The 576716-nt window shown below is 46.3% G+C and overlaps 2 protein-coding genes and 2 long non-coding RNA genes across 7 annotated transcripts; 2 read left to right on the plus strand and 2 right to left on the minus strand.

The window, feature by feature from the left end:
• Positions 1–3196: 3196 nt before the first annotated feature.
• LOC138510495 (uncharacterized) lies at positions 3197–341575 on the minus strand. Of its 2 annotated transcripts, none has more exons than XM_069626188.1 (11): positions 341412–341575; positions 297439–297565; positions 261274–261375; positions 205407–205511; positions 204844–204954; positions 168229–168351; positions 142356–142469; positions 114582–114692; positions 9342–9797; positions 5090–5545; positions 3197–4281 (listed from the first exon to the last, which is right to left on the minus strand). In XM_069626188.1, the coding sequence occupies exons 1-11, from the start codon at positions 341433–341435 to the stop codon at positions 3251–3253; spliced, it is 2760 nt and encodes a 919-aa protein (XP_069482289.1). In that variant the 5' UTR covers positions 341436–341575; the 3' UTR covers positions 3197–3250. The 2 variants fall into 2 exon arrangements, with proteins under 2 accessions (XP_069482289.1, XP_069482288.1); XM_069626187.1 differs by having other exon boundaries at positions 204844–204957.
• Positions 341576–341629: 54 nt separating this feature from the next.
• LOC138511062 (uncharacterized) lies at positions 341630–362591 on the plus strand. Its single transcript, XR_011280567.1, has 3 exons — positions 341630–341694; positions 362128–362217; positions 362314–362591. It is a non-coding gene; the product is annotated as an uncharacterized lncRNA (long non-coding RNA).
• A 1448-nt stretch (positions 362592–364039) lies between these two features.
• On the plus strand, positions 364040–382265 carry LOC138511063 (uncharacterized). The gene is made up of 2 exons (XR_011280568.1): positions 364040–364499; positions 381917–382265. It is a non-coding gene; the product is annotated as an uncharacterized lncRNA (long non-coding RNA).
• A 40543-nt stretch (positions 382266–422808) lies between these two features.
• On the minus strand, positions 422809–496411 carry LOC138510496 (zinc finger protein 397-like). Of its 3 annotated transcripts, XM_069626191.1 has the most exons (5): positions 496237–496366; positions 495547–495641; positions 435804–436593; positions 426370–426621; positions 422809–423077 (listed from the first exon to the last, which is right to left on the minus strand). In XM_069626191.1, exons 3-5 carry the CDS (start codon positions 436459–436461, stop codon positions 422944–422946), a joined length of 1044 nt encoding a protein of 347 aa, XP_069482292.1. In that variant the 5' UTR covers positions 436462–436593; positions 495547–495641; positions 496237–496366; the 3' UTR covers positions 422809–422943. The 3 variants fall into 3 exon arrangements, with proteins under 3 accessions (XP_069482292.1, XP_069482291.1, XP_069482290.1); XM_069626190.1 differs by lacking the exon at positions 422809–423077 and having other exon boundaries at positions 424936–426621; positions 495547–495644; positions 496237–496411; XM_069626189.1 differs by lacking the exon at positions 422809–423077 and having other exon boundaries at positions 425145–426621.
• Between the last annotated feature and the right edge of the window lie 80305 nt (positions 496412–576716).

The following is a 576716-nucleotide window of genomic DNA, read 5'->3' on the forward strand; positions in this document are numbered from 1 at the left end:
CAGTTTGTCCTATCTTTTTGGAGACTCCAAGGTCTTGTAGCTCACTTCTGCACAACAATATTCTTCGGCCTCCCACCAACGATTTAATTATTCTCAGGAGCGTAGTGCAAGGTGGTCTAGAAGTACTACCAAGTAAAAAGTACTTGTGGGGGAACAGCTTGGTGCGTAACACCACAATACAAAGTGATTTGTTTTTTGGTTGGCTTGAAAATTCAGGAAGAATATGATACACCAGAGATGCAAAAATCATCAAACATTCAACAGTACGTACCTGGGTGTTCCATACTAGTAGGAGTTCTACCACGCACACCAAAATCCAAGCACAGGGACTGGAACAATTAGGGGACGGGATAATACGCTTTGCAGGCAAGTTTCTAGGCAAGTTCCTGGCCACTTCTTGACAGTTTACAGTGCTTAATGGTAGTGAGATATGGGAAACCAGGGTTTTTGTGGAACTTGACATCAAGTATGTAAAGTTCCACCCCCCCAAGACAAGTAATTTACTGGGAGCTAGCAAGAGTAACAATAAATAAGAGAACAACATTTCATCTCGCTCCGTTTTGTCTAAAACAACTAAATTACCCAAACCACTCTCTAGCTAGGAGGGAAATGGGAGATTTAACCAAATATAGAAATATCCATGCTGCCTTCGGCTAAGCATGTCACCACGAAAGTGAACTCCCTGGGAATGGATCACTTGCTTTTGGACATAGAAAACCAACCCTTAAAACTATGCCTCAAAGATCTAAAAAGAAGCATGTTGCACACCTTTAGGAGATTATAGGGGAAGAGTTGGGAAGCTATACCTCTGTTTCTGAAGTACATGGACATAAAACATACCTGGAGGATGTGTTCTCCCTGGGTCTAAAGAGCTTCATGCTAACCGCTCAGCCGAATCCGCACCTGGGAGCAGTGTGCTATTAATCCAAGACTCTGTGGCTTTAATTCTAGGATATGCGGACATGGGCTGAACCAAGAAGACTCTGTGTCCCATTGTATCGAACTATGCAGGTTGTACCAAAGAGAAAGTTGGGTTGTGCTTTTGGCGAGATCACCTATCTGGCTCTGGGTGCATCCAGTGGGCAGACCACAAGGGCCAGACACCTCCCCAAACTAGCAGTTGATGGTCACAGGGTTGGTATAGAGATGATAAGAAAATCCATTCCACTCAAGAGGGCTACATAAGGCACACCCCTACCCCAAATACTTTTTCCAACACCATGCTACCCCTAGCCACTGTGAGCCAAGACAGGCAGCTACTCATGCTGTCCCTGGAAGCAGAGAGGCAGGACAACCAGGCTAGGGCACAGGGAGTACGGGTGTTGGGGGGGGGGGGAGAGCCCAAGCAAGGTGTGCACCGATTCCCAGGGTTAGGCCATCACCCTGGACCCTCATCGACAGTCAGTTGGCTACCCTGTACCACCTCAAAAGGGAGACCATAACAGAGATTCTCACCACAATACAGGACGACATAGGGAGCAGGATCAAGAGCCGGACATCTGTGCCCCCACTGCTGAAGCTAGTGCCTATGCTACAATTCCTTGGAACGGGCACCTTCCAGCACTCTGTGTCCATGATGCACAGCATGGCACAGCCCACATTCTGCGCAGTGTTGGGCCAGGTGCTTGAAGCCCTCCTGCGGCAAGTGCAATGCCACATTTCTCTGCCTACCACCCCAGCCCCGGTCAATGCCATGAAGGCAAAGTTCTAGGTTGTTGCCCAAATGCCAAATGTGATTGCTGCCTTGGACTGTACTCATGTTGCGTTGGTGGCCCTCCAGGCCCACAAAGCAGTGTACCGTAACCACAAGCACTACCACTCCCTGAATGTGCAGGTGTCCTGCGACTCCAACCTGTCCATCAACCACTACTGTGCCCGCTACCCTGGTTCCACCTACAATGCCATGGTCCTACAGAACAGCACACTGTATAGTGGGTGAGGATAAATGCCAGCACGCATGCGTTGCAAAGCACATGTCCAAATGGGGGGAGGGGAATGCGAATGGATACACAAAGCATGGCATGACAAGAAAATGCAAAGTCCGTACTTGACCACCTCCCACACCAACGTCACAGTACAGGCCAGGGAACATGCACATGTCGGACTTACCTGGATGGAGAAGGTGACGTACACATACAGTATCAACTATAAACACCAACTTGACTACAGGTACCACAATGCAACATACACTAACGAAAGCAATGCAGACCAATAGCCACATCGCTGCACAAAACAACAACCCTGCCAGTACCATAGCCATGCACCCATTTGCAGCCAGCCCACAATGCCCACCCGTTGGTACAAGATGCTCAGGGAGGGCCCATGGAGAACCCAGCATGCCACATGCACGGAGGAAATACGCTGCCACATGACAGCCACCATGTCAGCTGCACATGTCACCGACAGACACCTTACTTAACATATGCTGCAAGGGAACAGGGTTTATGTGAAGCAGAAACAATGCATGACATGAGTGACACAGCATGCACGGACATTGAATAGACACATGACGTGAAATGAAGGCCCATTTGCATGCACAAGTTGTCCATTGCCACCCCCACACCTTACACCATGACTAATGCCTGTGCGTCCCCCATGCAGGTGACTCCGGATACCCACAGTTGCCCTGGCTAATGACCTCTGTGCGTGATCCACAAACACAGCAAGATCATGCCTGCAACCATGCTCACAGCAGGACCTGTGTGTGCATTGAGCATTCCTTCAGCCTCCTGAAGGCACGTTTCTGCTGCATCGACAGTACTGATGTACGCTCCAGAGTAAGTGGGTAAAATTGTGCTTGTGTGTGCCATGCTGCACAATATCTGCCTGAAGAGAAATGTTCAGCTACCCCCTGAAGTGGACATGCCACCCCCAGAGGATGAAGATGCAGTTCCTGTGGTAGTGGCAAATGCACGCATTTCCAGGGATGGCAGATTGGCCCACCAAGGACTGATAGACAATTTCCTCTGACACTTTCACATGGCACAAGCCATGCACGACTATGTGTCACTCACATCTATCAATAAACACAACAATGATCAGGAATGTCCTCGCCTTGATGTAGTTTAACAGTTTTAATAATATGAAATGCCCCAACTATCCCCCTCCCTTCTCCCACCACCAACTTCCCAGCACACTATCCCCCGTCCCTGCTCCCACCACCAACTCCCCAGCACACTATCCCCTCTCCCTCCTCCCACCACCAGCTCCCCAGCATGGCCACTCAGGGCAATTAATATCTCGATGTTGATTACAACCGGGGCCTCTTTCCCCCCCTGCCAGTCCCCTGCGATCTTGGGCGCAGGTGATGCTGGGACTGACGATGCTGTGTGCTCTGCTGAGACTCATCTGTGGGAGTTGTAGAACTGGAAGAGATGGGGCCTGGCCTCCGGATATGTTGGAGTGTCACCTCTGTGCTCTCGCAGATGGCCTCTGCGAGTGCAGAGACACCCTCTGTCATCTCCCTGACCCTCTGCGCGTATAGCGTCAAGGCAGCCGTACTGGCCGCGGTCTCTTCCCGGTTCCTCGCGATGGCCCGCACAATTCTGCGGGTGGCCCCTTGTATGATGTCACGTATGGCCTGAAGGTGTTCTGAGTGCGTGTGCCCTATTACCTCCATCTCCCTCTGTCTCCGCTCCATCTCCTCCAGCCTCTGCAGTACTGTCCTGCTTGCTGGTGTGTGCCGTATGGGAGGTGGGCTGTGCAGTGGCTCTGGGGTGTTGTTAGGGGAGCCATAGGAAGTTATGTCAATGTCCGGCTCAGGTGTCTGAGCATGCTGGCAGTGGCGAGGGCTTTCTGGAGACTGAGCAAGCTTGCAGCAACAAGGGCTTTCTGGGGACTGAGCACGCTGGCAGAGTTGAGGGCTTTCTGGGGACTGAGCACAATGGCGGCGGTGAGGGCTCTCTGGTGTTGGTAAACGCTGGCGGCGACGAGTACACTCAGGGGTTTGTAGCCCTTCTGTATGCCGTGGCACCGGGCTGGTGTCCCCCTGTGTTTCCAAAGTTGCCCTGCATGAAGGTGTGGCATCGGTGTCAGAACCTCCAGCTGCGGGAGTGGGTGCAGTTGGCCATGAAGTGGTTCTGATGGGCTGTGAAGTCGACATCGGTCTGATCCTGCTGGCTTGCGGTGTCTCACGGCGGGACATCAGCCTTGGCATAGCCTGTCTGCACCTTTGCGGTGTTGGGGTGGTGGTGGTGGTGAACCTTGAGGGCCTGGATGCACCACTCCCAGATGGGCCTGCCCCCTCGTCCTCCTCAGATGCCTCTGGAAATGGTTGAGTGCCTGTAGGGGACATAGGTATTGTTGTCAAGAATGGTTCCCCCACGTGTGTTGGCATCCAAGACACATTTACTATGGTACAGAGTGGGACCCTACACATTTGGGCAGATGGGCATGGTTGGTCAGGGGAGAATGGATGAGGGCCCAGCATCATGGGGATGGTTGCAGCAATGAGTGTGTGACATATGTCCAGTTGGTCTTTGGGCTGTGTTTGGGGAGGGCCGGGTATCCATGCGGGGCAGCTGATGTTTGGCATGCATGCTTGTGGTCCTTCATGCCCCCACAACCCCTCCCCGGGTGGCACTGAGCTTGTTTTGGTGGGTGTGGTGGCTTACTCCATGGCAATGGTATGGTGCTATGGGTCACTGCTGTGCAGCCAGCAGGGTTACGCTGTGGTGTACAGTGATTGGCTAGCTGAGCCCATGTCGGTGAAGGGAGACGTGTACTTCCCTGTGTTTTCTCTACCATGCCAAAATAGGGCAGGCCAACTGGGCCCGCAACATGCTGGTGTGACTGCTGCATGGTGTCGTGGCTGCCCATGCACCACAATCCCGCTGGCACCAGGTGTACCAGCAGGGGTGTGGTGTGCATGGCACTTGGATAGGTCCCTTGCAACCCCTTCTTGCTGCTGTAACGCACAAGGGTGCCCTGCCCCATCGCTGCTGTGGAGGGTAGCTGATGTGCCACCCCCTCACTCCACCCTGTTGGCATGCCCAGCTTCTGGGTCTGCTGACATGAATCCCTGTCCACTGGGGCAACTTATGCTAGACTGTCATTTGTGCATGTACTTGTGCATGGGGGGTTCACTCACCTCCTGCTTCCTGGTTGCTGGCACCCGCCTCCGCACCTACTATTCCCTCTGTTCCCTCCACATACAGCACTGTGCTGCACTTTTCCTCCCAGGTGGTGAGGACGAGTGGTTCCAGAGTGCCTCCTCCAGTCGCCAGGGACTCCTGCTGGTGTTGGGACAGCAGTCCACGTACCCTGATCCTGAGGTCGTTCCATCGTTTACGACAGTCCTCCCCGTCACGAGGTACGCTGGCCACAGCAGTCACTTTCTGGCCAATGGAATGCCAGATGGCTGTCCTGCGCTGTGCTGAGGTTTTACGTTGCCTGATGCCATATAGCTCATCACTGTGAGCAACAACCTCATCAGTGAGGACCACCAGCTCCCCCTCACGAAACTTAGGTTTCCTCAAACGGTTTTGAGCCACCGTGCATCTGATCCTCTCCTGGGACATTCTGGCTTGTTTCCAGGTCCGGATGGCTGCAGGAAGTGGAGATATTGGATGGACTGTCAGCATATACATAAAAACATCAATACATATACCTAAAAACATCAATGCAATCAGAACAGTCACTAGCCAACCCGAGCATCATTAGTGATAACATTGGAATAATACATATTCAAGAGTCAAGTGTAAACAATTAATCGAGACCGCAAGAGTGCACAAAAGTGTCCATGTGCATACAATACATAGTTATATAATTAAACCATTTATCACTTACAATTTACCACTCTTTTATAAGGAATCCCATATTAATTCAAGTATTTTTGGATGAGTTTGTGCATGGGGCCCAATAAAACAGGAGCCGGAAATAATTATAATTAGGGGACGAGATTACTCACTTTCGTCCTCCTTCACCAGCCCCTTTACAAAAACCACCCTGTGGTGAACGAAGCAAGGTGGTCCTTGCCTGCCAGGCAGAGATTGTTGGCCTCAGCATCGGTTGAAACCTGCTTCTATAAGAAAAGAAGCTTCAGTGACATCTTCCTAAGGTCCGCATACATGGGACAAAAGAAGAGGAAATGTACTATATTTTCCCTGACTTCTAAACAAAATGGGCAATCTGGATTAAGATTGGTGTTCCATTTCGACTTCACTGTTGCCAAAGGTAATATGCCAAGATGTAGCTTGGCATACAAGGAATGCATCACTTTAGGATGCATGCAATCTAAATACTCTTCATAACCTGGTCCTGCTTTAAGGCCCAAACGGTGCTAAAATGGAAGGACGTGCCCAACCTCCTGACTATGCTGACCTTTGCAACATAACGTACTAAGGACTTTGAGTTTACGTTTAAAATCACTGGATGAGCCGGAACTTGATAAGGTCCAGGACCTGAAATTCCCTCTTTAGGTGTGCTAGCCAAGGAAGGGCCAACCCGCCCCCCTGTGCCATTACATCTTCTAATGCCCCCCGATATCTGACAGGGTTTCCTAGCCTGAGCCTTGTAAGCCTCCAAGGCCACACAAACAGCCCCACCCCATGTGTCTTTGCAAACTTTGCTATTGAACCGCTATACCTGGATGGAGTCAGCCCCACCTTTTTGGTTTGTTCACCCCAGCTACAATTCTCGTGCACTCTTAAGCCCAAGCAGTCTTATGTCTCATCAAGCCCACAGACCATTAACTCGCCTGCCTATCCCCGTACACCGGCAATATGTGTACCTGTAAATTGTTTATCACTATATGTGAATATGGACCTTTGTAACTGTTTATCATTCCCGTAACTGTTGTACCTATGCTCACCCTGCAATTACTGTACAACATTGTAACCAAGCTGAGAATAATCCTGTTGCTCCTGCGCCCTTATACCTTCGGGTCTGGCGTGCAATATAAATAAATAAACATAAATAAATAAACATAAATAGCGCGTGTTCCCCCTGGGTCCTTTCAAAACTATGGCCTTAGTCTTTTGAGTATTTATTATCAAGCTGTTTACACTACAAAAGCTTGAGAAAATATCAAGCTGGTGACGAAGCCCCCCCAAAGTCAAAGACAGGAGGACAGCATTGTCTGCGAACATCAATACCGGGATCCTATCTTCTGCCAATACGGAGCGTCAGTTGGAGATGACAAAAGGTCACAAATTACACCATTTATGAATAGGGAAAATAGTAAGGGGGCCAGGACACAGCCCTGCCGCACCCCTATCTCAATGTTCACTTTCCTTGATAGTACCCCACCCATACCACACCAATCCCTGGCCCTGTTTCCCTGATACAACAGCATAACAGCTTTAAGTAAAACAGGAGGACTACCCAGGTTCGATAGCATTGTCCATAATCATGCCCTAGGGACTGTGTTGAATGCTGTCTTGAGATCTACAAAGACTGCATAGACAGGCATTTTTCTTAGGACAACATACTTGTCAAAGAGTAGTCGTAACCTGAGGGACTGGTCTACAGTGCTGATACCCTGTCGAAACTCAGCCTGAAGATGACTCAGTGCACCACCCTCCTCAACCCATGATTCCAAATGCACCAATACCGCCTTGGCAAAGATCTTGCCCCCCGCTTCGAAGAGGGAAATCAGCCTATAATTGGCCAGGGAATTTTTTTACCCTCTTTTTATAGATGAGTATAATGATTGCCTTAGGCCATGGCGTTGGAGCTCGTCCAAATCGCACAACTGCATTGAAGAGTCTAGTCAGATATGGTAGCCAAATTGATGGTTCTCTGGCAAAGAAATTGACCGGCATCATATCAGGACATGGGGCTTTTCCCTTCTTTTGACTACTCAATGCCAGTTTTACCTCTGCCTCAATGAAAATTAGGGCTTGGTTTGATGTTAGGTCAATTTGACCAATCGCTCCCCGCTCTCTATTCCCCTTATACAGGCTTTCAAAATGGGTTACCCAGACCTCCTCAGGAATGGCCCCTTGGATTAAATTCAGCTCCACTGGATGCCCCTTGCTCACCAGTTCCCAGAATACCTTGATGTCTCCATTTTTGATTGCAGCTAGCAGGGAAGCCCAGAGCTCTTCCTGATATTCGGTTTTCATATTTTTCAGAATTCGTGCATGGATCTTACGGCTTCACGGAGAGGTTGAATCCCTTCTGTAGCTACCCGTTCAGCTTGCCTGATAACGATGGCCTTGGCTCTACGGTATTCGCCATTATACCAGGGGGTTTTCCACATGGCATGCTTCTCTATGGCCTTCGCTAGTTTAGCAAAAAATGCTCCAACACTGTTTATTAGCTCACTATGAATGTCAATGATGTTGATGGCTCCCGTCTTCCGCTCCGTGAAAAACGTTGACAGAGCTGGGTAATGGAATCATATATTACTGGGAGGATCGCCTATAGGTCCACATTTGCCCATTTTATCAAACGCTTAGAGTGCCCGCTAATAACCCTCCCGATAGTAGGCATACCCCTCAAAGCCCTTGGTACACCCAGAAAGATTGGTGACATTCAGAGAGACAACGGGTTATGGTCACTCTCATACTCGCTGGTGATGTGCAAGGGCCTGTAGAGGACACAGGAAATGTTTTCAGGTTTGGATCCCCAATGTATTTGGCTTGCAAGACACATTTACTATGGTACAGAGTGGGACCCCATACATTTGGGCAGATGGGCATGGGTGGTCAGGGGAGATTGCATATAGGCCCAGCATTATGGGGATGGTTGCAGCAATTAGTGTGTGACATATGGTCAGTTGGTCTTTGGCCTGTGTGCGGAGAGTGCATGGTGTCCATGCTGGGGCAGCTGTTGTTTGGCATGCATGCTTGTGGTCCTTTATGCCCCCACATCCCCTCCTCGGGTGGCACTCAGCTTGTGGGTGTGGGTGTGGTGGCTTACTCCATGGCACTGGCATGGCTCTATGGGGCACTGATATGCAGCCAGCAGGGTTGCACTGTGGTGTACAGTGATTGGCTAGCTAAGCCCATGCCGTTGTAGGGGGATGTGTACTTTGAGTCTTGTCTGCCATGCCAACATGGGGCAGGCCAACTGGGCACGCAACATGCTGGTGTGACTGCTGAACGGTGTTGTGGTTGCTCACACACCACAATCCCGCTGGCGCAGGATACACCAGCAGGGGTGTGGTAGGCATGGCACTTGGATAGGTCAATTGCCAAACCTTCCTTCTGCTGTAAACGCACAGGGGTGCCCTGCCCCATGGCTACTGTGGAGGGTGGCTGATGTACCACCCCCTCACTCCATCCTGTTAGCATGCCCAGCTTCTGGGTCTGCTGACACGTGTCCCTGTCCATTGGGGCATCATATGCTAGACTGTCATTTGTGTATGAATTTATGCTGAGGGGGGGTTGACTCACCTCCTGCCCCTTGGCTGCTGGCACACACCTCCACACCTCCGACTCCCTCTGTTCCTTCCATGTTCAGTAACGTGCTGCACTTTTCCTCCCAGGTGGTGAGGACCAGTGGTTCCACAGTGCCTCCTCCAGTGGCCAGGGACTTCTGATGGTGTTGGGACAGCAGTCCACGTACCCTGACCCTGAGGTCAGTCCATCGTTTATGACAGTCCTCGCCGTCACGGGGTACGCTGGCCACAGCTGTCACTTTCTGGCTGATGGAATGCCAGATGGCTGTCCGGCGCTGTGCTGAGGTTTTACGTTGCCTGATGCCATATAGCTCATCACTGTGAGCAACAACCTCATCAGTAAGGACCACCAGCTCCCCCTCACTAAATTTAGGTTTCCTCAAACGGTTTTGAGCCACCTTGCATCGGATTCTCTCCTGGGACATTCTGGCTTGTTTCCAGGTCTGAATGGCTGCAGGAAGTGGAGATATTGGATGGATTGTCATTTCATTTCAGCTTTATTTCGATCAAATGTATCATAAAAGCCAGCATATACATAAAAACATCAATACATATACATAAAAACATCAATGCAATCAGAACAGTCACTAGCCAAACCAAGCATTATAACTAATAAAATTGGTATAATGCATATTTAAGAGTCAAGTGTAAACAATTGACTGAGACAGCAAGAGTGCACAAAAGTGCCCATGTGCATAAAATACAGTTATATAATTAAAATATATTTCACTTACAATTTGCCATTCTTTTATAAGGAATCCCATATTAATTCATGTATTATTGGATGAGTTTGTGCATGGGGCCCAATAAAACAGGCAAAGGATAGGGAACGAGATTACTCACTTTCGTCCTCCTACGCCAGGCCCTTAACAAAAACCACCATGTGGTGAACGTAGCAAGGTGGTCCTTGCCTGCCAAGCAGAGATTGCTGGCCTCACCAACGGCTGAAACCTGCTTCTACAAAAAAGAAGCTCCAGTGACCTCTTCCTAAGGTCTGCATACACTGGACAAAAAAAGAGGAAATGTACTATATTTTCCCTGGCTTCTAAACACAATGGGCAATCGGGATTAAGATTGGTGTTCCATTTCGACATCACCTCTGCCAAAGGTAATATGCCAAGACGTATCGTGGCATACAAGAAACGCATCGTTTTAGGATGCATGCAATGTAAATACGGTTCATAACCCTGGTCCTGCTTTAAGGCCCAATAGGTGCTAAAATGGGATGACCTGCCCAACCTCCTGACTATGCTGACCTTTGCGACATAACGTACTAAGGACTTTGAGTTTATGTTTAAAATCACTGGATGAACCCAAAACTTGATAAGGTCCAGGACCTGTAATTCCCTCTTTAGGTGTGCTAGCCAAGGAAGGGCCAACCCACCCTCCTGTGCCATTACATCCTCTACTGCCCCCCAATATCTGACAAGGTTTTCACAATTCCACAGCCTAAGCCAATATAAACGCAGTTTTACCCTGCAAACTTGTTCAATAGACTGAAGATTCAGCTCAAGGAGGATTTGAAAAGTAGGTGGCACTAGACAGCAAACCCAAAAATGTTTTTAGAAAACCATTTTCAATAGAAAAAACAGGAGTTTAGTATTGCCCCACCCCCAGAGTTCAGCACCATAAACAGCAGTTAGCTAATCTGAGCCTTGTAGGCCTCCAAGGCCACACACACAGCCCCGCCCCCATGTGTCTTTGCAAACTTAGCTATTGAACCGCTGTACCTGGATAGAGACAGCTCCGCCTTTTTGTTTTTTTCACCCCAGGTACAATACTCGTGCACTCTTTAGCCCAAGTAGTCGTATGTCGTAACTTGGTCAATTCGGGCTCCTCCGAGCATCAAATCGAGCCTACAGCGCTTGTTCCACCTGGGTCCTTTAAAAACCATGGCCTTGGTCTTTTGAGTATTTATCATCAAGTCGTTTACACTACAAAAGCTTGAGAAAATATCAAGCTGATGACAAAGCCCCACCCCCCCGGAGTCAAAGACAGGAGGACAGCGTCATCTGCGAACATCAATACCGGGATCCTATCTTCTGTCAATACAGGAGCATCAGTTGGAGATGACAAAAGGTCAAAAATTACACCATTTATAGGGAAATAGTAGGTGGGGCCAGGACACAGCCCTGGCGCACCCCTATCTCAATGTTCACTTTCCTTGATAGTACCCCACCCATACCACATCGAACCCTGGCCCCATTTCCATGGTACAACAGCATAACGACTTTAAGTAAAACAGGAGGAATACACAGGTTCGACAGCATTGTCCATAATCTTGCCCTAGGGACTATGTTGAATGCTGTCTTGAGATCTATAAAGACTGCATAGACTGGCATTTTCCTTAGGACAACATACTTGTCACAGAGTAGTCGGAACCTGAGGGACTGGTCCACAGTGCTGACTCCCCATTGAAAACCAGCCTGAAGATGACTCAGTGCACCCACCTCCCCAACCCATGATTCCAAATGCACCAATACCACCGTGGCAAAGATCTTGCCCCCATCGGTGAGGAGGTAAATCAGCCTATAATTGGCCAGGGAAGTTCTGTCCCCCTTTTTATAGATGGGTATATCGATCGCCTCAGTCCAGGAAGGTGGAGCTCGACCAAAACGCACAACTGCATTGAAGAGTCTAGTCAGATATGGTACCCAAATTGATGGTTCCCTGGCAAACAAATCGACCAGTGTCATATCAGGACCTGGGGCTTTTCCTTTCTTTTAACTACTCAATGCCAGTTGTTTCTCTGCCTCACTGAAAATTAGGGTTTGGTTTGATGTTAGGTCAATTTGACCAATCGCCCTCGGTCCCTATTCTCCTTATACAGGCTTTCAAAATGGGCAGACCTCTTCGGGAATGGCTCCTTGGATTAAATTCTGCTACACCGGATGCACCTTGCTCACCAGTTCCCAAAATACCTTGGTGTCTCCATTTTTGATTGCAGCAAGCAGGGAAGCACATAGCCTTTCCAGATATTCGTTTTTCTTAGTTATCAGAATCCGTGCATGGATGTTACAGGCTTCACAGAGAGGTTGGATCCCTTCTGTAGCTACCCTTTTAGCTTGCTTGCTAAGGGTGGCCTTGGCTCTACATGAATCACCATTATACCAGGGGTTTCTCCTCATGGCATGCTTCCCTACAGCCTTTGCTGGTTTAGCAATAAATGCTCCCACACTATTCATTAGCTCACTATGAATGCCAATGATGTCAATGACTCCCGCCTCCGTGAAAAACTTCGTCAGAGCCGGGTAGATGGAATCATATATTACTAGGAGGATTGCCTCTAGGTCCACATTTGCCCATTTTAACAAACACCTAGAGTGCCTGCTTATAGCTACCCTGATAGTAGACATAGCCTCCAAAGCCCCTGATACACCCAGAAAGATTGGTGACATTCACAGAGACAACGTGTTATGGTCACTCTCGTACATTATAGAAACTCTAACTTCAAGAATAAGTGCCCAAGCCTCAAGGTTTACCAGGATGTAATCAATCAGGCTCAAACGGTTTGCCCGCCATAATCTCCAGAGGCTCATATTGTAAGTTAAAGTCACCATAAGACTTTTTAATGCTTTCCCATGAGTCGATCTCCAGCTCTCTATCACTGCATGGAGATAAGAAAATAAGCCCAACTCCCCACTTGCAGCTTCACGATTGTACAAGTTGATCAGCATGATGTTGGACCCATCCAATCCCGTTAAGTGCAGCTCTAAGAGGTCCATAGGAGCATTTTCGATAACGCTTACCCTACTGTATGATTCTGAACGAACCCAAAAGAGTAAACCCCTGCTGGGTCTCCCAGCCCTGCCCTTTGGAGCCGGGCATTGGAATGTTTTAACGCCCTGTATACTTGGTGCCACCACTGACCATGTCTCCTGGAATCTAATAATATCATGGACCCGAACAAAGGTTAACCAGTGAGCATCCTCCTTATGTCGATTTAACCCTGCAACATTCCATGAAAGGATTTGCACCTCCTTTAACGGGGCATCTGCCTCCCCCTCCCAGCAACCAGTCAATCACCCCACCAGCTCCCTGTACCCAGAAGGGCAAAACTGGTAGTACTGGGATGGAGTACTCACCCTGTCAATCAATCTCCCCCAGAGCAGAGCGATTGGAATCACAACAAATTTGTGTTTCAAACACCTCAGGCATCTCCCCTGGGATCACCAGGAGATCAGCCCTTCGGGTAGATGTTGACAGGAACGGCGGGCAACATGGTAGACATGGGGCACGGTTATAGACACCAGACAACAGGGGATTCACCCCCAGGCTCCTCTCCAATTGCAGGGAACAAAGGGAGGGCACCCTCAGCTAGAGTGATATTCCTTACAATGCCTATTTTTACAGCCCCTAATGTCCGTGAGGGGCCCCGTCGCACCTTTGTTGGAAGAGACGGTTGGACGAGCCTAGGGCATGTAAAAGAGATGGTTATTTCTAAGCCCTTGGGCGGCAGGGCCCTCTGCTCCATAATCAAAAGCCCCTCCCACAGGGCCCCTGATACAAGATGAATTTCTATATAATCTCTTCCAGAGCTAACCAACTTGCGCTCACAGGCCTGGATATCTGCTCTAATCATTGAATAGCAGACACGCATAGTTTGCATCCAATCGATCATCTTATTGATCAGGCTATCCTTGGATTCAGGGTACCCCATTTTCACCCTTGGGACGTTCAATAAGAAAAAGGAATAGCAGGGTTGCCCATTCGCCTTCGTATTGGAGGGCTCTGGTGCAGGGGAAGAGCGATAGAACCTAATTGGGGGATGGTTGGATTCATGAGCTTTGATCACCTGTACTATATTGTTCAAACCTCCCTTCGCTAATCCTCTTGGAGTTAGGGGGGATGTTTGGGGAAAATGTATGTGAGGAGTGCATGGTTTCACCAAATTCATGTGGGACATAGCCTTCCTGGTTTCTTCCATCAATATTTGACCCTCCACCAGTGTCTTCAACCCACTCTTTAGGTTATCTAATTTTCGGGATAATGCACCGAAGTCAGCCTGGATCCTACTTGCTATGGGTTCCATGTGTGAGCAATTTGAGACCTGATTAAGATCAGTATCTAAAGGGACACCCAGCGAATCCTAGTGGTCCAGTGGCGTCCTCCTAGGGTTAGTAACAGGGCCCGATACTGACTCATCCAGGTCAATATGTAAATCAAATTCCTTAGAAATGGGAACATTTGGAATACTAGCAGACAAAGGAGACACTGGAACTGGGCTAACTCTGCATTCAGGGGGGTCCTACCCCCTGAGAAACCCCTGTTATCCCTGGGATAATCGTTTTGTATCTTTTTCATTCTGTCTGTACAGAGAGTTTGGGTACCTCACAGCCCAGAAGTATCTTCCCCACTGCCCCCAAGACAGGCAGAGGAGTATTTGAGGTAATCAAACTTTCATTAGCAAGCCTCTGCATATTCTCCAGGGGAATTCATGCCTTTGGGTTAAATCCAGTGGTTGGCCTAATGGTAACTTCAGTGGAATCCGTTAATGTTCTTATCTCTACAAAAATCCCCTTTATCTAACACAACGCAATTATTTGTTCTGGCAGAATCAGCCTGTCTCCCGTCTCTGTGTTTTATTAAGGAGACTTTTCCCTTCAGCGCTAAGCGCTCCGTAGGGGTAGAAAGGACCACTGGCTCGATATCGTACAGTAGGGAGGCTATCTCTTCAATCATAGCATTAGCCTACTCAATGCACGAGGTCGAGACAGCTGCTCTTTTAACGGGCTGGAGACATAGGGGGGATTTAGCAGCCTTGCGCTTAAGACATGATGTAACAGTAACCTACAAAATGTACTGTGAACAATGTGTGAGAAACATGAAGGTGTCTCTCTAGCTAGTCCCCAGGGATCTGTCATCCAAGTGGCCAGGACATCGCTATTGGATCCAGTTCCTGGGGGGTGGACCAGTGAAGGATGATCACCTGCCTGGATGGGGGGGTCCTCAGGGAGTGGGACACCGACGGGTGAGACGCGGTATCCCCCTTCCTTTGACACCTGTTCCCCATCCTCTCACGTAGGATATTCCAAACCACTGTCCCCCCTTTTCTAACATGAACACTTTCACACAAGGCAAAGGACAACAGACTAACACTAGAGCCGTGTACCGGACATGTCCCAATACAAGGGTCAAGCAAAGTCAGGCAATTAATCAAAATCACGGACACCTGACTGCCCTTTCCATTCCCCACAGGGATAAAAGGTGGAGCAGAGAGCACAGTACGTGCACCGCAGACAGCAAGACGAGGCAGCTAATCAGGCGCTGCGGTTGAAGAGAAGGAGAAAGGCGGCAGGAGTCAAGAGGGTGGTGAGGAGAGAAGTGACCTTGCCCTTTTTTGTCCCAGACCCGCAGAACCTTTGAGGAAGAAAGCCGTAGACCGCGAACAATAGCACAAGTGTCTTGCAGCAGATGTCAAAGTTACACGGGGCAAGCCTTGGCCGATAAGCAGGATTGAGGGAAGCTCCTGCGACCGTGGTACCGGCCTTGACTCCAGAGAAGCCGAAAGCCAAGCGGTTCATCACAGTCGCTGAGTTGAGGGGAGAACCAATACGAACCGGGCTGTGTGAATTGAGGATCGCAAAGTGGCAAGTTTTAACCAAGTTCAGTGAACTATGAAAGAACTGTAAAAGTGTTAAGGGGAGACCAGCTGCAGAGGGAAACTAGCCCCACATGGGTGCTAATTCAAGAGACTCTGGTTGATCCCATCTGAGCAAAACTAGAGAAACCAAGAGGCCATAGGAGGGTCACCGAAATAGGTCAAAGTGGTCATACTGAGGGTCAAGCAAAATGCCTGTACAATTGAAAGACTTTGATTTACAATCGGTGTGAGAGAAAAGAAGTGAATCCCACAGTGAGAGAAAACAAGGGAAGCGAATCCCTAGAGGGGCAAAGTTTAAAGTCCCAAGAAACAGTGTGTTGACAGAAGTGAACCCGGTAGAGGGATGTCCACTTGAGCTGTTTGAAAAGACATTCAAGATTTGTGAAGAAGGAGACGCCATAGTAAACCCGACCAAGGAAGGCTTAGATACATGAAGGGTCAGCGCCCAGAAGAGGGGGACTCAGGGTGAAACTATCACCCTACGTGAACTGTGGAAAGCAATTGAGAAGGGTCAGCGCCCAGAAGAGGGGTATCCTGGGGTGAACTATTCTCACTGTAACAAACTTTCATTTGGTTAAAGGAACTTAAGTTTTAATATTTTTGAAGACATCAGGTCCTCGAATGCAAGAGACTTTTAGTGAAACAAGACTAAGCCCTCGACAGCCCTGATTGCTGAAAACTGAACTGTCATTGCGTGCTGGGAAAGCTCGAGAGTGTGCTGTGCTCCACCATCCCACCTTACCCCGTGCTCAAAACGTGGGGAAAAGAGACCCACGCTACTGCATCCTGATGTATAATTTGAGAACACTACTTTCTTTTCCTCGCCACTAGTACTGCCTTATTTTTCATTTGATGGTTGACGCTTGCTTCCATCCAGATTTAGGTTTAGATTACATACAGCATTCATTGTTCAATAAATACCCTTGAACTGTGCTCACTTGTGGCATGAGTTCTTCACATATGGTGTCAGTAGTGGGATATGACTCAATTGAAACACATTGGGGAACCCTACAATTTCAAAAGCTTAGTCAGAGATCCTCCAACCCTTCCACTGCCACCAAGGAAGCAATAGGGTTTGATATCTGTAGCAGTAGGGAAGCTACTTTTTCCCCTGGGAAAAGAGACATGATTCCTAGGGATTTTGTTTTGATTCCTCCTCTGGGGTTTTATATCCAATTATCCCCAAAATCTGGCTTAGCATGGAGGTTCGGGATAGATGTTTTAGCGGGCATTATTGATCTTGACTTCCAAGGAGATGTGAAGGTTCTCTTACAGAATCATGGCAAAATCCCTTTTGAGGTATGCCGGGGAGACCAAATTGCACAGGGAATTTTAGAAAGAGCTCTGTTCCATCAATTCCAAGAAAGTGAACCAGATGAAACAGACAGAGGAAACTTAGGCTTTGGAGAAGCTTATAAAACTCATACCCTCGAAGAAAGGAAAGTAGAGGAACACACCATCTATCTCGACCTAACCTTTGGCCAGCAAGAAAATCCAGCCCTCGCTGAAGATTTTTTACAATCAATTTGTGAAGAAGAAGACCTAGAGAAGGGAAGTCCCTTTTTCTTCTTAAAATTAGTGTTACTTTACAGAAAAGAAACCTCCCCCGAAGGGGTAACAAAAACTCAACTGGTAATACCTAAAAGTCATCAGAAGGTTGTGCTAGAGATCGTGCATTCCCATCTCACAGGAGGACATTTGGTCCAAGTTAAAACCCAGGCACATATTAGTGGAATGTTTTACTGGCCAGGTATCCACGCCAATATAAAAACATTCATATAAACATGCAAGATATGTCAAAAGACCAGCCCACACCTTCCATTACCTGCCCCTTTGAACCCGTTGCCTATTATAGAAGTGCCCTTTTCACTTATTGGCATGGACATAATAGGACCTCTGGAAACATCTAAAGTGTGTAACAAGTATGTCTCGGTAATTGTGAATTATGCGACCCGATACCCTGAGGCATTCCCAATGCGAAATAATACCACTCAGCAGATGCTGAAACATCTTTTACTGTATTTCTGTAGGGTCGGCGTTCCCAAACAAATACTAACAGACCAGGGTTTGAATTTTATGAGTAAGCTTATGGCCGAAGTCAAAGAGCTACTCCAGATTACCACCTTGCGAACATCAGTGTACCACCCACAAACCGATGGTCTAGTAGAAAGATTCAATAAGACCTTGAAACTCACAGAAATTGGTAGACAAGGACAGGAAGGACTGGGACCAAATAATTCCATGGGCACTATTTGTAGTGAGTAAAACCCCCCAAGCTTCCACAGGGTTTTCTCCCTATGAGCTAATCTATGGAAGAGAACCGAGATATGTCCTGGACATGCTCCAAGAAACCTGGGAAGAACGCAGGAGTCCCCCATTCCAATATCCCAAACCGCCACTTGAATGCGAGAACACACGAAATTAGTCCGGGACTTAGTTTGTACTCACATGGGAAAGGGCCTAAGCCAGCAAAAGGCCAGTTACGATAAAAAAGTAAATTTAAGATCTTTTTTCATCAAACAGAAAGTACTAGTCCTCTTACCCACCTCAGAAAACAAACTTGTCTCCAAGTGGCACCGATCTCATGAGATAATAGAAAGAACGGTAACGTGCATGTATAAAATAGCCCAGCCAGACTGAAAACAGAAAGTCCACTTATATCATATTAACCTCTTAAAAGAGTGGAAAGAACCCCATCAGCCACACATGCCAAAGTTCTAGCCTGCCTGGTTCCCGAAGACATAGATAACTTTGACTTAATTCCACCCTAGCTATCATCCAACAACAAGATGATCTAAAAGATGTTATAGTCTCATTCCCTGATGTATTCTCAGAAGAACCAGGAAGAGTAAAAGGTACATATCATTGTATTCAAACCCCTAGAGGCAAAGTAGTTCACCTAAAACCCTATCATCTACCATAGGCCCATAAACAGATAGTGATCGAGGAAGATAACAAAATGTTGAAGGCTAATATTATCAGACCTTCCTCAACTCCATGGTCCTCTCCTATCGTGTTGGTCAACAGACCTGACCAGTCCTGAGGATTCTGCATCGACTGCCGTCAAATCAATGCCATATAGGACTTCGATGCCTATCCCATGCCACGCATCGATGACCTAATTGATAAACTAGGAACAGCCACCTATCTTTCTACCCTATATTTAACAAAGGGGTACTGGCAAGTCCCCGTATATGGGCCAGGTAAGGAAAAAACAGAGTTTTAAACAACCCTAGGGTTATTCCATTTTAAAGTTCTCCCCTTCGGCCTACATGGTGCGCCAGCTACGTTCCGTCTTATGGATAACATCCTACAACCCTACTCTGACTTTTGTGGAGCTTACATTGATGATATCGTCATTTATAGTAAGACCTGGGAAGACCATCTCTTCCATCTTTATACCATCATGATAGTCCTTAGGAATGCTGGCCTAATTGCAAATCCAGCTAAATGCAGATTAACCCAATCCGCCATAAAATATCTTGGCTTCTTCGTAGGGAAGGGAAGGGTGCAGCCCCAACATGAAAAGGTAAAAGCCGTCCTGGATACTCCAACTCCCAAGACCAAAAGAGACCTTAGAGCTTTCCTTATGTCAATAGGATGTTATCATAGGTTTATCCCAAACCTTTAGGATAAAACAGCACGGCTGACTGATCAACTTAAAAATGCTGAACCCCAGAAACGTCAGTGGAGCGAGGACAATGAGGTATGCTATAACATCCTAAAGCAAACACTATGCCAAAACCCAATCCTAAAGGTAGTCGACTTCTCGAAGGAATTTGTGTTATAGACAGACGCCTCCCTTATAGGGTTAAGAGCTGTCCTATCCCAAATCTGTGACTGACTAGAACACCCCATACTATACACCAATCTCAAGTTATTCCCACATGAAAAAAATGACTCCACGGTGGAATTAGAAACCCTAGCCATCAGGTGGGCCATTATCCATTTCAGGTAGTATCTATTAGGAAGAACGTTTACTCTGGTTACTGACCACTCAACCTTAGTCTGGGTTAGCCAATGCAGAGTCCAACCCTCGGGCTATGCAATGGTTTCTAGACCTACAACCCTATTGTTTCACGGTGGAACACCAGAAAGGAAAAGATCAGGCAAACGTGGATTTTCTTTACCAGTTCCCCCGAGAAACAAATGTGGCTACATCACATGAAGGAAGGGTATGTGAGAAACCTGAAGGTGTTTCTCTAGCTAGTTCCCAGGGATCTGTCATCCAGGTGGCCAGGACACAGCCATTCATATTGGATCCAGTTCCTTGGGGTGGACCAGTGAGGGAGGATCACCTGGATGGGGGGTCCTCGGGGAATGGGAGTGGGACACCGACCAGTGAGAGGCGGTATCCCCCTTCCTTTGACACCTTTTCCCCATCCTCTCCTGTAGGATATTCAAAATCACTGCCCCCCCTGCTTTTCCAACACAAAGGGCCTCATTCCGAGTACGGCGCTAACCAATGGCGCTATTAACGCCTTGGTTGACGCCGTACCCGGACCGGCAGCGCCTTGGTGGATGGCGGAATTACCGCCCCATTCCAAGGTTGGCGGGGCGGTAATTCTCCATTCACCAAGGCTCTTCCCCATTCCCAAATGAGCCCCCATAGGGCTCAATGGGAATGGGGAAGATGCAAATAACGGTGACCGTTCATTACGGTCACCGTTATTGGCTTGGAGGCCCCTTTGCGCCCTCGACTTTAACACCTGCTCAAAGCAGGCGTTAAGGGCGAGGGCGCAAAGGGAACTCGGAGTATGGCGGTAAGGGATCACCGCCACCGGTCTCGTTACCGGTGGCCGCTATCCCTTACCGCCATACTCAGAATGAGGCCCAAACACTTTTGCACCCCGCAAAGGACAACGGACTAACAGCAGAGCCGTTTACCAGACATGTCCCAATACAAGGGTCAGGCAAAGTCAGGTAATTAATCAGAATCATGCATACCTGGTGGCCATTTTCCTTCCCCACAGGGATAAAAGGTGGAGCCCGAGAGCACAGTACGAGCACGGCAGAGAGCATGACGAGACAGCTAATCAGGCGTGGCAGTTCAAAAGAAGGAGAAAGGCGGCAGGAATCGAGAGGGTGGAGAGGAGAGAAGTGACTTTGCCCTTCTCGTCCCAGACCTGCAGATCCTTCATGGAAGAGAGCCTAAGACTGCAAACAATAGCACAAGTGTCTTGCAGCAGATGTCAACGGTACACAGGGCAAGTCTACGCCGATGAGCAGGAGCGAGGGAAGCTCCCGCGACTATGGTACGGGCCTTCACTCCAGAGAAGCCCAATGCCAAGCAGTTCATCACAGCCGGTGAGTCGAGATCAGAACTGTTAAGGCTCAGGCTGTGTGAATTGAGAATCGCAAAGTGGCAAGTTTTAACCAAGTTCAGTGAACTATGAAAGAACTGTAAAAGTGTTAAGGGGAGACCAGCTGCAGAGGGAAACTGACACCATGTGGGAGCTAACTCAAGAGACTCCCTTCGATCCCCATCTGAGCGAAACTACAGAAACCAAGAGGACGTAGGAGGGCCACCGAAATAGGTCAAAGTGGTCATACTTAGGGTCAAGCAAAAGACTTGGATCTACAATTGGTCTGAGAGAAAGGGAAGTGAATCCCACAGTGAGAGAAAACAAGGGAAGCAAATCCCAAGAGCAACAAAGTCTAAAGTCCCAAGAAACAGTGTGTTGACAGAAGTGAACCCAGCAGAGGGATGTCCGCTGGAACTGTTTTAAAAGACATTAAATATTTGTGATGAAGGAGAAGCCATAGTAAACCCGACCAAGGGAGGCTTAGATACATGAAGTGTCAGCACCCAGAAGAGGGGAACTTTGTTAGGGTGAGAACTATTCTCCCCCTAACAAACTTTCATTTGGTTAAAGGAACTTTTGTTTTATTATTTTTGAAGACATCAGGTCCTTGAAGGCAAGAGACTTTCAGTGAAACGAGACTTGGCCATCGACGGCCCTGATAGCTGAAAACTGAACTGTCATCTCGTGCTGGGAAAGCTCGAGAATGTGCTATGCTCCACGATCCCACCTTACCCCGTGCTCAAAACGTGGAGAAGTAAATCCCAGGCTAGTACAACCTGACGTATTATTTGAGAACACTTCTTTCTTTTCCTGAGAACTATCCTGCACCACGTTTTTTTTGTTGTTTTAAGGTTTGGCAATAGGTTCTTAGTATAGGCCCTTTTATTTTGACACAACGCCACTAGGACTGCCTTATTTTTCATTTGATGGTTGACGCTTGCTCACATTTTAGATTTAGGTTTAGATTAGGCATTTTTCCAACCTGCATACAGCATACATTGTTCAATAAGCACCCTTGAACTGTGCTCACTTGTGTCTGCCTTACTTGTTGCCACCATGAGTTCTTCACAAATGTGACAATACAATAATCAGTAATCAAAACTAATCAATCAATGAAACAAAAACAAACAATAAAATCACTATAAAAACAGGCGTTCCTAGTTGAACAAATTTGCTGAATTAGGTAATAATAATAAAATGTGAAATTGAGGAGAACAAAAACTAGGAGTATATTAAAATAGCTAAAAACTCGCACATGTGAAAAAGAATAGCCCACACGATTTAGGGTTTTCCAAAGCAAAATCAATCAGTGACCAGTCCCAAAAGGGCAGGGGAAGCTGTGAGTAGACTAAAAGAACTCCTGATATCAGGATGTCAAAAAAGTCAAAAAAGAGGACAAGAGTTAGCCCCTGAAAATCACATATATTGGTTCCAGGTCAGGTTGCATTCAGGTCAGCTAATTCAAAGCACTCCCATATCGATTAGCAAATGTCATTATCAGGTGTACGACGGGGAGTACCAGCTGGAAACAAAAACTGCAGACTTAACAACAGTTAGTAACCAGTAGCCAAGGGACTGCCAGCAAGAGCAACACCCCCAAGAAATGTAATACTTGGGGCAAGCATAAGCTCATACAAATGCTCCACGAACCAGTGTAGATGCAGTACAGATAAGACTAACTGATGGCGTGAATAAAATAAATGCAGAACAGGTTACAGGGCAAATGTCCTTACTGGAGGAAACTTTAATGAGTTTCTACAGAGTTATGTCCCACTTGGGAATGCTTAGCGGGCAAGTCAGGTGTAGTCAAGAAGAGGCCAGCTGCACCAAACAGCCCACGGCATACAGCAGCCAGGTTTTGCCGCTCCTGGTATGCTGGCTGCCTTTTGATTAAGGGGGCGTGGCCTCCACTCACGAGCTTACAAGGGCTTTAACCTCCAGATGAAACACTTACAGCGCCCTCGGCACACAACAGCCGGCCTTTACAGCCAGGCTTTGCCGCTCCAGATCTGCAGGTTGCCTTTTGAATAATAGGGCCATGGCCTCCACTCACGAGCTCACACAGGCTTTCTGCTCCAGATGAAACACTTCCAGTGGTCGCGGCACACAACAGCCACCCTTTGCAGCTGGGCTTTGCGCTCTGGGTCTGCAGGCTGCCTTTTGAATAAGGGGGCGTGGCCTCCACTCACAAGCTCACACAGGCTTTTTGCTCCAGATGAAAACTCTTCCAGCACCTGCGGCACAAAACAGCCGCCCTTTGCATTGTGTGCTGGATGGATTGTGTTTTTCATAATGGCAGCAGCAATGCTTCCCGTTCCGGCGATGACGCAATTTCTGCCGGCGCTTATACCACTGGGGTCGATGGATGTAGCGCTGTTAGCGCTGATGATTCGGGAGTAACCCTTATTTTGGCACAATTTCCACCAGCCGCTAATAGCGTTACCGCCAGAGTCGGGCATGATAATTCTGCCGCAAAATTGCACCGGAATACCGCCGGACGCTCAATGTCTCCCCAAATCCACAAACAGCAGCCATCCTGCTGTTCTGGGAAGTGAAAATGTTATTGAGCTCAGAAACTTGAAACAAAGATGCACCATACAAATCTATTCTATACAACACTGACACTGGAGGTTCGTTCAAACATGAGAACCAGTTTGAACACCCTGCAACTTGCACAACAGGCTCACACAGACACAAGGAACAAACAAACCACTGCAGCGCAACTCATTTTCTGAACTGCTCGCACAGTAAGGAAGCAAAGACAACAGATGCATTGTACATTTTCTGGCAGTGCTTCAATCTGCTGGATCAAAAGACGTAGTGTTCATTCCCTTCAGGTGCCGAGCCCCAAAGTGCACAGGGGAAAACAGCAGCTGATTCAGAAACAGTTTTTTTCTGGCCTACCTAGCCTAACTTGACACTTCCACAAACAAGAAGCTCAAGCTCTAAGCCATCTACCTTTCTGGGAAACAGAATCCAAAATGGTGGTTCCCTTGTATAAAGACTTGGCTATATCTGCAAAGTCTAGATCACCTGCGCAGCCAGTTAGGAACAGCTAATCTCTGGTCCTCACTCATTAACCCTTGCAGGTGCAGACCCTGACAGGAAGACAAAGCCAGGGGGAAGTCTAGATTCTCAGTCAGCTTGAGGGGCCATTAAGAGCAGATGCTTCAAAAGGAGTTTGGTGGAGGTTGGAGGGTGAGGAAAGTGTTTGGCGAAGGCTGGAGAGGGCAAAATGAGTTTGGAGAAGATTGGAGTTTAGAGCTAGAAAGAGGATGGAGAGTAGAGGGGAAGATACATCTGCTGGAGGATGGTTCAGAATATCCTGCAAAATGGCCACCATTTATATTGACGTGCCACCTCCCCATGCCTTACATACAATCAGATTGCTTATAGAGTACAATTACTTAGCAAGAAATCTGTTTTCACAGGTTACGCACATGATAGAATAGTGAATCTAAGAACTCCACCATATAAAGGATGCATGTGGGATAGCGCTGAATTATAACCATCAGCTGTTCACATATATTCATGTCCTTTTAAGTTTCCTAAACCATTCTCTTATTATTATCTGATTCACAACAGGAATGACACTTGCCCAAACGAGTGACTAGAAGGCCAGTATAATTGTGTATGTCGAAAGATTTAGGAGATCAAGAGGTACAGGTTACAATATTACCTTTATTAGATGATGTAAATAATATGCAATTGTATGAATTATTTGTTTAGGACACTCATTTGCAATATTTTCTGGATTATTTCTAGATACATTTTTTTTATTTGATTTTATTAAGTTTTAACACATAACAGTTCTCTCAATGAGAAAAGAGAAAAAAGAAAAAGTTACATATGCATCCATATTCGTTACACAGGTGGAAGTAATTCCAATATACAGTCCTTAGTTTCATTTCTATACATCCATCGATATAACAATGGAAAAAAACCATCATATTTTTCTCATTCTCTTTATACTTTTACACCTTCCCTCCTCCCCCCACCCCTCACGGACTAAGAAACCGTGTTACCAAGGAGTTGTGTTTTCATTGTCATGCGCTCGTTGTCGCAGGCTGAAACTGTTTCGATGTGGTTTGTTTAGGGACTCGCGATAAGGAGGGTGTCTTGTCATGGTTCCACTGATGCCTGAGAGATAGTGTAGAAACGGATCTCATAACGGGTAGAGGGGGATGGTCCCAAGAGAAGAAGGACCAAGTCGGGCCCTATGGACAGTGAAACTTATCTCCATTTGGGGTTGGGTGTCTGTTTGATGTGTGTTTGCTTAGGAAATCTGCCCACAGGACTTCACACTGTGTTGCCCTGCCGTGGAGTGATGCAGTAATTTTCTCCATAGTACATATGTTCATTGCAACATTAATCCATTCATTCTTGGTCGGGGTCGTAATTGATTTCCATTTGGTGGCAAGTAACGCCTGAGCAGCGAGCAACAGATGGGGAGCTAGGCCTTGGACTCTCTGCCACTCATCCTCTATTTTCTCGAGACCGAACAGGACAAGATGGGGGTCCGCCATTCTTTGAATCCTGTCCAGGTGTCTAATCCACCCCAAGACCTCATCCCAATAGATCTTAATCTTAGGACATCCCCACCACATGTGCCAATAGTCTGCTACTTGTCCACATTGACGCCAACAGAAGGGGGAGGATGATTGATACATTTTGGATAGTTTGTAAGGGTCGTACTGCCAGCGGTGCAAGAGTTTGATGGACTGGAGTTTATATTGGCACAATATGGAAGTGTGTGTTGCCATGCGGCACATTTTATCCCACACGTCTTCATCAATTTCCAACCCCATGTCATTCCCCCAGCGTGCTCTGAGGTTATGTGTGTTCCCTCTACTCGCCTCCACTAGTAATTTGTACATGGCGGAAATCAGGCCCTTCCTGTCAGTCTTGAAGTCCAACAGTTTTTCGAAGGCGGCGAGCTCCCTACTCAGTTTTTCCTTCCATGCTGCCTTTGTTAAGACCCCTTTGATCTGTAAGTAGTGGAAAGTGGACAGCACGCCTATATTCAGGGCCTCTGTTAGCTCCGGGAGAGTGATAAAGGAATCGTTTCAGAGAAGCTGGCCCACCCTTTCTAGTCCTGCTTTATACCACGCCTGGAATCTTTCAACATTGGGGATGTGGTTATTTATGCCGGGGGACCATAGGTGGCTCAGTGGAGACGGCCATGTTGTGATTTCTCTCATCTCTGGACCGTCCCTCCATATTTCCCATATGGTGGCAAAGAGCGGATGCTCCTTCGTCCTCCTCAACACTCTCTTTCGTGGGGCCCATAGCCACTCCGAAAGTGTTTCTGGGTCTAAATAGTGGTTGTCCATTGCTATCCACTGTGGTTCTATTTGGTTATGTAAGTGCGGGACGAGCACCCGTAATTGGGCAGCAACATAATACTTCTTGAGGTCTGGGAGGCCTACCCCTCCTTTATCTTTGGGCAACGTTAATGTGTTGTAGGCGATCCTGGCTTTTTTCCCACGCCACAGGAATTTCAGGGTCGCTTTTCTAACCTCAGTGAAGTATTGCTCCGGTATTTTAATGGGAAGCATCTGAAAGGGGTAGAGAAACCTCGGGAGACAAGTCATTTTAAAGGTGTTAAGCCGGCCAAGCCACGAGATTGTCAATTTATCCCACCTGGCAAGATCTGCATGGAATTTGGCAAGAAGCTGTGGAAAGTTCGCTTCATAAAGAGTGTCTATTTGTTTCGTAATTCGAATCCCTAAATATCGCATGGTGTCATGCTCAAGCGTCAGTCCAAGGGAGGAATATTTCATTTTGTTTACCTCTGCCGCCCCCTGGAGGGGGAACAATATGGATTTGGACCGATTGACCTTGAAACCTGATAACAGACCATATTCTTCAAGAAGGGATATAGCTCAGGGAATGGATCTTTCAGGATTGACCACATGCAGAAGAATGTCGTCAGCAAACAATGCCAACTTGTACTCTGTGTGTCCCAGGTGCATCCCTTCTATACTGGTGTCTGTTCTCATCTTGTGTGCTAATGGTTCAAGCGATAAAGCAAACAGGATGGCCGACAGTGGGCATCCCTGTCGGGTACCCCGCTTCAGTTGGAACCACCTAGAATGTACCCCATTTACAAATACCGAAGCTGTAGGCATCGAATAGACCACCTGGATTCCCTTTCTAAGCTTGGGGCCCATCCCAATTTTTCGAAGGACTCCCATTAGAAAGTCCCAATCTACCCTATCAAATGCTTTTTCTGCATCAATGGAAAATAGTGAGGGATCAGTGTTCAGGTTGTGGGAGGCATGTACCAAGTGCAGTGCAGGGTCTTGCGCATGGTGTCTGCACCCTGGCGACCCAGTATAAAGCCCACCTGGTCAGGGTGGATGAGACGGGGCATGTATGTTTCAATTCTAGCTGCCAAAAATCTTGTGTATATCTTTGCATCTAAGTTGAGTAGGGAGATAGGACGATATGATCCGCATTTCTTGGGATCTCTCCCTTCTTTTGGGATGACAGTTATGAGTGCTTTGACAAATGAGTCCGGAGGTTTCCCCGTCTCCAGGATCTCATTAAATAGTTTCATTAGAAAGGGTGTGAGCTGTGAGGCAAATGTCTTGTAAAAACCTGCAGTATACCCGTCTTCGCCTGGGGATTTACCTAGTGTTAGTCGTTTGATGGCCTCCTGAATCTCCTCCTCAGTTATGGGGGCGTCCAGGGTCTCAGACTCAATGTATGTCAGTTTGGGCATATCGATATCAGCTAAAAAGGATTGAATGCTAGACGGGTCCGATTCCGTCTCTGGAGTATACAGGGCTTCATAGAAGTCTGCAAAGGCTTTGGGGATGGTGGTCCTACTTATAACCGTGTTGGGTCCTCCATCAACTATTTCCTGTACTCTGCGTTCTGCCTGCTGTGCTCGTAGCCTGGCCGCCAACAACGCGTCTGCTTTGGCTCCCTTCTCATAATATTTTGGTCTTAGGAAAAGAAGTTTACGAGCTATTTGGTCGTGTTCTAGGAGACGGAGTTCCTCCCTTTTTTTCCTTGCTTCACTGACGTTTTCATGGTCCATTACGTCCCCTTCCTTTGCTTCATTATCTAGTTGGGCGATTTCTCTACGGAGTCTATTTTCAATCAGGGTTCTCTCTCTCTTTTTATTGGCTCCCTCCCTCATCAGGACCCCCCTCCAGGTCGCCTTGCCCGCAACCCAAACCCCTTGTGTAGAGACCTCCCCGGTATCGTTCAATCGAAAGTAATCAGAAATTTCAGTTTCCATCTCTGATTTAAAAACAGGGTCTTTTCATAGGGTCTCGTTGCATCTCCATTTTCCACCTCTAACTGGTAGGGATTCCCATATTATATCGGCGGTCACCATGTCATGGTCTGACCATGTGATCGTTGTGATTTCTGTGTGTGAGGCCGTATCGCATAGATCTCTTGAGAGATGGAGGTAATCAATGTGGCTGAGTGTATTGTGTGGGGCTGAGAAAAAGGTGTAAGCTCTCACTGTGGGGTGCATTCGTCTCCACACATCAGTCAATCCATACAATTCCATCATCGCCCTGAATTGGGCGTGGTCTCCTCCGAGTTTATCACGTGTTTCTGGGTTACCGGATTTCCAATCTAATGTGGGATCTGCCCATGTATTAAAATCTCCTCCAAGGATGATATGGACCGGTGACTCTAGCATGATATTGGGGATTGTTTTGGAGAGGAATCTAGCCTGCCCTACGTTGGGGGAGTAAACCGTGGTGATCGTAGTGGACACATTCCCAATGGTCCCTGAAACAAGCAAGGCTCGGCCTTCTGCGTCTGACCAAACCTTTGTGGTCTTGTAGTCTATCCCCTTCTTAATGATTATTCCCGCTCCCTCCCTCTTTAATAGTTCAGAGCCCCAGAATTCAATCCCGGATCGCCTCCCCAGGACTGCCCTCTCCTCACCCTTCATATATTTAGTCTCCTGCAGTAAAAGGATATCGATATTTGATCTGCGAAACTCTCTAAAGACAAGTGACCTCTTGGTCGGTGAATTAAGACCTTTGACGTTCAGTATTCCCACCCTTATGGCACCCCTGCTATATGGTTCAGCAGTCATCGTAACAACGGAATCTGCGACCATACATACTCGCTGACCATTTCAACCCGTTTTCTCGGTGTTTAAACAACCACGTAACCATTGTACTGTTCATAGTTCTTGAATATCCCCTTGATTTGACACGTGCCCCTGTCCGTCTTCCCCACCCCCCCTCCCTTCCTTCTTCCCGAGTTCGGTGGCGTCCGATCGAGCTTAGTTAAACGCACTAGCCCGGAACCGAACCACTAGTGGAGATCGTTACCTCACTGTCCCCTTGCAAAATAAGCATCAAAATAACTAATGAGCCCCCAGTAACCTCCCCCCAGAATGAGCACATTTCTGCAAGATAAGTGGAGGTCTCAATCACGTTACCCCAATAAACACCCATGTTTACCCCTTATCAAATGTCAATTCAAGCAAAGAGTACCATACTTGTCGAGGGTCAGCTGCCACCTTCTGGGGAGCCGTTTCCCCTACGATATTTCCTCGAGCCTTTCACCTTCTTCCTCTTCGGGCCCTGTATCTGCCATTCCCTCCCGTCCTTGGGGGCATGGTCACGGGATTCCTCCCGATCCTGCGGGCCCAGTAAGTCAGATATGCAAGCTTTGATTTGTTGCTCAGTGCTCAACCTGATCCTTGTGCCTTCATGTTCGAAAGAAAGAGAAAAGGGGTCTCCCTATCTGTAGCGTGTGTCACGAGATTTAAGCCATGTCGTGAGTGGTTTGCACATTTTCCTCAGGGCCAAGGTCAGGGAGGAGAGGTCCTGGTATATCGTTATTTGGGATCCATTTAGGGAGATGGTGCTCCCGCTCCTTGCCTTTTCTAACACTCTCATCCTATCCTGATAACGGTGAAATCTTGCCAGGACTGATCTCGGGCCTCCAGGTGGGCCTCCCGCTTTATGAATGCGCTCTGTCTTGGGTTCATCAATGTTGTCATCGGCAACCAGGAGCTTGATGATGTCGTGAAGGGTTGTTTTCAGGTCCTCTTCTGTTTCCCCTTCTTTCTCGGGAATCCCAAAAAAAGTAGGTTGTTTCTCCTTTCACGATTCTCCAAATCGTCCATCTTAAGTCTAAACTCCTTGTCACGCTGTCCTCTCAGTCTGTCCCTTTTTCACAAACATCTAGGTCAGACAATAGGACAGGCAACACTCACAATACACCAGTTACCCCAGTCAGGTTTCCACTCCATGTCCCTCACAGTGGACGGGTGTCACGTGAGCGGGTTTACCCCAAGGGCCACACATGCAGACTCAAGGGTTCCCCGTTCCTTCACTGGCGTCTGCAAGAGGGAGCTCGCAGGCGCCGGCTACAGGACGCTGCCCGCAGAAAGTCAATTCCGCGATCATGGAGACCATTGAGATCAAAACAACGCTCACATGTCGCGTCTGCGGGTCACGTGACGCGTTCATCCGTCTCACTCGCGGATCAGGTGACGCAGAAGCCTCTGCTATTTAAGCGCTGAACTTCCGCACGTCCGAGCTTCACAGCTGTTCTTTGGAGGACTCTGTACAGCGTTTGGATACCTTGTGTTTCACGGCTCTTGACTATTGGATTGTTTTTGGATTTGCTTTGCTCACGTCTTTGGCTCTGTTTGCTGGATCATCTCGAACTCGCAACGCCTTTTGGATTGTCTTGGATTACCCTGAATTGGACTTGGCATTTTTTCCTCTTCACTGCATTACGTTATCAAGTACTTTGGATTTTGGTCCTTTTGTTTCATCAAGTTACAGGAGGGCAAGTTGGGTTTTAACCCAGCCTACAGTTCTTCTCCCTACTGTCATCGGGGAAACCAGCTCATGTGCCCCTGCACGGAATTATCAACCATCATAGGTTCTGTGCTTCCTCACCCATCAGTTTAGGTAAGCCCTGTTCTTTATTCTGCTTGTTTGCTTGTACTGTGCTCAGTTGATTGCTAATAAAGGTTTCCTTTACAGCTGGCTTGGGTTTCAAAATTTCGCGTGGATCCGAGCTTCAATAACTACCCACCTGTGGCCTCAATGATCGCATAGGGAGTAATCTTGTATTCTCTCTCTGTGGTTCTTGGGGACGGAGGTTTCAATACTCTTCACGACAATCAAGCAACCTGACAGACTGTGAAGCCTTTCTTTGTCGTGCAGAGTATGCAGGGTGCCGAGGATGTCCCCATGGCAGCTATGATTCAAGCGATCACAGTACTAAGAGCGGACATGGCTGCAGCCACCACAGCCCTTCACCAATGTTTAGATGCTATTCAGAGTACCCGCAACCCATTACCTGCAGATGCAGAGTTCAGGGACGCGGCATCTCCTGCCCCAGCTCCCCAGGACCCAGGCCCAACCACTCCTGCTCCCATGATTCTACCCACTCCTTTCCCATTGGCTGCACCTGAAAGATTCCAGGGGGATCCCACCAAGTACCGCACATTTATAAATCAGTGCAAGTTACACTTCCTGTGTCGACCTACCTCCTTCCCCGATCCTACTTCTAAGGCCGCCTTTCTGTTATCACATTTATCTGGAACAGCCGCTGCCTGGGCCAACCCACTTCTTGAGAATAATAACCCAGCATTATACGACTACGACCTCCTGGTCACAGAAATGTCACGTGTCTTTGACACCCTCCACAAAGCCCCGTCCAGGGATCTAGAACTATTAGAATTACATCAAGGCAGGGGAACACTCATTGAATATATCACAAAATTCAACCAACTGTCAGCCGAGACTTCATGGCCTGAGAGCAAGAGGGCTGTGGTATTCTACAAGGGTCTGAACAACTCTATGAAGGATGCATTATCAGTAGTTCCTTCCTTGCCCACAGCGTTCCCCGATTTAGTGGATCTGGCTCTCCAGGTCGATGCCAGGCGCTCAGAACGGAAAGCTGAAGCTGGGTTTTCTGGTTCTATCCCTTCTGCAGGATCCTCTCATTCTGAGTCTCTTTCTAAACCTATGCAAGTGGGAGGTCTACGTAGTCCTTTAACTTCCACGGAAAGGGAGCACAGGAGGGTGGACAATGCTTGCTATTATTGTGGGTTGTTTGGTCACTTTGTGAAAGAATGTCCACGTCGCCCAAAGGCTAAAGCTCAGGGTTTCCGGGTGGGTTCGAGCGCTATAAGTCACTCCCCGGACCAGGTACCTGCGTTTGGCACCATCAGACCCGTGATGGTACATGCATTGTTACAACCCAGTATTGGGGTCTCACATTCAGTAACTGTCATCATCGATTCTGGTGCCACTGGCAATTATATCGATATCAATATGGCCCACACACTTAATCTCCCTCTTATCGCCAAGACCCGACCAGAACCCGTACAGACCATAGATGGGAGTTTGTTAGTTTCTGGCCCAGTTAAACAACAGACACCTCTCACTTTGGTCATACAAACTAACCACAAAGAAAGCATTAGCTTTGACCTGATCTCCATGCCTCAATACGGCCTTATTTTAGGCATCCCTTGGTTACGTCTGCATAACCCTTTGATCAACTGGAAGACAGGGTCTGTGTTTTTTGAGTCAGAAGTTTGCCAGGAGTTTTGCCTTACTACACCTCCTACTGAGAGCACTCCAGCCCAACTTCTCAGTACTGTTTCACAACTCACTTTGGAACCTTCTTCCGTTACCTTGGCAGACACGCACATTGTTGGTCTTGTAGCTGAGACAATTCCGGAGCCTTATGAAGACTACCTGGACGTCTTTGATAAGGCATCATCAGAAATCCTTCCACCTCATAGGTTGTACGATTGCCCTATTGAATTACTACCAGATTCTGTAGTCCCAAAGGGTCATATGTATTTGCTATCTCCCACTGAGGAACAAGCCTTGAAAACTTACATTCAAGAGTCCCTACGTAAGGGTCACATACGTCCATCTTCGTCTCCAGCAGCCAGCCCTATCTTCTTTGTCCCAAAGAAGGAGGGAGACCTTCGCCCATGTGTTGACTACCAACGTCTAAATGCCATCACTAAAAAGGACAGGTATCCTATACCTCTCATCACGCCCCTATTAGATCGCCTCACGCATGCTTCAGTATACACTAAGTTGGATCTCAGGGGTGCGTATAACCTAGTACGTGTGAGAAAGGGTGATGAGTGGAAAACGGCCTTTTGCACTCGTTACGGATTATATGAATACTTGTTCATGCCTTTTGGCCTTTGCAATGCGCCTGCTACATTCCAGCGCTTCATGAATGAAATATTTAGCGATATTCTAGATGTATTTATGGTGGTCTATCTGGATGACATTCTCATTGATTCACGTTCTCAAGAGGAACACATCCGACACGTAAGGGAGGTACTAAAACGCTTACGCATGTTCTCCCTTTTTGCAAAACACGAAATATGTCAATTCCACACTGACAACATTGAATTTTTAGGGTTTCACATCACTCCTGATGGTCTCACTATGAACCATGCCAAAGTCAAGGCGGTATTGGAGTGGCCAACTCCCACCAACCTTAAAGCATTGCAGTCTTTTTTGGGTTTTGCAAACTACTATAGAAGATTCATTTCTGGATTTTCTTCCATAGCAGCACCTCTTACTCTTTTGACCACTCCTCTAGTTCCATTCAATTGGTCCAACGATCAACAGCTTGCGTTTGATACCCTAAAAGCTGCGTTTACCACTGCTCCTGTCCTCCAACACCCTGACAGTGATCTCCCTTTTATAGTTGAGGCGGATGTGTCCTCGTTCGCCTTAGGGGCAATACTATCTCAAGAATGTGTCTCTACTGGACGCTTGCATCCAGTCGCCTTTCATTCCCGGAAGTTTACACCCACAGAGTGTCACTATACAGTGACCAAAAAAGAACTTCTGGCTATCAAAGAAGCTTTCCAAGTCTGGCGTCACCATCTCCTGGGTGCAAAACATCGGGTGACGGTCTTCTCGGACCATCAGAATCTCCGCGATTTAGCTTCTCTGAAATGCTCAAATAGCAGACATGTTAGGTGGCATCTGTTTTTTGCCGCTTACGATTTCCAGATCATGCATCGTCCTGGAACCGTTCATGGAAAGGCTGATGCTTTGTCTTGCTCTCCTGGGGGGGTTTCATTGCCAGTCTATCCAGAGACCCTGTTAGATAAGAAACATGTGATATGTCTTTGTACTCCTTCTCTGACTCTGCTGGACATGGTCCGTAAGTGGGTTTCCACTCACCCATCCTTACTTTCAGATTGGGATTTGGTATTACAAGATGGTCTGCCTTTCTTTCAGAACAAGTTGTTTCTACCTACCACTGATGTTCGCAATCTGGCTCTTGAATGGTCCCATGATCTCCCTGTTCATGCACATCCTGGGCAGCGAAGAACACTTTAGCTTCTACAACGTTGGTGTTGGTGGCCTTCCATGAGAAGGGATGTGGAATGCTATGTTAACACTTGCTCTGTTTGTGCCCAATCCAAACATAGGAAAGACGACCGTTGGATCTCCTGCAGCCTCTTCCCATACACCCGAGGCCCTGGCATACCGTGACGATGGATTTCGTGAAGGACCTTCCCCGGGTTCAGGGTTTTGATTCCATCTGGGTTGTGGTAGACTCGTTCACCAAAATGGCACGATTTATTCCATGCTCGGGCATTCCCTCGGCTCCTGTTCTGGCAGGATTGTTTTTCAAGTCCATCGTATGCCTTTTTGGTTTACCATCAGTGTTGGTATCCGACAGGGGTCCTCAGTTCACTTCTCGTTTCTGGAGTGCCTTGACTAGATTAGTGGGGATCGATTCACGTTACTCTTCGGCCTACCATCCGGAGACGGATTGACAGACCGAGAGGGTTAATCAAACCATGGAGCAGTATCTGCGTTGTCTGATTCTCCAGAATCAACAGTCCTGGTTTCGCATCTTGCATATGGCTGAATTCACCTATAACAACGCGGTGCACACCTCCACTGGTTTCTCTCCCTTCTATGACTTGTATGGTCAGCACCCTAAAATCCTGCCCATCCCGGATTTCTCGCTTTCTGGTAATCCGGCTGCCTCTTCTTGCATCAGAGACATCTCGGCTGTCCACGCGCAGACCTTGCTGCACCTCAAAGAAGCCCAGGATTCCATGAAGGCTGCCGCGGACCGGAAGCGTTCTGTGGCCCCTTCGTTTGCTGTAGGGGATAGAGTTTGGTTTGGCTTTCTTCTCGTCATCTGCATCTACAGGGTTGCCGCAAGTTGTTGCCCCGTTTCGTTGGTCCTTTTGTGGTCTCCCGGGTGATCAACCCCGTGGCCTATCGCCTTCGAGTCCCGGTTTCATGGCGGCTTCAGCCCGTCTTTCATGTCTCTCTTCTCAAACCTTGCCCTGGTCCTACCCGTCTTTGTTCCCCTGGAGCTCCGGTTTCCCCTTCCTCCCCAGATGTCTTTGAAGTGTCTGCTATTTTGGGTTCTCGTTTCTTCAAAGGGGGTTTGCAGTACCTAGTGGATTGGAAGGGTTATGGCCCGGAGGAGCGCTCATGGATTCCTGCAGGTGACGTTCATGTCCCTCGTTTGGTTTCCAGTTTCCATAGGGACAATCCGTTGTGCCCACAGGGTCGTGGGCCTTTGTGGGGGGCTCTGTCACGCTGTCCTCTCATTCTGTCCCTTTTTCACAAACATCTAGGTCAGACAATAGGACAGGCAACACTCACAATACACCAGTTACCCCAGTCAGGTTTCCACTCCATGTCCCTCACAGTGGACGGGTGTCACGTGAGCGGGTTTACCCCAAGGGCAACACATGCAGACTCAAGGGTTCCCCGTTCCTTCACTGGCGTCTGCAAGAGGGAGCTCGCAGTCACCGGCTACAGGACGCTGCCCGCAGAAAGTCAATTCCTGCGATCATGGAGACCATTGAGATCAAAACAACGCTCACGTGTCGTCTCTGCGGGTCACGTGACGCGTTCATCCGTCTCACTCGCGGATCAGGTGACGCGGAAGCCTCCGCTATTTAAGCGCTGAACTTCCGCACGTCCGCGCTTCACAGCTATTCTTTGGATGATTCTGTACAGCGTTTGGATACCTTGTGTTTCACGGCTCTTGACTCTCGGATTGTTTTTGGATTTGCTTTGCTCACGTATTTGGCTCTGTTTGCTGGATCATCTCGAAATTGGATTGTCTTGGATTACCCTGAATTGGACATGGCATTTTTTCCTCTTCACTGCATTACGTTATCAAGTATTTTGGATTTTGGTCCTTTTGTTTCATCAAGTTACAGGAGGGCAAGTTGGGTTTTAACCCAGCCTACAGTTCTCCCTACTGTCATCGGGGAAACCAGCTCACGTGCCCCTCCACGGAATTATCAACCATCATAGGTTCTGGGCTTCCTCACCCATCCGTTTAGGTAAGCCCTGTTCTTTATTCTGCTTGTTTGCTTGTACTGTGCTCAGTTGATTGCTAAGAAAGGTTTCCTTTACAGCTGCCTTGGGTTTCAACATTTCCCGTGGATCCGAGCTTCAAGAACTACCTTGTATTCTCGCTCTGTGGTACTTGGGGACGGAGTTTTCAATACTCTTCACAACAATCAAGCAACCTGACACTCCTGCTCTCTTTGTTCGAGCTCAGTTATTCTGTGGGCCAGCTGTGTTTTCAAGACATCGATTGAGGCCTGGTTGTTTTCGACACCTTCAACCCTATCCTCTATGTTGTCAAGGCGCTGTGTAAGTTTATCAATCTTTCCTCCTATATTGGCTCCCATGTTCCTTATTTCCGCCAGTAAATCTGCTATGTCTCCTTTTGTGGCGGCGGTTTCTGTATCTGTGATTGGAGATGTGGCCATTTTGGAGCCGACGTCGATTCGGGGTATCGAACCGTATGCTTATATGGCAAGTTTCTGTCAGGCATTCATGCGCCTGATGTCGTAGTTTCAACGTGTCGGACCGTGCCGCTGCTGGAACGCCTGTTGCCACAGAGGAGGCACACGCCCCAAGGTCACTTATTTCGTGCCTTTACTTTCCGTCCCAAGACAGACCGTTTTAAAAGTATCTCTGGGGGCCTTTCCCTCTGTGAGGTAGATGCGTCCGTTATTACGGTCTGGATAAGCTCCTTGTCCTCTGGCGGGTGAACGGAGGGGGGGACAAGGGCAGACACTTACTTCTCTTGGGCCGTGGGGAGCGCGAGGACCTCGCCGCGTGCGTCCCAGGTCTCAGGCTGCACCCCAGCCCAGTGGCGGGTCCGCCTTGCTTGGTCTGTCAGGGGGCGGCGATCTGATCCCGCCGCGGAGGTTCGTTTCGGCAGAAGAGGAAGCACGGGGCCCGTGCCTCCATTTTCTTCTCGGGGTGCCCGGCGTCGGACCGCTTCCAAAGTTCTCCCCGCTCCTTTCTCCACTATTGCGGTCTACCGTCTGCTCCGCCGGGTCCACCCATCCAGGAGTGGCGTTATAAGGACGGGGGGGCCCAACCTCCAGCGTGCGCTCCACTGGGTGTTGCTCTCAGCAGGCCAAGAGTTCCGGGCAGAGTCAAGGCTGATTCTAGTTTCGTTTTCACCTCCACAGTTTCACAACGATATTTGATGGAAGCCGGGGCCGTTTTCGCCCGGGATTTCTTCCATGTGTGGCGAGTATCTTCACAGACCTTCGTCTCGAATTTCCACTCAAGCGTGGGTAAAAAAACGGGGGCTCATTCCATTTTTCGGGACCTCGGGACGGGAGCTCACGCAGGAGAGGATCTTATCCGCGCGCCCCCTGGTGGCAAAAAAACATTTCTAGATACATTTAATGAAACTTTGCCCTGATGAAGAGAGATATTCTTGAAACGTGTTGGGACCTTTTTTCCTTTTCTAATTTGAAATGAAAAATATTTTATTTGCACAAGAAAATGTCTGAATGACTCTATATGTATCTTAATTGAATATTTCTACAAAAGTTCTTATTTACAAAAGTTTCCTCAAACATAAGCAACAATCAATGTGTACATATATGAATAATTGTTTGGCGTTTTGCCTAAGAGAGTGTGCAGGGGACGGGAGTTCCCCGTTCTGGGAACTCACACAACAACATCCAGCGGGGTGACAATGGGGGTCAAGTGCATACCAAAGTAAGCGAATGATGGGCCAAGGTTGGTATGGGAAGGATCCTCTGGTCATCATCACTTAGCCCCCGGCATAAGGGAGGTGTCTGTCACACGGAGAGAAATGGTGTCACTGTCACATTTAGAGACTCAGTTACTGTCCAAGCAAGCGTTCGCTTGAATGACATCAGGCCGCAGCCATTCCGGTGTTTGGAGAAAGGATACAGTTACTGATGCCATTTCTTTAATGGGACAGAGCTCTAAAACATCAAGTAATTGTATTGTATTGTTTATTTATAAAACACTTATAGAGAAAACAAGTGCTTCAAAGGCATAGCGTACACATCTTTTTCTCGACAATACTGGCACCGGAACTTCAATCAAACATCAGAGGTAGCTTAAATGTGTCTCCACAAACTTGCACAACAACCTTGTGCAGACACTACGCCTGAAGTGATTTCTTTCTATTTGTCCGGCTTGAGGAGCCTGCACCGAACAAATGAACAATCAGAATGTTACTGCACTACAGCTCAGAGATCCAGTGCAGCACACACTAACAAAAGACAGGTTTTCTGTGCTGCCTGTTCTATAAGTCTGCACAGACAACAGATGCCTATTACAGTGTGAGGTAGCGCTCACACAATGAGCTTGCTGCATCAAAAGACACTACCTATGTTCCTCTGCAGGGCAGAGACACAGTGCCCTCAGGGCAGAATAGCAGCAGACTCAGAAGAGCTTTATTCTCACCACAACTGGAGACTCCCACAATCCAGGAGCCACATATTCAGGCCACCTACCCTTCAAAGAAACCTTACAATCAGAAATGGGGCATATAGAGGGGAAGAGTAGATTACAAACTGACGTCTCTCTCTTAGAAATACTTTGCTACACACGCAACAAAACCCAGGCCAACTGCAGATGAGCCACACACTGGCCCTCTTTCAGTTACCTCACACAATGAAACAACCAGGGAAGGAGTTACAGGGATAGATAAGCCCAGCTTCTCAGTTAGGCTGTGGGAGAGTTTGGAGTGGGAGCTGGCAGAAGGAGTTTGGAGATTGAAGAAAATACTTTTTGAGAAAGCTGGAAAGAGCAAAGTGACCATGGAGTTTGAAGATGGGAGAGTGGGGGCCAGAACAATCTGGAGAAGGTTGATTCCGAAAATCAAAAGGAGAAGGGCAACAAAGGGAGCCAGGATGAGCGAGTCAAGCGGAGGTGCAAGGAGAAGACCAATCTGTTGCTTCCTGGCTAGGTTTGTGCTTTATAAATCCCACACATGCATACAAAGATGCTCTCGCTTATCAGTCTGCAACTCTTTCTATAGATGTGTCTCTCGCTGCAGGACTATCCTGTCCCCTGCCTTCTCTTGCCCACTTAACAGGCTCTCCATTCTTGGCGAGTATCTGTGTGGCATTGCACTTCCAATTGAACTTTCTTGCCTTTGAAGACATTAGATTCCTCTCAATGGCTCAGTTGCACAACAAGGAGTTCTTGCACTGAGGAGGGTTAATTACCCGGTAACACCTTCTCCTTCTATACCAGCTGTAGTGGCCTTCAATGATCACAGGACGCACATGTGATAGGAAGGGGTATTTATTTGACACCTACAACATACAAGGTAACAGCAGGTGGTTGGGTCCAGGAGCTGGGAATGGGGAACTACTCACAGTTCAGTACTTGATACCCAGGGCAGTTACCTTCACTGCCAGATATGGAATTGGTATACCCTGTTAGCTGGAGCTCCCACTAGGCTGCCCTCCAACCATGGCATTACGCTCAGCTAACAGGGATCTTCATGGGTGAGAGTTCTCCACCTGATGCCTGATTTCCCTCATACAGGAGGAGCGCTGAGGCCTGACTGTATGCTCTGACTGTATGCCCTGACTGTATGCTCTGGCCTGGCCCAGCTTCTGGCGTGGATCCTGCTGCTCTCTCGCTTTGCGCGCAAACTCTCACGAGTCTCCACACACCTCCTTTTGTGGGAAAAGCTGGCTCCTAGTTCATGGCGAAGTGAACCTGACTGGCTTCTTTCTTTCTCTTTGGGGTCGGTTCTGTTCAGAGGCAGGGTTAGGGAGTTGGGGGGTTATGCAAGATGTGTCACCGGGGGTTTGTTCTTCTGAGTTTGCTTTTCGGTATGGTTCCCTGGACCGGGGTGTGAGTGTGGCTTAGTAAGCACCCTGACCTCGGCCTCCCCAGTACACACACTCTCCTCACCTGAGCTGCTGGAAGTGTCAAGGTCTTGCAGGTGTCGTCTCACTAGGTAATCCTTCTGTTTTTTGGGAAGATGGTGCTTGTCACAGAGGGAAGCCACAGTGACCGCTGTAAAAACAACTGTCGCGCGACTCCCTTCTGGGACCAATCCTGAAATCAGGGAAAAACCCCCAAGGGGAAAAAACCCTGCAGTAGAGCAGAGACGCTCTTCAATCCAGATGTTGGTGTGAACCGTTGGCAATGTTCAAATCCGAGGCAGAGTATGGTGTTTTAAGAGAAGAGATGGTCCAGATGCCAGGAGAGTAGAAGTACGGGAAGCTGCGACCAGAGTGCCCAGAATGAGGCAGAGAGGAAGGCTGGACCTAGAATTGGGACCGCTGGAAGAGGAAGAGCGGCCAGGTAAGGAGAGGAAAGGAGAGAAAGAAAACAAGCGGCAGGAGCCGCGGAGGAGAGAGAGAGAGACCGTCAGAGCCCGGCTCCGCGTAGCGGGGAGAAGAAAGGTGCCGACTGCGAGGATCCGGAGAGATCAGGAGGGGAGCAGAGGCACCGAACAGCAAAGGTAGGTTTCTGTAAGAAAGCCGAAGCCAGAGGACAGAAACAACACAGCGTGTTAACCCGGAAGCAGGAAAACATCCAGAGGAGGGTTGCAACGCAGCGTCGTGCCGGAAGGCGGGGCCTTAAATACGACCGGCCGAGCGGCATCGTTGGAGACGCAGAAACAAAGAGGGGACTAAACTCTACCTCGGCGTCTCCAGCTCCAACGCGGTAGCAACCGCCAATTTCGGCTACGGCCGGCCTGGCGGATGACAGTGAAGCTCATGTGCGAAAGTTCATTATGATTCGCTTCTTCCCCAACGTACATCTCTGGTTGATGGGGGCTGTTGGTGGACACCGATCGCGCGTGGTCGTCTCATACTCCTAAGGAGGGGCAGGTGGTTGATGCCCTCTTCTTGTACAGTCACCCTTTCCAGGTTCCACCTTCTTCCATCACTGGTGTGGACATGGTTGGTTCCTTTCCGTGTAACTTCTATGGCAGCGTCTTTGTGTGGCAGGTGTATTTTCACTAAGTCCCCTTCATTGACTTCTGTGCGACGTGCTGCGTTTGTCGTCCTGAGATTTCATGAACTCTTTGTTCTTTTGCAATCTGAAGAAAATGTCACTCATATCGACGTCCTCTTTGACTCTGTCTAGCCACGGTGGTACAAGCGTGGATGCAGCCCTTCTCCCTCTCAATAACTGAAATGGAGACACTCCTGTGATGGCATTAGGTGTCAAGCGATGTGCTGCTACGGCCTCCTTGACGACTTTGCACGGATTAATACCTGATGCGCATGCTAGTTGTAGTGCTCCTTTGTTGAAGCGGTTTGCCCTTTCTAGTAGCCCGTTGGCTTGTGGGTGATACAAGCTTGCACTCAACTGGCGGATAGTGTGTTTTTTGAGGAAACTTTCCATCTTCCTGGAAACTAGTTGTACCCCATTGATCCGTTACAATCTCCTTAGGGAGACCTTCTCTTTGGGAGACGGAGCTGAGTACTTCTATGAGAGTACTCGTGGTGATGTCCGGCACAAATTCGACTTCAACCCACTTGGAGAGATAGTCCACCATTACTACCCCGTACCTGTCATCACTCGACATATCGTCCAACGGGCCAATGAAGTACAGCCCTATTTTGTGCCAGACGCCCTGCAGTATTTCTGTAGATATCATGGGTGTTTGCCTCACCTTTAATCGTTTGTCACTCTTGGTACATTCATGGCATCTTTTGATCATTGCCCTTACATCTTGGTCCATTCCAGGCCACCAATACGGTTGCATACTCTGCATCGTGTCATGTTGCTGCCTAGATGACCTGCATGCGCTCTGCACAATATCACCTTTCGGATGCCTCTTGGGGGAATCACTTAGTCATCTCTCTGTTACTCACCGAACGGGAGTGGACAAGACAGGAGGCCAAACCGGCGAGACGGTGCTTTGATTGAAGAGCTCGGGTTGGAGCCTCCACCCGAGCCTCCTCTCTATGAGGGAAAAAATGACCTTCCTGATGATATGACCCACTGCTGATTATTGTGCCAGACAGAGGGACCGATCACCCGAAAGAGCGGGGAGAAACACGCCGTCACGGACCCAGCTGCAAGAAACAACACACGATTAATCACTTGGAATAACAGTAGTACCAATAAGTGGAGATAAGACAGAATAATACCGGAACAACCCAGTCCCTGGATCCTGAACCCACAATGCCCTGGTCCCCCCCCCCTGGAGTTATAGACAAGGAATTAGAAAGTATCCTAAGAGGTGGAGGTAGCAAGGAGAACAAAATTAAGGGCACTGAAGGTCTTACCCTAGGAAGTCGAAGTTCCCTTATACTCCAGGATGCAGAACACAACGACAGTGCAAAATAATAAACGGGGAAATGTTAGTTGGGTAGCTTTTCCCGGGCGGAACGAGGGACGCACTAGATCCGGGTGGGTGCACAACTGCAAGGCGTCCCAAGGTGCACTTAAAGGACGGAACCAGGTAGAATCCAAAATAGCCAACGTCCTTTAACAGTATCACAAAACGGAAAGATTCGGTACACAGACAAGCAAGAAGGTAACAGAATCAGCAGGCAGGCAGTCCTTACAGCAATCCTCAAGTCGGTACACGGGCGAGCAATAAGTAAACAGAATCAGCAGGCAGGCAGTCCTTACAGCAATCCTCAAGTCGGTACACGGGCGAGCAATAAGTAAACAGAATCAGCAGGCAGGCAGTCCTTAGTTCAGAAAGAGGGTTCGATACACGGAGCGCGGTATGAAGGGACAGGAATCCGCGGAGCGGACTGGAAACGATCCAAATGAGCTTCAGAAACAAGGCGATAAGACGGAACTTAAGCGCCGGCTGTAACTTTCAAACAGAAGCAGCGTCCTCCGGGCTGCAGCCGCTTAAATCAATGAGGAGGTGGAGCAGAGTGAGGGAGGCACTCGTGATGTCATGGACTACGGATTCCCTAGGTTTCATGGGAACCGTTGTTCGAAGACCGTCTGGCTGGTGCGGTAGTCGTTAGCCTCCAGGGCATTCTCCACTTCATCAGGAATGGCGCTACAGAATGCCGAACAGAACGGCGAAGCGCAATAGTTTTGCCAGATGTCCCTTTCCGCTGTCGGCCCTGAGGTAAGCATAAAGCACGGGGTCTTAGTGTGGAACGGTGCCGAGGCGTGACACTCTCATTATTAGGCCATCCATCTCTGTGATTCCGTCGCTAACTTTCCAGTACGGTCACAGACCTTGCGGCACTGCTCTCTCGTTAGCTCACCCTTTGCGGGTCCATTGTGCTATTCTGTCCAGGGTGTCGTACCATACCATTTTCTCCTGCCAATGCGACTCGCTCATTTCCATTAAGTCTTTGTTCCTTAGATCTCCTATGGATGCCAAGACACATTCGTCCTTGAGGAATGTAGTGCCTGGTACACTTGGATCCAGTAGCCTGTCCGCTTGGGTGTTCTTCCAGCCCGCAATGTGAGTAATGTCATATGTGTACTCCTGCAATTTGGCTGCAATTCTGACTAGGCGTGGTGTCAACGTTTTAGTGCTGCCAAGGCTGAGCATGTGCACAAGCGGTTTGTGATCGGTGACAAGGTGGAATTTGGTTCCCAAACGTACGACCTGAAATACTCCACGGCCCAGGCACACAGCAGCATCTCCTTTTGAATGGTGGAGTAGTTTTTTTCTGAGGTGGACAGAGCTTTCGATGCAAAGGTGACAATATTTTCGGTGCCACCCTTCTTTTGGGTGAGGGTGGCGCCCAAGACGTATGCGTCCGTCGTTATGTAGGTTTCCCATTCGGGATTGAAGGGCTTTAGACAGGGTGCGTGCAGGATTCTTTTCTTTATTTCAGCGAAAGCCTCTACTAGTTGTGATCCCCATGTGTACTCTGCACCTTTCTTCAGGAGATATCTCTGGGCTGATGTGGTCTCAGAGAATCTGGGGACAAATTTGGCATAGTACTCTGCGAAGCCCAGGAACGACCGGAGTTCATCTTTGGAAGTCGGGGCTGGGGCATCAACTATTGCTTGTAGAAGGTTTTTCTTGGGGCTTACTCCTTCTTTGGAGATGCTGTAACCCAGGGATTCTACTTCGCCCGCTCTGAATATGCGCTTCTTGTGGTGCCGGTGGACTCCTGCGCTCTGTAGTTTGCAGAGTACTTCTCCCAGATCTCTGTCATGGGTTTCTGCTTCCTTGGCGTATACCAGGATGTCGTCTTGGAAATAGGACACATTGTCGATGCTGTGCAGCAGTGAGGTCATCATTCTATGAAAATGCTGATGCAGCGGATGACAACCCGAAAGGCATTTGTGTGTATTGAAACGTGCCGAATGGCGTGATGAATGCTGTGAGTGGGCGCGAGGCCTTGTGTAGATCAATCTGATGGTAGGCATCACGCATATCAAGTTTTGTAAATATTGTCCCTTCCTTCATCATCAATATGATCTTGTTGATGCTAGGCAAGGGAAAACTGTCTGTAACCACTTCCAGGTTGAGGCTGCATAGGTCTATGCACACTCTCAACTCGTTGGAGGACTTCTTCTTGATGAGGACTACCGGGCTAAGCCATTCGGAAGACTCAACAGTCTTGATGGTTCCTTCTTTGACCATTTTCTGAAGCTGAGATTCGAGTGCCACTCTTGCTGTCGCTGGTACGGCCCTGAACTTGTGTTTGACCGGTACTGCATTTGGTTTGAGGCAAATTTTGTGAACATAGTTTTTTATTTTCCCAGGTGTTTTGGAAAACAGCATGGGGAATGCATTTTTGAGATTCGGCGCTCCTCCTGAGGAGACCAGCAGCACTTGTTCAGCAGTGCTGGGGTCTAACTGGATGCTCAATTTATGCTGGTCATCCCATCCCAGTACAGCTGGACCCTTGGACGAGAAGTATACTTTTGTTGTGGTGCACCTATCTTTGAATTCAAGTTTTGCTTTGATGTATCCCAATAGGTCTACGGTGGCTCCCCCGAAGACGGTGGGCTTTTGCTTGGTGCTTTTGATCTCAACCAGGTCGCATCCCATCATGTTTTTGTACGTCTGAATGGGGAGGATGGTCAGGTCGGACCCTGAATCAGCCATGATGTGTTTTTCCATTCCATCAACTCTCACAACGCAATGGGGTTTCTCCCTCCTTGCACGAGGTGAGTTAACCATGATCACCATTGGCTTGTCATACAAATCTTCTTCACTGCTCGTAACTCTTTCTCCATCAATAGGGTGACGTTCTTTTTCCGCCACGTGCAGTCTACAGCTACGTGGCCAAATCATTTGCACTTGGAGCATTCTTTGTTCCTTGCGAGGCAATCTCAATCATTCGCCAGATGTTTAGTACTGACGCATCTGTAGCACTTGGGTGTGTCTCTCCAATTTGGTACGTTGTGCTTGGCGGCTTATCGCGACTGTCTCTCTCTACGCCCTTTCCATTGCACAGCAGCCATTTCGGGTGCAAACGACGACTCACTTACTTCTTTGCGCCTGCTCGAGGTCTCCTCTTTGGCCCTTGCGATTTGTATGGCTTTATCGAGGTCCAGTTCTTTCTCTTGTATAAACTTGTCTTGGGCTTTGCAGGAATTTGTGTGGACCACTAACATGTCGCAGATGACTTGTGTCAAAACTACTTCCCAAAGTTCCTTCCCCTGGAGTCTCCTCACCTTGATCTTCACTGTGACTGGTGGCTTTCTGTCTTCTCCTCCGGTCTTTCGGGGTTTTCTCCTCCTCAGTGTCCTTCTTAAGGAGTCCTTTACCCCTCTTGCGTTCGAAGAGATAGGGACGGTCTCCTCCGGAGGCCACCTTGACCGTGATTAGAATACACCGTCAGGTGAACCCTGGGGAGTCCGCCCCTCCCAAAACAGGGAAAAAGCCAGTAAGGCAGAAAAAACCCTGTGAGGCTGTTGGCGAGGATAGATTGGAGGAACAGCGGATCCAGATGTCGTAAGAGTCTTGAGACTAATGTCCAATTGATAAGACAGTAACAGGACTGTGATTCCTTGGCAGGGATGAGGGCGCCTTGGGAGAGGCGATGGGATGAGGAGCCACGAAGGAAGACTTATCAGACTCCGCAGGATCAAACAGAGGCTCCGAGGACTGCTGACGGAGGTAAGTAGGTATGGAGAGAGAAGGCACGAGAGCAAAGGAGAGTAACACAGAGTCCGTGAGGGTGAGAGAGAGAGAACACGAGAGAATATGAATGAGAGAGAGCAAGTGACTATGAGAGTGCGCGAATGCGAGGTAGAGTGAATGCGAGAGAGTAAGAATGAGAGAGAGCAAGTGACTATGAGAGTGCGCGAATGCGAGGTAGAGTGAATGCGAGAGAGTAAGAATGAGAGAGAGCAAGTGACTATGAGAGTGCGCGAATGCGAGGTTGAGTGAATGCCAGAGTACACGAAAGAAATAGGAGTGAAAGAGAGGGATGGCAAGACCGAAGGAATATGGAAAGGCAAGAGAGAACGGCCTTCGCCTGGTGAAAAGGCGAAGGGCCGCGGAGAGCAAACAAGAAAGCAAAAGAGGAGCTCGGTAGGTCAGGAGCTATCGCAGGCTCGAAATCGAAAGTCAGCATAGCGAGTTGCAACGCAACTCGCAGGGAGGGCGTGGCTTCCTTAAATGCCGCGACTACCAAAAAGACTGGACCGCTCACCGACAGACCATCAGGACCTAATAACGCCTCCATCTTGCCCATAGCTTCCACGGTCTCAGCGGCGTGACAGTATGCCCTCTCCTTATCCCTTCTCCCCCAGGCTTCCCTGGGTGAAGGCGATGGAACAGTCTGAGAAGGCGTGGGGCATGGATGTTACGTCTGGGCTCCCAAGATCGTTCTGCTGTGGAGTATCCTTTCCAATGGACCAGGTATTGTACGGTGCCATGTCTGTAACGGGAATCCACCAGCCTTTCCACCTCATACTCATCGGGGTCCGGGTCCTCGATCCTTAAAGAAGAGGGTCTACGGTGACTCGTAGGATCGGGAACGTAAGCCTTTAGGAGAGACGTATGGAAAACAGGATGAATCCTCTTCATCTTGGGTGGTAATTGTAATCGAAAGGCCACAGGATTTACTTGGGATGCAATGGGGAACGGACCTATGAAGCGGGCCGAGAATTTTCCTGGGTGAACCCAACGTGGGATATATTTGGTTGATAACCACACCTTGGTTCCTACAACCCAGTTAGGGTTGGGGGATCGCTTCTTATCATCATACTTCTTGTAACGTATCCGACTTGCCTCCAACTTCTGTCCCGCTTCCTTTTGGATGATACGGAGATCATGAAGATGTCGATCCACCGAGGGCACAGTAGTAGAAGGACTCTCGAAAAGAGGTATGTGTCTCGGATGATACCCGTAGGTAAAAAAGAAGGGACTGATACCTGTAGCAGAATGTTGGGTGTTGTTATATGTAAACTCTGCCAGTGCTAGATAGGACTGCCACTTATCCTGCTCCTGACTGCAGAAACAACGTAGATATTGTTCAACGGTGGCATTGAGGCGTTCGGTCTGGCCGTTACTCTGGGGATGGTAACCAGATGACAATGCCCTCTGAATCCCCAGAGAGTTGCATAATGCTGACCAAAAACGGGAGGTAAATTGGGTACCCCTATCAGACACAATGGTCCGAGGCAAGCCATGTAGTCTCACTACGTCTCTCAGGAACACCTCGGCAGTCACAGGGGCAGAAGGCAAGCCATGTAAAGGAGAGAAATGTGCCATCTTGCTCAGGGAGTCAATAGTAACCATGATTGCTGTGTATCCCCCCGAGGGGGGAAGATCTACAATAAAATCGGTAGATACATGTATCCAAGGCTGGGATGGTAGAGGCTCTTGTTGGAGCAGGCCCAAAGGTCTGTGAGTGGTATTCTTGTTGGCAGCACAGACTGGACAACTCATCACGTAGGTCTTAGTGTCCTTTACCATTGTCGGCCACCAGAAATATCTAGAAGCCAGGCCTAGGGTTGCCCTCTGTCCCTTGTGACCTGCAGACGGAAGGTCGTGACACCAATATAGGGCTTGCGTTTGGATTTCCTTAGACGGTAGAAATAGAGCGCCTTGATGAAAGTACAAACCACCCTTCTTCTCCAGAAGCGGTTGATACTCTGAAGACACCTCGATATGGTTAGTGGCAAGCTCTACTTCTTGTAGGAAAGAGTTGACCATTCCCAGGATTCTCTTGCCAGCAAACATCCCATCCTGGCCCTGTTTCTCTTCCTCTCGGTACTCCAGGCTCCGAGAGAGAGCGTCTGCTAAGGCGTTCTCCTTTCCGGGAAGATATGTGATTTCGAAGTCATATTGGGAAAAGAAATAGGCCCATCGAGCGTGTCTGGAATTACGACACTCCATTTGCTGCAATATCTTCAGATTCCTGTGGTCAGTACGAACCAGAAAGGGATGGGCAGCTCCCTGTAACAAATGTCTCCATTCGATGCAGGCCTGTCGGATAGCCAGTAACTCTCGTTCCAAAACCGAGTAATTCCTTTCGCTAGGTGTAAGGGTTCTAGAATAATAAGCCACTGGATGTTCCACCCCATCTTTGCCGGTTTGTAGAAGGGCAGCTCCAATAGCCCCTCCAGAGGCATCTGTTTCAACCACAAAGGGGAGAGACTGGTTAGGTTGCACCAGAATGGGGGCTGTAGTAAAGGCTTTCTTAAGTACCAAGAAGGCTTGGTCTGCATCCTCATCCCATTCAAACTTCTGGCCCTTCTTTAGAAGACGAGTGATGGGTAAGACTATGTCAGAGAAGTTTGGGATGAATCTTCTGTAGAAGTTGGAAAGACCCAAAAACCTCTGTATGTCCTTAGGACTCTTCGGAACAGACCACCTAAGGACTGCCCTTACCTTCTCAGGATCCATCTGTACCCCTTCCTTGGAGACGATAAAACCTAAGTATGACACTGAGGCAGCCTCGAAAATGCACTTTTCTGGCTTAACCAGAAGCTGATTTTCCCTTAATCTTTGGAGGACTAGGGAGACATGTCTTCGGTGTTCCGAGAGAGAGGAGGAAAAGACCAAAATATCGTCTAAATAGACTACCACTGAGGCATACAGTAAGTCAGAGAAAATCTTATCTACAAAGCGCTGGAAGACTGCCGGGGCATTCACCAGACCAAAGGGCATGACTCTATATTCAAAGTGTCCCAGAGGGGTTCGAAAGGCAGTCTTCCATTCATCCCCTTTCTTTATTCTCAGCAGATGGTAGGCTCCCCGAAGGTCTAATTTGGTGAATATGGAGGCTCCTTCTACTGCTTCGAGTACCTCCTTTATGAGAGGCATAGGGTATCTGTCCTTTATAGTCAAGCTGTTCAATCCGCGATAATCAATGCACGGCCTGAGTTCTGTAGAGCCCTTCTTTGGGATGAAGAACATTGAAGCCCCAGCGGGGGAATGAGATTCTTGGATCAGGCCGTTCTGTAGATTAGCATCTAGATACTCCTTCAATGCCCTTTTTTCTGGTAGGGACATCGGATACATGCGTCCAAAGGGTACAGATGCTTCGGGTTTCAAATTGATGGCACAATCCTCTGCACGATGAGGAGGTAAAGTACGGGGAAGTTTGTCCTCAAATATCTCGGCATACTGCTGATAATAAGGAGGGATTGTTTGAACCACTGCCGAGGAGGTTGGAATAGCAGCTCCCTTTCCCCTGAAAGGAGATGTCCGGGGAAGACACGAAGTGTAACAATATGAAGACTGAAAACTCACAGTATTAGTAGCCCAGTCTATCCTGGGATTGTGCTTACGCAACCAGGGTATGCCCAGGATGACGGGAAAATGGGCAGCTCTGATGACATCAAAGGTTATTTGTTCCTGGTGTTGGAACAAGGACATAGTGGCTGGACAAGTCTCTTGAGTGATAGGTCCAGAAGAGAGAGGAGCTCCGTCTACACCCTCTACCGGTAAAGGACAGACTTTCTGGATTAGGGGAATAGCTTGTTCTCGAACCCACTGAATGTCTATAAAATTTCCAGCAGCACCGCAATCCAGCATAGCCAAAGTTTCTAATGAGGCAAGAGATCCGAACGTCAGATGTACTGTAAATACCATGAGTCTATGGTCCTCCTTCGACTTATCCTGTTGCCTGGAACTGCAGGGATTAATCGATTCCACCCGGTGCCTTTCCCTGCTTAAGACCGGGGAGACGCGTTTCCCGACCGTCTCGGGGGAACTTCGGGACAACTCCGAAGCAGATGCTTAGAGGATCCGCAGTACATGCAGAGACCCTCCTCTCTGCGTCTTTTTCGTTCCTCGGGAGTCAATGGGCCCCTAGTTGATCCTATTTGCATAGGTTCCTCTGGCTGCGATCGATTCGAAGGGTTTGAGGCGGGTACTCCGAAGGTCTGATGTGGTCTGAACTTCCTCCTTTCTAATCTTCGCTCTTGTAATCTAAACTCCAATTGCAGGGACAGCGTGACCAACTCTGGGAAGGAAGCAGGACGTGCCATCCGGGCTAGTTCGTCTTTAAGTTCATCATGTAATCCTCGTCGGAAGAGGGTCTGCTGGGCTGAATCTGGCCACCCTGCCTCCGTCGCCAACTTCAGAAATGCGGAGGCGTATGTCTGTACTCCTTGATTCCCCTGACGGAGATCCAGAAGGGCTTCGTATGAAGAATATTGGACCTCTGGTCGTTCAAATCTGTTCCGCATCAATAGAAGGAACTGTGCGTAATCATTAATCGCAGGATTTGCTTGCGCTATCAAGGGAGTAGCCCACGCTAAAGCATTACCTACTAGGTTGGAGACCAAGAACCCAACCTTGGCCCTATCGAGTTCATAGGCCTTAGGTCGAAAGGTAAAGTAAATCATACAGGCATCCAAAAATTATTTCAGGAGTTGTGGACTGCCATCATACTTCCCGAAGGAAAACGTCAGGGGAGGCAGGTCGCCTCGGAAATCCTCTCGAGTTGCCACCTGCTGCCGTAAATTGATGTTCTCTGTTCGAAGGCTCTGAACCTCCGTCTGGAGACCCTGAATCGCTGTTACCATCTCCTGGTATTGTTCCAAGGAGGCCATCGTATTTGTCGGGCGTTGCAAACTGTCAAAACTACTTCCCAAAGTTCCTTCCCCTGGAGTCTCCTCACCTTGATCTTCACTGTGACTGGTGGCTTTCTGTCTTCTCCTCCGGTCTTTCGGGGTTTTCTCCTCCTCAGTGTCCTTCTTAAGGAGTCCTTTACCCCTCTTGCGTTCGAAGAGATAGGGACGGTCTCCTCCGGAGGCCACCTTGACCGTGATTAGAATACACCGTCAGGTGAACCCTGGGGAGTCCGCCCCTCCCAAAACAGGGAAAAAGCCAGTAAGGCAGAAAAAACCCTATGAGGCTGTTGGCGAGGATAGATTGGAGGAACAGCGGATCCAGATGTCGTAAGAGTCTTGAGACTAATGTCCAATTGATAAGACAGTAACAGGACTGTGATTCCTTGGCAGGGATGAGGGCGCCTTGGGAGAGGCGATGGGATGAGGAGCCACGAAGGAAGACTTATCAGACTCCGCAGGATCAAACAGAGGCTCCGAGGACTGCTGACGGAGGTAAGTAGGTATGGAGAGAGAAGGCACGAGAGCAAAGGAGAGTAACACAGAGTCCGTGAGGGTGAGAGAGAGAGAACGCGAGAGAATATGAATGAGAGAGAGCAAGTGACTATGAGAGTGCGCGAATGCGAGGTAGAGTGAATGCGAGAGAGTAAGAATGAGAGAGAGCAAGTGACTATGAGAGTGCGCGAATGCGAGGTAGAGTGAATGCGAGAGAGTAAGAATGAGAGAGAGCAAGTGACTATGAGAGTGCGCGAATGCGAGGTTGAGTGAATGCCAGAGTACACGAAAGAAATAGGAGTGAAAGAGAGGGATGGCAAGACCGAAGGAATATGGAAAGGCAAGAGAGAACGGCCTTCGCCTGGTGAAAAGGCGAAGGGCCGCGGAGAGCAAACAAGAAAGCAAAAGAGGAGCTCGGTAGGTCAGGAGCTATCGCAGGCTCGAAATCGAAAGTCAGCATAGCGAGTTGCAACGCAACTCGCAGGGAGGGCGTGGCTTCCTTAAATGCCGCGACTACCAAAAAGACTGGACCGCTCACCGACAGACCATCAGGACCTAATAACGCCTCCATCTTGCCCATAGCTTCCACGGTCTCAGCGGCGTGACAACTTGTTCCACGTTGTCCCCAAATTCACACAAGGCTGCCAATTCTCTCATCCTGGTAATGTAGTCATCGACAGGCTTGTTGCCTTCTTGTTTCCTCGTGTAAAATTTTAGTCTGTGGAGGACTATGTTTTCTTTGTTGGAGAACCTTTTGATGATCCATCAAACTGCCTCTTGATAGATGTCATTGTCTTTGTTTTCTGTGGGCACATCATTCAGCCCTGCGAAGATGCGCTGCCCTTCGACCCCATGGCGTTTAGTAGCATGGCCTGCTTTCTGGCTGGGGAATAGTCCGTTCCTGGCAGTGCTTCCAGATATGTGGAGAATAACGGTTCCCACTGCTGCCACGGGATTGCTGGCATGCCAGGGGACTGGAGGAAGGCAGGGGGGTGGCATGGCACCCTGCATGTTTCCTGCAGATGTGGTTTCTAGTCCTCGTCGCCAATATTGTAGTGGCCTTCAATGATCACAGGACGCACATGTAATCGGAAGGGGGTATTTATTTGGCACCTACAACATACAAGGTAACAGCAGGTGGTTGGGTCCAGGAGCTGGGAATGGGGACCTACTCACAGTTCAGTTCTTGTTACCCAGGGAAGTTACCTTCACTGGCAATATGGGTGCTGGAGAATTGGTATCCCCTGTTAGCTGGACCTCCCACTAGGCTGTCCTTCAGCCATGGCATTAGGCTCAGCTAACAGTGATCTTCATGGGTGAGAGTTCTCCACCTGAGGTTTGATTTCCCTCATATAGGAGGAGCTCTGGGGCCTGACTGTATGCTCTGGTCTGGCTCTGCTTCTGGCGCGAATCCTGCTGCTCTCGCGCTTCGTGTGTGAACTCTCGCGAGATCTCGTGGCAACAAGATCTCGCGTGATGAGTCTCCACACCAGCCCTACCTCTTCTCAATGGGAAACAATCCAGTGAAATAAGGTTAGGAGTAGCATGCCAGGACTGTAGAGAGCCAATGTCTGCAGTCAGAGCCGGCTTAAGGTACAATCGAGTGGTGCACCCGCACAGGGGCACACAAAATAAAGGTTACCTCTGGGTGCACTGCATCGCCCCTTAAGACGGCCCTGAATACTGAATACAGTACATTAATAAAATCAGGCTTTGTCACCATCCGCTGTGCTTCCGTTGTATACACGCATATGTACTTCCAAAATGCACAGGCTGCCTGATTTCGCAGTATGTAGTTACCACAGTTCTCCACAATGTGGACACTGCTGATTGGACTCCCTGACAGGACAGACTCCTGGTGCCTGGGAGAGGGAGGGCTTGGAGGGAGCAGCAACGGCCCTTCTCGGCCAGGCCTGGCTTCTTTCACAATAAAAACGCACATGAAAAGAGGGGGGGACTTTGGTTCTCAAGTGTGTTTACATTGTGAATGAAGCTAGTGCGGGCAGAGAAGTGTCGCATCCAAGCCATTGCAAATTCAAAGCTCAGGCTGATTGTCGTTCTTATGCAAGGCCACACACAGCTTCCTGGACTGGCCGTCCACTGTCTTTTAATGACCTGCAAGTGCCCTTTGTCTTATCAGCAACACAACCTTTATTTGTCACTGATGGGCTGATTACCTTAGCAAGAAGATGGTCATTTAACAGAAAACTCCCCCTTTTAAAGTTCTGCCATGATGTCTGACATGTAAAAAAAAGAGTTGCCTTATATGGATAGGATAATGCTCTTAACATCTTGCACAACAGCCTCCTGGAAGTTTGTGACAAAAGTAACCTTCATCCAAATGGTCTAAAAATATTTTCTTTTCAGGCTTGTAATATTGTACATTGTGGGCCTTCTAGTTTTCCATTCAGGATGTGCAAACTAAAGCAACAACCATATTATTTTGCTTTTTAACATTTGTCCCTAAAGATTAATGTATTGTAATGTTGCTATAATATGAGATATGTGTGTCTATACAGTACACTATCTGAGCTCTGAAGTTTCTCAAGGCCACGTTTGTGAAAACCATGAATTTCCTGGTTTTGTTTCTTCTATTTTGATTATGGGACCTGTAGATGTTTTCTCCCGTTTGAAATTTAGTAGAATTCCAACGAAAATCAGGACTGGGTGGCATTCTCTGCATAACCATGGCAAAAGTGAGAGCTCTTCTCTACAAGACATTATTGTAGACCTTGAAATCCAAACTTAAATATTTGTGCCAAGTGGAGTTTGGAGATTATGTGTTCAAGTGGTTAAACTGTGCATGGGTTCAAATTCCAGCTTCACTGTTTAACCACAGAGTATGATCGTGGGCAAATAATGTAACCCTTGTAGTATAGACCTTGGCATCGCTGGGTGAGCGGGGGGGGGGGGGGCGGGCCCCTCCTCTAAAATCCTGCCCCCCCTTGTGCCACCCCTACCTCAGCTAGGCTAATATTTCACCACTGTCTGCAGTGCTATGTCCACCAGCACAGCACACACACAGGGCCACAATCAATACTGCGCACAACAATGATGAGCTGTTAAGTTCCCCCTGCATGCAGCAAAAGAGCAACCCCTCCAATCAGAATGTTGTGACGTAATTGTTTAGTGCCTTCATTCTGGTGGGAGTGGAGATGTAGTGGGGTATGGTAGTTGGTGTGCACACAAAATTCTCTGCAGGAGTGCTTCTGACGTCACACATTGCCCTTATATAGGCAGCACCCCCAACATTTGTCTGTGGCCCCCCTACCTTTCTCTGTGACCCCCTCTGTGCCCCTCTTAAATTTGATTCGTGGTGACGCCACAGAGTATAGAGGACGAACTTCAACAGTGGCATCATTACCTTTGTTCTCATCACACCAAAGTGGCATGGGCCATCCAGAGTAGTGCCCAACAAGAGAATGAGCACACAACACACTATGCACGGGCACACCATAAAACACTTGCTGCACGGATATTCTAGGCACACAACGGATACTTGAAGTAACTGACACAGCAATCGCAATTTACGCATAAACTGCAAGTCTGTAACACATTTTGAGTATGGATTTTTTTCTTCCACACCAAGGACATTTGAGTTGACACTCGTCCCAAGAGCTGAATTGTGAATATAAACAACCCATTTTTACATTTAACTGTTACTACTGGGCTAGACTGGTATTTTGGGGCAGCCAGTCTAGCCCTTACTTACTGTGGCATGACTTTTAATTCTGGGCAACAATGATAAAGCAAGCATGATATGTGTTATAAATTTGCTACACTAGCATTTTGGGGCAGCCATGACCAGTGGTCTGGTAGTGTTCTAAAACATACAGTGGGCACACCCGAACGCCATTGCCAGTGGTGCGTAAACAATCTATGAAATAACAAAACCCTTGAAATTCAAAGAAAAAAACGTAAGTTGCAAGGACGTTAAGGTGAGAAATTAACGCAACAAAATCTCTGAAATTCAGTTAAAGCCACCTGAACTTAGCGCCCCCTGTTGTGCAGCCTCTGACCACAATGATGACATCACAAATGGGTTAGTATAGAACTAATTTGTGTACCTGACGGCATTTCAGTAACATCACGCTGAAATGTCACTTGTACGTCAGCCCATAGCGGGCAAGTTATTGATGTCTAGTGAATAAATTGGCACTGCTTATTATTTACCATGTATATATGGTAAATAACCGAGGGTTATTATCGCTCTGCTACGATTCCATCTATTACTTTGAGCTGTTAATTGTTTAAAATGGGCTACTGGTGAAGGATCAGCATTTCACTGTAATCGAGCAGAGCAAGAAACCAACATGGCTTTCTTATTTTTTTGCAAGCGCAATTGTGTCCTCCGCAAGAAATATCTATTACCACTTCTTAAATGCCTTGGGTTTAAGCAATATAGACCAGCTTATTATTGGTTGTTGACACATGACTTTAGGGTATGCTGGTCATTATAATGCTATATTATTGCAGCCGTTAGGAAACACTTGCATACAATCTTCCTTCCAATTTGAACTGGTTACATACTGATTCTAGCTCTGGATGCAATTTTATGTTTTGTAACGTTGTAAATGCTGGTGATATGATGAACATTATGTGCACATGTACATTTGAAGATGATGAATTGTTATCAAATAATGGATGCATTTTATGGTATTTTATACATTTTATATATCATTTTGTATGACTGTATTGATTGGGATAAAGCTATGATTAGGTCAAATGATTTACCTTTTTGTATTTGTTAATATTTCATGATTGACATGTTTGAGTTTATTGGTCGTATTGAGTGTATGTATTTAAGGGCGTTACCGTAGATTTCTTTGAATACCATTTCCCCTAATGAGATTTCACCAAATATATTTAATCGAAAATGGTAGGAGAAATGGTATATGTGTAATGCATAATAGGTGGTGTGTGGGGTAAGGGTGTAAGTTAGGGTAGGGAGGAGTGAGGAGGGCCTGTGGGGGGTCTCCCCCCACATAAAAAAAGTAGAAAAAGTAAAAAGGAGATTTCATTTTTCAGTGAAATGGATTCGGTGAAATCACTTACATTCGTTTAAGGGACTTGTTTCTGAAGGTGGGGAGTCATAATGTCGAAAAAAAAGTGTCGACAGACAAAAATGTCGACAAAATAATGTCGAAAAAAAAAATGTCGACTTTCGTTTTTTTTAATTATATATTTATTTTAGGGGTTCGGGAGTAAAAAAAAGGGAAAAAAAAAAAAAAAAAAAAAAGGGGGGCTGGGGGGGAACCCCCCCATTTCGAAAAAAAATGCATTGAAAAAAAAAGTCGACATTTTTTTTTTCGACATTTTTTTTTCGACTTTTTGACTGTCGACATTTTTGTTGTCGACATTATGACTATAAACCGTTTCTGAATAACTATTATTCCATTATGGTGCCATGAGCTCAGGCCAGGGAGATTATTACAGGAATAGGGGGTGGCAGGCCGGAAGGACAAAAAGAGGTAGAAAAATCGTCAGACTGGAGGGAATCTCTCTGTGTCTCTAGTCCACCACTCCGTGGAGACTTTCCCTGGTAACCTGTCTTTGCTGTCTTGCGCCTTTATAGAAAACCTTATGGTTTGGACCCTCGGAAGGCATCATGAAGCAAGACACAGACAACAGATTCAAAATTCAAACATAAGGTCTTTATTAACCAAACATCAGGGGTAGCGCCCTTGTTTGTTTTGGGATGCCCAGTCGTCAAACGCTGCTGCGGATGAAGGCACGGCTTTGGATCTGAACAATCTGAGGAATCCGCCAACATTTTCGGCGGTCCTGCTGGCGCTTTCACCTTTCTCGACGTACCCGTCGAAATAGGTGGAGGGGTTGTGTTTTTAGTGTAATGCATTCCCTGTACACCCCTGTCGCCGGGTGTTGTCCCTGAAGTGAGACTAGAGTCAGGCCTTGAGGGGTCGGGGACGGGCGTGGGAGACCTAGAAGTGTCCGCCTCGAGGTCTATCACATCTGCAATGGATGTTTGGTCATCGGAGGTGCCCCCGTCACTTTCGGCGGGTGTGGCGGTGGGGGAAGAGGATTCTGCCCGTGACATACCGCACGCGGCCCACTGCTTTACACGGCACTCCTTAAGGGTCTTAGGCCGAAGGAGTTTACAAGCCGCACACTGCTTCTCGTCGTGATCTAAGGGGAGACAGGAGTTGCATGTCCTGTGTTCGTCCTTCCACGGGTGTCTGACCCTACACTTAGGGCAGAACCTAAAAGAGTCCTTTCCATAGCATAATGGAAAGATGACCAGACCTAGAGGGTGAAAAGAGGGGGAAAGAGGAAAGACATAACGGAAATATGGCCACCCCGACCCCACTCTCCCTACTGTAAAGGCCGGCCAGAAGGCCCGGCCACGTGGATGCCTCAGCCGCCTGATCTTAGGCGCTGAAATCCACCGCCGTAGACAAATCCCCTGCAGTCTTCGTCGAAGTTGTTCTTGATGTCGAAATGACTTAAGGGGGAATAACCGACAAGTCGGTTTAAGATAAACATTGTCTCTTATGTAAGAGCTCCACTATAGGGTGACCAGTTATCTGGGTGGAAAAAAACAGAGGGACCTCGGCGCGTGAGGGATTTTGGGTACACTACACGTCGCGGTAGGGATAGTGTTACAGACACGCCTATGCCGACATCCCCTTTCAAAATGCAATACTCCGTGTTTACCACTGGATGTCGGACCATATGCATAGCATGTGATTCTAAGCAGATTAACAAGCATCAGAAATTTGGTTATCACAAGAAAAGGCGGGATACCATGTCTCACCTGCGGATATCCTTTCCACAATCCTCAAGGAACCTCCACCCAGGTCATCCTCCCTCGCATCTCCACCCCAGGGTCAGGATACAAAAGCAACGGCCTTTCCCTGGCCACCTGAGAAGAGGATCCAAAGGGAGTAGGTGTGAGGATACCCTCAGGTTTCTCACAACCCCGAGAAAGCTTGTAACAAAACACACAATTCTAAAGAATGGTTGGAGGCAGTAAAGCCCCCAAGAACCGCAAGGTTTGCAAAGGAACCACCCTTTTGGAGTGATCACACAGGGCGGCCAATATGGAGGCAGCAAGTTCAGGAGGCCCAGGAGCTTTATAGTGCTTTATAGTGGGGGGGCCCTACGCTGCAGAGGGGTCCACTCGGAACAAGGAAATATGCCAAGACCAAGTGCTGTTTAACAAAAAATACTTTTATTAGGGACTATTTTACAGGAGCTGGCCAAAACAAGCAATGAAATGAATATGGATTGATATGCCATTCGGCTTTGTACCACTGACCATCTTGAACTGGCTTTCCTTTTCTCTTCCTTAATGATACGTAGGACTGCATATATTTCTGATATGTTTTTGTATATATCTTTGTGATTACAACTATCACCCTCTATGTTCATATGGTGTGAGAAACCTGAAGGTGTCTCCCTAGCTGGTCCCTGGGGATCTGTCATCCAGGTGGCCAGGACACTGCCATCACTATTGGATCCAGTTCCATTGGGGTCAACCAGTAAGGGAGGATCACCTGGATGGGGGGTCCTTGGCGAGTGGGAGACCGACGGGCGAGAAGCAGTATCCCCCTTCTTTCAACACCTTTTCCCCATCCTACCACGTAGGATATTCCAAAACACTGCCCCCCCCCCTTGTCCCACACGAACAATTTCGCACAACACGAAAGACAACGGACTAACACTAGAGCCGTTTACCTGACATGTCCCAATACAAGGGTCAGGCAAAGTCAGGCAATTGACCAGAATCACACACAACTGAGGGCCCTTTTCCTTCCCCACAGGGATAAAAGGTGGAGCACACAAGCACAAGATAAGCAAGGCAGGCCGCACGACGTGAGAGCTAACTCAGCACGGCAGTTCAAGAGGATGAGAAAGACGGCGCATATCGAGAGGGTGACAAGGAGAGAAGCAACCTTGCCCTTTCCAACCAAGGCCTGTGAAACCTCAGCAGATAGAATTATAAGACTGCGAACAATAGCCAGCGCGTGTTGCAGCAAATGTCTACGGTACACAATACACTCCTCCGCTAATAACCAAGCCGAGGAGAGACGTGGAACCTACCTTGACTTGAAGGAGAAGAAAGGCAAGCGGTTCATCACAGCCGATGTATCGAAGGGAGAACCGATAAGAAACCGAACTGTGTTGAACAAAAAGTAGCCAACGGCTAATTTCAACTTTGAAAGGCTTAAAGATACGATTGATGGAAATCGGAAAACCAGTAATAGAGGAGGACGGCACCACGTGGGTGCTTACGCAGGAAACACTGGGGTATTACCCGATGGTAGAAACTACCGTAACCGGAAGGCCTTGGGAAAAGGCGAGAAGAGGTCAAAGTGGTCATACAGGGGTCTTGTAAAATCCTCTCTACCGTCGAAAGTCTTTGACCGACAGATGATTGCGAAGCTAAGGCAAATGGGTCCCGCTTGAGGAGATGAAAGTATGAACCGTGTGTGTTAAAAGTTGGCCAGAGTGAACCTGGCAGAGGGAAGCTGACAGAATGGGGCAAACCCTAAACAACTGTTTAAAAAGGCACTAAGATTTGTGAATGCAAGAAGTATTGGAAGACCAAGAGAAGTGAACTGTCCCCCTTGTCATTTGAGTCCGAGCCCAAAGTTCATTGGAAAAAGGAACTGTTTAGTTGATTTCATCTAATACAATTTGAGAAGGGTCTATGCCCGGAAGAGGGGGACCCAGGGGTGAAGCCAGCACCCAAAGTTTGTGTGAAACAGAACTTCGTGTTTGTTTGTTGCATCAGGCCTTGAAGGCTAGAGACTTTTTGTCATGATCTCTGCTTCCAAAAGGTCAGGGTTTTCCCAACTCCCTTGGAAGCAGATCCATAACCTAGGTTCCGAGGGCCAACCAGTCCCAATTGGGACCTTTTGGACCCAGTCCTGGCGCCAGTGGCACCAGGCTCATAAATATGCCCAGTCCCAGCGCTGGAAGCGCCGGGCTCATAATGCTTGGGTGGACTTACCTGCAGCAGACCATGCTGCTTACTTGCCTGCCAGTTGAGCCTCTGATCCTCTTCTGTTTGGAACTACTTTTCCTGTTGGGTGGGGCAGGAGCCACTCCCTAGATTCAGAACACTGGAACTCTTCTGGAAAGCAGGAACTCTTTTCTTACCTAGGCGTGGCTGTGGAAGGAGACACCTAAGCACTACAGGAGGCTATTTAAACCACACCCGGTGGATGAATCTTGCTTTGCGTTATTCTGCATCCTCTGCAGCAGAACGCTCATCGTGTCTTCTGCATCGGATCCTGGGCCTAAGGAAAAAGGCTTACCATCCTGAATCCAGTCTTCAGCAACACCTATAAAGACAAGAAAGAACAGGTTAGCATTCCGGCATCTGAAAGACAAAGGCTTACCTACTCTTCGTGCGCTCCGGAGGTCTTCACACTGCATTCCGGCATCTGAAAGACAAAAGCTTACCAACTCTTCGCACGCTCCGGAGGCCTTCGGCGCTGCATCCTGCATCTGAAAGACAAAACAAGGTGCGTTTAAAGACATTGGGGAACTTTAATACTCACGTGCCATTACTCCTTTCCACATCTAACCCAGTGGGTATTCCGGCACCCTGCAGCCGCTCCGAACTCGTACCTGCAAAATAAAAGACAGTTAGAGCGCATCGTGAAGCAGGCAACAAGCGCTTACTTACGTGCTTCCAGGCGCTTCTATTCATCACACGGACTCCATCTTCAACTCACTTCAGCCCGTCATCCGCCATCGCCGGAACCTGCAAAACAAGAGACATCATTACTAAAGACTTTAAAGACAATAGAATTACTCGAAACTTACCGTTCGTGCAGTAAACGACGGACAGCAGTCCTCTGAAGTCAAGAGGCCTGCGCTACCTATCCAGTGAAGAAACTGGTTACAGCACCCTGCCCCGAGGCAGATGGAGAGCTCGGCATTCACTTACCTAAGGTGAGAGCATTAACCTTTGGGGGTCTACAGGAGAGCAAAAAAGGAAAGAGATAGGGACACCCCAATAACCCCAGTTCATTAATCCCATATTTTCTATCTGCAGACATCTTACTCTTGAAGTCAGGCATACAGTGCACAGAGGTCCAGCCCAAAGAGCCAACCGGGTGCTCCACATCACCTTTGAAGATACGGTAGTCGCCCAGTCAAGACCGGCGCCTCTGCGAGAATCAGGTGAGCGTTACAGAACGCAAAGCCTACCGCAAAACTCTCGCCCAGGCGCTATGGAAACCTCGGATACTGACCACCTAGCCCGGTTACTTGGGGAACTAAAGGCAGAAGTGCATGCAGCTCGTCAGGAAACGAATGCTCTAAGAAGGGAACTAATTATTTCCAAGGAGAGAACAGACGGTCTTGCTAGACAATTGCTACAGTCACAAGCCGGACAAACCCCGTTACCCGCATCAGGGGCAAATCTTCCTTCAACATCCTCTATGAATCCAGTGCAGATCAACCTACCTGGGAATGTACCTCTGGCTCCGCCCGAACGATTTTCTGGTGACCCAAAGAGGTTTGCAGTATTTATCAATCAGTGCCGGTTGCACTTCTTATGCCGGCCAGCAGCCTTTCCAACTGATCAAGCTAAAGTAGCTTTTGTACTTTCGTACCTTAGTGGCAATGCGGCAGACTGGTCGATCCCTCTAGTTAATCAAGATGATCCGGTTCTCCATGATTTTCAAGCCTTTCAGCTTAGTATGGAAAAACTGTTCGCAAGACATTCACAGGGGCAGGCCTTGGACAATGAGCTTCTTTCGTTGCGACAGGGTAATCAAGACCTTTTGGCTTATATTGCATCTTTCAATAGACTAATAGTGGAAACTCAATGGCCTGAGGACAAAAGGATTACGCTGTTTTATAGAGGTCTACGTGGAGAGCTCAAAGACGTTTTAGCCCAAGTAGTGAATCCCCCACAAGACTGTTCGGATTATATAGACTTGGTCGTTCAAATAGATCATAGACTGCAGAACAGGAAGGCCGACCGTTCCAAGTTTGATGCTCGAGTATTTTCCAAACCGCCAACTCCTTCCAAAGGAGTAGACTCCGGGGAACCCATGCAAATAGGGTGTCTGAAAGGTCCTCTAACACAAAAGGAGCGGGAAAGGAGAAAACAGTTGCAATTATGCTTATATTGCGGAAACTCAGGGCACTTTCTTCGAGACTGTCCGGTGAAACCTGCCAAGAAGGCAGTAGGAGCTGCAGTTACCAAAGTTACAAACTCTGAGCAGGGAAACGACCTCGCCCGACAAGAATAGAGGTCCTCTTGCCGAGCGTGAAAACCAGTTCCGTGACCTCGCATTTCGTGATACCTATGGTCCTCATTAGCCCTGATAATCCGGATCGGTTACATGCAATTGAAGCTTACGTCGACAGCGGTGCCATCGGCAATTATGTGGATCATGAAATGGTTTTGAGGATGAATCTAACTCTTTGTCCCAAGGCTGTAAAGGACGTCATTACTACAGTGGATGGTACGGAGATAGCCTCCGGGCCAGTAACGCATACCACTCAAGAGGTGACGCTAGTAAGTCAAGATGGACACCATGAGAAGATCGTGTTCGATGTGATCAAGGCCCCTCAGTTTCAGATTATTCTAGGAATACCTTGGTTAGAGAAACACAATCCTCTGATCGATTGGCGAGCAAGAACGGTCCAGTTTCCAGAATGTGTCTCTACTTGTCACCCTCCACCTGGTGTTGCACTGGCAGCAATTTCTTCAGAGACTCCCCAGTTACCTCCCGAATACCTTGAATACCAAGATGTTTTCCGGAAGGATCAGGCTAACACTCTACCTCCTCATAGGTCTTATGACTGCCAGATAGACCTGATACCTGGATCTACTCCTCCTTGTAGTAGAATTTATGCCCTCACCGAGCCTGAGAACCTTCACCTTCGACAATACCTGGATCAATACCTGGCGAATGGGTTTATTCGTCCTTCCAAGTCCCCTGCTTCTTCAGCTTTGTTCTTCGTTCCAAAAAAGGAAGGAGACCTTAGAACTTGTATCGATTATCGCTCCCTGAACCAGATCACCGTTAAGAATAGATATCCGTTACCTTTGATCCCTGAACTCCTGGACCAAGTCAGAAAAGCATGCATATATACAAAGCTGGATCTTAGAGGAGCTTACCACTTGGTACGAGTAAAAGAGGGCGATGAATGGAAGACGGCCTTCCGCACCAAGTATGGGCTATTTGAATATCAGGTCATGCCCTTCGGACTTTGCAATGCCCCGGCCGCCTTTCAATATTTTATGAACGATGTCCTCAGAGAACTCATAGATGTGTGTGTTGTTGTTTACATTGACGACATCCTCGTTTATTCTTCATCGGCATCTGAACATCGGAAACACGTGAAAATGGTCCTCGAAAGATTGCGTCAACACAAACTTTCTCGCTAAGTTGGAAAAATGTGTTTTCAACGTGACTGAAGTTGAATTCTTGGGATTCATATTATCACCTGGCGGAGTACGTATGGATTCAAAGAAGGTCGATGCAGTTCTCAAATGGCCATCACCATCCTCCGTAAAAGGTGTGCAAAGCATGTTAGGCTTCGCTAACTTTTACCGCAGGTTTATCCCCGAATTCTCTCAAATAGTCCAGCCCATCACTGCCTTGTTAAAGAAAAACAAACGTTTTGAATGGTCTACCGAGGCGGAACAAGCTTTCCAGGATTTGAAGACTAAATTTATCTCTGCACCAATCTTAAAACACCCTCGCCCCGAACTCCCCTACATCGTGGAAACTGATGCTTCAAGCCTTGCCATGGGGGCAGTTCTATCACAAAAGGACCCGGTAACCAATCAGTTGCATCCCGTGGCATTTTGGTCCCGCAAATTCTCGCCTCCTGAAATCAATTACACGATTACTGGCAAGGAACTTCTGGCTATCAAGTCTGCCTTTAAGGCTTGGCGGCATTATCTGCTGGGGGCCCGACACACCGTTACTGTGATTACGGATCACCGAAACCTGCAATATTTGAAAACCGCAAAAGCCCAATCCTCTAGACAACTCCGTTGGGCATTATTCTTTGCCGAGTTTGACTTCATAATTACCTATCGACCTGGTACAAAGAACGGTAAAGCTGATGCCCTTTCTCGGATGGGAGTGGAAGAACACTTGATCAACCCTAAACCTGTACCAATCATTCCCGAACAAAGAATTCTGGGTGTAATCGCCACAGAATCCATAGAGGAAGTTAAGGATAAAGCCAGGCAACTTGTAACTCCAGCAGACATACAGAATTGGCATCTGCAGGGAAAGGACTTTGCAGTAAAGGACAACTTATTGTATTTCCAAGAACGATTATACCTACCCAGCACAGATTTACAGAAAAAAGTAATCTCCTGTTATCACGATTCTTTAATGGAAGGTCATCCCGGTATGGCCAAGACCTCAGAAAAGATCAAGCGCTACTTCTGGTGGCCGTCTTGGAAAAAAGATATCAGAGACTTTATAATGTCCTGTGGAGTATGCGCCCAAAACAAGAGTCAAAAGGAAAGACCAGCAGGCCTCTTACGCCCTATTGACATCCCACCTCGCCCTTGGCATACGCTTTCTATGGACTTCATCACCGATCTACCTCCATGCTCCGGATACAATACGATTCTAGTAATCGTGGACTTATTCTCCAAGATGGCGCATTTCATTCCGCTCAAAGGCTTGCCAACAGCAGCAACTCTGGCCCGAGAATTTCTCGAAAACATCGTCCGACTACACGGTTTTCCTTCGGTTCTAATTTCGGATCGAGGTAGTCAATTTATTTCTCATTTTTGGCGAAGTTGCTGTCGGTCGGCTCAAATTGATGTGAGATTATCGACTATCGACCAGTCACCACCCTCAGACCGACGGACAAACCGAGAGGACCAATCAAACTCTGGAACAGTATTTACGCTGCATGCTGCAACAAACTGAAAAAACTTGGAAAGACATCCTTTGGATAGCCGAATATGCCTACAATAACTCTGTCCATTCGGGAACTGGGAAAACACCGTTTTTTCTTTTGTACGGCAGTCACCCTCGAACCTCGGAGTTGGATCCCCTCCAAGATCTTGAAACACCAGCAGTAGACTACCTGCATTCTACAATCACCCAAGCCTTTAAGGAAGCTGTTTCTCACCTTCAAAGGGCTAAAGAACAATACAAGAAAGGAGCAGATCAACATCGGAAGGAAGCCCCTCAATATCAAGTAGGGGACCAAGTCTGGTTATCCACCAAATATCTACCTCTAAAAGGGCCACGCACATTCAACCCAAGATACCTTGGTCCCTATTCCATCACTACCATAGTAAACCCAGTAGCGGCCAAGTTGGACTTGCCCCCGCACATGAAGATACATCCGGTCTTCCACGTCTCTCTATTAAAACCCGTGCAACCTCAAACCCGACTAACTAAATCTCCAAAACCCATCCTAGTTGATGGAGAACTCGAGTTTGAAGTCAAAAGCATTCTGGACTCCAAGATCTCCAAATCTAAACTATTTTACCTAATTGACTGGAAAGGCTACGGCCCCCAAGAGAGATCCTGGGAATCTGCTGAATATGTGCACGCTCCTCGCCTAATCAAAAGATTTCACCGAACATTTCCTGACAAGCCAAAACCCCCGGAGAAGCCCGGTTTGGGAGGGGCCTTGAGGGGGGGTACTGTCATGATCTCTGCTTCCAAAAGGTCAGGGTTTTCCCAACTCCCTTGGAAGCAGATCCATAACCCAGGTTCCGAGGGCCAACCAGTCCCAATTGGGACCTTTTGGACCCAGTCCTGGCGCCAGTGGCACCAGGCTCATAAATATGCCCAGTCCCAGCGCTGGAAGCGCCGGGCTCATAATGCTTGGGTGGACTTACCTGCAGCAGACCATGCTGCTTACTTGCCTGCCAGTTGAGCCTCTGATCCTCTTCTGTTTGGAACTACTTTTCCTGTTGGGTGGGGCAGGAGCCACTCCCTAGATTCAGAACACTGGAACTCTTCTGGAAAGCAGGAACTCTTTTCTTACCTAGGCGTGGCTGTGGAAGAAGACACCTAAGCACTACAGGAGGCTATTTAAACCACACCCGGTGGATGAATCTTGCTTTGCGTTATTCTGCATCCTCTGCAGCAGAACGCTCATAGTGTCTTCTGCATCGGATCCTGGGCCTAAGGAAAAAGGCTTACCATCCTGAATCCAGTCTTCAGCAACACCTATAAAGACAAGAAAGAATAGGTTAGCATTCCGGCATCTGAAAGACAAAGGCTTACCTACTCTTCGTGCGCTCCGGAGGTCTTCACACTGCATTCCGGCATCTGAAAGACAAAAGCTTACCAACTCTTCGCACGCTCCGGAGGCCTTCGGCGCTGCATCCTGCATCTGAAAGACAAAACAAGGTGCGTTTAAAGACATTGGGGAACTTTAATACTCACGTGCCATTACTCCTTTCCACATCTAACCCAGTGGGTATTCCGGCACCCTGCAGCCGCTCCGAACTCGTACCTGCAAAATAAAAGACAGTTAGAGCGCATCGTGAAGCAGGCAACAAGCGCTTACTTACGTGCTTCCAGGCGCTTCTATTCATCACACGGACTCCATCTTCAACTCACTTCAGCCCGTCATCCGCCATCGCCGGAACCTGCAAAACAAGAGACATCATTACTAAAGACTTTAAAGACAATAGAATTACTCGAAACTTACCATTCGTGCAGTAAACGACGGACAGCAGTCCTCTGAAGTCAAGAGGCCTGCGCTACCTATCCAGTGAAGAAACTGGTTACAGCACCCTGCCCCGGGGCAGATGGAGAGCTCGGCATTCACTTACCTAAGGTGAGAGCGTTAACCTTTGGGGGTCTACAGGAGAGCAAAAAAGGAAAGAGATAGGGACACCCCAATAACCCCAGTTCATTAATCCCATATTTTCTATCTGCAGACATCTTACTCTTGAAGTCAGGCATACAGTGCACAGAGGTCCAGCCCAAAGAGCCAACCGGGTGCTCCACATCACCTTTGAAGATACGGTAGTCGCCCAGTCAAGACCGGCGCCTCTGCGAGAATCAGGTGAGCGTTACACTTTTACTGAAAAGAGACTTAACCATCGAAGAACCTGATGGCTGGTACGGAACTGTCGACCCGTGCTGGGAAAGTTCGAACATGTGCTGTGCTCAGGAGACCCCTGTTATCCCGTGCTCAAAACGTGGAGAAGGGAGACACCTGGCAATCACATCCTGACATTATTTGTGAACAATTCTTTATTGAAAACCCTATCCCACACTCTTTCTGTAATTAGTTGTGAGGGTTTGGCGATCGTTTTATTTAGTATAGGCCTTTTACTTTGACAAGACGCCACAAGGACTGGCTTAATTTTCATTTGATGGTTGAAGCTTGCTCCCATCTTAGATTTAGGTTAGGCTTTTTCTACCCTGCACTTATTGTTCAATAAACACCCTTGAACTGTGATCATTTGTATCTGTCTTTACTGTCCCCACCATGAGTTCCTTACAATGGTCATTCACTAAAAAGATATGATAGAATGTCATATTTCATTCTTGCAAATTAAATGTATTTTTTTTTAATTGTGTAACTTTTCAAAATGTGTTTTACAAAACATCTCACAAAAGCAATCTCCTTACAACAGACTGTCATGTATGTTTCTAACACTAGATAGGATGAATGGGGCAGAATCAGCATAGGTTTGACTCATGAACATGATTTTGTTATTATTAATGACATAGCAAAGAGCAATTATCAGCCTTCTTTTCCTGTTCTTTTTAATCAGGAAATAACTGGAGTAAGCACCCTGGTTTCAGTGGGAATGGGTTGCCCGTTTGATAGCACCTTTGCTTAATGGGCCCTTGGCTTTTTTTTAGCACAGTTAGATTGTGTTGTGGTCTATGTGTTGGAGACTTGGCAATAAACACTAGGCTATAACCCTGTTCCAAAACGGACAGCTCTGCTGGTCTGGTAAATGGAGGAGAAGACCTCACAGTTGGGCCTGATTGGATGTGTGTGTCTTGGTTGATTCAAGCTGTATATGCTTGGTTGTGGATTTTCTTGGTAGGCACGCTGATAACCCGGTGAGTTTTAAGGATGGGATGTACCTGGACAACATGGTGGACCTACCTTTGCATCCTTGAAATGGTCAAAAACATTTTCTTTTTTACAGGGTAACTAGGGTCTGAACTGTCTGGGTCTGTTTTAATGGCCTTCACAACATCTTCTATCTTCCACCTGAAGAGGTGTTCGCCCTCAGAACAAATATGCAGATATATGCAGAATTTAACATGTACCTCAGATCTGAACAAGGTACACTTGTACTAACTCTGATACTTTAGGACGACAATCCAGTCCCTACTATTTCCACTGCTATATTTGGTTCAGCGATCCCTAGCCTTATTTAAAGATGGTTGCACAGCCTGCATCTCATACCTGGCAAGAATGCCAGCAGTAGAGAAATGCTTAAATATCTCCATGTCATGCAGGTAAAGAATTGCCAGGGAATACTCTGATTTACCAACAGCCCTCTCCCTTATGGGGTGAATCATCTTTCCCAAGGAATCCAAATGTCTGCCCTCACAGGCACATCGTGTAGAGGGGTTGACCAAGAAGCACATGACTGCCACTGAGACACCGAATTGGGTCCAGATGGCTTGTGAGGTACCTTGGAGCATTTTCAAGGCATCTAAACTTCTTCAACCATGCTTTGATTTGCAGCATGGAAAAAGAAGAGGACATTGTTCCAACATGTGCTCCACGATGGGGAGAACTGTCACAGTCAGCATGGACTTCTCCATGAGGTACAAACAGAACAGCACTTTCATCTGATGTTACACTCAAGCCAAAGAAATGTAAGGCCTTCCCCGTCATGTCGTGAAACGCTCCAACCTCCTCTGGCATGAAATACTTTATTGGGTGTTCCAAGACACCCTTTGGGTATGGCAGTAATCCTACTCATCCTCCATCTTGTGGGACATAGAGGAATATGAAGGAAAAAACCCTGGGCCACACAGTTCTTGTTCCAATTGCTCAGGTGATGATATGATCATGTGCGTTATGTCCTGCCTATGAGTGCAGCAAAGCCAGCCTTCTCTGGTGCACTGGGAGCATGATATGATATGATAGGTTATTTATGTCACGCCACTTACCCGGAGACCGGGGTTGTCTGTCCCCACCCGGCCTGTCTTCTCTAGGTGGATTTATCCACGCTTGGGGCTCCGCTCATCGGGTTACTTGCGGGTTTCGCGGTTCCTTTCCCCAGCGCATGCGCGGGGGACCGTGTTCCTCACTCCGCACATGCGCGGTGCGTCGGACGCTCGGGACCAGTGAAGCTTGCGCTTCAAGCCTCGTCCTCAGGACGCCAGCGTCTGGGAATTGGTGACGCAGGGGGCTGGTATGCCCACATCGGCAGAAGGTTCAATGTCACATTCTGCTCCAATCAAGTTTGATGGGGATCCAAGACGAGTGGCAGAGTTTTGTAATCATTGCCGTATCCACTTTCTCTTCAGATCCTCCTATTTTAACAACGATAAGGCTAAGATTGGATACATTCTGGGCAACCTAGCCGGAAATGCTTTAGCCTGGGCAACACCCCTGGTGGCGACCAATAGTCCCATTCTGAATGATTTTGTGGCATTCGAAAAGGCATTCTTGGAAGTCTTTCAAACCCCCAACCTGGCCCCGGCAGCTCAGAATCAGCTAATGGACATTAAACAAGGAAACACGGACATAATATCCTACATCAGCCGTTTCCGCCAGTTAGTCACAGACTCATAATAGCCAGAAATAACCCAGAAGACTCTCTTTCGACGTGGTTTGAGAGAAGAGTATAAAGATGAGCTGTTACATATACCAGAGCCAGAAACCCTGCAACGTCTAATTGAACAGGTACTTCGGATTGATCAGAGATTGGTCGAACGGAGAGCCGAGAGGCGTCGACATGAGAGATCAAATCCTAGAATTCCCAGTCTACCTGTCAGCACGTTTGGACCCACTGATCCAGGCCCCGAACCCATGCAGCTGGGAGCAATCCGGGGTCTCTTGTCTGAAGAAGAGAAGAAACGCAGAAGAGATCAACGCTTGTGTCTGTATTCCGGGGGTTCAGGTCACTCTCTAGGTACCTGCCCCTTAAGAGCTCCTAAAAAGGCAGGAAACTAGAGGACCTGTCGTGTATAGGAAGGGCAACGACAGGTCCTACTCAACTTCCAGATCCTTCCATTTCCTGTTCAACACATTATCCCATGCAACCAGCTGTTCTGATGACTCTGAAGATTATCTTAAGCTGGCAGGGAAAATCCCTGGTTGTCCCAGCTCTGTTGGATTGCGGGGCTTCAGGAAACTATATTAATGAAGGATTCGCTGTTGCAAATGCAGTACCATTGTTTTCCAGAAGTACTGTAATACCTGTGGAGGTCATCGATGGGACATCATTATCCTCGGCCCCATTCGTTTGTACTAAATGGGAGTGAATCTTCAAGTTGCGGAACATAAGGAAAAATAATTGCTTTTGACGTGATTAAATCTCCAACATATCAGGTGGTTTTGGGTTTACCTTGGCTTTTGTGTCAGAACCCATCTATTAACTGGGAAAATCATACCCTGACGTTTGCTTCCCCATTTTTTCTCGAATCCAGCAGCAATCGATCAGTACTATGTTCAGTGTCCCAAATTCCGCAAGCTTATACAGATTATCTACACGTCTTTTCTGAACCTGGGAACATACCTCTGCCACCACACCGTTCTTTCGACTGTGCAATAGATTTGGTCTCTGGTGCCGTGATTCCACATGGGAAGGTATACGCCTTGACGCAGACCGAAAAGCAAGTATTACGAGACTATCTGGACGATTGTCTCATGAAAGGGTATATTTGTCCGATTTTGTCTCCCTCTCCTCCCCACTCTCCTCACCTGATCGGTAATCCTCCAACTCTTCCGTATTGAGATGCCGACGTGAGCAGAAATCTCTCTTCGTGGTCGAAGATACTTGTCTACCACGAGAGGAAGCCACAGTGAATGCTTGAAACAAGCAGTCCTGGGACTCCTCTCCCGTAGTAGGCGACAAGGGAAAAAGCCTTGACGGCAGAAAAAACCCTTGAAAGGAACGAAGCCAATCCGGAGTCTTCCAAGGAGATAGATGGTACGTCGTCTCCAGTGGTTGCAGAAGAGTAGGTAGTCGGCTACTGAGGATTGGAGGAGGTAGACGACAGCTGATGGTGGCAGAAACAAGGCAGTCCTCGCCTCGCAAGAATGAGTAGCGAGAGAGAGTCGAGCCGGCGGCGAGAGAGAGCCGCGAGAGCTGAAAGAAAGCCAAAGAGAAGCAAAGGAGAGAAGAGAGAGAGAGAGAGGAAGAAGCCTCGCTCGAAGCTAGGAGAGGCGAAGGGAAAGGCACGGACCAAGCCGCGATAAGGAAAATACTAGCGTTCTCACCCAAAGCAGGAAACAAAACACTACGGGGGCTGCAACGCAGCGATCGCTGGGAGTGAGAGACTGAAATACCTCCCAGCGACCGCCATGTTGCCGCAGAACTAGACCGCGGCTGCACGTAAGCGAAAGCAACGTGCTGGAACTACGGTCTGCACCAGAGCCTCCAATGCGGAAGCACCCGCCAATCGGCCCGGCTGTGTATGACAATATTGCACCTTCCAAGTCTCCTACAGGATTCCCATTGTTTTTCGTCAAGAAGAAAGAAGGATGTTTACGTCCTTGTATTGATTATCGGCAACTAAACGAAATCACTCTTAAGGATCGGTATCCATTTGCCTTTGATTCGAAGTATCCTGGAAACCCTCTATGCAGCCCGGATTTTTACCAAGCTTGATCTTCGTGGAGCCTACCATCTGGTCAGAATCAAGCAGGGTGATGAATGGAAAACGACTTTCAAAACACCTTTTGGGCACTATGAATATAGAGTAATGCCGTTTGGTTTATGCTACGCTCCAGCCGTCTTCCAACGTCTGATGGATAGCATTTTTGGTGATTTGATTGGCATCACGGTCTGGGTCTACTTGGATGACATACTGATCTTTTCCAGTACCCTAGAGGAACATATCAGGCATGTTCGTGAAGTGCTTCGACGTCTATCCCAAAATCAGTTATTTGCCAAGGCCGAAAAATGTCTCTTCCATCAGGAAAACATGGAATTTCTAGGTTACGTGATCAGCAGCTCAGGTATTCAGATGGACTCTGGAAAAGTACAAGTAATCCGTAATTGGAAACAACCTCATGATGTGAAATCTCTTCAGCGATTTCTGGGTTTTGCAAATTTCTATAGGCGCTTTATTCCCAGCTTTTCTCATGTTGCGCCTCCTCTCACAAGATTGACCAGTAACGAGGTGTCATTTGTTTGGGACTCACAGGCCTCTTTGGCTTTTGATGCTTTTTTAAAAAAAAATATTTTTCTTTTTACATTTTTATTTTCAAAAATGTAAACAATAACAAGATACATAGACAATTGCAAAACAATATCCATCAAACACAGTAAGGAACAACAAACTATGTACAGTGAAAGATACCCCCCTTACCCCTCACAGAGTCACAACATATCCAAAAGATCAAGTTCAGTACAATAAAAGAAATGTACTCCAAATCTTGTTGAATAAAGCACTTTTTTTCTCCCTATGATACAACACTCTCTCTATTTCCGCCAGATCATGCATTTCGGCCACCCACATCTCAATTGTAACAGGAGCAGACGTTTTCCAGTTTCTCAAAATCAGTTTTTTCCCCACCAACGCTCCCCGGAAAACCCATTTTCTCTGGGAAGTACTCAGGCTTTTGATGCTTTGAAGACCGCATTCAGTACAGCTCCAATACTTTGTCACCCACGTGATGAGTTGCCCTATATCGTCGAGGCCGACGCTTCAGATTATGCTGTTGGAACCGTCCTCTTTCAAAAGGATCCTGAGTCATGCGTTGAACATCCAGTAGCCTACTTTTGTGCAAGCTTTCTTCTAGCAAAAAGAACTATGCGGTTATTGAAAGAGAGTTGTTGGCCATAAAGACTGCATTTGAGGAATGGAGGCATCATCTACTTGGGGGACGCTTTTCCATAGAGGTTCGCACCGACCATTGTAACCTAAAGTACCTGCCATCCTTGCAGTGCCGAACCGCTCGTCAGGCTAGATGGGCCTTCTTCTTTTCTCACTATGACTTTCACATAACATATATTCCCAGTGCATCCAATCTCAAAGCTGACTCTTTGTCCCGTTCTTTGAATAAAGTGGAGGAAGAGACTAAGACTGAAAGGCCATTGATTTCACTCACGCATTTTTTGTCTACATTGACTCCATATCCCCTGACCATTCTGAAAGAGACCTCGTCAGATCCAGAACGCTCAAACCTCCTCAAACGAACATTTGTCACCAAACGCAATGGTTTACTCTTCTTTCAAAACAAGCTGTACATTCCTAAGGGAGCACTCCGTACTAATATCCACCATGGATTTCATGACTCCATGATCAGTGGTCATCGGGGAGTCAAAGCCACTCAGGAACTGGTGTCCAGTCAGTTTTGGTGGCCTGGTTGGGCAAGGGACAAAAAATCATATGTAGAGAGCTGTCCCGTCTGCGCCCAGACCAAGGCACACAGGAGAAGGCCCTTGGGGTTGCTGCAACCTACTGAAATACCTCCTTACCCATGGCACACCACCGCCACTGACTTCATCGTCGATTTACTACCTTCGGAAGGACATACTTGCATAATGGTCGTAGTGGATTGTTTTACTAAAGATGCTCATTTCATTCCTTTACACAAGATTCCCACGGCAACTCAGATGGTTTCAGCCTTTTTGCACGATGTATACCGGCTTCATGGACTGCCAGAAAAGATCATTTCTGATCGGGGATCACAGTTCCTTTCTTCCTTTTGGAGTCAATTATGTAATCATCTAGGCATTCACAGAGCCCTGAGTTCGGGCTATCATCCGCACACCAATGGCCAGACCGAAAAGACGAATCAAACCTTGGAGGACTATCTGAGATGTTACGCAAACGCTACTCAATCCACCTGGATAAGACATCTGGATCTAGCAGAAGCCTCTTATAACAACACCGTCCATGCCTCCATCGGGCTCAGCCCGTTTTTCTGTTTGTCAGCTCAACATCCCAAGATGATGCCTTTTCATCCTGTGTTACCCAGCGCAGTTCCGTCTGCCGATCAGTTGGTTACCACCATGCAGAAGCAACATGAGTTGGCATGTAAGGTCCTGGCGGCGACACGGGAGCGCATGAAGAGGCAGGCAGACAAAGCTCGGACCCCAGAACCCGATTTCCAGGTGGGAGACCGGGTTTGGTTACCCTCCAGAAACTTACCTGTACAAAATCTTCCTGTCAAACTGGCTCCCCGCTATTTTGGTCCCTTTAGGATCCTGAACCGTTTGTCTGCAGTGGCTTACCGTCTACAATTCCCTCCTACCTGGCGAATTCACCCAGTCTTTCATGTTTCCCTCCTGAAGCCTTTTGTAGTTGACAGATTCGGACGTTCTTGGCCCCGTCCGGCTTCTGTTCAGGTACGGGGGTTCCGGAGTTTGAGGTACAGGAGATATGCGACTCTCCTGTACATCGAGGTGTCCTTCAATACCTGGTTGATTGGGAGGGGTACCCGGCTTGTGACCGGACTTGGGAGCCTTCCTGTAATGTTCATGCTCCCCGCCTAGTGCAAGAGTTTTTTCTACGTTTCCCTTCCAGGTCTTTCTGGGAGGGGTCATAGTGTCACAACACTTACCAGGAGACCGGTGTTGTCTGTCCCCACCCGGCCTGTCTTCTCTTGGCGGATTTATCCGCGCTTGGGGCTCCGCTCACCGGGTTGCTTCCAGGTTTCGCGGTTCCTTTCCCCCGCGCGTGCGCGGGTAACCATGTTCTTCGCTCCACGCATGCGCAGTGTGTCGAATGCTCAGGACCAGTGTAGCTTGTGCTTCAAGCCTCGTCCTCAGGACGCCAGCGCCTGGGAACAACCCGGGTTGCGTTTCAAGCCTCCCAGGGGCTGGTAGTCCTATAAAGGGAGGCAGCGGTCTTGCTCTAGTCACGTCTCAACGTGGTTAGCACTCTGACTGTGTCTTCGCTCCAGAATTCTATTTACCTGATTCCAGCTTCTGTGCCAGTTCCTGCCCTTTTTCCCTGGGGATCCGTTCTTGGGGTGGTCCCTGCTCCTTGGAGGCTGCCCCTTCCTTCCTTGCCCTCCACTCTGGGTAGGGCTCTCCACTTCCAGCTACCGTGGGTTGGTTCTCCTGGATTTCTTACCTCCCCTTACTGCTACCTTGCTCATTGGTAGTATTCCCTTCCCAGTGTTTCTGCCTGTCAGTCTGTTCCTAAGTGCCTCCCTCCTCGCCTGCCAGCCTGGTTATCTGGGTCCTTCCTTCCTGTGCCACCTTCCTTGCCCATCAGCCTGGTTATCGAAGAGCCTCCCGACCAACAGTTCCTCACACCTGCTATCCACCAGATCTGCGCTGGGATATTAATCCAGAGTCTTCACCTCCTTCATCTTCTGGAACTGCAGATTGCTACCCCTGCCAGTGCTTGCACTGTCCTGACGTCACGTAAATCAGGGGTTAGCACCTCATGACGTTGGGAGCGGGTTCAACTCCAACCCGGTCCCCATCCCGGGTCGGAGCCGGGCCTATTTCCCTCGTTACAATCCATCGGAGTGTCAACAAACAGTCTGGCAGCCAATCCAAGACCATCAACCAAGCCAATAGGTACGCAGCATCCCCGAGACACGTGCCTTAACAATTTATAACGTGCTTAATACCCAGAGGTTTCTAAGCGCAGACCTGGGGGTCTAACCTGTGTTGCTCCGTGTCGTCTTGCTTCAAAGGCAAGCACGTTGCCCCTGTGCTATCCTCCCGGGACAATCATGGAGGTTCTGGTTGCTTTGGTCATGAGTAGATGTCTCAGAAAGTGCCAGAGACCATCCGGCAGGTAACTTGCTGTCTAACCGTATGGTCCGAGTCTGCATCGATTGAAGGAATTCGAGAGATACGAGCAGGGCCTGTGGTTGCACGGCTGGTTGTGGTTAAGGAACTGGCTGAGGTTGAGACAATGATTACAATAGACCTTCCCAATATGCTTTGACCTCCTCCAGATCCGAGTCTCCTGATGAAGAGAACAAATTCAGAAAACTCTTACAAGGGTTCAAACTCAAATTCAATATGGTGCCCTAGGATTTCCCACGGGAGACCGTCTAGACTTTGCAGTGTGGATACTGGTCACAAAAGGGAGAAGTAGAAGCTGGCTGAACTTCAGAAGACTTTAGATGTTGACGCACCACAGTGTCAGCTCTTTCTTTGGGACTTTTGTCAGATCAGACAATTTTTGTTGACAATTATATTCCCATTGATGGTGCTTCCACTGATGAATTGCTGTCAACTGGGTCATTTCTGATGTTAACTGTGCAGTTGATGTGATCATTGCTATTGTGACGGTAGCCAATCAGGCCTCTTCTAATGAGAGCTTCAACATCCGGTGACACGGTGTCTTGAGTGTTGACAGTGACTGTGGATAAGGCTGAAGGTGAAAAAAACGTGTATGTGGTACCTGTAAGTGGGTGATGCCGTTATAGATGAATGGTGTGTACATGGCAGGCCTTGGTCAATGGTTTGCTTGTCTGTGTCTTACTCATGGACAGTCATGACTCCAATGATAGGAAGTATTCTGTCACTAGCCTTGTGGATGAGAGAGCAGTGTATACATGCCCAGCTCGGAAGGATGTGCAACACAGGCCTGGGTCAGGACTGTAACTTTTTCCCATTTCTCCTGGCAGCTGATGTTCAGGAGTTCTTCTCCATTAGTCTATTATTTTTTCACGAATGGCAGAGACGATTTTGGAGGTTATGTTTTGTTGCCCTGGATGTGCCCCATCAGTAAGCCCACAGACCAGGCACTATGCCTATTTCTCAAGGATGTTTGCACAAAAAAAAGTTGATGGGTGGAAGATTTTGAATGAAACATAACCTCTGGTATTGCTCTGGTCAAGCCTCCAGAGCAACGTTTTACTGCCTGCCAAGCCTTTACAGATGGGTAAAGATCGAATGCACATCAAGCTTACTGGTTGCTTCTGGTTGTGGTCAGAACGGGTGTGGACTATCAGTTCAGGCTGGGCTGCCACTTTTGGGGTGGGAAGCCTGATTTGCATATGGTATTTCCCCTCTGTAATGACATTGCACGCTGAACAGTGATTGTTTGCATAATGTCCAGAGCAATGACAGTGGTTTAGATGAATGCAACACCGTCTAGCCATTACCTTTCTGTTTTGCACTTTTCTCAGGGATTTGGAAGATCCCACTAATCACGCAGTCCTCCACAGTGTGCTAATAGAGAAAACAGTATTCAAGATTCGTAACGTCATATAAATGTTTTTGAGACCACATGTCCAACTTGCGTTCACAGGTTCAGATATGGAGAGGAAACGGGAAGAAGCTATAAACTGTGTCACTATCCACAGGGGCCATCCGACAAGGCAAGGAAGCCCCCGAGAGAGACTGGGCGTTCTCACCTTCTAAAGGAGGCCACGTCTCAGAGTAAAAGGAGCATAAACCCTTTAAAATGAAAGTCTTATTTGCAATCTTTATTAAAAGAGGTAGAAAGCTTCTGTAGCTTTAGAAACTGATTCTGACTCATCTAGTGGAGCAGGAACATGCCCTTTTACACAACACCCAATAAACAATCTGAGGATTGCCTCCCAGCTGCAGAGTTAAGGGCTGGCCAGCACATGAATGCAAGGCAAGAGGCTTGACATGAGCTGGAAAGGTGTAACACAGTTAAACGTATATGGCTAACAGACAATATTCAAAGCATGTGAATCTATGAACGATTCAATGCTGGAGAAGACTGCACTTAAACGTTTGTCCTGGAATTTAAGTGGTATATCCTATCACAACCTCAACTTTATATCCATACCATCAGTGATGGCATTGTACACAAATCGTGAGGTGCTGCAATGTAGGCCATATACAGGGAACAAAGAGCCACTTATTTTAAAGTCAGTGTGCATTACTGTCCAAGGGCAGGCCCTGGTACTATACTTTGCTGTGGCAATAGCCCCGAGCCGGCGGGCCATTACTGCCTAACGTAATGCCCCCGGGGCCCAAAGTTATAGGCCCGAGCATAGCGAAGGGGTTATTGCCATTAGTATTCCGGGGTTTGTAGCCCCGGGATACTAATGCTGTAGTGAAACCTTTTCAAGCAGCATTTCTTTTGCCGTTTGAAAAGGCGATCGCAGCAGTACACGTTAGTTCTAGGAACACTAGAACGCGCGTACTGCTTCATTACTACGAATCAACAGGGTGCCATTCTGTATACTTTATCAATGCATAGTAATATGTGTACATACTTGGGAATGATGAGCATTGTCACTGAACACCTTAGTATAAAAAATGTTGCGTGTCTTTGCTTCAGGGGCATAAACAAAAAGATGACCTCAGCTTGCCTTGTGCTTTTCCTTTAGTGTCTTGTGTGATATTGATTTGGTATCTCTTGCCTTTGTTGCGGGGGTCTCCTGCTGCATTATACTGTCTGGCTGCATCAGCCTGTTGTCGGGCTTTCCTCTGTTCTAGTGTCTCCAAAAGTAGATTGTCTTTTGGGTGGCATGATGATTGAATTACAGTTTTCTTTTGTCACTGGGGGTGTGTAGTTCTTGAGTGCCATTAAGACTAATTGCCCAGATTCTCTTGTCTTAATTTTCCCAGATTTCTTGTACTTATCGCTGGCACATTTCTAGCTTTTATTGTGGTCGTTTGTTAAGCAGTTGTTTAGCTTTTGTTATGGTAGCGTGTTGAGCAAAATAACTATGGTAATTTGTCAAGCAAACTGAGCATCAGTTCAAAGTTATCCACCAGGGGTGCCACTTTCACAGTGTGCGACCACACCGTTAGCTTCCTCGTATAGGGGTGCCCCTGTTCGACCCCTTTGCAGATGTCTACATAGTTCACCCTTTATTTTCATAGCAGAGAGACAGACCCACTTGCAAACATATAAGACAGGCTTACTGTCAACCGGTCTTGCAGTTTGCGAATGAGAGGAAAACCACTAGAAGTTTCTGGACCTCTTAGATAAGATCAGGGGGCTGGTATTGCACTTCCTACCATAGATATCAATAAAACACATCAGGAATAAACAGGACGATCAATTCGGGAGAGCATTACCAATCCAAGGCGGGCACGAGAAGTTAAGATTTCCCCAAACCACCTAAACACATGCCTTCGTTATTGTCTTTTCTCTTCCATTGTTATTGTTTTTGTGTTGCCTTGTGTAGGAGTTGTAATTTGCCCAGTCAAAGAATTTGTGGTTCACAATACAAATGTGCAATAAGGCAGAGGGGCACAAGTGCTGTTCCTGGTGCAAATGAGCAAGGGATCCAGGTGCTGGCATTTACGCAAGGACTTTCCGAAGAGTATACAATGGAAAGATCCCTGTGATATACGGGCCATCCTTGATGGGCCTAGAGAAAAGTCAAACAAACCCATGAAGGGAAAGGGCCTCATGTGATAAGAGGAGCATTGAATGCTTGTACATTGTTTACAATGGAATTGTAGCTTACATTTGAAGCCAATGGCCTTCGACTTATTAAAGCAATGTTTTCCCTCTAAAACAGCATCATTTTCTATTCTTGGGTACCTCTCTTTGTAACAGGAAAATAAAAAATACTTGCAATGATAAGAGTGTTAATGCAACCATTTATTTCTAAGATTTTAGGTAGATTGCAAGGCACTAGTTTCTTCACATGCAAGATGGCTTGTCAAAGGTGAACTCCCCGAATTGCAGCAGACAAGAGGAAGTGCTGGCGTTTCGGGAACTATAGTCAGTTTCTGTAAATACTACAGATCTTCATCTGAAATGCCAGCCTTTCAGATGATCTGTGTGTAAGCCCTTCCCCACTGGTATCCTCTGATTTTACCGAAAATATTATATATATATATATATATATATATATATATATATATATATATATATATATATATTTAATCAGTATTTCTTTTGTATATATATATATATATGGTCTGGGGGGTAGAATTACAAATTAAAAATTCTGTGATTCTTTGTTCAATGGATTTGTTTAGGTAAAACCTCCATCGAAAAAAAGTTTTCGGTAAAATCACAGTGAACCCTCCGCACTTAGGATAATGTTATTTCTCTTGCAAGGGTCTATATCAGTTAGTTGAGTCACGGTGAACAAAAAATAGGGATCAGACACCTCACTATGAGACTCCATCCCGTTCCTGTATAGGGCTTGGGTTGTTAAACTACTTACTTGTTCTGTCCTAAGATATAAGTAGTCAGGGAACCCAGCCCATCCCAGCGGTGGGCACTTTGTTGAACTCTTATGTCAGGACAGGGGGTCGGTCCTTTCCTCCCTGATCAGGATCACGCTTCCTTGCCCTGAGAGAGAGAGAAGCCACGTGGTTGATTGTGGAAAAGATACATGGCCCAGCTGCAACGCTATACACTGGGAAAGGACACCAATGGTTAGGGACCAGACCAGGCAGAACAAACCTGAATCCCAAAACGTTAACTAGTCAAGAATACCTCCAGATCTTTGCTGTAGAGCCTTCAGTGAAGTGACCTTTTTTGGCAATAAAGCGACTGGAACCTTTATGGCTACCAGGGTCAGAGGAAAATGAGAACAGGATTTCAATTAACCAAAATTCCATCCCCACTCAACCAGGCCCATATTTTGAATAATTACATGAAAAAGAATCAGTGAAATGTATATTTGGGTTTACAGCCCATGTATGTTCTCTGTGTATTACTGTTCTGACAGATTCCTTGTTCTGAAGTTCAGCACACCCATATGGCCATTATATGACTAATACATGAAAATGGGGTTTATTTTGCATACATAAGTTGACAGCAATAGCGGATATATGTGGCCTATGGTATTTAATAACAATCAACTGTCAGCTACACATATTACCACTTTGACTGTACTGAAAATATCTAAGTCTGTGTAGTGAAATACTGCATGTTTTTTTTACATGGATAGACATCATTCTTGAGTCGGCCAATGTTAGAATAAAAGTTTGCATTAAAGCTTTCTCATGATGAAAAGCAAGTGAAGTTCTTGTAGATGTATAGGCAAAAGTGTCTTCTCTCTGTTAAGCATATGATGTCACTGGTATGGTTTACGGGTAGGGTGCAGCGGTAGCAGACATCGCTTGAATGGGTAGGGGGACCAATGGAGAGTGGGCACTCAGGTTGGAGAGCAGTAGGGTGAGGGGAGCGATCAGCAATTGACATGGTGTTCTTTTTGAGAGTAGGGTCTTCAGGTTGTTTTGAGAGTAGGGTCTTCAGGTTCTTCTTGAGATGTAGGGTAGGGAGGAGCTAGCTCATCTGCATCAGTAATTTGTTCCTGACACAGGGCTCAGAGAAGGAAAAGGACCATGTCTTATTTTTTTCCTGTCTGGCAATGCTGTTGCTTCTGGGGGTGTGTTGGCATATGGAGATGGTGAGTTTCTTGTCCAGGTAAAGTGGTGTTTACGTTGAGATTGCTTTAAAGGTGATGTGGGATGTGTTGAACCATTGCATGCTTGGAGAGGTAGCCAGTGCAGCTTCTTCAATATAGGGATAATGTGGTCAAATGTTCTTAGTGATGAGGTGTGTTGTGGTGTGCCGAAAGGCTTTAAGGGGGCCAAGGTGGCACCTGGGACTTTTGGAAGCAAGGCACTAACACAGTCCAAGTAGATTATGATCAGGCCATGGATGACTGATGGGCCAGGGTGAAGGGCTTGACTTTGTGGATAAGCATGAACTGGTATCATGTTAGGTGGGTTTTCTTAGTAATGTGCTTTTGAATGAAAGGCCCCAGTCAATAGTAAAGCTGGGACATTTTGCACTAGGTAAGAGTTGAGGTGGGAATCCATCAAGCTTTCTTTCTGTCAGCCAATTCTGGACTTGGGCGTGATTAGTGGGTTTCCTAGGAGAATTAATTCGATCTTTGTCAGGTTGAGCTTCAGATAGCTAAATGACATCTAGGCTTGGATGAGCAACAGGCGGTGCTTGAGTAAGTGGGTGTCACCGACGCAAGTTATCGTTATGTAAAGCTGCTCGTCACTTGTGTTGCCCAGAAGTTCTCCTATAGGTTCCATGTTGTAGTTGAAGATGGCAGGGAACAGGCTGGAGCCTTGTGGAACGTTGGATGTCACTGGACGGTGCTGTCATCTGTTAGGGCTCATCCTGACAAGTTGGTGCTTGTTGGAAAGGTAGGAGGTGAACCACTAATACTTTCCGTATCCACAATTTTTTGTGCTCATTCCAGTTCAATTGAAGGCCTTTTTGGTAATATCTCACCACCTTGTTTTTGATTATTTCCAGCCTTTGTTGATTTTCTGTTGTCATTTGTAGAACAGTGATCGTGTGTACATTTGCTCACACAAAAGACATGTCCAAGAAGGTTGATGACTGTAGATTTATGTTTTTACTGATTGCGTCAGAAGTTCATCACAGTAACTAGTAGATACACCCCACCAAAGAGGTTAATGTTTCAATAACATATTCATGGGAACAGCCAATACAGCACAACATTCCACAATGCATAATTATAGTTACTCCAATGCTGTGAGACATTTTCTCAATACAAATGATGACTCTAGACATATGCAGGTAATGGTTTGCCTAAATAGTAATATAACTCAGCTATAAGTAAACCTCAGTTGTCCAGGTCACCATTTACAGTTCTGTAGTCCTCAGGTCTGTAATAACTCCCAGGATTTTCATTCTGGTATGCTCCCCTTTCAATATGTGTTCTTTTGTGTACACTCAGTATATACTTTCGACTGAAGCTTTTATTACAGTCTGTACATGTATATGGTTTTTCGCCTGTGTGTATTCTTTGGTGCCGATTAAGATCACCCTTCAAACTGAAGCTTTTTTGACAGTCCGTGCATGCATATGGCTTTTCACCTGTATGTGTTCTCCAGTGCCTATTAAGATCACACTTTAGGCTGAAGCTTTTCTCACAGTCTGTACACGTATAAGGTCTCTCTTGCGATCCCACCTCTGTGTGTGTCCTTTTATATCTAATAGAATATTCATTCGGACTGACATTTTTTTCATAATCCACCCACATGTATGGTCTGTCATTTTGCTGTGTCCTTTGTATGCATGCCCCGGGTACTGCAGTACTCAAATTCCTCTCACAGACGTTATCTTTATATGATGTCCCCATTTTGACGGGAGGTGGTTGGAAAGTGGCCTGAGATGTATTACCGAAACTGTTTTCACACCAAGTCATATTTACTTCCATCCCCTGATTACATTCTGGCAAAATCTCTCTTCTGGAATCGGTCGTAATCTCAGAGCTCCGCAGCACTTTTCCACTTCCTGATGAAACAGAGCAAGATGGTGTCTTTTGTGAACATTTAATGGGATTTATATCTTTATATTGCCTTCTGTAGATTGCATCACCTGCTGGGTTGAAAAGAAAGTGCAGGCATTAGACCTCTATTTTGTTTTATTATTATTTATTAAAAAGGTATTATAACTTTATCATAAGTTTTTAACCTTTACAAAATCAAAAAGAGAGAGAATTCAAACACTCTTCTGTCCAAGATATGAGTTGCAAAGTTCCCTTCTCGGTCCCTATTGCCTTACGATGGGTCATTCCACTTCATTGATACACGTAAACACTTTCTCTAGGTAAGTGACTAGAGCAATGATTAACAATGTCCTTTCCCCTTGCATGCAGATCTGCCACCAATCTTCACCGTCACATGTTTTGGACTCTCCAAAAAAGGCTCCCAGCATCACAGTTCTGTGTGAAGTCATTGCTTTACAGAACGGGACCAAATGTTTAAGTGTTTCTTTCTCGTTCTTTACTATGCACAGTCTGCGTGTAATACTCCTTGCACCATCTTTTTTCCTTACGGCTAAAATTTCCCAGGTGGGATACAGATTCAGACGGAATCGCATGTATCTGGCTCGAATCCAACCACCTGGACCCTTTATCAGGTATTTTGGCAAGACGTTATAATTGACAACATGACAACATCTTGGTGACAGAATTTCACATGGCTGGCTTTTTCTTGAGACAGGATCCAGTCCTGTCTCTACAATTTGACCTTTATCGAGACCGGTTTAGTCAGACCTCCATTATACATGTTAGAACTAGTCCACACAAATACTATGTGGATAGAAATGGGGTAAGGGAAATTCACGCATTACATTATATGAAGGATTGGTGTAGTTATTACCAAGTGAAGAATTTTTACATTTAACAGCAAAACCTCCTTTGTGAACATTTACTTTTCTAGTAAAGTCACTTCAATAAGTAGATATGGTATCTGTCAAGGAAGGACACACGGTTCAAAGTGAAAGTATTCTGGATAAGATTATATAAAAACAAAGAGCACGGCAACATGTGGCTCTGAAATGAGCACCTTAATTTAAGAACAAACAAATAGCTATGTGTGGCTATTTTCTAACAATTTGTGACAATCCTAAATGGGCATTTGAATTTTGTACTGTGTGTAATAAGGGTTTGACTAAACTGGGCCAATGCATACTGTACTGTGTACATTTGGAGAAAACCTTTGTATCCTCACATTATTAACGCTAGTGGTGAGACTGGGCAACAACCAATGCTTTTACAGAGGGATAAAGACCTGTCATGAAGACATGGGGAAAATACAACAAGACAAGCAAGTAATGTTTATAAAATGCATATTTATTTAGGGTTTCACAATAAAACACTGGGCCTCATTACACGGAAGGCGGTAAGGGTTAACGGTCACCGTTAATGGCAACGGTGACCGTTAACCCTTACCGCCGTACTACGAGGTCCCTTTGCGGGTTGGAGGAATTAACGCCTGCTTCTTGCAGGCGTTAAGTACCAACCCGCTAAGGGACCTCGGAGCTAATTACGGCACCGCAAAATTGCGGTGCCGTAATTAGCGCCTTCCCCATTCCCATAGAGCCCTATGGGGCAGAAATGGGAATGGGGAAGGGCAATGGCGGAAAGGGGATTTACCGCCCCTCCAACCTTGGAATGGGGCGGTAAATCCCCTTTCCGCCAAGGCGGTGCCGGTAATTTACCGGCATGGTCCAGGGTGCTAATAGCACCCTGGATTACCGCCTTCCGTGTAATGAGGCCCACTGTCTTGATATGATAAAAGCTCCCGCATAAGGATTTAGAAACCAAGGATAACCAACTAACACACTGAGGAAAACTTCTCCCTAGCAGCCCTTTATAGATTTATACAAAAGAAAGAGTTTCTCCTGGGTTTGATCCCTGGGTGCCGATTCCAGGTGCTAAATAATCATGGGCTCTTTGGTATATTACCTTCACATTGCAGGGTCAATCAATGGCCTCTTTCCATCTGCCCAAGATGTGACGGAGATTGAAATTTGAAGTCTCTGTACGCTTATTGGACTGCTCTTACTCTGGCTATACACTGAAGATAACAATCCAAAGACTTTGGGCCTCATTCCGAGATTGGAGGTAGCCATGGTGCTAATAGCGGTACCGAGCCTGCCCTCATTCAATGGGGACTTACCGGTCTAGTCGGACCTTTGCAGGACCGGTAAGTCCCCATTGAAAATACCATTCCCCATTCCCATTGAGCCCCTTAGGGATCAATGGGAATGGGGAAGGTGCAAATAACGGTACCGCAATTTATGATACCGTTATTTGCTCCCTGGACCCTTTGCGGCTCCCGCTAAGGGACCTCGGAATAGGGCGCAAAGGGATTACCGGCACCGATGTCCTCAACGATGCCCAGTATCCCTTTGCGCCCTACTGGGAATGAGGCCCTTTGTCACAAATAATCTCTCTGGGTCTCCGTCCTGTGCCACTGAGATTCTTAAACACAGTCCTTCTTGGCAGAATAACACCCTGGTCTCTGGTTGGTCTCTCTCTAAAGGTTGGGTAGCTCCACACCAGTATATCAAACACTCTTGTTGACGTTGCAAGCTTTGCTGCAGTAAGGTCCACAAAACTCCCCAAAGATATGCTAGATGAGGAGGGTCTAGTTGCTTGATGAGGCTTCACAGTTTTTCCTCGTCTCAGAGACCTGACCCTGTTACCCAAGCCTGCCTCCACTTCACCAAACTGATATTTACTCGCCTGTTTCTAGGTCTCAACTCTGACCCTTGACCTTTCTGACAGCTAACCTCTTCCCCATTCCGCCACAAGCTAGTTCCTCTTCCCACTTCTCCCTGACAGTGGGTAGACTGGCATTGTCTCACTGCTTGAATGTTGCTGGCTCTGTTACTCCAAGGAAATTTCCATTGCCTTTCTGCCAACTCCTCTGTCCTTCTACTTTCCAACAAAGGGCTTGTTTGCCCAGCTCATTCTGCTCCTTTCTTTCTTCAGATATTTTCTCTCTCTACCTTATTCATTGGTTCTCTCTCCACTCTTCACTTTCTCTTAGTTATTGTGTTTGCTTAACCTTCTCTCATCTCTCCATCTTCCTTGATTTTCCCTTCTTCTGACCTCTTTGGTATTACCCTCTCCTCCTTGGTGCTCTGCTCCAGTAACTTCTGTACGTTCCACTGCTTCTTGCTGGTCTCATCCTCCAACCTTGGGGCTCTACCTTCTTAGAGCCTCTGTACTATTACTTGCATCCTGTAGCTTGAGCTTTCTACAGAGCTACTCCTGAACCTTTAGTTCTCTCGGCGCCTCATCCTCCTCTACTTGAACCTTCAGACCTTCTTGCAGCACCTACTCTCCTGCACCTTCAACTCTGATGCTCTAAACAGCCAAACTACTCTTTCCCAAGTGAGGGTTTTTAAGAGCGGTTTATTCCATCTCCTTCGGCTGAGCTTGCAATGAGGACTTGCAGTGCATTTTAGGGTTGAGAACCAGTCTTTCTACGACCACATTGAAGTTTTGCCAATTTCAGACAACCGTCTCATGTGTGAAGGTGCTGAAATCTGGGGAAAGGGGTGGGTGTCCACATGTCATGTAGCCAGTAATGTCAGGAGGGTTCTAACAGGTAACTATGCAAAATATGGTGCAGATTAGTGAAACATTGAAATTGTATAAGGAACAACGCTTCATCAAGGTACAAACCCACAAACAAATTTTGACTTGTGCTGAAATCCGGGGAAAGGGATGGGGTGTCCAAATTTCATGTAGCCAGTAATGTCCCGAGGGTCCTAACAGGTAACTATGCAAAATGTGGTGTAGACTGGTGAAATGCTGTGGAATTGTATAAGGAACGCTTCGCCAAGCCACAAACACATTTTGACTTGTGCTGACATCTAGGGAAAGGGGTGGGGTCTCCAAATGTCATTGTGCTAACAGGCAACTATGCAACATTTGGTGCAGATTGGTGAAACGGTGTGGAACTGTAGAAGGCAAAAATGCTTTGCCACAAACCAGGCACCCACAAATGTTCACATTTATAAATATAGATAGTGTAAATGATTTGTCCCCAGAGCAGATCAAGCCCTTAAAGGACCATTGCCCCATCTTGAAACTTGCAGAATTGCACATGTGCATTCCACTAAGTTTGCAGGGCTCCGGATGCATCTGCACCACAGTCTGTGGTCTTGTTCCCTCGGTAGCTGCAAGCAAAATAGATTGTATTTGGTAAGTGTGACTTAATATTCGTGTGCATGAAATACTGTGGGACTGGGCTGATAGGGCCTGCGACTTCTACTTACACATTCTGAGCCTGCCTTAAAGGCCCTGTAGTAGCAGCATAATCCATGTGGTGGTCTCCTGCTGAAGACCCCCAGTGTGTGTGTGTGGGGGGGGGCAGCAGGAGGGCAGGTAATCCATCTCATACCAATACCATTCCTCTATGACATAACAGTTGGCTGGGCCCAGCACCCTCAGTTGCCCTCACACACATACAAAGGGCTAGGCAGGGGACATTGTAACAGACTCTTTTCACCGACACCGAGTCATAGTGAGTCCACATTGTTATGAACCAGGACAGAAATTCAAATTAGACAGGATAATCCATATTAGCACCCTAAAAGAGACGTAACGGCACCTCTCAGACAATCGGGGAGCTTGGAAGAAGGGCTTTGTGTCATGGCATTGCCTGTCTTCCGAAAAACCTGAGCAGAGGGAGACCACCATCTTCCCTCCCGGAGTGAAAGCATTAATTCGCCCTGCGCACCGTCACTGCCCCCTCACCACTTCCACCCAATCGATCCACACACCATCCACTCCCAAGCCCCACTTACCTGCACTAGCGTATTGTCCTAACTAAGCCACTCAAGCTGTCCCGCCCCTTCCCCTCTGCATCAATGGTCAGCATGGAAAGGGAGAAGGGACTAGGTGCAGTTCCCTTCTCCCTTCGTCCATGGTGCCGTTTTGCACCATAGGTTTTTAAAGTTCAGAAACTGCAACTGTGTCTTTTCTCAACTTAAAAAAGCTTTCAGCACCTGAGAAATCATCATCATTATTATTATTATGGTACTCGAGTGCAGAACTAGGTTTGATAAGCAACAGAGTGCTTTACAGAGGTATACACCCATACAGGTACATAACGGAGCACTTTACAGAGGTGTACCAAGTTAAAGATGCATAACCAAGCACTTTTCAGTGGTAACAACAGAGCAGCAGGGGGTAGGATACAGAGGGGCACAGAGGAGGGGTACAGCTGTACCAGGAGTCAGGGAGGAAAGGTGCGGGCGGCGTCTAGCAAGTCAGGTGGCACGAAGGGCAACATGATGGCCTAGGTCTTGAGGAGGAGACACTTCTTGAAGAGGTGGGGGGTGGAGTCTGATGCCGACAGGGAGGAGGTTCCATAGTCTTGGGGTGTAGGCAGACAAGGCTTGTCCTGGCTTCTGGTGGTGCACTGTCTGCCAGGGATGCTGAGTTTCTCTGCGAGGTAGCTGGGTGACTTGAGGGCGACTGCCTTATTGATGATGCAGCAAGACTTGAAGGTGATTTGTGCATGAAGTGGAAGCCAGTGAAGGTCAATGAGGGCCGGGGTGATGTAGTCTTATCTGCGTAGAACCTTGATGAGGCATACAGTGGCGTGTAGGACACTTCTCAAGGGCAGAAGGGGGGATGACGGGAGGCATTTGAGGAGTGCATTGCCCCATCCAGGTGGAATAGTAGCAGTGCTTGAACAGTGGATCTAAAGCTGTCTGGAGAGAGGAAGGGCTTGACCTTTCACAGGAGGTAGAGCTGATACCAATCTGTCTATGTTTTCTTAGCTATGTGTGTCTTGAGGGAGAGGTGTTTGTTGATGTGGAACCCCAGGGACTTGGCTCAGGAGATGAGCTTGGGTTTGAAGCCCTCAGAGTTCATGGTTGATAGCCAGGTCTGTATGTCTGGGTGTTCTGTGTTGGTGGTGAGGAGTAGGAATTTGGTCTTGGAGGGGTTGAGCTTCAAGTATGCACTGGCCATCCAATACTGGATCGGCGAGAGCCAGGTATTGAGCCTATGGATGTCCTGGATGGAGTCGATCTTGAGGTATAGCTGTGTGTCATCAGCGTATTGGTGGATGTGAATGTTGTGTGTGACTAGGAGGGCTCCACATATAGATTGAAGATCACTGGGAAGAGGATGGAACCCTGCAGGACTCCACAGGTGACGTGTAGCATTAGTGATCTAGAAGAGTCCATCTGAACAAACTGCTTGTGGTTGGTGGGGTAGGACTTTGAACCAGGGTCAGACAAGGTTGCTGATTCTCATGCATTGATGTAAGCTGTCTGTAATTGCCTGGTGGTCACTGTGTTGAAAACGGCCGAGAGGTTGAGTAGAACCAGGAGGCTGGGGTGGCCATTGTCAAGGATGTTGAAGGCGTTGTCGACCACCTGTATGGTTGCTGTCTCCGTGCTGCATCTGGGCCTGAATCTGGATTGGTAGGTGTTGATGTGTTGCTGCAATTATGCAGATACCGCTTTCTCTATGATCTTACCTAGGAAGGGAAGATGGGGGGATAGTTACCTAGGCTGTCAGGATCCAGAGTGGGAGGATTTGTCTTGTTTTTAGGGTTGATGGGAAAGTGCCTTGAGTTAGGGAGCTGTTAATGATCTCCAGGTAGGGAAGGAGAGCTTCTGCGGGAAGTGTTGAGGATGGATGCTTGGAGGGTGTCATCTGTATACGATGTGGCTTTGAGGGCAGCCAGCATTTCTGCCAGGTCCTCTATCGAAAGTGTCTTAAATGTTGTCCAGTGTGTGGAGATTTAACAAGGAGGGACGTGAGGTGGGTCTTTGGATGCAGAGCTGATGGCAGTGGACTTTTCAATGCAGTGTGGTATGGCAGGGTTGAGTAGCGGGTTGACGCACTGCTTGACCACTTTGAAGAGGGCTCTGCTTTTGTTGTCCGCTTCTACTATGGTATTCTGATAGTAGGAGGCATTGGCTGTGTTGATTAGTTGTCGACGACTTGCTCAGAGTTCCTTGAGAAGCGCCAGGTTGGATGCAGTCCTGCAGCGGCACCAGGTTTTCTCTTGCTTCCTGGTGACTCTTTTGCTGAGGTTGAGTTCTTGTGTGTACCAGGGTGCTTAGGGTTTTGGTTTGCAGGTGCGTTGTTTCAGAGGCGCCTGTTGGTCAATGGAGGCTGAGAGGGCAGCGTTGAGTGCTTCCACTAGAGAGTTGCAGTTTAGTTGGGGGTGTTCGGTCCATGTTAGGTGTAGCTTGGCGTGGTCTTCTGTGAGGTCTTCCACTGGGAAGTTCTTGAAAGACTTGAAGGTTTGTCTGCTGGGAGTGCTTGACTAGGGGGTGGTGTGCAGGATGTTGAAAGGCACAGTTAGGTGGTCAGACCAGTCAAGCAGGAGAGGAGAGCTGTAGTGGAGGGCAGGCAGTGTGGTGATGATTAGGTCAAGGATGTGTGCTGTGTGAGGCTGAGGGTGTCGAGAAGGCTAAGGGGAGAGATTCCTTCATTGGTTTGGTGGCCTTGTTGCCAGAGAGGTTGAAGTCTCCTAAGAAGATGCTGTTTGCGTGCATGAGTGACATGGTGGTGACCAGGTCGGTGAAGTCTCTGATGAAGACAGTAGTGGGTTTGGCTCGTCTGTAGATGAGATGGAAAGTGACTGCGTCTGTCTGGGAGAGCAGGAAGCGGCAGGAGATGGCTTCGAAGGAGCCAATGTTATCGACATCAAGTCTGGTGCAGGGCCACGAGGTCTTGTGCATGACTGCAAGGACTCGGTCTGACTTGTTCGGCCGGTCTGTGTTGGATGCTGAAGCCGTCAGGGACAAAAATATCTAGGATGTGGGTGGAAGTGGGTGTCAGCCAGGTCTCTGTGATGAAGATGGAGGCAGTGTCGTGTGTAGTGATGAGGCAAGCGATGTCTGCTGCATGGGTGATAGCTGAGTGGACTTTGGCGAGCATCAACCTCTGTGTTGTAGATGGTGAGGGGTGTTGATGGGCTTGAGGCTGATGTGGATGAGGTTGCTGCATTGCAGAGTCCATGCCTTAGCGGAGGGGTGATGACATTGACCTTGGCGTTGCCTGGTGATGGTGGGGATGGCCTGTGGGGACGGAGGGAGAAAACACATGTCAGCACATGCTTATCTGTTGTCTGAGCAGGTGTTCGGGCCCTGGGTCCCTCTGGTCTGAACAGGAATTGCCCTTTTCTTTCTCTGCCCTTCAATTTGGACGCCCAGGCGAGAGACACTCTTGATCTAAGAGTTAAGAGCAGAAAGGAAGAGGCAGGGTTAAGAAGGTTGGTGGGGCTTGGGTCAGGTGACCTAGATCCATTTGCACCTGCTCACCAACTGCAAAGGAAAAAAGACTGGAGGGCTGCTTAAGTAGGGAAAAAGGGCGGGAAAACAGGAAGGCGCCAACAGTTTAAGGTGATTGAGAGGTGGGTGCGCCCTAGCTCAGGGTTACTGCTTAAGAATGTATGTACCAAAACAAATCAAACAGATGAGTTGTCAATGTCCTTCTAAAAGCTAGTAAAGAAAGATTCAAGCGAATAGAGGACGAGCATTGCATGCACCTGGGGAAACAGTTGATAAAGCTCAGTGAGAATATTGTTCATATTTTCTAAAGGGATTTCCAAATACAAATTGAGAATATCTGTAAAGTGGTTAGATCTCCTTACAACACCACCAGTCATATAGCCAAGATGTTTTCACAAACGCTAGACTCGGAAATGTATGTCAAAACAGTCTTTATTTCTTTATGTAAACAATTTATCCCTTTTGCAGAAATTGTCAAAGGACGGCCAGGATAACCTCTCCTCTGTTTTGAAAAAGGTCTTTTTTTGTTTCACAAAGCTCACATTCCTTGAGGTGGATTCTCCATGGCACTCTCAGTCTCTTAAAAACAGACTCTACAGATCCCCCTTGTTGCATGCTCCACTCACAGTGGAATACAACCTCCTCTCCTCCATCACTTCCTGGATTACGCGATGGGCTTCTTCCAGCAGGGTTAATACAGCAAGAGTTTCTTGACAATTCCAGCTTCAAGCCAACTGGGGGGCATCTGGCCAGTATTCACCAGTGAATTTGTAAGGCTCATACCACCTATCTGATCTAAAATCATGGCCAGGCCCTTATGATTAACCTCACTGAACCCAAGCTTCTCCAAAATTGTCAATGACACCACTTGCTCTTTCCACCTCTCATCGTGGGTTTGACTACATCTGATCGGGGCCTAATCCCGTCTTGGGACAGAAATGTCTTTCTCATGTCTTACTGTTCTTATTAACTGGCTTGACACTCTCCAGTAACTCCTGATTGTCACCACATCCATATTGATGGTTTCTTCCCTTCTCTTCTTCAACCTACTCTTTCATGCTGGTCCCTCTCGCCCTCTTTTACATAACCTCCATTCACCCCATGGCATTCTGCTCTCTCAAATCTATAGCCTCCAACAAACCAATGCTATCACTCTGCTTTCCATCATCCTCCCATTAACCTTTTGTCCCAACCTTCTGCCCTCCAACTTCCTCTTCCTGATCCTCCTTCCTCCAAATGCTCAGCTTCTTTTCAATTCTCCCATCTCACCTGCCACCATCTGCTCCAAACATGCATCCCTCCCTCACTGTGGGTTTTATATGGTCTGCGTCATCCCTCCCTGGGGTTGGCCTACTGATAAGAATGTGCACCTAGACATTATGCCTGAGTGTGGGTCGGTACTGCCTGGGGCAAATACACTGGTATTTCTTGGCTGTACCTAATCTCAGCAGGACCTCCAATTTGGGAACATGCAACAGTGTTTCCAAAGGCAGGTCTGCTACCTTGGATCGGCATAGCAAGTCCTTCTTTGCATGTTTGGGAGTGCCTGACCCCTTGCAGCAGAGCCGGGTCCCAGGGCATGGGTGTGGATATTGTTAGAGTTACATTCTACACTATTTCCTAAATCTCTTTGCTATATGCCATATGTATTGATGGAGCTGATATCTCTGCATACTACTGATGCTGCACAAGCCGACATGTATGATCTAACAGTATTCTTAAAGGACCAGTATTGACAAGGTGAGGCTGCATGGGACTACCACTGCCCAATGTTGGAGACACTGCCCCTGGGTCCATCATCAACTGGCTTGCAGAGGCTCCTGCTGCCCTTGGTCACCTCAACACATGCCCCCACAAATCTGTCTGGGGTTTGCATTCTTGATAGGTTAATGAGGGGCTGGAAAACTCTGGGACAATAAAGGCTGTGACTTTGGAAGATACCCTGAGGCTGGTGATGGACTGGGAAGCCTGGGAATCCCTGTGTATTTCCGTGCAGTGCCCTACATCACAGAGTTGCTGGTGGCAACTAGCCCGTAGGGTCACTTCAGTCTCATCACCCAGCCTCCAACATGGGACCTTTTTACAAACTGCTGACCGGAGTCTATTTCATATCATTGGTGGACTTGTCAATTCCACCAGCTATTGTCTGTAGCTGCTAGCTAGCCAAATGTTGCCTCCTGGATCCAATCTCTCTCTCAGGCTTGTCATGTATTCTTCTGACCAGATCTAGTCTAGGGCTAACAGGCAGCCTTTCTCTCATTGATTTGCTCTGGGGTGTGCTGCATCAGTCCCAATCCGCTCTAGGGTCCAGGTCCGCATGGCTCCCAACTGCGGAGAAAGTCGCTGAGGTTTGGAACTCTCACTCTGGGTGTATCTTCCTGGGATAGTTGTACCTTTACAGGACTCACAGTCTTGGCAGTTTGAATATCTCCACACTTCCTTCTCGACCCTTTGTTCTGTATTTCAAGTTCTCGTCCCTACTGCTGGAAGACTCCCTCACCTTGGTCTGGGCCCCATATGTGCTTGCATATTAGGCCTGGACAGCAGAATCATCTTTGGCTTGGACAGTAGCGGGATGAGTCCATCAAGAGGCTGGTCACCCAAAATACAAGCAATGCAGTTACTTTTTGGATGTTCCACTGCATGCCTTAAGCTGCTCTTAAAGGGACAGGGGCATGTTCTAGTTCTTTGTGCCGAGTCCATGCCAGAAGGTCAGAGTATGGCATGGTTGGATAGGGAATTGGATCCCCGAACACCGCTCCCAAGTCCAGAAGAAGACAGTGGCACCTGGTCCATGAGGACACCCCACCCATTACCCCAAGGTACAGGTAGAGGACTTTGTCAAAAGTCCCTTTTATATTCTGTTTTAATGGGAATTGGGCTTGTTAGTAGCTTGATCAAGGACATCTGCAGGAAATGATGGATTGGGCTCACTCAGCCATTCCCCTGGTGCGTCTAATATATCCCTCATTGCTTCTAATCAGTCTGCAGGTTGAGTGCATAATGACAGGTCCTTGATCTTGGAATCTGACGTCTGTATGATTCTGCAATGCTTCCCTCACCTCTCCAAGAATCCTTCTCATCTCCAGGCTGCTAATTGTTCACAGGGAGAGCCGATGCTATTGTCTCAGCATTTCAGAGAAACAAGACTCTCACTATCCGCTACGGGGTCAACAAGCATTCGCCTGGTAGTTCCAGATTATGAACTGTGTGCCATGACAGCAATGTGGGTGCGAGCACATCCACAAACCCCAGTGAAAAATACTCTTCTAATCCCTTTTGGGAGGGGGGAAGGGGTTGACTTTTCTTAAAAGTGCAAAGGCCAGAAATGAGAAAGAGCCCTGGGGAGACCACCATCTACCACCTCTGGGTCAACATCACGTAGCAGGTGGTCTCCCTCAGCCACTAGTTTCTCTGTAGCTCCCCTCTTTCTGGTCTTTGATATTGGATTCTGTACAGATGGTTATGGTAAAGCTAGACTCATTATAGGCAAAACACTTATTCAGATCCTTATAGCTCTAGCATAATTCGAAGGGCATTTTGAAATAGAGACATAGCGCTGAGTCTGTTTAGAAAGATTTGGGCAGCTCCATTGAGGGGAGAGAGTTGTAAGGGGGTACCAAAAGTGGCATTTCCCATGAAAACGCCAAGAAGGAATTTTTGCTCTCAATTACACCAAAAACCGCTGGATGGGCTTACACAAAATTGGCTCAAGAAGCTAGTGTCTGCAATCTTCCCTTTCTGTCTAGGGTAAACCTGCCAGAAGTGGCCAAAAATGCCTGAATCAACTTACTGATTTCTTGGCGCATGGACTGAGTCACAGAGTTTAAATGCTATAGTTCCGGGCCCGGTTTGGCCTATTTTTGCCTACGAGCATGGATGAGTCCACAAACCTGAGTAGTAAAAAGCAATCTGAGTGGCTACTTGAAGGATAGCCAATCTCATTTTCTATGGCGATCTAAGAATGTTTCCTGCAGCTGCCATTGTGGCTTGTGGATTCACAGTAGAGCTGCAGAGGAAAGAAAATGTAAAGCGGCACAATTCTGTCCTTTGGGACACACTCAACACTCTTGAAGAATCAGAGGGGGCCTCAGAGTGGTGGAAAACAAACTATGCATTTTGGATGAAAAACCCATTTACAGTGGTCTGAATTTGTGAACCCAGATTGGGGGTTTACCAATCCGGCACTGGGACTGCACGCACCATGGACCCAAAGCAGGGCTTGCAGTCTACGAGCCAGGTCTGAGCGGGTCTGTGTAAGATGGGGCCGAGTTGGGTCTGTAGGCCTGAAGCTGGGGCTGAGACGAGTCTGCGAATCCATGGCATGTTTGTTGCTGTATTCAAAATATTCTGGTAAACTTTGACAACATTAATAAGAATATGTGTGAGGGTCATAAATAGAAGGCGAAGTGCAAGCAAAGTGAAAGCAGTTGGCTGGTAGCTGGAGACTTGCTGCTAGAATCAATGTCTGCTCTCTTGTTTTACTGTTGGGCGGAGCATGCAAAAACTCTCTGCATCCACAGAGCGAAGCAGAGTGAAAGCAGTTGGCGGCAGTTACTGTGGTTGCTGTACTTCTTTGCTTTTTACCTTGACGGATATCCAGAACTGGCTGATGGAGTTGGAGTCCAAGACTGTCACCCCAAGCCAGCGGACGAAACGAGGACCTTGTTGACTGAGGACCCTGTGGTCAGTTTTCAGAATGCAGCGGCGAATCGCTTGACATTTCAGGAAAGTGTGAATGATGGCTCCTATGAAGGGGTGGATCTGCCAAACTTGAATATCTCCAGCACGAGGGCAAATATATCCCATCACAGGAGGTGGACGTTTTGGTGACTGCATACACTGTGTCATATATTGAAAAATACGGCTCTTTGACACCCCCGCCCTCCCTAACATTGCCGCTAACATCCTCCCCAGTTTGTTCCTTCTTTGCTAGATCAGGGTTTTTAAGAGACTCAGAGTCCCAGGATGCATCTGTGGCTCCTCTGAAAAAAGGGAGGAGTATCATAATGGGGCCAATAGGAGGCACAGTGCAGGGAACAAAGCTCTGAGCTGTTTCGATGCGGTGCGAGGTAGCACCGGTTTGGAAAACTGGTGCTTCTCATTCACTCTCTTGTGGGGAAATGTCAGACAGACCACTTATAGAGGAAACATTTGGTTAATTGGAATCTTGTTGGGAGGCGAATGGTACAAGTGTAGAGCCATATATTCACCTGACTACAGTGTGTTCTCTCAGGGAAACTCCTCAGAATCCCACGCACAACATGGACAAAGTGGGGCGCCTCCCGAGGATCCAACCAAGAAAAAATTAAACCCCTGGGGAGGGGTGTTGGGAGTTACAAAAGGTGATTTTCACAAAGGACCTACAACATATTGGAAACCGCCAGGTCTGGGATTTGTAAGTAAAAACTGAACCCAAAGATTCCATTACAGAAACTCTGCACCAACTGTGTTGAGTGATAGCCCTACAACAGACTCTGTGAAGGGGAGGTGAAGGAGGTGAATTAAAGGACACTGTTCTCCTCGAAAGTTAGAACTTGTTGGAACATAGTGGGGGTGGGAGGAATACTCAATTATTTCCCACCAAGAGCCCTCAATTTGAAAGGTCTACACAGCAATGGAACTCTGAAAGAAACAGCATTATCCAACAAGAAGGGACCAGGAGTAAACGAGCAAGAATCGCCAAAAAATGGCCACTTCCCTGCGTTAGCAGCAGATCACGTGGTGCAGCCGCAATTAACGAGGACAGCACCTTCAGAAACTGTTGAGAGTTTGGCTACACTAAATAAACCAAAAGAAATTACAAGTGGTGCCCCAGTGATTAACGATAATAATCCCCTTGAGTGGATACAGGTCAATAAAAAGGGGAGAAAGAGGAGAAGAACTGAGCAAGTTAGGGATGATGACTACTCCACCAATGAGTATTTACCAGGGACGATATTTCCAGAAGGACCGCCATCTTCCCTCCGCAGTGTTAAGGGCAATCTAGAACCTCTAATGATAAATGACATAAGACAAGACTGTGGCCAGGGTATCAATGCAAACACGATAGCGGCAATGGCCTTAACTATGGCCCCTCTGCAAAACTATATGAGTCAATACACGATCAACTCAAGGACCAGTCCACATTGTCTGCAATGCTGCTCTGAAATTTTTTTTTTATTGAAGGCTTCATCACTGCTGTTCAAGATAAAGTAGACGAAAATAGAGAAGAGATTACAAACATACTGCATATCATGTTAGACTTGATTATGGAGGAAAACAAATCAAAAATATAGTCAAGGGCAAGACGGGACTCAAGTACTGAGGTATTCGAGAGACAGTTTGTACAGAGGGGACATTTGGTACAAGCAAAAATTACCCCACACCATCAACAAAGACTTATCCACTCAGTTATAGAAGTGGATACAAGAACACTTTCAAAACAAACAATGTATACTGTCTTCAATGGAGTCTCTTCGATGACTGGGGCAGGGCTTGTAGAAAGTAGCCCTCTCCCAGTACAGGAGAACTGTATGGATGCTGAAGTGCTAGAAGAACAGGAGAGGAGTAACAAAGTGCCAGTGACACAAACTGAAGAGGAATGCAACATCAGTCGAGGAAACGGGGGAAGTATACCCGATATTTGCTAAAACCTATGCAAAAGGATGAAAAACAGGGGAATACCTACCCCAGGAAAAGGATCTAAAGGCTGGAGCCCAAAACATTCCAAAAGCAAAAGCAAAATTAGATGAATCTAAAACATTTTTCAAGAAAATCACTAACCCCACCAAAAAAAGATTTGATCTACTAAACCAAGTAAATCCAAGGAGTCAGAGACATTCGTAAAGGTGGTAAACAAGCAAGTCGCCTCTGAGATTTTGGTTGAGGAAAGCATGTGGGATGAGGGCATGATGGAACATCTCATGGGGCTGTCGACCTAGTCATATGAGGAAGTAATAAATAATTATCAAGACTCTCACAGTCCAACAGAACACATGGAAGAAACTGATGACGTGAGATCAGTATGGGAAAATAAGAGAAGAAAACCCATGAGGATACCAATGAGAACTCCATTTCAAGAGTTCAAAACCTTAGAACACAAACGACTGGCTTTAAAGAGTGGGAAACTGGGCCAGCACTCCGGTTGGGGATAAGAGATTTTCAATGCTAAAATTCACTTACGCCAAAGTAACTGAAAGCAAGGGCTTTAGTCCACAAGACAGTAAACATACTCACAAAACAACTAGAATGGAAAATGGCAGGGGTGGCGCTGTGGAGCAGCCCAAGATGACTGCCTAGCCTTTCAGCTCCGTGCGGCTCAGGCATCGATCCGACAACATCTGCGGTCTCCCCTGTTACACGGCATCATCACTTCTGAGACGCTAATTACACCTTGGAGCGTGCACTGTGCAAGTTTGGGCCCGTTTCGCCCTTCAGGGACCCAGCTACGACTCTCTTGTGCTGCTGGCTGTGTGCGAGCCCGGGCCGGCGCTCGCCTGACATCCAGCCTCCCCCGCCAGGATCCCCTTCCTGAGGCCGTGCTGAGACAGCCGAGGAGGCGTGCCCGGCCCCCTTCCTCCATGCATCGCTGAGGAGCCCTGGGTGCGCTGCGGGGGCCTGACGCCGTTGGCTGCGGGGGCTCTGAGAGGGGCGAGCTGCGGCGGGACGAAGCCGCGGCTGGGGTCTGCACTGGAGCGCGCTCTCCCCCCCCCCCGGCCCTGAGAACTCGCGCTCTTGCTGCCCGCAGCGCCGAACCTGTGGCCACAGACTGCTCCTGCCTGGATCGGGGAGCCCGGAGGCCCGCGCCACCCGCGCAGAGGTTCAGGTGAGGAGCGGGGGGTAGTGAGCACGGGGTCCCCCCCTGCTGCCGCCCATTGCCGCGTGTGCCCGTGCACACCGCCTGCTCCACTGACTCGGCGGCACCTTCACTGCTGCATGCAGAGCCCCTCCTGGGACCTAACCTGCTGACTCTGATGCTTCCACATGTGCGCCGCCTGGGACCAGAGCGCGAGTTCACCCAAGCTCATCTAACCGGAGCCTAACATACTGCCTGTGTGCCTTCTGAAGCCTGCAGCCCCCACCTCGTCGTGTCCTTTCACTATTTGACTATCACACACTGGATGTGAGCGGCTCCCCCCCGTTCTGTCCCAGATACTTCCAGAGCGGCTGACTGCAAACCCTGCCGGACCAGACACGGGCAGTTGGGGCACATGAAGATACTGCGCGCTCCTGCCATCACAGTCCTGCCGCTCTGACAGCATTATCTCACAATCCGCAGCAGCCCCCGGCTGCCCAAGTGCGACACCCACGAAAAGCCATATTGCAGCTGTGACTGACCACCTCTGCTGCGGCCTGCACACATAGCTGACTCAGTGACATTTGTGGGAGGCCTCCGGCCCCATTGAGACCTACACCCCCCACATCACCATCCTCCCCACCAGCGTGCCCTCACCACACCCGGGCCTTCTCTAGCTGCAATGCCTAGCAGATCCAAGGGCGCTGCCCAGGAGGGCACCATGGACAAGTTCACTAAAGCGGTCCCCCGAGCTGAGCCGACGCGTGCATCATCTTCACAGGACGAACCCGACTTGGACCCTCACCATGGGGTTGTAACGCCGGAGCTCACCACACTAATGGAATCCATGGCCAAAAACTTTGCCTCCTTCCATGAAAAACTAGATGACATCAATGCAAATGTTGCCTCGCTAAAAACTCGAGTGGACCAGGCGGGATCTAGGATCACTGAGGCCGAAAATAGAATCTCGGTTAACGAGGATGGAATTCACATGCTCCAAGTCACTGTGGCCTCCCTATCGCATGACATGAAAAGTGTTAAGGCGAAATGTGACGATTTGGAGTCTCACTCCCGCAGAAACAACCTGCACATTATCGGGAGTCCCTGAGAACGCCCTTAAGGGGCGGATGGAAGACGCAGTGGAAAAACTACTTAAAGACCTACTGGATAATCCTGACCTCTCACCATATTTTAGAGTGGAGCGAGCTCATCGGGCCCTATCACCACGTCCCAGACCAGGCGACACCCCCAGGCCCATCATCGCTAAGATACTCAATTATCGCGACAGAGACCCCATTCTCCGTCTGTCGCGGGAGAAGGGAGACCTACGATTTGAGGCCCACACTATCAGAATATTCCCAGACTTTTCATTGGCGGTGCAGCAGGAGAGGCGCCAATTCCTCGGCGTTAAGAAGCTGCTCAGGGAGCGCAACATTCCCTATGCCATTTTGTTCCCGGCACGACTAAAAATCACTCACAATGGCAAGCTATATTTCTTCACTGTACCAGACAAAGCGGTGAAGTTCATCGAGTTACAGATACCGCTTCATGGGCCGAGAAACAACCGCCCCAATGACAACTAATCAAAAACAGCACGGCCCATGGTGACATATCATGTCCACTGATCCTTTACTGATGATGTGTCAATTGCAACCTGATTACGTCCACTCAGAAGATATGGCCTCCTACCGCATGCACTGGGGTCACAGGCTGGCTCCTAGATGACATACACTGCCTTTTCCCCCTCTTGGCACCTGGAGCTAGGCTTGTGTCCTACCCTCTCCTGCAATGTTAACTAGCAAGAGCGCGCTCTCTGGCTCCAGAGGCCGATCGCAAGATCCGTTTACCACAGCAACATATCCGGGACAGCACTTGCTGCCCCGCATCATGCTTAAAATGCCAGCCGCACGGCACTAGCGCTGCCCGCTGCAGTTGCAATGTTTGATTTCATTTGGTTATTCCTAATGTTTGGACCCTGTTGGGCGGGGATGTGGGCTTATCCACGTTGGATCCGGCCCTCCGTCCTTCACCTCCCGGTGGTAGGCGGCCCAATTGGCGGCACTTGTGTTTTGGGGTGGGGGGACTGCACTGCATGTTGGGGTTGGGCAGTGAGGGAGGGGGGAGGCACAGTTGGGGTTGGGTTAAAAGTAAAAGACATGGCAGAGAGTTACACGACTTCAACTCAATATATCTATACAAATGGGAAATGCAAACTACGGAATGGTAATGAATACTACTCCAGGGATGTCCCATAATGCGACACTATGGCCCTTAACATTAGGACATGGAATATTTGTGGTCTGAGCAACTTCACCAAAGCGCGCAGGATAACTGCCTATGCCCAGAGGCATGGTATTAAGATTCTCTTTCTTCAAGAAACTCATGCCCTGGGGCGTCTAGAGACATACCTTGCCCCGCCATGGGGCAACAATAGATACTACACAAAGTACTCAACCCAGTCCAGGGGGGTACTAACTCTAATCCATAAATCAGTCCAATTCTCATTGCGCACCAGTCACGTCGACCCCGAGGGTAGATATGTAATACTTCACTGCTCACTCGCCAATATGGAATGCCTCCCTTGTTAATACATATGCCCCTAACTTTGATGCTCCAGATTTTTTCAACGCCATCACCACCACGCTTCTGAAGTATATTGGTATTCCTATCATATGGGGCAGAGACATGAACTTAATTCTGGACAACGAGCTAGACAGATCCGGGACCGCCTGCAGAGCCTATTCACGTGCAGCCCATAGACTACAGGCACACATGGACACACTGGGTCTAAAAGATGTATGGAGAGCTCTCGACAAACAGGCTAGAGAGTACACCTTTTACTCATCGGTACATGATAGCCTTTCCAGGATAGACCTGTTTCTCATATCAGGCTGCATGGTGGGCAGGGCCACGGAGACTAAGATATTGCTGCGCACATTATCGGATCACTCACCGGTAACACTTTGCATAACACTAGGACAGGACCACCCTCCCCGCTCCTCCTGGAGATTGAAGTCAGAGGCCCTCCAAGATATAGTTTTCAGAGCCGACATCCTAGCTGATATCAACACCTTCTTTGACTGCAACAACAGGCATGATACCTCCGATGGGGTGCGTTGGGAGGCATTCAAGGTCTTCATCAGGGGGATGTGCATCTCTAGAGAAGCCGGGGTGCTCAAAGTTATGAAAAATAGCCTCCAGCGGTCGGAAGCGAAGCTAAAAGAACTCGAGAGGGAGTATGCCTCTGCCCCTTCCCCGACCACACTGGCACAGATCAGAGCGGAATTGGAAACATTCGAGACCCACGCCCAGAGGGAGGTTCAGTACTATGCCTGTCCCATAGCAGCCAGGAAATATGGTGAGGGGGACAGACCGGGGAGGACACTATCCAGACTGGTCCACGCAGAGGGGGGCAGGACTCGCATTGACTGTGTCAAAGACGCAGGCGGCGCCCTGTGCTGGTCCGACCAAAGCATCCTCAAGACATTCACTGCGTTCTACACAACCCTATACGGCCCCCAGCAAGAACACAGCCCACAAGACACGGACACCCTGCTAGACCAAATCCCCATTACCCTCCTTTCCCGCGCGACTAGCGACCAACTTGAAGCTCCATTCACCCTCGACGAGATAACCACAGTCATCTCGAACTGTCCTAAGGGCAAGGCACCAAGCCCGGACGGCCTCACTGCTGAGTTTTTATCAGGAACATGTAGCCATCCTGGCACCCAGACTCCTTGAGGTGTGGAACGAGTCACTTAGGTTGAACACCCTACCCCAATCCATGCGCGAATCGCTTATAACTGTCCTACCCAAGCCGGGCAAACCACTGGATGAATGCCCTTTTTGCTAAGATTATTGTTAATAGATTACTCCCTATCATGATTCACTTAGTCCATCCTGACCAGAGTGGTTTCATGCCCGGCAGATCCACAGCCTCAATATCCGTCGCTTATTCAATGTCTTGTCCAGAATCGACCCCAACGCAAACGCTGTAGCGGTCACCCTTGATGCCCAGAAGGCATTCGACATGGTGTTGTGGCAATATATGTGGGCAGTACTTCAGAAAATGGGAATTGGCCCACGCATGATATCGTATATCAAACTGCTCTACATAGGTCCCGTAGCCAGAGTCCTGGTCAACACCAGGACCTCGGCCCCCTTCGCTCTCCCTAGAGGTACCCGCCAAGGCTGTCCGTTCTCCCCGATACTCTTTGCGCTTGCTATCGAACCCATGGCTGACAGAGTCAGAGACAAACACACACGTAAAGGTATACGTCTACGTGACACCCCGGAGATCCTCTCACTATATGCAGATGATGTGTTACTCTATATCAGAGACCCGGCCGCCCACCTGGACCCGATCATACGGGGCATAACAAAAATCGGCACTTTTTCGGGCTTCTCCATAAATTCTACTAAATTTGAAATCTTTCCGCTCACGCCGACCACTACACAGCCGACATGTTAATTCCCTCACCGTTGGTCACCAAAGGGTATCAGATACCTCGGGGTGCAGGTATCCCTCACTAAAGCTTTACTATTGGCCGACAACTACGTGGCTGTGGCGCAGCTTGCAGAGGCCCAATTGTTGAAATGGCGCAATCTCCCGCTCTCCTTGTCGGGCAGGCTGTCTCTAATCAAAATGATAACTGTCCCTTAATTGCTCTACGTCTTCGTGAATGTGCCGATCTGGTTCGGAAAGCGGTACTTCTGGAATCTGCACTCTGCATGCGCTCAATTTCTGTGGCACTCCGGCGCAGTTCGTAAGAAATGGCAGCATATGACTCTTCCATATGAGAAGGGGGGCTTCACCGCCCCCGACTTCGCTAAATACTGGACAGCCGCTCAGGCCCAACACCCCACATACTGGTACATGTTCACCGATCCTCCCCCACAGGTGAAGCTCGAGAAGCTAGCAAGTGAGGGAGTTAATACCCTCTCTCTCATACTCCACTACACATTTCATACCAATGCCCCAGCCGACCCCGTAGTGGCTACAACCATGGCATGGAAACAAATACTACATGCACAACCGGGCCACCACCCGTACTACAAATGGCTGCCCATTTTGAAATTCCCAGGTCTCAGCCCTACACACCATAAACTCCTAATAAAACACTGGTATGATTTGGGATATCGGGCCCTGACCGACCTATACCCTGAAGGGAAGTTCATCACCCCGCAGACATGGCGTCCCGGTCATTCCGGCACTGCGCTGGAACTACTACAATACTTCAGGTTGAGAGCAGCGATTCGAGCCTGGTGGCCCTCATACCCCGATGAGCCCCCAGACTCGCCGGAGATTCACTATATAACTAACACGGCCGGGGCTAGAGGGATGGTGCCATCGCTGTACAAAATGCTGATGGCCAACCCTACAGATGTGCCAAATACGGCACGTGATATATGGAGCGATGAGCTGGGGCTCCCCATCACTGACACAATGGGGAAGAAAATGTGCATACACACCCGTACCACCTCTTTAAACACCAGGTATAGGTGTATACAATATAAGCTCCTAAATCGATTATACTACACACCGCACAGATTGGACAGGTACGCACACACCCAGGTTCATACCTGCCCTAGATGTAAATCTCCAGACACGGATCATATACACATGTTTTGGTCCTGTGACGCATTGGGCCTATACTGGAAAGCCATAATAGACGCTATCTCAGAAATTACAGCGTCCCACATCCCTCCAGAACCGTTAGCTGTACTGTTCGGCCTGAATGTCGCCACCATAGTTGCCAAAAAATGCATACTACAATGTTGGAAGTGCCGCTCCCCCCCTTCATTTGAAATGTGGCTGAGGGCCCTCACCTGGACTCAAACGTGCGAGGAGGACTACATTAATACCCTCCCGCTGACCAAACGCCCCAAGAATTTATGGACAGAATTTTGTACCTATCTGAACAGCAAGGATGACTTAGAACTACTGTCTTCCCCTCCTCCTGGTGAAGTGAACTAGTCCATTACTAAGCCTCACATACCTGTAAAACTGTATATCTACCCCCGCTTGTATTTCCCATGCACTGCATAGTTACCCATGTACCTGCTACCATATATATCTTGTACATTCTGTTGATTGTCTGTTCTCTCGCCGTGCCAATAAAGACACGTTTTTTTAAAAAAAGAATGGAAAAGGGCAATAAGCTGGTGACCATCGGAGAGCCCAAAATTGCACTGGAACTAACTTCATTCATAGATGATAGTCTCATCCTGAATAGGGGAAACGTACTTAGACTGTTGAATCACATCCCTAAGCTGAGAAACATTACAACCAGGGACATTTCCTGGATTGAATTCCCAAGTGAAGATCGTTTGGGTAAAGTGGTTGTACATTTAGAATCCAAGTGCACTAAACAGACTATTTTGGAAGAAACATCACACTTCCCGCTGCTACGGTTTGTTCTGACTGAAGTGCCAAACAAGAAAGAGAACAACGGTAGAGACACGGATACCAAGATGGTGCCTGTGAGAAACCACGTAAGAGATGCAGTGGTGCACGAAAGGGTTCAAGAAATGGCTAAACCAATGAAGAGATGTAATTCAAGTCATAGGTGATGGAGCAATCTGGTTATTTTAGGTTGACTCTAATTTAGAGCACTTTGGGTACCCTATAGCTTTTTTACAGATGTCAATGTTAACTTGAATATCGAGAACTTTAGAGATTAAATGGTTATTTAGTGATTTAATTGTTCGAAAGAGATTGGAAAAGTAGGAAAGCAGTGGCTTGTTTCTAGAAAGCCAAAATAACTTCAATAAGCTTCCAGGGAACTTTATCAGCATTACTAATCTCTTTCTGTTGTATGGGTGTAGAAGTAGGAGACTCGCACACATCTGGCATCCTTTTGGCTATAGACTTATCATGTAAAACAAAAGAGAAAACCCTACCTGACCCTAGTACTAAGAGGGGGCTAAGAGGGGGATCCCTGCCTCAAACAAATACGAAGGATTCCATCACGATGTCCGTCCAAAACAAGTAGTCCACTGTCGTGTGTCAAACCCTATTTCCTTCCGTTACACTCTAAGTCAAACTAAGCAAAGTGGTGATCTTCTTGGTCCAGAAGAATGGCTCGCTTCTTCACGATGATGGATCAAAGTTCACTTTTTTGTGTGTTTTTGTTTTGTATATTGGTTAAAAAACTTCAACCTTAACAAAACAATTCTTTGAAAAAGAATGATAAATAAGATCAATAAAAATTCTAATACAAGAAAAATAAATAAAGATACAGCCACAAAGGAAAAACAGATTTCCAATAAATACATTTCAGGAGCTAATAATTTCTTGATCAATTGTGTCACAAAAAGAAAAAAGAAAACACAATATACTCTATCCGTGAAAGTCAAAACATTTGTAAATAAACATACAATTCATAGAATGATTAGTGTGACAGATAATGGTGTCAAGTCGTATTGTCCAAGTTACTTTTGCTCATTTAGTCTCAAACTATTAAGGAATGTCACTACTGAGACCACCAAGGATACCTGGATGCCCTCTATGCATTTTCTCCAGAATGATTCTTGGTCTGCACAGACAACTGAATCAAAATATTTTTGGAAATAGCAATACCTCCTCGTTCTTAGTGTAGAACATTCTGTTAGTAAATGCTTCAGAGTTTCGATTTTGCACTCAGTTTTACAGAATCTGCATACAGCCTCTGTCCCCTACAACCTCCGCTTTCTAATCAGAACCTCCCTGGAAGGAAGTAGGCTCCAACAAAACCGGAGGTAGTCATCCCGAATCCTAACACCCAGACATTTCACCAAGTAAGGAACCAGAGTCCCCCTGCTTCCATGTTCATACTGTAGGTGAGATACACTGGTGTATTCATGAAAGGTTTCTGTATTTGCACACCAGTCTTGATCAAAAAGATTTTTCTTGACTCGTTCTGAATTGCTGGTCAACTCATCCTTTCCCAATTCCAGTTTGTGCAGTAAGATTTCACAGCGACCAGTAAATTCCATCAAGGTGGGTACCTGGCCGGAGGTCATAATCTCAGTAAGACAGTGTTTTATTATGAGGGCCAAGACATTTGGAGTACAATGACAAAAGGCGCCAAAGGCCTTTCGCTTTCAAGGAGTCATGTCTAATCGCACTCACTGGCACAGAGTTAGGGACCCCCAAGACTTTGCGCCAGAACAGACCCTCAATTCGAGAAAGAAAATCCAAGGCCCAATCTTCCAGCAACTCAATTCTGTATAATAATTTTGGAGTCATTTTACCCTCAAATAATCTAATAAGAGAGATAATTGAGAATGTGCAGTAGAAGAACTTAATTCTTTTCAATTGAGGGATATAATGTTCTACATTCACCCTCAGATGCTTCATAAAGAATTCTCTAGTTCACTTCTGGGTGATGAAAAAGGAAACGTTTGTCAAAAAGGTGAAAACCAATAGTCTCAAAAGCTTTCCTGGCTTGGTGCTCCATCAATGCACATGCAAAAAGAAAGACTTGCATCTTCACAGTTCTAGGGACGGGGGGGGGGGGGTGATGCCCTCTCCCACTAACCTCAGGTTTCTCAATACATTTCACGAAGCCAGAACAAACTACTTCCTTCTCCTGGCCTTTACCACAATGGTCACAAACACCAGGGGGAGTGACTCTCTTCCCCTGCTTTTCTTAGGCTCTTCACAATCTTCATATGGAAAAGGAAAGTCTTGTATCTTCACAGGTTTAGGAGGGGGGTTGACCCACTCTCGCACTAACCTCCGGTTTCTTCATACTTTTCACGAAGCCAGAACCAACTACTTCCTTCTCCTGGCCTTTACCACAATGGTCACAAACACCAGAGCGTATGCTTTCTTCCCCTGGTCTCTCTCAGGTTTTGCTTCTCGCAATGCCAAAAAATGACTCCCTTCCCGTGACCTCTATCGTGGCGTTCCCAAACACTAGGGGGAATGGCTCCCTTTGCCTGTCCTTTCTTGGGCTCTTCACAATGTTCACACACACTGGGGGTATGCTTTTCCTCCCCTGGTCTTCCCCAGGTTTACACAGTTCAAAACGGATGAGGAATGACTTCCTTCCCCTGGCCTTTCTCAGGTTTGCAGTTCACAATGCTAAGGGGTATATGCTCCTTCCTGTGGCCTCTTTTAAATTATTATTACTGATTGGGGCTCCCTGACCCAGGTTTCTCCTGCGGTTTGTCTGGGCAGACCTGGTTCACTACCCTGACAGGTACTGCCGCTAGTAGGATGTGAAGCCGAGGCTCTCCTATGCTTCCTTTAACTTGCGTGGGTTCAAGACCCTTCTTTTTTGGGGCTAGGGGTAGTTCCTCGACCACTATGATGAGGGCAACTCCCTCTAACATCTGCTTCAACTCTACTAGGGTCACAGACCCTCCTCTTTGGTTCGCTTTTTGGCCATAAGGGAGTTGCCTCCCGATGCAACCTTTTTGAAATCCCCTACTGGCTCCCGCACTCCAGTTACCTTTGCTTCTTACTGGATGCTCCTCCGGTTCTTCCTGGAGACATATCTCTGCGGCTCTTGTTCTGCCGTCCCTTTTCACATTTCCGCTTCAGTGGTTTCACAAGGGTTTCTCGTGTTTTACTCGGTCGGTGGTGCAGGCGTCGCCATCAGCCCACTTGATCCACTTTCCCAAGGGTACGTCACGTACCAGTTATCTGATCGGGTGAAGGAGTCTCGCTGTCCGGCTTCTCCTTTTGACATCGGATAGACGGGCCAGTGTTCTCTGTGGATCCTTTGGCTCCTCTCCTTTGGACTGCTTTCTGTATAGCTCTCCTGTGCAGGGTTTCTTCCACGACTGTGTGCGTTTCTAGTAAGTCCTTTGTCTATTTCTGTGTTCTCTTCCTGCCCCAGCCTATATCGAAGGCTAGACCGCTGCTCCAGATTTATTAGAGCATGTGCCATGCCTCTGTACCCTTCCTCGTCTCAGTATCGGTTTCCTAAATAGTCCTAATGTCGATGGTCTTATCCCTCATCCCCACAGGTTGACTAGCCAGAGTCCTACAGTAGTACATGTAAATGTTAAATAAGGGAACAGTGGGGTAAGGAGTTAGAAGTTTTGGTGGTACTGGACTGTGATTGTGCTGGCGAAAGGCAGTCTGGTGTTTGTCTCCATCCCCAGGAAGGTAGTCCCTCCTCACAAGGTCCTCCCACAAACCCCCCCCCCAAGGGAAGTATTGGGTAATCGACCACCCTGGCCTCATGGGAAGGGATAGACCCTCCTCCCACCCCCTACCGGGAGAAGTAAAGCCAGTCAAAGGCTTGTCACACTAAATAAATAACTTATTTGCCTCAAAGATTGCTTTCCTATAATTCATTTGAAGTGACTTAAATATCTTCAAGTTATAAGATGATTTACTTTTTCTTCCTTCAAGGGAAACCTTTAAGCACCATCTAATGACTTGTGTCACTATAACTGCACTTGGCTATTGTTTGAGCCTGTTAAACAGCAATGGGAGAACTTTGGTAAAGCTTTGAAACTTCTAAGTACTGTGGTGATGATGCCTGCCTGGGTCTTGGGGCTTGTGAGGGGCCACTCAGAAGGTTGGTGGCGATATTGAGAGGACTCCTGGTCTGCCCCATAAAAAGGACATTGGCCGGCAGGGGAGCATCACATTCACTGTGCTGGCCCTTTTATGACACTGTTCAAGAAATGGCATCTTAAGTTGCTTTGGCCCTCTAAGCACAGACCCTCGGTATTACTATAACTGATCCAACAATAAACAAATTGGTGACCTCTCAGTAATGTTCTTAGTGACGGATTAGTCCTTACTCCCATAGATTCTTCATTTGAAATATATCTTCTCACAGCACCAGTTGTCCCGAGAAATGTTTTCAGGCACTAGGAGGCGCAATGTTTCTCTACTCACTGCTTCTGAATGCCCATGATGCCGAATGTGACATCAGCAGCAGTACATGGGTATATGGAGCCAGCCAAGCATTATGACCTCTGTTGATTTTTTCCAATGCACACGGTAGATGCTTTGGAATGCTAATTTGCTAGAGCAAATTTTAGCTGCTGTGGCATCACTACCACCTTCAAAAGCCCTGGGATTTAAGCCCAGGAGGGATTGCAGGAGGTAAATGTCAAGGTCGTCCCCCACCCCTATAAGGTGCGCCTCTGCTGCCTGTGGATCTTACCAATCCATGCACTCCAACCCTACCCCTCGGGAGTGCGCTGCCAAACTTACATTTATCTCCATATACAGGGTGCAAGGACACTGTTAAAGTCACTTATGTCAGAACCCTCCTCCAAGCGGTTCCAATCCCTTCGAGACTATTCAGATGAGGAAAGCTCTTCCATGAAGGACAAGAAAAAAAAGAATAGGAAAAGGTTTTGCTCGCCTAGAAACTGCAAGTGTCATCCATCTTCATCTTCCTTGAAGAAAAGGATTTACCGCTCACGCTTCAGGGACAAGGACGACACCTCAGAGGAATCTCCACCTACCCAGGTACTGTTCCCACTAGTTTCTCCACAAAAGGAACAGTGGGAAGAATTCAGGTTTAAGATGCTTGACATCTTCACCAAAGCCCTGCTGCCACGCTTTTAGGCTTGGTGCCTGAGCAAGGGCCCACCATGCTTGTTGAAGCCAGCGGAGGCACCTCCTTTTCACGCAATCACACGCTTGCTGGTTTGTTTCTGGCTTCTCCGATGGACACTGTTCCCCTTCCTACATCAATCGGCTCAGCCTTCGTACGTCAAAGTCGCAGTGCTGACTGGCTTCCGTGTCTACGGCATCAACAGAAGGAGATATAGGATGTTTTATCTGAAATAAGGAATCTGTGGAAAATGGAATCCATTTGAAATGTATGGTTTAGTATTACAGAACCTCTTAGAAACATGCTTACCACGTATATCCCAAAAGAAAATGAGGACACAAAGATAAGAGAGGTCCCACAGTCTTTGGTCGCAAAACTTGGCATAAGTGTTTTACAGCGACTCCAAACCAAAGATGGTAGACTACCCTTTTGAAGGCTTAGCCCACGGTTCACGGCAAGAACGGGAAAAGGTAACAAACACATCAGAATCCATGATACCACGATGCCCCAAACAACTCCTGAAGGGGAACAATTATCACACTCAGGTGCATGATTTTGAAAAGACCTGGCCCAGGAGGTGGGGATGTGGAGGTATAAAAGAGTGAGCAATGTGGGTAGCCATCAGAGATGTGGTACAATCATATATCCCCTGGGCAGGACAAAGGCTGATAGATATGCAGGGATATTTCTCCTCTGTGAAAGGGACAGTGAGCTAAAGACTTGGTTGAGACTCTCTCGGGTGCCATCCACCCAAGAACAGGTCAATGGACTGTGTTCGTGCCGGCAGACAGACTCCAAGAACCCCCTCTGTTTTGCACAATAATATATCTGTCTACTGTACGCTCAGTGTTTCCACGATGTGCAACATTCTTATCTACCTAATTTTCTGCAGCAAACTCTTCTACTTTACTATTGTAGAACTAACATCTTAAGTAATGAAATATTTCACACGTCCCCTTCATATCTGCCTGTAATTCCTATGATTTAAAAAAAATCTATATTCCTCTTAAAAAGTGTGTTGTAAAATGCACCTTTTTGTGACTCATTTTAAAAAATTTCCTCAAAGCACAATCCTCCCTGCTCCCCTTACAATGGGCCATAGTTGATCTCTGCCCCCTGTCTTATCAATTCTGTGAGCTTATTCACATAGCCCCATTTGAACATTCACTAGTCACTACTGCCTACTCCATGTGAACTGTGAGCTGGAGCTCATGCTGCTTTCTAAAGAAGCTATATAATTACTCGGAGCTCCTCCAGACTTCTAGCGCCAACGGACAGTACTTTTACACTGACATGGTCAGGTATAAAAACAGTTTCTGACAGATCAGACGCTGCACAGGGACGTAGAACCTCATAACACATGAGCTGGTGCAGCAGGGGATGCATGGCATTTGGTACACGTATGGCTACAAACAAGGCAAGTGAGAATGATAAGTTATTTCTGGAGCAGAACTTAAGGAAGATGCATGGAGCAGAATGTAAATCTGACTGCATGTTCTACCCACAGAGTTCTAATAAAGAGCTAGAGGGCTAACATTACATGCTTTATGAGAGCAAAAAGTGAAGCATTCAATTGGCAGCCATAGACACCATGCTGGTTGAAAAAGTCCCATAGCCTACAATGCAAATTGATGTTTTTTTCCACCACCATGGTGTCCAGGGCTGACACAGTTCCTGGTGGAATGTTGGCCCTCTTGTTCTTTATTCTCTAGTTCATTATTAGAACACTGTGATCCTATCTTAATTCAAACATGGCTGCCATTTTAAATCATTGTATTTATTTAGGGCAAAGAGAGTCCAAACAAAGAAAGAGTGAAATACATTTCATGTTAAACCATGAAGGGAATTTGGAAATGGTACGCATGTGAAGCTCTTATCTTAATAACTATAAAAGAAAACATTGTTCCTTTTATGCTAAATAAATGTACAATAACAATGGGCCTCATTACAAATCGCCCGGTATGGAAACAACGGTGGCGGTAAACCCGCCGCCACCGTTGTTTCCATGCCGGGTGATCACAACTCCTGCAGGCGGGAGGTGATGTTCCCGCCAGGTCTGACCTGGCGGGTTTAACACCGCCCGCCTGCAGGCGGACGAGGAAACACCGGCAGCATTACGAGATGCTGCCGGTGTTTCCATGATCCCAATTCCCATCGAGTCCGATAGGACTCGATGGGAATGGGGATTAACATCATTCCGCCTCCGTGATTCCCGGAAAAACCGGGGTTGTAATGCCCCGGTAATTCCGGGAATCGTGGAGGCGGAATGGTAATATGAGTCCGGCGGTAACCAGGCGGTTGTACCGCCGCGGTTACCGCCGGACTCGTAATGAGGCCCAATGTCTGTTTAATAGCAAAACTATTGGATTGCCTAACAGGCTTTAAAAAAGTAAAGTTAATGGCAGTTTTTGGAATGGGTCTGAATTGGTCAACTACATATTCATTATATTTTGAATGTTACTACCATGAAGCTTGAGCGTAGTGAGCAGAAGACTGCACTTACTGACTGATCAAACAGATATCCATGATAGATACATGATAGATGGATCCAAATTTATCTTTTGCACTACACACCTTTTTTGATTTCAATGGTAGCAAAATAAAGTCTTTTCTTCCAGGTCATTCAAAATAACCATGATTAGGATAAGGGCCAGGCAGTACAGCAGAGTGGCAACAACAAGGCATCCCCGTGGTGCCTTTGGCTATGCAATTTAATGAAAACAACTAAGGGTTAAACGATGAAGCCTACGGTGAAGCTCTCTAGTTTCTTGTACCCCGAGACCATGTACATACCTACGGGACTAATGTTGTTGCCCCCTCTCGGATTGGGCTGCTGGTCCATGGAATAGGCATCTTCCTCTTCCTTTATGTTTAATGAAACAACTACTGGGAAAGGTGGCAATTCTGTAATTTAGAAAAAAAATAATGATACAATGGAACATCCAAATACATACTGCTGAACATATACATAATAAAATATAGATATTTTGTGATATTCTACAATCAATGAAACCAGAGGTCCAGTTCGCAATGACATCAAAGTGAGAGTAATACAGTATACTTTCCACCCTGCTCTCAAGACCTTTATCGACTTTCTCCAAACAAGTAGTGCAAGGCCTTGTTGAATAAATGTTCTTCACTGGATCAAACTACTCAGAGCAAACTCTAACAAGAATCTGGCACCATCTATGCGGGGATGGGAACATGCTGTTTACTAAATGGATAATGAAGAATTCATGCAAATTACGCATTAATAGCAATAAAAATACCAGTGGGACAGACCCAATAAAAACATGTATTTGCAAATGTATCTGTGATATTATGTTTTACAGAAGACATGCTAGACACCTTTGCATGTGAATAATGGGAATATGTCCACGAACAAGGTCATTAAAATTTCCTGTGAAAAACTGTTATTCATTTCGCAAAAACATATGCCAACATGCAGAGCTACTCGTATCGATGCAGCCCAGGTAATTAGATTTTCACTGGCACCCTGATGTACACCGCTCCTTAAATGGATCAGTTTCCCCTTACGTAGAGGTAATATCTCAATAGGCAGCAGTGCTCCTGTAAATGCGGTCTGGCCACTTTGCTTATCACCAGCTTTTACCAACCGGCTCCCGGCCATATTGGGCCAACTGCTAGGTTTGTCTCTCTGATCTGCATGGTGGATACACTGTATCTATCAATTTCCTCTCTTCTCTGGATCCTTCGTGCAGCCGCTGTGGATTGGAGCTGCAGAGTTGCTTTTTATTAGCCGGCCAGATTACCATCCAGGTTTTCTATGTCTCTCAGCACCAACGAGGTCCTCAATTTGCTCAGTCTCTTCCTCTGGCTCTCTGGCCAATACCACCAGGTGCAGAACCTCTCCTCCATGAGCGCACATCGCAAACTGTTCTTGGAATGCCTTGTCCTGTACTTTCCCTCTCCATTTCTGTTCTTATTGCTCCAGTTATCGTGCACGTAAACACAATTCCCCATGGTGTCTGGTCTGTTTTCTGACATAAGAAGAGATTTTTCATCTGGTGGAGGTACTTAGTCACAAAGGTTAGGCCAGAAAGATATAGTTTCTATTCAGAGTAGAGAACAAGGGAGAGTCTATCAATGATGCTGTCAGCCAAAGGCGTAGCTAGGGGGTGGAGTGCTGAGGGGGCTATAGTCCTGGATCTTTTAGTTGTAGCCCCGGATAGAAGTTCAGGGGCTACAACCAAAAGACTAGTTAGCCCCGAGTCCCGACATTAGCACAGCCCCAAATCTTTTCCAGACCTAGCAACACCCCTGCTGTCAGCATATGCATGGATGTGAGGCAGGAATCTGGTTCTAGGGCACGTGAACATGAAAAGTGAACATATGGTTATTTTATATTTTGTTTTGAATAACATGCTGAACTTTTGGATTAGCAATTTTAGGTTGATCAAGGTTGGAAACTGGAGCACAAAGCGAGTAAGGCTTTGTGGGACCAATGGGATAGTACGTTTTCCTTGCTAATATTTAGCGAGATCATGTCTTTCAGCCAAAAAATTATCCAGTTGAAGCATGAGGAGACGTACAGCCAAGTGGCATTGGCAAAGATGTGAAAGCTAAAACCAGACCATCTCTGAATCCAGAGGTCACATGTACATTTTGAAGACATTATGCAAAAGGATCGATCCATAGGGTCACATATAAGAGGTGAGTGAAGGACTTGTGTGGTGGCTGCATTGGGGTATTTTGCTGTTTCTGTTGGTGTGCAGCTTCCCTATAGCCGAGTTCCTGGGAGACCAGCGTCCTGGGCAAGGTTGTTCCTGTACACCTACCGGCTGCCATAGAGGTTGGAATCCACGATGGGGGGGTGCATGGAAGAGTCTTCCATAACGGGAAGAGGACCACAGAGTAGGTCCTTTCTTCACGAGGCATCGGGAAGCAGTGCGTGCGCACTCAGATGTCCTTTACTCTAAACTGCAGAAATGTGTACTGCTCAACTGGCGCTTGGAATCCACGTCCATTAGCTCCATAAAGAGTCTGTGGCATCAGGAAACAGCGTAATTTCAACAGTCCTCTGTGATTAATCCTGTGGAGTCATAACCAAACCTCAGCCTGAAGTCTCCTCCCATGTGGCCAAGGGAAGGCAGCCGCTACCTGATACTAACCCTGGGGGTGGTATCAGAAGGAAGGATCACATGGGAGGAGATGGCTATCAGGGGGAAGTGGTGATTCTGTTGGGAGGGACGCAGTATTTATCTTCTTCGGAAGATGAGAATCATATAATACCCAGATACCTAATAGCAGGTTATCAATGTACAAGTCCCTCCCATATAACTACTCAAAGAACCCATCATGGAAAATCATCTAGACAGAATAAGGTTGGTGCCTCAGGGATTCAAGAATAATTAAATGTGAAATCCTTTAAGTGCCATCATTGTGCTTTAGGTATAAGTCTTCACGGCAATATCAAATCACAAAACCTTCTCACAACCTCCCCTCGCTCCGACAACTCTCAGTATGTAAAGCAGTCAGAACTAACAGACTATAAAAAGATCAATACCACTATTGGCTTCAGTACACAAAATACCCATAATATGTATGGTACTGGAACAAAGAAGAAGGGCTCAGAGGCAGTGAGGATTAAAAGTGCTATTAACCAAAAGGTCTGGTCTAGTTGTTACATACTAGGGCACTTGATCAGGACATTTAAATCACGAAATTAGGTACAGCTGAAAGAAGGAGGTGAAGGAGATGTAGAAGGTAGCCAGGAAGGCAGAATGTAAGCAGAGGCTGTTAGAGGTGCAGGAACAGCCACAGAGAGAAGAACGGCAGTGGAAGCCATCGTGAAGAGTGAAGGTGAAGCCAAGCTGCATTGCAGAGTATGCGCAGCGGGAAGCAGCGTGTGGAGAAGCCCAGCGGATGAAGAGACCTGCTCCCAACTGAGCACACAGATCAACGGAGCTGTCAGAGCTCCAAGGGAGAGATGCGCAGCCCACCAAAGGTACGCGGAAGCTGCAGAGAGAGTGGGCAGGATGCAGGAGGTCCACTGCAACAGCCGACCGTGAAGAGGAGATGCCGCCAAAGAAAGCCAGTGAGATGGCCAAATGCTAATGCTGACCCCGGGGTGCTCCGCATGAGACAATTCTTAAAATCACATCATTTTGACTAACGAATAATTAAAGAAACAGAGCAGAAGTGGCAAGAGCAATAGCGCCCTTGTATGGGACTACGATTGGAGAAAGCTAATAACCAGCATTGTCAACAACTAAGAGGCCGTGAGAATAAGTCCCTTTATAGGAGATATAAATTGGGGAAAGCGTATACATCCCACATTGCCAACATACTGTGAAACCATACAGAGGTGACAAGGGCGGAACTCTCCCTTTTTGGGATATCAACTGGGGGAAACTTGAAACCCAGACTGCCAACAGTCAAGAGGTTGCCAAGAAGTAGTTAAGAGACAATCTGAGAACAATGCTTCTATATAGAGTTTCCAGTTTGGGGAAAACTGGAATACACATTGTCAAGTGACTATAAGAAAAGGCAGTTACTGCTCAACCATCCTTCCAAGGGATATTGGTGTGGAGAATCTTTTAATCAATATTGCCATCAAGTTTGATTGTAGTTGTAGGAGTTTTCTTCCTGGCCGGCGAGTATACCAGGAAAGGAATCATAGTAGTTCATCCTGGCAGGTGAGTATACCAGGAAAGAAGATGATTTGAAAAAGTATGTTTGTGGCAAAACAGTGTATTGTTAAGAACATATTAACCATATGATTTGTTTGACAAGCTGTAGCAGCACCAAAATGTGTTTCTGTGCTATCCTGACAAAAGTATTTCATTTGAAGAAGGTGTGATATGCTAATAATTGTTGGACATTCTGAAAATAACTATTGCTTTGGTTTTTAACTTCTGTTTTGAAAGAACAACATTTGCCTTTCCAAAAGGATATCGTAGAGAACAACAATTGTCTTGATTTCTGAACAAACATTGGTGGAAAAGACATTTGCTGTATCAAGGGGAAAGACACAGTGAATGGAAGAGCCTTTTTGTGTTACATTGAACAGAACTTTGTGGAATCAGTACTTTGCTCAAAGTATTCCTGAATTAATCCAGGGGAAGGCAGCCCAACTCTGGTCACAAGGAGTACTTTCAAACCCCTTGAAGTTTGAACTGATACATTGTTTTGTTGAACTAAAGATAGCCATTCCTAGTATAATGTTGTTGTGTGTATAAGTGTGAGGGTCAGAGACCTTTTGGACAGTAGGTCATTTAACTTTAGTTTAAGTTTGTTAGGCAGGGACCAGGTGTTTATCCCACCCTTTTTCATTTAATAAAACGTCAACCTTTGGGAAAACCTTACCTTTGTGTCCGTCTGGCATTTCTGACCCCTCACACCTCAGAGTACTTCTGGGAACCATATTTTTTTCAGGTCTGCTTCAACTTAATCCTTATAAGGTATTTAGACAGTCACATGTACTTTTATCCTGTCTTGGATCTTTCAGCTTTCCTTTCTGTGTCCCTTTTTTGAAGTTTTTTTTTATTTTTATTTGTTTTATTGTTTTATCCCAACAGGAAATGAAGCATTCTTCTGCACTGCAACAAGCGGTGTTAACAAGTATCGACAACATAACACATAATCAGTTCCCCATTCAACACCCCTCCCACCCTTCCCCAACTCCCACCCTCCCTCCCGCCTTGCCCCAAGGATCCCCTTTCTCATTCCACTGTATCTGGAGTCTGCTTGAAAAACTAGTTCTTGTCAATGTGGCTCATCCCCCAATGTTTGGTCTCAGCTTCTGCAGTAAACTAGGTTTGTATGAAGACATTCCATTCTGCCATACCCGTTAAGGTCTCCACCCGGCTGCCCCTTACCGCCCCTCCCACACAGCTGTTTCTGCCAACGCCCACTTTTTCAAGTCTCTCCACCATTCCTCTACATCTGGACCTTTGGGGGATTTCCATGCCATGGCAATCCATTGTTTGGGCAGAATATACGCTGGGTCCTTCATCTTGCTAATGTATCTGGTTTGTATGGGGAGTACCCCTCCTATGAGCAAGTGTGTCCTCTGAGAAAGAATGTCTAGTTGCCCCCCTCCTTTGCGCAATCTGCTCGTCACCTCCGAGGATTCCCAGCCTGACGACGGGGAATATTCATGAGCATGTGAATCCATGCCAGACCCCATGCTGGAGAAAGAATGTCTAGTTGCCCCCCTCCTTTGAGCAATCTGCTCGTCACCTCCTGCCAGTATTGCCCAACCAGCGGACATGCCCAATCTCTTTTTTGAAGTTATGGCTCATGGGCGTTCTGAAGGTCCTTTCCTAAAGTCAGGAGCTGACCCAGTACCAGGTGAGAACAGACATTGAATACTTATTCGGCAAAAGTATCAAACCCTCTTCTAATTCTCTGTTTTTAATAACAATCTCACAGTATAAAAGACATCATAGTGCAAAAGATTCCAGGCAAAAGAATGAATATACAATCCAGACGAATGTTTAGAAGATGACAGGTAAGAACCATGATCAATACATTCTAAGTCCTTCACATATGAAGCATCTATTAATTATCACTGACTAAGAAAACATTCCCTCTTTTTAAAAGCTGAAATAATAAACTTTGAGACTGCATTAAAATGATTATGATTTCATTATTATAACAGCCTCTCTCCTAGTTTCAACCGGTTTGGGTCTACTTGGTCGAAAATATTTGACCTTTTCCAATTTGATCTCTTTTTTTTGGTCATTTTCTTTTGTTGAAAATGTGGGGGGAGACCTCCCCCATCTGCATCCCCCACCTTAACCTATTCCCTTAACCCCTCCCCATATATTTATTTAATTGTATTTGACCGAAAAAACAATAAAAAAAAAAACGGTCAAATCAAAACAGTCAAATGTTTTTCGATCAAGTATGTTAATACCGTTTCAACCATATACAGACTTAATAAGGGTTAACATAAAATGAAAATCGTCTTCCACTGATGTCACACATACCTGCCAAAAAAACAGATGTTCCTCTTCCCCAATGTTTGGTAAATTTAGCAAGGGGAAGGATACCCAGTCGGAATTTAGCAAACAAAGATATCAACTTCATCCCTACTAGGGAATCTAAATAAGGCTCCATAGTGAAGTTAGATTTGATTGTTAAGTAGCTTGCTGACAGTCGACCTGCATGGCAGATGTTGAGTCTAATTCCTACAGCCCAATCATAAAATGTTCCCGTGAGAAGCGCTTTGGTTTGCCTGTTAATCCTAGACGGATCAGACCACAGGGACTCACAATCCAAAATCAGAAACAATTGTTTTACATGTTTGAAACAAGGTAGGGATTTTGCACCATCCAAGGATAGATAGGACATTGACAAGGCCCCCTCTATAAAGTCAAGTTCATCCGAGGACTAGATCTTAAGCCAATATAACAAAGGTTTAATCATAACCTCATATTTAATATCGATATGTCCCAGTTCAAGGGCTACTGGTACGGAGGGAGCACTACTGGGGAGGGAGAAAAGGGACTTCAGGAATTTATTTCCGGTCGTCTGAATTCTGCACCATATGTTATTGCCAAAATGGCCTGGGTGCTATAAACCTTCAAAGCTGAGGAAATTGACCTTCTCCCAAAGGGTGATGAAAAGCCAGCTAAGGCTCCTGTTTTTGTTGCTGCTGTTGGTTTACTCTTTTCCACCTGCTTTGCCCAATTCAGATTACTAGCAAAGGATTTTCCCCAAATATTCAAAGCCATCCACAAGTGTCAGAGGAAGGTTACTGAAATAAAATGTTGGACGGGCATGATAAGGACAGCATGTAGAACAACATATCATGACATGTTTTCGATGTATTTATGGTCAAGTTTTTTTTGGTCACAGATAATTCACAGAAGGTTGTAAGTTGGTGTTCAAGACCAACAGGGCTTTTAGACAATAACATTGCGTAGTCTGCAAAAAATAAAATTCTCCATTTAACAGAACCCAACCACGAGGCGTCTAGTGCTACTGCAGACATATCTATAGCTAAGCTGTTAATGTACAGGAACAACAACAGGGGAGCCAATACGCAACCTTGCCATACGCCTATATTTACAGGCAAGCGATTTGTTAGCTCACCCTTTTGACACAATCTTACACAACTAAAATAAAATTGCAGGAATACAAACACATAATTGGATTGATAAGAGAAGGCGGGATCTGTAGATAAGTCAAAACCTTCCATAGTTTCTCTCATGGGAGTGTATCAAAAGCCATCTGGAGATCAACAAACGTCAGGTAGATAGGCTGAGATTGAAGTAAAACAAACCTTTGCAAAATTAGATCCAACCTGAAGGCCTGGTTGAATCAATGAGGCATAGGTTATCTACTATTGCTAACATAACAGCATTTCCCACTGAATACATATTGCACTGGATCAAGAATATTGTTGGTTTGAAGGAAAAATGGTCATTGCAGGCTGTCTTTATTTTGTCTATTTGTGATATTATAAAGCATCTTGATGCAGCAGCTTTTGGAATAGTTTTTGTAGAGGTCACATACGAGGAAAAGCAGACGGGAGAAGAAACAGAGCAAGCTAGTTTGTGTACCAATTGTGTACTTCTTTTAGTATTTTGCCACACTTCTTGACAAAACAGATGAAGTCACATTAATTCAGAAAATGAGTGCACCAACTAGCCAGTTCATCATTTAACATGTTCACAAACATATCGGGAGAAAAACTTTAAAAGATTAACTGGTGTCTCTTGCATTTTGTAACACAAGAAAAGTTTATTCTGCTTAAATGTGTCCCCCAAAACAATTTACACCCTGTGAACAATGTACTATTCCAAAATCCTAAAGTGACATGCCCAGATTTAGTACGAGAAGAACGTCTCAGCCTAAAAGGATTCCTATGTGAAACAAATCCTCCTGGAAAGATTTTCTCAACGAAACAGAATAATATTGTGCAATCCTCTTCTTCAAATAAATCTATACTTAAAAATACACCACAAAATGTCCAATTCTTTAACAGAATACTGAAGAAAGAGTATGGCATTCACATATTCCCCTGGCTAAAGTTATGGTTACAGAAAATACATTTTATAGCATTTAAGGGTGTGCCGAATCAGGGCTTTGGCGGATTTCGGCCCAGCTCTGAGCTGGGGGGAAATCCGCCGAAAATTCGCGCTATTACCGCCGGCGGGAAATCCGCCGGCGGTATTAGCGCGAAGATTCCCCATTGAGCCCAATGGGGAATGGGGCATTCTCGAATAGGCTCAGTGGGGAATGGGGACTTACATTACCGCCGAACTCGTGATCCGGCGCTATTAGTGCCGGGGAGTTCGGCGGTAGGGCTAATACCGCCCACGCTAATAGCGTTACCGTTACCGCCCAAGTCGTGATGAGGCCCCTTGTCTGCTAGAGCAAGGAAAGATGTAGGAACACACCTCTATGTAGCTTATATTGATTATAAAGCTGTTTTTGATTGTGTTGATAGAACTTTATAACAAATATTGCAACTGGGGAATACCCCTGCGAAGAAGAGGTGATGGGCCATACACACAAAGGCTAACTTGACAGCGAAATCAGCATCTTTCCTGGGCAAGTGCCTTATATGGGATTTCCTGACCTGGCAAGGCAGGAACAAGGCCAAACAATAATATGGACATAGAACAAGCGTGAATCTCATGGCACAGACATTTTAGGGCCCTAGCCACGTTTAGTAGCAATGCGTGGCAAATGCGAATGAGCACACCATAAATAATGCAGCAATGTAACTGCTGCCACCAGCTTCTCTTTAGGCACATATAAAAAGTTCAATTTTTTTGTCCATCTTGGATGAAACAATGACCCCCCCCTTTCTATGGTCAATAAGTTTGTTAAACTAAATGAATCATTGTTGATTAGATTCCAGTGTGAATTTGTAGAGAAAAGGCCCCAGGATAGGAGTTGGTTTAATGCAGAGTTTAGGGAGCTAAAAAAAAGTTTTAAGATCTTCTGAAAGGTTTAGAGGGGGTATATTTCATGCTAGAGCTGCATATCGGGTGGTGGTAGAGAAAAGAAAAGGAGTTAGAAGATCAGGTCTGGGATGACTTGATGGTGGCAGCAGTTTTGAATGATTCAAGGACATTTTTAGAGTTTGTAGTGTGAGAAACCAGAAGGTGGATGACCCACTAATCCCCGGGGATCTGTCGTCCAGGTGGCCAGGTCACGGCCAGCGCTTTTGAATCCAGTTCCTGGGGGTGGGCCAGTGCGGAAGGATCACTTGGATGAGGGGTCTTCGGGGAGTGGGACGCGGATGGTGAAACACGGTATCCAACACCTTTACCCTTATCCTACCAGGTAGGATATTCAGTAACTCAACACTCCCCTTATACAACACAAGCACTTTCTCACAGACAGCCTGCTATGAGAGAAAGTGAACTAACACCTGAGCTGTATACCTGATGTGTTCCAATACAATGGTCAGGCAAGGTCTACTGACCATCACACTCACCTGACTTGTATTACACTTCCCCACAAGGATAAAAGGCGGAGAACAAGAGCACACTTTGAGCAAGGCAAAGCACACAAGGAAATAGCATTTCCAAGATGGCAGTTTAACAGGAGGACAAAGATGGCGAAACAGAAGGGGATCGCAAGGAGGGAAGTTCCCTTGACCTTTTCGACAAGTAACCGTTACTTTCACGAAGCCTCGAGAATAGAAAGTGTAATGCCAGGAAACCAGGCTGAGGAGTCTTGCATTGTGTGTCAGAGGTATGAAACGCGTGTGATAACCAACATGAGTAAAGTTGAACTTCAGATGAGTGAGCAAACTTTGAAACCAAGATACAATACCTTTGACTGAGTGGTCTGGCACCGCGTGTGTGCTCAATCGAAGGTCTCTGATAGTTGACAAAAGTGAAATAGTGGTAAATGATTATTGAACCGAAGTGGTCCTGCGACGTGTCAAGCAAAATCCTGCACACAATCGAAAGTCTTCAATGTTGATGCAGTAAATATTTGTTTTACAATAGATAAATTGGTCCAAGCCCGGCAGAGGGAGACTGATAAAGATTTTGTGTCAAGCAGATCTGAGCCCGGCAGAGAAGGATCCATGGTGAGCAGTGAATCAACCGAGAAGGTGGACGTGTGAAAATCCAGAGAACATTGTGTTAAAGTGGATCTGAGCCCGGCGGAAGGGGATCCGAGGTGAATAGTAAATCACCTAAGAAAATTGTGTATATGTGAAATACAAAAAGGAAAGGAACTTTATTATTTGTTTGTTGCATCAGGCCCTCTGAAAGAAGAGACTTTGAATGGCAAAGAGACTTTGGCACAGAAGGCTATGATGCTGAGGTTTTGAACTGCACCCTCGTCCTAGAGAAGCCATTGAATGTGCTAAGCTCGAGTGTGTTACCTTTTCCCGTGCTGAAAACGTGAGGAAAGGAAGCCAACTGCTTGAATATCCTGACATATAATTTCTTGAACACTTTCCTTCTGCATAACATTGTTTCACACACTATGTGTATTTAGAGGTAAGGATTGGCAATAGGTTAATTAATATAGGCCCTTTTTTTGTTGACAAGACACCACTAGGACTGCGTTCTCATTATTTGATGGTCATAGCTTGCTCCCATCGTTAGATTTAGCATGTGATAGGCGTTTTCCAAACCCAATTGAAGTTCAATAAACACCCTTGAATTGTGGTCACTTGTTACTGTCTTACTGTTGATACCATGCCTTCCTTACAGTAGCTTCTGGCTCGCTTTTAAAAGGGCTCGGAATTGCATAGAGATGCACATGTATCCAGGGAGCACTAGAGAGCCCAGTCAAGATGGCTGCAGGCCTGTGAGCTCCCAGACAACCCTAATCTATCCGGTCAGAATCCTGCCTCATTTGAACTGCCAAACCCTCTTCGTATGTTCCGATCGATGAGTGACTCTATGGTGGATGGTCGAAGAGAATCTGAAGATCCATAACGCTGTGGGAGTAGAGCCAGAGGTGCTGTGTGATGAGGGATAACAGGCCCTACACCGGATACGCTGACTCGACCGCGTGAACGAAGGGCATGGCGGGGCAGGGGTGATCGCAATCTTCCCACACTACTTGGGGAGTGATCCGTACAAGTGCTCTAACCTGCACCCTGGAGTCTGCAGCTGGGGAAGAGCTCTCTGCAGCTGTTGTGGGAGCGAGAGGAGGCCCCTCACTGTGCCCAAGTGAGGACTGCTGGGACCACCACTCAGAGGGACACCAAGGCGGAGCTTTTGGACCCCCCTCAGCTACCCAAGGAGAACCTGCACAGAGAGCCGCTGAGGACGGTGGCGAGCCGCAGTGGAGCGCCAGATTAATCACGATCGGAACACAGCTAGTGTGGTATGCGGTCGACTATACCAACACAGTATGATCTGCTGCTGGCAGGGAGGCCCCTAAGAAAGAACCCATGCAGGTTACCATACCAAGAGGGAGCGGGTGCCTTGCCCTGTGGTACTACTGTCCAGGCAATTGACTGAATACGCTGAAAATCGAGGGACAAAGGTGCCTTCTATCAGGTGTGTTCTGGGGTTCCGGCAAGGGGCGGACAATACGTGGCTAATAGTGGGAAAGTAGCATCTGAGGGATGGATGCGGCTTCCCACCGTGGGCTCTGATTGGTGGACCATATTGGCAGCTGGAGGGATGGCCAGATCCCCCCTACAACAGTACAGAGTTTACCGCAAAGTGGGGCTCAGCAAAGGAAGCACTCTCCGATATCATCCAGCACAAGCAGCTGAGGGTGGAGAAGGCGGACCGGGCTGTATAGCGAACTCGGGGAAACATAGGGGGAAGTGACAAGGTGGTCAGAACCCACGGGGCTCCTACTGCGGGGAGGTATTGATGCCATCACATCTTGGCACGTTGATCTGACGGAGACCCACAAACTGCACCATGTCAAAAGCGCAGAAATCGAGCAAACAGTCGAAACTGCACTTCGAAACCTTGTCATCGGCCAAAATACCTACTCTGGAGGAGGTGCCTCACAAACCTCTATGTCAGACCCCGGCAGAGTGCTCTGCGATATTAAAAAAATGCTCGGTCACCAGCAAGTATTCAATCGCTAGATGGCAAAATGGACACCCTGGCATGCAAAGTGGATCACATGTAGGTCCGCCTGGAAAGACATGTCGAATGCCTGGATGAGGCAGAGAGTCGAATATCTACGGTTGAGGACTGAGCCAAAACCACAGTGAGAGATCTAGCTGTGCTCAGGAGGGCGGTAATAGAATTGCCAAATAAGCAAGACGGTCTTGAATCTAGGTCCCGCCAGAACAATCTGTGGATAATAGGAGTGCCTGAGGCAGCGTACCAGCGCAATATGGCGGCAATGGTGTAAAATGTGTTGCAAGAGGTTCTAGGCGATGAGGAATTCTCAGCGATATTCATGGTGGAGAGGGCCCACCGTATACCGAGTGGTAGGATACCAATTTCAGGGGCACCTGCTCGGCCACCGATTGCCCGGCTGCTGAACTATCGTGACAGAGATCTAGCTCCACGTAAGGCCAGGAAAAAGGGTCCCTAGGATATCAGAATGCACAGATTCGCCTTTTCCTAGACTTTTCAGATAAGGTACAGTTGTCTAGGAAAACCTTTATCAATGTAAAGAGGAGACTCAGAGACAGGGGCATTACATATGCTATGCTGTTTTCATCTAAGCTCAGAATAGAACATGATGGAAGAGTGCTGTTTTTCCACACCACAGAGGAGGTGGGATCCTTCCTCTAGTCCCTGCCCAGAGCTCCACGTGGCAGAGGCAACAACGATTAAAAGGGAGTCTTCCCCCACAGGATTCTCTATTACAGCCATGATATAAGAAGTCAGTCGCTGTCGCTATCCTTCTGCAGTGGGGCGATGTTCATGGACATGGTTGCCGGGATGACTGGGTCCTGGCGAGCCCCCAAGCGTGAGCATATGTGTGTTACAAGGGTGGAGAGGGAGGAGGGGAACTGGCAGGTTGATGTTGCTGGTGGGGGACAGGGGGATCAATGTTGGGGATGTAAGTTGGGTTCCACAGTGGGATCATAGCCCGTTTTGCCTCCCCGCACAACGGACTACTAATGTAGTGTTACAATCTAAACATCCGGTTTCAATGAAGGGGGAGGGGGGAAACTGGCAGGTTGGGATTGCTGGTTGGGGAACAGGGGGGACTGTTAAAAGGGTTAAGGTTGAAGACACACAGAGGAATCGAGACTCACTCTACTTTGTTGGACAATGGAGTGTCACTACGCCACAAACTATGCAAAACGAGCGATACATGGTCATAAGGTCGATAGGGATATACAATGGAGAGGTCACTTAGGAGCATTTGTATGGAATGTCAGGGGCCTGAATTGTCCATCAAAGTGCCGCAAGGTATTACTATGCATGCAGAGACATCAAGTGGAAGTAGCGTGTCTGCAAAGAGACGCATCTAACAATGGATGGAGAATCAAAATTTGGGCGAAGCTGGGGATGACACCACTACTTCTCTTCTTCCTCCTCATACTCCAGAGGGGTGTGTATTCTTATGCACAACTCCGTTGGGCTCCGCCTTATTACTATGGTCAAAGATCAAGAAGGAAGGGGTCTGGTGGTACAGGGAACCATACAGGGCTGGTTGTACACTTTGGTTAATTATTATGGGCCAAACCAGGACTCGGTAGAGGCCCTAGAGTGGATCGGCCGTCAACTAGAACTGTTGACAACTGGGGTAATAATATGGGCTGGAGATTTCAATGCGGTCATGGAGCACAATCGGGACCGTTCCTGGGAGGGTTCACTGTCCAATGCCCAAAGTGAGTGGTAAATGGCAAGAGATGTGCTGGGCTTTGGAGGTCGATGATGTCTGGAGAACCGGGAACTTGGGGAAATGGGGGAAATGGAATACATATTTCACACCTCTGTTCATAACTCGGCATCCCAGCTAGATTACTTCCTGGTCTCCCACACAATAGATAAGGTGACTGGGGTGTCCATCCTAGCGTGCACACAATCAGACCATGCCCCAGTACTAATATGAAATAGGTCAAAGTGGTCATACTGAGGGCCAATCAAAATCTCTGTACAATCGAAAGACTTTGATCTGCAAGCTGTGTGAAAGAAAGGGAAGTGACTCCCACAGTGAGAGGAAACAAGGGAAGCGAATATAGAATTAATGGGTCAGGGAAAGGGGTGGACTCCTTGGGTATTCAAAAGTGAGGGGTTGATGAACGAGGTGTTTCGAGAGGGTTTGTCCAGGTGGTAGCCACATATTTTCAAATCAACACTGGATCGGTGGAGTCAGCTGGGACTTTGTGCGAAAGCCTTAAATGTGTAATCAGAGGGGAATGCATTTTGAGAGAAGCTGGGGTACTAAAACAAATACGAAGTGAACATACATGCACTGAAGCCCACATACACAGATTACAGACGAGACACCCACGCTGGCACTGATTGAACAAGCAGAGATAAAAATAAAACAACTGCAGTTCAATTAACATGCATATAGGGAAGTGAAGTTTCTCCTGGGGAAAACAGTGGTGCGACAATATGGGGAAGGGCACCAACCAGGTACATTATTGGCAAGGGTTACAAGATTAGAGAAACCCAGGAATCAGGTTCTGTCAATAAAGGACACACATGGAGTAGAGAGATTCGCAGACTCAGAGATAGTCCAAGAATTCTGTAGGTTTTATGGTCAACTATACTCTTCCCGAATACAGGTCTCCCACCAAGAAGTAAATAATTACTTGGATCAAGTGGCCTTATATTGGTGTACAGATGAGCCGTCCAGTGTCTTTGGAGGAGGTACTTTGGGCTATTAAATCTCTCCCTTTGGGAAAATCCCCTGGGCTGGATGGATACACAGCTGAGTTTCATGAATACTATGCAGGGAAACTGGCCCCCTATCTATTGCAGGTGTACCACCACAGTCTGAAAGATGGCCGATTACCGGAGTCTCAGAGAGAGGCGGTGGTGGCGGTGTTGCTCAAACCAGAGAGAAGCAGACGACTGTTCCTCCTATCATCCTGTATCCCTTATTAATCTGAATAACAAGATTCTGGCAAAAACACTGGCATCCAGGCTGGCACTGCTGATGCAGAGGGTGGTAAAGGCAGATCAATCCGTGTTTATAACGGGGCACTCCACTTCCTATGGATTACGTAGGATGTTTGGGCTGATGTCTGCGGTACAGCAAAATGAATCAATAATAGCGTCGCTCTTAGACGCTACTAAGGTGTTTGATTCAGTAGAATGGCCCTTCCTGTTTGCAGTATTAGGTATTATATGGATGCAGTTAATCTCTTTGGTGTCGTTACTGTATACATGCCCAATGCTAAGATCATGGTATCTGGCCAGCTTACCCCAATATAATGTTGGAAAGGGGCACCCGGAAGGGGTATCCTCTTGTCGCTGTTGCTGTTTGCTTTGCCGATAGAGCCACTGGCGGAAATGATCAAGGAAAGTCACCTACACAGGGTGGTCCAGCTTTGCAAACACAGAGTGGTGATATCTCTTTATGAGGATGAGATGGTATTCTTTGTCACTGACCCCAGATGTAATCTCGATCCGATTATGCGTTACATACTGACCTTTGGGGACTTCTCTGGGCTCAGAATCAACTCCAAAAAGTCCTTTTTTCCCCACTAACTGGTAGCGCTGTACGCTATGCAGATGGCTAGGGTTTCAGTGGCATGGCAACTATACTCGGTACTGAGGGGGAAATATTGCTCAAACCCTGAAGGTTTTATATAAGTACAACTATCAGAAAGTAACAGAACAAGCAAAAGGTGCGATGGATAGGTGAGGAATTTACTCCTCAACCTCTATGACAGAATCTCCCTAGTTACAATAGTGCTGCTACCTCGCTTTCTGTATGTGTTCCTTAACGTCCCACTGGTATTACCCAGTGAGTATTTCAGAGATCTAAGATCCATGGCGCTGAGGTTCATTTGGATGGGGAAGCAGGCCAGAATCTCATGGGAGAAGCTGGTTGCACTAATAATTGATGGGGGTTTAGCACTGCCTGACTTTGAAACCTACTACAATGTGGCTCAAGCAGGGTTCCTTCTATATTGGTTTGGGGACCAGGTGGACAGAAGGCATGTACAGGTGGAAAGAGCATTAGCGACTCCATTCCTCTTACGGACGATTATTCTAACAGCACCGGACAGAATTTCCAGTGTAAATAATATGGTGGAATTGATCTGCGCATGGACCCGAATCAAGCATAAATCTATAGGTGAGGTCATCTACTCCCCAGATATGGCGATCAATTATATACCTGGGATCCCGCTCACTAGTGAAAAAGGTTGTGTCCCCTTCATGAAGCGAGTGAAGGTAACTTGTTTTCTTGACCTCTTTCCAAATGGGCAATTCATACATTAGAGGAGAAGCGGGATAGAGGGGAACTCACATCTCTAGACGTGTTTCTTTATTTCAGGCTGAGAAACTCTATAAGGCAGATATTCTCGACTTTCCCTAAGCAACCTGATGTGGCCCCAATACTTGATAAAAGGCTTCAGGGAGGCTACATTAACAGTGGTCTCCATCATGCACGTTATGTGCCTTAAAGCCAAACTGAACACACACACCTCCCCGGAAAGAAATGGAAATCTCATTGGGATGTGAATTATCAGACGAGACCTGGTTGTATTGTTGCAAAGGAATGAGGAAAGTGTCTCTCAATGCCAGATTTAAACTGGTTCACTTCAAATACTTACACAAATTCTACTACACACCAACTTCACTATACAAATTCTTCCAGGACACCTTGAATAGCTGTGCAAGATGCGGTAACACAAAAGCCCATTTCTTGCACTTGGCATGGGGATGCCCTTTGATCTTGTCTTTTTGGGATGTGGTCTTTGAAACTCTTTGAGATAGTAGGTGAACATCTGAACCCGAACCCGTTGATTGCCCTATTAGGCTGCACCAGACTTATCCCCAGGGGTATGAGGAAACTAGTGGGGCTGTTTCTATTCCTGGCCAAGAGACGGGTGGTGATGGTGTGGGGAGGAATCCAATCTCAAAGACCAAATAAATGGCGTGCCAATGCCCTATACTGTAAAGACAGGGAGATGGAATGCAGTAAACTATTAGACAACCAGGCAAGATCCAGGGACATATGGGGACCATATACTCATTACCTGGCTGCACAATCACAAGGGCCACAAGAAAGCCTGACCCCGCCCCCAAGAAGTCAAGAAACTGAAAGCAACAGGCGGGACGACGTAACACGATACATGAATGACAATTAGAAACAGAGGCAATGATCTACTATTTAGACATTGTACCCTCCGGAGATGAAAGTGTTGAGTTAGAGATTCTATGAATGTGATGCTCAAACAGGCTGAAACCAGAAATAATGTACCTTGATTCAATGTGCTGTTATCATAACCTTCTGCTTCTTTGGGGAAATGTTAAATGTTAGCACATTGGTGCTGGACGTGTTGAAAAATGCTAATAAAAAGAAATAAAACTCCCTTTAAATAAAGCACCGGGAACAGATGGCTTTCCAGCACTTTTTTTTATAAAACCTTCCAGATTACGCTGGCCTCTAGGTTGATAGAGCTATACAACACCTTGCACGTCACAAGGGCAATTACTCCTACTATGGATGAAGCAAAAGTGGTTCTATTCCCTAAACGTTACAAAGCCCGACCTTATGCAGATCATACCGGCCGATAGCACTGAATAACTTATGCAAAGATCTATACAAAAATATCAGCAGGATATACTTGAAGGGATACTCCCGAAGCTATATGACCCTGATCAATAAGAGTTTATAAAGAACCGACAAACATTTGGCAATACTAGAAGTGTGTGTCATTTAGTGGAAAAGATTTCCAAGTCAGGAATGCCCGTGCTTTTTCTCTCACTTGATGCTGAGAAGGTGTTTGACTGGGTAGCTGTTTCAATTTATGGAACAAATGGGATTAGGTTCAAAGTTCCTACAGATAGTATAAACCAGCGCTAGTTCACTGATTAGGCTTTCAATCATCAAACAATTATCTTAAAGAATAGCTATTAAAAGGGGAACCAAATAGCGGTGTCCACTTTCCCCACTATTATTTGCTATATATTTAGAGCCACTTCTAAATCAAATAAGTACTACAGATCAAATTGAGCGGATACCATTTAGGGGGAGAGGACCACAAAATGATAGCATTCATTGATGATATGCTGCTCACACCGACAGACCCAGACTTTTCACTTTTAGTGGCAGTACACAAATTGGAGGAATTTGGTACTGTCGCAGGTCTAAAAAATAAACATAAACCAATCTGAAATCCTTAACCTTTCAATGGTGGGGGTTGTTGGAATGGACAAGGGCATAGTACATTTAGGGGTTACAATAACAAAATAGTCTGAGCTATTATATGGGGCTAACGTTAGGGCACTTGTAGACATAATTATAGTACAACTGAACAAATGGCGTCACCTATCAATATCATGGCTAGGGAGAATCACTAACATACAAATTTTGATTTTGCCTAGAGTTCTGTACTTTTTTTCAAGCTTTACCAGTATCTTTAAACCCCCAAAAATTCTAAAAGTTAAACAAAATAATGTCGATAATCTTATGGAAAAACAAATCACCTTGAGTGGCGCTTCAAACATTAATGGCAGCAATGACTAAGGGAGGCCTTGCCCTCCCGAATTTTGCTAGTAATTTTGAAGCGACACAAATCCGGGTAATAAGACAATGGTTCACAGAAAACTCTAGGAAAACTTGGCACAGAATGGATCCAGCAGTGGTAGGGGCACCACTCTCAGAGGTTCTCTGGCTACGGACAGGCGATAGACTAAAATATGCATGAAAGTCAGATCTCTGCGTTAGTGGAAGATATGTGGGATGCTTTAATACAAAGAAAAGGCATCTCCTCTTACCCCTCTATTTCATAACCCAAAATTTGCACCCTGGAGGGAATTTCGGGGCCTTCAGACATTGGAAGGAGATTGGTTGTCGTAAGATGAAAGATAAGATGCAAGTTCAGGAGTTAAAAACCTTTGAGCAATGCCTGGAGAGATTTGGGGTTGGAGAAGGAGAACGATTTCAATACTACCAGTTGTGGCATTGGATATCAGAACCAGAGAATAAGGTGGCAGCTATCAGAAAATTGACCACCCTTGAAAAATAGATAATTTCCCAAACAGCTGAAAAGAGCTTAATCTCTTCATTGTATAAAATATTCATGGAAAACGTCCCACTCGTCCAATGGTTCTACTTGCAGTAATGGCAATAAACTTTGGGACATACAATTTTACAGGACACCTGGGAGTTGCTTTGGAAAAATATACTGAAGCTTTCTAGAGCTATGCAACTCAGAGAAATGTGATGTAAGTTGATGGTTCAATGGCAGTATACCCCAGATAAGCTCCACAAGATATACCCCTATAGTTCTCTGCAATGTTGGAGAGGATGCAATGGCAGTGGGGACTGGGTACACATTTGATGGAGGTGCGCAGAGATTAAATCATTCTAGGAATCTGTGAATTTACGACTGAAATAAATATTCGGTGCGCAGACAACAATTGGTATGACGGAATGCATGCTGGGGATATGGGATACAAATTCTAGGCCGAAGTCCAAACCACAATTTAAGGACGAACAGGGTGCTGCTTATAGCAGCACTATTATTGGTGGCACATTAATGGAAACAAAACAAAAAAAAAGTGGAACAAGAATGGAATTTTGTGGCTTTAGACTGGGTCACCTACTCCATTAAAGAGGACCAAGAGATATTCCGAAAGGATTGGGGTCAGGTACTAGCTTTTCTGCGAAATGATTACAGACAGCCTTTGTGTCCGCAAAAAGGCTAAAAATATTAGCCATATCGCAAGGAAAGAAGATCGAGCAGGCAGGCAGGGTCATTATCTTCAGATGTTTGCTTACTTGGTGGGTGGGGAAAAGGAGGGTGGGGGCATTGAGTGGGGAGCACGGGATAGGAGGGGGGAAATAGGGGTTGTATGGTTATTATGTTGATGTAAAATGAAATGGCAATACAAATTTAATTTTTTTTTATGAGTGAGCTAGGCCTTAACTGGTAATTTTCTCTCTGTTTTACCTATACAATGTTCGGCTACGTGTTCTGTGTAATCTGAATACTTATGCTTCCCCATCAAATTATATGAGTGGCCTTAGAAATAAAGTGTATATTTGTATTAAAAAAAAAGAAAATGCACGTGGATCCCAGAGCCTGGGTTGACCATTTCTAAAATTTGTACTAGGGTCCCACTGAGTCACTGGTAATTTCGAATTTGGTGGAGTATGCGATTCTAAAATTAGCGCTTCATTGCGCACCGGGTCCAGATGCTGTGCCTGCGGACTTTTAACACGATTTACTGGACCTGTGGGCTCCATTGTTAACAGCCAGCTTCAATGCCATTATTGAAGCTGGCCTACGCCCATTCTCATGGAGACTGACCATCATCTTCTCTATTTTTAAAAGTGAGATTAAGAAAGTCCACTTGCATACAGGCCAATATCCCTATTACCTCAAACCCCAACAAACCTCGAGAATTCCTTATTCAGGTGGCCATGACACGGTCATCGCTGTTGGATTCAGTTCCTGGGGATGGACCAGTGGGGGAGGATCACCTGGGTAGGGAAACCCTGGGTTATGCTCAAGGGAATACCCCTGGTGAGATGCGCTACCCTCACAGAGAGGATGGTGAGGCGAATGAAGTCCCTGAAGATTTTATAAGCTATTCCCACTCATCTCTTCCACTCATTGAATCTCCATTACCCAAAGGTAAAACCAGCAACCCATTTGCATCTGGTAAACTTGTTAAGAACCACAACTCCCGGAATCCTGCTTTTCCTGGTTCCTTTTCAAATATTCCTGGTCACTCTTCTCTTCGTCCCTCTGGTTATTCTTTCCTGTATACCAAATCCATCTTGACAAAACCCTAACAATCCCGTCCATTTGATTATCATTTCCTGCAATCACAACCTGCTCACACAAAACACTACCATTCCCACAAACCCCCCTGTTTGTCTTCTGACAATAATCCTGGTCATTCCAGTTTGTAACACATAACCCACAAATCTCACCCTTTCAAATTTACCCAAATCCTTAGCAAGAGAACTATAATCACCTCTTCCTCTCTATACTCTGTAGGATACTCAAAATCTCTAACTCCCCCCTTTCTGATACAAACACCTTTACACAACAGAATTGTAATAAAACGGTTTGCCTAACATGTTCCGACACAAGGGTCAGGCAAAGTCAGGCAATTGACTTAAATCACACAAACCTGACGGCCCTTCCTTTTCCCCACATGGATAAAAGGTTGTGCAAGACAGCATAGTACGAGCAAGGCGGACAGCACGACAAGATGGCTAACCAGGTGCTGCAGTTCAAGGGAAGGAGAAAAGCGGCAGGAATCGAGAGGGCGGCAAGGAGAGGTGACCTCTCCCTGTTCGTCCCAGGCCTGCAGAAACTTTGTGGAAGAGAGCCCAAGACCACGAACAATAGCACAAGTGTCTTGCAGCAGATGTCACTGGTACACGGGGCAAGCCTATGCTGATAAGCAGGAGCAAGGGAAGCTCCCGTGCCCGTGGTACCGGCGTTGACTCCAATGAAGAGGAAAGCCAAGCGGTTCATCACAGCCGGTGAGTCGAAGGGAGAACTGATAAGAACCAGGATGTGTTCATTGAGAATCAAAAAGTGGCAAGTTTGAACCAAGTTCAATGAACTATGAAAGAACTGTAAAAGTGTTAAGGGGAGACCAGCTGCAGAGGGAAACCGGCACCACGTGGGTGCTAACTCAAGAGACTCTGGTCTATCTCCTTCTGAGCGAAACTACAGAGACCAAGAGGACATAGGAGGCCCACCAAAATAGGTCAAAGTGGTCATACTGAGGGTCAAACAAAATCCCTGTACAATCGAAAGACTTTGATTTACAAACTGTGTGAAAGAAAGGGAAGCAAATCCCACCAACCTTGAAGTGAGTAAAAAAGACGGCAAGAGTGAACCCGACCGAGGGATGCCAGTGAGTACAAGAGACGGCAAGAGTGAATCCGACCGAGGGATGCCAGTGAAAAGGGGCAAAGTCTAAAGTCCTGAGAAACAGTGTGTTGACAGACGTGAACCCGGCCGAGGGAAGTCCACTATGAACTGTTCGAAAAGACATTGAGAAACCAAGGGAAGGGAAATCCTGCTAAAGTAAGGAGAAAGCCATAGTTAAGCCGGAGGCGGAAGGCTGAGATTTAAGAGGCGGGTGAGACCGACCGAGGGAGGTACGGGGGTTAAGCTATCACCCAATTACTGGCAGACGAGAGAGGTCCAAGCCCAACGAGGGAGATCCAAGGGTGAAGCCATCACCAAAGTACTGGCAGTGAAGAGGGATCCAAGCCCAACCGAGGGAGATCCTGGGGTGAAGCTATCATCCAAAGCTCATTGAGAAAAGAACTGATATGTAAATGGAGGAATACGATAAGTGAGAGGTCAGTGCCCAGAAGAGGGGGACCCAGGGGTCAACCATTATCACCCTAAAGAACATTCATTTGGTTAAAGGAACTTTTGTTTTGTTTTACTTTTTTTGAACATTTTAGGCCCTCGAAGGCAAGAGACTTTCGGGAGAAACGAGACTTGGCCATCAACAGTCCTGGTAGCTGCAAGTGGAAAGGTCATCTCGTGCTGGGGAAGCTTGAGACTGTACTGTGCTCCAAGATCCCACCTTACCCTGTACTCAAAACGTGGGGAAGGGAGACCCAGGCTACTGCATCCTGACATATTATATGAGAACACTTCTTTCTTTGCTTGAGAAGTATCCTACACCCTTTTTGTATTAGTTGTAAGGTTTGGCAATAGGTTTCTTAGTAATGGCCCTTTTATTTAACACAACACCACTAGGACTGCCTTATTTATCATTTGATGGTCAATGCTTGCTCCCATCTTAGATTTAGGTTTAGGTTAGGCGTTTTTCCAACTTGCATACAGCATTCATTGTTCAATAAACACCCTTGAACTGTGTTCACTGGTGTCTGTCTTACTTTTAATATCTATTTGCTTGTGGCACATTCAGAGCTCAGTAGGTGTGACCCATTTATTTGGTGCTCATGGACCTGAGCATGGCCTTTGACAAGGTTATCAGAGCTAAGCTCTGGATGGTGCTCACATCCATGGATTGCCCGGTAGGGATCTTGATGTTGCTTCAGTCAATATACACGGGCACTCAGGCTTGTCTGTGATTTTGAGAGCAGGGCCAATGCGCGAAAACATTTGATGTAAATCTTGGAGTTCGACTGGGTTGGGTATTGGCCCTGGTCCTCTTTACATCAATGGCCTTTATAAGGCTCTTGTTGATTCACACACAGATTACCTCTGATTGGTAACAAGGCTTTTCCATTACTGGTGTACACCGGCAATACAGTGCTCATTGCTTGCACCCCCCAATGCACTTCAGAGGTTGATCAAAATATATTTTCAATTTATGAATGACTGGACCTTAAAATTAACATCTCTAAATGTGCCATTATGGCATGTGTGACAGGGCGGGAGAACATTGAAATGAACAAGATGATGTTTAATAGGGTTGCTATCCAAAAGGTCACTGCATTTGACTATTTAGGAATTTGTTTTTCCTCTGTGTTGGCAGGTCATGCCCAAATAAAGAAACAAAGAACTAAAATGAGTCAATCATTGGGGAGTTCCCGTTTTATGGTGTTATGCCAGGGGTAACCTCTCCCCATGATATTGAATGTGAATGACGCACAGACCAGAGCAATTACTCATCATGGGGTCGCATTATGGGTCATGAGAATGTTTCAGTGCTTCATATACAGGAAAACCACTTCTTTAAAACATTACTGGGTTTGCCGACATCGCCCCCCCTGCTGTGCACCGGCCCGCATGCAGTGCATCTGGAGCTGGGAGCCAAGTTCTTGGAAGTTAAATGGCGCCTGTCCCCACTTTTTCATTGGCTGCATATATTTTGTATTTTTGTATCTTATTGTTTATATAGCGCTTTACTCCAAAGCGCTTCACAGCATAACAACCAGAATACAGAAAACATCAAACATGGAACATAGAAGCAATAAAATGTACATGATTCAAACCAGAAAAACAGCATGTGGAACAATTTGCATTTGGGAAGGAAGAGAAGAGGAAAGGTATGGGAAGGAGGGAAGGGAAAAGGGAATAGAAGGGAGGGTGGAGATCAAAGGGGAGACAGGGAGAGATAAAGGAACAGGAAGATGGAGTGGGGAGGAGAAAGAAGAGGAGGATGGCCGAATCCTCTGCAGCAGTCACTTTACACATCATTCATTCCCTCATCTTCAGGGACAATTGGTTCAAGATTCCTTGGTGCGATATTTAAATGTTGTTTGATTGAGAGGAACACCCCATTGTTATTTGCACCTTTTCGCATATTGAACAAGATTCAGAAGAACCCTTCTAAGGACCATGTTAGCTATTTTGTCGATAAGCGGTAAGAATCAAAAGAACTATTAATCCTCGTCAAAAGAGATCACGCAAGTGTAAGCAATGTGGAGTCTATTCACATGTATTTAACAGTAACCAACAGGAAATTAGATCATTGGCCAATAACTAGAGCTCGTTTTAACAGTTTAATGTTATGTGCCAATACAGTCACTCGGCCCAGTTTTCCAGATGACTCCAACTACCCTTGCTGTCATACGGCTGTGGAGGATCTTCTACACTTCATACTTTTTTGTCCTTTCGATTCAGACATAAGGAAACATGCGATCCCTGCAGTACTTCGGCATCCAAACTTTGTACAATTCCGCCCAGCCATACACAATCTCCTTTTGGTGGATTCACCTTGTGTGGTTTGGGTGTTATTATCATGTGTAAAATGGGGTATTATTGCAAGGACACTGTCTGGGTCTCTTTACCGTGAGTTTCTCTAATTGATGAGCTTTTAAGCTACTGTTGATCAATTTACTTTTGTATATATATGTTTTAACTATAATGTTTATTTTGGTATTTGGAATTGCTGCTTTAATTGTTTCATGATTTGATGCAACATTTAATGGATTTTTATCCAAATAAACCTATTATGATGATGACATATAAAAGTAACCAAAAATCCCATGTGTAAAAAGTTAAGGTGGTACAAAAGTAACCCCATTGCACTACACTGTGTGTACAAGAAATCAAAAGGGAAACAAAAATTCTCACTACATATATTCTGAAGTATTGATCAGTTTCCCCATAACAAAAGAGCAAAAGGCTGGGGATGTGAAGCTCAATACTTTAACTTCCCCTTCAAAACGTCGAGACAGGATCAAAAACAGAGCAAAAGAATGGGGTCCAATAGTAAACTATGGAGGGAAAGTTGCAAAAAGAAAATCTTTTCAAACACATAATACTAGTGTTATGATAAGACTTGACAGTATGGGGCACCGCACAAATAAAATAAAAATGAATAAAGGCCTAAAACAAGTCTGCTTTCTAGCCCTGTTTCTTTTTATTCTATATATTTCGGATATGCCGCCAGCATTAGATGGGATTAACATTTTTGGAAATAGTCATGTCCCCTGACTTGGTATTATCTGTTGGATTATACTTCTCTGTGACTCAAAAGATCTCTACATCTACAGACTATTCTTAAATAGTGAAAGGAAAATGTTTTAAGCATAAACTACAATAAAACTAAAATGATGTACTTTGGACCAATAAATATATGCAGTGTTGAAATTGGCCTCTAGAAAACATTAGATTGGAAATTGTGGAATCATGTCTATTTAGGTGGATCTTGGTGCACATTAATAGATGCACAATGATGTAATTAAGGTAATTCAAAATTTCACAAAACAAATTGATGTCTACAGCTCAAAATAAGTGGCAAAGGTTTACAACCAAAGCTTGGTTCCTTAGATCATTTATGGTTATGGAGCTATCTTAATTTATAATGGAGGATGGTTAGACAAACTTGAAGCAAAGGTTTGGTGTTCCATTTTAGGTGTTCCTTATTGTGTTCCTGTGTTTAACATTGGAGCCACGTGTTTTTGTCACTGTTTTTTTGCTGCACTGTTTCACTGTGGTGTTTTCACCCTGGCCGTTTTGGCGATTTATGGGATTTTTATATGGGGGATCCACTTGAACTCCCTGAACCCTACCCCCTGCACCCTACCCCCACCACCTCAGCCACCACCTCCAAACCTCTACACAAACACACAAAACATATTTATTTTTTTTAAACCGCCAAAACGGCTGGGGTGAAAACACCTTGGGGAAAAAAGATGTGGGAAAAAAGCCGGCCATGAAAAAATGGTATTCATTTACTATTAGATTAGAAATGTGTGTAATATCTCTCAGTACTATTGCACTAATATGAAGAAGACAATTTCATAAATGTTTTCAATGTTTCGATAGTCCTAGATTTATTATTATGGAGTTAAATGTCTGATAACGACAGAATTTAGAGATTACTACAAGTCCTTTTTTAAATTGATAAATTGGAACATTAATTGGAGGTTAGAGGTATGGAGGTATGCCTTTTCAAGGTAACAATTAATAAAAAAGCAGTTTGGTGGCATTGGATGAACAATATTGAATTGTCATCTATGTAAAACATAAATCAAATGGAAACGACTGAGCATTTATTACAACATTGTACTTAAATGATAAATGAACATACTTTATTTCTTGGAAAATATGTGAATAATCCTGCTATTTTAATGACAGAACAATTTTGGATTCAATGGGCCTCATTACAAGTTGGACTGTGCAGTGAAAATGCAGCAGTATTACCATTACCGATGTATTACCGCACCGCCCAGCTATGAGTATGGGAGTAAGGTGGAGGAAAAACCTCCAGCATGAAGATGGAGGTAATTCTGCCACCTTACCGCCCAAAATGGCCCAAATCGTCAGTATTACCACCGGCAGAAATACTGCCAAAGACCCCCATGGAGTCCTATAGACTCCAATTAAGGGGGACTAACAGGGCCTACCATCAATTGTAATCCAGGGGTAATACCGCCAGACCAAGAGGCAGTAACGGTAATATAGTTTGGTGGTATCTCAGCGGATTTACCACCGATATACCACCGGCCCAAACTGAGGCCCAATGTCTGGAAGGGAAACTAGTGTCTTTAATAATAGTCATTATTTAATTTTGGATTCTCACTGATGAAATAACTGAATTATTTGATTAACAGGGTCAATTACAAATTGTGCATATATTATGTATTTTCTAGGTTTACTTAACTGTATCACACTTTTAAAAATAAAAAATTATGTTTCAACTTTATTGGCATTTAGCTTTAAACTTAAAAACCGTGCACAGCACCTAATGAAAATAAAGACACACACATCCATGTCTGTTAATAAAAAGATTAGAAAAGACAAGTTGAAAAAACTAGATAATCACAGCATAGGTGACATAATATATCAATGAGAGGAACCCATTATCTGCACACATCTTCACACCTACACATTATAAAATTAAAGAACTTTCACTTGTCACCCAAATTAAACTCTTAAGTGCCTAAAGAACGGCTGTAACAAAATACACAAGTGCAGTAAACAATGAAAAATAAAAAAATGTTAAAATATATTTAACAAAATAACACGAAGAAAGGATGGTCGAAAGACACAGAGGAGGAAGCAACTGAAGGAAAAATTTGAAAAACTAAAAGTGTCACTCACTAGCCAACCCCCTGCAAAGTAACACATTTGCAAGATACCTGAGCTTGGGTCACTGCTGCTTTCTCTGCTTTCTGGATGAACATCATCAATCAAAACGGCACTTGATTGTTCTTCCTTTCTCATACAGAAGTCAACGCTGAGAAACGGAAATCCTGCAGAACAAGAAAAGAACTCCAATGTATTTCGGATAGTAGAATGATGTTTACCTCAGAAATGATGGTTGCAATGCTATTAGAAAAATCCCACAAATGTGAGGAAATAAGAACACACTGGAGCTCATTTTAATTAGCGTTGTAACGCTATTGAGAGGCAGAGAGGAGGGGCGGATTGCAACTTACATTTCTGCCACCTTTCTTCCTCTCGCCCATACAAATGCCACAGCATTTTCTCCAGCATGCATTTTCATGCCGGCGCAAATACCGGGGATCCCTCTGGAGCCCCCTGGTTTAACCAAGTAATGTATTCTCCTTATGTCTGACCAAAATGAGGCTTGGACCTTGAGATCCTGCACTTTTGATCCCCAACTCTGGTAGTTCTCTTCTCTTGGACTGCGTCTCAGAGCACAAGTTGTCACGCGCCGCGTTACCTGAGCTGTATCGCCGGTAGAATTCCTTCTTCCTTCCTGGTTCGGGTCTAGTCTTTCTTTCCACGTCCTGCTTTTAACTCCTCCCTTTCCTGTCTGGCCTTGCATTGCAACTCACTTTGTTTCCTTCATGAGTCTGATGCTTCGCTGCTCTTTCCCTCGTAGTCCGCTTCTATCACCCAGCAGTGCATTTTTCCTATCTCCTTGCTCTCTGCCTGCCGTTATCTTTTTGCGTAGCGGCCCCTTTTTTTTCGTTCGCTACGCTTCTGGATTTCTGCAGCTGTTTACTTTTTTCCCTTTATTTCTGTGCTTTCAAGTTCGTCTTTTCTCTTCCTGTGTTCTTTGCCTTTTCTGGCGCTGGGGTACTCTCCCTGCTCCTTTTGACCTGCCTTCCACCAGAGTTTTCTACAGGCGACCCTCCCCCCTTCCGGAGACTTACTTGGAACCTTCTACTTACCTGTATGAACTCGTATTCCAGAGACTTCATTCACCGGAGCTGTCACCTGTTATTTCTGCTTCATTTCGGAAATCAGATCTATACTACACACATACCCCTACTGTCCTCGAGTCTACCATCCTCAAGAGGTTTTTTCCGCCTGCAGGCTTTTTCCTCTTGTCCGGACTCCTACGGAAGGGGGCCCCTTCTGCGTGCCTTCACCTGGTAGGCTGCAGAGTGGCTTCCAACCGAGGGAGACCCTTTCTCTTCGACCGAAGACACAAAGACAAAAAGGAAAAGGAAAGACAGAGTAAGGACACCGCCGTTGTTTCAGGTGAGGAGGGGGACAAGGGGGAATTAGCAGTACAGAGTACAGTATGGACTCAACTCCAGACACCAGTCCTGACCTTTTTGAGACAAGTCTACTGACAGAGTCACTTGGTAATCCTCAAAAAGATCACCTTCTCACTCAATGCCTATATCAGGACTAGATCCCTGTAAGCGCCTACTTCAGAGGACTCAATATGGTACCTTGCACTGCAGATTTCCTTCACATTCCCTTTGTCAGAAGTCTGATCACCATTGATATTGTCTCTTTCCAGCATGGTATCTGTGGTCAAAGGGTGTATTATCATGTTTCCAAGCGGATCCCCCAAATCAGCTCCTCGTGGTATTCCAAGTTCCAAATGCTTGCAACACTCATGTTGTTCTTCATCTCCTCCAGTTTTTATTGCATGTAGTATAGGACGGTCTTGCAGTAATGCTGAATGTCAAGAAATACTTTCTGGGTGGCTTGGATGCCCAATATCGCAGTCATATCACCTTTAAACAGACTACCCAGCCCTTTCCCCGCTTGACCAGTGGAGGTCACACTGGGAGACCCTCCATCTTGGCCACTAAGGCAATTACAGTGATCAGCATAATGTCCATTGTATTGTGAAATACCTCCATAGATGCCTGCATGACAGTGTGGATACCCGTGGATGCGTCAGCCTCCAAGGGACAATGCTAGTTAAAGGACTTTGTGCTACCCAGTCCCTCTCCTTTAGAGCCCCTGTATCTGAAAAAGGCACTGTTGCTGGAGAAATCCTCATCCTCTTGTGTGACTGTCAGGAGGATGTTCTTTTTTGTAAATCTTTTCTTTATTTTCCTGAGCCTCACAGCACTACCTCTGGACTTGCTGGGATTTCTTCCATTGACTTTGAAGACTTAAGACCTTTTTATCTCAAGTGACTCCTTCATTCACTTTGTTTTGGGGGCATTGGGCTCTATTCTTAGGGGAGCAGTGAGGTCCTTTGTTTTGGCATCCATGTTTTCCTGTGTCGTCACCCTCCTCTACACCCCACCATAGGTGGTGTGCTGCCAGGTGTCACAAGGACCTCTTTCCTTGTGTTGTTTTGGGAGCCCATGTGTCTACCGGTGCAGATGTAGTCATCTCCTGTTTATGACATATGCGTTTTGACCATTGCAGCACAAGCAATCCTCTACAGAGTGCTGTGGGAACTCCTTGTATCACTTTTTCTTTGTTCTAAGCAACATTTCTGTTACGTTCCAGGCATCGTCCAAGCAGATTGGTGGCAGTTGTTATAGTTTTACCCTTTTTGGCAGCGCACTATCACATGCTACCTTTTTAGTTGCGATAACCCACATAAGAGGACCATATACTCAAGATGGCGTCTTGGCATGTTTTAAGCCAATTACATGATGGCCAGTACTTTGTAAGCTTTTTCTACCTTGCCAGCTGGGGAAGGATCCACGTTCTTCATGCACCTCAGTGGACCTCTTGCAAAAGCCAAATAAGACACTGCTGTATGTATTAGCTGGCAGGAAGTAGGGCAGTGGAATGTCTTGCCCCAATCCACATTTCTTAGGGGGCATGGTTTTAGCTAGGCAAATTCTGCGAGGCTGGGGCTCCAAAAGTGGACAGTTGCCCCGAAGTTTGAATGTGGCAAAAGTCCTTATTGGAGGGCTGTGGTCACCATAACCCACATTCTGGAGATAAGGAGATGAGCTGGATCGAGAGAACAAGTCGACCAGTGAAACGGAAGAAGACCCAAAGACGACCGACATACCAAAGACGACTGCATCAGAAACCTGCATTGGCTTAGCTGGAACCACTGTGTTGTGAAACTCTATCTTCTGCTTAACAGGACATACCACCGCATGGTGCCTTCCTCACTTTGAATGGTGGAATAAACCAGTCAGATGTCCTGCTCCACATCCAGCGCTGTTTTTCTGTCATCACAGCATACACCTTTTGTATTTTCTTTGCAAGGTCCTGATCCAGCTCTGCCTTTTTGCAAGGACTTCCTTTTGGCCTCATGCTTGGAACTCACAGGAGGCATCCTCAGGGCTCTGCTGGGATGCTGCAAACCTGCTGGGCTGCCCTCCACCAGACGATGAGCCTGTTTTATTGCCTAGCTACTGTTTGCCTTCTGACTCTCCCCGGGGTCAATGAAAGCCATGCATCCACTAAGTCGTTAATGTGATGCCCCCCTCCGCAACTGTCCTAGGTCTCCAGAGGAACCAAAAGACAATTGGTGACAATCGTGTTGAACCTGCAACCTGGCGACTGTAAAATCAGTCATCCCCAGTGATTCACTGTCACCTAGGACTGTTTCTACTTTTGTAAGTGTTTGGGGGCCTCAGATCACACATCTCTAGAATCTCCCCAATCCTCATTGGGTTTGCACTTGGCACACAGTCCTGCTTACCGTATCCCTATCTTGAGCTGGCCAAGGGCGGTGATGTCTGTGGGTTTTACTGTTGGCTCTCAGGGGTGGTAACTGCTTCTCTGAACTTTACATATTGCTGCAAGACTCTTAAGTCCATATTTCATCTATTACATTTTGCTCTGCACTAAACGCCTTCAGTGTTTTACCTTCCCTAGCAGAGTGGGCTCTCCTACTCTACAGACCTTGACTATCAGGAACCTTTGTGGGAGACCTAAAGACTGTGCAGGCTAGAGCTTGACCTCTGAAGACTAGCATATGGTGCTGGCATGCCCTATACGTACAAGGCCTTTGTTCTGAAATGTGTATAACATATTTTTCCATATCTGTGTGTACGCATTTGATTGTCTGAATAACTGCGTTTGATACCAAAGAAGAGTGTAATCCATAGTGGGTTACCTTACTTTGAGCTGTACATTTTATATTGGTATTTGTACTCACCTTATGCTTAAAGTGCATCTTAATGCAGTAATATAATAAATTAGTGTTATTTTTATACTTACCCGTGTGGATCTTTTTATTGCTATTTTTGTAAGTGTTAAAATTGTATACACAGCATTGTCCTCTTCCTCCTTAGTTCAGCCGTACTGCTTGATCTATGTTACTTAAGAGCATGGTTTAGTTCATCCGGAATTGTGAAAAGGTGATGAGGTCGAACTCCCAAGGACCACGACACACTTGCCTTTTAGGTTGCTTCCCTTTCTTTATTAAGGGCTTTTTTACAAGTTGGCCACAATTACTTTGTTTGTTTATTTATTTGTTCAGCGCACCCCACCCGTAGGTATCTGGGCGCTGTACAAGAATATGCAGTTTCTTAGTTACAATACATGTGGAAAATGAAAACATGATAAATTACAGTACAAAAGTAATACAAAAATAGTTATGGTACAAGGATGAAACTTAATTACAATGAAGAAGTGAAGCGTCTAAATTACAACAGAATATATTACAAATCAGGTGCATGTCGGTAAAATTTGACAGAGAGAGAGAGCCAGCTATGTATAGCATATAATACAGGTTTGCGGTTGTGGGAGGCCATCTAGCAGGGTATGAGGACTTTGGATGAGAGCCAGAGTTTAGTATTTTTTCTGAATTTGTGGAAGGATTGGTCGGTGCTTAAGGTGGGAGGTAGGGAGTTCCACAGTTTGGCCGCCATGACATTGTAGTACTTCATTGTAGCTTCATTGTAGCTTTGACTCTGTCACTGACATATTTTCAGACCAGGCTCATCTCTGCATAATTCTTGACCAGATGTTTTCAGCATCCAGGGGAAAGGGTCCTTTTGCTTCTCAGTTACTAGTCCAAGGCATACTCTACTGCTACTCCATCGTTGGGCGGTGGGGCAACTTGATACAGTACACCTCGCTTACCCAGGTTGGCTTTTCTAAGACTTGCAACAGGTACATTTGAAAAACACTCCAAATAGCTACCATTTCTGTGGAATAAAAGGCTACCAACATTCCCTCTAGCTGCCCCTGCAATCAGTGTGAATGTAGAAAAATAGAAGTGAATGCTCCAAGCTTACAGTCCAAGCCATTCGTTGGTCGCCATACAAATGTTGCTATGGCGAAAACCACAGCAAATGAAGTCCCTCCCCTATTTGGGCCAGAAGGGCAGTCTCAAGAAAATTGCAGGTTTGGGCCAACTGACGAATCTAGTGACATCTGCTGTGATGCCTGTGATGTTGGTCAACAGGTCATTAATGTAGAGGTTAAACTGTTGGGGAGCAATGAGAGAGCGCTGTCTGACTGACTCCTCAACTCAGAACAACCAGCCATTTTTCCTCGCTACTCTGAATGGAACAGCCACCACATTGCCCTTGGGCAATCCCACAATGACGGCAAGCAGTGGTGTGTTCATACCCATGAGTTAGCAGTGTATTTGCCTTATTTGCTGTGGATTTCAGGAAGGTTAGGGCCTGCCGAAGTGCTCGTTTACTGGATGAGTTAAGGCTACGATTTGACATGGCATATTCTCTGAGGCATGAGAAAAAGGGCAAAGAACAAGTTGTGTGTCTCCGTCTCCACATCAGATAAGCTGCATAAGCATAGAAAGTCTTCCATGTGCTTCTCCTCCTTGCAATGCCCAGTTTGCCAGTAGAGGGGTAATTAAACAAAACAGCATATAGTGTATAAGTACCTCCTTCTCCAGTTCTCTATCTGGATCAAGCAGTGCCCAAGAGCCCAGTTATCTTTATGCTTCAACTAATTCAAGCAAATACAACTCAATATTGCCTTCTTGCTGTCCTTATCCACAGCACAATTCATTAAGTGTTCTGCAGCCTCTGGAAAGCGCTTTATTCATGTGCTGTTGCCTTTATCTACACCACCCATGCCCAGGAAAAGGGTCATTTTGATGGAGATGAGCATGGGTAACCTACCTGCTTCATCTAGTGTCAGAACATTGGCTAGCATGCCTGACTAGATGCTGCCATTGTGGTTATGCTACAGGTGAATCCACAAATGCAAGGGTCTAAGCTGCATCAAATTCCTGATGGATATGAGACCCATCTTATCTCTCATCATGAACAATGCTATCCAAAAAAGCACTCTCTCTGAAATCACTACTTGAGTAGGAGTTAATAGCCACCCAAATGTCTGCTCCATAAAGATCTGAGATTACTGCCTGTAAATAGTAACTACTACTGGAACCTCCTTTGTTATTGGTGCAGTGATGAATCCTGTGGAGTCATCACTAAATCCCAGCCTAGAGTTTACTCCCATGTGGCCAGGGAAAGGCAGCTGCTACCTGATCCAGACCCTCAGGAAGGTAACATGAGAGAGGATCACATGGGAAGAGATGACTGTCAAGGGGAAGTGGTGACTCCTCTCGGAGGATGAGATTATTATAACCAGATATCTAATGGCATGCTGTCAATGTCTAATTCCCTCTCCTAGAATTATATACAGGTTATGAAAAATCTGCTAAACAATATAAAGGTGGTACATAGGAGGTTCAGGAAGTAAATATGACAAACTCAAATTGGTATGATTCTGCTTTATATAGAGCTCCTGAACACAAGCGTACGCCCCAACCTCTTTTTATAAACCTCCCATAAAAGTGACTACTCTCAGTTCACAAATCAGCTTGAGTTAAAGAGTAAAGGGACGAAGAAGAGGGGCTCAGAGTTAATGTAGATTAATAGTACCATGAAGTTTAATGAGAAGTCTAATTGTTGTTGTTTGAAGCACCTGAGCGGCACATTAAATGCCGGAATGAGTTTCAGGTGAGCGGAGTAGGAAACGCTGATGGAGTAGCAGAGGGGAAGCAGGACTGCGGGTGGGAGACGTTGTGGAGACAGAGGAAGCATCAGCTGAAGCCAGCGTGGGCGAAGACACGTGGCCATGCAGAGAAGGCAAAGCTGAAAGTGACAAAGATTAAAGCTACATTGTGTGGGAGACGGGCTCCCAACAGGCCGTGAACGGCTCCGTTAAAGAAGCAGAACCGGAGATCTCATGGAGTTGTCAGAGCTCCCGTGAAGAATTGTGCATTCCGCTTAGGTCGTACCAGAGCCGGCTGCAGTGCAGACACACCCAAAGAGATCCGCTGCATTACCTGCGAGTCAAAAGGAGACTCAAAGGGAAACCAGTGAGTTGGCCTGAGACGCCAGGCGACCCCGGGGCACTGCAAAAAAGATTTATAATTGAAAATACTGATTTTGAATACCGACCTAAAGAAATAAGGCAGCCAGGCCGCAACTCACTTGATAAGGGATACTTATTAGGGCATAATTGTAGCACGCATTGCCACCAGCCAAGAGGTTGCATGAGAGTGATACAAAGGCTGCAGGAGAACAACCCTCCTAATATGATACACCAATGGGGAGGATCCTGTAACCTGCATTGCCAAAATCCAGAAGGCTATAGAAGAGTAATACAGACACAACAAGGGCACAACTTGTCAAGAGCCTGAGATTAACAGTTATTGTTCAAGCGTCTTCAACTAAGATACCAGTGTGGAGAATCTTGAAAGCAGCATTACCACTGAACCCTTCATCCTGGCAGGGGAGTGTACCAGGAAATGGACCAATAGTAGTTAGTCCTGGGAGGTGAGTGTACCAGGAAAGAAGATGATTTGAAGTACTGTGGTTGTGGTAAAAGGTTTGTTGGAAGGAACTTGGTAATTCTATCACCTTTCTGGATGAACTGTTGTACGGCTAAAAACACCTACGATGCTATCCTGACAAAAGTGTTTCTGTTGAAGAAGTTTGATGTGCTAATAATTACTTACTTTTTAAAGACAACAATTGTCTTGGTTTATAAACTTGTGTTTCAAGGGAAATACATTTTCTTTGCCAAACAGTAGACTGTGGGAAATAACAGTTGTTTTGATTTGTGATCAAGCATTTGTAACAGAGACATTTTCTTGCCAAATGGAAGGAGTCAGTGAATGAAAAATACTTTTGTGCTACATTGAATTGAACTTTGTTCTTGCACAGAGATCTGTTGAATATGTACTTTGCTCAAGGTGTTCCTGAATTGATCCTGGGGAAGGGAGTCCAACCATGGTCTCAAGGAGTACTTTCTAAAGCCTTTGAGTTTGAGATGGTCAAATGCTCCCAAAGTTGCTCCAAGAGCCCACCTTGAGTTGAAAACCTTTTGGATTTTTTTTTACTCAAACCTGGCATTACAAGCATCACTTTGGATTTCCCTTTGATGATGGTCAGTGCTATGTGATCAGAACAAAGGTCCTGCAAGCAGCAAATGAAGTCCAATCCCTATCTGGGCAGTGTCTACATGCAGAGAATTGCAGGTTTTGTTCAATTTCCCAATCTAGTACATCTGCTGTGATGGCTGTGATGTTGGTCAACATGTCATTAATATAGAGGTTAAAATGAACCAAACAGCCTTTTTTCACACTACTCTGAATCTAACACCCACTATGTTATCCTTGTGCAATCCGTGATGGCAAGCAGTGGTCGGTTCATACCCATAACTTACCACCATAGCAGTCTCCACAGCACTGGCCTTTTCGCTGTATCATATTCCTGGTGGCAATCTATGGAATAACTTTGGATGCACCAATCCCCTGCAGGACAGTGCCACCTTCCACATGCTCTATTTCATGCCCATCTTTGGTGCTCTCATATCCTAGCCCCCTGCACCTATTCTGCCACAACCATTAACTATTTTCTCTCTGCTCCCGGAGTCCGTGAATGCATGGCTACTTCCTTGGCCAGCATTTCCCAGCGTTTCTACACCTCAGTATCCTCTGGGATTCAGGCCATCACAGATGTCATTGTTGCAATGCATGCTGCTCTCAGCAAGGTTGTGTCCTTGCCAGAAGCAGACAAGCAATCCCAACAGAGGGTCTAAGTGCTCTGTGTGTTCTCTTTGCTTGTGGTTCTGAACCTCATAAGTAATTGCCACCTTCTTGGGCGTAGCACTCCCTTCCTGTTAATATCTGTCTTCGACCCATGCCCCTAGTACAGCCACTTCCTTCAGGTCTTTATCACTTGTTCTTAACACCACAGCTTTGCCAAAGGCTTCCATCCCCTTGTCTAGATTTTACTAACTCTGCCAATCACTTTACACATCCTCCACTCTTAAGTACACTTCCCCATGGCCCGTCTCCCTCTCCTGGATCCACCAGTCTCCTCTGCTCCACAACCAATGTAATGGACTCCAAATGTATCAAGCCACCAGCCAGACACTGCTTCAACCACAGCTAGAAACGGAGTCTAGTTATATTTTTATAGTGAGATTCCTCCTCCCCCAGATAAGGTGTTAACCTGCGGCTTTGCACCTGTGAAAGTATACAGAATGAGGGCTTTGATTAGCTACTTTTACTGAGCATGCTGGTGGGAGCTCAGGGTTTTGGCCCATGTCTAAATCTAGCTGGTTATCCATTTTGGATTTAAGATCTTTGGTTTTGATCTCCCCTGAGGCTGCCGGCAGAAGACTGCAGGTCAGATTACTCATAGGGTGCAAGTCGCTTGTTAGAAACACAGTACCGTATGAATCTGGCATTGCCAGGGGTCCGAGGGGAGTGGAATTCCTTGGTTCCGCACCTTTCCACTTCACGGCAGGGGACAGTAAGTGCTGTGCAACCACTGCTTCTCGGGTCAGTGTGTCTGTGCTTGTAAGGTTAAAGACTTTCACACTATCGTGGGGCCGCTCCACTCCCTGCTGGTCCCACAGAACTCTTCTCAACGTAGCGAGTGAAGTGGAACTCTTCCAGTCGTATGCAGTCTACAATGAGGATCCTGCATTATGGCAATGTGACTGTCTGTTGTGGGTCTTGCCGCACCGTACCTGCGAGCGGTTTGGTGGCTCACATGGCGGCTTTGGGACAACTGTTGAAGGAAGGGATTACAAGCCATAACAGCCAACGTTTTTGTGACGTCACGACACATCACTTCGGCTCGGTTGCAGAAGTAAATACTCCTGAGCAGCGGTTTCACCGGTTTTATTTCCTAAGATCTTTGGTTTCTTGCAACTTTTGTCTTCATCCCCAGCTTTTGTATTGGCTTCTTCTGACCTGCTGCAATGTTTTAGCTTAGCTCCATTTCTTCTTGCAGTCAACCCAGGCTTGTAGAACTGGACTCCCTCTTCTGTTTGATACTGTACCTTCTTCTAGGACCTCGTCAGCTATTTCTTTAAGGACTAGTACCCTTCTTGGATTTACCCCTGGTTTGGTCTGGACCTTGCTTGGATTTCATTTACACGAACATTGACCCTCCTCAGCTACTTTTACCTAGTACTCAGTGTCCCAACCTTGTGCCTCCCGGGTCAGCCCACTCGCTTGTGTCTTATTTTTCCCCGCCTTGAGGGGAACAGGTTTCCTGGTCTCTAGACTTCTCATCCTTATTTCCTTTCCCCCTCTTCCCATTTCATAAGGTAAGACTAAAGCAAACTCTGCTCTGTGGGTTTGGTGACTAGTAATATGTATGTTCCTTTAAGGACCCGATGATGCAGCACGTCATCACGTGGAGTGAATAAAAGGTGACAGTCCGCGCCATGGCGGCTTAATGAGCATTGGCGCCCAAGACGTACATACTGCCTCTGTGTCATTATTTGTATGGTGTGGAGGCCACACCATGACGCGGCCAACTCCATGCAACAACTAGGTTGTTTTATATCCTCCACTCACATTGCTGTTTTCCTTGCAGCTTAGAGGAGATTACCTTAGGGGTTTCCTCTGCCCTTCCACTCATCCTCCCTGCAAACCGCTTTTTGGGTCTGCATGGAGGGTGGGGAAGGAAGGTCTGTATGTTGCTTTTATTGTGCGTCTCTGCACTGTGTAGATTGCACTTGCGTTATATGTTGAGTTTTATATCATTGTGTAATATTGGTTTTAGTGCAGCTTTTAGTATTGAAATTTTGAATCCCACCTTTGTGAACTTGCAAACTTTTTAGAACTGCATTAGCGTTTTGCTTTTAACTTGCATTGCTGTATATCCACAGTACTTTCACTTGAAAGCTTTGTGGTCTGCCACCGCTTACTAACGCAAACTACAATTCCCTACTGAATTGTAGACTGCGCACATATATTTTTGCCCACCAGGCGTGACTTCGCCGGTGCGACAGCAACCAGCCTGTCGGTGTCAGTTCGTGTCGCACTGGGGGAGCATTCGGCTAATATATTTACTGTAAGTCTCCCTGCCTTCTATTGTATTATTGTAAAACTACTTTGTGGCTAATATGCACCCATTAAAAGCCATTGCACTGGCTAAGAAGAAATTTAACATGCAGCCTGCACGGCCTGCCTCAGTGGCGGCACACAAGCACTATGCAAATGCAGTCAAGCAGTTTTAAGTACCTCATAATACCATGCCTAGCACTGTCATGCACTCTACAGTGAACTTGAATCTGTCATATGTGAGAATCTGCTCACCACAATAGGGGACACAAGCATGCTTAATGACTTCAATCCCAACTTAACACACTAGTCCTCTCGCAGACATCAATACACCCACCTTGTTGCCTACATGTGCTATGTAGTGCTTTGAAGGTCTCCTTATCAAACATGCGTTCAGCAGTTAGACATGCCACAAAAGTAGCAGATCTAATTCTGTCACAAGATCTTGATATGCTGTGTCTCAATGAAACTTGGTTTTCGGATATCACTGATCCCGCGGCTCAGTTTGCCACTCAGTCAGGCTACAAAATTATCCACACTGATCAGGCTGATTGTAGGGAAGGGGTGTTGCTATCATTCTGAAGGAATGTTTTAAGTCTCATACCCTCACCCTCAATGCCCTTGACGACTGTGAATATGTCTCAATGAAAGTTCAGACCGACCACAATAATTCCATTAGCATTTTAACTCTTTATCGCCCACCTTCCATCACACCTGCCTTTGAAGAACAGCTCCTTGTTCTCATCTCTGACTTCTCTAAACTGTCTTCCCCAGCTATTATTTTGGGAGATTTTAATCTTTGGGATGACAACAGCAAGGAGCATAACACAGCCTCTCTGCTCTCTACTCGTTATGCTATTGGTTTTTGACCAAATGATTAAGGAACCTACACATAATGCAGATCACATTTTGGATTGGGTATCTGAAACCTACAAAGTCTTACTCCCAGTATTATTCCTTGCCCTTCATTAGGCCATTATCTCATAACCTTTGATATGCTTCTCCCTGCACCATATAAAAAAGTCAATTGAAAACTCGAGACAAAAAATCACAACAAGGAATCTTTGAAGATTCACTCCAGAAATCGTTGCCCAAATTGCTATCCCTATGCTATCTAATTAATGTCCCCCAAACCAATGATACAGACTCCCTAGTTAATAATTTTACAAGCATCACTGCCTCAGTAATTAATAAACTTGCTCCTGTTGTTGAAAAAACACTTAAAATCAAAGCACATAATAAGACATGGTTCTCTTCACACATTCTTATTTCCAGGAAGAATAAGAGGCTGCATGAAAGGCTATGGAGAAAACATCTGCGTCCCTTTACTCTTTCCAAATACAAAATGGTCACTGCCCAGTATAAACACAATATTATCTCTGCCAAAAAGGACAATTTTAATAGCAGAATCTCCAAGGCCAAATCTGATAAGAAAGAGCTCTTTTTAATTCTAAAAGCACTCGACAGAAAGGCACATCCACATGCGGACGCACATCGTAGTGATGTCTGGTGTAAAAGGATTCAGGAAGGCTTCTCTTCCAAGATTAGATCCCAGCAAGACGCCATCAATGCTGCGTACATAGACATCACTAATCTGGGTATACCCCCTTGCATTACTGATGTTGCTCTCCTCGAAGCTGCTGATGTGGATCCCATCTTTTCTTTCATCCTGCTTACCAACAATGACCTTCTTCATGTCGTGGCTAGGTTAAAACCTATGGTCTGTGTGGGGGATGCATGTCCAGCCATCATTGTTAAGGAATGCATTTATCACCCTGCCCCTTCAACCACTACTATCATCTACTCTACGTTCTCCTCTGCTGTGGTTCCTCAATGCCTAAAGGAGATCAGGCGTGGATTCCACCTATTCTTAAAAAGGCCACCCTATTGGAAAAAACAATAAAATGTGTTATTAAAAAAAAAAGAAAAAGGCCACCCTAAGGGGCGTGGCCTGGAGCTCCGGCGATTCGGATGCTCCTTTAAGAGCCCGTCGTGATGGGCCCGTTGTGGAGCTGATACGCGATGCGTTAACGGCGAGAGAACCCTGCAAACACCCCGGAGGGTGTCTGAACCGATGCTGCCCACTGTGGCCCCCTCCCCGAGGCTGAAAGGTCTCCCTGCGGAGCCTCGGAATTACTAGCCCCTCTGCCTCCGCTATCCAAAATGGTGGGCGGAGCCCACAAAGCTAACGTATTGGCGACGCAGACCCAGGCGGGCGCCTAACCCACACAAGCGACAACCCGGACCACGCAACAATGGACCCGTTCTGAGGGGCACCCACCAGCAGCCGCATGCAGGCGCAGCTCTTCGGCACCTTCCCGAAGGCATCCAGCCCCGACGTAGCGCCTGCGTTCGCCTCTGCTTCCACCAGCAGCCTCCCCCCGGGAGCGTATGGCGGCGCGGACCCCGCGGGCAGGGGACTGGGCCCGTGGGAAGGCCTCAGCGACCATCATCGCCCGGATCCTTGGAGCCCCTTGCCCCTCACTCAGGTGCGTGCCCCAGACAAATACGACCACGGGGTACTCAGAAAAGGCTACCTGCCTGGAGAACTGATCCTCCCTGAGAGGCGGACCCTGATCCCCTGGGAGGAGGCATTTGTTCCGCGGGCAGCCTCGCTCACCCGCCGAGATCTACTCCCGGCCCTCCAAGCCCCGGACTAGTCTGGCCCTGCCTGGGCACCTTCGCAGGGGGACCGGAGGCCTTTGGAGTTGGCCCGGCCCCCTCCTTCATCTTCTGCTGCTTTCCCGCTCCAGGGGCGCCCTGGCCCACACTGCTTCCTTCTATGGCCTCCATATAACGGTGGGGGCCACCAGCACACAAGATCCCCCCCACTCTAACTGGGGGTGCCGGAGGGGGGCAACAACACTCCCTACGCCCAGCGCAGAGCCGCCAGGCCCCCCAAGAAAGCTACAGTTCCTGACCTAATTCAAGCTTCGGCCAGCTCTTCGCAGCCACTCAACTCAGGCCAAACATCAGGGGCCCTTAGCTGCCCCCCTGCTCCTTTCTTTTGCTGCAGCTCATTCTTCCTGGGGCGCTCCGGCCCATTCTGCTCCCTCCCCCCCGCTTTGTCACCGTGTGGCGGTCGACACACTGCAGCGGGGTTTGCAATTTATGAATCTGGTAAGACCGCCAATCAGCAGTGGCAGATTCACATCCCCCAACTCAACTCTCCCCATTCGCTCCTCGGAGGGCCCTTGAGCCCATATCTTGAAACAGACTTGCAAGAATGTCGAAAACAATCAAAGGCAGGCAAGAACATTGCTTCCATGTTCTCCACGACAGACAAAGGAAAGAAGCCAGATCCCCTGAAATCCACCCCCCCAAAAGCCCAAGAAGATCAGGGGTCCCTAGCTACCAAAGAAGACATACAGGCCTTCATGGCTGACATTAAATCCGAGTTCAGTTCCTGCATGATGGAGCTTACCAACAAACTAGAACGGACGGATCAAAGAGTGAACGAGATGGAACAAAGACTGGGGGAGATCGACGACCGCTCCCAGGATCAGGCGGCCACGCTGGGTGTAATCCAAAGCTCCATAAGATCCCTACAGGACAAATGTGAAATCCTCGAGTTCAAGCAGGAGGACTTGGAGAACAGGGCCCGGCGAAACAGCCTCCGCATCCGGGGTGTTCCATTGGCGATACCAGACAAAGACCTGGCCGAATATGTAGGAGACTTCTTCCAATCACTAATTCCACACCTGGATAAAGCACAGCTCCTTTTGGACCGCTCTCACAGACTGCGCCCACGACGGGGGTGGACTCCGACCTCCCCCCAGATGTAATAACAAGGGTCCACTTCTTCACTACAAAGGAGGCAATATCGGCTATTAGTCGCACCCGGGACGAAATCTCCTTTCAGGGATTACCGATCCAAATATACCAAGACCTCTCTCTGCTCACCCTCCAGAAGAGGAAGGCCCTCCGCCCATTGGCGCTCTTCCTGCAAGAGAAACAGATTCGGTACAGGTGGCTGTTCCCAACCGCTGTACAATTCCCATACAACGGGACACTACGTAGAATCTCCCACCTCGAAGACACCAGCAAGATAATGGGACCCTCCGGAGCAACGGAAGACTCCCCCCCCCCCCTAAGATCGGGAGACCCTAGGGACCACGAGGCGGAGGTCCTCCCACAGCCCAGACGTTCCTCGTGGTCCAGGGTCCCGCAAAACAACCGGAGGAAATAAAACTCAACAAGACGCCCTGCATGGGGAAGCCCCCTCCGGGGCTACTCTACAATCGCAATCTCGGAGAGGCCTCGCCTTCCTTAATTGAGCTACATATGATCCCATGCGACGCAGCGGGCCCCACTCACGGCCCAAGCCCAGTTCCAGGGTACAGTCCACCCTTGAGTCCTTGGAACCCCACTACTTACGTACTTTCATTTTGGCCCTGTTGGCCAGGGGGATGGCCGTATTCACACAATTGGCCCCTCCACCAGTTACAATGACACCCCCCGTTGGGGGCACATGTTAAAACCCCAAGTGCAAGGTGACCTAGGGCTAACATTCCCCCTAGATGCTGGCTGAACAACATCTCCCCGACCCTACCCCCGACCCGACCTCAACAGGAGGGGCGAATCTAGCGTTGGGACATCAGACCCTAATGTTTCTCACCCTGAATATCAACGGGCTGAATTCGCCTGCTAAACGGAAGTCGATCTTGAAAAAACTCCAGGACGAAGACGCAGCAGTAGCCCTTATACAGGAGACCCACTTGCTACCGGAAGACTGGGGACGATTCTGCTCGAGGTTCTTCCCACTTCAATTTTTTGCCTCAGGAAGCTCTAAGAAAAGTGGCATAGCAATTCTTTTCAGGAAGGGCCTGAACCCTCAAGTTTTGGACACCAAATCATGCCCGAAAGGCCGATTTATTGCTGTCAAATGTCAGTTGCTGGGAGATATCTACTCCTTTGTTTCAATATACGCCACTAACACCGGACAATCAGATTTTTATGACTCAGTGGGCGCTACCTTATCCCGCTTTATAGAAGGCCAAGTTATAATCGGGGGAGACTTTAATGGAGTAGCGAACCCCACAAGGGATAGATCCCGCCCCCCTACGCCTGGGGACTTTACTCAAGCGCTCAGCTTCCTATGCCTGTTTAGGTCACTCGAAGTGGTAGATTCTTGGCGGGTCCTTCATCCTTCTGAAAAAGACTACTCCTTCTACTCCTACCTCCATCAAACCTTCTCGAGGATAGACCTCCTCCTAACCTCTGCCCAAGTCCTAACCTACACCGAGGAGGTATCCATCGGTCCTCGGATCTTGTCTGACCATGCTCCTGTAACCATGGAAATCCGAGTGCACATTCCAAAGCCTGTCTCTCCCCCCCAGATGGTCACTGTATGATCCTATGCTTAATGAAATGCCACACTGGGACACGAACGCGAAAGCGATCAAAAACTTTCCTGAGGAAAACCCAGTGGAAGACACCTCCCCAACGAACACCTGGGGCGCCCTTAAGGTGGTGATCAGAGGCAAGCTAATCACACAAGGGGTGGCGTTTCATCGCAACAGACGCCAGGTTCGCCTGGCTCTAGAAGAAGACCTTAAAACGGCAGAGGAGACTCACAAAGTGAAAGGGTGGTCCCCCAGGACACAGCGAGCTATCCGCATCGCTAGGAAGAATATGGAGGACCACTACGCCGAACATACGGCCCACCTCATGGCTAAAGATAAGCAATTTTACTACGCTAAGAACAATAAAGCTAACAAGCTGTTGGTTTCCAAATTAGCTAAAGCGAAGCGTAGCAACACCATTGTTGGCCTCAGAGATTCACAGGGGATAATACAATTTGCGGAACCCCAAAAACTGCAGGTGGCAACCGAACATCTCTCCCAGGTGATGACGGCACCCCCCGGAACCAGAATGACCAAAGGAAATATCTACAAGAGGCGTCCCTCCCCCAACTCAAAGACTCGCTGAAAGACAGCTTGGAGGCCCTGATCAAGGACGAAGAGGTGGAGGAAGCTATTAAGTCTCTTAAACCCGGGCCCCAGGCCCCGATGGCTTCTCGACGAGATTCTCCAAAATCTTTAAACCCCAGCTAATCTCCCCCTTGACGGCACTATTCAACTCTTTTAGAGAAACGGGGACGGTAACCTCTTCAATGCAGGAGTCTACCACAGTCTTCCTTCCCAAGCCGGGGAAAGACCCAAGAGACCCAGCTTCCTATAGGCCGATAGCCCACCTGAACATCGATGCCAACCTATACTCCAAGATCTTGGCTAACCGCCTGGCCTGCGTGCTGCACGACCTAATCCATTCCAACCAAACAGGTTTCATTCTAAACAGATCTGCAGGCGACAACATTCACAGAGCCCTGAACCTGGTCGATTTAGCTACGTGCAACTCCCAAGGGCTGGCGCTGATGGCGCTTGATGCCACCAAAGCCTTTGACAAGATGGACTGGTCTTTCATGCAGCTTACATTGGAAGCCTTCAGTTTTGGCCTGACATTCCGGACAATTGTCCTGGCTAATTACAAAACTCCAAAGACTCTCCTTAGAATGAACGGTGCATTTTCCGCGCCGATCTCCCTGACCTGTGGGACTAAACAAGGCTGCCCTCTATCGCCACTGCTGTTTGCGCTCACTATGGAACCATTTGCCCAAAGGATTAGACGGAACATCCACATCAAGGGCCTTCGCTCCAACCTCTCACAACATAAGATCGCCCTCTACGCAGATGATGTCCTGCTCACGATCACAGAACCCCGCACCTCACTACAACAGGCTCTGATCGAAATAGCTAGCTACGGCAAGGTCACGGGGTTCGCCATTAACTTCCCCAAATCGACTGCCCTGAGCACTGGTCTTACCCCGGAGAAGCGAGATCTCTTGACCCCAATGTGCCCAATCGTATGGAAAAGGAAATCCATCCCCTACCTAGGGGTCCAGATACCGGCAAACCCAAGGGACACATTTCAAGCCAATTTCCGCAAGCTCTTTAAAGAACTCGAGGATGATTTGAAACGCTGGGCATCCCAGGAAATCTCTCTGATGGGCCGCATTACGGCTTGTAAAAGGAACCTCTTGCCAAGATTCCTCTATGCCTGCGCATCCCTCCCAGTGGCAATCCCGACATCGGAGCTCAATAAGCTGCAGAACGGGATGCTCCGGTTAATCTGGAAGGGCAAAAAAGCCAGAATCCCCCGGAAGACACTAATGGGAGATGCAAGACTTTGGGGTCTGTGGGTCCCTGACCTACAGGCCTATAGGCCAGCGGCACAACTAGCTCACATCCGCGCCTGGCAAATAGCCACGGACTGCCCAAGGTGGGTAGAACTTGAACAAGCCCGGCTCTCGCTCCCCCTTAGATTTCTTCCACATATCCTGCCTACCCTTAGAGAACGCGGAGAGGGCCTCCTGCTGGCAACCAAACACACATTGGCATCCTGGGATTGGGCATTAAAACGTAAAGGGATCCCGAGAGGACTGAGCCCCCTCTCCCCAGTCTTCCACAACCTGACTTTCTCTCCCGGGACGCACCCGCGAAACTTCCAGCAGTGGATTGAGGGAGGCCTCGAAACCCTGGACCAACTATACGAAGGTGCCCTCCCCTGCACATTCGAGCAATGTAAGGAGCGATTCCATATCCTAGAGAGGGACAGATTTACATATTTCCGATTACGCCACTGGAGTTCACACCCGCAGACCCGCCAAGCAGCCACGTGCCGCCTTACGGCCCTTGAACTAACCCTCAAGGACCTCCCAGCCTGAGGCAGAATATCCACCCTATACAGACGGTGCTCGTAGGACTTCATAGCTACAAAAACCCGGGCCATGGCTCAATGGGAGGAGGATTTGGGACACCCACTGGAGGACCAGGCCTGGGTGGATATCTGGACACAAACCCACATGGCATCTACCTGCGTCACTAATAGAGAGTGTGCGTACAAAATTCTTCTGCGATGGTACTACTCCCCTCTCAGGCTCCATCACATGAACCACTCTTTAGACCCCCTCTGCTGGAGGGGATGTGGCCGGCCGGCTCTTTCTTCCACATGTGGTGGGCATGTCCAAAGGCCCAGCAGTTCTGGAAGCTATGCCTAAGGACTATAGAACAGATCACTTAGACTCCTCTCCCTCTGGACCCCGGTCCCATCCTTCTAAGGTCCCCGATCTCGGGTACATACCCGCGCTCAGGGAATACGGCTAAACTGCTCACCCAATGCCTTCTGACAGGAAAAGTGGTGATGGCCCGCTCCTGGAAAGCCCTGGAGGGTCCCTCAATGATCCAATGGTGGGGGAAACTATGGGACATTCTAATTTCTGAAAAGGTAACAGCGGCAAGAGCTGGATTCCTCCACGGCTTCAGAACATTTGGGCCCCCGTCCTGGAGTATGACCAGAGATTCCCTGCTTTGACATTTAAGCCTGCGAGTGCCCGGCGAGTCCTGGGGGACCACAACACCACCTGAAAGGGAGGACACAAATTGAAACAGACAGATCGGAACTCAAGCGCAGGGGAAACTTACTGTCACTATGGGTAGGGGAGGGCAGCGGGAGAAGTGATAATGAGGGGAATGAATATGAGCCATGTTAGTAGATATACTGTTTGTAAACTTGTTACCTTGCCTTGCTCTTTAAAATAAACATTTTATTTTTAAAAAGGCCACCTTAGACGCAGAGATTGCCAGAAATTATTGCCCAATTACGACTGTCCCCTTCTTATTGAAGGTACTCAATAGGGCTGTCTATCTCCAGTTACAAAAACATATTATGGACAACAATCTTCTGGGTGTTCACCAGTTCAGCTTTCATGCAATGCCCGACACGGAGACTGCAATGTTGAACCTAAGAGACAATCTGGTGGAAATTGCTGAAAAAGGAAAAATTGCTGTTAGACCACTCAACAGCTTTTGATTTAGTCGACCATTCTTTGCTGCTGAAGAGGCTTTGTAAACTTACCAACTTCTCTGAGCACACAACTGCCTGGATGGCATTTTTCCTGAGTCCTATCCTAGCTAGCGTGGCCAGCGGAGGCTTCCAATCACAACTCAAGAGACATTAGTATGTGGTGTCCCACAGAGAGCATGCTTGTCGCCCACTCTTTTTAACGGTAAACAGTATAAATGGTGGAGCCCAAAATCATACATTGAGAGAGAGGAGAGAATCTGCCGTGTTGGGACAAGACCAGGAAGTCGAGACACCAGTCACAATCAAGGGAGACCTGCAAGAAGGACTTTCCAGGACTGGGAGCCATCCTATTGGAAGGCGGGCAGCAGGCGCTGTCGTACAGCAGACGCTGCCGTCCAGCAGAGGAAAGCAGTGGCTTCCCTTTCACTCCCAACTTAAATTCCAATTCCTGTGTCTTGCTTTCAAATCTCTCCATGACCTTGCCCCCTATCTTTCATTTCTCCTCTCATTCTACACTCCCTTCCGTTCTCTCGGTTCTGCTGATCTCTTCTTACTCACTGTTCCCCCGTCCCCATGTGCCTCTTCGCGTTTCCATTCCTTTCAGCTCTTGGCCCCCCTACTTTGGAACTCTTTACCTCTCTCTATCCGCTCCATCCCCACCTACTCCTCCTTCTGCGCCTCCCTGAAATCTCTTCTTCTCCATTCCCCCTGACCTCCTTCACTACCTTCACTCCTCTCTTACTTCTCCCTCCTACCCACCTTTCCAACCCTCTCCTTTCCCTTTATGCCTCCTCCTATCCCCCTGAAACTTCATCTTTTCCCACCTTGACTCCCTCCTCTTTTCCCTTACTCCTCACCCCTCCCCTCACCTTTCTTCTACCTAGGTAAATTGGTCTACATATTGTTTCATTGGTTTGTTTCATGTTTGTAAATATGCTTCTTTCATTATTCTTGTATCCTGTTATATTGTAAAGCGCTTTGGATTAAAGCGCTATATTAACCTAATAAATACACAAATACAAAAACAAGAAAAGCCATCCGCGCCCAAGCCTGGTTGCAGCTGGAGCTGCGGAATCCGCCAGGACCAGAGGGGTCGTGGACCCCATGTGGAACAGAGCAGAGAAGCCGGTGTGTGTATGGAGACATGACTGGCGTACTGGTGGTCTGTTTTCCCATTCAGGGAGAAGACCAGCGGGAACAGTAGAAGCTGCCAGGAGGCGCTGCGAAGAACCCGTAAGTGTCAGAGGACACTGGGGAGACCGGAGTGCTCCCGAACGGACCGCAAATAAGGAACGTTCCACGAGCACAAGTAAATGCTACATCTATTGAATACTGAACTGAAAGGAAGTTACTATTTCAGTAAACTACGATGTGCTGAATGGTGAATGAACACTAAGTCAAAGAGACATTTCAAACGTCACACTGCCAGTAAAACACAGTGCGAACAGAACTAAAGGCATGTGAAGGATTGAGAGGTATTTTGAGGATTACAAGTGCAAAGATAAGAAAAACTATCAACTGTAATTGCAAACGTGAGAAAGAGTCACAAGTATATGACAAGGCAAGAACTGGTATAAGAGAGTATTATAAGGACTACAAGTGTGGAAAGTGAAAGCCCAAGGCAGAGGAGCCTATGAGGGGCCCAACAGTTTTGGGGAGACTTATGGTTGCGCGACCTGTGACGGGTGGACCGTGCAGTCTGACACTGCGCCTAGACCAGAAAGTCTCCTACTGTGAAAGCTACAAACATCAACAATCAAGCCAAAGAAAAGTATAGGGTTACTGGTTGAGTGACCTGTGATGGGTAGACCGTGCGGTCTGACAACAGCACGTAGACCAGGAAAACCTGAATGGTGAACAAGCTGTAAAGAACTGTGAAATAATTTGTGTAGCAAACCTGAAGGTGGGTCAAACGGACCCTGTGTTTTCCTTTGAACTTTGAGCAGATGAAACCAATGTGAGTGCTATGTTAAAGTCTCGGGGAAGGGAACCTGGGGAGTCAAACAAATGGAGAACGCTGTCTTGGGGAAGGGAGTCCCAGGACCTCTGTTTTGTGTGAACTGTGCTACATTTGAACTTGGGGAAGGGAATTTTAGAACTTGACAAAACACTATTGAAGTGAACCTCTATTGGAGCTATATTGAACTTGGGATATGGAACCCAAGAAGAATTCAAGCTGAAAGTAGCTTAGCCTTTACTTTTGAACACTTATATTTTTGCTGTTTAGTTATAGTTGTGAGTGCAAGCAAAGGTTTTGACACAGACCGACTTATTTTGGACTTGCAGACACAGACTTTCCCTAGTTTCTTTAGGTAGGGAAAATCCAATTATAATATAGGGGAAGTTAGGCGTTACACCATCCTGATCATTAATAAAGTTTTGTTGAAAACTGCACATCTGTTGCCTGTGTCATCTATTTTGATACCATGCCTGTCTCACAACACTCTCATGTTCTTCTGTCCGCCCTACAACTGCAACCACTCCCTTCCCCATCCATCTCCTCCACTCTTCTTTTCGTCCCCCTCGCTCCATGCCTTCCTCTCCCTGCCTTTACTCTCCAAGCTCTCTCAGCTACTCTCCATGCTGCTACCTTATCTCCAAACTTCCACACTCTGCCCCCAGCCCATTGCATAGTCCTGTCCTATCAGTAATGGGAGCATTAAGGCCTTTTCTTGGTTACACTTTGATTCTATAATTGATCTGGGTGTAGGGTTGAAACTCCCCTACAAGTCCTGGCTTTCCCCATGTGTAATGAATTTGAAATTGGGGTATGGGAGTTGCCATCTTGGAATCACGAAGCCCTGTTAAGAGGGGCTGCTGATTTTGCCTTGGCTCCCCCAAACGAGCATCTGGTTCGCTTGTTTTATCTTTTCAGCTGTCTGTTCCCCACTGAGTAATTAAGTAATTTCAATCTCTGCTCGCGGACTGCAGGTGCTCAAGGGCACTGGTTCTATTTAATTATCCCTTGTTCTCTCTAGCGAAGCCACATTTTTGGGAAGGGAATACTATGCCACTTTCTCTGTCCATTTCCGCAAAGCTGTATGAAAACAAATCGAGTCGCTACCTTTGCTGCCTGGTTTTATATTGGATTATTTGGTGATTACCTGAATGATTCAACACCTCTCAAAATAACCCTCCTGTTTATCTGGTGGTACAAAAAACACTGTTTTAGGGGATCATGCTGAAACCCTTGTATAGCTGGACATAGACCACAATACCACAACCAAAACAGCAAGTGAGAGGGCAACACACAAGAAAGCATAGCTCATAAGTATGATAATGGGCGGGGATCTAAGCAGGATGAGCATTAGGATTTTGGAAGATACAGCATTCTTCAACAACCCAATCATCATGGAGATCTGTAAGAGACCAGGGCCTCATTACGAGTTGGGCGGTATTCCAGCGGTAAATCCGCTGGAATACCACCCCAACAGTATCACTGTTACCGCCACTTGGTCCGGCGGAATTATCCCTCGATTACAAGTGGTGGTGGCGGAATTAATCCCCATTTTTATAGAGTTCATTGGACTGTGTGGGGCATTTTTGGCGGAATTATCGATTTTGCAGATTTTCGTCAGAAAGCAGGAGGATTTACCTCCAGCATGAATTCCCCACTCCATGGCCATACTCGTAGTATGGCAGTGCGGGAAAAGTGGCGGTAATTCCGTTACCACTAATTTATTCCTGCACCGGCATACTTGTAATGAGGACCCCAACAGGGTTTTGGAGGGAATCCTGGAAGCATTCCCTGCCGTAGGGAGTGATCAAGGCCTGGGGTGGTTCATTAAACAATTTATGCACACAATATTCCTTGAGCAATAACTTTTTCTTCCAGTGGTACATTTTCAGATTCCGTTGGAATGGTACAAGGTAGCAGTATGCAACCTGTTTGCAGGATAACAGCATTTCTAAACAGCAAAAACATTTGAAACTATCAAATCAGAAGATCAGCTATACAATAATAATAATGAACAACAACAAAAGCTCAATATTAATCATGTGTTTGTATACGAATTGCATGCCATTTTAAATACTTCAGTAATTATTTTTCAAGGGGAAATTGACCATTTAGAGAGAACAAAAATAAATGAGAACACAGCTTTTCAAAGGGGAATAATCAATGGTATAATGACCTTTCTAGGCCAAGGAAAGAGGTGACTACTGTGGGATAATAACCCACCCCGCCCCCAATGTATCGCTCAAGCCCAGGTCTAAAAGTTGGTGAATGGTCATTATCCAAAGAGACAGTGGGCCTCATTACAAGTGTGGCGGCCCGGAAATAAGGTGCTGTTAACAATGTTACCAGCACCTTTTCCAGACCGGCTCACTTTGAGTCTGCCGGTAGGGGTTGTGAACCACGGGCAGGACTGTGCTGCCGGTAGTTCAGGCCCCTACCAGCCGATATATCACTGAAGTATTGTTAACGTGCTGTTGTTAACGGTGCCGGTGCTTCAGTGATTTATCTGCCTTTAGGGGCCTAAACTGCCGGCAGGTCAGGCCTGCTGGTTGTTCACAGCCCCTACCGGCAGACTCGGAGTAAGCCGGTGTAGAAAAGTTGCCAGTAATGTTGTTACCCGCACCTTATTTCCAGACTGGCTCACTCGTAATGAGGCCCATTAATGACTTTACCTGAGGTTTAAAAGTCTATTAGCACTATTTTGTGCTATTGGGAGATGTGCAACTAAAATTAATCGTGTTTGTATTGTGTGAAAAACAATCGAGCAGACAAAAGTAACATTTAATGAACATAGAACTAATTCCAAAATAATGTACATATGTTGTGGTTCATGGTTGTTTATTGTTTTGGGGAACTGAACTGCACTTGCTCCTCTCTGCTATTACTCAGCTATAGACAATTGTTTCTGTGTTGCTTATCAGAATGTTTGGAAAGAGTTCTATACCAGAGATTCCAGACAGCAATCTGAGCATCTGGATTGGCTGACAGCAGGTCTATATCGGACTCTATGTGTCAATATGGCTGTAGTGGTATCCTAGGTGTGTCATTATAAGGCCAGTACAGATCAGCTGGAGACCATTAGCACCATGTTGGGTGTTAAGGGAACGAGGAAAACTCCAAGGGGCAGGAGACACCAACAACAGATCACGGAAGGGGCCGCAGAGTGGCACGATGAAGGGAAGAGGTGGCGCAGAGTGGCAGGTGGTTGAGATGGGGAGAAAGGTGGCACTGCACACAGACCAAGAGGCCACAAGGTTGGTGGGGAAGGGTACAGGAGCAGGGAGAGGAGGCAGCGGACAAGGTGCCTAAGATCGAGCATGTGACGAGTATGATAGAATGCATGGAGCACCACCTGACACAGGCAAATGAAGCCTATGCTCCCAGCTTGCTCATTGGATAATCAAATGATTTCTATGCAATTGATAAACCAAGGTTAAAGCAGTGAAGAGGTTTCTCAGATTGGGAGAGTGTTAATGTCCATCAATGAGATGCATTATCCTTGTAGAGGACTCCAGTAAGCTAGTAGTATTACTTTTGTCTGTATAGGTGAAAGGTTTAACCCATTGCAGCTTAGTCACCATACAAACCAGAGCATTTACACATTTGAGACGAAAGGGCAATAATGACTTCTCTTCAGTAACACACATGGATTTAATTGAGAAAGCACTTTCCAGGTTATAATAATTATGAAATGTTAATAGGGAGAGAGCAGCGCATTATTGCAATTAATTATTAATTAGGCACACATTTCGCATACCTTCCTCTTCATCTGATTTGAAGCAGTCATGCTGTGCTATCTCTTTCGAATTCGGTGGATTGACAGGATTTTGATGTCCCACTCCTTGCACTGCAGATAATGCGCCATTGTTATTCGTATCACCTGCCACAAAAGCAAGGAAGATTCTCAGTGCAAGGCTTTCATGCAGTAATTCCATGCTGACGTTGTAGTCCATGCTCTATGTGAAACATGTGTCTCTCTCCTTTACCAGTTTTCCCAGCTTCAATCAAATGCGTGTGAAATGCTTCTAGGAGTCTCTAAGCACGGCAAGCATGGGGCGCACACCTGAACAGACCCACTGTCCATCAGAGACACTCAGAAGAGATACATCGTGCCATAGAGATGCTGTAGCTACTGATTCTAAACCACACAGATACCTTTGGGAAAATTGTTATTTTTCAACTGATATATGCCATTAGTGTGTGGGTCCAACATGCTGCAGTTCGTCCAAGCAGAGGTGTTGCTAGGGGGTGGGGGGGGCTAAGGGGGATATAGCCCCTGGTCTTTTGGTTGTAGCCCCGGACAGAATCTCAGGAGCTACAACCAAAAGGCTAGCTAGCCCCCAGTCCCGACAGTTCTGATATTAGCGTAGCCCCGGGTCTTTTCCAGGCCTAGCAACACCCCTGCGTCCAACACTGCCACAAAATGACCAGTCTGACCCAAACTGTTTGGTCACAGCCCTCTCTGCACAAGCAACCACAGGTAGGTTGTGCTCTTAGTTTAGTTACTCTATGTAAAGTGGATGTGTACAGACAATATACCACTGCTCGTTGTGCCTGGAAGCTCAAGCAAAACTGGTCTGCGAGTGCATACTGTCTCGTCAGGTGAGGCAGTATCCGAGCAGTTGGAGTCAGAGGGGTCTTGGAGTAGAGTGATATGCACAACGCTGTTTCGCTTCGGGGATGACACTGATGAGCTAAACCATAACATTACCATATTGTGCAGGCTGCCTAGACGGAAACGTACCGAAATGTCGCCCTCATTTCAGCGCCCCTCAGTCACTGCGGCTTTGGGGGAGCACAAAATGAGGGCGACATTTACTGCGCTGAAGCAGAGCAGGGGCTGCAGGGGTGTCCCCGGCTCTACTTGGGCGCAATAATGGGAGTCGGGGGTTCTGGGGTTTCCCCCGCTTGCCACGGGGGACAAGAAAGAAAAAAAAAAGCACCCTACGGCATCAGCTCTAACCCACGTTAGTGGGAGGAACTGATGCCGCAGGGATAGTAGGGCATAGGCGGCACACACATAAGTGTCCCGCCGTAAAGGTAAGTGAGGTGGAGGGTCGGGGGTTGGAAATGCGGACCAGGGCATGCGGGCACAGTGATTTATCTGATAACTGCGCTCTGCCGTAATTGGCATCAGCATTTTCGTCAGCGCAGTTACGGTTGGCGCAGTGATCACATAGATTCGCCTAGACCACCTGCCCCACACACACGCCTGACGTGGGGACAGACTCCAGCATCACTAGTGCACTCCAAGTAGCTGTCCGTGGTAGGCCCTGCCTGAATACTGTGGATCAGCGACTGCTCATGTGTCACACTGGTAGCCAGCACACACGGGAGGTGGAGGAGGTGTGAATAACTTTAATACAGCCACATTTGAAGACCTAACACTAATGGTCCTTCATACCAAGAAACGACATGTTAAAGGCAGGCAATCCACACCCATTCAACGACCTTGTATACAACCCCCCCCCCCCTTCTCTGCTGCAACAGCTAACTATGAAGGACACAAAATCTCAAGGTTTAATGTACAGCTGCATTAGAGTTCTGGTATTCTGCCTAAGCAAATACGTTACTTACCTCAACCAGTCGTCTTTCATCAAAGGTTCCTTCATAGAATGATAAGCTGTTATTTGGTCACTGCCACCAAGCCCTATCCCAGAACACATGTTTCTATTGTTTTCTTTTACATAAAAAAGGTCTCACATTAAAAATAATTCAAATGGAATAGACATACAAATGCATTAAGGAGTCCTTAGACACACATACATCGATCACCTTAAATGTCTAGGGAGTGTGTCTAACAGCTTCCATAATGCATCACATCAAGGAGGCAATCTTAACTTTATTTTGACTGTTTGTTTGTGCAATTGAGTAACTATACAGTGTGTACTTTATTACATCACAATCATCATCCACCATTTCATTAAAACTGTTGCTACCCGACATCTGCTCAGCAATCGACCATGCAGCAGACATTGCTGGCCTCATCACCACACATGACTTGGACAAAATCTTCCTTACAGAGACCTGGATGACATCCACCTCCAGCCACGAACTAGACATCCTCATCCCCAGCGGCTGCAACATTCCACAAGGAGATTGTCCAAACAAGATGGATCGAAGCCTCGCCATCCTTCGCAAAGCTTCATGGCCCTGCACCCAACTGGATGCCACCGCCATCAGCTCTTTTGAAAACCTCTCCTGCCATTTCCCACTCTCCCCAACAGACACAGTACCTTCCACCTCATCTACAGATTACAGATGCCCAACACCTCCTTCACCTGAGACTTCACAGACTTGGTCACCACAAGGTATCTCACACATGCTAACAACATCTTCCCCAGTGACTTAAACATTCTTGGAAACCCAGCAACTAAGTCCAAGAAGGAAGATATCTACTGCCTCTCGATACTCTGGATCTCACACTGCACATGAAAGACCCAAAGTACAAGAAAAACAATATCCTTGGTCAAATCTTCACCTGCCTGCCCACCCTCCTTCACAGCTCTCCAATTCGGCTGGCGTTGTCAGATCATGTGGCAATCCTCTTTTACATTGGTCACACCACCCCAATCAAGCACAGCCATCTGATAACCCAGCAAACAAGCCTTCAAGTCATTCAGAAACGTCCCAGTGGGAGCTCTCATGGAAGGCCTCACCAACCTCCACCTCACATGGCCCAACAAAGCTGGACTTCAACTTGCTACCCAAAAAACTCAACACCACCCTTGCAACCAACATCAACCGTCATGCCTCGGTGAACAATCAGAAAACAAGGAAAGACTTGCCTGACAATCCTGCAGTGCATCTGACCTGAAGGAAGTCTGAGCTGCAGGCAGATGACTGATCACCACCGCCAAGGTGAAATACTACAAGAGAAAATAGCCAAAGCCAACAACGCAAGGGTTCCATGTCATTTCACCGCGGGTTGTTTTTTACAGTGATTTTTTTTAATGAAAAAACCCATTGAATTTTTTATTTTTTTATTTTGGGGGGTTTCCCCCCGAACCCCTCCATTTTCTTTAATTTGTATTCATTCCCAAACACCCACACCCCATATATATAATTTACTACCCCCCCCCTTGAGAAATTTGATGGGTTTTTTCGAAAATAGATTTGCGGCAAAAAAACCAGCGAAAAAACATCACGCGATGAAAGGACGTTGTACCCAACGCAAGCATAGCCCTCATCAAATCCATCAAACATTGCAGCAACCCTTTGCCCAATACACATTCACCACATTCCATTCAAAACTTCACTGCCATCAACTCTTATCAGCAGATCACCCTGATCCGTCAACACATAGACACCAATGCCACAGCTGACAACACACCACACAACCCATCTTGCAAAATTACCACTACCCGGACAACTTTCAAGACACTCACCATGGAAGACCTGACTGCCACCAAGCATCCCTCAAGACCAAGACGTATATGGATGACGTCCTACCTGCCTCCGTCCTCAAGACCCTTTCACCGAAAGCACCCAGCCCTTACCTGGCAATCATCAACAGCGCCCTCACTCAAGGAAGCTTCACCTCAACCCTCAAGGTCAGACAAATCCTCCCACTTCTCAAGAAACCAACACTGGACCCCGACTACCATAGCAACTACCTTCCCACCATCCATTTTCCATTTCTAGGTAACATGTTTGAGAAATCTGTAGCCACAGAACTTCTCCAACACATGGACCTCAACAACCTCCTTCATTCCTACCGATTTGGCTTCAGACTGAGATGCATCACCGAAATGGCTACCATCAAGGTGCTCGACGATGCCCTTAACATCCTCAACGATGGCCATCTATGCCTCTTGGTTCTCCTCTACCACTCAGCAGCGTTTGTTAGTGTACACCCAGTGCCCCAGATACGATTTTGAGATGGGATTATTTTACTCCCTATTTTTAAACGTTGAGAATAAATGCAATTTCAAGGGAGTAAAAATGGGGGTTTTCCCTCCCAATGGAGTAAAAGGTATGCAACATCCAGCCTACGCGTGAAAAAAGTTAAAACTGTAAGGAAATCATTAAAATGCGGCAGCGGTCCAAACCGTGAAAGAAAAGCAGGTTTCTTTCACAATTAACAAATAAAGCACAGGGTTTTCCTTGCATGCAAAGAATAGGTACAACAGTAGAATAAGCTAAATAACGCTTTGCTCACACAGAACAAGTCAGCATGAGAAGGAACTGTGCAAGCTTCCCTCACACAAATGGAAAACGTGAAGCAGTGCAACATCATTGCAAGCTTTCATTGCCTAGAACAGTTTGAGTGAATCAGTGCCAGGCAAAGCAAGGGTAGAAGATTCCCACACAGATAACAAGTGGGTCACTCCAGTGGAAGCTCCCCACACATAGAATAGGCGCAAAATAGGTTTTTGGAGTGCCCGCACCCTCCTAATAAAGAAAAGGTATGATATGGACCTCAGTAGATAATGCTTTCCTCGCATAGAACAGACTGTTGCGGGTCTCAACTGGGCAAGATTACCACATATAGAACAGTCAGGTTGTGGGTCACACCAGTATTAATTACACTCACAGGAACTGCATGGGATGGAGAAGCGCCCGCACCCCAAGAATGAACATTTAACTGAAGAGCCTCTGCAATGCAAGCTACACTCTAATAGAACAGGGACAGCATGCGCCTCAGCCGTCCCACCTCCTATCACAAAGAACATGCACAGAATGGGCATCCCTCAAATAAAAGAACAAGTTACTTCTTACCTGGTAACGTTCTTTCGATGGGATGTTCCTCCGACATATTCCTTATCTTGATAGATCATCCCCAGCTTGCTGGCCTCGGAATTTTTTTTTCAGTAGAGGGCGCTGCGCGTCGATGTCCCTCGAGCCGATGTCCCTCGACAGCCTCCGTATCGGCACCAACGTCATCATGCGTATAAATAGACTCGCGCAGCGTCCGTTGCTCAGTTCCATTTTGTCGTTAACAGTTGTTTTACATGAATTGGTTAGTGACCCAGAAGGAGCGTAAACTGTAACCACAAGGGAAGTTTTACTGAGGAGATGGATGGGAGGGGCGATAAGGAATACGTCGGAGGAACATCCCATCGAAAGAACGTTACCAGGTAAGAAGTAACTTGTTCTTCGAAGGGATTGTGTCCTCTGACGTATTCCTTATCTTGATAGACTCCCATAGCAGTGGTGTGTAACTGGAGGTGGGAGTAAAATTGCCATGTTTCCCTTCAGGAGCGTCCACTGTCAAGTTTCTCTCTCCGGCTAAGTGAACTGCCGATAGAGAGATTCCTTCTTGGATTTCCCAAAACCAGAGCTGCATCTCCTCTCTGCACAGAGGCAGTGATCCTACGCCTCCTCTTTTGTTGAGGTAGTGCATGGCCACTGTGTTGTCCGTCATTATCAGGACATTTTTCCCTTGTACAGATGGCAGAAAAGCCTTCAGCGCTAGTCTGATTGCTCTCAGCTCTAACAGGTTGATATGTAGTCTGGACTCCGATGGAGACCAACGACCGCTGATGGTCAAGTCGTTGGTATGGGCTCCCCACCCCATGAGTGAGGCATCTGTGATTACTGTTATCTCCGGCCATGGTTGCCAAAACAGTTCTCCTTCCAAGATGTTCTCCTGGCAGGCCCACCACTGATGGTCTCGAGCCACCTTGTCCGGAACCTGAAGGAGATCTGTCATTCTCCCTGAGAATTGCGACCACTGAGTTCTTAGTGCCCACTGAAGAGATCTCTTCTTCTCAGGCGAGCCTCTGGCACAAGGAAGATGCAGGATGCCATGAGGCCTAGCAACCTCAAAAAGTCGAAGGCTGGAAGACGTTGGGCATTTTGAAACTTGGTGACCATCTGTAGAATATCTTGAGCCCTCACCTCTGGTGGCGAGGCTTTTCCCAGGGAAGTGTCCAGGACCGCTCCAATGAACTGGAGTCTTGGTGATGGTATCATCTGTGACTTCTTTAAATTGAGGGAGAAGCCCAGTTTGTGAAGGAAGTGGCAGACATAATCTAGCTGGATCTGAGCTTGTTCCGGAGATACAGCTCTGATCAGCCTATCGTCCAGGTAGGGGTAGACGTGAATCCCTTCCCTCCTTAGACTTGCAGCCACCACCGACATTAGCTTGGTGAAGACCCTCGGGCGGAGGTCAGCCCAAATGGCAGAACTCGAAATTGATAATGAGAGCCGCTGATTGCGAACCTCAGGTATTTCCTGTGTTTGAGATGGATTGGCATATGGAAATAAGCATCCTGAAGGTCCAGAGATACCAGCCAGTCCTGGAGCTGGAGGGCCTGAAGGATCTGAGAAAGAGTTACCATCTTGAACTTGTCCTTCCTGAGGAACTTGTTCAATTCTCGTAAGTCCAAGATATGTCTCAGTCCTTCGTCCTTCTTCGGTATCAGGAAGTAGGAGGAGTACCAGCCCTTGTTCCTCTCCGCTACAGGTACCGGTTCTATGGCACCTTTCTCCAGCAGGTCTTCAATTTCCTGCAAGAGGAGCGGATCTGGAACTTTCCGAGAGCTGTTCCCGGTGGATGACTCTGAGGAATGGGTAGAAAAGGCAGGCAGTAACCTTGGGCAACTGTCTCCAATGCCCAAGCATCTGACGTAATAGCCTGCCATTCTGTCAGATGTTGAGTTAGCCTGCCCCCTACTGGTGTCTTGTGAGGAGAGTCCTCAGAGTGATTTAGAGGCGGCTGATGCAGGTGCCGAGGGTAACGAGGTACCTGCTGCTGCGGCTTTTGTATTTTTACCCCGTCCACCTCGGGTGAATCTTTTTTGACCTCTTTGAACCGACTGTCCTCTGCCTTTTCCGAATGCGGAATAAAAGTGAAAAGACTTACCTCTCCAAGAGGTTCCTGAGGGGCGATATGGCGTTTGCCGGATTGCAGCACCCAGGGATTTTGCTGCTGCTTTGGATGTCTGTAACTTTTCTAGGCTGTCATCCGCCTTCTTACCATACAAAGAAGAGCCGTCAAAGGGCATATTTAAAAGTCTGGCTTGTACATCTGGAGCAAACCCAGACTTTCGCAACCACGCAAATCTGCGGGTTGTAGTACTTACCGACATGGCCCTATTGATGCTGTCAGGAGAATGAATGCCAGTTTGAAGGGATTTGCACATTGCGTCTTTACCATCCTTAATGATGTTTAGAAACGCTTCCCTTTCTTCTCCCTCTGGGAGGCAGTCAGCCGCTGATGAAGCACACTCCCAAAGTGTATGGCTGAACCTTGCGAGCGTACAAGTAGCATTAATAGATTTCAACGCCATGCTACATGCAGAAAAAACTTTCTTAGCCATAGAGTCGTATCTTTTGTCATCCCTGTCCTGTGGAACAGTACGGTATGCCGATCTACTGCCTGATGCAGTTGCTGCTTGAACAACCAGACTCTCTGGAGTTGGATGTTTAGACAAAAATTCAGGGTCAGTAGTAGATACCCTATATTTGGCTGATAACTTTTTGTTAACCACCGGGATAACCTCAGGGGTTTCCCAGTTAGCCAATATTTTTCTTTGTAATGCAGCGTGAAATGGAACCACAGGATCCTCCTGTGGGCCTTTAACTAAAATGTCTGTAAGGTCATCCTGTTGGAATGCAGGTGAAGGTGTAGACCAACCCATGAATTATATAATTCTTGCCATCAAAATTATGTAAGGGGTCTCAGCATGTTCCCCTGGGCCTGGTTTGGCAAATTCTATTTCTGGGGAAGTATCTAACCCACTTGCCTCATGTAAGGATTCTCGAAGGTCCTTCAACCAATTTTCCTCAGAGGTAAATTCCTCTGGTTCTGGTGTTCAGATCTCTGCAACCCAAAGGGTCTTTCTTGATCCGAATCCTCCCCTTCTCATAAACTGAAGACAAAGGTCTGAAATGATCAGACCTTGGAAATGGCTTAAATCCCATTTCCAGAGCAGAAGGGGCTAAATTTGTCATAATTGGTTGGGAAAACGTTGACGTCATCGACGCGGACATTAAAGGCTTCAAAAACACCGAAAAAGGCGTTGAGAAGATTGGAAGTGGCCTCGAAGAACTCGAGAGGATCGGGATCCTACTCGAGGTTGTCGATGACCTCGAAGTCATGTTAGAGGCTCTGGGTATGACCACTGGCTGTGAGGTAGTGACAGCCGTGGGTTTGCTCTTTTTCGGCGTCGAAGACGGCGTCGATTCGATCGACCTATGCGTCGATGAGCCCTTCGACAATGTCGTCGATGACGCAGATTTATGCGTCGAAGGGACCTTCGACAATGGCGTCGATGGCACAGTGCCTTTGCTCGAGGGTTTGTGACGCTCTCGAGTATTCTTACGCCGGGTGCAACGACTCGCGGCGTTTAGATTTTTCGGGTCTTTCACCCAGGGTATCACCCTCACCTGTCTTCGAGGGGGTCGAGGCCGCTTTCTCAAAGACGCTAAGCATCCTTTTACGGAATTTCTCCCACTCAGCCTGAGAGCTATGTTTTGTGGGGCAGGTGACTCTTTCCGGAGAAACAGAAGAAGAAGACAAGGAAGGGGATCTTCGACGTCTCTTACTTGAATGCTTGGATCTCGAAGAGTGGTGGGAACTGCTTCGAGACCTAGACCGAGAATGTTTCCTGTGTCGGCGAGGAGACGAATGTCTCGACTCTGCCGAGGAAACTTTCGAAGGTGTTTTAACTGTCTTACCTCTCTCAAGCATCCCCTTATGCTCCTTCAAGGCTTTCGCCGTCATGGACATGCAGTCCTCGCACTCCGAACATTGGTGCTCTGATCCCAGGCACCACAAACAGATCCTGTGAGGATCTGTCAACGACATTTTCTTTCCACAGTCTCGAAATCTTTTGAAGCCGGACCGTGTAGTAGTCGGTTCGGTTGAGGAAGCCATCGAGTAAGAGTTGGTATTCTCGAGGAATAATGTAAGAATATATTCTCTGACTAACGAACTTAGCAAAGCGATTCCGAGGCCCACGGAGCAACGGACGCTGCGCAAGTCTATTTATACGCATGATGACGTCGGCGCCACGCAGCACCCTCTACTGAAAAAAGATTCCAAGGCCAGCAAGCTGGAGATGATCTATCAGGATAAGGAATACGTCGGAGGACACAATCCCTTCGAAAAGGTACAGCATAACTGCAGCAGTGGGAGCACCACCCACATAGTACAAGAACTATTGATTGCCTCTGCAGTGCACGACTCTCACAAATAGAACCAATATAGCATTGATATCTACTAGTCCAAATATGTAGGCAAACTCTGCTTCCAGAATCAGAAAAGCACAAGGTAGAAGGAATTACTAAACCGTAAATAGAAGGAATTCAATCTTAGAAAAACAAATGACCTGTGTACCAATTCCCAGCCACTCTACCGCTGGTTCACTTCCTAAAGCATGTTGCAGAAGGGACGTTAATATTAAGAAAATTAGTCCTCCACTGCACCTTTCATTGATCCTCTACAAAGGTCTGCACATTTTTAAGACTTGGCCAATTGCACAGTAAAGCAAACATGACTTATATTGTGGGTTTTGAGGTCTATTGCAAAATTGTCTTTTGATGATTAATGAAATTCCTCATTTCCCTGAACGAATACTTAATGGTATGCCACTCAATGATAAAATCTGTGTCTAATCTCATGGTCACATTTTGGCAGGATTACCACTACAGGGACATGTTTTTCTGAGTTTCCATTTCAGTTACAAATGTGACCATTTGATTTTTGTTTGGTTTGTATCTGCACTTGAATTGGCTGGAGATCTAGTTTGTAAATGTGAAGATTTGGAAGAGGTTGTGATTGGTGTAATGGCAATCACTCACCCTTTCACAAAGACATTGCAGCCGCTGACTAATTATACTACCATCTACCACATTGACTACTGGTTAAAATTGAATGGCTGTTTAAACTAGACATTGGGCCTCATCACGACTTGGGCGGTAACGGTAACGCTATTAGCGCGGGCAGTATTAGCCCTACCGCCGAACTCCCCGGCGCTAATAGCGCCAGATCACGAGTTCGGCGATAATGTAAGTCCCCATTCCCCACTGAGCCCATTCGGGAATGCCCCATTCCCCATTAGGCTCAATGGGGAAACTTCGCGCTAATACCGCCGGCAGATTTCCCGCCGGCGGTAATAGCACAGATTTTCGGCGGATTTCCCCCCAGCTCAGAGCTGGGGTGAAATCCACCAAAGCCCTGATTCGGCGGACCCTTAAATCCGGCGGTAATAGCGCTACCGCCGGATTTAAGGGTTACCGCCGAAGTCGTGATGAGGCCCATTGTATACTCATCAGTGCCCCAGATAAGGTTTTGAGGTGGAAGCATTTTAGACAATGTTTGTATAATTAGACGGTGAATTAAATTGTAAGAGTAGAAGATTTTACTCCACAAGAGTGTGAAAAGTATGCAACAGGCAACCAAAACATAACTAAACTTGAAAATTAATAGAACACATTAGAAACAAAAAAGAGTTGTGTACAAATAGGTCTGACCTCAAAGCATTGTTATATTTGTGGAAAAACTTCTGCCACAAATTCATGTGTATGAACACACCACTTACATGCATCTTGATAAAACATGTACACAACACAGGGACTCAAACACAATAACGTTGTGCAATGTAACCATGAATTCACTGAAAAGGCATAACTTGTTTGTTACAAAGGATTCTTCCCGATTGCAACTAAGTGTTCATCTTATTACTCAAAATCCCTGAAATGCTAGGGAAATACACATGCATAATGCCCCCCTCTATGAGCATCTACAGCCACAAAACACAGCAAAATTCAACAGAAAGAAATCATTCATCTCACTATGTGCTATTTCTTTCTGACAGGCACAGAGGACACAGCTCAGAGAATAAACGCCTGTCTTCAGATCAGCTCCTTCATGGCCTGCAACTTAATCCATGAGGATACAAATCAGTAGATGTGTTCCAATTTCTGTCAAGTCACCTGTCCTTAGCACTGCTCTCAACTTGTGCACAAATGACACACATGGAAAAATAAAAGGTGTTGTATTTACAAGATTTTAATGCGCAAGAAACCCTGGTTCGACACTTATCTGGAGGCCTGAGTAGATGCCAGATACTCATAGACATTCGACATCACCACGTGGGGATCTGGGGATCGGTAAGACCATCCTGAGATGGTGGAAATACTACCTTGCTGACTGCCACCAATTTGTCCAAATGGATTCCCCCATATCACGATCTCTACCCATCGCCTGCAAATTCAGCCTCTCCCCTTGATCTTCAACCTTTAAATAGTACTGCTCAGAATCCTCCCAGTCCACCAATATGCAGATGACAGCCAGCTCTACCTCAAGACACCAACATGCTCAAAGCCTGCCTCCCATTGATCCATTCCTGGATGGGCAGTGCTTACCTGCAGCTCAACCCCACCGAGGCAGAATTCATACTGCTGGCCAGCACTGAACACAATGGATTGCAGATCTGACTCTCCCTGTGAGCGTCAGGGGCTTCACAACCCAACTGACCACCTGCGCCAAGTCCCTTGGGTTCCACATCCAAAGACACCTCTCTTTCAAGCAGATTGGTACCAACTTACCCTCCTGTGGAAAATCAAGCCCTTCAACAAAGCAAACAACTTCCGATCTGCTGTCCAAGCCCTAATCCTCCTGCAACTGGATGGGGCAGTGCCCTTCTAGAATGCGACCACCTTGGCACCCCTGAGATGTGCTCTACTAGCTGAATCACGACTCATCAAAGGACTCCGTAAATTCTATTACATCACCCAGACCCTCATCGAACTGCACTGGATCCTGCTGCAAACACGGATCACCTACAAATCCTGTTGTATCATCTACAAGGCTCTATGCCTCAAGTCCCAAGGTATCATGCTGACAAGCTCTGCATCGCAGAAGGCCTATGATCCACCAGACGTAAGGACATCTACAGACTTGAACTCCGCCCGTGCTGGAAGTAAGGAACCAGAAGACAGGCCTTCTCTGTGTAAACGTCCACAATCTGGAACCTCCTCTGCATCAAGAGGCGACATGCCCATTTGCTTCTACATTTCAGGAAGGAGCTCAAAACTCTCCTCTTTAAGGAATGGCTCCTCCTAAACACCTAGGTCCACATATATAATCCCCACTTAACCTGGGACTGGGTGACCTGCTCCCCCCTGTATTCTCCCCTAGTTGCTTGTTGATCACCAACTACCAAATTACCCACCCACTATACAAATTCTCCTGTTAGTTCCCTTTGCCTTGCATCTTTGCTTCCCCCTTGTACTTTCTACCATGATTTGTAAAGCACTTTGTTGCTTCCTAAAATCAGGTCTGCATACAATAAATACCCTAATAATAATACTAAAATGTTCCCCACCCTCCTCCTTCCCACTTTACTTCCTAAATTTTGAAATCCAGTATTGACCAGACACCACATAGTTTTCCATCGACAGCACCACATCTTGGAGATGTAGCTGCTGTAATAAATGCGCTTTGTAATATAATCTGCTGCTCTTTAGAGCTATGCCTGCAATCTATCAAAAACATGAAAAAGTGAACACAATCTGAGGGGGATGAAGGAATAAGTTCACTACCTGTAACTCCTGTTCTCCAGCATTGGTATCTTTCATAGATTAACATGCAAGCCTTCCACCAAGCCTGCATGTGGCTCATCTTTGCACTATACAAATCTCAGGTCTCTGTGCAATGTATTTTCGATGATACAAGAAATTAATTTCTGCCTTTCACCTAATCCACTGGCCAGTGCCAGCCTTCGCAAGTTCAAGAGGATATTGCCCATGAAAATGTTGGTGGCTACAATAGGTGCTAGTGGGAGCCACTATCCAAATATAATGAATTTGTATGTTACCAAAGGTATCACACTTTCTCTCAGACTAGCCCTCCTTCTAAAGAACAGAGGAGCAGAAGGCATCCTCCCATCGTCAGGTCACTGAGCTGAACAGCCTGGCAGCGGTGGTCCCGCTATAAGCACTTAGTTCTACAAAAGGATTTTACAGACAGTTAATTTATCATTCAAATCTGCAATGGCATTTTCAGAGTTACATATGCTTCACCTATGAGCAATGTTAAGTTTCCAACCACAAAATCCTTACGCTATAATAATCTTTTCCATTCAAACGCAGACCATAGTTCTAAGCTGCACTTTCCAAAAGCATTCAGTTGGAACTCAAAGCTCTCTTAACTCGAAAGAGGCCAGGATCTCCTTTATTAGAATGGACTGTGAAACTCAATAAGAAGTGTTTTGCGATTGCTATTTCAGCACAGACACAGTCCACTTAAGTGCCATGGGGAGACTAAGCCACAAGATCTTTTGCATCGGATAGGACTGCCTTGTGATACCTTTCCCTAAGGGGACATTTGTCAACTGCCACTTTAAGAAACCCCCTTTAACAGGTACATTATTATCTTTCTTCAAAGTTGCTGTTATTCATGATTTCTTTCAGAGGAGTTGAGGAGGATGTTCAGAAAGTATTGTACTCTTGGAGCTCAAAGTGGTTTTGTTAAAGTGCACTCTAAGCAGTACTGTGTGAAGAGATGCCCTGCAGTAATTTGAGACTGCCTAGCGGTGTGAACCTAAATCCTCCTGGTCACCTCTGCAGCGCTCCCTTCTCTTAGCGTGGGGCAGTCACGTGGCTAGCCTGATTGCAACCGCTCCACATAAAAGAACCTCACTATTAATGGGAAGGTTAGCAGAGAACACTACTATCTCCCTGAATACCCCACTATGTCAAATACCAAACCTACACTGTATCCAGGTAAGGCAACTACAGAAACCTGAGAAGAAACCATAATGGGAAACACCAAGCAAATCCCCAGAAAGACCATAGAATACCAGGGAATACTTTCCCAACCCAAGCCACACAGGGTTTTCATAGAGCAGGGAGGAGAGGACTGCATTGCCCACAATTCCCGTGGTTTGCTAAATTAAAACCCGATCTGTAAACCACACTCATTGTTACAGAAACAAGAGAACTGGGTGGGAGAACCAGTCAACCCACAAAGGTGCTTTTTTAAACCACAGGGAAACTAGCACAGATAAACCCTCCACTCTTGCCCTCAAGAGGGGAGAATGTGCACTTTATAACCTTCTTAAAAACAAAGGAGGAGAAAATGAGCTTGTAATAGTCAGACTGATCTGCTGTAAACAGGAAAGAACCAAAACCAACATTGGGGGAGAAAACCTTTCAGCAAAAAGACGGGGAGTGGGAGCTGCAGGTAGAAGGTGGACAGATCGAGGCAGGGCAAATTAGTGAAAACATCTCTTATAGTCTGTGTCTCACTAAACCCAACCCCAGAGTATCAGAGGAAGGAAATGGCCATAGCCAATAATAGCAGAACCCTCTACAGTCCCAGCTGCAGCCTTCTGCTATGGAGACTAGCCCAGGCAAGGGTCAGGACACTATGAAAGCAGCTCCAACAGCCAGTTGGTGGAGGGCTCGAGAAGGTGTCGGACAGTGTTTGGGGAGAGAAGGAGTGGAGTAGAGGGCTGGAAACTGGAGATGCAGTGTGGTGGTGTAGTGGTGGGAGAGCACTAAAGGAGGGAAACGAGGTGGAGGAAGGACAGTTGCCCAGACAGTCTGTTGGCGAGATCCGAATAGTCCAGAAGAGGGTTAGGCAAGAGAGCCATTTACCCAAACCGCTACGTGGGAAGATCCAGGGAGCTCAGGTTGAGAACTGGCCATCTGTCGATAATGAGGAGGTTAAGGGGGAGTTTGTGAAGTCTAAGGAACATGTGATGAATTGTGGAGGAGTGCAGAGTAAATCTGGTGGTAAAAGGGGGAGTTAAGGCCATAGAGATCGATGAGGAAAGTCTTGTGAGGTCGTTAATTGTGAGGAGGAGTGTGAGGAGGAGGAGGAGGCAGAAGGTATAAATGTTTTGGAGGAGGTCAGAGCTGAGAAGTGTGAGAGGGGGTTGGAGTCATGGAGAGGTGTGAGGAGGAGGATGAGTTTGGGAGAATTGTGAGCAGGACTTTGAGTTAGAGGAAACGTTAAAGAGGAGGGAGGAGCATCAGAAGGAGGGAGTTGCAGTTAAAATGGAGTTTGGAAATGAGCTGGAGAGGGCCAGAAGAAGGAAGGCAGAGTTAAGCTGGGTCTTGTCCTATTATCATGCGGCGCAAATTAGGGTTATAAAGGAATGGTCCACAGACTCAGTTGAGAAACGTTGGGTGCAGATGGAGCTAGTTGTGGGGGGACCCAGACCAAATGATGTACTTTGGTTGCCAAAATCCGATCGCCCATCCAACATACATCTGAGTGAAATAATGCACACAGTAGAAAACCCCTGGGATGACGCAGTGAACAAACATGGTATCACAACCTTCCCTTCTCCTTTCACGCCTTTATTTTTCAAACCCCAATTTTCCACAGCAATAGACCCAAATACATTCAGGGAATGGAAGGCGGGTGGGGTGCGGGAAACTGAGAGATATATTTTCGGGAGGAATGATAAAATAATTTTTACAATGCAAACAGGAGCTGGGGCTACATGAAAAATCAATGTTTCAATATTTCCACGCAAAACACAGGATTCTGGCTCCCCCGATTAAGGCGGCGGCCACCAGGGAATTAACATCTTTTGAATAATTTATGATATCGCACCCTGGGAATACAGCCCTTATCTCTAACTTATATAAAATATTGGGGGACGGAACATCCAAAGCTGAGGTCAGTTATAAAAAATCTTGCCAGGCTACATTGGGGGAAGAGATCACTGAGCAGGACTGGGAAACACTCTGGAGAACAATCCATAAACTCACCAGATTGATCCAAATTAAGGAATTCAGGCTCAAACTCATGGTGCAATGGCACTATACACCAGCCCGACTTGCCCAAATGAAACCTACCATATCCGACAAATGCTGGAGGGAATGTGATCATGTGGGGAACTGGGAACATGTCTGGTTGAGTTGTTCAAAGTTAACCAAATATTGGGGTGATATTAGGGTGAGGTGAATACATATCTATGTGAAATCTTTTCCATACACATCCCTCTTTCCCTACGTACATGTCTGTTAGTTATGATGGATAATGACTTAAAACGTAGGCCGAAAGCTGCTCAAAAAGCGTTTGTGATGTTGCAACTGACTGCTCTCCTGGTAATAGCTCAGAACAGGAAGCGCAAAGATCCACCTTAGATTTGTGAATGGTTTTCGAAAGTATGGAACTTTCTATCATTAGAATGGATGACATATTCTTTTCTGGGTAATTTCCCTGCGTTCACTGGAGATTGCGACGTTGTGCTAAACATTTTATATAAAGAGTTTAACATCCAATAATGTCCTCAAAGACTACGCTTCTTGGGCATTGCTTGACACGTTGAACTAAGATAAAGTCGTAAAGTGGCATCATTGAGTGTTCTATCTGAACTGCGCAGTATGCGAGTGGGAGGGGGTGTGGGGAAAAACTGTTTGTGATTTAATTTTGAAATGCCAATAAAAACGGACTAAAAATAAAAAGAATTGAGGAAGACCCACACCACCAAATCTGAACCCTTCCGGTCATTGTCTCCCACTTAAGCCTGCACTGTTTCTGGTGCCAAGTGAGACCCACCAGTAGTGAACGCAGTTGTCTAAAGAAGCTGGCTTCAGGCCAAACAGAAATATTCTGAAAAAAGTAAAGCAGCTTAGGGGCCACTACCATTTTGGCTATGGGAATCCGGACATATGTAGAATTGGGGAGTTCCATCGAACTAGCCATTTTCTTTTGCAAGAGGGTTAAATATGCGTAATGATTGTCCTTTAACATGGGTATATGATCCCTACTGATAATGATATCCAGGCACTTCACTGATGATTGTTCCCACCTGTACGAACCAGTATCTTGCATTTTGGGGATTATGTCGGTACATGGGAAAATTATTGATTTGGACCAATTAATTTGCAGCCCGAGGAAATGTCCAAACTATTCTATTTCCTGCATAAGGGGTAATAGGTTAGTTTGAGAATCTTTATCGTACAGTATAATGTCATCAGCATAAAGAGACACTAGCTCCCTCCCGCCCCCCAGCGCCAGTCCACCCACCTAGTGCAGAAAATGCAGTTACGTGGCCAATGGTTTTATCACTATAGCAAGCAAATGATACGGATGACAATGGACACACCTGTCGCGTCCCACGCCCCATCAAAATTTAGAAGACCATTTCCCCAATAATCCGATACTAGCGCTTGACCCCGACTATAGCTTCAACATCCCCACTCTCTCTAGTGTGGGGAAAAGATACTCCCATGGCACAGAATCAAATGCTTTTTCAGCGTCCAACAGAGCCCCCACCGCGTGGATGCTCTGGTCAGTTTGGGCCAGCGTAGTGAATAACCGCCTTAGATTCAATGCCGTGAACCTCTCAGGTGAGAAGCCTGATTGGCCCAGGTGTATTTTCAACGATCCATGCGATAACAATCGATCGGCTAGGATTTTTAATTCTAGGAGCAAAATGAGCCTATATGAGGCACAATCGTTTGCGTCCTTTCCTGGTTTCAGCATGAGTGTAATGACTGCTTTCCGCATTGTGGGGGGAGAGAACCTGAGTACAACAACTCCTGCCATACCTACAATAAATGCATAGTTACGCTAGGGTCAAATTCCATAAAGAACTCTGCTGTTATTCCGTCGGAGGTGGGGCCTTAGATGGCGGAAGGGTCGTTATCGCCTTCATTATTTCTCTGGTCATGATCGGGGCATTAAGAAGATCCTCCACTTTCCAGCTCAACTTGCGCAATGGCATATCCCCCAAATAAGAGCCCAGATCCGTGTGGGTTTGGGCCTCCTTACCAGCGTGCAGCTTTCATGGAAAGCAAGGAAAGTGTCGATTGTAGGGTCCAGATCCGCTAATATCCTCCCGTTCGCATCTTTATTAGTGGTGATACTGGTGGGACCATTTTCCCATTGCAGCATTTGGGCTAGGAGGTGGCCTGGTCTCCCCTCCTCACCATATCTGCGAGCCTGTACTGGAACAGAAATATACAGAACCTCCCTGTCTGCCTCAGGCCGGAATTGGTGTAGCTTACACTTAATGGATGCCAATAACCCTTCTTCCTTCGACTGGCCCAAGACAAGCTCAAGTTGTCTAAGCTCCACCTCCAGATCCGACAGACTTCTCCGGATAGCTTTGAGTACACCATTTTCAATCCCTATGCAACACCCACAGAGATAAACCTTGAAAGTTTCCCCAGATTGTCCTCATCAAGGGGACCGAGCCTACAATGGCTTTATAAAAAAAGTAGTAATAACCCCACCAATTCACTTTTAAATGTGACATCCAAAAGCACATGTGACTTAAACCGCCAGGGAGGTCGATCCACAGCCCCTTTACCAAGACTGAACTTTCATAGCACTGGTGAATGATCAAAGAAAGTTCTGGGGAGAAAAGAACACTCACTTGTTCTATGGAAAAACTCATGCACTGTCAAAACCCCAATTATCCCCCCCTACTAAAAGATATTGAATCTCAACTTAAAAAATGGGATCCACTCATGATCTCATGGCTGGGCAGAATTAACTCAGTAAAGATGGTTACTCTGCCTAGTAGAGCGCACTATTTATTTCAAGCATTACCTATTAAGGTACCGCTCTCTTTTTTTCTATAAAATACATAGAGCGGTGTTAAGACGGATTCCTGAACTCTGTCCTGGTGGCGCAGAAGTTCAGAAGGCCAACCTAATTACTTGGAACAGGGTAACCTCTGGACAAGCCAGACCACTCAGGGTAGCGATCGCGGCGGTCAAGACTAGGTCTCAAGAGGGGTGAAGGTGACTGAAAGCCCGCAATGAGCACACAAAGCAAGGACACTTACAAACTACTCCAAACAGGTGTTATATTAAATATATATACACATTTATTCCAAGGCCTTTAAAACAATGACCGTAGCGAGAAATCACAATACAACTCTAGTAAACCAACACATACCATACCAATACAATATATATACAAATATAAACAAGTCTCAAGCGTTAGATGCACGAAATGTGTAGTCCACCTAAAAGGGAAGGAAAACAGGTAGTGCGAAATAATGCTTAGACCCAGTCCGCCTTCAGAGGCACCTAACTAAAAGGAAGTCCGAGCCCTACGAAGAGTGGAGCCTTGTGCTCAAAAGTACCTGCACACGCTGGTGCCAATGGGCAAAAAGGGGAGTCTCTTCGAGGGAATCAGGCAGTTCAGTTTATTGCAAAAATGAAGAAGAACAGAGTTCCGCGACTCAAGCGCAGCCTCCGCTGTGGGCAGAAGCAGAGCGCGAGTACGGAAAGGCGTGCTGTTTTGACACAGCGGGGAAAAGCTATGGGCTCCTGCAGGAGGGTGACCAGTTCCTAGCTATGCTACTCACCGGTCCCCGATGCAAGCAGACCCAGGCTTCTCCGCGTCAGTTTCAGTCGCTGGCAGGTTCAGGAGAGCAGGGGACGTCTCGTCGTCGTGTAGATTCTGCAGCAGCAGAGTCGAGTTAAAGATGTCCCAAACGAAGTGAACCCGCACAGTTTGTTACCACAGCAGGGCTACGGAGCGGCCGTGTGTATCTCAGTCAAATGTACACTACTCACTTCAGACCTGGGAACGCCAAGTGTACGAATCGTGTGAGAGTGACAAGGACGAGAAATACAACACAACCTGGCGACGGTTACAGAGCAAGACTCCTGTATAGGCTGGCCAGTCCGCAAGATGGCCCAGAGACACTTCCGAAGGCTTACGTGCAGGAGATGGTGAAGATGCCGAAAATAGCTGTTCCCGCTATTCCAAGGGTCGAAGTACCAGTACAGGCCTTCTGGTTCGATCAGAGCTAAAAAGGGTTTCACAAGGTGACAGTAGTGCAGAGGAGCAGTCCTTCAGCGGGTCACCAGCGATTCCTCGGTTCAGCCTCGTGGTTGCAGGATACTTGGCTCCTGTATTCCGTCGTTCGTGAGAACTCAGGAGATCGACATGGTAGTGGCGTTTCCAGCCCCCTCTTATCCACGGTTCCCTTTGCGCCAAAACGGAGGGGACCCAATGGGAGATCCGCTCATCAACACTCACACCATACGTGGACCTATCACGGACCACGGTGGTCCCAGGCATTCACACCACCCTAGACTCTCTGGCACCCAGAATGTGTATTGGGACCAGACATCCCAGCCCACATCCTGGAGGCACACACAAGGCCTGTAGAAGCCCGCGAAAGCATCCGTGTTTCGCTGGAAAGTACATGCCCAAATAAGGAAGGCCCCGGGTGCTCGACCTGGGGAAGGTGAAGGGAGCAAGACGGTCAGCAGACAGGACAAAGGAGCCTCGTGGTCTGGCCATTTTGGGACCCAGGCCACCATTTTGGGCTAAGCGCGAGAAACGCGCTTAAAACGCCAAAAGGAGCTCAAAACACAAGAAACGATCGCTGCCACCATTCCTCTCCGTGATTCACTTGCACCGATCAGTTACAATTCAAAAAGAGTATCTAGGGCCTGTAGAAGGCTAGAGACCCAAGAGAGCAGTAACTTAGCTTACAGTGCCCTCTTGTGTCATGTTGCACGAAAGCCGCAACATGATAAAAGAAACTACGGAAAACAGCGTTTCTGTAACGCTCACCTGATTCTCGCAGAGGCGCCGGTCTTGACTGGGCGACTACCGTATCTTCAAAGGTGATGTGTAGCACCCGGTTGGCTCTTTGGGCTGGACCTCTGTGCACTGTATGCCTGACGTGTAGAGTAAGATGTCTGCAGATAGAAAATATGGGGTTAATGAACTGGGGTTATTGGGGTGTCCCTATCTCTTTCCTCTTCTCCTCTCCTGTAGACCCCCAAAGGTTAACGCTCTCACCTTAGGTAAGTGAATGCCGAGCTCTCCATCTGCCTCGGGGCAGGGTGCTGTAACCAGTTTCTTCACTGGATAGGTAGCGCAGGCCTCTTGACTTCAGAGGACTGCTGTCCGTCGTTTACTGCACGAACGGTAAGTTTCGAGTCATTCAAATGTCTTTAAAGTCTTTAGTAATGATGTCTCTTGTTTTGCAGGGTTCCGGCGATGGCGGATGACGGGCTGAAGTGAGTTGAAGATGGAGCCCGTGTGATGAATAGAAGCGCCTGGAAGCACGTAAGTAAGCGCTTGTTGCCTGCTTCACTATGCGCTCTAACTGTCTTTTTATTTTGCAGGTACGAGTTCGGAGCGGCTGCAGGGTGCCGGAATACCCACTGGATTAGATGTGGAAAGGAGTCATGGCACGTGAGTATTAAAGTTCCCCAATGTCTTTAAACGCACCTTGTTTTGTCTTTCAGATGCGGGATGCAGCGCCGAAGAGTAGGTAAGCCTTTGCCTTTCAGATGCCGGAATGCTAACCTGTTCTTTCTTGTCTTTATAGGTGTTGCTGAAGACTGGATTCAGGATGGTAAGCCTTTGCCTTTCAGATGCCGGAATGCTAACCTGTTCTTTCTTGTCTTTATAGGTGTTGCTGAAGACTGGATTCAGGATGGTAAGCTTTTTCCTTAGGCCCAGGACCGGATGCAGAAGACACGATGAGCGTTCTGCTGCAGAGGTTGCAGAATAACGCAAAGCAAGATTCATCCACCGGGTGTGGTTTAAATAGCCTCCTGTAGTGCTTAGGTGTCTCCTTCCACAGCCACGCCTAAGTAAGAAAAGAGTTCCTGGTAAGAAAAGAGTTCCTGCCTTCCAGAAGAGTTCCAGTGTTCTGAATCTAGGGAGTGGCTCCAGCCCCACCCAAAAGGAAAAGTAGTTCCAAACAGAAGAGGATCAGAGGCTCAACTGGCAGGCAAGTAAGCAGCATGGTCTGCTGAAGGTAAGTCCACCCAAGCATTATGAGCCCGGCGCTTCCAGCGCTGGGACTGGGCATATTTATGAGCCTGGTGCCACTGGCGCCAGGACTGGGTCCAAAAGGTCCCAATTGGGACTGGTTGGCACTCGGAACCTGGGTTATGGATCTGCTTCCAAGGGAGTTGGGAAAACCCTGACCTTTTGGAAGCAGAGATCATGACAGTACCCCCCCTCAAGGCCCCTCCCAAACCGGGCTTCTCCGGGGGTTTTGGCTTGTCAGGAAATGTTCGGTGAAATCTTTTGATTAGGCGAGGAGCGTGGACATATTCAGCAGGTTCCCAGGATCTCTCTTGGGGGCCGTAGCCTTTCCAGTCAATTAGGTAGACTAGTTTAGATTTGGAGATCTTGGAGTCCAGAATGCTTTTGACTTCAAACTCGAGTTCTCCATCCACTAGGATAGGTTTTGGAGATTTGGTTAGTCGGGTTTGAGGTTGCACGGGTTTTAATAGAGAGACGTGGAAGACCGGATGTATCTTCATGTGCGGGGGCAAGTCCAACTTGACCGCTACTGGGTTTACTATGGTAGTGATGGAATAGGGACCAAGGTATCTTGGGTTGAATGTGCGTGGCCCTTTTAGAGATAGATATTTGGTGGATAACCAGACTTGATCCCCTACTTGATAGTGAGGGGCTTCCTTCCGATGTTGATCTGCTCCTTTCTTGTATTGTTCTTTAGCCCTTTGAAGGTGAGAAACAGCTTCCTTAAAGGCTTGGGTGATTGTAGAATGCAGGTAGTCTACTGCTGGTGTTTCAAGATCTTGGAGGGGATCCAACTCCGAGGTTCGAGGGTGACTGCCGTACAAAAGAAAAAACGGGGTTTTCCCAGTTCCCGAATGGACAGAGTTATTGTAGGCATACTCGGCTATCCAAAGGATATCTTTCCAAGTTTTTTCAGTTTGTTGCAGCATGCAGCGTAAATACTGTTCCAGAGTTTGATTGGTCCTCTCGGTTTGTCCGTCGGTCTGAGGGTGGTGACTGGTCGATAGTCTCACATCAATTTGAGCCGACCGACAGCAACTTCGCCAAAAATGAGAAATAAATTGACTACCTCGATCCGAAATTAGAACCGAAGGAAAACCGTGCAGTCGGACGATGTTTTCGAGAAATTCTCGGGCCAGAGTTGCTGCTGTTGGCAAGCCTTTGAGCGGAATGAAATGCGCCATCTTGGAGAATAAGTCCACGATTACTAGAATCGTATTGTATCCGGAGCATGGAGGTAGATCGGTGATGAAGTCCATAGAAAGCGTATGCCAAGGGCGAGGTGGGATGTCAATAGGGCGTAAGAGGCCTGCTGGTCTTTCCTTTTGACTCTTGTTTTGGGCGCATACTCCACAGGACATTATAAAGTCTCTGATATCTTTTTTCCAAGACGGCCACCAGAAGTAGCGCTTGATCTTTTCTGAGGTCTTGGCTATACCGGGATGACCTTCCATTAAAGAGTCGTGATAACAAGAGATTACTTTTTTCTGTAAATCTGTGCTGGGTAGGTATAATCGTTCTTGGAAATACAATAAGTTGTCCTTTACTGCAAAGTCCTTTCCCTGCAGATGCCAATTCTGTATGTCTGCTGGAGTTACAAGTTGCCTGGCTTTATCCTTAACTTCCTCTATGGATTCTGTGGCGATTACACCCAGAATTCTTTGTTCGGGAATGATTGGTACAGGTTTAGGGTTGACCAAGTGTTCTTCCACTCCCATCCGAGAAAGGGCATCGGCTTTACCGTTCTTTGTACCAGGTCGATAGGTAATTATGAAGTCAAACTCGGCAAAGAATAATGCCCAACGGAGTTGTGTAGAGGTTTGGGCTTTTGCGGTCTTCAAATATTGCAGGTTTCGGTGATCCGTAATCACAGTAACGGTGTGTCGGGCCCCCAGCAGATAATGCCGCCAAGGCTTAAAGGCAGACTTGATAGCCAGAAGTTCCTTGTCAGTAATCGTGTAATTGATTTCAGGAGGCGAGAATTTGCGGGACCAAAATGCCACGGGATGCAACTGATTGGTTACCGGGTCCTTTTGTGATAGAACTGCCCCCATGGCAAGGCTTGAAGCATCAGTTTCCACGATGTAGGGGAGTTCGGGGCGAGGGTGTTTTAAGATTGGTGCAGAGATAAATTTAGTCTTCAAATCCTGGAAAGCTTGTTCCGCCTCGGTAGACCATTCAAAACGTTTGTTTTTCTTTAACAAGGCAGTGATGGGCTGGACTATTCGAGAGAATTCGGGGATAAACCTGCGGTAAAAGTTAGCGAAGCCTAACATGCTTTGCACACCTTTTACGGAGGATGGTGATGGCCATTTGAGAACTGCATCGACCTTCTTTGAATCCATACGCACTCCGCCAGGTGATAATATGAATCCCAAGAATTCAACTTCAGTCACGTTGAAAACACATTTTTCCAACTTAGCGAAAAGTTTGTGTTGACGCAATCTTTCGAGGACCATTTTCACGTGTTTCCGATGTTCAGATTCCGATGAAGAATAAACGAGGATGTCGTCAATGTAAACAACAACACATACATCTATGAGCTCTCTGAGGACATCGTTCATAAAATATTGAAAGGCGGCCGGGGCATTGCAAAGTCCGAAGGGCATGACCTGATATTCAAATAGCCCATACTTGGTGCGGAAGGCCGTCTTCCATTCATCGCCCTCTTTTACTCGTACCAAGTGGTAAGCTCCTCTAAGATCCAGCTTTGTATATATGCATGCTTTTCTGACTTGGTCCAGGAGTTCAGGGATCAAAGTTAACGGATATCTATTCTTAACGGTGATCTGGTTCAGGGAGCGATAATCGATACAAGTTCTAAGGTCTCCTTCCTTTTTTGGAACGAAGAACAAAGCTGAAGAAGCAGGGGACTTGGAAGGACGAATAAACCCATTTGCCAGGTATTGATCCAGGTATTGTCGAAGGTGAAGGTTCTCAGGCTCGGTGAGGGCATAAATTCTACTACAAGGAGGAGTAGATCCAGGTATCAGGTCTATCTGGCAGTCATAAGACCTATGAGGAGGTAGAGAGTTAGCCTGATCCTTCCGGAAAACATCTTGGTATTCTAGGTATTCGGGAGGTAACTGGGGAATCTCTGAAGAAATTGCGGCCAGTGCAACACCAGGTGGAGGGTGACAAGTAGAAACACATTCTGGAAACTGGACCGTTCTTGCTCGCCAATCGATCAGAGGATTGTGTTTCTCTAACCAAGGTATTCCTAGAATAATCTGAAACTGAGGGGCCTTGATCACATCGAACACGATCTTCTCATGGTGTCCATCTTGACTTACTAGCGTCACCTCTTGAGTGGTATGCGTTACTGGCCCGGAGGCTATCTCCGTACCATCCACCGTAGTAATGACGTCCTTTACAGCCTTGGGACAAAGAGTTAGATTCATCCTCAAAACCATTTCATGATCCACATAATTGCCGATGGCACCGCTGTCGACGTAAGCTTCAATTGCATGTAATCGATCCGGATTATCAGGGCTAATGAGGACCATAGGTATCACGAAATGCGAGGTCACGGAACTGGTTTTCACGCTCGGCAAGAGGACCTCTATTCTTGTCGGGCGAGGTCGTTTCCCTGCTCAGAGTTTGTAACTTTGGTAACTGCAGCTCCTACTGCCTTCTTGGCAGGTTTCACCGGACAGTCTCGAAGAAAGTGCCCTGAGTTTCCGCAATATAGGCATAATTGCAACTGTTTCCTCCTTTCCCGCTCTCTTTGTGTTAGCGGACCTTTCAGACCCCCTATTTGCATGGGTTCCCCGGAGTCTACTCCTTTGGAAGGAGTTGGCGGTTTGGAAAATACTCGAGCATCAAACTTGGAACGATCGGCCTTCCTGTTCTGCAGCCTGTGATCTATTTGAACGACCAAGTCTATATAATCCGAACAGTCTTCTGGGGGATTCACTACTTGGGCTAAAACGTCTTTGAGCTCTCCACGTAGACCTCTATAAAACAGCGTAATCCTTTTGTCCTCAGGCCATTGAGTTTCCACTATTAGCCTATTGAAAGATGCAATATAAGCCAAAAGGTCTTGATTACCCTGTCGCAATGAAAGAAGCTGATTGTCCAAGGCCTGCCCCTGTGAATGTCTTGCGAACAGTTTTTCCATACTAAGCTGAAAGGCTTGAAAATCATGGAGAACCGGATCATCTTGATTAACTAGAGGGATCGACCAGTCTGCCGCATTGCCACTAAGGTACGAAAGTACAAAAGCTACTTTTGCTTGATCAGTTGGAAAGGCTGCTGGCCGGCATAAGAAGTGCAACCGCCACTGATTGATAAATACTGCAAACCTCTTTGGGTCACCAGAAAATCGTTCGGGCGGAGCCAGAGGTACATTCCCAGGTAGGTTGATCTGCACTGGATTCATAGAGGATGTTGAAGGAAGATTTGCCCCTGATGCGGGTAACGGGGTCTGTCCGGCTTGTGACTGTAGCACTTGTCTAGCAAGATTGTCTGTTCTCTCCTTGGAAATAATTAGTTCCCTTCTTAGAGCATTCGTTTCCTGACGAGCTGCATGCACTTCTGCCCTTAGTTCCCCAAGTAACCGGGCTAGGGGGTCAGTACCCGAGGTTTTCATAGCGCCTGGGCGAGAGTTTTGCGGTAGGCTTTGCGTTCTGTAACGCTCACCTGATTCTCGCAGAGGCGCCGGTCTTGACTGGGCGACTACCGTATCTTCAAAGGTGATGTGTAGCACCCGGTTGGCTCTTTGGGCTGGACCTCTGTGCACTGTATGCCTGACGTGTAGAGTAAGATGTCTGCAGATAGAAAATATGGGGTTAATGAACTGGGGTTATTGGGGTGTCCCTATCTCTTTCCTCTTCTCCTCTCCTGTAGACCCCCAAAGGTTAACGCTCTCACCTTAGGTAAGTGAATGCCGAGCTCTCCATCTGCCTCGGGGCAGGGTGCTGTAACCAGTTTCTTCACTGGATAGGTAGCGCAGGCCTCTTGACTTCAGAGGACTGCTGTCCGTCGTTTACTGCACGAACGGTAAGTTTCGAGTCATTCAAATGTCTTTAAAGTCTTTAGTAATGATGTCTCTTGTTTTGCAGGGTTCCGGCGATGGCGGATGACGGGCTGAAGTGAGTTGAAGATGGAGCCCGTGTGATGAATAGAAGCGTCTGGAAGCACGTAAGTAAGCGCTTGTTGCCTGCTTCACTATGCGCTCTAACTGTCTTTTTATTTTGCAGGTACGAGTTCGGAGCGGCTGCAGGGTGCCGGAATACCCACTGGATTAGATGTGGAAAGGAGTCATGGCACGTGAGTATTAAAGTTCCCCAATGTCTTTAAACGCACCTTGTTTTGTCTTTCAGATGCGGGATGCAGCGCCGAAGAGTAGGTAAGCCTTTGCCTTTCAGATGCCGGAATGCTAACCTGTTCTTTCTTGTCTTTATAGGTGTTGCTGAAGACTGGATTCAGGATGGTAAGCCTTTGCCTTTCAGATGCCGGAATGCTAACCTGTTCTTTCTTGTCTTTATAGGTGTTGCTGAAGACTGGATTCAGGATGGTAAGCTTTTTCCTTAGGCCCAGGACCGGATGCAGAAGACACGATGAGCGTTCTGCTGCAGAGGTTGCAGAATAACGCAAAGCAAGATTCATCCACCGGGTGTGGTTTAAATAGCCTCCTGTAGTGCTTAGGTGTCTCCTTCCACAGCCACGCCTAAGTAAGAAAAGAGTTCCTGGTAAGAAAAGAGTTCCTGCCTTCCAGAAGAGTTCCAGTGTTCTGAATCTAGGGAGTGGCTCCAGCCCCACCCAAAAGGAAAAGTAGTTCCAAACAGAAGAGGATCAGAGGCTCAACTGGCAGGCAAGTAAGCAGCATGGTCTGCTGAAGGTAAGTCCACCCAAGCATTATGAGCCCGGCGCTTCCAGCGCTGGGACTGGGCATATTTATGAGCCTGGTGCCACTGGCGCCAGGACTGGGTCCAAAAGGTCCCAATTGGGACTGGTTGGCACTCGGAACCTGGGTTATGGATCTGCTTCCAAGGGAGTTGGGAAAACCCTGACCTTTTGGAAGCAGAGATCATGACAGTTTCCCGGTACTGACTATCTTAAGGGCATGTCAGTTTCCCCGTAAGAATGGAGCGAAAGCCCAGAGGAGTGCGGCAGAAGGCTGCACTTCTCTGGCAAAGTCTAGATCATGGTGAAAACAACAGCAAAAAGTTTAGGGGTTGCCACATGGAAGGAAAATTACCCACAATTACGAAATCTTTCCTAACAAGCGGTTTCTACCTTTGTTGGCAAAATAAGACCCCGCAAATAGCCCTAACTACATTAATGCTACCTCCAGATAAGGGTGGGATGGGCCTTCAAAACCTCATGACCTATTATCATGCGGCGCAAATTAGGGTTATAAAGGAATGGTCCACAGACTCAGTTGAGAAACGTTGGGTGCAGATGGAGCTAGTTGTGGGGGGACCCAGACCAAATGATGTACTTTGGTTGCCAAAATCCGATCGCCCATCCAACATACATCTGAGTGAAATAATGCACACAGTAGAAAACCCCTGGGATGACGCAGTGAACAAACATGGTATCACAACCTTCCCTTCTCCTTTCACGCCTTTATTTTTCAAACCCCAATTTTCCACAGCAATAGACCCAAATACATTCAGGGAATGGAAGGCGGGTGGGGTGCGGGAAACTGAGATATATTTTCGGGAGGAATGGTAAAAGAATTTTTACAATGCAAACAGGAGCTGGGGCTACATGAAAAATCAATGTTTCAATATTTCCACGTAAGACACAGGATTCTGGCTCCCCCGATTAAGGCGGCGGCCACCAGGGAATTAACATCTTTTGAACAATTTATGATATCGCACCCTGGGAATACAGCCCTTATCTCTAACTTATATAAAATATTGGGGGACGGAACATCCAAAGCTGAGGTCAGTTATAAAAAAATCTTGCCAGGCTACATTGGGGGAAGAGATCACTGAGCAGGACTGGGAAACACTCTGGAGAACAATCCATAAACTCACCAGATTGATCCAAATTAAGGAATTCAGGCTCAAACTCATGGTGCAATGGCACTATACACCAGCCCGACTTGCCCAAATGAAACCTACCATATCCGACAAATGCTGGAGGGAATGTGATCATGTGGGGAAATGGGAACATGTCTGGTTGAGTTGTTCAAAGTTAACCAAATATTGGGGTGATATTAGGGTGAGGTGAATACATATCTATGTGAAATCTTTTCCATACACATCCCTCTTTCCCTACGTACATGTCTGTTAGTTATGATGGATAATGACTTAAAAGTAGGCCGAAAGCTGCTCAAAAAGCGTTTGTGATGTTGCAACTGACTGCTCTCCTGGTAATAGCTCAGAACAGGAAGCGCAAAGATCCACCTTAGATTTGTGAATGGTTTTCGAAAGTATGGAACTTTCTATCATTAGAATGGATGGCATATTCTTTTCTGGGGAATTTCCCTGCGTTCACTGGAGATTGCGACGTTGTGCTAAACATTTTATATAAAGAGTTTAACATCCAATAATGTCCTCAAAGACTACGCTTGTTGGGCATTGCTTGAAACGTTGAACTAAGATAAAGTCGTAAAGTGGCATCATTGAGTGTTCTATCTGAACTGCGCAGTATGCGTGTGGGAGTGGGGAGGGGGTGTGGGGAAAAACTGTTTGTGATTTAATTTTGAAATGCCAATAAAAACGGACTAAAAATAAAAAGAATTGAGGAAGACCCACACCACCAAATCTGAACCCTTCCGGTCATTGTCTCCCACTTAAGCCTGCACTGTTTCCGGTGCCAAGTGAGACCCACCAGTAGTGAACGCAATTGTCTAAAGAAGCTGGCTCCAGGCCAAACAGAAATATTCTGAAAAAAGTAAAGCAGCTTAGGGGCCACTACCATTTGGGCTATGGGAATCCGGACATATGTAGAATTGGGGAGTTCCATCGAACTAGCCATTTTCTTTTGCAAGAGTGTTAAATATGCGTAATGATTGTCCTTTAACATGGGTATATGATCCCTACTGATAGTGATATCCAGGCACTTCACTGATGATTGTTCCCACCTGTACGAACCGGTATCTTGCATTTTGGGGATTAGATACTCCAATGGCACAGAATCAAATGCTTTTTCAGCGTCCAACAGAGCCCCCACCGTGTGGATGCTCTGGTCAGTTTGGGCCAGCGTAGTGAATAACCGCCTTAGATTCAATGCCGTGAACCTCCCAGGTGAGAAGCCTGATTGGCCCAGGTGTATTTTCAACGATCCATGCGATAACAATCGATCGGCTAGTATTTTTAATTCTAGGAGCAAAATGAGCCTATATGAGGCACAATCGTTTGCGTCCTTTCCTGGTTTCAGCATGAGTGTAATGACTGCTTTCCGCATTGTGGGGGGAGAGAACCTGAGTACAACAACTCCTGCCATACCTACAATAAATGCATAGTTACGCTAGGGTCAAATTCCATAAAGAACTCTGCTGTTATTTCATCAGAGGTCGGGCCTTAGATGGCAGGAGGGTCGTTATCGCCTTCATTATTTCTCTGGTCATGATCGGGGCATTAAGAAAATCCTCCACTTTCCAGCTCAACTTGCGTAATGGCATAGCCCCCAAATAAAAGCCCAGATCCGTGTGGGTTTGGGCCTCCTTACCAGTGTGCAGCCTTTCATGGAAAGCAAGGAAAGTTTTGATTGTGGGGTCCAGATCCGCTAATATCCTCCCATTCGCATCTTTATTAGTGGTGATACTGGTGGGACCATTTTCCCATTGCAGCATTTGGGCTAGGAGGTGGCCTGGTCTCCCCTCCTCACCATATCTGCGAGCCTGTACTGGAACAGAAATATACAGAACCTCCCTATCTGCCTCAGACCGGAATTGGTGTAGCTTACACTTAATGGATGCCAATAACCCTTCTTCCTTCGACTGGCCCAAGACAAGCTCAAGTTGTCTTAGCTCCACCTCCAGATCCGACAGACTTCTACGGATAGCTTTGAGTACACCATTTTCAATCCCTATGCAACACCCACAGAGATAAACCTTGAAAATGTTCCCAGATTGTCATCATCAAGGGGACCGAACCTACAATGGCTTTAAAAAAAGTAGTAATAACCCCACCAATTCACTTTTAAATGTGACATCCAAAAGCACATGTGACTTAAAACACCAGGGAGGTCGATCCACAGCCCCTTTACCAAGACTGAACTTCCATAGCACAGGTGAATGATCAAAGAAAGTTCTGGGGAGAAAAGAACACTCACTTGTTCTATGGAAAAACTCATGCACTGTCAAAATGTAGTCAATGCGAGAGTGCATGTCATGAACAGTGGAACAATATGAATATTCCCTAACGGACATGTGTAAAGACATTCGCAGGTCCAAGAGTCCCAAGTCCTCCAGACCTCTACACATTTCCTGTGCAGATTTTGAGAGTATGCTGCTGATCTTCAAGAAACATGTGTGCAAACACTCATAAGGATGCGCCACAAAAAGTTCTGCTTTCAAGTCAATTTGCAGTTGTATTGTGATACGTTAGCCCTTCATGGTGACACGTGTTTCGGCTTATGCGCCTTTTTCAAAACCGGGCTAATATATTCAAAATAGTTCCCACTCTCACATTGACTACATTTTGACAGTGCATGAGTTTTTCCATAGAACAAGTGAGTGTTCTTTTCTCCCCAGAACTTTCTTTGATCATTCACCAGTGCTATGGAAGTTCAGTCTTGGTAAAGGGGCTGTGGATCGACCTCCCTGGCGTTTTAAGTCACATGTGCTTTTGGATGTTGCATTTAAAAGTGAATTGGTGGGGTTGTTACTACTTTTTTTTAAAGCCAATGTAGGCTCGGTCCCCTTGATGATGACGATCTGGGAAAACTTTCAAGGTTTGCATAGGGATTGAAAATGGTGTACTCAAAGCGAGTATTTGCACAAATTCTTCTTAAACCACATAGTGGATTTATCTGTTTTACTCAGGGAGAGCGACCAATTTTATTTATTTATTTTTATTTTATTTATTTGTTACACGCCCAGACCCTCGGGTGTCACGGCGAGGTTATAAAACAGCTTAGAAATTAATACAAACATCATTACATTAGTTACATTACATTATTAATGAACAGTTGGTACTAAAATACAATTTACAGATATTCACAATAATATGCAGTGGTAAGGATAGGAACGCAAGACTAAACAATTGAGTCACATGGGCATAGGCTGACTACTAAACCCCAAATCGGATTATAACCTGTCTAGAAACATGTCCAAAATGGTATTAAAGTCACCAGCCCACATGATCGGAGTATTTGAGTATTGTACAAATTTCCCCAGCAAATCTGAGTGGAATACAGGGTCAGCATTCATGGCATAAATGTTAGTGGGCGTGGGCTAAAGTGCCCGTAACTATAATGCACCGGCCCTTCGGGTCTTGTTTATACTCGAGAACCACAAACCTGAGGGATTTATGAATTAGAGTAAGGACTTCCCTTGATTTAGATTAAAATGAGGTATAAAATGTCGTGGACCCCCAGGGCTTGGCAAAGGACTAATTTGTTACCCCAGACAAATGTATGTCCTGAGGAGAATTATTTTTGCCCCATGTCTCTCACAACAGGCCAACATCCTCCAGGCTTTTATCGGGTTGTTGAGAGCCCGTACTTTCCAGCTCAGCAGCATGTATATATCTAGAGACAGGATATTTGAGCCTGTCTGAAATGACGGAACCATGGAGACAGGGGGGGGTCTACAAGGCCACGTAGAGAGACGTTTATCCAGGGGAGCTCCTGTCGATCCTGTAATGATCCGTGAAAAAAACCATGCACTCAGGTGCTGAAGACTGAATAAAATGGAATGAGCAGGCGTGGGAAACTGCAAGGAGAGACTGGAGAGCATTTTGCACTGATTGGCACCGGGGCTCAGGAACACCAAGCCTGAAGAAGACCGCCACGAACAACGGGCAGAAGATCCAAAATTGCGATCATATGAGGGCAAAGGGATGCAGCACAGAGATGTACACTTGTGCCCGGACGGCGGTGGATTGCAGCGCCGGGATCGCACCGACTCGAAAGAGTGGGCACAGATGCGGAACAGCGCAGTAAAGACCCACTGGAGGAGTGTGAGTACTAATGGTGAGGCACAATGTGAGGCACGAACTGAGGGAAAACCTGGAATCTGACAAGGGCACACGAGAGACTGAGGAGCGTGACCCTGGCGCCAAGCGACCCACTTGGTACATGACACTGTCGCAGGGTCACTGCGTCTTTGTTCATTGGGAGCTGGCAGCAGGCACATAAGGACGGATAAGAGGAACATAGATTTCGATGTATCAACATACCGTGCTACATTGTAACAAGAGGAACGAAGACAATCGATCCGATCGGCTGTGTCTGCAATGGAGGCGAACCGATTCACCCTGCAACGAGCATCAACAGTGCCATTGCTGTGATAATGCAACAAGACACTGCTAAAAGGAAACGGGTGACTGCCAGCTGGGGCGCTCAAAATGAACAGAGGCAACAGGACGGAACCGAAAGGCTACCTGCATACAGGGGGAAACAGGAAGCAAAGTGAGCCTCGAGAACAAAAGAAAAGAAAGGTAGAAACGAAGTCTGAGCGCCGTCCCAACAGTTACAAGGCCCCAGCAGTAAAGACACTACGGTATGCGAAGGGGATGGATTGGTGGGTAAGAGGCACATGTGGGGCGTAGCCTGGAGAAGTTCAATAATCTCACCCACATCCACGGACAAGGCACCTCTTACGCGCACTGACACGGCATACAATCGGGGCTCAATCAAGACCCTACATGATTACACAGCAGAATTGAAGGGATGCAATTGTGGGGACCCAGTAGCGGTAGACACACAATAACAGGGTGGAACATTGCCCATGGGCGCAAGGAGAATACAACGAGCAAGGACCGGCGCCACATGTGGGAAAGAGGATGCAGAAGTAGGGGCACTTAAAATGAGAAACGCTGCAAGGGGAAAGTAAAGATACACGTGTAATCAAGGCCAAAGGCAAACTCACTGAGCATAGAGGAAATAAGAACACAGTGAGAGTGTGCACAGTGCCGACCCAGGGCCCAGGGAACACGGTTGGGGAAATAAAGCAGCACCAGGGCTGCAAAGGAGACTGTAAACCGCAGAACAAAGCTGGGGCTGGCGGATCAGCAGGGGTCCATCCTAGCTCGATTTCATAACTATCCAGACAAGCACAAGATTATGGAGAGAGCAAGGAAGAAGGGCCCAGTGATGTACGGCAACTCAGAATAACGATTTTTAAAGATCTACCCTCCCTAACACTGGCTAGGAGATGCCTATGGTCACCCTTAATGAAGTGGCTGAATGAGAAGGGTGGCCGGTATAAGTGGGGATTCACGTTTTCCATCACCTTTGAAGTGGATGGGGCAAAATATAAACTTTCCAATGAGGATGAGATACGTAGGGCCACGGTGGAGCTAGTTGGTGACACCGGAGAACCACAGGGTTCTAAACAGCAAGAGGCAGGTGTGGGCCAATGGCATATTAAGGGACCCAAGAGCTGACGAATGCCGGGATCCCGGAAGTTCAGGAAGTTGAACACGTCCCCGGCTACTGATACATGATGGCTGATGGTGTGGTATCTTTTTCCTTGTGGCTAAAGACTTGGGAGGGGACAGTCCTCTCTAAGGGGACATGCAGGGTTATTAATGTGAGGTGACTAGCTCCCTGGCACCTGGCAAGAAGGTGCACCAGGTGGGATGGTGGCGGAGAGGATAGGTTAAATGTTGTCAAGCGACGAGGGGGTCGGGGGCTCTGGGAATAACTGGGTCCGGTAGGTGGTTTGTTTCAACCTAGTGATGTCAACTGGGGAGGGCTGGACACCTTTTGGGGTGAGGGGAGCGGAGGAGGGGAGGGAGCAGGGATGGGCAGAGGGAACCTTGTACACATTTTCTTCCTGGGTTTGGTTTATTCTCCTATGAAAAAGTTCAAATTGGTATGAAAAGGCTGGCCGGGTGGCATGGAGGAGGAGCTCTAAGTGGGGTAACGTGACGGCTACCACAGGGAAAGGTGCCTGAGAGGGCTGGCTGAAGATCGGGAATCTGAATGTTAAGGGCATGGACTCACCAATGAAGAGATTCCTGGTTGCAAGGGAATTCCAGAGAGTTGAGCTGGACGTTATGTTTCTCGAGGAGACTAAACTTTGTAAGGGCGAGGGACGAAGAATTCCTTGTGGCTTGGCCGGTAAAGTATATTTGGGTTCTGGTACAGTAAGAACAGCGGGAGTGGGTATCCTATTTAGCAGAACACTTAAGTTGGAAGTGTCCAAGGTCTGGTCAGATGTGAGAGTTCGGGACACCTCATATTTGGAGGTGACTTCAACATATGGGCAGATGTGAATTTAGATAGGCAGGGGTTGCAGGACAGGAAACAAGGCGTGGGGAGGCCTGGCTATGGGGAGGTCCAAGAGACTCTTGAATTGTATGGACTGCGGGATATGTGGCGCCATTTTTCATCCACAGGAGATGGGGTACACCTTTACTCACCCGCCATGGAACATTTACCAGGATAGATTACATATATGTCTCAAGGGATTTGTGGGAGGAGGCACTGAATTCAGAGATCCGCCTGATCTCCTGGTCGACTGTGGACCACGGTGTGGAGGGACAGGAGGGATACTATTGCAGACTGCCTAGGATGGCCTGTGGCCTACATCTAGCAGCAAGAGCATGCCTGGCCACAAAATGGAAGTGCCTACACTCCAGATAAAAAGGAGTGGGCTAATGTCCCAATGAGTAACAGCAGGACTTCGTGGGCAGGCCGGTCCTCTAGAAGTGGAGTGTGGAGGATTTGTTGATAAATACCTGAGACCCGAGATACAGCTGGGAGAGGAGGACACGAGAGAATAAGAGAAGTTGAGCTTCAAGCTCACTGGGGGAGAAGGCACGAGTGGGGCCGGAATTGTTAAGGGAACCTGATCAAAGAGGGTGCCAGAGGTGGCCTAGCGCCAAAGGTTTGTGTTTTAGAAGTCACAGGAGGACAACAGTTCAAGGAGGTGGTCTGAGAAGGGGTAAACGGTATCAGGGGTGGGAGGGAGGGATGAGCGGGAGGGAAGGGAGTAGGTCAGTGTTGTTTTTCCTTTTTCTTCTTTATGAGACGGCGAATAGAGAATACGGCATGCAATTTCCTTGCTTTGTCAAAAATGAGTGACTGTATGCCTCTCAAAGTTGTGTACTGCCTTGTATTCAAATCTTTAATAAAGAAAAATTAAAAATAATAATAATACTTGACCTAATTGGAGATCCTCTCTTGACTGCTGTCACCAAAAGTGCAAAAGAAGAATTGCCCCTACAAATACTGTCACTATTGGGCACTTAATATTTACATTCCAGGCCAATAGGAAAATATTGTGTGCAAGCAGGTGACAGAAGATTTATTCATAATTTATTGGCCAAAAATACTTTGCAGATTATGGGCTTTACCCAGAGTGTCAAAACAAAACGAGCCAGATATTCATGAACTCACTGTTAAGACAAGTTGGCAATAAAGCACTCACCACAACTGACAGCAGTCAGTATAACTGAGGAACATAACATGGCACATATAAGGTGAGATTAAGTCCTTGAAGGGCATTTTACATCAGAGCTACAAGAGATGTGACAAATGTGTATAATGTAATGTGGAGAACGGGTGGCATTTAGACATGACACTACATGAGATCTACACAGGCAAGCACTGTCGACTCACCAAGTGGACTAATGATGTCGTCGCTCCTCTCACTGTCCTGATTGTGCATGGGATAGCATGCTCGCTCTTCTTTCATGCGACATGAAACAACTGATGTGTTAAACATGTGCCCTACTATAAAAAGAATGTTAGAAAACTGCACAGAATCATAATAGTGATCAGATATATTGTCTATGACAAAGTGCATATAAAGGTACATATACATCAGTCTATGCAGTTTTATGAAAATGCTCTTCTGGTGGCAGACGGGAAATGAGATACCAACATGCACATATTAAAGCAGCTAACACAGGGTTTCCTGGGTACATGGCAGATGTGATCAACATCTGGCATTATTGTCAAGTCTAAGGTTCTGGTGCTAGCACACAAAGTCATTTAACAACAAACGTCGCGAACGCAGGAACACAGCTACATATCTATCTTATTTGAGATGAAATAAGGGCCTCATCTTGTTTAAATCAAGAGACAACACATCACACATTCATTTATAACCTTCTAAGAAGACCGTGCCCTGAAGGGACCAATACCAGGTCTGTAGGATACCAGGGGCATCTGCAACTGACCTGCCCTTGAGCTGGTTTCTCTTCCTTTGTTCTCCAGTGGACTCACACCAGTGTTCAGCTGGTCTTCCATGCTTACGCTAGTGTCAGGATAATGATTTGGAAACCCTGTAGAATAAATGTAATTGTTTAGATACTTCATAAAGCAAAATGCCATTGTTGTTACGCATTGGCAATTCCACATATAAACCAAGAATATTATTTGCAAGAGACGACTGCAACTTTGCACCATTTTAATTTCAGTAAATAAGATGTCAGTTCAATAAGAGTTTAATGCTTCTACACAGATGGTTGTAGGAAATGGTACTTGTCTGCAGATTACCTGCCACTAAGGTGCAGAAAAAAATAAACCCTGCGGCAAATTCAGGCAGGTTTCTTGGCAGGTGTGTGTGTGTGTGTCAGAAGCCCCAGGAAATGAAGCCATGGTGGGTCAATCATAGCAGCGGGGAGTAACTGGAGGCAGCAAGCAGAGTGCATCCACCTAAACCGGCATGCCAATTAGAGGGACTCTGGTTGCGGGCTCATTGGTGGGGCTTGGGTGGAAAAGAGGAGATGCCACAGGACACTGTGGGGTGCCATGGCTCCAGGTGAAGAGTGCAGCTCCAGCAGACAACACCTGTCAGAGCCCGTGCTGGATCAAGGAGATTCCACTAGCCCACCACACATTTGTATATCAAAAATAGAAGGCCATAGCAACAACAGACCACAGTTCCCTATCCCAGCCATGTAGAAGAGGTGGCAGGCTTAGGCCCCCTTTGAAGTCTTCCATACCATCCCAAACACTCCACTGAGGAAGCCAGCTTATGTTGGTTAGGGAAAAACAGGCAATCCTGAGGAAAGAGGTTAGTGGTGTGGGTTAAAAGGGTGAGGTGAGAGGTGGAAGGAGGAGGACGAAGAGACCAGCAGGAGGATGGAGAGAAAGAGTGTGGAGGTGGTTGGAGAGAGGGGTACAGTGGAGTGGCTATGTGTGAGTGAGAGAGTGAAATAGTGGTAATAAGTAGTGAGTAGTAGTATGAAGAGGAGGGTTAGCAGTAGTGAGTGGTAGTAAGGAGGTAGTAGCAAGTGTTAATAGCCGTGAGGTAGTGAGTGGTTGAAGGAAGAGAGGAACAGTGGTATTAAGAGGTAGTATTAGTGGTAGGAGGAGAGGTAATAGATGTAGCAAGGTGGTTGTATTAGAAGTGGTGAGGTGATAGTAATGGAATAAAGAAGTGGTAGTTGTAACAAAGAAGTAGTAGTGGTGAAGAAGAGAAGTGCTAGTAGAGAAGAGGAGAAGAGACGGTAGTGGGGAGAGGAGCAGTAGCGACTGGAGTAGTAAGGTGTTGAAGGATGCAAATGTAACAGTGAATGGAGGAGTTGAGAAAGGAGGGAAATAAGAGGAGTAAGAAGATAAACGATCCAAGGGTGGAGATAGGAAGGCAGAGTGAAACATCAGAGGGATAGTCGCATGGTGGGCAGAAGAATGCAGCAGGAGAACCAGAGTAGAAGGGCGAGGCGAGGCGAGACTCTATGTGACTGCTGCTGGATTCCAGCAGGGTTAGAGCAAGGCACCGTTCCCTAACTTCCCATAGAACACTAAGTGGGGTCAGAATAGAAAAAGTTAGAAGACCCCTAGGAAGTCAGTGAGCGGACGACTCAGGGAAAACCCAGAAAGCCTTAGCCTGAGTATAAGAAAGTAGGGTTTTTTTGTGTCCTACAACTAATCAGGGTTAAATAGGATTGGGTTTGGGTGGAGGTAATCCAAGGGAGATTAGATATAGAGGGACGGCCCTAGCACTAATTTCCAAACGCCTTTATATTTTAGTCCTAAAGTTCAGCGATTCCAACAAAGCCCACCACTGTTGTAAAGCCAACAATAAACACCCTTGAAGTACACTTTTAAGTCAAAGTGGTTGTCTTTTCCGATTAAACCACGTCACTATATATATATATATATATATATATATATATATATATATATATATATATATTCACTACAAGAAAAACTTTGTTGAGGGGACGTTATGGTTAAGTTGCCCTACGAAAAACCTGTGCACTTCACTAAAGAAAAATGTTCGCCCTCCCCATTGTGGTTCAAATTAAAAACGAAAAACCCCTGAAATTCGCCACTTATGGGAGACTGAGCCCCCTTACTTGCCATTGCCACTGTGCACTGCTAACACTAACACCCAGAACATGAAAGCTGTCCTCTGAAATGTCACTGATGACATCACTGACGACATCAAATGTTTAGCCTATTTGTTTTTGTTGCCTGCCATATATATATATATATATATATATATATATATATATATATATATTCACTACAAGAAAAACTTTGTTGAGGGGACGTTATGGTTAAGTTGCCCTACGAAAAACCTGTGCACTTCACTAAAGAAAAATGTTCGCCCTCCCCATTGTGGTTCAAATTAAAAACGAAAAACCCCTGAAATTCGCCACTTATGGGAGACTGAGCCCCCTTACTTGCCATTGCCACTGTGCATTGCTAACACTAACACCCAGAACATGAAAGCTGTCCTCTGAAATGTCACTGATGACATCACTGACGACATCAAATGTTTAGCCTATTTGTTTTCGTTGCCTGCTATATATATATATATATATATATATATATATATATATATATATATGTACATTCAGTAAAAAAAACTTTGTTAAAGGGATGTTATACTTCATATTGAAACCAAAAAACACTGCACATTCCCCCATTATGGTAAGCTAAGCAACCATAACTGCCTGCACCACTGTGCACTGATAACACTAACACCCAGGACAAGAAAGATGACATCACAAATGTCATTGATGACATCACTGATGACATCACATGTGCATTTAATTTTCAGACAAGGGGTTGAGAATGTAAGTTTGGTAAAAAAGTATCAGGGATTATTGGGACATGTCTAATAAACTTCATACTTCAGCACGCAATGTAGTGTTGTAAAGAAAATTCCATTGCAGTGTTCTTTCTAGTACAGGAACCTACTCATACAGAAACGTAGGTATTGGCTGCAGCATACATCACAGAGGTGCTATATTTCTACTTTCCAAAGTTGTGCTATAAAATGATGAATGCTTCTGTACCAGACTTTTGTGGTCTCTGAAACATGTACTCATTTGTTAATAATGCATCACTCAATACATATTTGTAGTAATGCACACAAAAGATAAATACACTGCAATGCATACAAATATGGGGCTTATATATGGAGTGTAAAGTAAGCATACAAGAGGCAGTATCATTAGCAAATGTGTATAATGTACATGATTTTAGTCATGTACAAAAATTATTTATGTGCTTCAGGCCTGCTTCTTCCCCTATATATGTACATCATAAGATGCGATTAAATTCTAAGGAAATTAGTGTAAGAACATGTGAGAATAGCAATATCTATAAATGTAAAACCTTTTCAAAGGTAACTTTCTGACTGTCAGTAAATACACCTACCTGGCCTAGATATGACAGTGAACAAAAACGAAGGGGCTACACATGTGATATCATCAGTGATGTCATCAATGACATTTGTGATGTCATCTTTCTTGTCCTGGGTATTAGTGTTAGCAGTGCACAGTGGTGCGGGCAGTTATGGTTGCTTAGCTTACCATAATGGGGGAATGTGCAGTGTTTTTTGGTTTCACTGTGAAGTATAACATCCCTTTAACAAAGTTTTTTTACTGAATGTACATATATATATATATATATATATATATGGCAGGCAACGAAAACAAATAGGCTAAACATGTGATGTCGTCAGAGATGTCATCAGTGACATTTCACAGGACAGCTTTCATGTTCTGGGTGTTAGTGGTAGCAGTGCACAGTGGCAATGGCAAGTAAGGGGGTTCAGTCTCCCGTAACTGGCGAATTTCAGGGTTTTCGTCGTACCACGAAAGAGGATTTTTTGTCTTCAACCGCAACACCTCCGGCGTTCCCAGCTGAAGAAAACAAATCCTTTTTCCAGATGGCCCCCATACAAAGGGAAGACGGGCATTGGATAGAAAGTCTTCTTTGCTTTCCATTGCATGCTGCAGAAAGCAAAAAAGAAACTGTGTTACCGTTATAGCAGCACCACATTTGTGTTCCTTGATAAATGTGTGGTTATGAGCAAGACTTTTACCAGAAAGCCAGTCCCTGGTGGACATGGCGACCTCAATGCAATGTTCTCTCCCTTGCAGTAAAGGGCAGTAGCCATATCCCTGACATTGTGGGCACTACCCATACATAGAGGCTACCCCTCAGAGACGGAAGCTGTACCATTAAATATGAAAAGACTATCACATGCAGAACACAAAGCTTTTCAGTCATTGTCATTGACCTTTACATACATGTGTTGTACATGTACTCATTTTTTTCTGTAAAAATGTGCGTAAAAACAGCAAAGGAGTACTGTACTTACGTTGCCATAAAATACCAAACAAACTCTGTGATGCGAAGCACAATGACATCAGAAATACTGGATGCAACACCATTACCACTCACCTTTCAACACAAAATGTTGTATGTGACACAGGTGGAAAGGTGTAAAGATATGTGTATTGGGAGGGTGTAACCATATATTATTGTACAAACATTTCTGTGCATAGGGCATCTGGGTGACAGAAATTGGGCTGAGAGTGACAGAAATTGGCCTGATGGCACTAATGCATAAGAGAGGCGCCAGACCCTCCTGTAGCCAATGCAAGTGGTATGGAGTACCTTTCTCCATAACGTTCCTTGGCAGCTTAAACAAATGCGTCCATATGGACGTACGTGCCGATTTGTAGCACCTACAAAAGAACACATTACGACCTGCAACTTAGCATGCCACATTCTGCAAACAAAGAGTACATTTGTAAAGAAAAGACTAACATTTAAAAATGTGCCCAGTACTTTTATTTCACAATAAAGTGAGCGAAATCATCGCCTTATGCAAATAGTGAAGTAGTTTTGTTTCACAATGAACTGTGCGAAAAGATAGCACTAATCGCTTTTCCATAGAAGTATTAAGTTTGTCTCTTTGATCGACATTGACAATGTTAAAGGTCACGTTGTTTTTTTCCACACACAGAAAGTAAGCGTTGCCGCCACAATATTCGTTTTCCTCCCACATTGAAGTGCAAGACGACGTCAACCGCTGTGATCTACAGCACCAGAAAGGATGGAATGTTACTTCTTACAGCGACAGCAGCGTAAGGACACAAAGGGCCCACACGATCATCCCAGTGAATTATAATGCTGAGACAGCCGGTCATAAACAGTTGCATTTGACGGTTAAAAAAACCTGTCACTTGGCATTTGTAATCCGTGACAATCACAATAGGGAAGAAAGTATCTGAGGAGGAAATGGGAATGAAAAGATGTATGAATACACAACCTTTGGATAAACCACAGTTGTACTACATAACATTTTCAGTAAAAAATGTATGCAATAGGAGGAATTTGTAGTGGGACCCTAGGGACGGCGACAATGTGCAATGTCCATAATTGGAAAAATAACTCGAACGGCACAGAAAGCTGGAACTTCGTTATTAATAATACAATTTTTCTTTGGAATTAGCTGCACGGTGGAAGGGGAAATAAAACGTGTATCACTGGATAACCTCTGCACAAAAATAATTGTAACATACCTTTCTTATTAAATATTATTTTAATTTGGGGAAATGTAGTGGCACCCTACAAACCGCGACAATGTGCAATGTCCATAATAGGGAAAAAATTCCAACGCCACATAACACTTGTAAAACATTATGGAAAATATTTTTTATTTTTTACAAACTAAAACATAGCTTCAATTCGGAATTTAGGCGGCAAAAATACACTTACATGATGTGGAGCGCCTCCATTGCGTTAGCTGTAGTCCGACACTAGTGTATCTGGAAGACTGCCTGTTCGGGAACTACTTTCTCATGGTCGGTGCAAAAGTTTTTGAAGCATAACCTTATCAAACGATATGTTTTTCAAACTGTTACTCCCTACATTCTTCCTACTCTTTCCCTGTACTTCAAGGTTAAAAAACAAGGGACCCTTATGGGTGTCGACAAATCTGCGGCCGTACTGAGCTCGTGTTGAAATGAGAAAATGCAGTGGCCTTCACTCCGAATGCAAATACATTCTCATTTTGCAACAACATATCAGCGTCTATTTATGAGAACCGCTACTGGCGTGCATATGCAAAAGGGCTGTGTGTATGAAATAGAGCAGGTGGCTGCCTCAGATTCCCGCCACTCTGACCGCAGTAATGTTGTTTATGGATTGTAAAATGGATGAAGTAAGTTCATGTCGTACAATGAGTAGCAAGTCCCACTGTACCCCATGCCAGTTGCCTCAGATTCCTGCCACTCTGACCGCAGTAATGTTGTTTATGGATTGTAAAATGGACAAAGTAAGTTCATGTCGTACAATGAGTAGCAAGTCCCACTGTACCCTATGCCAGTGCTAACAAGAATACTGCAATGTTTGACTTTCTACTACCACGTCTCATTAACGCTCACCTTTTCGAAACAGTGTTCCATAAGTTTTGTAAGTGCATTGGTGCCTTCTTCGTTTATGTATGTTAGCGCCGATGTTCGCGTTCAACAGAAAACGAAGTAAACATGGCGGACATATCGAAAGATTACGACACACTTCACGCTGTGCCACAATCAATCGGTGAAAGCGCAACATGGTCGCGGGCAGCACGCCACGGAATAGCCAATTGCAATGTTCTCCATGGAGCGAACAGGGAAGTGTGACCGCGGAGCGGACATAGATATCCCTAAGTTTTAGAGACATACTTTTTGATCGTTTTTAAGGAAATTACTGGATGGATTGGCACAAAATTTGCAAAAGCACGCTTTCACGCCCAAGCCCCTGCCACTGCCTCAAATTTGGTGCAAATCCATCCAGCGGTTTCGCCTGTAGCCGTGCGCAAAGTTTTCCCCCATTCAGTCTATAGGGGAAAAAAAGTTTTGGAACCCCCCCTATAACTTTGCCCCCCCCTGGACCAAACATCACCAAACTTTGAAAAAAAATTCAGAGTGGCCGATACAAAGTTTGGTGAGGATTCGTCCAGGGGGAGCGGACTTATAGGCCGCCCAAAAAGTGCTCTTCCTATGGAAACAGCAACTTAACCATAACTACACGGCCAATATATATATATATATATATATATATATATATATATATATATATATATATATATATATATATATATATATATGTTAAACAGAAGGGTAAAGGTGCTGGGGAGGAGAAAGCTCTCCCACAAACACCTACCAAAAAATGCCCAAGCACACAAGACTTCAAATTGTGTTCAAAATTTCATTTTATTTATCCAAAAAGAGTGAACATAGTATAAAAAGCATACATAACAATACCTAAGCAGACCAGGTGTCATGCAGCACTCACCCACAGCGGGTGGAAAACGCCACGTGTTCCGCTCGACTTGCGAGCTTCCTCAGGCTAGTATGATTCCAAACGTTTGTTTCCTTGTGTTTTTATACCCTTGCACTGAAGGTGATTGGGTCTGCACAGCTGTGCAGCTTACATAACGTAAAAAAAGTTGACAGTTACATAACATGAAAAAAAACCTTAACAGTTAATTGTTTAGAACTCTATGGTTCTGATTGCAACAAATCCGCCATTGTTCAGTGTGTAAATACATAGTTGCCCACATTTGTGAGTTGCCTGATTCCCCATTACTATACTGGGTGTATGCCAGCTGACGATAAGCCATAACAGCCCTTCACCTTCACTTGCTTTACAATGTTAAAAGAAGTGACCACAAGTAAAAGCGCTAGTGCGCCTATTTAATTTAATGCTGCACCGTGATAGAAAAGATGTCTTCACGGTGCTGCTCTCTTCCCGCTAGTGGCATAAAATGCCCTAAAACGAATGTGTGCTGCTACTGCCCTAAAACCACAATGCCCGCTTCCGTCTAGTAAAATAAGCCTTCAAGTGAAGGCCCCCTATATATGCACACTATAAATGCAACATGGCAATACCAGTGTATGGCCATATAAAAACAACAATGGTGTTCACTACACGGGGCGAGCATCTGTGGTATAGACAGTCTGATTCTCAATGACAAATTAAAACAATATCACGATTGGTGAAAAGTCACCATATCGAACAAAGTGACTAATGCATTAAAATACAATATAAGACAAAAGCTGAGACCTAAATTCCTATTCAGTGCAAAAGTATGGCTGTAAAACATCCAGATATCCATAAATTTAAATGAATATCGAAGTGTGTTGATTCATATAGTACACACAGCCAATAAGAGGGAGGGTCTACCTAGATCGGTATCATAACTATAGACAATAGTTTGTAAACTTGTGATAATCATATATGCAGAATGAATGAACATATCAAGGTGTGTTGGTTGATATAGATTAGCACCTGGATATCAATGTTTAATTCCTCATTCATATAGGAACACATACATCTCTGAGTCTATATTTAGACCATTGGGTTTCAGAGTATCATATTTGCATATGAGCTTGGCTTCTAGTTGACGTAACTTGAGTTCTCTATTGCCAAGTCTTTTATGTTGTGGTATATGGGCTAGTCCCTGGAAACTCATTTCTTTTACATTATTGCTGTGTTGTTCAGCAAAACGTGTTGCCAGTGGATAGGTTTGATCTCCATTTTTTATAGCCCTATAATGTTGCAAGATGCGCAGTTTGAGCGGGCCTATTGTGGATCCTATATAATTCAGGCCACAACTACAGGTAATGGCATACACAACGAACTTAGTTTGACATGTTATTCTATGTTTGTGTTTCCATTGTTTGCCATCAACACCAATAAATGGTCTCTTAGATACAAAATCACACATTTTACATTTACAACATTTTCTGAAACCCATTTTGTTCTCTCCTAAGAGCCAACTTGATGATTCATTCTTAGTCACTACCATACTTGGCGCCAAGATGTTTTTTAGTGTGGGGGCTCTGCGGAAAGTAACACTCAGTCTTATCTCTAAGACTCTACACAGATCTCTATCGGTGGTCAGAATGTTCCAATGTTTTTGCATTATGACTCTTATTTGTTGGGCTTGTTGGTTGAAGCCTGTTATGAACCTGATTTTCTCATCTTTAGGTTTAATTTTGGGTTTGAACAGCATACTTCTAGAAAGTTTGTCTGCTTTTTCAAAGCATTCTGTCACTGTATTTTTAGAGTATCCTCTGCTTACGAACCTTCTGCCGATATTTTTGGCTTCTTCCTGGAAATCTTTCTCCTGACTACAGACACGTTTGGCTCTCAAGAATTCTCCATATGGTATGGATTTTTTGAGTGATGTGGGATGATGACTGTTGGCATGGAGGGTAGAGTTGGAACTAGTTTCTTTTCTATAGAGTGTAGATTTTATCATGTTTTCTTCTATTTTAAACAACACATCTAAGAAGACCAATTCTTTTCTGCTGACAGTACTAGTCAATTCCAGATTATATGGGTTGCAATTCAAAATAGAGATGTATTTTTCTAATTCATTTTCAGTACCGTCCCATATTAGAAACAAATCATCAATGAAACGATACCACATCACTATGTGTTTGGTGAATTCTTCCATCTCCTCACTCCATGCCACTGTCGTTTCCCACCATCCCATATACAGATTTGCATAGGTTGGTGCCATGCATGACCCCATGGCCGTGCCTTGTATTTGTCTATAGATAGCATTATCATACAGGAAGTAATTGTGTTCCAAGCAGAATCTCAACATGTCTAATAGCATGAGATTGTGTTGGCGATAGCTCACAGATCTACTCGCTAAAAAATGCTTACATGCATTTAACCCATACTGATGATGTATCGAAGTGTAAAGAGAGACTACATCTAGGGAAACCAAAAGAAAATTAGATTCCCAATTAACATCATTAAGCTTTGTTAGCAAGTCAGAAGTGTCTCGAATATATGAGTTCAAACTCAATACAAAAGGTTGGAGAAAATGGTCTAAAAATCTTGAGGTGTTCTCCAAAAGGCTGCCTATCGAGGATACAATAGGACGTCCAGGGGGATCTATAAGTCTCTTGTGAATTTTGGGATTAAAATAAATGAGAGGAGTAGTGGGATGGACGTTCTTCAAATAGAAATACTCATCCTCATTTATTAAATCCTGCTCTTTCCAAATATGTAACAGAGTGTGGAATTCCTGATTAGTGGTATTAAGGATAGATCTGTCAACTTTTTCATAGCATGATGTATTGCTCAGTTGTCTGATGGCTTCCTTGTTATAGTTGATACTGTCCATGATAACTATGCTACCCCCTTTATCCGATGGTCGAATAACAATATTATAGTCTTTACGCAGTGTTTCCAAGGCGCTGACTTGTGATGTTTTCAGATTCTTAAATTTCATAGCATCAGAATTGAGGGTTGACAATTCTTTCAAATCCTTAATTACCAGTTTTTCAAAGATATCAATTGGACTACATTCAATGTTCAGACAAAAGACCGATTTGGGTCTAAAGTTGCTGAAACAGCTCACATTAGCATTGATTCCAAACTGTTCGGCCAATGTATCATTGTCTACAGTATCTGTATATCCAGTGCATATATCAGTATTCCCTTGTAGTTCATCTAAACATAGCAGGGTACCCAAATCTCTCTCTGACAAAATTGATGCAGTTTCTTTATCTTGATCCTTTTTATGTCTGGTATCCCCAACTTGTGTGGCATAAAATTTGGTCAATTTCAGTTTGCGTGTAAATTTGAAAAGATCTATCCTGGCAGATGTATAGTCATAAGCGTGGGTGGGGCTGTATGACAGACCTAGTAGCAGGACTGACTCTTCAATTTGAGTAAGGGTCCTTGTCGAAATGTTATAAATTTTCAACTGTTCATTTTCTTGCCCCTTGGTCTCCCCCTGGTTTGGTCCCAGATCTTGTTGCCTTTCCAGTTTGATCGTCCCCATTTGGCACGACTACCTCGCCTGGTTGTACTTTTCCTGCTCTTCCTCTTCGTCCTCTTCCTCGACTGGCTTGTTGGCCCCGTCCTCTTTTGTCCATTCTGCTGTCCATGTGGAGTAGTTTGAACTCGTCTAAAAAATTCAATTTTTTTGAATATGCTCCTTCAGTGTCTGATAGCTCCACTTCAGAACTACTCGGATCCTCCGCTTTCATTTCACTTTGTGGTATGTTGGGAATTTTTTGCTCCAATCTTGCTTTGATAGGGCCATCAAACCTTCTTGCAAAGGTGTATATTCTTCCCTGCTCATAGTCCAACCTGTCTCTTTTGAATTTTAGCTGTTTCCTCAGCCATAATTCTCCTTCAAATCTCTCAAGGTTCTCTTCAACTCTTATCATCCGTTTCTTACACTCATCCCCATCTTCTGAGGAGAATAGGGTTTCTTCCATGTTTTCTATCTCCTTGATCAATTTGAGCCTATCCAATTTGGCATATTTGATAAGGCTCTCCATCATTTGAGATGAAAAGGTATTTGTGTGTGTAGTCCACTCTTCTAAGAGATGGGGGTCCATATCTTCAAATGTGGGTATTGTTAGTATTCTTAGTCCCCTTGGAATGCGTTGTGCTTCCAAGTACATTTGTAGGGTCATGGCTTCCCACCACTTGGAAATCTCCTTTTTCTTAACTCTCTCCAACTGATCAAGTTTTTGCTGCACTGTAAGGCTTGCGGGTAGGCTACTATCACCAGTGAGGTCAGTAGCCGCTTTGTCTTGGTCAAAGAGAATCAGTGACGCTGCCATTCGTTTTGCTTCCACCTGGTCTGCCATGTCTGAGGCAGCAAAAGGCTGTTTGCTGCCCCAGCTGTATGCTGAATGGATTCACTCAGAACACAATGATACCCTGAGAAGTAAGACAAATACTACTAAAGAAATGTGTATGTCTTATCACAGCTCAACCCACAATTTCAGTGGTGGCTATCTCAGTGTTACATTACAATACACTAAAACAATGCTGAGAATTATCATACAGGGAAACATGTGGTGGAGGCAGAAAACAGACAGTGGTGATGGTACAGTAGAGGTGGACAATAGTGTGATCATAGAGTGGTGAGGAGTCAGATGTCATGTTCCTTGATCCAGTGGATGAGGTTGGATCTAAAGTGTGGGTAGGGCATGTCTACCCTTAAGGCAGGTGGGAGTGAATTCCAGTTTTGGGCAGCTTTGACTGGGAAGCTGCAGCCACCTGTCTTCGTGCGTTTAAATCTAGGCGCTTGAAGTAAGTTGGCGGTAGCTGTTCTGAAAAGGCGGTTAGTGGATTGTCTCAGGAATCTAGTAGTGAGGTACAGTGGGGCAGCCATGTGTAGGCATTCATGAGTCAGTGAGGCTGATTTAAGGACGATTTTGTCTTTTATGGAAAGCCAATTGTTGGATCTTCTGAGGTCAGATATGTGGGCCTTCTTCGGAATGTTGAGAGCTGCTTTCAGAGCATTGTTTTGTAAGATTTGGATCTTATTAGTAATGTATTTATTGCTCCCTACGTAAAGGGCATTACAATAGTCCAGTTTGGATAATACCAGAGCTCTTGCTAGAGTAATGCAGTTATTAGAAGTAAGGATGTTACATGTTACCAACTTGTGTTTCCAGCCTGATTGCCTTCCCGTGGAAGCTGCAGCCCAGGACCAGGACGCGCAACAGTGTATAGCCCCACTGCCACTCCTTTGGAAACACCATATGTGCATTTTATCACACATGCTTGCGATTGAAAGTTTGAAGTTGGTGTGCTGTCCTTTTAAAGGCTCTGTCGGTGAAGCCGAGCATCTGGCAGGAAGCATATTAAACACATATGAAATTATGGAGAGAGTTGAAGTTGCAGGAGGAAGTGTAGATGCAGAGAAAGTTGAAGGTGTAAGAGGAGGTAGAGGTGTCGAGAGAGCTCATGGTGCAGGAGAAGGTGGTGTTACTGAGAAAGGTGCAGGAGGTTGGGGAGAGGACAAAACAAGATGAGAGGGAGAACACCAAAAACAAAGAGGGGAGAGATCAGACTAAGTCCGAGAGGGTGAAGAGCAGGACGGAGGAAGAGGGGAAGGAAGAAGCAGGAGAAAGTTGGAGCATCTGAAAAAAGGTGGGAAAAGAAGTGTCAAGAAAGACAGCTTCTTGGTTGGAGGAGGGTAAAGGGAGTTTAGAGGAAGACCAGTAGACAGTGGCATGGTCAGTGGAGCTACAGGGTCCACAACAGTCACAGTGAGACAACACAAGTCTACCTGCTGTTTACAGAAGTGGGAATAGGATCAACCTTGTGGTGGAATGGCAAGGAGGTTAGTCGAAGCCTGAGGATCAGAGTGCTGACCTAGAGAGAGGTCCTCGGGCTGCAGGCATGAGTGCGTCATCGATCAAGGAGGAAAGTGAGGCAGGATTTGATAACAGGAAAACTGTGGGACAGGAAAGCACTGTGGACCTGATGAGGTGCATAGAGAACCTCTTGGCCCACCTGACATCTGAGAGATGCTGTAAACCCTAGTGTATCAAAGCTTGGACTTTCAACAGGAGTGTTATTTTCCTCTGAGAGTTACAAACCAATCTTTGCCCACGCAATGAGGGTTACAGGGGACCAGGACATCATCCAACCAAGCAGAAATGTTTCTGAAGCACGAATAATTATTTAGTGAACCATTGTGGCCCCTAATTTGCATTACCCAACCTTTGTATATGGTCTTAAATAAAACATTTGGAAAAAGTTCCATCAGCTGCATCCTCTGTGGACACCACTTGGCTCATTGACAAAAGACAACAGCTAAACCCTATTGGACACAGTCATAAAACTACAATTGACATTGAGCCTCATTAGGAGTTGGGCAGTGTGGTAAAAAGTGGCAGTAATTCTGTTGCTGGCACTTTTTTTTGGTGCTTATGGAATTAGAACTGTTCTTACAGCACAAACAAATTTTGAATCTGACTTTGAAGCAGAGGATTCATCCCCAGCATCATGCTGGATCTAAATCCTCCACTTTAAGCAAAGAAAATCAGGGTTATTACGGTTACAGAATTACCACTTGTGGTAATTCTGCCAAAATCCCCATGGAGTCCTATGGACTCCAAAATTGGGGATTTATTCTGCCCTTCTGTCACAAGTTCTCAGGGTCCGAGTACGTAATGATAATTGATTTTTGCAGTAATTTGTCAGATTCCATTGGCTGTCACCAGAACAGAGGGAATACTGGGACAGGGAGGTGGCAGTGGAAGAAATCAAGGGGGTGATTAATGAACGGGACAGGGCCAAATCGCTGGGCCCAGATGGCCATACGGGCAAATTTTACAAAGCCTATGGTTATGTTGTGGGCCCGTACCTGCTCCAAGTATACCAGAAAGAATCAAGCAAACAGGCAACACCTGTGTGTGAGAAGGTGTCATGACCTACAGAACGTGCCCCTTTTGGACTTCCTGGTCCTTGTCTCAGCGGGGCTTACACTCCCTGGTACTCCCAACATGGCCGTCCAGCGTGAAACACCTTCCTCGCTCCACACGTTGGACGTAGCGTGTTCTATTTATAGACCACGCCCCCTGCGGCTCCCCGTGCCTCCATGCTATGGCGAAGTAGCGACCAGACGTGTGCTCCGTAGCTCGCAGAATTGTTTTCCCTGATTCTGTCCCTTCTAAACTCCATTCCTAGTCCCTATCCTTTCCTTCTTCTTCCTGGACTCATGTGCTGTGTAGAGCACCCTCTTACTTCCCCGGATTCCTGGATCGTTGCATCCAGGAACTTTGAACGCACGCTGGAGTCGGAAGAGACTCGTGCAGCCTTATTCAAGACCCGATCCGTCCGCAAGAAGGCATCGACCAAGGAATCCAGCAAAGATCGGACTCGGGTGACAAGGGGGGAACTCCTTGGCAGTTTGAGACGCCACCCGACTGAACTCGATATGGACATGGAAGCGGCCGTTCAGGACCTGATGCGTGGCATGCAAGAATGATCAACCGAGGTACAGAATCTCAAAGCGGAAAACGGCGCTCTTAAGCAATTGGTACTATCCCGTGATTCTGCCACAAAAGAAAGTGTGTTGCTGGACGGCGTAGTTGACAAATACGATGGGTCGGCAAAAACCCTTCGTGGATTCCTAGATTCATGTTTGGTCCACTTTACCTTTAAACCCTACTACTTTTCGACTCCCAGAGCTAAAGTGGGTTTCATAATTTCTCATCTTTCAGGAAATGCATTAACCTGGGCTCCGCCCCTCGTTAATTCCGGCGATGCCCTCTTAGATGACTATGATGGGTTCATACAGGGCATTGAAACCATGTTTGATCGCCCAGAGCAGGTCTATAGTGCCCAGGAACGCCTGTTAGACTTCCAGCAGGGATCCCAGGATATGCTCACCTTTGTAACCCGATTCAAGCAATTAGCCAAGGAAGCTGATTGGTCCCCTGAGGCGAGTTTTACCCTTTTCAGGAGAGGACCGAATGAGGAGATTAAGGATGAGTTGGCCCGAGTGGCTCGCCCAAACTCATTCCAGGCACTAATGAACCTTGCCATGCAAATAGACTTTTGAATCCAGGAAAGGAAGGCAGAGAAGAAGAAATCCAGAGGAAATCCTCCAAAAGTGTCCTTTGAGAGTACCACCAAGACGGACACAAACCCAGGCTCAATCACTGAACCAGAACCCATGCAAATAGGAGCCTTCCGTGGACCTATATCCCCGCAAGAAAGGATGAGAAGGATCCATTGTGCATGTATTGTGCCTCAGATAAACACTTGGTTAGGGAGTGTCCTCTACCCACTCCTCGGCGTTCGGGAAACGCCAGCTCCCGATCCTAGATAGAGCAGAGCTTCAGGAGAGAGATGTTTGCTCCACATCAATTCCATCCTTGAACTCTCCTGGACAAAACAATTTGGTGATACTGCAGGCCTTCCTATCGCCCTCCAAGAATAAGACCTATTCCATCTTGGCCTTGGTAGACTGCGGTGCTATGGGAATTTTCATTGATCAAGATTGGGTTGTTAGTCATCATATTCCATATGAGACACGAAGCACCATGCAGCTGGTGGAAGCAATCGACGGAAGACCCCTCACTTCAGGGCCCATAAGCCTGCAGACTAAAGAGATCCAGCTTTCTATAAACCATCATCATGAGCGGATCAGATTCGACATCATTAAGTCAGCTCATTACCCTATAGTATTGGGTATGCCCAGGTTACAGAAGCACAATCCGTACATCAACTGGACAGCAGGATCACTATTCCTAGGCTAAGAGTTTTGTATGTCTCACTGTCTATTCCTGGATCCCTTCTTGACACCCCCTAAAGAACCACCAAGAGACCAGCAAACACCACTCATGGTTTCCAATATCATACAAGTCCCTGAGGCCTATCAAGCATATGCTGATGTATTTTCAACTGCCATAGTCCAGGCCTTACCCCCTCACAGACCTGAAGACTGCGCCATAGATACAGATCCCTCAGCTGTGATTCCCTTCGGCAGAATGTTCATCCTTTGCGATCCTGAAAAGAAGGCCCTCCGAGAATACCTGGATACCAACCTCAAAAATGGCACCATAAGACCTTCTAAATCTCCAGCGGGTGCTTCGTTGTTCTTTGTTCCCAAGAAGGACATCAAGGAACTCAGACCTTGCCTCGACTATCGTGGCTTAAATCAATGCACCCTCAAAGACCGGTACCCATTGCCCTTGATCTCGGATATCCTGGAAGCTGTGAGAGGCGCTGTAATATTCACGAAGTTGGATCTCCGGGGTGCCTACCATTTGATCCGTGTCCGGCAAGGAGACGAATGGAAAACAGCTTTTAGAATACCCTTTGGTCACTATGAATATCTAGTCATGCCCTTTGGACTAGCTAATGCCCCAGCAGTTTTTCAACGTTTCATGGATAGGGTGTTCTCAGACATGTTATTCCTCTTTGTCATTGTCTATCTGGACGACATATTGATCTTTTCCAAGGACCTTCTAAAGCATGAAGAACATGTAAAGGCAGTATTGCAAGGACTCAGTGAACAGAAACTTTTAGCCAAACACGAGAAATGCTTGTTTCACGTTACTTCTGTTCACTACCTAGGATTCATCCTTAGCCCAGAAGGAATTGGTATGGACCCTTCAAAGGTAAAGGCCATACTGGCATGGCCCGCTCCCACGTCTGTGAAAGAAGTTCAATCCTTCCTGGGGCTTGCCAATTTCTACCAGAAGTTCATATCCACCTTTTCTGAGATCGTTCAGCCGATCGTTGCTCTCTTGAAGAAAGACACCCCCTTTATCTAGTCTACACCGCAGGATAAGGCATTCCAACGTTTAAAGGTAGAGTTTACGCAAGCCCCCATCTTAGCCCAACCCGTCATAAATCGACCATGCCTAGTGGAATCGGATGCCTCTAACTATGCCATATGTGCGGTGTTGAAGCAGGAATTTGAGGATAAACTGGAACACCCCATTGCTTACCTTTCACGAACCCTGACTCCAAGTGAGACACACTACTCTGTCCTGGAAAAGGAACTGTTAGCCATCCGCCAAGCCTTCACTGAATGGCGACATCTACTTCTGGGTGCTAGAAATCCAGTTCAGGTCCACACGGACCATCGGAATCTTCAAATTCTACAGTCATTGGAGTGTAGGAACAGTCGTCAGGCGCGTTGGGCCTACTTCTTTGCCCAGTACCAGTTCCACATCACTCATGTTCCCGGATCACAAAACCTGATTGCTGACGCCTTATCTCGACGTCCTGACTATGTAACTACTGAAGATACCCTAAGATGTTTCCCCACACGATCTTTGTAGCACAAGCAGTCAATCTCCTGGAAGAAATTCAAGTTCAAACCCAATCCTCTGATCTGTGGAAGGATATTTCAAGGAAGAATCAATGGAATCTAAGAGTCAAGGAAGGATATTTATTCAAGGACAATGCACTGGTCATTCCCACACAGAAATTACAACTAAGAATAATAAACCTCTGTCATGATACCCTTCACTCAGGACATGGTGGCATAACCAACACCCTCCGCCTCATACAGAGACAGTTTTGGTGGCCTGGAATGAAGACCGACGTACAGCAGAACGTCCAAGTTTGTTCTATCTGTAGTCAAAATAAACATGATAACAAGAGACCGGCGAGTCTTCTACTGCAACCTACACTGCCAACAAGGCCATGGGAATTCATTGCTACAGACTTCATTGTGGAATTACCACCTTTCCGAGGATACACGACCATCATGGTTACCATTGACTTGTTCACTCATATGGCTCATTTTACACCCCTGTGTAAGTTACCATCCTCGTCTGAACTTGCTGGAATCTTTCTGGAACACATATTCCGTCTGCATGGACTTCCTTCCAAGATCATTTCTGATCGAGGACTTCAATACGTCTCACAATTCTGTAAACATCTTTGTCGCATTTTGGGAATCCAACGCGCCCTCTCATCAGGTTATCATCCCTAAACCAATGGGGCCACAGAACGTCCTGGAACAGTATCTTCGATGTTTCACCACCAAGGTTCAGGATGACTGGTCGCTCCTGATACCCGTGGCTGAATTCGCCTACAACAATTCCGATCATTCAGCACTTAAGACCAGTCCCTTTTATTGTAGCCAAGGTTTCCATCCATCGGTTCTACCCTCTGTTCTCCCTCATCCCACGCCGGTACCTACTGTCGACTCCTGGATCGAAACCCTCATCAACGTACACCAGGAGGCCAAAGAAAACTTAGAGAAGGCCAGAACACAGACTAAGAGGTATGCGGATTCCAAAAGAAGACCAGGGCCTTCTTATGCAATTGGTGATCAAGTCTGGTTGTCCTCGAAATTACTACCCCGACATCTACAGCCAAACAAATTGGCCCCTCGGTACTATGGTCCATTTCCCATCAAAGAAATTATAAATCCAGTCTCATACCGGATCAAACTACCAGAGTCCTGGAAGAAAATTCACCCGGTTTTTCACACGTCCTTATTAAAACCCTACATCCAATCCTCCCGGAAATCCTGCAGACCCCCTCCTCTACTGGTCGACAACCAACTGGAATACGAAGTGACCAGAATATGCGACTCCAGGTATAAACGGAATCAGCTTCAATACCTTGTTGAATGGAAGGGATATCCTCCTAGTGAAAGAACCTGGGAACGACTTTCTAATCTCAAGACCCCTCGACTGCTCAGAAAATTTCACCTCAAACACCCGGGCAAACCTGGAAGAACGGGTCTTTGGAGGAGGCATGCTGTCATGACCTACAGAACGCGCCCCTTTTGGACTTCCTGGTCCTTGTCTCAGCGGGGCTTACACTCCCTGGTACTCCCAACATGGCCGTCCATTGTGAAACACCTTCCTCGCTCCACGCGTTGGACGCAGCGTGTTCTATTTATAGATCACGCCCCCCGCAGCTCTGCACGTCTCAATGCTATTGCGAAGTAGCGACCAGACGTGTCCCTTCTAAACTCCATTCCTAGTCCCTATCCTTTCCTTCTTCCTGGACTCGTGTACTGTGTAGTGCACCCTCTTACTTTCCCGGATTCCTGGATCGTTACATCCCGGAACTTTGAACGCACGCTGGAGTCGGAAGAGACTCATGCAGCATTATTCAAGACCCGATCCGTCCGCAAGAAGGCATCGACCAAGAAATCCAGCAAAGATCGGACTCAGGTGAGAAGGGGGGAACTCCTTGACAGTAGGGTGGGGGGCACATGGGAACATCACGGGGGACCAGAGGGGGCACGGCTTGCTAAGTGGGGATAAAAGCAGCAACCTGGAAGGTGCCAGGTGAGCGTGGCTTAGGCCTAGATCCACTTGCATCTGCTCCCCATCTGCAACGGAAAAGAGGCTGGAGGGCTCCTTAAGTAGGGAAAAGAGCGGCATCCAGGAAGGCACCAGGTGGGCAGGGCTTGCTAATTGGGGTAAAAGAGAAGCAACCTGGAAGGTGCCAGGTGGGCGGCGCTTAGGCCAGGTGACCTAGAACCACTTGCATATGCAGAGGATATAGCGCCATTTCTGAAGAACCCAAGGGACAACCTTAACCTGGTGATGAGACAGATAATACAATTTGGAGAAATGTCTGAATTAAAAATCAACTATGACAAGTTGGTGATATTTCCTCTAGCTGCCAGGGTGATGCCATTTAAAAATCAACTACAGGGATTCCAAGATGGCCGCCGAGCAGGGAAGACGTGCGTGAGCGGTGCTCCGTCTCCCGGCTCGGGGCCGACGCAAATAAGACTGACAATAACGCTGGCGAGGTCCACCCGGAAGATTTGCGTCACCGGTGGATGGTTCCACAAGTACGAGAGAGCGATTGAGAGAGGGACGAAAACGAGGATCCCACACCCTCGCACAGCCACGGTGAAGCGGCGCAACTTGCAATACAGGGACACGGGCCCGTCACTCCAGGCCACCGTATGCAGGCAAGACCGGGGCCGAATGCGGCTCGAAGCGCCCACTGACAGAACTGAACTAGATCAATTGGCGGAAGCAAGGAGGAGACTCCCCCCTGCATCTTGAGCGGCCGGCACCCTCCGCGTCCGACACGGATCAGAGAGACGTCGGACAACCCGAGAGACACCGGAGCAGCGGAGGTGGCGCGGGTCGGCCCCCGCTGGAAGTGAGCGGCGCCGAGACCCGAGGAGAGAAGAAGCAGGCAAGGGAAGCGGTCGCAGCGGGACGAGGCTTGAGGCAGCGCGGCCCCCCCGCCCCCTCCGCACACAAGCGGCACGCGGACCAACGCGCTTGGGAGAACGGTGGAGCCCATAGAGGAGCCGATCCAGCGGCCCCCGGAGTCCCGTGAGGAAAGAAGGCACCCAGAGAACGCAGCCTTCCACCTCCGGGCGACAAAGGTGCAGAGACGGCGGCGGACACTCGGCACACGGTCTCCGCACAGGAAAGAAGGTGAGGAGGCACTCGGTGGAAGATCCCAGGGAGGAAGGGATATCAGTCATAAGCCGCAATCAACCAAACACTCCTTCCCCCCACTAGTCTGGGGACAGTAACAGGAAGCCAGGGAAGGGCCAACTCACCGTAACGTAGCTCACAGGGCCGAAAATGGTGCAAGAGGGGAACGGGAGTCCGTGCCCCACCCCCCACATTCAGCACATACACGGCTGGCAGGCCCCATCGGACCCACAATCAAGCCAGGCACCAAGTGGGCAAGCGGAAGAAGCAAAGGCCTCGGTACAACAATAGCCCAAGCCAGGCCTACTGATATCACCCCCAGCAAATGGGAATACGCAGGACGCGTCCAGACACAAGCGACGAGTAAAGAGTGCACATATGTCAAGGTCCAGGAGCAAACAATCACACGCGATAACACCTAAAGGGAAACAGGACCAAAATCTGGCTCTACTTTCGGGGTCTGACACACAAAGCAAAGGAAAGGCGCCTGCCCATAAAGATAACATAAGGTCCCCAAGCGCAGAAAAAGCAGGATTGGATATGGCAACTAAGGAAGACATGAGAGTCTGGTTTAAAGAATTTCAGGGCCAATTTATGCCCTCAATGCACACACAGTTTGAATCCATGAAGAGCGAGCTGAAACAAACAGTACAGGACATGAAAGTAGATCTGAGCAAACTCGAAGAGAGAACAGATACTATAGAAAGAACACTCCAGAACCTGGATGAAGAAACGCTGCAATACGCCGAAACACAAGAATACCTGGCTAGACTCGCACACAATCTGGAGATTCAATGCGAAGACCTAGAAAACAGGTCGCGGAGAGCTAACATCCGAATTAAGAACATGGTAGAAATGGTTGGGGATAAAGATCTAAATAAAATCTGCAGTGCAACAAGTGTTCAGAAACATGATCGGCGAAGAAGAGGAGTCAGCGATCCTCATAGACAGAGTTCACAGAGTAGGCCCGCAAAGGGATGGAGAGCCAGGGAACCGCCCAAGAGATGTACTTGTAGCAATGGCCTCATACACACAGAAGGAACAAATCCTAAGGAAGGCAAGGACAATGGATCAGATAAAAATGAATGGAGTCAATGTGCAACTATATCAAGATTTGGCCCAGTCAACTCTCCAACGACGTAGAGAAATGGCCCCAATCACGAAATAACTCATCACAAGACAGATCCGTTACAAATGGACCTTCCCATTTGGCCTTGGGAAGGCGCACAACAGCTAATAACAACGTGCGAAGAAGGACGAAGAATAATGAACCTACAAGATGACATGGAAGGGAGAGCTCGATCTAGAGACTCTGCGAGAGGGCGCAAAATCTTGAAAGGCTGGCAAACCATTGCACCCAAAGGGCAGAGACCCAACAAAAACCGGGAACACAAGGAGCCATCATCCCCGCTGAATCAAGGAGCAACCATATAATGCCACCAAGACAACCAACGTGAACAAGACAGAGCAGGCCTGGACCTTGGCAACCTATAAGGTCGGCCAGATCCGGGAAGTACAGTATCACAACGAATACCACAAGTGGGGTTTAGGATCCCCCACGATTAGTGAACCTGAGTATAGAGGGTATGGCGCGAGAGGCAATTCGCTCCTGCGATCTTAGGGCCCAGAGCCCTCCTCAGGGAAGTTATGGGGGAGGGGGGAAGTTAAGGGAATTGTTAAAGGGGAAGTTGGGATGGGAAGCGGGGAGACATTTCGGAATGCAGAAGACATACACCTACAAACCCCAGCGGGATATGCAAGACTAGAGAACTCACACAAAAATGGCCTGAAAATCCTTACGTATAATATACGGGGGCTGAACTCCCCGGTCAAATGGAAAATGGTGGAACATTACCTACACAAAGAGAGATTCGACATCCTGACAATGCAGGAGACACACATCCGGAAACACGACAAAGGAAAAACCTGAATCAAAGGATACACACATATACTCCAAGCTAATGCCTCAGAAAAAAAGAGGGGAGTACTAATAGCATTCGCCAACACTCTGAACGTACAAATTCAGGGATCGCTATCGGACACAAACGGCAGATACCTATTTGTGAACATACGAATTGAAGACCTCCCTTTGACAATAGCAACAATATACGCCCCTAATGTGGGTCAAGATGGTTTCATAAGGGATTGCCTAGACAAATTAGAAACCTTTGCGAAGGCAGAGATCGTCCTAACAGGAGATTTCAACTTGGCATGGGACCCAAACACAGATAGTTTGACTCCAAGACATATGGGGCAGGGCACACCTTCCAAAGCCCTCCAAAACGCAATGTCAAAACTGGCCCTAGAAGACACGTGGAGGAGACATAGAGGCTCGGCACCAGGGTATACCCATTTCTCGCATGTACACAGTACTAGTGCCAGGAGTGAATACATATGGACGTTGTCAAGCCTACATGGGAAAATCTGTGAGACAGAGGTGAGTGACATCTCCCTATCAGATCATGCCCCCCTATGGATCAGCCTCCCCACTATGCGTAAACAAACACGCCTATGGAAATGGACATTGCCGAGGGAAATCACACAAGATCCAGTCATGAGAGAGGCCATCAGGGAGCGAACCAAAGAGTACTTCAACGAGAACAATTTACAGGACATTTCCAAGTCCACCCTGTGGGAGACATATAAAGCGGTGATATGAGGTCATATTATAGCACTCACAGCACAAAGAACCAAACAACTAAACAAGTGGGAGGCAAAACTAGAGGCTAAGAACACAGAGCTGAGAACAGAAATGGCGCACAATAACTCCTCAAAAGTGAAAAGAGCATATAGACAGGTCCAGGGCCAATTGGAGACTCTATGCACCAAGCGAGCCGAAAGACACCTCCTACACCTGAGGCACTGGTATTACACAAAGTCGAATAAGGCAGACAAATTACTAGCCAGACAATTGCGGGGAAAACGACAAGCCCAATCGATAAAAGCTCTGTCAGACGAGCATGGCCAAAGATGCACTTTAACTACGGAGATGGGGAAGATCTTTCAACAATATTATCAAAAGCTATATGCCACAGAAAACCCGAGAGAGGCAGAACAGATAACATACTTGAGGAACGTGACACTCCAGACAGTGACCAAAGAGGAGAAGCAGAGACTGGACAAGCCTATCTCAGAAGAAGAAGTGGAGAAGGCGATTAGGGAACTACCCAAAAACAAAGCGCCAGGTCCAGACGGCTTCACAGCACAATTCTACAGAACACAGCACAATTCTACAGAACATACATAAGATAACTGACCCCGTATCTAACAGAACTATTTAACACCTTCAAGGATCGCACGGACATCACCCCTTCCATGAATGAGGCAAAGATCCTAGTCTTCCACAAGCAAGGGAAAGACCCGGAAACCCCGAGCTCTTACCGCCGCATAGCATTAATTAATCTGGACGCAAAGTTATATACCAAAATCCTGGCCAAACGTCTAACGGAGGTACTTCCCAAGCTCATTCACCAGGACCAGACGGGCTTTATCCCCAACAGAATGACCCACGACAACACCAGACGGATCATACATCTGATAGAAAAGATTGGATACACAAAAACCACGGCCATTCTCCTAACACTCGACGCAGAAAAGGCGTTCGACCGTGTGGAATGGTCAATGTTATTCCACATCCTAGAGAAAATGGGACTGGGAAAGGAATACATAAAAATGATACAAGCAAACTACAACAATCCATCGGCTCGGATAGCAGTGAATGGAGAACTCACAGACTCATTAAAAATTCGGAGAGGCACCAAACAGGGGTGCCCGCATTCCCCGCTGCTCTATGCCATTTTTCTGGAACCACTCTTGCAGAGGATCAGAGAAACCCCAGAAATACAGGGTATCGATATGGGAGGAATAACACACAAAGCAATGGCATATGCAGATGACATGCTCCTGCCTCCGTCGAACCCTAAGGAATCCCTTCCGACTCTGATGAGGGAAATAGAGATCTACGGCTCCATATCCGGACTGAAAATCAACAGACATAAATCAGAAATCTTAGCCATAGAAGGGAACAACAAAGATATCCAAAATCTCACGGCAGAGCTCCAACTAAAAACAGCAGAGAAAGGGATCAAATACCTGGGAGTAACCCTCACAAACAAAATTGCCAATCTCTATGCAGAAAACCTCCCGCCCCTCCTAGAAAATATCAAAGGAGATCTTGCAAAGTGGAATCCACTCTCAACAACGTGGTGGGGAAGAATGACGGTAATAAAAATGACAGTGCTTCTAAGGCTAATGTGCACTTTCCAGGCGCTCCCGATCCGAGTTCCACCCCTCTTTCTTTAAATCCCTCACAAAGGCATTATAGAGATATATATGGCAGTTTAAAATTCAGAGACTATCGAGTCAGACACTAACAGCGCCAAGAGAATGGGGGGAATGGCGCTGCCACACTTCAGAAGATACTACGAAGCGGCCCAACTGTGGGTCCTCAAAGAATGGATCCCTGATACCTCACAATAGATTGGGGAGGCACAAGACAGAGCGGTGGCCAGAAACCGACTCCGCAAAATACTGTGGACAAAGCCGGAGAATAGGCACCAGAATGCACGCATTAGCGAGGTGCTGAGTACTCCACTAGATATATGGAATAAATCGACCCGAAATGAAATTCTAACAATCGACCCAGCTCCTTTTATGCCGATGCTAGACAACCCGGAATTCCAACCAGGCATGGAGAAGGGGGGCTATCATAAATGGGAGGAGGCAAACTGCATAAAAGTCGGGGACATGTTCATAGGGCAACAAATGAGATAATTCTCGGACTGCAGAGACCTATTGGGGCTGTCAACTAAGGACAAATTCAAATACGATCAACTTTGCCACTGGCTTTCCTCCCTTCGGATAAAATTGGCAGTGAGCAGAAACTTGACTCCATTAGAAAAATACATCCTGACAAACTCCGGAACCAATAAATTCGTATCAACCACATACAGATTTCTCAATACACCGACAGAAAACATCAAATGGCTATATATGAAAAGATGGGAGACCACGTTGGGAAAGAGATTCCAAAAGAAAAATGGGACTACCTATGGAACATCATCCCTAAATGGTCTAGAGCCATCCAGGTGAGGTAAGCGTGGATTAAAATTATGATCCAATGGCATTACACCCCTGAAAAATTACACAAAATGTATCCATCCACGCAAAACAAATGCTGGAGGGGCTGTCCCTCAGCAGGGAATTAGAGACACATCTGGTGGGATTGCCCAAAGCTATCGCAATTCTGGACAGATATAAAAACCCACATGCAAGCCATGTTCGACGGGGCCGGAAACCTACAGGAAGAGGTATGGATGTGTGGTCTATAGAACCCTAAAGACAGGACAATGACGATTTCCCAAAAAAAGAACTTCATGGGACTCTTAACAGCGGCTTGGCTAGAAATAGCCCAAAAATGGAAACAACAATCTCCACCGTCCAAACTGGACTGGCTCAGACGAATATGGTCCCATATCGCCATGGAAAGAATCACTTACAATATCCAGGGAGAAGCCCAAAAGTTTAGCGCAGTCTGGGGTACCGCACTAGAACATCTACAGAGTGACTACATGTTACAGTGGTGCCCCCACAAAATCCGTATCTTGGACCTGTTTACCTAAACTAGAACTCTAGAGAACTTGAAGCCGCAACAGAGACTTATCTGCATTCCGACGGGAGGGGAGGGGGGGGAAGGAAGGGAAAGAGTTTAGGACTGACGTTCGGTCCTGTTTTGTTAGTTCGTATATAAACTACAGAACGATTTGGAAATGTATGCCTGTATTTATACAAATGCCAATAAAAACATGTTAAAAAAAAAAAAATCAACTACGACAGGTTGGTGATATTTCTTCTCACTGCCAGGGTGGTGCCATTTAGCGATGTTTATGGGTTCAGATGGGAACTCGATAACGCTAGATACCTGGGTGTAGAAATATTGCAAGATCCAGATGTGTTCTTCCGGGAAAACTATGGCAGGTCGGTGGACGGGCCTCCCCCTTTCTCTGATGGGCCATGTGGCAGTCATCAAAATGGTGGTGTTGCCTGAGTTCCTCTACCTATTCCAGAATGCTGGTGGGATTCGAATGGGCGGGACAGTCCTGAGAGTAGGCTGGGAGGTGTTTACGCAGTTTTACCAGAGGGGTAGGGGTCTGGCACTCCCAGATTTTGAACATTATAATTGTGCGACACAGGCCCATTTTTTATAGTTCTGGTATAAACAAGAACCAGTAGGGCCCACGTTCAGATTGAGTAAGCGATTGTGGCGCTGTACTTGCAGCAGGCAGTGGTCTTGGGGAAGGCAAGCCAGAGGAAAGGAAGCAATGGGATGGTTGCTACCACGTGTTTGGCATGGAGGAAGCTGGCAGATAAAGTAGGGGTGGAAATGCTGCATTCTCCGGCACTCCCGGTAAAGCATATCCAGGGCTTGGGGATCACCAGTAACAAGTATATGCGGCCCTAATGGATAAATTGGCAATTACGAAGCGGGGGGATTTTTACATAAACAATATTTTTCTAGGTCGAGAGGAATTTAAAAATTAGAGGAGGGCTCTACACATATTCCTCTATTATTGGATCAGGAATGAGTTCAAGGGCTTTTTCCCTTCGTTCCCACAGCAGCCACCCACCTTTCCCATGCTACATGATGGAGGCACATGAGAAGGGGAGGTTGATCTCCCAGATTTATGAGAGGATGAAGGCTGCCATTCCCGCAGCTAGAAGATAAAACGAAGCAGAGATGGGAGGGGCGCTAGGGATGGGGACTGGAGAGGAGGCAATGAACTACATCAAGGCCCAAACCCGTTGTGTGTCACTAAATGCGCGATATAAACAAATACCCTTTAAACTATGTGCACCAGACCTATTACCCACCATTGAAACTGCACAAGTATTACTGGGAGGTGCCTTGCGGGTGCTCACGTTGTGCAACGGCTGAGGCAGATTTTATGCACCTCGCTTGGAGGTGTTGTCATGATCACTGCTTCCAAGGAGCTAGGACCAGCCCAACGTCCTTGGAAGCAGGCCCCTAACCTTCATCATAGGCACCAGCCGGTCCCCACTGGGACCTTTTGGACCTTGTCCTGGCGCCGGTGGCACCAGGCTCATCAAAGTCACTGGTCCCGGCACTGGAAGCGCCGGGCTCATGATTTGTATGAAGATGCTTGGGTGGATTTACCTGCAGCAGACCATGCTGCTTACTTACCAGCTACATAGGAATCCTCTGTGAGCCGGGACTACTTTCTTACCTGGGTGGGGCAAGCTCCACTCCCTGGATACAACACTGGAACTCTTCTGGAACAGGAACTCTTTTCTTACCTAGGCGAGGCCATGGAGGAAGACGCCTCATCACTCCAAGGCTATTTAAACCACACCCGATTGATGAAACGTGCTTCGCGTTATTCTGCATCTGCAGCAGAACGCTCACCGTGTCTGTTCCAGTTTTCTTCTTTCCGATCCTGAACCTGCAAGAACAAACGCTTACCATTCCTGTATCCAGCCTTCAGTAGCACCTGCAAAGACAAGAAACAACAGGTTAGCACGGCGACCTTCACGCGCAGCACTTTCCTCACCTGATCCATCGGCAGCTACCATCTCTTCACGCTGCTCCTCCACCTGTGAAGACAAAACCATAGTTATTCCTGTGTGGAATTACTTACCGGCACTCCGCGAATTCCGGTTTTCTTCAACGCTGCAATCCCGCACCTGAAAGACAAAAGAAGAGACATTAGACAGGTATTTTACTTACGCGCCATTGCGCCCGCCACAATAGGGCGCCTGCAAATACTCTGGCTTTTTCCCGTGTCTCTTCAACACCCGAACTCACAACTGCAAGGGAAAAGAGACAGTTAGAGAGCTTTTGAAAAGCAGGCAACCGGCATTTACTTACGCATTTCCAAGCGCTTCATTCCAAGACTCTGGCTCGAACTTCGGCTTTCTTCACACCATCTTCTACCTCAAGGGCCCTGCAAGACAAATAGAAAAAGCATTATACAGAGCCCTGTTCCACATTAACGTGCCCACGCACCTAAAGACTGTAAGGACTTAAAAGGTGTCCGGAAACTCACCGTTCGTGCAGTTAACGACGGTAGCAATCCTCTGATGTCAAGAGACCTACGTTTCACCCAGTGAAGGAACTGGCAATGGCACCCTGCACCAGACGCAGATGGAGAGTCCAGCATTCACCTATCTAAGATATCTCACTCTTCGAGTTAGGCACACAGTGCGAAGAGGTTCAGCCCCGGAAGCCAATCGAGTCCTGCACTTCACTTTTCGAGTCACAGACACCATCCTCCCAAGACCGGCGCCTCCGTGGGAATCAGGTGAGCGTTACAGGTGTCCCCCTATCATGCAATTCTGGGCGGAGGTTTTTGACACCCTTTCCGCAATACTAAAAGATGTAGTGGCAATGGACCCCCTGGTGGCGCGGCTGGTTCTGGCCACGTGCCTGGCTCGGCCGTATCAGTGTTTGGCAGGCTTATTGCTGGTTCTAGCCCGGAGGAGGATAGCTATAACATGGTGGAAGTGCCTGGGGCCGAACATGTGACAATGGCTGGAGGATATCGCCTATTGCTATGATTTTGAGGTGACTTATATTCGAACAGTACCACTGCATGCCTGTCTTCCAGATGTTTGGGGCCTCTATGTGCAGTTCTTGCTGGCTGAGGCTGGATCGCTGGTCATACCGGACTGAGGGGGCTGCACACGAACATGGATATCCTGGGGTTTTTCTTCTTCTCTGCCTTCTTTCTTGGTTGCAATGATGCTCCGTGGTGTTGAGATGGGTTGAGCCCGTGCATGTTAGTGGGGGCCTTGCCGGATTGCTACACTGACAATGGACAAGTTTACTTTGAGAAATTGGAGGAAGATGCGGGTATGCATTTCTATTATTTTTGTAGGGATGAAACTCTGAATTGTTATGTTATGTTATCATTGGTATCCTTTGTTAAAAAAAACAAATATAGTTTTTTTTTAAAAGAAAAATTGTACGATTTACTGCCGAATGATGTTCAAACTTGTAATGAGGCCCCCAGTTCTCGTTCCACCTCTGTGGAGACTTACATAATAACCAGTGCAAAATTTCATTTCAGGATATACTATTTAATCTTTAAAAGATCCTATTTTTTGGACAAGAAGTAATAGTTGGACTGGAGAAGCATGCCATATAAAATAAACCAGAGGAGCACATGCACACAATATTTCTTCTTTGCTAAGACAATCACCAGTTCTTTCTACTCCTGACCATGGGTGAGGATTTTTTTAGATGTACATTTTCCTCTTTGTTCATTCCACATAAGTGCCTTACCTATTAAATAAATGTAAAAAACACGAGTTATGCACTTACATGCAGAACATGTGATTATGTATCCCCAATAATACGGATCAAAAAAGGACCGATTAATTGTGCGAGGAAAACATTGACATTCATACTAGTGCAGCTGTAAGAAACGAATTTCTGCAAAAGGGTTGCAATGCGATATAGAGAGGCAAGAGGCGACAGGTACTGTGACAAGAGAAGGGAGTTCAGCAAACAGAGACAGGGATGGGGAATAGCAGTTTGGTTTCCTTGTTAATAACACAAACTGTAAACAAAACATTTTAAAAAACCCTGTGCGTGTACACGTGTGTGTGTGTACACAAACTGTAAAGAGGTGGCCACAACATATTTTAAAACGGAGAGGTTATCTCAAAAACTCTATTCTGTTTCCAGGAAGGTTTGGAGCAATTCCCACATGACTACTAGGAAGCAACACAAAAAGGGAGATTCTCCGGTAACTAAGTTGTGATGGCGTAGTAAAATAAATAAGGTGAAAGGGGCTACGATTAGAGGACCTAGTGTCCTTATTAGTCCACTGTCCAATTCACTTTTCTAATTCAAAAGGTTCTGGATTGCAACCCCTGGGAAAGTGTCCTTTGACACCCACCCTGAATGTTAGGGTACTTAAAGCACCCACAATGCTTTCTTGGCAGTTGCGCCAGAATCGGAGACATCGTCTGGGATTCTATAGTTATACAACCCACACCTACCGTGGCAAGAGCATCCAGGTCCGGGCTTGCTGCCGTAAGGGAATTTATGAACTCCTAGCAGGGCAAAACTATCCCATTTCCCCCCCTCATAACCTAAGCGTCTCATTGGGTAAGACTTTAACTCCCGCACCCCCACTCGCCCAATGCACACACAACCTCTGGGTCCTTTATTTTCAGACTGTATAACTAAAACATCTGCCTGGGCTTCAACCGGTTACAATTAGGTTACTTATCAGGTCCCCAGAATTGTAAGCACCTGCCAGGCTCCAGCCCCTTGCAGCGTCACATACATTCTAATTATTTTAGCTCTGGTGGCCTTGCAGCTAAAACCAGGATCTGGGCTTTGGCACAGAGCAACCTACTCTCTCAACTGTTTATTTTGTCGCATCCATCTCTTTTCGGTTTCCGGGTCAAAGTCCCCAGTAGGTTTCCTACTCTACTCTCTACTATGAGTTTTCTCTCTCTCAAACTGTGTACAAAAAAAGGTAGCAGGTGCCCTTCTCTCGAAAGAACACGGCATGATAACCTGTTCAGTGGTTAGTAACCACTTTGAGAGTTCGCCGCCATCTGCTTTTTGCTCACTGTACCTTTCACATATGGGAAATATTAATTTGCATATCAGTCTTTGTCCCACCCACATGGGCAGTCCAGCACCGAAATGCTATGGCAATTCCCTTCTGAACAAGAGTACCAAGTACCAAGAGTACCAAGAGTTGCAATTGCAACCCCATACTCTCAGTGCGGCCTATTTGGATTAGCCATTTCCAGTTCTCCTTCATGTACTTCCCTGGTTTCTCTTACTGTACAACTCCTCCTCTATGGAATGCCGCCCCAACTTCCATAAAGCCCAATCGATTGCACCTCTTTCTATACTGTGATTTCGACATTAATTGATCCGATAAGAGTTAGGATTTGTTGATCCATTTCCCCAATTAGCCCTGGGTATTGTGAGTGGTTCGGGCTTTGTGGTTCCACCTCTTTACCATGTGTGTTCCTTCTTTTCCAAAGTGCAATCAGGGGAGCGTTTTCTAATTTTTCATATTTGCTAGTGAGACTGTCCACAAGACCTGAGGCTTAAAAATGTCACTCGCCATCTTGGCATCCGCCCAAGCACCTTGTCAGCTGGGCAGTCCCACATAGCAACTGCCAGTTCCTTCAACAACTGTACTCATTCAGGAACATCTGGTTCACTGCACGCATATGCCCTTGTGCTTTTTGCTGCTTCGTGAAAAAGGCCACTTTTCCGCTAGTTCTGGTTGTCGGGAGTCTTGTCAGAGCAGGACAGCGTGGTGCAGGTCAGACAGCATTCTCTACACTCCCTGGTCATCAGACAGAGCACACCAGGGCCAGAACAATGCCAAATGGGGAGAAGAAGGGGACCCTTTGGCATCCCAACCTCTCTGTGTGTCCCCAATGCAGGTGGAAAGGGATGAAAAAGATCACAGGAAGGAACTCGAGAACTACTAGCTCTGTCCCAGTGATGCACTGTGCCAGGACAAAAGATGGCGGCCATGTTGGGCCAATTCGCTTGCTCAAGCTTAGGTTAACACACCAGAGCGGACGTATGCACCTGAAGCTCCTTAACTACATGTGCATCCGTAGGGCACCGCCTTGAGCGGACTGCAACTGTTTAGAGAAAAACCCTTGCATGTGGGGCATTGACTTGCAAGTCAATCTGTGCTGAGAGGGGGCAAGTGAATACACTGGGAGAAGAATCCAGAACAAAGGCGCTAGGGAGCATGTCTTATCCCAATACCCCATACCAATCAACTAACCATCCCCTCCCCTCTTACGTGTTGCCCTACCTCCTGACCTAGCCAACCACCGGAATCCTAACCCTCTCTCCCTGTGAGTGTTGCAACAGTATGGTTAAAACTAAGAAGGCAAACGCCACAGCATTCGAGGTTAGAGTTGAGTTTGTGCTGCTCTGCATCTTGATAATTAACAAGGGGGGTCCTGGGAGTCCCTCTGCCGAACATTAGTCCCAGTTACGAGAGACTTACCTAGAGTCTTTAGCTCACTATCTTTCACAGAGAAGAAATATCCCAAACATATCAGTCTTTGTCCTGCCCAGGGGCAGTCCAGCACCGAAATGCTAAGAAATTCTCCTCTGAACAAGAGTACCAACAGCAACCCCAGACACGTCCTGCATCTTGATACCGGTCCGCATGCCGCTTCCAGACATACATGTCCAAGGTGCCCCTGGGGAGGGACACGCGCTATGAGTGCGTGCACAGACTGAGCCAGGGCACGCAGCCTCTTTAAAATGTACATGGCATTCTTCAAAAACCTTTCCCGATTCCGATATTCTTGGGGTCTCTACCTCGTAACACCATTCCTCATTTCTCATGCGGTACATTTCACGACTAACTATACTGTTAGGATATCCCTGATGGAGTGTGAGGTATGTCAACCGAGAGGAGATGTGGGGGGAGGGGGGATCTCTAGGGTCTGCACCACGCCCTCCAGAGTTCCCCAGTTCCCATCCATGATCTCCCTAAAAGTAACACCACCACAATGGGCGCACGCGCGCAAACATATATACACCAAGTTTTACTGTGTTTGTTTCTTAGTTATTTTCCACATTGCGATTTTTTTTATTTTTTAATCAAAAGTAGGACGGGTTAGGATTTGTGGTATGTGACCGGGACAGGGCTTGACCCTGTCAAGGAGGGGAAGGGAGGGCATCCTGGGACACTGTTGGGGGTGGGGGGACTTTGGGACACCTTCAAAACTGCGAGAGAGGCCTGCCTGGATGACAGGGCCAGCCCTGTCCCAGAAGTGGAGAGGGGAAATTTGGGATAGGGGCTCAGTCTGTAAAACTCTGCTCACATGCTCATGTGCCATGCCTGTTGAACCCTGTACCACTATAACTCACCCAATGCCTGCCATACCCCATTCTGGCCAGTGTTCTCTTTTACTTTGCAGGACTACAGAACCCAGAAGCCCCTGCTGCAGAAACCGAACTGAATGACCCATGAGAGAGAAATGCATCTGAAAAAAGCCCACCATAGTAAACCGCTTACTACGCACTGACAAAACAGCCACTCCACCATGGCAGAACGAAAACTACACACCAAGCAGCTTGCCAAAACGCAACGAGACATGGTCTCACTGACCCGTGATGGCAAGCCTTAAAGTACAATTTACAGCATTTTGCCTGTGTAACATGGCCCCTTCTGAAAAGGCAGGTTCAGATTGGTCCCTAGATTCAGGTGAGCACGCCAGCCAATGGAAGGGGGTGCAGAAGACAGAACTAGAAGACGAGCACTATAAAACGGGGAAAAATGGAGTGCATAGTGTGAGTTTTTCGTGTGAGGTCAGGTGGAGAGGAGATGGACGAAGAGACCAGAAGGAGGAAGGGAGGTAGAATGGAGCGTGGAGGAGACAGTGGTGGAGATTGTTAGAGGTGAGGTATTGAAAGAGTGGTACCTGGGAATAATTAACATTTCTGAGAGAGGGTTAGAGACCAGTGATTGAGAAGAGTATACAAGAGAGTGAAATGGGTGACTGTAAATGGAAGGCGAGGAGGGGAGGAGTGTAGAGGAGAGGAGAAAGGAGGAGAGAGTGGAGAGTAAAGAAGAGTAGAGAGGAGAGAATAATAAGAGAGTGGAGAGTAGAAGGGAGAATGGAGAGGGGTGGAGACAAAGAGTAGAGGGGAGCTGAGAGTAAAGGGCGGGGACAGGAGAGTAGAGAGTGGAAAAGAGAAGACCGTAGGCTGAGAGGGAGAGAGGGTAAGAGCAAGGAAGTGTAGGTAAGACTTGTGTAACCTTCAGAGGAACAGGAAGACAGAGTATAGAGGAAGAGGAGAGGGAAATAGAAAGCAAGAGTGCAATATCTGAGAGAGGGGAATACGCGTGAGGAAAGGAACATCAGGTACAACAACGCAAGTGTGTCGAAGTGCAGAGTGTGAGGAAGTGGCACTTTGAAAAGTCACCAGATCCTGGGGAACTGCAAGGATAGGTTTCCTCTAGAAAATCCCACAGGAAGTAAGATAGAAAAGGCTGGAGCTTTTAAGCCATCACTCTAGCCAGAATTATAGATAGTAGGTGTTACTGATCTCTAGTTGCCACCAGGCAAATAGGGAAGCCTGGGCTAGGGAGTGGGAAGCCCATGAGAAATGAGGGAGGAACAGCCATTAGTGTGCCATATTCTATACACATAGTGTACGATGGTGTCTTTTGAATCCTGCCAAATAAAGACCCTTCAATCATCCTCTGGAGTCAGGGTATTCATAAAGTACTACCTCTATTGTTGTTTCATAAAGCACTGAATCTGTTCCTTTTGGTCCGTTACCCCTACAGAGTAAGAAGAAACAGGCACCACCGACCAAATGGGGACATCATACCAGAAGATAATGCAAGGCGTTAGCCCTCGCCGGAACTACATTTCCCAGGATGCTGGGTTCCAGTGCATGTACGTGCATGCTTATTAGGAAAACAGGAAGTTAGTCCGTGCTCCTTAACAGAACTCCCATTAGGCTCAGACAGTGGATATTCTGTTCCTCCCATTTATGCTGTCTCTTAGTCTGTTCTCGGCCCTGGCACATTTTAGTTTGTGACTCGTCCCTCCATTGTGTGCCTTTTGCCTTCCCCTTCTTTGATTCCCTACTTTCCGCTTGCCACTGACTGCCTCGCTATGCACTGACGTCGGGCTATTCTTCTTGGATTTTGCTTGGATTTTGTTTTTGGCTTTGAATGAACGAAGTGTTTTTCCCACCATGGATTGTTTTCGGGACTAGATTATATGATGTGTGGATTACGGAGTACATCTTGTGTACTACTAAACCTCTGACTACTTCAGCTATCCGGTAATCTAGCCTGAAACGCATCTCAACTACCTCTGACAATGTGGAATCCCCTTCCCAGGTGCGAAATTTGAGTGCACCTTATCTCTTGCCTATATGTTAGATGAGCCAATCATATAGTCTCTACTGCTAGTGTCTCTGGAGATAAAGGACGAAAAAGCACACTCTTCCTACCAACTAGGCGGTGTTTGCCTGTGACCTTAGTTGATTGGGTCTTTGGTCATATGCAACATCTAAAGGATTTTCAGGTAACAGTCACTGCCTGACCTATTTATGTATAGCTTCTGACAGATTGAGGAGCCTTCAGGCTAGCTGGAGCCCATTGACCAGACACCATACCCTATGGCTGCAATTGCTCAGGCACAGACATCAACACAATCAATATCCGGCTAGATCAAATCCAGGCCACACAAAATCCTTTACCAGATGCTGCACCAGAATTGCAAGAAGGGGCCACAGCAGCTTCTCCTGAGGTCCCGGTACCAGCCCCAGTGCTGCTGGCTCAGGGACCTGGGTTCAGTCATGTTTTATCCATACCTTTTCTACCAGCACCTCCAAAGCGTTTTCAGGGGGATTGAAAGGCTTTTCAGACCTCCTTCAACCAATGCAAGTTGCATTTTGTTTGTTGTCCTGCTGCATTTCCCAATTCGCCATCCAAGGTGGCCTTCTCTTTGTCTTATTTGGGAGGGGTGGCAGTCGCATGGGCCAACTCCTATGATGAATCCAGGGAATTCACCCCCTCTCCCAATGGGGGAGCCACCCACTTTGGGAGTAGGGAGGAAAGCCCTCTAAGCGCAACAACCCCTAGGGGACAGGGCAAGTGGGATCAAACTGGGAGTAACCCCCCCCTTAGAGGACAAGAAATCCCCAGGAAGGGCTATACATTATCCCACCCTTATCTCAAGATCCCAATATCCTTGTTGGCTGTGTGGAAGTTCAACTGTGTGACAACATGAAACTTTCTGTGAGAACGGATGGTATGGTTCCGACCCTCTGTGTTAATCTTCCTCGCCGGGAACGAAATAACAGTGGCTAGTCCCACCCTCTAGCACTGGAATAGATAAAAAGACACTCAGATCTGAAGGCGGGGAGAAGAGAATCCCACAGAGCTGCAGAACCCAGGAGACTTCCTCCTTGGAGGGTGGCAGGAAAGAGGGAGCGTACACCAGGCGTGGCGGACACCGCTGCAGTCAAGACGTGGAACGTGAACCGGCCTGCCAGGACACAAACTGGAAACGCCCAGGCCCAGGAGAGTGTCGACAAGTGGAAGTCGTTCGAGAAGCAGATAACCGGCACACCAATGAGCCGATGCCGAAGTCCCATAGGGACCAGCGGGAAGAGAGGGCAAGCTCTGCCTGACGCGGAACACGGTGGGGAAGTTGAAGGAATGGTGCTGCGTCTGCACAGACTCAGATGTGGGAGTACGTGGAAGGTGAGTGAGAGAGACTAAGTGGGAGAGTAGGAGTGTGAGTGAGTTTAACTGAGGTAATTGAAAGAGTGAAAGAAGTATGACAGAGAAGGTGTGGGTGCAGTGTAGTGAGAGGGGAGTGTTAGAGAGAGCAGTGGAGAGTAGTAAAGAGGGGTAAGAGGCGAGAGTAATAGTGATTGGCAGGAAGCGCAAGTAATAGAGAGTGGTAAGTGGGGAGAGTAATAGAGAGTGAGTAGGAAAAGATGAAAGGCAGAGTAAACAGAGGTAGAGAGAGGGAAATAAAGTGAGTCAGAGGAGAAGGAAGGGAGGAGAGTAGGATAAAGGGAAAGAAAGAGCAGCATACAAGAGTGTGCTTCGGATGACACCTGGGTGATTGAAGGACACTGATGCTTGCTACTATTCTTATTGTGAGGATCCTGGTTAGGATACCCCTAGAAGACTCCACAAGGAGTAAAAGAGATTAAGGCAAATGTCTTTGGGTCGTCATCTGTGGCCAGCCACCTTTTAGATAATATGAGATACCGATCTCTAGTGACAATTTTGGGTTTTAGGCACGCCTGGACCGGGAAGGCCAAAGCCCACGGGAGCCGAAAGAGGGAGATGGGCTTTAGAGATCCCCTTCTCAACCATTTTAATAAAAGCCCTTGGACCATCTTTGAGAATTGGTGTGCTCTTGAGGCCATCTGTGACAGAATAGCTGAGGGATGATTGGAAAATGGCCTTTCATACCCGATGTGACTTTTATACAAGTACCAAATAATGGCATTTTAATTGTATAATGCTCGTGCCACCTTTCAACATTTTGTGAACGACTTATTACCAGAGGCGATAGATCATCTATCTCGATGATATTCAGATTTGCCCTCATTCCTTCCTGACCTTGTATGACATGTATGTTATGTTATGTTATTTTGCATTTATATAGCGCTTTATATACCATTGGTATGGTCTGAAGGCGCTGGTAGGTTGAACGCCCTTGGGAACCAGGTCAGTAGAGAGAGTCAAAGGTGCATGTGTGCAGCTGGTGCGGTATTCGTGTAATAGCTGCTTCTTAGCGGTAGGTGTGGTGGTTGAGAGATCAGGTGTATATGTTTGTTCTGGCAGGATTTATCCAGACCGAATGTGGCTGCGTTAGGCCTGAGGAGAACGCCTGGCTGGGGGGGGGGGGGGTGTAACCAGCAGTGCTTACTTAGAATGATGGGGAGTGAGCGGCAGCTGTTGGTATGAGAACAGTTATATCGAATGGTGTCATAGTATCTCTGTGTTCTAGTTGAGTGGTGGTGTAAAGAAGAGAGTAAGCGGGGTGGTGTGATATGATGGGTTATATGCTCTTTCAAACGTTCCCTGCATTCCAAACCATACTATGTACGTCACGCAATTCTATGCGCTCTAGTCCATTCCATGCACTCTTATTCATTCCATGCACCCCAGTCTGCTCCACACACTCCGGTCTGCTCGACGCACTCATGCACTCCAGTCCGCCCCGCACGCTCCAGTCCACCCCACATACTCCAGTCTGCCCCACGCATGCACTCTTGTCTGCCCCGCGCATGCACTCCTGTCTGCCCCGCACATGCACTCCTGTCTGCCCCGCACATGCACTCCTGTCTGCCCCACGCATGCACTCCTGTCCGCTTCATGCATGCATTCCTGTCGGCCTCATGCATGCATTCCTGTCGGCATCATGCATGTAACTCCTGTCCGCCACTCGCACTCCTGTCCGCCACTCACACTCCTGTCTGTCATTCACACTCCTGTCCGCCATTCGCACTCAAAACCGCTCTATTTACTCCAATCCGTTTCGTGTATTCTAAGTTGTTTTATGTACTCCATCCACATATTTCATCCGTACCATTCCGTGTATTCTAAGTTGTATTATACGGCACCCGTTCTATCCACATATGCCAGCCGTTCCATCAACGTACGTCACCTGTTCCATCCATGTCCGGCACTCGTTCCATCCATATATGTGATCAATTCCATTCACATATATCATTTGTTCCATCAATATAGAAGCCATCTACACACTTCACTCGTTCCGTCCGCTCTACGCATTCAGAAGCTCTACGTACTTATCCATTCTACGCACTCATCCATAGTGCATGCACTCTGCACTCATTCGTTCTACATACTCATCCGCTCTACGCAACTCATCCGCTCTACGCAGCACGTCTGTTCCCTCTAGGCACTCGTTCAAGCCGCTCTAGGCATTCATTTGCTCTAGGCACTCATTTGCTCTAGGCACTCATTCGCTCTAGGCACTCATTCGTTTTATGCCCTCACACGCACTATGCATTCACCTGTTTTGCTCACTCACCCGCTCTACGCACTCGTCCCTTCTACGCACTCGTCCCCTCTACGCGCTCGTCCGCTCCCCGCGCTCGTCCGCTCCCCGCGCTCGTCCGCTCCCCGCGCTCGTCCGCTCCCCTCACTCATCCGCTTGCCTCACTCAGCCGCTTGCCTCACTCATCCGCTCCCCGTACTCATCTGCTCCCCGCACTCATCCGCTCCCCTCACTCAACTGCTCTATGTACTCATCCGCTCTATGCGCTCGTGCTTTCCACGCATTCAACTCATCTGCTCCCCGCACTCATCCGCTCCTGGCACTCATCTGCTCTATGCACTCATCCGCTCTATGCACTCATCCGCTCTAAGCACTCATCCGCTCTAAGCACTCGTGCTTTCCACACATTGAACAGAAATATGCGCTCATCAGCCCTATAAAGTAATTTGCTAATACGCAGTAATCCTGTTCTATATATTGATCTGCTCTCTACACTCATCTGCTCTGTACACTCATCCGCTCTGTACACTCATCCGTTCTATACACTCATCCTCCCTATACACTCATTCGCTCTATACACTCATGCGCTCTATACATTCGCCAGGTCTGCACATTCATCTGCTCCAGCGATCCACACACTCTCCGCACTTCCGTACTCATCTGCTATCCACACTCATCCGCTCTACATACTCATCCGCTCTACATACTCGTCCGCTCTACATACTCGTCCGCTCTACATACTCGTCCGCTCTACACACTCATCAGGTTTACGCTCATCCGTTCTGTACATTCATCTGTTCTACGTACTCATGCGTTCTACTCGCTTCCATTTATTTACGCACTCATCCGCTCTACACGCTTGTCCGCTCTACACACGCAACCGCTCTGCACACTCATCCGCTTAACATGTTCATCCATTCTATACACTCATCCGATCTACATACTCATTCGATCTATATAGTCATCTGTTCTTCCACTCATGCATTCTTCCACTCAGTGCATTCATCTGTTCCACACGCTTCATCCATTCTAATTATTTCATCCACGCCATTCACTTCGTTCGCTCCTCATGCATTATGTCCATTTCGGCAGTTTAAATTTCTTTACTGTTTCCCTATGATTTATTCTTTACTCGTTTAATTCTGTTTGTCCTTCTAGTTTATATTCAGGGTTATTAGCTGTCAATTTCTCGCATCAGGTAGTTTGTTGGATTGGTGTCAAAGAGATGCTGTTAGTCTGTTTGGGTTAGTTTTGGTACCGGTTGGTTTTAGGGGAAGAGCCAGGTTTTCAGCAGTTTGCAGAAAGACGTTAAATCCTCAGTTAGGCGGATGTGGGGTGGGAGCGAGTTCCACAGGGTGGGGGCCAAGGCTGAGAATGATGATCCGCCCAACCTGACTGAGTTTGTCTTAGGTATGACTAGGAGGCCGGCTGAGCTTGATCTTAGGGTACGTGGAGGGTGATAGGGTTTTAGCTTGTCTTGAAGATATTGAGGTCCGGTTTTATGCAGTGCTCGATGGGCGATGCATAAGGTTTTGAAAGTCACCCTTCGGGCTACTGGAAGCCAGTGAAGCGTCTTAAGGGCTGGGGAGATGTGGTCTCTTGGGCCGAGCGCAAGTAGCATTTTGGCTGCCGCGTTTTGTGCCCTTTGGAGTTTATTCAGTTGGTACGCGTGGACTCCGAGGTATAGTGGGTTTGCGTAGTCCAGTCTTGATATAACGATTGATTGGACCGCAGAGAGTCTGTTGGGAAAGGAGAGATATGGAAAGATGCGCGTAAGGGTTTTAAGGTGGTAGTGACAGGACTTTGAGCGTTGTTGACTTGGCGCGAGAGTGTTAGGTCAGAGTCAAGGGTGCATCCAATATTTTTCACTGAGTTGCAGGATGTCGGTGAGTTGCCCATGGCGGGTGGCCAGGGTAGTGGGTGCGGAAGAAGTTCGGAGTTGCCACATACCATGATTTCCGTTTTGGAGGGGTTTAACAGGAGGTTGCTTTGGGTCATCCAGAGTTCTATGTCGAGGAGGCAGGAGGCCAGGTCAAGTCGGGAGTTGGGTTTTGAGTTCATTAGTTTTAGAATTAGTAGAGTGTCGTCAGCGTAGTTGTAACACAGGATGTTGTCTGAACAAATTATTGGTGGGAGGGTGATCAGGTAGAGATTGAATAGGAGGGCGGATAGGCATGCTCCTTGTGGGACTCCCGTGTCGACTGGTCGGGCTTGGGAGGTATAGGTGGAGAGTATCGTTATTTGGTACCCATCTTTGAGGAATGAGGCTATCCATTTAAGAGCGGTTCCACGAATTCCTAGGGAGTGGAGGCGGTCTAGGAGGATTTAGTGATTGATTGTGTCAAAGGCGGCAGATAGGTCAAGAAGGATTAGAGCGGCGCATCCCGCGAGTCTGACGTCATTTTAAGGTCATCCCAGATTGAGGTTAGGGTGGTTTCAGTTCCGTGACGGGCTCTGAAACCTGATTGTGCGGGGTCTAGGAGATTGTTGGCTTCGACAAAGGCATTCAGTTGGGAGTAGGCGGTTCGGTCAATGAGTTTGGCAAGGAATCTGGTGTTTGATATGGGGCGGTAGTTTTAAGGCTCAAGAGGGTCAAGGGAAGGTTTTTTAATTAGCGGTTTGGCATGAACCCTTTTGAATGCGTCGGGAAAGATAGCAGAGGAAAGGGAGGCATTTATGATGGATCTTGCGTGTTCTCCTGCACAGGTGGAAGCGTAAATCTCTTTGAGGGTTGTGGCCGGGCAAGGATCCAACGGAGAGCCAGATGGTTTGCGGGCAGATAGGAGTTTGAGAAATTGCTCTGGTGATATTGGACTAAAGGATTCGAACATTGGTTGCGTAGTGGTCGCAGCTGGTGGGGTGGCCGATATGGGGGGAGTATTGCCTGGTGGATGTAAGAGAGCCAGTTTGGTGGCTGGAGTATTTGTTCTTTCAAGAGTCGTGGTGTAAAAGTGGAGGGAGAGTGAGTCGCACAGTGATTGTGATGGGGTTGGGACGGTCATGGTGCAAGCCGGTTTGGTGAATTCAGAGATGATTTTGTGGAGTTCTTTGCTTGGGTTTTTGCAGTTTAGGATTCAGGAGTTGTAGTGGGCTTTTTTTGCTTTCCGGATTTCGGCCTTGCACTAATAGAGGTGTTGGGCCAAGGTGGCCCTGCTCTCCTTGGTTTTGTCTTTCTGCCATTTGCGTTCTAGGTATTTATATAGTTGTTTAGTGGTCTTCAACTCAGGAGTGAACCATTTGAGGAAGAGGCCACGGTGGGTTGATGGTTTGCAAGGGGGTGTGAGCCGCATCAGAGATGCGTTGAGCCATGAGTCAAAGGTGTCAGCGGTTAGTTGTTTATTGAGTTGCCAGGTAGGTGGTGGAGACTGGAGGAGCGCGTCGGGGCGATAATTAGTTTTTTCCAGCATTTGCGTAGATTCGGAGTTTCAGATTCGAGTACAGGAAGGGGGTCGGATGAGCGAATGGCGAACGAGAGAATGAAGTGATCGGACCAGATGATAAGGGTGGGGGGGTTTAAATGAATCAGGGTGTTGGATCTTAAGATGGCATCAAGAGTGTGTCCTTTATAGTGAGTCGGGCCCTTTATGTGGGTTGGAGGTTAATTGCGTCTAACCCGTCAACCAGAGAGTGTGTCATAGCGTTGGTGGGGATTTCGAGCCATATGTTGAAGTCTCCAAGAAGGGTGAGGTTGGGATGGTTTAGTTGAAGGGTGGCAATAGAGTCGCAGAGGTTGTTTGCAAATTGTCTATCGTAGCCAGGGGGCCTGTAGATTAATAGGAAGCTGTGTGAGAGCGACGGGGAGAGGGATAGTTTAACGAGGAGAGATTCGCAGGAAGGAATGGAAGGTTGGTTGTCGATGATTGAGGCGTGGAAGAGAGACTTGAAGACGAATGCTACTCCCCCTCCTCTGGAGAGACGGTTCAGTGGGATGAGGGAGTAGTCAGGGGGGAAAGCGATTGGGGCAAAGTCGTCAAAGAACCAAGTTTCGGTGATGAAAACAAGGTCTGGTTTGTCGGAGGCGAAGAGGTCAAAGATGCAGTGTCTGTTTTTTGCTACGGATCGGGCATTAAATAGGATGCAGGTCACATCGGCAGGCGAGGTTGGTCTCGGAGCTGGAGCGGAAGGGGGTGGTGGCGGAGAGACTGGAAGCTGGAGAGGGTGATGGGTAGGGTGGGTGATGATCGATGGGAATAGTGGGCGAGCAGAAGTATTGGCGGGCTTCTGGCAGGATTGGGTGGCTGCGTGTGTTAGGATGATCCGGTCTGGCTCAGAGGATTTGAAGGTGGGGTGTGGGCGGTTAGGAGTTTCAGTTGCAGTTGATGAGAAGTCGAGGGAGAGGGGTTTCAGGAAGGGTGAAGCCACGGGGAAAGGAGGTGAGTGGGGGAATGAGGTGGTGGGTCGAGACAGGGGAAGCAAAGAGTGCTGAGAGATTGAGGGGGACAGGTATGTTTCCTCTTTAGTTTCTTTCTTGCGATTGGAGTGTGAGAGAGGGTAGGGTGGTCAGAGGGGGAGAGGGATGCAGCTTCGGTTCTTGCTAGGGCTAGGCGTGCAGATTTTAGGGAGGGGAAAGGGTGCGGTCTGGGGGGAAGGTGGCGGGGGTTTGAGGGCGTGGCGGGGGTTTGAGGGCAAGGCGGGGGGTGGATGATTGCAGGGCGGGGTGTGCCACGTATGATAGTGAGGGGAGCGGGCATGGTTAACGTTGGCTGGTCGGTGGTGGGGTTCAGGGGAGGAGTGGTTTTAGGGTGGTTGCCTCACCATCGTGCCCCTCTGGCTTGGTGTTTGGAGAGGGGAATGGCAGGGAGTGCGAAGGAGGGTGGGGTGATTTGGGAAGGGGGGACGGGAGGGCAGGCTGATCGGGGAGTGTGGGCGGTCCGCAGTGGTCGTTTCCGACAAACTTTGGTGGAGTGGGTGCCCTCATGCTTGGTACGAGGTTTTAGGTGGATTTAGGAGGGCTTTCTAATTGTAGTTCTAAATCCAGTGGGGGCAGCCTTTTAGGCACAGTTCCAAGTTCAATTTCCACAGAGATGATACTAGACTATTAGGTGCACTTCTAGATTCAACTGTACACAGAGATGATATTAGGTCTACCTCTAGATTCAATTTTTGTATAGAGGGGATATTATATTATTAGGCACAGTTCTATATTCTACATTACACAGATATACTATTAGGTATACTAATGATGTCGTGTACACTTCTAAATTGAACTAAGCGCAGAGAGACTATTCTGGACACTAGTCAGTTCAATTAGGGCACGCTAATAGGCGCACTTCTCTCAATTCAACTTTATACAGGGAGGGTATTAGGCATGAATCTAAATCAACTTTGCACAGAGAGGTTATTTGGGAGATTAGTCGGTTCAACCCGGCACGGTATTAGACTATTAGGATATTGGGCACACTTCTAAATTCAACTTTTACAGAGAGTCTATTGGACACACATTTAAATTCAACTTTCACACAGAGGCTATTGAGCACACTTCTAAATTCAACTTTCCACAGAGAGGCTATTGGGCACACTTCTAATTGAGCTTTCACACGGAGGCTATTAGGCACATTTCTAGATTCAACTTTCACAGCGATGCTGTTGGGTACACTTCTAAATTCGACTTCTAAATGTACTTCTAAATTCAACTTTCAATGAGCGGCTATTGGGCAGACTTCGAATTCAACTTTCACAGAGAGGCTATTGGGCACTCTTCTAAATACAAGTTTCTATGAGCGGCTATTGGGCACACTTCTAGATCAAACTTTCACACGGAGGCTGTTAGGCACGTTTCTAAGTACAACTTCTAAATGTACTTCTAAATTCAACTTTTCACAAAGTGGCTATTGGGCACACTTCTAAATTCAGCTTTTCATAGAGAGGCTATTGGGCACACTTCTAAATGCAACTTTCACAGAGAGGCTATTGGGTGCACTTCTAAATACAATTTTACATGAGCGGCTATTGGGTACGTTTCTTAAATTCAACTTTCCACAGAGTGGCTATTGGGAAACTTCTAAATTCACAGAGCGACTATTGGGCACACTTCTAAATGCAACTTTTCACAGAGTGGCTATTGGGAATACTTCTAAATTCACAGAGAGGTTATTGGGCACACTTCCAAATGCAACTTTCACAGAGAGGCTATTGGGCACACTTCTAAATGCAACTTTCACAGAGTGGCTATTGGGGACACTTCTAAATTCACAGAGAAGCTATTGGGCGCACTTCTAAATTCACAGAGAGGCTATTGGGCACACTTCTAAATGCAACTTTCACAGAGTTGCTATTGGGCACACTTCTAAATTCACAGAGAAGCTATTAGGCGCACTTCTAAATTCACAGAGAGGCTATTGGGCACACTTCTAAATGCAACTTTCACAGAGTAGCTATTGGGAACACTTCTAAATTCACAGAGAGGCTATTGGGGGCACTTCTACATTCACAGATAGGCTATTGGGCACACTTCTAAATGCAACTTTCACAGAGTGGCTATTGGGCACACTTCTAAATTCATCAGACTTTCCTGCAGACTTTATGAGACAACCGCCTCCTAGGTATACTGTCACAGATGGCCCCAAGAACACACCAACTCTCAAAAGATGGTACAAGGATTTTTATGATGGCTTTAAATATGGTCCAGCTAAACGCAGTCCAACACTCTCGCCTCTTCTCTGGTCTCCATCCACCCTAGCCCAAAATTCCTCCTCAACCCCTAGGGTGGTCCCTAGAGACTGGTAAACCTTGGTATCTAGAATCTGGCTGGCTAGTTGTAAGGGCCTAAAGGTAACCCCTTACCTGATTTATGCCCTCTGGGATCTTCTAGGTGGATCCTAGTCACGGATATTCCAACCACCCAGGCCTCACTATACCTTCTGCCGCGGTATTTACCAATACAACAACGTTGTATTTCTGACTGCGGCGGCTTTCACTTTGAGTCTCCTGGGTTCCCCCGACCCGGGGGTAGCGCAGGAGACTCAAAGCGAAAGCCGGCACAGTCATAAATACAACGTTGTTGTATTTGTGATTGCCGTGGTTCTCCGACCACGGCAATCACAAATACAACAACGTTGTATCTATAATTGCTGTCCCTTTGCTTTTTTCACTTTCATTTTACGTTTTCTGTGCTTCCCTTGGCTTGGGGAGCACCAAAAACGTAAAATGAAAGTGAAGGCAGCCTCCTCAGCTCATGCAGCTCTGCTCTGGCTGCAGTAAGCAAAAGCTCCCAGAAGGGGTCTTTTGCTGCTTGTTTAGTTCCGCCAGGTCAGACCTTAACATGAGCTGAGCAGGCTGCCTGAAATGGCAAAATGGATGCTAGCATGTAAACGCTTTGAGCCTCATTTGCTCAAACGTTTACATAGGAACTTCCATTAAAATTATGTTTAATGCATGTTTTGGATTATTTCCCATCTTTTGGGACAATAATATTTTTGAGCGCACTATTCCTTTAATTTTCTTTTTCAGCACCACTTTATAGCACTTCGTCAACTTCTACCTGCTTTACTTCCATGCCAGGCCTACTACTCCAAAGGTTTGCCATCCGGGTATACTCCCCTGCACGAACAGCGTTTCACACCAGAAGGTGCTTTTCTGGTTAAGAGCAACTGACAAGAGTTTTACAACAGCTTCACAATGTTTATCACTGAGCAGCTGCTAAACGTTCAACAGCGCTTCAGGGAAACAAGATTGACATTGATGCTCTGTAATACTCCTATGCAAATGATGCTCCTCTCCTTCTGAATAACCTTTTTCTGAAGGGCAGCATATTAGCCAATCTCGTTTACCCACTGCTTAAGTAACCAAATACTGACAAGTATAGGGTCTTATTATGCTTCTCCCTTGACAATGTAGGTTTATACCAGCTTTTGATATATGCTTTACAAAATGTGGGCAACGTGTTTCACAACTCATGGACCTTTCATTAGTCCCCTTTTGCCTTTGGCAATATCGGTTGGCTTTGAATTGCCTTGATGTTCGGCTCTCTTGGCTTGGGGAATGGTAGTGTCCATTGGTTTTTAAGAATATTGCCCCATCAGGTTGCTGGGTTCTCCACAAATTGGCGCTTAAAGTTACAGTCATTTGGTTCTGTCGAATATGGCTTTTGCTGCTTTCTAATAGTTTGGAATTCAAAATCTCTCTTAATGTCACTTTCACTTATACGCAAGTGCTGCTTACTTAGTAAATGCCTGCCTTGAGCACGTGAGCCGTCTCGGAGCGCTCCAGGGTCACTACCAGCTTGTGAACTCACCGGGTAAGGTGTTCGCATCCGATCCCCTCGTTGTTTGCAGGATTTCTGCTTCTGTGGCTCCTCGCGACCCAGCAAACTACTTCTCATGGTCCGCCATCACCCCCGCCACCTGGAACAGGAGCTTCCTTTGCTCCGGAGGCACCAGAGTCAGCCTCCTTGGAAAGCTTCCCTCGCTTTTTCTTTCCGCCACACAGCCTCCGCAAAACAGGTCTCCAGAGGGAAAGCTCATTTTATTTATGTATTTATTTATTGCCCATTTTATGGTGCTTCTACAGCAGTAAGTGTTTCCGGGTGCCACAAATCAAAAAAAGGGGTTGGGGGACAGGGGAGGATAAAGCAACAAGAATCTGTCCTACTAGGCCTTGGGACATTCAAATCGTGCAAGCACAGTAAATAAGTGCATGGGGGAGAGGAGGCTCCAGGGTTGAGGCAGGGAGCAAATGGAGGGCAGGTGCGCAGGGAGGCAGGGCTAAGGGTAAAGTGCGGGGAACAGGGGGGACCAGACTCAATAGGCTGGTCAGGGAGATGTGCCCGAAGGCAGGGGCTGGTAGTGGGGTACTGCGGAAGACTGGTAGGAGGATGACCTGGCCCCTGCAGGACTCAGAAGGGACCAGGCAGCCAGGCAATGCAGTGGGGGGACATTAGCAGGGGAGGGAGAGAGCAAAGGAGGAGGAGAAGAGGAAAGTCTTGAGGAGTTTATGGAATTTAAGGAAATCTGGCTCAAGTCTCAGAGGGGCAGGGAGGCCGTTCCAGAGGGGGGCTCCTGCTGAGGAAAGAGATCTACCCCCACCCCCCTCTCTGCTTTGTTTAACCTGCAGACAGTTAGAGCTGGAGGACCAAAGGACTCTAGCAGGGAAGGTATTTAGGGAGGGAAAATTGGATGTAGCGTGGTCCCAGGCCATAGGAAATCTTGTGGATGATGCAGAGGGTCATGCATTTGATCCTTGCAGCCACCGGGAGCCAGTGGAGAGATTTTAGAGCTGGAGAGATGCATTCCCTGGGCTTGAGGCAAAGCATAAGTCTCGCAGTCCTATTCTGGATTAGTTGGAGAGGGCGGAGGGAAGAAAGAGGCAGACTGAGGAAGAGGCTGTTGCAGTAGTCCTGCCTGGAAAGAACCAGAGCTGTGGAGACATTGAGTTTCTGGGGAAGGTGAGGAAAAGGAGAATGCCTCTGAGGAAGGAGAGCTGAAAGTGGGCCCTCTTGGCAAGGTCTGTGATGTGAGAAGGAGAAGAAGTGAGAATGAGAGGGAGAGTGAGAGAGATGACTCCCAGGTTTTCTGCCTCACAAGAGGGTGAGGGGAGGGGGCCAGAGATTAGGAGGGAATGAAGGGGCTGGAGTTCCAATGAGAAGGATCTCAGTCGATCATTGGCAGTGCACCATGCCTGAATAGCAGTCAGGCAATCTGGAATGAGAGAAGAAGGAGAGGAGGTGGAGGAGGGCAGCTTCAAGGAAAGCTGTGTGGCATCCGCATAACACTGGAAATGAGGAGAGAAGGTGGAGATCAAGTTGAGCAAGAGGGGCAAGGTAAATGTTAAAAAGCCACAGCGAGAGGATTGAGCCTCGTGGAACGCTGCAGGTAGAGAGTGAAGCAGAGGAAAGAAAAGGGCCCATTTGAAGCTGGGAGGGCCTATTCGAAAGGAAGGAGGTCAACCAAGCAAGTGAACAGGCCGTGATGCCCAGGGTGTCACAGATGCGATTTAAGAGGGTGACATGATTGACAGTGTTGAAGGCAGAGGACAGATCCAGGAGGATGAGAACAGAAGGAGAGGAGGAGTCGAGATTAGAGAGCAAGTTGTGACAGGTGTTCTGGAGAGCAGTTTCCGTGACTCTGGCTGCTCTGAATTCAGACCGGAGGTCATGGAGGCACCCAACAGCTTCAGTTTGGTGGTTAAGTTGGGAGATGGCCAACTTCTCCAATAGTTTGCCCAAGAAGGGAGTAATGGAAATAGGGCAGTAGTTAGCCAGGCAGGAAGGGTCCGCAGATGAATTTTAGTGCTCGAGAGGTTGTGGGAAGGAGCCAGTGGCAAAAGAGTAGTTGCAGAACTCAGCCTTAGAGGGAGCGAGGGTGGAAATGTTGTCCTTGATAGTTCTGGAGGAGGAGGGAAGCACTTGTTTGGAGGAGACTTTCATAGAGCGAACCGTCTTGGTAACCTCATATGGTGCAATGGGAGAGAAGGAGGGCAGGGGATAGAGGGGCCAAGGGAGGACAGAGAGCAGGTGGAAAATGGAGTGAAGAGAAGAGTGAGGACAGGATTTCTTGAGTTTTGGTTGTGAAGTGGGAGGCCAAGGTTGTGCAGAGGGCCAGGGAAGGAAGAGGAGAAGTAGAGACTGCAGTAGGATTAGCAAGTTCCTTACATATTTTGAAAAGTTCAGGCATGTTGTTGGTGGCCCCCAAGATGCAGGCTTGGATATAGGCCCGCTTCTTGGACCGGATGGAGTGCCTGTAATGCCTTTGGAAAAGGCGGCAAGCCAGTTTGTAAGAAGATGTGCGAGGCAAGCCATTTCCATTCCGCAACTCTACGCTTGCTTTTCAGCGAGGCTAGGTTGGAATCATACCAATTGTTCCATTTGGACGCAGGCTTTAATCCAATCCTCATGGCAGGGGCAAGGATGTCAAGGGTTTTGGAGATGGAAAGGTGAAGGTTAGCAAGGGGTGAATCAGAATGGGAGTCGAGAGCAGGAGTAGGGGAGGGATAAAAGAGGCGGCAAAGGCAGCTACTGACACTCACTTCGTAGGTCAGATGACGAAGAAGGAGGCTGGCAGTGTAGGCAGAGGCTTAGCCAGGATGCCCAGGAGCTCCAGGTGAGAGGACAGGAGAGAATGATCAGACAAAGAGACAGGTGTACTGAGAGGGTTAGAGAGAGAGTTTAGCTGAGATTAGTGCATCCAGAGTGTGTCCAGCAGAGTGGGTCGGACCGGAAGGAAGAATGGTGAGGGAGAAAGAGCCACAAAGGTTGCAGAAGGGAAGGGCAGCATCAGGGTAATCAAGGTGAATTTTAAAGTCTCTGAGTAGGAGAAGCTTAGAGGTAGAGGTCAGGAAAGAAGAGGTGAGGTCGGCCCACTCTGATAGGAAAAGGGAGACCGGCCCGGGGTCCTGTAGATGGTAGCGAGAGTGATCGATAGGGATGGGGAGATGCAACGCTTCAGACAATACATTCAAAGAAAGAGTAGGGTTAATCAGTGTGATAGAAGCAGGGATTCATTCAGGGAAGATAAGAGCCACGCCGACTCCAGACCAGTTAGGCCTGGGCTTGGAGAGGATCTTGTAGCCCTCAGGAAGAAAAGAGTCAAAAGCAGTGACAGAGCTGGCATTGAACCACATCTCGGTGAGTGTGAGGACGTCAAGGTCAAAGTCTTCAAGGAGATGACAGATGTCAGAAGAGTGTTTGACAGCAGAGCGAGAATCAAGGGCAGCTAAGTGAAGCTTTTGTCCCCTTTAAAGGTTTTCTGAGGAGGGGTACAGGGGCGGGGTACAATCGCCAGAGGGGGGCGGGGAGGAGGAAGGTTGGAAGACAGAGGAGTGACAAGAGAAGGGAGGAAGTTGAAGAGAGACGGAGCCTGCCTGTCAAGAAGGAGGAGTTTGGGCTGAGAGCCCTGGGCCATGATAGTGCCATTCCGATAGACATTGATGATGCACCTGGATGATGTGAAGTGTGCCAAGAGCACTTCCCATTTGGTTCCACCATGCATGGGTGACGAAGGGAAAGGGGAGAGCACAGAAACCATATGGGGAGTCCATAGGTCAGGAGAAGGAACGACAAAGCTTACTTCTTTCACGCTTCCCTCAGCGAAACCTCTGCACTTAAGACTTCTGGGGGCACAGATCCTCTCAGGACCGGCTACTGTTTTCAGCTTCACAGTGGTGCCAGCGTCTTTTCCCCCTCCAGCGTCTGTGTCGGCTGCATACACGGATTGCACTGCTTTCCCTGCTCGTTCTGCTTCCCCTGCTTCTCCTAAATCTCCTGCTTCCCCTGATTCTCTATGTCCTGCGCCTGAAGGGGCCTTTTAAGCCTCTCGGTCTCCCTTAGATGTGGGTAATTTCTGTTAACAATCTGACCGCTCCTGCAGCATTGTACCGTTTTAGCCCTCTTTTCCGTCCCAGTACTTAGGAAATTATGGGACTTGAAGTCCCTAATGACAGAGTTAATATTTCTAGTTTGATTTTCATTTTAAACTCATGTCTGTTCCTCATAATATTCTTTAAAGAAATATCATAAGGATTAGTCACCAGACTTGATTGAAAAGAGAAATGCAGTTCTTTAGAGGATAAGCCATTATTATTCACAGATTTCCTTTCCCAGTACCTTTGGGAGTTAGGGGGTATTTCTCCAGATGCCTAGGCATTTGGGATTGTCTTCAGCCATATTTATAGGTTTAGCTTGTGGAAAAAAAAGATGGCTATTACAACAAACCATTACATACTTTGGCATTGAGCAGATATCCTCCCTAGAGTAAGACAAATACTGCATCTCACCCCACAGAGTCCTCTTATTCCCCTGGGCCCTTTCTCCTCCCACGTGATCCTCCTGCAGAACACCTCCCCCAAGGTCAGGCTCAGAAAGCGTCTGCCTTTCCCTGTCTACCTGGGAAGAGACTTTAGGCATGGGTTTAGTGAGGGGTCCGTAGGATTCATCACACAAGAGAGAGATTTGCTAACGATGAAGGTTGTCCTCACTGAATAGAGGCACCACCGAATAGGGGCCAGACATTGTGTCATGGTATACTCTGACCACAAAAGCCTTTTGGTCTTGAGTTTTGCATGCTGCACCAATCCTTGTGTGTCCAGATGGTACTTGTTTTTTGCTGCTTATGATTTAGTCATAACGTTTAGACTGGGAGAGAGCCACAATAGAGAAGATGCACTATCACGCTGCATGAGGCGGTCACTGAGTCTGCCACAGTTGATGACAACCACACATCCTCTTTCCTGTCGAGGGTCATTTGAGTTTGTGATACTCCAACCCAAGAACTCACTGGCCTGAAACAGATCTCCATTCTTACTCATCACACAACCATCAGGAATGTATTCACTTCTAATGCTAATCTCCTGTAACTGAAAAATCTAAAAGAAAAATAAAGGAGGCAAAGCCTTTCCATACATTGGTGGAAAACTGTGGAACTCACTCCTGATGTCTCTCGGACATGAACATCTGAAAATCTCGTATCTAATTCTCCTCAAAGAAGTTGAATGGTTGGCTATCCCCAAAACATGTTCCATCCTCAAACCATTTATTCATTTTTCTGCCATCTTGCCTGCATGTTCTGGGGCCACGTATGACATATAATGCATTACAAAATAAATAACGAGGGGTACCTGATCCTGTACCCACAGACGCACAAACAACTCCCAGCCCAAAAAAGACATGTGAGCTGCAGCAGTCTACTCCTCTGCCCTCATGTTCCCAGCAGTGGGCACAGGTACTCGCAGGCCAGAGTGTGGGGTCACACAGTATTGTGCGACTGTCTTTCTGTGCAGGAAGTTAAGACAATCACTGCCTGCAAAAGGGAGGAGTCACCAAACACCCGGTTACTGAACACTGAACCTACTTGTGCAGCAAGCTGGAGAGAGATCAGTGAGCTGACCAAACACAGAGATTGAAGACTTAAGGCAGATTGTTTATGTTTATCTTTCAAAATAAATATACCTTATAGGGAGTTGGGTTGAGGGGTGGAAGGGAGTAGGGCAAAGGTAAAAGGAGGGTTCAATTTCCCATGCTTTTTCAAGGGCACATTTTTTGTGCGGGAGGGTCCCATGTGCCGCTGACCGCTGTCACACCATTCGCCAGCTGCGATTCCCAGTCTTATGTTTCTTTGTTTAGAGGTTTTGCGGGTCTGGGTTGAAAAGGTCAAGGGCAATTCCCTCCTTGACGTCCTTTCAGGTTGCGCTGCCTTTCTCCTCCGTTTGAACTGCCGTCCTGGAATCACTGCTTCCTCGTACATTCCACCTTGCTCAGAGTGTGCTCTCGTGCTCTGCCTTTTATCCCTATGGGGAAGGGAAAGGGCAGTCAGGTGTGGGCAATTAGTGGCAATTGCCCGACTCTGCCGGACCCTTGAGTTGGGACATGTCCGGCTCTGGTATTAGTGCGTTGTCTTTCAGGGTAATCAGTCTGTGAGAAAGTGTTTGTGTTAAGAAGGGGGAGGTTAGTATCCTATGGAGTATGTCAGGGGAAAGGGATTGTAAAGAAGGGGATACCGCTTCTCACCCGTCGGTGTCCCACTTCCACTCCCCGAGACCCCCCATCCAGGTGATCCTCCCGCACTGGTCCACTCCCAGGAACTGGATCCAATAGCGATGGCCGTGTCCTGGCCACCTGGATGGCAGATCTGTGGGGACTAGTAAGTGAGACACCTTCGGGTTTCTCACAAATGGCACACACAGTATATTTGTTAGCAGCAGGCGTTCATCATGAGCAGTTGTGACAAGGCCAATAACCTGGCCTTGTAAACAGGGGATGGGAACCCCTCTCAGCCGAGAGTGGGATGCCTACCGGGGAGAAATCCAGAGCCATTAATAGCCCTGAGGTGGATGGTGGCAGTTGAAAGGGCCCAAATGCCTGCCCCCCCCCTTTCCCAGTGCCAGCACTCTTCTGTGCAGTATACCTGTAGCTCTGGTACCCCCATTGCAAGATGCTTCCCAGTGTTTCTCTTTCCTTTTAGAGACACCTGGTCCCAACATGCAGTCACACCAAAGCATCAGAAGATGAATCTTGATCCTGAGCCCTGCCGAGAGGACACCTGAAAAACATATCAACAGAGCAGAGAGAAAGAGGCTACAACACCCCGGCAAACCGCTGCAAGCTCCAGTGAACCGCAGCAGAGAAAGACCGAGCAACACTCTGCGTTTATACATGGCAGGCAGAGGGACTGTGCCGAGTGGGCAGAGACCACTGGCAAGTAAACACAGGGGCTTAAAGACTCCCTAAACCACCAGGGACAAATGGGGGACACCACCCTCCCTTCACCCGGAACACAGCATTGAAATACAAGCACAAACACTTGCCTTCCCGGGCCGGCAGGGATGGCTCATAGTGGACCCTTGTGGAAAAAAGTGGACAGGGTTTAGCCCAATATTTATGGCTTTTCGTTATTTCCACATGCCCCAGGTGGGGCTAGATTAGCCAGGGAACGCGGACCAATCCCAGGAGGGAGGGGGGAATTTATGAAAGCAGTAGAAGTGTGAGTTTTTCAGGCGAGGTGTCAGAGGTGGAGGGTGACCAAGAGACAAGCAGGAGGGAGGAAGGCGCAGGGAATATGGAAGCGATTATTGGAAAAGGTGAGTTATTGGCTGAGAGAAAGTGGTAGTACTGTAGTACTATGTGAGTTTGCGTGGTTGTGTGGCGGGTGTGGTTAGGGAGATGAGGCTAAGGAGTGGTTGGGAAGTGGATTGAAAGGGGGTGTTTGAGTAGTGAAGAGGAGGGAGAAGTATTGTGGAAGTAGTAGTGCAGAGGAGGTAACAGTAGTACGGAAGAGGGAGTAGTGGTGCAGGGATGGAGCAGTGGTGCAGGGATGGAGTAGTAGTGCGGGGAAGGAGTAGTAGTGATCAGGAGGGTGTAGTAGTATGGAGGATTAAAATAAAAATGATAAAGATAATTGGTCCAAAGTATTGCTGCATCTACCAATTCCCCTCGTGGTGAGTGGTTGGCAGGCAGGGTGGAATCTCGAGGAGAGATGCACAGCACAACCTCTGCCCCACTGCTGACTCAATTTCTAGCGTTGATAGCCAAGGAGGCGTTTATCCTGCATGTCCCGGGCACTTGTCACATATTAAATAGAATATGAAAAAGAAATGCAAAATGAGCAACATTGTACACGGTACTGAGCAGCTCTTTCATAGAGCGGGAGGAATTTCAAACCTTAGTTAATTGCTTTCTTTGCCCTGCCATCCCTAACATATTTTAAGTGTACTACAACTTGCTGTAGTTGCATATTCTGCCTCCGTCCCTTACCCAGTCTTCTTCAAGACTAGTCCCACAGGATATCCAAGATCGTGACACTGACTGACTGACACACACACATACACACACCTGGGTAAGCCAGACTGTCTATTAGAAGTAGGGAATATATGAAATACCCTCCTGGTAAAATCTCACCTACGATGTCTTATGTCCCCATAGGCAGGCTGGCTGAACTCATTTTGTCAGGACTTAGTTTCTAACAAATGGCTTGCCTTCCTTCCCAGAGCCATGCAGTGTGTACCTATCCCCTCCTACCTCCCCCAGACCTGTTTTTTTCCTCTGTTATTTTCCTGACCAGAATGTTGTTTCTTTTTTCAGGGAAATTTGCGCCATTTTGGCTTTTTTCTGCTAAATTGATATAGAACCACCTCAGCTACCACTGTTCTGTGTGTTACTTACGTGATGAGAGATCATTTCTTTCTCTTCCCTCATGGTCCATGGGGCAATGATCTTCCTTGTCTTTGGTTCTCAGTGAAACAACAGAGTTGGCGATAAGCGGGCCTGTTATTAAAAGAGAAGAGGTTAGCAGTAGATCTACATCACCTTGTGTAATGACTTGTCTCACCAAGAGGGTCTGCATGAACGAAAAGTGTGAGATGGCAGACCAGAACTAGGCTTTAGTTCATTTGGTAGCAACCAGAAACACTATATCCTTAGCCACGTGATGATGTGTGCAAAATTCGCATATTTGCTCTGATTCCATTAGCCAGAAATCCCATGTGTGCAAATGTGATGAGACATGAGACATTAAACTATATTGGCACAGGAGTGAAAGTAGCGCAATCTTGGCGTACATTTTACAACGATAGACCCAGAGAAATGAGAATTGATTAAAGCAGTATAGTGGTGATCCTTGAGAAAACAATGGCCACACTAGCACTAGGCTGAAAAAAAGACCTACTGCAGCGTAGAGGCACTACAAAAGAAAATAACATAGCTCAGTGGGTTCATGCACGTAAAATTGATCAAACAAGTGCCACTAAATAAGGTAACAGTAACACCAGTTTTTTCTGAGATGCGAAATTGAAACACTGTAGTACAAGCACTATCCACAAACAATATATTAATCAATAGAATAGATCAATTTAAAGGTCAGGTTTGGTTGACATGAATTCCTCATAATAGATAACGTTGAAAACAGAACAAGCAATCCTCATTCAATATACATAGAATTATAAAATAGAGGAACAATGCCAACTGCAGGGAGCAGCACTAGAACCCTGGCTTGAGTTATCCCATCATTGGCCCTAGTTTATTAAGGGGTGCCCTATTGCTTCTCTGGGGAAAGTATTTCCAGCATAGAAAGCCACTTCCAGGTACACACAGTACACCATTTCTTATTCACCAAGAGAAAATGGCACTCCCCAGTGGTTAGTGGATATTTTTAAGGGCTGCCTATGGGGATTCATCCAACCCAAAGTCTTATTTTATAAATCTTAATAAAGGTAAGATAATAATGTGTCTAACTCCCTGGTGTATTCCTTGTTCAGCATCATCATACTGGCTTGCGGCAGCACCGGCCCCTCTTCGGCGACCCCGCCATCCACCAGTCAGGCTGAGCACTTCACACACAACATAAGAGGGGCATTGCGAGAATGAAAATGCCATGGAAAGATAAAGAGAATCCTTTCAAGTATTGGAGCCTTACGAGAGTCACCCACAAGGAAGACAACTTTGTAACTACGCAGATGACAGGTGTGTATTGAATGGGGAAACGGCAGCCAGGCTCCGATGAAGAGAGCAAGAAGAAACTAGGAACCAAAGAGTCAGTCCGCAGAGTTCGACGAGACAAGAGAACAGTGTCACCAGGTGTCGCGGCCCAACACGAACACTCACACTTCTGAAGGTCACCACCAACTTCACAAAGGAGCGAGTATGTCAAGAGAGCGAATTTAACTGCAACACACTGCAATGGACATTCTTCGAGAGCATTGGGGAGGCGCCCGTGGACCGAGAAAGCTCTCAAAGTACACAGCTACCCTTCTAAAAATCTTATTTGAACACCAAGAAGATGCCAAGGAAGTATAAATACTAAGACGTTTTAATATTTTGTGCATCGAGTGAGGTATGTAGGGGTCTAGTTGGCATGCGTTAGAGAATGCCCAGCCGGACACACTCCAGATGCGTGGACCAGAACACACAAAAAAAGTGCAAGCGCTAGCGGAGGTGAACGGTCGCGCCACCCACACTACCGAATTGCAGCACATTTGATAACTATATGAAAGATAAGAAGTTTAATACTGTTATAAAGCATCCAGTAAATAAACACACTGCACTCATATCTTTACTTCATTGGTATATATGTAGAGAGGCAACCAGCAGCACGGGGAATCCCACGCTTCACTTTGGAGCAAGAAGTAGCCCCTTTGCCTCCCTCCTCAAAGGCACCTTCCTGATCCCGTCACTGGAGATGGCCATGTTGGGTACGTAGCACTCCCATAGGCTGCAGCTGTCACGTGACACCGATACAGTCCCCAATACAAGGCCTCCCGTACACGGTGTACTTGCAAAGGCCAGCAACGACAACATCAACGTCAGTTTGGACCTGTAACGTTCTAGTAAGGAATATAACCCTTTCCTTCTGTTCATTCTACCATGTAGGCCCCACCCCGGAATCAAGTTCAACACAGCAGCAGCAACACACTGTGCGGCAGTCCACATGTTCATGAACTACCTAAAACTGCCCTCGCCAACCCCCTGCTTCTCCTCTAGCTCAGAACCATTATACTAACATCAGAACCTGCCCTTTTACTTGCCTCGAACCTGGCCCTTTACTTGCCTCAGAACCTGCCCTTTTACTTACCTCGGAACCTGGCATTTTACTTGCCTGAGGCCCGTGATGTAAGGTAGTAATTATTACACTTTGGCCACTTGAGGCCTTGCTTTTTTAATTTTTAATTTATTGTTATATGGTTAAACAAAAACAAGTTAAATCTAACCTTTAACATACCTAAATTCATTCCATAAAAAAATCAAAAAAGAAAACTCCTTAACACAATTTTACAATTCACAATTCAAATTTCATAGGATAAAAAAAACATATTATTCTACTAAAATCACAGTTTAACTAGGAAAATCAATTCCATAGCTTCGTCTCTAATAAGAAACATTTAATTTGTTTCAACTTTCTCCCATCCTTTCTAAGATCATAGAGAACCAGTATGAATAGGAGCAAGGTGAGTACCAGACGAACTTGAAACAGGTGTTATATTATACTGTGATTACAGTTGCAATGACTTCAAAAAACCCACAGATGCCAATACACTAGACGTTGTTCGTCCTGCTAGGCAGCACTGCCAGACCAATTCTTCATCACTCAGCGCAAACAATCTTGCAAATGTTTACAGTGAGGTCCACCTTTGCCTTCGCAAGTATAGACTTGAGGCGTTGGGACTCTCACTGCTAGTGAGAAGGTGTTACTTTAGGGTCACCCGAGGCCCTGTGATTCTATCTGCTAGCTGAAAATGGGTGCATTTTGTTCCCCTGAGGCCCTATGTCACTCCCTGTAGCTAAAACCTTTTCATTTTGGGTGCCTGAGGCCACATGATAGCAATCTCCAAAGGAAGGTATAAAGAGTCAATAAAGGAATGAAAAGAAAAACAGAGTATTGGCTGCATAAAAATGGGATTGAAACCCAACATGATTGATTAGAGTGCTAAAGGAGTAGTGTACAAAATGTACAGAAGTGACTATTACCGAACCCCACAGGGAAGTGGAGAAAGCAAACATGAGGGACCTTTGCAGGATACAGTAAAATAAAACGGTCTAAGAGGTAGGAAGAAAACCAGTCAAGAGCAGAGCTTTCAAGAGACTCAGAGATTGAAGTAGAAGAGAATAGTCTACAAAGTCAGCACGGAGATCTAGCAAGGCCTGAAAGGAATCGAGCAATTAGATCAAAAATAGTAAGAGCAGTGCCGATAGAGAAACCGGGCCGAAAGCCAGAATGCAAGGGAGAAAGAAGTGAGTATTCAGATAAGAAAACATTTGCAAATGTACAATCCTTTCTAAGACTTTAGACAAATAGGTGAAATGAGAAATTGGATGACGATTAGACCAATCAGATGAATCAAGACTTGGCTTTTTGAGAAGGGGGAAGCACGTTAGCCCTTTTAAAGATGGCAGGAAAATGATCAGCTGAAAATGAGACATTGAACAAAGTAACCAAAAATGAAGACAAGAGGGGCCAAATAGGTTGAATCAAAGAAAGAGGAAGGGGCTGCTGTAGAATAAGCATGAGTAATGATACAAGAAATGTCTTGATCCGTGTGACGGGGCCTATGAGCCAGTGAAATAATCCAGGGACAGGTAGGTAATCAACCTCTCCTTTATTTAAGAACATATGTACACCCCACTGGCTTCTTCTCTGGTCTACTCTTAACTGCCCCTCACTCCTGCATCTTTCCTACCATGTTCCACATTCCATGTTCTACATCCTCACACTACATTGTGGACAGCTTGGGTATTATCTGTGCTGGTAGCCTGTGTGATGGGGCAATTGTTGTGAAATTTGAAACTCTTGTCAAAGATTCTAATACCATTCCTGACTACCTCCTGGACGAAGGTTAAATTGAGGTTAGAGAAAAAGAATCCCTGGTATGATGAGGAATGTGCAGTGGCAAAAAGAGAGATTGTTCTCCATGTTAGATCACCTAGCCCCATAGATAAGGGCATGCTACACACCCAAAGATTAAAGTACAAACAGCTTCTAACTGCAAAGAAAGGAGCACATGAAAAAAGCTCATAGGAAGGTTTGTTTGAGGCAATGGTTCAAAGAGATATGCCCAGGTTTTGGAAATTGGTTACCCCCTGTGCCCTTGGTGGTGAGTGGTCGCTGCAATGTTATATACCGGGCGTTGCCTGGAGAGCCCACTTTTCTAATTTATATACAGATGGAGGTTTTTCGACAGAGGGGGATGGAACCAAAGAGCCACCGGCCTCTCCCACCGAAGGGGCATTGGTTATTTCCAACAAGGGGTGGGGAGGCTTTACGCTCCCAGAAATTGGGTAAAGCAGCAGGGCCTGACTTAATACCGTTGGACTTCTACCAGGACAAACCATTCATTTGGATCCTGGTACTGACTAGACTTTATGATGCAGTCATTTGTGCAAAAAAAAATCCCTAGTACTTGGACCAAAGCCACAATAGTCCCAGAATATAAGAAGGGAGGCAAGGAGCGGCCCGAAAAAAAACTGCCCTATATTCCTGCTGGATTGCATTGGGAAGACCTTTGGCAATGTTTTACAAACCAGACTACAGGAGTGGGTGGACGACTCTGGTATTATTAGCAATGCACAGGTGGGGTTTAGAGTGGGTAGGGGAAATGTTGATCATTGTTTTCTGTTATTCCTGCTTATTCAAAAGTACACCAAGTTGCTTAAATCAAAGCTATAAGTTATCTTCCTCGACCTGAAATCAGGGTTCGATTCAGTGCCCAGAGAAACCCTGTTGCAAGTCCTAAAGAATAGACTTCAGCGTCAGTTCGCTATGAGACTGGAGAGGAACACACTAAGACGTTTTAGGTAAATAGGGGGGGGTGCCAAGGCTACGTCCTGGCTCCACTCCTGTTCTTGCTCTATAGGAAATAGTTGATGCCTTGGAACAGGGTGCATGGGATGTGCCTAGAATTGCATATACGAGATGGGACCCTTTATTTTTTGCTGATGATGCGGCAATACATGCAACAACACCAAGGGTCTTAAAATAGCACTTGATATATATCTCTTCTTGGGGAGATACAAGGATCTTGGGCTAGAATTAAATGTTACCAAAATGAAGGTAATGTTTTTAAGCCACCATTTACCAAGTGCCATACGTTGAGAATTGAAATAGAAGGTCAGAAATTCAAGCAAGTTAGGTATTTTGATAATCTGGGGATCAGATTTAATGAAGTAGGAGGTTGGGCTCATCAACCGATGAAAGCTAAGGTTAACTTATCGAAGTATAGTGGGGGCATTTCCTCCTTTTTTGAGTCATGGTAGTGGGGCAATCTCTCCGGCTATGGAATTGTTTGACAAACAAGCCCTCCCGGCTGCATTATATGGTGCTGAGATATGGGCTACACTCCCTCAAAAGGTCTGTCCATAATTCAGAATACTTTTCTCAAGAAATTGTTATTATGTTATGTTATGGTATATTATGTTATTTGGCATTTATATAGCGCTCTATATATCATTTGTATGATCACAAAGCGCTGGTGGGTTGAACGCCCTCGGGGACCACAGTCCAGGTCAATAGAGAGAGTACCTAAAAATGCCCCAACATCATTGATTCATCTGGACCTGCAGACATGGCCTTTAAGCAGCGCTCAGATTGCCCTAAAGCCAGTGCTGTATTGGGTAAGAATCAGAGCCGCCCCAGGCTTGCTCCCTTACAGAGATGCGCTCTGAGATTTCCTTAAACTGGATGGTGCGGCCAATGGTGGGTGGGTGAGACATGTGAAATCCATGCTGATAGGGTTGACCGCAGAATCTCTTTGGACTGCTCCCTCAGAATGCCAGCCTACCTTTAAAGTTGCCCTGAAAGTAAAGGCCACGTTTATTGCCAGGTCCAACTTAGAGCCTGTAGACTGTGCCTTGAAGAATGGCCCAGAATTCCTACTCATCAGTACGATGGGGAATTGTAAGCATATCTGGGATGAGATTAACCCACCCTTTATGAGCGCTCCCTTTATGTACTGGGGATTTGATACACTGGCTATTAAACTCGATTATGGTCTGCTTCTAAGTCAGGTGCTTGTCCTTGGTTTTGAGTATCTGATGAAACCCTACTGTACTTTATGCTAATTTGGCCTGCTTCTCGATCTATGGGACGTAGGCACTTGAGGCCCATCTTGTTGGAGCTAAACACAAGAAATACACTTTTATCCTGTTCATGCAGCTTTTATCCTGTTCTCTGGAGTGGAAGGTTATTTTCTTAACAGCAAGATATGTGATCCTGCTTAGCTCCTAAAAAGTAGATTTTTGGGTACTACGTGATTATGTACGTGTTACCCTTGAGAGGCTGCAAGTTTGCTCTCCTCTCTGAGGTCTCTCCTTGAGGAGACTTTACTGTTAGGAGGTTTTCATATGAGATGGTTTCCTTTGTACAACCAGACTGTTTTTCCTTGTATAACTTTTGTAGTATGCTGCGTTATAATATGATATGATATGGCATTTACAACGTGCTTATACACAAGTGTTTCAAGGCGTGACAAGGCAAGGAAGGGGAAACAGAGAGAGGACAAAGACAATGATCTTACTAGGCGTATTGCCATTGAGATCGCGCAAGTGCAGGGGAGAGAGGACGGGAAAAGTGCAGGGGGAAGGGACTGTAGGCAAGTGCCAGACATGGGATAACACAACAAGTAGTGAGGCCAACAGATGGCAAGTGCAAGAGTTAAAAGTGCAGACAACAGGTGTCTAATAAATGCAGGTCAGGGCGCTGTGGGGTTGCAGATACAGTGCCCAAGTGCAGGGGTGCCAGGAGGTAGTGCAGGTGTGCAGCTGGATGGACAGGGACCTGGGTCCGAATTCAGAGGGTAACCAGGTGACCAGTGCAGTATCAGACAGGAGATCAGCAGGGGAGAGGAAGAGAGAAGGCAGAATCAAAGAGGAAGGTCTTGATGTGCTTCCGGAACTGGAAATGGTTCTGCTCAATTTTCAGAGAGGCAGGGAGGTTGTTCCAGAGGGAGGTGCCAGCCGAAGAGAGAGATCTGCCCCCAACTCGTTGCTTGGAGAAGCGGATGACACCCAAGGAGTTGGAGGTAGTGGAGTGAAGAGCTCGAGGAGGAAGATATTTCTGAAGAGACAGTTGGAGGTATTTCAGTCCCAGGCCCCAGAAAGCCTTGCGGACAATGCAGAGGATCTTGAACTTGATCCTTGCAGCCACTGGGAGCCAATGGAGAGATTTCAAGGCTGGAGAGATACGATCCCTGGGCTTGAGGCCAAGGACAAGTTTCACAGTTCTGCCCTGGATGAGCTGTAAAGGACGGAGAGTAGAGGCAGGCAGATTTAAAAAGAGGATGTTGCAGTAGTCCAGCCTGGAGAGAACCAGAGCTCTGGAGACAGTGAGCTTCTTCTGGGGGAAGGAGAGGAAAGGAAGAATACCTCTGAGGATGTGCAGCTGGAAGTGTGACTTCTTAGAGACATCAGAGATTTGAGGAGAGAAGGAGAGTGTGGAGTCGAAGATGACCCTGAGGTGCTTAGCCTCACATGTGGGAGCAGGAAGAGGTCCAAGAGTGGCCGGCCAGAGAGTGACAGGCAAGGAAGGTGCGGGTGTGCCGATGAGGAGCATCTCCATTTTACTGGCATTAAGGCAGAGATCATTGGCGGCACACCACTCCTGGATTGCAGACAGGCAATCCGGGATGAGAGAGGGAGAAGAGGCGGCAGAGGGGAGCCTGAAAGCGAGCTGAGTGTCATCCGCATAGCACTGAAAGTTGGAGCAGAGAGCAGCAATGCGGTGGGCGAGAGGTGCCAGGTATTGGTTAAACAGCCAGGGAGAAAGGTTAGACCCCTGGGGAACACCACATGTCGAGAGTGAGATTGAGGAGAGGAAGGACCCAAGTCGGACCTGGGAGGGTCGGTCCGAGAGGAAAGAGGTCAGCCAGGCCAGAGCCTGATCAGTGATACCCAGGTTATCACGGAGCCAGTTTAGCAGGATGGCATGGTTGACCATGTCAAAAGCAGAAGAGAGATCACGTCAGATTAGGACAGAGGTCAGAGGGTTAATTAGCATCAAGGTTAAAGAGCAGGTCTTCACAGATGTTCAGGAGAGCAGTTTACGTGCATCTGGCTGCCCTGAAGCTAGACGGATGGTCATGGAAACAACCAACAGATTCAGTGTGAAGATTAAGCTGGGAGATGGCCAGCTTTTCCAAGAGTAGGCCCAGGAAAGGAGTAATGGAGATGGGCGATAGTTAGCTGGACAGGAGGGGTCAGGTGAGGGTTTCTTGAGAGGTGGGTGCACAGGAGAGTGCTTCAGAGGGGAAGAGAAGGTTCCCAGAGTGATTGCAGAACTTGGCCAAGGTTGGCTAAGGCTGGAGCGTGAGTGTCAATGTGATCCTTGAGTGTGCTAATAGAAGCACGATATAGGCTTGTCTAGAGTGACTTATTGAATGGTATCTGGCGAAAGACCGATATTTTGTATAGGAAAGGCTTATTAGGAGCAACATATTCACCTGCTATGTGTGGATGTCCCAGTAGGTACAGTAAAAGCTTTTGAATTAAAAAAAAAACAGGCACTGGAAGAACTTTTGGAGCGCCAAATTGGGTGAACAATTAGTTAATTACTTAAGGTTATTTACCAGCCCTGATGAAGACTGATGTATATAAAGGTCGAAGCACGTGTTGGCAGGATTCAGAAAATCACTAGAAAGGAATACATGAATTTGAAATTCCTAAATTTGTTGATTGAAAGAATATTTGTTAAGTTTTGAGTGGTCATTTATCCACTACTATAAGATTGTAAAAGTTGGCTAAAGATAACTCTCAATTGAAGATTTGAGGGACATGCGCAATGAACACAACATACAAGTCCATACAATGTATTGTCTAGTGTCAGGCTCTTTAGGGGACTTTCAGCCCATTTGTTGGTAGTTCTTGCAGCAGATATCCCATAACACATTTAGGGTACACAGTGATATGGAATTAGAAAATTAATATTAGAAGTGGTATGCGCAGAGGAGTATCAGTTCCTTGTTTTCCTGTTTGTGGTTAACTTTTGTAGTATGTTTGTGTTTTAACCTTACTTATAAATTATAATGTATACAATTAATTGTTTATGGTCATGTTTTGCTAAAGGTCTAACCGAATAAAGCTTTCAAAAGGAAAATGATAAGAAAGGATGCTACACATCTCCCTTTTTTACAGTATTGAAACAACAAATGTAGCTAAGCAAAAAACTATGGCTAACTACCCTAATTGTGTACTAGATAATTAATCTACAAAACATAACTATTTACAAACATACATTCTATTACATACATACATTGTATTAAATAGCTTTAAAGTACTAATACGGTAAGAACTTGGTTAACATATTACATCTGATCTGCACGTCCACAGGATCCTAAACACACTGATCCTCAACACACTTGCATACTCTGTTGACGTTCCACACTCGTCCACACCATGTCATCTTTTTATAACCTCCACCGGCTTAGACCAAATCAATCATCCTGCCACCCTGCTTTGTGCGAACTTAATTTGCACCCAATACCCTTCTTTGACTGCACATTTCTTTGTGGCTTTTCTAACATCAAAGCGAATCTTATTGCATATTTTTTTGTGCTAATGTTCTCCTTAACTAAATCCATATCAATGTCCTTAAAACATGCTCTGCCTAGCCAAGCAGGACAGACCCTGGTATTGGGATTCCTCCCTCCCAACATTTCAAAAGGCGACACTCCTGTCGTAGCATGAGGGGTAAACCTATAGGCCACCTCGTCCATTCGCCTCCTTCTGAAATGGCTGACCTAATGCTGTTTTTAATGACTCTATTAAATCTTTCAACCATACCATTGGCCTCTGAGTGAAATATCGAACTCGTTTTGTATTCTATACCAATTTCCTCAGAAACAAGTTGTAAACCATTATCTATAATAATGATAGAAGAATAGCCGTCTCTTTTAACAATCTCAATCAGGAATGTAATGATAGCCTTGGTACAAACATTTGCACCCAAAAGATTTCCACCCAATGTGATTGCATATCCACCAAAACAATGCAACACTTCAGTGTTCCCGAGTCCTTACCGGTCCCACAATATCCAGATCTAGGCATTCCCAAGGCACAGACGGAATAGACATCAAGGTCATGGGTTCCACCCTTGTGACACTACCTTTAGCAGTGTCCTCACACATTGCACAGTCTCCGAGACTCTCTGAATTTGCAAATCTATACCAGGCCACTAATAGTCCTGTCTTATTAATTGCTTTGTTTTAGTCATTCCCTGATGACCTTCATGTGCCATTTCCAAATGTTTCCTCGTACTCCAACAGGAGGAACCAATTTATCCCCCCTTAACACCATCCCATCTTTAATGAGAAGTTCATCGAAGACATGTCTCACAGCATCAGGAATGACTCCTCTTCTGATCTCACTACTCTTCACTTCACATTGAAGTTGTTCCTTAACATTAATCAACACTGCATCCGCTGACATTGCTTCCTGCCATTCTCTCTCCGACACTACCTCTTGAGTGACATTTAGAACTTAATCCTCCTTGTCCTCTTCATTCTCAATCATATTTGTCAATCTAGAGAGACAAGCTGCTGCCTTGTTCTTTACACCTGGCAGATATTGTCTCTCAATTGTAATTTAGCATACCTTCAACCCATTTACGGCTCCTAGACGCTACCCTATCTAACCCTTTCGTGGTCAGAATTTCTTTCAAATGCTTATGGTCTGATCGCATGGTCAAATCCACTCCCCAAAGAAATGGATGACATTTCTTAATTGCCCATTTGATTGCTAACAATTCTTTTTTAATTGTACACTATTTTTTCTCTGCGTCCTTTAATACCCTGGACGAAAAAGCAACTGTGCACTCTTTTCCTACACTCTTTTGGGAGAGAAAAGCACCTAGCTCATGATTACTGGCATCGGTCATCACCACACTCTTCTTGCTTGGATCAAAGCTAATTGAAATGACTGTTCACACTGTTCACTCCAATGAAATTTCACTTCCTCTTTTACCAGACTTCTCATATGCACAGATTTGCTTGCTAGACCCAGAATACATTTTGAGTAATATTCAGCCATACCAAGGACCGACACAATTTTATCTTTATCGGTAGCACTGGGAAAATTCACAATATTGTTCACTAAATTAGGTTTTGGCCAAATGCCTTGCTCCAAAATTTCATGTCCTAAATATTGGATGGCTGTTTTGCTAAATTTACATTTATCCTTACTCAATGTCATAACTGCATCCTTGAAAATGTCTTAAACCTTTTCTACCTCGCATCATATTCTTCATAGTCCCTTCCATACAACAAAACATCACCATGAAAGCACAGGACCCCTTTCATGTCATGAAATAGTTGATACATGATAAGTTGGAACACATATGCAGCAGACACTAAACCAAAGGGCATGCAATTGCATTGAAACAGACCCTCTGGAGTGATGAATGCCGTAATGTTCCTGGAAGCCGGATGAAAAACAATCTGGTGATAGGCCAACTTCAAGTCCAATGTACTCAGAATTTTCACACCTTTAATAGTGCCCAGCATCTCTGTTATGTTGGGTAAAGGATGTCTATCAGATATTACACAGTGATTCACAGATCTCAAATCAATGCAAAGTCTTAGCCCACCCTTGGGCTTATCTACCATTAAACGGAGAAAGCAAATCAGAAGATTCCACCCTCTCTATCAATCCTTACCTTTCCATCATTTCAAGTTCTTCCTTAACTGTAGATCTCATTGGCTAATGGCACTGCTCTCAGTTTATGTACAAATGGAACCGAATTGGCCTTCATTCTAATTAATCTTTTGCATGAATCCCTTCAAATTGCCCAATTCTTCTCGAAAAACGTTATGTTGCATCACATTTTCACACACTTTATCATTCATACTCTCTACTGCATAGAATGTCTCTTCGGCATGGGTCAAGCTTTATTTGCAACCTTTTCTGGTGTGACCAATTTAAGAGTGGATCAGTCCCCGTTTTGAAAAACATAGACATATTCCTTGGCTGACCTATCTTTAAACATCATGATTGCCCAGAACCATCCCTCTAGTTCAATTCGTCTGCCTCCATAGGGTACAGGCTTAATATCCACTGCATTAAGGATGGTATCTTCAGAATCGATCACCATCCCTAAATTCACCCCTTCAACCTCAATAGTAGACATAGGGCCTCATTATGAGTTTGACGGTAACCTGCTGGTAGCACCAGCAGGTTGCCGCCAAACACATAACACTGTTCCACTGCCTGATATCCCTGTGCCACCGAGACATTACAAGTCATGGCGGCCCGGGATATCAGGCAGAGGAAAGTGTAAGTCCCCACTCCCGTGGAGACCCATCGGACTCTGCAGGAATGGGGACACGGAAGCACCAGCACTGTTACTAATGGTGCTTCTGTTAAAATCATGCCTGCAGGGGCGGTGCTCCCAGCAGGGCAGACGTGATGGGAGCAACGGCCTCTGCAGGCATAGTTGTAGTCTGGCAGGCCGGAAAGGGTGCCGGTACGTTGTAACCGGGACCCTTATATCTGGACCGCCAGACTTAGATTGAGGCCCACAGGCTTTTCAGTAACATCATCATCATCTTGAATCAAGGCAAAATCACACGTACCTTCAATAAGGCATGTGCACTCTTTCATATCCTCACACAATTCATCCACACAGTTAACACTTTCACTCTTGGTTCTACAACATGACGTGAAATGTCCTTGTTTGTTGCATTTCTGAATTGAAGTCTTATGGCTGGACCTTTATCGCTACTTGCAAAATTAAACAAACAGTCGCATAGAAAACACATTTTCCTATCTTCTTCTTCCCTCTTCTCTTTGTGCTTCCCAATTCCCTTTTTTGCACCTTCTTTATTGATGCCCTGTTTCCTTTTGCCGAATTTTCTTGCCTGTACTGCTTGCACATCCTCAGTTTTCCTAGTGTCTGATTCAGTTTTCTTTTCCAGCTCCTTCACACATTTGTGTGTATGTTCCACTTCCTTTGCCACTCTAATGACCTCATCAATAGAAGGGTTGCTTTTAGATTACAAAGACTCCCTCACTTTTCCATCACTACACTGCAGCATGCACTGGTCGCACAGCCTTTCATTTAAAGTGCTACCAAATTCACCTAAGGCTGCTAAACCCCTAAGAGCTGTTATATAGTGTTCTACAGATTCACCATTATGCTGTTTCCTCTTGCCAAAATAATATCTTTCTAATACAATGCTCACATATTCTCATAATGTTTATCAAGCATTTTTATTCATTTCTCATACTCTAAAAGATTTACTGACTCCTCCTCAGACAACAGTGATACATTCTTAAATTGCTCTTGGCCATAGATGCCCAAACAATGCATTAGAAGACATTTCTTTCTTTCACTAGCAAAGTTCAAACCATGCACTGCAAGTACATAATGGTCAAAAAGGGTTTTCCATCTTTTCGAGGGTATGCTGGGCTCCCCTTGAATGTCCAAAAAGTAGTTTGGGGGAGGCACGCCTTGCATTGCCATGTCACTCTAGTGAAGTCACTGTATAGCTACTTTGTAGTAGGTGTTAAGATGGATTTCTGAACTCTGTCATGGAGGGGCAGAGGTTCAGAAGGCCAGCCTAGTTTCTTGAAACAGGGTAACCTCTGGACAAGCCAGACCAATCAGGGTAGCGACGGCGGCAGTCAAGACTAGGTCTCAAGAGGGGTGAGGGTGACTGAAAGCCCGCAATGAGCACACAAAGCAAGGACGCTTACAAATTACTCCAGACAGGTGTTATATTAAAAATATAGACACATTTATTACAAGGCCTTTGTAACATCGACCATAGTAAAGAATCACTGTAAAACTCCAGTAAAGCAACACATCACAATCAATACAATATATATACAAGACCAAGGGGTCTAAAGAGTTAGAAGCACAAAATATGCAGACCACCAAGATGGGGAGGAAAACAGGCAGTGCAAGTAATCGTTAGACCCAGTTCGACATCAGAGGCCACCTAACTAGAAGGAAGTCTGAGCCCTACGAAGAGTGGAGACTTGTGCTCAAAAGTACCTGCACACGTGGGTGCCAGCGGGCAAAGGAGAGTCTCTTCAGGGAAATCAGGCAGTTCAGAAAGGTGGACGAAAAGATGGTGAACAAATCCCAGTGACTCAGGAAAGGCCTCCACTTGGGGGCAGAAGCAGGGCGTGAGTGCGGGAAGGGGTTTGCTGTTTACAACAGCGGTGGAAAACCACAGGCTCCTGCGGGAGGGCGACCGGTTAGGGTATTGACTACTCACCGGTCCCCGATGCAGGCTGACCCAGGCTTCTCCGGTTCAGTTTCGGTACTGGCAGGTTCAGATGCGATAAGAGGGACGTCTCGACGCTGTGTAGATTCCGCGACAGCTGGAGTCAGGGTCGAGGGTGTCCCAGATGCAGTGAACACGCACAGGTTTGTTACCACAGCAGGGCAACTCGGCAACCGCGTGTAGTCCGGTCCCAAAGCACACGTCTCACTTTAGACCTCGGAACGCCAAGTTTATGAATCGTGTGAGAGTGCCGAGGACACGGGATTAGCAGTAAACCAGACGGCGGTGACAGAGCAAGATTCCTGTGTAGGCTGGTCAGTCCAGTGGATGGCCCAGGGACGCTTCCGAAGGCTTACGTACAGGATTTGGTGAAGGTGCCGAGAATAGTTGTTCCCACTATTCTAAAGGGTCGAAGTGCCTTTTCAGACCTTCTCGTACGATCAGAGGCCGAGTGGTCTCGCAGGACGACAGCAGTGCAGGGTGCCAAACCTTCAGCGGGTCACCAGCGATTCCTCGACTCAGCTTCTTAGTTGCAGGATACTTGGCTCCTTATCCTTCGTTCGTGAAAACTCAGGAGATCGACATGGTAGTGGTGTTTTCAGCCTCCTCTTATCCAAAGTTCCCTTCGCGCCAAAGCAGAGAGGGCCCAATGGGAGATCCGCTCACAAACACTCACACCATAAGTGGACCTATCACGGACCACGGTGGTCCCAGGCATTCAGGACACTCTAGACTCTCTGGCACCCAGGATATGTATTGGGAACAGACATCCCAGCCCACATCCTGGAGGCACACACAAGGCATGCAGAAGCACGCGAAAGCGTTGTTTCATGGGAAAGTGCATGACCAAATAAGGACTGCCCCGGGTCGGCTCGACCTGGTTGAAGGTGAAGGAGCAAGATGGTCAGCGGACAGGACAAAGAACCTCGTGGCATGGCCATTTTGGAGGCCACGCCACCCATTTGGGCCAAACGCGGGAAGCGCGGTTAACATGGCAAAAAGGGGTTCAAAACACAAAGAAACGATAGCTGCCACCAGTCCCGTCCGTGACACACTTGCACATTTCATAATAAGTCCAGCGAGAGTTTCTAGGGCCTTTGGAATGACTAGAGACCCAAGAGCGCGGTAATGTAAGTTACGGTGCACTCTTGTTTCATGTTGCTCAAAAGCTGCAACATGAGGAAAGGACTAAGGGAAACAAAGTCTCCCAGTACTGAATGTCTTAAGGGCATGTCAGTTTCCCCAGAAGAATTGAACGAAAGCCCAGAGGAGTGCGGCGGAAGGCTGCTCTTCTCTTGCAAAGTCTAGATCAGGGTATAAAACAGCAGCAAAAAGTTTGGGGGTTGCCACATGGAAGGAAAATTACCTACAATTATGAAATCTTTCCTAACAGTAGGTAATGTTGTAACAAGCAAAGTATGACTTATCTTGTTTATGTATGATATATGATTATGTGATTCAGATATTTCCTCCTTTGCCTATAGGGATATACTCTTGTATACCAGAACGCTATGATGACACTTCAAGCATAGCTCCCCCAAAATTCTGTTTTACTTCCTACTTCCTTTAATTTTATATATGAACAGGGGATATTTTATATAGATGTCACCTTAAAAGTATATGTTTTCACCAATTGTGAGCAAGAGCTGTAGTGTTTTTATTGTACTCTTATGCAGACAGTTCATGATCTTGGTTAGTTTATATTTTTGTAGACAGCAGCTTGATATATTAATTTCCCAGCAATTGTGAGCAAGAACTGCTGTGCTTAACGCTCTCATAACAGTGCGCTCTGACGTGGGAATGTGCCATACAAATAATGTGAAGTTTCCCCCTACAAACAATATGAAATCTCCCTGTGGTTGCCAGGCAACCAAAATGGCGACACGTTGGGATGCGCAGGGCGGTCCTTTCCTTAACTGTTGTCTTGCACTGCCCAGGCAACCATCAAATTGGGTCACAGCATTCCACTCACGCCATCCAGCCTTCTGCAACACGCGCTGACACGTCGCCTGACCTTCCTCAGCACGTGCTACCTCTTCACTCTGCTCTCGTGCTCTGCCACACTTGTGCCCTCGCCAGCAGCTGTACTTAAATGCGCGTGGTGGCTTTATGCACAGAGTGAGAGGGGGACGCCAAGGCCAAGGCTGGCCGAGAGCTGGTCTGGAAATCCTGCTGCCCTCCCAGTCAAGTGCAGGCAGCAGGAGCTGTGGGGCGCCGAAGTCTGCCTGTCGCCACAGGACTCCATCAGAGCAAGCAGAGCTCTCTTTAGCTTCTGCAAGGGAAGAGCGGAGCTACTTTCCGCAGGACTCCAGGAGAGCGAGCAGTGCTTGCTGTGGCTGCTGCGAGAGGAGCAGAGCTGTTAGAAGCAAGAAAGCTGAGCGAAAAAAAATGGAAAGAAATCCGAGGGAGCTGCCGTATACAACCAGTGAGTGGCAACAGGGAAACCCTCAAACCGGGGTGCTCCGGGGAGAGGAAACAAGCACTTTTGAATGTCGAAACAAGAGCCTTTCAATACCAAACAAGCTGAAAGTTGTTATAAGCACGTTTGAATGTTCAAACAAGTACTTTTGAATACCGAATGAACTGAAAGACATTGTAAGCATTTTCTTATGCTATACAGAACAAAAACAAGTTATGAGCACTTGTGAATGAAGTGAAAGCAAGGTGGTGCAGATAGCAGATACCACAGAATGAAATGTGTGAGACAAGTATTGGCAAAGCCAAGAGAATACCAAGAAGGGTATGAGATGAGAAATTACGTATTGGCCAAAGCTACAAGAGTTCATGGAACTGCAGGTTAAGAGGAAACCTGTATTGGCAAGAGCCAGCCAGAAGAATACAAAAGGTGTAACTAAGTGCATGGTAGCCAACAAGCCACAGTAAAGTGTTGTAGGTTAAGAGGAAACCTGTATTGGCAATAGCCAGCAGAATACAGAAGGTGTAACAAAGTGCATGGTGGCCAACAAGCCATGGTAAAGTGCTGCAGATTAAGAGGAAACCTGTATTGGCAAGCGCCAGAAGGTTACAGAACGTGCAACAAAGTGCATGATGGCCAACAAGCCACTATAAAGTGTTAGAAGAGTGTGACACTGATGGAAAACAACTAGATTCACTGACAAAGGAAAGCAGTGGCTAATTGTTGATGGAAAGCAGACACAAAGGGGCATCGGTTGTGTGACCTGTACTGGGCGGACCGTGTGGTCAAACAAATGCGCCTAGACCGAGTGCACCCCTTTATGGAAAGAGCCAATGAAACTAAACCTAAAGAAGCATGTGTTTTGCAACAGCCGCCTATGTGATGATGAAGTCAAGAAACAAAATTACCCATGTGAACTAGTGAAAACTATTGATGACAAAAGATATGGGAAGTGTCCCAAGGAACTGTGTTGTTTTAAAAATGTGCGTTGTTTTGGAAAAGGTGGAAGATTTTAACTGTTGTTTTGGAAAATTGGAAGATTTGAACTCTTGGGGAAGGGAACCCCGAGACTTTGTGAACTGTTTTGAACTTGAGGAAGGAAGAGCTGATTACAAGCAAAGGCTGGAAGAAGTACGGAACTGTATGTTGAACACTACTCATTTTGATGCCGACATCTCCACACGTTGTATGCATTTAGACGTGAGGGCAAGTATAGGTTTTGGACACAGGCAGACTTTTGATTCCGAGTTCCTGAAAGACTATCCTTAATCCCACCTTAGCATAGGGCAAGTTAGGCCTTACACCATCCTGCCTTTTAAATTAATAACGCGTTTGAGAACCAATCTTGAACCTGTTGTCTGTGCCTCCTTCATGATACATTCATGCTATGTTTTGGTACAGTAAAGCATCAGAGTGTGCAAAGCCATCCAATAATTAATGGCAGAGAGAGAGTTGGAAATGTTGATAAAGAGATCAGAGGCGAGTCTAAGAAAAGATAAGATGATTTGGGTGTCATCTGCAAGGAGGAGATACCGGAACAGAAAGGAGGAGATTAGCGGCCCAAGAGCAGAGATGTAGAGCATAAAAAGGAGGGGCACCCAATACAGAGCCTTGTGGAACACCAACCTCGCGAATCCCAAGAAAAGAGAGAACATTAAGTAGGATCATAGTGATCGAGTGATAGCAGCAGACAGGTGAAGGAGATTTAGGATAGAGGATATGTTAGATTGCATAGTAGAAGCGATGAAGTTGGTGGCTTTCATGAGAGCAATTCCATGGAGTGACAGGAACGGAAACCTGCTTGTACGGGGTCTCGAAGGTTGTGGATGTCTAAGAAATTGGTAAGACGGTTCAACTTTAGAGTAGTTCAGATAGAGAGAAACAGAGTGAAAGCTCACCGGTAGGTTTGGGTCAGCCCCTTGCTTTTTTAGGAGAGGGGTTACTGCAGATGTCTTGAAAATAGAGGGAAAGCAAGCGGAGTCGAAGGACAGGTTGAAGAGTTCAGCAAGGGGAGTGGCCACTAAAGAGGCAACAGGCTGGACTAACTGAAGAGGGTCTGATGGTGGACAAGAGGGGTTAGCCTTTATCAGAAGAGATAGTACTTCTTCAGTATTGGTGTGCCTAAACTGGGAGCTAGAGGATGATGAAAGCGTAGGCAGAGTGTTGCATGTAGGAGGGGGGAGTGTGAGCAAGGTCAAGAGAGAGTCTCCAATTTTGGAAGTTTTTGCAGCAGAGTATACATCTAGATCATTAGCTGTGAGAGTGGAGTTGATAGTCATAGGTTTAGGGGGAGTGACGAGTGAGTTTAGGGTGCCCTGTAGCCAGCGAGGAAGGTTGGAGTGAGAGTCAATGAGAGTGAGATAGAAATCTGTTTTGGCTCTATCAAGAGAGGACTTGAGAGAGTTCAGGGCAGAGAGGTAGAGGTGCAGGTCCTCATGCAAGTGGGTATGCCTCCATTTATACAGCAGCCAACACATGACTGTATTTAGGGAGCGTATGAATGGGGTGACCCATGGTTGAGGACGCAGAGACTTAGGAGTGAAAGTAAGCAGTAGGACAAGAGAGGAGACAGAGTCATATATTAGTTATTGAAAGCTGGAGAGGGTAGAGTTAGTGGTTGAGGCATCAGGTGTGAAGAAGGAGAGTGATAACTGTAAGTAAGAGAGAAAAGGAGCAAAGGTAGCAGGTTTATATTTCCTTTTAGTAATAAGTGAGACAAGTGGTGAGGAGAGGTCATAGGGTTGAAAGGAGATGGTGGTGGAAACAATAGTTATCAGATAGGGATGGTGTGACAGCCCTATTAGTGGCTGAGAGAGAAGTGGAGATAAATAAGAGAGACAAATAGTTACCCCCGATGTGGGTAGGTAGCTTATGGATAGAGTGGAGAGCATGGTCACCAACAAAAAAAAGTTCAGGTTTCTGAGAAGTGGTTGGAGAGGGAATGTTAAAGTGACCTAAGAGAATGAGATTATGTTTAGTGGAAAGAGAATCAAGGAGTTGCCCAAGTTCATCAAAGAATGTTCCCGTGGGACCAGAAGGGCGATAGAGATGATGTGAACCGAGTGAGGCAGAGCAATAGTATAGATCATGAATTCAAAAGAAGTAGAAGAGGAGGTGGCATTGTAGATTTGAGAGGTGGTGAGGCGGGAAGAGAGTAGGTGTCCGATGCATCTACCTCTGTCAATCAGATGAGGCAAGCCAATGAAGGATAGTTTGGAGTTGTGTACGACCACCAGACTGGCAGTGTCAGAAGGAAAAATCCAGGTTTCAGTGGTAGCAAGGAGGTCTAGGGGAGGAGAGCTGGCATGAAAGTAATCAGCCATAAAAGATGTTTTGTTGCATACTGACTGTGCATTCCAGAGAGCAATGTTCAGTTGATGTGGTAAGGAAGAGTTGAGAAGTTAAGTCTCAGAGAAAGAGAGGCAAGGTGGATAGGTGTTATGAGGGGTAAGGTTTGCTTGTTGGCTTTGTTTGTTGGAAGTAGGAGGTGCAAGAGAGATGGAGTATTTGGAGTTTTGAGATGTGAGATTTATGATGGGAATAGGAAAGAAGGAAGTTGAAGCACCATTTGAGAAAGAGTAGGAAGAGCAGCAGGGGGAGCAGAAGTGAATGCATAATACATGAATCCCGCAGAGTGGAGAGACAGCACAGTAATTAGCAAGCTAGTGGTACTCACAGGTACAGCAGGGAGCAAGGCAGAGGCAAAGAGCCTGGTCAAAAGCTGGTTTTCACCCTGCACCTTTCCATCCTTAACTTGGATGTCCGTGGCTGGATGCCCCTAGGGAGTTCGGAAGTGATGGCAAAAGCTGTTGTCAGCTAATCGCCTAGTCCATCAGTGGTTGGTCACTCCGATTTTGTCACAGCTGTTACTGGGATGAGGCCATTTCTTCCCGATTGGTTTTCCCACAGGAGCCTCTTGTGGCCTTCAGCTGCAGAGTGTGCTGATTCAAGATGGCCACAGGAAGTGATGTCTAAACTAAGGAGCAGGCGAGCACCCCAACATCCTCCTGTAAGTCTAGAGAAGTACAATGCATGCCTGCCTCATTAATAGTGGAAAATTGGCGGCCATGAACCAGGCAGTGGGCTACGGTTGCCTGACTAAGGGCGCCAACCACCTGCTCGCCTGGCTCATCCTCCACCTGATGACGTCCCTAAGACTGTAATTAACCTACCTAAGTCAGCGACCCTTATCCAGCTATGAAGCCAAGTAAGTATTTGTTTCTGATGCTGTAACCCTCTTGCTCACCTCAGCTTCCCCAAGCAAGCTAGTTATACTTGCTGCATGTTTATGTCAGTATAACTCCCAGTTTTGGTATTTGTTCCAGTAGGTGCTTTTGTCCTGGTGCGGTATACCAGCCACGTAATATAATAGTGTAAACATTACTGTACACAGTGCTCATGTAGTGTAATAGTATTGCATTACCTATACATGTATAGTCTAAAGCACAAACAACAGAACAGAATGGTAGTGTGTCTAGAGTGTGTAGCCCCCAACTATTCAAATACCTGGGGGCTTTGTACTGGTGGGTTATTTCCTTCCCCAAGTCCAATTTAACCCCTTTTATCTGCTCCACTCATGAGTATGTACCCACACCAAATGCATTTTACAATCTCAATCCATACCCTATAAAGGAAAATGGGGAACGTTCAACCTAAAATGCCTCCTAAACCTCAGGATGAGCTCTGGCAGTACCACCACCACATTAGAGCACCAAACCACATGACCTCAAAGAAAGGAAAAAAAAAATCATTCATGTTCTATTGTGGTGTAACGTGAATGGAAGGCGTAAAAACCTTAAGTAAGGCTTTAACGCCTTCCATTCACGCCATAGCACATTTGCAATAATTTGCATGGCGGAGTGGGGGGCTGGAACACAACTTGCATTTCTGCCACCTTCCGTCCTCTCCACCACAACAAATGGCTCCAGCATTTGTGATGGCATGGATGTTCATGCCGGCGCAAATGCTGGCGATCCCTATGGAGTCCGCCAGCTTTATTAACCTGCATAAAGCAGACTGACTCCATGCAGGTTGTGAAGGCATCATGAAGTAAGACACAAACAACAGATTCAATATTGGCATAACACACCTTTATTAACTTAAATATCAGGATGGATAAAGGCCTAACTTGCCCTATACTAAGGTGGATTTTTCCTACCTAAATAAAACTAAGGAAAGTCTGAATCAAAGACTTCAATTGAAGAATCTGTCGGTGTCCAGAACCTATCTTGCCCTCACAGCTAATATATACAAAGTGTAGGGATGTCAGAACCCAAAGGAAACGGTCTCACACAAAAATCTGAGCCTCTTGCAGCACTCAGCTTCCCTTCAGCTCCCTTCCCCAAGTATAAAGTAGTTCCAAAAAAAGTCTCAAAGTTACCTCTCTTGAGTTCAGGATAAAGTAGTTTAACCAGTACTCGGGGTTCCCTTCCCCAAGTTCCAGTAACATGGTTCCAAGCACCAAAAAGATACTTGGTGCAAGTCAATCAAGAGTTCAAGTCTCAGGATTTCCTTCCCCAAGACTTTATTCCAGCAGCAGGTCTTAGGGATCCCTTCCCCAAGACTTAGTTTTGGCACAAAAATATTCTTTGTCTCTTTAAAGTTCATGGTCACTCTTGTGCCCTCTATCTATGTGGAAATTGTGACTGTTGAAATAATCTTCCAGCTTTGTTTCAAGTCCACAATTGTTTTCAGTTGTAGGAAAAGTACTGCATGTGTAGATTTTGATGTTCAAAAGGCATGAGTTGTGCTTGTAAAGATTTTTATTCAGTTTGATATTAAGAAAGCACATGGTTTGCATTCAGAACGCCTTTCGTTCAACCCATGGTATAATTTGTTCATCATTCTATTCAGCAAGTAATGTTTAACCTTCTGAGACTTTCAAAAACGTGTTTTCTCCCAAACGTGACCACTCCCATACAATGTAATTCTCGCTTGGCTCAGTGTAATGCCCGTGCATCGGGTTCCCAACGGAAAGAAACTCACTGGTTGTGTTCAAAGGCTTCACAGCAGTCTGGATCAGGCGGCTTCTGCTCCTCACATCCGGGTTCTCGCAGCTGCCCCTCGGATACCCCTGTGTCCACGTCTCAGCACAGGGGAACAAGCATCTTGAACGAACATAAAAGGGACAGCCTCTCCACATGGCTCCCTTCGTAACGTTTGGTTTCTTACACAGAGTCCCAGCTCCCTCGCCACACTTGCGCCGGCCTTCCTGCTGCTGTTCCATGTATAGGCTTCCCCGTTGTCTCCTCCTCTCATACTGTTGGGCTGGTCTCCATTTATACACCTGCAGCCCCATGACAGGCTGCAGGCGTGAGTGTTCAATTAGCCCTGCCTGACCACAATTAATGGGACATGCCTGACCCAGACAGCCCTTAGCAGGCATCTTCTTCGTCCCTGTACCAGAGTGGTGAAAGAGTATGGTCTTCATCTCAGTGCAGTCAAGTGTCCAATGGGAGAAATGAGGGGAACAGACTTATAACAGCCCATGAAGATGAGAGAAGGGTTGGTCAGTAACAGAAAAAGAGGGATACCATGTCTTGACTAAGGGCACCCATTTCCATTCCCCAAGGACCTTCCAGATGATCCTCCCTCGCTTCTCCACCCCCATGTTCGGGATCCAATAGCAATGGCCTTTCCCTGGCCACCTGTGTAGAGGATCTAAGGGGTTTAGAAGTGAGAATACCCTTAGGTTTCTCAAATGCCCTTCCCGAATGTGGGTTGGATCAAGGTGCTTCACAAGGAAACCGGGAGAGAAATTCCACGTTATCTTGCTCTCGGCCTTTCCGGTGTTCCACTGTGAAGCAATGTGGCTGAAGGTCCAAGAACCACTGTGTTACCAGAGGATGGGGCTCCTTCCTCTGACTGATCCAAACTAGAGGAGAATGGTCTGTTATTAAGCAAAATGTGTAACCTAAAAGATAATACTTTAGGTGAAGTATGGCCAATTTAATTGCCAGTGCCTCCATGACTGAATAGTTTTTCTCTCTGTGGAAGAGCTTTCTGCTGATGTATAAAATGGGGTGTTCAAACCCATCATCATTTTTTTTTCAACATTTCTTTTTATTGACATTTTTCAATAACATGCAGTACAACAGACTGTTTAACAGAAAAGAAAGAAAAGAAAACGGGAGGAGGTCAGAGCAGAGTGCAACAATCATCATGATCATCATGCGTGCGGATTGTCTGATCGTCTCAGGGGCGGTTGTGCTCGCCTCATCTTTGTTGTAACATTTGCAGGTGCAGGCCGTCATGGTTGGCTATAAGTTTATATTATAACTATCCCGCGGGTATCATAATGATAGTGGCCTTGTCGCTAGTCTGGCCCCGGGGATGGCCTATGGTTGTGCTTCGAGAACCATCGGGAGTGTCGGGGGTCGGCGCACTACACCCGGGAATTGTTCCGCATAGTCTAGGAAGGGTGACCAAGTGCTGTAGTATCTGCTCATGTTTCCCATACGGGAGGCAGTGATTTTTTCTGCGACTATTGTATCCCAACATTTCGTCCACCACATGGGGAGTGCCGGGCCCTCAGGTCGCTTCCAAGCCTAGCTATGGTGATTTTAGCTGCTGTGAGCAGTTCTGTGCAAAGGTCCGCTAGGCGGCCTTTTCAGCGGGAATGCTCCTCCGCCCGTGTCGCCCAAAAGAACTATCCCCGGATCCCATGGGATTGTTAAGCCAGTTATTTGTTTGATCTGCTCCAGTACCTTTCTCCAGACACGTCCATAGTAGGTGAAACAATGTGCCTGTGGTTGAGCAGCCCCTCCAGCACTGTGGCGGTACCGCTGAGCTACTTTTGTTTGGAATTTCTGGGGTAAGGTACCATCTATAACACACTTTTACTGCCTCCTCCTTATTTGTGAGACACTTAGAGCTTTTGTGTATTCGGGACCAGATCTGCCACCAGTCCTCCAGATCTAGCTCCCACCCCAGGTCCCTCTCCCGTTTGAGCATATAACTCTCTTTCTTGCTAGGGTCGAATTTGTCCAGTAGTTTATATAAAGTAGATATTTTCCCTTTGGGGGCTGATGCTGTTAGGGTGCATTCCAATGCTGTTAACTCTCTACCCCAGAGTGTTCTTGTGTTGGTTTGGGACATCCAGTGTCTAAGTTGCGCATAGCGGAATCTTTCGAATTCTGGTACCCAAAATTTCGATTTGCACTCCTCGAATGTTAGCGGGGTCCCGTTGTTGAAGAAATCTGCCAACTGATTTAGTCCCCCTTCCTTCCATTTGGTGAAGCTCTGAAGGGAACCCCAGGGGTGAAGTCGGGATTGTTCCAGATCGGGGACAGGGGTCCTAGAGTTCTTCTGCAGCCCCATTTTCGATCTACTATCCACCAGCTTTCTATTGAGTTTCTGGTGGTTGCTAGTGGGCCAGTGTTTAAGTGGGCCGGGTTGTTGCGATATGTGGGAGTGATGCAAGGGGTACTTTTTCCCAGCAGGGTTGGTTGGTGGTGTCGTGCCACACGAAGGCGTGAGAGAGCTGCGTTGCAAGGCAGTACCTAGAAATGTCCGGTACCCCCAGGCCGCCGGTGTTTATGCTTCAGAGCATGATTTGCTTTGCTATCCGTGTTTTTTTCCCTCCCCAGACATACTTCAATACTTTTACTTGCAACTTTTGTAAGTCCTTCTCTAGGATCATGATTGGAAGGGCTAAACACTAATAGGTTAGTCTTGGGACCAGGTTCATTTTCAGGGCCGTGATTCTCCCTAGCCATGACACCTCTTGCTTGTGCCAGGGCTCTAGGTCTCTGCGCATTTCCCTGAACAGTTGCAGGAAATTGGCTCGATACGTGTGCTCTATTTTGTTTGGGATCTGTACCCTAGATAGTTGATATGGGATTTAGCCCATGGGATGGGGTGTTTGGTTGCCAATGTCTCTCTGTGCTTTTGTGGGATATTGACGCCTAGTTATTGATTTAGCATAATTAACTTTGAACCCCGATGATTTTCCAAAAGCTTCTATCTCATGCCAGAGGGCTTCTAACGAGCCATCGACCCGGGTTAAGGTGAGGAGAAAATCGTCCGCATACATGGCCACTTTATCGGTGCTGTCTCCTACTTTCAGCCCCTATATTCCCGAGTTTTCTCGGATTCTGGTCGCGAATGGTTCCATAGAGAGCGCAAATATCTAAGTTATTTAAATTTAAGTTCCCTGCCTACATTCGTGTTTTGGTGTTGTTTGAAGCTTTTTTCCAGCTCCACCACTCTTCCCTCTAGTCTGGCCTGTTGTAATTGTCCCCTCTTTCTTTGCGCTGAAGCGCAGTTGATTAGAAGCCCCCTTACCACTGGTTTCATCGCGTCCCAGACTGTTGACTCAGTGCACCCCCTTGCTGTGTTTTCTTTAAAGTAGCAAGAGAGTGATTCAGATAGCTCGCCCCTGGTTGCTCTATCTAGTCAAATGTGATCTTGGAGCTTCCAGTACCTTTGCGGGGGGTCTGGAAGGCCCTAAACCGACACACCCGCCGTTAAGGGTGCGTGATCGGATATTGCTTGGGGTGAATTTGGACCTCCTCGATACATGGGAAGAGTACACTTGTCATTAGCAGTAGGTCTATTCTGGATAGGCCCTTATGGACGTGCGAGAAGAAAGTGTAATTGTGTATTCCCTCGTTAGGTAGTCTCCAGGTGTCCACCGTACCCGTTTCCCTCATGAATTCGGCGAACCCTATTGCACCCATCATTTTGTGACAAAACAGCTCCTAGTCCCGTTAAGGAAGCATCCATCTGAAGAATTAATTCTTTGGAGAAATCGGCTATGCCTAAATCAAGGTTCTAGCATAAAGCCTGTTTCAATGTTGTAAGACAGATTTCATCCTCTTCTTCCCACCTGATCTTTTGGGGCTCAGCATTTTTCAACTTGACCGTCAGTCTAGATGTTTTATTAGAAACAATTTGCAATAAATCTGCGGTAGTACCCAACCAATCCCAAAAAGACCCTCATCTTTCTTCATTTTGGGAGGGGGTGTTTCTCCTGTTGGGATTGGACGGTGCCATTACCCACAAAAAAAACAGATACTTTACTGCGGATTGGGCCAATTTGCACGTTCCTAGATTAGCGGTTAACCACACTTTTCTTAATACTCTGATGATAGTATAGAGGTGGTACAAATGATCTTGCCAGGTCTTGCTATGAATTACAATGTCATCCATATACACTCTGCACAATTGCGAGTCTGGTTGTAAGATAGTATACACAAGTCTTGTAAATGTTGCAGGAGCACCATGTAGCCCAAAAGGTAAGACTTTAAATTGAAACAACCCTAATGGCGTGCAAAGGCAGATTTCTCTTCATCAGGTCCATGTAAATGAACATGCCAATATCCCTTTGTGAGATGAAGTGTTTAGAGATATACAGCTTTACCCAGCCAATCTATCAGATCATCAATACAATGCATTGTGTAGGCGTCAAAAGCAGAGATGGCATTCAATTTATGGAAATCTATACAGAAACTCCAACTTCCATAAGGTTTAGCCACCAACACAATGGGGAAGGACCAAGGGCTACTAGAAGGTTCAATGATGTTAGCCTCTAGCATGGTTTTGACTTCCTGAATTATGTTTTTTTTCCTAGACTCAGGTAATCGATACTGTTTTAGGTGTATGACTTTACGCACGGGAGTGCGGATATGATGATAAGTCCCCTTCACTGCCCCAGGTTCTTCCTTAAACACATCAGTAAACTGTCTTATAAGTTCATATAGATCTTGTTTCTGATTATTATTAAGATCATGAAATTAGGACCTTACTTTCTGTGTCCTCTGGCAAAAGACAAGATAATATTATGGCAAGAGTTTCCGTAGGATGCTCTCTTCACTTCTTGAACAAACTGATATGATAGATTTGTGTTTTAAGGCAGCGATCAGTTTGTGAGACCTTAGAATTACATGGGGCCATCTGCTCTATTAGTTTGTATTGTCCATGGCACTTGGACACATGTTTTGTTTATTTTCTGAGGTGGGCAGCAGGACGAGTACCTTTTGACCTATTGAAAAGGATCTGAGGGAAACCTTTTTATAGTGAGAGGTCTTTTGTTGCTCTTGTGCCTTAACCATGTGAGCCTGTACCTGATATCTTACAACCTTCATGTGTACTTTCAACCTACTCACAGTCTGGGAGAGGGGAACTGGAGTTACCTCTCTCCTCCCAAGCTTCCCTGAAACATATCCAGGCCATCCCTTGGTTCTTGTCCATAAAGGAGTTTAAATGGGGAAAATCCTGTTGAGGCTTGAGGGGGGGTTTTGAACTGCAAACAAGGCCTAGGGTATCATTTGATCGCAATTTTTCCCCATCTTGTTCAACTATCTTTAGTAGTATGGTTGTTACGCTCACCTGGTATCCACGGGGACGCCACCCAGCCGTATTGGACACTGGTATCCTTCTCAGTGGTTCCCAGATGTGGCCTGTGGGGGAGGTTCTGCCTGAAATACAGGAGGGCTATGTTGAAGACTGGCCAACTGAGGTAATTAGCCTCCCACCACCCCCTATGCCTTCAGCCCCTCTTGGGCCTCTCCTCACCTTATTGTTGAATTAGGTGTGCTCTCTGTCCTGCCTTCTTGGCAGGGGCACGTTGTCCTTTGTGGGCGAATGCAATCTAGTTACTTCACTGACGCCAGCCCGTTTGATGTCTTTCAGGTAGGTCTTATTGCTGTTTTTGTATAGTTCTGTTATTCCTGCATGCCTTTCTTGGTTTAATAATGTCTCTTTCTCTTCCTTAGATATGCAGAGGTTCAGTGTGGCGCATTGTCTGAGTTGGGCCTTGCCGGTAAATGATGGCGCGTGACGAGCGCTATGATGCAGTAAGTAGGCACTATGCGCAGCGCTGTGATGCCTTGCCTTTGCTAACCTGTTTTCTCTTCTTTTCTCATAGATCGCGGTGTTCTCCCAGGGTGTTGAATTCCAAAGCGATGCTGGCCGAGGGGCGACCTGCCAGGTAAGCCTTTCGTTGCAGTTCGTAATGTTGTAATGTCTCTAATACCTTGTTTCTTTCCTCTTTCAGATCCGTCGGTCCGGGAGCCGCGCTGATCCTAGGAAGCTGTTCGCAGGAGGTGTGGGCGGCTAAAGATGAAGATTGCAGGTAAAATGCTGCTGCTAATGATGTTCCTTTTGTCTCCTTGCAGGTGCTGCTTCTCCGAGGTTCGCGGGTATAGCTGGACACGGTGAGCGTCACGTTGCAAGATTGCAAAGTAACGTGAAGCGTGTTATCCAGTTCGGGTGTGGTTTAAATAGTTTCAAGAAAGTAGTCCAGGTAAAGTAGTCCCTAAGCTACCACACCCAAAACACCATACCGCATAGCTTGGTTCCTAGGAGCCAAGTTATGTGGATGCCTCCATGTTGGCTGACAGCTTCAAAATAAAGTAGTCCCCTGAGCGCATGTCTTTTCACAGTGTATGAGCCTGGCGCCATAGGCGCCAGGACTGGCTCCAAGAGGGCCTAGGAAGTGGATGCCAAGGCTTGTTAGAGATCCGAGCCCAGATCTCTTCTGGCCCATGGGCTTGCCAGAGGGGTTCTGGGATGTGGGTCATGACAAAGGTCTTAAGAGACTTGTTAAATCTTTTTACTACGCTATCTGTCTGGGGATGATATACGATGTTCTAAGGGTAGCAATTTGTAATAGTTCTTTAACTTCCGCCAAACGCTTGCTCATAAAGGTTGAGCACTGATCCATTAAGATCTCCTTTGGAAACCCCACCATGGAGAAAAAAGGAAGTAAGCGTTTCAGGATCTGTTGTGTCATGTTGGATATCAGGGGAAAGGCCTCCAGATAACGGCTGGCATAATCTACAATGACTAAGATATATTTATTCCCCAGTTTAGAAGTTTCCAAGGGTCCCACAATATCCATACCAATCCTGGAAAATGGAACCTCAAATTATTGGTTACGCATTTAAGGGTGCTGGTGGAGGCATGTGAGTGCTAGTTTTCTGGCAGACTGTGCATACTTGAATAAAGGTGCTTGAGTCTTGAACTGCTCCAGATGACCTCCTGTAAAATGGGAATGGGCTATCACTAACACCACCAGCTTATGACTCTTGGCCACCATCAACTTTACTAGACCTTCCAAAGAGGCATCTCCTCTGTAAAGAAGTCCAGATTAAAAAAAAAAAGAAGTAAAAAAAAAAAGAAGATTTAAAAAATAAACCTCTTCTCATGACCCTCGGGTTCCGAAACTGCCTGTAAGAATGCCTCAGGCAATAAGGAGTCAATTCTATGAGCGAAAGCTAAATCAGCAAGTGTCTCAGGCTCTTCCTCTATAGGTTTTCTAGTTTCAGTTTTGAGAGGATCTTCAGGTGTTTCGTCAGCCTCCCCAAAGCCTTAAATCCCCCTTTCTGTACTTTCCCTGCCTGATATTTCTTTCAATTAAGGGAACACTGCTTTCTCAAGCACCCCTTGAGCAATCTTATCTCCTTAATGGATCTGAAATGGATCCTTTTTGTGGTTCTGTAGTAAAACCTTAACATCACTGCAAAAGTCTTGATCTATTTACTCCACTAAGACATTGATCCCAAATCTCCATGCTAAATCTGATGTCAAGATTGATACAAGCCTGCAGGCAGGGCACCAAATCGGAAACCATGCAGACAGGGCACCAGGGTTGAGAGAGAAAAGGGGTTATCGTTTCACATAACCAAAATCCACTTTGTTATTTCCCCTCCAGTGGATGCTGTAGTAGTGCAGTAGTGGTGCAGGAGTGTTGTCCTTGGTGATCAATCTATACACAAGGGTGAGACAAAAGAGAGCATTAGCCCAGATGAACGTTATCCCTCCCTCTTCCCTTTGAGTTCCTTTTTGTTTTGTATGTACCTTAAGCAGGGGGTCAGTCCACTCTGAAGAGACCAAGCCCCTCCACCAGGAGAAGCTTTGAGAATAACATAAGAGATCAGCTGCGGATAACGGTGCACTATCGTTGGAGGGTGTACAGCAAAGGGTCAGTGAAATGATCATGGAGGAGGAAGTCCAGAGGGAAAGGAACCAGGAAGTAAGCGCTGAAGCTCATTGCGTTGCCACTAGCAGGGATTTCGTAAGTGCTGTGTATTTATGGAAGTAGAACAATAACGAGCGTGATCACTAAATACCTAATGATGCCGTGCTGAAAATGAAGTACCTGGATCCTTCACTGTAGGAAGCATAGAAGTCCTGAAGAAACAATGGTTACCCGTTGTCGCTGGAATACAAGACGCGTTCAGTTGAACGTCGTAGCTTCAAATGGCGGATCACCGATCCACTTCCTTTGATCCTGGAAGTGGACCAGAAATCAAGTTGCCATTACTAAGTGGTGTACCCTTCAGGAGAGCTATCAGGGTCCATAACTTCTGGTCCACCATGGCTGCCACGATCGTCCTGGCAATAGGTAGGAAAGTGGATGCCTGAAATCAGTGTGAGGTTTGTTGAACCTTACACCCGACTTGGGTGCTAGTCGAATGTATGTATCCGGAGGTGGAATCAGTATTAGGTCAGTAGGTATCAGTCTCCTTTCTCCTGGGGGAATTGTTTCATTCCTAATGCAACGGATATCAAACCTGCAGTGGATACTGAGGGGTTGGATGCTCTGATACTTAGTTTCTCAAATGGTATGGTCCCCCAACATGTATCAGTTGAGACACATCCCACTTCTAACACCATCTGTGACGGCATCATGAAGCAAGACACAGACAACAGATTCAATATTTACATAAAACACCTTTATTAACTTAAATGTCAGGATGGAAAAGGATCTAACTTGCCCTGCCTAAATAAAACTAAGGAAAGTCTGAGTCAAAGAGTTCAAATGAAGAATCTGTGTCAAACACCTATCTGCCCCTCACAACTAATATATACAATGTCTAGGGATGTCAACAACCAAAAGAAACAGTCTCCAACATAAAGTTCTGAGCCTCTTGCAGTGCTCAGCTTCCCTTCAGCTCCCTTCCCCAAGTATAAAGTAGTTCCAACAAAAAGTCTCAACATTACCTCTCTTGAGATCAGGATAAAGTAGTTTAACCAGTACTCACGGTTCCCTTCCCCAAGTTCCAAGTAACACAGCTCCAAGCACCAAAAAGAACCTTCGTCCCAAGTCAATCAAAAGTTCAAGTCTCGGGATTCCATTCCCCAAGGCTTTATTCCTGCAGCAAGTCTTAGGGTTCCCCTCCCCAAGACTTAGTTTCAGCACAAAAACATAATTTGTCTCTTTAAAGTTTGTAGTCACTCTTGTTCCCTCTTTGTATGTGGAAATTGTGACTATGTTGAAATAATCTTCCAGCTTTCTTTCAATATTCAAAGTTCACAATTGTTTTCACTTGTAAAAGTAGCATTCATTTTTTACTATTCAGCATTTAATTGCTTGGCTTGAAATTAAAGTTCCATTTTTATTCTGAATTTAGTATGTAACAGTTCTTCTTTCTTATGAGGTTTCCACTATGTTCAGTATTCAAGAAAACAAAGATTGTATTCAGTTTAGTCTTCAATAGGTGCGGGTTGCCTTTGTTCTTATTTTTATTCAGTTTGATATTCATTAAATATAGTTTGTGGACATTTTGGTATTCAAAAGGCACGGGTTGCGCTTGTTAAGATTTTCATTCAGTTTGATATTCAGATAGCACATGGTTTGCATTCAGAATGCCTTTCTTCAACCCGTGGTATAATATGTTTATCATTCACTTCAGAAAGTGATGTTTAACCTTCAGAGACTTTGGGAAACGTGTTTTCTCCCACACACAAACTCTCTGATACAAAGTATTCTTATGTATTTAAATTGAAAAAATGGATTGAACCGGAGACCTACGAAAACGTGTTTCTTCAAAAACACAAGCAGTCATCAACCATGTATTTCTCGCGTAGCTCAGTGCAATGCTCACACACCGGGTTTCTCAATGGAAAGAAATTCACTGGTCGCATTCAAAAGCTTCACAGCAGTCTGGATAAGGCAGCCTTCTGGTCCTCACATCCGGGGTCTCGCACCTACCCCTCAGTCCCCCCTGTGTCCACATCTCAGCACAGGGTAATAAGCATCTTAAACGAACATAAAAGGGAAAGTCTCTCCACACGGCTCCCATGTGACGTTCTTACACAGATTCCCAGCTCCCTCGCTACACTTGCGCCGGCCTTCCTGCTGCTGTACCACGTATAGGCTTCCCTGTTGTCTCCTCCTCTCATACTGCTGGGCTGGTCTCCATTTATACACCTGTAGCCCCTTGGCAGGCTGCAGGTGTGAGTATTCAATTAGCCGTGCCTGACCACAATTAATAAATGCCTGGCCCCGATAGCTTTTAGCAGACATCTTCTTCATCCCAGTACCAGAGTGGTGAAAGAACATGGTCTTCATTGCTCTTAGTTGCTTCTTCTTCGTCCCAGTGCTGTCAAGAGTCCAATGGGGAGAAATGAGGGGAACAAGCTTATACAGCCAACAAAGAGGGGAGAAGGGTTGGGTTGGTCACTAGCAGAAAAAGAGGGATATCATGTCTAGCTTAAGGGCACCCCACTTCCGTTCCCCAAGGACCCGTCACCCAGGTGATGCTCCCTCGCTTCTCCGTCCCCAGGGTCGGGATCCAATAGTGATGGCCTTTCCCTAGCCACCTGCGTAGAGGATCCAAGGGGTTTAGGATTGAGAATGCCCATAGATTTCTCAGATGGTCCATTGCACACGCTGCCCAACATGCTCGCATTGATTAATTAATTTCAATTGTGAACACTGCTTACCATGCGTGTATGGTAAGTAGTGTTTACAATGAAAATGAAATGCTGCCTGACATGCGGGCAGCTTTTAATTGTAATTGTGAGTGCCACTTATCATGCACATAAACATGGACATACACATGTACGCCACTTTTTGCTATGTAAATTTTCATTCCTTTGTGCAAATAACAACAATTTGGTAGAAGGGACCTGGCTATGCCTGAGTCCAAACTTACCAGGGCCTTGCTGTCAAATTAACTACTGGAGCAAAATGAGCTCCTTACTGAGCCAATTGCAGGACTATTATTAGACTTATTTTCTCCATCAACAAAGAGCACACAGATGCTGGTTTATGGTGCGAAACAGCCATACACTTTCTCAAATACCTAAAAGTCACGGTCAACTCGTATGACCATGGTACACTAAAGACTCAAGCCAAACACTCAATCATCCATCCAGAAACTGGATAAAATAATATATTACCAGCCAAATAAATATGGCAAAATCCTGCCCACCTCTAGCGGTCCAAGATGGGAACAAGAAGACCAACGCTAGAGGGCAAAAAACTACAACATCAAGGCACCACTCTGGTGACCAAACCCCAAAACTACACCAACTCTACAATCCAGTGCAAACAGGCCTTTCTCACCAATAAACTCCTAACCAACCTAAATAGTACTCAACCTCCCTACATTCTAATGACAAACCAAGTACTTCTGGCCAATAGTCCAACAGAACTATCTCTGAGACCTCCTCTTTTCCTACTCCAACCACATCTTTTCAAAAACTCCCCTCAGTCCTCACATTCAGGAAACTCAATTGCAGAATGGCCAACAAGGCAGCTAATGTTGAATGTTTAATTAAAGAATTGAATATTACCTTCCTAGACAAGATGGCAACCTGGCTTTCAGACAATGTCATGACAACATTTTGCTCACTCATACCACCAAATTTAAAATTCTGAGTTCAACACCACAAGACAAGACTTCATCACCACTTCCTTGATGGCCCTTCAATGCCTTTATATTGAAAAAATAATTATTCATAAAACATTCTATTTCATCCAGAAGAATCTAGCGGCAACAGGCATCAGGCAACACATCCCAAAGAAAAACTTCAGATCGGCTTCTGAGAACATGTTGGTGTGCCCAATTTTCAAGAAATAACACTTGGATGAAAGAACTTTGGCCATGGTGGGAGCCAAGAAAAAGGAAACCCTCCGTCTGGAAACTAGGTTAGAAACCTCCTTTCTAATGTGAAGAAAAAGCTTAAATGATTATCAACTTCAATGAAAGTTGTGGAGCTCAGTCTTTCCTGAATCTGTTTGTTAAAAAACAGTACAACTGGGGGACTCCCCTCCATTAGTTCCTAAATGTCCCCATACCTTTTCTACTCTCTCATGTATGCAAGCCCAAGTATAACTCATTGGTTGAATTGGAATTCACTTTTCATACTATGATTATTAACCTCAATTTGCCTCAATTTCCCTCTGTTTTTTTATACAGGTATTATTGTCGCGCCTAGAAAATCTTGTGTGCAGGCGTGTTATAAATGACTCATCATATCATATCCTATCCTGTCATATCATATCTTGGGGTAACTCCCTGTAATGGTGTTGTCTAATGTCCTCCTTAAGTATGGTATTTCCTACGCTCTGAAGCATCTCACTGTGATTTAGCACTCTACAAAACTTTCAAATAAAATCTAACCCAAAGCTGACCTTTTAACAACAGAGATAATTTTCAGAATGGCCCTCTTCATTTCCATGCAAAGGGTATTTGAACAAGACTTGAAGAATTTGATTAACAATTGTCTCTAAACTCTGGCTAGTTTGGACCAATAAACCAGGTTGAATGTCCTTTAAAAACTTTAAATTGTTCAGTTTATTGCAAAAAGGTGAGGGGTACAATATGCCTTAAAATTATGTCTGGAACATCCAATACGTTTTGCTTCATAATGACATTATGGTTATATTTTGCATATAAATATATTTTGGGCAAGCATTCGAGCTTCCCTTAACAATTGTCTTTCAAACTCAAATGTTCTCCCCTCCAAGTGCAACACAGTTTTATTTTTTGGGCGAAAAAGAGCTCTCAAGGAACACACAGACCTCTAAGCATTTTCTATAAACTCTAGTGTTTGGCCAGTTTACTGGGCTAACATACTTTAGAAATGCAATGATTTCCTCTAAACATTGAAGGGAATAACGTTAGACCTCCCTCCTCCGGAAACATTGTCATAGAACAGGTGAACACATATTTCTGGTGCAATATTCACAGACACAATTATCACAGACTGCCAAGATTACCAGCAGGGTTAGCCAATGACCATTTTGGACAGAGGGCATTGCAGATGTTAGCATAGGGGAGGGGACAATGGGATCAGAGGCAATACAAACTAAGGTACTAAAAGTTAAATAAATGGAGGAAGGCAGAAATGCTACTTTTCTGAGGTATCATTTGGTGCAGACCCACTAAAACATACTCTTTGACAATACCTCTACTTCTTGATTCGCCACTTACACCTCTGGGATAAAGACACACAATTCATATTTACCTAGAGAGATCAAAGCTTGGTGAATTTCATTCATGACATTCTTGTAAAGTTCCTTCTGCCATTCATGTAAACGCGTCCAATCCTCTTCAGAGAAATATGTAGCAACATCGCAGAATGCAACAGACGCCTGCAAAAAAACAATAAAATGGGCATGACAAACATAGAAGCTCCTTACTGTGACAAACAAGAGCATAGTGGTAAAACAATTTCAATCTCCCTGGGTTCACAATGCGCAGAGGGGCTCAGCCAAAATGGCTGCCAACTATTGAGTGATTTTAATCCCTTCCTCATCTACTAAAAATTAATCTATGAAACCTTCTGCTGAATCCAAACATTAGTCATGTGAAAGCAGAAAATCTGCTATGCACTGGGTGCATTTGTTGTACCTAAATACTGAAACCATACCAGCTTGAAAATGGAAATGAGAAAAGGTGGAGGGTAGTAGAGGGTAGTGTTAGCCAAGGAGTGGTGTGCATGCGCAAGTAGAGATCTAAAAGCAAGCAGAAGAAATTTGGAGAGTAACAGGTTTTCATGGAAAGCCAATCAGCACAGAGGCAGTGTTTCAAGGTGGGAGAAGAGCACCAAAGATTGTAGTGGGTACACGTACTGAAGTTGAGTACATTCTCAAGTTGGAAGGAATAGAGGCTGCCGCCAGGAGGGAGGAGGCTGGTACAGAAATCAAAGCGGATGAGAACCAAGGCAGAACTGGAGTTTTCTTAGCGGTATAACTGGTAATAAGCAGCTTAATCCTGACCGTAGTAGAAGGAGAAGTAATAAAGTGGTTAAGGTTGCTTTATCCCGGGAGGATAGCTCAGCGGCAGTGTGTGCGTCTTGGAAGCAAGACGACACGAAGCAACAACAGGTTCGATCCCCGGGTCCACGCTTAGAAACCTCTGGGTATTTAAGCGCGTTATAAATACGTCACTAAGACAAAAAAAAAAAACACAATTACGCAACTAAGAAAAACAAACAATTCCTGTAACAGCGCCTCGATGCTTGCGGGCTGTGTGAGCGCTTTATAAATGTAAAAATAAATAAATAAATAAAATAAATAAAAAAGGACCCCTAGTTTGCTTGTCTTGGGGAGGAGAGATGGGTGAAGAAAGGATATGTTGCATTGGGAGCGACAGGGTAGATCACTTCAGTGATCTCCACACACGCATTGAAAAAGACACATGTTGGGTCAAAACACGCGTCAGCTGAGTGTATTAATAAATCACCAACAAATAAAAAGCGACAAGACTGCTACAATTCTTTGTAAAGTCTGTATACAATCATACAAAGAGTCATTACTTCCATGAACCAGCGCCCGGGTGATACCGGTTCTTCAAATCAAATTCATTGGCCTCATTATGAGCACGGTGGTAGCCGTGCCTGTATGGCAGGCACGGCTACCGCCATGCTCGCTACTGGCACTGCCTCCCGCTGATTGGGCAATAACCAGCCCATTATGAGATGAATGGGCCGGTAATTGCCCATTCGCGGGCAGAATGGGGGTGGGGAGCATGGTTGCACTGGCACTGTTAATAACGGTGCCGGTGCAATCACGAGTTCTGCTCGCGTGTACCACACAGCCCGCCAGGTAGGACCGGGCGGGCTGTCAGGAACCTGTGAGCAGAACTCGTAATGCAGCGGGACAGTATGAATGTTGTCGGTGCCTTACCGGCACCGTTCATACCATCACCGCCAACGTTATAATGAGGCCCATTGACTATTATAAGTACTTATTGGGCCTCATTATGGGTCCGGCGGTAACCCTGCCGGTACAAAACTACCAGCGCCTGACTTCCCGGTGTCACCGGGCTATTCCAAGTCTGCCGGCTTGGAGGTCAAGCGCCAGCAATTTTGTTAGTCCCCATTCCCATAGCAATCTATGGGAATGGGGACACAGGAGCCCCAGCACCATTGCTAACGGTGCCAGTACTCCTGTGAAAACTATGAGGGTGGGTGCCATCCCGCCCGGCATGTCTGACCTGTTGGGCGGTATGGCTCCGCCTGCAGAGTTGTATTTTTCTGGTCGGAAACAACGGTGCCGGTAAGCTTAGCAGCAGCATTGTTTCCGGACCAGCACACTTATAATGAGGCCCATACTGTTCTTGTAGTTACTACTCCTCTTATCACTTGACTTATTATTTAGTGTGTCACTTGGACGAGTATGATTGACCAAGTAAGGATTCTCGCGATTCTGGTTACTTGGCTTTTCACTGGGACAAGATTGACCCAGTAATGATTCTCGTGCTTCTGATTACTTGGCTTTTCACTGGGATGAGTATGACTAACCCAGTGAGGATTCTCACTCTTTTGGTAACTTGACTTTTCACTGGGACGAGTATGATTATAGTGTTTATTAAACTCGCTACCCTCCCCGGGTTTCCTGCTCTTCCTGTTACCTTTGAGGTGTTGTTGCTAGGTCGCCTCTTCGGTCCATCTCCTTGGGCAAGGACAGCAACTTCTGTTGTCGCTTTCTCTTTCTCCGACACCCTTTGCGGTGTTGATTTACATACTCCATCACAGTCAGGAAGGTTTTTGCTGTTTCTTCGTCTCTCTCTACAGGTCTGGGTACCTCTTACCAGAGACCTGTACGTGCTTGCTTGACTCTCTCAAGTGTTTCGGTTTCCTGGTGCAACTCGGGCACTCCTGCGTCCAGGTTCCCTCTGTGGATGGGACCCCGCACCTTCTTGGCTTCTTGTCTCCTTCTGTTTCCAGCGCAGCTTTGAAATTCACAGGGCTTTCTTCTCCTGGTGTCTCTGCCTCTAATACTTATGACGCTCTGCTAGGGCTTCCACTGCTTAACGTGATAGTCCTTCTTTTGTGTTGGACTGATATTCATTACTGTTCCATTTGTTTTCTTCGTCACAGTACCAAAGAGGTATTTTTCCCTCAGGTGAGGTTTTGCAGTAGAAAATATACAGTGATTCGTCCTGTGTTTTTCCAGCAGGTTTTATTACTTTCGGTTGCTTTGGTATTTGGGCAGGGAGTTCCTCCTCCGAACACAGGAGTCCTAGTCGCAAGTGGGGAGGTCTCTCCCGGTGAGATCCCACTTGCCTCTACCCCTAGGGAGGGTATTGCTTAGCGGGATCACCTCCCTAGCCTCACAAGGAAAAGCTCCCCCCTTGGGAGAAGTGACAGAATCCTGTGATTCATCACAGTTTATACCAGAGGGAAACAAATGCAGGAGAGGCAGCCGGAGACTGGGATGTGGAGAAACGGGGCCACCCATGGAGAACCACAGGACTGCGTACCTCACAGGAAACAAAACAAATATGGTGCTGCACGTCACGGAAGCCTTTAAAGACTTGCCAGTCGTCATTAGTAATGAGGAAGAACGGAAGTCTGCTGACGAATATCAGGACTGCCATAATAATTCAATAATGAGTGAAATTAAGGTTTCCCTGAAGCATGGCCAATCAAACAGGGAGAATTCAAACAGAGCAGCAATTAGTCAAACAGGAGCAACAATTGAAAGCCAACCCCAGTCCAGGCCTTACAAACGTTCTAGGTCTAGCACATTGGGACTGAAAAAGCCCTGGAGGAAGCACACTCCAAACTCACTTTAAACAAGAGGAGAATCTGAATTAGAAGATTGCAGAAATCCATCCTTGTTACCTAGAAGGCAGAACTCCAGCATTGAAAAAGGGTTCCATGTGTTAAAATCACAGCAAAAATAGCTGTGGTTACAAAATATCGTGGCAAAAATGCTGTGGTTTTTCCGCCGCAATCTATGTAAAGGATGTAGGGGACACCCCGCAACCCCCAGACCCATTATACCATTGAAGGGAAGCGGGGGACACCCCCACAAGCCCCGCTCCCCTTAAATGGTAAATGGGGCACAACTTTACCGGGTCAAACCACTGCAATTTTACCACAATTTTTTGTATAGGCGACACTGCATACCTGAAGAAGGGCTGGAGGAGAAAGGTAGAGGAAAAAGAGCCTGGAAGCTCTGGAAAGAGAAAGTGATTCAGAAGCTGAGAGTTTGTCTCATACCTTTGAAGGAATTAGAAGGATTAGAACCACACAGTTTCCACCGCAAACCCCCGAGATTGTCAAGGAGCAGATCCTGTCCTATGTCAGGAGAGCATTACAATATTGGCGCCCTCAAAAGGACCCAGATTAGGAAAGGAGAAATACATATTTGAACGTTCAATGTTCAAGGTTCAAGGGAGACTGGAATTGAATTCTGACGCAAGGCAGGCCCAGAAGAACAAGAGTTGAGCCCTAACACTAGGGGTGGTCCAGGAGAAGCATTGGTGATTTTTTGGAAAATCACCTGAGTGAAGTCTTCTGTAACCTGGGGCAAAGCAGAAAGACAGGGTTCTAGGCTGTGAGTCGACCCTAAGTAAAGCTTTCCTAGAGGGTATACTTTTGGAACTTGTTTTGATAGATTAGGGATGGACTGGGCTTATGGGTTTTGTGTTGGGCAATGCTTAAGAGACTTGAATTTATGGAATAGGATAACCTAGAGGCTAACGACTTGTGAAGCGTAGGGAATTTATATGTGTTTTGTCCACTCAAGAACAAGAGAGAGTGACTTATAAGAATTGGGTTTTTTAACTTTATCATTTGAAAGGAACACGTAGGCGGTCAATGGCTGAAAGGGAACCCACTTTGACCCATCCATAGAATGTTCCTTATTTAATGGTACATGTATTCCCCTGGCTACTGAGGCCAGCGATCAGGTGAATACCTGTGGCCACTGGAGGCCAAGCAAAGTGAAGGAGGAATGGTGAATCCAAAGCAAATTATCTCTGTTGTCAAGGCTTTAAGACAGAAGTGATCATCCACCATCCACTCCTGGATCTGCAGAGGGCAGTCAGATATATGTTGGAGGTCATCTGGGGGCCCCTGGAGCATGAAAGCTATCTTTGTACCATCAGAATAGGTCTTAAAGATGTCAGGAGTGGGGCGTGATGTTGGCAAGAGGCTTCAGATATGCATTCATGAGCCACAGGGAAAGGATGGGAGACTCTGGGACTCCACAGAGCAGTGTTGTAGCTTTAGAGGGAAAAGGACCAGATCTAACCTGAATTTGACTGTTGGAGAGGAAGTACAAGATGAATTTAAGCAAAGCAAGATAATTAAAAGGGGGTCTTATGGCAGATGAGGAAGGTTGCATAAAGGACAGCATTCTCGGCTGGTGAGAGGTACAAGAGGACAAAGACCTATGGAGTATTGGCATCCAGTGACACACAAATCCATCTCTGATGTACAGCAGGACCGCTTCCATGTATTTGGCACGTGGGAAGCTGGGTTATGGTCAAGAAGGATGTTGCATGACACATGGTGTTGACGACAAGGCAACAGGAGATAGCAGGGTAAACAGGCTAAAATTGATGCTTTAGGGCTCAGCAGCCTGCATGGCATAAGGTTTAGGTTACAGAGGAAAGACTAAATAATGCAGCAGCAGAAGGCGACAGAGGTTGGCGAGTAGCAACAAGGGTTGGCGGGACGGCTAGGGGGTTGGACTAATGTTTGAGGTTGATGCGCTGAACTATGTGAAAGGGGGAGAAAGAAGTCTGTTCAGTCTGTCTGCCATACAGAGGAACACATTATCTGATTACACAGTACTTCTGTGGGCAGTTGCAGGAGGACAAGCACTCTGCACCAATCACTGTTGTGATGACGCAGGCCAACCTGGCACTTATTGAGCACATGAAAGGAGGTAGCGTTAAGGGTGGCAGTGCAACCCATGGTGAGGTTTATGGGGACAAGAAACAAAAAGTGCAATAAGACCATTGACAAAGAAGCTGCAACTCAGCAGCACCAAAGAGCATGCATGGAGTATCTGCTGCTCCCAGCATCTGGTGGAGTGGGGATAAGGCTGTGGACATGCAATGTGCACATGAAGGTGGTCTGAATGGTTACCAGTTGCTGCCGGAAAGTTGGTCCGGGATAACCATGGCCGGGAATAGGGTGGCTGGTGCTGGATTACAATTGAATCAAACATGTGTGTCATTATATGCTTCAATGAACAGGACGTGTGGATTCACAACTATATACTTGTGTACTATTTGTCACTTGTCTGAGTTAGGGAGAATTGAAATATACAGAGAGGTGCTAGCAGCAAATCAACTCCCACCAACCTATCCACATAAATTGGCACTCATGAAATGATTAAGTAGACGTTTGGGGTGAAAATGAGCTCTACACCATTGAATTATACAACTACGATCAAGAGTCAGTGTTTTTGGTTTTAACACAGTGAAGAACAGCCGACACGTGTTTCGACACTCAGGTCGTCTTCAAGGCTGAATTATTTCAAAATCTAATAATCCGTTAAAAATAATTTAAACAGATGAAACAAAACTTAATGAAATAAAATACAACAGTATGAGCCACAAATGCAAGTTGGCATGGCAAATAACATACAATTATCAAAATGAAAAGTAAATGGTAACATTGTAACCATATTGCATATCCAATTTCACATAATCCAAAAGGACAATTCAAAAGAATAAAGTAAACAAAAACCAAAAGGAAAATTGAAAAATTATATTGCAATAAAATGTTCAAATATGTTGAAGCATACCATATCAGCCAGCGAAGGAAGGACAGATGTTGCGGAATAGGCAGATCAGACAGCATGAATGAAAAAACAATAAGGTATTCTGATGAATGAAGTGTAACAATTACAGAGCTAGAATAACTGTTGCTATATGTGCTTCAATAACCACAGTTCAAACCCATGCAAAGTTAAACACCAGTCACCGGATTAAAAGAAAAATTGTCATGAATTCCGACCATTGGAGTGGTAAGTAACCCAAACGTGCAACTAAGGTAAGTACATCCAAGTGCACTAACTAATGATAAGTTATACTTGGATATGTTAATGTGCGAGCCGACACAGAAATGGGGTGTCCGGATGCCAAAAAGTACCCAAGTGAAGAAGGGTATGTTAGTCATAGCCGGAAGAAAGCTTACCATCAGGGCTTGATGGTTGATACATAAGTAATATGCTCCTGTTGAAATAAGGTCTCGGATCAAATTGGATAAAAATAAGCGGATGATCAGTAGTCAAATATTGAAAGAAAAATAATGGCAACATACCATGAGGAGAGTAACTGGGTAAAATCCAATAAATTCACGTGGATAAATAATAGGGGTCAGAACAAGTAACGCCGTAATGGCTTGACCACATATATCACCTGCAAAATAATACAGGAAAACCAAGTTCAAATAATTACGTGGAACTAGAAGTCAATCGGGGAGCAAACAAAAGAGAAAAACAGACAAAATATACTCACTCGGTCAATCGAGGAACAGAATATGTCGGACTGAATGGATCAAACGTCAACTTGTTCGGCCGCGCATTTAAAAGGACGGCGGCCGCATACGTCACGGAAGTGACGTACGCGGCTGCTCGAGTGTATTGCGCTGCGCGAATGACGTATCCAGGTGCACAACAGAGATGCGAAGTCGCGTGCAAACAAAAACACCTGCCGAATACGTCACAAGAATGACGTCGGCATTAATGAGCACATGTAGAATAGCCTAAGCAGCGATAGAGAGAATTTCTGAAGGGAAACCTAGTAAAAAAAATAATAATGTATTGGTGCCGAACAGATGAAGTAATTAAATATATGAGCCATAATTGTGCACTCGAAATTATCAGAATGACCCAAACAAATATTGTGAAAGCTGTTGAGCAAGCAGAAATAAAGTTAGCTTGACTAAATAGTTGAAAAACATTGGCACATCCTCTCTCCTCATGGTATGTTGCCTCCTGGGACACAGTGTTAACGGCGCCTGACTCGGGAACTATCTGGGTGCGAGGCCCCCACCCGGTGTTGGTGGGGCATGTTCCCGCCCGGGGCGGCTCCTCTCCCCCCCCCTGAGGACCTAAGTGTGGACGTGTGCCTGCAGGGTGGGGGCAAGTGCCACGGTGCCCTGCCCCCTGCCCAGTGTGAAAGGCCCCACGGGTCTGGTCAAAAGGACTCATTAACTCACCACATCCCCCACGAGGAACCCAAGAGAAGTCCCTGACTGCCGCAACAAAGCTGGACAGAGTGTGAGGCCCCCGCCAGGCGACGTTGGGGCGTGTGCCCACCCAAGAACATCATCCCCCCAGAGGCAGCAAAGGAATTCTTCTATTGAGGGGGGGGAGACCTCGCCCTGGTTCCCCCCCCTCGCACGTGCCTCCTCTGGGCACCCCAGGAAGGAAACCACTAATTGACCCGAGAGGGGCTCCCCACCCCCCGCCGGGATCGCAGCGGTCTGGGTGGCGGGGTACAGGGAGGCTCCGGACGGACTGGCGAGAAACCTTGCGGGCATATCGATTACAGGAAGTCGCAAGTAGCAACAAAGGTACAAGCCCCAACAGAGCAATGGCTCAGTCGGAGGCCACGGCTCCCTCCACAGCGGCGATGGAGAGGGGCTTTGCCTCGATCCTGCAGGAAATCATGGACATGCGCTCTGACATCGCACAGAAATTCGACAAAATGGACCAAAGAGTGGACAAGGTTGAGGACAGATTGTTGCAGGTCGAGACCAACCAATCATCATCAACGTCCCAGGAAATACAAATAGGCATGAGGCTAGCTGCCCTGGAAAAGAGGGACGAGGAACGGGCCCGGCAGATGGACGACTTAGAAAATAGGGAAAGGAGGAGCAACCTCAGAATTTTTAGGGATCCTGAAATGGAAGGGGAGACGGAGAGGCACGTCACCCAGGCGGTACAAGATATCATCACCCTCCTGTTTGCAGAAGAGATGACAACGGAACTCACATTCGGCAGGGTGCACAGGGCAGGGGGCAGAGCAGGGGGTCCCCGGTCGATTTTGATCCAGTTTCACTACTATTCGGAACAGACTAAAGTGCTGGAGGAGGCCAGAAAGGACCGGGAAATCACTTACAATAATGCCCAGATCTCAATATATCAAGATCTCTCCGCCTACACACTGGCCAGGCGTAGAATGTGCCACCCCCTACCGCAGCTGCTCAAGGAAAGGGGAGTGCGCTACAGATGAGGCTACCCTTTCGCCCTGACTTTCGAATACATGGTTCAACGGTCAACCTATATCAGGGAAGACGACATACGGGGAGCTATTCAAGATTACGTAGTAGACTCGAACCCCCGGAGGGGCCCGTCGGGGCCAGAGATGGGCAGACCTAGTGGCCCTGGCCCATCCGGAGGCAGGAGAAGAAAAACCAGAGCGAGGAAATTCAGAAAAATGAGCACTCCATCACCAGCAAAGGAAGGAGAACGGAACAACTCTGAGGACTGAGAACGGGAGCACCCCGTCAAATTTTGGTCAGACGAGTGAGGACTTGGAGAGTCTACCACTAGCAGCGCCCTACGAACAGCAAGTATAAGGGGTCCACAGAAGGGTCGATGTCGCAGGGGGACAGGGGGGGCTCAAAGAGATGAGCTTTCTAAGCGGATCGCCTGGCCGAGGTGGGCAGGCTGGTGGTTCGGCCAAAAGCCAGCGATGGCGAGACTAATTGGCTGGACGCCGGGGAGGGGGGAGGTGGTGTGCACGAAAGTTGGGGTTGTTCAGTTAGGGGTTTGGAAACGGGGGCAGTTGGGGAATTGTTTTAGGCCCACCCGGGGGGAGGGAAGGGTGAGAGGGGGAGCATAAAGCAAAACTAAGGAAGCACGCAAGGAAGGACTTGGTGAAAAGGTTGACCCAGAGAGAGGAAAACCTAGATTATGGCTGAAGGTTTGCCTGCACTGGGAGTGGGTTCCCTCAACGTACAGGGATTGAACACCCCGCCAAAGCGATCCCTGGTCTGTAGGGAGTTTAGAAGGGCTAACCTTGACCTTCTCTTCTTGCAAGAGACTCACTGGGCATGGGGGAAGGAGCCCAAAATGCGGGGTGGAGGGATAGGGGAGGTCTTTTGTCCATCCCACAAGGGCAAAAAGAGAGGAGTGGCCATCCTGCTGGCTAGGAATGTGGGCTTCGAGAAGGAGGCCATACTGAAAGACCCAGAGGGCCATTATTTGCTGGTACGGGGGTCCCTGCAGGGTGTCCCGCTTACTCTCGCTGTCATCTACGGCCCAAACGAAGGTCAAATTCATTTTTGGCAGGAGGCGAGGGATAGACTCAAGCTTTTTGTCCAAGGCACTGTGGTGGTGGGAGGGGGGGGATTTCAACGTGGTCCTGGACCCAACCCATGACGGGAAACGCATTGGCCCCCAGATCTCCAGGGCAGCAGACGAGGCCATGGCTCGAAAACTTCCAAAGAGTTAACTCGGAATTGGGCCTGGTGGATACGGTCCCGACTCCCAGATCGGGCGCCCCCTCTTTCACATACTACTAAGCCATCCATACGTCATTCTCCAGGATAGACTATATCTTAGTGGATGAGACCCTTCACTCTTTTGTCATGGGCCACAGGGTTGACCCTGTCCCCTGGTCTGACCATGACCTGGTACGAGTCACCCTAGCAAGGGGATGGATAAGCGACCGCAGGGGAAGATGGAAGTGTAACGACTCCCTGCTGAAGGACGAGAGGTGCTTGACGCCATAACGGAATTCTTTGAGCTCAATGATAACGGGGAGGTAGGCTCACACACCCTGTGGGACGCCTTCAAGGGAACTATGAGGGGAGTCCTGATCAGAATGGGAGCCCAGAAAAAAAGAGAAAGGGAAGCCCAGGAGAGGTCTCAGAGAGAGAATAGCCCAACTCCAGCCATGCCCCCCCACTCACCCGTACATCCTTTAAACCGTGATCAGGTAGCCACCCTGGACGACTATAGGCTCCAGTTGAAGGATGTCCTCCTACACAAAACAGAAAGAAGTCTTCAACTGGTTGAACAAAAGTATTATGAAAAGGGGGACAGGGCGGGCAGGATTCTGGCCTGGAAGCTGAGGGAGGTAAAGAGAAGTAGAATGGTGAAAGCAGTGAAGAACGAGGAGGGGGCGATAGGCTATGACACACCCCACATAGGAGAGGCCTTCCGCCGATACTATAAAAAACTTTACACATCAGAATATACCAGGGGTGAGGCGGAGATCGAGGGGTTCTTGAACTCTATACAGATCCCGGCCCTGACGAGGGAGATGGCGGAGGGGTTGGAGGGACCGGTGACCGAGGAGGAGGTGGAACACGTGATCAGTGGGATGAAGGTGGGCACTTCCCCGGGCAAGGATAGCTTTACAGTTTATTTCTATAAAAGGTTTCGCTCGACTTTAACCCCGCACCTAGCAAAGGTGTTTAATGCGGTGCTGGAGGAGGGGACTCTCCCGGACTCCATGATGGAGGCTATAATTGTTGTGCTGCCCAAGGACGGCAAGGATCCCACGGAGTGCTCCTCCTACCACCCAATATCTCTATTGAAAATCGACGTAAAGAGCCTAGCTAAGGTAGTTGGAAGGCGGATGGAGGAGATACTGCCGAACCTGGTCCACGGGGACCAGGTGGGGTTCATAAGGGGAAGACAGGGCTCAGACGACATCCGTAAAACCATAGATTTGCTCCATTATGCCCAGGTGTCGGATCTAGACGCGAGTGTCCTTTCCCTGGACTCGTAAAAGGAGTTCGACAGGGTCGAGTGAAGATATATGGAACTCATCCTCCAGAAAATGGGCTTTGGGACACACATCAGAGATTGGGTGGCAGCACTATATAGAGCCCCGAAAGCACGGGTACAAGTGAATGGCAGGCTGTCAGATTCATTCCCCCTCTCGCGTGGAACAAGGCAGGTATGTCCACTTTCTCCCCTGATCTACGTCCTCTCAATGGAACCCCTGGCCATAGCAGTTAGAGCACATCCAGACATCAAGGGGATCAGGAGAGGTGAAGTAGAATTCAAGCTTTCCTTGTTTGCGGATGATATTCTGGCCTACCTGGTGGACCCGGGCTCCTCTCCCCCCCCCTCCTGTCCCTGATGGCAGCATTTTAGGAGCTTCTCAGGGCTAAAGATTAACGCATCTAAATCAGTTCTGCTCCCCATGAGGACAAGGGACCCGGGCTTAGATTCCCTTGACAGGTTTGAAGGGATAACAGTGGGGAAGGTCTCTATCCGGTACCTGGGCGTCCTCCTCACCAGGGACCTGTCAACCTTTGCCCCTACCAATTACGACCCCGTCATGGCAGGGATCACCACAGACCTAATAAGATAGGGCTCACTGATTCTGTCCTGGTACGGCCGCATGACGGCAGTAAAGATGAATATACTACCTCGTTTACTGTACCTCTTTACCGCTCTCCCAACCCGCATCACCGACCAAACCTTCAGGGCTCTCCAGAACGCGGTGCGAGAATTTATATGGCAGGGGAGGATCCAGAGGACCGCAAAGGCCGTCCTGACCTTACCGAGGGAGGAGGGAGGGTTTGGGTTGCCAGATTTTCAACTTTACTTCCGCGCCGCCCAGTTGCGCATCCTCCTGGAACACATGAAACAGGGGTTGGGTACCTGTTGGTCATACTTGGAAGACATGGACGCCCACCCTCTTAAAGTCCGGGACCTCCTATGGGCCACACGCAGGTTCATCCCGAACAGACTCAAATCCCACCCGACGCTGGGAGTTCTCTGGGCAATCTGGAGGGAGGGCTCCCAGACGGCATACCTCACGTCATGGCCGTCCCTGATGTCATCACTTTGGGGTTACCCACCTCAAACTGGGAAGTAGGGGGTTCTGCAATGCACAGGCCTGGACCGACTCGGGGATGGAGTGGGCGGGGCAGATGGAAGGGGAATTCCTAGCATATGGGGATCTGAGAGATGCTCTCAGGCAGGAGTCATATTCGAATATTCGAATATCCCCGCTTAAAGAGTATCCTTTGCGACCAATAATGGGGCCAGAATTTGAAAAGACAGATGACCCCCTTTGAGAAGTTACTCGATACAGCGACCTCTAGGAAGGGGGCGGTATCTGGGATGTACAAAATCCTGAACACTATGAACTTAGTGGAGAGGAGGGGCTTCCGCACATATTGGAACGATTTGGCAGGGGAGGAGATTTCGGAGTACGCCTGGGCGAGGATATTTAAAATAGCATTCCACGGGAACTTATTCACAGCGGACATGGAACACAACTTCAAAATCTTGCAGGGGTGGCATAGAGAGCCCGTGAAGTTGTCAAAAATGTTCTCGGGAGTGTCCCCCCTCTGCCCGAAGGGGATGCGACCAGGCTGGAATGAGGGGGCACATGCGGTGGCACTGCCCGAAAGTACAGGCGTACTGGGAGAAGGTTAGGGGTTGGATCACCGAAGTCTCTGAGGAACTACTCCCTCGGGACCCTCTGACGATGTTGCTGGGCCTCCCTCCGGAGGACACGGATATATACAGGTACCATAGAATGTGGGAAACAATGCTGAGGGCGGGAAGGGTGGCCCTGGCGCAGAAATGGAAGAGCCCGGATACCCCCTCAAAAGAGGACTGGCTAAAAAAGGTAAAGAATATGTTCTTAATGGACAAATTAACGGCAATGATGAATAATGACTTAGGCTCATTCCAAGCGAACTGATACGGGGTGCAGCAGATCTGGGGATGGGACGTTCACTGAGTTCCGGTTGGGGCCCGGGAGGGGAGGGGGGCAGGCGGGAATGGTGACAGGGAGAAATGACGGTCGGAACGGGCGCCCGGGGGACAGCAGATGAACTACAGCCAAATAAGAAGTCAACGATCACATTCTTCCCCAAGCTCCAGACGTAAAGAGCTTTCAACGAGACTCCCCAAACTAGGGTTTAATCGGGACTAAGTTATTTGGGGGGAGGGTCTGTATTGGGGAGGTTGGGAGGGGGGGGAGGGGCTATTGGGCCAGTTGAATGTATACTCTTTGCAAAATGCAGTGTGCCCGTTTGTTACATTAAGAAAATGTTAATAAAACCAAAGTAAAAAAAAACCAAAACATTTAATCTTGTTGTTTAATGCCTTACAAATGCACAATAAATAAATAAAGCACAGTGCTGCATTCTGCTGAAAATTGCCAACATTTCAGCAGTCCGGTACATCAACCGCTTGGGGGGGAGGGGGAGGCCGAAGTCCAGGTGGTTAGCGGAGCTGGCCAAGGATTCTTGGTACTTCTGCTTGGAGAGGGGTCTCAGTATCACAGCGGAGTACCTCCAGGGAGTTTACAATCAAGTGGTGGACTTGAACTTGTGTTGAATCCTACAGGGTCCACACAAAGACCCTACCTAAAGTCTCCTCCCATGGGAAAGCAGCTGCTACCTGATTAACCTCTCAGATTTTGAAAGCCCTAATTTCCCTATAAAGCAAAACCATTCAGTAAATCCTTATGATACTCCTTTTAAAAAGATAATTAAAGAAGGAAACAAATTCGATAACAATCATCACATTGAAAGGAGCGACTTGGGTGACTACCAAGATGGCCGCGGAGGGCAATGCACCGTGAGGAGGAGAGCTCTGTCTCCCACAGGCAATAAGGGGAAGCTGAACGCGATAACACATCCCCTCCCTGGGCATCACAGCGTTCAGCAAAAGGCCGAAAACCAGGCAGAAAACACGACGTGACCTCTCCGCCTCAGCAAGCGCTGCAATACAGCAAGCAGGAGAGAGTGTGGGGATCCGCACCGTGGGACAAGTCACCGGGACCCGGCTGCAGCGGGAACTACATCAGAGACACGGATAGGCGGGGGGACCCGGAGGGCACCCCGCCAGAAGTCAAACACGCCGGACCAATCCCAGCGAGCTGCGGTGGTCCGGGCTGCAGGCAGCAGTACTCTGTGGGGGTTTCATCCCGGATACCAGCAGGGAGGAGTGCAGTGTGAGGGACGGATCCACCTGGCGGAGCGCAGCGGTAAGGCCTGCCCCACCCGCCTGCTTGCATAAGACACGGCTCCCACAGAGACAGCAAACACCCCAGGCTCCCAGACCTCAATCACCCCGGACAGCCCGCAACACCAAGCCGGAGCTCGGAAAAGGCTCCAAAGCAGCGGCAGGGAGGAGGTGCCCGGCCGTTGGCGGCTCCCAGGCATTAAAAAGAAGGGAAAGGTGGCATATAAACTCCCCACCGGCATCCCCCGGGGGGTAAGGAGGAAAGCAGCAACAGCACTAAGGAGCCCCCCCTTGGGGGGAAAGGAAGCCAGCAGCAACAAGGCCCAGGGGCCCCCGTGGGAAGGAGGGGGCCCCAACTAAGGATCCCCTGGCCCACCTGGAATATAAGAAGCACTGTTGGAGCAGGGCAGGGAAGCCCAGGCTCACCTGGGGAGAGGGGTCTGACCACTGGCCAAGAGTCATCACCACTTACACCAGAGGGCGGCGGGGGGGACTCACCACCAGAGCGATTCCTGGCTACAGGTCCTCCCCCACCAAGAAATCGGGACACAGGAATGGAATAGGTACCCAAGAGAAGGGGCCCTCCAAACCACGCAGGATAGGGTATCCATCCAAGGGGGCCTGTCCCGAGAAGTAAAAGTGGGACACAGAGGAGATTGACACCCACACAAGATCAGGAGGAGAGGCGGGCCCACTAAGGCAGTCAGGAGATACACACCGGTCCAGAGGAAGGCAGCAAACCGCTTACAGGAAGATTGGAGATTTCAGGAACCCAAACAACACCATGTCCAAAAACAAAAGGAAAGACTCTGACCAGGGAGAGGAAGAAGAGGACTCAGGAGGGCCCGATGCAGAAATTGTGGAGGAAGGAAGGAGGAACCCAGTCCGAGACAGAACAAAAGGGGGACAGGGAGGTTGCAACTTCCCCACAGACAAGGCACCAGGAGGGATGGCGGACCAAACGGTCACCCAAAAAGTCATTGAGCGATGCATCCATTCCTTTGGGGAAAAATTGTCTCAACCATACAATCACAAATGGACAGGATGAGGGATGACCTAATGGAAGCATTAAGAGAAGTGAAGAGGGATCTGCACTCTCTGGAGGCGGGAGTGGATATGAATGAGAAAGCGCTGCAGGCCATGGCCGATGATACGCATAAAATGGAGGATCTGATGGAGCACCTGGCCAGGGCCACCCACAATTTGGAAATCCAGATGGAGGACCTGGAGAACAGGTTGAGGAGAGTGAACATTAGGATCAAGTCGCTCCCAGAGGTAGTGGGAGATGCAGACCTAACCCACACAATTCAACAACTCTTTGCGGACCTGGTCTCCTCCCCAGACCCTGTGGAGATCTGAGTGGACAAGGTGCACAGAGTGTGGCTGAAGAGAAATGAACCTGGGGTGCACCCGCTGGATTACCCAGAAAGAAAGAATCTTGGGGAGGGTGAGACAGGAGAAAGATCTAAAGTGCAAAGAGTTCCCCGTGCAGCTGTACCAGGACATCTCCCAGGTCACCCTCATGAAAAGGAGATTGATGCGCCCAGTCACGCAAGACCTGACGAGAAGGGGGGCCATATACAGATGGACGTTCCTGTTCGGTGTAAATTTCAAACACGAAGGAAGATTAAGGAGATTAACAACAGCAGAGGAAGGTATAGCCCTTCTGGGCCTTGAGGCCGAGGAAACCAATAGGGAGGAACAATGCCCAACCAAGTCCAACCAGAGGAAAAAGTCATTGGAATGGTCCACCCAGGGAGCAAAGAGAAAAACGAGACAGCCACGAGGACCAGGGCAGAGAGGAGAAAATCCTGATAAAAACCCAGGAGGGGGGTCCCCGTAAGAATAACCTAGGGTAATGAAGCTTCCCGGGGTGGGGAACATGCAGCAATATCCTGCGGGGGGGACATGGAAGGGGAAAACCTGGGAGTAACCCATGGGTCATGGAGGACCCGCAAGCGGACACGCTGCGGGCAGTAGTGATCCCAAAACCCGAAGAGGCAGAGAGGGGAGTGCTAGAGGCCGGTTGGGTCACACCAGCAAGGGGGGTGAGAGGGGAGGGGGAGGCAAGAGGGGGGCAAGGGTGGGGAGGGAACCTGGTCCGAAAAAGCACTAGCGCCTGGATTCACAATGCTGCAATCACGCCCACCTCACTTAAGATGGCCAGACTGAATACATTAAGGGTAATGACGCTGAACGTTAAGGGCCTCAACTACCCAATAAAAAGAAAGAAGCTAGACCATTTCCCAAAGAGAGAAAAAACAGACCTGGTCACCCTCCAGGAGAGTCACTTACACAGCAAGGACAGATCCAAGTTGAGAATCCAGGGATACAATAAAGTGGAGCAGTCCAACGAGGAGGCCAAAAAAGGGGGAGACCCGATAGCAATAAAAAAAGACCTGGACCTAATAGTGATAGATCAGATCAGGGATAATAAGGGAAGATTCTTAGCAATGAATCTTCGGGGTAGAGGGGAATCCTTCACTTTGGCCACCCTCTACGCCCCGAACGTGGGCCAAGACTGGTTTATACAATCCTCACTACAAAAACTGGAGAGGTTCGCAAAAGGGAAAATAATCTTAACTGGCGATTTCAACCTAGCCTGGGACCCAGGCAGGGACAGGAGCACGAGTAACCCCATAATAATCCCTCGAAGGAGCTCAAGGGGAAAATTGAGCGTTTGGCTCTGGGGGGGACGCATGGAGGGAGAAAAGGGGGGATACGAGGGGCTACACATTCTACTCCCATGTGCACAAATCTGCCTCGAGAATAGATTACACGTGGGTCTCACGCAGCCTAGCGGGTCAAATAGCAGACATCAAAGTGGGGGCAATAACATTGTCAGATCACGCTCCTATAATATTAAAGATCAGAAGGAGGGGGCCCCCAGGCCTTTGGAGGTGGCGCTTCCCGACTCATGTATTCAGGGACAACCTGCTGACGGACGAGCTAGGCGAAGCAATAGAGGAATTTTTCCACAATAATGAATGTCCTGAAATCAACCCCCAAATGATATGGGATGCTTTCAAAGCCACAGTAAGAGGGAAAATAATTGCGATCAGGGCTAGGAGGGAGAGAGAGCTGAGACACTTAGAGGAAGAGCTAGAATCCAAATTTAAGGAGGTGATGTCGAAGATGGCCTCAGGGAGCAGCTGGGAAATTAGGAGAGAATATAGGGCAATTGGAGACAATACAGACTAGATGCGCAGAGCGTTCGCTTGCCTACCTCAGACAAAGGCATTACGTGAAGGCGAACAAAACCGATAAGATATTGGGCAGAATACTAAGAAAGGAGAGAACTATTCTTAAATTTAACAAAACAGGAGGGGGTGAATGCTCTGACACACTAGAGATGGCGAGGGAACTCACAGCCTTCTACTCTGCCCTATATAAGTCGGACATCCCCTCACCTGAGGTCCAAAAAGAATATCTGAGGAGCTGTAATCTATCCAAATTAAACCCCCTGGAGAGGGCAGATTTGGAGAAACTGATCTCCCTTGAGGAAGTAAAGAAAGCTATCACCTCATTACCAACCAACAAAGCCCCAGGCCCTGATGGTTTTACAAATGAGTTTTACAAAACCCTCAAAGACCAGATAGCCCCCCCCCCCCCGATTAACGGCCCTCTTTAACCAGTTTGGAGACGGGGAAGGGATATCGCCCAACATGGAGGAAGTGAAAGCGGTCCTGCTCCCGAAGCCAGGAAAAGATGCGACCATGTGTAGCTCATATAGACCAATTGTTTTAATCAATACAGATGCGAAAATCTACAGCAAGATTTTGGCTAACAGAATTAAGCCTGTATTAATGCACATGGTGGACCCCAGTCAATCGGGGTTTATCAAAGGAAGGCACACTCACGATAACACCTGTAGAATAGCCCATCTGATAGAAAAAGTCAATAAAACCCACATCCCCACCCTGCTAATTGTGTTGGACTACGATTTACCATGGAAGAAATGGGCTTTGGGGAGGCCTTCATGGGAAAAGTCTTTGCCAACTACCGTAACCTGTCCCTGCGCCTCCTAGTCAACAGAGAGCTTTTGGCTCCGGTAAGGGTTTCCAGGGGAACTAAACAGGCATGCCCCTCTCCTTTCTTCTCTATGCACTCGACCTAGAACTGCTGTCAAATATATTAAAAGACACAAAGGAAATATAAGGAATCCCATTTGGCAAAGGGGAACATAAAGTCGCAGAATTTGCAGACGATATGTTACTGACAGTAACAAACCTGGAGACATCCCTAAGAGCCTTAGAGGAGACTCTGATCCGTTTTGGAGAGGTAGCAGGCCTGAAAGTAAATAGAAGCAAATCAGAGATCCTGAACCTCTCAATCCCGCAGGAGAGAGAAATGGTTTTGAGGGGGATGACCCCATACAGCTGGGCACCAAACAACATTAAATACCTGGGGGTGAGACACACTAGAAGATTAGACCAGTTATTCAAAGCTAACTACCCGCCTCTACTGGCCTCCATTAAGATCTCGCTGGCTTCCTGGGGCCCTCTGTCGATTTCATGGGTGGGAAGAGTCAATGTATTGAAAATGGCCGTCCTGCCAAAGCTACTATATGCTTTCATGGCCTTCCCAATTAAAATCCCTGTGTCACACTTCAAAGCCATACGAAATATAACCAACACATTTATTTGGGTTCACAAAAAGCCTAGAGTATCGGGCGCAATTATGAGGCTGCCGAGGCAGACTGGAGGAATGGGAGAACCAGACCTCAAGGCATACTACCAAGCGGCACAGATCAAAGTCATCAGGAATTGGTCCTGGGAGGATAGAAGTAAGAAATGGAGGGACATGGACAGAGCGGCGTTAGGGGACAACCTGGTGAATGTCCTTTGGCTGCCGAGGGAGGACAGACCCATCAACATGTACCATGGCGAGATTGAGACCCTGGTGTCCAACACCTGGGACATGTTGGTAAAGAAATCAAATCTGACTTCCTTCCCCTCGCCACTTACCCCGATTTTTGGGAATCCACAACTTACCCCGGGGCTCGCAGATCATGGTTACAGGAGATGGCAAGAGGGGGGATGCCACAGAATTCAAGACATGTACGAGGGAGGGGTGATTAAAGACTTCACACAGTGTAAAGGGGGACTTCGGGTTGGGGGAGGAAGAAAGGTTCAAATATGTCCAGCTGCGACACTGGCTACTCCACCCCAGCATCAGGGAGGCGGCGACCAGAGAGCTAACCCCCTTTGAGAAATGTATAACTACTAATACAGGAGATAGTCACTTGGCGGGGCACTCTACGAGCTCATTAAAGATGGGGAGGAGGTGGGAATTAGAAGCTTCATGACCAGCTGGGAGAGGGAGGGGGATACAGACCATAGAGGTAGATCATTGGAGGGGCCTATGGTCCAACATCCCCCGACTGGCTAAATCGTTACAAATGCAGGAAATCTGGATGAAAATGATGTACCAATGGCACATCACCCCAGCCAAGATGGCAACATTCTCCACTCAAACTCCTCGTGGTGCTGGAGGGATTGCAGGGAGGAGGGGACATGGAGGCACATGTGGTGGCAATGCTCAAAGGTCAAAATATTCTGGGACACAATACAGGAGAACTGTCACAGGCATATTGGGAGAGGCTCCTGTGGCCAACATGGGTCTGTTCATCATGAGGCTGGGGGGAGAGCTGGATTCGTAACCCACGAGGGCCCAGCGCAAAGTATATGTAACTCTGGTCTTGGCAGAAGCCCCGTTAATAGCTCAGAAATAGAAGTCCAAGGCTGCACCCACAGAACATGAATGGATAGGCAAAGTGTGGGAATTGGTGACTATGGAGTGGGTCTCCTATTCGCTTTCGGGGGACCAGCAAACATTTTGCATGGACTGGGACATTGTAATGAGATTCCTCATGCAAGACGCCAGGGGAGCGTGGTGTCCAAAAAAGGTGAGGCTCTTAGACTTGATTTGAAGAACCAGACAGCCCCACGGCCAGGGAGTGGGGGGGGGGTTGGGGGACCATAGTAGGGGCTCCCTGGAGGCCCATGGATAAGAAGGGGCAAGAGGCAAAGACCCAACGTAAGAGAGGCCTCTAAGTTTCAACTAATACAGCAGATCAAGGAACTGGCGAGGCTGGACCAGGTAGGGTAGGGGGAAGGGGGTGGTATTCTGCATATGTTATCATACAGTGTTTTATTTCACTCAAATTCCAATAAAAAAGTTCAATGGAAAAAAAGGAGAGAGTTGAACATTGGGTACTTCAAGTCCCACAATGCCAAAAGTATTGGGATGAAGAAGAGGTATGCAGAGGCCTTGAACTGCATGTTTCAGGCTATTAAGGTTAATGACCCACACCTGAGTGAGACCGAGAAGCATAAAAGGCCCCCTCAGGTGCAGGCCATGTAGAGTAGTAGCAGTACTAGGAGTAGGGGTGGAAGGTGGAGTGATTGCCGTGGTCCACACAAGTTGCAGCTGAAGGAGAGCAGAGCCGCTGACATTTGTCGTACGGATGCCGGTTCTGAGAGGGTCTCTTCCTTCAGGGGCCTCGTCTGCAGAGAATGCTCGGCGGAAAACATGAAGCTGAGAAGCTTCCCCCATGACACGGCATGCTCTGGTGACAGGCGAGCACCAGGAAGCCTTTGGAGAAAGGAATGCTCCTTGTTCAACCAACCAGAAAGAAAAACAGAGCGGAGCAGTTTTCAGTGCTGCCCAGAGCAGAAGAAACAGACAACCCGAAGGCAGCTGAGCTAGCGGACACTCAAGCCAAACTCTTTGAGTTCACTAGTATACGGTGACACAGGAGCACTCTGTAACAACCCACTGGCCAAGCCCAGGTGTTTTGAATATCAAACTAATGAGAAAAGAGTGAGGTGGCAGAAACATTATGTGTATCGAACTGAACTGATGTGATGCAGAAAGATTATTATTCTGAATACCAAGATGATACGAATTGGAGAAAGCGGCAACATAAGAACTTGGCGAACAGGCCAGCAAAGTGTCATTGTGTTTTTGAAGGTCAGAATAATTGCCAACAACGTATAAACAACCAATCCAGTTAAAGAGAACCAAAATTGCCAAAGCCAAGAGCGGGCAATTGAGAAGCAATTTGTTTATAGACCCTATTGTCAGAGGGAGATAGAAGCAATAGGACGAACTGACATAAATAAGCTTTGCCTAAGCCAAATAAGAGCAGGAGCGAGAGAAAACCATTATCAGAACCTGGTTAAATCAAGAGGGGCAGGAAGGTTGCCCTTCTGACAGAGTGTTCAGGAGGAGAGCAGTATAACCTGCATTGCATGTGGCAATCAAAAGTGTGGAACAAACAGCACCAATGTGTCTCATCTTTTCCCAGAAGTCAAAACTGATGTTGTGAAGTCAAAAGACGTTGTACATTGTGTGAAGTAGAACTGTGCCACAGAAGTACTTGTAGTAGTATTAGTAGTTCCATTAGTCCTGGCAGGCGAGCACACCAGAGCAAGGGACTTTGTAGTGTAGGCCTGGCAGGTGAGTGGACCAGGTGGAAGTCATTGAGTACTGTGATGTGGTACAAAGTGTTGAAGAAGAAGTGTCAAGATCACAAAAGCTCATTGTGAACTTTTGTGGAATCATCCTGACAAACTGCTGATCTGAATGCATTGTGAACTTTTGCAGAATCATTCTAATCATAAAAGCCGATTGTGAACTGTTGCAGAGTTATCCTGATCATAAAAGCTCATTGTGCACTGTTGCAGAATCATCCTGACAGAAGTAATTTTGTTGGCATTGATGCACTGTGGAAATACACCTTTTTGTTAAAAGACTTGCTGAACATTTTACTGGAACAAAAGGAACTTTATTAGAACTTTGTTGCAAGGCGGGATTTCCTTATTCCTTTGAACATTTCATTGAAATCCTGATTGAATCTGGGCAATGGGCGAACAGTTACCAGGTCTTGAAGACAACTGTTAATTTGGTTATATCTGAATTGCTGTGTATCACCCTGGTGGGTCCATTGTGTGTATAGGTGTGAGGGACAGAAACCTTTTGTTAGTGTTTTCTTTAGCTTATTTTTATTAGGTAGGGAAATCCGTGTTAGGGTAGGAATAGTGAGGCGTTTATCAAACCCTTTTCAGTTTAATAAAATGGCATCTTTTGAAAAACCTTCACAAAGTTGACCACCTCACATTTCTGACCCCTCACAAACTCCAGACCCCTCAAGGACTCCAGCAGCTGGAACCTGAACAGCACTGTTTTCCGTGCCCTCATGCAGAGAGCGGGTCTTTGACAGACATTTCTATTTGCATCCAGATTAAACCGCCAACTGGAACGGTTCTTCAGTTGGAGACCGGACCCGGACGCAGCCGCCATTGATGCTTTCCTGCAGCAGTGGGGTCAGCAGAGGAATGATGTGTTCACCCCTTTCGCCATGATTGCAAGGACGCTGGTGTATGTGAAGCAGCAGCAGGCGAGGCTAGTTCTGGTGATGACAGCCTGGAAGCGTCAGGAGTGGTTCCCGGACCTGCTGGAATTTGCCTGCAACGCTCCGCTTCTTCTGCTGGACCTTCCGGACTTCCTGTCAGATCCAACAGGGCTCCAACTAGTGGCATGGGTGATTTCAGGGGTACTTGGCAAATGTAGGGACTATCAGAAGAAGCTGAGCCCATCATCAGAGAATCCTGGGCTCCCAAGACAGCTAAATCCTACAAGTCAGCTTGGCACAGATGGCATGGCTGATGTATGGCATGGGACGTACATCCCGCTTCAGCGGATGTAGTTGACTTAGTGAATTTTCTGGCAAGCCCTGCTGCACAAAGCTTAGCGAATGGTGAACACGTTCAGGTCAGCCATTTCCACGGGGAACGAACAAGTGGACAATACTCCGGTTGGCGAAAATGTCCTAGTAGTCCCGCTGCTAAAGGGAGTGAAAGCCATCTGGCCCCCAGCACCAAAATAGTCACACATGTGGGATGTAAACGACATCCTCCAGTATTTCCTGAGTTGGCCAGATAACAACAGCCAAATTAACGATGCTGCTCTGCTTGGTAGCCTGCACGTGAGTATCAGACGTAGTAGCTCTGGAGGTAGACAGCAAATCCTTTTCTCCTCCAGAGGGAATAACTTTTCATGTTAGATGGAGGACAAACACTTCCATCAGAACGGCTACCTTTCCAGCATTTCCAGAGCTGCTGAAGCTCTGTCCAGTCAGGTGCCTAAAAAGAGTATGAGAAGCAAACGCTGCATATACGACCTGCAGTGGTGTGTAGACTTTTCATTGCACTCCTTAAACTATTCATAGCAGTATCCACTGCCACCCTAGCTAGGTGGGTGAGATGGGGTATGCAGGAAGCAGGCATACACATCTTGTGCTTTGGTGCGCACTCTGCAGGGGGAGCCATGGCATCGAAAGCTTTTGATAGGGGAGCTGGATTGCAAGTCATCCTCAAGGCCGCAGACTGGTTGTGGGAGTCTACTTTTAAGGCCTTTTTAATTTAAGCATGTCCACCAGGTTGCTTCATTGGTGGTAAGTAAGCTTTAAACAAGCTTAATACGAGCCTATGGGTCTTGACGTAAAATTCAGATTTTCCATAGTAACGTTCAGGAAAGCCATAATTCTATTAAAGACACATAAGCAAAGTACTATCGCACATGTTCAATCGCTCAGTTCTGCGTAAGCAGGGCGCAGTAGGGCAAAAAGCTGGGTAACTGCAAGTGCAAGACGTGCAACAGGAAGCAGCACAGTGCAGCACAGTGCAGCACAATGTAGCGATACACCACACTGAATCTGTGGGTTGTCTCCACGAACACCAGTCTGGTTTCAGAGCTGCCAGAGGCACGGAAACTGCTCTCCTGAACACCAGCAAAGACTTGCTCTCTAATCGTGATTCCAGCTCTCCTTCCATTTTCATCCTTCTTCACGTTTCCTCTGCCTTTGATATGGTCAATCATGCCACCCTGATAAATTGTCTCCGTCATACCCTTGGCATCACGGACCTGGCCTCTGCATCATCCACAAGGCTTTCTGGGGCCTGGGACCCTGCTACATCCAACTCCCTCTCCCTAAATACCTCCCTGCTAGAGCCCTTCGATCGTTTAGATATTGAGTCATTGATAGTTGAGTAATTACAATATTATGGTTTGCATAACATTGATGTATTGTGATGGACATACACACAGAGTATTAGGATTCACATTTTGGAATTGATACCAGATTATTAGCGCACAGAAGTTAAATCTAGAAGCACATTTGTAATTGACGAGTGAGAGGGATATGCCACAGTTTGGGGGGTGGGAGGCCAGCTTTTGGGACACAAGAGAGAATGTAGGGTATTATAGAAAACAGCCAACTTCTCTGGAAATGTTAAAGAAGAGTAAGCATGGACAATTCAGTGACCGATATTCGTGGAATGCCATAGTTTGAAAGTAATTAGATTAAGAGCTATACTGAAACTGCATTATTTCTTTAGTAAAAATCAGCAACTGTAATTTATTTATTTATTTCTAACGCGCAGTAGCCTGTAGGTAATCCCTTAAAACAGCTCAATTTACATATTCTACCTTTAGTGTGAAAAGAATACGGATTTGCAGATGTGTTACCCCATGATATGTATTCTGGGATTGGGGGATTGTATTGTAAAATCTACCAATTGCATCACTATTTCTTTTGGAAGGGGGGGTTGCACTTCATGGCATAGTGGTCTTTATGGCTCCTGACAGGGTCCCGGGCACTCCTGAATAACCGTCCTGTCTCAGCAGTGTGAATAAACACACTTAGACAGCATGTGTAGGTGTTTTCGTGGTCATCATCCCATGATATAGGTCAGCACCTGGGAATACAGGGTCACACCTGAAACGGATCAATAGGCTGAGACTCAATAGGCTAGAACTATCCAATACTGTGACTCCAGGAGGCAAAAAGCTGAGAGGGAAGTCATTCCCAGATGAGAATAGGAAGCATTATTTTGACCTTCTCCCAACTCTTGGCATGACTATTGCTGTCCTGACGGATAGAAGGAGGACGGTGGTAAGAGAGAAAAAGAGAGACAAGGAGGGTGAGTCTGCATGGGCCTTTTTGCCGTGCACAGTGTTATCTAGTGACCACAAAGGCAGGCTGTGACTAATGATTTGCTAAAACTAGGGTGTGTTTGGGATGACATCTGTCTAATAAGCAGGAGACAGTGAGTAGAGGTCAAATTCTCGGAATCCGCAGGTGTCAAACTGCATGTTTCTGGGCCAGACAGTAATGTTTTGACAGTACAAAGCCGATTGCCCAAAAAAAGGCACCACAAACCCAAAATATGCTTGACCCAACAACTAGTAGCAACGCGATCAACTGGGTCAATGAGACTGGCGAGCGAGATGCAAGACTCAAATCTAAAGAGTGAGACTTGATATGTTTGGGGGGAAAGATGATCGACACTCTAGAAACCCATCTTCTGCTAAAACATGAATTTTTCTTGTCACGACAGATCCAAGTATGTATACGTGGGGACAGCATGGCTGCCAACAGGGTCTGCAACATTTGGTTCTGCAGATGTATTGGACTACAAAACCCATTAGCTATAGCCAGCATAGTCAATGGTGAGGGATCACGAGAGTTGTAGTCCAAAACATCCAAAAGGCTGAAGATTGAAGATCCCTGGTGTAGCCGATCCCATCCTATTTTTAGCCTTTGCATTCTGGAAGTTGTAATTTTACAATTTTCGTTACAAAAGCACGACTAGAAGTCCCAGAATGCATAGAGAAACAGGCTGGAACGGTCAACAAACCTCTACCTTGAGTCTCGTTGAAAGCAATTGGAACAGTTAGCACGGTCTCTTCCTGTTATCCACTGGTTTTCTAATGCATAATCTCAGCAATCGTTCATGAATCATTTTCTGCTGTAAATAACTGTCTATTCCCATGTCAGGGAAGCATGTCCAAGGTCAGTTTTAATATTTGTACTTTCTTATTACTGTAATTAAAGAAACAGCATACAAACCGGCTGAACAATGTATCCCCACATCCTAGAGATCATGATAGACACATTAAAACATTTTTTGGACAACTCATTCTGAAACTAATTTCTGTGTCTCTGATAAAGCTCTACGGTGTGAACGAGGGTACAGAATATACTCTCAAATGTTTCACTTTTGTTCTTACATAATAAACTGGACTAAAAACATCTATCTTCCCTTTCCTGGTGCATAATAAACCAAAATATTTCACGCACTGTCAAAGTAGACATGCAGAACTACAGTTATTAGACTATGGTCATGGGCTGGAAGGATACCCCGGGAGCTCACCCACTATCCCCTCCCTGTGCCTGCCCACCTCCATTCATCACTGACTGCAGAAGGTCCCTGGCAATAGCTCGGCCACAAAAATATACTCTTTTTCTTCCCATGTAACTGAGTTTTGCTGGTTGGAGGAGTCCCACCTTTACCGCACTAGACAGAACCCTTGTTATGGTATCCAAGAGCTTTTCATCTCTGGTGACCAGTGGGGGAAAGGCAGCATCTTCTGCAAGGCATAAAATAAGCAGTGTCGCGTAGCAATTTGCTATGCAATTCTGTAGGTTTGCTAATTACATTGGCACCTGTGTAGCAAATATAGCTATTTAAGTCAACCTGTTAAAATGAAAGCACAGATCGCCCTGCATTCCTCTTGCCTTCAAGGCTCCCTCCACACTCTTTTCTCTGTTCACTGCAAGTTCAAAAGGGCTAATGGCGAGTGAGTCCAGCAGTCTCCTCCACTCTTATGTGCCAATGGCCTGTGTGAGTATGCAACCAAGATTTTCTTTTTCAAATAATTGCAAACCAGAAATAATCACATAATACCTTTATTAAGCTAACCGTATCCTGTCTGCCAAAGACACGGATGTGTTAACTTTAATTCTTTATAAATGCAGTCATTCAATTCTATTTCTAAAAATGTAATTTGTTACATAATGCATAATTACAATATTGCTACTGTAAAAAACGCCTCATTGCTGTGCTTTTTAGAAACCTCTGGGTATTAAGTGTGTTATAAATAACCAATTACAATATACAAGTACAATTTACAGTAAAGTGTAGGTTAGTGGATCTAACCTCAGTGTCAACCACATTTCATTTTGTTGGGGAAGATGTATCATATTGACGAGTGGACACTTCTGAAAATGTACATGATCAAACATCCAAATGCTTTTTTTGATGGCAAACCTAGTTCTGTACCCTGTTGGTTACATGCAGCTTGCAACTGGTGCTCAACTCAAGAGCTTATCCTGTATTCCTTGATGTTGTCTTATCACCCTGTTGCTTTATACCATCTGCCCTGAAAGAGAGATGGTCGCTAACTACAATATTCCACCTAGTTTGCCCAGACCTCTGCATGCTACATCATCCGCTCTGCTTAGTCTCTTACTTTAGTTCCTATTACACAATGAACAAAAAAAGCTAACTAGATGTTTACGCATAGCAGTGACCAATAAGTGCATTAAAACTGTACATCTGTAGATCTACTGCACTGCCATCACAGTAGTTAGCCTCCAGAGCTTGCTTTGCTCTAGGATCATGATTACATTATATATTAGCACCTGCAGTTTAGAGAGCTGGCCAAACTGTTTTCAGAGCCTTTTTATCATATCTATGTGTGTCCATTCATGCAGATAACCTTGTACAGACACTCATCCAGGGCTCGCAAAGTATTTTCACTCACTCACATATCCAAGTCGATTTTAAGGGCCACTACCATTTGCAGGGGATGTTTGAAACTTGTATTTAAACTTTACTTTGTTTGCAGTAAATGTCAAATAAAGGTTTCACTGTGCAGGGCTGGTCTCTGCATGGCAGCAGCATGCCAAACTAAAGTGGGATTCTGGTGATGTGCACCATTTTACAGTAAGCACATTTAAATTTGTTGTCACATGTTGCCATGGCTCTAATGCATTTCTCTTTGGTCGAGTGGGTAAACTAAGTTACTCGACCTGCAGGTCTAGTGTGATTTTAAAGAACTTGCAAGGTCTGACATATCTGACTTAATGTCTTACTTCAGTGGTACACAAAACTGCTGCATTGTTCATTTGTATTTGTATGGTACAAGTAACTTCTGGTGGTGTTAAAAATATTAGTACAACATTGCTAATCAAATGGGTTTGTTTGCTAATCAAGAAAGTTTTAATTAGCAAACTCTGCTAATCAATTTTGGAGAACTAATTCATGCCATGTTCTGACACTCATATTGGAGGCACCCGGTCCTTCTGGCCAAATATAAAATTCTCTCCTTGTCCCTCAGATCGGTCACCCGGAAAATCATTGTTAGGCCTCCACCACTGTTATGCCATCACCCCTCTGTTGGTTTTAACACTACGACGCTAGTCTGCAAATATGGGGTCTTCTTGGCCAAGCTCCAGTTTCGCCACAATCGAGTTTTCAGATGGGAAATAACCCGTTCCCTTCTACTCCATCCGGGAGGCCCATACATAACTCATCATGGTATTTCATTTGCCAAACGCTACAATCTGGAGGACCGGTTCTCATTTGTGATGGTGCCCAACTTTTTATCTAAGCTTCTTAAATAGGTTTTCCCCAACAACTGCTGGTGGTTGATCAGATCTACTCTTGCTTATAAAATAGATGGCTTTCTACGTCTCCATCGTTTAGTTCATTGGACCTGTCCTCCGGTCCAGAGATTAACCTCTCTATCCTGCCTCATACACCCAAAACCTGGTCAAGTAGGGGAGAAATCAAGCCCCCATCGGAAACCTCCATGGTTTTATGTCGAGATTTTCCACAGCATGGAGTGACAGCGATCTGCATCTGCTCCCATCCCATTTTCCTCAGATTTAGTGTTTTCCATGTCACCTGAGGATAGATTTCCCCTTTTCTTTTAATTTTCCTCCTATTTTGTCAGCATGGAGGGAAGTATACACTTATTAAACATCTCACCTGGTGTGTTCTCTGGTATTCTGACAAGGATCCCTTTGACCAGTCAGCAGAGTTTCAAACAGCCAATGCTCATTGGACATGCATTCCAAACATGGAACGGCAAGACTGACAAAACACAGAACACGTCTGGGCTGGCATACAAAATTATGGCACAGCGCTATTATTACGATATTTTTCCAGATTAATTGTTTCATATTTTGGGCCAGTTGATTGTATCCATTCCCAGCATATATGTGGCAGATAAAACATTATATGTACTTATTTCAGTTCAAGATCAGGATAATTTAGTGGGGTCCCAATATAACTAGAATGGAACTCACCTACATTTCTACTGATAATTATCAGAGATGTATTGACTCAAGGTTACCCAAAATTGGTTGTGGCTGGACAGAGAAAAAAGAATGTCATATACTTCTTCTCTGTCATTTTACGGTGTTCCTTATCTCCTCTGCCTAATTTCTGAAACTTAGAGGGCATCCTTTATGGTGCAAGTTGTTTAAAGAATTATTATTTTCAAGATGTGCAGGTTAGGTTTAAAGATTATAACTAGCATGTCAACTGATGCTTGCCAGATGTCTCTGCTCTCCAGCAATGACAAGCATTTTCTCCAGACACTGCATGATGGCTAGTCCATCTTTACTTATTTCAATTTTAGAGGTTCTTATATAACATGCAAAGGTGTATTTTTTTCATTGCTGCTGCCAGCTTGACCATCTTCAAATCAACAATTGTATTTGCCTTCTCTGGGATATTAGGATGACGTATCCGGCAGGCAAGTTTCTGAAATACAGTTCTAGGGCCTGTCCAAGCTTTGTTGTATATCCTCCATTGGCAGGATCGCCTGATGACCCAGACGCCAAATAAATATTGATGAAGTAGAGGAATGTTGGCTTGACCAAAACTCCAAGTGCTCGTATTGAGAGTTGTACGGTAATCGAAACTTATTCTGAATCTCGTTCCAGGCCTTGCTGTAATTATTTATTACTTTGGAACCCGGGAATTCACATACAGGTGACTTGAATTATTCTGTAACTCTACTACATATTTTATTACTACATATTTTATTTTTTATGTGTGTGTATATATGTGTTTCTAACAGCATGGTCAAACATCAAGCAAAAGAAAACATAACAATGGAGGAGAATTCCTATTTCTTTCTATTATACTTTGAATAATAATCTACTGCACAGATTAGTTAATCCACCGGGAAAACCAAAAAATTGGGCCCATTTTATTTTAAAGACACTCTGACTCCAAAATCCAGTAACTATAATCTGGTCCATTAATTGCTCCCAGATAAAAATTCCTTCAAGCAAGTTATCACAAGTCAAAAGTGGAGTTTTTTTTTCTGTCGCTCCGGCTTTGTGGAATGGATTACCCACCATCCTCAGAGAAGAGACTTCAATCAGAATATTTAGAAAGGGCTTAAAGACCCTCCTGTTTAATTATAGCTTCCTAGGTTGGATACTTGAACCTCCTTACTCTCCCCCGCGACTCGCTATTTGTTTATCATGTGGTTTTTATGTCTTATTTGGTTAGTGCCCTTAAGCTCCAGAGTCAGTGGATGTGCTATATAAATAATAATAATAATAATAATATCAATAACAATAACAAGACAAATACAATATTTACTAAAAAAACAAAAAGGGAAGTAAGGAAGGGATAGTGGGACTAAGCCAAGCTAATATGTTTTGAAATATAGTCTGACAAGGTAACCAAAAGAGGCTGCATTTAATTGAATTGTTTTTTGATAACGCGCTAATACCGTACCCGAGTTCGGTTTCTAAGCGCGGATCCGGAATTCGAACCTCTGTTGCTCTGCGTGGTCTTTCTTCCAAGACCAGCGCATTGCCCCTGTGCTATCCTCCGTTCATAGAGATCATTAAAAGAGTCCCAAAGTAATTGATATTCATCTGACATCTCTTTTTTTCACATAAGAGACGTTTCCCCTAGCTAACAATGTTAGCATACATTAGATCCAATCTTCAGGTTGAGGCCTTTCCCTACTTTTCAATTTCTTTAAAATGTTTTCTTGCTATTAATAGAGCTCTATTCATCCAATTTTTTATTCCAGTGGAGAATTTCAGATCTGTCACGAAAATAGCCTAATATACAAAATAACAAAGTATGTGGCAAAGTAGATTGACTAATCATTTCCATTTGACAAAGGACTTCATCCCAGTATCGCAATTCCACAGCATATGCGTATTTGTACCGACTTCTCTCTTACAGGACAAGCCAATATCTGACTGTACAAGCTTACATCTTTTCATTTTCCATGGTGACCAATATAGGCATTGGGTAATTCTCTGTTGAGTGTAGTGTAAATCCATTGGTCAAAGTGTAAAAGAAAAGGTAATGGAACTATGTTCCCATTGCCCGCCCCCTTTTGTACCCACTCCTCCCCCATACTCACCGTCACCCCCCCACTCCCAATTCAAACCACATTTCACCCTGCAACTTTATGTTTTACAACAGTTCTAGCAAGACAAACACGGTGAAAGAAAATGCATGTAAATGACGGCCATTAGTGTGCTTTTGTCCCCCTACAGCACACGGCTTTATGAAATTCTCTCTCTCTCTCTCTCTCTCTCTCTCCCCCCCCCTTAGCCCCCCCCTGCACTCCCCCCCCGCCCCCCCCCTCCCAAGCAGTCAATTGAAATAAACGACACGAATACAGGCATGCGAGATGGCGCAGCGAGATGCTACACTGTCTTGTTGTCAGCAGGACTCAAATCCCCAGTAGGGAAGAAGTTAAAAAATATATTTTTTTAAACTTGCATCTTGGAACGATAGTTCGGGTCCCATAAAGTAAAGGAACAATCATGGATTGCCACGAAAAGTGAAAGTTGCACCCTTTACTTCCCGGCAACTTTTACCTCTGCGTAAATTCATATCTAACTAGAATTTTCTCATATTTTCAACCATTTACAATCAGAAATTGTCTCCCTTAACTTAGATTCCCAAATGTTCCACTTTGAGTTATCCATAGGTGATTCAGGGGCAGAAGATATACTAACATGGTTCCACTGCATAGTCCAGTTTTTAAAAGCCTTCACAGTTTGTTTTCTCAAGGCTGATGTGAACCCTTTGTTGGCCCATACAAAGTTATTTACCATACCTTGCGGCGAGATCATTTACTATTAATCACCCGTTCCACGGGCTGCTACAGATGTTAACGGCCCAGGGTCCGAGTTAATAGAGGGTCCCTGGTGCCGTTACCACCCGTTCCAGCCTGCAGAACAAGTGATTATTGCTATTAGCACCCCAGGTTGCCAATCCGGTAATCAAGGTGCCGATAGCCATGTCTTTTGCGTTGTGGTCATTCCTACAAAAAACTGATGCAAAATGGCCACCAAAGAGCTAGAAGACAGGGCTCCGAAGCAGAGACCCTCTTCCATTTTCATAGCAGCCAGCAGGAAGACGGAGCAGCAATAAAGTTGCCTGCTACAGTTTTGCCTAATTCCATTGGTACTATCACTTCTAGGAACTTGCTGCGATTTTTCACTGGGGTCAAGTCATAAATTGGATTCCAGGGCATTATCTTGGTTTTTATCTTTGTTCTGTTGGTATGCTACTACAGTGCTAAATGTTTTCAATATCTCATGCACGCTACTGCTAGCCTGTACATTGTCAATATTGAAAAATCATCAGCATTAAGATATATTTTAGTTGGCTCTCCTAATAACCTCCTAAAACTGAGCCCTAACTATACTAACTTTACTATTGATGGGAACAACATACCTGTTGCCAAACATGTAAAAACTGTAGGTTTTTATCTCGATGCCCACTATAACCTAATTAAACAGAAAATCATGACTGCCGCCACCACTGCCTATACCGGTAAACTGAGCAGGGCATGTAGACCACTACTGTCACCCAACAGCTGCCTTATACTGGCCAAAGCTCGTATACAGTTCAAATTGGAATATTGTAATGGCCTTTACCTAGGTGCGAACAAATCGATAACTAACAAATTGCAGATCCTGCAAAACAATGTGCTCAGAGCAGCATTAAATATCCCTGGAAGAGAGCATATCTCAATCACAAGGAAGCACTACAACTGGCTCTCCATAAAAGGGAAAATCGACCTAAAAACCATTTGCCTCACTCACAAAGCATTCAGCCACCAAGCCCTACCATATCACACTGACAAATTCACCTGGAAACCCTCACCTAGGATCACAAGAACTTCCAACGCATCCTGTCTAGTGGTGCCTAGGTATAATCTTAAAAGAGTTGGCGGCACTAGCTTCCCGGTTATAGCGGAACAGCTATGGAACTCACTCCCACAGAATATCAAAACTATCCAAGCTTTTGATCCATTCCGAAGTCACGTCATCACATGGCTACTTAACAAAAACTAACTCCTACCTTTCTTTCTTACTTCTCTCACCTCTGGCCTCTATTTACCCCTGCTTATTGTCTTGCTATATGTACTATATGTGTTCTTGACAGTATAAATTGTATTTCACTTGCAGATAATCTACCATGTAACCATTATTGCAAAACATTTCTATGCCATGTAACCATCCTCCTTATACTAGTGCCCAGATACCCTTGGGTCAGGAGCGCCATATAAATAAAATAAACAAACAAACCAACCCCCTAAAGAGGAATGGGCAGATGCCTTCTGACTCCCAAACACAAGTAGCTCAGTGAGCAGATCAAAAAGTGGAGACAGAAGGCACCCTTGCCTAGTTCCTCTCTCTATATGATATGATATGTTATTTATAACGCGCTTAATACCCAGAGGTTTCTAAGCGCGGACCCACAGTGAACCTATCTAAGGGAGAGTGGCGTTAAAGACGGCATACATAGCTTTGACAGAATGTATACATTTACTAGCAAAACCATATTTCTCCAGGACTTCTCGAAACTCAAAAATAATCCCAGAGGACTAGATCAAAGGCTTTGTTGGCGTAGTTACTCATAGGTTTTCTCTCTTTTGTGTTATCAGGTTGATGTTAGCGGGGTATTAATACGTATCATGTTTCTGGTTTATATCTGCAGCGTGAAAAATGTATTCTGTTTCCTGACCTAGTTATGGTCGACACCAGCAGTGCTTACAGTCCTCCTTTGTGTCTACTTTGGACTTCCCCACAATCTCCCCTCCACACTTAACGGCAGCCTGCAATTATCCTCTATGGAAGAGATGGCATTCTTCAAACCACAGGATCATTCAACCAGTGCAGCCCAACAACGGCTTCTTTCACACACTCTGTCAAATGTAACATGCACTATGCTTGCGCGAGAACTCAATCCACAATCGTTTCACTAGAGCAACAACACAACAAGCAGGTTCCTTGACGCAAGCTCCACAGTATGAGGTGGGGTCTCTTCATCCTTGTCAAACCGGGGTTTCACGGTCACTACACACCTTGTTTTTCTCTCATTTGTTGCCGCTCTGCTTCCCCTACAACAAGCCCCACCAAGGCTTGTTTGAAACTAAAATTCATTTGGGAAATAAACCCTCCCTTACCGTCTCCATATCTGTTCTGTTCATCCTGCATCCTCTCATTCAGAAGAGAGCCAGCAAAATAAGTGCCGTTACAGATGTGTTTGAAAGTCAAGCAGGCCTCACGTGTTCCCATACATTCCACACTGAAGGATCATAAAAAGTCACTATATTAGGCCAAGCACTGCTGAAAATCGTCACCCTACAGGTGGAAAACCTGTACTAGCACATCCAGCTTGCATTGTAAACATTGTAACATAAAGGTGCATCTTGTGAGAATGTGGTGCGGCTCTACATATTGTACTGCAGCACTTTAACAGACAGCAAAGATTCTTTAAAACTAAGATTCTGTGACTTTTGGAGATAACCCTATCTCCTTCCTCAATTGTATAACCCAGCCTTGTTTTTATTACCTTGTAACCTCTCGGTCTTACAAGAGCCAGTAGGAAAGTACGTTCTGTTACAGAGGCCTGCCAGCATTCTATCATAACGACTGTGGTGTTGTGCCAATGTGGTGTTGTGCCTGACTCGCAGGTCACGTGTGAGGAGGCGGAGCCCACGTGACAGGATGAGGAAGGGGTGGAGAAAAGAGAAATAAAGGTTGCGCACGCTCTGGAAACAGGGTAGTGCGCAGTAGAACACCAAGCTGGTTGCCTGTGTTTCATTAAGGCTTCCCCACTGCAGTCGAGGCCTTTCACCATCCCTCAGCCTCCTCTGCAGGGCAATACGAAGTCCAGAGGGTACTACAAGACTGGCGGGCACCACGAACATCAGTGATGATATTCTGGTGTATGGAACGACCCAACAGAAACACAATGCACCCCTGTGTGCTGTCTTATAGCGGCTAGAGGGCGCAGGTCTCACTCTGCATGCCGAGAAATGTGAATTCGGTAAGAACTAACTAGCATTATTCAGTTATGTCTTCCATGCCGAGGACGTATCGCCAGACCCCGCCAAATTTGACGATATCAAGAGAGCCAAAGCTCCCTCCTCATTCTCGGAGGTCAGAAGTCTCTTGGGGATGGCTACATATTGAGCCAGATTAATTCCAGAACTAGCCACTGTCTCGGCCCCGCTAAGAAGTCTTACTAAGAAGGACACCCCTTGAGAATGGGGAGAAGAGCAAGATGAAGCATTCCAACAAATCAAAGATTCACTCACTCAAGAGGCAAACATTGCATTCTTTGATGTCAAGCAGAGCACCAAACTATTAGTCGACGCCAGTCCTGTTGGCCTTGGAGTTGTGCTAACCCAAGTCAACTCAAACGAAAACACATATCCTATTGCTTTTGCTACTAGATCACTCACAAAAGCCGAGCAGAATTGCGCACACATTGAGAAGGAGACCCTGGCCATTTTGTGGGGATGTCACCATTTCCAAGTCTACCTCCTCGGCCAACCCGGCTAATCTACTAAGCCCCATCTTCCGAGGGTAAGCGCCCCACCCGCCAGCCCGGCTGGAGAAATGGATGTTGCAACTACAACCATTCAACATAGACGTCATCTGCCAGGCGGGAGCCGACAACCCGGCGGACTACCTATAGTGACATCCTTGGACGGCGACGCATCAAGAAGAAGAAGATGCGAAGGAAACTGAAGAGCACGTATGCCAGGTGGTAGCGTGGACTCGCCCGAAGACGATGGAAGAAATACCAGAAGAGACAAGATCAATGCCTTCAGTGAGTCAAAGCAACCATACAATCTGACAACTGGAAACATTTCCGGATGGGAGTATCAGGTCGAACAGCAGCAGCCTAAGAGAAACTCCAAGCCCTGTTCGGAATACACATCAAACTAACTGTGTCCCAAGAAGGAATAATTCTGAAAGGTCACCGCATTGTCCTGCCGACAACGCTTGAAGAATGAGCACTGTGACTCGCTCATGAAGGGCAGCAGGGAGTGGCAAAAAGCCAGACCCGACCAGAAGTTGCGGGCCTGGATGCCCAGCATACAACAGAGAGTACTCAACATGATCTAAAACTTGCGTGGCTTGCCACGCAGTGACAGCCTGCACCTGAACCTATTGCCAACGCCCCCAGGAGTCAGCAGAGGTGGGAGTCTGTAAGTCTGGACTTCTGCACCATCGCAAATGAAGGGCACCTTCTAGTTCTCATAGACGAGCTCAGCAGATACCCTGAGGCGGAGCCTGTCAGATACACTGACGCAGGATCAACTATAACCGCCCCAGAGAAAATCTTCACCACTCATGGCCTACCAAGGAGTCTCAAAAGCGACAACGGGCCCTGCCTTCACCAGCAGAGAACTGCAGAACTTCCTGGGAAATCTAAATATACAGCACCGGAGAATCACCCTGTGTTGGCCACAAACAAACGGAGATGCAGAAAGATTTATGGGGTCCCTCAACAAAACAATACGGATTGCCAATAAAATCAAATCAAATCAAATCAAATCAAAGACCAGCGGCAACCATGGCTCCCAGCAGTATATTGTTTCCTGCGGTCTCACTGTCAGACCCCACCCCCAAACAGCAACACAAGTGAGCCCAACAGCGCTAAGATTATGGGTGCTGATCCAGATAGAGCTTCCACTACACCCCAACTGGATAGCATCCAAATTGAACAGTGAACAAATTGAACGGAATCGTCGACAACACAACGAGAAAGCGAGTCATGACCAACGGGCCCAATACCGAGAGCTCCTGCCAGGGGACACTGCTAGTGAGAAACTGATCAACCCCCTAAGAAAATGACAATGCCCTACGAGTCCCGTCCTTGGACAGTGGTCAAAACCAACCACAGCATGGTGATGGTAACCAGGGGGACAGAAACAGTCACCCGCTATATATCTCACTTCCACAAGGTGCCACCACAGATGTGGAAGGAAAAGACAGCAGAACAACCAGAGGAAAACACTCCCGGGGTCCACCAGCCAGAAGACCCCGTAAGAGAAAGTGAAACCCCTGAAGACGCAAGTGAAACAACCGCTGCCGGCAAACCCCCCAGCGTGAGAGAAAGGCCCTGTCGCGAAGCTAGCCCACCAGGAGCGCCAGAGAGAATGAGGGAGGCCCGATACACACAGAGAACGACCACAACCCTCGTCCCGACTGGGAGGTTATGTGCTGGAAGGCATATACCATTGCCAAGATATACTGCAGTGAAAGAGACAATAGCCTGATGAACCCTGATAAGGTATGCTGTTGGTGCCGTTGCACCCGTGGTGAAGAACCACCTGTTGTTGTTTCATAAATGCAAGTTTGGGAGGAATGTGGTGTTGTGCCTGACTCGCCAGGTCACGTGTGAGGAGGGGGAGCCTTACCGCTCAGGACAGGACGAAGAAGGGGTGGAGAAAAGAGAAATAAAGGTGCAAGCTCCGGAAACAGGCAAGTGTGCATTAGAACACCAGGCTGGTTGCCTGTGTTTCATTAACGCTTCCCCACTGCAGCCGAGGTCTTTAACCATCTGTGGTGTCACATGACCCGCGGCACGACGCGTTACGTCATGATGCAGAGCTAGCAATAAAGAGGCCTGTTTCGCGCCTGTGTGGCAAACCGGAACGGGGCCTGTGAACCATCAACACTGTTGAATGTGTCTCATTGCGCGCTGCACTGCACCACACGCCTAGGCCACACAGAGCCCCATAACATTGGCGACAAGGGTTGTAGACCTTTGCGTGCGGCGGCCGATTGAGGAATCTGCTGCATCTGGGCCTACAGTCCACACTGCATGCTATCCCTCTGCATGCAACAGAGCCTCATCATGCTCCAGCACACCGGTAAAGGATCACACTCCATATACAGCCTCATACTGTATACTACTGGCACCGGCCAGAATTTTTGGAACGCCCATGGCGTTAAACTCACCTGCGGCCCCTCAATCAGTGAGGGTGATAGCCTACTCACCCAGAAAACCAGTGCGGCTCTCACAGGAGAGTACTCGTGCGCTGCCACTCTGATCTTCTGCCACACCACACCTTCCAAGGTGGCGCAATACTGGTGAAGCGCCAGCACACCCACCTTACCAAAGTGAGATGACCTACAGTGCTCACAGGGGCAACAGCTCCCCAGGAGCGCCTGTGCACCCCACTGAAGGTCTTCCTACCAGCCAAGGGACTGGGGCAGCGGCTCCTTTCGGAGTGCCTGTGCATCCATAAATCAACACCTGTGCCGACACCCCACACCAGGAACCATGTCAGCTGAGGACGATGCAGCAGCCCCCACTCCACCACACCTGCAGGGAGGGTCATCCCAACAACGTGGCTCCTATGCGAGTTTGACATCGATGGGGCCCCAACGTCACTGGGACCTCGATGAGAACTGTGGCGAAAGCGCCTAGAGATGTACTTCAATGCTACAGGGGGAAAAAGACGACCTTACCAAGAAGTGCACTCTGATATTTTCAACTGGACCCGCAGTCCACAAGCTCTTCAAAACCCTGCACCCTGCAGACGACTCATATGACACAGCCGTGAAGGCACTAAAGGACTACTTTGCCTCTATGGTAAACACTGACTTCAAGAAGTTTGGGATGTGCACAGCCATGCAGCAGAGTGACGAAAACCTGGACAAATACCACAGTCGGCTCAAGCACCTAGCCTCAACCTGTGCATGGGAAAATGAAGAAGAGGAGGTAAGACTCCAAATTATCATTGGATGTCACTGGGTAAAGCATCGGAAACAAATTCTGAGAGAAACAGGCATAACGCTCCCCAGGATCCTTAAACTAGGGCGCTCTCACAAACTGGCAGATGTAAGTGCCTCCAAAATGGAGTCGGCCCTGAAATCAGTAAAGCTAGAGGAAGTGGCCTAGTAGGGCGGCAATCTCCAAGGAACCAAGGAACAAGAAATGCCTGGTGGCAGAAGAAACCGCGAAACACTACCACTCCAGCCACCTGCCCACAGTGTGGGCATGACCTTCCACATGAAAAAGACAGCCCAGCAAAGGGGTACACCTGCACAAGGTGTGGTATTCCAAGCCATTTCGCGAGAGTGTGCAGAGCCTCAGCCCCAAACACGGTGCCGAGAGGAAAGGAAAATCCCAGAGGTTTCCCGCAGGATAGAGCGAGTCAATCCGCCAATACCGCGTACACTGGCCCACAAGGGGACCCTCCTAGCGCGGCTTTGAGAGAAGAAGGTGAAGATGTTTTCTTCATATCGGTGGTGCTCACAAATGGGGGGCGAGGAAAACACCAACCCCAATGCGCAGTGACTATCCTAAAGGTTCACGTACTCCTCGACACAGGAGCCTCAGTGAACGTAATGGCCGATGAACAATACCAAACATTACCAGGACCCCCTGCACTTCAAGACACAAGAGTGCGTATCTTCACCTTTGGTGGCAAAACTCCTCTACCACTGGAAGGTGCCTTCATCGCCACTGTCCAGCATCACGAAGCATCCATACGAGCCAGGTTATATGTCACTAAGGTAGCAACACTGGGGCTATTTGGCTGCGCTGCAGCCGAAGCTGTAGGTCTCGTCCACTTCGCCCATGGGGTGTTCGTAGAAGATGTCCAATTGCTTCTGCAAAGGGTCCCGGACATATTCACAGGGATCGGGCGGATGGTGGGAAATCCAATCAGGCTCCACATAGACGATCGGTCCAGCCAGTGGCTCTGAAGCACAGGAGAGTACCCTTCCACCGCTGCAAGCAAGTCGAAAAAGATATCCAAGACCTCGTCGACCTGAAGACCTACCCCATGGGTCTCCCCAATTGTCATGGCACACAAGACCAAACAACCGGACAAAGTCCGTATCTGCGTGGACATGAGGCTGCCCAACAAGTCGATCAGGAAGGAAAGTCTCCTGACACCCACCCTGGATGACATTATCACAGAGCTGGGCGGTGCCACAGAATTTTCCAAATTCAACCTCCGTTCTGGCTACCACCAGCTCCTACTCCACCAGGACAGTCAGTACATTACGACTTTCACCACTCACATTGGCCTCTACAAGTACAAACGGCTGAACTTCGGCATCTCATCCGCCGCAGAGGTGTTTCAGAACTCCATCCGCGGCACTCTGTCAGGACTACCAGGTACCCTAAATGTCAGTGATGACATTCTAATACACGCCAAATCCGAGAGCGAGCACCTGGAGAGGCTTGAAGAAGTCCTGACAAGAATCCAGTCCCTGGGCATAACTCGCGAGTTCTTAAGAAATAAAATCTAATTCTTCAGTTTTGTTTTTCAAGAGGGAGGAATTTCCACCGACTCGGCAAAAGTCAAAGACATTCAAGAGGCCAAACCACCTGAAACAGTGTCAGAAGTAAGAAGTTTCCTGGGCATGGTCACTTACTGTGGCCACTTCATAGAAAACTTAGCAACCGTGTCAGAGCCCCTGAGGACCCTCACCAAGCAGGCGACAACCTGGAGATGGTCAGCCCTAGAACAGACAGCATTCGACAACATCAAGAGAGCGCTGTCTGATGAATGCATACTATCGTTCTTCGACCCCCAGAAGAGCACGGAAATCGTTGTGGATGCAAGCACGTTCGGACTCTGAGCCATCATCACTCAAGCCAACAATGACAGCACACCATGCAGCGTGGTATATGCGAGTCGAGCACTCTCACCTACAGAACAAAGATACTCACAAATAGAGCGAGAGGCCCTAGCAGTACTGTGGGGATGCTGCCATTTCCAAATATACATTTACGGGAAACCAGTGAAGGTGGTGACAGACCACAAACCCCTTCTTCCCATCATGACGGGTGGGTCAGCAAATCCTCCTTGCATTGAAAAATGGCTTCTGGCACTCCAGGAATACAATGTGGACCTGAAATACAAACCAGGACAGAGCAACGCCGCAGACTATTTGTCTCGACACCCCAAGCCGTCAAACACAATCTCCCTGATGAGGTGGCGGCAGCTGAAGAGCACTTACGACTTGTCATCGAAAGTTCTGTCCCCAACTCAATGGACATTGCGGAAATCAAAGCGGCTTCCGCAAACGATGGATGCTTCCAAACTCTGCGCGATGCCATGGAGTCAGAAAAATGGAATTCTGTTCTAGAGGTCCTAGGCTCCATGACGCAAGAAGCCAAACATACGCTGGAGCAACTGTGGAAAGTATGAGGTGAACTTACATTCACAGATGACGGACTCCTACTGAGAGGGCCCCACAAAGTTATCCCCATGGAGCTGATTGACAGGGTGATAACTCTTGCCCACCACGCCCACCAAGGCGCAGCAAAAACAAAAAGCCGCCTCAGGCTCAAGGTATGGTTCCCAGCATTAGAATCAAAGGTGGAAGAGTTTATCAAAGCCTGCAGATGGTGCCAAGCCGCTGCCCCTCACGTCGGAGAACCAGCTATCCAGAGCATGGCCAGAAGTGAGGAACCATGGGAAACTGTCCAAATGGATTTTGGGTCAACACAGAGGGACTCACTTCCTAGTGATGGTAGACCAGTGGTCCCGGTACCCAGAAGTCGAATTTGCCCCATCCTTAGCCCTTCAAGAAGTCATTCCAGTAATGGAAAGAATTTTGTAACCCATGGCTTCCCCCGGGATGTATGCTTAGACAATGAGTCACCTTTCCAGAGTGCGGGCCTAGAAGATTTCCTAGCCAGACGAGGCATCAGTCACAGAACAATAACACCAGTGTGGCCACGCGCGAATGGCGAAGCGGAATGATTCATGCGTACGCTCAACAAGTGTTTCTGCATAGCACATGGACAAGGGTCATGTGAAAAGAGAGCCCTCTTCCAATTCCTCCTCGAGTATAGGACGACCCCACACTGCTCGACGGGAGTAGCTCCAGCCGATGCCCTCTTCCGAAAGTGTCCACGCACATTTCTGCCCGACCTGGAGGGGAGAGATGCAGGAACAATAGACAATAGAGAGGAACGAGACCAAACAGAAGTGGCTATCCAGAAAGAAAACAACAGGCGAGGGCTAAGAGAACACGACATAGCTGTTGGAGACACAGTCCTAGTAAGAACTCGACACTCAGAAGGGAAGCTCTCGCTCCCACACAAGCCCATGCCATTGAAGGTAGTGCATGTGCAAGGTTCGCAAGTAACGGCCGCTGATGACCACGCCCTAGTTACGCGAAACTCTAGTTTCTTCGGGAGGCTATCAGGCCCCCCTCGGCTGCCGGCCGACTGGTATGGACAAAACAGGGACCCCACAGTTCACCATCCTGATGCAGCCAACATAGATGACATAACAGGAGACCCCTATCCAGAAGCTGCTGCTGAGCCAGCACCCAGGGAGCCTGGACTTCTCCGAGGACCAGCCCCTACCAGCGATACGGAACAGCGCTTTCCCACCAGAGACTCAAGAGGGCCTCAGCTGCGACTCAAAGACTACGACCTGAGCACCTGAAGAAGAGTCTCTCAAGAGACCATGATCCCGACTGAAGAGGACTGTGAGTCTCTCGAGTTATCTACTTGAAATGTTTGTTTAAACCCAAATCTGCCTGTTTGTTGGTTATAACTTGTTCTGAAGGCCCAAGGCCTGTTATAAAAAATTGGGAGGAGTGCGGTGTCACGTGACCCGCAGCATGACGCGTTACGTCATGACGCGGAGCTAGCAATAAAGAGCCCCGTTTCGCGTCCATGCGGCAGACCGGAACGAGGCCTGTGAACCATCAACACTGTGTGTGTGTCTCATTGCACGCTGCGCCACGGGCCTAGGGCACACACAGCCCCACAACACCATCCCTAAACCTTGGTCTGCAGGGCATCGCAACTACATCCGTATTTTAAATACCCTATATAATTTGCTTTCAAACCATCACCCTTTAATTTGTGCAATACAGGTTTTACTTTGGTGTTTCAGCACAAACATCTTAAATCTGTGCCAATTCAACCTTTAAATCATATTCCAATCCTTGTAATCCTGCATTCATAATTTAAAAAACAAAAGTAACTCCATGCATAAAAACAATATTGAATGAGCTATAGTAAAGAGGAATAGGAATTGTGCAAAAGCTGCCGACATTAATGTCAGAATTAAATTGCATAAGGAGATTATTAGTATCTTGACGACAACCAGCAAACGATATGTGTGTGCCCCCTCAAAATATTACCTTATTTGAATCCTGCTGTGGCATTTCTCTCCTGGCTGCAATATTATTTTCCAGGTTAAAAAGATGTCTTTGCTGTCACTGAGTAACAGCGTTATGCGCAAGACCCCAAAACATTTAGCTTCCCGTGTAAACAGAACTCCCAATGATGTTCCAAAAGCGCACCATCAAATACACGACTTATCTGCGCACGCGCAGAGGTAGCTACAAGATCGCACGCTCAAAAGGGAGACACTACTCACAACATGGTGAAGTACTGTGCAAATCAAAAACATCTCTCGGAAAGGTACGCGTTGCCAAACGTAATAAATGTACTGTGGAAATGGAACTGTAATGCACGCAGCAAATAACTGACTAACATTTAAAAAAACGCCCAAGAGCTATTGGTGTACATTCAACTTTTGAATACTTTGAAAGGTGTTTACAATTAACAGACAGTGTACAATTTTAAATATATAAATAGTTCGCGTTTATTTAACATCTAAGAAAATATGCTACGTTTGGCCGTGTTCAAACCAGAAAGCGTTTTATTTTCGAAATAATTCGTAGAGCCTTACAGTAAGCCAGTAAGCATTGAGTAAAGCTATTTAGAAAAGCTGTGCAAGAAATATTCAGAAGTCCGTAATAAATTAGAAATGTGTTGTTCAGGGCCGGCCTTGGCAGCAGCAGCACCCTGGGCAGAATTGGCGTGTCCACTCAAGGGGGGGGGGGGGGGATTGGGGGGGGTAGGAGCGCCACCATTTTTTCTAACTCTCCCCGCTCTGGCGCCTGACAGGGAGTTAATCACTGGAATAGGAAAGGCGCATTTAATAATAAAAGGCGCCTGTCCCTCCTTCTCCCACTATGCCCACTCGGGGGAGCCCTTGAAAGACTCCCCCGAGCTGGCATGCTGGGGGGCTAATGGCGCCCTGGGCGGTCGCCCTGCCTGCTCTGCGTGCCCTGCCCTAAAACCAGCCCATGTGTTGTTACAGGACAACAATACATTTCTTACATGCAACTTATTCTGACAAATAAAGAATTTGGTGCCGGGGCACAAAAGCCTCTGCTCTTGCATGAGCCTGATTTACGTCTTGAGGACAGCCCTAGCAACCATGAGGAATGCAGGGCAGGCACTGTGAGGGGATTCTCCTCCCAGCAGCACTGGTTTAGCACGTGAATAAAAGGAGTTAATATAGGTGTTGTGTCCCTGGTCCCGGCCGAGGCGTCGGTGGGAATCAGGGAAAGGTAGGCCCGCGTGGGTGGGCCTCGCTGTGCAGCTCCGGCTGGAGCATGAAAAGCCACGGACACCTTCGTGTTGCTGCCTTGCCCTGGCACTTCCTCTGCAGCGCGGGGGCAGGGCCTTTATTGAGCGCCTTGTGTCACCGCGCAGCGGGGCGCAATGCAGATATAACAATAGGACACCTCTGCGGTGCCGTTAAAGTCCACTGCACACTTTTTCCCTTTAAAAACATAGCATTTCTTAGACTATAGCACCACTTTTCTAGTTTAAACTTTCTTAAATTAGAAAAGTGTCAGTCTTTAAAGAAATCCTCACAATGCTACTGGAGCAGATAGTTCCCCCAGAACAGGAGCCTTTAGCATCTTTTGCTGCTGGGAAGTACAACATCTCCCCTCCAATACTTCCACCCACTTCAGAATGGTGGTTCTGGAAACTGGAGGGGAGAATGTTGTATTTCCACACGGCTTTTATCACAAGCTCAGAATCAGCCCCAAGGGGATCCATGTTCTGTGAAGCATCAGTGCATTTCAATGAAAATGGTAAATGTGTCATACAACAATGAATATATACTGTGCACAATTATAAACACCTCAAAGCTTTAAAGTAGGTTCTATGACATAGAAATGCTGGTCCATCTTCAACTTTCTACTTAACTGTAACATACTTAATGACCATTCTGGAGGGTCACAGTGGGTGCGATGTCCTCACTCGTTTTCTCTTTGGACGGAAGTCCTCTGTTTGTGTTTGTGTTCATTCGCGGGCTGCGACCCGCGTGTGTTAAGGGGCGGGGTTACCGCCCGCAAGGCAGTTCGAGCCTGGGTTCACGGAATAAAGACGTGTTGCACCCCAGCTCTGTGTCGGCCCTCTCTTGGCATGCATGAGTGCGAGTCCGACGGCAGAGTGTGAGGAGGTCCATGTGTGAGTACATTACAGTGGGGTTAAGCCAAGTCAATAATATTGAGGGAGGATGAGTGTGTTTCTGTTGTATTTTTCCACACAAGCTGGCTGGTGCACCCAATTAAAAAGAAGAGAACAATGGTTTGAGACCCAGCACTTCATTATGTACTTTTAAATGAAACAGTAGCTATATTTCTAATAAAGTGTGTCTTCCCACGGATTCCTCATCTTAGATATATCCATATCCTGCTTTGCCATCTCTGACGTTTTCAACAGCAGAGGGCACTGTGTGTTCCCACATGAAGTGACGTTCCGTTAATGATAGTATAAATAGCACGCACTGCCCCGTTGCCTCAGTTCTGTTTTTCCACATGTACAGCACGCTCTTGGAACAGTTCGACTCACCTCAGTGAATCTTTCGACTAACGTCTTTATCCTTTTTGAGAATATTCACGATGTCTACGCCGAAGACAGGCTTCAAGAGATATGCAGACTGTAATTCGAAGATGTTGATCGCTGATCTGCACAGGATTTATTTCTGGGGTCTCGGTGAAGAACACAAAGCCATTGAGTGTGGCTCCTGCCAATCGATGACCAGCAAGGCCTTGAAGGAGAGAAGATTGAAGATTGCCCTAGATCAGTCGGTTTCCAAGTTTGTCTTCGACATCTTTGAAGAGAAAATCTTCCAAAAGTAGAAGCTCCAGCCGGAGAAAAGTCTCCAGAAACGCCCAAGAAACGATCTTGACATCCAAAACTGTCAGGTTTACACAAGGGAAGAGTATCGACACTCTCCCCTGAACCACAGAAGCCAAATGGATTCGACCCTCCCACCGTGGTTGGCACGGGCACCTGAATGTCAGAACCACAGATAGCCAGGTGGCAGCCAATGGGGGAAGAGGGATTAGGGAGAGGTTATTGGGAAAGGTAGGGGGAAGCACTGGGAAAAAACATATACATATATCAATAACCTGGTGGCATACATATATCAATAACCTGGCACACTCCTGTGATCCTGACCTATCCTGAACTTTACACTCCTGTAACTTGAACATTTACCATAACATGCTCCTACTTCCTTTTAGTCAGTGCAAACCTTAGTAATGGTAACATGCAACATAAAACATGATGGGCATGAAATATCAAACAACATTTAGCAAGCAGAATGAGACATACTGGGAGATTCTCCCACAATGAATATACGAACACATGGCCCCAGGGGCCGGCATAAAGCAAACATAACAAGGGCTTGATTCAGCTTTCCAGTATTACCATGGGCGTCATGCTGGTTCCTTCTCTGTGATAACACATGTTATGTAAGCACATGCGTCCAAGCTGTACCCTTAATTCCCCTGTTTTCCTCCAAACATAAATACTCAATTGAGTCAGTGCTCCTTCCTTCCCAGAGCGTAATGGGTTTCATTCAGACATGGTTGTAGCAAATAATGTCATAGCGTGCTCCCACTCAGAACATATTAACCAAATGTTCATAACTTCCTAGTGACTTATGCTAACAGAAAACGTAACCAACATATCCCTCAATTTCAAAGCATAGCACTGAAACCGCTTCAGGCAGTCGGTATACCGACTGCGACTGCATCAGCACACATCAAACGGGCATATTAGTACTTAGCTTTAGTGTTCGGGAGCCCCATGGGACTGCCCGGACCAGAAGACCTTCAGCGTGGCAAACAGGGCACTCTGCCAATCACTGCTGCACGGCTCGAGTTCTCCACCGCCTTCCCAGTCCTTCAGCATGCCACTCCTAGAACTCTGCTGCATACTGCTGCATACCGCCGTCACCGCCCGTGCCTACAAAATAATCTGCACCTGGCACGGGCGGTTGATGGCTATTAAGCCGTCTCTCATTACAATCATCTGTGGCGGCATGCAAACGCGCTGGACTACGGAAATGCCCAACATACTGCTGGGACTTGCAGTTCCAAAGCTGCTTCAATGTTGCACAACCTTTCTTTTGCCCAAAATGAGTTTTCCATGCTGCACACCCCTTTGTCTGCCCTAGCCCCTAATCCTGACAGTACCTCCTCTCCCAGGGCCCTTGCCAGGACCTGGTTTCTCAGGATATCACACATGGAATTGTCTCACCAGTTTTGGCGCATGAACAACCTCTGCTGGTTCCCATGAACTGTCCTCAGGACCATACCCAGACAACTGAATGAGATACCACAATGTGTGTTGCTTTCTTTTGGGATCCATGATCCTTCTTACTTCATATTCCACCTGGGCCTCTTTCACAATTGCTGGTGGTTGTTGCGTGGTCACCCCCGGAGCTGCAGTTTTAAGCAAAGACACATGGAACACTGGATGAATTTTTAAAGTCTTTGGCACCCGCTATTTCATAGCCACAGATGTTCTGTTATGTTATGTTACTTGGCATTTATGTAGCGCTCTATATATCATTGGTATTACCTCAAAGCGCTGGTAGGTTGAAAGCCCTCAGGAGCCGTAGTTCTGGTCAGTAGAGAGAGAGAGAGATAGTGTCGTAGGGTGCGTGGGTGCACCAGATATGTGTGCAGCTGATGTAATTGCCGGATGGTAGCTGCATCCTAGCTTTAGGTATGGTGCCGAAGTTATCAGTTGGATGTGTGCAGTCTGGTGGGTGGACACCCAGACTGGGCTCTGGCTGCGTTAGGCCTGAAGGATGCATATGTGAGCAACTTGGCCGGAATGTGCTTGGCTAGCTGCGTTTTATTAGGGTGATGAGGTGTTCATGGGGTCGTAGTCGTATGTGAACAGCTAGTTGAATGATGGTGTATAGTAGAGAGTAAGCATAGTGATGTGGTATGGCGGTTATCTTTAAGGCTCCCGAGACCAGGCACGTGAACAGGATGGCACGGAACAGAGCGACACACAGAGACAGGGGGTTGGGCTTACAGTGACAGGAGGGGGGATACAGATATATAGAAACAGCATGGGGAACAGGAAAGCAGGGTACATAGTGATACACCTTTGGGGCAAGTTAACATTTACATTCCCATTTCTATCGAGATGAGATTCAGGCTAATGTTCATGCTCCACCCAAGTGTGGGACATCCCAACATTTGCATTTCTATCTAGAAGCGACTCAGGCTAACGTTCATGATCCTGTCAGGGTCAGGCGCAGGCTAATGTTCACATTCTAACTGAGTGCAGCATTGTCAATATCCACAATCCTGTCCAGGCCTGGCGCAGGCTACTGTTTGCAATTCCAACTAAGTGTGGTGTTGATAGCACTCACAATCTAGTACGGGTCTGGCGCAGGCCAATGTTCACAAATCCAGTAGTGCGGCATTGCCAGCATTCACAATCCTATCTGGAAGTGATGCAGGCCGCTGTTTACAAGTCTAATCAGGTGTGGCATTGCTAACATTCACAATCCTGCCTTGGTCTGGCACTGGCTAATGTTCGTAAATCTAATAATGTGGCATTGCCAGCATTCACAATCCTATCAAGAAGTGATGCGGTCCTCTGTTTACAATTATAACCAAGTGTGGCATTGCTAACACGCACAATCTAGTATGGGTCTGGCGTAGGCTAATGTTCACAATTGTAACGGAGTGTGGCATTGCTAACATTCACAATCCTATCTATAAGCGACGCAGGCTACTGTCTGCGAATCTAACCAAGTGCAGCATTGCGAACAATCATAATCTTGTCTAGATGTGACGCAGGCCAATGTTCACAGCTCTAACTCAGTGTAGTATTGCTAACAATCACAATCCTATCTAGATGCGACGCAAGCTAATGTACGCAGTTCTGACTAAGTGTGGCATTGCTAACATTCATAGTCCAGTCTATGTCTTGCGTAGGCTAATGTTCACAATTTTAACCAAGAGTGGCTTTGGTAACCATCCCAATCCTATTTAGATGCGACGCAGGCCAGTCTTCCGAATTCTAAGTAGGTGAGGCGTTGCTAACGTTCACAATCCCGTCTGGGTCCGGCGCAGGCTAATGTTCACAATTCTAACAAAGTGTGGCATTGCTAACCATCACAATCCCATCCAGATGCGACACAGGCCAGTCTCCCCAACTCTAAGTAGGTGAGGCATTGCCAACATTCACAATCCTGTCTGGGTCCGGCGCAGGCCAATGTTCACAATTCTAACCAAGTGTAGCATTGCTAACATTCACAGACAATGTCTGGCGTAGGCTAATGTTCACAATGTTCCATCCATCCGTTCCATCTATCCATTTGTTCCATGCATTGATCCATCCATCCGTCCCATCCATCCATCCATCTGTCCCATCCATCTATCCGTTCCATCAATCCATCTATCTGTCTCATCCATCCATCTGTCCATCACATCAATCCATCCGTCCCATCCATCCATCCGTCCGTTCGTTCGTCCCATCCATCCATCCATCCATCCATCCATCCATCTGTTTTATCAGTCCATCCATCCGTCCCCTCCATCCATCCATCCCATCCATCCGTCAGATTGATTCATCCATCTGTCCCGTCCGTCCGTCTGTTCCATCCATCCGTTCCATCCATCCTTTCCATCCATCCGTTACATCCATCTATCCCAGCCATCCATTTCATCCATCTGTTCCATCTGTCCCATCCATCCATCCGTCTCATCCATCCATCCGTTACATTTATCCATTAATCCATCCATCCCATCCATCCATTCCATCAATCCGTTCCATCAATCCGTTCTATCCATCCATTCTGTCATCCATTCCATCCATCGGAACCCTCTATCGATCTGACCCATCCATCCGTTCCATCTATCCATCAATCCGTCCCATCCATCCGTTCCATTTATCCATCAATCTGTCCCATCCATCTGTTTCATCCATCTGTTTCATCTGTCCCATCTATCCGTCCCATCTATCCGTCCCATCCTCCATCTGTTCCATCTATCCATCAATCCGTCCCATCCATCTGTTCCATCCATCCGTTCCATCTATCCGTTCCATCCATTCCATCCATCCGTTCCATTCATTCATGCATGCATGCATTGATCCATCCGTTCCGTCTATCCATCCGTTCCGTCCATCCATCCGTTCCATCGATCCATCCGTCCCATCCATCCACCTGTCCCATCCATCTATCCGTTCCATCAATCCATCTATCCGTCTCATCCATCCATCTGTCCGTCCCATCCATCCGTCTGTCCCATCCATCCATCCATACGTTCATCCCATCCGTTCATCCCATCCATCCATCCATCCATCCATCCATCCATCCATCCATCTGTTTCATCAGTCCATCTATCCGTCCCTCCATCCACCCGTCCCCTCCATCCATCCATCGTCCCATCCATCCGTCAGATTGATTCATCCATCTGTCCCATCCGTCCGTTCCATCCGTCCGTTCTATCCGTCCGTTCTATCCATCCATCCATCCATCCATCCATCCATCCATCCATCCATCCATCCATTCCATCCATCCTTTCCATCCATACATCCGTTCCCTTTATCGATCCGACCCATCCATCCATCCATCCATCCGGGCCATCCATCTTTTTGGCCCATCCATCCTTCTGTTCCATCTATCCATTAATCCGTCCCATCTATCCGTTCCATCCATCCATTCCATCCCGTCCATACATTCCATCCATTCCATCCATCCCATCCATCTATCCGTCCCATCTATCCATCCGTTCCATCTATCCATCCATCCGTTCCATCTATCCATCCATCCGTTCCATTTATCCATCAATCCGTCCCATCCATCCGTTCCATCCATCTGTCCATCCGTCCCATCTATCCGTCCCATCCATCCATCTGTTCCATCTATCCATCAATCCGTCCTTTCCACCCGTTCCATCCATCCATTCCGTCCATCCACTCCATCCATCCGTTCTATCCATCAATCCGTCGATTCCATCTGTTCCATTTATCCATCAATCTGTCCCATCCATCTGTTTCATCCATCCGTCCATCCGTCCATCCGTCCCATCCATCCGTCCCATCCATTGGTCCCATTCATCGTCCTTCCCATTCATTCCATCCGTTTATCCGTCCCATCCATCCATCCATCCGTCCGTCCCATCCATCCATTCGTCCCATCCATCCGTCCCACCCATCCATCCTTCCTGTCCATCCGTCCGGTCCATCCATCCGTCCCGTCCATCCGTTCAGCCAATCAATTTGTCCTATCCGTCTGTCCCATCCATCCATCCCCTCCATCCATCAGTCCCATCCATCGATCTGTCCCATCCATCCATCTGTCCGATCCATCCATCCGTCCCATCCACCCACCCACCCACCCATCCATCCATCCATCCATCCATCCATCCATCCATCCATCCATCCATCGTCCATCTCATTCATTACATCTGTCCATCCATCCCATCCATCCATCTCATCCATCTGTCCCCTCCATGCATCTGTCCCCTCCATCCATCAGTCAGATCCATCCATCCGTCCCATCTATCCGTCTCATTCCATCTGTCTCATTCCATCCGTCCCATCCATCCGTCTCATTCCATCCGTCCCATCCATCCGTCCCATCCATCCGTCCCATCCATCTGTCCCATCCATCCGTCCATCCATCCATCCCATTTGTTCGGCCCCTCCATCCGTCCCATCCATCTATCCCCTCCATCCAACCGTGCCCTCCATCATCCATCCCCTCCATCCATCAGTCCCATCCATCGATCCGCCCCATCCATCCATCCGTCCCATCCATCCATCTTATCTATCAGTTCCATCCATCCATCTTATCTATCCGTTCCATCCATCCGTTCCATCCATCCATTCATCTGTTCCATCCATCATCAATCCGTTCCCCATCCATCATCCATCCGTCCATCCATCTGTTCCATCCATCCATCAGTTCTTTCCATCCATCCGTTCCATCCATTCGTTCCATGCATTGATCAATCCTTTCTGTCCATCCATCCGTTCCGTCCATGCATCCATTCCATCCATCGATCCATCCGTCCCATCCATCCATCAGTCCCATCCATCTGTCCGTTCCATCAATCCATCTATCCTTCTCATCCATCCATCCATCCGTTCATCCCATCCATTCGTCCCATCCCATCCATCCGTCCGTCCGTCCCATCCATCCATCCATCCATCCATCCATCTGTTTCACAGTCATCTATCCATCCCCTCCATCCATCTATCCGTCCCCTCCATCCATACATCTGTCCCATCCATTTGTCAGATCGATTCATCCATCTGTCCCATCCGTCCGTTCCATCCGTCTGTTCCATCCGTCCGTTCCATCCATCTATCCATGCCATCCATTCCACCCATCTGTTCTATCCATCATCCATCCCATCATCCATCCGTCTCATCCATCCATTCGTTACATTTATCCATTAATCCGTCCCATCCATCCGTTCCATCCATCCATTCCATCCCGTCCATACATTCCATCCATTCCATCCATCCCATCCATCTATCCGTCCCATCTATCCATCCGTTCCATCTATCCATCCATCCGTTCCATCTATCCATCCATCCATCCGTTCCATTTATCCATCAATCCGTCCCATCCATCCGTTACATCCATCCATTCCGTCCATCCATTCCGTCCATCCATTCCACCCATCCGTCCCATCCATCCATCCATTCCATCTATCCATCAATCCGTCCCATCCATCCGTTCCATTTATTCATCAATCCGTCCCATCCATCTGTTTCATCCATCAGTCCATCCGTCACCTCCATCCCATCCGTCCCATCCATCCGTCCCATCTATCCATCCGTCCCATCTATCCATCCGTCCCATCCATCCGTCCCATTGATCCATCCATCCATCGTCCATCCCATTCATTCCATCTGTCCATCCCTTCCATCCATCCCTCTCGTCCATCCGTCCCATCCATCCGTCCTGTCCATCCATCCGTCCGTCCCATCCATTCGTCCCATCCGTACACTCCACCATCAGTCCCATCCATCTATCCGTCCCATCCATCCGTCCATCCATCCCATCCATCCGTCCCATCCATCCATCCCATCCATTGTCCATCCCATCCATCCGTCCCATCCATCCGTCCCATGCATCCGTTCCATCCATCCGTCCTATCTGTCCCATCCGTCCGTCCCCCCCATCCATCCGTCCCATCCATCCATCCGTCCATCCCAAATATCTGATTCCATCCGCCTCATTCCATCTGTCTCATCCATCCCTCCATCCGTCCCATCCATCCATCCGTCCTGTCCATCCATCCACCCCGTCCACCCATCCGTCCGTCGCATCCATCTGTCCCCTCCATCCATCCGTCCCCTCCATCCATCAGTCCCCTCCATCCATCCGTCCCATCCATCCATCTGTCCCATCCATCCATCCATCCCATTCGTCACATCCATCCATCCTATCTTTCCGTTCCATCCATCTGTTCCATCCATCTGTTCCATCCATCCATTCATCTGTTCCGGGGAAATTAAAACCATCTATAAAATCACAAGAACCCAATAGAAAATCCATTCACCCACCACAATACATTTACCCCCTTCATCGTGATGAAAACCTACATGGGTTTTCCATGATCTCCGGAAAAACCTACAACTCCCACAATCCCTACTTCGATTCTAGAAGTCCAACTAGTGGGACGAAGAGGAGGCAGATGGGAGTCTTGAGGATTACCCATTGGAATCAGGGGGCAATGGATTCCGATGGGCAGTCTCCATGTTGTCCTGATAATGAGGTCAGGCAGGGCGGGACAACTACTCACACCTGACTCCAATTAACTCTAGCTGGGAGTATAAAAGCAGCAGCCAGAAACAGCATTTTGAGGGAGCAGGGTATGCTGAAGGAACTGTGAAGACCAGAAGGAGAAGTCAGCAGCTGGGAGAACCTTGGAAAGCCAGAAGGGGGACGGACTGCCAAGACACTGAAGCCTGTGAGTACAACGGGGGCTACAGTGTGGCAGGGGAGCCATGCCCCAAGGAACCAAAACTCCAGCTACGCTTTTCTGGTAGTGTTTAAATCAGTGCTTGCTCTCTGCGTGAGTTCCAGAAACCCAGGTAGTTGAGGGGCTGGTGCTGGGACTCTGACCTCAAGTGAATCCACATTGAGGACCCGCTAATGCCTCATCACTGAGCGTAAAAGATGGAGACCCTGTGACTCGTGGGAAGATAAGGCGGGATAACCTGTTGTGCAAGAACTTTGTGTAAATCCCAAAAGTGCCTGTAACTGGCGAAGTGGGAACAAAACCTTGAATGTGTATTCTGTAGACCAAAAGAGCAAAGTTCTGAGACATAGTGGTCCGGCACCGCATGTGTGCCCAATCGAAGGTCTCTGTAAGGTATCCAGCTGAGAAGTAGCAGAAGTGAAAGTTAAAGAGTTGTAAAGAGTTGTAAAGAATTGCAAATCGAAGTGGTCCTGCGACGGGTCAAGAAAAATCCCACGCAAAGTCAAAAGTCTTCGATTCTGGTGTCAAAAGGGATCTGAGCCTGGAAGAGGGGAATCCATAGTCCGAGCCCAGCTGAGGGAGACCGAATTGTGAACATTGTGTGAAAAGGGATCTGTGCCTGGACAAGGGCGATCCATGGTCTGAGCCCGGATGAGCGAAACCAAGTTGTGAATTGTGAACATTGTAGAAAAGGGGTCTGTGCGGGGATGAGGGGGACCAGTGGTCCTAGCCCGAAGGAGGAAGACCAATTGTAAACTTATAAAGGTGAGAATCTTGACAAAGGAAAGGAACATTTGTGTTTTGTTTGCTACATCAGACCCTCTGCAGTAAGAGACTTTGAATGACAAAGAGACTTTGGTACAGAAGTCCCTGATACTGGAATATTCAACTGTACGAGTAACAAAAGGAACTACAAGTACCAGCAGTCACCGGGAAAGAAGGGAATACTGTGTGTTTTGACAATTAAAGTGAACTTTGTTTCAAGGTGGAGGAAGCCTGTGTTTGACAAGAGATATTTTGTTTGAGAATCCTTTTTGTTTCTTAAAGACTTTGCCAGAGTGGTGTGAGACTAGAGGAACCATTAAACTGTGTCCTTGTGCCGAGGAAGCCAGAGTGTGCACAAAGCTTGAGCATGCTGCCTTGTCCTGTGCTGAAAGTGTGTGGAAAGGAGGCCAAGTGCTCAACTGTCCTAACATATTGTTTCTTGAACACTTTTCCTTTTTTGCATACACTACTGTCCCACACCATTTTGTATTTAGAAGTAAGGATTGGCAATAGGTTTACTAGCATAGGTCCTTTTATTTTGACAGACTTGACTAGGACTATGTTATTATTATTTGATGGTTGTAGCTTGCTCCCATCCTTAGATTTAGGTTTAGATAGGCATTTAACCAACCCTTTAAAATTCAATAAACACCCTTGAACTGTGTCTCATTTGTGTCAGCCTTCATTGATGATACCAAGCCTCTCCTTACAGTACACAAAGATAAACCAATTGAGTGAACAATTTGGTCTTATGTTGGTTGGAATCTTTGAGAAAAAAGGAAGCCAGTTCCTCTGCATCTTATCCATCACCGATTACGTGGATTCTCCACTCCTTCCTTGTTCTTTCATTCTTTGTCTCGCCTTATTTATTTTTGTACCACTCTTGACATCAAGGGTTATTTGGCAAGACTAACGCTAATCACACCCTGTGGGTTTTCTATGAAACTCTATGTACTTTTATCTAATTATCCAAGATACTGTCCCTGGGTACGGCATCATTTAATGTGTTTATTTATGTTGTATTATGATACATTTGTTCTTTCCAGATCTTGTAAATAAATATAGTTTCTATTTAAACCAACCATGGATTGTGCAAACTTGTAAATGTTCTTGTTTTGTTTGTTCTTTGGTTTGTCATACCATATAGGGTGAGCGGGATATCAGTTTCAGATACCCAACTTTATGGAATTAGATTATGAAAAAGAAAACTAAGAATTACCAATGTTGGAACCTTTTTTGTTGTACAGTTACATTACCCAGCCATTATTGTTAGTGTTAGAAGGGGTTAACCATGCCTTTGTTAACTATTCAGAGGAAGAGTGCCTTGCCTACCTGAGGAGGTTGAAGTGCTTTAAAAATCTATCTTGACAAAGTCTCTCTAAAAGTAATTGAAACTGTGGCATATTGTTAAATTATAGGTAAGGTCTTTGATACATTAACTTGCTACATAATGTGAAATTCCTTTATGTTGGTGTACATAACTTTATTCAGTATTAAAAGCATCGTTACATCACAGACTATACATTTCACTTAAAAACAACAATTCATAATCAACAATACACAATAAAATTGATTAAAATAGATTTCCGACATACAGTTGCACTAACCACTTTTGGCCCTTAGTAACCAAGCTTTATGTACACATTTGCAATAAAATAGATTAGATTTACATCAGTTGTACTCTTCCAAAATGTCACAGCCAGATCAGTCGTTCTAATTTCCCTTAGCCAGAACACTGGCAGTAAATGGCTCTTTCTCAGCCAAGTATACCCTGGGCAAAACAATAATAAGTGCTTGATTGTCTCCTCAGGATTGCCACAAACTTTGCAGTACGCCTCCTAGGAGTTTGACCATCTCGCTGCAGGAGCCACATAGACTAGATAGGGTTGAAATCCTTCAAGCTGTTTCAACATTTTATAGGGTGACCCTGTCTTTAATCCTGTACACACACTTTTCATCTGACTAATAATTGCCCCGTGGCACTTGTCTTTAACTTGGGCCTTTGATCTTCGGGTGATCTCATCAGGTTTCTCCCAGACTGGCACCATATCCAGAGACTCAAAGCCTCTGCAAACAAATCCAAGCCAAGCTAAGGAGCCAGATCCTGGTATATTATGCGGACCTATCATCGCTTCACGATATTTGCGGAGCTCAGGTGTACTCCACTGTCTAACCCAGTACATCAATGGCTTGGTAGCAATCACTTCTTTAATAGGTGTTAGACAGCATTCGCAGCACAAGCTGGCCATTGGTGCCCCCTGAAATTGCATTAATAAATTCTGCAAGAGGGTGTTGTCAGCCACACTTAACTCTTGTGAGGGGCAGTGACCCCATAATTCTGCCCCATCCTTTGTGGCTGCTCAACCCTGTTCTTGATACAATGTGATGGCTAGGGACACTGCGCCTCTACTGAGTTTGTTGTAAAGACAACAAACTCCAGCGTTGTATTTCTCCAAGGTTGCTGTAGCCTTGGTAATATGGGCTGTCCAAGTAAGATCCTCTGAAAAACTGATCCCTAAATAGCCATAGTTGCACACCTGTTACAGTTCATAGGCACCAATCATCAACTTTTTCTGACTCTTTCTGCCAAATGCCATCACCTTTGTTTCTTCTAAGTTGAGGGTCATAGAAGGCTCTTGGCATTTCTCTATGAATATTTTCAGATTATGCCTCAGGCCCATCAATGTGGTAGATCATAAGACAGCATCGTAAGCATAGAAGAGTGCTGGGAAACGGTTGTGTCCAAGTTTAGGTGGATCAAGACCGGCGACCAGCAGTTCTTCTATGGTGACGTTCATATACAAACAAAATAAAAGCAGGGCCAGCACACACCTCTGGCGCACTCCCTTCTCAACTGCAAAGTGGTCTTTTAGTTCCACATCCAACCCCCACCTTACGGAAGCTTTGCTATTGCAGTAGACAGATTGAATGTTAGTCAAGAAAGATCCTGGGATGCCCTTATCCTGCAGCACTGACCAGAGCTTCCTGTGGGAGACACTATCAAATGTGTTACGAAGGTTCCACAAAGACTGCGTAAACTCTGGTGTGCTGAACAGAGACATATTTTGCCAAAATTACATTTAGCCTGAAACATTGGTCCACTGTGCTGGTCCCAGGTAAAAACCCTGCTTGTAGGTGGTTTATGATTTGTCCTTCAAAGGCACACGATTGTAGGCGTGTTAGCAATACTTTGGAATAAAACTTACCCACAGCATCTAAGAGCGAGATAAGTCTATAGTTACCCAGCTTCGTATGATATCGCTTCTTGTATATAGGCACTACTATAGCACTTCACCAGGATTATGGGACATTCCCTGTCATGGCAACAAAATCAAATACACGCTTAAGCAGTGGAGCCCAGATGCAAAGTTCATCTTGGAACAGATCTATTGATATTCCATCCGGCCCTGGAGCTTTCCCCCACACCTAAACCTTGAATTGTCTTTTCCACTTCTGCAGTGCAAAATGTTGTGTGCACTTCACCACCGTCCCCAAATCTGAACCGCTCAATAATTTCTTGGGGTTCTACCTGACCTTTTGCATAAAGAGTGCTGAAATGCTGATGCAAGTCTTTCAGCAAGATATGGCTGGTCAATTGGTTGCCCATTTTTCTTTTATCTCCACCAACCAACTTCCAAAAACGAACCCAATCACCTTTCCTACTACAAGTTAGTAGATCATCCCATTACTTTCTCATTAAACTGCGCCTTTTTTGTTGCTAGCGTTATTTTGTAAGCGTCCCTTAATTTCCTTAGGTGTGGCTTCTTGATCTGAGCTGTTTTCTTTAGGTAAGTTAATAGATCATTCTTTGCCTTATGACACTCTCCGTCAGATCAGCCCTTGTTACCCAAAGCGTGCCTTCTGATTGTCCCCGGTGGCTTAGTGAAGAAATAGAGCAATGACTGCATCATATCTGAGTACCCACGATATAAGGGACGATGTTCGCAGATATTCTCGGTTTAATTAGACACCGGCCAAGTGAGGACCATTTTAGCACCCTTTTAGAATGCCCCGTGACCATGATAGAGCTCCCATCCCTCATTCCTATATGTGTGCTGCCACTGACTGTCCCCATTCTCACTATGCAAATAACAAGGGGGGGTACTTGGAGTCTCTCTGCCAGACATCAGTCCTGGTTACGAGAGCCTTACCCAGAGTCTTTATCTCACTATCTTTCAGAGAGGAGAAATATCCAAAACATATCAGTTTTTGTCCTGCCCTGGGACAGTCCATTCCCCTAGTAACTTAGGCCTAATGTCTGGCAGAGTGGCTCCCAGGATTCCCCCTTGTTAATTTACATAATTTAAGTAGCTTTGGGTCTCACCCTAAGTTACTAGGGGAATCCAGACATGGACCCTTTGCTCACTACTCTTAGAGAGGCACAGCTCCACCCTACTGATGAGGTCCAACCAGCCCGAAACATGTGTCTGGGGTTGCTGTTGGTACACTTATTCAGAGGAGAATTGCCTAGCACTGCCCCCGGGAAGGACTCCTCTGTGAAGGATAGTGAGGTAAAGAATATGGGTAAGGCTCTCACAACCAGGACTAATGTCTGGCAGAGACTCCCAGGACCCCCATTGTTAACTTGCCCATTCTCACTATGTAACTCATGGGATAATGGTCACTATCACTACTACGTGGGATCGCTTCCATGCTGATAACCTTGGTCCAGTCAGCCATACTTATTGTTATATAATCGATCCAAGAGCTGCCCTGATGGCCCACGTATGTGGACCTTGCAGGCTTGTCTGCAAGAGCCCTCCCATTACATGCTCGCAATCCTAACTCATACATCAGTCTCGATACTTCTACAGCAGCAGGTTGACATCTGGTGTGTTTAACTGTCTCTAATGCAGGTATCCCAAACACTGCATCTTGATTGTCCCACAAGCCATCTAATGCTTCTATGGGTCTGTATTGAATTCTGAAGTCACCCATTGCCAATATTACTGGGGAATTATTAATGGCTGGCTGAAAGTTCTTAATTAGTTGACTCAAAACTTTCAGACTTTCTAGACTGCTGGTACCACCGACCCTATATTAAGTATCAGTAGTCGGTTCCCATTCCTGTTGACCACGTCAAGGCACATAAGGTCATCTGAACCTGTCGGGATCAAATTAACAGACACATCCATAGCAGAGATGATAAGTATTGCCAGCCCTCCCTTTGGTCTGCCTCTGGGGCCTTTTGTTCCTTTCAAACAGAATTACCTGAGCCCCAGTAACTCAAAGGAGTCCATGGCACATGTTCTTGTAGATAGACTAAGTCCTAACAGTGGAGGAATCGGACCCACTCAGCGTCTGGCAACAATCTTTTAGCCCCAGCCACATTCCAAGAAAGCACTTTTAAATCTCCCTTTGCAGAGTTCACCTTTGGTTGGTGATTAGCATTAGCCAGGGGAGAAGAAGGCTTGTTATCAACAGTATCGAGTCAATCTACCCCTTCCAGCCCTTCTTCGCTCAGTATGGCTGGTGTAGATGGTACATAGGTCCCATTTATTAGACTTGTTACAGTGTAGTTTGACAGGGGTGCTCTGGGGTGTATGGAAACTGAAGTACATAAAGGAGAATAAGATCATAACTATTGATAAGAGGCCCTCAAACAGGTCTTGATCCTTCAGTGTAATTTGAATAAAATCTGTATCAACCTTAGGCATCCTGCCCCGTGTACAGTACATAAGTCTTCACGAATTACAGATTTACATCCCCTCACATGTCGTATCTAGTGGATGCATTTATTTACCAGTGAAGATTGTACTTCGTAACTACCTCAATCAATCTTGGGATGTCGCACAGGTAAACATCCCAACTTTCCCTCCTCAGTGGATTCCCTCTATTTATAGAAAACTTCCCAACAAAACCCTGCACCCGTAGATTGCAATTGAGAGGGCCATTAAAAGTGTTAGGTCGATCAACAATACCTTTATTCCTATATATTAGGTTTGGGGAATAGCTAACACAAGTAACAGGGTGCAAGTTACTCGATCACAATCAACAGAGCCCGCACTTCCTTTATACCAACCTATGTTTCTCATCATTCCTCAATTAACATCAAAGTATATTAATTCTATGAGATCTGTGAATTCAAACGAGAAGAAATTGAAAGGTGTGAGTTCCTTGACAGAGCATGATCCATATCAGCAGGCCATTCTTTCTCTATTTGTAAAATTGAAATAGTCAAATATCCAAGTTCACATTTTTATAAATATATGATCACCTGTTGGGTGTGTTATCCCTGATATGATGGCCTTAATTCGACGTGATAATTACAGTTGAATCACCAGGTGATTATATATTTAAAAAGGTGTACCACTAGATTTAAAAAGAAAGGGGATCATATTCCAACAATGTTTTATCTATTGCTAAGTGGCCCAATGACTTGCCCGACACCTTCATCAAGCCTTAGCTGTTCACTCTACAGTAGTTTGCATTCTGGGACTTGAAGTTGAGTGTTTCCTATTGGTTTGGGCCTACAAATTATCAAATGTAAAGTGGTATTGGCTGAAAAGATAGGACTGATCACTAGTTTCCTCCCAATACGTACTAACTCCATATGGTGATTGTGATACATAGGTATATGTTAATATTAATGTTAAAGGACATTTGTACCGCGCACTATCACCACCGGAGTGGTCCCCTGGCACTCTGGCGGCTCTGAAAGAGGGAGGGAGAGGTGGGTTAGTGGGTGAAGGCTGGAAAAGTGCAAGATTGCAGTGATGTGCTGTTGGCAGCCTCAGCCCGGTGGTTCCGTCGGCTGGGCCTGGGGTGTATGCGGCCGGTAGTTGTCGTGTGCTGATGTGCGAGTCTATGTGTGTTTTTGTTTTGTTGTTGCAGTGTAGTGAAGTTCATGCGGTTTGTTGTGCTGGAGGTTTGTGGTTGTGTTTGGTTTGGAGTTTGAGAGGTGTATGCAGAGAAGGAAATTGTTAGTGGTATTGGTTAATTGGTATCTCTACCCTGGATTGACCAGTTGGGCTTGTGTAATCATACACGACGGGGTGCTTGCGCAGCCTGTGCCTCAGAAGGTACGTGCCTGTTTTGTATATGTAAAACATCTTCCTGAAACAGCGCCTCAATGCCTGTGGGCTGTAGTGCACTTTACAAATATAAAAAATAAAATAAAATAAATGTTCCCTCACACCATGACCCTGCCTTTTTTTTTCTTCGCATTCTTGTACCTGTGCTGTAGGATAATTCTACTATAATGCTAGACCTATAGGTACCACTTTGCATTTTGGTACTGTGAAGAATCCTGCAGATCCCTCACTAAAACCCTGCCTTAAGTCTTCTCCCAGGTGGCCAGGGGAGGGCAGACACTTCCTGATCCCAACCCTGCGGTGATGTGCAGTGGGAGGATCACCTGGGTGGAGACAGGGCCCAGGGTAGTGAGGCAATTCCGTGGGATGAGACACAGTATTTTCCCTCTGAAGGGGATATTCTTACCACTATGCCAGAAGAGGTTATGGCTTACTGTCATTTTAATATCTCTCAATCTCCTGTTAAAACTAAGATGGTAAAACCTAAGGTTGTAACATTCAAACCTATTATACCAAAAGAACGATTATTTTTTATACCTAAAATCAAATTCCCTCCTCAGTACCAAAGGTAGACTACAAGGAATAGCCATAGCACTGCCATCTCTACACCCAAAAACAGTAGTGGAACTGTGACCCCGGTAGGGGACAGGATAGGCAGGAGAGGAGCAACATGCAACACATTTTTCAAGGATTGCAGCCATGCTGTCAGGATTAGCAGTTGGGGAAGAAAGGGACGCCTTGGGCATGGAAAATGCTAAGGATTTCTCATAAATGCAGGAAAAACTATATTTCCCAGCAGCAGTGGGAAGGTTTTGTAGTACTTTGTTCACGCGTCAACCAGCTGCGGGTAATTATGCTGGGACTATTTTACACACCGGCCACCTATGCTCAGGTGCAGATTATTGAGTGTTTGGCACAGGTGGTCACGGCGGCGTTGTTGGAGGAATCTGGGAGAGGCTGCGACGCCGGCGTAATGTATTTTGCACTGTATGCAGCCCAGGTCGCCGTGGTGAAAGGACGCTGCAGGGGAATTTCTTTGCATCTTCTCTTCAGGTCCGGGTAGTCCCGTGGGGCTCCCGGGTGTTCAGCTAAGTGGCCGCAAGTTGATTATTGATTGCAGCATATGTGAACCGAACTCGCTGAAAACTCACATGTGCATGGATTGTAACTGAAAACTCATTTGTGCATGTATCATTACTGTAAACGTTTAGCCTGAACAGAGCTCGGCCTCCTGTGGGAAGGTGCTCTTGAGAACTTAGGTTCAAGAAGTATTATCTGGATAGACAGGGGACACTGAGTTTGCAGAAATAAACTGAAATCTCGCAGTATGGGTTGGAATGGGTGTGAGATCATAAACACACGACCGTTACAGGACTCTGGGTCAAGAGAGAACCAGGTTACATTTATGTTAGACCCATGCATGTTATGTTACATTTGCTTTTCTTGCCCGAAGGGCCATACGTGTGTTTCTTCATATAGGGAGAATCCCTTGTTTGTTCCATGTTGCTTGCTTCAGTATCAATACGTGCATTCCATGTGTCATCACGCTTCATGCTATGAGTTCCCTGTCAAATGATGATGGCTGTAGGATGATGTAAAGGTGTACAGGTTTCTATGGTACTAAGTTCAGGAGTCAGGAAGGTCAGGTTTAGGAGTAGAACAGGGTTATTGGTATATGTGTTTTTCCTTATTTCCCCAAACCTATCCAATCATGTTTTCCATTAACCTCTTTCCGGTTTTCCTTACTTCCACTTCCCTATCCACAACCTCTCCCTAATCCCTCTTCCCCCCATTGGCTGCCACGTTGCAAGTAATTATTTTTAGAGTCACTATTGAGACTTATAGCCCATCTTATTTTTTATCATCATTATTTTTAATCTCCTTTCAACATCTGTTGATTACATTGATATCATACATTTGTTTAACCAAGATTGTAGATCCACTACACACAGGTGTTTACATGTAGTTTTTCTGAATTGTTTTTTTAGGACATTCTACTACAAAGCATGTGAGGATTGTTTCTGATTAAAACGTAAAGGAATCCAAAGGAAGACATTGTTTAAGGACAGAACATCCAGGTAACTATGGGCTACTGGTGTAAAATTCATAACAGATTAAGATTATAGATGAAATATAGTACCAAAACTCATTTATTTATCAATTGTATATTGTAGATCTAAACAAACCCAAAGGAAGCCGATAAACAACTCCTGAAGAAGGGGGATAAATCACCCCGAAACGCGTAGAGTGGAATACATAAGGATTACTCTAGCAACATATGAATATAGGGTTGTGAACTCTATCGCGTGGACATTACCAAGAATCTTATGTGTTGAACGGTTTATCTGCAACTAATCTATTTAGGAAGTTATATACTCAAAAAATATTTTTGTCAAAATATGACATTTCTAATTTGTTAATGGTTATGGTTTGTCAAATATGACATTGTGAATTTGTGGACAACAAATTGAAATTCATATGATTGCATCCAACAAAAGTAAAAAACGTTTTTTTACATAAAGTGGGTCAGAAAGTATTTTATTTGTTATAATCCAAAATAATCTAAATATTGATTGTGTATACACAATAACTAATGGGTGTGCAGGGGACGGGAGAGAGCCACAAGATTGTGGACATCTGCTGTTCTTACACTTGTTAGCACAACCTAGTGTCAGGGTTGGTTTTCTCCCCATCACCCCACAAAATTTCTTCAAACTGTTATTATTCCATAAATGATTTAGGTGTGTTTTAGGCTCAACAGGACATAGACGTTGCTTTCTTTCATTTCAGATATTAGGCGCCCGTGCCAACCACAGTGGGAGGGTTGGATCTATTCGGCTTCTGTGTTTCGGGGGAGAGTGTCGATACTCTCTCCTCTTTTGGGTTCTTGACACATGCTGGTTGACAGCCAATTGAGTTGAAACAGAATTCAGTTTGGCAGTAACTGCTTTCGGGTGGTAAAGGGGAAAAGTGTGCTTTAACTTCACAACAAATACTTCTGGAATGGTGAAAATGGTTGCATAAAATAGTGGACCTGTTAATAGTAAAAAATAAAAGTAATGGAACTCCGCTCCCGACCGTTCCCGCTCACTTCGACCACTGGTCCTGTGCTCATAAACTCTGTCTTGCCGTGGCTACACTGAGAGAGATGTGCTGAAAGTGAAGGTCTTCCCAGGTGCGCCTAGTGGCTGTAATTGCAGAGCCGTGACTGTGCTGAAGCGCAAGGCCCATAGCAAGAAGCGTACATGCACCAAATATTCATGCCCTCCACATAGGCAACTCATTTTAATTGGTGTTCTGGCCTCACCTTGCACATTCAGCTTAGAGACAGACTTTTAATACATTCAGCACGCTGTTGTGTTCTTTTGGTATGCCACTAGACATGCAACTAATCGAGCAACAGACTGCTCTAAACCCAACCTTCATTTCCACACTTCGTCCATAGGGGTCAGCCAGGTATATTCTACTCCCTTGGTCCTGAGGAAGGCAAACACTTCTCCACACCGCCGAAACACAAACTTGCTTGCATTTTGACCCTAACATGCAAGCTATGACTTGGATCCACATCAGCGTCCTGCGTAAACCCCAGATCGACCCTACCCAGTTCAGACTATATATACACACACTCCGTGTTGTTCTAATTTTACTCAATAGGACAGCGCAGTGTGTGCCAGTTGTAGCTGCACTAAGTAAATAAGGTGCTTTTTTGCAGCTTAAGAACAAGGTAGGTTGTGGTCAAAATATTGTGTTAACATGAAATGCAACAAATGTTTTATGTGCATTTTGGTTTAAATGTTTCTTTTCGAATATGAGTAGATGCTGCCTTTAATCTACATGTCATTCACCCCTTTCTTCTTTACCTAATTAGTTTTGAAAGGTATTTTTCAAATATATGTTTAAATTGTTTTCGATAACATATGTATGAATTTTACATTACAAATACATAATTGTGAAACACATAAGCACTAGGATTCCTTGCACAGTGGTTCAGCTTTCACACAACAAAGAGCTTACAAAAAGGAGATAATATATTGTGCAAATAGCAAACACAGTATGGTAAGTCTCCTAGAGACATTTACAGCGACTCATATCACTGTTAAACCAGATGTTTCTTCCTGTCGGGACACCCTCCTGTTTGACTTTAAGATTATACCCCAGTCCCTGACAGAGTAGCTGCCAACCCTCTCGTTTTTGACCATAGCAAGAAGTAAGCTGTGGGACAGTAGAGTGAAGGAGGCTCCCGGTTGGCGTGGCCGGACCGAAGACACCCTTGCTGCAGAAGGGTGAGCCTAAAACCGTAGCAGAAGAGTAAGAAGTCGGGAAGTTAAAGCAGCCTGCCACCGAAGTGTTCCTGGAGCCGGTGAGTGAAGCTTGGCGCTCAGGTTCACCCGTAAATCCTTGCCGGTAACGATTACCAGCTATGAAGTGGCTTGCGTTAAAGTAGAAACAAGTATAAACTGTTCATCATCATGAAAGGTATTCTTTACAATGGAAATGTATCACACATACTTCTAGTACATGGTATAGTGCTCACGTGTGAAGAAAAGCATTTCTTTTCACATTGTCGAATTAGAGTGGTCACATGTTTCCAATAAAAAGGGGAACACTTTCTGAAGTACTCCGAAAACTCTGAAGCAGACTTTCACACTTGTTACAAGATCTTACGGCATCAAACAGAGGTCGCATGTGACCAATTCTGTTTCCCGACCGGAGTGGAAAGTATCTCTGTGTTAATACGTGGGAATACAACCCTTTACAGATATTTAAGGTTGAAGATCTACTTTAAAGGGTGGTCGCGTATGACAAACAGTTTTTCCTTTGAATACTGAACCTTGTAACACTGAGAATAAGTATTCTTTGAACACAGAAGGTATTGGGCCTCATTACGAGGGAAGGGTTGGGTTGCTACCGGACTTGTAAAATAGTACAGGCGCCTGACTTCCCAGTGCCACCAGGAGATTTCAACTCTGGCGGCCCGGGAAGTCAGGCGCAGATAATATGTAAGTGCCCATTCCCATAGAGTCCGATAGGACTCTACCGGAGTTGGGACACAGATGCACCAGCACTGCTGCACGGCAGGCAGACTGAGAGTTTGCCGATCCGGAAACAAGGGTGCCAGTGAGCTTACTGACACCCTTGTTTCGGACCGGCACACTTATAATGAGGCCCATTATATTAATAAGAAGAACAAGCATTACCCAAGCCAAGAGGCTACCCCTTTCTTTAGTGAAGCAACCATTGGTAAAATCAATCCACCTAACTGTCTAAGTTGTTAAAGGTCCAGTGTCCTCTGATACAAGTGTGACCTTGTTATATGAAGTTGGAAGTGTGGCAATACAGCTTCAGGGTTACTACTGGAACCAAGAAGGCGTGAATAAGCTGCGGAAGGGAGCTGGGTGCTTGTAAGAAGATTAAGCAAATAACCTGTAATGCTGAGACTGATGAAGTTCAGAGAAAGTCAGTCTGGAAGCAAAGGCAGGTTATCCTAGTGGCAGTAAGGCAGACAGAAGACGGAATGAAGCTGCTCTTTTCTTGGAGCATAAGAAAGAAAAATGCCTTGACTACATGTAGAAGTCAAAGTGTCTTGTCTTTAAAATGCCCAACCATTCTATCATATAAAGTTGAAGCAGAAATACCAGAACTGTGATTGTATATAACATTGTCACATTGAAGTTGGCTGAAGGAGTGAAATACTGTGGAACCAAGGCGTCTGTGTCCATGGTAACAGCAGTAGAAGGGTGGTTGTCAAGAGGAAAGCAACCTCCAAGAAGCATCTTGACAATTATACCAAATGTACTGCAGAAGTTAAGAACACTTGTAGTTTTGTAAGAGACATTGCTAATCTATTCTTTGAACTGTGGCAAAACAATCTTGGAAGGAAGACGTCCAGGATTACCATTGGTGCTATTTCCTTGGCTGGAATTGGAAAGGGACCTTTTCAACTAAAAGCTAAAGAACTGTTACCAGTGGATATTTGATTGGTGAACATGTATTTCATTTAGAGCTTACAAGAACTGGTTAATGACTTTACTTTTCTTTTTGAACATTTGGGGAAATTGACTTTGAACAATCTTGGAGAAGGGATTTACCCAGGACAGGTGAAGGTCAACCAAAATACTGGTTATTTGTTGTTCACTCATTTATGTTGTTCATGATTTACTTTGAATGTGTTGTGGTTTAGTGTGAGGACTAGTGGTGTTTATTAGGAGTGACCCCCTTAGATCTTAGACTAGGTAGGGAACTCCCCGATAGTGTAGGTTTAGCAAGGATTTATTTTTCATCTTTTTCTAAAAGGTTAAATTCTAAGAAAAACACAAGCAGTTATCCGCCTTGCATTACTGACCCCTCGCAGTACTCCTAGTTTTGCCTTTCTGTTATAATGCAGAGCTGCAAGAGACTGAATGCAAGAATGGGATGCAGTGGCTGGATATCCTATTAGCAACCAGGGCAGGGAGCGCAGCTAATCAGTTCAGCGGATTGCGGGCTGAAATCTGTGATCTCACGTCACCCGGGCCGTTAACTCGGGCTGCCAGGCTCTTACTCCCCGGTGTTGCCCGTGGAACAAGTGGATAACATCACATTCATAACTCTGGAATAAATTGAGATGTCTACATAGTCTATTGTGGGTTGGTTGTATTATCAATACACGTTGCTTACTTTTTTCATTATTTGAAACAGGAGCTCAACCTACTTTACATTATGTGAATAATTTGCAGTTGTACAAACAAAATGTACTTTTTGCATGTCAAACAAGCAGGCATCTAGCTTTGTAAGTTTTCCAAGTATTTGGTTAAGATTTCATTTCACGAACTAACTCATCGGGTGTTGTGAGCTTTGGCAGGGACTTCCTTAGCCCATTACAGTAAAACAATCCCAACATTAGCACATTGGATTTTTCACACGCAAGGGTTACTGAGAAGATCTGGCCCCATGGCCCATTTCGCATTCATTGATGGCTGTTGGGCAGCTCCAAGGAAAAGCACAGCATGAAACAAATCATGAGCCCAGCGGGGCAGGGAGGAGGGGGATGATGACTAGCAGTCATGACCGCTTTGGTCATGACACACACCTTCAGACCGAACAGCAATGTGACAACTGGGTACACATTGTGGGGCTGAATCATACACCGCCAAAGAAAATGGATCATTTTTGATGAACTACAACAAGGGCCAATTGAAAGCTATGGCAGTGTTGCATATCGCTGTATGTGCTCAATATTGTTTGCTACGTGCAATTCGTAAACATGTATAAACAGTTAAAAAGAACTTCTCTCGCACACGTACATTATTTAAGCAATAATCAGCTGTTACGGCCAAAGCGCATCCCATTTGAGAGGAAAAATAACCTCACCAAAGATGGCGCATATGAAATTTGAAGCCGGGGTTCTGTGCAGAGATGCCCCTCTTCCACTTTGACGGTGGGCTCTGAGGGCCACAGTCGGGGAAACAGAGAGGCAGTGAATCAAAGGTAAGTGGGGCTGTAATGTCCTACCTTTATTGTTATTTCGCTTACCGTCAGAGTATGAGTCCTCTCTTTGTCACAGTAGTCGTGGGCTGTGACCCACGTGGTTGAGGGGGCGGGGTTAACGCCAGCTCGGCAGTTCGCGCCTGATTGAAGTAACTGTAAGACGCACATCTTCGGCTCCTTCGATTTATTGCCTCATTGAAATGTATTACTCATTACACTGGCCTGCTGATTCATCCTTTGATCCAGCGCGACCTCAGCGAACTGTAACAATGGCAACAAGGTTTTTATAAAGCAACGCCGGGATCCGGAAGCGCAGGGCGGCTCCATTGCATCGCCCGCTTTGAGCACGCCTTGTGCAACGTTCAGAAAACACTGACGGAGCTCATTGACACGCATGCGAGCAGGGCACAAACATCAAGTAAGGAACATGCATCAAACAATATCCTGATCCACACGGGGCATGAACCTAGCTGAGCCCATAACACGCGCACCGCGTAATACACATGGAGAAGGGAATAAATTAACACGCACGTGTCGCAGCTGCAAAGTGAGCTCCAGCTCACAACAAATCAGCCTTACAAGAAGGCAAACAGCATATTACAAGCCAATCTAGGCCCTGGTCAACATAATTTGCCTCAGAACCCAACAAACTGCTATATTACGGCAACACCACCTAGACTGCCAAGAAAATGTCTGAAACAAATGATGATAGTGGAATCAGGACCCCACCTTCCAGCTCCACGCCTCGCCACCCCACACCCAAAGAAGATAGTGGCTCTGAATCGCTTCAATTACAAGCCATGCAGCCTTTTCATATGGCAGATACTAGCAGTCTAGCACCCAGATGGGCCAGGTGGCTCAAGGAACTGCACATCTAAATTGATGCTTCAGGTGTGAGGGAAGAATGCTGCCTACGTGGCATCCTACTACACTCGCTTGGCCCAGTAGGATGAGATATTGTGTTTGAAATGCCGGAATCCAATACTAGAACATTCCAAGGCATTATTGACTCATTAAACACCTACTTTGCACCTCTAAGGAACGTAGACTATGAACGGCACATTTTTCATACTTCCACTCAAGAAAGTGGTGAAAACATGGACAATTTCATGATGAGGCTAAGGAAAACAGCGAAATACTGTGATTTTGACAAGTACTGGACAGAGGAAGCACTAAAGTCACAGACCATTGCAGGCTGCGGATCTCAAGAATTCAGGAAAAAACGACTCCAAAAGAGTAGAACATTAGATGAAATTCTACAGTTGACTCTAGCACTACAGACTTAATCTCTAGGAAACATCAAAATCACTCAGTCAGCCTCAACTGCAACGGTATGCCCTATCAGAACATCAAGAGACTCAACTGAACAAAAGAAATGTTATAGGTGCGTCTTTAAATTTCCTCACATCGGCCCATGCCCGGCCATACGACACAAGTGTGACAAATGTGGAGGTGACAATCATTTTCAGTCCGTCTGCAAGACCATCAACTTTTATCAATTGGCAGAAGCAAGGAGGGACACCTGGAGTCAAGATGGCCGCAGTTCAAGGCGGGAAAGCCCAAGACTACGTATGCATCATTCGCCTACCGCCTCCAGGCGTCATTCCCACAGCACGTCAAGTGAACCGCCCCGGGATGACAGACGGCGGGAAGAAAGAAGAGACAAGCCCCGCCATCACAGAGCCAGACAAGATTCACAGAGACGGCATGCGAGACAGAAGATTTGATATCTGGACGACTCCCCTCGCAGAAGACGCGAGTCACACTCCTCCTCCTCCAGTGGAGACCGCAAAAGGGGATATGTGCATGCCATCGGCATCAGCGTAGCCGCAGAATACAGCCCCACCTTACTGCTACAACTAAATGGACAGAACAGAGAATTCCTAATCGACACGGGGGCAACCGTAATTGTAATTAATGACGACACCGACAAGCTACGAACCTACAAAAAACCGCTGAAAGAAGCAGACACGTTAATATAGCCCTACGGGTCAAATAAGCCCCTCAACTGTCGGGGAATGTTCACGGGAAACTGCCAACACAAGGACAAGAGCCAGAAAATCAAAATCTATGTCATAAAAGGCGAAGTTCCAGGAGGCAGCATTTTAAGCTTCAAGTCAGCTATTCAAATGGGACTCATTCTAATTATGTACCAGATAATGTCGGCATACACAGCCAGTCCAAAGGACATGATTCAGAAAATTTTCCCAGCACTCTTCAACGGTCTGGGCAAATTAAAAGACAAACATATTAAACTACACATAAATCCACACATCATGCCCACGGCGCAACACTACAGAGGCATTGCTCTTAACATCCAAAAACATGTCAAGGATGAAATTCAGTCACTATTGCAGCAGGACATCATCGAACCAGCATCGGGACCAACACCCTGGGTGTCCCCAATTGTACCGGTCCCAAGAGGGACAACAAGGACAGCATTTGCATATGTGTGGACATGAGGGCTCCGAATGTAGCCATAGAACGGGAACGGCATCTTGCCCCCAGAATGACTGATATGATGCACCTACTCCATGGGGCCATGGTGTTCTCAAAGCTGGAGTTAAACAAGGGCTACCATCAACTGGAATTGCACCCTACCTCAAGATATATCACCACATTCTCAACACCCCTTGGTTTATTTAGATATAAAAGACTCAGTTTCGGGGTATCATCCACAGCAGAAATCTTTCAAAACGAGATCCACCAGGTAACTAAGCACATTCCAAATTGCTTAAACTATAGCAACGACATCCTCATATTTGGCACCACTCAAGAAAGTCACGATGCCACCCTAAGAAGAGTCTGCATGGCGCTTGAAAATGCCCATCTCACGCTCAACCCCGACAAGTGCGAGATTAGTAAATCCACCCTGAAATTCTTCGGGTACATTTTCCCGAGAGATGGTCTGCAGCCAGATCCTGAAAAGGTTCAAGTACTAGTAGAGACCCCCACGCCCACCTCTTTATCGGCCATACGATCATTCCTCGGCATGGCAAGCTATTGCACACGATACTTGCAAGACTTTGCATCGGTAAGTACACCACTCCGGCTACTTACGGGAAAACATCACGACTTCCGGTGGTCTAGCGAATGCAAAGAGGTTTTTCAGGAAATCAAAAAGCGCATTGCGTCGGCATCATGCATGGCATACTACGACCCTGACCTTAACAATGAACTAACAGTAGACGCGAGCCCAGTGGGACTGGGAGCAGTATTAGCGCAATCCAAACCAGGCACATCCCCAGACTCCCCGAGAAGAATCGTGGCCTACGCCAGCCGCAGTCTATCAGCCACCGAATGCGCCTACTCTCAACCTGAAAAGGAAAGCCTGGCCGTAGAATGGGCATGTGAGCATTATCATTTGTTTCTATATGGACGACCTTTTACAATAATCACGGATCACCAGGCCCTCACCACCATCTACGGCAAACCAACTGCCAGGATGCCGCCACGCATCGCCAGGTGGGGACTAAGGTTACAGGAGTATGCCTTCAAAATCATTCACCACCCGGGAAAGGACAACAACCCGGCAGATATCTTATCGAGATACCCACTTCCAGCTCGAAACGAGGGACAGTCAAACAAAGCAAATCAATACTTGAACTACCTGGTAAGCAGCGCGCACCCCAAGTCCATCACCACAGCCCAACTACTGGAAGCGACACAACAGGACCACCTACTGCAGACAATACAGAAGTGCCTGAGACTGAACCAGTGGCACACTCCACGGAAGATAAATCACACACTATCCCCAGACAAGGAACAACATTTCCGCACATTCAAACTCATTTGACACACATTGTCGACGTCGTCAGAGGGTTTACTGCTAAAAGAAAACAGAATTGTAATTCCATCTACACTTCAAGATCGAATATTAGACATCGCACACGCAGGGCACAGAGGCCTAGTGTCAACCAAATGGCAACTCAGAACTAAGGTGTGGTTCCCAGCCATGAATGAACGAGTAGAACAATTGTTAAGAAAATGCCTGGCATGCCAAGCAGTGGCCCCACGCACTTTCCCCGAGCCTCTTAGAACCTCCGAAATGCTGCTGCAGATGTGGGACAAAGTAGCCATCGACATGTTTGGACCTCTGGAAAATGGCAAGTACGCGCTGGCCATCACTGATGAAATGTCACGCTTTCCAGAAGTCCATCTTATACATTCCACCAGCGCACAAGCGTCATACCAGCCTTGGACAGGACATTCGCAGACTATGGCATCCCATAGGTAGTGAAGTCAGACAGTGGACCTCCTTTCAGTGGTCAAGACTTTGCCATGTTTGCAGAACACTTGGGAATCCAGCACCGCAAGATCACGCCGCTGTGGCCGCAAGCCAATGGAATGGCAGAGAGATTCATGGGAAACCTCAAACGCACCCTCTAGGTATGCTCCATCACCAAGGGCTCATTCATGCAAGCCATTTGTACACTGCTCCGTGAATACAGAAACACACCTCATAGTACGACAGGGGAATGTCCGTCAGTCCTAATGTCGGGTGCATCATAAGAACTACGTTGCCACACCACCCGCAGTCGACACTGCAAGGACAAGGACAGAGACAGCAAGGCAAGAATGAAAGAATATGCAGACACCCGAAGACACGCGCAACCAAGTCCCATTCAGATAGGAGATCAAGTCCTGGTGCGGCAAAATCAGAACACCAAAGACACCCCTGCTTTCAAACGTGACCCAATGACCGTAACGCACATTCATGGCTCAATGATAACGGCTGCAAGCCCTCAGGGCATGGTCACCAGGAACTCCTCTTTTTTTAGGACATTCAAAGGTGACAGTACTCAAGAATACACCACAGGGATAACTGCAGGTGACTCATCAGACATAGACTCTGAATACCGTGAAGAGGAGAGAGATGCCGATGACAGCGACAACGCTCACATGAAGACATCTCTACCCATTCGCAGTCCATTCAGGAGGGTCATACGAAGACCAACAGGATGGATCGAGGAGATGAACTAAGTAACTCAGTTGCATGTAAAGTGGGGGGGGAGATGTAATGTCCTACTGTTAAGATGGATTTCTGAACTATGTCCTGGAGGGGCAGAGGTTCAGAAGGCCAGCCTAGTTTCTTGGAACAGGGTAACCTCTGGAAAAGCCAGACCAATCAGGGTAGCGATCGCGGCGGTCAAGACTAGGTCTCAAGAGGGGTGAGGGTGACTGAAAGCCCGCAATGAGCACACAAAGCAAGGACACTTACAAATTACTCCAAGCAGGTGTTATATTAAAAATATAGACACATTTATTACAAGGCCTTTGTAACATTGACCGTAGCGAGTAATCACAATGAAACTCAAGTAAACCAACACATACCAAACCAATACAATATATATACAAATACAAACGAGTCTAACGAGTTAGACGCACGAAATGTGTAGACCACCTAGATGGGGAGGAAAACAGACAGTGCGAATAATAATTAGACCCAGTCCGCCTTCAGAGGCACCTAACTAAAAGGAAGTCCAAGCCCTACGAAGAGTGGAGCCTTGTGCTCAAAAGTACCTGCACACGCTGGTGCCAACGGGCAAAAAGGGGAGTCTCTTCGAGGGAATCAGGCAGTTTAGTTCAGTGAACAAATGAAGATGAACAGAGCGCCGCGACTCAAGCGCAGCCTCCACTGTGGGCAGAAGCAGAGCGCGAGTACGGAAAGGCGTGCTGTTAGACACAGCGGGGAAAAGCTATGGGCTCCTGCAGGAGGGCGCCCAGTTCCTAGCGATGCTACTCACCGGTCCCCGATGCAAGCAGACCCAGGCTTCTCCACGTCAGTTTCAGTGCTGGCAGGTTTAGGTACGAGCACGGGACGTCTCGGCGTCGTGTAGATTCCGCAGGAGCAGAAGTTGAGTTGAGGATGTCCCAAACGCAGTGAACCCGCACAGTTTGTTACCACAGCAGGGCAACGGAGCGGCCGGGTGTATTTCAGCCAAATGCACACTACTCACTTCAGACCTGGGAATGCCAAGTGTACGAATCGTGTGAGAGTGACAAGGACTCGTAATACAACACAACCTGACGGCGGTTACAGAGCAAGACTCCTGGGTAGGCTGGTCAGTCTGCTGGATGGCCCAGAGACACTTCCGAAGGCTTACGTGCAGGAGATGGTGAAGATGCCGAGAATAGTTGTTCCCACTATTCCAAGGGTCGAAGTACCAGTACAGGCCTTCTCGTTCGATCCGAGGTAGAAAGGGTTTCACAAAGCGACAGCAGTACAGAGGAGCAGTCCTTCAGCGGGCCACCAGCGATTCCTCGGTTCAGCCTCGTGGTTGCAGGATACTTGGCTCCTGTATTCCTTTGTTCGTGAGAACTCAGGAGATCGACATGGTAGTGGCGTTTCCAGCCCCCTCTTATCCATGGTTCCCTTCGCGCCAAAACGGAGGGGACCCAATGGGAGACCCGCTCATAAAACACTCACACCATATGTGGACCTATCACGGACCACGGGGGTCCCAGGCATTTACACCACCCTAGACTCTCTGGCGCCCAGGATGTGTATTGGGACCAGACATCCCAGCCCCCATCCTGGAGGCACACACAAGGCCTGTAGAAGCCCGCAAAAGCATCCGTGTTTCGCGGGAAAGTACATGCCCAAATAAGGAAGGGCCTGGGTCGGCTCGACCTGGGGGAGGTGAAGGGGGCAAGACGGTCAGCGGACAGGACAAAGAGCCTCGTGGTCTGGCCATTTTGGGAGCCAGGCCACCATTTTGGGCTAAGCGCGAGAAACGCGCTTAAAACGCCAAAAGGAGCTCAAAAACACAAGAAACGATCGCTGCCACCAATCCCGTCCGTGATTCACTTGCATCGTTCATTTACAATCCAAAGAGAGTATCTAGGTCCTGTAGAAGCCTAGAGACCCAAGAGAGCAGTAACTTAGTTTACAGTGCCCTCTTGTGCCATGTTGCACGAAAGCTGCAACATGATAAAGAAACTACGGAAAACAACGTTTCCCAGTACTGACTGTCTTAAGGGCATGTCAGTTTCCCCGTAAGAATGGAGCGAAAGCCCAGAGGAGTGCAGCAGAAGGCTGCACTTCTCTGGCAAAGTCTAGATCATGGTGAAAACAACAGCAAAAAGTTTAGGGGTTGCCACATGGAAGAAAAATTACCCACAAATAAGAAATCTTTCCTAACACTCGCCCCTCCCAGACTATGGACAGGGGGAACTAATCCACCCCTGGATGAGTCTCGTGTTCAGGTCGGTTAAACATTTTGGACAACCCATCAGCATTGCTATGTTGGACACCTGGCCTATGCTCAATAGTGAAGTCGAAGCCTTGTAGACTTATGGACCTCCTAAGCAACTTGGGATTCTCTCATTTCATGTTCATTAGCCACTTTAAGGGTTTATGGTCAGTTTGCACAGTGAAGTGGGTCCCATAGAGGTAGGGCCTCAGCTTCCGTAGGGCCCACACAACAGAGAAACATTCTTTCTCCACTGTGGACCATCTGAGTTCTCTGTCCTTAAGCTGGCGACTAATAAAACCAATAGGGTGTTCCTTACCCTTCTCATCTACTTGCAATAGTACAGCTCCTATCCCAGTGTCAGAGGCGTCCGTATGCACAATAAAAGGTCTTTGATAATCAGGGGCCCTGAGGACAGGGGCCTGGCACAAGGAGTCTTTTAAGCCATTGAAGGCCTTCTCACACTCGTCTGTCCAAGTTACCTTCTTGGGTTTCTTCAGAGTAGTGAGGGCAGTCAGAGGGGCAGCTATGGTGCCATAGTCTGCCATGAAGTTGCGGTAATACCCCGTGAGTCCTAAGAAGGCTCTCACTTGGGTCTGTGTAGTGGGGGTAGGCCAGTCTTGTACTGCTTGTACTTTACTGGGAAGAGGCTGTATCCTCCCTCCACCTACTTCGTGTCCAAGGTAAACCACTGAGCCTTGTCCAATCTGGCATTTACTAGCCTTTATGGTCGAGTGTGCTTTCTGAAGAGCCTGGAGCACAATCCCGAGGTGTTTCACATGGTCTTCCCAGGTGGCACTGAAAACTGCTATATCGTCCAGATATGCAAGACAGAATTCGTCCAACCCATTCAACACATGATTCACAAGCCTCTGGAAAGTGGCAGGTGCGTTTCTCAACCCGAACAGCATTACCCTGAATTGGTAAAGGCCGCCTGGAGTAGAAAACGCTGTCTTCTCCTTGGCATGTTCTGCTAAAGCTATTTGCCAATAGCCAGCAGTGAGGTCAAACGTGCTGAGGTACTTGGAGGCACCCAAAGTATCCACCAGCTCATCTGTTCGAGGCAAGGGGTGTGCATCTGTCTTGGTGACAGCATTCAGAGCCCTGTAATCCACGCAGAACCTCAATTCAGAAGTGCCTGCCTTTGGAACCAAAACCACAGGGCTGGACCAAGGACTACTAGAGGGTTCAATCACCCCAAGGTCTAACATCTTGTTGACCTCTGTCTTAATGTAAGACCGTACTTTGTCCGACATCCTGTATCCCCTACTTTTGGTAGGTACACTGTCTCCTGTGTCTATGTTATGTTTGCACCAAGATGTCAAACCAGGCGACTGTGAAAACAGGGGGGAGAACTGCCTAAGCAAACTTTTCACCTCAGCCTGCTGATTAGAAGTCAGGTGAGGGGCCACTCGGACACCCTCAAAGGAGCTATCTGAAGGACCGCTTTGGAACAGGTCAGGGAGAGGTTCAGACTCCTCTTCCTCAACATCTGAAGCCAGTAGCAGCGCTGCGATTTCGACTCTTGGGACGAAAGCCTTCAGCCTATTTACATGGAACACTTTTGGGGCCTGTCCCGGCCTTCCAAGGTCCACTTAATAGTTAACCTCACCCAGGGGCTCCACCACTGTGTAAGGGCCTGACCATTTGTCCTGTAAAGCTCGAGGCCTTATGGGATTCATGATCAGGACTTGCTGACCAGGTGTAAAGTTGATGAGGGAAGCTTTCTGGTCGTACCAATGTTTCACCAGCGCTTGTCCTGCCTTCAATTTATCACTAGCCAAGCCCATCAGAAGTACCATCCGTTTTCTGAGCCCCAGCACATAATCTACTACGTTGGTAGTAACAGGGGGAGTGGGCATCTCCCATCCCTCTTTGACTATGGCTAAGGGTCCCGTACAGGATGACCGAACAGAAGTTCGAAGGGGCTGAAGCCAACACCCTCCTGTGGTACCTCTCGGTAGGCAAACAGTAAGCATGGTAAAAGAAGATCTCATTTTCTTCTCTGAGGTTCTTCCAGAGCCCCAATCATGCTCTTTAATGTTCTGTTGAAACGTTCCACCAGACCATTGGTCTGGGGGTGGTATGCAGAAGAGAACTTGTAGGTGACCCCACATTCTTTCCACATAGCCTGCATATACTTTGACATAAAGTTGCTGCCTCTGTCAGGCAACTTCTTTAGGGAAGCCAACCCTAGTAAAGATGCCAAGCAACGCTTTTGCAACTGACTTGGCAGTTACAGTTTTCAATTGGATGGCCTCAGGATATCTGGTAGCATAGTCGACTAGCACCAAGATAAACCTATTGCCTGAGGATGTCTGCGGGTCAAGGGGACCAACGATGTCGATCCCTACCCTTTCGAATGGTATTCCCACAACTGGGAGTGGTACCAATGGAGCTTGGATTGTTGAGCCACGCTTACCAGATAACTGGCAGGAGGCACAACTCCTGCAGTGACTTTCTACTTGCACCCCCATCTTGGGCCAGTAGAAGTGCATGGATAACCTTTGCTTAGTCCTCTTAATACCAAGGTGACCAGCAAGGGGTACTTCCTGCGCCAACTGCAGGAGGAAAGGTCTTACAGCAGGGGGAACCACCAACCTCCTATGGTCTCCTTTTGTAGACTCTGTGGGCTCACTATACAGGAGTCCACCTTCCAAATAAATCCGATGCGTCCCAGGAGGTTCTTCCTCAAGCTGGGAGCAGGCCCGTCTCCTTAGGCCTTCCAGAGATGGGCACTCACGTTGGCCTTTACTGAATTCTTCCCTGTCAGGACCACCTTCTACTAACAAGTCTTTTAGTTCCGGATGGTCGTTGGAGTCAAATACTTCAGGCATCGCCACCTCCTCGTCAGGCCCGGGCGATTGACCAACTTCCTCCACCGCCGTGGTAGGCGAGTTCAGAGGAAGGTTCTCTTTCCCTCATCTTGACTTGCTTACTCCTTTCGCCTTGGGTTTCCCCTTCGGCTGGGGCGGCGTATTGGTCTTGGCCAATGCTGCCCGTGTTTGAGACCGTGTGCAGGGTCTGTCGGCAGTGTCTCCTACGAGTCCTAAAGCTCTGAGATCATTGCCTAACAAGACCTTTCCTGGGACGTTTCTCTGAATGCTCACTGGAATCCTGACTGCTGTACCATTTAAAGTAAGATTTACAGGTATTACTGGAAACATGCGAGGTGGGCCGTCAGCCAATTTAGTGGGCATCAGAGTAGCTCTGGCAACTTCCTCTGAGTCTACCAAGGTAGAATCCACTACAGTTCGACTGCACCCACTATCCCTAAGAGCTGGAGTATCCACTCCATTGATCAGCACACTGTCTTTAAAGTAGTGCTTGGTATTATCTGGAATTCTAGCATAAGCCTCTGCGACTTTATGGGTCACTCGATGTGACACCCATAAATCTGCGGCAATGGCAAGCTTCTTAGGATCTATCTCCTTCGAATCGGCCAAATGCTGCTTAAGCTCCGGGGAAGAAGATGCAAAAATATGTTCCAGCATGACAAGACTTATCATGCCTTCAAAGGTAGAAACCTTATAACCTTCGACCCAGCCAGTCAAGTTTTTTAAGGTTTCGATTACATAAGATACCCAAGTACCACCTTCTTTTTTCTTATACTCTCGGAATCGTTTTAAATATTGGGCAGGAGTCTTTCCAAACTTTAAAATGAGAGTTTGCTTTAACATTGTGAAATCCGCTCGCTCAGCCTTCGACATTTCCATAATGGCACTACAGACAGAATGGGGCAGTCTGCTGAGTAAGCAGGCAATCTTATCAGCATTGTCAACTTGTTGAACTTCGCATGCATACTCAAACGTATTCAGCCAGTCCATAATGTCATTCTTTTCCTCATACACACTGAGCAGATCTTTTGGAAACCGTGGATGAGAGGAGGCCCCAGATCCATGTCCAGGACCCTTGGATCCATTTGCAACCTGAAGCCTGGCCAGTTCCAACTGGTGATCCCTGTCTTTCTGTTTTTCGGCCTGTTCGATTCTTAGTTTGGTTATGTTGAAATCAAGCTCCTTCTGCCTAAAGAGCAGCTCTTGCTTCTTGAATTCAAGCATGGCCTCCCCATCGACACTGGCAGAGGAAACATTAGATCCATTAGCGAAAATTATGGACATGGCGGAACGAGCTAAGGATACTGGGGAGGAAGTGGACCCAGGAGTCCTAGCCAACTGAGCGCAGAGGGCCGTATGCCTAGTAGGCAACGCGAACTGTGCGATTTCAATCGGAACGCAGAAGGGGCCTCCTGCTTAAGATTGACAAAAATTAGGAGACCTGTCATCCTATGAAGCAGGCGAGTCGGCACAAGGACTTTTGTTCGGCGACACATTTGGCAAAGAAATGGGGAGGTTCGTGGGAACCTATACCTCATTAGAAAAGGCCCAAGCGTCAATGAGAAAATCTTCCCCGGGAGAGTTTTTGGCGAGACCGGTCAGTTGAAGGGACCCATCAGCTCAGGGATACTCTCAGGCAAGACGATTGGCTAGCGAGGATAGACTTGAAAGATGCTTACCTGACGATACAAGTACACAAAGAGTTTCGCCCCTTCCTGGCGTTCGACTGGGACGGGCAATTATGGCAATTTGCCACAATGCCTTTTGGGCTGGCCTCAGCACCATGGGCATTTACGAAGATCATGAAACCAGTAGCAGCAGCAATCAGGAAGAAAGGGATACGGATGATTATATATCTAGACGATATCCTACTGATGGCCACCTGCAAGGAGACACTCCTATATCAAGCCGACTGGGTGGTGAAGCTTCTGACATCTCTGGGATTCCTAGTGAACCAGGAGAAGTCGGAAATGAAGCCAACCAGGAGATTAGAATTCCTAGGGTTCATCTTAGACACCAGGTCAGCAACTCTAGAGCTTCCAAGCAGGAAGATAAGAGACATAAAAAGAGAATTGAGGGCATGCCTCAGCAAAACAGTAATTTCCCTCCGCACGATAGCACGAGTGGTAGGTTTGTTAGCAGCCTCGATTCAAGCGATTTTCCCAGGTCCGCTTCATTACCGAGCTCTGCAAAGGCTAAAGATAAGACACTTACAACAAGGCCTGCATTACCACCACTTAGTTCAAATAGATCAGGAATCCAGGACAGAGCTACAGTGGTGGTTAGCGAACATGGAAGCATGGAACGGAAGAGCCATATTCGGCGACCGTCCAGATCTGATAATAGAATCAGATGCCAGCCGAGCAGGATGGGGAGCCCGATGCGGGAATCTAGCGCGGAAGAACTCCAGCTGCACATCAACTGTCTGGAACTGTTAGCCGGATCGTTTGCGATCAGGGCTTTTGCGAGAGGAAAAGTTAATTCCTGTATTATGCTGAAAATGGACAACATTTCAGCAGTCAAGTACATAAATCATTTAGGAGGTACGAGATCCAAATTGCTGGCGGAGATAGCCAAGGATTTTTGGCACACCTGCCTGGAATCAGGGATTTCAGTGGTAGCCGAGTACCTTCCAGGATCACTGAATGTGATAGCGGACTGGAACTCCAGATACCTCTCAGACTCCAGCGATTCGATGCTAGATCGAGATATATTCCGACAGCTGGAAGAACTGTGGGGACCGATTCACACAGATCTGTTTGCGTCCAGACTGAACGCACAGAAAGAAAAATTCTTCAGCTGGAGATTAGACCCAGCAGCGGCAGGGGCGAATGCTTTCCTACAGGACTGGAGAGAGCAGACACTCTATGCTTTCCCGCCATTCATAATGATGAGCAGGGTGTTAGCGAAAGTGCGCAGAGAAGCAGCAAACTTTATAGTAGTGGCTGCAAGTATGGTTTCCGACGCTCATGGAACTGCTAATAGACTATCCAAGACTTTTACCTCAAGGAGTGAGCCTGCTCACGGACCCAGCTGGGTCATTTCATCCTCTGAGAGTGAAAGGGACTCTGCCGCTGATGGTGTGCAGGATAGCAGGAGACGCTGGAATCTCCCTGGAATTTCGTCGCAAGCTGCGAGCCTCATTGCTGAGTCCTGGGCACCCTCCACCAGAAGGAGCTACGACGCAGCTTGGAATAGGTGGTCGACATGGTGCAGAAGGAGAAAGATTCATCCCGTTTCTGCCCCTCTAGTAGAAATACTAAATGTCCTAGCTGAACTGCTACAGGATGGTAAAGCTTACAGGACTATAGGAGTCTATAGGTCCGCAATCTCAGCAGGACACCTGCCAATAGAGGGAATAGCAGTAGGAGAAAATGTAGCGGTGATCAGACTTTTGAAAGGGATCAGATTTAACAAGCCTCCACAACCAAGATACGAAACCCTATGGGACGTGTCCATAGTGCTGAGATTTCTCGCAGATTGGCCAAACAACAGATATCTGTCTCTGAGACAGCTATCCGGAAAACTAGCTAAGCCTCTGTGCATGGTATCATGCAGGAGAGTAGCGGACGTGAAAGCTCTGGAGATCAATAGGAAGACTTTCGGGCCGGAAGGAGTGACGTTTAACATAGTAAGAAGGACAAAAACAGACTCTTCCGCAATTACTTACCCATACATGCAAGACCACCCTAAATGGTGCGTAGCGACATGTATTAAAGAATACGAGACTAGAACAGCAGAAGTGAGACCGGCAGGAATAACCCAGCTGTTAATAGCGCGTAGAAAACCACATAGAGGGGTAGCTACAGCCACAATAGCGAGATGGGTCAGAGACATCATGAACCTGGCAGGCATTGATATGTCTGGATTTGGGGCGCACTCAGTAAGAGGGGCAATGGCCTCAAAAGCATTAGGGCAAGGCGCAGCGTTGCAAGACATCATGAAAGCAGCAGATTGGGCTAGCGATACAACGTTTAAAACGTTCTATTTTAGACCGATTAATACAATAGCTGATTCAGTAGTGAGAAGCTTTGAACAAGCTTAATGCTCGCCTACATCTTGACATAGAATGAAGATTCCCCCTGCTAATAGCGCAGGGGGCTTTTGATTCTATTAAAGACAAGGAGGCGAGCATTAAATTCCCATCCTGAATACACAAGCGAATGCAATGATGAAATAAATTACTTGATGAAGTGTTAATTAATATGATTATTTCCTTCTGGAATAGGGTGTCATCCCCGCCCTAACATGTGCATTTTGTTTCCTCCTGGCATTAGGGGATGAGCAAAAGAACAGCTGAAACGCCTAAAAGGATCGTACTGTCTGGAGCGAGTTCGCAAGTTCAAGTGTGAGAGGACAATCCAGCATCAAGCAGGAAGTTCGGATCAAGTTGACCAGTTGATTACACAGTTTGGGAAAAAGATTGCAGTTCGAGCAGTCAAGAAGAGGAAGGACTAAGGAACAGGAAGGACTAGGTCACATGACTAGAGACTATGGGACTAAAGGATTGATGGGACTTGAAGTTTCTTTTAAAAAAAAAAAAAGTTAAAATTGAAAATGAAAGTTTACAAAGTTTATATTTGTTGAAACTGCTGGAGAGTGGAAAATAAAGAAGATGAAGCTTAATGCTCACCTCCTTGTCTTTAATAGAATCAAGAGCTCCCTGCGCTTTTAGCAGGGGGAATCTTCAATCTTATACTGTATTAATCGTAGTCGCATAGTTATGCTTGCTTCCCTCGGCAATGTCAATGCCTCTGCCCAGTCCTCCTCTTCCATTGCCCGAAGATCCTCCTCCCACCTTTCCCTTAAGGGGTTTGGACGTATGGTTGCTGATCATCTGGTATAGTTGCGATAGCCTTTCCCTTAATCTCTATTTCCAGGAGGTTGGCTTCAATCTGGGATCTCTCCGAAATGTCCCATGCCTCCCGCTTCTCCTGTTACATTGCATGCTGCAGCCTTACATAAGTGTACCTGTCCCTATCCTGCAGGCCAAACCCCTCTTGCAGCCTTTCAAAAGATGCAAAACTGTCCTGCACTAGGATATCCTTCATCTTCCGGATTCCTATTTCCTGCCATCTCTTCTGAGCCCCCAGTTTGAACACTTCTGGCCGGGCTAAGTTCCCACAGATAGGAGCCTCTCTGGTCACTACTCCCCCACCCCCATCCCATGGCCCCAAGGGCTGCCGTGTGTGATGCCAATGTACATACCCCTGGTTGTTTGAACACCCCCAGGTGGCGCCCTCCATAGAGCAGCTGCAGTAGAGGTCACGCCCCCATCCTTCACAGCTCCCTATGTACATGTGGCCTATCTTCCCCCCACCAAGCATCCACTCGTTAATTGCCATAAACTGGGAGGACCAATAATAATGCTGTACATTCGGGATCCCCAACCCACCGTCCCAGACCGACCTACATAACGTTTTTAATGCAATTTGTGGAGTTTCATCACCCCAGATGACCCCTCTCTGCATCATCTCCATTGTTTGGAACAGCCCGGCCAGGACCTTCTCCGGAGTATTTTGAAGTGTATACAGAACACGTGGCAACGCCAGCATTTTAAATAGGTTCTCCTTTCTTACCAGTGAGATCGGGAGAGTTGCCCAATGTTTGGCATCCCCCTTGAGCCTCTTTATGACCGGGTCTAGGTTGTTACACAAAAACAAGGAGTCATTTACCCCAACTTTGATACCCAAATAATGTATAGATTCCCTCGCAATCAAAAGTGGGCATCCCACAGTTATCGTGTTCACTACCTCTCGCACCTGCAAAAGCTCTGACATGTCCCAGTTGATAGTAAGACCACTAATCTCTCTGAACTTGTGGAACATGTCTATCACCCTCAGCCCTGTGCCTCTCAGATCCCCCAGGTAGAAGAGAACGTCGTCTACATATAATAAAATGCGGTCCTCCCCCCTTCTGGCCACCGAAAACCCTGCAGCAGGGAGTCAGATCTCACCCGTATTGCAAATGGCTCCATCACCAGCAGAAACAGGATTGGCGAGAGGGGGCACCCCTGCTTGCTCCCCTCTCTAGTGGGTTGCAAATTCCCCATCCACCCTTCTTATCTCCCTCACCCACCTCGTCCCTTAATCCCTGCTCTCCAGCTACACCAGCAACTTGCCGCACTTGTCTCCTGCGTCAAGGAGCCTTGCTTGCCTATCTCAATGGGCCGCTCTTACTTCGTCCCGAGCCACTGTTTTATACAGTTGCTGCGTGTCACATGATTGGGCTCAGCTGTTGTCACCTCCCCTTCTAACTGGTCCATACAATTCCTGCGGGTCTTGAGGTGTTGGCCTATCACCTGCATTGCCTTCCCCGTAGCACTGCTTTGCATGCCTCCCAGAGCATGGCACAACTCTCTACCATGCCTGAATTGATCTGAAAATATGCTTCAGACTCTTCCCTTAGGGCCCCTGCTATCTGCGCGTCCTTCAAATAGTAAGTGTTCAGCCTCCACCACCCTCTCTGCCGGACCTCTGCTCCCTGCATGGCTACCACCATTCGAGCGTGATCGGATATGCCCCGCGGCAAGAACTTGGCCATGGTCACCCTACCCGCCGTTGTGGTCGGGAGGAGTATATAGTCAATCCTCGAGAAGGATGAGTGTGCGTTAGAGAAGAAATATAAACCTGTTTCCCCAGGGTGCATCTCCCTCCAGAAGTCCCTCAAAATGTAGGGCGCCCTTAAAGAGTTAAGCTTTGTCGGGGAAAGAGTCATCCCACCACTGTGTGACGTCGTATCCAGCGCGTGCTGTGACGTGTGGTTGAAGTCTCCTTCCACCAGTTTGATATCCCCACCATGTTTAATCAATGAGAGTGTCCGCTTGTAGAGTCGGAGGGGCATAGACGCTAATAATGCATATCGTTTCAGGAGAATCAGTCTCCCCCCTGGTCCCTATCCACATGCTGCATTTCTACTGGCAGCAACTTCCTGATCAAGATGGCGACTCCACTGGACCCCTTTCGTGCTCCACGACCGAGTAGCTAGACCTCCAATCGAAGGCACATACATGAGTCTGCCCCAACATGAGTCTCTTGCAGCAGCACTATGTCCGCTTGGTGGGCTGATAGCAATTTTGCGACCAGGCATAGTTGATCTGGTCAAGGAGCCTTTTAACATTCCATGACATGCACTTAAAGGTCCTATTTCATGAAGTATCCTCTCCCGCCTTGCACCACTGCATTTGAATGTTCCGGCACCCCCTGGGGCTCATGACTGTTTCCCTTGTGTAGTATGGTTTCACCCCTTCCCTAAATGAGCGCAATGAAAACCTGAACCAAAACAACCAACTTTCCCAACATCCCACCCCACACTTCCCCCAACCTGAAGCATCTGTTGCACTACAAAGATGAGCTCAACAAAGATCGTTGCCACCCGCGGGTGGGTGATCAGTGGGTGTGTGCTCGTCAGTGCTCTCCAGCTCCACTCCGACAAGGTCGCTTGTGACTGGAGCCATTCTCAGCCCCCGACAAATACCCTCACATATTCCAAATCCATGCCATTCCATCATGATCAGTCTCCTGTCCCTATTCCTTATTTTGTTCAGTTCCACCCAATACTTTTCCATCTACCACTTTGACTTCCGAGTACCTTGAGTGGTTATACGCAACAAGCCAGTTATGACCTCCTTATAGCCCACACAGGTACTTGTTGACTTGGTCCCTTGGTTGGTGTCCCTTTTGTTGGTTGGTGAACACTTTTTCCCGCCACATGGGGAGAAAGAACCTTTTTAGCACCGCTGTTTTTTAGCTTTCATATCAGTGGAATGATAGACACCCTAAAATCCGTGAAAAGTTTCTACACCTTTTCTTATATGCAGATGATCAGTGCTAGTAGCATGGACGCTGAAACCCTTCAAATGTCTCTGCTTCAGCTATATTTATGGCAACTTGGAGGTTAAGGTTTGAAAAATGAATTGATAAAGGACTTCTATCCTGTGTCTGCACACTTGCATTCATGAAATGTATTCTTAAGCCAATCTTGTGATTACGTCTTTGATGTGCCTTCCTGTTATCAGAATTTCCATAGTGTCCACGAACAGTGGTGTATCCAACACATTTGTACTTTTCCATGTACATTGTGTTTTGAAGTATCATCTACTTTGTTAACAGAATTCCAGTAAAAAAGTTCAAGGGTCACAACATAATCAAATACCGAGGCCTATTTGGGAAACTATTCTGTCTGGGAACATAGTAAACTCAAATTTAATACCAATACGACTCTGGAAGTTATTGGAACACGGAATAATATCCCCAGGCCCGATAGAATGTGTAGATTATGGGTTAATCAACGTATAGAAAGCAATAAACATCTGCTGTTTGAATGCCCCTCTTTGATAAACATTAAGTATAGATTCTCTTCTGCTCTGGGTATAGCTCCAATTATAGCTGAGAACCCCAATGGCATATGGGACATACATATGAATCGGAGTGACATAGTTATACATTCATAATTTTATGAAGCTTTGATATTTTATCAAGACTATTTTGTTTGATCTTGATATATAGTACTGTCATTTTTCATGAATGTGTTTTAATCTTCAGCTGTGCTTCTGTAGATTATCTTAATCATGTAAATTATTATGAATGAGCAATTGGTTACCTAATTTTCTCTTTATTATCTGTCTGCTCTGAGAATTTATTTGTATAGGAATGGAAGTCAATTATTTGACTGTTAAATACTAATAAAAAACTAAACTAAAAAAACAATCAAATACCGTAAATTGTCTCATATCAGGCAGGAGCAAGTGACACTGTCATGGTTTTCCATTTGTGTTTTCTGGAGAGAAAAAAAACCCTATGAAGATAATTCGCAGGGCAGAGAAATCCTGTATCAGAATACTTGAATAAATAAGAAACCATGCCAATTAGTAAGGCAGGGGAAACCGTTCCATAGTGGAAAAATTGTGACTATTTACATTTAAAGTTCTCAATTAATCTAGGCAATTGAACCAACAGAAAAATAGGGAGTACCCTGGGCCTTTATGCCACCTGCAATGCTCTGGTGATGTGTTGAGACCGGTGGCATTAGCAGCACCTTCCACAAAGAGCAACTCTGCTATAGTAGTGCCTGATGTGAGTAGAGCCCATGACATAGCAATGTGTCTTTTTATTTACCCAAATTGCTGTCTACAAATGTTTGGATTAGAAGAAAATGCCAAAAATGCTATACTTTGACATGAAAACATATTTGGACTTACCTCAAAATGTGCTAGATGGGAATGAGAACTATGTATTTTACTCTATAAAAAATCATTTTACTCAAAATTTCACAAAATAGGGAGTCCAATGTTCTTACCTCAAATTCTTATCCAGAGCCCAGAGCGGACCTTCAACCATGTGACCAGTAGTATTGAAGACATATAGACGTTTTAAAAGGAATCCAAACCAAAACTGGCTTTAAAAGTGTACAAAGTAAAATCACTGGGCACAACACTCTATTGGGGAATCTCAAAGGAAGTGAATATCAAAATCACGTACAGTAACTTCGCAAAGAGGCTTCTGTAGTTGTTTATATAACTATACCCATAAAGTTACTGTAAAGGACAAGGTCGTTCAGGGTAAATCTATCAAAAGACTTTAGAAGACTGGTGTCCTATTAAATGCTAGGAATTGTTCAACTGCAAATAAAAAATCTTCCTGGGAAAGTAAGTCCAGACCTTTAGCCATATTTCCAAACTATGAAGGATAAAGAGGCCAGAAGACATGCGAGTAAGGCAGGATTTAAGTGATTAGTGGTTCAGTCCATGTAAGATAGTCGATATGGTATCCCACTAGAAGACTGCATTTGTAGATTCAATGATGTTTTAAACGACTCCTATACACTTTATGCAAACTGTGCATCTGATTTTTAAGCCTGTCTGTGGCTTGTTGTTCTGGATACATTTTGTTTACCGCAATTGTTCTATGGGAAATTCTGAAATATTGATTGGATGGATTTGTCGGAAATATACAAAAATGTTGCCTCCAGAACTAGGACTGCCGAAAATTCAGAATTCTTTTTTACCCCCTTTACACCACATATATATGTGGGAGGGGGGTATGGGATATAATACAAGTATGGGGGACTGTGGGGGGTCTCCCCCTGCATAGGTATGTGGTGTAAAGGGGTTTGAAGAAAAATAAAATCTGCATTTTCAGTGTCGGACTTCTGCGGGTCGCAGAAATGACAGATACGATTTGTCACCACGTTCTCCTCAGTGCTGCGAGCACGGCTGGTCACATTGCGTTGCTGTTCCTCAGTTTCCTTTGTTAGCTCTGCGCAGTGTTCGTTGCTCTGCTATCTTCATACCACGTAGCAGTTTCTGAGCTCCCTCATCTGCCAGCACACCTCACTTGCACCGGTTGGAGTTTCTAGGCAACAGATGTTATGCCAGTGACTCACCTCACCGTGAGCGGTCTCCAGTTCCTCAACCTCTCGGCACCTCTCACTCTGAACTCCTATGCCGCCATCTTTTCTGTCCTTTCATGGCTGTGGTAACACAGCACGGTGTAACTCAGTGCACCAGGTGTTTTCGGACTCCCCTCCTGGCACACAACCTCCCCTGGGGTTACTGCTGCTGGGTCTTGCTTTTCTGTCATTTTAACCTTATTTAAGTTCCGATACGAAGCTTCTCACCGCCGGATCATCAGCAGCTCCAAGCAAGCATGTCTATCTCACATGGCTCCAAGCCACACACCCAAGAGCCACGTTTGTAATGCTTTCCTGAAAGCCAGGCATTCCTCTATTGTGCATATCCCTTGAGGAGAGAGTTTTGTTGATATGTTTGAAAGGCTGACCCACCATATTTCATTTTTGAATATTGTTTGGGTTCAAGATGTATGTCATTGCTAGACCTCATTGGCTGTCAATTGCACTGTGAAAAATGTGAAAGTGTTTTGAAATAGATTATTTTCTTGACTGGTAGCCAGTGTAGGGATATCAGTGCTGGTGGGATGTGTGCTCTCTTGCTGAATCTCAGGAGGAGTCTTGCTAATAAATGTTGCCCAGTTACCAGTGTCTAGGTACCATTACCCTGCTTAATAAAAACAGCCTTGTAACATTAAGCATTTAGCAAAGCATGGCCTGTCTACATGGAATGGGAGCAAGAGAGGGGCATGTGAAATATCAACATTCAAAGATGTCTCGCCCTTAAACCACCACATAGCACACTGTGAAAATGTCACCTCTTACATCATCATATAGTGGAATTATTTTGCATTATTTTGTATATTTTCTGAGGCTTTGAGGCACTCTTTGGGAATTTATTTATTGTGCATTTGTAAGGTGCTTATACAAGTAAATTGTGTTTTAAAGCGCCAACAGGGAGGGAACATGGGAGTAACTGTATATAAACACCGTAAGATAGAGGCAAACTTACAAAGCTTTGTGAGCATTCAGAAGTGCAGAGAGAGCGAAGTGAGGGAGTAGGGGGTAAGTGCTAGGGGTTTCAAGTGGGAAGTGCTAGGGAGTGAGCAGTTTTAAGTGCCTAGGTGGAGTGGACAACCACTAATAAATAGGTAAGTGCAGGCCTGTGGTGGCACAGGCCAGTGCGTGCCAAGACAAAGTGCTGGGAGGGGCAGAGGCTGTAGGTTATTGGGTGTGGGAGGCCTGGACCCAGGAGGACACATAAGGGCCCTCGTCACCAATCTCCGCAGCTTTGAAGTTTATCAGAAAAGGGAATAGGAGGGGAAAAGGAATGTCTTGAGAAGCCTCTGGAATTTGAGGAAATCTGGCTCAGGACAAAGGGGAAGAGGGAGGCTGTCCATAGGAGGGAGCCTGCTGAGGAAAGAGATGGGCCACCAGCACGCTGTTTAGCAAAGCATTTAACACACCTGGTGCCGGAGGAACGTAAAGATCTGCAAGGAGTGATAGCATGGTCCAAAGCCCCAGACAGCCTTGTGGATGATGCAGAGGGAATTGAATGTGATCCTTTCAGCAACCAGGAGTCAGTGGAGAGTTTTTAGCACTGGAGAGATACAGTCCCTGGGCTTGTGGCCAAGGATAAGTCTTGCAGCCCTATTTTGGATTAGCTGGAGGGGTTGTAGAGAGGAAGAGGGTACATTAAGGAAAAGGCTATTGCAGTAGTCTAGCCTAGAGAGAACCAGAGCTCTAGAGACATCGAGCTTCTGTGGGAAGTGAGGAAAGGAAGAATTCCTTTGAGGAGGTGGAGTTCAAAGTGGGGCTTCTTGGCAAGGTCCTGAACGTGAAGGATGAAGGAGAGATAGGAGTCAAAGATGACTCCAAGGTTTCTGGCTTCAGATGAAGGAGAAGGGGGAGAGCCATAGAAGATGGCCAAAGTGAGGGTTAGAAAGAGGGAGCAGGAGTCCCAATAGGAAGGAACTCAGTCTTGCTGGCGTTGAGGCAGAGGTCAAGTATACCAGGACTGGATGGTAGATAGACAGTCAGGAATGATAGATGAAGTAAGAAGATGGTCAGAGGAAAGTTTGAAGAAGAGTTGTGTGTCATTGTCATAATGCATACCCCCGGGCATCCAGACCACGTCCATCAGCCCCGGGAGCAGGCATCATGTCGCCTTGAGAAAACCCAGCAACCCCTGCTAGGGGCTGTCTGGGTTCAGTCCTGGCGCCTGGCGCCAGGCTCATATGGGACATCAGTCCTGGCGCCATAGGCGCCAGGCTCATAGGTGCACACTTACCTGATGCAGACCATGCTGCAAGAAGATCCAAGCCCATGTGAGGCCTGGAAGGGACTACTTTACCTTAGGGACTATTTTGTTACTCGGTTGTGGTCAGGGAGGAATACCTACCTGGGACTACTTTGGAGGCTATTTAAACCACGCCCGAAGAGCAGCACATGTTTCGCGTTATTCTGCATCCAGCAGTGTAACGCTCACCGTGCCAGCAGCAGCATCCAGCCTTCTGCCACGCCCGCCTCAAACCTGGAGCACCTAGAAAGAAGGAAAGAAGCAAAGGTTAAAGCAAGAGTATTACCTGATTTCTTATCTGATTCCGGATTCATCGCATCTTCAAACCAGAGGAAAGACTTTCTTTTAAACGCGTCGCATCGCCAGCAACAGCGCTGCGCCATACTCACCATTCCACGCAGCATCTCTTCGATCCGGCGCTGTCTCCATCTTTACATCGCCGAATCCCGGCACCTAAGGGGGACAAGAAACAACAAGGTGAGCAGAGAGAACAGACAGAGACAATCTCTTTAGCTGCCATATGCTTACCTGATTTTACCGCCGGAGGTATAATTCATCAGCATGCCACATCTTCTTATGCCGCACCTGTAAGATAAGGAGAAAGCAGCAAGTTTAACCCTTGGCATTATTTACCGGACAGTGTTGGGTAACACAGACTTTTACCAGAGCGCTTTCAGCTGCCAATCTTCTTATTGGGTCAAAGCTGCACGATAAAAGAGGAATTGGACAGGAGTGAATTCAAGACATTTTGAACTCTTACGAACTATATACTTACGGCTCTTTGCCAGGACATTTTGGAGTCAGGATTCGTCTACAACTCTTCCAATATCTTCAGGCCAGTGAAGTAACTGGTCATCAATGCGCCCCTGCGTGCTTCGCAGGATGGAGGGCTCATCCTTCAAGAATATAAGGTGAGATTGCTGAGAGGGCGCTTCAGAGGTGATTAGTGGGGAGGACAGTGGGAGTGCTATCACTTGAATCCACAAGTGGCTAAATCCATCTCTCCACTTGTAGGAGAATATTTCTACGGGCTGAGCAGACAAGATTAGGAGGGCAGATCCAGCCAGTCATCACTGCACTACGCATCACGTGGGTGGACGCCCCTGTGGGAACCAGGTGAGCGTAACAGAACGCGAAGCCTATCTACAAATCCCCACCCGGGCGTTATGGAAACCTCAGAAACCGACCAACTGGCCCAACTATTGGGGGAACTTAGGGCAGAAGTGCACTCCGCTCGCCAAGAGACTAATGCCCTCAGAAGAGAACTAATTGTATTGAAGGAGCGCACAGATGATCTCGCTAGAGAACTGCTGCAAACTCAAGCTGGACAAGCACCCCTACCTGGTTCCGGGGGAACCCAGCTCCTGTGTTATCGAGTAGCCCTGTGCAAATAAACCTACCAGGAAATATTCCATTAACTCCACCCGAACGCTTTGCTGGAGATCCCAAAAGGTTTGCCGTGTTTATGAACCAATGCCGCTTGCACTTTTTATGCAGACCAGGAGCCTTCCCAAACGATCAAGCCAAGGTAGCCTTTGTATTATCATATCTCAGCGGCAGTGCAGCTGATTGGTCAATCACACTAGTTACTCAGGATGACCCAATTCTTCAGGATTTTCAGGGCTTTCAAACGAGCATGGAAAGACTATTTGCCCGGCACTCCCAAGGACAGGCCCTGGATAATGAACTTTTGTCCCTACGACAGGGTAACCAGGATCTGCTAACCTATATCGCAACCTTCAATAGATTGATAGTGGAAACCGGATGACCTGAGGAAAAACGAATTACATTGTTTCATCGTGGATTTCGGGGAGAACTTAAAGACATCTTGGCTCAAGTTGTGAACCCACCTTAGGATTGCGCAGAGTTTATAGACTTAGTGGTCCAGCTGGATCATCGACTCCAGAATAGAAAGGCTGATCGAGCTAAGTTCGAAAATCGGGTATTGATTAAATCCAACGTTGCCCCCAAAGGAACAGATACATCAGAACCTATGCAAATTGGGGGGGGGGGTCAAAGGACCTTAACTCAAAAGGAAAGGGAAAGAATAAGACAGATGCAATTGTGTCTGTACTGTGGAACCTCAGGACATTTTCTATGGGATTGCCCTATAAAACCACCCAAGAAGGTGGTAGGAGTTGCTGATAAAATTCCAAAAGAGCCTGATTCGGAAAACGACCACGCCCGACAAGCATAGAGGTCCGCTTGCCGAGCTTAAAGAAGGACACTCAGACCTTGCATCTGATCATACCAATGGTCCCAATTGATCCTAGACAACCCTCACTTATGCACGCAGTAAGGTCATACATTGATAGCGGGCCGTAGGGAACTATATGGACCACGAATTGGCTTCCACAATGAATCTACCTCTCTGCCGAAAAACCACCTGAGATGTCATTACCACAGTCGATGGAACTGAAATAGCCTCTGGGCCTGTAACTCATTCCACCGCAGAGATGACACTATTGGGTCAGGATGGGCATCGAGAGACTATTGTGTTTGATCTAATCAAAGCCCCACAGTTCCAAATAATACTGGGGATACCTTGGTTGGAAACACATAATCCTTGTATTGATTGGTGAGAGAAGAGAATAACCTTTCCATATTGTGCACAAACCTGTTACCCAAAGACAAATCAGAACACAGGCCTGGCCACAGTAACCACAGCAGTCATGCAACTACCTCCAGAATACCAAGAATTGCAGGATGTCTTCCAAAAGGAACAGGCAAACACCTTACCTCCTCACAGATCGTACGATTGTCAAATCGATCTCATACCCGGTGCACAACCCCCTTGTAGCAGGATCTATGCCCTTACGGAACCTGAGAACCTTCACCTACGACAATACTTAGACCAGTACCTTGCCAACGGGTTTATTCGCCCTTCCAAGTCTCCTGTATCCCCAGCTTTGTTCTTTGTGCCAAAAAAGGAAGGTGACCTTAGAACGTGCATAGACTACCGCACACTAAATCAGATTACGGTTAAAAACCGGTACCCATTGCCTCTGATACCTGAATTACTGGACCAAGTAAAGGATGCTTGTATCTACACGAAGTTAGATCTCCGAGGGGCATATCATCTGGTACGTGTAAAGAAAGGCGATGAATGGAAGACGGCCTTTCGCACCAAGTACGGTTTATTCGAGTATCAGGTGATGCCCTTCGGGTTGTGCAATGCAAAAGCAGCCTTTCAGTACTTTATGAACGATGTCTTTCGTGAACTCATTGACGTCTGTGTTGTCGTATACATAGACGATATCCTTGTGTACCCCTCCTCAGAATCAGACCATGTTAAGCACGTACGTGCAGTCCTTGAGAAACTACGCCAGCACAAGTTATATGCAAAATTGGAAAAATGTGTTTTTCATGTTACAGAAGTTGAATTCCTTGGATTTATCTTGACTCCAAAAGGAGTCCGAATGGACTCACGAAAGGTGGACGCAATTCTCAAGTGGCCATCACCTAGTTCAATTAAAGGGGTGCAAAGCATGCTCGGATTTGCCAATTTCTACCGCAGATTCATTCCAGACTTCTCACATGTTGTACATCCCATCACAGCACTTTTGCGAAAGAACAAAAGTTTATTGTGGACCGAAGAGGCTGAAAAGGCCTTCCAAGTGCTGAAAGCGAAATTCACGTCTGCACCTGTCTTAAAGCATCCACGCCCAGAGCTTCCATACATAGTGGAAATTAATGCATCCAGTTTAGCCATGGGAGCTGTCCTGTCCCAGAAGGATCCTGAAACTGGTCAACTTCACCCAGTGGCATTTTGGTCCACAAAGTTCTCGGCACCCGAGTTAAACTATGCCGTTACCGATAAAGAGTTATTAGCCATCAAATCCGCCTTTAAGGCTTGGCGACACCATCTTCTCGGTGCCAGGCATACCATTACTGTAATCACCGATCACCGGAACTTGCAGTATCTAAAAACAGCCAAAGCCCAATCATCGCGCCAACTTCGATGGGCATTGTTCTTTGCCGAATTCGATTTTGTAATCACTTATCGACCAGGCTGTAAAAATGGCAAGGCAGATGCCTTATCCCGAATAGGAATGGAAGAAGCATATGCGAACCCGGAGCCGGTGCCTATAATTTCTGAACAAAGAATTCTTGGCATAACTACTTTACAGACACTAGAAGAAATTAATTTAAAAATCCAACAACTCTTCAATCCAGCAGCCCTGCAGGACTGAGTAAAGAAAGGCCCGGATTACTCAGTCATCAATGACCTACCCTACTATCAAGGACGACTATTTCTACTACACAAGGAATTACAGGAACTTGTCATCTCCAATTATCATGATACCCTAATGGAAGGTCACCCAGGTATCGCAAAAATCAAAGCCAAAATTAAGAGACAATTCTGGTGGCCCACCTGGCGAAAAGATATAAAGTTATTTGTGATGTCTTGCGGCATTTGCGCCCAAAACAAGAGTCAGAAGAAAAAACCAGCTGGCCTTTTACAACCTTTGGATATTCCACCTACACCATGGCACACCTTATCTTTAGACTTTATTACTGATCTACCTCCATGTAATGGATTTAACACCATTCTAGTTAGCGTGGATCTTTTTTCCAAGATGGCCCACTTTATTCCTTTGAAGGGATTACCTTCTGCTTCAGTTCTGGCCAAGGAGTTCCTCGAAAACATCATTCGAGTACACGGGTTTCCTTCTGTATTGGTCTCTGACCGAGGTAGTCAATTCATTTCACATTTTTGGAAGAAATGTTGCCAATTGGCGCAAATCGACGTAAGGTTATCAACCAGTCACCATCCCCAGACCGATGGTCAGACAGAGAGGACCAGCCAGACCCTTGAACAGTACCTTCGTTGCATGCTTCACCAGACCGAAAGTAATTGGAAAGATATTTTATGGATTTCCGAATATGCATACAATAACTCTGTACATTTAGGAACCGGACAAAGCCCCTTTTATACCATATATGGACACCACCCTCGAACCTCAGAACTCGATTCGCCTCAGCACTTAGAAATGCCTGCAGTTACATTCTACTATTACACAAGCCTTCAAGGAAGCGACAGAACATTTGAAGCAAGCAAAAGAGAAATACAAGAAAAATGCTGATCTACATAGAATTGAAACTCCACAGTACCAAATTGGAGATCAGGTTTGGCTAGCTACAAAACACATACCTCTGAAAGGAACTCGGACTTTTAATCCTAGATATTTGGGACCTTACACCATTAAGGCCATTATCAACCCGGTGGCCGTCAAACTGGAATTACCCTCCAATATGCTAATTCATCCTGTCTTTCATGTTTCCCTTTTAAAACCAGTTCAATCAGGAACAAGATTAACCAAACCACCAGATCCTATCTTGATAGGTGGAGAACCTGAATTCGAGGTGAAAAACATCCTGGACTCCAAGGTGGCTAAATCAAAACTTTTTTACTTAATCGATTGGAAAGGTTACGGGCCACAGGAAAGTTCATGGGAGCCTAGTGACCACGTTCATGCACCACGATTATTGAAGAGATTCCATCGGGACTTCCCAGACAAACCAGGACCAAGGGGAGGAACGACTTTAGGAGGGGCCTTGAGGGGGAGTGCTGTCATGCTGCATACCCCCGGGCATCCAGACCACGTCCATCAGCCCTGGGAGCAGGCATCATGTCGCCTTGAGAAAACCCAGCAACCCCTGCTAGGGGCTTTTTGGGTTTAGTCCTGGTGCCTATGGCCAGGCTCATATGGGACATCGGTCCTGGCGCCATAGGCGCCAGGCTCATAGGTGCACACTTACCTGATGCAGACCATGCTGCAAGAAGATCCAAGCCCATGTGAGGCCTGGAAGGGACTACTTTACCTTAGGGACTATTTTGTTACTCGGGTGTGGTCAGGGAGGAATACCTACCTGGGACTACTTTGGAGGCTATTTAAACCATGCCCGAAGAGCAGCACACGCTTCGCGTTATTCTGCATCCAGCAGTGTAACGCTCACCGTGCCAGCAGCAGCATCCAGCCTTCTGCCACGCCCGCCTCGAACCTGGAGCACCTAGAAAGAAGGAAAGAAGCAAAGGTTAAAACAAGAGTATTACCTGATTTCTTACCTGATTCCGGATTCATCGCATCTTCAAACCAGAGGAAAGACTTTGTTTTAAAGGTGTTGCATCGCCAGCAGCAGCGCTGCGCCATACTCACCGTTCCACGCAGCATGTCTTCGATCCGCCACTGTCTCCATCTTTACATCGCCGAATCCCGGCACCTAAGGGGGACAAGAAACAACAAGGTGAGCAGAGAGAACAGACAGAGACAATCTCTTTAGCCGCCATATGCTTACCTGATTTTACCGCCGGAGGTATAATTCATCAGCACGCCACATCTTCTTATGCCGCACCTGTAAGATAAGGAGAAAGCAGCAAGTTTAACCCTTGGCATTATTTACCGGACAGTGTTGGGTAAAACAGACTTTTACCGGAGTGCTTTCAGCTGTCAATCTTCTTATTGGGACAAAGCTGCAAGATAAAAGAGGAATTAGACAGGAGTGAATTCCAGACATTTTGAACTCTTACGAACTATATACTTACGGCTCTTCGCCAGGACCTTTTGGAGTCAGGATTCGTCTACAACTCTTCCAATATCTTTAGGCCAGTGAAGTAACTGGTCATCAACGCGCCCCTGCGTGCTTCGCAGGATGGAGGGCTCATCCTTCAAGAATATAAGGTGAGATTGCTGAGAGGGCGCTTCAGAGGTGATTAGTGGGGAGGACAGTGGGGGTGCTATCACTTAAATCCACAAGTGGCTAAATCCATCTCTCCACTTGTAGGAGAATATTTCTACGGGCCAAGCAGACAAGATTATGAGGGCAGATCCAGTCAGTCATCGCTGCACTACGCATCACGTGGGTGGAGGTTGCAGCAGTCCGGGTCCGACCGACGCCCCTGTGGGAGCCAGGTGAGCGTAACAGTCATCTGCATAACCCTGAAGTTTGGGGAGAAGGTGGAAATGAGGTGTGCAAGTGGGGCAAGATAGTTATTAAAGTGCCAAGGAGAAAGGTTGGAGCCCTGTGGGATGCCGCAGGTGGAGATAGAGGTGGGGGAGGAGAAAGAGCCCAGAACAACCTGGGACGGACAGTCACTGAGGAAGGCGGTCAGCCAGTCTAGTGTCCGCTGCAGGATACCCAGGGTACTGAGGAGCCGTTTTATGAGGATGGAGTGGTTGACCGTATCAAAAGCAAAGGAGAGGTTGAGTAGAATGAGAACAGCTGGAGAATTGAATCAAGAGATGCAAGCAGTTCCTCGCGGGTGTTCAGAAGAGCAGTTTCCATGCCTCTGGATGCTCAGAATCAAGATTGATGGTCGTGTAGGCAACCAACAAGTTCAGTGTGCTCGGTCAGGTGGGGAAAGACCAGCTTCTCCAAGGGTTTCCCAGGGAAGCGAGTGATAGATATGGGGTGTAGTTGGGTGGACAAGCCGAGTCTGTAGAAGGTTTGTCAGGAGGGGGCGCACAAGGGAGTGCTTGAGGGAAGAGGGGAAAGATCCAGTAGCAAAAGAGTGGTTGCAGAGATCAATAAGTGCAGTGACAAGAGATCCAATATTGTCCTTAATGGTATGGCAGGGACCTTCTTGGAGCGGACAACTCTAGGGACCTCATCAGGCGTGATAGGAGAGAAAGGCAGAGGGTGGAGAGGTAAGCAATGGTGTTTAGGATGTCCTAGGTTTTTGCAGTGGTCAGTGCGTTGCAGAGGGCATGGGAGGGAAGAGGTGAGGAGGATACTGCGGAAGGGTTGGCTATTTCCCTGCAGATTTTTAAGAGTTCAGCCGTGTTGTTGGATGCACCGGAGACAGAAGCCTGGATGTGGCCTCTTTTCTTGGTGTGGATGGAAAGTCTGTATTGCTTTTGGAGCAGGCGACAGGCCAGTTTGTCAGAAGGTGTGCCTGAGTTTTGCCACTTCCATTCCACAGCTCTGCACTTGCGTTTCAAGGCTGCAAGTTCGGAGTCATACCAGGTGTTACACTTGGAGGCATGTTTCAGGAGGATCCTCATGACTGGGGCAAGAGTGTCGAGAGTACTGGTAACAGCACAGTGAAGGTTGCTGAGAGCAGAGTCAGAGGTTGAATCAATAGTGAGGTGAGAAGGAGCAATGAAGGTAGATGCGAAGGCAGCAGCTGACAGTCGTTTCATCGGACGGATGTTCATGGACGAGGTTGGCAGGGTTTGTTGAGGAGCCGTCAAAGGGCCGAGAGGACCCATGTGAGAGGAGAGAGTGGTCTAACCAGGAGAGTGGGGTGGTCAGTGGGGAGGAGAGTGAAAGATCAGTGTGGATAAGGGCATCAAGAGTGCGTCCAGCCGAGTGGGTAGGACCAGAAGGGATGATGGAGAGGGAGAGCGAGGTGCAAAGGTCACAGAAGAGAGTGGATGCCATGATTGAGGACTAAAGGTGGATGTTGAAATCTCCCACAAGGAGTCTAGAAGTGATTGCGAGGAGGTGAAATCAGCCCATTCAGAGAGGAACAGGGTGGTAGAGCCAGGAGGCCTGTAGATAGTGGCAATGGTCAGAGAGAAGAAAGGAGAGATGAACAGCTTGCAGACCAGGCTCTCAAAGGAAGAGTAGGGATGGGTGGGTCTGAGGGAAGAAGGGACCCACTCAGGGAAGATCAGAGCAACTCCACCACCAGCACGGTTAGTGCGAGGCTTCGAGATGACCTTATAGCCATCAGGGAGTCAAAAGCAGTGACTGAGCTGGCATTGAACCACGTCTCTGTAAGAGCAAGGATATCTAGGTCAATGTATTCAAGTAGGCTGCAAATGTCGGCAGTATTTGATGGCAGAACGAGCATTAAGCGTGGCTAGATGCAAAAGGTCTCCATCTTTGAAGGTTTTCCGAGGAGGGATACAGAGGCGTGGTACTCCAGTGAAGGCCAGGGAGGCAGAGAGAGTGGAGGAAGGAGTAGCAGGTTTGGGAAGGAAGTTGATGAGGGACAGCAGGCCCCGGTCAAAGGAGGTTGGGTAGATGGTGTCAGTGTGATAGACATTAATGATACACCAGATGATGCGAAGCCCGCCAATATGATTTCCCATTTGGTGCCACCATTAACGCGAGAGGATGTGTAAGGCCAGAGTGTAGAGAGGAAATGACGAGTCAATAGACCTGGGGAGGGGACAGAGAAGAGGATATCAGTGAAGACCTGTCTGGAAGTTGCAGTGACATAGGTGTCTGCGATGGGTAGGCTATGGTTTGTGGTCAGGAGGTCTTTTCCTATCCTTTTTTTCCTCCAGACTTCGTGAGAGAGGGAGGATAGGTTATAGTGTAACAGTTAGAGAAGATAGGGGAGGTGGTGAGTGCCATAGGGGCGGCAGAGGATAGTTGAAGGAAAGAGGAGTGGCTGCACAGCACATTTCTAGCACAAACTCACCAGACGGCATGGTAGTTGCAAAAGGACACAAAATGCAATGCAAAATGGGTTGCAAAGATGTTAAAAAAACACATACCTAAATTCGAATTTCAAAAAGGAACTCAAAATGCAATGCAAAATGGGGTGCAAAGATGTTAAAAAACACACCTGAATTCGAATTTTAAAAAGGGACACAGAATGCAGTGAAAGAAGAAGTAGATTAGGTGAGACAAGGAAGGCAGAATGCGATAGGAACAGTTTTTGTTCAGTTAGTGGAGGCAGCCGAAAAGTTCAGCCATCACTCAATGGTGGATCTGCACAGAGCGTAGAGGTGCAGGAGCCCAAGTTCATGGGGTAGCAGGCTGTAAATCAGGAGGCTGCTTCATAGTTTGAAGAGGGGGGGGAAGGTGGGGGCCCTCCGAGCCCTCCTTGGCCCGGACAGACATGGGCCTTAGTTGGTGGGCCTTTGTGCCGGGGGCCGGCTTCTGCCTGCGTGCACATGATTAGCCTGAAGTAAAGCTGGAAGGCCAATCAGGTTAGAGGTGGGCCAGCCAGCTGAGTACTCGGTGCCCAGGGAGAACAGCAGGGCCCACGGGGGGGGGGGGGTGACACAGCAGCACCAGGCACTCTATCTTGGGGGGCTGCAGATGGAGCATAGCGAAGTAACACACAGCAGTGTAGGATTGAAGAATTACGGTGCCAGCCGCATCACATGCTCTTAATAAGAGGAAAGAGTCCCCGCAAACCCTTTAGAGCTTACCTTGACGGCGCGGTGATGGATCCTCTCCTTCTGCTGCCTGCAAGATGCAGCAAGTGCTTTCCACCCATAATTGAATGAACATTGTTCGCTTTTGCCCACAATTTCCTACAAACCAGATTTGGAAATATTTTGCACCCCTGCTCTCGAAGAACATAAGACCATGCCACATTGTATTCTGCTAATGCAATCAGTTAAGAAACACATTGCATCTTCCCTTTTAAGACCAGCCTCAAGAAGGACAGTTAACCTACGCGAATATAAATAAAATACAAACCAACACCCACCAACCCAGTTAACATTCAGAGTAAACCAACCCCTAAGTTGCTTGTCATCACAACTACTAGGAAATAGCTTCTGGCCAGTCTCATCCTCTGAAAACTGACTGGAACGTGAAAGTAAAAACTATTTGTACAATCGTGAGGAAAATGGCCTACACGGAAGCGTACAGAATGCAGGTAGGTGTGCAGGTACAATAGGGACAGGGAAACGACCAAACTACAATGATCAAATATCTACAAGACACCTTGCAGGGACAAGTACATGCAATAGTGCTTGAAAGCCAACACTCCATGAATTCTGTTAAAAACTAGTAAAAGAGCCCATGTACACGGTCCTAAGTGCAGGTTTTCATTAACACTGAAGGACCACTATAGATCCTAAGGCAACAGCTCCCTATAGCAGTGACAACAGGCAAAGCTACTCCATCAACCAAACATATAGGGACAAACACACCTTATTTTTTTTTTCATATTGTTAGAAGTTAGATTAGATGTACTGGATGCAGCATGAACAGCAGGATGACAGATAGTGAAGGGGGTCAGGGGCAGTAGTGAAGAACCATACCTGGCTCGAAAGGACAGGGTTCAAGCCTGAATCATACGCCACTCAAATTGATAAACCCTTAGAAGATGCTCTATTCTTTGGCCAAGCAATCGACCAAGCACGTAATAGGGCGAAGAAGGAACTTAAACATAAAACTCTTGGCCAAATCTCAGGTGAAACCTTCCAATGGAGAGTTTCACCCTCTGGCAGATACAGTTTTCGGACCTAAAGTTAAGGTTACACTCCCCAACTACATCAGCAAATATCCTACGGAAAATGGAGCCAATCATCATGCATGGGCAGTCTGCTACATACACCTCCATTCACTAAGGTTACTGTCATGGTAGAGGGAGGGGTGCACCAGCAAGGGAAGAATCCTCCTCTTCAAAACAGTGACAAATACCATCACGTGCATCTCCAATAGAAGGTTGGATAACATAATTCACCTAGGCACGGGAGCAGGTCACATAGGACAAGTGGGTCAGAAGCATGGTGGAGTGGTGTAACTGCAACAACATTGTTGGAACCACACCATCTACCACCAGACCACAAAATGTTGATGGGTCATCATCCACAACTTTGAAACCAATTAAATGCACTTCAGAATGGGATCATTGATGAGCTGCCCAGACATCCACAAAACAAAAAGTTATTTGCTCAGTGTATTTCTGGTAACAAAAAATCAGTGTTAGACCTGCGTCCAGCCATCAAGTTTGTCAAGCCACACAAATTGACAACACTGCAGGAAGCAATTCCACTGTTAGAAAGGAGAGAGATTACATGACAACTCTATACATGGAAGATCATATTTTCTTTTTTTTATTGTGCATTTAGTTAATAAGAAAACCTTTAGCACATAATATGAAACATACACAAAAAGTGACAAAACAATACATATACACATCAGTCATGTTCCAATTCATTAAACATATTTACATTATTACTTAAATTAGTCAAAGAAATACACCAATTAATAAAACTCACACCCTAAAATTACATTTATGATCATAATATATTACTGAGCATCCTACTATTGCAAAGTTAAAATCTAAATAGACAGACGTTTTAAAAATAGAGTTCATACTTAATCTGCTTAAATAGAAAATCTTTTAAAAAACATAACACATGACTCTTAATGAAGATGAAGTGAACTTTGTTCCTTTTTCGAGATGTAAAAGTGCAGCAGCTTTAACCACAAGGGAGTTAGCCCCATAAACATGACTCCACAACTGGTCGGCTATAATAAAATCAAATGTGGGGAACCAAATCTTTATATCCATTGTAGTAAAAATGTTTTTAACTTTGGGCAGCTTGTTAAAATATGCAGAGAGGTCTCAACCATCATTGCACAAAGTCGGCATAATCTATCTTTATGAGCCATTTTATTCCATCTGCCAGTATGTTCCCTTGTTGGTAGTATATTAAATCGTATTGTATGTTATAAATCTTCTTAATTGCATAGAACATATTTTGCCAAGATATGTACATGTAATATGGTATAAAACGTTGCTGACTATATATTTGGTCATTTCTTTTCTGAGCAAGGCTACAAAGATTATTGTCTATATAATTCATTCTGTTTCTGCAAAATTTGAACTTCGCTGTGCACAGTGACTGCATTGTGCTACTCCCTCCTGCAGTCTCCGGTCTTGTTCCATCCCTTCTGTTTGCACACCCCTCTGGTGTTCTCCCTCAGTGTTTCCACCCCACTTCCTTCTCTCATTCCCTACCCATCCCCCCTTCTCTACTCTCCCCCTTCCTCCACATCACTATGGCGCTCTCTGTTTCTCCTATCTTCTCCAACTGTTTCATCATCAACTAGCCTACCCTTCTCACTAAGTCTGGTAGGAAGACGTTCAAAAAGGATATCCTGGTCTCCAACCCTGGCATCCCTATCGCTGACACCTATACCAGCGCTTCCTCCAGACAGACCCTCATTGACATCCTCTTTGTCGTTCCTTCTCCTGGCCTATGGGCTCGTCATATGGTCTCTGTGCTCTCTCCTTTCTCTTCCTCTCCCATTACTGGTGGCACCCGCTGGGAGGTCCTCCTGGCTTCCTTCCACTCCTCCAAGGTCATCATTAATGTTTACCTCAATGGGCCCTTCTTGGTCAAAAGGCCCTCAGGCCAAACTCCTTCTCTTTGACAGACATTTGCCGTGACTTATCAGTTTCCTTTCCTCTACTGCTGTTCCTTCTCTCCCTTCTTCAGCTGCCTTACCTCCACTCTCTGCCCCTTCTCTGGCACACTCTTCCTCGGCTACCTTACCCTCTCCTCGTACCTCTTCCGCCTTCCCTCTGGCTCCTTCTTCACCTCCGCAGGGAGTACCTCTGACTTGTACCCCCAGGAAGTCTTTCAAGGATGGTAACCTTCTCCACCTCGCCACTCTTAACTCTCGCTCAGCTGTCAAACACTCGTCTGACATCTGCGGTCTCCTGGAAGAGCTTGACCGGGATGTCCTGGGTCTAACCGAGACATGGTTCACGGCCAGCTCTCAAGCTTTGATATTCTCCACCCTGATAGCTACAAGATCCAATCCACACCCAGATCCAACCATTTTGGTGGGGGTGTAGCCTTGGTCTTCCAGGGGTGAATCCCTGCCCATCATTCCTACACAGGCCGACTCCTCCTTTGAATGCCTGGTCTGTAGGCTTTCTCTCTCTCCCCTCGCCACTCTCTCACAGTGGCTACTATCTACTGCCCACCTGGTCAGATCCCTTCCTTCCTCTCCGAGTGGGCGGACCTCTCTTCCTCCCTCCTGGCCTCAACCACTCAACTCCTCCTCCTTGGAGAATTCAACATCCATCTGGATGCTTCTCGGGCCCACCACGGGACTCTTTCGAAACCTTTTGTCTCCCTCTCTCTCTATTCTTCCCTCTGGCCTGACTCACTCTGCAGGGCACACTTTTGATGCTCATCTCCTCTGACCTCCAACCCTCTCACCACTCCTCTCTCCTGGAGTGACCACTCTTTCCTCTCCTCTCTCTCACTACCTATCGGGCCAATCCTACCCCCAAACTGCCACCCACCTTCTCAGTCAATCGACCCATGAAGCGTGTGTCAGTTGAGGCTTTCGCTGCTTCTTTCTCTCCCCTTCTGCACCTTTGGCTGACTCACACCCTCATACAGCCCTCTCCATGCTCCACTCTGCCATCTCTGATACTCCCGATGTGCTTGCCCCGGTCATGAATATCCGCATGAAGCCTAAAACCAAGTGCAACTCCTGATACGCCTCAGACCTGTCACCCTTTAGCGCAAGTGTAGGGTGGCTGAGGAAATGGTTGGCATCTTGTACATCCTCTGACAAACTGGCCTGTCGCCTGCTCCAAAGGCAATACTGACTCTCTGTCCTCACTAAGAGAGCTCACGTCCAAGCCTGCGTCTCTGATGCATCTAACAATTCAGCCGAACTCTTTAAAATCTGCAAGGAACTGGACAATCCTGCCGCAGTTTCTACCTCCCCTGTCACCTTCCTGACCCTCTGCACGGCCCTTGCTTCTCACTTCATCTCTAAATACCAGGATATCCTGTCCACCCTCTCTGCTTCCCCCTCCACTCTCTCCTCTTCCTTTGACCCCGCTGTGGCCACTCCCCCTCCCTTCACTGCCTTATCTCTCATCTCCCCTGATGTGGTTTCTAGACAAGTCTGATCTATGAAAACCACATCTAAGCCGGTCCTTCCCTGTTCTTCCAAAACTATCAAGGACCACATTGACACGCTCGCTCTGCAACCACTCTTTCACCACAGGAACCTTCAGCTCGCACCTGAAGCACTCTTGTGCACCCTCTTCTCAAAAAACCCTCAGCCGGTCCCTTGTTTCCAGCTAATTATCACCCAATCTCCATCACTCGCTTCCTGGGCAAACTCCTGGAAAAGCTGGCCATCTCCCAGCTTAATCTTCACACTGAATCTGTTGGTTGTCTCCATGACTCTTCTGAACATCCGTGAAGACTTGCTCTCTAACCTCGATTCTAACCTCCCTTCTGTCCTCATCCTACTTTATCTCTCTTTTGCCTTTGACACTGTCAACGATGCCATCCTGCTCAACCGGCTCTGTGATAATCGCTGATCAGGCTCTGGCCTGGCTGACTTCTTTCCTCTCTGACCAACCCTCCCAGGTCCAACTTCTATCTCTCTCTCCACCTATGGTGTTCCCCAGGGGTCTACCCTTTCTCCCTGGTTGTTCAACCAATACCTGGCCCCTCTCATCCGCTGCATTGCTGCTCCCTGTTCCGACATCCAGTGCTATGCGGTTGACACCCGGCTAGCCTTTAGGCTCCCTTCTGCCGCCTCTTCTTCTCTCATCCCGGACTGTCTATCTGCAATCCAAGAGTGGTGCGCCGCCAAAGATCTCTGCCTGAATGCCAGTAATTCAGAGATCCTCCTCATCAGCACACCTCTTTCACACCACCCTCTGGCCGGCCTCCCTTGGCCCTCTTCCTGCTCCCACCGGTGAAGCCAGGAACCTCAGGGTTATCTTCAACTCCACACTCTCCTTTTCTCCTCACATTTCCGTCATCTTGATGAAGTCAAACTACCAACTGCACCTTCTTCGAGGTATTCTTCCTTTCCTCTCCTTCCCCCAGAAACTCACTGTCTCCAGAGCTCTGGTTCTCTCTAGGCTTGACTACTGTAACAACCTATTTTTAAATCTACCTGCCTCTACTCTCCGTCCTCTGCAACTCATCCAGAACAGGACTGCAAGACTTGTCCTTGGCCTCAAGCCCAGCGATCTTATCTCTCCAGCACTGAAATCTCTCCATTGGCTCTCAGTGGCTGCAAGGATCAAATTCAAGACCTTTTGTATTATCCACAATGCCTTCTGGTGCCTGGGACCAAAATATCTCCAGCTTTCTCTTCTGAAATAAATTCCTTCTCGAGCTCTTCGCTCCTCCACCTCCAACTCCTTGAGGGACATTCGCTTTTTGAAGCAACGAGTTGGTGGCAGATCTCTCTCTTCGGCCGGTGCCTCCCTCTGGAACAGCCTTCCTGCCTCTCTGAAACTCGAGCAGAACCATCTCTGGTTCCAGAAGCAGCACAAGATTGTCCTCTTTGATTCTGCCTTCCATCTTCCACTTCCCTGCTGATGGCCTGTCTGTTACTGCTGTTACGCTCACCTGGCTCCCACAGAGGCGTCGATCTGAACTGGACAGCTGCGGTCTCCACCAGTGTGACGCGTAGGGCCGAGATGACGGACTGGCCCACCTAGCTTTGTTTGCTTGCCCCGTAGGAATATTCTTCTGTAAATGGAGAAAGGGAATTAACCACCCGTGGGGTTGAGCGTAAATCCCTCCACCCCCGCTGTTCTCCCCACAGATCACCTTTGATGTCCCCCCTTATAGTCTCACCTGATGGTTTGAAAAGATGAGCTCTCCATCCTGCATGGAGCGCAGGGGCGCGTTGATAACCAGTTTCTTCACTGGCACGAAGGAATTGGTGAGTTCCAGAACAATATTGACTCTGAAAAGTATGTAGTTCGTAAGAGTTCACATGTCTGACTTTCACTCTTGTCTGATTCCTTGCAGTTTGCAGCTTGACCCCAGCGAAGAGTTCCTTGTGGTAGCTGACGAAGTTCAGGTAAGGATTTGGCTTATCCTACACAGTTCAATAAAATAAGGCCAGAATGTAACCTGTGGCTTATTCCCTTATTCAGGTGTGGAGAGAAAATATGAAGTTCAGGGAATAATGCCTCTGGCAGTAAAATTAGGTAAGTCTATTGTGGTGAGAAGAGTTCCCCTTGTTTGTCCCTTCGTCTCACCTTGTTGTCCTTTTGTTCCCCTTAGGGGCCGGGGTATGGCGCGGATGCAATAGAGACTGTGCCGACCCGTGAAGAGGAATATTACCCCCGGCGGTAATCAGGTAAGTCTATGGGGGTAGTTACTATTGCCTCTGTTTATTCCCTTGGCTCACCTTTGCTGTTCTTGTGTTCCCCTTAGGTGCCAGAGTGCGGCGGGAACGTGCAGAAGGATGCGGTGGATCGTGAGGATGCTGCAAAGGCCAGTGAGTTCAGCACGGCGCTGCAGCAGGCGAGGCGGCACGCGTAAAATGCTTCTTTCTTCCAGCTCGAAGGCCCGGTGGATCCGGAATTCAGGTAAGGATCGAAGGTTTTGCTCTTATTCTAACCTCTTCTCCTTCTGTTCCTTCCTTTTTCTAGGAGCTGCAGACTCGAGGCGGACGTGGCAGAAGACTAGATGCAGACTTGCAGACACGGTGAGCGTTATGCTGCTGGATGCAGAATAACGCAAAGCATGTGCTGCTCTTTGGGCGTGGTTTAAATAGCCTCCAAAGTAGTCCCAGGTAAGTATTCCTCCCCAGCCCCACCCGAGTAAAAAAAAATAGTCCCTGGGTAAAATAGTCCCTTCCAAGCCTCATTTGGCTTGGAGCTCTGCAGCATGGTCTGCATAAGGTAAGCTTGCAGCATGGTCTGCATCAGGTAAGTTCTACTCCATGAGCCCGGTGCCTATGGCGCCAGGACTGACTCTCCATATGAGCCTTGGGCCATAGGCGCCAGGACCGCACCCAAACAGCCCCTAGAAGGGTTTTTGTGCTTGCTCAAAATAACTTGATGCCTGCTTCCGGGGTTGCTGGACCTGGTCTGGTTCCCCGGGGGTAGGCATCATGACACTGCACTGGGTACCTGGCTACCCTCTGAACCACGGACCCAGGTCCCTGCCCTCCCAGCTGCACACCTGCAATGGGGCTGTATCTGCAACCCTACAGTCCCCCTACATGCACGTTAACACTTGCTCTCCGCACTTAACCCCCTGCACTGCCACATTTTACTATGTCTTTTTCTATGTGTCGCACTTCTCCTCCTCTCCTTCCCTTGGAACATTTCCCCTTCCCTCTCCCCTGCACTTGCGTGATCTCAATGTCACTGGGTCTAGCAAGATCGTTTTCTTGTCCTCCCCGGTTACCATCCCATGCCTCGTTGTGCCCTAAAAAACTTGACTATGGGTACGATATAAATAAAATGTCATATATATCCCAAGATGCATTTTTATTTTTATTAAAATGGCAGCATTGGGCAAAACTTTGAGTTGCTCAATATCAAGTCCCAAATGACTAAAAGATTCTCCACGGTTATTCTCCAATATTTTCATATTTCCATGCTCCAATGGCATGTAAATATCTCAGTTTAAAGGTGGGCAAGCACCACTTTCAATTCAAAATACTTCCTTTTGGAATTGTGTTGTCACCTCATGTGTTCACAAAAGTGCTGGCAGTGGCTGCAGCATACTTGCACAGCAAATCCCAAGAAAATCAGACACCATTTCAATACCACCAAGCATCTCTTAACCACTCTTCTCTAAACAGGACTTCTGTGCCAGCATCCTCTTTGGTCTTCCCAACTATGATTTCTGTCCTCTCAACTAGATCATTAATTTCACTACCTGCAATCTCTTTGAACTCCTTCAGTTCAAACCTACTTCCTCGTACAGTCACCAGGCTGGATCGATGACGATGCAAAACAGGACCAGATTTAAATTTCTCCTCCTGGTTCACAAATCGAGCCACATTAAAGCACCATTGTATTTAACCTCCTCTATAAGCCTTTTAGAAATCTTCGCTCTGCCTCCTAGACTACCCTTGTGGCTCCTCATCCTCCCTATGCTTCCTCTCTCTTCCGCACTTTCTCTCTTCTTGCTCCACTTGCATGGAATGCTCTTCCCCCAGACATCCGAGAAAGATTTGTTCAAAACCAAAATAAAAGCCTACCTCTACGCCTGCGAGTTACCCTCTTAAACCACCTCGCATCTGCCTGCTAGCTAACATTTTTCCCTAGCTTCTAACCTGCCTCTGGCCCTCACTTACTCTACTCTACCACTTCTCCCATCATGGTCACATTGGGAGTACCGCCTACCTGCACTTAAACATTTCCAATGTTCTTTCTCCTTAATCTATGTATGTTCACTTATGTATTGTCCCCAGTGACTGTTCCAATTACTCACCTCCATAACCTGGTCAGAATGTCCCTCAAGCTCACCCCATTGTAAGAAGCTCACTGCTTCCAGTCAACTGGGATTTCATACCCATTGTACGTTATTTTGTGATGAAAAGAGCACAGTTTCTTCTGTCTATAATTAAATAAATATCCCTATCTAGCCGATTGGCTCATAACAGAAGAAAGCACCAGCAAATGCTACACAAAAAAAGAGAACCGTCAACCTCCTGCATCACCCGTGGTTATCCATAAACACCCAAAAGTCCAGTGTATGCCCCAGGCAGACCAAAAGAGTCCCCAGGACAATTCTGGACACACAAAAGCTACGTTTTTTAATAGATTTTATTTATGTGACTTTGGTTTGCATAAACGTTTTCACATACAATGCACATTCAATACAAAACACACAATTTAGAAAACAAAACTAGATGCCAGAAAAGAGAAATGCACTGCAGAGTGCTGTTAAGCTGTTGGACCCTACCAGCTTCTGTGGAGGATATCCACTGCATTGCTCATTTCTAAAGAAAACGCAAACACTTAGCCCCACCCCCTCACCCGCATCCGCTATAAAAAGAGGAAGCCGCATGAATTGCAGAGGGCTGTGACAAATGCTGTTAAACTGAGTGGTTTGCGTTCGTTTATTCATAGTACACCTCTTCTATGCCTCCTACCAAGGAGATTAACAAGCTCCTAAATCAACCCAAACGCACCCCAACAAGCATTCCACACCTTCTGAGTTCGACTCGAGCAGGTGCCTCTTCCTCAAGACCTTGTTCACAATCAATAACAGCTGACATTCGAACATTCTGCAGCAGTGACTGGACTGTGAAAGCCTCGCACAAACTTAGTGAGCAACCCCCAATCCCATTCAAGTTGCTTAAAATGCCAACACAGACTCTGATGCTGGCAACTCATTAATTGATCCATCAACTCCCCCAGACTCGATCATGGCTGCTGGTTTCACTTCCTCCACTGCTTTCTTGGTTCAGGCTCCTGCCTCAACCTCTCACCAAGAAACACACTTTCTGCCCATGGCTGATCATAACACTCTGAGCAAGACTTTGCCCAGATACAACAGTAGCCCAAGTACATAACTGTCTTTCGCCGTCCCCAAACAATGCGAAGCTAATGCTTTTAATCAGGCTCACACATTGACCTAGGCCAGAACTTTGTTACTACCTACCGTCCAACTGCTGTTGATTTAACTGATGTAACCCTTTCACCCCATAACTCGCCACACAAAAGACTGTTTCCAAGCTTTCCCCCCACTTGCTTGTCCAATCAATCATCGACCAACTAATTTGTCTCAATCTCCCGTCATGTTCGCCAACTCTACACAATTCATCTGCTCTCTCCATTTCTTTTGCCAATCCCACACCACGAATACCAGCCCTCCTGCCATCATACAGGCCCACTTCTCCCCAAGCTTGTGCTCCACCTCTTGTTGAGCTCACGCTTAGCGCTATGAACACGGCTCTTCCATCCTTAAATTGTTTGAAAATGTAGATGCTAAGATCAATTTCTTTAATGTTGGATTGTTACCCACGCGACCCACTGACTAATTGCCCCCACAGTCAATATGATAGGGGGGCCCATATCTTCTTGCACATTAAATGCTAATCCAGAGGTGGGAGGGCTAGATCAATGAGGGAAATCTGCTCTTCTCTGGTCAGCGCCCCCTGCCTCAGTCATTGTAATCCCCGACTCTCAACCTCCTGTTGAGCTTTTGGTGTCTCAACCCCCGACTAAGCCAGTATTTACCATTTTTGCCAAACCGAAACCAGCTATAAAATCTAGTGTAACTTTAAAAAAAAAATATATCCTCCCTTGGGCTCTGCTCGATCAGGCTTGCGCCAATTTATTCAGTCATTGACCTTGCCAGGCAAACAGAGCCAAAGAGCTAAAAAAGCCATCACAAAAAAGTATACATCATTAGCTCGAGCTAAAAGAGGCCTGCAGAAGAATCTCAAAAACCCTGCACCCATTCCTTCTACTTCAGGTCAGTTACACTGTGAACCATTGGAGGATTATTGCATGAAGTGTAACTCCTTGAAAAAAAGATTAGCTGAACCTACCTTGCAAATACCTCTGGTTCAGCCCAAGGTAATATTAGACAGACCTTGTGAACCGCTGCGACCTTGGAATAATTAATTTTCTAACGCTGGAGCAAAGGCGCAATGAGATTGCCAAGTCAGTTGCATTATATGCTGCTTTGCTGAAAATACAAGCTCAGCATAATAAAGCTTCAACAAAAACCTGGCGCTCGAAATGGCCGGGCCAGATACCCAACCTGCAATCCAACCCGAGAGCTCCAAGGTCACGTGCTGAGCGTATACCGGGGCTTCAATCCTCTTCAATGCGTAATGCTATCAAATGCGTAATGCTACTATCAATCAGTCACAAAGCACGCAGTTAAAAACAAATTCCACTATACCACTTTACCCTACCATCATTTAATTCTGTAGTGCAGATGTGGCTTGTGAACGCCGTATATGACTTAACCAATGAACCAGCATACTAAACATTAGTGATGTTCAAATCCTGGAGGACCTTTGCTCCTCAGATATAGCGCAGGTAGAATTCCTGCAGGACAATGATCTCTCAGCCGCAAGACTCTGGATCCAATCGGGTATAGTTCTTAACATCATATGGCAAGCAATAGCTCAATTATTTCAACTGGGCTTCATTCTTACTCAAGAACAATTGCTGCATAAACTCAACATGCCCGAAGCTCCCAGCTCGATTGCATACTCTAACAATATCACTTTAGATAATCTGCCTCTAAAAGTAACATGCACTCGAGGAGCTTTTGAGTCCCTTCGCCAGGTAGAAACTATACCCAAATCAAATTGCATCCTTCAATCACAATTCCTGGAACACAATTAACAATCCAAGCCCGTAGGGCAACATATCTGCAAGCTCGCCAGTTGGAACACCAGGGGATTTAAACATCTTTTAACCTCCACCAAAAATCCGCTGACTGCTTATGACATCATTACTCTGCAATAATTATAACATCATGCTGCTGCCAGCTAAGAGCTTAGCAAAAGGAAGACCAATGGCAGGCCTATTAGTAGCTGTGAAAACTAATCAAGTCCTTGAGCAGTGGGCTTCCCCGAACATGTTCATCCAATTAGTTAAAATCAAAGCCCCACCTGAAGCGCTGGCCCTAGTCAACATTTACTGGAACCATTCTTGTACAGAGGCAGAGTCGTTTCTGCAAGATTTGGAATACATACTAGACCCAAATACCAATGAGTCTTCCGTAACACACGTGACTCTGGCCGGCAACCTGAATTTGCACTGTCTAACCAAAAAACCTCCTTGTAATGCAGCTTTAGAGCAGCGCTGGCTATCCTTAATGGAGGAAAAACAGCTTATGCTAAACGGAGCTGTTCAGGGAGATATTCCCCCTCAGAGCACGTGGAAACGAGGTCGTCAGACAGTAATCATTATATGTTTGCAATCATCGATCACTTCCAACTCAAGTCTCAAAAATATAGCGATCATTAACTGCTCGCCATAACCTGGACGTGGTCCTTTCCCTCATCTCCTTCGCAATTCTATAAACCGACCCTCAAACTTTCTGGTGTCAGAAACAGATTCAGATGGTCCCCAGAATCACTAATGCACTTCAAAACACTCATGCTGAACCAGCATGAAATGCTGAAATCCAGAAGTAGTACATTCTGATGGCCTTTATGTAGCTACGTTGCAAATATTTAAGCTGCAACCATCCTTGTTTTCCAAAATGGCTCACAAGCATAAACATGTCTACGATCGGATGTTGCATAAAAGAAGGATAGAACTGCGACATCGCAAAAGGAACCCCAGCAGTCTGCCCCTTGAAACTGGAGTATTAAAGATGAAACAATTGAAAACACAACGTAAGAATTGTCTCAAATCTCATAGGGCCCTGATTATCCAACAAGATGCAGAACTAATGTTACAAGCTTTAGCTTCTAAAACTCAGCTTCAATTTGGAGCCTGTTTAATCGAGCAAATCATATCACCCAAGTGCCTCTGCAAATTAACGCAGTGCCAGAAGACGTCTGGGTGCAATACTACTGAACATTGTATGCACTAGCTCTAGATAGCCAACGGGTTACAGTACATGCACCCTCGAATGACACTAACGTTCGATTTGACTTAGGAGACATAATTTACCAAGTCTCAAGGTTAAGCACATCTAGAGCTCCAGGGCCCGATAGGCTCACTAATGCCATGTCAAAATCTCATCCCGAAGCCTGGGCCACAGTCTTATTCAGTATTTTCACTGAGGTCATGAGACAACAACAAATTCCACCATCATGGCGAAAGTCGATCATTATTCTGATTTTTAAAAAGGGTGATCGCCAGCAACCAGATAATTATCGGCCCATTGCCATACTAGACAGCCGTGGGAAACTATTTGCACACTTGATTTTAAGATATTTTAATCATTGTATGTCTAGTCCTCATTTGCACGATATATTTCAGACATGTTTTGTTCCGGGGCTGGGCAGGGGAGTTTATTACTGCAATAAAAATGCATGAGCAGCAAGCCAAGCAGCCCGTCTATATGGCGTTTGTGGATTTTAAAACGGCTTTTGACTCCGTTTCTAGAGAACTGCTGAGGGACAAATTGATCAATGGTGCTTGCCCTCCTCACGCTCCGCTTTTGCAACTAAACTCTGATACAACAGTCCAAATCATCTAGGTCTAGACGGTAGACTTTCGGCTCCAATTCCCACATTTAGAGGCCTGAAGCAAGGATGCATTTTAGCCTCTGCATTGTTCAATTTTTTCATATCTGACATGAGGCATCACTTTGCTAGCGTCATCTCGGATTCCCCAAAACTTGGTCAGTGCGTTGTGCCATGGCTGCTGTGTGCAGATCTAGTTTTTGTCTCCAAAACCCCGAAAGGTTTGCAAAATCTCTTAACAGCATTAGAGCAATATACTGTTTCGAACCAGCTTATAATCAGTCTAGCTAAAACCAAGATCTTAATCTGTGCAACCGAGCACCAGATTAATAAATACTCATACACATGGCGGCTATATGGCTCGCGATTAGAAGTCATTAATGAGTATCTTTATCTAGGTTTAAAACGCCAATAATCACGCCTCTGACTTGCCATATTGCGAAGAGTTAAGGAGAAAAGTTCAGACAGCTGCTGCACAAGCTCGTATTATTCACACTAAATATGGCAAATATTCCAGTGAACCATTAATCAAATTCTATAAACAGAAGGTAGTACCAATAATCATCACCGGTGCTGAAACCAGAGCCTGCAAGGGACTGTTCTAGTTTCGAATGGAAGGTCTGTTTTGGAAGCAGGTACTGTCTTCGCCCCCATGAGTCAACCTATGTGAATAGTGAGGAATGAACTGGGATTGCTTTCACTCAGCAGTTCTTATATTTAGAAACTCTGTACTTTGTATAGAATATGCTTAATGGCTTCCAACCCAGTTTCTTTGCTGTGCACTCTGGCCTCTTACATGAACTCTACCAAGGACCATTTATTGTAATATGGAAACAGCAATTAACTGAAGTTATGGCAGCGGCAGACATTTCAATTGCGCCATTAATGACCATTCCGGAGCATGCCAAGCAGAAATGATGGCGCTATGATTGGATGCTTATTCAACAACAATGCATGAGTCAACACTTCAGGCTTGGACATTTTAAAATCAAAAGCCTCTATGAGGCCGAAGCTTATTTTTTGAAGTTCCCTTGTCCAATATGCAGAAATCTTTTTCCACAATTTCGGCTAACAAAAGAAGTTTTGTCCAATCGAAAAGAAATTGCTAAAATTGATAATCTATGCAGATTTTGTTCGTATTTTATGCCTCTTTGCTAGCGTAAAAGAATGTTCTTCTACCAACCTCTATTTCAAGACTACTTGACGCTCATTTGCAATTCACTGTGGTACAAAATCTTTAATGGCGAATGTATAGGTGTCAGCATTGCAACAATGCAAATAACAAGGGGGGGTCCTGGGAGTCACTATGCTAGACATTAGTCCTGGTTACGAGAGCCTTACCCAGAGTCTTTAGCTCACTATCTTTCACAGAGGAGAAATATCCAAAACATCAGTCTTTGTCCTGCCCTGGGGCAGTCCAGCACCAAAATGCTAGGCAATTCTCCTCTGAACCACAGTACCAATAGCAACCCCAGACACGTGTTTCGGTCTGGTTGGACCTCATCAATCGGGTGGAGCTGTGCCTCTCTGAGAATAGTGTTCCTACACAAAAATAAAGTAGGGACAGTCCCATAAGCAACAGTGGATTGGGACATCAAAGATAAGAAAAACACTAGGGTCCACTATGCTGTAAAAGTACATTAATTATTTAAATTGACTTAAAAAATTGGTGTGTATCTACAAGGATATCACAAATAATTAAAGCCTTTTAAATGCTGAAAACAATCAAGATAATGTTTTAAAAATGTGCAGATTTATTTGAATACGAAAAAAAGATTTTTTTTGTTTAAAATGAAGATACATATATGAATAAACAGTAAAATCCAAAAAGGAAAAACAATTTCAAAAAAAGGAAAAAAACAATTGTCAATAAAAGATACAATGGAAATAAGCAATTGAAAAGTGAATCATGAAAAGTGAGAATGAATCAGAAAGCTAAATATAGTCTTGGAGAGAAAACCCCAACCAAACAAGCTTTTTACTTTGAAATAAAGAAAAAAAAGAAAAAAACAAACAGACATGTAATAATTCTTAATGTGCCAGTTGGTTTGTTTTAGAACAACTTTGTTGATTTCAATTGAACAAACTTTGTTGATCAAAGAGCAGGTCTGTCAACGCGTTTGTGTCAGTAGAGATAATTCATAAACAATTCAAAAAGTTAAACAGACATCTTAAGCATGTTTCGGCGGGGAAGCCACCTGCTGGGCAATAAATTCTTATAGAAGCCGTCCTCATGACGAAAAGGAACAACTGGAACCCAGATGGGAGCAAAACCTCTGGGGATATAGCTGTGGGTAATCTCTAGAACGTAGCGCGTGCCACGGACAGTAAGGTATCAAACACAGGGGCTCTTTGCAGTGGTTCTTTTGCATTAAGGAGTTGAAAAGTGTTGAGTTTGCTGCTTCAATCTTGTCTATGAGCGCTTGCCGAGCTTGCGGAGGCAAAGACCGAAAATAAGTGTCAGCAGAAAATGTAGACCTCTGAAGAAATCAGGCTGGAAAACTGAAAGTAGATGTGCTGCGCATGAGTATAATGCTTTGCACACAAAAGTAATCCTTGCTCGTGTGTCGTGGTCATGTGTCCGTTAACTATTTATGTGAGCAGCTATGAATTGTGATCATGGCCGAATCCGTCTCAACCCTTGTTATGTTATGTTTTGTACCTGTTTATAACACACCGATAGTCCGCAGGCATCAGGGCGCGGGGAAAACCCAGAGTGATCTAAAACGTATATTATTTAACAGAAGCTCAAGGATATAATTGATATCATTGGAACAGGTATGTTTTCAGCAATTTCCTGAATCTCTGATAATTAACTTATAGCCGTTATGTTATTGGCAGTTTGTTCCAGCATTGTGCTGCCTTGACTGGAAAGGATTTTCCACGCCCATGCACACAATTTGCTCTGGGGATATTGAGATTGGCCGTGTCAGCTGATCTAAGGCATCTTTGAGAAGCATACAAGGAGAATTGTTTCTTAAAATAACTCAGAGCCTCTCCATACAAGCATCTATGAATTATGGTCATAGCCTTGAAGTGTACTCTCTCCTCCACCCTTAACTAGTGTAAGGCTCTTCTCCCCATTGATACATGCTCCCTTTTTTTAATACTCTTAACAAGCCGAACTGCATCATTTTCCATGACTTGGCACTTTTGTATTTCCCTCTTCGTGGCTCCTACCAGTAGGGCATTGCCATAGTCAAGACGTGACAGTATGTGGCTTTTGCTATGGTTGCTGCATTAATTTCATTAATGAATGGCCTTAGGCTCTCATGAGACGCATAAAGTAAGCATTGTTTTCCTGCAACTAATTGACCTGAGCGTCAGATCCCACAGATGCTCCCATTATCATCCCTAAAGTTTTCACATAAGGCATCACCAGGATTTTGGCCTCTTTGATGGAGAAAGTCTTATATTCTGCCCCCAACTTAGATCTGGCCTGTTGCGTTCCAAAGATCATCAGTTCGGTTTTCGTATTATTTAGGCACATCCAGTGGTGTTGCATCCAGTTAACAATGTGATAAACCTCTTATTTTTGCGCTATCAATACTATTAAGTTCAAGGATGAGCTGCGTGTCATCGGCGTAATTAGTGAAAAATACGCTGATGTGTTCCAGAAGCTCGCATAGGCTTCTCATATACAAATTGAACAGCAGTGGCGACAGGCTTGCTCCCTGAGGAACTCCGTACAAAATGGGGGCAGCCATAGAGAATTTATTGCCCCAGTGGATTCTAGCACTCCTATCTTTTAAAAAGGATGCTTTCCTGCAGTTCCTGCTGTTGCCGTGAATAGTGAGCAAGGGGTTCACGTCTGGATTCCCCTAGTAACTTAGGGCGAGACCCAAAATTACTTAAAATATGGAAATAACGAGGTTGGTCCTGGGAGTACCCCAAGTTACTAGGGTAATCTAGGCGTGGAACCCTTGCTCACTGTTTTTAGAGATGCACAGCTCCACCTCAATGACAAGGCCCAACCAGGCTGAAACACGTACCTGAGGTTGCTGTTGGTACTCTTGTTCAGAAGAGAATTGACAGGCATTTCGGTGCTGGACTGCCCTTGGGCAGGACAAAGACTGATATGTAGTGGAAATTTCTCGTCTGTGAAAGGATGGTGAGGTAAAGGCTCTGGTTGAGACTCTAACCCGGGACATAGGCCGGTAGTAGAGAAACTCCCAGAACCCCCCTTGTTTTAGCATTGCAACAATGACATTTCTGTTGTCACTTGATCTGGGTTAATTCACTCTAATTTAATTTGCTTCTGTCTATAACCTCTGTTTGAACCATTTTATCCTGTGGGAGATGTTATGACTTAAGAACTAAAGCATTTGCTTTTGGACCAACTTTGCTTTTGTACAGGCTTCATGTTTTATACTGGTCACATGCTTTATCAAATCTCTAATGAGGTAATGTCGGCTAAAGAGATGACTTCCAAAGTGATAATGACGAATTCTTCCATTACGCTTGTGATTGTAGACATTTTCTTTATATAGAAAGTCATATAATGTTCTAATCGTATTACTCTTTGTTCTAATCATATTACTCTTATGTATTTAAATGATGATTTCAGTTTAATCTTGTATTTATTGAAAGGTTTATCTTTTTTCAGCCATAACAATAAAAAAAAATGCACAGATTAGTAACAGAGCAAATTGTGCATTATATACTAAAACTAACAGTTCTATAAAATTGCAAATGTCTCATAATTCTACTCCATTTCTAAAAAGTTCGACAGAAAATGTATAACCGGTATGCCAACAGATATCCGATTTCCACTAATCATGTTTTGCATGCAGCAGTGGACAAAACATCAATAAATGCTCCAATGTTTCTACCTCATTCCTGTTTTTGCTGGTTCTTAAATTTCTTACCGTTTGTGCAGCTACCAGACATCACCCAAGTAGCAAAGATTTAATCAACTGTCGATTAGGTGACTACCCAAGATAAAGTGGAATTTTACCCATACCTTTCTCAATACACTGCATGAATCTCAATCATTTATCATTCCTTATACAATTTGTTGTCTTTATCCAGTCCATCCACTGTAGTTTTGTTTTTCCCTTATTGAGAGAACTCAGTTATTGCTCTGAAGAGTCCATCTGGTTTAAAAGACTATGGGCCTCATCAGAAGTTGGGTGGTATCCCGGCAGTAAATGTGCTGGGATACCGCCCAACGCAACTCGGTTGTGGCGCTATTAGCATCACATCCCGATTTGCAGGCCGTGTTAGGGGGTGGTAAGTCCCCATTCGCACTGGGTCCATTGGCCCCAATGGGGCATTTTGGGCACTATCACTGCGCCGTAATTGGGCGGAAAGTTACCAGATTTACCTCCAGCTCAAAGATGGAGTTAAAGCTGGCCGACTTTCCGTCCAACTCATAGTTGGGCAGAACGTTAATACAGCAGTAATAGGGTTATCACCCCATTTTTACTGCTACGCCCCCAACTTATGATGAGGCCCTACCACTTGTCTAAGACTGGCCACAATGTTTCATTTTATATTCTCCTTGTTATCTAATCTCATAGGGGACAAGGAGCATAGAGAAGTAGAGCCTTCCAATCAACATATGCTTGGAGAGATTTGAATCCCAATTCAAAGCGTATATGTCATATTGGGACTCCTTTCAGTAGATGTAAACTTTGTTTCCAAATCCATCTTTTCACTTTCTCGCACTCTATCTTTGCCACAGTTGCTTCTGCTTCCTATGTTGAGAGAGGGCCCTATTTTTCCTTTGTAAGATTTTGTTATGTGTAAAATTGAGAATCTGCACACAGGAAAGACAGATTGACCAATCACAATCTGCCTTATAGGGGTGCAATTGTGCATTCACCGCCTGTAAAAAAAGAAAATGCCTGCCATTTTGGTACTTGTTTTCCATTGCTGCAGTCATCCAACTCAGTCCTTTTTCCATTTTAATGGCAGCAGCCATTTTGTTGTCATTTTTTTCCCTCCGACGGGAGATGATCTCGTGCTGGGCTCACCACCCGCAGGACAAAAAAAAAAAAAAAGAAAACTATCCGAACTCCAGTAAATTACGAGGTGCAAATTGCTTTCACGCCCCAGCTGGGGGGCGGACATGGGGTTTAACGGCCCGCAGCCCGAGCTGAGGGCCAAGCTTTGCTTGGGTCTACCAAATCTCAGGCTGACGGGCCGTTAAACCCCATGTCCACCCCCCAACTGAGGCGTGAAAACTATATTTACCTTTCAGTCTTTTCGGCTTCTAAAGGCAAGAGGCCTCATCATGAGTTGGGTGGTATCCTGGCACTAATTGCGCGGGGATACCGCACAATGAATTAACATTACCGCAACTCGGTACATAGTAATTTGCGCCGGATCCCGAGTTGCAGATGGTGAGGGGCGGTAAATCCCCATTCCTATTGGGTCGACTGGACCCAATGGAGTTGGGGGGTGTCGCTATTGCTGCCAGCGATGATAATCGCTGAAAATGGCTTTAAAGCCGGCACATTCACCTCCAGCTGAGGGCTGGAGGTGAATGCCCCAGAAGACGGGATTGGGCAGAGCGGTAAATGTAGCGGTAATAGCGTTAGCACTGCATTTTCCCGCTCCGCTCAACTAGTGATGATCCCCAAGATGTTTTGCCTACTGATGCATCCCAAATATTTATATTTGTTAACTATTTCCAGCTGAGTATTGTTTACATACCAGTCCCCTCATGTAATTGTTTAACAAGGTTAATAGTCTATGAAGTCCAACTAGTGTTTGGTCTAGGAGGACTAGGTCATCGGCATACGTCAGTTGATGAATATGGAGGTCTCACAATTTCGATCGAAGAGAGCAGCAGTTGCTGAGTGTTCTCCCCAAATATGCTATATACAAGTTCTGCTATAAACACAAGTTCTGCTATATACAAATTATAGAGAAAGGGGGCCATAACACAGCCCTGTCTAAAGCCACAATAGGTTTGGGTGTCTTCAGAGAGGGAACCCATCGAATCCATTTGGTTTCCTTGGTATCTGAGTGTTAACAATTCAGAATGCCAATTATGGGATCTGGACAAGCCATCTCTGTAAATTTAAACCAAGGTTTAGCGTGATTGACCTTATCAAATGCCTGGGTTAGATATATGAAGTCCAGAATAATCGGCTGCTTCATGCTACAAGATTGTTTTGGGATTAATGATAGAAAATAATTAATGTAATGCAGGATCCAATCCTTGCCTGAATCCTAATTGGTTCTGGGCTCTGACTGCTCTCTGTTCTATCCACATTTCCAAGTTCTTCTTCACAATTACGGAAAATATTTTGCTCGAAGAGTCAGAAGGTCGATGGGTCTATAGTTGGATGGATGACCTCAAACGCCCTTCTCGTGGATGGCCACAAAAATCGAACTCTTCCACGTAATGATCTGAGATTGACATATAAAAAGGTAGTCTATAAAGTATTCAGGACCAGAGTGTGGGGTTATCTTTAAATATGACCACAGGCTACCCATGGGGGAACTACAGCTTGTGATGAGCCCTTCTAATTTGATGAAAAATATCTTCCTCATCGAATAATACAGCCCAATTGGAGTTCTTGTGAAATATCAATTCTGCAGTAGGAGAGTATCTCTGCAAAGAGTTTAGTCAAGTGATCTGTCCACAAAGTTTCTGCTTTTTTTTGGGCTAGACATTGGAAAAAAGCCTCCCTATTTATGGCTCAACAAAATGATTTTGATTAGTAGGATTAAGTGCTCTTAACATTAGTTTTGATACTTTCATGGGATTTAAGCCATTTCTTCAAACTTTGTTTAAGGGCTATCTTTTTGGCTTTCAAATTTGCATCAATACATGTGCGAAATAAGCACAGATTTCGTCTTAAGACCTTTTTTTGTTTGCCAAAACATCATCAAATCAGTGTGTCCTGTACTGACCTGTTGATGAATGGAACCAGTGTTCTTTGACAAATGTATTAATAGACTTGTACATGATCAAACATTTCATCAGTGTCATCTTTATTGAGATTTTTATTAATAAATGAACCCAGATTGCAGTTAAATTTAGTTAGCATTCGTGGGTTCCAAAAAACTCTTGTTTTTGGGTGATTCACTAACAGGTTAGTAGTGGAACTTTTCCCCAATGTTCCTTCCAACATTCATCATTATTTCAACACCCAGCATTGCATGGCCAATTAATTTAGAGGGGTAAATCTTGATGTAGAGTTACCTCTCGGCCATGTGGGTTGGGGGGTGGGGGGCAATGGCTTTCCCTTCACAGGGAAGGGCAAGGCTCTTCCGGTGCAGATCCCTTTTTATAAAGCCAAGCACTGCAATGAGACTGCTAGGAATGACAGCATAATGCATTTTCCTCATTCCATAAGTGCTCCTACACGCAGCCTCTACCAGAGTGGCTGGCAAGTCTACAGTCATAAGCAACATGCACATGGGACAATCTAGTGGTTATTTTCGAAATCTAGTAAAGGCACTAAAAATGGTGGAATTTCACAAACATTTGAAGACTAAACACTTTTGTGAATCCACCAGTGCAAGTGACAATAATGACAGGTTCATCAAAGCTGCGTTGGGGGAAAACACTGCCAGTCATTCATGGTACAGGGCAAGTAGACTCCCCAACTGGCATCCATACACATGTTTGAACTGCTTGCGATCAAACAAGCTCTATGCAGCTTTCAAATATTAATCCACAACAAGAGTTCCTGATAAACACAAACATTAATACAGCCGGCACAGCTCATCAAATATGGTGATGGTGTATGAATTGGCAATTGTTCCTACAAGCCCAACACGTAAAGGGAGTATACAATTGTCTTGCAGATAGTCTAAGCAGGCTGCCGTTTCAGGAACACGAGTTTCAACTTAACACAAACATACTCAAACAGATCTTCACACCATGGGGGCATCCAGTCAAACATTTGCTACAAGTAGAAATGCAAAATGTCCAGTCTTCATGTCCAGATACCCACTACCAGGGTATTCTGGCTACGCACTATAGATGAATTAGTCAGGGATATTGGTTGACGCGTTTACCTGCCAATTTCCCCATTATGCAAATTCATTTTCAAATTATTCCAGGAGAGTCCAATGATAATCCTCATTGCCCCAACTTGGGCATGACAAGTGTGGTATTGTCACCTGCTACAATTTGCGCTTCAACCACCAATCCAATTGCATACAATGCCCGATGGGTAGGTGCATGCAGTCCACTTGTAAAAGGCACAGATCCATGAAGAGGAGGATGTGGGAAGAAAGGAGCATGACGAGGGTGGGTACTGTGAAGCAAAAGGGATGGAGGTGTTAGCCTTCTAGCAACCAGAAAATGCAATTACACACCCCACAAGTGATCACAATGCAATTACACAAGGTAGTGACTAAGACTATGTTGAGCTGGCCTCTTTGGTTGGCATCTGTCCTACTTGGTCAATTGATTCTTAAGTCCCATAAAAGGATTCAAGCAACAATCATTCATTGGTTTCGCTGCGCTTGTTAGATGCAACTGATTTACTGTGGACAGCAGCTCTTAGTCGGTGCTAAGGTATCCCCATACCTCAAAATGTGAACAAGTTGAGCTGGCACCTCTGGTTGGCACCTGTCCTACTTGGTCAATTGAAGCAGTTGCTTGAATCCTTCTATGGGACTTAAGAATCAATTGACCAAGTAGGACAGATGCCAACCAAAGAGGCCAGCTCAACTTGTTCACATTTTGGATGTATGGGGAATACCTTAGCACATCAGTTGCATCTAACAAGCGCAGCAAAACCAAGCATACCCCCACATTGACCAAGAATATAGTTACACAGATCACTAAAGACCAAAATCACAGCTATGCAGGCAATCACCAGCCACAATGCAGTTATGAAGGGCAGTGGCAATGACAATGCAGTTACAAAGCACCCGATCGGTCAAAAGAGGTCCAAATATGTGACTGTTGGGCCATTGGCAGCCAGATTAGTTCAGTGCTGGTCCAGCAGTGAACAACTAAATCAATTAACATATCTCCTGAGGTAGGGTGATAAGGGAAAGGGTCACAGTACACGCATAGAGATGTTGGGTGCCATCTTTTGTATGGGGAGAGGAAGGTGAGCCAGACTAACAGATGGCAGCACCCCTTGCACCTATCCTTTGCCTCGCTGCCCAAAGGGCAGTTGACAGGGACATGATCATGCGAGTAGCTTTGTCTATTTACAGGCAACCCTTTTAGACTCTTTATTGCCCAAGTTTTTCCCAAAATCTTCTTGTGCTATGATCCTTTATACATGTTTTGCTTCAACCGTTAAGGATAATAATACAGTACCAGTCATCTCTACCAAATCAATTCTTATTTTCCTGTAATATAATGTGCAGTTTATCATTTTCCTGCAATGTATTCCATAGGTGATCATGTGATTACAGAGCCCATAATTGCAGCGAGTAATTTCGGAATACATAATCTCACTTCAACTCACTTTGCTTGCTCCACTTTTTGTTAGCACCATGTCCTCGCAACAGCAAGAAGAGGGGTATGGCCCAAATGCGGCTCATGCCAGCAACCATCAATTATCTGACATAGTCAAACACAAAGCACCCCCCACATAACTGTTGAACACGAATGCTACAGTATTAGTGATCTCAATCAGTTCAATTGCTATTTTCCTTTCCTACTATGAAATGTGCATTTTATCATGCAATGATCAGACTAAGGACTACCAAATTCCCCATACAAACCATAGCACCTCCAAGCAAAACAATGGCATTTAGGTGCTTTAGAAATGTCACATAATATACCATGACATGTAACGGGGAACTCCCACCAAAAAGAATACACAATCCTTTTCTTTTTATTCCGCACCCTGTCAGGACTGTCTTTTTGACATGCTTGGGGGAGGATGCATAGTTGAGGAATAGTTTTTTCCTCGCAAATCCTAGTTCATTATAATTGCACACAGCTTTGTGCATTGGTTGATGATCAAATTCTACGAGCATTGGTATAAACACAGGAGCGAGCATTCAAGCTGTCAAACTAACAGATTTTAAAACCACTTCATATGGGTTCCAAACGCTGTGCTCCCAAAAGGTAATTGGTAAATCTTGTTCTTACGATCTTTTGTAGTGCCGTGTTTCACATACGCATGCTGGACTCCTTTGCAAACCTTAGATATACGGATGCAACTGTTTTATTTTAGGTAGGGGCAGTCCCATTCGCCCTTACAAACATATATGACTTGTTATAGCATTATATTAAATCTGTTACCACATATTAAAGGGAAGTGTACTACGTAGGCCACCAACATATGTCACTTCTAAATTGTTCTCATCTATGATATCATCTCCAAGTATTTGGTGGTGTCCTTCTTCAGGACCACACATTAGACATTTGTGAAGGACACTTCAGAGCCTAGCTATAATTGTGCATGTGGATTTTACTGCTATTGCTAATTTCCGGGTAACATGATTGATCAGTTGATTGTCAGCTATGATTTATTCCCATCTTCCTTAGAGTCTATGTATCTAAGTTTTTAGATGCCTTTTTCTTGTGTATTTTTTTATGTCTGTATAGACTAGAGTTAACACTGAAACATTTTTCACATATATTGCACACATATGGCTTCTCCCCTGTGTGTATTCGTTGGTGTTTACATAGAGAAGATTTAAGACTGAAGCTTTTCTCACATTCAGTGCAGGTAAAGGGTTTCTCAGCAGTATGTACCATTCGACTATGTTTGCGCAGACATGATGAATCACTGAATTGCTTTCCACATTCATTACATGCATAAGGTTTTTCCCCAGTATGTTTTCGCTTATGAACAGTCAAAGAATCTGACCGACGAAAACTCTTTCCACATTCACTACATTTATGTGGTCTCCAATCTAAATGTGATCTTTTATGTATGGAGAGGTATGCCGATGTAAGAAAACTCTTTCCACATTCACTACATGTGTAAGGTTTCAATCCTGTGTGTATTAGTGCATGTCTGCGCAAGCTGGCTGGCCACCTGAAATATTTCTGACAGCTTGTACATTGATATGGCTTCTCATTTGTGTGTATTAGTTGATGCGAGCGTAAAGCGGATGAGTCACTAACACGCTTGCCACATTCACTACATGCATATGGTTTCTCTCCTGAGTGAATTCTCTTATGTTTGACAAGATCTGCCTTTCGCTTAAACCTTTTTCCACATTCAGCACACATATATGGTTTCTCTTTTGCGCTTATCTTCAATTTTTTTAAGTGATTACTTAATTTCTTCTTAGATTCATTTGGTTTGTTTGTGTCTACTACTTTATTTTCTTTTTCATTTTTGTTCACTTTTAACTGTTTCAGATTTCTTACACACTGTGCTGGGGGTTTCTTTTGCGAGTCAGTGTTTCCAAGTTGGTCTTGATTTCTGGGGTGTATTTTCTGGTGCAATGTCAGCGTTACTAATTTATAAAAATTCTTATGACAGATACTACAGCTATAGCCTTTCTTTGGAGGTAGGGACCCTACGTTGTGTAAGTTATCCGCAACATTAATTAAGTCAAGCTTAATCTGTGAAGGACTACGGGGTTCTCCATTTTGAGTACAAATGTTAACAATATCTTTACATCTTGGTTGGCGTGCAACAGCGACTGTGGAGGACCGACTGCTAGCATCATATTCTGTAACTTGAGCTAATGTTTTTCTGGCTGGAAGTTTCGTTTTCCCCTTCAACTTAATTCTTCGCCGGTCATTTTTCCTAGGGAGTGAACTCAACAATTCTGTCTCTTGCCCATTTCCAGTTGATCGCTTGATTAGATTTTTGTCTTCAGTGTGTGCTTCCATACTTCTTTGGTCACAGTTATTACTGGGTCTCATCACTGTTAAAATGAAAAAAGAATCCAGCCATCATACATCATACAATAAGTTAAAGAGGAGCATTAGACACACAGTGAGCAAACAATGCTTTTGTAATTAACATACACAACAGTAATATCAAAAGAAGCAACCAAAGAGAGCATCAAAGTAACTAGTGCATAATTCCCTGCAAAGCAGGCAATATACTGCTCAATTTTTATAAAAACGTAAGGTGCTACTCACCTCAGTCCTCATGCTAGCCTGCTAAATGGCCACGATACTCAGACTTCCCTATAACAGCAAATGGCATATTTGTTTTCCCCGACATATTTTATGATGTATTTGAAAGAAGCAGTCGTTATGGTGAATATTGTGGGACCTTTATACATATTAAAGCAATATTCAAGATAGCAGAAACCTTTACCCAATAGAGACAGACTAATGCACAATACAGACCTTAAAAATCCTTTCTTATCCGATGTTCGGGAACCCAGAATTTCGACCAGGGATGGAAAAAGGCGCATATAAAAAATGGGAGGAAGCAGGCTGTAAAAATATGAGATGTGTATCACGGACAAACCCTTAGGACATTTGAGGAATGTGTTCAAGATCTTGGCCTGACAGGGAAAGATATATTTTAATATAACCAATTGAAGCATTGGCTGACCACCCCAACCATCAAGGAAGCAGCAACTAGTCAACTGACACCATTCGAAAAATACAACCAATACGGGGTCAAAGAGCCTCGTCTCAAACCTTTATAGATTCCTGAACGAACAGGGTGAAGAAGTCCAATGGAACGATATGAAAAAATGGCAAAATAACCTGGGGGAGGAAATTTCAAAGAGCCAATGGGAGTATCCATGGGGAGCCATCCCAAACCTAACTAGAGCTGTACAGGTGAGAGAAGTGTGGATTAAATTCCTCCTACAATGGCACTACACTCCCGAGAAGATTCCTGCTTTGTTCCCTAAGGCTTCAAATCAATGCTGGCGGGGATGCAAGACAGTGGGAAACTGGAAACATAGGGAATGCCCGGTCCTACAAAGATTTTGGGACGGGGTAAAAACACAAATGCAAAGGATGTTCCAGGGAGTGAGACAGCTGGGTGAAAGGATCTGGCTGTGTGGAATGTGGGAGCCAAAATTGAAAATACCAACCAAATCACAGAAACAGGGGTTTATGGTCTTACTAATAGCGGCATGGCTGGTGATAGCGCAACAATGGAAACAAACAGCACCCACGCTCCAAGACTGGTTACAGAAAGTGTGGAACTTTGTATCACTGGATTGGTTGACACATACAATCCAGGGATATCAAGAGGGATTTAAGAAAGACTGGGGGGCCAGAGTTATTTACAAATTAACTATATGGAACAATGGTGCCCACACAAGATCAGAATAATGACATTGTGGGATTCTGAATGGAAAACAATCATTTGAAAGATGGAATTATACTTCTTGCAGGGGGCAGGGGGCCAGTTGATTGTGGAATGGATATGTTGATGTTGTACAATGTGAAAATCAATAAAAACAATTAAACAAAATCCTTTCTTAAATGAAAATATAAAATATAGATAGGTCAACCTTTTTCATTGATCTAATGGGACACAATTACAATAGGACTTCCATCCAAGAGCCATCCGACCTCACACGAATGTAGTTAATGACACGTTAGAAAACTTTATATCCCTCGGACATTAATAAAATTACATACTAGAATTTTATTTTTATTTAAAGGGACTGTGTGTTGCTGCTTCTCCAAGACGAAGTGGCTGTTACATCACCCTCTAGATTTGCAGCATACAGATTTTCCTCCATAGAGTGCCCTCCGGTAATGAGATAATCAATCCAGAGGCACCAGCAGCACATGCACCAAACAGGAGCTCTATTCAATAGCCCAGTCGATACTAAGAACTACTTGGTTTATTCCCAAGAATGACATACTACTAATGCAATTCTATTATTGCTTTTGTGGGGAAAACTTCACTACCCTCGCTCAGGAAAATACTTCAAAGGCCTATTATCTTGAAATGGGATCAGTATCACCACACTGCTTTAGGTTTTCTGGTGTCTGAAGCAGTTTTGTTCCAGCCGTCGGGAGAAGGGTTTTAAGTAACCCTCAAGTCCCAGGTGGGAATCGCAGTAGCTAATTCAATGGCCTCATGCAGGTGCTGCAGGTATATGGAAGCAACCTACAAACCAGTTTCTAAAATTAGGGAGGATACTTCAATGGTTTAAGGCACCGGAAAGAAAGATCCAAGCATCTGTTGGTGGCCAAAGTTACGATTGCAGCAGAAGCACTGGGTTATTATGAAATAATGCATCTACCTTTGAAGCATAGCTTGGTCTTTCTACTTCGATTGGGCAGAGTTAGTTACAGAATTTGCACACATCTCTTTAGCCTAGAGCTGTCCAACTCCAGGCCCGGAATCCTGATGGATTTTCACAGATGCATAAACCTGAGCTTTTTATGTGATGGAAATATTAGCAGAGGGAATAAACTGAGTGTAAGGGGGTGAGGGGAATGTGGGGGAATGAGGGAGACGTGGAGTGAGTGAGGGAAGATGGGGGGCAGTGAGGGCCAGCGTCTCACATGAGGACTATTGGTATTGAATGGCAGCTGCTGAATGCAGCTCTGGCAAGTGGTCATGCTTTGCTTCACAATGCCAGATAGGCAGCTTGCCCATGAGCTTTTTTTTCCTTTGTATGCAGCTTGCTTGTGTTGATAGACGCACCCCAGTTACGCCCACAAATCTGCCTCCAGGGGTTCCTTAACCTACAGAGGATGCTCGGGAGGCCCTCTGCATTGACGGGCACTTCAAAACGTACTTCGAGCGGCACCAAACAGGCCCTGCTATGTGTACACATTCTGACTTCATGTATCAGTTTCAGTACCTGAAGACTCTAGAGTGGGAATTGTCAGGAGTATCTGCATGACCAATTAGCTGGCCCGATTTGGCCCAGACTCCATAATTACCTCTCTACAGTTGGTTACAAAGTGGACGATGTCACATGGAGTGAACCAGAGGGGGCATATGGGGGCTGTCCCCCAAGTCCCACCACTCTCACCACAGTCCGAGTAGAGGGTATTGGAGTCTGTTCCCAACCCCTCCAGATTCCCATACACATCCACCCCACTGGTTGCAATGAAACTGCCATTCCAAGTATTGGGATGTTGAGGGCAAAGGAGGATTTTGGGAAGCAGAACCTTCTCAGAAAAGAACCCAAGACCTATAATCCCCTAGTTCCCCAAAACCATCCCAGAATGGGAATATTTAGGAGTACATCTCCCATAAAGAATTGTTGTCAGAGGCCGAAAAACCAGGACCATATCTGGGGTTTTCCAAACTGTATCGGGGGAAGGGCAAGGTATAGGAGCATAAACCATCCTGGGACGCCAGTCTCCTTACAAGGGGCCTTTAGGAAGGGTACACCCTCCTCACTAGCACCCTCTCTCATACCAAAACAGACTCCACATGGAGATGTACACGGCTCCCGCCACCGGAACAGCCAGATCAGGAAAGGAGGACAACCCGCAATCTCCCTCCAGCTGCAAGGCCTTGTCTTGCCTAAAATGTTTCTTAAAGTTTACCATGTGAAAATGGATGCAAATTGGACTGTGCTGGGGTGCTCTTTCACAACCAATCTTCTCTAAGCCACACATTATAAATAAAGATAAACACCTGGCTTTTTAAAGACCTCCTTCCAGAATGTAGCTCTACAAAGCCTCAGACCCAAATAGATCAGGGTAGGAGACCACCCGACCCCCCCACCCAACCAAGGTGTAGGCTCCACTTCGGGGAGGGATAAAAGGGCTCTGTTCCCTCAGTCATGGAGAGTGACGTTTAAATATGGTTGCAGATTGCAGAGCAGACCAGTGAAGAACAGAAGATTGGAGGATGAAGGAAATAGCAGGTAGGGTAAGGCATGCCAGTATGGAAAGAGTAAAGATTGTTGATGAGGTTGCTGTACTAGAGGGAAAATAAAGAAAGTAAGAGCGGAAAAGATCAGGGAGAAAAGGGAAGACTTGGCAGGGAAATGTTGGTTGGGGGGGGGGGGGCGGCAGAGGAGGTTATATGAGAGGCAAAAGAGCCTCTGTGGAAGAAAGAGGTTGGTGCTGTAGGAGAGACACAGGAGATGAAAATAGGAAGAAAGGTTACATCAGAAGAGGTTGGAGAAAGGAAAGAGGGCAGAGATATCCCAGAGAAATGAGGATGGCGATCAGGAGAAATGCTGGGGAGACGCTCAATAGAATGAAAGCCAAAGTTAGAAGACAGGTGGATGAAAGGGGTGGACAGAGTGGTCAAGAAAAGAAAGACAAGAAGGAGGGGGCAGGGGCTTCTAGGTGAAGCCACAGAGGGAGGGTGGGGCATGATAGCCGTACAGATTGTTAAAGACTTAGGAGACCTAGGCCATGAGCGGATGAGGCCCAAATCATCCCGGATAGACAACTAGTGAGGCTGGTGGGCAGCCTCGGACTAACCAGGTCTGTTTGAATTTTGCAAGTCTACCAATTTCACTAGAGGAGTGGCAGAAAGACAGGACCAGTGGACACCACCATGCTAACCAGTGGCTACAAGACCAGATCTAGTGGAATTGCTAAGTCCACCAACAATAATTAATATCTGCTCTGCAGTTTAGCTCCAATAACTGCTGTACTGGAGGTTCACTGGATTATTCAAGAGCAGGAGGCGTCCAAGGTTTAGACCAGGTGCAGAAGATCAGAAGGAGAACCAAACCTGTGATGAACTCCTACAAGAACTCAACCAAGTATTAGAAGGAATTGCTCTTGGCGGGTTCAGGTGAGGAAGATATTAAAAAAAAAACAACTTTGAACGCTTCAAAGACTGATGGGAAAGAACTCGACAACTACCTTGCAATAATCTGCATTACTTTCCACATGTAGGCGCTCTAAGAGAGATCTCTGACCAAGGAACTTGGATTGACTGTGCTGTGGCTTTTGTTTTGGCTAAAAAAACAATTCCTGATCTTTGCCTAGGGTGACAAGCCTACCAGAGATCGGCCCAGAGCTTGGTGGTCATTCGTCCAGTGATCAGTTAACTATCCTCACTGTGTTTTACAAGCAGCCCCAGTCCATGGAACTCTTCTCCCCCCCCCCCCCCCCCCCAAGTGTTCCTTGTATGGTTCAAATGTTGATTCGAATGTGAATTATACCATGCCTTCTAGGCTCTTTTCTGTCCAGAGTTTTCTTGTTACTTACAGGACCGCGGCTCCAAGGAATCAACATGATATCTTGAGAGTGCTCTGTGGAGAAGTAGAGCTACTGACCACAAGTCACCAACACCATTCAGACTACCGTCAGGAACAGAGTTCCCAAGGATGAAGGAAGGAGACACACATGGTGAGGGGGAGAGAAGGCACCATCTTGAACATCATTTGTTATACAGTGGGATATAAGAGTAGGGATTCCCTAGAAAGGGAGTAAGGTAGATAAGACTATGCCCAGAGAGAAAGAGACAGACAGATGGGAGCAGTAGGAGGGAGATAGGGAAGGGGGAAATGATGGTTTATGGCAGGCGAGTAAACCAGGAAAGGGGCCAATAGTAGTCCTGGCAGCCAAGTGGACCAGGAAAGAAGATGATTTGAAACACTATGTGTGTGACAAAAAGGTGTGGCAGAAATAAAGTATAACCACAATTGTCATTTCTTTATGAACTGTAGCTTTCTAAGAAGTTGTTTGCCATCCTGACAAAACTATTCAGTTGGGAAAAGAAGTGTGATATGTTGATAATTGTTCTATATTTTGAAGAGAACACTTTCTTTAATTCATAAACTGTTTGGTGAGAAAGGCATTGGTCTTGACAAGAAGGATATTGTGGTCAATATCAACTGCTTTAAAGTGGAACAACAGTGTCATGGGAAAGACATTTGCCTCATCAAGAAAGAAATTGTGAAGAATAACAAGTGTTTTTATGAAGAGACATTTACTTTACCCAAGGGAAGGTCGTATTTGGAGAAAAGGAACTTTTGTGTTGGACTAAGAGGAACTTTGTTGAATCAGAACTGTTCTATAAGCGTTCCTGTATTGAGCCACGGGAAGGGAGCACACCCCTGGTCACAAGGAGTACTATTTCACACGTACATGTTTGGACTTTTGCACTGGGGTGTTGAAATGAAGATTGCCAAATATTCCTTATATTATTTTGTTTTTTGTCTTAGTATGAGGGTCAGACTTTTGGACACTTGGTCATCTTTCTTTAGTTTAGCTTGCCAGGTAGGAACATTCTCGTACGTCTTTATCGTTTAAAGAAATGGCAACATCTGAGAAAACTGTACTTTTGTTTCTGCCTTACATTTCTAACCCCTCACAAAGTCTTTATATTTGATAGGCTCCATATGGGGAAGCTTGGGATAAATTAATCCAGAATCAATGAAGTATAGACAGTACAGTAATACAAACGTGCTATACTTGGAAATAAAGAGAACACTAAAAGAAGACCTGATGAATGGGATATATCAGGCAGGGACCGTTTTGGTAAAGATACCTGGCAGGGGATTACACCAGGAGGTCTGAGGAAACTATTGAAAATTCCTGCCCTGGTAAATGAGTATGCCAGGAAATCATCTATTAAGCAGTTGGGTAAAAGAGCCACTTTGTCATCCTAGAAGCAGTCATGTAAAAGAAACACTTTGCCCTTTCTGACGCAGTTGTATAAAAGAAAAACCTTTCCTAGCTTTGAGAAACTAATACTTGGAAGAGACATTCTTGCCCCTCTTAAGGAAACATTATTTGGGGAAAAGACATTTTTCGTCATATTTCATGAAATAATCCAGGGCAAGGAAACTACCCTCTGCATCCAAGGATTTCTCTTTTGGAGAACCCGTTTTGTTGGATTTATTTATTTGTTTTTACCTTTGAGCATTTTGGTTAAACTAAGTCCTTACACTTCTTAGTTGTTCATTTTTAGGGTGAGGGTCAGAATTGTTTTGGACAAGGACAGGATAAATAATATTGACAACAAGACACAGACTGTTTTAGTTTGCTAGGCAGGGAAACAATCTTTAGGATAGGGGCCATTATCCAACCCTTTTCTTTTAATAAATATGTCTGATGTTGAGCACACTACCACTTTGTGTTGTCTCTCATTTCTGACCCCTCACAGTGGGTTGCACAGGTAAGGTCACAGGTGGAGCTGAAGGGGGACAAAGAGACATTGGAGTGGTAGCAGCACATCTTAGAAAAGGTGAGGTACTTGAGAAAGTGGTGAAGTATTGTAGGAATTGGGGACGAGTGTATTGAAGGCATAAGGGAGAGAGAAATAGTGGGGAAAGCTATAGGGTAGGGTGGTAGTAGTAAAGAGTAATTGGGTGTGGGGTTTAGAAGAGTGTGCAAAGGTGTAGGTAGAAGTGGAGTGCGAGGAGAAGAAATGTAGTAGAAAAGTGGGGAGGGGGCGAGAATAGTGAGAATGGGTGTAGTGAATGGGTAAGCAGGGCACCCGCCCCTGAGCATTGTGGACAGGAGAAGAGCAGTGGCAGTAGTAGTAGAGAGAAGAGCAGTAGTAGTGACGAGGAAGCATTAGTAGTAGGATGGACAGGGTAGTGAAAAGGTGGAGGCAAGGACTAGTAGTGACGGTAGGAGTTGAGAGCAGTAGTTGTGAAGGCAGTAGTAGAGTGTGCGTAGTAGTATAAAGAGTGCGTAACAGTACAGAGTAGTACTAGAGAGAGTAGTAGACAGACAGTAGTAGCAAAGACAGCAGTAGAGAGAGATGCAATAGTGAGAATGGAATTAGTAGTACAGGGAGAGGTTCTATTATCGGTAGAGCAGAGAGAGTAGCAGTAGTGCAGAGAAGGTAGAGAGGAGAGGGTATTAGGGAAAAAGGTAGAGAGGAGAGGGTATTAGGCAAAATGGAAGTGACATCAAAGAGGCATGAAGAGGAGAGAAGGAGGGTGGAGTTGGTAGGATGAAGGAGAGTTGGAGGAAGGAGTAGTGCAGTGAAGAGGTAGGGAGTTATAAGATCAGAAGGCACACAGGCACCACCCCCTACAACTAACATATTTGATAGTGTAGAGTTACGTAAGAAGTCCCTCAGAGAGATAGCTAGCTGGCATCTGAGGGACTCTTGTTTAGAGCAAGGTAACAAACAGCAGGGGTTACAGTGCTCTAGAAACTAACTGGGGACTACAGCGCCTGGGATAGGATGGGAATCCCAGGGGAGGGTAGAGGGAGGGGGAACACCACAATTTTCAAAGAACTACACCATACCTCTGCTCTGTGCTAGTAAAAATCATTGAAATAAGAGCCCACCTGTGGCATTTTCCAGATGTACAGATGACAATGGCGAGTTGCAAGGGAACATATTGTGACCTGCACCTATTTATTTTTATTTTGCATTTTTAAAGCGCTCACACAGTCCGCGGGCATCGAGGCGCTGTTACAGGAATTGTTTTTTTTTTTAGTTGTGCAATGGTATTTTTTTTTCTTAGTTGCATATTTATAACGCGCTTAAATACCCAGAGGTTTCCAAGTGCTGACCCGGGGATCGACCCTGTGTTGCTTCGCGTCGTCTTGCTTCCAAGGCGAACACGTTGCCGCTGAGCTATACTCCCGGGACACTTGATGTAGACACTTTGCCTATTGCATAAAAGCTTTGTCCTAGACAGCTATCACTGCCTTTTCCCACTAGGCTTAATTTTCTTCACGTGTAATAAGTTGTGTGAAAATACATACATTTATATAGCATTTTTGAATGTTCATCTTACACCAGTGCAAGCAAAATATGTTCATTGTCATCAAAGAATAATTTATTGATTTGCAAACAAGATCAAATTCATTAGCTAACTCTCCCCTGGAGTAGAACCTTTCAAATATTGTGAATGAGAAAGATTCCTATTTGGATCACCAATTTTACATCATAATACGACTAGGAGGCATAAGGACCCTTGAACAATCCTTGGATAAGATAAGCAACATCTCGTGAGACTGAATTCAGAAAAGCTTTAAAAAAAAAATCACCAGAGATTTTAGAAAAGCCCTTAAACTTCTTGACAATAATGTTCTTTTAACCTTCCACATTCTGAAGTTTCACCTAGAGGATGACAAGAACCTGGAGAGAGAACGTTCATAACAGAAGTTGCAGACTATGCATTTTTGCATTCACTTGCCTCAAATATACAGCTTAGAAGACAGTATACTTTACACCCTCTCACTCAAAGCCCCCCTTCTCCATAAAGGACCTTGTTACCTTCGGATATGTGTTCCTCGTCAGTTGGCAGTGAATGTCCATTAGGATGGTCATCTTCTGGTTCAGTGAAAGTATCTTCAGCAGCCAAGAGGCCCTCGAGCAACTGGACAGCACTGTCCAGGCACCACACTTGGTGGCTACTGAGCCACTGCTGAGCATGTTCTGGCAGTATTTGGATGAACTGCTCCACTATGATGAGCTCCACAATTTCTTCAGGGCTACGGCTTTCTGGCTTCAACCACTTTCGACCTAATTTTTCCAGCTGACGGGCAACAGTCTGCGGTCTTGCTCCTGCTGTTAGAGTGACGCCTCGGAACTCTTTGCGGTTCCTTTCTTCACTAACACACAAGCGATTGAGGATGACTTTTTTCAATTCATCATAATTTTCAGTTGTTTCACATGGCAAGGCCTGGTAAATGACTTTTGCCTCCCCAGAAAGCAAAGGAGCTAGAAGCACTGGCCACTTTTCTCTGGGCAAAAGAGCATCCTTGGCTGTACATTCAAACGCCAACAGAAAGGCCTCTGGGTCATCTTCAGCGTCCATCATGTCAAGATGGATGCCTTGGATCAGAGTATCATGCCATACAATATTTGTTTTTGGACATTGCTGCTGGCTTACTGTTGTAGGCAACCATGTTTTTTCAGTTGGCACCTCCATAATGCCACAATGGGTTTTCAAGATCTATTGTAGATCCAATATTGTGCTGTGCAGTTTGTTGCATCCAAAGGCACACTATTTCAAATCCTCACACCATGTTTTAGAAGACGCTTGTAGCAGTGATGAGCAATTCTAGAAGTAAACAGCAAAGTAAAAGAGAAATATCTTATTAGTTGGAGTAAGACCTCTTTTCATTCACAAGATTGCCATTGAAAGTTATTTGACAACTGCGGGTAGCTTTTAAAAAAAAAATAACTAAGGGAAAAAAATCTAATAATTAATGGGAGTATTTGCTCCAAGCCATAAAATGCAGTGAGGATAAAAATGTCCATTTGCAAGCTACTATAACCAGGCATTAAAGGTCACTCAACCCCATGCATTGTCTACGTGTGCACATCACATTTCTTACTTGCCAAGAGTCAATTATCACTCGTCAACGGCTAGTGGGGAGTACATTTTGAGACCTGCACACAACACAATGCTAGGTTTCCACATTTTAAAAAAGTAGTGCCAATCCCCGCTTTTGTACATTTCATTTTCAAGAAAAAAAAACAAGTGTGGAAGGAATTTGGCTATGAGCTCCGACAAGAGATGGAAAATTGAGGAGACACATAGATGAACCCAACAATATCAGTACTATAAAGATGTACAAAGTAGGATTCCAAGCAATGAGCAATCAAATCCTTACTTCGCTTTACACACATCTAGCCAGATCTCTATGTTAGATGGTTTTATCTGCAGCTCTACACCATACATAAATGTTTGCCTCTTGCACAGCCAACATCAAACACTGCAACAATGGAGTTTAAAGGGATTCTGAACGGTTAGGGTACCAAAACAATGGGGCGCTAGACAGAATGTGAAGTGCTAAGATTAGCAACCATCTCCATCAAGATGTAAAAGTTGTGTAATTTTGCTCAGAGCCTTTGCTCCTCCCTCTTCACTTTAAGGTGTTCACTCGTCGCAGATGTTGGGGTGAGATACTGCCAACCCTCCCCCTCTCCATTTGTACGGGTGGCAAGTCAATGCATTACCCCTGCCCGTGGTAGGGAACAGTGGCGAGGGAGAGCACACAACTATTTGATAGGTCTATTAAGCCTGTGCTCATCTGGATGCATCATAATCTTCTTTTCTTCTTCAATGGGCCGCTGCAACCTCGAGGATTCCTGGCAATCTGAAGTGGATGGGTTCCTCCGCATGGTCTTGCAGCCACTTTGCCAGACAGTGGTTTGGGTATTTTTCCACAGAATCATTCTTGCTTTTCCTTTTTTTTTTAAAAAAAGGGTGCAGAATTAATGCTCCGACACGGTGGTGACAGACTTTATTAAATGAAAGTAAAGGTTGGCAAACGGTCCATCTGTCCCTAGCTCTAAGAGGAGCTTCCCTGCCTCAAAGCAAACTAAGGAATATGTCAAATAAAACGTGGCTCACTGTCATGTGCAAAAAGCCTGGTTCTGACCATAGCACTAATAACTGAAATCTAAAGTGCAAACGAAGTCTCTTTTCCAACAAGATGAACGTTCTCCAACAGAAAGTTCAAAATGCCTTTGGTTATAAATGAATAAAGCAAAATGTTCTCTCTCAATAACACAATTCTCCAATATTCAGGAAGTAGCTCCTTTTCCCTGGATTCTGTCTTGTTCCACTTGATGAGCTGGACTCTTGTCTGCTTTGTCTATGGTTTCCCAGAGTTTGACAATAACGTAAACCAAAAGATCAGGTGAATCCCCAGTCTTTGATTCACAAAAGGGACAGGTCTGGTTCACTCCCCCGTCAAACACTATCCAGGTAATTATCTCTGGTAATCTTCAAGTATTTCTTCCGTTTTATCCTGATGGGTCTCAAACCCTGGGATTCTCAAACACTGTTCACTATTTTCTGTAGCTCTCATATCAGTGCGAGCCCCAGACTCGCAAAGCAATGTATTTACAGCCTGGTTTACTCTTCTGGCCAAACACGAAGCACTCTTTTGTCTTTCTCTTTTGCTTTTAGGGTTCCAGACCGCTTTATCCTCTCGCTTTCTTGAGATTGCGGGTCCCAGACGCACAATGCAGTTTCTGCGCAGCTCTGTTCACTCTCCTGCCAAGCATGGGTTTCCCTTCTGTCCGCTTCGATTACTTTAAGGGTCCCAGACCCTCTTATTCTCTTGCTTCAGGGTCCAAGACTCGCACAGGGTTTACAGGGTCCCAGACTCATTTCTCATGATCTTCGTAATTGTTCCCCAGACCTCCATCCCCTTTCGGTATGCCTGCATACCTTTGTGCTTGGTTCGCATCTTCCAAGCAACGGGGCGCCGGCATGAGGCTTCAGTAGCATTCGGGTACTTGGATTTACCGATAGCGGCTCCAATAACAGCAGACTGAGCAAGATGACATTTTTTGTGGATAAGCGGTAAGACCCACTTTCCTTAAGGCCCTGGTAATCTCTTGAAGATGGAATAAGTGTTCTTCCCAAATTTTACTGTGAATGACAATGTCATCCAAGTAAGCTCTGCAAAAACTGGAAAAGGGGCGCAGGACCTGATCTATTAGTCTCTGGAAGAGAGCGGGTGGCCCGTGGAGACCAAACAGTAATACTTTAAATTGAAATAGCCCCACAGACGGTCTTCTCTGTGTCTTTTGGGTTGTCTGTTACCTGCCAATAGCCCTTGGTGAGATCAATCGTGGAGAAAAACGGCAGATCCCAGTCGATGGATGAGGTCGTCTAGCCTAGGCATGGGATAATTATCAAGCTGGGATAGCACATTCAACCTCTGAAATTTGATAAACAACCTCCACGATTGTTCCAGTTTGGCTACCAGGACTATTGGCAAGGACCAGGGACTTTGTGATGGTTCTATTATGCTGGAAGCCAGCATCTTTTCCACTTCCTGCTGGACTATTTCTCTGCTAGCCTCAGTAATCCTATAATGTTTTAAAGTGACCACCTTATCAGGAGGTGTCCTGAGGCTTTTAGAAAGAAGCAGCATGTTTCTGTTCAACTTCTGTTTTGTTTATATTGCTTCATTTTGTGTCTATAGATTAGCATGGAGAGAGCAGAAGCATTGCGTGGATATTTTCCTACCACTTTACCTACTTATCACTAATACGGATTAAAAATTATTAAAATTGGGAAATATTCTTTATGAAGAACAAATTAGGGATTTTCCATGAATTCATGTCTGCATTGCACAAAAGTATCTTTATTAGTTCCTGTGCTGTATGCACGTATGCAGCTATGTGGTAATGTGTAGGAGAATTCTGCTAATCTAAGACATTTTTGAAGCTAGATAGCTTTGCTATTGAACTCGGCTTTGTTTTAACGGTCCCTATTCTTTTTCAAGTTTAGGTATCTTTTGGTTGCTTGTCACATACATTATACACTTTTGCGTAGGGGGGCATCATTTTTACTCTTTATTTCTCAATCTCATAAATACAGTGTGTGAAATATTCCCATCTCAAAATACTATCAGGGTCACCGACAAGCATGCAATGTCATCTTGCAGTGAGTGGTAGCAGGGCCCTTGCTCAGGGTTATCTGTCATAACAATCACAAGGGCAGCAGTCTTTCAAATATTCAAGCATTTGATTAAAAATGAAATGGTTATATTTTGCGATTGAAATTGAAAACATGCACAACATGTCCCTGTGGTGGTCAAGATGGCCATTTAATTTGAGGTAGCACTTCATTCTGGGTTCCTCCAACTTCTAAGCACTGTGATTATTATTACATCAACCAATTGTCAGTCTAAGAACCTATGAAGGATGAAAGTCAAACTCTGTCCAACCATCGTTTCACCATAGATATAGAATTTAGCATTGAGGACTTTCCTCTGTGCACTACCCAATCGAAACACTAGCATGCTTTTAATTAGTTCTAGCTCTGGACACCTAAGAGTTTCATTAATCATTCAAAAGACAATTCTGCAATCAAACTTCAAACACATAATTCAAGTCATGTTTGCTTTTGTGTGTAATTGGCCAAGTTTGTTTGTCTTCAAATTTAACAACATATATACAGAAACCATCAAACGTGCAGACCTCTGTAGAGGAATAATGAAGGGCAACTTGAGTGACTTAGATTCTTGAATAATATTAACATCCCATCCTGAAACATGCTTTAGGAAGTAGAAAAAAACTGCAGAATGGCTGGGAATTGGTACAAAAATCATGTGTTTTAAGGTTGAATTCCTACTAAAATGCAGATTATCTGATTGTGGGTGCATTGTGTGTTTTTAGTGCTGCCGTCTTTATATTTAAAAGCTATTTACCACTTTGCTGTGCCCTTGTGCCCTTTTACTGAAGTAATAAACTGTTTTCCTTTTGTTGATTTTCAAACCTGCCTTACTTCGATGATATGAGTTGTAATCATGGTTTGGTGAATTCCAATTACGTGGAGCTTTCCTAATTTCAGAAGCAAAGTTTGTCTTTCCATTTAGATTAGTCGCTTCAAATTCTGTAGGAGCTCCATCTGTGAGGAGCTTGCACTGCACAGGCCATTACAGTTTCGGTTCTATGTGGGTGGTGTAGAGAACTCATGGTGGCAACAGTAAAGACAGACACAACTGATCACAGTTCAAGGGTGTTTACTTAACAATAAATGCAGGGTGGAAACATGCCTAAACTAAATTTAACTTTAAGATGGGAGTAAGCGTCGGCCATCAAATGAAAAATATATGCAGTCCTAGTGGCGTTGTGTCAAAATAAAATGGCCTATACCAAGAAAAACCTATTGCCAAATCCTTACACCTAATCATAGAAAGAGTGTGGGATAGGGTATCAAAATAACGGAAACTGTTCAAATAATAAGTCAGGATGTGATTGCCTTGAGGTCTCCCTTCCCCACATTTTTAGCATGGCACAAGGTGGGACTTGGAGCACAGCACACGCTCAAGCCTTTCCAGCACGAGCTAACAGTTCCGTATTAGCTATCAGGTTCTGCGATAGTTAAGTCTATTTTCCATAAAAGTCTCTCGCCTTCGAGGCCTGATGCTCTCAAACAAACACAAAAGTATGGTTCTGCGAACACTTAAGGTGATAGCTTCACCTCTGGGTCCCCCTCTTCTGGGCATAGACCCTTCAGAAATTGTATTCAACAAATTCACAGGACAGTTCCCTTCTCAGTGAACAGTGATAACCCCTGGATCTCCATCGGCCGGGCTCGGATCCGAAATTACAAGGGGGACACTTATCCTTCCCCTTGACTTTCAATACTTCGTGCTTTCACAAATTTGAATGTCTTTTTAAAACAGGTTTTTAAGGCTTTGCCCCTCGATGTCGGTTTCCCTCAGCCGGGCTCACTCTTGCTGACTTTTCCGATATACAGTTCATGTATTAAATTTTCACCATGCGGAATTCACTTCCCTGAGCTTTCCCAATCATCTGCTGGTCAAAGACATTCGATGGTACAGAGGATTTGACAAGATCTCCTGTATGACCACTTTGACCTATCTTCACCTCTTCCTGAGGTTCTAGTTATGGTAGTCTTTCCCAGAGTTTCCTGCTTAAGCACCCACGTGGTGCTGACTTCCTCTGTTTGCTGGTTTTCCCCCTCGTTTCTTACTTGTATCTTTAAAAGTTCAAATTAGCCTTTGGCTGCTTTTCGTTCAACACAGTTCGGTTTCTTATCAACACTCCCCTCAATTTCCCGACTGTGATGAACCGCTTGGCTTTGGAGTCAAGGTTCGTATCACTGAGACAAGCGTCTCTCCCCGGCTTGGTTATCAGCGCAGGAGGGTCTTGCGTACCGTAGACATCTGCTGCAACACATGCTGGCCTTTGTTTGCGGGCTTATGTTTCTATCTACGGAGGTTTCACGGGCCTGGAACGGAAAGGGCAAGGTCACTTCTCTCCTTGTCACCCTCTCGGTATTCGCCTTCTTTCTCCTCTTCTTGAACTGACGTGCTGAGTTAGCCTTCACGTTGTTCGGTCTGCCTTGCTCGTTCTGTGATCTTGTACTCCACCTTTTATCCCTGTGGGGAAGGGAAAGAGCCGTCAGGTGTGTGTGATTCTGGTCAATTGCCTGACTTTACCTGACCCCGATATTGGAATACGTCAGGTAAACAGCCCTGGTGTTAGTCAGTTGTCTTTCATGTTGTGCGACAGTGTGGAAAAGTGGGGGGCAGTGTTTTGGAATATCCTACGTAGTAGGCTTGGGAAAAGGTGTTGAAAGAAGAAGGGGGATACTGTGTCTCGCCCGTCGGTGTCCCACTCCCTCAAGGATTCCCCATACAGGCGATCCTCCCCAGGAACTGGCTCCAATAGCGATGGCCATGTCTTGGCCACCTGAATGACAGATCCCCATGGACTAGCTAGAGAGACACCTTCAGGTTTCTCACAGTGGTGCTCCCACAGCTGTGATTCTGCTGTATCTTTTCTATGTGAGAAGAGCTTGGTCCCGGAGGTCAATGCTGTGCATATTGTTTGTGATGGTAGTTAGGCCTCAGCAGTCCAATAATGTTTCTATTCTATGCAAGTGTAGCTTGCATTGCTGAGGGTGCAAGTCCTTCGTTCACCTGTTTGATGTGGGGGAGCTTGCACTTATTTCATTTATTGTTCGCTTGTCAGGCGGTTATACAGGAAGCAAATACTGTTTCAAAGCGACCACAGGGCAACATGGAGGGGGACAGGGGATGATGAATTACAATACATAAAAATTATAAATATAAAAATGGGGGAGGGAATGGATAGGTGATGTGATGCTCGTGGGTGAGCAGCAGGTGAAGTGCAATGTAAAGTAAGTGCAAGCCTCCAAGGGTGGAGGGTGAGCAGAGGCAAGTGCTGAGGATAGGCAGCTGTTGGGATGAGACAGTGTGAGAGGTCAAGGCCCCAAGGATGCATAAGGGCCCTGAATACCGATCAAGTGACTGAGATTAGCAGAGGAGAGAGGGAGGTAAAGAGGAAGGTCTTCAGGCTCTTCCGGAACTTAAGGAGGTCCTGCTCAAGATGAAGAGGGAGGCTGTTCCAAAGAAGGGAGCCAGCTGAGGAAAGCAATCGACCACCTACCCTCTGTTTAGCGAACCACTTTACACACAAGGAATTGGTGCCAGAGGAGCGCAGGGGTCTAGGAGGAGGAATATTTTGTAAGAAAGAGTTGCAGATAGTGTGGTCCCCGGCCCCAGACAGCCTCGTGGATGATACAGAGGAATTTGAATTTAATCAGTGAAGCAATCGCGAGCCAGTGAAGACTATCAGGCAGGAGAGATGCGGTCCCTGGGCTTGAGGCCAAGGATAAGTCTTGTTGCCCTATTCTGGATTAGCTGGAGGGGTCACAGAGGAAGAAGGTAGTTTCAGGGGGAGACTATTGCAATATTGAAGCATAGAGAGAACCAATGCCTGGGTAATATTGAGCCTCTGGGGGGGAAGGTTGAGAAAAGGTAGAATTCCTTTAAGAAGGCAGAGCTAAAAGTGTGACTTCTTGGCAATTTCTCGAGTGGGAGAGAGGAACGAGAGAGAGGAGTCGAAGATGACTGAGGTTTTTGGCTTTAGAAGAGGGAGCTGGGGGAGAGCCCATGGAAGAAGGCCAGCGTGACGGACGTTGGTGCAGGGGTCCGAATAGGAAGGATCTCTGTGTTGCTGGCATTGAGGACGAGATCACTGGAAGTGCACCAGGCCTGGATGGCAGAGAGTCAGTATGGAGTGATGGAGGGTGCAAAGGCGTCTGCAGGAAGTTTGAAGAACAGTTATATGTCATCAGCATAGCACTGGGAGTTGGGGTAGAAGGAGGAGATGAGGCGTGTCAGCATAGATGTTAAAGAGCCAAGGCGAGAGAATAGAGCCCTGGGGGACACCACAGGTGAGAAGGAAGTAGGCGAGGAGAAGGTTCCCAGGATGACTTGGGGAGGAGGGGTCAGTTAGGAAGGAGGTCAGCAAGTCCAGTGCCCACTCTGAGAAAAAAAGGGTGTCATTGAGCCTTTGTATGAGGATGGAGTGGTTGACCGTGTCAAATGCAGAGAGATCAAGAAGGATGAGGACAGCAGGGAAGTTGGAATCCAGGGATGCAAGCAGTTCTACATGGGTGTTCAGAAGAGCAGTTTCCGTGCCTCTGGATGCTCTGAATCCAGAGACCGCCAACAAGTTCAGTGTAAGAGTTGAGTTGGGACATGGCCAACTTCTCAATCAGTTTCCCCAGGATGGGCGTGATCGAAATGGGGTGGTAGTTGGCTGAACAGGCAGGATCTGCGGATGTTTTTTTTAAGGAGGGGACACACAAGGGAGTGCTTGAGGGAGGAGGGAAACCTGAGCAAAGGAGAGGTTACAGAGACAGCAAGTACAGGGGCGAGAGAGCAAATGTTGTCCTTGATGGTTCTGGATGAGCAAGGCCAACCTATTTGGATGCGCCAGATACCTGTGCCTGAATGTGTGCCCTTTTCTTGGCATGGATAGAGTCTGTAGTGCCTTTGGAGCAGGCGGCAGGCCAGTTTGTCAGAGGGTGAACCTGAGGTTTGCCACTTCCGTTCTACAGATCTGCACTTTTGTTTCAGGTCTGCAAGTTCGGAGTCGTACCAAGTGTTACGCTTAGAGGCGGGTTTGAAAAGATCCGCATGACTGGGGCAAGAATTAAGGGCGTTGGTGATGGACAGGTGGAGGTTGCTGAGAGCAGAATCAGTGGTAGAGTGAGTTGGGCGGGCAAGGGGGGATAAAGGTGGAAGTGAAGGCAGCAGCTGACACTCATTTCATCCAACGGATGTTCGTGAACGAGGTTGGCAGGGCTTTTGGAGGAATGGTCACAAGGCCATAGGGACTCGGAGAGAAGAGAGTGGTCGGACCAAGAGAGGAGAGGAGATGAGAGAGGGAGGTCTGACTGGATGAGAGCATCCAGCAGAGTGGGTTGGACCGGAAGGGAGAACAGAGAGGGATAGAGAGGTGCAAATGTCAATAAAGAGAGTGGATGCTGTGTCAGGGGAGTCCAATTGGATGTTAAAGTCACCCAGGAGCAACAGGTTGGAGGTGGTTGAGAGTAAGGAGGAACAGAAATCAGCCCATTCAGAGAAGAACAGGGAGTTAACACCAGGAGGATGGTAAATGGTAGCAATGGTCCGGGTGGAGGAGGCAAAGATAACCAATTTGCATACAAGGCTCTCAAAGGCCGAATACAACTGAGTGGGTAAGATGGAAGAAGGAACCCACTCAGGAAAGAATAATGCAACCCGACCGCTAGCATGGTGAAGATGAGGCTTGGAAATGATCTTAAATCCGTCGGTAGGAGGGAGTCAAAAGCAGTGACTGAGCTGGCATTAAACCAAGTATCAGTAAGTGCGAGACTGTCAAGGCCAGTGTCTTCAAGAAGGAGGCAGATGTCAGCAGAGTGTTTGTTGGCTGAGCGGGCGTTGAGGGAAGCCATGTGGAGATGATCTCTGCCTTTCAATGTTTTGTGAGGTGGAGTACAGGGGTGTGGTAATTGAGTCAGAGGTGGTGGAACAGGGAGAGGAGTAGGGGGAGAGGCAGGAGAAGGAAGGAAGTTAATGAGAGATGGCAGGATCTGGTCAAAGAGAAGGAGGTTGGCCTAAGGGCCTTACTTCTTCATCGGATGCAGTTCCTGTTGACACGAGTGGAGCTTGCATGGCTGTGAATGAGAACGTATCCGTTCTTTGTGTGGTGATCTTGCACTGTGGGAATCCATGACATTCCTGTTGTATGCGAGTAAGGCCTGATCGGCTAAGGTCCATGGCATACCTTTTCTATATCAGCAGGGGAGTGTGCACTTATGCAGCATATGTTGTACCAGTTTTATGTGAGGTGAGTTTCCAAAGCGGAGACACATTCTGCATCTGTTCTATGGGTAGGAATCTTCTACCCTTGCACTGCTGTGGCCATGATTCACCTTTCCTGTTATTGTGAGAGAAGCCAACAATTCTGCTACTCAAGCTGACTAGTTGTGTTTGAGCGACTATTTAAATAACGGATGCTGTTGTACCTTTTCTTTGTATGCTAAGTAAGCGCATAGTTTTACAGCTAATCTCTTCCATATTTAATATGGTGTTTGTTCAACTACACCCTGTGCTTTATATGTTAAATTGTGAGGACAGAAAGACGCTCTTCTACCACGATGTGAACCAGTGCAAATGATAATTATTTCAACACAGTTTTATTGTTTTACATGCATTGGCTGGATGATACATGCTTTTCTACTCTCTTGCGAAGGAGGAAACTTATTTTTAAACCCGTGAAATTGCATTTACTCTCAAAGTATAAACACAGGGAGTAAAATACTCATACCTCAAAATCTTATCTGGAGCACTTCCAATACCATGCCTGTTGTACAACCTTCCTCCACAAACCGTCACCACTGCTTTCCTCCTCCTGGTTTTGTGGTACACCTCCAGAACCGACCCTACCCGGATAACCTACACCCTCCTACTTCCTTTAGCTCTTTTCATCCTCACCCCCCTCTTCTTGTGATTGGATGCCGCGGCCTGGCCAATCTTGTTCTACTTCCCTTCACTGGGTCGTGTGCATCTGCTACTTAGCCAACAAAAGGGGGTAAACCCTGCTCCCTTTTCAGGTGTGGCATTGTCAACCCCAGCAGAAGCTGAAAGGAAAGGTTCAGCTTACGGCTTGGGGATTAGATTTGTTGCTCCCCAGCTGATCCCGGTTGGCTCCAGGACTCTTCTGAATCAAAGCAAACGGGTTGTTACCAGGCACTGATGGCATCTCTCTCACTCACACACTCACACACACTCACTCCACACACACACACACACACACACACACACACACACACACTCACTTCACACACACATGTTAGGTTTGCCAGAGAAGGACTGTTTCTCCCCTGAAAAGGCCTACGTAACGGCCTGGTCACACAGGAGAATGTTGTTTAGCAGCGCAAGCACATAGAGACTGGGTCAGCTCCCTGGCCACATCAGGGCTAAGCAGATTTAAGCCACAGAAACAATCCTCTTATCGTTCTGTTCCGGTTCTCCATCAGCACCAGCAAAACCCTCACACACTCAAGTCCAGTATCCAATTAACTATAATGCTGCAGTATCATCAGAATACATTTTACAAGAGGGATACCGTTGCTTTCAAGCAGTTTGTGAGGAAAACAGCAGCCTTCCCTCCCGACCCCATGAACGGGAGGTCTCTGTTAAGATGACAACATCCCTGAAGAACCCACAATTACCCAGCTGCCTTCACAGGTGAAGAAATCTGAAACTTGGGTAAAGACAAGCGGAAAAGACTCAGAATACCACAGCCTCACTCGATGAGGGGCTGCGACCTCTACAACAGTTTAGGCTTGCCCATACAGTTGCCAACAGGACTCACAAACATTAAGGCAATCAGGTCCAGGGCATTTCACCCAGACAACCCAAAGATCAAACCTACCCTTTTAGAGAGCGCCCATCCGTGGCATTCAGCTTTTCCAGTATACCCACCCTAGCTGTCCACGGGGGTTTGCGATTTAGAAAGTGGGTTGAGGGCGTTTACTTTTTCCTTGGCATTACCAGAGCCTAGCACACCTACCTTTCATCCACCTGAGGTGGCATGAAGCTCATGGCAAAACGCAGTGAGGTTAGTAAAGATCCCACATTACTTCTTTCTGCTGGGACTGGCAACCTTCCCAAGTCTAAGGGGAATCTAGAAGGAGGAATTGAGGCATAGTTTACACCCCCATAGCAGACCAGATTTGGACCAACAACCTCTAACGAACAGAGCACTCCACTGCTCCCTCTCCTTCAAACACCATACAAAATAACTCAATCTGCTGATCAGACAATCCCAGCGGCTAATTAACACAAAACCCATATGTTCTCCATGCTGCCATTAACATGGCAGAGGAACGCTTTGAAGTGGACCCACTCTATGAATTGGTTACATAAATATATAAATAAATCACACATTCAACTGGGGACCAACTACATCCATTCAAACAACAAGTTCTGCCAATTTGGAAATAAATCTTCTCTACAAACATGAGCAGTCTAACAAGTCACTATACAGATTTATTTTCTTCACACTTCCTGAAATAATTGCACAATGGAAAAAAATGCCTCCCTCTTGTATCCATCCAAAATTACAAATTTCAATGGATAGGTTTCCTCCAATAAGGCACAGTCAGATAAAACGGGGCTATAGACCCTCCCACCGCATCACCCTGATTGGGCAGGCTATTTGTCAATGTTCATTTGCAGGAGAGGGGCAGCACGCTTTGGGAACATTTTAAAATACAGTCTTTTCATCCTAAATTGTGAGGGGTAAACTAGGTGTGGTCCCCTTGCCTTCTGTACCTGGAGGGAGCAAGGGCAGCACAGCCATACCACACTGATGACGCCCAACAAGGTAGAAACACCTGCATGGGGGAGTAGCGTCTAGCATTTCGATGCTCGACTGCATTTGTGGGATCACCCAGGCTAATATGTTTAACCCCTGTTTAAATTGGGTTTAGGAGCAGCATGAACAGCTGCCATCCGTGGGTTTCCTTATTTTGGGGCAGCCTGGTCCTCGGAGGGTGCACCTTTGCCTTTTCTGTACAGCGACATCCTTCCCTAGGGATCCATCACATTCCCCAGCTGAGATAACTGCAGTGGGGCATACTTCCCTGCAGAAGGCAGAGAAAAATCCTTTGATATTAGAAGGCCTGAAAGGGTGTTGGTTCACTGAAAAAAGAAGTGCCCTATTGTAAGGCTGTATTGAAATAGTTGGTTATGAAATAGCTTGATTGGGAAGAAGACTGAGGAAGAAGGTTTTTATGTAAAATGATCCCACAAGGATGTCCCTGGAATAGGAGTTATTGTTCCTAAAGTCCAGGAGTCTCCAAACTTTTTTAGTTGTGGGAGTGGAAGCCCCACTATATGCAACTACTGGTACTTTTGTTCAATTTTTTAAGGCTTTTTCAACAACCTCTTAGAGGACATCCAAGATTAATATTTAACGATTACGCAAATTATACCGTCTAGGGAGATTTGGACCTTGATGGTGCATTTCTATACCCATGTCTGACAGCAAGGGCCGCTAAAGAAACAAGAGTGGAAAGAAGGGAGTCTGATTTAGTTGAGCTGTTTTGCAGGTGGTTGTACGAAAACCTATTGTGTTAGTGTGGAATATGTTGAGGGTCAACATTGTGAAATGCATTAAGGTCCCCTTGCCAGACCCAGCATTACGTTGACTGTTACGGGGATTCCGGTGCCTTTGACATCAGTTTAAGAGGGCTGCATCCGGGACTCATAGTTAAAGAGGAGGTGGATGTGTCTCTCAAAAAGTGTCGTATCAGCACTCTGGATAGCAGAATCTCATATGTATTTTTTGCAGAAGGAACGCTTAATGGGCATGGAGTTCTGCTGCGGTATTGGAGAAATCTGGTCTTCCTAACAAGACAATCTACCTTAATTCACCCATACTAAGACGATGCCATGAGCCCCCAAGCGCCTGGGCATGCGAGCGGCTCCGCAGCATGGAACATGCTGATGTGTGCAGCCACAAAATAGCCATGGGAGCAAGCATGTATGCCTTGCAATACACTTCTTCTCTGAGGGTCCCTGGGACGCACGCCAAACCTGTGCCACTGCACTCAACTACTTACGGGTTTCATAGCAGCCCCTCCTGCTATGCCGGGTATGCAGCAGCGCCATACCCGGCAAGCTGGCCCCAGTTGTCTTGTCCTCATCCTGAACCTTATACTGTCGACGGCCAGTCCTGACCTGGCTCCACCTGCCTCGTTCGCTTCTGTTTTTGCCACACTAAACGGGCAGCCACTACTGGTATACACATCCACCATGCTCCGCTTTCTTCTTCCTCACTCCTCCGCTCGCTGAAGAATGTTTCTGGCATACAAAGCTGACACTTTTCTTTCCGTTCAGTTTTTGCCACACCAAGCTTTTGAAGACCAATCCTTGCTGCCTATGGGGGCACCAGGTCATCTAATACAACCTTGTATAGTTGTTTGACTCTGTGTCAAGCTTGTGCGAACCAGTGGGTAGTTTCTCTCAATTTCTGCTACACTGCTAACCCTGACCCTGCCCCAATGTTTGCCCATTCATACTTCATCCCCAGAGCTGCGCATTGGTCCACTGTGCCTTCCTTCTGTTCCCTTTCCCTGTTCCCTAATCCAGGAAGAGCCCAACCAGAATCCAACGAACACGGAGTCAGCAAACATGCTCATCTGCCAGTTACTGGTGCCGCCCCTGCCGGAACAGCCCAACTAGGTAGGTGCTGGGGATCCTCCAGGTCCCTGGACTAAGGGAGGGTTGCCCTATATTAGGACTTGCACCGGATTGTGAGCCCTTGTCTCTGCAGGCCCACTAACTTGCTGAACCTCTGCTCATCCTCCTTCGTCACCTTCTCCTCTGCTAGATGCTCGGCCTCCAGTTCAAAGTGTGTTCCTATCGGCAGTTCTAGTCCTTGGGTACGCTTCACCGCCTCATTTTGTGAGGTACAGTCCTGCCTGAGGGTTTGGATTGCCTCATCACTTATCCCTGTGTCTCTGCTGGCAAATCTGCTTGTAACAGACTGAAACATATGGAACCATTATGAAATATAAGAAATTATTTTGAAATCCAGTATCTTTTTGCTTAAGAAAATTAATAATGTAAGCAACTAGTACAAGACAAACAATGTTTCCTTCTTACTATTCCGTCTGAAATCTTAGCAGTACAATTTCCTATGCTTGCCTGCAGCGTATGTTGCCCCCATCTTTTTTCATCTAATCTGGGAGCACTCATAGTAGACTGTTTAAAACTATTTACCACTTTCTTGTCAAAACAATTACCATTACCTACTGTCCAATATTACTTAATTGTTATAGCAGAGGTACTGTGGGTTCAATTCCCAGAGGCTCTGGTCACCACCAGGTAGTTTTCGTATGGAAACCAGATACCTGTGGGCCTTGTAGCTATCAAGGTCATGTCTCAGTATATCTTCTGTGTCACAGCTGAAAGTTACGTCTTGGAACCAGGCTTGTATTGTTAGTAGAGGATCTCGCCCCCATGTTTTGGCGATGCAGCCAGAGGCTTAGACAGGGTATGGCCTGAGCGGGCAAGGCCCACCCAAAATCTGTAAACGCTCACTTAGCAGCGCTTTGTGGGAATTTACAGATGTGAAGGTCTCTGAGGCGGGCCCAACTACATTAGCTTCAGGCCCCACTTGCTAGAGCATCATGGCTACGCCTCTGAATGCAGCATTTAGCCAACAGTAACAATCAGCCAGCATGTTTGCGACCACGTAGGGCAAGGTCTTTGGTGTATTCTACCAATTCACTTAGAGGAGATAATGTGACGTGTTCTGTCAAACTTCGCCAACTCCTCCATATACCTCACACCAGAACGTGTTAATATCATTACATCCCCATGCAAGATGAAGAAAATCGTCTCGTTCGACATGACTACCTTTCACAGCACTGAGGCCCATCCCAGTAGTACTTATGTGGGCATGTAATATAACTGCTGTAAGAATTTAAAGTGCATGGATTTAAAGCGACTATTAAACAATATATATTTTGTTTGTGCACAGATGTATTTCCAATCTACTTCCATAATGGCATGTCGAAGAGATTTTTTGCTGCATCTGAGTGGCATGCATGTGCTCCTATTATTCCGTTGTACAATATAAAGACCATTTCTGGCGCAGAGTATAATTTCATGCACTAATGAGTTGTTTGTGGTTGCTTGGGAAATGAGCCAAGTGACCCCATACATTGACCATCTTTGAAGAGGTCATCAATGCTAAGAATCCCTAGTTTACTCATGGTTTTAGTATAAAAAATGTTGCGTTAGGTCGACCCGGTATATATGTGTGGTTGGAATTATAGGTGAACATGGCACACTGATTCTGGCTGTGATACGGGTCCAGGCCCACCTCGTGTAAGCAACAATGACTTTGTTGGTCTAACATTTCAGTCCGTTTAGTATAAAAGGTTCTCAGTAAAGCCGGAGCTGCTATTGCATGCCCAGTCTGTACTTGTGGCTTATCCGGGTTCCTAGTGTACAAATAAGATAGAAATTGCTCCTGTGCAGCCAGATAATAGCATTCAATGTCTGGCAGCGCAAGGCCTCCCTGGAGAAGAGGGGCTGTTGGTTTGTTCCAGCTAATCCTTGCCTGCCTATTTGTCCAAATAAATTCTGTTATGGCTGTTTTCAGTGTTCTAAAATAGTTTTGCAGGAGCACTCTTGGGACGTTTAAAAACAAGTATAGAAGTTTAGGGAGAATCATTATTTTAGCTAGCGATATTCTATCAATAAAAGAAAGGGGTAGGTTCTTCCACTTAGCAACAGTGAATATTATTTTTTCAAGCGCTGCCTCAATTATCTCGCAATAGAATATCTGGTTGGCTAGCTATTTCTAGCCCCACGTTCATTGTTCGAACAGGGTGCCATTGGAATCCACACCCACCCGCAAATTCATCTGTAAGAGGGAACAGGACTGATCTAGTAATATGGATTTTCAGCCAGATAGCTTTCCAAAGCTGCTTATGTAGAGCATAATGGGTGGCAGGTTTATACATGGGTTTTTAATTATGTCGTCTGCATATAGAGAGACAATGAGTTTATGTGAGTTTAATTGTATGCCACAATGGAACATTGGATAGGCTTCTCTCTTCTTATCAGTACGGCTAGTGGCTCAATGGCAAGAGCAAATAACAGGGGGGAGAGAGAACATCCCTGCTTAGTTCCTCTTTCTAACAGAAAGAGGTCTGTGGGCCACTCATTATATACAATTTAGTCATAGGGTCAGTCAATAGTAGTTTAACCAGTGCCAGGAATGCGGCCTCCATGCCCATTCTCTGGAGTACTGCAAATACAAATGTCCATTCAACTGCATCAAAAGCCTTTTCTGCATCAATGAGGGCTACCAGCACAGGCAGCTCTTGTCCCACTACAGGCATTAAGCCAACTATGTATCTAATTACATACAACGTTGAGCCTCCAGGAACAAACCCCGATTGGTCCGCCAGTACACACATCGGGAGTAGCCTGCTAGCCAATATTCTAGCCAGGATTGTTTTGGTCGGTGTTGGTAAGAGATATAGGTCTTGTTTGGTTTTGGCAACAACACTACCATAGCCTCCCTCATAGCGTCTGGTAGGGAGTCACCTTTAACTGCCACGTTATATACACTTAGAAGATGCCGAGGGTTGTAGCATAGGCAGTTTTTTCCCATTCCCCATATTGACGTGCTCTATGTCTTTCCCCAAAGTACGTGCACTCACGCTGCAGTTTCTTGAAACTGCTGCAGTACTGATTGAGCATCGGCCAACACCTTCATTTTTTGTTTGTTTGTTCGTACTCTTGTTTGAGATTTTTAAGTCTTCCCTCATATATATTTAATTCAGACTGAATGGTCTGTAGACCAGCTTCTCTAGATGTACACCATCCCCTAATAACCCATATGAATGCTTCCCATAGTATCACTGGGGAGTCTACTGAGCCTATATTTAAAATTTTATTATTTTTATTGGTTTATACAAACCTTTAAAAAACAAAATGGAAGAACAGAAATCCATCCATAAAAGTCAAGACAACCCAACCAAGCCAGAAAGAAAAGAAAATTCAAGAATCCAAAACCAAAATTTACAGTAAAGGCACAATATGAGAGGAAAAAGATAAAGAAAAAAAAAAAGAGCTCAAACATTTTCGTTCGAGGTCTTCGATTCCACAAATCCATTGTGCCCAGTCTTTACACCTTTTCAACATCCTGGTTATTTGTATCCAATTTCTTTTTAATAACGCTTAGCAGATGTGCGTAAATTAGCTTCCTATCAACCCCATCAAGCATCTTTTACCACCAATCTTTTGCGCTCAATGACGGCTGTTTTGAGAAAAGAACTCCTAAATGTCTTGTTCTTAATGAGCGCAATCCCCGGCAATATAAAACAAGATGTTTCAAGGTCTATTCATCCTGAGAGCAAACTCTACATGCTGGATTAAGATTTGCGTATTTCGCCCAGAATAGTAGCCTCTTTTTTGTTTGGAAGGCGTTTAGTCTGAAGCGCATGTACAGTGCTCTTTGTCTCTGATATGGAAAAAGATCCACATACGCTTGTACCGTTCTGTAATTATTTGCTTCCCATGGTGCGTCTTTCATACATCTGCAGTAAATCCTCTCTTCAGTTGAATTCCAATCCTGTTGCCACATTTTTTTCTTTGCCAAGTTTGGATTTTCGTGTAGCACGTCTATATCGACATCATAATCCTTTAAAATCTCTTCACAGCGCTTATTCCAGCTTGCTAATAAGGAGTCTGTGTTATTAACTTCGTGTGCATGAAACATTTCAAATTGAGGGATTTTTGCCTTTCATTTGTTCTTACGAAACAGTGACACCAAGTTCCAACTTATTCTTGCATTGATGGAAATTAACGATAGTTCATATCGTAAGCATGCCGTTGACATGCCCCTTGGTAATTGCAATACTTTGGTCCAGAATGTATTTTCCAAAGTTGCCCACAAATCATGAGGGCATCCAAATGCATTTTCTGCGCCATAAATCAATGCTGGTACTACTGTCTGCTGATAAAAGTTCAGTACGGGCTTTAAGGAAAATGTTCCATATTTTTGGTTTAAAGCGTAGGCTTGGGAAGTTAGTTCTTTACATTTGCTTTTGACAATTTCAACCCATGGACCGTCATTTAGACTCGCACCGAGTTGCATTCCGAGATACCTTGCACTTATTACTATGTTCAAGATTTACTTACCCATAAACCACTTACATTTTTTGCCATTGAACTTGCCTGTAGTTCTTAAATCGTGCAGGATCAAGATTTCACACTTTTTATTGTTTATTTGTAAGTCATTCCACCTTACGTATTCTTCAACTGCGGCTATTTTTCTTTGCAGGCCTATTGGTGTTGTATCCATCAAAATCAGATCATCCGCATACAATAACCAACTAACATGGATGTTGTTAAATTTCGGAGGGAAGGAATGTACACCGTTTATGGTCGCTCCAATGTCAGACAAAAATAAGGCAAATATAACGGCTGCCAGGGGGAAACCCTGTTTCACGCCCCTAAATGTATCTATTTCGGCCGAGAGAGTTCCACTTTGGTCTAATCGGATCTTAATGTTGGTATTCATGTGTAGATCTTGTATTGCTGCTAATAAGCTTGAGGGACAGTCCCATTTTCTCATCTTATACCACAGTTTCTGGTGATTAATGCTGTCGAACGCATAAGAAAAGTCAATAAGTGCTAGGTACACCTTTGTCTTTGTTCTCAATGCCTCCATTTTAAGGATATTCACTATCAGGAGGTTTAATGAGCAACCAGCACCTTTCACAAACCCAGCTTGTCTCATATCAACATGATTGGATCGTATTGTCCAGTCACAAAGCTTTCCTTGTAAAAGGGTTGCATAAATCTTTCCTACTGCGTCTAATAGAGCAATCAGGCGATATTCTTTCGGATTTGCTCTATTCCCCTTTTTGAAAATAGGTACGATTATCGCACTTTTCCAAGACTTTGGGGTACAGCATTGTTCAGCAATTCTCTTGAATAGCGTGTAGCAGATGGTGGACCATAATTCGGGATTTTGCTTGATTTTATGATTTGAGAGGCCATCAGGCTCTAGTGCCCTTGAAGTGCTTGCCTTATTGATCACATTTAAGATGTTGTCTTCGGGGAAGTCAAGTTCCCAACAGGGTAGCACTTGCAAGTTCCCGTTGTAATTTTCACCTTTCAAGCTGTATACTTCATTGAAGTGCAAAATCCACTCTGTTCCAGTTACCAAATTCACTTGAATTGATGTTTGGGATGCTTGTTCACTGTTGATAGTTCTGCCGGATTTTTGTTTTTCAGTTTGCTCAACATTAATTTGGCATCTTTTTGCATCATCAAATGCTTATGAGCTTTAAGCCAATTTTTATACTTTTGTTTGGCTACTCCTTTTTATTTCTTATTGTTTGTACATAGACAGGATAGAATCTCTCCACGCATCTGTCTTTTTCTTGAGAACTTCTAAATTGAATTGGTGTCTAGAAGTGAAGCCTCTATGCTTAAGACCTTGCTTTTTTCCCCACAAACTGCGATAGTAAATGCTGACATTCCATTGTCGTACCTTTTTTGCAGTATTGAATTGCAATTTGGGTGACAGCGTGTACATCCAGTCTTAGTCTGCCTCTATTAGGTTCCACTTCAACCAAATGATCCCATTTAGGGGCGCACAATCCATCATATAGTATTAGTCTTATTCTGAGCATTTCATGATCACTATGTATCATTGGGACCACTTGCATAGATTTAACTCGAGTGTGCATTCCTTCTGATACAAATATATAGTCTATGATGGATTTCTGGTCACCTCTTCTCCACCGGTGGGATGTCTCCCAATATGTTTCCATTCAGCATGGAGAGCTTTCTCTGCTCCATTTTGAGACACCAATCTTTTATAAGTTGTTGGTTTGGGGACGTTTTGCCACTGGTCATTTGCTGTTTGTTAATGCAGTCAATGTTCAGATTCCCCACATAAAATAATGTTAGGCCAATTAGTTTTTTCATAGATCTCATCTAATAGTGAAGTGACAATCTATAAATACGCTCGTACCAGCATCTTGATGATTCCAGTACAAATTGATTATCTTCAGTGAAACAGAGTTTCCCTTTTTGTCACCTAGCTTGTTTAGAGTGGTGATCTGAATAAACGGGGTCAGAGTCTTAGTTTCAACAATCCTGAATCCTGTGTCCTTTTTTATTATCGTTAATAATAAGACAGCCATAGGTCACCCTTTATGCTTTTTTATGGCTGGATTTAGTGCCACTTCATATCCTTCTACGTTAGGGCATTCGCACATCCACACTTCCTGTAAACAAGCCAGTTCCAAACCATTCAACCGGTTTGTATGAAATAAGTGCTGGAATTCCCTCGAATTCCAAGATCCAAACGAATATTCGGTTAGATCTTCCACTTTTTGGCATTAATGTTTCTGTTTTGTGTTCAGAGTTTCAGCCAACCAGTTCCAGTCATTCGTGGTCTTTAGTTTTTATGATATACTATCAGCTTTGTTGGTGCTTCTGCCCACGCTTGTGGCCCCTACAATAGTGATTTTGATTTGGTCTCTATCAGAGATTGTTGTTTTTGTTTCCTCTCCGATATTTTAAGGAGGAATTTGCTGCTCATCAGGTGTTTGACACCTAACTTTACGATATGTTGTGTCTTCAGTTGTTTTAAATTTAGGGATTTGAGGATTTATCATTCCTCCTTTTTCGTCTTCAGTACTCTCATCATACTCGAAGTTCAGCGTGTAATTTGGGGACTTTTGTGTACGAGGTCGTCCACTTACTTCTTTAGTGCATGATGTTAGGTTTTCAGTATTCCTGAAGATTTCAAACCCTAAAGACATAAGTACGGGCGCAGCTTCCATAATCGTGTCACTGATTATTTTAGACTGTACATGCAACACCACCTTATCATTTCTATTTTCTTGTATGAATTCCACTACTTTCAAATCATCCGATGTGATTAGTCTCAAGCATGGCTCTAGATGAAATAACTTCATAATGTTATTTTGGTTTAGGATTAGGTTGTCATTGTTATCTACTCGTTCAATGATGATTTTATGCAACTTCATTTGGTTATCTCCACTGTTCACCTCCTTTCTCGCAATATTGCTAACTCTTTTCATATTCTTATGGCCCGTTGTTGTGTGTGTCCGAGTTGCCTCATTTGAAGGTTTCCATCTTTCTTGCATCTTATCATCCAGACTACCTTCACCTTGATCGGATATCTGGAAGGAAACGCATTTGTCTTTATTTTCGTGCACAGTGGTGTTGTCCGTCAATTCTCGGGCTAACTGCTACCATTTTTCATTTAGAGTAACAAAGATCGGTCTGCTTGCTCTTTCAGGATCCAGGATAGGTGTTATCGTTGGACAGACAATGGTACACATTCTTACTTGTTTTATCAATTTCTGTCCTTGCACAGTACCAGTACTGTCACATGTTTTCTGATTCGATGGGTCATCTTCTGTATTGGAATGTATATCAATATTACTCTCCGATGGTGGCTTTTTGCTTACAGGTGTTATTTCGTCCTCATAATCATCGAAAGTTGCCATATTGAAGAGCTCGACTGGTATGTCCTCTGAACAGATTAATTTCACTTCAGACTTTTTTACTGTTATGTCCTCCAAAAAAATTTGTTCCACTTCAGACTCTTTTACATTGCCATCGTCTTTCTTTCTTTTTACTGTTTATCTCTCCATTTACTGTTACATGTAAATATTTTATGTTCCAAAGGAATTTTCTGGCTCCATTACCTCGTCGCGTATTTTTTACAGTTTGGTTTTTAGACTTCTTAATGAGGCATTGGGATTTTGATTTTGCTTCATTGTTGTCCACAATAGCCGCTTTGTTCCCTTTAAAGATTTGAAATTCCAACCTCTCCTTTCTCGATGTCGATCACCTCGGCTAGCTCCTTGGTCGAGTGTCCTCCACATAGCGTGATGGCACTCGAGGTTGATGGCATTTGAATATTTTGTAATGCAAGATTTTCTTTTCCTAAACTTGTAGTGCCATGTTAAAGGAGGCTTTGCTCTCTTGTCCATTGGGTAATCTTGCCATTTTAGCTTGTGGACCAGATCTTGCATCGTTCGAGCTTGATAGTGGTACAGTTTTAAGTTGACTTCTTGTCTCATTGACAATTGGCCAAAGTCATTGTTGCACTACAATTTTTTACTCATACTAAATCTCCATTTTCCTTTTGCCCAGGCTCATTGTTGTTATCTTTTGTCTTAGTCCGGTATAATTCACCTTTTTTCTCGAACTCAGAAGTCCAGCTAGTGCTTTCTGTTATGATTTGGCCAGTAGTTTCACTTGTTGTATTTTGAGTGGAGGTGTCTAATTTTCCGGGCATAGACTCCTCCACTTTATTTGTTTGGCACGTCCGGAGCGTCGTGTCGAAAATGCCCCTACTGCTTACATTTCTTTTCTCATTATTGAAAAGAGCCAACGCCTCTCGTGCCACTTCTGCAAACAATTTCTTTTTCTACACTATTGTTTTTCTTCTGTTCTGTCAGGGTGTTCAGAGAGGCTTCAACTTTTGTTGAATTCAGCTTGCGCGCCTTTACGAGCATGACCCTCATCTTAAATTTTTAGTAATGTGGAGTTAATTAATGCTACCAATGTTGTCAAGTCCTTAGTCTTCTCACTAATTGTCTCGTACATTTTGATGAATGGCGCGATAGATAGACATTGAAGCCATTATTAGTGTTTGAAGCTCTTGTAGAGGACTTCCAATTTGAGAGCCTTTGGTCCTCTTGCCTTGAGATTGAGAATTACGTTTTTTATTCGCCTTATTTTGGGGTATGGGCATTCCATGATCGATGAATCCGTATTTGAGGTGTCAGATGAAGATTCCTCACTTTCCTCTCCTGTTAGTGTCTCCTTTTGTCTCATCAGTCTCGGTGCGCTACATTCTGGCGCTTGCTCAGTGTCATTCAAACTTTTATTATTTCTTAGCTGAGAGCAGTTAAGTTTGGGTGACAAGCTAATGTCAATTCTTCTTCGCTTCCGGGATCCTCTCACCCATATGTCTGTTGTTCCATTTGTTCAGAAACTCACTTTGTTGTTTTTTCAGGTTTCTCGTTGTCAAAACTGTGTTTCTGGCTGTGCTTTTAACTGAGTTTTCAAAGTGCGGGTTCGGCTTAATTGTGTCAAATCATGTAGCAATTTGTTTACTACCTCCAATGAGTTAAGTCCATTTTCTTTGTCATTTCCATAAGTTTGTGTTATTGGCTGTTTTGGAAATTGAGAGGGCTTTTCCAAGTTGTGGAGATTTCCTGAATAATCGGCCTGCCAATCTGAAAAACCAGATATAAACACCTTTGGGGAGACAAAAACGTCCTCGTAATTTCTGAACCATTTACTGCTTCCTGCCAATCTTCCCTTTCCTCCATCACGCCTTCAGCCTCTGCAATACCTGGGTGCTGTGTTCGGGCGACCACAATGTGGCCCACTTTTATTGCATCAGATATATTGTTATTGCAAATATTTTTTTCCTTTAAGTCCACTTCCCCGGGTTTCTCAGCTCTCTCAGCTTCCCTAGTTTCCCCAGCTTTCTTGTGTACGTTATGGGCAGTGTAAACACGCCACGCCAACACTCGCAGCTGTGGGAGCTTCATGGGCGTCACTGTGTGTTCAGTCAGCTGTTCGATATCTAAGCGGGTAGCTGCTCTGCCGGACACAGGCACGCTAGTCATACTTAAGTTCACACGGGGCCATATAAACTGTTCGCAATTATTGACAACAGCCATGTTATTTGCAATATTCACTAAGTTTCAAGATGGTAGAAACTTCATATTGCAGTCATTGACCCTTAGATTTGTTTTTCCTTCAGACTCGCTTTGCCCTCTACTGCTGCACGACAGTTATTGACTTACTTGTTGTTGTTGACGGGGGTGTGATTCTTCAGCTTCAGCACCGTCTGCCATAGGCGTCCCTCACTTTTGCTGCGCCCGCGTCATCAGGATTGCAGACCTCTCGTGCACGCTTTCACTCCTCGTCGACAGGACTGCGGCAAAGGTCCAAGGTCAGATCTCCGGGCTCCTCTCCTGCTCGGATTCTCTGCTCGACTCCGCGGCCGCTCCGCGGCACGAGTCAGTCTTTGAAGGAGTCAGCGCCACAAAAAAAAATAGAGAGGAAGAAAATACTTGCAGGTTCAGCAGCCCACTCCTCTCACTCCACAGACTCTGCTTGACTCTGCGGCCTATATTTATTTCCGAAGTATTGCATTATTTCTTTAAGGTCTTCCCTGAACAGAGTGTCCGCCAAGGCATCCGCTAAGAAAATCCATCCCCTCCTATGTGTACTCCCTATTAATGTCAGGTTGCACTTGTTGTCAGGGATGGCACTCTATTAAGAGTGGCACAGGACACCCAGAAAGGGTTTGGGTGGTTGTGCCAAAATAAAGTGGACAGATAAGTACACACACAGCTGAAAGGAAAGAGAACGAAGAGTAGGCAAGAGTAGCAAGGAAAAAGGTACAGAATGAATTCCCTCTTGGGGTGTATGCAGATATAGGAAAAGAGTATTCCACGAACCTTAGGAAATACTCTAGCCTTCTGCACAGTTTGCTATAACAGAGGCCCACGCCGTTTGCTCATGGCTTGGAACAGCAGCTATGGGTGTCTGTAATGTAGAAACGAGACAAGGGAAGGGAAGGGGCAGAGGTTGACTGATGGGAACCAACAGACAAGCTCTGTACAAAAGGGTCTACAAACAGTACAAGAGAAGATACTTGCAGACAAATCCAGGAAAAGGAGGTTGATAGCAAACTAGCAGAAGGAAATGAAGGGAAAGTCGTGTAACAGGATAGGATAGCAGAGGACAGTAAGGAACAAGGTTGAGAGCTCAGAGGAGCAGGAAATCAATGAGCAAGCCCACAGGAGCAGGGCTGTAAGGTAGAGAGCCCAGAGGAAAAGGGCTTAGGGCAGCAGAGTAAAGCAGGCTGCACGGCAAGGAACCCAGAAGGGCCGGGCAGCAAGGAGTGGGCCCCGAGGGGCAGGGCCGCTGACCGTAGAAGGTTGCAGAGGACTGTAGAGGGCTGCTAGGCCGAGAACCCAGCGGAAAAAGGTAGGTAGTAGGCAGCGGAGCGTGATAAGCTGCAAAGTAGGAAGCCCAGAGGACAAGGCTGTAGGCAGCCGGAGTGAGGCAGGCTGCAGAGCAGGGAGCCCAGAGGACAAGGGCTGTAGGCAGCCAGAGTGAGGCAGGCTGGAGAGCAGGGAGCCCAGAGGACAAGGGCTGAAGGCAGCCGGAGTGAGGCAGGCTGGAGAGCAGGGAGCCCAGAGGACAAGGGCTGAGGCTGGAAGGCAGCAGAGCGTGATCAGCTGCAATGTAGAGAGCCCGGCAGGGCAAGGGCGGAGGCTGGAAGGCAGCAGAGCGTGATCGGCTGCAATGTGGAGAGCCCAGCAGGGCAAGGGCGGAGGCTGGAAGGCAGCAGAGCGTGATCGGCTGCAATGTGGAGAGCCCGGCAGGGCAAGGGCGGAGGCTGGAAGGCAGCAGAGCGTGATCGGCTGCAATGTGGAGAGCCCAGCAGGGCAAGGGCGGAGGCTGGAAGGCAGCAGAGCGTGATCGGCTGCAATGTGGAGAGCCCGGCAGGGCAAGGGCAGAGGCTGGAAGGCAGCAGAGTGTGATCAGCTGCAAGGCAGGAGCCTGGAAGAGCAGGGCTGAGGCAGGGAGCCCAAAAGGCTAGGGCTGTAGGCAGCAGGGTGTAGCAGGCTGCAAGGCAGGACGCCCAGAGGAGCAGGGCTGAGGCAGGGAGCCCAAAAGGCTAGGGCTGTAGGCAGCAGGGTGTAGCAGACTGCAAGGCAGGAGCCCACCAGGGCACTGGAAACAGAGCAGGTGAAATCAGGAAACAGCATACAAAGTTTGTAGCTCGAAGCAAATAAGGTGCCGGAAGGACTCTCAATGCAAGAGACTGAGCTCTCGCAGGCAGCAGCCTTTATACTGCCCAGCCCAGCACAGAGGCAGGCTAATTGGTTGCACCTGGCTCAGCACACCTGCAGACAATCGGCCACCTCCCTCTCTGTTCCTGAGCTGGTGGAAGCAGAGCAAATCCCTAGGGCTTCTGGGGATTGTAGTTCTGATGAAGAAAAATAGGAATAGCCAGGAATAGATGGTTATAGCCAAGTGCATTATGGTAAGTGTAGTTTTCTGGGAAAAATAAAAAAGCACCAAAGTCTTGCAAATGGGAAATAAAGTCCAAATAGTGAATATCGGTTGATCCAAGAGTTTTCTGTAGATAAATGAATAACAATTTGTCCATATTGATCGCCAATGTATGCGCCCATGGCGCAGGCATGACACTTGTACTGGAGAATGATCTGAGAAATATGATATGATGAAGCCATTTATAACGCGCCTGAACGCAAGTGTTCCTAGGCGCCACAAGACAGGGAGGGAAGACAAAGGAAGGGAAAGACAAATGGTCTTACTAGGCCTGGTGTCATTCGGATCGTGCTGGGGTGCATTATGCTATCCTTTGTTGTTTGGAGTCCAAGGTCGGATAGGAAGAGGTCATCAATATGAGAGGAAGCATTGTGCACTGCAGAGAAAAAGATGTATTCTTTGGAGGTTTGTTTGTCCATACGTCGACAAGGCTATACAGATCGCAAAGTTGCTGAAATGGTTGCGCCGCTTTTGAAAGCGAGCAAGGCACCTGCGATGATATCCAGCTGTGCACTTATTACTGTATCAAACTCCCCACCCACAACTAGTAGAGTGTCTTTGTATTTTAACAATTGGTGTGAAGTCCAGTCGAACTCCCCCCAAGGTGAAAGGGTTTTTTCCAAATCTTTTTAAACCCACCATATCTTTCTTGGTGTTGTGAAAACATGGCCAAATGCTCCAACCACAAGGCTGTTAGGACTATACTGCACTGATGATCCCTAATAAATGTCTGTCTTGGGTTGATAAAGCCCATGTATAAAATAGTACTGCCCTCTTAGACAAAGAATTTCCTGGAGAAAAAGGTTTGCATTTGAGCTAATTTGCATAACCACAATGCCTTGCTGTTGTGGCTCAGAACCGGAGGTGAACTTCCACCGATGGCTACAAGGTGGCGTTGTGGAATCTGTGACTTGGCTCAAATAGACTTTCCTACTATATGTCACCCGTTAAATTAAGATGACAAATCAATTTGACAAAATGTCGCTTAATGCCTACTTCAGAGCATTTATGGATGTGTATCCTACTTGCATTTTGTTAGTATTATCATTATTGTTGAGATGTCCTATTGAATCAATTGCAATTTTAGGAAGAGGTTAACTGACAATTAACGTTCGAGTTGTGTTTTGCATTTACTGTTCAGTATTAGTACTGTTGACATCTCACATGTAGTTGGCTTACAACTGAGCATTTAACCCACATAAACAATATTACTGAGCATTTTAGGTGTTTCTCCCTCTATCCAGGTGTCCCAAATCTAGACGTTACTGCATTTACGGTGTACTGCTGCACCCCCAATGAGGCTTTTCTCGCCTATATGCAGGTATCCCAAATCTAGCTATTACTACATTGACTGAAATCTAGGTGTTACAGCATTTAATGTTGTAACCCTGTTTGGGTGTTTCTCCCTCTAGCCAGGTATCCCAAATCGAGGTGTTGCTGCATTTACTGTTGCATGCCTATTTCAGGCGTTTCTCCTAGTATCTCGGGGTCCCACTAGGTGTTACTGCATTTACTATTTACTGCTGTGCGCCCATTTTAGGTGCTTTTCCCTCTGTCCAGGTGTCACAGGGCTGGGCGAGTCTACTGTTGTGCCCCAGGTGGACGTGCCCCACTCATGTGTCCCAAATCTAGGTGGTCCTGTTTCTACACTTCCTCTATTCAGGTGCCTCTAATCTAGGTGTCTCTAATCTAGGTGTCTGTTTCTACACTTACTGTCCAGTCCCACCACCCAAACTCCCACACCTGACCCCCGAATGCACTCTATAAATGTGCGACCTCCCAATTAAGGATGCATCCTTCCCACAGTATAGACACCATACCACACACTGCCCAAATCAGAACCGCACGCTGGCACGCCAGTATGCCTAACAAGATCAGCCACACCATACCCCAACGAACTGCCCAACCTCCCAACTCTCCACCTCGTCTCGCAGTACCCCTCTAACCTATCCAAAACTCCAAGGTATACGCCCCTCCTTCACTCTTGTTAAACCCCCTCTTTCCCCCCTGCTACATCCACTGCGTAGATCTCGGTCCACACAAGTGAGAGTGGCTTGATGGAGAGCAGGCGCTGAAAACATGGACCCCCTGAGCATACCACACCCCTCAACGCCCAGGTAAGCTAACCTTTCCACTCCACCCGCTGTTACTTACTCACCTGCACCCTCACCCCGCACCTCTCCCGGGCAACATATCACCCCCACCACCAACTCATGCTTCCCTTCTCTTAGCACAGCACCAGCAGCCCTGACCAAAACCACAACCGCCACAGCCCCCCATTCTCACCCACACCCCTTGGGCAACCCGAAAGTCAAGGATAGGCCCAGACCTAGACCACCTCAGGACCCACCTAGCATCAACCGTGTTCCAACCCAGATCCCCAATCCCTGCATCCTCGCTATAGGGCCCAAGCCTCCCCGCAAGCACGCAACCTGGTCTTTGCCCTATTCCCTCCTCCTCCCCGTAGCCCCTAGTCCACCTCTACCCCTCCCCCCCCAAAACCCTCCCACGACCACCCCTTTCCCCCAAGGCACCATGACCAATGCCCATCCCCCCCTATGCCATACCCTGGACCCCCCCCTCCCTCCCTTAACCCCTCCACCACCTCACCCTCCTCTACTCCCTCTCCTCCTACAATTCCGAACCAGACCTGTTCAGCACTTGCAAACAAACCCCACCAAATCTCTTGCATCCTCATCAATGCCAGGTCAGACTCTAAAAAGAAATTCAACAACTTTGATCTTATTGCAGACAAAAACCCAGACATCCTTTTGATCACAGAGTCCTGGTTTACCGACTAATACAAGCGAGTTTCAAAATTCATTTTGCGAATTGTAGATATTTGATGTTACTCTGCTTGTCTTATGTAATAATGTATATATTATGTAACGTGCACTATCCTTTTGCTCTAGCACGTTTGTAATACCATTGGTATGCAAGCCTTTTTTTAACTATGTTCATAAAACTGTGTAGAAACAATGCACAATGAGAATTGAGACTCATGCTCAAATTAATTAAAATGCTCGATTGAACCAAGACAAATAACCCTTCACCTAATAATCTCGATTTCTTTAAACAAGTTGCTAATAGGAAACAAATTGATTTCATATGAAAAAACTACGAAATAGATTTTGAACTAACCACTGGTAGGAACATCTCTTTCTGTGTATCAGTTATCAGAACACTTCCACATTGTTGCTATCAACAGACACTCCACCATCATCTCTAAATTAGAAATAATGCTCCCGCCCATTACCCATCAACAGCCTGAACCCCGTCCAAACCCCCTCCAGATACAAACCTTTGCCTCTTTCTCTCCAATCTCACACCAGGAGTTCGTCTTGCTCAAAGCACAACCAGGTCCCCCCCACGTCCCCCGAGGACTCCTGTAAAAAAAACATCCTACTCTCAACCTGTGCAGGCAGCATCGCACGCTCAATCCTCAAACACTCCCCAACACCGGGAACCATCCCACAAGCCTAAAAATCCTATTACATCAAACCCCTCCTCAAAAAACCTACGCTCAATCCACTGCTCCCCCAGAACTACCGGCACATCTCCAACACCGCTTCATGGCCAAACTCATGGACCACACAGCATACAAGCAGCTCGCCCATTTTCACTGCAGCCAACAACCTCCTGGACCCTGCCCAATCTGGCTTCAGACCACTCTGAGGAACAGAGTCCTCCCTAGTGTCTGAATGGGACGACATAAAAGAACAGCGGATGAAGAAGGTTGCACTGTACTCATTCTCCTTGACTTCTCTGCCACCTTCGATACCATCAACCACAACATTCTCCTAGACAGGCTACACTCTTTAGGAATCAAAGACTACGCCCTCTATTGGATATCCTTTTATCTCTAATCGCTCACAAATCATGCTCCTCCATCCCGTCACCTCTATGTCACGGCCAGTACCAAATGGGGTCCCACAAGGAGCATCCCCAACTCCCCTTCTTTTCAACATCTGTCTCAACCCACTCCCCGCACACATCCGATCCCACAATCTCACCAGCTACAACTATGCAGATGACACCAGATCATCCTTAAAATCTCCAGGCTCCAATCGTCCAGATCTGTCATCATGCCTCTCGGACATTGACTACTGGATGACGACAAACCACTGCATCCTCAATCCTGGGAAAACTGAAATCCTAGTCTGCAGGAAAACAGTGCTCCTTCCCCCAACCTAATCCTTGGCCTCAGTCCCTCACTACCACCCCTCAAAGACACTCCGATCTGGTACAGCATTTCTCCTAGTTGTCCCACATTACAACTCCACCAGACTGGGCGGATCCTCCTTCTCCGTCCAAGCGCCGATCATCTGGAACGCTCTGCCCCATCACATCTGCAACATTGACAATCGATTGGCATTCAGAACTGCCCTTCTTATTGAATGCCGATATTAAGCTCATAGCCAAGATATATGCCAAAAGGATAAATCTGCTATTGCCTAACTAGTCCATAGTAATCAGACAGGTTTTGTCTTTGGTAGAAACAGTCATGACAATCTTAGGGAGCTCCTGGATGTGGTTCACCTTAAAGGCAGCGCGCCTGAAGCCTTTGCTGCAGTTAGCATTGACGCCGAAGGCATTTGACAGAGCAAGCTGGTTTTTCATCCGACGAGTGCTGGATAGGGTGAATTGTGGACCTCGGTTCTTGCAACTCTTCAACGCCTTGTATAAGAATGCTGAGGCTATGGTCGCTGTTAATGGTTGCATCTCGACTAGCTTTCCTATTTGTAGAGGCACGTAACAGGGATGTCCTTTATTGCCACTACTTTTTGACCTCTTCATTGAGCCTTTAGCAGTTGCAATCAGGGACAATTGAAGTGTTAAGGGTATTTCAATGGGAAACCCAGAATCAAAGGTACTCTTATATGCAGACAACCACTTAGTTTTACTCTCTGATCCTGGTCATTCTTATGGGGAATTGCTGTTGGTTCTGCAATCATTTGGCCAGGTTTCTGGGTATAAAGTAAATGTTTCAAAATCATTTATCTTTCCAATCTCAACTTCATGTCATAGAGGATTACTAGTTGTGGGGCGAGATATGTGGGCAGAGGGTGGGTTCAAATACTTTGGTATACATATTTCCAGACAGGTTAATACCTTCTTGGCGTCTAATGTCTGATCCAAACTTGCTGAGATTAACATTTTATGTCTAAAGTGGGGGAGGTTAAATTTGATGTTATGGGGTAAAGTAAACGTAATTAAAATGGCTCTACTTCCTAAATTATTATATATATTTAGTATACCCACCCTTCCCTCGTCTGGAGATCTACTTCGGGAAATTGAACATTTTCTGCAATTTTCCTTGGGGTGACGGTGGGAGATCAAATATCTCTAAAGATCTTATGTGGCCAGTGAACCAGGGCAGTTTTGGTTTCCCAGATGTCGCTTTGTATCACAGAGCCTTGACATTTCGTACATAACATTTTTGGCTGAATAATGAGGCAGTCGATTGTCCCAACTGGGTAACTATAGAGAAAAATTCTGTTCATCCTGTTCCCTTGGACTGTCTGCTTAGTATGGATAAGAAGCTGGTTATTGATCAGACACCACCTTTTGTTAGGCATGTTCTGAAAGACTGGAGGAATAATTGTTGAGACTGGTGGTGTAAAGTATCTTCCGAGTCTGGAGTCTTCACTGTGGACAAATCTGGCTATACGCCATGACAATTGTACCCTTTCTTGGTCCTCCTGGCAGGCTGCTGGTATTTGGAGATTAGGTGAAGTACTGGATTGTGTTTTTATGCTCACCTTTGAATTTCAACGGTTTAAATATAAGTTGAATAGATCAGAGGTTCATCGTTATCACAGTCTTTGTATCGTTTTTGAAACTTTGTTTTCACCCAAATGCCTCTGTACATGACGTCCCTCCTGTTTTACATCTGGCCAAGTGCACTCCTCTTTCTGATTAGTTTCTGTACCAACTTCTTACTCCTACAGAAGTGAATAATGCTTTGGATTTTGGCAGGGCCGTTTGGTGTTCTGAAGTGGGATACAATATCTCAGATGATGACTGGAAACGTTTGTGTTCTAGTCCGTACCGGTATAAATTAGATCTGGATCAGAGATATACTGAGCAACAGATTTTGCACTGTATTTATTGGTCCCCATGGAGAATGAAGAAGTGTAAACTGGTTCGGGATTACAGCTGTTGGAATTATAAATCTGATACAGGGACTTTCCTACATATGTTCTGGTCATGTTCTAATATCAAGTTCTTTTGGGAAGTCGTCCTTCAGCGTGTGGACTTCATTCTGAGTCTTGCACTACCTCATGATCCGTTATTCTGTGTGTTGGGGTTATTTCTGTTCGGGTTTCATTTGTTTGTTGGCTTGCGCTTTTGAGCCTACAGAGCTCCAATCGTGGCGAAGAAGCAGATTTTAAAGTGCTGGAAGAGCTACCTTAGGCTCTCTGTAGAAGATTGGCTACATGATCTATCAACATGATCTATCAATTCTTTCTTGGAGAGAAAGAGTGACTTACCAAGTCAAAAAAAAGAACCTATATATTCTGACATTTGGGATATCTTCAATGAGTCTTACGCTTGAGGTTTACATTTCTGCCGAGCCTCCCTCTCTTTCCTCTCTACCGTCTTTATCTTTCTACTTTGTATTCATTTCTTCTTTCTCTTTTATTCCCCCTTCCCTTCCTCACCCTCTTCCTTTCTTTGCATATGGATAATGGTTCTATGTGACTGTTTTAATATTGATATGACTTAGTTTACTTGTCTGTTCTTAGATTGTTGATGACTGTATGAACTTGAAAATTTCAATAAATAAATTAGTAAAAAAAAGAAAAAGAAAAAAAGACAGGCCATCAAAACATGGCTCTTCCCTTCCTCCACCTGAAACTCTCTCACCCTCTATACTGTTGATACGCTCAACACACTGATCCACCAAACCTCCACAAATGCCAGCAGCGTTCGCAGTGGCACACTGACAAATTTCACCCCCCACCCACCCTCACCCACAGACGATCGTACATCACCCCCTTTCTCTCCGGGCCCTCTCCCACCCTCAGACTTTCAATCTAGGCAGACCACAACTGGCGAGACCAGCCAATCACGTTGGACCTAGAAAAACAGCATTGAAGATGAACTCCATCCAAGTTTACGGTATGTACACCTTGCACCAGGTCTGTGGACACAGGCCGCACTCTCCATGCACTCTAGAATGCAGCTATGGCTAGGTTAATCTGGTCTAGCAGCTTGCATAGCCGTCCACACTGAAACCGTCCACGTTGTTCTCCTTTCTGTGGGTCTGCTTCTCCTACCCCAGAGTAGGGCTTTCTCTTTATCTTCTATACCAGCCACGTGCTCTTCAATTATAAGCAAACTTCCTTCCAAGACCCAATAATCCTGTCACCATGAACCTTGCTCCGCTCTCATTAGTGGGGCCACCTGTTTGCTTCCCCCGGCCCCATGTGCAGTCTTAGGTAATCTCTTTTGGTATGGAAAATCTTTCTTTACCAAGTTGCAGAACACATGAATGTCCTGTATCGTATTTTGGTGTGCATCCTCCATTTGATGGTCTAACTTCTGCTCCCAGTCTTCCTCGTGTTCCTTCCTGCTGCTGTTCAACCGTCGAGCTGACCCTCTGTCTGGAATCTGTCCACAAACTGCTCTATGCGAGCTTCGATGCTCACATGGAGCAGTCTTCTAGGATGCTGCTGCACTAGCCTTACATGCCTTGGATGGCCCACGTCACACTCTTATTGGATCTACGCACATTAAAACACGTTTCCTGAGATGTGTTTACCAGAATGTTTGTGAGAAGTGGGGGTGGAGTGGGAGAAAGGAGCAACAAACAAAATATATTTTACCTTTCTCTCCATCACAGAGATATGTGCTGTGCCACATGCACTGCGAATGGACAGGTTTACTGTGCCACCCGCTTAATAAATGATAGCCTATAACTAGCAACCACCTCAAGGTGGAATGGCAAAGAAATTGTGTTGACAGCAGTTTCTTCACACAGAATTACTCCCTCGTGGGTGTCTTTTTCAAATAAAATGAAGTCATGAGATTTAAAATCAAACAAGAAAAGAAATGAATGATTTTTGACAAGCCGTAAAAACTTCCCCTATCCAAAATGCGTGACAATGTCCAATGTACCACAATACGAAAAGTAGAGTGGATGAAGACCATGTAGTAACAGTAGACAGCCACAAGGGGAGTCACACACTTCAAAACAACAGATCATAGTAAGATCAACAAGTGTGTGGGAACCCCTCTACTGAGAACCAACATAGTTCAAATAACCTGTTGAATGGAATTTCTTCCACTCTGGAAGGTCTACAAGCACGTTTCAGCTCTCTGCACCCTTTACAGAGGAGAAATAACCATTTGCATGAGTCTGGTCCCACCCACAAAGGCAGTCCAGCACCAAAATGATAGGCTGTTCTTTGACCAAGACTACCATCAGTAACCCCAGACAGGTGGTTCGGCCTCCTCAGTGAGTTGAAACTGAGCCTCATTAAGGCACAGCAAGCAAGGGGACCACACTTGGATTACCCTCAGTGACTTAGTGTCAGCTATCTGGGTTTGAGCAGGACTGCAGAGCCTCTTGGGAGCCTTGCAGACAATGGCTGACAAACCTAAAGAAAAAGGTCCCACCGGTTGGATATTGACAACATAGTGCAACTGTTTCCATCAGGCGGGAAAGCTACAGGCCACACCACCTGAACTGGATGAATGGGAGTCAGGAGCTGTAGCAAGGACCAGAAAGTAACAAGGATTAGAAATGCAATAGCCAAGGAGTGGATGTAAATGTTTGCCGGGAAAGGGGGTTCTTCTATCTTTGATTTCAGACCCCCTAGCCTTGGAACAGTCTTCCTAGTATTACTGGGAGGGAAAAGGCTTACTTCTGTATAACTCTTTTGGTGAACCAGAAGAAGGACTCAGAACATGGAGTCATTCTCAACGCCTTTTTAAACTAAGAAAGTCAAAATGTCAAACTAGCCCCATCGCTATGAGGAAAGTTCCCTACCTAACAAAACAAAAGCTAAGGGTGCACTTTAAAGTCCAAAATAAAGTTCTTTGGTCTGCATCCTATCCAACTAACTGGCCCTACCACTTTAGAGAAAACATCCAACTATTGGGAGGCTTTGTACAATAGCCTCAACAGGGCGTCTGCCTGGCCCAATTTAGATTAGGTTTGTTCTTGGGTTTTAAAGTTCCCTTTTCCACAGGATTTTCTTCTCAGTGTTTGTGTCACTTGTTTAACAAAGAAAATGGTCTCGGATTGTGAATATTTCCATTCCTTCAGAATTTCATGTAGACCAAATAAAAACAAAATCAATCACTAGCTCCTTCGAGGTGTTGCGTTTTTCCACAAGTCCTGTGATCCCCATACAGGTTATTTTCTTTTACCCAAGTTGTTCATGTAGGGTGGCAATCCACCCTGTTCTCTATCGTCTGTTGCTTTCTCAGCCTTCATTCAAAGTGTTCAGATCTCCTTTTTTTATCACACATTTTATTGTAATGGAAACATATAACCAACGAAACCAAAGCAGCATAGCTCTTTCTCAATCCCCTTTCCTACGGTAATTGCATTCTCGGGTTTCTCAGGCTCCCGTAACCTTGATAGTTTTCCCAGCCGTTAGTCACAATGTTCCTATCTTTATCGGTCCCCCTCTCATAGGGTATTTGCACACTCAAGCTATTCAGGCTCCCGTAACCTTGTTAGTTTTCACAGCCGTTAATCACAATGTTCAGAGCTTGTAATGGTAGGCCGTCTGGTTTCTCAGGCTTCCGTAACCTCGCTGGCTTTCCCAGTGCCTACCTCTCTCTATAGCTACGGCCCGACCTGTATGGAGCTTGGGGACTCGGGCTCCCTCATTCGATCTGGTTTCGGCATCCGCTACCAGCCCACCACAGCTCATGAGACGTGGGTCTTCCCATCTCTGTTCCCTCTGCAACCTCGGACGGGTAGAACGCCAACCCTCAGGCTTTCGGCTTGCTTGCCCTCCTCAAAGCTACAGGCTCCGTGGCCCAGCGTGGCTCCACCCCTACAGGGTAACAATGCGGAGGCTTGCCTCTGCGTAGCGGTTCCCTTTCCTCTGTGGGAGTGTCCGCTCTTATACACGTCACAGGAATAAAAGAACGGTGTCCTTCGCCGACTGTGGCGTTCAGGCTGTGTTCAGCATTGCATGCAGTGAGTACATGAAAAGAAGGATCTTTGTGGAATATAGTAGTTGCATGCGATATTAAAGTATTTTCCAAATCCATATTTGCAGACACAGTGTGGACTGGGAGTTGCGCTATGAAACGGGAGTCCTTGTGCCTAAGAGAGGAACAACTCCCAGTGAGATCCCACTTGCCCAGACCCCTAGGGAGGGTTTTGCTCAGCAGGCACACGTCCCTAGCCTGAAAGGGGGTGGCTCCCGTCTGGGGAGAAGGGACAAATTGCCCAGATTTGTCACCCTCTCTAAATAGGAGGCTCAAAATAGGTTCCCCATGAAGGGAAGCAACGTAGACCATTGCAAGAAGGTTTTACTCACTGTGCTCGGCCCTTTTCATTGAGGGACTGAGGTTCTTCTGTGGCAGCAACACGGGAGGCAACCTCTAGTTTACAAGAAAGACCCCAGCCACAGTCACGTGTCACGTGCTGCCACCGACTGAGGAAAGGACCTTGTTCCTTCCTCCATTGCCCAGAGTGTTTCTATGTTGCTCTGCCAGGATGCCAAAGTATGCTGCCGTGACTGAGAGGCGTGTCGAGTACCGCTGCCATGCCAACTGGTAAGCCCTTAAAAAGGGTCTTACATAAATCGAGGTCTTGTATGGCCTCGAGGTCCCAAGTGGGAGAATCATGGCCTCGAGGTCCCAAGGGGGAGAATCATAACACTTAGGTGAAACCCCAAGTTTTACAAAATTAAAGGAGAGTTCCGGGACTTTTTTTTTATTGTCCCTACGGTTCGGCCATGTGTTTTTAAGCATAACTCGGTAGATCGTAGAAAACTTTCCTATGGACCTTACCCGACTTTTCGTCCATTAACGCACTCGAAATCAGCCGCCATTTTCTGATAATCCTATCATTTCCCCCCATCGCCCTGGCTCACCTGCTTTTGCGGCACTAAATCAAATCCCCCGCCCCTGAGCCTGACATCAGCAGACGCGTACCGCCCATTTCCCAACGCCAAAGCACGTTTCGTATCAACAATCGCTGCGCCTCAGCTAATGACGTGTCGCCATGGAAATGGCAGGACGCCTCTTTCCTCAATAAGTATAAACACACCGTTTCACAACACACAGCAGCAGATTTTCGATTCCATTACTCTCTCTGTGTTACTTTGAGTATTCTGTGACTCGTTTCTGTGCTCTGGTCAGCTACCTTCATTGATTGTAGCCCGTGTGAACAGATACCAGTACCACCGCTATAAAATATTTTACTTTCTTTACCACACAATGGCTACAATAATGCCGTATATGTACGAGCCCGAGTACACCGAGGAAGAACTACTGGAAAGGCAAGCACGCGAAAACGATGGGGATTCGGACGGCAGTTGGGAGGACCAGTCAACGGATGAAGAGCCTGGACCATGTCGCATGGACGGCGTCTCCACCTGGTGCACGTGCAATCGGTGCGAGCTAATGCCAACTGAGGAGGAGAACTGCTGCTGCCGTGAAAATTCCGGGTGCTTGGCCTACATTTCGGAAGGCGAGCCAAGTCCGCAATGCATCACCGAGCTGCCAGAGTTCAGGGAAGCCTGCCTCTCACGGACCGTGTTGAGGATGATGATGGTGCTTATGCACGAACTTTGCGGCACTGTTCGTCCGCGTAATCCGAGTAACGAGTAAGTATACTCTGGTTGTGATGTCAGTGATGCCACTACTATTTCATGGTCGTCTCATCATTCGAATGCATGTAAATTGGTTCCATGTTGTGCATTTTCTAGATAGAATTTTTTTCAAAGCAGAATGACATTTTTTACCTGAATCGACAGTGATAAGAAAGTTGTCATTTTAATACAGTTTGCATCTTTCATTTTCACAGGTGGTACAGGCTGGTGGCCTATCGTTGCTTCACTTGGTGGCTTCACGGGAGGCTCGGACACCGCGTTCGGAGAGTAATACCTGCCTGTGCGGTACTTGCCATTAGACAACATTTCCCCAGCGACAGTGGACAATACAGCGGATTTTCCCTGGATGTGCTGCAACCGCAACTTTACAATGTGTAATGTTTATTATTTATGTTCAATTGAAATTAAGATCTAAAATAAAACCCAACATATATTTTAACAATGGTTGTTTTGATTTTTTAAATGAATCTAGTGTGTCTCCATTGAATAGTCTTCCTGTGCCTTGTCTTGTCACACCACATGTCTCCGGCCAGCATCCTCCCTCACGCTGGCCGCCCACCTTCAATCCACATAACCGTTGAACCTATATGCAGCAGACATACATATGTTATTTTGCGGGTTGGCATCAAGCCTAGGCATCCAGGGTCTCCAGGGTGAACTGCACCCATATATTCTCCTGGGAGGGTGAGGTATTTATAAACTCACCCCCCTGCCTTCCATGTACTAGATCCTGCAGCCTGCCTCTTACATGCAGTTAGATGGCCTCTCCTTGGTGAGGCCCTGCGGCAAACGAGTCTTGTCTGCACGACCACCGCCCCAATCCACCCCCCGCCCTATCAAAGGCAGTTCGCACCGGGGTACTTGTGCTGGCAAGTGGAGCTGTCAGGGAGCGATAAAGGCCAAGAGGTGCCAAAGACCATGTACACTTCAAAGTGGTCTATAGAGCATGGGTTGTTGTTCCCATGTCTACCGCCAGACCCCGTGTCTCCTGCCAAGCATCCCCCCTCACGCTGGACGGCCCCCTGCAATCCACATAAGTGTGTCTCCATTCACGAGTCTTCCTGTGTCTTGTCTGCACGACCACCGCCCCAATCCACCCCCCGCCCTATCAAAGGCAGTTCGCACCGGGGTACTTGTGCTGGCAAGTGGAGCTGTCAGGGAGCGATAAAGGCCAAGAGGTGCCAAAGACCATGTACACTTCAAAGTGGTCTATAGAGCATGGGTTGTTGTTCCCATGTCTACCGCCAGACCCCGTGTCTCCTGCCAAGCATCCCCCCTCACGCTGGACGGCCCCCTGCAAACCGCATAATGCCACGACATATACACGTCATTCATTCACAAACACACCCCTGTTTCGAATTCTTTATAACCCACTTCATATTTCTAATGAGAACTTCTTTGCACTTTGCTAGTCAACCCGTGAAGGTGCTGGTTATCTGCTCTTCGTCTCTGTGAACTTCCGTGACCACTTCGAGGAAACTCGTCAGTTTGCAACCTGTGAACTGCTCCCTGTTCTACGACAAGAAACTACTCTGATCCCTGCATCTAACTGTTTGCTCGTCAAGGTAAGGCCATGTACCATACTCATTTTGCGTCCAATTTCTTTTCGTTCAAGACAGTACATGCAAGGAACTAGTCACATGTTCTGAGTTTAGTCAAATTATTTTTCTATTTTTTAAAAGTTATTCAAATACTTCGTGTATAGTTCCAAGAACCAAAACATACCTTGCATTGAACCTTTTATGTGTCATTTAATTTTTTAACACATTGATATTCATAGAGAATTGTTGATCTTTACTTTTCAGAACTTTCCACAATGCCTGCCTGTTCCATTGGCGGTTGCCCTTCGAAGACCCATAATAAATCTGAAGGTACTATAATGCATGTTTTCCCTAAAACAATAGATCAGATAAGAGAATGGGTCCGATATTGCGGATATCCACCCTCTGAGCTTGAAAGTAGAGTCCTAGAAGTCTTTGCGGACAAGAGGGGTGATCGATACCGCATCTGCAGCAGGCACTTTACCTCTGACATGTACTTCACATCATTGCTAATAAAGAAGAACACACCGCGAGCGAGGCGAAAATTGCTCTCAACCGCTATTCCCACTCTATTCGTCCACATCCCTCCACTGGTGAGTCAAGTTTACGTATTTATCTCTCGGCCTTGCGGTAGTGTGTAGCATTAGCTAACAATAATTTCCCCATTTATGTATCCACTCAATATGAAGGCGGAAGATTCTCCATCCGTGTCGTTATTGCAGTCATCAGCCACTTCAAGCGCCTATCGGGTAATCTTACTTGGCTATTCTGCCACTGACTTGTTTTAGGCATGTAAATCAATAGTTTTAATTTATCGTGTAATTATTTTACCTAATGGTACACCCTTGTACTCGTCCTCTAGTCTTTGTTTTCAGTTATAATTATTGTTATCCAAAATAATTCAAGTACTGTCTTTCAGGGAGATGCTGAGGAGTCCAACGTATTGACGACTACCGTTGATGTCACTCAGATGCTCGAGGTACGTTTCAGGACAGTTCCATCGATGGAGATCATCAGATCTTGCATTCTTGTAGCGTGATTGTTACACACAATGTTTCTTTCGTTTTTAGCCATTGATATGTCCTTCTGTCGTCGCCCTCCTATGTGTCTTCTTTTTTCAATATTGTGTTCATTACTAATGAAAGTCCTATGTTTCAGGGAGTCGATGGAGCATTAGTTCAAGAAGAAGGGGGAGCGTGCAGTTACGGGTCGGCGCAACAGCTTGCAGAAGTGTGCACCGCAGTTACATCGTCCCTTGATGTTCTTATGCATTTCGAGGTATGGATACTGACAGTTCAATCAAGCGAAATCATATGACGTGATTACATCCGCTATACTTCCTTCTTTATTAACGCAAGTACTATGTTTCAGGGAGATGACGGAGCTTCTTCTACAAGAACATCACCCCTAGTAGTTGATGCAGATCTCTGGGTGGTGACACTTCCAACGATCGAGCAAATCGAATCATATTTACATATCCATTATTTATTTTAGACAACTGATCATTTGTGCAGGTCTATTTAGATGAGCCGTTCACGCCTGCACAAAGTTTCTGTTCTTTTTATCAAAATAGAAAACCATACTAATGCAATTACTGTGTTTCAGGGAGTCACTGAAGCATCATCTTCTATAATATCATCAATGGAAGTCTATGAGGAGCCCGAGGTATGGATCTTGACAGTTCCATCTAACTAGATCAACAATGCGTGAATAATTGTCGTTTGAATGTTCTACACAAAGCGTTCATTCGTGTTTTGCTATTGAGATGTACGTGGGTATTGGTCCCCAAGTACATTTTGTGTTTTCGATATTATTATACATACTAATGAAAGTTCTATGTTTCAGGGAGTCGATGGAGCGTCAGTGCGTGATGGATGTGCTTATCAGGAAAACATAGTCGTTGCAGCGCAAGAGGAATTGGAGACATGCACACACGAGTCGGAGCAACAGCGTCCTGATGTTGAAGTTCGAGGCAAGAAAGTTTCAAAGAAAAGAAAGCAAAAGAAGGTTAGTGTCCTGGTCACTATATTATGTTGTTTTTCACTGTTAATAGTTCAATACTGTAAGTTGTGTTTAAACTGAACATCCCTTTTCCAATCTGTCCTCTAGTTGCGAGTGGGTGTACGAACTAGATCTACACAGACAGTGAAGCGAACGAGAGATGTTGCTTGTCAAACCTTTTGGCAGGGACTTGAGACTGGAGATGCATCGTGCCAATGGGAAGAATATGAAGTGATTGACAACGGAGCTATACCACCACCAGCCATTGATAGTGAATGTCCTCCTGGTAGTTCGGATGCAGTCGGAGATCAATTCACAGAATCCACACCCGCAAAAACTAAGACCGCGAGAAAGTTGAAGAAATTGTTTTATTCACCCATCGCCGGAGAAGGAACAGATGTTGCAATGGAAGAGAATGAAGTGGACGACAATGAAACACCATCAATATCACTGAACATAGCGGAAGACGATATCAGAGATTCTACCTTTCATGTGAGTGACATGTCCTCAACGTTACAGACCGGACCAGCTGGGATGCAGAGTGACAGTATAAGGAAAGAGGCCAAATTCATTGTATTCGATAGTTGTTTGATTGATCTTATTATTCGGATGAAATGTGGGCATTCGGTTGGTGGGGAAGTATGTGGGGAGCCATTGATTAATGTGACTCGTGCAATTCGAGGCACTAACCTTAAAATACATGCCACCTGTACAAAACATCATCCGTTCTCATGGTCTGCACAACCCATGCTGGGACAACTGCCAGCAGGCAATCTACTTTGTGCAGCGGCTGCACTTTTTAGTGGTTCAAGTTTTAAAAAGTTAGAGTCTTTCTTTCAGTTTGTGGGAATCCATTTCATTGCGAAAACTCAGTTCTACAAATACCAAACCGATTATCTATTTCCAGCCATTAGCGAAGCTTGGAGAATGGAAAAAATGTCTATTGATAGTACATTCGCGGGCAAACGGTTCAGGCTAGCCGGTGATGGACAGTGCGACAGCCCAGGATTTTCAGCCAAGTACTGCACCTAACACTTTCAGGACATGGAAAGTAAGAAAATTGTGAGTTCGGTGGTCGTGCAGGTGTCACAAAGTACATCCTCAGTGGCCATGGAGAAAGTTGGCTTTGTAGCATCATTGCAAGAACTACAATCGCGGGGAATGGTGATCGACCTGATAGCCACGGACAGACACGTTTCAATTGCCAAGACAATGAGAGAACAGTACAAAAATATAAATCACCAATTTGACGTTTGGCATCTTGCAAAATCAATCAATAAAAAATTGTCGGCTGCAGGTAAAAAAAAAGAATTGCAAGGTATTTCACAGTGGTCCAAGTCAATCAGCAACCATCTTTGGTGGAGCTCAAAAACATGTGGAGGGTCGTTGGAAATTCTACTGGAAAAATGGCGGTCAGTAATGCCACACTGTACAAACGTTCACCGATGGAACACGAACCAACATTTCCACAATTGTGAACATGGCCATTTGTCCACAGAGGAGGCACGGAAGAAGAAGTGGTTGATTCCTTCATCACCCACTCACAAAGCCATTGAAAAGATTGTATTTGATAAAACTATAACAAAAGCTTTGAGGGGACTCACGGAATTCTGCCACACAGGAGATTTGGAGGTGTTCCACAATATGTGCCTAAAGTACAGGCCAAAACGATTGCATTTTGGCATGGAGGGCATGATAAATCGGACTCTTTTAGCGGTCTTGGCACATAACCATAATGTTGGCCGTCAACAAAGTAGGACGACCGGAACTTTAGGGACGCTTCGCTACAATAAGGCCTTCACTAAAAGAAGTAAACAATGGGTGATCAAACCAGTGTTTGAGGATATGCAATATGATTTTATTGAGAAACTTATTGTTGACGTCCTAGATAGGCACATAAATGGAGTTGTGAACGAACCTGTGCAGGGGACAACTGCATTGCCACCCAACATTGCCTCTGTTCCATGTCCACCTAAAGAAGAACTCATTGAGAAATACACATCACGGTTTAAATGATTGTAATTTGATTGTCTGTTCTCTCGAGTCTCCTCATGTCGCAGGCCCATTGAATATGTGTAGCTATGTATTGTGTAAATAAAAGTGATTGCTCAGTGTACATGCAATGTGTCTCTCCACCCTTGTTCATTTGCGCATTAAATTAAACCAAACAGTAATATAAATCATTTTTCAAAAAATATGGAATGTCTCCGTATTTATGGTTCTGTGGGGCTGCAAAGCACGCAGACAAAATGCAAAGATGGAGTGTAAATTTCAAGTCCTGTGAGACGGCCTTACACTGAATGTAGCTAACTAGGAATGTGTGCTCGTTCAAAGTGAAGGTCAGCTGCTTTGATTTTTTCTAGGGTGCCAGAATGGCCCACGACTCAGTATAAGGTTCTATTGTTATTTGACCTTGACAGGCCGGGACCACGTAAGAAACGATAATGAATATAATTTCAGAAACGAAAGCCATTTCATGTTCGTTCATTAGAAGAAATAACGTCTGCATAGAAGGAGTGGTATTTCGGGGCTGCCCTACGCACAGACACAATGGAAAATGCAAATATAATGTAAGTAACTCTTTAGATGAGTTTATACCGCAATTTAATTACTATACAGTAGCTTTAAAGACGGGTTAAGTTGGACTTGTTCGTTCTATGTGGCATATTGTTTTGTACCGCGCACTATCTTGGGGAGAACCGTCTCCTTTTACGGAAGCACCTCAAAACCTTCCTCTTTGCTTCTGCTTTCTCTCTCCCTCTCCCCTGCTACAACTGGTCCACTGTCTGCGATCTCGGTCCTGGGCCCTTCCACTCTCCACCTGCACTCCCTGTCAACCCCTGCACTGGGGGACTGTCTCAGTATCCTACAGCCCCCCCTTGACGTTTAAAACCCAGTTGCACTGTCCTAGCTATGAAATAATTTACCGACCGAATATATAAAATGAATAATTTTAATAAAGATCTGATGGTGAGACTAATTTCATTTTTTATGTTTTTCAAACAGGTACTTCACCCATTATTGTCTGTGTCACGAGTACCAGACACCGGCGGATGGCTTTTATAACCACCAGTTGCTTCTCCGCGTGAACAACGTTACCACCCTGACCATTTTATGGGACGATCGCCAAGTACAAGTATGCCCTTACGCGGTACTAACGGCTAGATGCAACATACAGACCGTTGTGGTGGCCTAGTGCCTCGTTGTTGGAACAGCCATGCGATTATCAGTGCGACCGAAGAGCTTATTTTATCGTAAACCAACACCCTGTGTACTGCACACGAACATCGCTTGCCTCAAGATGAACTATTTTGGATCGAGAGCAAAGAAAAATGAAAATCGCTGAATATTCTCTAAACATTTGATGTCCAATAAATGTACTTTGCCAAATGTACAATCTTGCAGTTTGCTTTTAAACCACAGTTTAATATTCCGAATTGTGGCGCTGTATTGTGAGATGATCTAAGACCCTGTGTACAGCAAAGGAACATCGCGTGCCTCGAAACGAACTTTTTGGAACGTGAGCAAATAAAAATGAAAATCGCTGAATATTCTCTAAACATTTGATGTCAAATAAATGTACTTTACCAAATTTACAATCTTGCGGTTTGATTTAAAAGTACAGTTTCATATTGCGAATTGTGGCGCGCTGTGTTGTGAGCTGATCTGTGTTGGTTTCCGGGTTCTGTGTGGAGTCGCGTAGAAGACGCCTGGGCGCGTTTGCCTACGCAGCACAGTCACGTCACGGATAGAGGCGGGGAATATGAATGTTTTGATAAAGTCTGTTTCAGGGGCGGGGGATTTGATTTAGTGCCGCAAAAGCAGGTGAGCCAGGGCGATGGGGGGAAATGATAGGATTATCAGAAAATGGCGGCTGATTTCGAGTGCGTTAATGGACGAAAAGTCGGGTAAGGTCCATAGGAAAGTTTTCTACGATCTACCGAGTTATGCTTAAAAACACATGGCCGAACCGTAGGGACAATAAAAAAAAAGTCCCGGAACTCTCCTTTAACATGAGTGTGGGAGTAAAGATTGTGCAAGAAAATCATTCAGTCACAGCAGACAGAGGAGATTGCATACAAAACCATGATGACCAGCAAACTTGTCAGACAACTCAGAGCCTGAAAGAGAAGAAGACTGGTCCATAAACGTCTCACAAGGAAGATGTGGCAGTTATCTAAAGAAAAGAAAATGCAGGTGCAAACTAGAGCAAGATGGTAGAAAGCATGCATTGCTCATTCCCATACTTTATAGATCATAGCAATTTGCTGAAAACAATACAACTCTGTGAGAACCCAAATAGTTGGGTAAATTATGTGATGCTCCGGTTTGTCCAAACCGGTGGAAGAAAAATGCTGCTTACTTTAATGTGAGAAGCCACAGCCAAGCCTCCCAGTACGATATTGGTGGTGGGACGGTAGTTACTTCTTTTCAGATCTTTTACTTTTTTTAGCTAATCAGATTACTTACTGCTAATAATCACTTACACCCTTCCCTGCTCTTCCTCGTCACAGTACTATACGGTTGAGGCACCAATTTCGATGACAGGAACCTTTCCTTACAATTAAAGTGGTCCGACCCTTCCTCTTGGAGGAATAAGACCTCCCTTGACTCGCAAGTCGTAGTTAACCTTTTCTCACATAGGATCATGTGAAAGGGTGAGGTGGGTCATAAGTACTGTCACGAGAAAGAGTAGGATGAGTAATGATGATTACCAGTAAATAATCTGATCACTACCCCCAGATCCCTCTGTTGTTCCAGTACTGTACTTTTGAGGACTATCAGGTAAAGTGATGATAGTGCCTCTGAAACACCATACAATACACACCGTATGCTACAGCATATCCAATCAACAACTTTATTAACCATCTATTAACACCCACTATCCTCAGTGCATACCAGGACTCAGAACACTGGTTCCAAAAGAAGAGAGTGCTTGACTGGTCACATCTCAATTGATGTCGTCTGATAAAAATGGCCCACCCAGTCACTCTTGCAGAAAGATTCATTTTGCATTAGCACAGTATGTGGCCATGCACCTGGTTCAACTCCCCTGAACTTTTGCCGAGAGCACAACCCATGCTGCTGCATAAACCATGTAAACAACAGTACGCATCAATTGGCTGATAGAAATCACTGTGGCCTTTCGAATGCCCCCGAGGCCCCAAACGTCCCAATCACATTTTACACTTTCTGAAAGACGATTGTCCCGCCTGTGTACACAAGTACCCACCATTCTAGTATCCAACTTATGCCAACCTTCCTCCTCAGAAGAAGGTGGGTTTGGATGGAAGGCCAAAAGCACAATATCATGTGGCCTATAGAATTTGGAAACCACCTTTGGGGAAAATTAGGCAGAATCCTCAGAAACTTGACACAAGTGCCCCAATCCCCATGCAAATGTGATAGCACCCAAAACGAACAAAAAAATAGGATTTTAACATCAGCAATTTTCAAATCAGTATCCTCCACCGGCACTAATGGAGGACCAGGAAGAGACCTCAACACCAGCAGAAGATCCCAAGGTGGAGTCCTAGAATAGTCCACAGGCCTGGGAGAAAACCTCCCCACGTTCAAAACTTCTGCCCCTCTTGAACAAAACAGAACTTGACAGATCCCAATCAAATTACAGTCTTATGAAATGCTCTCCACCTAGATCAGTAGAAAACATTGAGCTTATCTGTGTGCTTATCCACCTTTGCACTTTGTCCTCAAACAAGTTAGCAAACACATTTGCAACTTCACCTTCAAGGGGCCGCTTCTAGGCCATCACCTTTTGAGATCCCTCAGAGAGCCAATCACTGAGATGGAGATGATGCCTGCCAGAGAACACCACCCCAGGAGCCAGGGATGAGGCCCCATCAAAGATCAGGCTAGATATGATTTGGGCCTTAGGCACATGTCCCCCAGGATTTGAGTGCAGGCTGCACCTTCATACTAGAACCAGCTTCTGAACGTCTCAGCCACCCTGAATACAGTCCAAGCTGTATTGGACACGTTTGCACCGACATTCAGAGCCAAATGGGCCCCAGCGTAGCACTTCTTAAAGGCTGCCTCTGCCTTTCGGTCCACAGGATCAGGCACCGTCGCTGTGGATGAACTCGCCACCAGAGAAATGGCAGCCTCTTGAACAGACGCTCAAGGCTTGTCAATGAAATATCTGTGGGGTAGCGACAAGGGCTTACCCAAATTCATCAAGCATTGCGAATTTCAATGTGGACAATCCAGTGGATCAGTCATTTGGTGTTGCAGTTCCCACAGCTGGTATTGAATTATCTGGTGCTACAGGGGTGGTGTAATTAAAATAAGAGCAGCATCAAACTGTATTGGCATGCATATCATTTGCTCCTTCCACCTGGATAAAACCTTGTTATATGTCAAAGCCAAGTACTGGGATGAAGAAGAGGGGCTTAGAGGTAATTGTGGGATTAAGTACCAATGCTCTTCATTATTGCTATCCTACTCTTCCTTGTCACAGTACTAGCACTAGTATTAGCCGGTAAGATAGCACAGCGAGTAGAGCGCTCGCTTTGACATCCGTGCAGAGCCTGCCGACGCAGGTTCGATTCCCGGCAGGGCCAAACTCAGCCTTTCATCCTTCCGAGGTCGATAAATGAGCACCACATCCTGTGGGTAATAATAGGCAGCACTCAGATGCCGGAGGGTTCGTGGCACTATATAAATGCTAAATGATTATTAGCATCTGTCCTCAGCTACCCTGTGTGAAAGGATCAAGGATTCTACATGGAAATGCTAACAAGGTTATTTTGGGAAGATAGGAGTTATTCTACCTCTGGGTAAGGAGGAGCAGGATCAGTAAAAAGTTGAAAAAGCGTTCCTACTGCAGAGGCGGGGACTCAAAGGTGAGTACTGTGATGATGAAGTAGGACCAAGAGTAATCAAGATTACAAGTAAGTAATCTTGCCACAACATTTCCCTCTGAAACGAAGGATTCAATTATTAGGAAGTAAACTAGCAGAAGTGCCAATATGTCCTCTGTGCAAGACACTTAATTCCAAGCCTGCAGTTTAGATTACACGTGAAAAGCCAACCCTAGAACAATGTATTTATTGGAGCGGTTATTAAAACAGAACCTTTCCACGTTAGCACAACAGCTTCACAATAAACTCACATGGGTTACAAATATGTTAAAGTGTCAACTTTCTGTTAATTGCCTAAATGTCTCCTAACAATGCACATGATTTGACCTATGGTGGCAGGGTTTGGGACAAGCAATTTTGAGGGGCCACTACACCCTCTTCCATTTTAGAATTATATATGTTACTTCTTCCCCAACTAGCAACAGCACCCAATTTCTGTCATTCTCTACTTTGCTGATTCCCTCCCTCTAGTCTCCACAATAATAATACTAATTAGTTACATTTGTTTTAAATAATCCTTGCTATCAATGCTACTTTAGTTCTTCTATTTCGTGGTCTTGTAAAATAGTTGTTACTTTTGCCTAGTTCAATTATACTCATTCAACCACGTGCATTTTGCAGTGCAGGGTACAGATGGGGCCCCAGATTGTTGCTCACCAAGGTTCTACAATGGACAGATAATGGGGGGTTGGGGTGGGTAGCTACACTCTGCCTTGTAGACTCCGGTCCAGAGGACAGACTTTTAGGTCAAAACATGGAGGCTCTGATTTTGCACATAGATCGCAAAGAGGTTAACTTTGTAAATAAAAATCAAGTAAAGTATGACGTTGTGCCCCTTCAAGGAATAAAGAGTCCCTGCTAATGGCTCGCACTGATGTCACATGTCTGTGACCATGTGACCAATGTAATAAAAGGGATGAGCGGTTTCCCGCTCTATCAGTCACTCCACCAGACTCCTGCCTGCTGTGCATCACTGCCATGCTGAACCAGCTGCTGCGCAGGCAGAGGGCATGCCCTGCAGAGCCCTTCGGAATGACAGCGCCCCTCCGAGATAACGCTGGTCCCGTTTCTTGGGCCCAGGCAGAGCCCTACGAGGCAACTCTGCCTTCCATGTAATTGTGCCCCGCAGAACCCCTGCGTGGCTGGATGCCGAGTGGCCTCTGTGCCCTCAGGCCATGATCCGACAATGTGCCCATGGTCCAACAGGGTGATCTACTGCAACTGTGTATGTCGGCTGGGTGTCCCCAGCAATTGCTTGTCAGGACCCGGTGCCTCCGGGGTCCAGACATAACAAAGAACTTTGAACGTGACCAACGTGGTACCAATTGCCTTTGAACATGTCTGTGCTGTAACATCACTTTCTCTTCTTGGCCACTGCCGGCTTCAGTTAGCACTGTGTTATTTTTCCTGTTACTGTATTCCAGTGGGCTCAGCAATCAGCGCTGCCGACATGATTAATATATGTTCACTGTTCATTGTGTGCTGGCAATTTTAAAGGCGAGTGACTGCCTTGTAATGCACTCTTGCTGCTGCCTTGTTTATTATAATAAGCGCTCATGCGGTGAGCACAACAAAGCATCTCCGGTTTGTTTTTTGGTTTCTTTTTTACAATAGGGAGCACAGTACAGGATATAGCTGCTGTGAATTTCACAGCTCCCATTCATTAAGTAGAGCATATGCACAATAAATACACTGGTAACTGTAGACCGGCTGTTCTACATTATGTTAACTCATTCATGGTACACACCACGTTACATTGTGTGTTACCAGTCCCATTTCCATATCCTCATTTCTCTTCAACAAAACACACACAGGATACTTGGTTTCACATACTCCATATCCCTGCCCAGCTTTCTCTTTCAGCAAGGTTCATAACTTCATGCACACAAATGTAGTTTATTTTAGTTGTGGAATATACTTGATAATTGTAGAACTCCTTTAGTTTTATTATGGAGGTGGTGTTAGACTCTGACCCTGCAGAAGTAACCTCTGGAATTACAAGGGAGCAATTTAACGATTTGGCCCAACTCTATTGTTCTCGGTTAGGAGCAGCACAATTCCAGTCTAACAATATGACTAGCACTTCAAACACCCATTTCTAGTTTAAATGCCATAACTACTTATAAAACGAACTACAAAAAAAGTGGTTACATCTCCTGAGTGAGAGGAGCAATTTCGGACGGCCGGAATTGAGGAATCCTTTGTTGAAGCACCTGCTATGCAATCATTGGAGGATGTTTCGTAACACAAGTCCCCCAAAGGTGCAATATGTAAAATACATTGATCAGTGTGCCTCCGCAAAAAAGGAAAATCATTGAAAAAGTTCTACTTCAGCTCTTAAGAAAGACGTTTCTTTAAAAAGGAAATGCAAAGTGGCGTTTTCATCGTCCTCAGGGACTGAGATGGATAAAGATACCGATTCCTCCTTGGACTGGTTTAGGGTTCGGAGGTCCAAAAACACCTTAAATATATCCCTGCACCCCGTATGGGTGAGGATTATGCTTCCCCTAGTGTTGAAGCATCTGAAACTACACAATGAGTACTAGATCCCAAGACACCCCTTTGTTTAATCCTTCCGCAGTGACAGTGAAAATTGGCTCCGATGTCTGATGTAGCAAAATATTCAAATGTAGGTTTCATGAAACCTCTAGAAAGAGAAAAAATAATACACTCAGGTCAGGGTGTTGCAGACCTTCTCGTTTGGGAAAAACTCTCTATTATTCCCGAGTTAGAGCCACAATTGGTCACTTTTCTAGCAAAATCGGATAAAGACCACACAAAAGGCCTTTATAGAGCCCAAAAGTTATGTCAGGACATTTCAGGTTCTTTGACAAAAATATTTGACCTGACCGAAGCAGCCATGGAAAATAAAAGCTTTGTGTGCCCAGTCTCTCTCCGGGAGTGGGCTCAAAGAGTTATAGGTTTCCTGGGTAATGCCAATTCTGCCACTGCGGAGGAGTGCTAAAAAGGAGTACTGCTAACAGTAGATCACAAATTAACAGACCTAGTCTCTAGAGAATCAGGTGTCAGGGCAGGCTCTATGCTATCAGGACACCATTTCATTAAATAGATTTCCAAATATGTTGGTATCTATTCCTCGTTGGATACAGCTCGAGCTTACCTGAAAAGGGTCTTCGGAAGTCGTGTTTTTGGGCAGGCGAGAAAAGGAAGAGGTTGCTGGCCGATGTCCAATTTACATGTTCCAGCCTTAAAGTGGATGCGTGTGGCGTACCAGATCCATGAAGAGCAGAGGTTTTCAAAGTCAAAGATTTAAAAGTGGTTAATCTGCATCTTCAATCTTTTTCCCAGGACAAAATAGGGGACCAGTTAGGGGGTGTGGGGAGGGGGTCCCATTCTTTGTACAGTATCACAAGAGATCCATGGATTCTGCAGACTATTCAGGGTTTCCACATTCTCCAATTCATATATCTTCCCAATCTAATAATTTTCCCCCATTACAGCATTTTTTTTTCTGGGTCAGGAGATACGAAATATCTTAGTGAAAGGGGCAGTTGAAAGGATATCCATAGATACCCATGAATACACTAGGTTTTCTCTGCAACATTTTCTTGGTCTTGGAAGAAGCTGGAAGGTTTTCTTCCCGTTATCAATCTAAAAGATTGATGGTTTTCTGCAATACAACTATTTCAAGATGGAAGGCAGTCATCTTTTGAGAACGAAACCAGTAGTAAGAGCTTTGAGAGCAGGGGGAATTCGTCTGATCATTTACCTAGCCGACATCCTTCTAACGTCACAGGCCAAGACTCTGGCATGCTAATCGCCATAAACCGCATTCAGGAATTGAGGCTCATCATCCATTGGAAGAAATCTCAGGTCAAGCCCTGGCAAATAACAGAATTCTCAGGTTCAAATAGACAGTACAATCCTTAATTCTACTGCCTTGCGCCATAATCAAATCTAGCAAGAAAGAGATTTAATCAATTCTGAAAGCTCAATTAATATCTCTAAAGTCCTTAGCTCGGATTGTGGATCTGCTGTCTCGTTGATTTCAGGCAATTTATCCAGGCCCTCTTTATTATCGGACTTTACAGAGGCTGAAGATTTTACACTTCAGGAAAGGCCTCATTTATACAGACGATAACCGCCTTTCAACAGCCAGGATGGTGGTTGCAACACATGCAAGCCTAGAATGGCAAGGCGATATTCACCATGGCTCCAGATCTGATCATAGAGTCAGATGCCAGTATCCTAGGTTGGGGTGCTTGTGCAGCCCTTGGTCCACGGGGCGGGGGATATGGCCCCCTCCGCCCCCAGGAGAAGGAACTTCATGTAAATTGCCTAGAAGTGTTAGCAGGCTCCTTTGCTCTCAAGAGTCAAGCAAAAGACAAGACCAGTTGCTGCATTCTATTGAGGATGGACAACATATCTGCAATGGAATATGTCAACAAGATATTCACGCATGTTGGCGGAGATAGCAAAGTAATTTTGGCCTTTTTGCCTGGACCAAGAGATTGTAATTCTAGCAGAATACGTACCAGGGTTACACAACGCAGTTGCAGATTGAAACTCAAAAAAACTTGAGGGATCCCCGCGATTGGAAACTACATCCGTTTTTCAGAAATGTCTTTGACTTTGGGGACCTGTGAAGGTAGACCTATTCTCATCCCGTCCCAATACTTAACTTCCACTGTTCTTCAGTTGGAGGCTGTATCCTGAGGCAATGGCTTTAGATGCCTAAAGTAAGAATGGTCCAAGATTCGAGGTTTTCTCCTTTCCGCCATTCATGACGATTCCCACACTGCTTTGGCAAGTGAGAATAGAGGAAACGTCTGTAGTTCTAGTCACTCCTCTATTGCCATCTCAAGGTTGGTATCCAGCACTTCTCCACTGATTATCAGGTAGATCCGAATGGAAATACGAACTAGTGTGTCAAGAATCACTACAACTGGTAGTATGGAAAATGGGTTCTTTGAATCTCCAGTGACTTTTGACTTCTTCGATCGTTAGGGAATCTTGGGCCCCCGGAACTTCCAAAGGTTATCAAGCAGCTTGGGTTCACTGGTGTGTGAGGGTTATCAAGCAGCTTGGGTTCACTGGTGTGTGAGGCAAGACCTACATCCTGTAACGACTTGTCTTAAAGGGCGGTACATTTTTTGTATTCTCTTTTTTACCAAAACAAAACTTTTCACACTATTAACCTCTACAGATCAGCCGTTTCAGCTGGGCATGTCCTACTAGATGGGTAATCCATAGGTAACCACCTATCTGAATGCTTTTCTTAAAAGGCATGAAAATGTTGCATCCCCCAGGTCCTACATTAACTGTTCTGCGAGATGTTAATGTGTTCAATCTTTTCAATACATGGCCTACTAACAAATTTATCTTTAAAAATAGTTGTCTGGCAAACTCACTATGCTCTGTTTCAGATGTTACAGAATTAGATATTACTAACAGATCATTTTCGCCATTTGGTTTGTGCTTGACTATTACCTGACATACTAAATGTGGTTCTGCTACTGTTAATTATCCTATCTTTCCAGAACAAGAGAAACTCTGTGGTGTTAAATTTTTTAAACAATATGAAATCGCTTCAGCCGATCTCAGGATCAATAATCCTTCTTTCTCAGCTTTATTTCGGTGTAAATACAAAAAAGCACCAACATACATGAAATATCAATGCAAATGATCAATTAACATATACGTGGTTACAAGACACTACATACATAAAGCAGAAAAACAGTTCATAAAATCTGATAACTCGTGCATGAAATTAAAATCAGCCCCTAATTAAATTAACAATGAGACATCCTGCCGGTTGTTATACTCCATTGGTCAGATAAAACGTAAAGTGAAAAATCTGATATACGATGTTGATCGAGAGCAAAGTTAATCTGGCAACCAAATCCAACAATGGAGTATTTTTAGATCACTTAGAAGTGAGAGAGTTTAAACCCAAATATCAACTGGCATACCCAGATTGTTCCACTATCCGATGGTATTTGATGTTCAAACTTAATATTTGTGATGTCATGGAAATATTAGGACCCAAAGTGGGCATTCAGAAAGAACTGAGGTTTTGTCGACTCTGCGGAGTAAATACTCTAGAATCAGCATACCACATAATATGTGATAGTCTTGACAAACTCCGTCGAAAATTTCTTATGGCCTATGCGAACTCTATGGATAATTGTAATATGAGTACCATTTGGATAAAATTATTTGGTGTATACTTGACTTGAATTACATTTTTTATTTGATGACATTCTTTGTGATGACTTTAGAGATCTTAAAAGAGCTATCAAAAGATAATTTTTATACTGTCAAATGAGCGCGGATTTTATGTGTAGTTTTTAAGATGAAAATGTTAATGATGTTATGTGCTTATATATGTAAAACTTTTATTATTGGATACATATTACATTTTAAAAAATGATTTTGGTATTTCCATAAAAGACAGCAAATTAGATTTTAAAAATCGCTAAAATCCTGGGCTTTGCGGTCATTACAGCAAGTAGAATGTTTTAGAGGCTTATTATATAAGTTGCCTGCTGCTACACAACATGGTCCTCCTAAGCCACGCCCTACGAGTGTATTTGACAATGTAATATAACATATTGGGGTCTTCGCATCCTCTGGAGAATTCCAAAACCTGTCGCCCTCCTAAAGCCTTTTGATGTGCATAGTGGCAATAAGTACATTGTCCTAGGATTTTTATACCTGGGGCAAAACAGCAAAAAGTGAAGGACAGTCATTCTCTGCGCCACAGCACTGACAAAGAAGACATCTTACGTTATTCCAACTTTTCGTGAAGGAGGCTACAAGCAAGTACCTGCTCTCATGGAATGATAACGTCCAAATAACGTTCCAAACCAAATTTGCCGTTTACCTGCAGGTAAATCTGGCCACTAGAGAGCCTTGCACAAGATGACCCCAAAACCTGTCTATAATGTTCTGTGCAAGCAGCTTTAATCACATCTTTGCTCTCCGGGCTAACGCATGGCGGTCACTCCCAATATTGTACGAGGCCCAAGATTATGCACATGCTTTTAACATGCCTAAACCAGGGAGTACGGCGGCCTTCAAGAGCCAGAAAGTTAACCAAAAACTCCTTGAACATGTGCAGCCCGGGTGCTGACCATAAGAAAACCCATAGGAATAAAGGTTTGGAAGCCATTACATGCTCTATAGGGCGTATGTCACATTCTATGTGCAATGTAGCATTAGGGGCACTACTCGGTTGTGACATAATTGACTAAGAATGTGTTTTCTGAACCCCCCAAACTTGAGGACTTTTCACATGCCCAAATCTCTGCACTGTATAATGCTGCAATAATCAAATCACAGCGTACATTTTTTTTTTTTTTTTTAACTTTTATAGCGTCTTACACTGGCTAGATGGGTCATGTCCCTAGCTGGAATTGATATTTCCATCTTTGGGGCCAATTTTTTTCAAAGGGACTATGGTTTCGAACTAAAACAAAAGAGGTGATGGCTGGAAGGTTTAAGCAGGTGGTTCCCTGCAAGATATATTGGATTGGTCTACCGATTCCACCTGCTCTCTAACCTTGATTCTAATCTCCCCTCTGTCCTTATCTTACTCGAGCTCTCTTCTGCCGTTGACAAAGTCAACCGTGCCATCCTGCTCAATCGTCTCCGTGATAACCTGGGTATCACTGATCAGGCCCTGGTCTGGCTGACCTCCTTCCTCTCTGATCGACCCTCCCAGGTCCAACTTGGGTCCTTCCTTTCCTCCATCTCACTCTCTACCTGTGGTGTTCCCCAGGGGTCTAACCTCTCTCCCTTGCTGTTCAACCAATACCTGGCTCCCCTCTGCCACCTCTTCTTCTCTGTCTGCCTGCTATCCAGAAGTGGTGTGCCGCCAACGATCTCTGCCTTAATGCCAGTAAGACAGATTCTTCTCATCGGCAGACCTGCACCCTCCTTTCCTATCACTCTCTGGCTGGCCTCCCTTGGCCCTCTGCCTGCTCCCACCTGTGAGGCTAAGAACCTTGGTACTCTTCGACTCCACACTCATTTTCTCCTCACATCTCTGAAGTCAAACTACCAACTGTACCTCATCAGAGGTATTCTTCCTTTCCTCTCCTTCCCCCAGAAGCTCACCGTCTCTAGAGCTCTGGTTCCCTCTAGGCTGGACTACTGCAACAACCTCTTTATAAATCTGCCTGCTGTTTCTCTCTGCCCTCTGCAACTCATCCAGAACAGGACTGCGAGGCTTGTCCTTGGGCTCAAGCCCAGGGATTTTATATCTCTCCAGCACTGAAATCTCTGCATTGGCTCCCGGTGGCTGCAAGGATCAAGTTCAAGACCCTCTGCATTGTCCACAAGGCCTTCTGGGGCCTGGGTCCTAAATACCTACAACCCTCTCTTCGTAACTACCTTCCTACTTGAGCTCTTCACTCCTCCACCTCCAACTCCCTCAGGGTCAGTCGCTTCTCCAAGCAAAGAGTTGGTGGTAAATCTCCTTCATCTGCTGGGGCCTCCCTCTGGCACAGCCTCCCTGCCTCTCTGAAACTTGAGGAGAACCATCTCCAGTTTCAGGGAGCCCCTACAAGACCTTCCGTCTGATTCTGCCTTCTCTCTTCCTCTCCCCTGCTTCCCTGTCTGATACTGCACTGGTCACCTGGTTACCCTCAAATTTCGGGCCCAGGTCCCTGCCCGCCCAGTTGCACACCCGCACTGCCTCCCAGCCACCCTTACACTTGGTTTTGTATATGTAACCCTAAAGTCCCGCTACCTGCACTTTTGGAAACCTGCTGTCTGCACTTACCCTTGCACCTGCCACCTGCTGGCCACACTTCTTGTTATTGTTTTGATCCCATGTACAGCACTGCCCCTCCCCTTTCCCCTGGCACTTTCCCCTTCCCGTCCCCCTCCCCTTGCACGATCTCAGTGTCACTTGACCTGGTAAGATCGCGGTCTCTGTCCTCCCTCTGTTCCCCCTTCCCACTTTGAAACACTTGTGCATAGGCATGTTACAAATGCCATATCATATTACCTTTAAGGCTTCTATTTTAAACCCGTCATGCACGCTTTGCAGATGGTGGTAAATGTACATCTGTCAACTTGACCCAGGTCAGGATGGTGCACTCCATCCAGTCCTGTTTTGATTTATTGAATTCTTTTAGCTGTTTTTCCCCCCTTTCTTTAAATTTTAAATGCAAAACCTCAAGTCCCAGAACACAAAGTGGGACTAGGGGTGTCTTGGTATTAGTTTTATGACGGTATGATAACCTTCTTGCCAAATGATGGTATATCATGGTTATCGCGGTATAGCAGGTGGAGTTAACTAATCTTAACAAATATTTTCTAAAAGGTCATAAATTGTCAGATTTATCATCACAAACAAAATCAGGAACCCAGGACCAGAATTGGGCTTTTCAACATACTTTCCACTGAAATGCCTACCCTTGCTTCCACCAAACACACGTGTGGATGTGGAGAGGAGGGAGGGGGGCCTGCTGCGACTGGCAAAGCAAACTGAATAGCTTTTCTTAAGTGGTCATTTAGGCCTTTAGCTCCCCCACTGGCCACTGGTGAAGATGCACATGTTACCATCTTGATAACCTGCATGCCACAGATCAATGGAGGCTGATGGTAGTATACGCTTGTGCGCATACACGCACACACACGCGCACACACACACACTCTCTCTTTACGTTACAGCCTTTAGTTTACTTGCGGGCCAAAAGGTGTTCAGTAATCACGGACATGTTACCCTTTGTTATTGCAGCAGGGAATACCCAGAGAGCTGAGTCAATTTAGCAGCGTGACTTATATGTAAATTCAATGATGGAACCAGGGAAATCCCCCATTGTCATATGTTTAGCAAACATTATCCATTATAAATATATAAACCCCAAAGCCGCCATCCCAAAGTAAACCCTTTTCCTTCTTGGCACTGTATTTATTCTTCCTATTGCTAACATATTGATTTTATGTCAGGCACGTGTGGTTTATGGAATGGCATTAAAAACTGCTCCAACTAAAACTACTTGGCAGACGGCACATCCAACAGTGCTTACTGCAGCCTTTCCAAATCAGATTGAAAAGCACACTTAACGGTATAAACGGTATAACGGTATAAACAATGTGACGGTTATTATTGTTCAATTAAGTGGTTCACAGTATCTTTAACGGTATACCGTTATACCGTTACATCCCTAAGTGGGACAGGATGAACTACATACATAAGAGTTATGATATGCAATAGGGAACGTGTTTTCTACAAGCTACAGCAGATGGGACTCAATTACTTCAAAGGAGGTGACAAACAATTTTGCTGTTTTGTAATTTCCTCCTACCTGGCTTGTTGTAATGTCATTTCCTCCTCCAGCACTTCTTGTGTCAATCCATACGATACACCAGTCCCCCGCTGCTATTTTCAGAAATGCTCCTTCTGCTTTCCGCAAAACAGAAAGAAATCAGCCAATCAAAACAATAACATGTATTCTACTCTTGCATGAACTATTGGAATATCTGCCATACACACTCTCACCCTACCTCCACCGGATCACACCGCTCATGAGACTCTCCGCTGCGCTAACAAAAATTGTGCATATGGTTATAGATAAGACTAATAAAGGACTCTACTTTTGAAACTCATATAGCTTGTTTGACTTTTCCACTCGAAAAATATCTCGATATGAAACTTTGAAATGCACGTGGCAGACTATATATTTTGTTGGCGATGTACGACGCGTCACACATGCAAAAGAGACTCACTTCCGGGTGGTTGCTGTAGAGTTAAAGTGCACGAATTGTGTGTTGTGTCGCAGTTATAGGAGCTAATTTTTAAGGGGCAATGGCAAAAAAAATCCTTGATATGTTAACGGAGAGGTGGGGAGGAGTGGCTACTATAAATAGGATGGTGTATGGCCTTCAGTGTGACAAGTGTGTTGCCTGTAAGAAAGTACTTAAGCGGGATAACTTCTCATACCTACAATTGACGGGTTTGAATTTTGAAGACGGTCTGGGCATTGAATAGTACCTACCTGGTAGGTCTGTTAAGAAATGTCCCGGTGTTGTCCACCAAAAGCAGGAAGCGCTGCATTCTCGAGTGTCACAAGCGGGCCAGCAGCACATTCAACAATTTAAAAAAAACTCAATCGCGGGATCCCTCTGAAAAGACATTGGCCTCGCTGCTTACTGAGCATGCGCAGTTTCCGTGCACTGCTCTAGTTCCTGTGATGTCATGCGGTATTCGCGTCCTAAAAGCTATGAAAAAGCCCTCCGCGGCGTGTTCCTTGACTAAGTTCAACGAAAACGTGTCAAATAAACGAAATATGACAAATTAACGATAGGACATTATAAGCCGGTTTTGTATTCATCTATGTTAAAAACGACGTTGAAAGTACATTTTAAAAAACGTTTAAACAACGTGCACTTTTCCCTACGTGCTTTCTCCCTATGTACGCCGCAGATCAGTAAATGTATACAAAGTTAACCAGTGCTTCATTTGTTTCTATGCCTCTCGCTCGAGCTCTCAACTTCTCTGCGGTGCTGGTGTAGAAACGTGTCTAGTAGCATGGACATGCGCAGTAGAATCCATATCATTAACTTCATGTGTGTGGTTCATTTGGTATGTTCCCTCACTGGCTCGGAAGAGCAGCAGTTGATGTGAATGAGCTTATTTCAAGTTATGTTTTGGGGTCTGCTTATGTAAAGCTAGGACATAATGGTCGCATATGTCAGTGACAGAAGGTGCATGGATGTGGTATAGTTTAAGGTTTTCAAAAAAATTGCAAATACTTGTTTTGCTGCACAAGTTAGTAATTTCATCTCGCGTAGGTTTGGTTCTTTGGAGTACACAGACTCATCACATCATTATATTACCATAAACGGGTAGAAGTCAATTAGTGTAAATATGGGTAAAGCAATTTGGCCGGGGAGGCAGCTGCGTGGTGGAGATTATTATTGAGGATGTTTCCTGAAGCAAATGGCAATGGGTGATTTGGTTTTATCATTGAGGTTGCATAACGCGATCGCACCTAATGTCCAAGCATATTTACTGACCCAAGCCAAAGATCTGAATACAAAGTATGATGTGTTTGTGATGACTTAATTTTTAGCAGTCTGTGCCAGCAAGTGCAAATATTTTGTTTGTTTTTGTTTGCATTTCATATAAAACACAGTAACAGTGATCAACAGTTTAGTCATCAATTCTATGTGAAGAACGGAGGCTCGGATTATGCTTTCTTCCTTTACTTCAAACTTGAGCAGCATTATAACCATTATAATATATTAAAATGTACACAATAAAAACGACTTTTGCCAAGAAATAGTGTTTTTGTAGTCCTTTGTTTTATATGATAATTTGAAAGATGTGACATCCTTAACCAATCCTCTCCTTGCTAGGACATAACCTTCTCTCTTTTCTCTTGTCCTTCCTCTTTCTTTGATGCTGGGGCAGCAGCAGTTAAGTACTCATTTAATTAATGTGGAAAACGATGTGTGTGTTTAATCATTTTACATATTAACGTTTACTGAGAGCGTTAAGGGCAGTAGCGCGAGCATGGGCGAAGTAGAAGAAGGGGGCTTTAGACGAAGTGACTTTGTGTAGCTCAGAAGCGCATCGGGTACGACAGGTCCAGTGGAGGGACAGGTGCTGAGTTTAATGTCAGAGTGAGAGGGCGCTATCTCACGTAGGATGGAGCGGCGCGATGGGATACTAATTCAGTTTTTTCAAATCAGCTTCATTCAGCAAGAGTAGCACATTAGGATATCAGTGAAAGTATAGAGCGGCCAGTAATGAGATATATATATATTCAATGAAAAAACTTTGTTAAGGGACGTTATGGTTAAGTTGCGCTACTAAAAACCTATCAAATTCAGTGAAAAAACGTTGTTAAAGGTACCTTATGCTTACAAGCAAAACCGAAAAATCCCTGAAATTCGCCAGTTATGGTAAGCTAAGCAACCATAACTCGCGCCACCACAGTGCACTGCTAAGAATAACACCCATGACATCAAAGATTACATCACAAATATGATTGATGACATATATTTTCTATATTAACCCAGCAGCATTTCAGGGTTCGAATTCAGTACCGGATGCCCTGCGTTTTCAATATGAGAGCATGGCCAGCCAGAGACGAGCTTGCTTTGAGGTGAGACAGTACCACCTAGAGGTAGATAGAATAAGTCCTTTAAGGGTAACAAATTCCCTTCATTGAGAGCACGCTTTCCCTCTGTTTGCGATGATTCCGAGAACGGTAGCTCAGGTCAGGAGACAGCACGCAACTATAATTCTGGTGATGCCAGACTGGCAGGGTCAGGTGTGGTTCCCGGACCTTCTGGAATTATCAATTGACAAACCACTGTTACTTCCCCATTTCAGAGAGTTGATTCTAAATCCAGTGGGAGAGACTCATCCCCTGATTCTAGAAGGCAGCTTGAGCATGTTAGCGTGGGCGATTTCCGGGGAGCCTGGTAGAAGTCAGGCCTTTCGGGAGACGCTGAGAAATTCATTGAGGAGGCCTGGGTACCAGGTACTAGGAAAGCCTACAGGTCGGCTTGGGCCCGTTGGAACAGATGGTGTGTGGAATGGCACATCCATCCCACTAGAGCAAGTATAACACAGATAGTGAATTTTCTAGTGGTCTTGGCGGCTCAAGGCAAAGCATACAGGACAGTGAACACTTGTAGAACGGCCATTTCAGCCAATCACTCCAAGATAGAGAATGTGGCAGTGGTTGAACACCCTCTAGTATCTAAACCCCTCAGAGGGGTAAGACTTTTGAAACCACTGATGCCCAGATACTCACAGACATTGTACGTTAATACCGAACATCTTTTAGTCCTTCAGGGGTCACATTCTATTTTAACAAGAGGACTAAGACAGGTATCAAAGCTGTTACTTACTCAGCATTTCTGGACCAAGCCAAGCTATGTCCGGTTCGTTGTTTGAAGGCTTATGAGGAGATGACAGGTACCCTTAGGTTGGCAGGGGTAACCCAATTGCGACAACACTAGCCAGATGGTGTATGCTACAAGCGGCCATTGGCATTGAATCTTAAGGGACCCATTCAATTAGGGGAGCTATGGTGTCAAAAAGTTATAACACGGGGTAGGTAAGAAGACATTTTGAAAGCAGCGGACTGGTCAAAAGAGTGAACTTTCAAACAATTTTACTTTAGACCAATAGATCAAATGTCTACTTTGGTGGTGAGTAAACTTTGAACAAGCATAATCCGAGTCTCCGGTCTTGACATAGAATACTGATTTTCCATACTAACGTTGTAGAAAGTCAAGATTCCATTAAAGACACAGAGCCAAAGGATTATCCTGCCCAGTCAATCGTTGTATGAGTGATATGAATTTCTGATGTAATGCTTACGGAATAAAATTATTGGGAGAAATTGTATTTTTACAATTGCCTACCCTATCGTAGCTAGCTTCAGCTTTGTGTATTTGATTATTTAGTAGGAATGGAATCGAAAGCAGCAAGATCCTGAGACAAGCAAGAGGAAGACACACTTATGTTTCAATGTCTACTGGTTGGGGCGCATGGCCTAACATTTGAGACAGACAAAGAAAGAGGAAGGACAAGAGAAAAAAGTGAAGGTTATGGACTAGCAGGGAGAGGATTGGTTAAGGATGTCACATGTTTCAAGTTATCATATCAAAAAATGCACTACAAAAAAGACTGTTTCTTGGGAAATGTAATTTTTATTGTGTTAATTTTTTATATATTGAAATGGTTATAATGCTTCTTGAGTTTGAACTAAACGAAGAAAGCATAAACCGTCACCTCCGTGTCTTTAATAGAATCTTGACCAGTTACAGAAGATCCTAGAAACTTAAAACCATGCTTCATGGCTTGCTTAGGGTCTTTGAAAAATGGTTTGCACGTTGAGATTTTGGACCTATGCAATTGACCTCTATCTCTGACATGTGTGTTGAGTATGGTTTGCATTTTTGTACTCTGTATTACATTTTTCTGTAGCAATGTTTATCCGTGTTTTTTTCTTTTTTTATATATACGCTGAACTTCATGTACTGTTTTGAATATTTTTTGATGAAATCGAAATTATGTTTTGCCTTTTTTTCTTTTTTTCTTAAATCCTTTTTCTTTTCTTTTTTTCTCTTTTCTAGGAATGTGTTTGTTTATTGTTTGTTAAAGGTTCGAAAATAACCAAATGACAATTAAAACAATTAAAATAAAATATAGCAATGTTTATCTGGCCTGTTTGGAGAAAGTTGATTTTTTAAAATTATACAAATTAACAATAGTTCCAAAAACCACTTTTAAGGTACCGTTTCTCATCAGTATACTTCGCTGTTTGGAGTCTAGCACAATAAATCCACTAAGGCAACCATGGCAGCCGCAACAGACTTAGCTTTAAGTTCTGTATAGCTATAGGGAAATGGACAGGAAAAAGGCAGTGTATCCTGTCCCAGAATATGCCCCCGAGCACAGATTTCTCTGGATTTTTATAGGGTTTTATAAAATGAGGAACATACATAAAACTGTAATATATATTTAGTCGGTTACATTAAAACAATAGACTTCCTAATTGTCATGATCTCTGCTTCCAAAAGGTCAGGGTTTTCCCAACTCCCTTGGAAGCAGATCCATAACCCAGGTTCCGAGTGCCAACCAGTCCCAATTGGGACCTTTTGGACCCAGTCCTGGCGCTAGTGGCACCAGGCTCATAAATATGCCCAGTCCCAGCGCTGGAAGCGCCGGGCTCATAATGCTTGGGTGGACTTACCTGCAGCAGACCATGCTGCTTACTTGCCTGCCAGTTGAGTCTCTGATCCTCTTCTGTTTGGAACTACTTTTCCTGTTGGGTGGGGCAGGAGCCACTCCCTAGATTCAGAACACTGGAACTCTTCTGGAAAGCAGGAACTCTTTTCTTACCTAGGCGTGGCTGTGGAAGGAGACACCTAAGCACTACAGGAGGCTATTTAAACCACACCCGATGGATGAATCTTGCTTTGCGTTATTCTGCATCCTCAGCAGCAGAACGCTCATCGTGTCTTCTGCATCTGATCCTGGGCCTAAGGAAAAAGGCTTACCATTCTGAATCCAGTCTTCAGCAACACCTAGAAAGACAAGAAAGAACAGGTTAGCATTACGGTCTTCAGTGACAGCTCTTCACTTACCTGGTCCATCGGCTGTCACCAACGCCTCGCGCTGCATTCCGGCATCTGAAAGACAAAGGCTTACCTACTCTTCGTGCGCTCCGGAGGTCTTCACACTGCATTCCGGCATCTGAAAAACAAAAGCTTACCAACTCTTCGCACGCTCCGGAGGCCTTCGGCGCTGCATCCCGCATCTGAAAGACAAAACAAGGTGCATTTAAAGACATTGGGGAACTTTAATACTCACGTGCCATTACTCCTTTCCACATCTAACCCAGTGGGTATTCCGGCACCCTGCAGCCGCCCCGAACTTGTACCTGCAAAATAAAAAGACAGTTAGAGCGCATCGTGAAGCAGGCAACAAGCGCTTACTTACGTGCTTCCAGGCGCTTCTATTCATCACACGGGCTCCATCTTCAACTCACTTCAGCCCGCCATCCGCCATCGCCGGAACCCTGCAAAACAAGAGACATCATTACTAAAGACTTTAAAGACATTAGAATTACTCGAAACTTACCGTTCATGCAGTAAATGACGGACAGAAGTCCTCTCCCCTTATCCAGTGAAGAAACTGGTTACAGCACCCTGCCTCGAGGCAGATGGAGAGCACAGCGTTCACTTACCTAAGGTGAGAGCGTTAACCTTTGGGGTTCTACAGGAGAAGAGAAAGGGAAGAAGAGAGAGACATTCAATAACCCAGTTCATTAATCCCACATTTTCTATCTGCAGACATCTTACTCTTTGAGCCAGACATACAGTGCACAGAGGTCCAGCCCAAAGAGCCAGCCGTGTGTTACACATCACCTTTGAAGATACGGTATACGCCCAGTCAAGACCGGCGCCTCTACGGGAATCAGGTGAGCGTTACAGAACGCAAAGCCTACCACAAAACTCCCGTCCAGGCGCTATGGAAACCTCGGATACCGACCAGCTAGCCCAGTTACTTGGGGAACTAAGGGCAGAAGTGCATGCAGCCCGTCAGGAAACGAACGCTCTAAGAAGGGAACTGATTATTTCCAAGGAGCGAACAGATGATCTCGCTAGACAATTGCTACAGTCACAAGCCGGACAGACCCCGTTACCCGCATCTGGGGGAAATCTTCCTTCTACATCCTCTATGAATCCAGTGCAGATCAACCTACCTGGGAATGTACCTCTGGCTCCGCCCGAACGATTTTCTGGTGACCCAAAGAGGTTTGCAGTATTTATCAATCAGTGCCGGTTGCATTTCTTATGCCGGCCAGCAGCCTTTCCAACTGATCAAGCTAAAGTAGCTTTCGTGCTTTCGTACCTTAGTGGCAATGCGGCAGACTGGTCGATCCCTCTAGCAAATCAAGATGATCCGGTCCTCCATGATTTTCAAGCTTTTCAGCTCAGTATGGAAAAACTGTTCGCAAGACATTCACAGGGGCAGGCCTTGGACAATGAGCTTCTTTCGTTGCGACAAGGTAATCAAGACCTTTTGGCTTATATTGCGTCTTTCAACAGACTGATAGTGGAAACTCACTGGCCTGAGGACAAAAGGATTATGCTGTTTTATAGAGGTCTACGCGGAGAGCTCAAAGATGTGTTAGCCCAAGTAGTGAATCCCCCACAAGATTGTTCGGACTATATAGACTTAGTCGTTCAAATAGATCACAGACTGCAGAACAGGTAGGCCGATCGTTCCAAGTTTGATGCTCGAGTATTTTCCAAACCGCCAACTCCTTCCAAAGGAGTAGACTCCGGGGAACCCATGCAAATAGGGGGTCTGAAAGGTCCTCTAACACAAAAGGAGCGGGAAAGGAGAAAACAGTTGCAATTATGCCTCTATTGCGGAAACTCAGGGCACTTTCTTCGAGACTGTCCGGTGAAACCTGCCAAGAAGGCAGTAGGAGCTGCAGTTACCAAAGTTACAAACTCTGAGCAGGGAAACAACCTCGCCCGACAAGAATAGAGGTCCTCTTGCCGAGCGTGAAAACCAGTTCCGTGACCTCGCATTTCGTGATACCTATGGTCCTCATCAGCCCTGATAATCCGGATCGATTACATGCAATTGAAGCTTACGTTGACAGCGGTGCCATCGGCAATTATGTGGATCATGAAATGGTTTTGAGGATGAATCTAACTCTTTGTCCCAAGGCTGTAAAGGACGTCATTACTACGGTGGATGGTACGGAGATAGCCTCCGGGCCAGTAACGCATACCACTCAAGAAGTGACGCTAGTAAGTCAGGATGGACACCATGAGAAGATTGTGTTCGATGTGATCAAGGCCCCTCAGTTTCAGATTATTCTAGGAATACCTTGGTTAGAGAAACACAATCCTCTGATCGATTGGCGAGCAAGAACGGTCCAGTTTCCAGAATGTGTCTCTACTTGTCACCCTCCACCTGGTGTTGCACTGGCAGCAATTTCTTCAGAGACTCCCCAGTTACCTCCCGAATACCTAGAATACCAAGATGTTTTCCGGAAGGATCAGGCTAACTCTCTACCTCCTCATAGGTCTTATGACTGCCAGATCGACCTGATACCTGGATCTACTCCTCCTTGTAGTAGAATGTATGCCCTCACCGAGCCTGAGAACCTTCACCTTCGACAATACCTGGATCAATACCTGGCAAATGGGTTTATTTGTCCTTCCAAGTCCCCTGCTTCTTCAGCTTTGTTCTTCGTTCCAAAAAAGGAAGGAGACCTTAGAACTTGTATAGATTATCGCTCCCTGAACCAGATCACCGTTAAGAATAGATATCCGTTACCTTTGATCCCTGAACTCCTGGACCAAGTCAGAAAAGCATGCATATATACAAAGCTGGATCTTAGAGGAGCTTACCACTTGGTACGAGTAAAAGAGGGCGATGAATGGAAGACGGCCTTCCGCACCAAGTATGGGCTATTTGAATATCAGGTCATGCCCTTCGGACTTTGTAATGCCCCGGCTGCCTTTCAATATTTTATGAACGATGTCCTCAGAGAGCTCATAGATGTGTGTGTTGTTGTTTACATTGACGACATCCTCGTTTATTCTTCATCGGAATCTGAACATCGGAAACACGTGAAAATGGTCCTCGAAAGATTGCGTCAACACAAACTTTTCGCTAAGTTGGAAAAATGTGTTTTCAACGTGACTGAAGTTGAATTCTTGGGATTCATATTATCACCTGGCGGAGTGCGTATGGATTCAAAGAAGGTCGATGCAGTTCTCAAATGGCCATCACCATCCTCCGTAAAAGGTGTGCAAAGCATGTTAGGCTTTGCTAACTTTTAACGCAGGTTTATCCCCGAATTCTCTCGAATAGTCCAGCCCATCACTGCCTTGTTAAAGAAAAAACAAACGTTTTGAATGGTCTACCGAGGCGGAACAAGCTTTCCAGGATTTGAAGACTAAATTTATCTCTGCACCAATCTTAAAACACCCTCGCCCCGAACTCCCCTACATCGTGGAAACTGATGCTTCAAGCCTTGCCATGAGGGAAGTTCTATCACAAAAGGACCCGGTAACCAATCAGTTGCATCCCGTGGCATTTTGGTCCCGCAAATTCTCGCCTCCTGAAATCAATTACACGATTACTGACAAGGAACTTCTGGCTATCAAGTCTGCCTTTAAGGCTTGGCGGCATTATCTGCTGGGGGCCCGACACACCGTTACTGTGATTACGGATCACCGAAACCTGTAATATTTGAAAACCGCAAAAGCCCAATCGTCTAGACAACTCCGTTGGGCATTATTCTTTGCCGAGTTTGACTTCATAATTACCTATCGACCTGGTACAAAAAATGGTAAAGCTGATGCCCTTTCTCGGATGGGAGTGGAAGAACACTTGATCAACCCTAAACCTGTACCAATCATTCCCGAATAAAGAATTCTGGGTGTAATCGCCACAGAATCCATAGAGGAAGTTAAGGATAAAGCCAGGCAACTTGTAACTCCAGCAGACATACAGAATTGGCATCTGCAGGGAAAGGACTTTGCAGTAAAGGACAACTTATTGTATTTCCAAGAACGATTATACCTACCCAGCACAGATTTACAGAAAAAAGTAATCTCTTGTTATCACGATTCTTTAATGGAAGGACATCCCGGTATGGCCAAGACCTCAGAAAAGATCAAGCGCTACTTCTGGTGGCCATCTTGGAAAAAAGATATCAGAGACTTTATAATGTCCTGTGGAGTATGCGCCCAAAACAAGAGTCAAAAGGAAAGACCAGCAGGCCTCTTACGCCCTATTGACATCCCACCTCGCCCTTGGCATACGCTTTCTATGGACTTCATCACCGATCTACCTCCATGCTCCGTATACAATACGATTCTAGTAATCGTGGACTTATTCTCCAAGATGGCGCATTTCATTCCGCTCAAAGGCTTGCCAACAGCAGCAACTCTGGCCCGAGAATTTCTCGAAAACATCGTCCGACTGCACGGTTTTCCTTCGGTTCTAATTTCGGATCGAGGTAGTCAATTTATTTCTCATTTTTGGCGAAGTTGCTGTCGGTCGGCTCAAATTGATGTGAGACTATCGACCAGTCACCACCCTCAGACCGACGGACAAACCGAGAGGACCAATCAAACTCTGGAACAGTATTTACGCTGCATGCTGCAACAAACTGAAAAAACTTGGAAAGACATCCTTTGGATAGCCGAATATGCCTACAATAACTCTGTCCATTCGGGAACTGGGAAAAGCCCGTTTTTTCTTTTGTACGGCAGTCACCCTCGAACCTCAGAGTTGGATCCCCTCCAAGATCTTGAAACACCAGCAGTAGACTACCTGCATTCTACAATCACCCAAGCCTTTAAGGAAGCTGTTTCTCACCTTCAAAGGGCTAAAGAACAATACAAGAAAGGAGCAGATCAACATCGGAAGGAAGCCCCTCAATATCAAGTAGGGGATCAAGTCTGGTTATCCACCAAATATCTACCTCTAAAAGGGCCACGCACATTCAACCCAAGATACCTTGGTCCCTATTCCATCACTACCATAGTAAACCCAGTATCGGTCAGGTTGGACTTGCCCCCGCACATGAAGATACATCCGGTCTTCCACGTCTCTCTATTAAAACCCGTGCAACCTCAAACCCGACTAACCAAATCTCCAAAACTTATCCTAGTTTATGGAGAACTCGAGTTTGAAGTCAAAAGCATTCTGGACTCCAAGATCTCCAAATCTAAACTATTCTACCTAATTGACTGGAAAGGCTACGGCCCCCAAGAGAGATCCTGGGAACCTGCAGAATATGTCCACGCTCCTCGCCTAATCAAAAGATTTCACCGAACATTTCCTGACAAGCCAAAACCCCCGGAGAAGCCAGGTTTGGGAGGGGCCTTGAGGGGGGGTACTGTCATGATCTCTGCTTCCAAAAGGTCAGGGTTTTCCCAACTCCCTTGGAAGCAGATCCATAACCCAGGTTCCGAGTGCCAACCAGTCCCAATTGGGATCTTTTGGACCCAGTCCTGGCGCCAGTGGCACCAGGCTCATACATATGCCCAGTCCCAGCGCTGGAAGCGCCGGGCTCATAATGCTTGGGTGGACTTACCTGCAGCAGACCATGATGCTTACTTGCCTGCCAGTTGAGTCTCTGATCCTCTTCTGTTTGGAACTACTTTTCCTGTTGGGTGGGGCAGGAGCCACTCCCTAGATTCAGAACACTGGAACTCTTCTGGAAAGCAGGAACTCTTTTCTTACCTAGGCGTGGCTGTGGAAGGAGACACCTAAGCACTACAGGAGGCTATTTAAACCACACCCGATGGATGAATCTTGCTTTGCGTTATTCTGCATCCTCAGCAGCAGAACGCTCATCGTGTCTTCTGCATCTGATCCTGGGCCTAAGGAAAAAGGCTTACCATTCTGAATCCAGTCTTCAGCAACACCTAGAAAGACAAGAAAGAACAGGTTAGCATTACGGTCTTCAGTGACAGCTCTTCACTTACCTGGTCCATCGGCTGTCACCAACGCCTCGCGCTGCATTCCGGCATCTGAAAGACAAAGGCTTACCTACTCTTCGTGCGCTCCGGAGGTCTTCACACTGCATTCCGGCATCTGAAAAACAAAAGCTTACCAACTCTTCGCACGCTTCGGAGGCCTTCGGCGCTGCATCCCGCATCTGAAAGACAAAACAAGGTGCGTTTAAAGACATTGGGGAACTTTAATACTCAGTGGGTATTCCGGCACCCTGCAGCCGCCCTGAACTTGTACCTGCAAAATAAAAAGACAGTTAGAGCGCATCGTGAAGCAGGCAACAAGCGCTTACTTACGTGCTTCCAGGCGCTTCTATTCATCACACGGGCTCCATCTTCAACTCACTTCAGCCCGCCATCCGCCATCGCCGGAACCCTGCAAAACAAGAGACATCATTACTAAAGACTTTAAAGACATTAGAATTACTCGAAACTTACCGTTCGTGCAGTAAACGACGGACAGCAGTCCTCTGAAGTCAAGAGGCCTGCTCCCCTTATCCAGTGAAGAAACTGGTTACAGCACCCTGCCTCGAGGCAGATGGAGAGCACGGCGTTCACTTAACTAAGGTGAGAGCGTTAACCTCTGGGGTTCTACAGGAGAAGAGAAAGGGAAGAAGAGAGAGACATTCAATAACCCAGTTCATTAATCCCACATTTTCTATCTGCAGACATCTTACCCTTCGAGCCAGACATACAGTGCACAGAGGTCCAGCCCAAAGAGCCAGCCGTGTGTTACACATCACCTTTGAAGATACGGTATACGCCCAGTCAAGACCGGCGCCTCTACGGGAATCAGGTGAGCGTTACACTAATAGAACATCCTTCAACCTTGGGATACAAGGCTCATAAATGCCTTGTTATGCCTGTACAATTCTGATGATCGGATACAAGTGACACAATCTCCAAATGGTTCCATCATGCGTAACGAGCCACAGTCTGGTAACTAGCACCCACATGACCCCTATTCAGTTCTCAAGCAATAATTCCTTGCCCTCACCTATGACGTGTCAGTTGTGTATGTCAATGAGAAAACCTATGTCCAGAGCATAGATTGATTCACAGAGCATAGCCTTCTGGTTAATTTTCCAGCTTCCATCAGCAAAACATGGCCTCCCATAGTCCTGCAAAGTCATCTTGCTAATCATGGCTACATTGCTGCTCTGCTCAGTACATTTGTATGGCCAGTGCTTATGAGAAGACATAAAATACTGATGGATTCAACAGCTGAAAGTCAGGGACAAATTCATTTACTCTAAAATGTTATCTTGAATGTTTTATGAACTATTTGTTATGTTACTGAGCTTTTATGCAAATTTTGAATTCCGCTCCTGCCACCATCAAAATGTTAAGGTGTCATTACTCCGAAGTATACTTCTGTGGTAGTGACAGGCCAATTTCAACACCTTAAACTAATCTTGTAGAGTTCTATGCGCTATTTATTTATTTATTCGCATTTGTGGAGCGCGCAGCAGCCTGGAGAAATTGAGGCGTTTGTTACATGATGGTTCTTAGTTACAGAATACACTTATACAGACAGACAGTATATATACAGAACATGAAGGATTTTTGTACAAACAGGAAATGATTACATTGCAGTCAACCTATTAGTTGAAGAGAGAAGGTTTTAGATTTTTACGGAAGGCAAGGAGGGAGTTCTCTGCTCTGAGGGCTTTGAGGAGTGAGTTCCAGAGCTTGGCGGCTATGTAAGGGAAGCTAATCCCCTCTGCTTTGGATCTGTTGATATGGGGGGTGAATAATCAGTTGAAGCAGCATGTTCTCGTGGGGCGTGTCGAAGTGTTTTTAGAGATGGTCTCAGATAGGTATGACAGAGCTGTGAGGGTGAGACATTTATGTGTGAGAGTGAGGATTTTGAAAGTGATGCGTTCTCTTACAGGGAGCCAGTGTGCTTCCTGCCTGGCGAGAGAGATGTGTTCCCTTTTAGGAATACTGCTCGTAAGGCATTGTTCTGTGTGATTTGTAGTCTGTTCAGATTTTTTGTAGAGGTTCCAGCTAGAAGGGCGTTGCAGTAGTCTAATCTGGCACCTATAGTTGCTCTGGCTATACATAGACGGTTGGACTTGGATAGGTAGCGTTTAATTGCATTTATCATAGAAAGGGTAGAATCTAAGTACACCCGAGGGTCTTAACTGAAGAAGAGAAGGGGATGATGGTGTTGTCAATGGAAAAATTGAATAATGGCTATCTAGTTTGGCTAGTGTGGATTTTTGACCGAGAATAATGATTTCAGTCTTATCCCCATTGAGGCAAAGGCTGTTAGCCGCCATCCAGGCTCGCATCGTGGTGTAGATTGTTTTTCTATGGGAGGATGGATAGCTCAGGAGCAAAGCCTTTGTCTTGGAAGCAAGACAACGCAGCGCAACACAGGTTTGAATCCTGATGCCGTTTTTAGAAAGCACTCGTTGGTATTAAGCGCATTATAAAAGAACAATTATAATTATGTTACATCGCTTTTATGCAAATGTCAAACTCACCCAAATCGCACTTTGAAGGTGTCATTTCTTATCCGTGTACTTCGCTGATAGCGAGCGGCTACCTTTGGATTTCTAAAATGTCTTCTTGTCGCGTTTTATGTGCTAGCTATTTGTTTTGTTCTGTCTGGTGGGTCAGAAGGAGGACCCGGACACTGCAAGGACATTTCTATTGGTTATTTATTAAATAGTAATTATGATGCCCATCTTTCCCTATTGCTATCTGGGGGTTTCCTGCTTATATAAATAACTAAGGTGTTCGTCAGTCGTCAAAAGTCTCAAATGAATCCGTCTGCTGTCCAAAAACTAGTTCTAACTGACCCTACCAATATTCTAATAAGCTTAAATAAGATGGAGAATGTCTCCCTTCTCCTGATTTTTTTATGGCAATGTCTTTTCTTCTCTTCACGGTTCCTTCTTATAAGGCTTTTCTTAAATATTCTTTTGTCACTTCCTATATCAGTTCTTACCACTCTTTCTCAATGGGCCTCATTATGAGGCTGCCGGTCCGGTGGCAACGGTGCCAGTAAGTTACCAGCACTGTTGTTACCGGAACGGCCGACTCCAAGTTCTGCGGGCGGGTGCCGTCCCACCCGCCAGGTCAGACATGGCGGGAGGACCCGCAAACATTCACGGTAGCATCGGCACCGTGCTGGTGCCACCATGCTCTGCATTCCCATTGAGCCCTATAGGGCTTAATGGGAATGTGGACTAATAATTACCGGCACCTGGCAATGGGCAATAACCGGGTCTGGAGGGGCCGGAATGCCCCGGTAATTACCCATTGCAATTGCCCATTGCCGGGTGCCGGTAAATTCATGACTATTTACCAGCACGGCTAGTGCCAGGGTCAGAATGAGGCCCAAAGTCTTTGTGCCTTTCTTCCTCTTTAGGGATAGTTTTTCCTATTCTCTGTTTTTCGTCTCTTTATCCTTCTCTGATTCAGGTTGCTATACCCTTTTGAATTCGGTAACATATACCTTCTTAGCTGTGAAATGCCATTTTGGGTTTTAGGGCTTCCCCTCTCCTTTGGTGGTTTACTCTGAATGTCTTTTCTGTTAAGTGATTCACTTGGCTTTTCTTCCCATGCATAGAATTCTTGCTCTAATATTCTCCACTCTTTACTTCCTGACTTATGGGCTGTTTGAACCCTCTTCCCAGGGTATTTGTGCCCCAGTTTAGAGATGTCTCTTTCCGGTTTATTTGGCATTCTCTATCCCACATTTATACAATTCCAGTTCCACTTTATCAATTTCAAATTCATTGTCTTGTATTAAAGGTGCTATTTCAACACCAGATAGGGGAGGCGCACCTACCACTTATGGGAGTAAGCAAGAGAGGATGGGGCCCCTCCTATGGGGGGAAACATAGGCACACAAACAAACAATAGTAACGCCATGAATGAAGGCCCTGCGGGGAAATGCAGGGTTAGGATTGCACTGTGCATGCCATAGGCCCAGGGAGCTTATGTATATTACTACGAGATAGGGAAAAAATTCCAAGTGGACACATTTAGCAGGGATGCCCTCAGGTTGGGCCCCGCCTGGGAAACCTACTCTGAGCACATGATCCAAACACGGGTTAGGGAGGAGGGAGACGAAGCTCAGGCTGTGCATCACAGGCAGACCAAAGCAGCTGAGACAACACTGGGTGATGTAATGACAGGGCGGCAAGCCAATCCCACGGGGGCACCCGGCCGTAGAGGAGACGTGGACCTGAGCCAGAGAACTGTTCACCTAGCTACGAGTGCCTGACGGCAGGTGGCTATGGGAATGGGGAAGCTGAACAGAGTGGCGTTCCTGGGAGGACCAATCAAACAGTACGTTTCTGTGTCCCTGGGAGATGGGCATCCTTCAGAGTATCCAGCACAAGGTCTGCAAAGGGCATTATGTGGCAGGTGCCGCGTGAATGTCTCCCTTCCCAAAAGAAGCAGGGTGTCTTGTGTCTCTTCCGCAATGATGCTGACCAATGGCAGAATAATAAAGTCCCAGTGGTCAGCACAAATGTTATTTTACGAATTTTGGGATACTGTTGACCTGTTTGCTCCAATCAAGTTCTACTAACATACGCTAAGCGCTAAGGATATGATGTAGTTTAGCCAATGAGTTTCATGGGAACGTTGGAAAATATGAACACTTGAGCTGCAACTATTTCTAATGCCTTGACCATTGTATTTGAAGTATAAAACGAATGTTTGCTGCATGCCCAGATGTCAGCTCTCATCAACCAGTTCCAGTCCACTGTTTAGTTAGATTTTTTGTTGCCCAGCTGTAATAAAAAGGGTTGATTCTTGCCCAGTGTGTGCTCCCTTTTGGATTATGAGTTGATATGGTGTAATCAGAGGACCCCTGTACATTTACTTTGGAGGCCCCAGAGGGATCCTCAGTACTCCCGGTAAGCTGAGGGTATCCAGGTCGCCCACTCAGGGGGCGCTGGTCCGGAGACCACAGACCTGACGCGCATCACTGAGGAGGCTCTGCAGACGCTGAGTTCACAAAGGTTTGCCTGGTCCCAAGCACCGCCTGTGCTCAGTGGCAGGGGTGAGCCTGTGCTGGAGGCTCGGTGCTGAGGGGACTCAAGGGTCTCTAGGACGTGAGTACAACTGTGCAAGAATGTGCTGCCTGGTGGTTGCATGCCCACGGCGGGGAGGGATCGACTTTTTTATGGTGTCTAGGGAGTATCCTCAAAAAAGGAGGACAATCGGGCAAAGTAGTATTAGAAAATAGTGTGTACCATCCAATAACGAGTGGACACAAGTGTGGGCACACATGCATTAGAGTGGGAGAGGTGCGTAGTATGTGGCAAACCCGGCAGACGGAGTTGCGCGCAGTACCATTGATTGTATAGTTGCGTCATTGGGGTAAGGGTTGTGTCATTGAATTATTTCTGTTCTTGGTGTATAGAGAGGTACATGTGTGTGATAGTTAGTGCTGTTTAGGATGTGGACTTGTGTGTGATGGGAGAAAAGGGGGGAGAAGAAGAAATGTGGGAAGGATACAAAGGGTAGCTAGATTAAAAGAAACAACAGGAGGTAGGGAATAATGTTCTATTTAGATAGCATCCTGGATCACATGTGCTGAAAATTGCCCCAGTATTGCGATAAAATATTAAAGTACAATTTTCATTGGGGTCAGGAGACTGCAGGTCAGTGTTTCCATGCATGGCCCGGAGAGGGAACCTTTGACGGCAAAATAATAGAAAATATATTCTCGTATTTGTTAATAAAATACAAGGGCTCTAAGTTGAAAGTAGACAGAACATACTGGGGGTCCGGAAATTATATGAAGAGATAAGTGGGAGAAAAGTGAAAAAAGAGGAAGAGGAGACTACGGGAGGGGGCAGACCGAGGTCTCCGCACTCCCTATGGTGTCTATTCATCCTTACAATCCACAGCGTGTACACCAACCCCCAGCGGGAAGCCTCAGGAGGGCACCATGCAAAAACGACAGGGGAAAAGGACAGAGACCTTTGAAGGGAGGATATCCACTCAAGGGGAGAGAGGAAAGACCTAGTGGACATAGACAAGAATACATGACAGCAGGTGGACGCATTATTCAGTGAGGCAGAGAGAGTGATAGAGGAGGAGGTGCAGAGGAAAAATAAGGGATATAAGCGAGAATGGCTATCAGGGAGAATACAATTCTAACTGGACGATGAGGAGGAAGACGGAAAGAAAAGAGAGGAGGAAGGAGGGGATGAGGACGATGTGGCCTCAGATGGAGGACTGCTAGGTGAAGAATGGAGTGATGGAGCCAGCGACGAGCGCATGCCAGATAAAAGGAGAGGGGGATGAAAGAGTGAAAGCGACAGGACAGTGACAGAGCTGGAAGGGATGGGTCCACCTCCCTCCGCAGGAGGGTAGGGAAGGTAAAAATGGGATTAACTCAAGTGACCAAAGTAGGAGGAGGGATAAGTCCCAGGACAAGAGTAATGCCATTACTACAGAAAGGGAGAGGGGGCGCACATTATGTACCATGGAAAACAATGGACAGGTATAATCTAATATCCAGCCTGTCCTCCCTCGTGGCACGAGCCAGTAAATGGATACATGCACTAGGGAAAAAGACGGCAGCAGTGACACTAGCCATAGGGGACATGAAAAGTTTAATCGTAGCCATCATAGGAGAGCAGGCAGACAAAATATGGAACCAGGCATGGTACAAAGGGATGAAATTAAGCATAAATCCCCACCACGGAGCTCCATTTAATAACTGTCGAGCACACGTCTGGGCGGTCATGAGAAGTATGTATCCTGATAGTTACAACCTAGGGAAGTAATGGCCCATAAAATGAATACGACGATGACCCAGCAGATTATATAAAACGGATGCAGGATCTGTGGACACAAGAGATGCAAAGGTCCTGGGATGAATGCGTACCCATGTTCTATCACATATTGATAAAGGGTCTGCCGACATAAGTACAGGCATCATTAGATAAAATTGTGGGCATTGAGGCTAAGAGCTGGCGTGAAATACAGGCAACAATAGTGTATTATTGCAAACGAAAATAAGAGAGCGAGAGGCAGGTGTCTGAGAATGCCGCAAAAGCAGAAAACAAATTGATGCAAAAGAAGCTGGCAAAGTATACAATAGAAGGGGCACTGCATGTACCCGACACTGCCATAGCGGCACTTGCCCTACAGGGAGGGTTTCCTGTGGGACACACACCACAACCAGGGGGTTATGTGCTGCCACAGTATATACCGCAGTGCGGAATGGCACAGCAGGGAAATTATATGCATGGGTGATCTTTGTTCTTCTCCATGGGTAGAGGGTACCAGCACGAGGAAGGAGATGATATAGAGGGATAGGGTAAAGGGTCTTTGGGCCATGTTCTATATGCCAAAACATGGGGCATGTTGCACACACTTATCCATAAGCACAAGCCCAAGTACAAGCAATACAAATGGCACAGCAGCAAGGAGGGGACACAATGCCACCGCAGTGGCAGCAGATGCAGCCTCACCTAGCCCTGATGCAGCAGACACAGATGTCCTCAAAGCAGGGAGCACCCCAGTTACCTGGGGGGTCCATAGAGGGGGGAGCAGGGACCTCAGCTATGACACAGACACCAGCAGTGGTGGCAGGGAGTCTGGTGCTTCTGGAGCAGAACGTGGTACCCCATTACACTAGGGTAAGTGTTGTGGGGGGAAACCTCTTCCCTTTCCCCCAGGGCAACACGCAACAACAGGGGGGCCCAAAGAAAGTTTGAGTGTGTCCAGTCCTAGCAGTAACTGATGGCCCCAATGAGGAGCCCGTGGTAACAGTGAAAATAGGACCCAGGGAATTTTCTTTTCTCATAGACACGGGTGCAACAAAATCCTATATATCAGAGAGGAGCTTCCTATTATCGAACAAGGTCATGGACACGCATGGCTTCTCTGGGGCGATGGTCACGGTTCCAGTCACAGACTTGCCACTAATAGGGACACAACACATCATAGCTCCAAGGTTGTACTCCAAAGACACTCCCATTAACATACTGGGGATAGATTTACTCAGCAAATTGAATGACACCATATCATTCACAGAGAGAGGGATGGTATGCACAATGCCAGGCATTTACTACACCTGAGTGGCTGTGCCCTGTTAGTGGCACATGCTCAAAGCACATTGTGAGGCCAACCCATGTACCCAAGAATGTTCTTGTGCTCAGTGGAGATACTGCTGTGATGGGTACTGGGAATACAAGGGAAGGTTATCTGACTGGCATCAGAATTCTTGTTCAGACCACAGTGTCAAAGGGACGAAATGAAAGGTACCACACTTGTGCTACAGCTAGAGGAGGTAATAGTACATAAGGACATGGTGATCCTGTGTGGACAGACAATGACAATATGGAATGGTGCACAGCGCTCTGCATCGACCCAACATTAGCGATAACAGGAGTAACGGATGAATAGCTGTTCTCTGACGAAGAGGAACAAATGGTATTTCACCTACAAATATCTTGACCAGTAAAAGTAGTGGAGAAGCTGGTACCAATACTGATGCAACTAGTAAAGAAGGGGATTACCCATGCAGATGAAGACTTCAAGGGGGTCCCCGAAAAAATGTGGACTAGGGGGCCCCATGCTGTGGGTGTACTAAAAGGAGTGGGGGCAGTGTAGGAGAGGCATGACACTGACACAAAAGATAGAATTTGTAAAACCTTTATTAAAGTTTCTGGTTTGGAAAAAATCCTACTTTGCCCTATAATTAGGACGGGAGTAGTCACGACCATCAAATGATAAACAAAACAGTCCCAGTGGAGGCCGTCAAATCAAAATGGCCTATACAAAAAAAAACGAATGCCTGCCCTATCTCTTGTACAAAAAGTGTATAAAGGAGATATGTATGTAAAGGAAAAATCAGTGTTCAAACATAAAGAATAAATGTGGCTGAATCAGCTCTCCTCGCACGTCAGACAGCACACACTACGGTAGTTCCTGTAGTCAGAATGACACACTCTGGCTCGGGATTTTAACACATGAACAGTTCAAAACGTGGATCGAGGCCTGCCTGGCCTTTCACATTAAATTCGCTCTTCCCAGCCTTTCAAACAACGTTTCACAAAAAGTTCACGCTGGTCCCCCTCTGTCTGGCTCAGACCTCTTTAAAACAAAAGTTCATGTTGGTCCTCCTCTGTCGGGCTCAGGTCTCAAAACCAAAAGTTCATGTTGGTGCCCCTCTGTCAGGCTCAGACCTTTCACAACCAAATGTCCACGTTGGTCCCCCTCTGTCAGGCTCAGACCTCAAGTTCACATTGGTCGACCTCTGTCAGATTAAGACCTCAAAACCAAACGTTCACGTCGCTCCTCCTCTGTCGGGCTCAGACCTTTCACAAAAAGTTCATCAATCCCTCTAGGGGCTCCCTTCCCCAAGCTTATTACACTTAGGGTCTCCCTCAGTCGGGCTCAGAATGCTTTTGGATGTCGAAGACTTTCAAATGTGCATGGCTTTCTTTACAGACCTCCGCAGGACCCTTTTGACTCAAAGTTCAATGTTCAGCTTCGCTTTTACAGTGCATTCACTTTATCACTACAACAATGTACGTTTAATGCAGACTTTCGAGTGGGCTACTTCCTTTCGCCGGACCACTTCATTACTCAGCATCGCTGATCTCACAGCTGTCCTTACTTCAAAGTTCATTCACGAGTCTGCCTTTCCTCGCATCTCATCCACATGCATGTAGCCTTCACTTGCGATATAATGTTGCAACTTCAATCTTTCCTTAACACACACCAGTCTCTCAAGTTGTTTGCCAGCTCACTGCCTGTGTGTGTTTCTTTCTTTTCTTTACAAGTTTCCAATTCACGAGTCACGGTTAGTATCACAGGCTTTGCCTCGCCTCCCCAACTCTGCGGTTCACCCGGGAGGGTTGCTGGCGTCCTTGAAGCACAATGCAGCCTTCTGCTTTGGGATTTGGCCTTCTTCACGTATCTTTTGCAGCCTTTTGAAGGCAACAACTTCCTGTATGGAACTCCTGGGGGTCTCGACCTGCTGCTCTCGTCCCTTTGTCCGTCGCTCTGCTCCAGTAGGTTCACCTTTACGCCGGAAGCTCTGCTCTTACTTGTGTTCCACCCTGCTCAGAGTGTCTCCCTAGGTTCCACCTTTTATCCGTGTGAGGAGAGCTAATTGGTATCAGGTGTATGCACTTAAAGTCAAGTGCCTGACTTTGCCTGACCTGATTAGTGGGACATGACCAGTGTGATGTGTTAGAGTTAGTCTTGTTACTCTCAGTCGCCCTCTTCCTCGGCCCAGTGTTTGTGTAGAAAGGGGGGGGGAGTTGGGACAACGGAGGATCCTAAAAAAATAGGATGGGTTAATTTTAAAAAAACGGGAGAATACCGCGTCTCACCACCGGTGGTCTTACCCCCTCCCAGAAGACCCCGCACCCAGGTGATACTCCTGCCCTGGTCCACCCCAAGGGTCTGGATCCAAAGGCGATGGACGAGCCCTGGCCACCTGAGAGAGAGATCCCTGGGGACTAGCAGGTGAGACACCCTTTGGTTTCTCACAGCGATGAAAATAAAACTGAAGGTGGGAGCACTGTTCCCCCAAGCTAAACAATATCCATTGTCTAGAGAAGCAGAGGGGAAAATATACTTGACCTTGCTTGCACTTTGAGAGCAGGGTATCATACAAACTTCCTCCTCGCCATGTAACACAGCTGTATACCTGATAAAGAAATCCAAAGGTGGGTCTTGGAGATTTATACAAGATTTACACCCTGTAAGAAACCTGATGGCATTCTCCCAAGGGATCTTCCATGCAGGTGGCCTGGGAAGGGCCATTGCTTTTGGATCCCGACCCTGGTGGTGGACAAGTGAGGGAGGATCGCCTGAGATAAGGGTAACTGGGGATTGGGAGAAGAATACCCAATTATACACCAACCCGCTCTCCCTCAGCCTTAATGGGGTATTTCCAATCACACCCCACATCCCTGCCCCATTTCCAATAAGTACTGGGACGAAGAAGAGACATTCAGGAGCAATGAGGATTACTCATAGAAACAACATAGGGATACAAAGTGAGGCCTACCATGTAACACCTTTGAATTGTCCCACTAATCGAGTCAGGCAGGGTTAGGCACTTTTTCCCCAACTGTGCACACCTGACTCCACTGAAGTCTATAAAAGGTGTGGTTCTGCACAGGTGAATGAGCAAGCTGGAGATGCAGTGTAGAGCATGGGAGCCAGGCAGCAGAAGGAAGCAGTGAGGAAGGTCAGTAGAACCTGGAGAATAACGGAGTGCCGAGGCGCTGGCCCGCTATGCCAGAGGGGGTGCAGCGTGGCTAGGGAGCAGTGTCTCCAAGGAGCCGGACTGAGGTACTCGACTGCAAGCTGCCAGATGTGTTTAAGGAACTGCTCGTTCTCTTGGGACGTGAGCCGGTCCCAAAGGTCTCAGAGGGGCAGGTAGTGCGACCCTGACCTCAACCCAAGTAGCTAGAGGAAGAGCGCTTGTCAGCGTTGTGCTTACTGGTGAGTTTCATGAGAAAAGAAAGAGGGAAACTCAGTAGCATGCGGGTGGCTGGAGCAGAATTCAAACATTGCAAGCGTTATGAAAGTAACGAAAGTTGAAAGGAAAGCATATTGCAAGTGTTGCAAAAGGAAATAAGACAGAAAGAAAGCAAGGTTTGCTGCGCTAGAGGCGTAGAGTTAAAAGGAGAAATTAACTTTAAAAGTGAAGGGCGCTAGAGGTGTGGAGACAAGAAAAGAAGGCAATTGTAAACCGAAAGAAACACGGAGAGGGTGCGAGCAACCCAAAAGAAAGGAAAGGGTGCAAGCGACCCAACAGCAAAAAGGAAAAGGTGCAAGTGTGCACAACAAAGTGAGAAGTGTGCAAGAGGCACAGTAAAGTGAAAAGGAGCAGAAAACAGGTGCAAGTGTGCACAGTAAAGCAGGAAGAAAGTATGAAAGGCATGGAAAGTGTGAAAAGGGTTGCAGGAAACCCAAACACAGGAACGTTAAGGGACTTGTGAAAGTATAAGAAAAGGAGAGGGGTTATTCATCAGATTGGTTGCGCTAAGAAGGAGCAACGAGCCTGGCTTTCTCGAAAGTCTCTGATACTGCCCCTGAAAGAACTGTGATTAATGGAGGGCGAATCCTGACAAGTGGACCATTTGTGTTACATAAAAGGGGCCTAGGCTTGGGGAAGGGAACCCAGAAAAGCCTCTGAGGAACTGTGTTGTATTCTGTTTGAAACTTGGAAGAATTGAAGCTTGGGGAAGGGGATCCCAAGGAGCCAGAGACCTAGAAAGTTGTTTGAAAATATTGCAAGAACCCTGTGGAGAAGGTTTCACAAACAACCCTTTTTGATTGTCCTAATTATTTTGACATTGGAATAACTACACCTGGTGAGAAAACCACCTGAAACCATCCTGGGTTTATATTTCTTTTTGGAACCACTATATTTCTTTTAAGAAGACTTCCTACCAGATTTTGTCAAAGAGTGAGGGTAAGCATAGGTTTAGACACACACACATTTTTGTTTTGGACTTGCAGACATCGACGGCCCTTAGAAACATCAGTTGAGGGAACAATCCCTTTAGAGTTAGGGCCAATTAGAAATTACACCAACCCCAGCCCTTTATTAAATAAATGTTTTCAAACTGTTAATTTTGAGTCTGTGTCTCTCTTGATACCATGCTTGCCTCACAGCCCCCTAAACAATGTTGTTTAGGCCGAATTTCCAGTAGTACCAAACCCTGCCACAATATTGTGCAACATCCCAACACAGGCAAGATACTTCACAGTCATTGACTTGAAGAATGCCTTCTTCTCCATTCCATTGCACCCCGATTCACTGTACCTGACAGCATTTATGTATCGGGGAACAAGATTTGAACACACAAGACTGCCCCAGCGGTACTGCAAATCACCAAGTATTTTCAATAGAGTTATCCAAATGGACCTGAGCAATTTACAAATACCAAGCACAGTGATCCAATATGTTGATGACTTGTTAGTATGCAGTGAGACTAAGGAAGGGCTCAGTGCACCTGCATTACTGGCAGAGAAAGGGTACAAGGTGGATAAGGGAAAGTTACAATACTGTCAGGAGGAAGTCATGCACCTGAGGCAAATAATATCCAATGAGGGGTGCAGGATAACACACAAGCAGGTGGAGGCAATTCACTTGACAGCAGAGCCATGCAAAGTAAATGAAATGCAGAAATTCCTGGGGTTGTGTAATTATTGCAGGGCATGAGTATTTGACTACTCGACCTACACCAAGCCCTTGCTGCAGGCCCCAAATGAAGCTCAGAATGGGAGAATGTTTTACAGAACTTAAAGAAGAATTAGCTCATGCACCAGTACTGGCCAACCCTAACTATAAACTATAAACTTTAAAGAGAAATTCCACTTGTTCTCCCACTCCCACTTGTTCTCCCACTCGGATGGCTCAGTAATGACAGCTGTCCTTACGCAAAAGAAACCACAGGGGCACTAACCATTGGCCTACTACCGTGGCCTTTTGGACCCAGTAATGTAGGGACATTTGCCGTATGAACAAGTGCTCGCGGCTGCAACGTTTGCAATAGAAAAAGTTGCGATAATCACAATGGGGTGCTCCGTAGTGCTGGACGTGGAGCATTTGCTGTTTGCTGTCTTGGAAAAATCTAAAAGCACCCTAACGACACTGAAGGCATCGGGATACGAGGTGATACTAACAAACCCAGCCATACAAGGAGTGAGGTGTTGTGTGGTAAATCCAGCAACATTTGTAGCAGAACCTGAAACTGAGGGGGAATATATGCATGACTGTGCAAAACATATGGATTGAATGGAAGGAGACATGCACATTAAGGAAGAAGCTATAGAAGGGGCAGATATGGTATATATTGACGGGTCATCAAGTATAGACCCCGATACTGGCAGGAGACATACTCTCATGCACGGCAGGACTTTCAGGAATTATCACACAGGTATTGTTTGCCCCCTCGTCACCTGATGATTTAGATGATTCTTCAGAGGATTCTTCTGTTGTAGATTCTTTCTTCTTCATCCTTCTATGAAGGCCAGCTTCCTTCTTTCCTTTTCTTCCTTTCTGGTAGAGATAGGGACGGGCTCCCCCAGAGTCCACTTTCCCTCTGTGGTCTACTTGCCCGGCAGCGGGGACTCCAGGGAGTCCACCCCCAATTCAGGGAAAAGCTGAGACAAAAACCCTGTGGAGTCTATGGTGGTCGAATAGAATCCAGATGACTCTGCAGTGTCCCAATATCCAAGTTGGCTGGTAATGTCTCTGTGGACTACGTTTCCCAGCAAGCACCATAGAGCAAAGCGGAATGGTAAAGGGCAGAGGTATGAGGTACCTTGAGGGAAGACTAGCCTAGGAAGGTAAGTTAGAGGTACTGGAACAAGAGTAGGAAACCGGACCAAGCATCTTTAGGGAACGAAAGGTCCGACAGAGCAGCCAAAGAAGCAGCATACTTACCAGAGGGAAGCAGGGTACTCTTCCCAGAGGGAAAAAGAGGAAAACAAATGATGGCGGGGAAAAAAGGAAAAGACAGGAAAGAGATGAGGAGGAAGGTTTTAATGTGATACCAATTGGCCAAATAATAAAATTACAAGGACAGGCCCCAAAAGAAGAGAAAGACTTGTGGATACAGAGAGGGTGTTCTCTTTCCCCAACAGACTTACTATGGAGCCAGGATAGTACGGGAAAGCCAGTAATGCCTTGGGAATTGCTTAACTTAGCTCTCAAGCAATTGCATTCTCCAACCCATTTCTCCAAAGAGCATATAGCATCAGAGATAAATGAGGGGTGGTATGTGCCAAAACTGCATGAGTGAGTGGCAGAGTTTATGGTGAACTGCCTGGTCTGTCAACAGTTATTGTCTGGGCATATATTAAAAACAATGCGAGGAACGATATTGCGACCAGAAGGGCCCTTCCGGCACTTGCACATCGACTATGTTGAATGTAAGAAAGATGCTTGTCCTATAAGTACCTAGTTGTTGTCGTCTGTCCCTTTTTGCACTGGCTTGAGACTGGGCCCTGTGCAAAGAACAATGCAAAATATGCAGCCAAATTCCTGATAAGGGAGGTATTTCCAAGGTGGGGAATATGTGATGAGATAAGGTTGGACAATGGCCAGCAATTTCGCCAACAACCTTTTCAAAGAGATTATGCATCTTTTAGGGATAAAACACAAACCTTGCACAGTGTACTGGCCGCAAGTGAATGGGATTGTTGAAAGGCTGAACGGCTTGCTTAAAGAACGCTTGGCAAAGCTAACATCCTCTCTGTGCCAGAGCTGTCTTTCTTAGCTTTCCCTTGCTCTTTTTGCCCTTCTCCCTGTCACTCCTGCACTTTCAATTTCGGATGCTAACCCTAGCTCAGAGATCCTCAGAGACAAAATGAAAAATTGTTCACCAGAAATACCAAATGTCCTCAAATACATCTCCCGCCAGGTCCAGCGACCTACATGTCTGCTGGCCAACCTTGAAGAGTGCACAAGTGCCCACCGGGAAGAGGACTTTCCGCAAGCCCAGTCTCTCTATCCCGGAGACAGAGTTCTTGTCCGCAACATTGTAAGGAAGTGGAAGGAGCCAAGGCTTTATGGCCCATTTGAAGTTCTCTACGCAACCCCAACGGCAGTGAAGATCAAGGAAATTAGGGCATGGAACCATATAACCGATGTCTGCAGAGACAAGAGCAGCACAATGGGGAACAGGAGAAAAACAAAACTTGATGCAAATGTAATAGCGGTTGTATTGTTCTGTCTTTCTGTCGTCTGTCTTCTCTTCCTCTTCTGGTTCCTAATGCATAGGGGTAGTACGGGTACTCCGGCTGATGGTGTAAGGGAAACATGCACCAAAAGAAGTATATCTAGTATTGAAGAATTCTACAGTGCTATTGAGGAGGGAGGAGACCGTGCGTCTTAAAATGTAAGGTATAAAGAGGTGAAGAGTGTGGGGCGAGGGAGCACCAATGGCACATGCTATGTGTGCTCACTCATCCCACACCTTGCAGGGACACGTAAACAATTCCTACCACAAGAAGTGACAGTAGAGGAAGGGGGATGTCTGATGCATATGTCCCTGTGCAAAACAAGGGAGCTGTTCCAGGGGCACACCATAGAAGTGAAATGGTTAGATGAGGGGGAGGAAGTGTATGCAGACAACTATATGCAACTAGAAAGCATGACTTAGGGAGAAGCTACCAAGCACATGATAACAGAGTATAACACTGAAGGGGCACAGAGGGGAAAACAGGTGGTCACTGCCCACAAGAGACTATTCTGTAAGAATTCAACAGGACATGAAATACCATGGTGCCACACCAGGCCCTTAATGCGAATACATGATCCGGTGTATCACAATATAAAATTGTCATGCCTGCGCCATGGGCGCATACATTGGCGATCAATATGGACAAATTGTTATTCATTTATCTACAGAAAACTCTTGGATCAACCGCTATTCACTATTTGGACTTTATTTGCCATTTGCAAGACTTTGGTGCTTTTTTATTTTTCCCAGAAAACTACACTTACCATAATGCACTTGGCTATAACCATATATTCATGGCTATTCCTATTTTTCTTCATCAGAACTACAATCCCCAGAAGCCCTAGGGATTTGCTCTGCTTCCACCAGCTCAGGAACAGAGAGGGAGGTGGCCGATTGTCTGCAGGTGTGCTGAGCCAGGTGCAACCAATTAGCCTGCCTCTGTGCTGGGCTGGGCAGTATAAAAGCTGCTGCCTGCGAGAGCTCAGTCTCTTGCATTGAGAGTCCTTACGGCACCTTTTTGATTCGAGCTGCAAACTTTGTATGCTGTTTCCTGCTTTCACCTGCTTTTTGTTCCAGTGCCCTGGTGGGCTCCTGCATTGCAGTCTGCTACACCCTGCTGCCTACAGTCCTAGCCTTTTGGGCTCCCTGCCTCAGCCCTGCTCCTCTGGGCGTCCTGCCTTGCAGTCTGCTACACCCTGCTGCCTACAGCCCTAGCCTTTTGGGCTCCCTGCCTCAGCCCTGCTCTTCCAGGCTCCTGCCTTGCAGCTGATCACGCTCTGCTGCCTTCCAGCATCCGCCCTTGCCCTGCCGGGCTCTCCACATTGCAGCCGACGCTCTGCTGCCTTCCAGCCTCCGCCCTTGCCCTGCCGGGCTCTCCACATTGCAGCCGATCACGCTCTGCTGCCTTCCAGCCTCCGCCCTTGCCCTGCCGGGCTCTCCACATTGCAGCCGATCACGCTCTGCTGCCTTCCAGCCTCCGCCCTTGTCCTCTGGGCTCCCTGCTCTGCAGCCTGCCTCACTCCGGCTGCCTACAGCCCTTGTCTTCTGGGCTCCCTGCTCTGCAGTCTGCCTCACTCCAGCTGCCTACAGCCCTTGTCCTCTGGGCTTCCTACTTTGCAGCTTATGACGCTCCGCTGCCTACTACCTACCTTTTTCCCCTGGGTTCTCGGCCTAGCAGCCCTCTACAGTCCTCTGCAACCTTCTACGGTCAGCGGCCCTGCCCCTCAGGGCTCACTCCTTGCTGCCCGGCCCTTCTGGGTTCCTTGCCGTGCAGCTTGCTTTACTCTGCTGTCCTAAACCCTTTCCCTCTGGGCTCTCTACCTTACAGCCCTGCTCCTGTGGGCTTGCTCATTGCTTTCCTGCTCCTCTGAGCTCTCAACCTTGTTCCTTACTGTCCTCTGCTATCCAATCCTGTTACACGACTTTCCCTTCATTTCCTTCTGCTAGTTTGCTATCAACCTCCTTTTCCTGGATTTGTCTGTAAGTATCTTCTCTTGTACTGTTTGTAGATCCTTTTGTACAGAGCTTGTCTGTTGGTTCCCATCAGTCAACCTCTGCCCCTTCCCTTGTCTCGTTTCTACATTACAGACACCCATAGCTGCTGTTCAAGCCATGAGCAAACAGCGTGGGCTTCTGTTATAGCAAACTGTGCAGAAGGCTAGAGTATTTCCTAAGGTTCGTGGAATACTCTTTTCCTATATCTGCATACACCCCAAGAGGGAATTCATTCTGTACCTTTTTCCTTGCTACTCTTCGTTCTCTTTCCTTTCTGCTGTGTGTGTACTTATCTGTCCACTTTATTTTGGCACAACCACCCAAACCCTTTCTGGGTGTCCTGTGCCACTCTTAATAGAGTGCCATCCTTGACAAAAATGGGAACGAGGGATGGTACAGTGCCGTGCAGAAGGGCAGGTGGGGTTTGAAGAGAAAGTGGTGGAGAAAATAGATGCCAGATGTAGGAGACTATAGAATGCCAATGTACATGACTTAACATGGATAGATGAAAAACATTGCCCAGTTTACATAAAACTGCTCACACAGTATTATTTGTGTTTTAGAAAAATGGGATGATGGCACTGTCGATGAACACCGGCTGTGGGAGGACGATGAGCATTGCAGCATTGCAGAAAGAAACAGCAGCAGTGATGGACGTATGGTGGGACTGCAGAACAAGAGCGTACACCCAGCTGCCACCAGATTGGGGAGGAGTATGTGCCCCCCACAGTCTTGCATTGGTGGTGCCTCGCACAGATTTGATGCCGTTCAATGGGCTATCCACTCAGAAATTGAGCTTGGACACTATCCCACCACATTTGAGGTTCTTCAGCAAAGTGTGTTTTTTAGCTCGCTCCTGCTTCCCGGGATGCAAACAGCCGCTAACACAAAGTGGATCCAGATAACGGGTTACAAGCTTCTGCAATTGGCCATGCTACCGAAAAAGGACTGAATGCAGTGGCCCTACAGAATCATTACCTGTTGGACCTTATGACTGCTATGGAAGGCGCTGTATGCCACAAGATCAGGATCACATGCTGCACTGCAATACCCGCTAACAATGCCGCCAATGGGCCACTTACAGAAGCTGTTGAGGAGATATGAACCATGCATGAAAGAATGATAATAGACACATGATACCACGTCAAACACCTGGATTGACTTGTTATTTGCCTGGGTTCCAGAATGGCTGGCAGCAATGTTCAAAATAACTGTCCCTGTGCTTGTCGTGATGCTTGTTGCTGTCTGTGTCGGTCGGTGGATGTTTTGCTTCTCATAAGTGCACAGTAATCTTTTTTACAGCCCCAGCACACAATGAAAAGAGAAACGTTACACAGTGATAGGCAAAACATTTAAAATGTCTCTTTATAGCTGTTTATTCACAAATCAGCATAAAAGAATAAATGCAGTAAAAATTGTGCATGAATGTTTAAAAATACTTCACAATTAAAGCAGCAGCCACAGAACTCGTCATCTCGCCAGAACTGCACTGGAAAGCCCCAAAACAGGCAGGCAGAGAGGTTTTGCTTAACGAGCATAGAAGGCAGTGCATCCACTCTTTCCCTGAAGCTTTCTATGTTTGCCTAATCTGGTGCTCTCTGTTTTAAACCTCCCACAAATTTAGGATGGCATTTTCCAGAAAGTTCTGACTCTCAAAGTCCACCTGTTGCCTAGTCCCATGGATCCTCGGCCGAAATGACCCATGGCAACCTCAAGAGGAAAACTCTTCCCTTTCTCATGAAAGTGCGAGAAACAGCATAACCTCCCTTTAACGCTACCACATTATCAGGTACCAGCTGGCATCTTTATTCAAAACAGTCCTTGAAGCAATGCAGAATAACATAGGTGAGAAAAACATGTTTTTCTAGTGATTCAGAGTTCACATTAAAATGCAGCTTTCACTGAGGAATGAGGAAAATGTCCATTAGGGCTCTAAGCGCACCCAGAATGCATTTTGCATAAACACCATGTTTTTTAGTCAAAAGCATTATAATTAAAAGCATTACAATCCACGCTTGGGCATTTCACTTCCACAACTCAGTGGCACTAAAGTCGGCTTCTGAAACCGACGAAGCATTACATCTAAACTACAAATACATTGAAAACAACAGCAACAGAAAATTACAACCATAACAATTATAAAAATACAAGCAAAGACATAACACAAAATTCCTCCAACATCTGGAATCCAAGACAACAGCCAATCCCACCAATTCCCATTGTGATAAGATGTTACTTGCTTTGTTAAGTCCATCACATTTTGGATGTGGTTTTGCACAGACTGGGAATCGTCACTCAAGTTAAAACAACACATTCCTTTGAATACGTTACAACCTAAATTATGTTTCAATAACAAATAATCAAAAGAAGCTCCATTCTGCAAGGCTGCTTTTCTCAAAGCTTGGCTATCTAGAAGCAGTTCTTCTAAGGCTTGAGAGGTATGATTTAACCCTTTAACTACTTTAACTACTAAGCATGCTAACTTAATCAAAGATTTATAGACCCCAGCAGCTAATCTCCAAACCCCCAGAAGCCCTATAGATTCAAACGTTGATCTTTGTACTCTATGTTTTGCTGGCTGCAAAGGAAACATCATTCGGGCAAGCTCTGTTAGTGCACATGGTCCTCTGAAAATTTAACTGGAATGTAAGTATAGGTAATGTTACCACACAAAAAAGCAATCGTACCAGATGTTTTACACAATTTAAATGATAAGCAGCTACAACTCTATGATTACATAACATGGTATTGTTAATGTTGGTGCATGTGCTTGAAGTATGTGAACACAACTGCTTTTCAAGCACAGTTCGGTAGTCCTGTTTTGTAATGTTCAATTGTTGACATTTGCCAACTGTAAGGTACTCATGGTGGCAACAATAAAGACAGACACAAGTGATCACAGTTCAAGGGTGTTTATTAAACTGTAAGGGTGAGATAAACGCATACTCTAAACCTAAATCTAAGATGGGAGCAAGCTTTGACCATCAAATGAAAAATATGGCAGTCCTTGTGTCATCTTGTCAAATCAAAAAGGGTCTATATTAAAAAAAAACGTTTGCCAAACCATACAACTACATACAAAAGATGAAGGTGTGGCTTCATGGCTGCGTGAAAGGACGTTCCTCGGAGGAGCTCCCGCAGATCCATTATTGATTCTGGGAAAAACGATGGTTTTTGGTGGACATGCACGTCCACAGCACACCTGAAGGAGCATGAAGACTGGGGGCACGTAACGAGCGTTCAAACAGCCCATTTGATAGCAAGCTGGAGAAACCGGAGCTGAAGCAAGAAACAAACTGCCTGCGATGGAGTATAACCCAAGATTGCTGATAGTGAACAAAGGGCCATAAATGGTCCGCGAAGCTGTGGTGGACCAAGCTGGCCAGCGCAGCGCACATCACGCCAATAACAGAGGCCCAAGGTGTGAGGCATCCTGCTGGGGAGCAGCCGGGGGAACTTGTGAGAAGGAGGACCCCACCGGACCAGTGAGTAAGGCAGCGGCCAGTGACATAGACAGAAGCGCTGGCGGATTTCGGCCCCGAACGTGTGGCAGACCGCGGGGAGGACACATCCGAAGTACAAACGCCTGGAGCTCATCACAGCGATACACAAACTGGTGGCCCTGGGAAGTGCAGTGGCTCCCACAGCCCCCGTGCTTAAGGGGGCGGGGAATGAGGACAGAGAGAGCGGAGCCGCATCGCTGCGACAGAGGCTGCCGCACTGGAGCCAATCGGGGCAGTGGAGGGCCTTACCTGGACCAGAGGTACCCGGGTCCCGTGGCGCCGGAGCGCTTGAGGTCCCGAGGTGCCCAGCGGGGCCCTGTGCCAGCCTTGCTAGGAAACACACAAAGACACTTTTGGCCAATGGCGCGGATGTGAGCGCAGGCCCCTTCATAGTGGGTCTTACACGGCGCGGTGCCGTAAAGAAGGCTACAGTGAGACCGGGGACACTGAAGCAATCAGCCAGGAGAGTGGGACCCGGACTGCCGGGAGGACTGTGTCGGGGCCGGCGAGGGACAGCTGCAGAGAGGTCTGTACGCTGCGGGTCCCAAGAGGTGCCCCAGCTGGCTGTGCGGCAATATGGCGCACCAGAAAGACACATAGAGCGGCCTGAGGTAGGGGCCTCCCTGGACGCTGGAGACTAGGGTGGATAGCCGGAGTGCATTGAAAGTTGTGCCCGGTTGGGCCCCTCCGCAGCATACCCTAGTAACAAGCTAAAACACATCCGGCCCTGAAGCGAGTGCATGAGCAAGAGCCCCCCACACAGCGTGACATCCACAGCAGATGAGGAGCTGCAGCTGGCAACATAGGAGGGAGAAAAAGGGAAACCGGGGAGCTTGGGCCTGGAGACAGGAGGAGATGACACCGGGGCCGGAGTAATTTACGGGGAGATGGGAGCCCCATGCCACTAACCAGGTGAAGGAAAGTGACCAATGAGCCGCTTCAACAGGGTCCCGGCACTGAAAGACACCGTAACCTATGCAAGGAGGCTGAACATCGCAGCCCACTCCGGGACATATGCAGTACTCAAAGGGGTACACAGAGAGTAGCTTGTGACGGTACCGGATCTTGAGCAGGTGAGAAAGACACTATTGTGGGCTAGACTGCCGGGAGACCCCGCCGGGTCCCGGTACAGTAGTGTGTGAGACCCGCGAACGCACCGGACCGCCGGTGGCTGGGGAACCACAGTGTAGGCCTGTGAAATATCACTGAGCTGAACCGGATACGTGAGAGGACACAGCCCATTCTGAGAGTACAGAGGGCAGTCGGCACACAACCCCGGAGTGGCCGGGGTGGGCTCCACACGCCAGGAAACGCGGCGGGGACCGGCGGAATAAGACTGAGTGGGTGCAAGATACGGCCCACCGAAGTAGCGCAGCAGGCAGTGGGTGTGCACCCCCAACACTGTAGAAGCGGGCCCCAAACATCAGGAATAGCTCGACACCACACAGACCCGCATGCGAGAGGTGGCTGGGCTGGCCCACATCTAGTTAGCACAGCACAATGTCCAACAAAGTCGTAAAACCAAAGAATAAGCAGCCCACGCTGGAGGCCTACGCCAAGACACCCCCAGGGGTAGAGGTGGCCAGGAGCAAGGACAAAACTACCACTGCGATGGAGGAGGCTCCGGGCACAATCCAGGAAGTGCTGGCAGCAGTTGCAGACCTGAAAGTTGCCTGGGAGACAAAACTGGGCCTGGCCATGAAAGAACTGAAAGTGGCACTGGACCTTAAGGTTGGAGCGGTCCAGGAAGATGTGAACTTACTAAGACAAAATGTGACAACACTTGCAGAGCGCACCGGAAACCTGGAAAAAAAGGTGGTCCCAAACACAGCGGAATGCGCCGCCCACAGATCAGAACTCCATGCCCTTGTGCAGCGAGTAGGCAACCTGGAAAACAGAGCAGAAGAAACAGAAGGATGCGCTAGACGCAATAATATCTGCATCGTTGGATTGCCAGAAGGAATGGAAGGATCTAACCCAACGGAATACGTGGAAACCATATTACTACAGGAAATAACCAGAGGGGAACTGACCCAGGGGTTTGCTGTTGAAAGGGCGCATAGGGCTTTGATGAGGAGGCCGCCCACGGGAACCCCCCCAGGCCATTGATCACAAAGATTCTAAACTACCGAGATTGGGAAAGAATACTTGAATTCTTCCGGAAAGGGGGAACGATCGAAAGGGGGCCCGCAAAAATAACTGCATATCCTGACTATACCTTGCAGGTACAATGCAGCAGAATGAACTTTGGAGCGGTGAAAAGAAGATTGAGGGAAACAGGTTATAGATATATGTTGCTGTATCCAGCCAAACTGAAGGTGTTCCACAAGAACAAAACTTCTTTTTTTGATACGCCGGAGGACGCTATGGGATGGTTGGATATGCAGAGCCGCCCCCAAGAATCGGGGATCCAGACAGGAGCCAGAGAAGATAAGTAACATGCTGTTGTGGCACCCTCGGTGACATAGCGTGAGACACTGGAACTAGAATGTAGCATTAAATAAGGCTCACAGGAATTGTGCTGTTGGGAATGTGCTTGTTTGCAGGATCCGCTTGAACTGAATAATTCTAATTATACAAGAGGGAGCTCCCAAGAGACAACCCTTGAAACCCCATAGCATTATGCTTAGTTAGGTCACTATTAGTTTGGTGACGCCCCGCGGGGTCCTAGTCCTCGGCACCACGAGAAAGGACCAGACGCGGGTGGGCCTGAGATCCAGGGATGGAGCTGGGCATTTGTTGGGGTTGGGTAGGGAGGGGGGAGGGGAAGGGTTGTGTGCAGTGCGATGTGGGGGAGGAACGGGGGTAGGGGAAGTTGGGGAAGTTGGGAGGGAATTGAGCCAGAAAACAAGCCATAGGGAAAGACACGGGGAGCGGTGGGGAGAAAGAGAACATCAAGTTAATGAAATTGGTTAACCTCAGAATCGTGACATGGAATGTGCGGGGCCTCAATAGTTACCTAAAACGTAATAAAATAATGATGTACCTAAAGAGGATGAGGATTGATATAGCTCTGCTACAGGAAACCCACCTCACCAAGGAGAAATTAGAGGTGGTTAGGAGAAAATGGAAGGGTAGCGTCACAGGAGCCACATATTCGGCATATGCAAGAGGGGTGGTCACATGGGTGGCACCACATGTGCCGTTTCAGTTTCTCAGATCGTCGAAAGACCCGGAAGGTAGAATGGTGGTGGTGGCAGGACTCCTGGAAAACAAAGAGGTGAACATCATAAACCTATATGCCCTAACCATGACACCGCAGCCTATTTTAGGTCTTCATATGGTAAAATTAGTCCCCTGTTGGGTGGCGCGATATTGTGGGGAGGAGATTTCAATTGCACCCTGAACCCTGGGATAGACAGGTCGGATAGCAAGCTAACAAAGCCTGCGCCAGCAGCTAGAGTGTTGGGGACATTGTTGACAGACCTCAAACTCAAGGACGTGTGGAGATGGTTGCACCCAACGGACAGGCAATACTCGCATTACGCAGCGCCACATGACCTGCATACCAGGCTGGATTATGTGTTCGCTGCCTCCGAGATAGCGGAATAAATGGTGAGCGCAGAATATAAAGCCAGGGTACTTTTGGACCACTCGCCCTTGGTCTTGGAGTGGTGATACCGCCCCCCACGGCGCAAATCCCAACATGGAGGCTCAGAGCTGAGGCCCTACAAGATCCGGGATTCTGAGAGTACCTGAGGGAGGCCATCGAGGAATATTTTGACATTAATACTGGCAGTGTACGATCCATGGGAACAGTATGGGAAGCATTCAAGGTGGTGGTGCGCGGGGTGGCCATATCAAAATCCAAGGGGCTCCAGGGGGGCATAGAGCGAGAATTGCAGGAAACTGAGAGAGAGTTAGAGGACTTCATGCGAAGGGGCGAGACCTCCCGAGAGGACAGCGCTAAGATAAGAGATTTGCAAAGAGCCAGCAGCGAACTCTGGGACAGACTATATAAACTAAATTATAAGAAATACACAGAGAGGCAAAATGCGGGGGGAGACAAGCCGGGCAGACTACTGGCCTTGTTATACAAAAATTAGACACCCCGTCCGGTGATCAGAGAAATCAGGGATGCGGAAGGCCAGATCCGTAACACCCATGAAGGAGTAAACGAGGAGTTCCTTATATATTATAAACGCCTGTATGAGGATGCCGGCGGAGATGTGGGTCAAGAAATTCAGGATACGATAGAAGATATAGAGCTTCCCACCTTAGACAACTTGGAGCAAGCGGATCTGGAGGCCCCAAACACCTCAGACGAACTGGAAGCGGTGATCCAACACCTGCCCACATTTAAAGCGTCTGGGTCGGATGGGTTACCCAGCGAATTCTATAAAGCGTATAAACAGGAGCTACTCCAGGCACTGCTGTCCATATTTAATGAGGCCTACGAACAAGGGAAGCTGCCGGAGTCCCTCCGAGAGGCAGTGATCATCCCGCTCCTGAAACCGGGCAAGCCGAATGTGGATTGTGGGTTCTATAGGCCCTTATCGATGCTTAATCAAGATAGCAAAATACTCACGGCGGTGCTTGCCAATAGGCTTAAGTGAGTTATTCAGAAAATTGATACACCCGGACCAAACGGGCTATGTCCCCGGCAGAAACATTACAGATAACCATAGGAGGCTACACCATATTATTGATCGCACTGAGAAAGACCCGGGCAAACTAGCCATTGTGTCGCTGGACGCGGTCAAAGCTTTCGACTCAGTGAGGTGGTCATGGTTGATGGCGGCCCTGAAAGGGTACGGGATAGGACCGGGGTATATTAAATGGGCCAAAATGTTATACAGCTCCCCGATTGCAAGGGTCAAAACAGGTACCATAACTTCAGATAAGTGGCAACTCAGTAGGGGGACTAGGCAGGGATGCCCCTGGTTGCCCATGTTATATATTCTTGCGTTGGAGCCATTGGCAGTTTGCCTTAGGCAACAATACGGAGAGGTGGGGATATGAACGGCAGGAAATACGCACTTGATATCACTCTACGCGGATGACATATTTCTCTATCTGCGCTTCCCAGAAGAGAATCTGCAATATATGCTGGAAGTGATGGACCGCTATGCCGTCCTCTCGGGCATATCGGTAAACCCTGCGAAGTCCAGCGTGTTCCCCATGGGGAGGTACAAAGGTATTCCACTGGAAAAACTGCCCATTTTTTAGATACCCTGGCAGACCGAGACGTTTAGATATTTAGGCATAAACATATACCACAAGATAGAGGTAGAGCACAAACACAACACAGAGAAAGCTGTTGAAGGCATAAAAAATAGCATGGTGTTCTGGTCCAGATTACCCCTTGCCATGATGGGAAGAGCAGCGCTGCTCAAAATGGTGGTTTTACCCAGACTGCTGCATTTTTTTGTAAATGTCCCGTTCTTGATCCCCAGACGCTTCTTTGTTAGACTTCATAGCCTGTGCAGGGGCTTCATTTGGCACAATACTAGGAACAGAGTGGCCCTGTGGAAACTTCAAAACTCGTGTGATAAGGGGGGCATAAACCTACCGAATTTCGAATTATATTACTTGGCGGGACCGCTATTATATGTATCCAGGTGGCTGTCCACAGAGGACTCCGCAAAAGCCAGGCTTTTGCGGGGTGACTCTTCCCCATGCTTTCTAAAAGAGACAGTGTGGCTGCATAAAACAAAATTGGCGAAGATGGGGAGACTACTGGTGCTGGGCTGGGAGGTCTGGCGCAGGGCATGGAGAACTGTGGGGGACCCAGACCCGTTCTCCCAGCAGATCCCGCTGGTGGTGTTATGTGGGGAAGACTCCCAACTGATCAAAGGGATCCGCAGATACTGGGAACCGGTGGGCCTGGCCACCCTTGGAGAAATATATCAGGAGGGGGAGGCATTGGAATTCCAGAGGTTGCTGGAGGAGATAGGGGTGCATAAGGGTCAATATATCACTTACACCAGGATCATGAAACGGGTGAGGGAAAGGTGGCCTGAAACAGTACTTGCAGAAGAACCCGATGCCACCTTAGAAATGATGTACGATGTCTCAGAGGGTGGGCACGAAATATCTCGGATATATGAGCTCTTGAGAGAGAGGGTGGGGAAGGAGCTGCTCCAACTGAGGCTTGACTGGGAAGGGGAGGTGGGTGAACCCATGACAGAGGGACAATGGGATAGAGCCCAAAGGTACCACAAGAAAGTGTCCCGGAATGCAAGACTCCAGCGGATCCAGCTATATGTCACCCATAGAGCTTACCTGACCCCCGGGAGAATAGCCAGGTTTGGTGGCTCAGCTATACAGAAATGCCCCAGATGCGGAGAGGAGGAGGCCGGGATGTTGCATATGTTCTGGGCTTCTCCAGAGGTGAAACGTTTCTGGGTAGAACTGAAGATGAAAATGGCCAGATGGGGGGGTGGTGCTTGATGTGGGGTCTGCCTGGGCATGTATGCTTGGGAGTTTCCCTAGGCCACATAATCTGAAACATATTAGCAAGATGAAAGACCTGGCTTGTGTCTTGGCCAAGCGCAGAATTGCATTGTGCTGGAAAGCGGCCCACCAGCCTAGAGTGGAGATGTGGTGGGCAGACCGCCTGAAATGGGCAGAAGCAGAAACTGTGGTCTGGTATAAAGCAGTCACTAGAGGAGGGGAGGAAGAGGTAGGCCCCCTGACAGCCAGGACACAACTGGTGACCTCGATGGCAAACCCCCACCAGGTCAATCACAAAACGGAATACCAGGATGCGTTGACGATAAATGAGTTACCTGAAGATGCGTAGGTAGATGGCACAGATATGACGGCTCAAGGTTTTGGGGAGGGAGGGGGGAAGAGGGAGGATGGAGGACAGCATTAAATCATGTAATGACTTAACATTGATCATGTACGTCCGAAATGGTTGTAATGTTTGGAGTGTTGTTTGTTTAAAATAATAAAAATTGTTAAAAAAAAAAAAAACTACATACAAATGATTGTGGGATTGGATTCATAAGAAAGAAAGAAGTGTTCACAAATATTATGTCAGGATGCAGTTTTCGGGGTCTCCCTTTACCACATTTTGAGCACGGGATAGGGTGGGACCTTTGAGCACAGCACATTTCTCGAGCTTCCCCAGCACGAGACGACATTTCCGTTCTTAACTTAACTTAAGCCGATCCGATAGCACAGCGAGTAGAGCACTTGCTTTGACATCTGTGCAGATCCTGCTGACGCAGGTTCGAATCATTATTATTATTAACTTATCAGGAGCCTCGTTGGCCAAGTCTCTTTTCACTTGAAAGTCACTTGCCTTTGAGAGTTGGAAAAATAACAAACTAAAAGTTCCTTTACAATTATAATTGGGGTGTTAGATTCTTTACCCCTGTGTCTCTCTCTGCCGGGCTCAAACCCCTCTCGAATGTCAGCCTCCATTAGGCGGGTTCACAACATCTTTTTATTTCACGTGTCGCTGGGTGATGACATTTCACCCCTGAATTCCCCTCTGCCGGGCTCAGACCCCTCTCGAATGCTAGCTTCTATTCAGTACACTTGTACCTGTTGCAATCACAAGTCATAATGTCTTTTTAAACAATGAACTGTTGACATCCCTCTGTCGAGTTCACTCTTGTCACGTATGCAGTTATTTTCTCTTTTTCCATCGAATGGCATTTGTCACCCTTAGCTTTCAATGGCTTGCCGGTCAAAGACATTCAACTGTACAGAGGCTTTTGCTAGCCCCTGTATGACCACTTTAACCATTCTTCCTTGTGGCACTTAGGGTGAACGTTTTTCACCCTTGGATTCCCCTCTTTCGGCCGCAGATCCCTCTCGAATCTCAGCTTCCCTCCGTCTGGTTCACTATGGGTTATCTTGGGGTGTTTTAATGTCTTTTTACATAGTTCACAGTGGACATCCCTCCGTTGGGTTCACTTTTATCAACACACTGATTCTTTGGGACTTTAGACTTCACCCCTCTTTATTGGCATCCCTCTGTCGGATTCACTCTTGCCACTGCACAATTCCTTTTGCTCTCTCTTTCTTGATGTGGGATTCACTTCCCTTCCATTTTTTATTGTTTGTCGGTCAAAGACTTTCGACTGCACAGGATTTTGCTAGACCCCTGTATGACCACTTTGACCTGTCTTGGCCACTCTCCTACGGCCTTCTGGTATTAGTAGTTTCAATCAACATAGGATCAACCAGAGTCTCTCGAGTTCAGGTGCTGGTCCCTCTGCAGCTGGGCTTTCCCTAATAATTTACAGTTCTTTGAACTTTGCGACTTTCACTCAACGCAGTGCGGTTTATTATCGGTTTTCCCCTCAACTCACCGGCTGTTATGAACCTCTTAGCTTTCCTTCTATCTGGAGGCAAGGCCGGTACCACGGTAGCAGACGTCTCTCTTGGTCCTGCTTATCAGTGTTGGCATGCTCCGTATACCATTGACATCTGTTGCAACACACTTGAGCTATTGTTCGCGATCTTATGATTCCTTCTTTGGAGACTTCACAGGCAAGGGGCGAAAAGGGCAAGGTCTCATCTCTCCTTGTCACCCTCTCGATTCTCACCGCCTTTCTCCTTCTCTTGAACTGCCATGCTTGATTAGCTGTCTCGTCGTGCGGTCTGCCTTGCTCATAGTGTGCTTTCGTGCTCCACTGCTTATCCCTGTGTGGAAGTGAAAGGGCTGTCAGGTGTGTGTGATTCTGGTCAATTGCCTGACTCTTGTATTGGGATATGTCAGGTGAACGGCTCAGGTGTTAGTCCGTTGTCTGTGTTGTGCGAAGGTGTTTGTATCGGAAAAAGGGGGGCAGTGTTTTTTAATGTCCTACATGGTCGGATGGGGAAAAACTGTTGAAAGAAGTGTGATATTGGGTGATAGTGTAAGTGATATTGTAAGTAACTATCTGGTCGAGATGTCTACATGTTTAGTTTGTTTCTTGGCAGAATTTAGAGTATTCATAGACAACTGTCGAACATCAGAATCCTCCACTAAAGAATCATTATGTATAACTCCAAAATGATGTCTCAAAATTGAAGCAGGTGTTGGCACTGCTACCAGACATGTACTTAATAAATCAATCACGTTGTGCACATCCGTTAAACAGAACTATTAAATGTTTAAAACCTTTTGTGCTAAATATGTCCACATATCTAATCCTAAATTTACGGACAGGAGCAAGCTATGACCATCAAAATGATAATAACGCAGTCCTAGTGGCGTCTTATCAAAATAAAAGGGCCTATACTAAAAAAAAAACTATTGCTAATCTTTACCTCTAAATACAAATAGTGAGGGATAGTATTCATGAAAAAAAGAAGTGTTCACAAAATGATAGGTCAGGATGTTCATGCCATTGGTCTCCCTTCCCCGCGTTTTCAGCACGGGACAAGGCAGTTCACTCGAGCGTAGCACAATCTCTAGCTTCTTCAGCATGAGGATACAGTTCAATCACTAGCATCAGGGGCTTCTGTGTCAAAGTCTCTTGATTCAGAGGGCCTTATGTACCAAACAAACAAAAAGTTATTTTCCTCTTACAAGTACTCAACTCAGGTGTTTCACCCTTCACCCTGGATCCCCCTCAGCCAGGCTCAGCCAGGCTCAGATGCCTTTAATACAACGATTGTTTCTTTGGATTCCCCTCTTCCGGGCTCATATCACCTTTTACAGTGTTCATAGAATATTCTTTGTCGGGTGACTCACGGTTCACCCCGGATCCCCCTTAACCTGGTGCAGATCCTTCCTCTTACACAATTAGTCTCCCTCAGCCGGGTTCGGACCAATTTTATTTAGTATTAACTATCGAAGACTTTTGAATGTGCAAAGGGTTTAGCTTGACACATTGCAGGACGACTTTGATTTCGAAATTCCTTTTTACATTTGCCACCTCTCAGTTGCATACCTAACAGAGGCCTTCGAATGAGGACCCATGTGGTGCTGGACCACTCTGTTTATGGTATCTGTCTTGGCTTCAAAAGTTCAGTCACTCGTCTGCTGTTTAATTATTCGCGTTGCTCTTCACATACGCTTCACACACTGTTCTCTTCAGATTTCTCCATACAATGTTGCTGCTTGAAACCTTGGCTCTAACACAGACTGGTCTGGTATCATTCTCCCAGACTCAACGGCTCTGCTGACCTTTACTGGCGCTGCTTTGTTGTAGAAGCCAAGGAGAGTACCACAGTGGCAAACGCTCCTCCCCGCCTTGGTTATCGACGCAAGAGAGGCTTGGGTACCTCCGACACACAATGCAGGCTTCTTCAGTTTTATTGCTGAAGAAGACCAGTTCCAGGTCTTATATTTCTTATTCTCAAAGGCTCATGAAAGTAACAGTCTTTCTCTGAAAAGGTCAAGAGCATTTGCCTCCTTGCAACCCTCTCCGGTCTTGCTGTCTTTCTCCTCATATAAACTGCCATCTTGGAACGGCTGCTGCCTCGTGTGCTTTGCCTTGCTTAGAGTGTGCTTTCATGCTCCGCCTTTTATCTGTGTGGGGAAGTGTGTTGGAAGTCAGCTGTGTGTAATGATCAGTAATGGACTGTGTCGGGGGGGAAATTCTGCCGGGGTCGGCCGGGCCGTCCGCAGACCTCCGGGCAGGGAGGCCCCAACTCCTCCCGTATATCCCAAAAGAGATAGAGTATGAGACACACGCAAGAAGCAAGGTGACTCTGCTGTTTATTAGACAAAACGGCAGGGATGGGTCAAGGAGCGTACGCGTCCGTCCTGACACACACACAATCGTGGGGCTTGCAGGCCCTTTTTACCTTAGTATGATGCGCTACCTGCGTCACCTTACAAAGTTTAACAAAAAACCTACTTCCACTCTGGATTGGTTACTCGAGTGGTAGGGTTAGTATAGCATACATATAGAGAACGGTATTAGTGGTTGAGGGTTAGTCAGGTGATATACTTGGGCTGTCCCTTCAATTTGATACATGAAAATTGTTACATGAAGACCTCTGAGGATTGGTCAATGTTAATGGCGTCAATGATAAGAGCCCCATGTTCTGATTGGTCCACTCGCGAGCCTCCCAGTCTGGGACTATCGCTGTTCCCAGCTCGCGGTGCACCTGTCATTTGCAACAATGTTTTACTATGGGTAGGTGTAAACAATGTGAGGATCTATTCATATGTTGGGAGGTCGACTACTCCCACTGCTGCAGATGTCCAATGAGTCTTTTAATTGTATCTGCCTGTGTCTTGAAACGTGGGATTCAGGCGTCTCCTTCCTCCTGGGCTTGGCATTCTGTAAGGTTTGGCTTTGTCACGTGAGGTGGAACCGTGTTTGAGGCAGAATTCAGCACAATTAATATTGTTTTTCCCACTGTGTGCCTGGTTTATCTTGCAGGTGTGACCTTGGCGTTGGCTCGCGGCGTGCGAGATTGCAACATCGTGCCCTTGGCGGTGTGCTTTCGCCGGGCTCATTCTGCAGGGTCAGCAACCGAGCCCTTGCTCATTCAATGTTCATGGAAGCTTTTGCTTGCGGCCTACTTGGGCCTAGTGCATAGGTGGAACCGTTTGATGCAGAGCGCTTTAGGTTACGGTATCATATTGCCCTATCATCAGTATCGTGTCTTCGTTATATTCTTCATTATGGTACATGGTTCTTAGAAGAAGCGTGAGCAAGCCTTTTTAGATAAGTTCATGATGCGTCTTGCGTTTCTGCATTTTGAGAGCCTATGTGGAAAATAATAAAGATGCACGTCCGTGAGTATGTCTGTCGCCTACGTCATAGCACTGAGTATATTCTTCGTGTGGATTGGTGTGGGAGTGTCCGGTGTGCATGTTCGCACAGGTGTGCTGACCGTTGGCTAGGTCGTCATGGCATCTCTAACGACGTGTTGATTTAGTGCTGGATGGGTCAGTCGAGTCCATCCATGCCACAGGTGTCGGCATATGCAGGGCAGGCTGGTGGGCACATCCGTATGTTCCTGTACCAGGGTATTTGGTCGTCTGGTAGATGGGCAAACTCCTCTCGTGGCGGGTGTCTGGGCCGTGATCCTCTAGGCCAAGCGTGAGAGGGGAAGGGCGGGAGCCTGTTCTTCCATTCTCCCACTTCAGTCCCCCCTCTGGTCGACTTGTCGACCACAAAAATATCCTTTTCTTTATCTCCTCTTACTCTCCATATTTTAGTTATTCCTCCCAAATGTCCATAGTGGTTAACATGGTCTTCAAATGACCAATACATATATTTACAGGTTCCTCCAGGAGTGCAGTATACCCATTTCCCTATGTAGCTCTTTGGGTTTCTTGGGTTTTCGAGCTTTACAGATGGTGGGTCCAGGTGGTTGGTGATGATTTGTTTGCGCAACTTCTCTCTCTCTTTTATTATCGTGCCTGTGTGCTTGCCGTCATCTGTTGGCATCAAGAGGTGCATACCAACCATTTCGATCATCTCGTCTGTGGTGCGTGCCTTCCTGGCCTTCCAAAATCTTATTATGATCAGTGTAGCTCCAGCCAAAATAGTACATCCAACTATAATCTTCAGTCCATCTGACAGCCAAGATGGCATCCATGACCATAATATTGAAAACCAGCTCTCATCCTTTTTCACACCTTTACTTTCATCCATCATTTTTGAGTGCATCTGGGTCAATTGTAAAACTGCTTCTGTCAGTGTACCATTGTCAGCATCGTTGGCAGGGATGAATGTGCAGCATGATTGTCCTATCTTAGCGCAAACTCCTCCTTCCATTGCTGTGAGGAGGTCCAGTACATATCTGTTCTGAAGCGCTACCATCCTCACAGCTCGCAGTTCCTCTTTTATTGCGTTGAATCCATTCACTGTAGAGTTAATTGTCATCATTAGTTCCCACCTAGCTATCTGGAGCCATTTTGCGTTTGCGTAAGCCTGTAGTCCCGGATGTATTATTGAGGAGAAGAACATTGCTGCTCTGCTGAATAGTCTGTGTTCTGGCGGAATTGAAGTGAGTGCTGTTTCCGACCTTCCCCACAGGTAATTTCCTGTCAGAGGTTCTCCTTGTCTTTTCCTCCTATTCAGGACGGTGTTGTTGCCGTTGTTCCTGCTCTCTTGCCCCTTCAGAGGTTGTACAGATCTCTTCTTCCTTTTGTTCCCTTCATCCATTTTGGGGAAGTTCGCCATATTGACATGTTTCTGGGGTACCACTAGTGATGGTACATTAACGTGTACTATTGTGCATACACCATTCCACAGAGGGGGCAGTGTGTGGTATGCCTTGTCTCCACAGGCCCAGTAATGGTCCATTACTACTGCTGTTCCTGCTCCCCCCTCAGGTAACTCCATCACGCTTTCACAGTTGGTGTTGTATCCTACGTCCACTTCTCCTTTATGTTGGTAGCATACCTTAGGTGCAGTTAGCGGCAGTATTGTTATTGGGTCTTCATCCTTTTCCATCCACGTGAGCATGGGTACGTACTTGACCCAAGTCATCCAACATCTATGGTTGTGTCCATCAATAGTTGAAATATTTTCTCTTGTTACCATGTTGCTGCCAACCACTCCTATGTCCCATTTGTTGTTCATGTACACCGTCCCTGTTATTATCACCAGTGGTCTTTCCCAACATCCGTTTTTACCAGGGACTTCAGTGGCGTACCAATCACATGGTAGGTACTGCAGTGTTACTTTCTTTGTTTCTCCTTTTTCAGGACCACTTGTTATGTATTTGAATCCTTCAGCATGTAAACTGCTCTTGTGGTAACTCAAATAAGTCTTGAGGAAGTTGTTTTCATATGGATATGTATCTCGTGTTTTCCACACCAGATGCACCACTGTCCCTTGAAATCTTCCTTTCGTCTGGAACAGTGCCAGGTATATTATACATTGTGCTATTTTTTCATCTATCTCCGTGGCAACAAATGTTCGAGAAGCGCTCATGGCGTATGGAATCAATGAGCAAACGTAGCAGCTGTCTTCTGTTGTCTGTTTACCTATGTGAGTCATGTGTTGGTACCATATGTTGTTTGAGATGTGTGCTGAATCTTGTATGTAGTTGTCAATACCTTTATTATCTGAGTATGTGCTGCGTTTAACTCTATTTTTCCTGTGTGGGATTTTACTAGTACCACCTGACGTAACACCTGTTGCAGCTGGGGGTGGGGGTGCATTAGGTTTGGGTACAGCAATAATATCAATAGCATAGCTGTACTGCCATACAGAGGCAGCCAAGAACCCGGTGATCATTAAAATCCCTATCAATTTTATTACAGATGCTAATTTCACCGGCATTTTGCTCTTACCTTGCTGCAGTCCGGCAGCTTATTCTTGCGACGTTACAGTTGCCCGCCTGAAAATTCTTAATATGCTCGTTATTAAGGTTAGTTATTGTTATTAAGCTCTCCCTATCAAGTAGTCATTCAGTGCCCAGGCGAAGAGCTGTTCCCACGCCAATCTAAGCGATCTATATCTTAGGGCAGGCAAGTATGGTTGGAGGTGGGGCATTGAGTGTTCTATGGCCAAGAGGAATGCTGTGTAGTAGACACGTACCCTCCTTCTTTTCAGGTACGTTGGCCGTTTTATTTCATATACAAATTGGTGTGACAATTCTCCCAGGTAATTATCGTCTGAGGGTACCATCTACTCCTGGGCAGTGAATTGGTTAGTTATCTACTTTCTTAACAGTACAATAATACGCTGTACCTGCATGTGCGAGAGAAAAGAAAGAGAACATTCAGGTGTTTACATGTGTATATGTGCAAAACAATGTCCTTCAGTTCAGTTATTACTACAGTGGGTAGGGGGTCAATGGGCAGAGGGTTTGGGGCTCAACTGGCGGAAGTCTCTTTACCCTTTGATCGTGTAACCATGGGGTGGGCGGTATGGGGATCACCCCTTTCTTTTCTAGTAGTTGTCTATGCGGAATCTGGGGGGTGGCAGGGTATGGGGACACTTAGGCCGTTAGTTGCGGTAGAAGTCTCTTCCTCCGTTGGTGATGCTGCTGTTGTTCTTTCAGTGGCCCTGTCTGTGGCACTGGGGCGGGTCTGGAGTTTGTAGATCTTTACGTCATGTAGGTGGTTCCAGGCACGTTTGTCCTGTAGCTTTACTGCTCTCGTTGATACCTCCTCTACCAGATGGGGGCCAGTGAAGCGTGGACTGTTCCACTTCCTGTTGAAATTGCGAAGTAGTACGTGGTCACCTTTAGCAACCTTGCACAGTCTTTCCTTTTCCAATTCTTTATCCGCGCCATCTTGTTGATAGCTGTTAGACCCGCCCCGCGTGCGCTCGAGCTGTTGAGACACAAACACTACACTAGTAATCAGAGAAGACACATATTGGTACATTTCATCACCAAGGACATCTGCAGTACTCTCGTGGTCAGTAAATGCTCTTGATGTTGGCGTTAGGGGAAGGCGCATTTGACGTCCGTGAGGGGTGAGGTGGTGGTCGGAACCTGGTCTATTCCTTAGCTCAAATAGGGCTAATGGAAGGCAATACAACCAACTCTTCTTTGTTGTTTGCTGTATTTTTGCAATTGCCTCCTTTAATAGGCCATTCAGGCGTTCACATATACCGTTGGCCTGTGGGTGGTATGCACATGCAAATTTATGCTTGATGTTCAGTAAGGATGTGATGTGCTGGAACATTTCGTTTGCGAAATGTGGGCCATTGTCTGACCGCAGTACTTCGCACACTCCCCACCTGGGGAAGACCTCCCTCACTAGGAATTTAGCTGCTCTAAATGCATCTGGGTGTGAACAGGGCCCTGCTTCAATCCACCTCGAGAATGGGCATACTACTACAATCATATACCTATTTCCTTGACATACGTTGATCATATCAACATAGTCAATATGGAGATGTCGGAAGGGTCCCTCTGGCCGGGGTATAGTACCTCTTATCACCTTCAGAGTGTGACCAGCCGTAAACTGTTGACATGTGAGACAATTGCTGATGAAATTTGACACATGAGAATTTAACTCGGGGCAGAACCAGTCTTCCCTAATTCGTGCTGCAATTATTTCCTTGCCTGTGTGGGCTGGGTGGTGTAGTTGGCTCAGGGCGGTGTTCAATAGTGCCAGTGGTATTACAATCTTCCCAGTGTCACTCTGCCGCCATAGTGCGTCGGTTGGTGACATTGTGCATCCTCTTTTTAGCCATATTTCCTTTTCGGCCATTGGTGCAGCCGCTTGTAGCTCCATAATCTGTGTGGCTGGGAGATGGGTGTACCCTTCTCTTATCAACATCTCCTTAGCCATTCCCCTCCCTCTCCCTCTCTCTGACTCTGGGGGGTTCCATATCTCTCCAAAATATGCAGCATACTTCGCATGTGCGTCTGCTGCTGCATTCCCTTTTGAAATGTGGTCTTCACCATTGGTGTGTGCGGTGCATTTGACCAAAGCTAATTCTTGGGTGTCATTTATTGCATCAATTAGTTCAGCCAATAGGAGGGCATGTTGCACTGGAGTGCCATCAGCTCTCCTAAACCCTCTTCTTCTCCATTTCGACAGCCCTGAGTGGACAGTGGACGTAACATATGCGCTGTCGGAATATATGGTCACTCGTTTGTCAAAGCTTTCCCTCAACGCCAAAATCAGTGCAATTAATTCTGCTGCTTGAGCGGAGTAATGCTGTGGTAATTGTACACATTTCATTGCCACACACACCGGTACCTCCATCATTTTTACCACTGCTGCCCCAGTCCTCCTTATACCATCCCTTTGGTCGATAGTTGATGACCCATCAATGAACAGGAGCTCACCTCCCTGTAGTGCGTTTTCTTCAATCTTTCTAGTACATAAGTACATTTCAGTTATTTGCGTACAATTGTGGGCATAATCTCCTTCCTCAAGTACTTCTGCTAGGAACCTTGCAAGGTTTACCGTGCTACATCTAACAATTGATAGTTCAGCTCTGGATAAGATGATCTCATAACCTGATGCCCTTTGCGTGGTTAGGGTGGACTTAGGTTTATTCAATATTGCAAATAGTGGTTGTTCCACAAACAGTGTAGTTGGGCACCCCATGGTTATTGCTGATGCTTTTTCTACCGCAAAAGCAGCTGCAGCGAGACCTTGTTCGCAAGGGAAATGACCTAACATCACAGGATCTAAGTGGCCACTGTAAAATGCTACTGGTTTGTAGCCCATGCTTGTTTTTTGAGCCAACACTGCTTTCATTACTGCTGAGTCGCAATGTGAAAATATAAAGAATTGTCGCTCATAGTCTGGGGTTGCCAGTACAGGAGCAGTTGATATCGCATGTTTCAGTTCATCAAAAGCCTCTTTCATTTCCATTGTCCACCCCAACTCTTTCTCCCCTTTATTAGCTTCCTTTAACCCCTCAAGCAGGGGTCCTATGTATGAGCTGTAATCAAATACCCATGCTCTACAGTAGTTGCACAGACCCAGGAACTGCTGCAGTTCCCTCACTATTTGTGGGATTGGTGTTTTTGGAATGGCCTGTGCCCTTTGTGGTGCAATCTTTCTTCCATGTTGGGATATGAGCTGACCAATGTAAAGTACCTGTTCTTGACAGTACTGTAACTTTTCCGTATCTACCTTGTAACCTTTTTCAGCCAATATTGTCAGCATCTTTAATGAGTCCTCTCTGCATGTTCTTTCGTTTGTACTGCAAATTATTATGTCGATGACATACTGCAACACTGTGCTTTCCACTTCAATGTTACCCGAATCCATCTGTATTACTCTGTTGAATATTGAGGGTGATTCGCAGTACCCTTGTGGTAATCTGGTGTGTTTCCACTTTGTGTTTCTGTAAGTGAAGCTCGTCAGATCTTGTGAGTCTGGGTGCAATGGTATTGAGAAAAAAGCATTTTTAAGGTCGATCACTGTAAATCGTGATGCTTCTGCTGGAATGCCACACAATATCGTGGCCGGGTTTGCGGCTATGGGGTATTCTGCTTCTACTATGTTGTTCAAGGGCCTGAGATCCTGTATGAAGCGCCAAGACCCCCCTCTAGCCTTGCGCACTGGGTATACAGCCGTGTTACATGGTGATTCTGAGGGGACCAATATGCCATTATCTATAAGGGCCGTTATTGTTTCATATATGCCCTCATCTGCCTCTTTTGATAGTGGGTACTGTTTCACTCTGGGGAGTATTGCACCTTTTTTCAATTTTATCCTTACCCCCCCTATACTTTTAATGCACCCCACGTCATAGGGGCTAGTAGTCCATAATGATGTGGGTACGTTTGTCATATCCTCCTTAAAGAAGGGAACTGGGGTGGATGTGGGTGCCTCAAGTGCCATCGCCATTTTCTGTGCCACTTGTTTGTACGCCACTCTTAGCCATATTTCCACACTCATCATAAACACCATTCACCTTCCTCCTTTTCTTCTGAGAACAGCTCCTCATCTGACACCTGGGTGAGCCTACATCCTTCTGCTAGTGCTATCACTGCCCTCCATGCTCTTCCTTCTCTGTCTTGGGCATGTACAGCAATGTAATCAGCTGTTGCTATAATGCTCTCAATGTCCACTGGAACCACCTTTCCTTCTAGTTCGTTGACTGGTGTTTCTGGTCCGAACAAATAGGCTGCTGGCCTCCTCCAGATCTTTCCCTCTATCTCTGGCATCCATGCAAATGCCATGTCTGTCCCGTACTGGAAGAGTTCGCCATCTACTGGCTCGGCCCTAATCGCTGTCTGTCCACAGTATGCTTGCATAATCTGTCGTGCTGTGAGCATGTTAATTCCTGGAGTGGAGCAAATTATGCCGTCCTCCGTAAAGGAGATCGTCATATTCAACCTGTTCATTATGTCTCTCCCCAGTATATTTACTGGTGAGGCACTATAATATAAAAGTGGGACTGACATGTCATAATCTCCTATAGATAAGGGAATGTTATCAGTAAAAGGAACCAACCCCCTAGCCCCAGAGAATCCTTGGGTGTTCATGGCTTCGCCCGACATCTTAAATTTACCTTCCCTTATGCAAGACCGGGTCGCCCCAGTGTCAACAAGGAATGATAATTTTTTGTCGCCTATCGTTACCTCTATGCGTGGTTCCTCCGCACTATTAGGTGTTACCGACAGGATGGGACACACCAAGGCCGTCTGTGGGCTGTCCTATTGAGGGTACAACGATTGACCACTTCCTGTGTAAGGGTTGTGTCCCAGGACCGTCACCCTACCCAGTTGTGTTTGTTGTGCTTGGGGTTGTTGTGTTATCGCTACCTGTTGTTGTGGCAGTGAATATGTCTGTGGCTGTTGTTGTGTTATTATTTGTTGCTGTTCATTTCCCTGTTGCAACGTCTGCTGTTGCTGTATGCCCTGCTGTTCCTGTGTGGGCCTTGGTTGTCCCTGTTCGCTCCATGATGGTGTACCTGGTCTTACTCTACACGTGCGTGACATGTGCCCTACTAATCCACAACTCCAACACACCGGTGGTTCCCTACTCTGCCATGGAAAGCTTCCTGTGTTGTCCTGGTATATTGGTTGCCCGGTGGGGTAGGAGTTTCTAAGTCCTCCCACCTGCTGTTGTGTGTTATATCCGTATCCTCTCCCCCTCATAATTCCTCCTCTTCCCCTGTTGTAATTATAATACCCAGCTCCTGGCATTGAGTATCCTCCTCCCAGGTTGGTCGTGTATGGTTGGAGTGGCGGCACCTGTTGTGTTATTGTCTGTGAGGGTGGTATTTGGGAGGGATCTTGTGCAGCCAATACTTGTGTGGGTCTTTGGGTCATTATTGTAGGAGCAGTTATTAGTGCCCCTTCCATTGTGTATTTAGTAAGTTTTTTCTGTACTAGCTTAGCCTCTTCCGTTTTCCTGTCTTCTTCCTTTTGTTTCATTTTTCCTTGCCATGCCCTACAATGATGCACTATTGTCAGTTGTATTTCTGGCCATGCTTTTGCCTCCATTCCCACTACTTTCTTCAGTTGTTTCTGAACTCCTTCTGGGAGCCCTTGTACTAGTATATGATAAAATATTGCTGGTGTTTTGTCCCATTGTTCTCTAGTTTCCATGCGCCACTTCTCTTGGATTTCCGGATATAATCAACAGGATGTTCGTTCTCACGCATCTTGCGTGAGGTAATTGCTCCTATGTCTGATGTGTCTGGGTACTGTACCCTCAATGCCTGCCATAGTGCATGTCTGCAGTTTGCGAATGGTGCCCCATCATGCGATGTGTTTGCTATTGTTACCCCAGGGAATCCCGCTCTCTTCCAAATGTCATCCGCTGCATCCCCTAATATCGATATTAGAAGGCCCTTTACATCTCCCACTGCCAGTTTCTGTCTTGTGGTGTGTTTTTCCATTTCATATATCCATTTACCCGCACCTCCACTTAGTGATGGGAGCCTGCACTTTATATTCTCTTTGTCTGTATGCTTCCAAGGGACGTACTGTGGTCTAACTCCTCCCCTCTCCAGAAGTGGCATTAAGTTGTGTCTCATTTTACCCCTTGGGTTCCATAAAGTCGAGTCCTCACACCCCTCCTCTTCTTCCCTCTCTTCTACATCATCAATTTCGTCCGTATTTCCCCTGCTCGTAACTCTTTCTTCTTCATCCTTTCCCCTTCTTCCATCATTTCCTGTAATTAATGTGGGCATGTGTATTCGTCCTTCCTGCCTGCGTCTAGGGAGGTCTCTAAGCCGGCATGCATAGGGTGTCAGTTCGTTTGTGAAGGGCGCAAGTTTTATTGTACGTAATGAGCGTGAGGTGGTTGAGCATGTGGGGTGGGATGGGAGAGGATGTGATGGTGACGGTGTGGTTTCATGTGTCTGTCTTGCCGCTATTCCTTGCTCTTCCTCCTCACTTCTCTCCAGTTCATCCTTTCTCCTACAGATCCATGGTGAGTCTGTATTGGTCCGGGTGGTGTATAGTTTATCTAGACTTTCCCTTTCACTGCTTCTTCCTTCCTTCTCCATTCCTTCTTCTTCCTCACTACAAAAGTCATTCACAAACGGCAGCCCCCACTCTGTCTTTTTCCCCTTGATTGTTACTGTTTTTAAGTCTATTAGGTCCGGTTCTCCCTTTTCTCCTTTATCAACCGCTCCCCTTTGCGCTGATGTTATTGCTACTTCTGTGTCTCTATATACATCCCCCCTTACTTCACTCTCCCTTCTCCTATCTTCTCTTTCCCCTTCATTTCTCTCCTCCATCTCTCTACCAATTTCCTCCCTTTTCTTTTTTAATTCCTCCATTACTTCACTACTCATCTTTTCCAATATCCTTTCATCCTCTTTCTTCCTTTCCCCTCTCACCCTCTCCCTTTCTAATATACTCTCTATCACCCTCCCTTCTTCGTATTTCCTAGTTGTTTCTGATAGTAATCTCTTCTTCCACATTGCCATTTCTTTTTCTTTCTCTTCTTCTTCCCTTTTCCTCTCTCGTAGCACTGCTCTTGATACCCTTTCTGCTGCTGCTCTTACCCTGTCAGCTTCTTTCCTTTGCTCCTCAGTTCTTTCCCTTATTTTTTCCAATTTGTTCTTACCTTCTTTCCTTTCCCTCGCTCTCTCTCTTTCCTCCCTCTCGAGCTGTTTGATCAGTTCATTCTGCTCATCCCTTAACTCTGCTAGTCGTTCCTCCAAAATCTCTTCCTTTTGACGTAACAGCTCTTCCCCTGTCATTCCACTCTCCCTAGTATTATCCTCGTCTATTTTCCTTACTACCTCCTTCTCTTCTCCTGTTAATGAACCTCGTAATTTTAATAATATCTGCGTGGCTACCCACTCCTCATGTCCTATTTCCACAGTTTGTTCTTCTCCAGTCCTCTCCTCCCCTGCTGTCATCTTCCTATGAGCCACATATGGTGGCGGGCTGTATGCCGGGTTCGAGTACCCCTCAGCCGCCCTTAACAGTCCTCTTTCTATTTCTCCTAATTCTCTTAAAGGGTACAACCCCCCTCCTTCTGTTTTCACTACCTTTGCTAGGGGTATATCGTTGCTCTGTTCCTTTTTTATTTCATTTACTTTTGAGTTATTATTCTTTTCTCCTCCCTCTTGTCCATTCTTTGGGTCTTCACTCCCCTTTTTCCCATTCTCTCTTTCCTCCTTAATCTCTTTTTCTTCCGGTATTTCCCCCACAGTGAACATTCCATTTGGTCCTGGTCGGGACCCCTGGAACATCCTCCATAAGTTAAACACCTCCACGTGGTTTGTCAACTTCTTCCCTTTGTATGTATTATGCAAATGGTTTAATAGTGAATGTTGGGTACATGGATCGAAGCTACCATTAGGCGGCCATGGTGTTATCATTTTGTTGTCCGTCCCCTGTGTCCATTCTATGCTATACTTGATCAGTTTCTCCCTATGGGGTGACAGTGTGGTACATATGTGTTGTAGTGGGGTAGTGAGGGTGTTCCCCCACCCTCCCGATCCTGTCCCGTGTGACATAGTAGCGCTCCACTTGTTACCCTTCCCCTATTTGGTAGCGGTTATCTCACTAGCAGTTTACAATATACAGCCTTATATCGTTACCTGGCCCCGTAAGTTTGGGGACTTGCGATAGTCCGCTAAGGAAAATTATTAAAATATAGTATTTACATTTGTATATTTTCTTCTGTCTTTCTTCCTTTACACGACACCCTTGCGGCCCCCTGTGGCCGAGGCGCACGTAGCCCCCTGCGGCTGCGTACCCCTTGTGACGTTCTTATACAGTCGTCCTATTTTTCACTTGCTCCTCCTCCTTCTTCTACACTTGCCGTGGCCGGCGTTCTCCGTGCGCCGCCACGTCCCCCGTTTCGCCTTTCCTCGATCAATTCATTACCGTTTATCTCCGTTTCCACTCCCTTACCACAGTTCTCTTCCCCACCACTCTCAGAAAGAAAGATGCCTTGTGCTCGGGATATCCTATGAAAGCCCTACTGGTGACGTCACCGATCTCTTCGAGCTACTGGTAAGTTCTTCATATATTCTTTAAGTTCAAAATACACTTGCAATCTACCCCCGTTAACCTCACAGCTGTCTTCCTGTCACTCCTGGAACAAGGTAATCAATAATATAATCGGACTGCGCACGCTGCGTCGCCTCGCGTGTGATACGCCCCTCGACAGGAGGGCTTAACCAGCCAATTATCTTCCGTATTGGGCAACTAACTAGCTACCGCCTACAGGGAAACGTCATCTACCTATCGAGTTTCTTGCTCGAACAATAGGGATCCTCATCTACTCATTGATCAATAAATGCCAAATCCTAGGAAACCACACACACACACACACCCTTACACGTAGTCGCGACCTAGGCCAATCAGTGTCTACGAGCGGCCGCACGTGATGTTTTCGTGCTCCACCCCCTCTCTCGCGCAACGTAGCCGACTGCTCTCGCACTCGTTCGGCTACCATTCATTTCATTGCCAACACTAAATTGTCAAACCTTCGCCGCGCACCTGTGCAACACCTCCCACCTCCCGTATTTAATTTCTCCCCCCTCCCTCACAATTTCACATTGCTTGTTGTGCGTGGCATGCTCATCAAGTTCTCTTGATGCGGGGCCGCTCGACTGCGTGCACCCCTCCAAGCGGCTCGCCACCTGCCCTCGTCTGGACCACGTCTGGACACTTGCCAACCGCGGGCGGGATACTTCTCAACCGGCTCCCGAAGGCCAATATCCGGATTGCGCTGTCCAGTCTTCTCGCAGTTCCGCGATTGTCCTGTAGTCCTCAGAAGGGGGCAACGGCAGAGGGGGCCGCGCCGCCGGGCCTCCTCGCAACGGGATTACCTGGAAAAAAGTAAAAATAAAAAAGCAGATCTTAAACAGATCTCAGCAGTGCCTCCAACTTGTCAGGGGGAAATTCTGCTGGGGTCGGCCGGGCCGTCTGCAGACCTCCGGGCAGGGAGGCCCCAACTCCTCCCGTATATCCCAAAAGAGATAGAGTATGAGACACAAGCAAGAAGCAAGGTGACTCTGCTGTTTATCAGACAAAACGGCAGGGATGGGTCAAGGAGCGTACGCGTCCGTCCTGACACACACACAATCGTGGGGTTCGCAGGCCCTTTTTACCTTAGTATGACGCGCTACTTGCGTCACCTTACAAAGTTTAACAAAAAACCTACTTCCACTCTGGATTGGTTACTCGAGTGGTAGGGTTAGTATAGCATACATATAGAGAACGGTATTAGTGGTTGAGGGTTAGTCAGGTGATATACTTGGGCTGTCCCTTCAATTTGATACATGAAAATTGTTACATGAAGACCTCTGAGGATTGGTCAATGTTAATGGCGTCAATGATAAGAGCCCCATGTTCTTATTGGTCCACTCGCGAGCCTCCCAGTCTGGGACTATCGCTGTTCCCAGCTCGCGGTGCACCTGTCATTTGCAACAATGTTTTACTATGGGTAGGTGTAAACAATGTGAGGATTTATTCATATGTTGGGAGGTCGACTACTCCCACTGCTGCAGATGTCCAATGAGTCTTTTAATTGTATCTGCCTGTGTCTTGAAACGTGGGATTCAGGCGTCTCCTTCCTCCTGGGCTTGGCATTCTGTCAGGTTTGGCTTTGTCACGTGAGGTGGGACCGTGTTTGAGGCAGAATTCAGCACAATTAATATTGTTTTTCCCACTGTGTGCCTGGTTTATCTTGCAGGTGCGACCTTGGCGTTGGCTCGCGGCGTGCGAGATTGCAACATCGTGCCCTTGGCGGTGTGCTTTCGCTGGGCTCATTCTGCAGGGTCAGCAACCGAGCTCTTGCTCATTCAATGTTCATGGAAGCTTTTGCTTGCGGCCTACTTGGGCCTAGTGCATAGGTGGAACCGTTTGATGCAGAGCGCTTTAGGTTACGGTATCATATTGCCCTATCATCAGTATCGTGTCTTTGTTATATTCTTCATTATGGTACATGGTTCTTAGAAGAAGCGTGAGCAAGCCTTTTTAGATAAGTTCATGATGCGTCTTGCGTTTCTGCATTTTGAGAGCCTATGTGGAAAATAATAAAGATGCACGTCAGTGAGTATGTCTGTCGCCTACGTCATAGCACTGAGTATATTCTTCGTGTGGATTGGTGTGGGAGTGTCCGGTGTGCATGTTGGCACAGGTGTGCTGACAGTTGGCTAGGTCGTCATGGCATCGACGACGTGTTGATTTAGTGCTGGATGGGTCAGTCGAGTCCATCCATGCCACAGGTGTCGGCATATGCAGGGCAGGCTGGTGGGCACATCCGTATGTTCCTGGACCAGGGTATTTGGTCGTCTGGTAGATGGGCAAACTCCTCTCGTGGCGGGTGTCTGGGCCGTGATCCTCTAGGCCAAGCGCGAGAGGGGAAGGGCGGGAGCCTGTTCTTCCATTCTCCCACTTCAACTGACCATTGTGTTTATTTTAAAATGTATTTATTGGCATTTAGTTAGGGTTACAAAAACAACACCACTAACTGGTGCATCCGTCAGTATCAAATGAGCAAATTTTCTTCATAATCGTGCTTCAACATATTAAACAGTAACTACAAACAACAAATTAACATTAACTGTCTCCTGAGTTATCTTAAACAGTGCTCTACTGGCCACCGACAAGGTGGATGTTTGGGTTGTTGGGGGGGTGGGCAAAACCAATTCGGGAGTTATCTTGGTCTGTGATGGACTTGTTTCAGGTAACTTAGTTGGCTGCGTGGATCAGAGATTCGTCCCATCTAGTTGTTCAAGGGGGTTTGTCGTCCGGAGAGTGGAACAGTTTAACCATGGTGTCTTTCCATGCAGCTAGTGCCATGCTCGAGTCTTCGGTAGATCTGGCTACACTATCCTCCCAGGCCCTTGTTTCGGCGTTCGCCCATTTCTCAAGTTCTTTACGCCACATCGTGAAGATCGGACCTGTGAGTTTTTTCCATGACATGGCCATAGATATTTTTGCCAATATGCACACTAAGTCCATCAGTTTAACTGAGTGCTTGAATTTAGCTAGTTTGGGGTAGGTACCCAAAAGGCATTCATGCAAAGTCCATTCATACCTGGTCAAACCCGCCTCTTCGCACGTTTGCTTTATTTTTGACCAAAGGGTCTGAGTCTTGTTGAAGTTCCATAGCATGTGGATCAGGTCTGCATTATCAGTCCCGCACCAGGTGCAGTTTGGTTGCGCAGAATTGTTGAATATAGCCAGTTTGGTTTGCGGTTAGGTAGGTGTGGTATAATACATTTATCTGGATCAGTCGGAATCTGTGGTTTCTAGAGACCTCCTTAGGGAACGACAGCGCTCTTTCCCATTCTTTATCTGACATCTCCCGTCCTGTGTCTGTTTCCCATTTAGACCTAAGTCCTGCACTTCGGGGGTTAGGAGTGTCAATTAGGTGACTGTATATTTGGGACACCACCCTCCCACCTTCTCCGAGATTATATAGTAGTGTTATGAAGGGGTCCATGTCCGGTTCCTCTGGCCAGGTTACCCATTTTGTTTGTGCTATTTTTCGGATTTTCTGGTACCAGAGGTATTGGCCAGAGGGAATACCCTCTTCCGCCTGTAACATGGGGAACTCCCGGAAGGTCCCCTCAGCATATAGGTCACCCCAAGTGTATACCCCTTTCCTTTCCCAGAGTCTGGCATTTTGCAGATCGATATCAGCCTTATCTTGCCTGGAGATTAATGGCATTTCCGGGGAGTATGGTTGCTTTAGTTGCATAACCAAGTTGGTTTTATGCCATATTCTCCTGCCTAGGGTTACCAGAAAGGGTGCATTGCGTAGCAGGCTTTGGGGGGACCAAATCAGTACTTTCAATCATACCAGAGTGATCATGGCCTGTAACAGGGGAGTTTCAGAAGTGGTCTCATCTGCTAACCATTTGGTTACAAAGCCCAGCTGAGCAGCGAGGTAATATTTCTCTAAATTTGGTAACTGAATTCCACCTTGTTTGTATGGTAAAACCAATGTGGTAGGGCAACCCGGTGTCTACCACTTCCCCATAAAAAGTCCCGGATTATTGTATCGAGTAATAGAAAGAAGGGTTTAGTGATGTAGAAGTGCACATTTTGGAACCAATATAAGAATCTAAGAAGAACAATCATTTTAACTATAGAGGCCCTGCCCATCATAGATAGAGGTAGCTTAGCCCAGCATCCCATGGATTGACGCAGTGCCGGAAGTGCCGCCCTCGTGTTACTTTCATGCATTAGCTCTGGGGTATGCATTATCTGGAACCCAAGGTAACGGAATGAAGTGGTTTTCCAATTTACGCCCACCGAAGGGAGTTCCTCAGCAGACCTACCTTTTAGTCCCGCCAGCGCAAACAAGCAGGATTTGGTTTTGCTGAATTGTATGCCCGAGACCTTAGCATAATTGTCAAGGACTTCCAGCATTGTTGGCACATTACGAAGAGGGTTGTTGACGTCTATCAGTACATCATCGGCATATAATGAAATGATGTGATCCACCCCGCCTATCCTTATGCCTGCGTCGTAAAACTGCTGTCTAAAGTAAATAGCAATGTGCTCCAGACCTAAGATATAAAGCATGGGTGAGAGTGGGCAGCCTTGCCTGGTTCCCCTGCAAATGTCCCAGGCCTCCGACACATATTTCCCGGATTTTAGCCATGCTTTCAGTTTATTGTAAAGGATTTTAATCGACCTAATGAACCCCTGGCCAAAGCCAAATCCCTCCAAAACTGCCACCAGCCACTCCCAATATATAGAATCAAATGCCTTAATGGCGTCTAAGGACAATAGTGCATAACATTCCTTGCTTGTGTCGGTTTGAGCTATTACGTGCTGGAGCCTGCACAGATTCATGGTCATGTTACGACCAGGCACGAAGCCGTTCTGGTCCGTGTGTACTATGTCTCCAATTACTCTGGATAGCCTTTTGGCTAGGATTGTTGTGAGTATTTTAACGTCGTAGTTAAGCATAGCAAGAGGGCGATAAGAGTCGCACCTATCTGCGGGTTTATTAGGCTTGAGCATTGGGACCACCAGAGTTTCCCTCATGTTATCAGGTAGGGTCCCCCTTTCATAAGATTCTAAAAATACTTTGTGTAATAGCAGTGTTAAGGAGGATTCATATGCCTTGTAAAATTCCGGAGGCAGCCCATCGCTGCCCGGCTCTTTACATGTCACCAGGGATCTAATTGCATCAGTAATGTCCTCAGTTGTGATGTCCATGTCTAAGGTTTCAGATTGTGTGGGAGTTAGTTTGGGCAGGCCAATCTCGTCGAGAGTATCCAGTATTTGGTCTTGGGGAACTCGGTCTGTGTGAGAGTATAATGGCATGTAGAAACTCGTAAAAGCATCATTAACACCCTGTTGTGTGTTATGGGTTTCGTCAAATTCATCCGGCAATGTAGTGGTTATGTATCTAGGGTGTTCTTTCTTGCAGAGCCAACCCAATAACCGGTCAGGTTTGTCTGCTTCTGCGTGTGCTCTGTTTGTTCTAGTGACAAAGTCAAATCTAGCTAATCTGCTCCATACTTAAGCGCAATTCTCTCTAAGTGTACTAAGTTCTTCTTCCCTCTTCGGGGTGTCTATGGGGGCTGCTTCCAGTCTCACAATTTCCTGTTCCTTCCTGTCTAATTCGCTGCGCAATAGTTTCCTGATGCCACCTGCCTTGGCAATAACATCACCTCATGTACTACTTTTAGGGCATCACATAGTGTGCTGATGTGGTCTACGCTCCCATCTCTGAAATGAAATTGTCTATGGACTCGTGCAGCACCTCTTTGAAAGCTGGGTCTTTCAGAGCTTCCACAGGCATTCACCACATGGGGATGGGAGGTTTTGGGCCGATATGATTCCATTCTATTAAGAGTGGAGAATGGTCCGAGATGGTTCTACCCAGGTATTGCGCATCCCTTATCTGAGGTAAGTGCTCTCTACCCACAAAGAAATAATCTAACCTAGTATGGAGGGCATGTGGGGGCGAGAAGTACGAATAACCTCTTTCCGCTGGGTGCAGTTCCTGCCAGACATCTGCCAGATCTAGTCCATCAGTCATGGCCTTCAGGGACGTGGTGGCAGTGGAGGGGCCCTTTGTTGGAGGGCAGGACCTATCTAGTGTTGGGTTGTGGACACAATTGAAATCACCTCCCCCATATAAATAAGCAATTCCTGTATTGTAGCATTTTGGTACTCAGCTCTCTCAAGTGCGTTGGGATATTGTGATTGGGGAAATACGAGTTCACAATGCATATTTCCATTTGCTGAAAGGTCCCCCATATTACCACATATCTGCCTTCTGGTTCTTTTTCCATCTTGGTGAGTCGGAACGGTACGTGGGGGTTGATCCAGGTGTAAACCCCTCTTGCAAATTTGGAATAGGAGGCCGCAAAGCCCTGTCCCAACCAGTGTTTCCTAAGCTTCGCCTCTGATTCGGCGGTGCAGTGCGTCTCCTGTAGCAGAGCTATATCCACTTTTTTCCTATGCAGGTAGGATCTAATTCTATTTCTGCGATGATAGGTGCCTAGGCCCCGCACATTCCATGTCATTATCCTAAATTGAACAGCCATGATGGTTTCACAGGGGGTCTGAGATCAATCCACCCTTCACAAGGGCCATCTGTTAACGTGGCTGAGTCCTCACAAAGTTCCCTTAGCTGTAGGTTCAAACCCATCAAGTTTGCTATTTCAGCCCTCCCATCCCCTGTCCACATATCTACATTCGGAGACTTACCAACTTTCACCTCGAAGGATGTATTAACCAAGGAAAACAACAAGTAACTGCCCCCAGCAGTTGTTTCAAACTCACAACGCTCGGGGGCTCCCGAGCCTCCGGGGCCTCTCCAGGCCTTTCGGTACGAGTGGTGTGTAGGCATTCGGCCTGCACTGTATTGGGTGGGGTGGGTTGTTGGCGTTCTCACACTTGGGCCCTCGTGCTCCTGCCCAAATAAGTCTTCTGTTCGTCACAGCGTTGATTCGGGCTCCGCAGACAATGTCGTGATTGCATAGCATCGTGATCTTTTTCTTGAGCAGTTTAAGTCGTTTCCTTATCACTTGTTTCCTTTCTCGAGTTCCTCTGTGTCATCAGCGAGGTTATTGTGCTCAAGCCACATATTTGCAGCTGCTGGAGTCTCAAGGAAGATTGCCTTCCCTTTGTGCAGTATTTTAAGTCTAGCTGGATATAGTAACATATACTTCAGGCTGAGTTTCCGTAGTCTAGCTTTTATTGTTATGAAGGAGTTCCGCGCTTGTTGCAAGGCGGGGGTGTAATCAGGGTATATGACTATTGCAGAGCCGTTCTTTTTGATCACTCCACCTTCGCTTGAGAACCGCAATATTACCTCTCTATCTCGGAAGTTCAAGATTTTAGCTATTATTGGACGTGGGTATGAACCCGGTGGCGGTCTTTTCTGGAGAGACCTGTGGGCACGTTCTACAGAGAACCCTTGGGTGAGTTTATCTGCTCCAATTTCCTGAAGTAGCAGCGTTTCAACAAACTCAGTGGGGTTGTGGCCCTCCATGTCCTCCGGGGTCCCAAGAATTCGAACATTATTGCGGCGGGCATGTCCTTCCGCGTCCTCAGAGCGAGATTCTAGCCTAGCCACTGTTGATTCCAGTTCTTGGACTTTTGCCTTCAACTCACGTGTGTCCTCACCAGTCTCTCGTAGGGAAGCTTCAGTTTTGGTCACCCTTTCCGTCAGATTGCGGGCGTCTTGCCTCATTAGCTGTATGTCTGACCTAATTTCTCCTATCTTATCTTCCATAGATGTACGCAGGGCCGCAATAGCCTGCAGAATTTGAGTGTCTCGGGGTCCACCACCAGGGCTGGTGTCTCCGTCGGAGGAGTGACTTCCTGCGTTGGTTGCTGCTTTGGCATGGTCATCGTGAAAGCGTCCATCGTCGCAGTTCTTGATCTGTTTTTTGGAGGCGACATAGCCCGGTTTGGGAGCTCCAGGTTTAGACACTGCGCTATAATCTTTAGGTTTGTAACCAGAGTCAGAGTCAAGAGATCTTCTGCGGGTGGCCCTTGTTCGGGTGTTATGTGGTTGCAGGTTAGAATCTATTGCAGTTCTAGTTTTTACCCCTCCGGGCTTTATGATCCATCTTTGGCCTCCAGTTTTCAGGCGTATGTTCCTGTGTGCCACAATCTGATTCCGGCTGGTGGGGCGGGGGCTCTACCTTTGTGCATGCATGTGATTATCCCGTTCTCCCCAACCGTTAGATGCCTCTGACGGTCCCGTCTGGATAGCAGTCTTTCCCGCCCTAGTAAGATCTGTAGAGGTCGGCACTGAGGGGCGGTCTTCGGTTTAATAAGGAGCAGCTACTCACCATGTTACGGACTGTAGCAGGTTTCTGAATGGTCTTGTGGTGGTGTGCAGCCGTGGGCTGAGATTGGCTACTTTGGCCCCAGCCTCCTAGTTCAGAGATTCACGTGGCGTATCACTTAACCCACTGAGTCTCAGACATGGGATTATGTCGTGTGAATCTTACGTATTGTGGGTGCTTTGCGGAGTAAAGGTTCCTTCCTCTGCTTGAGACAACCAGATGCGTTTCATATGGAACTATTCGTACTGCGTCCCGGTTGTTTCCTCCAATCGGGTTCACCTCCCATCCCCACCCGACGGGTGTATGGACCGTGCTGCGAGGAGTTATCAGTTGTCCACACTCACGGTCTCCCGACCAGATGACACGGCAGTCCTCTCGTCAGGTTCCGGCGCTCCTGCCCGCTGTGCGGCAGGAGCGGGCACCGAGTGGTCCGCTCTGTCCCCGCTTTAGTGCGCCACTGGGATTCCCTGCTTCCTCCTGTGCTTGTCCGCCTACTGGGGTCTCCTCTCGCACTCAGTTCGCCGTGCAGGCACCGAGGCCTCAACGCAGTGTTGTGCCTCGCTCGTGCCGGCGTTAGTCGTGTTTTGCTTCGGCAGCTCATAGAGGGGCCCGAAACAGCAGTGTCCTCCAGTAAGTTCGCCGACACTCAATGCCATCTCACTGTCGCGGCACTCCGCCAGCCTCCGCACTGGAAGCCGCCATCTTGGTTGCCACCGGGGTGCCTTTTCAGACGCTCTGTTCACTACGTTGCTGGTGCCGATTTCTTCCAGCAACACGGTCGAGTGTGGCAAAAGGGTTTCTTCTGTGTTCACATTGATTTTTATCTCAGCTCTCTCAGTTCAGACGCCGTAATGTCGGCCGTTATAGGATCATGGGCAGGAGCACGGCAGGTTGCCGGCTTCACTCCATGCATGCAGGCCACGCCCCCCTGACTGACCATTGTGTTTGGACATGTCAGATAAACGGTTCAGGTGTTAGTCCATTTTCTCTCAGTGAGCTGTCCATGAGAGAGTGTTCATGTCGGCAAAGGGGGGGGGGGTTGAGTTCCTAAATATCCTACCTGGTAGGATGGGGAAAAGGTGTCACAGGGAAGGGAATACTGCATCTCACCATCCGGTGTCCCACTTCCACTCCCTGAAGACCGCCTCATCCAGGTGATCCTCCCGCACTGGTCCACCCCCAAGAACTGGATCCAAAAGCGATGGCCTTGTCCTGGCCACCTCGATGACAGATCTCCGGGGACTAGCAGATGAGACACCTTCGGGTGTCTCACATAATCCAGATCTAAGGGCAATCAATCCCATGTGTTCTGGTGGAATCTGTACTCCAATCTCAGATTCAATTACTATTATACCTCTGGGTTCTAATCTGATTTCTTGTTGAGCATGCAAGTCTACCCCTGCATATTCTGGAGTTGCACGGTATGGAGTTAAAGCGCCTGGCGTAACCTCCCAGTAACAGCTGAATTAGGTTAATCTGCACCGCAGGTGTTAACATGCGCGTCAAAGGTGTCTCATTCTCAGCCAACGGTCTATTAATAAAAATGTGCACAGCATCAAACACACAATCTCGCCAGCTGTAACGCTCACCTGGTTCCCACGTCTAGTCTGGATTGCTGTGGCCTCTTCTAGCGTGATGCGCAGGACCCGGAACACCGATTGGACAGGACCTCAAATCGTGCTTGCCTGGCCCGTAGGAATATCCTTCTGCAGATGAGAAAGGGGATTAACAGTCTGCAGAATAGTGTGCTAGCTCCCCCCTTTCCCCTTTCCCCCTTCGTTCCTCTCTAACTTCCTCCAAACCCCGGTTTAAGCTCACCTTATGGTTTGGAAGGATGAACTCTCCATCCTGCTTCTGGTGCAGGGGCGTGTGTTCGTCCAGTTACTTCACTAGTTTTCAGAATGGTGCTGGCAAAATCCACTTGACTTTCCTGAGCGATGCGCCGAAAGTATGAAAGTTCAAAGTTCAAGTGAGGCCCCCTTTATGTTGTCTTTCTAACCTGTGATCTGTCCTTTATTTCAGGTGCAGAATGAAGGCGATGCGTCGAGGGGTTAAACTGCCGAGGTGAGTAGTGATGAGGGTGATCCCTCTAAATGTCCTTATCATTCCCCAGAAATGTCTCTTGTCCTTTCCCCATAGGGGCCGGGGTACGGTACCTGCCAACGGGGCGGCGCCGACCCGAAATGTGGAAGAAAAGCCGGTAAGTATTATGGCTGTTAATCAGGATTTCCTTCTGTGTTCCTTCTGCTCACCTTTTGTTTCTTCCTCTCTCCCCTAGGTGCAGAGATGTGGCGTCCGATGCTGACAGCCGCGATGGAGCCAGGAGATGTCTCGAGGACAGGTGAGTGAAGCGTGGCGCTGCAGCGAGCAACGCAATGCTTTTAAATGAAAGTCTTTCTTCAGGGATGCTGGCGAGAAGATTCCAGATGCAGGTAAGAAGTTTGAAATAGTCCTTGGTTTTCACCTTTCTCTTCTCTTCCTTCCTTGCAGGTCTTCCAGGTTCGAGGCGGGCGTGGCTGGAGTCCAGGAGCAGCAGCAGACACGGTGAACGTTAAGCTGCAGGAAGCAGAACACCGCGAAGCATGAGCTGCTGTCCAGGTGTGGCTTAAATAGCCTCCAAAGAAGTCCCAGTTATGTATCCTTCCCCAACTAGGTATGTATCCTTCCCTGGCCACGCCCGAGTGAAAAAATAGTCCCTATGAAAAAATAGTCCCTTTCAGGTCTCAGGGAGGCCTGAAGCGTGCAGCATGGTCTGCATCAGGTAAGTGCACAAAACACCTCCCTTTATGAGCCTGGCACCAAAGGTGCCAGGACTGAGTCCAAAGAGCCCCTATAAGGGGCCGCTGGGCTTTTACCTGAGGGCATGATGCCTGCTTCCGGGGGTGCTGGGCCTGGCCTGGTGCTCCGGGGGTAGGCATCATGACACCAGCCTACCAGATTGCCATTGCCTGATTTGCGCAATTGTTCCTTCAACAGACCATTCATACGTTCAATCAGAGTCGCCGCTTGTGGATGATATGGTACATGGTAAAGCTATTCCATATTTTTGTCCTGACAGTACTCTTGAATCAGTTGTGTGGCCCTCTTGCATGGCAACATCATCAAATATCCTGAAAAGGTGTCTACAACCTTACATGCATATTGACAACTTTTTCTGATTGGCAAAGGTCCGATATAATCAATTTGCCAGATTTTACCCAGCAATTTACCTCTTTGTAAAGTGCCCTTGGCCATATGAGGGATGGGTCTATGCTGCTGATGTTGACACACAGGACACTGCAAAATAATTGTTGACACTACTTGTAAAGGGATACTAATCCCTCGAGCTTGTGCCCACCTGCAAGTAGCTTTCTGTCCCATGTGTCCACATTTCTGGTGAGCCCACTTGGCCAAACCCTCAAAATCGCCCTCCTGTGTCTCTGCGCCCACAGAGGCAATCTTGGTGTGTTCGTCTGCAACAGAATTAAACCAACGTTCTAGTGAGTCAGTAGTACAGTGCGCATCCACATGATACACTGTTACTTCACTATGTGATAACATTTCCCAGATATCTTGCCACAGTTCCTTTACCCACAATTCTTTGGAATTCATTTTCCACCCATTCTTTTGCCATGTCGGCAGCCACACAGCTAGCCCATTAGCCACTGACCCTGAATCTGTGTACAAATGACACTGACCAGGTGTTTCTTGTTTGAAAGCTTGATATACTGCATAAAGTTCTGTGAACTGACTGCTCTTCCCTTAACCTGATATTGTTAGAATCATTTTTGTCTTGGGATTATATGACACTGCTTTCCAGTAGCTCTCAGTTCTTATGTAGGGAGCAGAGCCATCTGTAAAATAGGCATGTTCTGTCTGCTCCACTGTCAGATCCCATAATGTATTCCCCATTTCACTGGAGATGCATGTATTTCTGTCACTTCCTGCGGTATGTAATCTATGGGAGGTATATTAGCCACTTCGCTCATGTAGTATTGCAACCCCATCCTTTCCTTATTTTGCTCTGTCTTGGATATGCCATTTCCATTTGATTATACTGGCTTCCTGAGCGTGTCCTATCCCGTGTGTCTTAGGAGAGCTCAACACCCACTGCATAATTGGGATTTCGGTCCTGATCAGTACATCATGACTCACCGTCAATTGTTCCATATCAATAAGAGCCTAGTAACACGCTAGCAATTGCTTCTCAAATGGGGTGTACTTATCAACAGCCTCAGGTAATTTGCAACTCCAAAATCCCAAGGCAACTCGCTTTTTGTATTGCTTTTTACCATAGGGTCCAGTTAGCATAATTTTCTTGTTATGACACATTCATTTCTAATGATCCTGACTTCGAAGGCCACAAATCGAGCACACTTTGCACTGTGTTTTTTGCCAAATTAAATGCTCTTTGGTGCTCCTCGCCCCACTCAAACCCATACTTCTTTTGTGTCACTTTGTAAAATGGTGCCAAAATTTGCAGTAAATGGGGTATATGCTGTCCCCAAAATAGAAACAGCCCTAGAAACTGTTGAGCTTGGTTTTTGTTCACTGGAGTGGTAAATTCAAGTGTCTTTTATCTAGCTTTCGGCACCATCTCTCAGTTTCCATTATGCCATGGAAATCCCAAAAATTTTACAGTCTCAGCTGGCCCTTGAATTTTGTTAGGGTTAATCTCCCAGCCTTCGTTCTTCAAACCCTCAATGATTGCTTCCAACTGATTTTGCACACTTCGCTCATACTTGCCCTGGCTCAAAATATCATCAATGTAATGTGAAACATGGATGTCAGGCTTGCATGGTATCTTATCTAAATGTTCTCCCACCAGCCGGTGACAAAGGGTTGGGCTATGCAAGTATCCCATAGGCAATCTTGTGAAGGTGTACTGATGCCCAGCCCAGGAAAAAGAAAACTGCTCCTGGCATTCTTCGGCAATTGGCACAGAGAAAAAGGCATTCGCCAAATCTAACACAGCGTACCAGGTTCCCTCAAACTTGTGTATGTTCTCAATCAAGGTGACAGTATCTGGGACTGTAGGAACTAAAAGGGGTGTGTATTTGTTCAATTATCTATAATCCACAGTCATTCTCCAGCTCCCATCCCCCTTTTTCACAGGCCAGACCAGACCAGATTATTCCAAGCAGTAGAGACTGGGCGTAACAGTCCTGCCTCTATTCTTTAATGGTGTCTGAAATTTCCTCATGACTTCCGGGAATGCAGTATTGCTTCATAGACACACGCTTTGTGACCAAAGGCACGGGCTCCGGTGGAATTTGACTACAATAACTGGCGTACAAGTTAATGCATTCACTCCAAACTGATATGTCTGACCTCCCAGTCCTAAAGTCAACCCTTCCAGAATGTCAAAACCAATTATATACTCCGGTATCGGGACAATCAACAGTTCATATTTCTGTTTTTTCAAATTGCCTATTTTCATTTCCACTCCTGTCTGTACTGCTGGCGTTTTCTTTCCCCCCAGCCCAGTAATGGTAAAGTGTTGACCTTTAAATCTTGAAGGATTTCCATGAATCAATGAGGCCTCCACCCCGGTATCTATCAAAGCTCAGACCTCTTGAATGTTTCTAGGCTTCCAAAATATCTTAGCACCAACATGAGGTTGTCTGTCAATCTTTATTCGAGCTGAAACTGCCGGGACTTGGCCATAATCCTAGTCAAATTTAGAATGAGTGTATCCAGACTCAGCCTCTAACATTGAACTCACTGTTTTTCTTAACTCAGCATATGTTGGCTGGTACTGGGAAGGGATCCCCATATACCCTTCTCCTGGCTCCACCCCAGGAGATGCTGAAGGTGAAGTGTCTCTTTTCTGCTTGGACATCACCTGTCACTTAACTTGTTTATAGTGCTCCTTCCCAACAAGTCCTCTCTTTTTGTACATCTCATACATTTCCCTGGTTTCAATACCATCAATCTCCTGCCATGGCACACCATCTTTCAACAATGCCAAAAACATGTCCTTTCTTGACACTTAGGAGTCTCTACTATCCTGTCTCCTGCCTTCTGTTCTTCTCTCAGTAAATGTCATGACTTGTTACCCTTCTCGGTCATTATGACATCAGTGGGGAAAAAGAGAAATAAGACTAATTACACCCACCTCCAGGATGGTGCTGGATTGCCCCTCTATTGAGATCTGTCAACTTCGGTCTACTGTATTTCAAAATGGGCGACAGCAAAACTACCAGTCACTCATTAACACTCAAACAGCAGTATAAGTAACATCCCTCTAAATAGCTTGCCGCATTGCTTCTTCCTTGACCCAACGCTACTGTGAATTTTCCTCTAAGCTTACGTTCCTATGATTCTCTGTGCCTTTTCCATTCTCCCTACCAGCCTCAATATCTGCCTTGTTCTTCCCTTGCCTTCCTTCTCTTTTCCATCAGCGATATTCCTCCGAGGGACATCAGGACCTTCCTCCCCTTCTCAGCACGCAACTCGTTCACTACCGTCTTCCAAGAACTCCCTTTGCGCAACACATTCCCCACTTCCAAGAATCTTCTACATCTACCTACCTTCTCTTCCGGGATTGCCTTTTCCATACTATCCTTATCGGTGACACGTCTTCCTTCTACGTGTCACGCTTCGGTATCCCTCATTGTACTCCATTCTATTTCAACGCGCTCCTGTATTGCAGTTTGTTAGCATCGCTAGTGCATTTAAAGTAGTATTTGACTTTCTGTCCTCTCTGTGCGCTCTCTGAGCCAGTCTGTTAGATTATTATCCTTTGCCACAATTTGTTCAGTTAACATTGAATCACTATTTTCCAGAACCTCACGTCAGCCCTCACATTTCCCTCCTTTTCTTCTCATTTCTGGACAACCCTGCTGTATCTGATTCCATGCTACTAAGAGAGTAACTGCCTGAGAACTGCTCCAGGAGATTCCCACCGGGTTCTGATTCCATCACTCGGGAACCGGCAAGTGGTGTGGAAGACTCCCCACTCTCATCCCAGTCAGTATTTCGACATCAAGGTAATACCATATATTTCTGTATAATCATTTGTTACGTGGTCATAACAATGCGCCCCTCTCTCTCGCGCAATCTGTCCTCACCTTTGTCCTATTCACCCAGATCTGACAATTGCCAAATAGCATCACTACTTCATCAGTTGGTTTCCCAGCTATGCCCACTAACACAGTCATAATGACACTCTTATGTGTGGGTGGTGTAGGGGAGGCATGGTATCACAAGTATGACACTGACACAAAAGATACAATTTTTAAAACCTTTATTAAAGTTTCTGGGTTTGGAAAAACTCCTACCTAGCCCTATAACTAGGATGGAAGTAGTCTCGACCATCAAACGATAAATAAAACAGTCCTAATGTAGTCCGTCAGATGAAATTGTCCAATACTGAAAATAAAAACTAATGCCTGCCCTATCTCTTGTACAAAAAGTGTATAAAGGAGATATGTATGTAAAGGAAAATATGTGTGGCCAAATCAGCTCCCCTCCCCATGTCAGACAGCACAGACTAAGGTAGTCGCTGTAGGCAGGATAACACACTCTGGCTCAGGATTTTAACACATGAACAGTTCAAAACATGGATCGAGAACCGCCTGGCCTTCCACGTTAAAGTCGCTCTTCCCAGCCTTTCAAACGTTTCACAAAAAGTTCACACTGGTCCACCTCTGTCGGGCTCAGACCTCTTCAAAACAAAAGTTCATGTTTTTTTTTTATTGTAACAATTAGTTTGTACAAACTTTAATTATAAAACACGAACAATCACATCATAACACACTTCATTAAATGATAAGACACTTAGGTCCAAACATACATATGGGTTCAACCAGCACTTTGTTGAAATACTGCAACCTGTATGTTTCGATCAAAATTACGGAGCATCTTCCTACTCCAGCAGTTTTTCCAGAAAATCAATTACAGCACAAGTTAACATCACATTATTTCCAGTCACCAGCCTCCACCACCACTCATCCAAATTAATGTCAGGTGGTGCAAATCTGCGTAAAAAACAAACCAGTTGAGTAGTTATTGCTGGACATATCATGATCAGATGTTTTAATGACTCCATTTCCAATGTACAGAATCGACATAGATTGTCAACGATACTCAGATCTTTTCTTTTCCACAGAACTTCTCTGGTTCTATAAACATTCAAACAAAACCTCAGAAACTTGTCCCGATGCCATCTGGAAGGCAATCTTAATAGATATCTTGGAACTTTGTCTAGGCAATTACAAGACAACCCTAAGTTCAGGGATGAAGACATTGACAAACGCAGTTCTTCGTTCAAAATCCAGTTCCATTGCCTTAGCTTTTTCTTTGCAAGTTGTGGTGTTGTTATTACCATTTGCCATGAGATGTCAGCTATTTTCAAGATATTCCTGATTTTATTTGCCCAGGCCAAAAGAATTCCTCCATGTGGATTCTTAGACGTTGATTCAAAGATCTTGTACGCTGGAGCTATATTTGATAGCTGCATTTTTCGTAAGGCTGCAATTGATTTCCATTGGATAGTTCCATGTAGTGGTTCCCGGCCCAATTCATATCTTATCGCAACAATCGAGGTACTACTTGGAAGTCGCAATATTTTCTTCCAAAATTTGCCTTCCAAGATGGCCCAAATTTGACAATCAATGTTCCAACCAGCTTCCGCCCCATACGTTATTATGGGAATTACTTTTTGTACATAGAAAGTCCTCCGTAGAGGTTGGAGTGTGAATTTGCCATTTTCAAAATGGAGCTTTTGGCCTTGTATTGTCAATATGGACATACAATGTTTCAATTCTGCTACCCAAACTGATTTACAGATCGAGCTGTTTATATGCACGCCTAGATATCGGATTGTTGATACGGTCTCGATTGTCTCGCCTGCTGCAGACCACTTAAACTGGTTGACTTTCTTTTTTGCTCCTGATGTAATTGCCATGATTTTAGATTTCTTCGTATTAATGGCAAGCTCATTTTCTTGAAAGTATGCGACTAAGTTGGTCAGAAGTCGTTGCAGACCAATTTGGGTTAGTTCATGTTGGTCCCCCTATGTCGGGCTCAGACCTTTCACAACCAAAGTTTATCAATCCTTGTAGGGGCTCCCTTCCCCAAGCTTATTACACCTCTGGTCTCCCTCAGTCGGGCTCAGACCTCAGATGTCAAAGACCTTCAAATGTGAGTGACTTTCTGTACAGACCTCCACAGGACCACTTTGACTCAAAGTTCAATGTTCAGTTTCATTTTACAGTTCATTCACTTTATCGCTACAACAATGTACCTTTCACACAGACCTTCGAGTGGGCTACTTCCTTTCGCCGGACAACTCTGTTACTCAGTATCGATGATCTCACAGCTGTCTTTACTTCAAAGTACATTCATAGATCTGCCTTTCCTCGCATCTCATTCACAGCCGTGCAGCCTTCACTTGCGATATAATGTTGCAACTTCAATCTTTCTCTAACACACACCGGGTTCTCAGGTTGTTTGCCAACTCAACGGCTGTGTGCATTTCTTTCTTTTCTTTACAAGTTTCCTTTCCTGCCCAACTCTGCCTGGGAGGGCCGCTGGCATCCTTGAAACACAATGCAGCCTTCTGCTTTGGGATTCGGCCTTCTCCACAAATCTTTCGCAGCCTTTTGGAGGCAGCAACCTGCTGTAGGGAACTCCTGGGCTTCTCGACCCACTGCTCTCGTCCCTTGGTCCGTCGCTCTGCTCCAGTATGTTCACCTTTGCCCCAGAAGCTCTGCTCTTACTCGTGTTGCACCCTGCGTAGAGTGTGTCTCTAGGTTCCGCCTTTTATGCATGTGAGGAGAGTTAATTGGTATCAGGTGTATGTGCTTAAAGTCAAGTGACTGACTTTGCCTGACCTAATAAGTGGGACATGTCCAGTGGGATGTATAAGAGTTAGTCTTGTTACTCTCAGTCGCCCATTTCCTCTGCCCAGTGTTTGTGTAGAAAGGGGGAGGTTGGGGGTTGGGACCTTGGACAATCCTGAAAAACAGGATGGGTTAGGTGCACAAAAAAGGGGGGAATACTGCATCTCACCGTCAGCTGCCTCACCCCCCTCCCCGAAGACCCCTCACACAGGTGATCCTCCTCCCACACTGGTCCACCCCCAGGAACTGGATCCAAAAGCGATGGCCGTGTCTTGGCCACCTGGATGACAAGACCCTGAGGACTAGCGGGTGAGACACCCTTTGGTTTCTCACAGTGGGGCAGTTCTTATGACCATATTTCTGGTTGACACTGACAATGGCACCACTCCCATATGTACCGGTTCATCTACATGAACTGCTTCCTTCATAGCATGTTTTCTCATTTTATGAACTGCCTCCTAAGATGTATACTAGGATATTTGCGTTTACACCCTTCGGCCGCTAGGTGCAACAGAGATACCTGCAAAGCTTGGCCATTCACATCTGGAGGAGGCCCAGCCTGCAATGCTTCTTGTATATTAGTGTCATGGGACAGAGGCAAGGAGCGTGGGGAATCTGTGGAATCTACCAACTGTCATGACCCATAGAACTTGCCCTTTCTGTACTTCCTGGTCCTTATCGCGACAGGGCTTATATTCCTTGTTACTACCAACATGGCCGTGCCAAGTGACTTGCCTCGCACCAGCATTTATGTCAGACACGGCACGTTCTATAAATTGCCCACGCCCCCGCGGCCCCGCGCGTCTCAACACTATCATTAGGTAGTGACTAGACGTGAGTGTGCTGTTCGGCGAATCCACTATTCCTAGTTTCCTGGTCCCTTCTTCCTTCCTTCCACCTTTTCCCTCTAAATCTGCTCGCGGAATCCTCAACTCTAGCGACCGCTACTTTCTTCCTGGACATCCTGGAACTGCGACCTTCCTGGAACTCTGAACGTGCTCTGGAGCCGGACGAGACTCGAGCAATCCTATACAAGACCCGATCCGTCCACAAGAGGAATCCTCCCGCGGAACAGAGCAAGAAGTGATCTCAGGATAGTGTCATGTCACGCGGGAGACTGGGGTCTGCCGCTCCCATTTCCTCCTGGCGAGTCTACCCGTGCGTTCGCGTCTGGGGGCTCGCCGGGAGGGGAGCGACTGGTTACGGGGCCGGCGGCCTTCGGCGCATGCGCGGAAGACCTCTGTCTCGGTTCCGCGCATGCGCCGTGGACTGGGCTCGCCTCCTTGGAGGGGCTTGCCTTCCAAGCCTCGTTGTGGGTTCGCCGGCGCCCGGAAACGGAACGGCTTGCGTTCCAGGCCTCTCGGGCGCCGGCGGCCCATATAAGAGGCCGCGAGTCAAAGCGGGTCGCGTCTCAACGCGGTTCGCTTCGCTCGCCTCGTTGTTCCTGCCTCCAGCACTTACCTGTGGCCTGTCTTGGGCCAGCCTGCCTCCAGCACTTACCTGGGTCCTGTCCTGGGCCTGCCTGCCTCCAGTCCTTACCTGGGTCCTGCCCTAGGCCAGCCTGCCTCCAGCTCTTACCTGGGTCCTGTCCTGGGCCTGCCTGCCTCCAGTCCTTACCTGGGTCCTGTCCTGGGCCAGCCTGCCTCCAGCTCTTACCTGGGTCCTGTCCTGGGCCTGCCTGCCTCCAGTCCTTACCTGGGTCCTGCCCTGGGCCAGCCTGCCTCCAGCTCTTACCGGGGTCCTGTCTTGGGCCAGCCTGCCTCCAGCTACTACCTGGGTCCTGTCCTGGGTCAGCCTTCCATCAGCCCTTTCCTGAGCCCTGTCCTGAGTCATCTACCACCAACTTTGTATCTGGGTCATACCCTATGCTAGCCTGCATTCTCCTGTTCCATCCTGGGCACGTTTAGACAGTTCTTTATTTGGCCAGACAGCAAGCTCCACCTGACCTCACTCTTTCCTGTCTTGCCTGACTCCGAACTTTATCCTGTGTACCATTGGAACCATCAGCACCAGCCAAGCTCCTTTTGCCAACTGCGAATACCTTTTCTGCCACACTGGTCTATCTACCAACTGTCGCTGCACAGAGGTTCTTGGAAGATTCATGGTCCTGACAACAAGCTCCACCTGGACTATGGTTCCATCCATCTGAGCCTAACAATCCTCTTGTCACGCATATCTGGAGAGTGCCTTTCGTGACATTGGGAGTTGGTCCATCCTCCACCCAGTTCCTCTTTTGGGTGGTGGAGAGGCTGGTTCCTCGTGCCGCTAGTTCATCAGTTCCCGGACTCCAGACTGGCGACCTCTGCAAGACCAACCACCAAGACTACAGGTACGCGGCCCTCTCGGGCCAACCAGCTTGACAGATAGACGGGGGAGATTTACGACACCAACAGCCCCCAGCACACCCATCAAACATTTGCACCATCCATATTAGTAAAGGCTCCCCTCCCCTTACTTCTGCCTCTGTCGAGTAATAATCTCACCAACCTCCTGTTGTGTGTAATCTTCCAGTGTGGTCAAATCCACAACACCCCCTCCACCCCCTTACCCCATGGATTATGGAGATGGGGACCAGCCCTGTGCCTCGTTACTGGCTTAGCATTAACTGCCTTCCTCTCAGATTTCAATTCAACCTCTGATTCCACCTCTGGGCTACATTCCAAGTCAGTGGAATTCCAAATGCCACCATCCCATTTATCAGGATGCCAGTCTAGCCCGGCAGTGGCGATAACAGCAGCTTCTTTTCTCTTACTTACATTTCCTCATCTCTTTCTATATTTAAAATGAGCAACCCTCACAGCTGCCTTTTCAGCCACTGTCTGAAATCGATCAGCTTTGTCATGCCAGATTTTCAATTGTAGTTGCTTCATCAGTGCAATGTGCTTTTCAGAAGCTAATTCCTTTTCCAAGCGCAAAACATCCATGCTTAATTCAACATCCCTCTGGTGCATTTTTCTATATGCATGCAAAAAATTCCATCCACGTCTCCCAAGAGCGATGAATTATTTCCCTTTGTCCTCATGGACCTGTTGTAAACAAGACATTACCTCAGTGGGCCTAGCCATGCCCAAACCTTCCTCCCATGGCTCGCATAGCCCAGCACTGCATGCCCATTCCTTTGCCAATTTATCATATTGGCCCTTCGCCCAGCCTGGAATAACAACACTAGGGCAATCCCCAACCACGGGAGATCCCTTATCTCTCTTCTTAAACAGGGTATTCATATTTACAATAATTTACAGTGATCTATGCACAGTAACTTATTCACTGCAGCCTGAAATGCAGTCACGCAAAGCGCACACACACAAAACATCAATTAACAAAGCCAGGTTCTCACTTCAAAGAAAAAAATAAATAAAAAAGTGCATCATAAATTCTGCCTTTCAACGTACAAGCACAAATTCCAAGATGCCTGGAACATTACATCACAAGGCAACCCGAATGCTCACAGCGCCATATGTTTTGCTTCTCATTAGTGCACGGTAATCTTTTTTTACAGCCTCAGCACACAATGAAAATAGAAATGTTACATGCTGAAAAGCAATAATTCACATAACACACTTAGCTGAAATGTAAATTGGCTCTTTATAGCCGTTTCTTTCACAAATCAGCATACATAAAAGAATAAATGCAGTAAAAATAATACATGAATGTTTAAAAATACTTCACCATTAAAGCAGCAGCCACAGGACTTCTCATCTTGCCAGAACTGCACTGGAAAGCCCCAAAACAGACAGGCCGAGTGATATTCACAATGGGCATAGAAAGCAGTGCGTCCACACTTTCCCCGTAGCTTTCTCTGCTTGCTTAATCTGGTGCTCTCCATTTTACGCCTCCCACAAATGCAGGATGGCATTTCTTTTTTTTTATTGTTGAATTTTTAGTTTTGCAAAAAAAACGTACACAACATGTAGAAATATACATAGTCACATAAAAAGAATCAATGACTCCATTCACAATTAAAAATAGTAATTACACGCCTGTTTATGGTGCTACCGGCCAAGGCTCTGGCATCCTTCTTCAGGAAGATGAGTAAATTCACTCAGGCTTACATCTGGAACAATAAGAAACCTAGAATACCCAGAGGTTGATGCAATTGCCCAGACATAGAGGGAGGATGGGGGAACCGGACATGTTAAACTATTACCAGGCAGCTCAGATAGGGTGCTACAAGATTGGGTGAAAGACGATCGGGGGAAGGTGTGGAGGGCAATAGACAGGGCAGTGGTGGGAACAGGACTGGAAAAGGTGCTGTGGCTTCCGCGGGAGGACAGGCCCAGGAGGATGTACTGCAGAGCAATAGAGGCACTGGTTGGTCGCTCGTGGGACAAGGTGGTGCGCAGATCAAAGATTACCACCTTTCCTTCACCTCTCATGCCCATCTTCGCAAACCTTCAGTTCGCCCCTGGGCTGGGAGCCAATTCGGGCTTTGACATGTGGGAAGAGGGGGGCTGCAGGTACCTAGGGGATCTATATGAAGGGGGCAGAAAAAATCATTCCTCAATTGCAAGAGCGATTTTGGAGTGAGAGAGGTCGATATATACAATTAAGGCATTGGGCCCCACATACAACTATAAAGGAGGCATCGACCAAGGAACTGACCCAATTTGAGAAATATGTTACAACTAGCACAGGAGACAGCCACCTCGTAGGAGACCTGTACAGGCTGCCCAAGAAGGGAGAGGGCGAGTGGAAGTTTATGTCCAACTGGGAAAAGGAGACTAAGCAATCAATTGCTTTAGAGCAATGGCAATCCCTGTGGGCCAACATTCCCAAACTAACAAACTCCCTACAGATTCAAGAAATCTGGATAAAGATGATGTATCAGTGGTATCTCACCCCCTGTAAATTAGCAAAAATGTATTGGTCAACAACCTCCCTGTGCTGGAGGGGATGTGGTGGGGAAGGTACCTGGGGTCATATTTGGTGGTAATGCCCGAAGATAGTGCCCTTTTGGGAAATGGTCGGTGAAGCACTTCAGGACACGATGGGTGCAGACGTTGAGGCGGACACAGGGCTGCTCATCATGGGGCTGGATGGTACTTTGGATAGGCTGCATACGAGAGCCCAAAAGAAGATACACTTGATCCTAGTGATGGCGGGGGCTCTGCTAGTAGCCATAGGTGGAAGGCAAAGGAAGCACCCGCAGGACATGACTGGATGGGAAAGGTCTGGTCCCTGGCGGCACTACAGAAAGTGTCATACTCGCTAAGGGGGGAACATCAAAAGTTTCTCCTGGAATGGGATTTGCTCCTTCAATTTCTTAAGAGACTCCACGGCGGCCTGGTGTCTGCGCAACATGCAGCTTCTGGGCTTGGTGCAGCGGGGGCCCTGGACGGACTCAAAGGAAGAGATGGGGGCAGACGAAAAGTTGGATGGGGGTCCATGAGGCCTGGACGGTGGAATCTTCGAGCATTCAGCAACTTGGAGGAGGAGGCGACGAGGGACGAGCCAGGGGACTGCTCAATTAACAGACAAAGCTCCAGAGGAAATCACCATGACCTGAGGGGGCTGTTGAGGTGGGAGGGGAGTTGTGGGGAACCTGGAGGGGGGTGGTCAATGGTTTGCTTTTGCCACAGTTTGTTTAAGAAATGCTAATAAAAACGTACATGAAAAAAATAAAAACCTATCACAATAATTTCATCAGACATTATAAAAAGGTCGACATATCTTAAGTCACACAAACCATACTTCGGAAAATATTATCTCTAAAACATCCCTTAAATAGCCAAATTCTTTTTTTTTTCAGTTCTGTTAAAACCCATTGTAAAAAGGCCTATAATGCCAAAATCAGGGCAATATTTAACTCCCACATACATCTACTCAAGAAAAGGTTCATTGAAAACTCTGAATTTTTATCAAATCTGTCTTTAAAGATCTCGAGGCGCGTAGACTCAAAGTAAGGACAGGTAAGCACTAAATGCCTCAGTGTCTCTTGGGAATTTGTAACCAGTACCGTGTCCTCTCAAGAGTCGGTGTCTGATTGAGCCTAAATCGCATATAGCTTGTTCTTCCCCTCAAGCAAGGGAACCTCTGGAGATAAAGTGGCAGACATTCTCTTGCATGCCCATAATTAGAATATTCTTTATAGGTGGAATAGGTATTTAAACGGTCAACAGTCTCGACCCAATCTGCCCTAAAAAGAGTCTTCTTCACTTTCCCAGGACAATGAATAAGATCATCTATAGTTAAACGAAGGGAGAGCAAAATCAACTTCATTCTAGGGCAGAACTTTTTCATAGACTGAACCGAGTCAGTACTCGGCATTGTTGTGTTTGTAAAAGTGTTGGGACTCGAAGCACAGACGTTTCCATTGCACTGCTCCACACGGCATTGCGAGCCGTAGCTCTTGCCGTACCGCTTCCTGGAGGAGGCGTGTCTTCAGCACTCCACGTGACCAAGCACGTGACTAGCCCACGGGCTTTTAATCAGTCTGGAAGCGCCCGAGCGGCGCATTGTTGTGTTTGTAAAAGTGTTGGGACTCGAAGCACAGACGTTTCCATTGCACTGCTCCACACGGCATTGCGAGCCGTAGCTCTTGCCGTACCGCTTCCTGGAGGAGGCGTGTCTTCAGCACTTCACGTGACCAAGCACGTGACTAGCCCACGGGCTTTTAATCAGTCTGGAAGCGCCCGAGCGGCGCATTGTTGTGTTTGTAAAAGTGTTGGGACTCGAAGCACAGACGTTTCCATTGCACTGCTCCACACGGCATTGCGAGCCGTAGCTCTTGCCGTACCGCTTCCTGGAGGAGGTGTGTCTTCAGCACTCCACGTGACCAAGCACGTGACTAGCCCACGGGCTTTTAATCAGTCTGGAAGCGCCAGAGCGGCGCATTGTTGTGTTTGTAAAAGTGTTGGGACTCGAAGCACAGACGTTTCCATTGCACTGCTCCACACGGCATTGCGAGCCGTAGCTCTTGCCGTACCGCTTCCTGGAGGAGGCGTGTCTTCAGCACTCCACGTGACCAAGCACGTGACTAGCCCACGGGCTTTTAATCAGTCTGGAAGCGCCCGAGCGGCGCATTGTTGTGTTTGTAAAAGTGTTGGGACTCGAAGCACAGACGTTTCCATTGCACTGCTCCACACGGCATTGCGAGCCGTAGCTCTTGCCGTACCGCTTCCTGGAGGAGGCGTGTCTTCAGCACTCCACGTGACCAAGCACGTGACTAGCCCACGGGCTTTTAATCAGTCTGGAAGCGCCCGAGCGGCGCATTGTTGTGTTTGTAAAAGTGTTGGGACTCGAAGCACAGACGTTTCCATTGCACTGCTCCACACGGCATTGCGAGCCGTAGCTCTTGCCATACCGCTTCCTGGAGGAGGCGTGTCTTCAGCACTCCACGTGACCAAGCACGTGACTAGCCCACGGGCTTTTAATCAGTCTGGAAGCACCCTCGCGGCGTTAAGCCCGGAGGAGTAAAGTCCAGTTGCTGT

This window comes from Ambystoma mexicanum, chromosome 6p (assembly GCF_040938575.1).
Source record: "Ambystoma mexicanum isolate Mex_15411 chromosome 6p, UKY_AmexF1_1, whole genome shotgun sequence".
NCBI classification, from domain to species: Eukaryota; Metazoa; Chordata; class Amphibia; order Caudata; family Ambystomatidae; genus Ambystoma; species Ambystoma mexicanum.

What these genes read in the sequence shown, in the direction of transcription:
- LOC138510495 (XM_069626187.1), bottom strand. Translation starts at nt 341,435, where the DNA reads ATGCCACAGCAGGATTCAAATAAG. An exon ending in CCAAGCTTTGATCTCTCTAG is followed by an intron (nt 261,376 to 297,438) that starts GTAAATATGAAT and finishes TTTTAATAACAG; the next exon opens with GCCCGCTTATCGCCAACTCT. An exon ending in CAGCAGTGACCCAAGCTCAG is followed by an intron (nt 114,693 to 142,355) that starts GTATCTTGCAAA and finishes TCTAAATTACAG; the next exon opens with AATTGCCACCTTTCCCAGTA.
- LOC138510496 (XM_069626190.1), bottom strand. Translation starts at nt 436,461, where the DNA reads ATGGAGGTGCCAACTGAAAAAACATGGTTGCCTACAACAGTAAGCCAG. An exon ending in CGAGGAACACATATCCGAAG is followed by an intron (nt 426,622 to 435,803) that starts GTAACAAGGTCC and finishes TCATTTTAACAG; the next exon opens with TGATGAGACCCAGTAATAAC.